Source organism: Heterodontus francisci, chromosome 38 (assembly GCF_036365525.1).
Source record: "Heterodontus francisci isolate sHetFra1 chromosome 38, sHetFra1.hap1, whole genome shotgun sequence".
NCBI lineage: Eukaryota > Metazoa > Chordata > Chondrichthyes > Heterodontiformes > Heterodontidae > Heterodontus > Heterodontus francisci.
Genome location: NC_090408.1, coordinates 27470281 through 28046996, shown reverse-complemented (window position 1 = coordinate 28046996; position 576716 = coordinate 27470281). Strand labels below are relative to the sequence as shown.

The 576716-nt window shown below is 42.6% G+C and overlaps 3 protein-coding genes across 20 annotated transcripts in view; 2 read left to right on the top strand and 1 right to left on the bottom strand.

Annotated features, from left to right (window-relative positions):
• LOC137352469 (WD repeat-containing protein 72-like) overlaps window positions 1-194901 on the bottom strand; it is a 279396-nt gene extending 84495 nt beyond the window's left edge. The window contains exons 1-19 of one of the 6 annotated variants that reach the window (XM_068017963.1): window positions 183428-183644; window positions 163455-163543; window positions 150855-151021; window positions 149509-149609; window positions 139069-139147; window positions 134850-135024; window positions 133975-134051; window positions 133751-133870; window positions 132422-132603; window positions 131689-131791; window positions 124588-124729; window positions 123950-124195; window positions 117822-118042; window positions 116481-116676; window positions 79465-79691; window positions 31602-32446; window positions 18823-18908; window positions 15665-15759; window positions 15385-15574 (exon numbers count right to left, since the gene is read on the bottom strand). In XM_068017963.1, the coding sequence (XP_067874064.1) occupies window positions 15385-15574; window positions 15665-15759; window positions 18823-18908; window positions 31602-32446; window positions 79465-79691; window positions 116481-116676; window positions 117822-118042; window positions 123950-124195; window positions 124588-124729; window positions 131689-131791; window positions 132422-132603; window positions 133751-133870; window positions 133975-134051; window positions 134850-135024; window positions 139069-139147; window positions 149509-149609; window positions 150855-151007 (3238 nt within the window). In that variant the 5' untranslated portion in view covers window positions 151008-151021; window positions 163455-163543; window positions 183428-183644. Of the gene's footprint in view, window positions 1-15384; window positions 15575-15664; window positions 15760-18822; window positions 18909-31601; window positions 32447-79464; window positions 79692-116480; window positions 116677-117821; window positions 118043-123949; window positions 124196-124587; window positions 124730-131688; window positions 131792-132421; window positions 132604-133750; window positions 133871-133974; window positions 134052-134849; window positions 135025-139068; window positions 139148-149508; window positions 149610-150854; window positions 151022-163454; window positions 163544-171209; window positions 171636-183427; window positions 183645-194882 lie in introns of those variants that run through there. The other 5 variants (XM_068017964.1, XM_068017967.1, XM_068017966.1 and 2 more) reach the window with 5 other exon arrangements.
• Window positions 194902-229506: 34605 nt separating this feature from the next.
• On the top strand, window positions 229507-480983 carry atp8b4 (ATPase phospholipid transporting 8B4). Of its 12 annotated transcripts, XM_068017954.1 has the most exons (30): window positions 229988-230442; window positions 234677-234770; window positions 310755-310830; window positions 317911-317976; window positions 355932-355990; window positions 371878-371991; window positions 373547-373645; window positions 375385-375446; window positions 380722-380794; window positions 382694-382764; window positions 392221-392303; window positions 417936-418094; window positions 418650-418738; window positions 419601-419797; window positions 421646-421854; window positions 425918-425961; window positions 429522-429687; window positions 431202-431390; window positions 431554-431669; window positions 443179-443343; window positions 443850-443961; window positions 453288-453393; window positions 456601-456742; window positions 459115-459298; window positions 459983-460206; window positions 461060-461143; window positions 462650-462895; window positions 472069-472207; window positions 472748-472878; window positions 474427-480983. In XM_068017954.1, exons 4-30 carry the CDS (start codon window positions 317949-317951, stop codon window positions 474703-474705), a joined length of 3570 nt encoding a protein of 1189 aa, XP_067874055.1. In that variant the 5' UTR covers window positions 229988-230442; window positions 234677-234770; window positions 310755-310830; window positions 317911-317948; the 3' UTR covers window positions 474706-480983. The 12 variants fall into 12 exon arrangements, with proteins under 12 accessions (XP_067874054.1, XP_067874056.1, XP_067874055.1 ...); XM_068017953.1 differs by lacking the exons at window positions 229988-230442; window positions 310755-310830 and adding an exon at window positions 229507-229693; XM_068017955.1 differs by lacking the exons at window positions 229988-230442; window positions 310755-310830 and adding an exon at window positions 229732-229752.
• An 8893-nt stretch (window positions 480984-489876) lies between these two features.
• LOC137352466 (NAD(P) transhydrogenase, mitochondrial-like) lies at window positions 489877-565242 on the top strand. 2 transcript variants are annotated; one of them, XM_068017948.1, is made up of 22 exons: window positions 489877-490251; window positions 495356-495548; window positions 507468-507697; window positions 511887-512104; window positions 514299-514386; window positions 516706-516794; window positions 517454-517641; window positions 522546-522679; window positions 522807-522998; window positions 525346-525499; window positions 526240-526401; window positions 528079-528189; window positions 529179-529324; window positions 530979-531174; window positions 540438-540671; window positions 542631-542791; window positions 543799-543978; window positions 548571-548730; window positions 551429-551510; window positions 554153-554271; window positions 558890-559005; window positions 564956-565242. In XM_068017948.1, exons 2-22 carry the CDS (start codon window positions 495410-495412, stop codon window positions 565100-565102), a joined length of 3246 nt encoding a protein of 1081 aa, XP_067874049.1. In that variant the 5' UTR covers window positions 489877-490251; window positions 495356-495409; the 3' UTR covers window positions 565103-565242. The 2 variants fall into 2 exon arrangements, with proteins under 2 accessions (XP_067874049.1, XP_067874050.1); XM_068017949.1 differs by lacking the exon at window positions 489877-490251 and adding an exon at window positions 490282-490426.
• Window positions 565243-576716: the final 11474 nt, after the last annotated feature.

Below are 576716 nucleotides of genomic sequence, written 5' to 3'. Positions count from 1 at the left end.
ATTGAAAGCAACTTAATAATACAACTGGAATGTTGCCATGCCTATTATGAATACAACATGCCACTTTCAACAACATTTGTACAAAATACTATTCGAGTTATCAATTCTATGATTTCAGAAGTTGCACACTTTATAAATACCAATGAAATTAGTCAGAAAATGCTGTTTTTTGCAAAGCAAAATTTAAGCACCAAAGGTGAAAACAGCATTGAATGATAAATCAACTGTTAATTTTAAATCTGAGATTGCTAGATTTTTGTTAACCAAAAGGTATTAAGGGATATGGAACAAAGGCAGGTATATAGAGGTAGGTCGCAGATCAGCCATGATCTCATTGAATAGTGGAACAGGTTCGAGGGGCTAAATGGCCTTTTCCTGTTCCTATGTAGCACAGAGGATAGACTTCTTAAAAGATCCTATGCCGAAAAATATACTGAAGCACAGCCCTAACTTAGAAGTACCGTAACTGTAAGTTGATAACGCTGATTGGCATGTCGGCAGTTTGTTTTTTGTTACCTCCTCCCGCATGCTAGGAACATAAGAAATAGGAGTGGACCATTTAGCCCATTAGGGCTTCTCTGCCATTCAGTTAGATTATGGCCCATCTGTATCTCAACACCATTTTCCCACCTCAGCTCCATATCCCTTGATACTATTGCCTCACAAAAATCTGTCTATCTCAGTCTTGAAACCTCCAATTGTCCTAGCATCCGCAACTTTTTTGGGGAGACAGTTCCAAATTGCTTCCACCTTTTTGTGGAGAAAGTGCTTCCTGATTTCATTGATAAATGGTCGAGCTCTAATTTTAAGATTACATCCCCTCATTTTGATTTCCCCCACCGGAGGAAATAGTTTCTCTGTAACTGCCCATTGATTCCTTATAACATTTTAAAGACATCAGCTGAATCACCCTTCAACCTTCTAAACTCAAGAGAATGCAAGCCAAGTTCATCCAGCCTGTCCTCATAATTTTACGCCTTAAACCCCAGTGCCTAAAACGGAACACAGTTCTCCAGATGGGTCTGACCAATGTTCTTAAACAACTGTAGCATAACTTCCTCCCCTTAGTTTAATGGACTGTTGGCTTTTATCTCAAGGGGTCTCAAATACAATTTGATTGTTCTTGCCACTGTCTCTAGCTTTTTCCAAACCTCTTTGCTCCTCTACAGTTCCTAGTTTCTCACCATTTAGAAAATATTCCCATTTATCTTTCTTGGATCCAAGTGGATGACTACACACTTGCTCACATCAAACTCCATTTACCATATTTTTGCCCACACACTTAATCTGTCTATGTTCCATTGCAAATTCCTGTACCCTTGTGCACTAATTACTGTCCCTCCTAATTTTGTGTCATCTGCTGCTATTTATTCATCCATGTTACAATTGCTTCCAGCTTTTTCATATCATTCATCAACTTCAGTTACCCCAGTGACGGAAATCCTGCCTTCAGAGAGCTGCCGGCCAAATAGAGGCCAGGTGCTCTTTCACTGAGCCACTGCAGAGGTGGTGGCAGCTGCCAGTGGAGCACCTATCCAAGGCCCAGGAGCTGCGCTTGACCCAGGCCACAGATAAGTCGGGCGGGGGGAGTATCGCAGGGTGGGGCTCTCGGAGGAGGAGGGTGTTGGGTGGATCAGTAGCAAGGCTAGGGAGGCGGCCAATGCTGGGTCCCTCATTCAGGCACAAAGTGCCTTTTAACGGGGGCGTTACCATTTGCAGTTGTTCTGATTGCTGAGTTTGTTCAGCTACTGATTAAGACGTGTCACTTGAATTTCCCTTGCATAATATGGCACAAATAAAGGGTATTATGAAGGAGACACTAGCATTTATAATACCAGCAGTACAGCACACAGTCTTTTTTATTTATTCTTTCATTGGATGTGGGCGTCACTGACAAGGCCAGCACTTGTTGCCCATTCCTAACTCCCTTGACAACTGAGTGGCTTGCTAGACTATTTCAAAGTTAAGAGTCAACCACATTGCTTTGGGTCTGGAGTCACATATAGGCCAGACCAGGTAAGGACAGCAGATTTCCTTCCCTAAATGACATGAGTGAACCGGATGGGTTTTTATGACAATCAAATGATAGTTTTGTGGCACCATTTCTGAGACTAGCTTTCAATTCCACATTTGTTCTAATTAATTATTTGAGTTTTTATTAATTAATTGAATTTAACTTCCACCAACTGCCATGGTGGGATTTGAACGCATGTCCTCCGGATATTACGCCACCAACTCCCCCGACATTTATTGTGTAACCTTTATTTTGGCAGATTTTGTGTCAGCTGTGGCTCAGTTGGTAGCACTCTCGTCTCGGAGTCACAAGGATCTTGGCTCAAGTCCCACTCCAGGGCTTGAGAACAAAAATCAAAGCTGACACTCCAATGCAGTACTGAGAGAGCGCTGCACTGTCAGAGGTGCCTTTTTTTGGACGAGACTTTAAACCAAGACCCCTTCTGCTTGCTTGGGTTGATGTAAAAGATCTCATGGCACTATTTCGAAGGGGAGTTATCCCCATGTCCTGTCCAATATTTATCCCTCAATCAACATCACAAAAAACAGATTATCTGGTCATTATCACCTTGCTTGTGGGAGTTTGCTGCCACATTCCCTGGAGCATCCTGCTCAAAATTGGCTGCCCTCAGAGGTTTGTCACCATCCTCCGACTACTCCAATATGACAGGCAAGATGTGACCCTCACCAACGGAACCACCACAGAACCCATCTCAGTCAAGACCAGGGCGTAGCAAGGCTGTGTCATTGCACCAACTCTCTCCTCCATTTTCCTCACTGCAATGCTACACCTCACCTCCAGCAAACTACCCACAAGCGTGGAGATAATCTACAGAACAGACGGGAAACTGTTCAACCTACGCAGCCTTCAATCCAAAACAAAAATCACTCCAACCTCAGTCATCGAGCTCCAGTATGCCGATGACGCTTTCGTGCGCTCTCGCTCCGAAACTGAGCTCCAGATCACTGACTCCTTCTCTGAAGCATATGAGAAAATGGGTCTTTCACTAAACACTCAGAAAATGAAGCTCCTCTTCCAATCAGCTCCCACTGCACCATGCCCCCACCAGTCAAGATCAATGGTGAGATCCTGGAAAATGTGGACCAGGTTCATCATCGCTTCCAAAGTGCCAGCTCAGCCTTTGGCCAATTGAGGAAGAGAATATTTGAGGATCAGGATCTCAAACCCAAGACTAAGATCATGCTTTACCGGGCAGTAGTGATCCCTGCACTCCTATATGCTTCAGAGACTTGGACAACCTATAGCAGGCACCTCAAAGCACTGGTGCCTCTGCAAGATTCTCCAAATCTGGTGACAAGGCGGCCCAACAGCAGCATCCTCTCCCAAGCCAACCTGCCCAAAATCGGGGGACTAATCACCCAAAACCAGCTCCGGTGGGCGGGACATGTCGTTTACATACCTGACACCAGACTCCCAAAGCAGCTGTTCTACTCAGAATTTGGTCGCGGCAGGAGACTCCCAGGAGGACAGCGGAAATGCTTTGGAGATGTCCTCAAAACATCCCTGAAGAGATCAAACATTCCCGTCAATTTGTGAGAGTCCCTGGCTCATGACTGCCCTAGATGGAGAAAGCTCATTCAGGAAGGCATCGTACACCTTGAGGATCTTCGTCGGGAACATGCGGAGGCGAAGTCGAGGCAGTGGAGGAAGGCACAAACCTGCTAACTACTCATCTACCTGACCCTTTAAGCACCACCTGCCCCTCATGTGGCAGAGTCTGGACTTATCAGCCATCTCAGAACCCATCGTACCAGAATGGAAGCAAGTCACCCTCGATCCTAAGGGACAGCCTAAGAAGTCTTCAAAAAGCATTTCATTGGCTGTAAAGCCCTTTGAGATGTCTAGTGCTTGTGAAGGTGCTACATAAATGAAAGTCTTTCTTTTCTAGATGTTGTATTTCTAAAATAAAGTAGAAAGATGATCGATTTTCTTTTCACATGCTTTCATTGACACAATTTTAATGACCAACCTGAATAGGAGGTTGCATTGTTCTAAATTGCTGCCCATGAAATGTCAAATCAGCCACAATGTCAAATGACAAATCAGAATATTTTCTCAATGTCAAAAGACTAGGAACTGTGGAGGAACAAAGCAATTTGGGTGTCCATATATGGAAATCACTAAAAGCTAGTGCCAATGTCCAAAAAGTAATCAAAAAAGCTAATAGAATGTTGGCTTTTATCTCAAGGCAGTTGGAATACAAAAGGAAGAAAGTTATGCTTCAGTTACAGAGAGTCTTGGTCAGACCCAATCTGCAGTACCATTCAGGGTTGGACATCACCCCACAGGAAGGATATATTCGTCTTGGAAACAGTACAGCGCTGATTCACCAGAATGATTCCAGGGTTTGAAGTGTTAAATAAAGCTTGCATAAAATGGCTTGTATTCTCATCAGTTTAGACAGCCGACGGTTGATCTAATTGAGGCTTCAGAATCAGATGATCACGTTTGACGAATAAAAGGGCGGCACAGTGGCGCAGTGGTTAGCACCGCAGCCTCACAGCTCCAGGGACCCGGGTTCGATTCCGGGTACTGCCTGTGTGGAGTTTGCAAGTTCTCCCTGTGTCTGCGTGGGTTTTCTCCGGGTGCTCCGGTTTCCTCCCACAAGCCAAAAGACTTGCAGGTTGATAGGTAAATTGGCCATTATAAATTGTCACTAGTATAGGTAGGTGGTAGGGAAATATAGGGACAGGTGGGGATGTTTGGTAGGAATATGGGATTAGTGTAGGATTAGTATAAATGGGTGGTTGATGTTCGGCACAGACTCGGTGGGCCGAAGGGCCTGTTTCAGTGCTGTATCTCTAATCTAATCTAATCTAAACATTTACACTGACATAAAAGAAATCACTACAATGCTGAATTAGCAGATTTGATCAATCAAAACAGCTACAGGATTAATGCCCTGATTAACCCTTGCAATACTGGTCTATTACGTATCTCTCCATCGCTCCCAACATTAATAAATAACTTGCTGAGTGCAGAACGTTGTGGATGCCCACACATACACAGAGTTTTTTCGTCACTATGTTTAGTCAGATACAATCAGCAATATAACTCGGATCTACATGTAACTACAGTGCAATTCCAGCTTGAAACTATCCCATTATGGTTTTAGACATGTCCCACACACCTTAAGGGTTGATGCAAGAACAATGGTTGGCTAGAAACTTGTAGTCAAAAAGCTATCAGCAATATATATAGCCCAGGCATGATCTAAATTTCCAGAAGAAATACTGAGCTTGATAAATATAACTGAATTCACAGGCTGTCTGAACACAAGAGCCTGCCTGCATTTTCTGATGTTTTCTTGGGAGCAGCCTGTTGGAATTTTATCCTTTGCAAAGCTATGAAGAAGGCTGAAGTGGCGCCTGCAAAATTTGATTTTGTTTTTAAACTACAGACAAAATCTGATTTCTGTTGCATTAGGCCTTCCCGACCAAACATGTACACCAAAAGATTCAAAATAACCAGGACTTTCAAAAAGTATATTAGAAATGCTCTTCTCTTACTTCAGAATAGTTGCCATTAAAGCAGTGTACTGTAAAAAAAAACACTTTAATTGAAATATTAAATCTAAAAGCTGCATGCATCACCATACCTTTTCTCAGTAGGTCTTCTCCATTTCAAGCATGTCAGTACAACTCCTGCTTACAGCAATATAGTCTTTTTTGAGTAAGTTATACATAAAAACACAGGTATGTATAGTATTGAAACAACGGATAGCACTGCAAATACTTAAAGCTTTACTTCGCAACTTCTGGAACACTTTAACGTATCCTGTGTTTTGACTGTACAAGTATATTACTTGAAAAACAATATTTTCTCATTTGATTTCTGTGGGTTGAGAAGTCAAGTGTACAGATACATGAAGATCATAGAGTCGTTACAGCATAGAAGGCAGGCATTTGGCCCATTCAGTCCATGCTAGCTCCCTGTAGAGCAATCCAGTCAGTCCCGTTCCCCTGCTCTAAGCCCATAGCTCGCAAGTTTATCTCCCTCAAGTGCCCATCCAATTTCCTTTTAAAATCATTTATTGCCTCCGCCTCCCCCACCCTCGCAGGCAGTGGGTTCCAGGTCGTTACCACTCGCTGCATAAAAAAGTTCCTCCTCACATCTCCCCTGTATCTTTTGTATTTTGTGAAACAAAAATAATGTTAAAATAATTATAAACCTGCAAGTACCACTCATTAGAAATAGTTATCATTTGATCTAAGTCAAAAATGGCAAATCCAACCCAATCGCCTCCCTAGCCAAGTTAGAATAGGTCCTTGGCACCAGTTGCACAGCCTTGTGACCAGGTGAGCAATGTGTCTAGGGATGTCTCTTGCTGTCTTCACCAGGTCTTATTGTAACAGGGCTTAATTTTAAACACACTGTGTTTTGAGCTTCCCCTTTGTGAATCCTTGTTAATAACTTTCCAATTATAAGGCAAATAAGTGAGTGCAAACAGGCTTTCTTTGGTTTAAAGCAGAAAGATGAAACTTATTAAACCTTAAACTTAAACTCTAATATGGTTCACACCTACGGATATATGACGTGCTCATGCTAGCATATACACGCGATATAAACATGCAAAATAGGGACAGAAAAGAGCAGAAGAAAAGATAAGTAGAACAGTTTGAGGCAATATCTTGTTATTGTTTCTCGAGCTCGCTGTAGTGCTTGATTGAAGTTATATTGTTGCGTTTCGTTGGGGCCCAGCAATCTTAAAACTTTGTTCACATGGCAAATCTTTCTCTCTTTGAGTTTCACGTGTCTTCAATGGTTTCAGTTCCCTGAGAGATGTGCAGGTAGACAGGCAGGAGAAGAGATGTTCTTGCTTCAGTTCCAGGTGCACACGGCACTCTCTGCCTTTGTTGGGAGTTTCAAATTCAAAAAGCTCCCAGGGTGCTCAGCAGGTTAGTCATGTGACTAGCTCCTTATATGGAACAGTCTCTTCAACATCCTTTGTTGGAAGTTCAAATCCTAAAGCTCCAGCCAGCTAGACATGTGACTAGAATTGATTTGACCACTTCTATGCATTGGAGAGACTGCTGAGTCCCCATTGTTTCAACATTGTCTGGTACTATGTAAATGTCCTTCCAGCCCAGGTTTGCAATTTTTAAGTTTTAATGTTCATGTGGCAAAATAATGTGTGCCTCAGTCTTGGCAGGTCGGGGTTTGCCTGACAATAGTAACCACTAACATATCTGATACATTAAAACACAGATTGAAGGTTTTGGGCAAGAGATGCAGAGGGAAGTGTGAGGAAGAACATTTTTACACAGCGAGTGGTAATGACCTGGAACTCGCTACCCACGAGGGCGGTGGAAGTGGAGACAATCAATGATTGCAAAAGGAAGTTGGATGGGCACTTAAAGGAAATAAACTTGCAGAGCTATGGTGATCGAATGGGGAGTGGGACTGACTGGATTGCTCTGTGGCGAGCCAGCATGGGCTCAATGGTCCAAATGGCCTCCTTCTGTGCTGTAAATGACTATTAAGTAGCAATACCCTGTCAGTACGCACAACTACTCCAACAGAATCACTGAAACAAAGCCTCGTCTTGCAAATTCCATGCTAGCAAAATTGACAGCTACAATACAATTAAAGCATGTGACATTACTTATTGCTTAACAATTTGAACCTACTTTGATGCATCACTCCAAAAAAATAACCAAAACACCATGTGTATAATTGGATTTGGAATTTGTACCACTCTTACTGAGCAGTAACAAAAAAAAAACTCTTCACATTTCCTGACGTTAGCTGCACACAGGAAGCTTTTGAGAGGTGAGCATCAAGTACTTACTTCAGTAACTGCACAGTGTTCCACAACGTGTTTCAGCAGCAAGTAAATTGACTTTTATACTTAAATTTACCTGGTGGTGAGAAAATATTATGGTCTGAAATGAAACAAAAATCCAGAGAGATTTAGAAAGAAACATTTCTTAATAAACAATTATCCTGGGGAAAGACCCTACTGCGACCAAAATATATAATAATGCTCAATTCAACAGCGCAACTAGGGAGAGACCACAGGGTGAAACAATTCAGTGCAATAAATCATTAAACCTGCTCGCTGAATAACATAATATATTAAACTGGTTCAGTTGGCAGGACTCTCACCTCCGGGCCAGGAGCTTGAGCTGATTATCTAGGCTAACATTGCAATGCAGAACTGAAGGAGCACTGCATTGTTGGGGGTGCCGTATGTTGAGAGATGAAAGCCAAATCTTGTTGTTCAGTTGTTCAGATGGATGTTAAGCATCTCGTGGCTCTGTCTGAAGGGGAGTAGAGATGTTCTAGCCATCTTTCCTCACTAAACCAATACCACAAAGAAGAACAAATTGACTGGTTTTACACTGGGCTGAATTTTACCAGGCCTCTGGAGACAGGCAGGGAGGTGGGAGGCCACACAAAATGGCATCAGAGGGTGTTGGGAGGCGTGGTCAACATCTTCCCGCTAACATGGGATATTCTCAACAGTGGGAATGGCAGTGGCATGGCCGCCCATTGACTAGAGGCGGGTGGCTAATTAACTGCCACTTCTCGCCCCCACTTTACCAGCGTTGGGATGGGCCCCCACCACATGGAGAGCCTGCCAGTAAACAGTGGTGGCCTCGTAGCGGGTTCCTGGAAGTCAGGGATGGGGGGCCTTCCTTTATGGCCATTCTATGGTCCACAGATGGGCCCGTCGGTGGCAATGACCGTCCCCGCGGCTCTGCCGCCACCGCTGGAGGGCTCATCCCTCTGATCGCCAGTAAAATCCTCCCCGGGGATCTGCTGCCGGCCGAGCAGAGCTCGGGACCCGCTTCGGTCCTGGCGGCGGGACTACCTACCTTTTGGAAATTCCAGCCCTATTTGTTTCGTTCCTTTGGATACCCATTAGGCTGCACAGTACACTTCCCAGCAAAACATTCTTCACCTAAGAACTTGAACGGTTGAGCCCCCTACCAACCCCTTTATTGTATGTTACTTGGGATGCTTCTGTCTTCCCAATGGGCAGAATTCTGATACTTGGGTTTTAGCAATTCAACTACTCAATGTATGCCTGAGCTCTTGTAGGGGAAGACAGTACAGAAGAGAGGAGGGAGAAGATGGGCTTGAAGGAGGACCAGCCATGGTGCTCTTGTCTCAACTTTGGAAGAGCAGGCTTTCCAAATATAGGGAAAGGACATTAAAGAGGAAATAAATGGAGTATTAAGAGGCTCAGGATTAGTACGACACTTGTGCTTTCTTTAGTCTGCATTCTATTCAGTCACACACTCACTGACATGCAGCATGTCTTTAACAGCCAGCCCCCATGCGATGTAATAGCTTGTTGGTGCAAACAAGTCAACAGTTAGCTGAAGTGTAGTTAATGTTGCTGATGCTGTTGGCTCCTTTTCCCTCACTAACACTAACACCAACACCCCCCACCCCCCACCCTTCCCAACCCCTACAGTACAAAGAAGTAGAAGTGAAAAAGTTGCAGTGAGCTTCACAGTCATTGGCAATCCCACACTTGGCCTGGACTGAGGCTGGAAATCATCCAGCAGCTCTCTCACCATGTATCTCAGTTTTCAAGTGCCTTGTACCTTGGTCAAGACCAGATAATTACACTGTATCTGATAGATACAGTTGTCAGGATAAAGAGAGGAACAGCTATCCTGCAGCAATGTGTCCCTGCATCTCTGTCATTATTGCATTATCTTCTTCCAAGTAACACATTAATATTCGGTGAAGCAGTAAGATGAAAGCAATGAGCAACCACAAAGTGGCCCTGCAAAGTTCAGTAGAACTTGAAGAAATGCAGACAATCTCTTATCAACACTTGCTGAAATATGGTATAATTATCACCTACAGGTTTCTGGCTGGCCCTTGTACCAACTGTTTAGGTAAAGATGCAACGATAAACTCTGAAAAGCCAATTTCTACTTGTAAGTAAAAACTCACATGGCTCCGACATAAGGCTGCAAAGTGATAGGGAAGGCATAATTATACCACTTCCATATCATTATAACATTATAACGAAGCTCCCGTCTATGACTGCTATCTGACCCACTGGAAATGAATGTCAGAAGCACAGGAAGAGGGGACAACATTCTGAACCTCTGTCCCTTTTCTGCTGTTAGACCCTACAAACTACCACATACAGGGTGTAATGGACTAAAAAAGTGTCCCCACTGACTCTTACTGATGCATATTTCCATGAGCTCTTGTGATTCCACTTCATGTGTGCTTAAACAATAATTGTTAGCTGACTGCTCAAACTTGTGGCGCATCACAGCCGAGACCCATACTGTCTTCCTGATGTCGACAAGGGCAAGTTTCCTGGAGAAGCCCTCAGTGTCTTCCTTGAGCCCTAGAAATCATTTTAATCATTCTGCCTCTTTATTTTGAATTTCAGTCCAATTTTAGTCACAGTTCTTCTTACAACATTAAGTTCTAATATTAATTCTTTGTTGAAAAATACAGCAAGTTTTTTAACGATTATTTTTCTTCTCATTTTCACCAGTAAATGCAATGCTGTCTGGTAATGGTCAATAGTGGAAGTTAGCTATATTCCACCACCACCAACCCCCCGCCCCCGTTACTAGCTCAGGGTTACTGGGAATAAGTTTCATCACAAAATTGTTACAGCGCAGAAGCAGGCCATTCAGCCCATCGTCTCTGCACTGGCTCTCCGACTGAGCAATTCACTCATAGCCATTCCCCTGCTTTCTTCCTTTTCAGATAACTATCTAATTCCATTTTGAATACCTCGATTGAACCTGCCTCCATCACACTCTCAGGCAGTGCATTCCAGATCCTAACCACGCGCTGTGTGAAAAAGTTTTTCCTCCTGTCGCCATTGCTTCTTTTGCCAATTACCTTAAATCTGTGCCCTCTCGTTCCTGATCCTTTCACAAGTGGGAACAGTTTTTCTCTATCTACTCTGTCCAGACCTCTCATGATTTTGAATACCTCTATCAAATCTCCTCTCAACCTTCTCTTCTCCAAGGAAAGAAGTCCCAACCTCTCCAATCTATCCTCATATATGAAGTTCCTCACCCCTGGAACCATTCTCGTGAATCTTTTCTGCTTGAGTGCTAAAATGGAAGAGTGGATTACCTGCTCATTATAGAAACTACCCGATTTCCATTTCCAAATATCCAAATGCCACCCTGGATGAGGCCAGCTACCTCAGCATAGACTGAGATCAAGCCCTACTACTCTGTAGGGCTTAGTTCCACAACAGGAAGTGCATTTATGAGCTGAGCAAATGAATTGGTTAACATGTAATTTTTCCTTAAATACATTTAACTTGGTCTCATAGCTAAATTTACTTCAATATTTGAAGAGAGTTTAACAAAACTGAATTTCATTTTTCAATAAATTTAAACCTGGCAACTGTCATAGTCAGAAGTATGGTTACTCAGAATCAGCGAATCTGCTCAATTAAGGTTTGCAATTTGGTCCACTCACGAAACCCCATGATGCTCAATTCAAAGCCAGGCCAGAATTTATCGTGCCAGTCAATGGAACAGAAAGGGGGATTAGATGGCACAGCGGTTTAGCACACTGTTGCTTTACCTCTGGGAATCGGGCTCAAGTCCAACCCAGACTAATGGGATGAAAGTCTCATTTCTTCACAGCCTGCGAGGGTCTCAGGAGAAGGGAGTTTGGGCAGTTTCAGCCCAGTTGCTTGCGGATGTAAGCCCACAGCACAAAACTGCCCACAATCCATCTCTAATTGGCAATCTCACTCAGAGAGGTCATAAGGATGGCTGGCGTATGAAGTGAAAATGTCACAAGTAGTGCAGTCGGGGGTGTTTTAATGAGGTTGAGGTTAAGGTACATTGTTGGGGCAGAGCACAGGGAGCTATACTCTACAGCTGGTTGTGCTGTACCTGATCTGTGACTGCTGAATGCTGACATTGGATGCCAAAAGAAGAAAAGTATTCCATTCCCCAGCACTGACAGCCTTCACTTTGAAGAGCAAAAAAATCACCAAAAAATCTAAATTAAAAAAAATGAAAACATGCTTGGTTTCATTATTTCTCCCACTTCAGGTCTAGTATTGTCCAAGGATAGATTTATTTGTCATTTTACAAGTATTCAGAACTATGGTTAACGCATGCTGACAGTCCAGTCCAATCTAACTCGCCAAATTCTTTTGAGGTTGGTGCTGTACTCAAGCTAATTGCTTCTGATAAAATTTTAGTTGACATTAGGCTTTGAGCATATTATATACACATGCACATATGCATATAAATCTATATATCATATAGATATGTAAATAAATTCACAAGAAACAGGGTGTATACATCCTTTGGCTGTATATTTTGCTAATTGGGGAAGAAAAAAAATTGCAACGCTACACAGTAAATGAATGCGAATTCCGAATATGAATGCACCATCCCAGCTGAAACTGTCACTCTCGTCAGTTTCACACATTCAAACTCAGCCGACCAGAGAGCTCTGTTCTTAGACTGATCTTTTTTAACAGGTCCATCAGAAAATACCTTGCTTGGTTGATTTTAAATGTTGTGGATTTGATGAGCAGCTCTGTTTGGAGAGGGATACAGCAGCATTAACACAGTCCCCAAACGCCCAAGCTGTGCTCAAGTGCCATGAACCTGAAATAGAAGCCTCTAAATATTTTACTTCTTTTAGTAGGATTAATCTTTAGATTCTCAGACATGCAAAGGATTATGAACAAAAGAGTTTAAATTACTCCCATTGCTATTCTTTTGCTATAGATGCTATTGATTCATATGTAACACTGTGTAATTACAGTCCCCTTTTACATGCATTCTGTTAACCCAATTCCTACATTTATTAGCTACAACAATGGCTTCTCTTGTAAACTTCACAATATAAATTCTCTCACTCTGGAATGTAAAACTTTTATGTTTATTGTCAACACAACTTGTCCCAGCTGCTTATCCAACTGAGTTTCTTTAATATCCTAATAAAAGCTTAATCGAACCCAGAACACCAATCCAGACTAGCCATAAATCATTGCATTCATTTTAAGATGACATCTTTATGGTGTGGAACTCTAATTGCAGTCAGCTGGATAACACCAACCAGCGAGCAACTGAACAGATCAGTGAAAAGACACCTTCTACCTCTATCTATGGAAGGTGCAGAATGATTACCAGAGCACTGTCAGCATCAATCAGCTGCTGCAAACTATGGGAAAAATATCAAAGTGATTCTTAATTTTAGGTTTTAAACACACTAGGACTTCATCGTACTTTCTGAAATTCTGAAACACATATTGCTGGTATTACAAATGAAGGTCTTCCAATTTCTGATATGTAGTTTATCCCCCAAATACTTAAGAACAGATCCTTCACGCCAAGTACAGGATAATCACAAGGATAGTCTTCCTTTAAGACTTTTGCTTGTGGAAGTCTCCTAAATACTGCATGATCCACCCCTGGACCCACCCCTGCACACATGAATCAATCACAGGCCAGGCTCAATTCTTTTTGATGGAGATTGTCTATAGACTGAACCATGTTCACCTATTGAGGAATTATTTTCTACAACATGTTACAAAAGCCAACTGAAAGAGACAAAGTGACAGACAGGACCTACAAAATCAACGCAAGTTAAGGAAGTCTATGCCAAAATACCCCATGCTAACTTTTACCTATCTTCAATAGTGCCAAAAAATGGAGGATGATAATTTGTAATTTGATTTTAAGGATGTGCCAGAAGAAATTATTCAATGCAACTACCATCCCGATATATTCTAAAGCAGCTAGTATGCATTGTGACTTGTGTAACAAAACATTAACTTGAAATGGACTTTGGTAATCTTTTACCATCAAACAAAAATAAATAATTATCTGAGGCTATGCAAATCCTTAGTCTTAGGAGCCTAATATTCACAGATGCAGACTTAGAAGACTCAAGTTGCCATCAAGACGGAGTTTTTCTAAGAATTCACTCTTTTCCTTTAGATTTTCCAGCCAGCTATCCCACTTGCTTTTTTTTTTCTTTTTTATTCTTTCATGAGATGTTGGCAAAGCCAGCATTTGTTGCCCATTCCTAATTGCCCTTGACAACTGAGCAGCTTGCTAGGCCATTTCAAAGGGCAGCTAAAAGTCAACCACATTGCTGTGGGTCTGGAGTCACATGTAGGTCAGACCAGGTAAGGACAGCAGATTTCCTTCCCTAAAGGACATTAGTGAACCAGATGGGTTGTTTTTCTTTTACGAGAATCGATGATAGTAATTGTGCCATGAAACTGAGACTAGCTTTCAATTCCAGATTTTTATTAATCAATCAAATTTATTTATTAATGGAATTGCAATTCCATCAGCTGCTGTGGTGTGATTTGAACCAGTGTCCCTAGGGCATTAGCCTGGGCCTCTGGATTACTAGTTCAGTGATATTACCACTACACCACCGGCTCAATGCGCTACAGTAACTGTAAAGTTCATTATTCCCCTCAATTTATTTGGGGGCAAGGCAGATAAACGGAGTTGAGATATAGATCAGTCAAGATATAACTGAATGGTGAAACAGGCTCGAGGGGCTAAATGGTTGACTCTTGTTACTATGCAGAATAACTGGACCCCTGCATCCAGTTCAGAAGCATCCTGCACATTTCTTGGGGGGGTGGGAGTTGGAGGTGGTAGGGAGAGGGAGCCCAGGCACAGAAAATGAAACTGCATTTCGTCATATTTAAACAGTTCGCCGTACTTTGACAAATGCATGGTTCTAATTGAGCAAAATAGCTTGGGCCACTGAAATCATTAACACTTTAAATTCTATTAAATTTATAAAAACCAATGGTTTTACTAAACTGATGATGAATATGAATGAATTGGGACGTCTTATCCTCCAAATGTAGTAAAGAGATAGTAAAGCCATGCTGCTGAGTTAGAATTTGAATTAGAATATATTTTGAGACTGTGATCAGGAGCTAAATACACACAATTATTTTCCTCATTTTTTGTTTTCGAACTTGAGGTGATGTTCTGTGTTGTACATTCATAAAGGTCTTCAAAGTAGAACTAAAGGTTATTGAAAATCACCCAGCATTGGTCTGCTACATGCAAATTAGATTTCTGTCATTCCAACCTTTTCCCCTTCACGAACCACAGTAATCATAGTGTGATGTATTTAAAATAGATGATCCACACATTCACAGCTAATGAATCATTCCAGCCTCCTCTCATACAAAACCACCCAAACACCAGAAGTTGGTCACAGAATGGACTGTGCAAGCATTACGTGGGATTGAGTGAAATGAATATCTAAATGTTGAAATAAAGGTATCTATAAATGTTATCTAAAAATTAAAATGTGAAAAATCAGATATACAATACAGAATTACAAATATTACCACAAAAAAAAATCAAACCTTGTATGTTTCCACTTACTAGGCATGACTGTGCTTGTATTTTGTTGTGTCTCTTGTAACTCTATTTGTTCAATCTGTGGAACTGTCTGTGTCTCGCTGTTGCCATTCTGCGCTCTGATCACTGGTTGACTACTGATCGGTTTCTTTCTCAAAGCTCTCAAAACCCTCTGAACTTCTGCTAGTAACATGGCTTGTATTGCTTCTAACAGCTGTCAAAAACGTTTGACCAGAAATGTGCGTTAATACATACCTAAAAATAATCAGCAAATTTATACGCATTGTCGACTGCAATTGCTTACCTCCACCGATTGAACTTGCCAACTAGCAATCAAGTTTGTAATGGTATCAAAGTTCTTTTCTTTGTTTAAGCCCCAGGACAAAGAAAACATTCGGTCTATGAGAGGAGAAAATGAAGTTTCAATATTTGGAAATCATTTGAATGTTTATACAGCAATTATCTGTGATACAGATATATTAGCCCCTGTTCTGTTACAAATAGCAGCACTTTCAACAATTGTGCTAATATTCATTTAAAAATACAGAAAATAGTTTTCCAATGGCTCAGTTGGTATAAGGGCACACAACTGAGTACAGCAGACCAGAAGGTCCAAGGTTCAATTCCTGACTGATATTGAATTTTGGCACTTTCAGCTATGGTGCTAGTACAGGTGTGACAATTGGCCTTCATGGTCCTGAATTAGGAGAGGTAAAATCAGCCACTTCTGATCATTATCCAGATACACCCAGCATCTCCCTCTCTCTCGATATCAGGTGCACAAAGGATCAAGCTCAGTGAAATATTTTACCAACACTCACAATCCAGGTTCACACACAAAGAATGACCATTTGATTAAAGTACCAGAGGCAGTCCATTGCCTGTGAAGCCTTTCCTGACCAGGAATCAACACCCTCAGAAGAGCAGGAAGGAGATAAAGGAGAGGAAACTCATCAATAGAAAATAACAACAATCGTTGCCAGCAGCAGCACAAGTGGCCACTTTTCAAATGTGAGCTTGAAGAGGAAGCATCAAAGCTAGACAGTTCCCTCATCAGATATCGACGTCTTGCAGGAGGGTCAGTGGGCAGTGATCATGGCTAAACAAGATAATGCCTTGATTAGAATAGAAAGAGGAGCTTATCTTTAACTGCCTTTGAGAAGGTAATGCTGAGCCAGCTACTTAAACCGCTGCAGTCCAAGTGGTGTAGGTACACCCACAGTAATGTTAGGGAGGGAGTTCCAGGATTTTGACCCAGCAGAAGGGAATAAACAGTGATAAAGTTCCAAGTCAGGATGGTCTCTTTGTTCTGCTAGGTGGTGGAGATTGTGGGTTTGCAAGGTGCTTTGGCAAGTTGCTGCACTGCATCTTGTAGATGGTATGAGCGAGTGAATATTTAAGGTGGTGGATGGGATGCCAATTAACGGCTGCTTTGTCCTGGATGGTGTCGAGCTTCTTGAGTGTTCTTGCAGCTGCACTCATCCAGGAAAATGGAGAATATTCCATCACACTCCGGACTTGTGCCTTGTAGATGTGGACAGGGTTTGGAGAGTCAGGAGATGAGTTACTCACCACAGAATTCCCAGCCTCTGACCTGCTCTTATAGGCACAGTATTTAGATGGCTGGTCCAGTTAAGTTTCAGGTCAATGATAACCCCAGGATGTTGATGGTGGTAATGCCATTGAATGTCAAGGAGAGATGGTTAGATTCCCTCTTGTTGGAGATGGTCATTGCCTGGCACTTGCGTGACACAACTGTTACTTGCCACCTATTAGCCCAAGCCTGAATGTTGTCCAGGTCTTGCTGCATGCGGGCACAGGTTGCTTCAGTATCTGAGGAGTTGTGAATGGTATTAAACACTGTGCAATCATCAGCAAACATCCCCATTTCTGACCTTATGATGGAGGGAAGGTCATTGATGAAGCAGCTGAAGATGGTTGGGCCTAGGACACTACCCTGAGGAACTCCTGTAGCACTGTCCTAGGACTGAGAGAATTGGCCTCCAACAACAACCACCAACTTCATTTATGCTAGGTATGACTTCAACCAGTGGAGAGTTTTCCCCCAATTCCCATTGACTTCAATTTTGCTAGGGCTCCTTGATGCCGCACTCGGTCAAATGCTGTTGTCAACAGCAGTCATTCTTGCCTCACCTCTGGAATTCAGCCAGTTTGCTCATGTTTTGACCAAGGCTGAAATGAGGTCTGGAGCCACATGGCCCTGGCAGAACCCAAACTGAGCATTGTTGAGCAGGTTATTGCTGAGTAAGTGCCACTTGATAGCACTGTTGATGACACCTTCCATTACTTTGCTGATGATCGAGAGTAGACTGATGGAATGGTAATTGGCAGGATTGGATTTGCCCTGCTTTTTGTGGAAAGGACATACCTGGGCTATTTTCCACATTGTCAGGTAGATGCCAATATTGTAGCTGTACTGGAGCAGCTTGGCTAGAGGTGCGGCTAGTTCTGTAGCACAAGTCTTCAGTACAATTGCTGGGATGTTGTCAGGGCCCATAGCCTTTGCTGTATCCAGTGCATTCAGCCATTTCTTGATCTCATTTAGAATGAATCAAATTGGCTGAAGGCTGGCATCTGAGACGCTGGGCATCTCAAGAAGAGGCCGAGATGTGGATCATCCACTCAGCACTTCTGACTGAAGATGGCTGCAAATGCTTCAGCCTAGAGGCTTGCTACCCAACCCGAACCCGACAGGACTCGACGACATGTCTCATGTTCAGGTCGGGTCGGGCAGAGTCCAGGTCGAGTCAGTTCGGGTCGGGCGGGACACACACAGTAAGTGCTCTGCTGGTAAGTATTGAAATTTTTTTTAAAAACTTACCTGAGCTGGGAGTCCGTGACGAAACTGAGTCTGCGCAGTGAGCGAGTGACGTCACTATGACGTCATCACACATGCGCTGCAGCTTCCTGGAGGTTCGGTGTCAGCAAGGTAAGTAAAGGGATGGTCAGGTCGGGCCCGGGGCTAAATTGAACAGACTCGGGTCGGGCTCGGGTCCGCTGTGGTTCAGTCGGGTTCGGGTCGGGTTCCTTTTTCCCGACCTGAGCAGATCTCTACTTCAGCCTTGTCTTTTGCACTGATATGCTGGGCTCTGCCTTCATTGAGGATGGGGATATTTGTGGAGCCTCCTCCTCCGGTTAGTTGTTTAATTGTCCACCACCATTCACGACTGAATGTGGCAGGACTGCAGAGCTTAGATCTGACTCATTTGTTGTTGCAGCGCTTAGCTCTGTCGGCATTCATTACTAATGTACAATTTTAAATTTTGAAAGATGCACGTTATTAAACAAAAAGAAAACATTAAGCAAATAAGGGATGAACATGTTTGGAAAGCGTCAAAGATCTTATTCCAACAAATGTAACATTTTACTCTAAAGTGTCAGTTTCAGGATTTTTCTCGTGGAAAGTTGTTTCCTATTTCTTTTCCAAGGATCAACACTTACTTTGCATCACTTCTTCAGAAAATGCAGGGACTGATGGCTGGGATGCATCCCCTCCTTTACCTCTCGGGCAATCGGCTTTCTGCTGTCTGCGGAATAGTAACACATTGCTAGTTACCAATGGAAGGGTGAGATCTACTTAAACCCTTTCACATTTTGAGGACTGCTAACATCACAAAGGCAGTTTCTTATTTTATTCTAAAGAATACACTCACTTTAGAGTTACGTAAATATTTTATTCATCAACACAAATGCAAAGAAAATTCAGCATTTAACTGCTGCAAACTGTGCCAGACAATTATTTTTTTTATGCAGGGCTGAAAACCGCACAGCATATGCCATTAAGTTACCAACTTCACAGCACTCAGTTCACTCAAACAGAAATTCTGCGATTACACTGGCCGAATAGAATATTTTCAATCTTTCTCAAGTGTTTTGTATTCCGAGGTCTCCCCCACCACTAGATAAAAATTATAAATATTCCATATTTCAGCTTGAAATTGAACAGTAGGTTTTTCTTTGAAGTGTCAGGATCTGACCTGAGCAGTGCAGTTTATTTTGCTACTTTTATTCACAGGCCCACCACATTGGAAGTGGGCGGGGGAACGTAGCTGTGAAAATGTATTGGTTTTAGGAGGCAATACAGTCTATTTTCTGAATACATCATGTTAGAATTGAAACCCTTGACCTTAAAATAGAACCTCCCTCCCCAACACACACAGTGCTAGCGACAGACAGGATGCAAAGCCACATCTCTGCACAATCATTTTGAATGCTGCTCACATGCTCACTGTTTGCCACCAGCAGGAATGTTAGCTGCAAGTACCACGAAGCAAAATGTTACAAGGAGATACTCGTTTTTTCATGGAGGTAATGTACAATAGTTTGCACAGCACAGATTATGGAAACAGTTTTTAAAGCACTTGTTCATACTAGATCAGCTTGAGCATGAGAATATCTTCACACTAGTAAGCACTGAATCATTGTTGCAATTAGACCATCAGTCAATTAGACTGATTAATTGGGCAACTTGTTCAGAACGGTCAAGTTAAACAGGCAACAAAATGGAGCTTTTGTAAGCCAGCTCTGAGCTTCTGACGGTGAAGCTCCAATCAAAACAAACTCAGACAGCAAGTATTTTCTGTGCAGTAGGTGTGGCGAAACAGTAATGAATTATAGAGGAGTTATGATTTCACTACAACTAATGTATTACACGGAGATTACTTCCCATACTTGGCTTTTCATCATTTGATGCTGGATCATTAGTAAGCCTCAAATCAAAAATATCAAAAACAAAATGATCGTACAGCTTAAGACCTACCATACATCAGAAAGAGCTATGTTAGAACATACAAATAAGATAGTCATCAACAACTAATTTTATGCACTGAGGTGTTTTGCAACACAATAACATTTTATGCAGGTAAGTAACCTGAGTGACAAATAAATGCATTTTGATAGAGGGTGGCGCAGTGGTTAGCACCACAGCCTCACAGCTCCAGGGACCCGGGTTCAGTTCTGGGTACTGCCTGTGCGGAGTTTGCAAGTTCTCCCTTTCTGCCGGGTGCTCCGGTTTCCTCCCACAGCCAAAGACTTGCAGGTGATATTGCCCCTAGTGTAGGTAGGTGGTAGGGAATATGGGATTACTGTAGGGTTAGTATAAATGGGTGGTTCTTGGTCAGCACAGACTCGGTGGGCTGAAGGGCCTGTTTCAGTGCTGTATCTCTAAATAAATAAATAAAACAGACAACTTGAATGTCCTGCTGTACTTTTCCAGAATTTTATATTTTCATTACAAATAATAAATACTTGTGAAACAACCAATTGTATTTATTCGCAATTTAGCAAAGTGGCAGCGCAGTTGTTGGAAATAGACAGCAGATTCATCGACATCTGGGTGTACTGCATATCATTTATTCTCTAGGAAGTCGGTGATATTTCCTGCACCCCTGCAAAGCATTGTTAATTTCTGACATCAATGACAGATGGCTTGAAATTTTAACTTTCATAATTAAAGAAGGAATATGTGGTATGAGTGAAAATTAATTTAAAAAACACTTAGCCATTACAAAAAGTAAATGGATCATTTCCAATAAACATACAGATTCTTTATAACTTCAGATGCCAAGTACAAAAATGGTTGGCAAAGCAGCAAAAACATAGACATGGGAACTGATGTTGCTTAATGGAATATTTGCCGACAAGAATCACTGAATTTTTCAATGCCACTCAAAAATCGATTTGCCCCACCAACAGCTTTACACATTGCTATCAAATACAGAGGCACTGTTTATTTTCAGATTATCCTACACAGCCTTAGAGCTTTGAGTCCATCAGATAGTAAACACTGCAGAAACCTTAAGGTGGCCTTTGATAAGACAGCAGCCTGGCTTGTTAGTTTAGGCTCAGCCCTTTAAAAGCAGCACTTTACTAAATATTAAATTCCTCTCTCATATTATGATTTAAGATAATTTTGCTGCAAAGAAACCATTTATCTAAAAGTTAGAAATGTTTATTAAATTATTAGTCATTCTTAAAAGCTTCTGGCTTGCAGTTACTGATATAGATTTACTGCCATGGTTTGGATAAAGGTGATTATTTACAGTCCTGGGATCTGATTTTATGCAGAAGTTGCTGTTTTGCCTAACTTGAGTGTAACCCATATCTGTAGCATACACCCAGTCTACTTAGCGCTTTAAATAATTAGCCTTGAAATCGCACTTTTGTTTTCAGATTAACCAATTACATGATTAAATGCATGGATATGTTGAGTTAGCTGTTCTCAACAGCGGCTTGCAGTAGGAAAGCTCCAATTAGCCTCAGCAGCCTAGGTCAGGGAGCTGAAAAGCAGTCCAGAATCTCGCTCCAGATCACTGCCCACTGATCCTGGTTGAAATGCACACATGTGGACATCAAATAAGATTGGTACTTGCGGTGATGCCCACCCTGATCACCTGCTGACATTCACCATCAAGGACACGGGTTGAATTTTTGGCTCCCGCCACGGGCAAGAACAGAGGTGGGCGTGGGTTGAAAATATCAGCATTGGCTGGCGTTCCAGTTTCCTGACGCCGTTCCTGGGTAAGGGAAGGCGGCCACAAGATTCCGCGATCCATTACGAAGGCCAGTTAAGATCGTGGGCAGTGCAGGGGGTCGTCACCCTCCTGGCATCGAGGGGGCATCGGCTGCTAAACACAATTGGGGGGGGGGGGGTGATCCTGAGTATAAGCCACAGTAATGGCTACCACAGTCTGTAAATTGGGCCCGCACTTGAGCAGTCCCACCTCCTTCCCACCCCCGCGGCATCTAATTGGGTGCAGAGCTCGTTTCAATGCCAGTTAAGGAGACATCCCCAGCAACCTCGTGGGTCAATGATTGTTTCCGCCTGGGATCGGGTTTGGGACCCAGAAACGATGCCAAATTCTGTTTCCTGCCTCACATCTGAATAAATGGTCTCTTGGATGAGACTCTAGAGGTGACTTGGCACTCAGGAAGGAGTCATCGCATTCAGAAGGGAAGAGGAGGGATCCGGAAGAGGAAGTTGGTGAAAAATAAATGATATATGACCACTGGATGCAATGTTTGACTTGAATTTGATTTGTTGAACAAGACACTAACTTAATAAAGTAGTCCTGAACCTTGAGCATTACAGCACGATAGTTACACAGCCGGTATGTGAATTTACTGCTCAGGAGTATATTTCATTAACTGAATCAGGAAAGTGTACACAATAAATGATCGGAGATGTGTACCATCTCAAATAAAGGCTTCGAACACATCATGAGCACAAAATAGCAGCACCCTCGACCACCCCAATTCCCATCCCCATCAAAAACACAGGTTTGAACCCAAAACCCCAAACAAGCAACACCAACCCAGGAGAGATTTTTACAGGTGACTTTATGCATGCGTTGATTAAACGGAAGGTAATAAACTCCTTCCTTCCTGCAAACAAGTTAACACTTCTGTTAAAATATCGGCAAAGGAATATTCTATAAATTTGTTAAACCACAGCACAATTTCATTCCAATAATAACGTTGGAAGAATGCTAGTGGTTTGCTTCCTGCTGCATTGCATCACTGTGGAGAGGCATATGTCTATTTCTAAATGAGAACCAACAAGGTGAGGAGGATGACAAGTAATTAGCAGAAGCAGAACAGCCACTGCAGAGAGCAACACAGATTCTGCAAGCTCAGTCAGAGTAGTCCTTCTTGAGGCCTGCCTTTACATGTTTTTTTTTTTGGAACCAACCTGACCATTATGGATCTGAAAAACAAACTATATCAAAGTTTAAAATGATGTGTTCCAACTTTATTGAAAGTAATAACGAAGGTGTGTTGCTTCTTTAATGTGATGTGACGCTGTGCCTCCTCCTTGTCATATGCGCACTCATGCTTTGTGGTGTTCCTACAATACTATTCCTACCGGATAGACTCCTGGAAGAAGTGGTACGAAAGATTCCAAGAGGTCGCAGAACATGCTCGTGACACAGCTGGGCGCCTGCCTCCATGGGTTGAACACCCTAAATATTCCGCATCTACATCAGGAATAGCCTGTCCTATTGCATCAGTAGGGACCTCCTTGCCGCTTACCAGCTCCTACTGTCACTACGTTGGAGCCTGCTGCAGACAAGGGACGGTCAGCAAGTTGAGAGCTATCCGCTTATTCCTGTGTATTAACCCACGTGCTGCAGCTGGAGGCAGAGTCCTAATGTCACTCAATGATTTGCTCAATCATGGACTGAAGGACTGCCATGATGTCTCTGAATCACTTACCCATGGTTCTCTGAAGTCTGAACTCAAGCACGTTGATTCTACAGAATGTGGACAATAATCTTCAATGATATCAGTTGGATACTTGGACTGTGCTTGCTGCCTGTAATGTTTCCTCTGAAGTTGCCAATGGTGGTATTCAATGGCAGTCTGCAGTCAATAAACCCTTGCCGCAAGACATCGCCCAACTGTGTGCCAAGTATTTGCATCATGCTCTGCAAGAAGGTAAGTTACTGGTGAACTAATTAGTGAGGCTGAAGTAGCCTCCATTACATTGATAGCCCAGGGAAATCTGATGATGGAGGAATTTAGCAGGGACTGCGGTGATCCTAAGCTTCCAATGGGAAGCTGCTGGCAATTCTTCAGCATCTACCACCGCAACCCTGGGCATTGACTCATCCTGTCATTCTTCTTCGAAATATATGATGCCTTCTGAAATAATTTTCTGGGCTGCTGCCTGTTTTAGGTGGGTGCATTGTTGTGATGCAGCTCCTTCCCAAGGAGTTTCTCCTATAGTTCTGGTCTTTCTGTATCGAGAAAAGGGCAAGCCATAAGTACAGGTAATTACATTACCATGTTGTGGTTGCACAGAAAATAGACTTTCATTGATTCACAGAAGCTGAAAAATAATCGATTGCACAGGTAAAGCATGTGATTTTGGCTGCATGAAGCAAGGTATGTTCTTCTCATTCAGCTTGTGTCTCTCTCCCATCTGCATGTCATGTATGCATATACTGTTTTGCATCCACTGACTGCCATTATATGATTTTAAACAGGTACGGAGTTTGGTCTGTCAAAACCTTCTACACAGCTACACTCAAGCACATTTGGTAACAAACATTCAAGAGCAACCTGGACAAGTTCCTGACAATAACCAACAGCACTACATATAGAAGGTAAGTGGGATATAGGGGAAGTGACTCCCACTCACTGTGGTCTCTAGGAACTTGTTTGATTGCTTTTGGTGGTTGGAGGGAAATTTCCTAGAGTTGCCCCCCACTCTCGGTTAAATTGAGCCTGGGTTTTTCCTCTGTTTCTTTGTCTTTCCCAGAGGGATGAAGGTTGCATGGCTAGTTGATGGGAGGGGGTTGGAAGTAGTGCAGAACAAGATCAGGCTGTGCCTAACTTGCACCATAGACAGTATGGGACAGGCTTGATTAACCACAGGTCTTTTCCTGTTTGTTATTTTTGTGCATTCATACGTTTTTCATTTGAGAAGTAAAAGTGATATTTTGTGTTATGCATTTTAGGATCCAGCACAGTGTCAGAGATCTGCATAATATCTAGTCATACCATAGCATGGGGTTGTTACAATGAAATCCCCTTGTCATATGAACAGGATACTGTAATCTCGTATGTGCTCTTCCAGAAAGTGGGCTGATAAATCCTCACTAGGATGAAGCCAAGAATAAATTAACAGGCTGATTTATTTTACATATACTGCATGAATTAAAAGAGTAATACTTACATGAATTCTAAACTAACTTCTAACATTCCCTGCAACATGGAAACTAACAAAAGCACACGATCTCCGTTAGCGTGTTAAATACACTTTCCTGACCAGTAATTTCTCTGAATCTGGTGGGCACCAAGCTTAAGTAGAAAGCCCTTGCTGCCCTGTACCTGACTTGCTCACCAGATTTTAAAAAAAAATTTGTTCCATAGGATGTGAGTGTCACTGGCAAGGCCAGCATTTAAGAACATAAGAAACAGGAGCAGGAATAGGCCATTCAACCCCTCAAGCCTGCCCTGCCACTCAATAAGATCATGGTTGATCTGCCCCAGACCTCAACTCCTCTTTCATGCCAGCTCCTCATAGCCCTCTACTCCCCGATATTTCAAAAATCTCTCTGCACCCTCTTTAAATGCTTTCAGTGGTTTAGCCTACACAACTCTCTGGGGTAGAGAATTCTAGACATTCACTACCCTGAGAGAAGAAATTCCTTCACATCTCAGTTTTAAATGAGTGTCCCCTTAACCATGTCCTTTAATTTGAGATTTCTCCACTAGTGGGGACATCTTCTCAACATCTACCCTGTCAAGCCCCCTCAGAATCTTGTACCTTTCAATAAGATCACCCCTCATTCTTCTAAACTCTAATGAATAAAGGCCTAACCTGTTTAGCCATTCTTGATAAGTTAACCCCCTTGTTGTCCATCCCTAATTGACCTTAAGAAGGTGGTGGTGAGCTGCTTTCTTGAACCACTGCAGTTCCAGACTCTCTGTGTGCTTTACTAGCTTGATAGGAAACTAAAGTCTTGACCTCTGACCTGTACCCAGTTTTCTGTGTCCAGGGATTGTCCAGTTGAACTGGCAATCAAACCAGCCACCCCAGATCAGAAACTTGGCACCTACACAAACTGTTCAACCCAGGCCCTGCTAAGTGAAAAGGGAGTCATTCTATCAATGATTCTCCCCCACCATTGTTTCAACTGATGCAGATAACAGTTTGACAGCTGATCCACAAGCTTTCTGGCCTCTTGTGAAACCCTGATTTTAATCACTCCTCCATTGGTGGCCACAGGGGCCTAGGCCCCAAGCACGGGAACACCCTCCCTACAGCACTCTCCACTCTCTACCTCACTTTCTTCCTTTAAGACACTCCTTACCTCTTTGACCAAGTTTTTGGTCATCTGACCCAATATTTCCTTTTGTGGCTTGGTGTCATACTTTGTTTTATAATGCTCCTGTGAAGCGCCTTGGGCCATTTTATTACATTAAAAGTACTAAGCTGCTGTTTGTTGTTGTTGTTATTGTTGTTGTAGGAGAGCTAATCAAAATACTTAGTCACCTTTTTCCAGCAGCTCCAGCATTTATCTTTATCAAACTAAAAAACAACGTTGGAAGTTTGGAAATTAATCTTTATAATATAGAATCTGACTTAATAGGCTGACTTTTAGGATCAGCGTTGAAACAATACCATTCAACACTGACCTTGAAGAAAACTGCTCATTAAGATCTAGTGATCTCTGTGACATGGTTTTCCCTTTTCCAGATGGCAGTTTAAATTTGGTGTGAAGTCAAGGGGATCTCCAGGTGTCCAGCGCAGTGATGTCAGCAAGCAGGGTAAGCAGCCAATTACACTGAAGGATTCTCATAGACAGCAAATCAGTGAGTTAAAAGCACTAATTATCCTTCACTTTTACTTCAGCAAAATAAATGATTATGTTTGGACTAAGACAGAAGCTAAAACTTGAAGATTTGTTTGTTTTTTAATGTGGATATTATCATAATGGAGAAATTTGACATTCCACAAATATAAAATTGGCTTTCAGGGGCAGTAAGGGTATTTAACAATGATTACAAACGCAGTTACTCCTCATTCACCAAGGTGCAACATTTTCAAGCGTTCTTACAGTGAGACCAACAGCATAAAAGTGGAAGTTTTCATGAATTCGCTGATTGCTTAGGGATTGCACTCCGGGCGACCCCAACAGGGCACCCTCTGCAGGAGAATCACCAATTCTGGATTTCTGGAATCTGGATTTCCGTGCTATTTTGCGCATGTGCGGACTCCCAAAGTTGCTGTCAGTTTCAGTGGAGTAATGACAGCGAATGTTGACAGTTTTGCCATTACTACCACTACAAAATCCAGGCCTATATCAAAAGGAAATTACAGGTTAAAACAAAAAATTATTATGGCCAACGAGTCAAAGGTCCCGAAATATGATGGTATCTTGCCCACAGAATGTATGTGAGGTGACAGTGCATTTCAAATGTCAACAGTAAATGTGAATAATGCCAGTCTTTGAACTGTTTTAGCTGCATCTTTCTAGGTTATTCTTCCTTGGTCTATGGTATGAATTCACAACCATCTTCATTGCTCCTGCTTTGTGTTACAACTACAGCAGAGTTCCTGGACCAACTCAATTTCAATATACTAAGGTATTCCAGCAAACCTGTCTGATATCTTATTTTAGGAATACTTAGTTCGCTGTAATACGACAGCCTCCATATGTGAAGTAATACATTTTTTCACCATTTATTTAGCATTCTTGGCATTTTTCAAGTTAACCACCACCTTCCGGCTTCAGCAGGTACATTAACTAATGTTTGAAGACAGAGGATTGACTCCCCCCCCCCCACCCCTCACCAACACCTGCTTGACCCTCTGGTTATGGGTTTTATAAAATTTTCATATCAGTTCACCTTGCTGTCACATCATGAATATGACCTGGAGATCTTTTTTGGCAAATCATGGTTTTCATCCTCTGCACTTTCCTTCCATTTCTCCCTGATGTTCTGCACTCCTCCAATATAGCACTATTTATACCAGTTAAGTAGCTGTTTAACCAGCTAAATAGCATTGCTGCAGGTACTTTCAGATTTCACAATAAGTTGTGCATCTTAAAGCTTCTGACGTTGCAACGGTTCACCATGTAAGCTTGTGTGTTCTAGTGTGAGAAAAAAATGGGCAAAAAATATTTTCTCCCAAAATTTCTACCCATGATAATTCATGAACCTTTGCTATTTACTGACAGGTAGCCAACTTATTATCTTGGTGATAAACATTTGTTAAGATTATAAATACTTCTCAACATTTTGAGCAGTCCCAGAATAAAGAAGTGGGGGAGAAGGGTTGATTTTGAATTGCCACCTGATCCGTTTACATTGGAAAACAGTGCAAAATTGGGGGGAGAAAACACCTACTGATTGAGTTGCATGGACTTTTGGCAGTCAATGTGGCAGCATTCAAAATGTCCAGCTAGTGCTCCCGCCTGAAACAGGCAGGAAGCTTATTAAAAGTATTAAAACTGAGGTACTCTTGTCGGAGCCATTGAGCAGGCATAGTACGATCCCAATATATTGTCCACTTGGCGTGCGTTCCAGTTAAATATCACCCTTGTTGCCTCCTAATGTGTAGTAAATGTACCACCATTCTACCACCTTCCCCAATTGCTTTGCGAAATACCTGTCTATATGAAATAATAGGTCTATCATGACATATATCAGTATGTGTCAAAATAGAAGGCAGATTTCATAACTATTAAACCATCAACAAGGTTGCTATTTACTGACAGGTAGCCAACTTATTATCTTGGTGATAAACATTTGTTAAGATTATAAATACTTCTCAACATTTTGAGCTTTTATATCAGATATGAATATAAATAGGCAGGGTGTAATCGAGCTACAAGCTCTTTCAAACGTTGCAATCTGCTCACTACAGATTTTGCGTGAATTGAGGAGAAAGCTCATTGGCAGATTGCCAATCACAACATTTCCTCAGCTGTTACTAACACTTTTAGAAATTCTATATGCAAATAACTAGCTTGCTACTAAAACTACAGACAACATGGGCTGAATTTTACCTTAGGTGGATGGGAATTCGCCCGCGACGTGAAAGTCGGTGGCAAACCCGTTTCCGCCTAGCCCGGGGATCCGTCCCGCATTTTACGGGTCCCCGGGCTTCAATTGTCCCGAGGCAGGACTTCCACCCACTTGAGGGAGGAGATCCCGCCTTAGTGAGCTGCGCAGTGGCCACTGCTGGGACTGCAGCTCAGCCGAAGCCATGGATCCAGCAGGGAAGATAAGTAGGGGCATGCCTCACCAGGGGGATCAGTCCTTTCTTGGTGAGGCTGGAGTGGTTGTTTGGGGGGTGGGGGGGCGTCTTGGGTCCAGTGGGTGGGTTGGAAGGTGGGGGCGGCCCTCAATCGGGTACCCTGTGCCTGATTGCCGTGCCCCCCCTCCCAGGGCGCGGAAAAGCCAGCAGCTATCGCTGGGCAGCCTTTTGCGTCCCCAGCACGCCCACCTGCCACGGGTAAAATACCCGTGGAGGCGGGCGAGGGCCCTTAAGTGGCCGTTAAGTGGCCATTTAAGGGCCTTGATTGGCCTTGGGCAGGCGGGCCGTTACCCACCCCCCGCCCGACGCTGTAAACTTTGCCGGAGGCGAAAGCGGGGCGGGTAGGCCTCCCGGAGCCTTCTGCTCAATTTTACACCGCCTACACGCCACCATCCAACCCGCTGAGGCGGTGTAAAATTCAGCCCCATACTTGTATTTAATGAAAGAATGTGGTGCATACAGATTAATTATCATGGCAATAAACTGTAGATCAGTGCAAGTTAAACTTGCAGAAATTAGATATTAGTCATTCATTCTTCAACAGAAATGTTATTCACACCAACTTTACAGAATAGCCTGTGATGTCAACTGTGACATCACAGAAAAAAATAAAGGATTGTTCGTAACAACAAATGTCTGACTGATGTAAGTTGATCTGAGTGGTTAGCTAGATCTTGTGACTGACTTGATATCCAAATTTTTAAAAATACCACACTTTCAGAAGGATGTTGAAGCTTTAGAGAGGGTGCAGAAAAGATTCACGAGACTGGTTCCAGGGATGAGGAACTTCAGTTACGTGGATAGGTTGGAGAAGCTGTTCTCCATGGAGAAGAGAAGATTAAGAGGAGATTTGACAGATGTGTTCAAAATCATGAGGGGTCTGGACACAGTAGATAGGGAGAAACTGTTCCCATTAGCTGAAGGATCCAAAAGCAAAGGACACCGATTTAAGGTGATTAGCAAAAGAAGCAACAGCGACATGAGGAAAAGCTTTTTTATGCAGCGAGTGGTTGGAATCTGGAATGCACTGCCTGAGAGTGTGGTGGAGGCAGATTCAATCGAGGCCTTCAAAGAGAACTGGACAATTATCTGAAAAGAAATAATTGCAGGGCTATGGGGAAAAGGCAGGGGAATGTGTCTAGGTGAGTTGCTGTTGCAGAGAGCTAACACAGTCTGTGCTGTAACCATTCTATGATTCTATGACCTGCGTGCAATTTTCCATCATAATAGAAACTGTCCAAATAAACTTAACAAACAGCCTCCCACAAAGGTGGTGCTTCATTATAGCGTGACACCTTTATGTGGGCCATTCTCATGATAGGTATGGACACACAGTAATTTATAATGGAAAAATAAACATTGTACATCAACAGGCCCTGATGCCCTTGCCCTTAACCTGAAGATTACAGTAGTTCTTGACTCCCCATATCTAACACCATGGGAGATTGATTGATACTCGAAAAATATTATATGCACGCAAGAGTAATTTCCAGCCATTATCATCTCAGGGTTTAAATGATGTCCTCTGAACCCTACAAAGTCCCAACATCATACCCAGGCTGTAGAGCTAGTTCCATGATCCTATGCCCCCCAGTGGGGACATACTCTTGAAAGGAGTGTAGGATGGTGTTAGGGCTACAATACTGTAGTGCACCTTCACTGATCTGTGCTCTCATTGAGTATGGTTCCCAGCAGGAAATAAGATGACAGGGGAATCACCTGGTGAATTTTATGGCTGTAGCTATATATTTTTTTAAACTTATAAAGTACTTGAAAAATTATGGTTTGGGGGGGGGGAGGCCAATTGAATTTTCAAAATTGTTTAAATTTTAGTGAGCCCGGAAGAACATTACATTTTTTACTACGCTGTTATTGAATGGTTATTACATTTACTAAGAGCAGATAAGAGCATTAAGCCATGCAGTCCTTTGTCAGAAATGTTGTTTATGTCTTACTAACATTTGAAAGAACTATGAAAATCTAAGAGGCTGTATAAAGGCCCTATAATCTTTTGTGCGTTTTGAATATTAGAAAGATTTATTCATTGCAGTAATTTTACTGATGGACAACTGCAGATTAACCCTAAAGACAAAAGAACTGAATAGAAGGATACATTTATTGATACTATTCTACATTTTTTTTTATTTAAAAAAAGTACAAAACAATTAATACACACTGCATTCTTTTCACTGGTGAAGACACCTTTTAGGGAAATATCCCCAATCACCTTTAATTAAAGTGGTATCGATATCTACAACAATAATGATTAAGTACCAAAATGAATTAGCAAGGAGTAATTTGCGGCATTTTCTAATCGAGTTCTCATCTATTAGCAGGACTACACTTGCAAATATGCTACATCAAAAAATGCTTTACGATAGGCAAGGGCTAAGAATTAATCACATTTTTGTTGTATTGTTAGATTAGTGAACTCTACTGTTCTTACCTCATTGTATTATGCGTTTCATTCCCCTTGGACAGAAAAGGCATTCTCATCTGTATGTTGACTAACAAGATGACAGAAAGCAAATAGGATGTCATTTCTGACTGAAAGTTTCCATCTGCTTCATCATTCAAAGTCTCCTCCGCAGAGACAGTGCAAGCTTGGGTAATATTTGAGACTTGTTTTGCAAGTTCCACAACTTTATTTGATATCTTGCTGCAGAATACATAGTCCTTTGTCACCTCTCGATTGACTTGATACCATCCCGGTAAAAGGAGAGACAAGTAATCATCCTGTGACAAAAGGCCAAACGATACTGGACAGCGAGGCTCAAACATACCCAGATGCTTCATGCAGAGTTCATCCAGATCTCTATCCACACCCCAGGGAAAGAGACAGGAAATCAGTAACTTAGCTGCGTCTGAGGCCATATTAACATCCATTTTTTTCACTGCTGATGTTGTAACCTTTTTAGTACCCTTGGGTTTAGCTTTTTGTTTGCTAATTCCAGCACCTTCCCTTGCAAGTCCACTTGCATTATTCTCACTGTAAAATAAATGTTCACGGACTAAATCTTTTACTGAACCATTTGCCTGACACGGAGCTGCTGTTGTCTTGTTTCTTTTTAAGGACATTGGTGGTTTTTTGCCATCAACATTAGTTAGTCTCTTTAACGTCTCATGGCTTTGAACAGGATTTTGTAATTTGGGCTCTTTCTCTTGATATGAGAGCAGCTGTTCACATATGGTGCTGACGTCAAACAGTAAAACATGGATGGTGCTATCATTCCATTTTGTCTTCACAGGTAGCACAGTGAATGGATGCAGAATTGGGTCTGAAAATGCGAACTGCAATTTAAAAGCAAAAATAGTGGTTATTGAGATGAATTCACAATAAATAGTCACTAAGCATGCAGTGTCACTGTAGGTTTGTGAAGGAAGTGTGAAAAACACATGAAAAGAGCACCCTCGATGAGCAGAGGTGCCCCACATTCGAACTCTAATCAGCACTGAATTAGTTGGTTTCAGCCAGAGGTGTTACAAGTAGCTGCAATGCCCCTGGATTAGTGAGAGTTAAAAATATTAAATAAATAATCAGCCAGCACTCCTGATCCTAATCACTACACAGCAACCTTTGCTGAAAATGTATGCTTGTGGATGTGGTGTGAGGGCAGGATCAGTTTAAGTTCTGATGTTCCTCGCAGTTCAGTGATGTGCAAATATTCAATGTCAAGGGTTAATAATAGCCACTTGGGTAAGATACCCTGTAGTATTGTACTCTGGCAAGAAGTCAGGGCTTTCAGGGGGTGTTACAAAAGAGGGAAGAGAAAAAAGCACGAAAAGGAAGATGGGTAGAACTAACTGTTGGCGAGTATAACAAAGGAACACTTAAATTCATCATATTATCTGCCCACTATTTTAACAGAGATGTAATTGGTTAAAATAATGGGTTGATACATTAATGCACTGGACACAGGAATGTCATACGAACACATAAAGCATTTCCAGCATCCGCAGTATTTTGCTTTTATTTACATAAAGCATTCATGTGCTTTTGCTGCCCAAGTAATTTGCACCCTATAGCACGTGTTCTAATGTTTGTATATAAATTGACATGAACTTTTTAAGCCACGCTTGTTCTCTTTGTGATCGTACGCTGGAAGCTAACAATTGGCACAGATGCTGTTCTGCAGTCAGCTCTGCTGTCAGCTTTTCAACATATGCACACACCTTCCCTCCAGCTACGCTGAAACAATGGCTAGCAGCTTCCTTCGCTACTGAGCTTGTATGAGCCATCGCTTGTAGAAACATTACCATTGTGCTCAGATCATAATTAACCACAACCCTTTTAACCAAAGAAGCCACTAATGAACCTGAGTAGTGAAAAAGGCACTGGAAAGCCCAAAGCAACAAGGCAAGCATAATAACGGCATAAACAGTTTAAAGCTTAATTCAAGTAATGCTCTTAAGAAAGAAAAGTTTGTCTTGATTACACAAGGCACAAGTCAGGAGCGTGATGGAATACTCTCCACTTGCTTGGATGGGTGCAGCTCCAACAACACTCAAGAAGCTCGACACCATCCAGGACAAAGCAGCCCGCTTAATTGGCATCCCATCCACAAACATTCACTCCCTCCACCACCGACGCACAGTGTCAGCAGGGTGTACCATCTACAAGATGCACTGCAACAACACACCAAGGCTCCTGAGACAGCACTGTCCAAACCCACGACCTCTACCACCTAGAAGGACAAGGGCAGCAAATGCATGGGAACACCACCACCTGCTAGTTCCCCTCCAAGTCACACACCATCCTGACTTGGAACTGTATCGCCGTTCCTTCACTGTCGCTGGGTCAAAATCCTGGAACTCCCTTCCTAACAGCACTGTGGGTGTACCTATTCCACATGGACTGCAGCGGTTCAAAAAGGCAGCTCACCACCACCTTCTCAAGGGCAATTAGGGATGGGCAATAAATGCTGGCCTAGCCAGCGACGCCCACATCTCATGAATGAATAAAAAAAATTTTACACAATTTGGCAGTTCATTATCGCTGATAAATATTGGTGCTCTGGGCTTGCCTGTGGCAAAATGCCAAATTCCTTGAGCTCAGTTACATCAATTTCAGACATTTACATGAAACACCATTGTTCAAAACATTTGACAGCAAATCTGGTTCCTTAAATGACCAAATTATTACCTTAAAAATTACAACAGATTTTAAGACTTTTTCTTCAAAGATCTAATATTTAAATAAATGTGTCACTCACTGATGCAATAGTCAAGTCCATGAAAAACAGAACGATACTGTTTAATTATTAAATCAAAAATAAGCAATTTTACACCCTTGTAAAGTGCAGTAATAAATGCTGCAGGTATATGTTTGGAGTTTGAAATGTTCCGGAGAATATTTGAGGAAAGACTATAATTATAATACAGACCAGGAAAAAAAAATAGGTATTGACCTCTGCTGGTTCATAAGCTCAATTTCCAATTTAAAGGTCATGAGGTCAAACCCCAAGGCTATTTGTCACTGAAAGTTGCTCACCTCATCTGGATGGGGTCTGTCCCTATAGTAGCAAAACATTCCATTTGAGAAGAGTGGGGGGGGGGGGGGGGGAAGGGAAAAAGAATTGGTTGCACCATTTATGCATCCTATCCACTAACGCAGAGGGATATTGGTAGTAACTGTGGAGGAGCAGCTGGACTATTCACTTCAATCCCCCCTCTCTAATATTTTCAAACTGTGTGAATGGCTGGATGAACAAGATCAAAATTACACAGGACTACATAAGACAAAATGGGGGAGAAACAGCCCATTCGGCCCAGCAATCCATGCTGGCTAGGCTCCACTCGAGCCTCCTCCCATCTTTCCTCATCTAAATCTATCATTGTAACTCTCTATTCCCTTCTGCCTCATATGCTTGTCTAGCCTCCCCTTAAATGCATCTATACTATTCACTTCAACCAGGACATCATTCTCACCACTCTGTGGCTTAAAAATGTTTCTTCTGAATTCCCTTTTGGATTTCTTGGTGATTATCTTATATTGATGGCCTCTAGTTATGCTCTTCCCCACAAGTGGAAACATTATCTCTGTATCCACTCTATCAAAACTTTCATAATTTTAACACATATGTTAAGGACAGTAGGGAAAAATTGGATTTTTTCTCCTCAAAAGTAGAAAGGAATTTTGTGGTGTACAGCTGGAATTATTTTGCTCAAATGATTGAACACGTAATACAATTTAAAAAGAAGGTTCCAGAGCCTCAATACCAATCATTTCTTCATTTTTTGTGTTGATAGTGACGAACGTATTGCTGGCACTTTAGGAACATTACATAATTAATATTTCTTCCCTGCCCCACAATAATTTCTGTTGCCTAGAGACTGCTTTTGGACAGAACAGAATAAAACCATATTTCTCCTTCACCTGAACTACTCAGTATCCTGAAATTTATTTGAAATGCATTTGATATAAAAAGTGGAAAAGAGTTAAATTACTAATGCATTGTGAATCTCATGAGTTTAACTGTTTTCTATCTTCACTTCCACCTGAATGCCTCTTCCATCACCACAACGGTAAGTAGTGTAAAAATACATTGATGCATTAAGCAGCTTTGAATCAAGAGTGGACTATGAGCCTACACATTACAGTTTGTGTTCTTTTATACCTATATCAACAATGTAAAGTTCACTGGTGCTATGTGAGCACTATTTGTTGAAAACCTATTGTGCTCCACTTCCTGAGTTCTGGAAAAAATAACTAGAGTGCCCCATAAAGGACACCCGAACTAGTGAGAAACACAAACACCAAGGAGCAAAAGACAGCAGCATTACTCATACTTAACTCAATTTATTCAGTAAACTGTGTACACTTGACTTGTCCATTTTGGTGAGGAAAGATGGGCATCGAGAGAGTGATGGAGAAAAGTATTGCTGAAGGGTACATGGTACAGGGTGCCAATGAGATTCTTTAAAGGGACAGCTCAGGTGCTTAGCTAAATGTATCTTGCACGAGGATCTCCTGCACCATTCTTCCAGCCTGAACTAGTAGTTTTGACATTGTCAATTTCTGCATCCTTGATTTCTGGTCTTGATTCTTAATTGTCCTTTTGTTCCTCCTAAACAATGGTTAGGCCCCTTTGTATAATAACTCTGTGGAAGATGTGGCCCACAATAATGATCTTGGTGGTCGTGGGTGCACAGTGTGAGGTGCCTCCAATTTGTTCAGCGATCTGAAGCACTGCTTCAAGTTGTCAAAAGTATGCTCAATAATGAGCCAGCTAGTTGCCTGGGCCTTATTTTAACTGTGCTCTTACTCTCCTTACACAAATCAACGATTCTCGGAAGACCGCCATCATTAACAACGAGCTCAGTAGACTCAATGTGGACATTGCAGCACTTCAGGAGACTCGCCTCCCCGCGAGTGGCTCTCTAGCAGAGCAAGACTACACCTTCTTCTGGCAGGGCAGGGATCCTGAAGAACCAAGACAGCATGGAGTGGGCTTCGCCATCAGAAACTCCTTGCTCAGCATGATAGAGCCTCCCTCAAATGGCTCGGAACGCATACTGTCCATCCGACTGCTCACCACCTCTGGTCCAGTACACCTACTCAGCATCTATGCTCCAACACTCTGTTCCGCACCTGAAGCTAAAGACCAGTTCTATGAACAACTCCATAACATCATTAGCAGCATCCCCAACACCGAACACCTATTCCTGCTGGGGGACTTTAATGCCAGGGTTGGGGCCGACCATGACTCATGGCCCTCCTGCCTTGGGCGCTATGGCGTTGGAAGGATGAATGAGAACGGGCAGAGACTGCTTGAGTTGTGTACCTATCATAACCTCTGCATCACCAACTCGTTCTTTCACACTAAACCCTGTCACCAGGTTTCATGGAGGCACCCAAGATCACGTCGATGGCACCAGCTAGACCTCATTGTCACAAGGCGAGCCGCCTTAAACAGTGTTCAAATCACACGCAGCTTCCACAGTGCGGACTGTGACACCGACCACTCCCTGGTGTGCAGCAAGGTTAGACTCAGACCAAAGAAGTTGCATCATTCCAAGCAGAAGGGCCACCCGCGCATCAACACGAGCAGAATTTCTCACCCACAGCTGTTACAAAAATTTCTAAATTCACTTGTAACAGCCCTTCAAAACACTCCCACAGGGGATGCTGAGACCAAGTGGGCCCACATCAGAGACGCCATCTATGAGTCAGCTTTGACCACCTACGGCAAAAGTGCAAAGAGAAATGCAGACTGGTTTCAATCTCATAATGAAGAGCTGGAACCTGTCATAGCCGCTAAGCGCATTGCACTTTTGAACTACAAGAAAGCCCCCAGCGATTTAACATCCGCAGCACTTAAAGCAGCCAGAAGTACTGCACAAAGAACAGCTAGGCGTTGCGCAAACGACTACTGGCAACACCTATGCAGTCATATTCAGCTGGCCTCAGACACCGGAAACATCAGAGGAATGTATGATGGCATGAAGAGAGCTCTTGGGCCAACCATCAAGAAGATCACCCCCCTCAAATCTAAATCGGGGGACATAATCACTGACCAACGCAAACAGATGGACCGCTGGGTTGAGCACTACCTAGAACTGTACTCCAGGGAGAATGCTGTCACTGAGACTGCCCTCAATGCAGCCCAGCCTCTACCAGTCATGGATGAGCTGGACATACAGCCAACCAAATCGGAACTCAGTGATGCCATTGATTCCCTAGCCAGCGGAAAAGCCCCTGGGAAGGACAGCATTACCCCTGAAATAATCAAGAGTGCCAAGCCTGCTATACTCTCAGCACTACATGAACTGCTGTGCCTGTGCTGGGACGAGGGAGCAGTACCCCAGGACATGCGCGATGCCAACATCATCACCCTCTATAAAAACAAAGGTGACCGCGGTGACTGCAACAACTACCGTGGAATCTCCCTGCTCAGCATAGTGGGGAAAGTCTTTGCTCGAGTCGCTCTGAACAGGCTCCAGAAGCTGGCCGAGCGCGTCTACCCTGAGGCACAGTGTGGCTTTCGTGCAGAGAGATCGACTATTGACATGCTGTTCTCCCTTCGTCAGATACAGGAGAAATGCCGTGAACAACAGATGCCCCTCTACATTGCTTTCATTGATCTCACCAAAGCCTTTGACCTCGTCAGCAGACGTGGTCTCTTCAGACTACTAGAAAAGATCGGATGTCCACCAAAGCTACTAAGTATCATCACCTCATTCCATGACAATATGAAAGGCACAATTCAACATGGTGGCTCCTCATCAGAGCCCTTTCCTATCCTGAGTGGTGTGAAACAGGGCTGTGTTCTCGCACCCACACTTTTTGGGATTTTCTTCTCCCTGCTGCTTTCACATGCGTTCAAATCCTCTGAAGAAGGAATTTTCCTCCACACAAGATCAGGGGGCAGGTTGTTCAACCTTGCCCGTCTAAGAGCGAAGTCCAAAGTACGGAAAGTCTTCATCAGAGAACTCCTCTTTGCTGACGATGCTGCTTTAACATCTCACACTGAAGAATGCCTGCAGAGTCTCATCGACAGGTTTGCGTCTGCCTGCAATGAATTTGGCCTAACCATCAGCCTCAAGAAAACGAACATCATGGGGCAGGATGTCAGAAATGCTCCATCCATCAATATTGGCGACCACGCTCTGGAAGTGGTTCAAGAGTTCACCTACCTAGGCTCAACTATCACCAGTAACCTGTCTCTAGATGCAGAAATCAACAAGCGCATGGGTAAGGCTTCCACTGCTATGTTCAGACTGGCCAAGAGAGTGTGGGAAAATGGCGCACTGACACGGAACACAAAAGTCCGAGTGTATCAGGCCTGTGTCCTCAGTACCTTGCTCTACGGCAGCGAGGCCTGGACAACGTATGCCAGCCAAGAGCGACGTCTCAATTCATTCCATCTTCGCTGCCTTCGGAGAATACTTGGCATCAGGTGGCAGGACTATATCTCCAACACAGAAGTCCTTGAAGCGGCCAACACCCCCAGCTTACACACACTACTGAGTCAGCGGCGCTTGAGATGGCTTGGCCATGTGAGCCGCATGGAAGATGGCAGGATCCCCAAAGACACATTGTACAGCGAGCTCGCCACTGGTATCAGACCCACCGGCCGTCCATGTCTCCGTTATAAAGACGTCTGCAAACGCGACATGAAATCGTGTGACATTGATCACAAGTCGTGGGAGTCAGTTGCCAGCATTCGCCAGAGCTGGCGGGCAGCCATAAAGACAGGGCTAAATTGTGGCGAGTCGAAGAGACTTAGTAGTTGGCAGGAAAAAAGACAGAGGCGCAAGGGGAGAGCCAACTGTGCAACAGCCCCAACAAACAAATTTCTCTGCAGCACCTGTGGAAGAGCCTGTCACTCCAGAATTGGCCTTTATAGCCACTCCAGGCGCTGCTTCACAAACCACTGACCACCTCCAGGCGCGTATCCATTGTCTCTCGAGATAAGGAGGCCCAAAAGAGAAAGACCTCAGTCTGTGACTGTTGAATAAGTGTTATTGGCAAGGGATAAAAATAGAATCCCTTTTCATCGAAGATACATCATTATGGATGGAAGCACAAATACTACATGGGTACAATCATCCATTACACTTGTGGAAAGCCAGCAATGGAACAGAATTGTATTGTTCTCACACATTCTTGCTTTGGCCAGTGACAAAGTGATGGAATCATTACCTTTCCTGAATGAAGTATCAATCTCCTCCTTAATGCACCTGTAAGCAGTGAATAACACTGCAGCCATCTCTATCTGTAGCCTGGAAGGAACCAAAATAAAAAGGAAGTATGTGCTGTCGTGACCTTAACTGTAACTGAGTGTACCAACCAGATTGCAGGCATCAGTCACAAGTCCTCCTGCAGCAGATGACACAGCCTACACTCTTCCACCCTGCTAAGATACTACTGCTCAATCAATCACAGGTAGCTGGGCACAATGCATAACGTTGTGGTAGATCCAGACAATATGCTGCTGATGCCATCAGACTTGACTGGCAATATATTCCTGCTCTTACTCCAGGTTGCCCACCAAGTCATGTGTTAGAGCCATTAAGTACAATGCCAACAGTCTACAATCTTCTGTCACCAAGAAATGAGTGTGTGGGTCTCCCACTGACATCAGTAACAGAAGATTTCTAGACTCTTGGCTACTGTCAATGATTCTTCAAACCAATTTCATACGAGTGGAAAGAAAGCATCATATGTTAAATCCACAAAGCTGGGAATAGGGTTTGCTCTACCACAATGATGCAATTATTAATTAAATTGTTTGTGCTTCAGCATCATTGAGCTTTCAGTACACAGAATTGGGCTCCCACTGATTTTGAAGTCGTTCTCCCCAAATTCCCACTGGTGGAGCCCTTTATGCCAACAACAGTTCTGGTATCAATTTGGGGCATTGAAATAACATATACTGGAGTAATTCAAGATCAATGTGCCTTGTGTCAGGCAAGGCTCAGTTGGTAGCACTCCCGCATCTGAGTATGAAAGTTGTGGGTTCAAGTCTCACTCCCAGGACTTGAACACAAAAATCAAGGCTGACACTCCAGTGCAATTCTGAGGGAGCGCTGCACTTTCGGAGGTGCCGTCTTTCAAATGAGATGTTAAACCAAGACACACTCTGTCCTCTCAGGTGGATGCAAAAGATCCCTTGACACTATTTTGAAGAAGCGTAGGGGAATTATCCCTGGTGTCGTCAGCAATATTTATCTCTCAATCAACATTAGAAAAGCAGATTATCTGGTTATTATCACATTGCTGTTTGTGAGAGCTTGCACTGCTCAAATTGGCTGCCGCGTTTCCGACATTACAACAGTGGTTACACTTCAAAAGTACATCATTAGCTGTAAAGTGCTTTGGGACATTGTGTGGTCATGAAAGGCACTTTATAAATGCAAGCCTTTCTTCCTAGTTGGAAGAATACTTGCCAGTAGGAACAGGAAGGAGGTCACTGATGCAACGTATTTAGCACCCATTTGTTTCAGGCCCTAAAGATACTGTCCCTGAATTTCTTCTCCTCCCACTTTATCAGTGTAACCATAGCAGGGCACTTGGAACTTCAGTCTACCCTTGAATTACAATCGGGACCTCATTCCATTCCCAGTGTCAGGGGCCTTTTGGGCAGTTGCCATGCCATTTATGGTGTAACTGTGGAAAGCACTATAACGCAGTATAAATTGACTTCCAAAAAGAAAAGTTCTGCGCAAACCAGATACAACTTAAGCTACAAGTGGTGTGCATTCCCTATAACATCTGGGGGTGGTTAAGTAGGCCACTGAAGGATAGGAAGCAAAGAGTAATTGTTAAAGTTATGTCAGTGTGTGGAAAGCATTGAATGGGGCGCTACAGAGATGACTGGGACTCCTACTGTTTCCAATTTACAAAACAACTCAGTAGCTGGAAGCAAACTGGTCCATTGAGATACCAGGGAAATATTCAAGCTGGGGGTTGTTTCTGAGAAGAACTACAAGAATAATTTCTGGAATCAGGGGATTTGATGGAAGCACTGGAGAAATTTCAGCCTTGAAAGAAGGTGACTGAAAAGTGGTATAAGGAAGGCAATGTTCTGGAAAAGATAGCTGCAGAACATTCCGAGCAAAAGCACGATAGTAGGGCAAGCACATAGCTTCAAACTAGTCAAAGGCCAATTTAGCACCAATGTCAGGAGGCTCTACATGCAAATAGGTGATCAATATATGGAATGACGTGAGGAGAGAAGAGAAGGCAAAAATCCTGATTAGTGGATGCAATGATGGGGAAATTGTAGGGTCTTTCTGGATGGATAACCTAAGATGTGTTGAATGTCCTTGCTCATTGTATCAATTTTAAGATCAGTAGGGATAAGCTGAAGAAGTAGAAGTTGAAATATTATAAAGCATTAGGAATAAAGTTTTAAAGTTAGAGGCATCAGCAGTTGATCTGTCACCTAGGGTTCATACAGAATAAATAAGGAAATAGAAAAGGCCTTGGTTTATATTTTAGGAGCTCTGTAAATGCAGAGCTGTACCTGAGGTCTGAAGGATAATGAACACTGACTCACTATTCCTTCAGGAATGAAGCATGTACCAAAAAATGAGGACCAGTTACTCTAATAACCGACTATGCAATAGCTCAAGCGTTTCAACAATTATTTGAAGAACTTACAAATTTATTCCTCACAAATCAGGAGCTCTTTGAGGAGATAATTCAGTGAAAAGATTAGTGCTATCCAGTGGACATAATTCACTTAAATATGTAAGTAGCATTTAATAAAGTCCACGAGTGAGGCTCATGGAATTAATGGCAATAAGCTTAGCTTGGCAATAAAAAGCATTAGGCAACAATAAATGGGGAAAGGCTAGTTTGGGGGCCAGTGACCAGGTGAATTGTGGAAGGGTCTGATTGTTATCATGTTAGTTATGAGCCAGAGCACTTTTGGTCATAATATAACATTTCTGATGACACACAGATGACTGGTGGTTTGTTAGGATCTGTACAATTTTAGGGAGTGAACTGATGATACGAATGTGGGCAAAAATAAAGTAACACATAATCAGAATAGTAAAGATAAGCACGAGCATGTTTACTGACTATCCAGTTATACAGTTATCAGCCACATTTAGATTGACTAGAAGCACACCAATACAAGCACAGCAGTAGAATTCCAGACCTGGGTCCCAACATAACTCCACAGCCAGAGATGTGACACACCATGGAATATAACTACAGTCTAGTTTTAAGCCAGATATAAAGACTTCTCGGGTGATTAGTTGGACATTCTAGGCACTTAATAAACTGACTGCAAAGCCTTTTTTAATGATTTAAGATTACCGACATTCTTGACTGCACGCTCAGATTTATAATTTACTAGCCTGAAGCAGAGCTCTCTCCTCCTGAGCAGAGTGTGTTTCTAAGCCAGGAAATGTAACAGGGCTCTTGTGCGATATGCTTTAGATTCTGCACCCCGGGTCTCTTATGGTAATGCAGTTTAGATACAGCCTTAAAGTATCCAGTCAATGTGAAGCTATTGTCAGCAAGGCTAATTATGTACTTAAAATACTTCTCAAGGGCTTTTGATTAGGAGGCAAAAGAGGCTATTTTAACCCTAAATATGCAATTGGTATGAAATATAATGTGTGTTTTCTGCCAATGTTGCACTATACAGAATTCAAAACAAACTGGGACAGTTAACTTTGGACTTGGAGGCTCAAGAGTTATGAATAGAAACTCTTAAAATAGCAGTTATTTCCATTGAAGAAGATTCAGAGAGAATCCCAATTTCTTCCCAATTGAGGTGGCAGTTATTTATCTTTGCAAACTCAAAAGGCATCTGCAGAATTACTTTGCTGAAAGTTGTTTTCATGAACTACAACATTACAGCAAACTTTAGCTGCAAATATGCAGATGGGCGGCACAGTGGTTAGCATCGCAGCCTCACAGCTCCAGCGACCCGGGTTCAGTTCTGGGTACTGCCTGTGCGGAGTTTGCATGTTCTCCCTGTGACCGTGTGGGTTTCTGCCGGGTGCTCCGGTTTCCTCCCACAGCCAAAGACTTGCAGGTAAATTGGCCATTGTAAATTGTCCCTAGTATAGGTAGGTGGTAGGAGAATTGAGGTAAGGTGGGGATGTGGTAAGGAATATGGGATTAATGTAGGATTAGTATTAATGGGTGGTTGATGGTCGGCACAGACTTGGTGGGCTGAAGGGCCTGTTTCAGTGCTGTATGACTCTATAATTACAAACATATACACGGACGAGCAGGCTTTGCTAAGCAGCACCATGTCTGGTTCAAATGGACATGCAACGTGAGTAAACCACTGAATTTCAACATCCAAAGGTTAAGTATGATGCCAAATGTTACCAACAATTGTACTAATCACTAAATTTTGCAGATGCTGCAGCTGCACTTAGCACAGGAAACGTTTACAGGAGCTTTTGCTGCTGGTTCGTGACTTCTAAATACACACTGCAGATAAAACCAGGGAAATTTACTCACAGCTGGCACTGTACATGTCTTTTGTTTGTCTCAGTGAATGTACACTGTGTTTAAGTGTGCAAGTTTTAGATGCACACCTTAGAAAAGTAGCCAACATTTCTTTAGAGTCTAAGCTGTGATGGTGATAGAGGAGCCAGTGTTCATTAATCTAGTATCACAGATAGATAGAGCGGTGCTATGAATTGATTGCACTTTCTGGATAAATGATGCAAGTCTCCAATACAAATGGCATACTACTCCTATACACCACAAGTCCCACAATTTATATCACACAGAACAGTGAACTGGTCTGCATTTAGCAGATCAGTCTAATTTTTTAATTAATTATAACAGTATAGATCAGTAAATGTTAAATTCAGTAAGTTGTATTCACTAAGCACTTTGAATTGCGTACAAATTGTTTGTAGTTTATACAGCTTTATTTATTCAAGTTAACTTTACCACCACCAGAACACGATCCTACCCTCCTTCCAACTTACTTGAAGCTTCCTCTCCCTACGAAAGCTGTCAATTATTCTCCACCTACTGATAAATGTTGTGGTGGGGGAGGGGTTGATATGTGAGCATCAACCCTCAGGTAGGTTTTCAAACCTTGAAGTTTCAGAGGGTATGTGCTATGAGCACCACAATGTGTTGTTTTTGACTAGATTCCTCACAAACACAAATTGTGTTTGGCTTTTTTCTCTCCCCCCCCACCCCCCCCACCGCCATCCCTTGATGTCCACAATGAGAATGTAGGCATTAAAGAGGTCATCCTCAATCTTAGGAAAGGGCAATCTTCCCTTGGGTGTTTTTCCCTAAGCCATATGGACACCAAGGTATTGGTTTAATCAATACATAAGGATGGACCTCAATTGAGCTCAAGGGGATCTGGAGTCCAGCATGGCCAGATGTCACGCTTGGCCTGCCCTTCCACTCCTTTCTTAGCAGATGGTTCTCTAGTGGCCTGTGCCTCAGGCTGCCAAGTATAAAGAAACTGAAATATGAATGCAGAAAAAAAACCTCATCCACAGTGTAAAGGTTCAGAGTTCTTTGCCCAACTCGCTAAGAAACAATAATACTAAAAAGTTCAGAAAAGCAAGTGCATTATGTAGAAATCCCAGCAGACCAACCATCTACATTATTGCACTCCCTGTAATATCATGTTTCAGTTTGCTCGTCAAGCTGCATATTTTCCATTGCAAACTTTAGTCAATTATAAGCTTTGCAGTATTTAGAAAAGTTCCCATAAAGCAATTTGTGTTTGTGAGGACTTTGCAGCAAACAGCTAAACAGGATTGACCAGCAACCCTAAAACAGTTACAGCAAGCCAGATTATATCCTAGTATGCTTATAACATATTCAGAACATTTCAAACGTGTATTAAATGTACTTTTTTAAAGATTCAGGCAGCATTATGCATATGCTGTTCCTGTGAGTGACATTTATGAGGAAGTTTCTATGGTGTTATCGGCAATTTCCTAAATTGTTAAAACTAACACTCTCTTCCTCAAACATAAAAAAGAAAAGTTTGTAACTTTCAGTTACAAATGAAATTGAGCAACCAAGTTGGAGCTGTCATTTATTACAGGTTATTGCACTAGTGATGAGTAGCTTGTAAACCCTTTCACATTATAACATTTATGTTTTTTGATTAAATTAACAAAATCTGTTTGCTACAGTCTGCTTGACCCTGTTAGTGTTATCTTCTGACCCTGAACTGGTACACACTCTTGCTGGGATCAAGGTGAAACCAACTGTGAAAATAAGGGAAATTGAATAGCTCTTTCTGGTTTATGCCATCAACTGGACTCGCAAAGGAGCCTCAAGACCTTTTGTTGCCAAACACTTCTAACTGATCCACTGTAGTTCCTTCTTTAGTTAGATGCAACTTGGGTTACAAAGGCTCCGTCCATACATAGTGGTAAAAAACAAAACCTCCTCCTTAATGACAAGTGCGGTACTAGCAATGAAAACACTGGTTGTCTCCTTTGAAAAGTCCTTTCTTCTTAGGTGTGGGCTGAGAATGTTTTGAACTGCAAGGACTGAATCCACAAATGCACCTGATGGACAGCAGCTCGATGATTGGCAGCATAAGTAGAAGAAAAACGAGAAAGCCCTCAATTTGCAGCTGATGCACAGGAAGAGCATGGCAAGTTCAGTTTACAATAGAGAAAACATTACCAAGTTAATGGCACAGGCAATCATCTGGCCACCATGCATCTCTGACAGCAGCAGGGCTTCCATTTTCAGTTAAGTGTTAGAGTGCCTTTTTGCTTTCTTTGACGACAGCAGGGGTAAACAACCTATTGCGCAAAACCCACTAAATTACTATATTGGATACCTTTGTTGGCTCTCACCAATGATTTCACTTCGTATTCCTGCTATCGTTACTAATTAAAGCAGTGACAGCTTTAGCAATTTTTATCCTGCAGTAGATCACGCCTTCATGATCCAACTGCTTCAGTAGGACCCAAAGGGTCGAGAGGCCCTTTTGACCTCTGTCAGTTAATATCCATTGACCACTTGCTATTTAGTGCAATTTAGTGCAATCTCAAATGAACAGATGGACACCTTACTGCCAGCTACTATAAAGCCCAGAAAATAAAGATAAATGATATTGCGCTTGGGTTTCAAACTGGTTTACGAGGGTAAAATTGGGTGGGAGCTACTTAATAAAATCCCATTCCCTTCAAAATGTGTGATCAGTCAAACTTATATCAATACTCATATAGTCAGGGGTCCGTATTGAAGGATTTTACTATTATGTGCATATGTAACTTTGCCCATTTTATATTTTAATAGGAGGTCAAAACATAAGTATTTTAGTTGAATTACTGTACAAACCTGAACACTGCCAGCAACATTGTTCCGACTGGTATTTGTTCTATTCTGTGCAATCTTGATGCCCACTTGGCCAAATCTACATTATTTTATATTGATGTGTGCTGCAGGAGACAGAGAGGCATAATTTGCACAGTAAAATTAAATTTCAATTCAGCTCCTTGGTCACTCAGGCATCAAAGCTGTTCTTCTCTGTCAAGCGTTGGAAAGGAACAGCCTCTAATGACATCAGCGAGTTAATTTGGCGCTCTCCACCCATTTACAGAAAATAAATAAAGTCAAGCATTCTTCAAAAGGTCTTCGCAGTGTAAGATTTTGGTCTCTTTGGGGACAAAAGCCAAATCGGATTGTCCATTTATGTATTGAAAACAAAACAAATTGCCAGTGCTATACTGGGTTTATGTAACAGAAAGCAGGTCTTAAGAAAGTTAGCCCAACAGCACTTAGAACTGGCTTCATTATTTTAAATGGTATTCTTTTACTTTACTCAAATGTCAATGGGCCCAGCCAGAAGGTAACTGTGCTGCAATGGCTGAAACAAAAAAATTCAGCTGTAAGTTGTGTTACTGTCATGACAAAAAGCATTAGTTTATGTTTTAAAAACTATGCATGTGTTACTATGGACAACAGTTGGTTTGGTGCATTATGAAGATGGTTAGATATATTTCACTTCTAAGCTACATACATACGAAGGTATGAATTAGGGCCAGGAGTAGGCCATTCGGCCCCTCGAGCCTGCTCCGCCATTTATTAAGATCATGGCTGATCTGACTGTGGCCTCAACACTACTTTCCTGTCTATACCCTCTCACTCCCTTGTCAATCAAGAATCTATCTAACTCAGCCTTAAAAATAATCAATGACCTGCTTCCATTGCTCACTGGGGAAGAGAATTCCACAGCCTAACAACCCTCTGAAAGAAAAAAATTCTCCTCATCTCCACCTTAAATGGGAGACGCCTTATTTTTAAAACTGTGTCCCCTGGTTCTTGACTCTCTCATAAAGGGAAACATCCTCTCAACATCCATCATGTCAAGTCCCCTCAAGATCTTATACATTTCAATAAGATCACCTCTCATTCTTCTAAACTCCAGTGGTTATAGGACTAAGCTGTCTAAGCTTTCCTCATAAGATAACACCTTCATCCCAGGAATCAGTCGAGTGAACCTTCTCTGAACTGCTTCTAATGCAATTATATCCTTTCTTAAGTGAGGAGACCAAAACTGTACACAGTTGTCCAGATGTGGTCTCACCAACGCCCTGTACAACTGTAGCAAAACCTCCTTACTTTTATATTGCATTCCCCTTGCAAAACTGGTTTGGGTCTATTGTTTGTCCAATGGACACACGTGATCAAAGCTAATGAGAGATCACATCCAACAGAATTATGACCCCTATTCCTTATTTGTGTGTGTATATGTTACTTACTACTCTTTGAGAAATAAATCTGAGGGAACATGTTTGAAGCACAAAAAAAAACACAGCCCTGCTTTAAACACAAAGTACGGTGGCTGAAAACCTAAATCTAGAAGCATTTTGGGGGGAGGAAGAGAGGCTGTACACAAACTATTGAAGTGTTCTGAATTAAATCACTGAGGTTTCTATGCAGATAGAAAAAAAATGGGCGCTAGCACTGAAATGATGGCATGGGATGGTACAGCGTGAGTGAAATTTTTAACTGCTCGCCTAAAAGAGCAGAGGGAAAATTCTGAGTCATTAGATTCTCCCACACGGTAATTTCGGAGCCTAGGTGCACAACACTAACGAGTCACATCTATACAGTGTTTTCAACAGAGTAATTGTCCCAAAGTATTTTAAAAAGGTAGGAATAGATAGTGAGCATTAGTGCAAGAGCTGGGAGAGATGACTTTAAAAGAGTGGTACAAGACATAGGTCAGTACAAAATCAAAGGTATTAAACTCATTGGGTGAAAATAATTTTTAAAAGATAGGGCAGCTATGACTTAATGTCAGATAACTTACCATAGATATGGTCACTATATAAATATAGAATCATGCAGCACAGAAGGAGACCATTTAGCGTATTTTGGCTGTGCCAGCTTTTGTGAAGAGCTATTCAGTTTGCCACTCCCCTGCTCTTTCCCCATAGCCCTGTAATATTTTCCCTTTCAATAAATGTATGCAATTTATTTTTGAAAGTTACTACTGAATCTGCTTCCACTACCCAATTAGGGAGTGCATTCCAGATCATAACAATCACTGCATCACCCTTATCCTTTTGAAAGAAGTTCAACTTCCATTTCCTGGTTGGTAGGCGGGGGCCCTGGGTGACCAAAACAGAGCCACTGAGAGGAGGTGGCCTCCCAGTGGCAGACTGGGGGAGGCAGCACTCCAGTGGGCTTTTGAAACCCCAGCCTCCCTGTAGCCGCCACACCGCGATGACCACAGCTGCAGCCTCAGGTTGCCCTGAGGAGGGGTTTTCCCTCCACGAGGACGGCCTGGAAACTGTGGCCTCTTTCTATGTTTATATTTTTAGAAAGTGTTCACAGGAGACCTCCATCTTGAGGCGCCCCATCTCTCTCTCTCTCCAACATACATTGGCAGCTGCCACCTCAGACGGTGGGGGCTGCTGATGTGTCATTGCTGGAGGGCCTTCTATTGGCCCTCCAGTCTCGGGAGCCTGCTGAACTTAAATGTATGGCGAGAGTACCCTCTGGCTATTAAATGGCCTGGCACTGAAAAATCACATTGGGGTGTCTACTTCTGATGCAGTGTGGGGTTGGGACCTGGAAATTTTCCTGATGTTGGGTTCCTGACCCCAGAAGGAAAACTCAGCCCAAGGTGCAGGTCGAGAGGATATTCCTTATAGGAAGGTAGAACTTCATTCAAGGAACGAAACATGCCTACAGTCAGCAATTGAATTTACACTACCACTGCAGTATTGGCGTTCCGCAGTTGTGCTTTGTGCCAGTGTTGGAGTAATAAGGGTAAATTTTCCAAAACCCCACCCTGCCAACGATGCCCTATGAAGTCAGTAGGTATTGGCAAATGGTGGCCGCTGCCCCCAGTTTTCATTCAATTGAATTCAATGGATTTGGTGCAAGCGTGACCTCCCCAGTAGCACAGGGTGTTGGTTAATTTATCTCGTATTGTAAATGCAGCCAGAATCCTGAGCAATGTGGAGTCAGGCACCCTGCAGGAGTGCGAGAAGAAACAAATTGTACTACTCCCATAGCTGGGTGATGAGCAACAACATGGAATTGGAAATCAGCTTGCAGAGATCACTGATCAAACAGCATTTGATAAGCAACGTAAGCCCTCAAGCTGAAAGTTTTCCCACAAATCAGCTAAGTTGACATGGCTCACTGCTAAAACTCTAGTTCCTCTGACAGCCTCTCAAGAGTATTGGTTAGAAGGTCCGGGCGAGCATTGTGCCTGTTCTGACCATTCCAAATCATTTAATGTAATGTTGTTTCCTTACCTAAGGAAGGATATACTTCCTTTCACGGGGGTGCGACAAACGCTCAATAGATTGATTCCTGGGAGGAGATGGCTGACCAATGAGCAGAGATCAAGTAGAATGGGCCTATACTCCCTGGAGTTCAGAAGAGGAGGTGATCTCATTGAAATGTGTAAAATTCTTCGACAGCTTGACAGGGTAGATGCTGAGAGGCTGTTTTTCCCTGGCTAGAGAGTCTGGAACCTATTTCTTATGTTATGTAAATCAACCCCTCTATTCAGCATCCCAATAGGTTGGCAAATGAAAAGAGGCAGAGAACAAGATCCTGCTCAGCCAATGAAGGTCACACAAATATCCATAATTCTCTATTGAAATGTTTGTAGTGATTACGGAAAGATATTGGGAAAAGGGTTCAGAAATATCCTCCACAAGGGTTAGAACAGACTATCACTGGCTAATGGATACAGCAGCACAAAAATGGCCAATACCACTAGGCCCAGCAGATGTGGGTAATCTTAGATTCTACCTGAATTTCACAACAAGAAAGGGATAATCCTCTTGTCTGAAATGGGCTCCTAGCTCAATGTTCACTGCTGTTAGGGTTTCTCTTGACTGATAACAAATCCTAGTGGCTTCTGTAGTACTAAGAACTGATGAATAGGCTTTTGTGCCTCTCACCAATTGGTAACCCAGATATGCATTTGAACGTGGCCCTTGCTGCCTCAGAGTGGCTGATGATACATTGTAAAGACCTTGGGAGCTGACTTCTGACAAAACAGTAGCAGTTTGGACTGGTCATGAAATTAGTGAACACACAACCTAAAGGATTTTCTTTGATCTTCCCTGATCCAAATGGCAAGGTACATACCTTACAATTTGACTGCTGCTGGCTAGTGTCTCAACCCTACCTGTTGTATGATCTCAAATTTTTGTTCCAGGACAAAGTCATCCATAGCACTGATCAGTTGAAATCCTCCCATGCTTTTGGTGCCAACCCACCATAGAAACAGTCTTTTATTTAATGGGCTGACTCAGCATCTTCTATGGTTCATTTGACCAAGTTTCTGTGCTTTGCAGTTCAAAAGGTCCCTTGTCTGCCATCCACAGACTGTCTCAAGAGCTTTCTCCCTTGAATCTAAGGAGAGCATCTCGAAAGTGGGGTTCATAGACATTCAGACTCCTATATTTACGGAGAAGCAGGGAGAATGTGGAGAGGCTGGAAATGGCCCAAGAATCTGGCAAGGCCAGAGAGGGGGATGTCCTGCCAAGCTTAACGGCAGAATCTCATTACCATTTTTTTCTTCAGCTTCCTGGCTGGCAGGTGGGAAAACCAGCGGCAGGAGGAACCCTTGGGGAGTGGTTGTCATCAATGGGGGGGAGGGGGTACAAGGGGGAGTTGAAGGTCGGTGCTTAAGGCTTGGGAGGGGAGGGGAGGTTGGCATTGGATGGTCAATGATTGGTGTTTGGGATCATCAGTGATCGACAAACAAGAAGCCGAAGGCTTTCTTGAAGTGCTGGGGCAGGGTTTCCTTGAACTGAAAAAAAAACCATAAAAAAGGTCTTAATACACAAAAGGTTGCTCTATACGTTTAGATTTGCCATTGGATGACGGAATGAGGAAAAATGTATGGGCGAGAATTTAACCCATCCATTTGTACAGAGTTAAAGTCGGGCTCAATTTTTTCTGCCAATACTCAGTGCTACACAGAATCTTGAATTGTTCCATCAAGTTTATGTTATAAGGATTAGGGAAACACACCTGAAGCAAGCTGAACAATAACAATACATAATTGCAGCAAGATCATTTTCCCAGATCATTACAAAAAGAATCTTATGCTATTCTTCCTTTCAGTCATGCTGCATGATAAGCCTTAAGTTTTTTATGTTAAAATGTGCTGCACCATGCTTTCAACCACCATCATTATAATGATGAGCTTCAATGTTACAGGCAGAGTTTGGATTCAGACTATTGATGCTCCATTGCATTCAAGTGTATCACAGGGTGGCCAGTCTGAGAATTGCCCCACACAATCCCACCCACCTCCCGGTCACTGGGGATCAGCTCTGCATGTGAACAATTTTAGGAATCTCAAATAATCCCAGCGATCAACTCAACCAGGAAACCCAGCATTTGTCCACCTTCTTGGCTGTCTCATGAATGAAGCAGATTCCGAGGAGATCTAAATTGAGGAATAGAGGGGATAAAAACAAATGCGGTAGTGGAGGCGAAACTTTATGTCGAGTTTCAATAATAATCTGTTCATTTTAAATGCTGTAAAATATTCTCTTTAACGGTTTCCTTCTGTAGACAATGACTGACTCGCACTTCCATCATAGTATCCAGTAGAAAAATGATAAAGCTGATTCGTATTATATTAAATGACACATAAATGACTGTGATTCATGGACTACAACATAAACTGAGGGTTCGGCGGACTACAATAACTGTCTAGGCTTCATCCCCCTGGTTTATGGTGACGGTATAACCTCTCAGTTGTTATAATCTTGCAACGCATTCCAACCCAACTGTTCATCTGTGTGTGGTTTGGTGCCCACAGGGAACAAATGTGCAACTTCAGGAAATACCGTTGGAGAGAAGTTTGTCAGTCAGAGAGGGGAAGGTTAGAGGGTATCATGAATACACGGCAAGGGGTGTGATTGGAAGAGATGGGATCAGAGGGAAGGGAAGGGGAAGAAGGATTCAGAGGGTTGTTGGTACCCATGAGTTGTTGAAGCTTGTGATCCTTCACACCTAAAAGGAAGATTAAAAAGTTTTTTGTTAAAGTGCCGGATGAGGCGGAGGACGAAATGAAATTGCGGACCAGGACAGCTTTGAGATCGAGTGAGTCGGTGCTGCTTAAGAGAGATTCCATTTCCATCCATCCCTCCCTTTTCAACATTCTGAAGGGAGCGTTCCCTCTGCAACACCTTAGACCACCCCTGCATTACCCCCAACGGCACCTTTTCATGTAAGCGCAGGAGATGCAATACCTGCCCTTTTACCTCTTCCCTTCTCACCGTCCAGGGTCCCAAACACTCCTTCCAGGAGAAACAGTGATTTACTTGTACTTCTTTCAATTTAGTATACTTTATTTGCTGTTCATGATCAGAGAGACTAAACACAGACTGGATGACTGGTTTGCAGAACACCTCTGTTCAGTCCGCGAGCTCGACCCCGAGCTTGTCATATCAAATCGCCACCTTGCTCCCATTCTGACCTTTCTGTCCTTAGCCTGTTACAATGGTGCAACGAAGCTCAACGTAAGCTCAGGGAGCAGCACCTCATCTTTCGACTGGGCACTTTACAGCCTTCCGGACTCAACATTGAGTTCAACATTTTTAGATCATAACCATTGCCCCCATTTTCTCCTTTTTTCATTTTTTTTGCCGGTTGGTTTCCCCCACCCCCCCCCCCCCCCCAACCCGGTTTCTTTCTTAACCCCTTTACTTTGTATTTAGACAGCTGCTATTCTGCCATTTACACCTCATCCTGACACATCTTTTGTTTCTTTACTTGGCTATGCTGTATCATTAAAAACCCACTGTCACTTAATCTCTCCTGCCCTCCACCCTATCACAAACCTGCCCTTTTGTTCTTCTTCCCTCCCTCCCTTTCACTTGCTCAAAACCTATTACATTTCCAACTTTTGCCATTTCGGATGAAACATTAACTCTGGGCTGGATTCTGTGGAGGAGGCGGAGCTCCCAGTGCTGGGCAGAAAAGGCCCACCCGTGAGCGATCCTCCGGTGTTTTGAAGCCTAAGTGTCCGGCACCGAGATCGCCATCCCTTTAAGGACGGGAATCCCACCTCCAAGAGCTGCCAGCCAATCACAGCACTACCGGGAGCAATTAGCACCAGTAGCACATTTTTGGAAGAAATGGTTCAGTTTACTCAAGTGTGGATATAGCATTTTCTTCTGACAGTATTCACTCAACAATATTAACCATCTCTCAATGAACACAAAATGCAGCTCAGGCTTAAAATTCACATTCTTATTTCACCTTCAGTTATTCCTGAAGCAACTACAAATGGTAATATATAGAGAGTTTGAGAAATTACTACGAGACTGAGGGATGTTATTTTTGTTCAATCTTAACTGCAGGAATTCCTTACAGGAATATGCATCATAAAACGGTGGCCGGAATTTTACCCCCCCCCCCACCACCAACACAGGAGTGGGCTGGTGGCGGAGGCGGGATCGTAAAATTGAGTGGGAGGCAGGGATGTCGATCCTGAAGCCTCCCACCCCCACAGCAATATTACCAAGCGCATTGGCAGCGAGAAACAGCCCGCCCACCCCAGGCCAATCAAGGCCCTTAAGCGGCCAATTAATTGCCTCCTCCCACCACCACTGGTATTTTACTAGCGGCAGGTGGGCACCTTAGGCCCACAGATTTTACCTGGAGGCCTCCTTGCGGGCTGGGGTGGGGCCCTCCTGATTGGGCACCCTGCGCCAAACGAGGGCCCCCCTCAAAGCCCCAACGCCCCCACTGAAATAAAGTCCCCCTCCCGCCACCCCAACCTAACCTCCTTATCTTGCTAGGGGCTCACCGATTGTCCCCGGTGAGGCCCCAAAACTTACCTCACTTCCGGGACCGACAATCCAGGATCCTGCTGTGGCTGGGTGCAGTTCCAGCAGTGTCCACCACTCCCAGTGGCGCTGTCGGGACTGAGAGCTGCCGCCCGCTGATTGGCCAGCAGCTCTTGGAGGCGGGATTTCCTGCCTCAGAGAGGCGGAAGTCCTGCCCAAGTCCAATTAAGGGCCTGGGGAGCATAAAATCCTGGCATGGCTACCCAGGCCTGGCTGAGGAGGGCTTGCCCCCGCAACATTTTGGCCCCGACGTAAAATTCCGGCCCGTGTTTCCCACCCATTACAGTTAGATGGAAAACAATATACTGCAAGTGTATAATTTTATGAAGTGTGCTCAACAGGCACCAAAGAGCGACTCAGCAGTCTTCACCCTTTTAAAAAAAAAAGATTCTGAATGGTAAAAATTGACATCCAAATATGTTCTATCAAATTATGAGCTGTTAAAGAGTAATCGAGTTTACATCAAACCCTAGAACTGACTGTGATATGAATGTACAAACAGTTGACATGTTCAAATAACATTGCTATGTTTGTAGTTTTAATGGAGGCAGTAATCTCATTCATTAAGCATTCATACACTATTGTTGTAAATTGTATACTAAGAGAGATATAGTGAGTCTCGCTGAAGATGCCTGAATCCAAATCAAAGCCTGAATTTACATGCTGATTGTTACAAGTCAGCTACTTTCACTGTGCGAGTTTTAATACTCGAAGCTAGGGCACTGGATAAAATGATGGAAGTTGGGGGAGGGGAGCAGGATATATTGTCCTGGGACCAGCAGCCTTGCATTCTACAAAGTGCACCTTCTATAGCCTAATTATGAAGCATCACTGGCTCAGGCCATCATGACTGGAGAACATGACATGGTTGGAGCAGGAACGGGGACTATTAATAAATAGAAAGCAAGAAAGAAAATTTAACATTGAACCCTTTTTGATAGTTTTTATTGTGTTAACGTCCTAAATTTAAATGTTTCATGGAAGAATAATTTGAAACGAAGGACTTTGAAGCTTACATCCTACATTTCTTATGCTCTCAGTGTCTCAGAAAACCAGTTTTGTCATTCCCATTGCAGCCAATGATATTAAACAATTGTGACAACTATTTACACTGTAAATTGAACAGAAGCCTGGCTTAATACATGTCCAGTGCGACAAAGTTTCGTGTTGCTAATCCAAATACTAACATTTTGATGGCACTTCAATCATGTCCACTATATTAAAGACTATCATTTACTAGTGTACAAAATGAAAAGCTAAAAAAAGTGTCAGATCTGGAAAATAATCAGTCATCCTTAAGCTTTAGTTCAGCTCTTTCCTATGGATGAGATCTACACCTTTTACTCGTAATAATTTACAATAAAAACTGAAAGACTGGAGTGATGGCTAACTAAATGGAAATGTTTACTGAGTTTTGACCAAATTTGTCTGAACACTGTCCAAATTACAGATGGAAAACAGGACAAAAACAGGAGGCAGAGGCATAGCTTCTGTCTCAGTGCTTTGAATTTTTCAATTCTACATGCATGAATAAGTCAGTTTTGATATACCATTACACTGAATTAATAATGTTACTTTTTAAAAGCTTATTTGCAATGATCATCTAATTATCTGTTAAAAGTCTTGCACATGCACGCACATCTGTGTAACATTGAATTCCTGTTCTGTCACATTTTGTGTCATGTGGAGGGAGAGTGGGGAGGTGAATAGCCAAGTGGTAGAAGAGGGAGGGAGACAGCAGTAGATAAAAGCAAAAAAAAGAGTGAACAAGGAGACATGCAGAGGGGAAGTAGGAGAGGACAGCAGCAAAGGAGGTTGATTCGGGCAGGATGATGGCATTTTCACCACATCCTCTAAAAAAAAAATCACATTCACTTTTACCACTCTTTTTCTTAATATATTGATAAAGACTTTTAATGATTCATGACTTGACTCCTACATTCCTTACCTCAAATACTTCCATCTACCAGCTGCTTGCTCTTCTTCCCAAACTATTAACTCACCCCCCATACACCTCACATATCCAGTCACCTAAACTACTCCAAAAACACAACTACTTCCCAAACACCATATTCTATCAGTTACCAATAGCACAACATGTCTGCTTCTTTATAAACCACAATATCCTTTGATTCTCACTCAATAATATATTAAACATAGTTGCAGAATTTACACCACAAATTATGAATGGAATACTAAGATTTATATTGCACTTTATCATGTTTCAGAAAAGTCTCAAAACACTTCACCTCTAATTGATTCCTTTGGCATCAATGACTGTCATTGTGCAGACAAACATAGCTGCCATTTTGCACACAGCAAAATCACACACAAAGCAAAGAGAAAGACTGGGTTAATCTGTTTTTGTTGCGTTGATTGAAGGAGGAATATTGGCTAGGATTGCTTCCTCTTATTCAAATAGTGACATGGAGTCTTCAACACCTGCCTGAAGCACTGGAATCAACATAAAGGACCTCAGTATAAGATCTTACCTGAAAGACAACACTTTTGATAATACAGGACTCCCTCAGTACTAAACTGGAGTATCAGCCTACATTAGGCACTCAATTTACACAGAGGGCTGTGTGCATCTTCTGCACTAGTAAAATGCTCCTTTGCCCGATAAGTACTCTAATTGTATCACTTCATAATTACTTCTAAGAAATAAAAAGTGGGTCACAACAGAGCTTTAAACAAATACAATGTAGGTCATCACTCCATGATTCAATATAAACTGCTTCGAAAATTAGGAATTCATCTACCATGCAGTTAGTGCTTTGTTTCCATTCACTTGTTAGACTGTTTTTTTTTAAAAAGTATTTTGCATTTTCTTCTGCAGTAAAGTCACAGAACTGCTAATGATAATTGCAACAGGATCTGCTTTGGGCTGAGGCAGTCCTGTAAATTAAAACCTAACTATCCCCTCCCCTTGACATTCAATGGCATTAAGATCATTGAATCCCCCACTATCAACATCCTGGGGGGGTTACCATTGACCAGAAACTGAACTGGAGTAGCCATATAAATACCGTGGCTACAAGAGCAGGTCAGTGGCTATGAATCCTGCTGCGAGTAACTCACCTTCTGACTCCCCAAAGCCTGTCCACCATCTATAAGGCACAAGTCAGGAGTGTGATGGAATACTCTCCACTTGCCTAGATGGGTGCAGCTCCAACAACACTCAAGAAGCTCGACACCATCCAAGACAAAACAGCCCGCTTGATTGGCACCCCATCCAGAAAAATTCACTCCCTCCATCACCGACGCAGCAGTGGGTACCATCTACAAGATGCACTGCAGCAACGCACCAAGGCTCCTTAGACAGCACCTTCCAAACCTGCGACCTCTACCAACTAGAAGGACTAGGGCAGCAGATGCATGAGAACACGAAGTTCTCCTCCAAGCCACATACCATCCTGACTTGGATCTATATCGCTGTTCCTTCACTGTCGCTGGATCAAAATCCTGGAACTCCCTTTCTAACAGCACTGTGGGTGTACCTACCCCACACAGACTGCAGCGGTTCAAGAAGGCAGCTCACCACCACCTTCTTAAGGACAATTAGGGATGGGCAATAAATGCTGGCCTAGCCAGCGATGCCCACATCCCATGAATCAATAAAAAAAACCCTCTGCCTTACTAATTGAGATTTTGAAGGTCATGGTCAAGGCTGGAAGTAATCCCAATCACCAGCCTAACATTTCGGAGGACCTGCTGCTGTGCTGATGGGCAAGGTTCCCCAGAAAATTCAGGCCGAAGGTTGCTTCATGAAAATCAGAAAAAAAGTCAATGCATAAACAGTACAAAATAAAAAGCACTGTGCCTACTTTCCCTAAACTTTTTAATTTATTAAATACTGCAAAAAAAACTTACGCCCTTTGCGCAAGAATAATGCACGGAATCCCCAAAAGTCCAAACCTTCTGTAATGAAAGTGTACCCCTGTGCTGTTAGTATCTGCACGAGGAACATTCCAAATCTCTGAGTATCCTTGGTTGAAACAGCCTCATCTATATTTATGAAGGAGCTGCCACCTGCCTTCCAGTTGCCTTTACAGCAGATTTTATTTACAGTCCCATCTTTAATTTGTAGCTTCAACATTTTGTCAGGCGATGCCAAAACAGTGGTTACTGCACACTGGAGATTTTCAGGCAACAAATGAAACTCTTTAGTGCTTGAAACTAAAATGTAATCCTCCATCTTCATTTACATTACATGACTGTCTTATAAGGGCTGTGGGCTATATTCATGGGCAGATCAATACAATACAGCTACACACAAAACCAGAGTCTAGAATGTGAAAATGGAACAGCATCCACAGTGTCAATGGTTAGTAGCAGCTTCATTCAACGGTTAATTGCACATTTGGGGAAATTAAACCAGCCCCTGCAGTTTGTGCTATGCTGCTTGTAAAACTGTTTAAATGGTCTCTGTTTTAATTATGATACCAGGTACCTGATCACAACTAATACAGCAGGGTTCAGTACATGTTCGATAAAGAAGCATCAATCAGCTGTGGCAACACAGTGCCCTATACTGTACAGACCTTTAAATGCTTCTCATCAGTGAACATGTAATTAGAACACAGCAATTAGCCAATCCGATCACTGTTTCTGAGTAAGAATCACCCATTAACGAAGCAAGAATGTAATACAAAATGCCATCTAGTGGTAACACAACTGCATAACATACACGAGTTAAACAAAACTGTGGCCTCATCACATGGGGGAGGGTAAAGTTTACAGCAGAAAAGTTTTGATTATCAGATCAATGCTGGTCCTTTACCTCCAGGTATATCTCTATGTCTGTATCTCCTTTGAATTACCTCTTTAAGACCAGCACATCTAATTGCTGCAAATAGGCGCTTTTGAAGGCCAATTAACAGGCAGCAAGGGCAGGGTGGCAGATACCATCAATATGAAATGTTAATCCCTACCTTCCTCTCTCCAGAGATGTGGCCAGACCTGCTGAGTGTTTCAGGCATTTTCTGTTTTTATTTTAGATTTCCAGCATCGGCGGTATTTTCCTATTTTTAATGAAGTAATTGGGTTTCTTGTTTTGTATTTTTGGCACATGGAATTGAACTGTGATGTATTTTGCGAGGCAAGACAGTGCAATATGCAGTTCATTTCAGCAAGTTCTAAAACTTGCAGTAACGTGTTGGGTAATGGGGACTGTGATGAGTTTAAATTTTGAGACAGACATTAGGAGATAAATAAACCAGTGTGGAGGGTGCAGCTTGTTAGCAATCCAATTTGTCATGCTACAGAGTGTGGGACACTGTTTCATACCCAGGGGTCTTAAAAAAAAAACCAGATTGCTGGTCTTAGCTATATTGTCAAGAAACTAAGTGGAAGCCTGGTGCTTCCTCAAAGGAGGGGAGATCACGGGATGGGAGGGGAAATCAGCAGGGAAACCATTCCCCAGCCTCTGTGTGCTGGCAATGGACCAGCAGCAGGAATGGTAAATGGTCTGCCGAAAGGGACAGGCATGGATCAGTAGTGGTGGGGGTGGGGGGAGAAATGGAGAACAATGACAAACAAAGAAGCGTGTGAAAAAGAAAAGTTGATAACATCTTAGTGCTGGGAGCTGAATAACACCAGTGTAACAAGTGCAGCTCTGAAGCAATTTAGCAGCAAGCTGAAGAGTCAATGTAATGAACAATGTTGTGGAATTTCAATGCTGCATCACCATGGAACATGGGAAAATGAAAAGTTCCATTAACACATAGCCTGAAGTACTATTGACTAAATGTGCCAATGTTTTCAGGCAACACATAATCCTCAAACCTAAAATCATCATCATTCCCTTCATATGCACTCTGCTGCCAATTTCATATTAGGTAGAATTTGTTTCTCCCGCTGTGAAGGCACAAATACTCCTTAAATGTTGCCAGAGTCTCAGGTTGTTTCCCTTCGAACCGGTTAGAGTTCCAGTGTTGCCCTTGAAAGCACTTCAAACATGAGGCACACAAGAAAAAACATTTATCCATATGGCTGGGGAAGCAGTTACAGTTCCATCTCGAGGTTTCAACAGTTTCAGCTGATGTAGTGTGAATGGTTGTGATGCCACAAAGAATGGAAGAAAATAAAGAAAAAAAATGTACATCTACTTTGTAGCTACTGGGGAAATTACACTTCAATTTAGCGCAATTTAATATGTCTGTTGCAATGGCAATAAGACGGCATAAAGCTGAACCAGAATTCTTTCCATATGAGGGAAGATTTCCTTTGTTTACAATTTCAGTACAAATAGCAAAAAGAGATCTTCCCCTACAGTTCTCTGTGGATCTCCCAGCTGATTAGAGTATTGATATGAGCAGTTAAATGAACAGAATGCAGCTCCCCAACTCACCACTCTAGACAGTAGGGAGTTTGAAAAAGGACACATGTAAAAAAAAAAGACAAAGCACTGAACAGTATTTCACGACTCCAGGCCTGTTAAATAGCTCTCCGTGATGTACCTTTTCCAACACCAAGATTAATTTCTCATATCATCATAAAGTATAACTGCCTTGCGATTCCACATAATTAAATATAGATTATGAATGAGAATGAAGCGATAACAAAGCACCCTTTAACATGCAAGAGAGTAGTCAATCTTTGTCTGCTTTCTTGCAGAGTTCCAACTGCATGCTTTGAATACTGAAAGAGTAATTTAAATACTTTGTCAATTTGCTTACTCCTCCCCTTCAGATGATTACAGTTGCAGTGCTCAGAGTTTTATTACAGGAAAAGAACTGCTCAGCCTGATGCAGAGTATCACTCTTGCTTAACCACAATAATCACGTGGAAGAGGGACGGAAAGATGGACCTTCTGAACTTACAACAGATACCGGAGTGAGTTTGAGGGCTGTAAATTCTGTAAATCAACAGAGATTCGGCTGGCATAATAAACGACACAAGACCAACCCTGAGCAATTGAATATCTAAAACCAATGTTATTTCTGTTTTTGAGCAACATTTTGGTGCTATACTAAAAGAGCCTTCTGGCAGGAGTACGACACTCTCTTTTGACATTCATACCATAGTCTAAATAATTTTCAGAAAATAACAAAAGGTCTGCCTAACATTTTTCATCAAACTCTATTAATGTTCCTATATTATTAAATGTGGTCTGCACTGAATATCAAATTAGTAAAATTAGAGACTGATGAGCCTCATATCCAACTCTTGATGACTTGCCTAGAGGTTAGACCTGCCTTAGTTAAAGCACCAATTACTGCACAAAACTGCTGCCGAGCACATATCTTTTATAGCTACGGGTGAAACCCATTTCTATGTTTCAACTCAAGTAACCTAATAAAGATCTAAGAGAAATCAAATTCCGGAACTGACATCCTTCAACTTGCGAATCTCCACAAACCATTGCATTTCATTGCTGGTGAGGGCTGCCTAAAGGTATCTGTTCCGATAAATCTCTGTGTTTTTCATTACATTCAGCTCAGGACAAACGTCATACTACGTGTTGCTGGTATCCACAGCTTAAAAGGGAAATTCTATGTTATTGAACCAATTTAAAAAGATATTGCATTTTGTAACTGAAACTCAAATGAACTGCTTCAAGAGTATCCTGTGAGTTTCACAAGGTGTTGTTCTGGAGATCCTATGGGCTGTATTTCATAGCATACTTGGCATCAGGTGGCAGGACCGTATCTCCAACGCAGAAGTCCTCGAGGCGGCCAACATCCCCAGCTTGTACACCCTACTGAGTCAGCGGCGCTTGAGATGGCTTGGCCATGTGAGCTGCATGGAAGATGGCAGGATCCCCAAAGACACATTGTACAGCGAGCTCGCCACTGGCATCAGACCCACCGGCCGTCCATGTCTCCGCTTTAAAGACGTCTGCAAACGCGACATGAAATCCTGTGAATTTGATCACAAGTCGTGGGAGTCAGTTGCCAGCGTTCGCCAGAGCTGGCGGGCAGCCATAAAGACAGGGCTAAAATGTGGCGAGTCGAAGAGACTTAGTAGTTGGCAGGAAAAAAGAAAGAGGCGCAAGAGGAGAGCCAACTGTGCAACAGCCCCGACAAACAAACTTCTCTGCAGCACCTGTGGAAGAGCCTGTCACTCTAGAATTGGCCTTTATAGCCACTCCAGGCGCTGCTTCACAAACCACTGACCGCCTCCAGGCGCGTATCCATTGTCTCTCGAGATAAGGAGGCCCAAAAGAAGAACAAAGAACTGGAGAACAGTCAGGATTCAGACTGATAAGTCCATGATGCTCGGTTTAGTGTTTTTCTTTAAATTCCTATAAAAAGATGGTTGTCTGAATAACAGATGTAATTAAGTTTCGAAGCCCTTTGAGAAATGATAAGGTGTCATATAAATGCAATTGTCTTTTTTTGTGTCTGCCCTAGAGCAGGTCCTACCTCAAGTCTCACTCATGAGATTCTTGAGCCATTTATTCGGGAAGAGTAGCTGAACTGCTTTCCCAATGCCTTCCTCTTGGTTCTTACCTTCTCAGTGCCTTCTACTGGATGGGCTACAACTGGGGCTGAAGAACCCCATATATGCTTTTTACGAACATACGAATTAGGAGCAGAGTAGGCCATTCAGCCCCTCGAGCCTGCTCCGCCATTCAATAAGATCATGGCTGATCTGTTTGTGTCTCGAATTCCACACTCCCATCTATCCCTGATAACCTTTGCTTCCCTTGCCCAACAAGAATCTATCTACCTCCGCCTTAAAAATATTCAATGACCTTTATCCGAGGTTGGATAAACTCGGATTGTTTTCACTGGAACGACGGAGGTGGAGGGGCGACATGATAGAGGTTTACAAAGTTATGAGTGGCATGGACAGAGTGGATAGTCAGAAGCTTTTTCCCAGGGTGGAAGAGTCAGTTACTAGGAGACATAGGTTTAAGGTGAGAGGGGCAAGGTTTAGAGGGGATGTGCGAGGCAAATTCTTTACAGAGAGAGTGGTGAGTGCCTGGAACTTGTTGCCGGGGGAGGTGGGGGAAGCAGGTACCACAGAGACGTTTAAGAGGCATCTTGACAAATACATGAATAGGATGGGAATAGAGGGATACGGACCCCGGAAGTGTAGAAGGTTTTAGTTTAGGCAGGCATCAAGATCGGCGCAGGCTTGGAGGGCTGAATGGCCTGTTTCTGTGCTGTACTGTTCTTTGTTCTTTGTTTTGCCTCCACCACCTTCTGAGGCAGAGAGTTCCAAATTCGCACAACCCTCTGAGAGAAAATGTTTCTCTTCATCTCTGTCCTAAAAGGGAAACCCCTAATTGTAAAACAGTGCCCCCTAGTTCTGGACTCATCCACAAGAGGAAACATCCTTTCCACACCCACCTTGTCAAGACCGTTCAGGATCTTATAAACTTCAATCAAGTCTCCCCTCACTCTTCTAAACTCCAGTGAAAACAAGCCCAGTCTGTCCAACCTTTCCTCATAAATCAAGCCGCTCATTCCAGATATCAATCTAGTAAACCTCCTCTGGACTGCCTCCAATGCATTTACGCCCTTCCTCAAATAAGGAGACCAAAGCTGCACACTGTATTCGAGATGTGGTCTCACCAATGTCCTGTATAACTGAAGCATAGCATCCTTACTTTGATTTTCAATTCCCCTCGTAATAAAGGATAACATTCCATTAGCCGCCTTTATGACTTGCTATACCTGCATACTAACTTATTGTGACTCATGCACTAGAACAGCTAAATCCCTCTACACCTCGGAATTCTGCAGTCATTCTCCATTTAAGTAATACTCTGCTTTTTTATTCTTCCTGCCAAACTGAACAGCTTCACATTTTCCCACATTATACTCCCATCTGCCAGATTTTTGCTCACTCAACCTATCTATATCGGTCTGCAACCTCCTTATGTCCCTTTGACAACATACTTTCCTATCTATCTTTGTGTCATCTGCAAATTTAGCTACCAAGCCATCGCTCCCCTCATTTAATTCATTGATATAAATTGTAAAATGTTGAGGCCACAGCACAGACCCTTGCGGAACTCCACTTTTTAATACTACCACTGAGCTAGTGGTCATGAGGACTGCACTGGATGCTCACTCACTGGGGCTGTTTGAAATGGAGCTTGAACCCTTCACCTCTGACTGGGAGGCAGAATTCAACCACTAATGGCAAAGGCGCATACCATAAATGCAAGTATTATTACCAAATATCAAATTATACTGAATATTAAATTATGTATTGTGGGCACCATACTTTAGGAAGGACGTGAACGCATTTGAGAGGATGCAGAAAAGATTTACAAGAATGGTTCTGGGATGAGGGACTTCAGTTGCGAGGGTAGTTTAGAGATGCTGGGGCTGTTCTCCTTAGAGAAGAGAAGGTTGAGAGGAGATTTGTTAGAGGTGTCAAAAATCCTGAGGGGTCTGGACAGAGTAGATGGAGAGAAACTGTTCCCATTGGTGGAACAGCCATGAACTAGAGGACATTGATATAAGGTGAATGGCAAAAGAACCAAAGGCAACATGAGGAAAAACTTATTTTACGCAGCGAGTGGTTAGGATCAGGAATGCACTGACTGAGAGAGTGGTGGAAGCAGATTCAATCATGGCTTTCAAAAGAGTAATGCATAATTATCTGAAGAGAAAAAAATTGCAGGGCCACAGGGAAATGGCAGTGGAGTGGGATTAGTTGAGTTGCTCTTGCAGAGAGCCAGCACAGGCATGACGGGCCGAACCATTGTGCTGTAACCATTCTATGATTCTATGTATTTTTAATAAATTAAAATGTGCACGTTCTCTTTTTCAGTACCAAAAAGCATAGAAGATTGAATACCTATTAGATTCAATTTCGCCTTTTTAAACTAATCTCGTCAATTGGAAATCGTACAATGCAAATATCATTTACTTCCTGCCGTGAATCTATCTGAAAAGGATACAGGTGATTAAACCGTGACACAAAAGGTTAATATTTAATATAGAAATGTTAAAAATCCTATTTACGTGCAGATCTGTACAGAAATGACAATTTGCAGGATGTTCTTTTCAAACACCTCCGAGAGGCAAACAAAGTAAGCAATTAGCTCCCCTACTGAAATCACCGCAGTATTACACAAGGTTTGGTTTCTGTTAAGTGTATCGGCAGCTTTGGAGGATTACTGCTGCAGTTTAATCAAGAAATATCCCTTCAACTTCATCTCCACAACGTACTGTAAACTTTACACCTAAACACAGTAATAAGGCACTGCAGCATTTGCAGATCCACAGCAAGAATGGCTGGGGCAGCAACCATATGTTACACTGGTGCTCAGACTCTGAACATCTGCGAAAACCATTGAGCAGCAGCAGTGAGGGCTCAGCAAGGGGTTTAATTCGATGATAAAATTAGAGTACGAGTACAAAACCATACAATTACAGCTCATTCCAAGGGAAACCTAAAGATTTTCTTATATAAATCATCACAACAAAAAGCAGGTTGCCAAGTACAAGAACCAAATATTGATTTTTTTTTTGCGGCGCAGTAAAGCATCTTCTTGCTATTTGGTTGCTGCCAAAGACACTGTTTAACAGCTGGAGTCAAATTGCACTATTTACAACAAGAGCTCCTATCAAGTGGACTGTAAGTATTCTCTCAACATGCTATTCAAATGGTGCTTCACCACAAAAATCAACTTCACCCAAATTGAAGCACAGTCCATGCAAGACTCTTTTCATAGCCCACCAAAGGACTAAAGCGATCATTTATTTCATGAATGAACTAGATAACAGTCTCAAATGTTTTTTTTTACACATCCGACAAAAAATTCATTTCATGCAAGTCACAAAAGCGCTACAGAAGTGCTGCGTGCCTTAATTTAACTGAATTTGTTACACTGCATAAAAAAACTCCCCCTCACCCCACACCCCCCGCTGTCATTCAAGAGCTCTGCGGCACGTGCGCTAACAAAGGCAGAGTTGAAAAAGTCAAGGCAGCGTGAAATCAAAGTTTTCTTCCATTGTACTTCTGGCTGATTGTCAGGAAAATGGTTTCAGACAAAAGCGGAAGCAAGTGCTGAATGAGGATTTATAGTGCTGGCCAGTCAGCCTTTGTCGGGTGAAAGCAGCTCTTTGATATTCCGTTAGTATAGTGTGTATAAATAATCAGACATTTGTCTGTGTACAGCAACGTTCTTGGCAGTTCGGAATATTGCTGCCTTTCAAGATTAATCCTTTCACTGATTACCAGGTTTTGTGACACTTTTAGTTTGGTGGCACCTGGTTTGTGGCTCATACAATGTTTAAAATTGATCGAAATTTTTAAATTTGCATATCTTAAAATATGAAAAATTCCTTTGGAATGCACATAACCAGGACAGCTGCAGTTTAATAATACACCAAGGTGTATTGTGTAAAGGCAGCAATAGGTAATTGTTGGTATTAGCTGTAAAACTGCTATGAAACTATCACAACAACTTTTCTGCTTTATTACAGACTTAAGACACAGAAACTAAGCTTTTACTAAAGAATTCAGCAATTCCAACCTTTTGTGCCTAGAACTTCAGCAGACGGAAAAATCTAATCTTCCTCATTTTTCTTCAATCACTGATAATAAAGACATTTCTAATAAACATAGAAGGTAATGTCATTTTAGGCACAAGCAGTCTTAGTGATCCCAAAATCTAATATAGAATCTTTAAATCATAGAATGGTTACAGCACAAAAGGAGGAATAATATAGTATATTTAATATAACAATGTCTCTTCAAAGCATCTTTTAAATACTAGTTTTAAATTGAGTGATCAGCGACTTCTCTCAGCTGCAGAGATATTCTTCATGTTATAACCAATTTACACTTTTATGTTTAGTATTATGCAAAATTTAAAATTTTGCACTGATGTGAAGAATTTTAGCATACTGAATTGGTAAATTTTTCATGCTGTCCTACGGAAAGTATGTATAATGCATACCTACATTTTTCACAGAATTATTTGATTAACACTTCTGTGGCACTGCATGAAAGACGGCATGCCAGGGTGATCAGCGGGCAGCATGGCTGATTGCCCACACCCACCAAGATACCCCCATCGATATCTGCAGGCATGGTCAGACCTACCTTGCAATGTCCTTGAGGAACTGACAAAAAGACCGGGGCGGGGGGGGCAGCAAAGAAGCAGAATTTGGGCTGTTACAAGAACACCTGCAGCAAACATACACCATAAAAATACCCAGTGTCAGTAATGACCAGCTGCGGCCTCTAACCTGCCTCCAACTCCTTTCAAGTATGTTGCAATGCTGAGATATGGGGATGGTATCCTGGAGAGGCAAACAGGTTCATCCTCCTTGTGGCTACCGCATCAAATACCACCTCCACTTCAGCAGCCACTAAATAGGTGTTTAAGTACTAGGTTGAACTACCACTTGGCTGTAGACTCATGGCTGCACACTGTTGCCCACTTCTTAGCCCCTTCCTTCGTTAACCTTAGCACAGTGTGCCAATTAGTTGAAATATCTTTTAAAGTTTGAGGAATTTTTGTCCCCTATTCTGCTCTTCCCCTTTTATTTTGGAATCCCTCTAAATTCAGCTTCATTTTCCACTCCCACCAATGGTGTAATACAAACATACAAATTCGGAGCTGAAGTAGGCCATTCGACCCCTCTAGCCTGCTCCGCCATTCAATAAGATCATGGCTGATCTGTTTCTGTCTCGAATTCCACACTCCCATCTTCCCCCGATAATCTTTGATTCCCTTGCCTAACAAACATCTATCTAGTTCTATCCAGTTCCAAAGAAGGGTCACTGACCCGAAACGTTAACTCTGCTTCTCTTTCCACAGATGCTGCCAGACCTGCTGAATGGTTCCAGCATTTCTTGTTTTTATTTCAGATTTCCAGCATCCGCAGTATTTTGCTTGTATTTATATAAAGATCTATCTACCTCAGCCGTAAAAATATTCAATGACCCCGCCTCCACCACCTTCTAAGGCAGAGAATTCCAAAGTCGCACAACCCTCAGAGAAAAAATTTCTCCCCATTTCTGTCCTAAAAGGGCAACCCCTAATTTTAAAACAGTGCCCCCTAGTTCTGGACTTACCCACAAGAGGGAACATCCTTTCCACATCCATCTTGTCAAGACCGTTCAGGATCTTATACTTCAATCAAGTCTCCCCTCACTCTTCTAAACTCCAGTGAAAACAAGCCCAGTCTATCCAACCTTTCCTCATAAGACAACCTGCTCATTCCAGGTATCAATCTAGTAAACCTCCTCTGAACCACATCCAATGTATTCACGTCCTTCCTTAAATAAGGAGACCAAAACTGCACACTGTATTTGTGATGTGGTCTCGCCAATGCCCTGTTAACTGAAGCATAACATCCTTACTTTTATTTTCAATTCCTCTCGTAATAAAGGATAGCATTCCATTAGCCTTCTTTATTACTTGTTTCACCTGCATACTAGCTTTTTGTGACTCATGCACTGGAACACCTAGATCCCTCTGCACCTTGGAATTCTGCAGTTGTTTGCAGTTTAAGTAATTCTTCCTGCCAAGTCTGCCAGATCTTTGCCCACTCACTCAACCTATCTATATCGGTCTGTAACCTCCTTATGTCCTCTTCACAACATAATTTCCTACCTTTCTTTGTGTCATCTGCCAATTTAGCTACCATGCCATCGCTCCCCTTATCTAAGTCATTGATATCAACAGTAAAAAGTTGAAGCCCCAGCACAGACCCCGGCAGCACTCCACTCGTAACATCCTGCCAATCAGAAAAGAACCCTTTTATGCATACTCTCTGTTTTCTGTCAACCAGCCAATCTTCTACCCAAGCTAATACGTTACCTTGTACATGCCCAAAGCTGCACCTGGCACTGTGAGTAATTACGCCAACAGTCTGAACCATAAAAATTGAATATTATTCATACATTCCCATTCTGGACAGATTTCACCATCTCATAACTTAGAACTGACATATAGCAATACATAAACCGGTTCCAATACAACTTTGATTCTCCTTTGCCACACGACCTTCTCAAAAAACAACGGATAGTTCGTTTGGGACCTTCTGTCACATAAGTGATAAACTTTGCAGATTATGTCAGATCTGATTAGTAGCACAAAAGGGCGGCACAGTGGCGCAGTGGTTAGCACCGCAGCCTCACAGCTCCAGCGACCCGGGTTCAGTTCTGGGCACTGCCTGTGCGGAGTTTGCAAGTTCTCCCTGTGACCGCATGGATTTTCGCCGGGTGCTCCGGTTTCCTCCCACAGCCAAAGACCTGCAGGTTGATAGGTAAATTGGTCATTATAAATAGCCCCTAGTATAGGTGGTAGGGGAATGGTGGGGATGTGGTAAGGAATATGGGATTAATATAGGATTAGTATAAATGGGTGGTTGATGGTCGGCACAGACTCGGTGGGCCGAAGGGCCTGTTTCACTGCTGTATCTCAAAATAAAAATAAATAAATAAACTCAGAAATCGTATAATGACATTACGCCTCAATTTAACATGTGGCCTTCGATATGCTGAGTGTTCATAGATGGGTGCTTTTGAAAACCATTCCCTTTTAATAGCTGTACACAATATTGGTCTGTCAATCTTGCTTTGACCCAGTTTGAGCTTCAAAGGGGACAAAGGGATTATCTGACCCCAGCCTGCACTGGTGCTTCACTGGATCTATGTGCACCAGGCAATTGAAAGAGCTGCGTGGAATCACCACATCAATGTTGAACTTCACAAAAAGACTTTAAATTATGTACACTAAAATAAAATCAAAATACTGCAGATTCTGGAAATCTGAAATAAAAACAGAAAGTGCTGGAAATACTCAGCAGGTCAGGCAGCATCTGTGGAAAGAGAAACACAGGCTGGTATTTTTCCCTCGACGGACGGGAGCTATCCACCGACTGAAAAGTTGGTGGCAAACCCACCTCCCCTGACCTAGGGATCCGATCCACATTTTGTGGTTCCCCGGCCTTTAATTGGTCTGAGGCGGAACTTCCACCCGCTTGAGGCAAGAGGTTCTGCCTAATGGAGCTGCAGGCCAGCAGCTCTTGGTCCCAGCAGGAGCAGTGGCCACTGCTGGGACTGCAACCCAGCCATCAGGAAGATGATGTTGGGGGGCCTGGAGAAGGAAGGTAAGTTCTTGGTGCCTCGCCATGGGTGATCGGTTGGGCCCCGGCGAGGCAAGGATGGTCGACTGGGGGGTGGGGGTGGGAGAAACGGGGTTCGTGTTCGATGTTGGGGGTGGTTGGGGCAGCGGGGCGGCCCTCTGAAGGGCACAAGGTGCCTGATCATGAGGGCCCCCCGCCCCAGGCCAGAGAGCTGCCTGCTTTTGTTAGGCGACTTCTCTCGGGCCTGGGCCGCCCGACTAGCCATAGGTAAAATCCCCATAGTGGCGGGCGGAGGCCCTTAAGTGACTGTTTTGCGACACCGCCGCCCCCCGAGACACCCGCTCCATTTTACGCCACCCCCTCGCCACATTCCCGCCCTTTGGCAGGGCGTAAAATTCCAGGCACAGTTAACGTTTCAGGTCTGTGACCTTTCATCAGAACTGGCAAAGGTTAGAAATGTAATCGGTTTTAAGCAAGTGAAAAGAGGGAGGGGGGGACGAACATCAAAAGGTAAGTTGTGCGCTAGGGCAGAGGGCAGGAGGAATTAAATGACAGAGATGTCACAGAATAAAGACAAAGGGAGTGCTAATAGTTGTATTAAAGACAGAGCATTAGTCCAGAGACTAATCCTTACCATTAACACTCTGTCTGGAGCACTCCCTTTGTTTTTTCTTGTGGTTGTGTGTGCTAGAATACTAACATGTCTGTGACTGAAGACAGTAACTCCCCAAGCCAGGGCGAAGTAACTTGGGATAAGTTAAAGCACTATTTATGGAAGAGTTGAGAAAAATGGCTGAGCAGTGTGGGATCATTGTCCGTGCCAAGGCTAGAAAGTCTGAACTCGTAGGACCAGTGGCCAACCATTTTTCCCTCGAATCTGAAGAATCAGAAACCGGGTTAGAAATAGACTCCGACAGAGTATTGCTAGCAAAAATACAATTGGAACAGAGGAAACTTGAATTAGATGACAGGGAAAGAGAAAGAGAAAGGGAGAAACTGGAGAAAGAAAAAGAGAAAGAGGAGAGAGAGAAATAAAGAACCTTCCAGAAGGAAGGTCAGGAAAGAGAGTTGAGGCGGCTTGAGTTAACTAGGAAGTGACAGCGTAACCCCAGTGAAAGCATGGCCAATATGGAGAATAGTCATTCAGGCCCGTGTACTGAATTGTTTAAAATTTTCCCAACTGATCCCAAAATTCAACAAGGAAGATGGGGAAGAATTTCTTGTATCTTTTGAAAAGCTTGCAAGGCAGTTAAAATGGTCGGCTGAGACTTGGACTCTTCTAGTAAAAAGTAAGATAACAGGAAAATCCCATGAGGTTTATTTTATTCCCTGTTGCCAGATGAGAGTTCATCAAATTATGAACTGACAAAAAATGCTATCCTCGGGTCATATGAGCTAGTACCGGAAGCCTATCGCCAAATGCATAGAACCCTCAGGAAGCAAGCTGATCAAACGTACCTGGAGTTTGAGAGAAGTCAGCGAGGGCTCTTAAAGTGCAGCCCAGCTATGAGAATCTCAGGGGAGCTAATTTTACGAGAGGAATTTAAAAACTGGCTCCCACTCTCCATAAAGACACATGCAGAGGAACAAAAGGTACATACAGCCAGGCAAGCCGCCGTTCTGGCTGATGAGTTTGCTTTCATATATAAGTTGGTTCCCCGGGGAAAACCTTTCCTAGTCATCTCCACAAATCCGAAAAGGACAAAGAGAGAAAGGTGATAGAAGCCCAAGCAGTCCTGGGAGAGAGAGTAAAGCAGGAGACACAGGGAGCCCTCCTCCAGCCAAAAAGGAAGATGCTGTAGATAGGAATGAGACCCAGAGACCTGTGCATTTCCATTGTAATAAGGCAGGTCATCTGAGAGCTGACTGCTGGAAACTACGGGAAAAACCTGTAGGGTTAATCAGGGCACATGCACTCAGTGAAGGAGAAAGGACCCTGATGGAAAGCACAGCTGAACAAGCTGTGACTTTAGCTGCAGCAGTCATAAGACCCAGGAAACATACTGCTGTAGGTGCGGGAAAATTTAATAAAATTCCTGAAGGTTATCAAGATTTTGTGTCTGAAGGGAGAGTAACCCCATACCCCTCAGGTGGGGCAAGCAAGCCCATAGTATTCCTCAGAGATACAGGGGCCACTAGATCTCTTTTACTGGGAAAAGGCCTGACCTTTCCCTCAGAGAGTGCAGTGAACACCAGAATGGTGGTAAATGGTACTGGAGGGCAGTGGATGCCTGTACCTTTACACGGGGTACACTTGGAGTACGACCTAGGTTTGGGACCAGTGACCGGAGGGATTGTCCCTCGTTTGCCTGTGGACGGGGTTAACCTGCTCCTATGTAATGATCTGGCGGGGGCAAAGGTGGTAGCTTCCCCAGTAGTGAAGGAGAGACCACAGGAGGTCAGAGAGACAGGGCAGTGGCAAGAGACTGTCCCCTGCAGTTCCCCTGAATGTGTAGTGAATCAGAGCTATGATTAAACCAGCTCCCTCAGAGGAGACTGAATTTGCACTGCAGGCAGATGACCATGAGGTCTGTCTGTCTGAGACTTTCTTTGGAAAGCTAGAAGACCCGGGGAATGAATAACATGAATCTTTCCCAGCTGAGGCTCAGTGAGCCGAGTCAGTACTAAGAGAGTTAGCACAGGCTGCCCAGACTGAAATTGAAGCAGAGGGAGTCCCTGATTGCTATTATTTAAAGAATGAGGTACTGATGAGGAAATGGAGTTCTCCTCACAGACCTGAGGACAAAAAGTGGACAGTGGTTCACCAGTTAGTGGTGCTGCAGAGGTACCAGAGGGAAATATTAAGAATGGCCCATGAGATTACAGTGGCTGTACATGTCGGTATACGAAAAACCAAAGCCCGCATAAGACAGCAGTTTGACTGGCCAAAAGTCCACAAAGATGTGGTGGAGTGCTGTAGGAGTGGCCACATGTGCCAGTTTGAGGGGAAACCCCAACTTGCAGTGAAATCTGCACCCCTAAATCCTGTATTGGCTGGTAAATTGTAAGGGACACCTGCCGAGAACAAAAGGGGACAGACAGGCACAGGGCTGTCAAAAGTTAGAGAGGAAAGGGAAAAAGAGGACAAGGAGGACAGGTTACAAGGGACCTGAGAGGATTCCCAAATGAAAACCCCTACTGTCCAGTCAGCCGACCCCAAAATGTTTCAAAAATAAGACCCCACATCCTATGTAAATGCAGACATTAGAGGCACCCCACCAGGGTTGCTAACCACATTTACAGAAACCTGCAGGGACAAAGAGTGTCCTCAAGAGGGCAGAGAAACTGAGAGGGCGATGCCTCACCTAGCCGAAGTGCCGCAGCGGCATGCAGTAGAATCTGGACAAATACCTGCAAGCAGGAGTGTCCCAGAGGACAAAGGGAAGATTAGCAAAGAATCCTCCCCCCACAGTCAGGAGAAAAGGGAACCAACCATCCCCTAAAGTGAAAAGCCTTTGCACTGAGAGTTCAGAGTGGATCCTCCCACAGCCGACTCTTCACACTAGGTCTAATTAAATCTAACCCTCTTCCTGCAGAGCTCAACAGGAATAAAGACACTTAAGACAGTCCTGGAAATGTGCAAACAGCAAACCTCCCCAAAAATCACATGTTTATTGGAATGCCAAAAAGGGCAATTTAAAGCAACACTACTACCAAGAAAAGACAGGTTGTAACAATCTCTAGGATTTCAGAATGAATGAGAGAAATACATACATGTGTTTTGCTGTATTTTCTATCCTTTTTTTAAAAAATGAAATGCTCTTCTAAAATTGCATTTCATTCTGCTGGATGTGGAGTGTCATGAAAACCACACCTGCCAAAATGCGACATATTAATTTCGTCATATGCAACATTCATTTTTAAACTGTTACTGGACTAAAAAAAAAACTTGTTTAGAGAGACCACAGCAGTGGCTGGGAAACATGACTGCACCTTTTGCATTCTAAAAGACAGTTGAAAAAAAAAGAGACAATGGCAATTGCTCACTGATCCAACTAACAGAGATTGGTCTAAGCAACAGTGATCCACATCTTGTCTGTGGAAGAGCCAGCATTACATCCCCCCACCCCCAAGAGCTTTGAAATCCACAAACCTCAGGAGCGGTGTGTCCAAGTAGGGGGTAAGTCACATGACTAACCTGCTGGCCAACTTGGAGCTTTGAATTGTGCTCACAGAACAGTTGGAAAAGAGACTGCAATTTGAAGACAACAGAGAAGGAAGGTCTCACCCTCTCTCTCTCGAAGTTTGAGGGGATCCACTGAAGCCACTCAAACATCGAGAGAGAAGACTCCTGCAGCTAAACAAGTTTGAAAGTGTGCACTGGGCCCAAACAAGAACTGCACAACTGCAATCCAAGACTTTAAATCAAATCCAAAAGCCAGTAACTGAACTCCAGCTATTACTTCAAACCTTTCTCCTCCTCTGTCTCTATTTGCGTGTGTGTTTATCGCGTATGCATGGTTGCATCGCGTATTTCTAGTAGTTTTAACCAAATTAGAGCTTCAAGGTTAATAAACTTACACCTTTCTTGTTTAAATCTATGAAAACCTGTCTGGTTGATTTTTTTGCCATGACAATTAGAGAGCAGTGAACAAGGATTCACTGAAGGGAAGCTAAAGACACAGTGTTTTAAAAATTAAACCCTGTTACGGCCAAACCAGGCAAAGGCTGAGAGGAGAGACGTAGACCCTGCCTCACCTGGTTGTAACATTCTCTCCACAGATGCTGCCTGGCCTGCTGAGTACTTCCAGCAATTTTGTTTTTTATTTTAAATTGTGGACACCTAAATTAAAAGTAAACATACTACTTCCAAAATCTAAGGAGTTGAAAAACGTTATTCGTATTGTAGCAATTCAGTGAGTCAAGAATGTGCTTTAATGTTGTTTAAGTTTTACATAAGAACATAAGAAGCAGGAGTAGACCACACAGACCCTTGAACCTGCTCCATCATTCAATAAGACCTTTCACGCCCGATCCCCATCTCGCCTGATTCTACATGAGTGCAAAAATCTATCTCAGCCTTGAATCTACTCAAAAACTGAGCATCCACTGCTCTCTGGGGTAGAGAATTTCTGAAGATGCACAACCCTCTGAATGAAGAAATTCCTCCTCATCTCAGTCTTAATCAACACCTTATGTGAAGACTATGCCCCGTAGTTCTAGACTGTCCAGCAAAGAGAAACAACCTTTCTGCATCTACCCTGTCAAGCCCCTGCAGAATCTTGTATGTTCCAATGAGATCACCTCTCATTCTTCTACACTCCAGACAGGGGAGGCCCAACCTACTCAACCACTCATCATAGAACAACCCTCTCATCCCAGGAATCTAACTAATGAACCTTTACTGCACTGTCTCTAAGCATATCATCGAGAAACAGATGAATGAGCAAGAAGGAAATAAGGTGAATTAGAGTAAAACATGGTAGAGAGAGAGAAAAAAAACACAAAAAGGAAAAGTAAAAATAAAGTTAAGTATCTCTAGCAACAATTTACTACCTGTAGGAATGAGACTCAACAGTTTAAATTATTCCCTTTCTGGGCCAGAGAGGTTCAGTGGCATTGCATGAACATAATTCTCCCTATTAAAAAGGTACTTACACTACTTTCCCATTGCTAATTTTCTATGGCAAATTCAACAGGCAATTAATGTGCAAATGCAGCAATTTCATAAAACTCACAGGAATGTTGAAAATGAGCTGACATTTTCACAGTGGAACAGCATGCATCATTCAGCAACCTGTGACAATTCATAAATCTTGGGATATCCATCTCGCCACAAGTTGCTGACTGATTTACCCTATTAATTAAGGCGATCAATAAACTGTTGTTTTAGCAACAAAATCTAGGCCCATGTGCGTAAAGTCATACAATAGTGCGCAGGGGGAAAAGGCTTGATTACAAGAATGGTCCTTATTATTGAGCACAAGAGTTATCTAGTACCTGAGCACCATAAATAATATTTGTCCCATCTTTAGAATCCTATTTTGAATCAAAACCTCACCTATACTTTAACATTGTACAATGGTTCCCATTACCTAAAGCACAAGTTATCAGAAATTCTATTAAGCTACATTTTTGTAAAATTGTGATGTCTTAGAAGATTTGTAAAATGGAGTACAATATTCTAATGCAGAGCTAAACAAACACACAAAAGTTAGTGAATTGCAATTTGCCCAAAAATCTAATTTGAATCTGGAAATACCACTAATAATCCCATAATACTTAACAATTTAATTTATTCAATCACCATAAATCGGTGACCTTGATAATATATTACACATTAAGAAGCATAAAATATATCAACTCAATGGCAATATGACCATGGAAAATTCTTTCAAAATATTAAAACTTTCTGTAAGTGCACACTTCAGCCTGAATTTTATGAGCGCATGGCAAATCGTGGCGACGCGCTTTCAAGTTGGCGGTCTGCCCCTGCGGATCGCCTGTCGCTGAGTCCCTGCAATATTACGCGCGGGGTCTCATTTAAATGGAGGGGGCAGAACAGCCGCCCTGATGAAGTAGAGGGGGCAGCTGCTCCGTTCCCGCCAAAGGCGTCCCGCCCCATCACGCAGGCACCAGCGCCGTTTATAAAGGGCTTCAAGCCCGGACAAATGATTTAAATTTTTAAAGGCACCATCACATTTTATTTAAATAAAAACAGTTACTTCAACATCAATGCCCCTCTTCCACCTCTCCAATGATTGATCAACATATTTAATTCCCTCTCCCCCCGCCCCCCAAAAAACCATTTTTGCCGGTCCCGACTTTTTACCCCCAAACTTTATAATCTTTGCCCTTCAACCCCTTCCCACCATCCCCTCAGCCAACTGAAACAGATTTCACCGCTCCTCCCCTCCAGCCCTGAGAATCTCACACCTCCACCCTCCCCACCAGTGTCAAGCTTCGGATGTCCATATGGAGATCTGAAGGCGCGGGACTTCCGGCAACCGGTTGGAACATTGGCGTGGGACAGCTGTCAGGACAAGGTGAGTTTATTTGCATGGATTTTAATTATTAAAATGTAGGCCCTGCTGCTCAGCAGCGGGGGGCTGCATCGCGGCCTCGCTGCCGCTGGTAAAATGCAGCGGGGCCTTCTCGGCGTCGGGGGTCGTAGTGGGCCTCTCCCAGAAGAATTTTCCGGACCCCCCGCCACGATCCCTGATGGTAAAATTCAACCCTTCTTGTCCATCACAATGTCTGTTGCAAATTTCTGTGCCAGGCTCCATTCAATAAGGTCTAACTTTTTCAAGGATTTTTATGAAGAGACTAATAGTGTAGAAGTGGAAGTTCACGACAATTCAAATGATTTCAAAAGATTGCCATCTGGGCAGACTTCAACAGCACATCCTGTGTAGCAGCATGGAATCACTGACGGCAACTTCAGGATTTCTGCGTTTAACTGTTGCTGACAGTTTCACAGTTGTAATGACAATGAATATTAATATTTTGTGCTTGTGAAGTTAGTGAAACTTTGAGCCAACAAAAATGGCACATCCAGCACTCGTTTTGGAAGCCAAACTTCAGTGCCTGTAGTACTATTGATGCAGTTATGGTGCCTATTTAGTTATCTAACTACAGTAGGTAACAAAATGTTAATTGTATTCTAGGGACCAAACAGAAAATACTTGCTTCACTGTTGACCTGTCACGCCCCTAATAAATCCTATGAATGGACAAGCCCTAACTTTTTTGGGCAGGCTCAGTGGGTATGTAGCGGGTAAGTACCACAACTTCATGCCCTTCATCTATTTGAATGCTGAGTCTCTTAGTGACATAGGGTTAGAATGAAGCTTGTGGAGCAACATGGTCAACACAGACAGCAACGTCCTGACTCCTGCATTTACAGAATTCAGAATGTTTGTAGTCTCAGATTGAGCTTCCCCATCAACCTTAGAGAAACAGCATGACCTCTGACCATCTACCAAGCCCAATTAGAATCAATGGATTTTAACGACACAGGTTGCACCTTACAACCTTTTAAAATAGCATATCCTCTAATTTACTGTGAGCAGTGCCCCGGGACATATAAACTTGTTAGTGATGCATCTCTGGCACACACCAAGTGATGCACGTTATCTTTATTAGATTTGCATCTTAACAAGGAAGTCCAGTTGTTGCATGCAGCCTGAAATTTACAAGCAGTTACAACTCTCCTCTGATTAACCTTCACACTTCATATGTAGTTACAATTGCCTTTTGGAACAGTAGCAAAAAGGAAAAGCTAAACCAGAGATTCAATTAACTTTGTAAGTTTTCTAGAAGAAATATTTAAGGGAACTTTCTGTAAGCCAGTTAAAAAAGTACATATTATTGGTGGGGGGTGGAAGGAAGCAAAATATTAATATTTTGCTTTGACTGAAGGTAATAGTAGCCTGATGTAAAGTCTTTACTGACAAAGGCACATTCAACATTCTGGCATTAACACCCACAAGTCATTAGCCTTCTGATGCAAACTCAATAAAAACCTTCATTATGGAAACATAAGAAAATGAGCTACCTCTATTAAAATCGCTTTAGTTACCTTCTCTGAAGATTTGGAACTTTCCGTAGTTTGGAAAACCGGAGACGATGTGCTGAATTTGAAAGAGCCAGATTGTTTGTAGCTAGTGTTCTTCTTCTTGATTGGATCAAGAGGTCTAACTCCCATAGATACAGAATCCAGTGTATTCATGAATGTAGAAGATGAGTCATCACATGAACCGATGATTGCCTTTGCTACATCACCAGTCTCATGTCGATCAAGGGCACCTAACAATAGAGTTAAGAATATTGTTAATGTAAAAACGAAGCATTTTGACACTGACAGCTCTTGCTTGCTTTCTTCCCACTGTACACTGAAGTAGGAACATTGTTTGGACTAACTAACTGACTAGGCCTATGAACTAGGAACACTCAATAAACAAAAATGCCTATAGTATTTCTTAAAAAGTCACTAATAAGCTAACAAGCCGCTTCTCATGTTCTGCCAGAAGATGATACCATGGTGTACGTTAAGTGGGAAATTTTGTGGGGTTCCATTTCCTGTGCAGCCAGTACAGGTTAGGAAATATGGGTTTAATGCTGCAGCCCTATCTCTGCTACTGTGTGCACTGCTTATGAGGATTTGCACTAGGAAATTTCCCCCTATATCCAAATGCAATAGTTGTTACATTGCAGTCCAGCTAAATAAAATCCTAATTCCTTTTTTTTCATCCATCCCCCGAATATGCACCATACCCCATTTCTAACAAAATACATTTGTAAGCTGCTCCTATTGCTCTGGCTATGTCTGTGGTGTTATGTTAATGGGCTAGATTTTGCAGCCAGCGACAAAGCCACAGCACACACCATAGAACTCGAAGAAAGCTGCCCACAAAGTTCTAGGGATCTATGTGGCGTGGACGTCCCCTTTCCCAATAGCAGTTTAAATCTGGCAGCACGTCGAGGGGATCTCCAGGAGTGCAGCAGCAGTAATGCCAGCAAGCAGCCAATCAAGAAAGACATATTTATATAGCACCTTTCATGACCACAGGACATACCAAAGTGCTTTACAACCAATGCAGTATAGTCACTGTTGTAATGTAGGAAACAAGGCAGCCAATTTGTGCACAACAAGCTCCCACAAACAGCAATCTGATAATAACCAGATAATATGGTTTTTGATGATGTTGAGTGAAGGATAAATATTGGCCAAGATGCTGGGGTAAACTCCCCTGTTCTTCTTTGAAAGAATGCCATGGTATCTTGTACACCCACCTGCGAGGGCAATCAAGGTCTTGGTTTAATATCTCATCCAAAAGAAGGGCCTCTGACAGTGCAGCACTCCCTCAGTATCGCACTGGAGTGTCAACCAAGCTTTTTGTGCTCATGTCCTGCAGTGGGACTTGAACCCACAACCTCCTGACTCAGAAGGTTCCACCATTCCACCAGCCTCCACATCCAAAGGTTCATCCTCCACCATGTCCACCACCTCCAGCGTGATGCCACCACGAAACACATCTTCCCCTCCCCTCCCCTGTCAGCATTCCAAAGGGATCATTCCCTCCACAACACTCTGGTCCACTTCTCCAACATGCCCGAACCTTATCCTCTTCTCCTGGCAACCTCCCGTGCGATCGCAGGAGGTGTAGTACCTGCCCTTTTACCTCCTCTCTCCTCACCATCCAAGGCCCCAAACACTCCTTCCAGGTGAAACAGCGATTCACTTGTACTTCTTTCAATTTAGTTTACTGTATTTGCTGCTCACAATGCGGTCACCTCTATACTGGGGAGACCAAATACAGATTGGGTGACCACTTTGCTGAACACCTCCGCTCAGTCTGAAAGCATGACCCTGAGCTTCCGGTCGCTTGTCATTTCAACACCCCCCTGCTCTCATACACACATTTCTCACCTTGGCCTGCTCCAGTGAACATCAACACAAGCTCGAGGTGCAGCACCTGATCTTTCTATTAGGTACTCTACAGCCTTGCAGACTGAACATTGAGTTCAATAATTTCAAAGCATGACTGGCCTTTTTAAAAAAAATCTTTTTATTTTTTTAAACCATGTGCCTATTTTTCATGTGGACAGAGCTGCTCCATTATTCTGCTATTAACACTCTCTCTGGACTAATGCTTTGTCTTTCACCACAAGAATTAACATACTCTTTGCCTTTTCCCCAGGACAGCTTTGTTATTTAATCTCTCCTGCCCTCTGCCCTATCACACATCTTTCATTTTGTTCTCTTCCCCACCAAACCACCAACTACCCGCACACCCCACCCTCCGCCACCCCCCTTTAAACTTGCTTAAAACCTAATTCTTTTCTAATCTCTGCCAGTTCTGTTGAACGGTCACAGCCCTGAAATGTTAACTCTGCTTCTCTCTCCACAGATACTGCCTGACCTGCTGACCAGCACTTTCTGTTTTTATTTCAGATTTCCAGCATCTGCAGTATTTTGCTTTTATCTTAAAAGAAAAGTTATGATTTTTTAAACATTTGGAATTTTCTTAGCCGTAAATGGAGAAATTTGAGATTCCACAAATATAAAATTACCTTTTCAGGGTCAATGAGGATGCTCATCAATAATTATGAAATTAGTACACCGTTAAAAGGCCATTAAACCTCATTCAATCAGGCGTATTTTTTCAAGGGTTTTTACAGCGAGATTATGTTCTCATGTAAGAGTGGAAGTTCTCATCCGTTCAAAGACTTCCCATTGATTGTACTCCAGCTGTGAGGGATGGTTGGGCAGGATGGGGGGGGGGTGGGGGGTGGTCCTTAATAGCACACCATCTGGAGAAACATAGAATCACTGACAGCAACTTCTGGATATCCATGTTATTCTGCACATGTCTGGACTCCCGAAGATGCTGTCAGTTTCAGTGGAGTAATGACACTGAACGCCGACAGCTTTTCTGTCATTATCACTGCAAAATCCAGGTCATAATCTTCTCTTTAGTCGAGTTCAGTCACCATTGCTTTGTCCTGGAGCAAAATAGCATGCATCAATTGGGTTGTAATGATGCACGGTTTCCTCATTAAACTCCTTAATGAGGGCTGTGAAAACCTAAACAAAAAAAGGAACCATCACTTCTTTGCTAAAATTGATAACGGCAGGAATTTTAAGTCCATTGTTGAGGCAAAGCATGAGGAGATTTGCCTCTGCATACATGTTGTAGTTGACTTGCTAAAATATCTCCATTTCCCAGTATCCGCATCCCTCACCTCGATGAGCACCAACATAAAAAAGGAATTATCAGCACACCAAAGGGATGTTATCACAGGCTTCTTAATGGCCAGCTTAAGAACGCTACTACTGGAGCCTTGGGAACAAGTCAAACGCATTAGACGCTAATGTGCATCATTGCTGGATACAATGTGGATCTTTGTTGGATATGTATCATTGGTGGGCTTAAGGAGATAACTTACACAAGAGGTAGAGTTGGATAGAAAATGCTGGCAGGATTATTGCTCAATAAACATTTTCCAAGACACACTCCTAAATCTAATAAAATTTTAATGTTCCAATTTATAGTGATGTTCCATTTCAGTGTTATATACTTCTGCCACCCCACCAAAAAAACTTCTGTTAGTTATAGTTCAGTGGACCCATAAACACTGCACTATCCAGACTCAAACAATTGGATTGTAATGTCACATACGCAGTCTCCGATCTCTATTGTAAATTGCCAAGAGATAAAATTTTAACATTATTGTTTAATAATTTATCTCCTTAATGCATTTTACAGCTACTCCCACTTTGCAATTTACATATTTCTTCTATTGGCTAATCTTACCTTCGCATTCCTTACAACTTGGAAATATATGTGCAGTTAATTTTACATTGACACCATTTGTCAGAAGGCAATCTGATTGCAGAACATCATAAACAAGAAATAAGAGCCATTTTGCTCACTGGTGGAGTACAAATGGTGGATGTCATGCTAATACCGTACAGTATTCTGGTCAGACCACAGCTCAAGCACTGCGTCTAGCTTTGGTCACTGAGCCACAGTGGAGACATTCAAGCCTTAAGGGTGGCATGGAGAAGAACCCCTAGATTAAGAGGACTGAGTTGTGAGCAAATATTGCAACCTTAACACCTCACCAGTATGTTTATCATGAAGTTCACTAGACTGAATCCTGGAATGGGAGGTGGGGGGGGGAGATTGTCCGGTAAGCAGAGATTGGATAGACTAGGCCTATATTCCCTAGAATTTGGAAGAATGAGAGGTGATCTTAATGAAACATATAAAAATCTTAAGGGACTTGATAGGATAGATGCTGGGTGGATATTTCCCCTGGCTGCGTAGTCTAGAACTAGAGGTCACAGACTCAGAATAAGGGGTTGGACATTTAGGATTGATATGAGAAATTTCTTCACGCAAAGAGTTGTGAATCTTTGGAATTCTCTACTCCAGAGGGTCATGGATGCTCAGTTGTCAAGTATTTTCAAGACAAAGACTGCCAGATTTTTGGATATTAACATAATTAAGAGACATGGGGATAGTGCAGGAAAGTGGAGTTGAGGTAGAAGATCAGCCATGATCTCATTGAATGGCAGAGCAGGTCTGAAGGGCCAAATGGTCCACTCCTGCTCTTATTTCATATGTTATGTTCTTAAGGTAAAATAACTACAATGCAAGTCTGAAGCAATAGGCACCAGAATTAAATTTACTGTATGGCATAGAAAACAACACCAATCAATGTCTAATCACAAGCCCTTAGTTGTCATTAGTAGTCAGGGTTAAGAGAACAACAGGAAGTTAGTCCAAAAAACTACTTTATTCACAAGCTGAGAAACGGAAAATAGTATTAAAAGAACCCGCAGAGACTACGACTTTCTTTTTTCCCTCATTCTAATACCTCTTTTACTTCTACCTCCTTGGGTCCTAGCGGTAGAGATATATTTCCTCTTGATTTTCTTCTTAGGCCAACTTCCAAAATGAATTATGAATGAAAATCCAGTGTTGAATGTGGCATAGAGACCTAAAAACTTAACTACCTTTTTAAACAAGGCAAAATGGGATTTTAAAAAGTGGCATTTCATTTTTATTTTTTACAAACACCTTAAAATATTATTCATGGAAAACAATGAGACAATCAAATTCTGGCAAAGATTCCAAGTCATTAGCCTGATTGTTCATTTTTCAGATGCTGATGGACTTGCTGTACATCTCCAGCGTTTCCTGTTTTGATTTTGTATAACCAAGCATTTTTTGGCTGCAGACAAAATAAAAATGCTATGGAGTCGATGATATAAAGGAATCACTGGGAAAATCATAGCAAGTGTAAACCACTGAAAGTGGCACATTTCTTGTGATTCAGTTGTGATGCTTTGTAAAATATGCATTCTTTCAAAATGTTATTTAAGCTTATAAATATACATTTTAACTCTAGCAATGAATACAAATCAATACAATGATCACAGTCATACCACAAAAACAATGTTGCCCATGATGTTGTATTCATAATTTTATGTTCATTTAACTTTGCTAATGTCTAAATCATCTACCAGCAATTTCATTTAGATGTCAGTGCTCTTACATAGAAGAGCTGAATAATGAGCTGACTTAAGCAGGGTCAATACCACAAAGGTGAAACTGTAAGATCAGTACTTGACAAACAATGACTTGGATTTTACAGTCAGCAGCAAATGAATAGCGCTCGCCCTTCACTGCAAGTTTCCCAACTTGTGCAATTTCTGCGGGCTTTTCCACTGCTATTTGTGGTCATCAGAGAGTCACAGCAGCATGGCGCCCTCTCCCGGGGATCAGGACCTGTGTGAACAATGCAAACAATGGTGTATCTCCTCAGCTGATCAGATTGAAGAATCCTTACAGAGACACGCAGGCCTTGATCATTCCTGGGGTAGGATTACCCAACTTGGTGGGTGGAGTTCTGGTCCGGGTTTTCCTAAACACTGTGATCACTGGGAGGGGCGTCGGTGATAGCTTGGGTAGGGTGCAATCAGGGGGAAGGAAGCAGGTTAGCTGGCAAAGTACTTAACTCTTACCTGCTGCAGTCCTCACTCGCCTTTAGGTGCCGGGTTTCCCATGATCCAGGAAACCTGGCAGGACAAGCTTAAACCTTGATGTTGGCGGGTTTGAAGCAAATTGAATTCAGGTTTGATATTTTAAAATTTTTTACATCCCACTTGACCCTTTAATGCCTGCAGAGTCAAAGCTAGGAAATACAAGTTAAAATGTGGGTTTCTTGAGGTCTGGAAAACCTGATCGGCCAGAGTTAAGCTAGAATCATGTACAGATAGAGAAATAGAATGAGGGAAAGAAAGGTGGGATTAAGTGAGAGAGATAAAAGAAACAAGATTGAAAAAGTTTTTTTAAAAAAACTTTAGAAGTCTGCAATAATTAAATTCTGAAGGAATGAGATGCCACACTTGTGGATGTAAATTTTCAGTGCCAGAAGGTTGTTTGGCAGGAATTCAGACTTATCGTGCCGTTAAATATTCACTTACACTCAAATGGAGAAGGCTTAACATTCCCTAGCATGTTTAGTGGGTAAGCACCCCAACCTCATGCCGTTACATGCATGTAATTGCTGAATCTCTCAATGAGTTAGAGTGAAGCTTGAGGAAGGGCAGGGTGACATGGACAGCAACTTCCTGCAATCCACGTTTAACTGCACATGTGCGATTGTCAAAAGTTGATGTCCAATTTACTCCTTAATAACAGTGAGCGCTGATAGCTTCACCATTAAACCTAATGCAAAATCTGGGCAATTTCTTTCAATCATCTCTGACAACAATATATTATTTTAGGTATCAGCATTGTAAAAACATCTATATATATGGGGAGGCGGGTGGTGGTGGTACGTATTGTGTGGGGGCAGAGTGGGATGGTACATGTGTGTGTGTATCAGTATTATGGTGGGTGTGTGAGGGGGAGAGAGATGATAGCAAGCTTTCTACAGGAAATAGTGCTTTCAACCTGAATGAAAAATGACACTGACTTTCGCTCCTTTGCCATTCAGAGATTTGCACAAACTCTAATGCTGTTCACGACTCTACATCACTAAGTAGATATTGAATAATGTCACAATCAAATTTACACAGCCAGAAAACTGTATAAATTATTCACTGGAAGCAAGGGAATGGGCCTAAACTTTATGTGTAAAATATATACCTTAGAAAACCGTACAAATTGGCAAGCTTTGGCTGAAGTGGTGAAAGCTGGTTTTGATGCTTGCTGTTCATATCCAGCCTTAGGCATCAAATCAGCAAGCAGCTTTTGGACCCTTTTGAAGAATTTACTACTTACAAGCCACCGTTTGAAAGGACCCATTTGAAAGGTATTCATTTTGACATTTTCTATGTTAACCCATCAAAACAAACAGAATGATATCACAACAACAGTTGAATGCAATCAACTGTTTGACAATGGGCCACACTAGCTCATTCAGGGAGTGCTGGATAGACATTAAACTGAGGCTCCGTCTGTTCTCTCAGATGGATGTAGAAGATCCCCTGGCACTTATGTGAAGAGTAGGGAGTTCTCACTCATGTCCTGTCCAATATCTATCGCTCAACCATCATTAAAATAGATTATCTGGTCATTATTGCTATTTGTGGGATCTTGCTGTGTGAAAATTGGCTGCTGCATTTCCTACATTGGCTACACTTCAAAAGTACTTAATTGACTTTAAAGCTCTGCGGGACACCCTGACAGCATGAAAGGCACTGTATAAATCAAAGTCTTCAAGTCTTTACTTTTTCTTAATGTAATTTTAAATATACGTATTTAATTTCCCCATTTTCTTTCCATTCAATATTTACAGTATGAATTGCCTGCCAACCCCACCCAGCTCAAAGCTACAACCCTTAAACAGGACTTGTGACAGAGCAGCAACATTTCAACTGTAATTAATCTTCACCTGTAACTAATGTTAATGTATTAATGTGCTATGTCAGGGGCTGACAGGTCCATAACTCTCCAGAAGATAACCTCCACAATGCAGCCTTGCCACTGGGGAAGCAGCAGGTGGACGTGAGGTGATTTTCACCCACTTTTTCTTTTATCTTCTGCTATAATTCTCTGCCTCAGAAGGTGGAGGAGGCGGGGTCATTGAATATTTTTAAGGCAGAGGTAGATAGATTCTTGTTGATTATCAGGGGTAGATGGGAGTCTGGAATTTGAGACACAAATCAGGTCAGCCATGATCTTATTGAATGGCGGAGCAGGCTGAAGGGGCTGAATGGCCTACTTCTGCTCCTAATTCGTATGTTCGTATGCTCCTATAAGCAGTGATTCACATGGGGCTTATGGGTAGCATGCTTGGCTATAATTTGATGCTGGGTGTATCTTAGCTGAGCCAATTCTGTCCTCGCCCAAGCAAACAATTAGCTAATTTTCCCCTTTTCTAGCCCAACAGCACTGAAGTCAATCAATACTTCACTAATGCCCAAAGGATTGAACATGCGACTTTCTTGGTCTGTTTGGCTCACTGTCACATTGGGCAGTTGCTTTACTCATTTTCTTGTCAACAGAGTTTGGTTGCAAGTTTTAACAGTTATACTTTCACACTTCCTGATCTTTGGTTGCACCTGAGAGCTCAATTGCTAGAGAAAGCGCATTTGGTAGTGGTCTAAGCTTAACACAGTTTGGACCAATCATCTACTCATGGTGCAAATAAAGTGCTTTTTATACTTGTTAAGTGCCATTTTAGCTGCTGGAGAATTGTATGAAAGGATAAGTGTCAAAAAGAGCACTGTTACACGTTCATTATATTTGGCCAGTTTTGTTCTATTTAACGGATTCAAATTGCAAACTTATTCACAGCAAAATTGTGCACACATCACAATTGGATTTGGGCTCTTGAAATCAATCCTTCATTGAGCAAAGGAAAATCTAGCTACATTGTGTCTAGCTCTCCATTATGTGGAAATATACCAAAATAAATGAACACAATAATTATTACACCTTTAACCCTTTACAATAAGCTTTGCATTTTTGTAATACAGATGGCCTTAGACATTTGGAAAATGATTCCTTAGAAATTTTTAAAACTGGGGTGATACAAAACAGAATGAGAGAAATTCATGCACGTTTAACCATTTTTTTTAAAAAAAACAGTACTGCTGCACTCAACAGATTAATCACTGCAATAATTCTGACAATTTCTCTCTTGCAATCACACAATATTCAGCACCAAAGAGTATCTCATGTTTTATATGCCCATATATTTTATGCTATTGCAGCGAACTCAGAAAAGTGTTGGATAAGAAGAAATAAGAGACAATAATGAAGTTTATATAGTAATAGTACTTCGAGTCCAGTTTGATAAATCCATGTTTTTCTATTGAAATCAATAGTATCATGCCCTCGTATCATAATAGTCAAACCTTCTAGGAGAAAATGCATGTTTCTAGCATTTATTTAAAATGCTGTACACAATTTTTCACATGCTGCTTTCAACAAAGGCAATGAGATACAAAATGATCCAAGGTCTCACAATCAATCCTATTGCCTAAGAATCTTCCAGAAAAATTAAAAAATGCAAGAAAAAAAAGACAGTTTGCAATAGCCAGTAGTCAATCATGATGCCTGGTCACTCAGTCCAATTGAACAGACGTCATTTATCATCAGTTACAGATGAAGTTCATTGTCTGGGCAGCAGAACTCAACACTCATCGACCTATTGTGCTCCTTCCTAACAAAACCATTTCACAGTTACTGCACCCTGCTCCTGCAAATATATAAGGCGGCTGAAAATCTGACCAGGCCACCAGGCCCCTAAGGTAATAAGAGTTAGTTAACTCAAAATTCTGAACACAAAACATGGAAACAATCAAGCTCAGAAAAGCAAACGGAAGCATTACAAGAAAATTATGTTTTTTTTTTACAATTATACTGCCTTTCACACAATCTCAAAATTTTGAGAAGACTAGCATTTCAGTTTACATGCTGTTGATACTGGATTAAACATAGTTTCAGGAGGTGGGTTATTAAATATGTACGCAATCTTTACATTCAGAAAACCCGAGGCTACAGAGAATGCATTTAGAGAGATCAGTGACCACTACGACCTTGACCTGAGCTACACCATAGCCTCCAGCAGATGAAAGGCAACTGCAGGATTTATCAGCAGGGCCACATTTGCCCACTCAAATCTAATTCTGACCAATGACCTGGAGAAAAATAGAGGGAGAGACAATGATAGCAACTGTAAATCACTAATATTTGCAAGGACAAAAGGGTCAAAATGAAGGAATTATGATGGTGTATAACAAATAAGTCATGGATGACACTGGCTTTTTTTTTAAATAAAGAAAATCTTTAATTCCTTAGCATGTTTGATCTCTGAAACATTAGGCACTTGAACTTCAGAACCACTTTCTAAGATAGCAAGCTTTTAGATTTTAACCTGCTTAATTTTCTATGGACTCTGCTTCTTTCCATAATTCCCAACTCAAATTTAGGATATAGTTATATTGCCACTTATTGTTCATGGAAAATGGTTTCAGGTGCACACCAACCTAGAAAGGGCAGTACAATTCTGATCAGTCCCCTCATTACATTAAAATCAAGTTGTGCAAGACCCCACCCCCACCCCTTCCAGGGCACTGTCTCACACTGTATTGCACTTGTGCCAGTTGCCAGTACGACTCAAACCTGTTGCAAATTCATATTTTAGAGTGACCAGGCAGCTCTTTAGGCCTCCTGGGAACTTTCTATCCAGACCCTTCAATGTTTTTAGTATTAGTTGAAAGCAGACACCCCTAACATCTCTATGCGTACATGCAAGTGCGGATGCATAGAACTCCATGAAACCTTCAGTTGGCAGGTATGACTCCAGTCTGTCGACTGCATGCTGTGCTCCACAGTTACCAGTTCACATATTGCAGCTGCAGTATATTCTGGTTCATACATGAGAATTACAGGAAATAATGGAGGGCACTCAAAGCTTCTGGATTAAATATCCAACTTTATTACATTAGCTGAAAATATAATCGAAACATACAAAACAAACCTAAACACTACTATGGAATATTTAGCACTAACAATGAATTGTTCAAAATATTTAGCAAGTGAAACACAATCACCTGTGAACCATCAACTTCACGTTGATTGTAGTTTTGATTGTAGTGACTGACCAGGTTACTCCTTCACTATGCATGCAACCGAGGGTCAAGAATCACTCTCCCCACTAAATACAGAGAAATCTGACATGCATTTCCTTCATCTTCCACTTCTACCAAAATTTGTATGTGGGTCCCTGAACTAAATTGGAAAATCTGATAAATGAAGCCACCCATACATAAATGCAGGCAGTTATCTTTTTTCAAAGTTTGGTCCTCATGTAAGCACTGGGGAATGGAACATTTCAGGCAGAGAGCCAGCATCAAGCATTCCCATGTCAGGTTCAGCAGAGCTGGATGTAGATGAGCCTGCCACTGCTCTGTCCCAACAAAGTAGCACAGAAAAACATCTACTGCACCAGTGCGACATTTTGTATGTCCCATATCAGCCATCCGTTGTCCTCTCTGACAGCTATTGCGTTAGATTACTAATTCGTGCCAAATTAGGGAAAGTTTTATTGTGTAGGCCCATATTCACTAGGGGCTGCTCAAAGTCATTTCAAGTGGGGCTGTTACAACCAACACCCATTGCAGCACCCAGTTCACTCCTAGGCTACATGTTTAAGCAGTTGCTCTCCTCTTAGTAGCAGAAAATTATCAATACTATCAGAAGAGATAACTCAAATTCTCTACCCCAGAGGGCTGTGGATGCTCAGTCATTGAGTATATTCAAGACTGAGATCGGTAGACTTTTGGACATTAAGAGAATCAGGGATATGGGGATTGGGCAGGAAAGTGGAGTTGAGGGCGAACATCAGCCATGATTTTATTGAATGGTGAAGCAGGCTCAAAAGGGCCACATGGCCCACTCCTGCTCCTATTTCTTTTGTTCTTCCATTCTTAAAACTGCTTTGCTGCATCTCTGACCAGTGACAGGTTTGGAGAAGGAATTGCAAAATATTTTTCTCACCTGATCTACTAAATTGCAAGCTAGAAATCAGATGAGGCAAGTGATTTAGCTCATTTTAGATTCTCCAAATGGAAGAAGACTATGGTTCCATGCCCATCCCCCCTACACCACCCACAACCCATTTTGCATCCAACTGTCCCTTGTATGATTCCAGGATTTTGACTTTCAATAATTCTCTGGAAATTCATTCTAAATGCTGATCATTCAGTGACTTTCTGGTGTCTGCCCCTGCATTTCACCAGTTGGAGCCTATGCTCCTTACCTTATTGTCACAGTTTAATTTGAAGTGATATTCAGAATTAACTTTTTCTCTATTGCGCAGTATCAGAAATACTTCTGTGAGGTGCCCATTATGTTGTCACCTTACAAGGTTGAACAGCGCAGGTTTCTCTAACCTTACCTCATAAAATAATACTCGGACACTAAGAGATCGATTTTATATCTACCCGCCCAATAGAAACTGGTACTTGGGCAGTTAAAAATGAGCAGGCTACTTACTCCTTCGGATCGTGACCCTTTCCTGCCATCTCCAATATTAACTTGTAGGTGGATGAGGTGTATGCCTAAAGCAGGCAGGAACGTGAATTGGAGTTGTGCTCGGTCAAGAGGATCCTGATTGTAGCCTGAGCTAAGGAAGGCACCGTGACTCTCCAGTCAGGCTGAAGCAGGTCGGCAGCTGGTGGGATTGATGAAGAGGTCCTCAGTTAACTGAAAGAATGACCTTTGTGGGGCCAGGAGGAGTAGGTGTGCTCCTCTGGGCTTCATGAGGAAGGTCATGTCCTCCCATGACCCAGACGCATCCTTTCGTTCAGTAAGATCCCCTCCCTAAGCTCTTTCCTCACCACTTACACAGAATCTTCCCCAGGGTAGGTAGTGGACAGGCAACATTTATATGAGGCCGGGTAGTTAAAATCTCCATGGCCACCTCCTCCTCTGGCAGGCAAGAAATCAACTCGTTGGGGTAGTTTTTTGCCAGGACCCACTCGGAGTTAAAATCCATTCATCAGAATCAACTTCGTTGGTCACTGTCTCTCTTCAAGATCTCTTTTGCGTCTTAGAATCAAACATTGGACACAGTACTCCTAGTGCAGTCTGCCCGGAGCACTGTATGATTTTGAGGCACTTATTAATGGTGGGGAACTCCATCACTGAAAGGGCAGGCAGGGGTAAAGGAATAAATGTACATTTTACTATCCTGTCAGCTAACCTCCAATCAGCAAATCTGACAAAAATTTTACAAGGGCAAAGTCTCAGCCAAGTGTCAAGCTGTAATCAAATTTGTTGGGAATTTAGGGGCTTCTTCAGACTCACAGTAGCTTTGGATTGTCGCAAACCCTTAACTTTTTCTATTTAATAGAAAACATATTGGTAATCTAAGTAATAGGTTAGGAAACGTGAGTGAGTTCAAAAATCTGGGGCAAGAATTATGACAATTATGCAAAAGGCAACACTGCTCTTCCAATTCAACGAAGTGCTCAGTGATTAAAATTTTTTTTAAAATGAATAAAATCTCTTACAAAGTTACTACACAATTAATTTTATTTACACGATGTCAGGCTTGGCTCAGTGGTAGTTCTTGCACCTCAGAGTTACAAGGTTATGGGTAAAAGTCCCACTCCAGAGACTTGAGCATACATGGCCCAATGCACTACAAAAGGCATGCTGCACTGTCGGGGGGGTGCCATTTTCAGATGAGACATTAATGTAAAGAATGCCAACGCACTATTCAAAGCACAGGGGAGTTCTCCCTGATGTCCTGGCCAATATTTATCCTCAACCAACATCACTATAAATAGATTATCTGGTTGTTATCACAATCCTGTTTGTAAGGCATTGCTGAGTACAAGTCAAAAATTGGATTCAAGTCTGCGCCCTTTCAACTGCTAAGGCTACTGTTTGTTCCAGAAGGAACTCTATTTAATAAAGAACATTCTTATACATTATTTTTGTTCCACCATATGGTACAGAAGAAATCATGAAAAATGTAAGCCACTCATATTGGAGCATGATTAGCCATTAACATTTATGGGCGTTAATTATTGTCAGACATACCTTATCCATTGCGATATTCAACAGGAAGCTCTCAACATTTCCACCACTTAAATATGGCTTTACAGCAGTCACAAAATGCTGCAGGTTGAATGTGCCAATCTTAATCAAAGCTGAAAAGTTAATCATCTCTAAAATAAATGGTTCTCCCCATATTCTTGCAATTTTGTAGGTTAAACATGCATTGGTATTGAAAGAAGTATCAAGGGTCTTCGGAGTGTACATGGTAAAACTGCCTCACATGAACACAGCATCAGTGTGTCGCTCAGCAAATCAAGTCAGCAAACTGACTGGGGACTACAATGAAGGGGTGAGGTGTGAAACACTTACATCAGGTACTCCCACGCCACAGGAATTTACATCCACTGCAGGTTCATTGATTTATGGAGCAAGGCCAAATTTTAATTGCTTTACAACATAATTTTAAATGTTTTTATTCTTAACAGGGCCAACAATTCCTTCGACATTCTCCTAAAGTCAAAAATGTGACGGTCATTCGGAAACATTTGTGAAAATCACCATTATTGGGCAAGAGCAATGCAGATTCTACAATCCACACCCTTAACTCTGCATCTGTTTAATAGTGTTTATACAGAAGACAAGCAAAGCTTAGCTAATGAAAATGGAATTTATCACCCAACATCGGGGACAAGTGTATATTAATTATATGGAAACATACTATTTTTATACAATTTTACTTTTCATTTTACTTTCCCACCTTGTTTCTGAGCAATGAGAATTACTACTTAGTATGCTAAAATTGCACAGTGTTATTTCAAGGCTTGTTCCTTCATGTTAACTTCATACACAGATGAAAGAAAGAAATATATCAAAAAAACTTACATAAAATCACAGCACAGAAACAGGGCATTTGACCCATGCTGGTGTTTATACGTCACAATAGCCCCCGCCCCACTCTGTTTATTTTATCTCACCCAATTGACATACCTTTCTGTTCCCTTCTGCCTCATGTACTTATCCAGCTTCCCCTAAAATACATCTATGCTATTCACATCAACCACTCCATGTGACAGCGAGTTCCACATTCCTCACCAATGGTGGAAGAAAGTTGGGAAAACAAATTCCACGGGATTGACATTGCAACTTCAGCTAATTTTCTTGAACTAAAAAAAAAAATTAATTTAAACAACAATTTTCACCTGAATGCTGAGTGTTTTAAACACACGATGTCACAGTAGCCGTTACATCTGATAAATATCTCTACTCTTGAGGAGACTATTACTCACTTGTGACTTTGTCACTCATGAGTTATCTGGTTGGCATCACTTGTGGAACATCTATCATTCGTATTATGACTGACCCTGACATATCCTTAGATTTTTAATTAAAAAAAGTCTTGGAAGGCACATAAAACACAATGCTGCTATAAAAGTAATTAAGCGTTAAACAACTAATATGACATGCACCAGTTTTAGGAACATAAATGCACAACAGATAACGTCCATGCTAAAAATCATTGGAAGTAGTTTTCGCTGCTCAGTGCATATGGGAGTAGGCAATAAATCAAACACCGGTATTGACTAATGTAACTAGTTACATTACAAGATGTCACACTTCCTAATTGGATGGGGATAGAAAATCATCAAGGAGAATTTGCACAAATGACTTTCTGTACTCAATCTTGATAAACACTTCAAGATGCTTTCAGGACAGAAACTGAATGCACGACTTGGAAATGTAAATCTTTCTGTACCAAGGACCTTGCGTTGAATCATCATCCATTTTGAGAATATGTATGATGTCTGGACGAAGCCAGGCTATTTTCCTGCATTGTTTTGGCCTCACCTGCACAGAAAGTCTGTGCTTTATACAGAATTAATGTGAAGATAACAGTGCTCAAATTAACATCACCGCATGCATGTTTACATTACTGGGGTCTTTACAAGTTAGAAAACATAGAAAGAAAAGCTTGCATTTATGTAGTATCTTATCACATCACAAAGAAACGTCACAAGGCACTTCACAGATAATGAATTACACTGAAGTGCAATTATTGTTAACATGGGCAAACACAACACCATTTTGCAGACAGCAAAGTCCAACAAACAGCAATGAGAGGAATGGCCCAATCATCTGTTTTTGGTGATGTTAAAGGAGGAAGAGAATATCCGACTCATTTTTCAACATCCACTGAACCAGGCAACAAAGGCCTCAGCTTAACTTTTCATTTGAAGCATGGCAGGTCTGATAGTGCGGTGACGAGACACTGCACCGTCAGCCTGGCTTATGTGATCAAGGTCTAGAATACGCCCGAATCCACCAACCTCCTGACTCAGAGGCAAGAGTACTCCCAATAAGCCAAGCTGACATCTTATACGATTACCTGTAATTTGCGGTCAGTGGCGAAGCTACGCCGATCACTGCTGACCTCAAAGAAAGCTGCTCTCGGAAATAGAGCGATTTCTCTGGTGAGAACTTTACGTCTCTCGACATGTAAATGATTGTAGCGTTGTTTAATGGGGATTCCCAGCGTAGCGCTGCAGTGATGTCATCAAGCTGGCTAAGCAGCCAATCACATTTAAAAAGTCGCACTGACAGCCATCCAGGAAATAAAAAGAGCTGGTAATTAATCCACAGTCTAAATATTTTACATTGAGCGAAATAAAGATTGGGGCATACACATGGGGTGCAGGTAAAAGCTGAAATATCATGAAATTTTTTTTAAATCAGTTATTTAAAAAGCTACTAATTAATTATAATGGAGGCATTTAACAACATTCCACTTTTTTCAGGACTAGATTAGTTGTTCAGCAGTAGTTATTACCCAGATTGCTGCTAACGAACCAGTTAGAGCTCACCAAACAAGGCTCAATTTTTATGGGGTTTCTAAGAGGAATGGGAGTGCAGAAAAGGGGACATTCTTGCCAGATCAATTTGCTGGCTCGGGGGTTGTGGTGATGGTGGGGGTCCGCAGTGCAGCCTGTGGTGGAGCAGCAAGTCACAGACCGCAACTACAGGACGTCTGTGTTAATCTGCACCTGCACTAAATCCTGAAGTCGCAGTCAGATTCAGAGAGGTAATGACTGGGAACACTGACAAATTTCGGGCTATGATGTATGAGCTTCAAGTACTGAGCAATTGGCAAAAATAGCCATTTTTCTAAAGATCACCTTCAGTATACAATTGCTCAAAACAAATTCTTGTGTTTTTGCACACTGTGGTATTGAACATCACTGCACATTTCACTTTCAATCTAAACAATCAATTATTCATGCTGTAACAGAGAGCCATGTCACTTGAGAACTTCAGTATTCCTAGTCAAAAGGACGAAATTCCCTAATTTTCATTGTTAGTGTCAGGATACTAGCTATACCAACACTCTTCCAATTAAATAAACAAATCAATTGCACAGGAGCATTCCCACTTCTTTGCTGGGCCCACACTTTCGCAAGTGGGTTGACTAAAAACTGCATTTGCACGTTTCCACCCACCAACAGCCCAGTCTCATTTCCCATGTAGCTCATGCAACAGTTTGACCATCAGGTTTGTCACTTTGTACAGTTGTTCGAGAGCAAGAAAAACAAAATGTTGATGTAAATAAATTAAATGGAAGGCGTGATTTTGTAATCCTATATTCCCAGCAGGAAGCGAGGGATTAGGGAAGTACCTCTCAACAGCTCACTGTGGGGGGGGAATGGGCGAAACGTGACAACCAGTGATCATGCAGACCGGTGGGAGGATTTTTAGCTCTGGCTGGGGCCAAGGCAGAGGCAGGCTAGCGATAAAAATAGCGCTGCCAGTTCCCCAGCTCCATCACACCCTGGGAGTGCTTGCAGAGGAGAGATAGTGTTGTGGGGGGGGGGGGGGGGGGTGTGCCTGTGCAGCAGGGCTACCCACCCGCATGCAGCAAGTAGCCAATCAGGCTCCCTAAGGGCAATTAAGGCCAATTAAAGGAGGCCAACTGGCAGTTTCCCATTGGCCTCCAGGTTCTCGCAGGCAGAAACCAGATGAGCTGCCTGGAGACAGCCTCCCAGCAGCAGACTGCGGTTGGAGACCAATGCACCAGGCAGGCTTAGAGGCCCTCCCTACTTGCCTGTGCAGCAGCAGCCACAGGCCACCTTGTACAGGGGCTCCCCCAACCCCTCCACAGTGGTGGTCTGGCTGCAAAAGCCATTTTTTAGTTTCAATTTAAAGAAGTTGGAGAGGAGGGGCCTCCCATTATGTGGAGGCCTGACCTTCACTTACCTTCCGTTGCATCCTGCTGCTGCTTTCAAGCTGGAAGGCCTCTCTTTTGCCCTTGAGTTTTGAGCAGTCCTCGCCATGCTAATTGGATGGGAGTCCGCCCCCTGGCCATTAATCGGACACTCCAGGGAAAATCATACTGAGCGACTGTTGCTCTCAGTGCGGGCTTCTGCCCTTTCCCTGTAGCCCTGCAAATGTTTCCTTCTTAGCATAAAAAAAAATTATCCTTATCTCCCCTCTAGCTTTTCTGCACAGGGTATTGGCCAGCTCCCAGAAAACCAGACAAAGCATGAAACCATGAATTCAGCATCAGAGGGAAGAAAAGTAGGAAAAAGCATGGTACATTCTGAGGAATGTTTGGATTAGGTGGACACGGTGGGTGTAACTGTATGTGGAATATTGCAGGGAACCTTTCCATCGTTTATTACACACTTAAATTAGGTAGCTTTTACTTAAAGACAAAAATACCTTGAAAGAGTAAAAAGAAAGTAAACTCATCAATTAAATAAGTTAGAATTATCAGATAAGCCACTGCCAGTCAGGCAGTTTAGGCATCTGATTTTAATCATGCAGCAAATTTGCAATCGCACATTAGAAGCAAAATAAAGCACAGTAAAAAAAGGTCACGAGAAATCAGTAAGTAGCTCTGATTGCAGATTTTGATAAAATTGTGCAATTGTTTGTACTTTTTTTTTTCCAGAAATTAAAGTCTCCCCATTTCAATTTGGGTTTTAATCTCAGAAATCTGCCGAGTGGATCATTCAACCAGGTCTAATTGGATAGCTCTTCAAAGAGCAGACACATGCACAATGGGCCAAATGGCCTCCTTCTGTGCTGCATGGTTCTATGACACAGGAAGGCTGGTGTGGGAAGTCCATGGGAACAGCAGTGCTGCTCTCCTGAGGTAGGGACTGTGGCACATTGATGGGATACAGTCGAAGATATGTATGCTCTGCCGGTAACTGCACTATACCTGACCTGGGAATGTTTAATGCTGACACTTACCGCCTGAGATGGAAACTGTACCATTCCTTGGCACTAATATACCCCACTTTGGTGAGTGCAAAAAAAAAACTCACATGCACACAAAAAGTAATAAAAGAGCCATTAAATTGAGGTAGAGGTGTGATATGGAATGCAAAGATATATATCATCTTTATATATAAAACACTTTGTGCTGTACTGGCAGGTTGTCTTTGTCCTAAAACACCACTTTGTAATTGAAATGAGGTATTGGTATGAATGCTCAAACCCCGTTTCAAATCCCAAAGTAATGAAAGTTAGAGAAGTCCAAAATGCATTGACATATGCACTAAATTATAACAGAGTATTGCAGTGCACTGACCTTGAATGCTTGTCATACGGCTAAACTAATGATCAGAAGAGAGGGCAAATTCATTCTTTCATAGACCTCACTTAGGCTTAGTGTGACCTTGTGTAACATTTAGGCTTGACACTTTTATTGATTAGATCTAGCAGCTAATGCACTGTGTGCTGTGGCTGTACCTGGTCCCTTCCCAAGGCATTTTTTTCTCAACACCTTAATTTAAACTGGTCTTTCTAAACCAGTAGCTGAGAACAAAAGAAATGGACCTATCCAATATGGCTAATGTGACTAAGAAAGAGTTAATCATTCACTATGATAATTTCCACTCCTGATCCCTTCCATATATCGTAAGGACCGTTAAACATGATCACACACACACACAAAATGAACAAACAATATAATCACTAACACAGTAACAACTTGCAGGCAATATCAAAAAATATTTGTACTTGCCCAATTGATGAAGTCATTGACTGGTGGGGTAGGGCTCACAGATCAGGAAGGGCCATCCCGGTCCAGTGAAATCATAAAATCATAGAATGCTTACAACACAGAAGGAGGCAGCCATTCTGCCCATCATTTCCATGCCGACTCTCTGCTAGTCCCACTCCCCAGCTTTTTCCCCACAGCCCTGCAAAGTTTTTCTTCAGATAATTACCCAATACCCTATTGAAAGCCATGACTGAATCTGCTTCCTCCATTCAGGCAGTGCATTCCAGATCCTAACCACAAGCTGCGTAAGAAAGATTTTCCTCGTCACCTTTAGTTCTTTTGCCATTCACCTTAAATCTGTGACATCCGGTTCTTGACCCTTCTGCCAATGGGAACAGTTTCTCCCTATCTACTCTGTCCAGATCCTCCCATGATTTTGAACACCTCTATCAAATCTTGTCTCAACCTTAATAACAAGCAAAATACTGCAGATGCCGGAAATCTGAAACAAAAACAGAAAATGCTGGAAATGTCCCTAGTATAGGTAGGTGGTAGGGAAATATAGGGACAGGTGGGGATGTGGGAGGAATATGGGATTAGTGTAGGATTAGTATAAATGGGTGGTTGATGGTCGGCACAGACTCGGTGGGCCGAAGGGCCTGTTTCAGTGCTGTATCTCTAAACTAAACTAAACTAATGTCAAGCAGCATCTGTGGAGAGATAAACAGAGTTAACGTTTCAGGTCTGTGTCACGCCGACTCTGTTTTTCTCTCCACAGATGCTACCTGACCTGCTGAGTATTTCCAGCATTTTCTACTCCTCTCAACCTTCTCTTCTCTGAGGTGAAGTCCCTCATCCATGGAACCATTCTTGAAAATCTTTTCTGCACCCTCTCTAATGCCCTCATATCCTTCCTAAAATTGGCCAGAATTGGACACAATACTCTAGTTGAGGCCGAACCAGTGTTTTCTTAAGGTTCACCATAATTTCCTTTCTTTTGTACTCTATGCCAGCCCAGGATCCAGTATGCCTTATTCACCACTTTCTCAACCTGCCCTGCCACCTTAAACAATTTGTGCACACATATCCCCCAGGTCCCTCTGTTTCTGCACCCCCTTTAGAATTGTACCCTTTATTTTTTATTGCTTCTCTTTGTTCTTTCTCCAAAAATGTATCACTTCACTTCCCTGCATTAAATTTGCTCGGCCACCTGTCCACCCACTCCACTAACCTATCTCTGTCCTCTTGACAGTTCACAATACTTGCACTTTTTGTGTCATCACAAATCTGAAATTTTACAATAGGTGCCAGTGCCCTGGATTAGGGAGGAAAAAAAATTCCCTCAGGATCCTTACCTGATGAGGATGCCGAAATTCCTACTGGACACCGTACAGATACCAGGGGTGGACTTAGGTACAACTCTAATTGCTACCCCGTGAGATCAGCTCGCTTGGCACGACCCAGGAATCAAATCTGAAAGCTAGTTTCTGGATCAGCATCTCACCACACAGTATATTTCCCTGTCGAAACCATCGTGTCAATTATAGAATGAACCTAGGGCTCTTTTTTAGAATAATATTAAGCTGCTCCGAACAACTTCAGCAGCACTTCATGACCAGTTCTGACGAAGGGTCATCGACCTGGAACGCTAACTCTTGTTTCTCTCTCCACAGATGATGCCAGACCTGCTGAGAATTTCCAGCATTTTCTGTTTTTATTTGAGCAGCACTTCCTTTTTGTAGAAGTCGCCAATGTTGCAGCAGTTCAGTGTAATAATTACTGAAGTGAATGAAATGCTCCACATAATTAACTTGTCTTTATGGACAGTAAACACACGACAGCAGCAGAACTTTTAATACTTGGCATGACGAAGGGAACCCTGAAAGCTGAGAAATGAAAGCCACCACAAACAGGTAAATTACAGAAGCCATTTGAAAATGAGGGATTAACCAAATACTAAATTAAGATTTTAATCAAAAGATTTACCTGCACATTTCAAATTTCCACTTACAGCCCAGTGATCAGTTTGTAAATAGCTTCATTCTGTGGAAAATGTGTTTGAATATTTCATACCAACTTCAGTATTCAGTTCCTATCATACAGACAGGGAGCAAAGCCTTTGTTCCTGTGACAGGTTATCACCATCACTAAGAGCAGCTACAGGGCCACCCTTAGTGACTGCATATTTCCCGTGCAATTATTTCTAGCAGTAAATCAAAAAAAACTACTATAAGAAGGGGAAGAGGAGGGAGAAAGAAGGCGGGGGAGGTGATGGGGGAAAGGAAGTGATGGGAAGGGGCAGGGAGGAGGAGGGGAGGGAGAGGAGGAAGGGAGGGGAGGGGGAGGAGGAGGAGGAGGAGGAGGAGGGGGGGAAGGAGCAGGAGGGGAAGGAGGGGATAGAAAGGGAAGCGGAGATGTAGAGATACAAAAAGGAGGGAGGGAAAGAAGGGGTGCTGCAGGGGACTGCCTGGGAAATCCTCAGTTTGAGATCTGGGTGAAGGTGCCAGTGCTGATAAATTTTAGATAGTCAGGTTGCGGGGGTTGGTTCAGAGAAAGGGCAGTTCAGATCAGGGTAGGAAATTTGAGGTATGGACAGGTCAGGGGAAGAGAATACTAGCAAGTGGGTGGAGGATGTCTGGAAAATGCAGTTGGGGAGCGTTACTGTAAATGGAGAAATGAAGTTAGGGTAGGGGCAGCCAATAGGAGGCTAGGGGGAAAGTATTGGCAGCCAGTGGGTTGGTTTTGAACAAGAGGTGCACCAGGGAGGAAGAGCGGGGGTTGGGAGAGGGGAGGTGGATAGGGAAGAAGCAGCCAGTGTTCAACAAATCAGAATTTGAGTTAGTGGGGTGCAATTACAGCTTATTGCTCAGGGGCGGCAGGATCCCTGCTTAGCTGAGAGGTAATGGGTATCTTTGCTGTTCATTCCCATCAAATCGCTGGCAAGAATTTGTTCAACAGGAAGGTGGGGGGAGTGATGTGGGGCAAATTTGAAGGCTAAGAACTTGGTCCTTGGAAACTTCCTTTTCCTATATAAACAGGCTTATAACATTTTTCAGAACCACTAATGTCTCTGCTTAGCTTAACCCTTTGGGCTTTTGGATAGGGTTAGCAGGTGCCTCATTGGCACCAATTTGTCTCACAACTTTACATTAACAGTGCCCACCTACAGGCCCAGTCTTTCTGGAGCCATCCACCATTTACAGTATAGGGAGGCATTATCAATCATCCCAGTTTCAGCTTGCAAGGACCAAAATGATCATTTCCAAAAAGGCAGGTTCAGAATTGCAGAGGATTAGAAGGCTACTTTACTGTGTGGGTATCACAGGTAAACTAGATCCTGTTCTTATCTGAAATCCGTGTTACATTTTTGGGCGTAACTCTAGATTCTTTTCCTTGGGTTCAGCATTGCAGAAGACTTCTGTACACAAACCCTCACTCTCTATGAACTGGCACATGTCTTTACTTAAGAAAACATAGAATTAAATAGAGTCATAGAGTTTTATAGCACAGAAACAGGCCCTTTGGCCCAACGCGCCTGCGCCGACCATCAAGCACCCGTCCAATCAAATCCCACTTTCAGCACTTGGCCTGTAGCCTTGTATGCTATGGTGTTTCAAGTGCTCATCTAAATACTTCTTAAATGTTGTGAGGGTTCCTGCCTCTACCACCCCTTCAGGCAGTGTGTTCCAGATTCTAACCACCTTCTGGGTGAAAATTTTTTTCCTCAACTCCCCTCTAAACCTCCTGCCCCTTACCTTAAATCTATGCCCCCTGGTTACTGACCCCTCCACTAAGGGAAAAAGTTCCTTCCTATCTAACCTATCATTTCCCCTCATAATTTCCTATAGCTCAATCAGGTCCCCCCTCAGCCTTCTCCGCTCCAAGGAAAGCAACGCCAGCCTATCCAGTCTCTCTTCATAGCTGAAATGCTCCAGCCCAGGCAACATCCTGGTGAATCTCCTCTGCACCCTCTCCAGTGCAATCACATCCTTCCTATAGTGTGGTGACCAGAACTGTACACAGTACTCCAGCTGTGGCCTAACCAGCATTTAATACAGCTCTAACATAATCTCCCTGCTCTTATATTCTATGCCTCGGCTAATAAAGGCAAGTATCCTGTATGCTGTCCTAACCACCTTATCCACCCATGCTGCTGCCTTCAGTGATCTATGGACAAGCACCCCAAGGTCCCTCTGTACTCCCTAGGGTCCTACTATCCATTGTGTATTCCCTTGCCTTGCTAGTCCTCCCAAAGTGCATCACCTCACACTTCTCAGGATTAAACTCCATCTGCCACTGCTCTGCCCATCTTACCAGCCCATCTATATCGTCCTGAAAACTAAGGCTTTGGTGAGAGAAGCAAAGTTAATGTTTCAGGTCTGTGACCTTTCATCAGAACTGCCAAAGGTTAGAAACAAATTAGGTTTTAAGCAAGTGAAGGAGAGGGGGTGGGGGAAGAGAACAAAGGGGAAGGTGTAAGATGGGGCAGGAGAGATTAAATAACAAGGCTGTCCTGGGACAAATGCAAAGCGTGTGTTAATGCTTGTGGTGAAAGACAAAGCATTAGTCCAGAGAGACTGTTAATAGCGGAATAATGAGCAGCTCTGACTGCATGAAAAGCAGGCACATAGTTAAAAACTAAAATATTAAAAAAAGGCCAGTCATGCTCTGAAGTTATTGAACTCAATGTTCAGTCCGCAAGGCAGTAGAGTGCCTAATTGAAAGATCAGGTGCTGCTCCTCGAGTGTGCATTGATGTTCACTGGAACACTAGAGCAGGCCAAAGACAGAAATGTTGGCATGAGGGCAGGGTGTGCGTTGAAACGGCAAGCAAGCGGAAGCTCTGGGTCACGTTTTCGGACTGAGCAGAGGTGTTCTGCAAAGCGGTCACCCAATCTGCATTTCGTCTCCCCATTGTGAGCAGCGAATACAGTATACTAAATTGAAAGAAGTACAAGTAAATCACTGCATCACCTGAAAGGAGTGTTTGAGGTCTTGGATAGTGAGGAGCGAGGAGGTAAAAGTGCAGGTATTACACTTCCTGCAATTGCATGGGAAGATGGCGTGGGAAGGGGACGAGGTGTTGGAGATAATGGAGGAGTGGACTAGGGTGTCGCGGAGGGATGATCCCTTTGGAATGCTGACGGGAGGTGAGGGGAAGATGTGTTTGGTAGTGGAGGTAGCGGAAATGGCGGAGGATGATCCTCTGGATGTGGAGGCTGGTGGGGTGGAAAGTAAGGACAAGGAGAACCCTGCCACAGTTCTGGGAGGGAGGGGAAGGGGTGAGGGCAGAAGTGCAGGAAATGGGCTGGACACGGTTGAAGGCTCTGTCAACCACAGTGGGGGAAATCCTCGGTTGAAGAAAAAGGAAGACATATTAGAGGCACTGTCGTGGAAGGTTGCATCATCAGAGCAGATGCGTCGGAGATGGAGAAACTGAGAGAATGGAATGGAGTCCTTACAGGAGGCAGGATGTGAAGAAGTGTAGTCGAGGTAGCTGTGGGAGTCGCTGGGCTTATAATGAATATTAGTGGACAGCCTATCCCCAGAGATGGAGACAGAGAAGTCGAGGAAGGGAAAGGGTGCGTCAGAGATGTACCATGTACCCTGGTCCACTCCTCCATTACCCCCAATACCCGTCCCCTTCCCACACCACCTTCCCATGCAATCGCAAGAGGTGTAATACCTGCCCTTTTACCTCCTCAGTCCTCACTATCCTTTCAGGTGATGCAGCGATTTACTTGTACTTCTTTCAATTTAGTATACTATGTTCGCTGCTCACAATGCGGTCTCCTCTACACAGGGGAGACAAAACGCAGAATGGGTGACCGCTTTGCGGAAAACCTCTGCTCAGTCCAAAAACATGATCCCAAGCTTCCGGTGACTTGCCATTTCAACACTCCCCCCGGCCCTCATGCCAACATTTCTGTCTTTGGCCTGCTACAGCGTTCCAGTGAACATCAATGCACACTCCAGGAGCAGCACCTGATCTTTGGATTAGGCACTCTGCAGACTGAACACTGAGTTCAATAACCTCAGAGCATGACTGGCCTTTTTAAAATATTTTATTTTTTAACCATGTGCCTGCTTTTCATGCAGTCAGAGCTGCTCATTATTCTACTATTAACACTCTCTCTGGACTAATGCTTTGTCTTTCACCCCAAGCATTAACACTCTTTGTCTTTGACCCAGAACAGCTTTGTTATTTAATCTCTCCTGCCCTATCAAATACCTTCCCCTTTGTTCTCTCCCTCACCCCACCTCCCCTTCACTTGCGTAAAACCTAATTCTTTTCTAACATTTGCCAGGTCTGATGAAAGATCACTGACCTGAAATGTTAACTTTGCTTCTCTCTCCACAGATGCTGCCAGACTACTATTTCCAGCACTTTTTGTTTTTGTTTCAGATTTCCAGCATCTGCAGTATTTTGCTTTTATTGAATTAAATACTTTGCTAGCTTATAGTTTTGGCTAGAAACTGCCAAACAGATTCTTGTATTTACAGATTAACTATTTCTCCTTGGCAAATAATGGATAGTGGTCAGTCAGCTATAATAAAATACAATGTAACCTGACTAGCAAAGGGCCCCTATACATTAATATTTTTATGTAGCAGATTGTTAGAATGTCAGTCGAGAACCTTTAGCCTATCGATTTTTCTCGAATGGTTTCAAACTGACTATTCATTTGGAAGACATCAAACTGAGCAATAATTTTCAAAATCTGACTGGGAGCAAGGAAATTTAAGTCAGTGTTTCAAAATCAAAAATAGCTGACAAATATATAAGCTAATTCTACAAGACACTCATATTTGAAGTGAATAAGTGAGCCCCACTGGGGGTGCCGTTCCCATCGCCTTCCAGCCCCTGCTGCAGTTTTACAAGCGGTGGCAGCGATGAGAAACAGCCCACCCGCCCCAAGCCCATTAAGGCCCTTAAAGGGCCAAATAACTACTAAAGCACCTCCTCCCGCTGCTGCTGGTATTTTACCAGCAGGGGGCTGGTGGCTCAGGACTCCCAGAAGGCTGCTCAGTAAAACCTGGTGGCCTCCTTGCAGGCTGTGCTCCATGGAGACCACCATCCCCACCCCCCCCCCGACGGCACAAGACACCCCCACTGCACTACATCCCCCCCCACCCCACATTCCCCTTGCCTCGCCAGGGCCTAGCCGATTGTCCCTGCCAAGGCCCCACACACTCACCATTTTGGGGCCAGTGTCCCTCTTGCTCTTCTGGCCGGGTGCAGTCCCAGCAGTGGCCACTGCTCCCGGTGGCGCTGCTGGGACAGAGAGCTGCCAACCCGCTGATTAGCCTGCAGCTCTTGGAGGCGGGACCTCCTGCCTCAGAAAGCCGGAAATCCTGCCCAAGGCCGATTAAGAACCTGGGCCACGTAAAATCATAGCGGTGCTGTCAGGCCCGGCAGAGGCAGGCTCACCTCCGACTTTTTGGCCAGTGGGTGGGGCCTCCCGCCCAACATAAAATTCTGGCCATAATATCTTAATTTTGCAGCTTTCTGTATTAAAACATTTTGGAACATGTGAACCTGGTATTTAAACCCATACAGACTGTGACAGCAAAAAAAAGAATATAATGCCACAATTTAAAATAAACAAAAATGTTACATATTCATCACCTTTGGAAATACATGAGTGGTCACCAATGGAAACCATGGCTACTAGTTCTCATTCCTAGCCCAACAACACTGAAATCAATTGCAGCTCCCACTTGTTGTCCAGCCAGGATTTTCAAACACACAAATGTGCTGAAATTCCACAGACAAAATTGTGACTTTCAGGAGGAACCCATGCCTGCTGAGAGTTTGACCTATCAGGAGTGATCTTAGCAGGATTGGTGGGGTAAGCTGAATACACTCCCAGACAGACCGAAGAAGTGACCATCCCTCCTGAATTGCAATTAGTGGATGTCTTGCACACAAAAGATTGCACTGTTACAGCCTAGTAGCTGGAAATAAATAAATGAACCACCATTTCCTAATTGCAAAAATATGTGGAGAGGATATCAGTATCAAAGTCTAGATTAATTGATGAAAGATGCTTGCTCTATGCCAGAACTTTATTAATTATTTGCATTGCAGAAGCCCATTTATTTCAGTCTCTCTAGTAACACTAAAAACTGTGATAGAATGTTCAGAAATCAAATGTATAAAGATCAAGGGATAGAGAGACAGAGAGTGTCACAGAGAAAATGAATTCTGGTCGAGAAGGAAGAACCATTTAGCTCACAATGATATCAGACCAAGATTTTCTGTTACTCAGAGCTGGATATGCTGAAAGGGTTAATCTTTGCACATGCAGAAATCTAGATAAATAAAACAGTTCAAATATCCTAGAACTGCCAAATGCTTCCAATTAAGATCAGTATCAGTACTTCAAAATGAGTAACATCTCCTTTTGCTGGATATATTGGAAGGGAGAGAAAGACAAGTGGAGAAGGTATGAAACTATAGGAGGACCACCACCACGATTCTTTGCTACCAAAAGCAAGATGTTTATGTTCGGCAAGAGAGGTACCTTGACCTCAATGAGGAATAATTTCTCAAGAGACAATGACTTATGTTATTTTCCAGAAGAAGATCCGAAACGAAAGACAAGCTTCAAAAAAGTGACGACTGCATTCAATCTTTATTTGCTGTGGGAACCTCCCAGGCAGCATCAGGAAAGTTAGCAAAAAAAAATCAAAAAAGTTCTTGACTTTTATAGCCCTTTATTATGTTATCATAAGGTGAATTACCTTTTGGAGTGCAGTGACTGTTGTTATGTACACAGCTACAGCAACCATCCTTCACCAGCAATATCCCATGACCAGTTCATCTGTTTTCAGTCCCAATGATGGAAGGAGATGTTGGCCTGGATACTAGGAGAATCCCCTACTCCTCTTAAAGTAGTACCATGGAACATTTAACCATCAAAAGAGACACACAGTGGGCATAAATAACACACAGTAAATCAAAATGTGCAAACTTTAGCACTCAGGGCAAAAAGGGAGATTGTGGAAAACCAGCCTCCCTGATGTGGCCCTGTAGACTATTGTAGAAGTCACAGAATTTTGCAATTTCCCCTTCAGGCATAAAGGGGCAGGTCAGAAAACAGCAGAATCAATAAAGATGGCCGACAATCACATGGCAGGCGAGGGGAATGTTTCGCCTTCTGCTGCACTTAGGAGGATGTGCACAAGGAATTTGACTGGAAATGTGCAAAGTTAGACAATGAGGACTGTCAAACACCTTAGTTAAAGGAGGCAGTCAAAAGCACAGTCAGCCACGCACACAGTCACCTGAATAGTTTTACCTGCTGAGTGAAGGTGGGGAACGGCTTCATGATACCCAGCTCATGGGACCAGCATGAACAAGTGAAGCAGTCACTTCTCTCCTTTCAGGCCACAATATGAGCTGATGTGCAACTCTAACAACTGGTTCTGCATCATCATGAAGCAATTCAGGGCAGTTAATGTAAAAATGCACTATTTCCATTAAGTGCTCATTAACAAGGACTTAACAGCCAAAACATCCTTAAAGCTGCCTGTGCATTACCATGGACAACGATTAACAAAAGCAATGTCAAGCGAAGGGACAAAAACGAACAGTAATTTTGTGAGTTTGTGCCACTGACTAACTCATTGTGCTCATTTAACACTTGCCTCACTTTTAACACGCAGTGAAGTATACGGCCAGCATCTGTAACCTTGAGGGTGTTCTCAACTCCTTATTGTCCATAAGACAAAAAAATGAACGTGCAAGACAGAGATAGAGTGTTAATATTTATGAACCCGACTGAAAGGTGGATCAACTATCTTTGATGGACAAAAAGAGAGTGAGCATTAAAGTAAGCGGAGGGGGAGAGAGACTGAAGAGAGAGATGTGGGGTAAGATACTGAAGGCCAGATAGATTAGGGTCTGCTGTTCTTTTCTAGATAAGCAGCACAGAAAGGCCAACAATGGCCCCAGTGAAGTAGCGACGGTGACAAACACTTAGCAAATAATTAACCCGTACTACAAAAAAGTGGAAGTAGAAACAGCTTTTCATTTTTAACCCATACAAAAACTCGCTTTCTGGAAGAGTAAACAAAAGCGAAGCATTGGCCGTGACAGATTCTGGACATGCGCCAGCACAACAGAGAGTGGCAGCTGCACACTTCCATTGACCTGCAGCCTGAGCCAGTTTCCATGACATTTTGTGTCACACGAGCAGATGCAATTTTCTAACCCTGTATTTGAACCTGTCATAGACCTGCAAGAACTGGCTAAATTCAGACTGCGGTATTCTTTCAAAGTGAAATAAGATTGATTTTTGAAGAAAGAGAGAAATCCTCGGGAGGAATGAGAACGAGAGCAATTTAAATTAAAGGAAAAAAAAAGGAAATTCACTTTGTTATCCCCGGCAACAAATTTCACCGACTGATATTTTACTCATTCATTCCCTGACTGTTGAAATAGCTACTTAAAAAAAAAAGCTAACCACATACAAATGAGGCTTATATTTTATTTAAACCAGCAGACCGCCCATGGTGCTGCTTCAGATTGTATATTCAGATGAGATGTTAAACTGTGGTCCCGTCTGCCCTCTCAGGTGAATGTAAAAGATCCCATGGCACTATTTCGAAGAAGAGTGGGGGAAGTTATCCCTGGTGTCCTGGCCAATATTTCCGCCTCAATCAACAGCACAAAAACAGATGATTTGGTCGTCGTCACATTGCTGTTTGTGGGAGCTTGCTGTTGTAATGCGTTTCCTCCATTACAACAGTGACTACACTTCCAAAAGCGCTTCATTGGCTGCAAAGTGCTTTGAGATATCCTGTGGTCATGAAAGGTGCTATATAAATGCAAGTCTTTCTTTATATTTTATATAGTATTACATGGAAGACAGAAACAGGTAATTCGATACAAATAGTCTGTTGGAAAACAGAATTATATAGAAATAACAACATGGAAACAGGCTGATACATCATCTTAGTTTAATTTTAATCAGTGGATTTTTTTTTTTAAAAGGAGCACTAGTCTGCCTGGTCCAACTTATAGAGTGAAGGAAGTTTCCAGCTGGTTACTGTAACAACCGTCATACCTTTTGGCACATGCTTCCCTTATCAACAAATCCACCCAATGGGCTGGATTTTGTTGTCCCCCAGGTGTCGGGTACCGTGGTGGGGGAGGGGGCCTGAAGATGGCTCCGGATGAGGTCTGCCTCGGACCTCGATGCCATGAGGGCCCAGCCCGATCCTCCCAGTGGCAGCGAGCTCCGTGGCAACCCCCTCCCCCCCGCCCCCCAATCCCCACACTACTGGGCAACGGGAATTCAATTTAAATATTCAAATCAATAAAATGAATATTTAAATAGACTTACCTGCGATCTTGAGGGCCTGACGCGATCGTCAGCGCGGCGGTCGGCACTCCCTCACCTTCAGATCCCCATACGGGGAAACGCAGCGCCACACTGGTGGGGAGGGGGGAGGAGGTAAGATTTTCAGTGCGAGGTGGGGGCGGGGGACAGGGTCAGATATACGTAATGGGTGTAGAGGATGGTGGGAAGGGTTGAACTTTAAACTTAGTGCAGTTTGGGGGGGGGGGAGGTGGGAAGGTCAGATGTAAACATTGAGTGTTTTGGGGGGGATGGGGACATTGTAAATTTATTTAATTTTTGGGGGGGGGGGGTTACTTCTTCAAAAATTTAAATGTGTCGACAGGGCTGGCTGCCCTTTAAAAATGGCGCCTTGCCTGCGCACAGGCAGCTCATCCCTCCATGAGATTGGGCGGGGCGAGACGCCCTAGCTATTTAATTGAGCCACCGCACTTGAGATCATGGCGGCTCTTTGGTGTGCAGCCATTTTCTGAGCTTGCTGCCGAAATCAGTGGCGGGCTCTTAAAATCCAACCCAGTGAGTTTTATAGATCATAACCCTATGGCCAGCTGTTACAGAAAATCAGCCAGAAAGGTACTTCAATGTTCATCAGGCTGAAGGAGATAGAACCTAGGAATTTAAAACACACAATTAAATGAAAGAAAATTTCTCTGAATTGCCTTCTTTCATTTCCTTAGTGTAACTCTCTCCCTGATCCTGTCACCTCCTCTCTCTCGCTCTCTGTCCACCTTTCTCTGCTTGTCTTCATTTCTTACATTACGTCTGGTAATCTCTATCCCTCTCATGCACATTTTCTCTTTTTCCCTTTGTATGCCTTTCCCACACGTACCCTCTGCTTCCTCTGTCTCTTTCACACACGCAGGGTGGAATTTTATGCTCTTCCCCGTGTGGGTTTGGAGGTGGGGAAGAGCATAAAATCGGGTGGGATGGTGGTGAGGGGGACCCACCACCATCCCGCCTCCACCAAAATTTAGTCCGAGTGGTAAGGCCTGTGAACAGCCTTCCTGGTCTGCCGCCAATTGAGGCCCTTAACTGGGTAATTAACCCCCTATTAAGGGCCTCTTCCCACCACTGCTGCAATTACCCGTGCAGTGCGCAGCCCTGAAAGTGCGGCTTGAAAAACTGTGCAGGGTATACTTCCCAGCTCTGGCGGACGGGGGAGGGACCTCATTCATAGACACTTAATGACTGAACGAGAATCCCGTCATCGGGAATGGGGTGGGCCCGCTGAGGGCCACACACCACCACCCCCCCCCCACCCCCACCCTTGCTGCTGACCTCCCTCCCCCACCCTGGGAGACCGGTCCCGCCCTGACCTATCTGGTTCCAGCGCCGCTCCTCGGTGTCTGGTCGCTGAGCCACCACCTCCGTGGTGGCGTTGCAGCTGCCGGCCACTGATTGGCCAGCAGCTCTGCAAGGCGACAGGATCCTAGATCCTATTGAAGGCCCACCGCTGTCCAGTTAAGTGCCTGATTGGCACTAAATTCAGCAAGCCTTCCAGAAAAGAGGCGATACAGGGATCTTGGCATTGGTTTCCTCTGATGTCGAGACCCACAACACCAGCATAAAACTCCCCCCATACTTCCCTTCATGCATGCACCCCATCTTTCTTTCAAATACGCACAGCACCTTTACCTCACACTTCCAGAGGCATGCCATCTACCACACCTACACACAACCCTGTTCTCACAAGTGTATGTCCTCCACCTCTCCCACACACAAACAAACACACTTTCTAACATATTTACATAAATACACTATCCCTTTCACACATACATGTGCCCTCCCAACTCACTCACATTGGAGCAAGAAATATGCACATGGCTGCTTTAACGAACATGAATTATATATCTAAAATAGTCCTTAGGAAGTACATTGTGGAATGATTGTTGAGAGGAAATCAAAGTTTAAAAGTTCATGCTTAAGGCTGTTTTCATGTTTTTGTATCGAAATAGCATTTTATCTTTAAATGGCAAAAATGTTTTCCTGTCATTAATGTCAGCAATTTTCCATTACTTGGAAAAGAGATGGGGAAGATGAGAAGTGGGGCTTTTAAACAAAAGGTCCTGGCACACTCTACAAGTGTTCATTAGACTCAAAAGGAAAATTCCTTAACTGTATTATGGAGTCTCAATAAAGAAGGGAGGGGCTGCTATGATTGATGAGGACAGCAACCAGTCAGGAGGCACCATGGCTGATTTCAAGCTCCAATCAAATATTCCCATATTGAGCTTCAGGCTCACAGTGTAGGAATGGGCCTCTCTGAGAAAATGTTTTTTAGAGATTTAAAACATTACAAATTCTAAGCAGGAATAGGAGGAAGAATAGCATTTGATGCAAAATCTGTTAATTTTTAAATGCAGTAAATTTTCAGCCAAAGCAAAATTCAACAAAGTAGCGCAAAACATGTTAATACATTTTTGAAGCAATGTGATTGCCTCAGCTTCTGCTGGGTTTTGCTGATTGCCCATACTCTTAGTGTTGTTTTCACCTGTCTTTAGTAATTCCTCAAACATTACCTACCTGCTTTCCTCGAGTTTGCTGTCTGCTGTTAATTTGTGCAATGATTAACAAAAGACAAACAAATGGAAAGAACTTGACTGGGTGTGGCACGAATTCAGATTTTTAAAAATTCGTTCATGGGATGTGGGTGTCGCTGGCTAGGCCAGCATTTGTTGCCCATCCCTATTTGCCCTTGAGAAACTGAGTGGCTTGCTAGGCCATTTCAGAGGACAGTTAAGAGTCAACCACATTGCTGTGGGTCTGGAGTCACATGTAGGCCAGACCAGGTAAGGATAGTAGATTTCCTTCCCTAAAGGACATTAGTGAACCAGATGGGTTTTTACAACAATCGACAATGGTTTCGTGGTCACCATTGGACTAGCTTTTAAATTCCAGATTTTTATTAAGTGAATTCAAATTTCATCACCTGCCATGGTAGGATTCGAAACCATGTCCCCAAAGTATTAGCCTGGGCCTCTGGATTACAAGTCTAGTGACATTACCACTACGCCATTGCCTCCCAGACTTAATAACCAAAGAACAAGGATACTCCATGCATGGCTGAATAACAGAGTTTGCTGTAAGTCAAATAAATCCAGTCACACATCACAATCAGCACAATTTTCTATTCATTAATAATCAGTGAAACAATTTTTGAAGTAGGATGTTTAATGAACTGTTTTAATTGATGAATGTTTGCATTTCCTCTGCAGTTAAGAGTTGATATTTGCAATGGAATTTATTTACGTTGTGTTCTGGGAACAGACCCATTCATGGCAAGCCTTACTTTGTACTTTTCAAAGTCACTCGGAACCTTTGTGTCAAAAGAAGTTTAGAAAATGAGGAACATCTTTGACACGATGACAAAAGAAAAGAATATCTGGAATCGTTTGCTTGTCACCCACTATCGTTAAACACTGTTAACGATTAAACACAATACGGGGAGCCAGTAGGTGAAACTTTCATACAAATGGTATTGTTTTTCTTAATATACTTGTATTGATGTGGCACCTTACTTTCTAAATGGTGAAAAGCTTGAAACATTGGAGGTCCAAAGACACTTGTGATCCAGGTAGAAAGATCATTAAAATGTCATGAACTTGTACAGAAAATAAAAAGGCCAAATGGAATGCTGGCCTTTATATCTCGAGGACTAGAATGCAAGGGGGTAGAACTCATGCTTCGGTTATATAAAGCCCTGGTTAAATCACATCTGGAGTACTGTGAGTAGTTCTGGGCACCACACTTTAGGAAGGATGTAGTAGCCTTGGAGAGAGTGCAGGGTAAATTTACCAGAATGATTCCTGGACTACAAGCATTAAATTATGAGGAGAGATTACACAAACCCGGGTTGTATTCCCTGGAATTTAGAAGGTTGAAGGTTAATTTGATTGAAGTTTTCAAGATATTAAGGGGAACAGATAGGGTAGATAGAGAGAAACTATTTCCACCGATTGGGGAGTTTAGAGCTAGGGGGAATAGTCAAATCATTAAAGCCAGATCTTTCAGGAGTGAAATTAAGAAACACTTCTACAGACAATGGGTGCTCGATGTTTGGAACTTTCTTCCAAAAATGGCAATTGATACTAGATCAATGTTAAATTTCAAACGGATATTGACAGATGTTTGTTAAACCAAAGGTATTAAGGGATATGGGACAAAGGTGGGCATATGGAGTTAGGTCACAGATCGGCCACGATCTCACTGAATGGCTGAACAGGCTTGCGGGGGCTAACTGGCCTCTTCTGTTCCTATGTTCTTTATTCCTATATTCCTACATCGCCACAATGAAATACCTCATTACGAAATGAATTAGTTTTGAAGTACAGTGCTGAATGTTATGTAGGCAAACTCTGCATCAGATATTCTACAAGCTGCCTTGAGATGAATGAGCAGTCAAGTTGTTTCTTTGATGGAACTGGTTGGGGAAGCAGTATTGGACAGGACACTGGGAGAGCTTCCTGTTCTTCTTCAAATACAGTCAGGGAATCTGAACCACAAAAGCAGGCAGATGAGAATCTAGTTGAACCTCTCATCCAAAAGATGCTACTACACTGGTGGGAAAAGTACTTCTTCCTTTTCAGAATGCTGCAAAGGACTGATGCACGGTTCTCCCACCATCTGTGATTCTCACAAATATAGAAAGACCTGATCTCCAGAGATCAGGTGGCAATTCAGAGCCAGATTTTTATGCACCTTGTGTGCTGATGTTGAATTAGGTGCCTCCTGTATTGGTCTGCTAAATGGACAGAGCCTGTTCACTGTATACATGTGTCTGCACAATGACACTGTTTCACTTCATAAGGCCAGCATTCAGACCACAGGGGTCATTCTCCACATCCATTCCCATGCTTGCACGGTGTGTGCCATGAGTTGCACCTGTATCATGTGCAATGATCATAAAAAAAAGCCTCCAAATGTGAGCCAGACTCCAACAGATCTACAGAAAAAACATTGGTAATCATACTATAGATCGGAAATAACAGTGAATTCAGAACACTTCCATTTTAAAATTCTCCTCCTTGCCTTATCAAATCCCTCTATGGTCTTGACACTCCCTATCTCTGTAATGCCCTCCAAGCCTACAACCCTCCAAGATTTCCGTGCTCCTCCAACTCTACCCTCTTGTATATCCCTGATTTTCATCACTCCACCATTGGCAGCCGTGCATTCAGCCACTTAGGCCCTAAGCTCTGAAACTCCCTCGATAAACCTCTCTGCCTCTGAACCTCTTTCTACTTCTTTAAAACATTTTTTAATACCCACCTCTTTGGCCAAACTTTTGATCACCTTTCCTCTTATCTCTTTATGTGGCCCGGTGTCAAGTTTTGTTTGATAATGCTCCTGCGAAATGCCTTGGGGTGTTTTAATATGTTAAAGGCACTACATAAATTCAAGTTGTGTTGTTGAATAAAGGCCATAGGTCTCTGCCTCAGGATTGGGACACTAGTCTGCAAGTGCCTAAAGGTAGCAGGTATGGTGTTCTACTTATTTTCTGTTGTACAATCATCAACATTGCCAGCTCCAAAAAGTGAATTTCAAATATTGCAATGCATATTAGTCTACAGAATGTTGCATAGAAAATTGATAACCTGTGCTAAATGACATTGATAACCTGTGCTAAATGACATTCAATAAGACAGCTTGCAAAATACCTCAATAGGATTTGCAAGATTTTTGCATACCAGTCTCAACGTCCCAGACGTAAACTGTTCCATCATCGCATCCTACTACAAGGAGGTCTTCTGCTGGGCGCCATTTTATTACCTTCACAGGGGAGAGATGTTTTCTTGCATGCATCAAGCATGTTCGGCTTTGAAGACTCAACAATGCTACAGAGTTATCATTTGTTAAACAGCAAATACTCTGGTGTATCTCGGGCTAATGGAAGAAAATGAGTGACATGTTTAGTTCTTCACTAAGTGCAAATCGAAAAGAATCAAACATTCCTAGCTTACATCTGGGGAGTGCAAAGGAGTATCATATTGTACATCACTTGGAAACAGAATATTAGAGTTGTCACCTTTTGAGAAGTGCAAATCTTTTTTTAAAAAATTCTTTCGTGGGATGTGGGCATCGCTGGCAAGGCCAGCATTTGTTGCCCATCCCTATTTGTCCTTGAGAAGGTGGTGGTGAGCTGCCTTCTTGAACTGCTGCAGCCCATCTGGTGTAGTTACACCCACAGTCTGAACAAGGAGCACGGAGGAGAATTCCTGGCTTCAGTTCAAACATTTTCTTCGTCAACAATGAAAATCCATAGAAACCCTTAATAAGTTCCTCCTCCCTCCCTTTCCTAAGATGTTGTCCCCTTGGTTAGGCATGGTTCCAAGGACAGCAGTCATCCTCTAATACCTCAATCCCAAATGACTGAATCTTCATGTGAGTCCGGACAGTGCTTACTGTTGGCTTCTTGCCATGGCCATCGACTCCAATCCTGTCCGTGCCCAATGACAGACACATCCAGCAAGAGCAGCTGGATAACAATTTGAAGCAGGGATCCTGCTGCTTTCGCTTCCCCAACCCAGATGTGCTGCTGCCAATTATAGCTCCCCTACTATGCCGTGACTGAATTCATGTATAGAAAATGAAATAGCTGCTTCCTTATGGCATAATAGAATGAATTTGTAATTGGCACAGCTTGGTACTGTAGAGAGGGGAAAGATAGGGAAATGGATGTGGCTATCACAAGCATGAAGGTGGGCCCTTTGCAGAATCCTCCTCTGGGACACAGAGCTCTAGTTGTATTAGGCACTATGCCAGCAAATATATTGATGTGCTTTTCAACAAGTATATCTAGCTAAGAAATGATTGTAAACACACCATTACTACACACATTACATCCATTTAGAACCTATTAAAATGTTAAATACAGTCATAAAAATGTTTAGCACATAACGTTTTTATATCAACATCAATATCATGATTTTATCATCACTAAATCAATGCTTTATTATTGTCCCAATATGTCATAATGCAGCCAAGTCCTTAGTGTGGGAACATTTACTTCTGTTTTTATCAGTACTTACACTGCAGTCTTCTGGGCATACTGACAGGTTCAGAACTGGGCCTACATGCAGCATGAATTTGTGCAGAATCTCTCCTTTGAACATATTCCACCAGATCACATTTGAATCCTCGTCGCCAGAGACCAACCAGCTGGTGTCAAAGGTTGCAGATTTATTGAATGGGTGGAGGAGGCATGTGACCCTACCACAGTGACCCACCAGAATCCTATTGGGTAACCAAGCTGAAAGAACAAATTTTTTAAATCTTATAATTGGAATTTCAACATTTGAAACAAAGCTGTCTGTATCATAGCAGAGAGACACTTTGCCGACATCTCACCTGACAGGAACATGTAAACAGCTTAAAAATGTAGGGGAGGAAAAGAGAAAACACCTTGTTTTTTTTTTTACGAGGTGAAATTCTAAGTGGCATTAATATGTTCACAATTTCTGAGGGAGTTTTTTCAGTAATGTCACTATAGGCTGCAAGCTACAAATAACATCAAAGTTTCCACTTATAGCTCCCTCTAGCAACAAACATTTGCAGCCTGCAAACATAAATCCTTTCATTCTTGACAACATGAAGAAAATTAATTTAACAGATCCCATGGTACAGGCAAGCGTAAAATAAAAAAGCACTGTTAAATTAGGTTAACACCTTGTGCCCCCAACTGTTGCTCTTTATCCACTCTCAGGGTATAGGCATCACTGGCCATTTTTTGCCCATCTCCAGTTGCCCTTGAGAAGGTGGTAGTGGACTTTCTTGAATCGTTGTAGTCAATATGGTGAAGGTACTCTCACAATGTTGTTAGAAAAGGCAGTTGCAAATTCTGACCCATCGATGGTGAAGAAACAGTGATATATGTCCAAGACAGGTTGGTGTGTGACTTGGAGGGGAACTTGGAGGTGATCATGTTCCTATGTACCTTCTGTCTTTGTCCTTTTAGGTGGTGGAAGTTGTGTGTTTGGGAGGTGCTGCTGAAGACTTGATGACTTTGCTCAATGCATGCTGTAGATTGTATACAATGCAACCACAGTACGCCAGTGGTGGAGGAGTGGATGTTTAAGCTGGTGCTTGGGGGGCTTATCAAGTGGACTGCTTCGTCCTGGATGGTGTTGAGTTTCTTGAGCGTTGTTGCAGCAGTTCCCATCCAGGAAAACAGAGGGTATTCCATCACACTCCTGGTTTGTGCCTTGTAGGTTTGGAGAGTCAGGAGGTGAGAATACCAAGAGTATCAAGAATAATAATAATAATAATAATACCAAGCCTCTGATCAGATCTTTACCCGTCACATTTATGCGGCTGGTCCAGTTGACTTTCAGGTCAATAGTGACCCCTGACCCCCTGGATATTGATGGTGAGGGACTTGGCAATGGTAATGCCAATGAATCTCAAGGGTTGGGAATTAGGCTTCTTTTTGCCAGCCCAACCCTAGATGTTATCCAGGTCTTGTTGCATACAGGCACAGAATGCTTCATTATCTGAGGAATTATGAATAGGTCTGAATCTCGTACAATCATCAGTGGATGACTCCAATTCAGGCTTTATAAAAGGAGGGAAGGTCATTGATGTAGCGACTGAAGATAGTTAGGTTGAAGATACTGCCTATTAGGAATGCCTGCAGAGATGTGCTGGAGCTGAGGTGGCCTCCAACAACCACAACAATCTTCCATTTTACTAAGTATGACAGCAACCACTGGAAAATCTTTCCATCAATCCCCTTTTTATTCAATTTTACGAGGGCTCCTTGATCCCAGACTCAATCAAATACTGCCTTGATGTCAAAGGCAGTTACAGTCCCCTCACCTCTGGAAAAATAAAATTGGGCATTTATCCTGAATCCTGAAATTTGCATCAAAATTATTGACCTCTAATTGACCCTATCTCTATAATCTCCTCCAGCCCCAAAACCTTCTGAAATATCTGCAATCCTCTAATTCTTGCCTCTTGAGCATCCCTGATTTTAAAACGCTCCACCATTGGTGGATGTGCCTTCAGCTGCTAAGACTGATAAGAACTCACTAGAACCCACTCCCTAAACTCCTCTCTACCTCACTTTCCTCTTTTAAGACGCTCCTTAAAATCTACCCCTTTGGCCAAGCTTTTGGTCATCTGCCCCAATACCTCCTTGTGTAGCTCAGTGTCAAATTTTGCTTTATAACATTCCTGTGAAGTGCCTTGAAACATTTTATTACATCAAAGGTGCTATATAAATACAAATTGTTGTTCCTGTTGTTTCTGAGGAGTTTCTGAACTACAATATCCTGGATTCCCATGGGGAGCAATTCAGCAGCAATCTTAAAAGAACAGCCAGGTTAGCATGAGACATTACAAATATGCTCCAGATCTCATTCAACCCATGTACAATACCACAGAATATGTGCTAGTTATATAAAGCACATGAATTTACACCTGCATTGAATAGCACACATAGGAATTTGACACAAATGTGTTCACCAGTGCGCTAAAAATACCCCAAAAAAGGAATTACAACCTGTAAAGGTTTTACTCCTAACAAGTGGTATAGATTTGCAATGATGAGCTGGTTTACAGGTTGTAAACTACAGTAAACTGATGCAAATCAATGGAGCTGATTGGTAAACTGAAAGATTTACATCATTAAGTAAGTCAGGCCATTAAAATGTCCACATCTTCACACAGAACATTTGTTCTTCAAATGCTTGCTTATTTTTAACAATTTATTTTACCAAATGAAATGTGCCCTGCTACATATCTCAATATTAAGTAATCTACTTAAAGAACACTTTACAGCAGCAAAGTATATTTTAGATTTAGTTACATTTTGCAAGGTAATTGATGCAATTGCCAGTGTCTCAAAGTCAGAAATTTGTTACGCTCTCTCCAGAACTCCATAGAAGTCTCTGTTCGATCTGTAAAACTTTTAGCTTTGTTAAAGTGTGTAATAATTCTTGAGAGCGAGTTACAAATTTAACATACATCAAATTTAGAAAGCATATTTCAAAATTCTTCACTGTTGACCTCAGAATGAACACTGGGATCGGAATCACCAATTGCACATCATGTTTTCCCTTCACTTACTAAAAACAAAAAATATTTCATCAGCACAGTATATATCTAAAAGTAAATCAGGTCAGCTATCTTAACAGTAATAAAACAATTAGGTACAGACATTAATTATAATTGAAATTCCTCTCTTGCCCATATTTTAAAAACTGGCTAATGCATTCAGGTCCATTTCACGCTTGTGGTATTTTAATCAGCAGAACCCCTTAAATGACAATAAATACAGGAAATGTAACTTGAATGCATTTACCAGCATAATAAACATAGCACAAGGAGAAATTTCTCCTGTTAAGTATATAAAATTATCCATCTGTAAAATTTTCCTCTCAATGTACAAGTAGCCGTAATGATGATTATTTAAACTTTCAGTATTTGTACATCTGATGGAAAACAAAACTGGATATGATCTGTTTATCTGCGAGTCTGAACACCTGATTTTCCACAGCAAGTCAATGCCTCAACGTTAAAATTCTCATCCTTGTTTTCAAATCTCTCCATGGTCTTGCCCCTCCCTACCTCTATAATCTCCCCACAACCCTCCGAGATATCCGTGCTCCTCTAATTCTGGCCTCTTGAGCATCCCTGTGTTACAACTGAGGCGGGAGGAGTGCACTGTTCATTCCCGTTCCACCCCTCCACGGGTCACAACATACGTTCAAATCTTCTCCCACCCACTGACACAGTCAATCATAGATACTACCTTTATCCCAGAAGAGAACACACCAACCAGGTTTCTTTAATAACCAACAAAATGATCAGTTTATTATAAAGCAAGTCTTAACCAGTAATGAAGTAAAGCATAAACACAGATTGAAATATTAAAGTTCCTCTTTTACCTTAGCCCCTTACACTCACACATACACACACAGACACAGACACAGACACAGACACTGGTTAACAGGGAAAATAAAGGGATTTTGATTTTAGAGCTCTATTAAAGACCAAAAAAAACACTTGGGCCGAATCCTTGCTCATTCATGAAGAAACAGCAGATGAGATATGTTGTGTTCCAATACTGGCATGCAGTCTGGCCTCCAAGTACACGTAGATGGGTCACTGGGATCCTTTAGAACAGTTTTTTTTTAAGGCGGTGCTGTGAATTAATTTAGCAGGCTTTTCTGCAAAGACAGGAGACGAGATGAGTTGACACAGTGGACTCCTCAGGGTCTTTTAGAGAGGTGCTGAAAAGCTGAGCTCGGCTGTGGTCTTCTCTCCTTCCTTGGGAATTCTCTTCTCGCCTTGGAAGTTCACTCCCCTTTTATACAGTTCAACCCCAACGCAAAACAATTCAAAAGTGAAACCAACAACAGGAGGTTAACCTTTTGACCTCCATCAATCTTGATCTGTCACTTCTTTGTAAACAACTTCTCCAGGTGCCCAAAGTTCTCTGTTGTTTATTGAGCTTGAAGTCAGGTGGTTTCCCAGAAAGGCTTGTTGTTGTTGCTGGAAGTCAGGTAGTTTTCCGGAAAGGCTTGTTTTCCTCTCAAGACCTCTCAGTGCCCCTTTTAAAAAACATTTCCAGGGACTGTTTTTCAAAGTCAAGTGGCCTTTACATGACCCCTTTTGAAAACCCCAAAGTTTAACATTTCTTCAATCTTTTGAAAATTAATCCTCAAAAAATATATTTATGAAAGCAGAGGCACTTTTGTAATACCTGATTTTAATTGCTCCACCATTGGCGGCTTTGCCTACAGCTGCCAAGATCCTAACTTCTGGGATCCCCTCCCAAAACCTCTATGCCTCTTTACCTCTCTTTCCGACTTTCAGATGCTCCTTAAAACCTACCTCTTCAACCAAGCTTTTGGCCATCTGCCCTAATTTCCTTATGTGGCTCAGCATCAAACTTTGCTATATAACCCACCTGTGGAGTGCCTTGGGAATTTATATTTCATTAAAGGCACTATATAAATGCAAGTTGTTGGTGTTGTAATGTTTAGGGCTAGTGACTCAGAGATCCCACAACAAATCCTCTACATTCTATTTCTACTAGTACAGTTTGCATAGAAAGTCTTCAAGGTAGACAAAATGCTATTTTTTGAGTAGATCTGCGCAATAACTAATAACACTCCATAGTGCTGATTATAAAATGAGATTGACTTTTTCTAATATTTTTAGATCTGTCACGTTATAACTACTGCTGATTAAATTTTATTCGAAAGAACACTCCTGGATATTCTCTGTTTTCTTGCTTCAGTTATTGGTCTTACTAGTAATGTCTATTTTGTATCACTTTCCTCACAAAACAAGCAATCTAAGATGTTGAAATCAAATATAGAGGGGAAATGTCATAACCTACACTCCTATCATTGGCCTTTCTCCGTAACTGCCAGGAATTTCACAGGACAAAACCTTATGAGTGACATCGCCTCATTACACAAATCCTTTTTGCATCTCATCTGCTTGTCTATGTAAATAAGGTTACTAAAAGTTTATTTTGTTATTTATGGCTTATTTGTTTTTATACCTATACACTTTCTGCCCTATTGCAATTAAATACTAATTTCTATCATTTACCACAGATGGGGAGGCAGGGGGCAGGGAGGGGTGTGAGACAAATGTGGAGGGGGAAATAATCAAGGTTCCAATGTGTTAAATGTGAAGCTGCAAAAGATCTTAAAACCAAGGTGCTAATCGAATGCAGTAGACATTCAGCAAAAACAATAGGTAAGATACATGAATACATTACCTGGGAAATTTGGATTATCGGACATCCTAAAAATACTGCCCTGCACAGTGGTGCAGTGGTTAGCACCGCAGCCTCACAGCTCCAGCGACCCAGGTTCAATTCCGGGTACTGCCTGTGCGGAGTTTGCAAGTTCTCCCTGTGTCTGCGTGGGTTTCCTCCGGGTGCTCCGGTTTCCTCCCACATGCCAAAGACTTGCAGGTTGATAGGTAAATTGGCCATTATAAATTGCCCCTAGTATAGGTAGGTGGTAGGGATAATATAGGGACAGGTGGGGATGTGGTAGGAATATGGAATTAGTATAGGATTAGTATAAACGGGTGGTTGATAGTCGGCACAGACTCGGTGGGCCGAAGGGCCTGTTTCAGTGCTGTATCTCTAAAAAACTAAAATCTGTAACATACATAACAAAACAGGTACCTTTTAACAAAGAATGTTCCACTAGGAGTTGAGCTCGAACAGCATGCAAACCGAGAGTAATTATAATCCGTCCATTTTCACATCCACAAACCAGGTTATCGAGATTCGGAATATAGACACTAGAAGTGATCAACCCAGTCTGGATTCCATTTGGGAGTACACCAAGATGGTCAGTTATTTCTTCTGTCATGGTCTTATGCTGTTCAAATGCTCCTTGAAGACTCAACGTGGCAGCCAATTGAATCTCTGAAAGTAGTATACAAGATAGGTGCAGATAAAGAAGGGCCTTTAACCCACTTGAACTCCAGAATACTAACTCCCTGTCTTCTCATTATAGGTTTTAGCTGCTTGTTAAATAAATCTAACAAATACAAGTTGCAACTTTAAATAAATGAGTACAGTTGGCTGCCTTCAGCCATGACAAGTCTCCACATTATACCAAGTCATCCATCAGCATGCATAACGACAGAGATAAAACACCTAATTACCAAAAAAAAGTGAATACATTTTTACAGTTCTTGTTCAGAGGGTGATATTACAATTATTATTGGATCTAATGTGTCTGTAGTTAGATTTTTTCCCAAATAGGTGAAAGGAAATCAATTAGCAAATCAGGTTCTGGTAAAATTTACTTTTACCTTGAGGGGAACCATCGCGTTTGGCCATCGGAACATCAGGAATGTGCCACATGGAAATTGTTCCTGATGCTTCACCACAGAACAGAATCTTATGAAAAGGTTCCTTGCGCTCATTGATGAAAATCAGAATCGCCTGAAGAAACTGAAGAAGATAAAATGTTGGAAAAATGTTCTTTTTAATACCATTAGGCAACACTGAATTTGCCTTCTTCAAATCTTAAAATAAAAGGTGATCCTTTCTGTCTAATTTTGAAAGGCATCAACCATTGCAACCTTGCCTGCAATTTCATATCGAGATGGAGCTTTGCAATAAACTGAACCTAGTAAATCTCATTGTTCTGCCCGTTTGGTACCTCAGGTACTTACTGAATCAATACCTGGAGCAAACCTCATTTCATAGGTTTGAGAAATAAAACAATGAACAGAAATTCCACTTGAAAACATTTCAATTCACCCCACTCCCTCTCCCTTCCCTACTTTTTATTATTTTAATTTAACTTTTTCCACCCAGCCTGCTAATTTTAGATTGTTTTCGTTCAAGGATGAGTTTTAAACACTTTTTCTTTCTTTTTCTTTTGGGCCTCCTTATCTCGAGAGACAATGGATACGCGCCTGGAGGTGGTCAGTGGTTTGTGAAGCAGCGCCTGGAGTGGCTATAAAGGCCAATTCTGGAGTGACAGGCTCTTCCACAGGTGCTGCAGAGAAATTTGTTTGTTGGGGCTGTTGCACAGTTGGCTCTCCCCTTGCGCCTCTGTCTTTTTTCCTGCCAACTACTAAGTCTCTTCGACTCGCCACAATTTAGCCCTGTCTTTATGGCTGCCCGCCAGCTCTGGCGAATGCTGGCAACTGACTCCCACGACTTGTGATCAATGTCACACGATTTCATGTCGCGTTTGCAGACGTCTTTATAACGGAGACATGGACGGCCGGTGGGTCTGATACCAGTGGCGAGCTCGCTGTACAATGTGTCTTTGGGGATCCTGCCATCTTCCATGCGGCTCACATGGCCAAGCCATCTCAAGCGCCGCTGACTCAGTAGTGTGTATAAGCTGGGGATGTTGGCCGCTTCAAGGACTTCTGTGTTGGAGATATAGTCCTGCCACCTGATGCCAAGTATTCTCCGAAGGCAGCGAAGATGGAATGAATTGAGACGTCGCTCTTGGCTGGCATACGTTGTCCAGGCCTCGCTGCCGTAGAGCAAGGTACTGAGGACACAGGCCTGATACACTCGGACTTTTGTGTTCCGTGTCAGTGCGCCATTTTCCCACACTCTCTTGGCCAGTCTGAACATAGCAGTGGAAGCCTTACCCATGCGCTTGTTGATTTCTGCATCTAGAGACAGGTTACTGGTGATAGTTGAGCCTAGGTAGGTGAACTCTTGAACCACTTCCAGAGCGTGGTCGCCAATATTGATGGATGGAGCATTTCTGACATCCTGCCCCATGATGTTCGTTTTCTTGAGGCTGATGGTTAGGCCAAATTCATTGCAGGCAGACGCAAACCTGTCGATGAGACTCTGCAGGCATTCTTCAGTGTGAGATGTTAAAGCAGCATCGTCAGCAAAGAGGAGTTCTCTGATGAGGACTTTCTGTACTTTGGACTTCGCTCTTAGACGGGCAAGGTTGAACAACCTGCCCCCTGATCTTGTGTGGAGGAAAATTCCTTCTTCAGAGGATTTGAACGCATGTGAAAGCAGCAGGGAGAAGAAAATCCCAAAAAGTGTGGGTGCGAGAACACAGCCCTGTTTCACACCACTCAGGATAGGAAAGGGCTCTGATGAGGAGCCACCATGTTGAATTGTGCCTTTCATATTGTCATGGAATGAGGTGATGATACTTAGTAGCTTTGGTGGACATCCGATCTTTTCTAGTAGTCTGAAGAGACCACGTCTGCTGACGAGGTCAAAGGCTTTGGTGAGATCAATGAAAGCAATGTAGAGGGGCATCTGTTGTTCACGGCATTTCTCCTGTATCTGACGAAGGGAGAACAGCATGTCAATAGTCGATCTCTCTGCACGAAAGCCACACTGTGCCTCAGGGTAGACGCGCTCGGCCAGCTTCTGGAGCCTGTTCAGAGCGACTCGAGCAAAGACTTTCCCCACTATGCTGAGCAGGGAGATTCCACGGTAGTTGTTGCAGTCACCACGGTCACCTTTGCTTTTATAGAGGGTGATGATGTTGGCATCGCGCATGTCCTGGGGTACTGCTCCCTCGTCCCAGCACAGGCATAGCAGTTCATGTAGTGCTGAGAGTATAGCAGGCTTGGCACTCTTGATTATTTCAGGGGTAATGCTGTCCTTCCCAGGGGCTTTTCCGCTGGCTAGGGAATCAATGGCATCACTGAGTTCCGATTTGGTTGGCTGTATGTCCAGCTCATCCATGACTGGTAGAGGCTGGGCTGCATTGAGGGCAGTCTCAGTGACAGCATTCTCCCTGGAGTACAGTTCTAGGTAGTGCTCAACCCAGCGGTCCATCTGTTTGCGTTGGTCAGTGATTATGTCCCCCGATTTAGATTTGAGGGGGGTGATCTTCTTGATGGTTGGCCCAAGAGCTCTCTTCATGCCATCATACATTCCTCTGATGTTTCCGGTGTCTGAGGCCAGCTGAATATGACTGCATAGGTGTTGCCAGTAGTCGTTTGCGCAACGCCTAGCTGTTCTTTGTGCAGTACTTCTGGCTGCTTTAAGTGCTGCGGATGTTAAATCGCTGGGGGCTTTCTTGTAGTTCAAAAGTGCAATGCGCTTAGCGGCTATGACAGGTTCCAGCTCTTCATTATGAGATTGAAACCAGTCTGCATTTCTCTTCGCACTTTTGCCGTAGGTGGTCAAAGCTGACTCATAGATGGCGTCTCTGATGTGGGCCCACTTGGTCTCAGCATCCCCTGTGGGAGTGTTTTGAAGGGCTGTTACAAGTGAATTTAGAAATTTTTGTAACAGCTGTGGGTGAGAAATTCTGCTCGTGTTGATGCGCGGGTGGCCCTTCTGCTTGGAATGATGCAACTTCTTTGGTCTGAGTCTAACCTTGCTGCACACCAGGGAGTGGTCGGTGTCGCAGTCCGCACTGTGGAAGCTGCGTGTGATTTGAACACTGTTTAAGGCGGCTCGCCTTGTGACAATGAGGTCTAGCTGGTGCCAACGACGTGATCTTGGGTGCCTCCATGAAACCTGGTGACAGGGTTTAGTGTGAAAGAACGAGTTGGTGATGCAGAGGTTATGATAGGTACACAACTCAAGCAGTCTCTGCCCGTTCTCATTCATCCTTCCAACGCCATAGCGCCCAAGGCAGGAGGGCCATGAGTCATGGTCGGCCCCAACCCTGGCATTAAAGTCCCCCAGCAGGAATAGGTGTTCGGTGTTGGGGATGCTGCTAATGATGTTATGGAGTTGTTCATAGAACTGGTCTTTAGCTTCAGGTGCGGAACAGAGTGTTGGAGCATAGATGCTGAGTAGGTGTACTGGACCAGAGGTGGTGAGCAGTCGGATGGACAGTATGCGTTCCGAGCCATTTGAGGGAGGCTCTATCATGCTGAGCAAGGAGTTTCTGATGGCGAAGCCCACTCCATGCTGTCTTGGTTCTTCAGGATCCCTGCCCTGCCAGAAGAAGGTGTAGTCTTGCTCTGCTAGAGAGCCACTCGCGGGGAGGCGAGTCTCCTGAAGTGCTGCAATGTCCACATTGAGTCTACTGAGCTCGTTGTTAATGATGGCGGTCTTCCGAGAATCGTTGATTTGTGTAAGGTCTTCCGACAGGCCAGGACACATAGTTCTGACGTTCCAGCTTGCAAAGCGAAGGGCTGGTACCTTCTTTCCTTTTTTCATGTTGTTTGGTGCGGTGTATCAGTCCACCTTTCGGGCAATGACCCTGAGCTCCAAGCACCCATTGAAGCAGGCAGACTGTGGCGGGACAGAACCTTATTGACCGGGGGCTGCCCGGTTTGAGGCGGGCGGTAGCTGTCCAGTGAGGTGCAATGACCTCTCCCACCGACAAAGGCAACCCGTGGCGCCCAGTTTCTACGCCAATTTATCTGGACTTATAACCCGTAACTGACTGCTTGGCCTGTTTTCCTTCATCTAGTCCATTCTGGAGTTGGGAGCCATGTCAGAAAAAAACACAGTTGTTTTGTCAGCCATTTAAATTCAGTGGTCTAAAGACTGATTGTATCTTTCATCATGCCCTGACTATGTAACGTGTCAGAAATGCAGCATGAGTTTTTTTTTTATAAAAGTGTCAAGCATTTTATTACATTTGTACAGATTGATGTTGGACTACTGCCATCATAATGTGAGGAGAAACCACTTCAGTAAAATTGTTACACTGTTATAGCACCGTAACTGAGAAAAGCATGTAACGAACACGTGGTTCTATAGATCGAATACACAGAAGTAAAATGTTACTGCTTCCTTCAAGCTTCTATTACTTAAATTTATGAGGTAGTTGAGTCATTAATACTGAATGTCGTACACTGATAAGCATTCATACTGTATTACTGCCCAACATAGCAGTCACTAAAAGGTAGATTATGCTAGAAGATTTACAGCTGGAAGGCAGCCCAGTTGAAAAAGGGTGTGAATGCAATATGAGGTGGTAAGGCCACAGGTTTTGTCTTTGAGATTCTCCCATCTGGTTAGGTTTTAATCTTTGCCAGGTGCCTCAAGGCAACAGTGCCCAGAGGGAGGGAGGTAAAGTCAAAAATCAAGTCCAGCCAAGCTACTCTCATGTACCTCCTAATGATTGGTTACAGAGCAGCATTCCCAGTGGCTGGAAACTCAAGGCTCAGTGGGTTCCAGTGTTTTTAATTGCATTGCAGTGCCAAAATCAGTATTCTAGATGGGAAAGGTGCCAAACTCAGCTTAATCTCATGAAAGGAGGGCAAAGATCTGTCAAATGTGCCAGCTGGGTGCATCTTTTCTCGCCAAGAGGTGACATCGTACATTTTCTTATCTGAAAAGTTGGAATTGCTGCCTTTTTTCAAATAATGCATCGGGTGAAATCATGGTGTAAAATATTATGCGAGCATAGGAACACTTCTCTAAGAAAATATCCTCTGGCTGCTATTTTAACAAAAGGTATTAAACACAAAACAAAGACAGAACTTGATACAACTACATTCAAATATTGCAACAGCATTCGCTGAGGTGAAGTACACAACATTGAAAGAAAAATCTCCTGTCCTTTTTGTGAAAACATCACAGCATTTGATGGGTCTGATTAATGCCATATTAAACATGAAGCATATGTGTAGAAATGTGTTTAAACTCTTGTAATGTAACATGAGAAAGCACTAATATCAATGTTCAGATGATATTTTAATTGACGGAGCTGTGGTCTCAAGGTTTACGTCATCTGAACTTTCCAATTAGTGTGATGCCTTTGTTAGGTTTGGTCTCCATTACTGTATACGTTACAATTGTTACTACATTTGGCTACAGTCCATTCTCATATCATAAAAATGTCTTTATAAAATACTTGCTCACCCAATTAAATCCATACAGAATTTTGTAGAAAGACTTATAAATAAAAAAGTACATTCACTATCATTCAAAATGTTTCTGACTTAACAGTCAGTATTCTACAGAAATATATACTTTAGAGATTCTTATTTCTAATCTGTAAAACATTGAGAACACATGACAATTGAATGTAACCTGTTCACTCTTTAATGGAACTGTTATACTGTAGTTACCAGTTGAAAATCCATATCTGCTTACAGTGAGGTGGAGCTGGCATATCAGAGTTATACTCCTGGCTCTGCATTGGTCCAGCAAAGTGGAGCTCCTCACATGCCAACTTCCATAAATGGGCAGAGCACCACACATGAATATGAAATGTTAACTAAGAGCCAATCGAGCAGTTAATTGTTATCTAACATTAAGCAGTTTAATAATTAATGGTGTGATGTATCCACTTACAGAGTCCAAAACTAAGCATCATAAATATAAGATAATCACTGATAAATGCAATAAGGAATTCAGGAGAAACTTCTGTACCCAGACAGTGGTTAGAATGTGGAACTTGCTACCTCATGGATTAGTTGAGGCAAATAGCATAGATGTATTTAAGGGAGGACTAGATAAGTACATGAGAAAGAAATAGAAGGATATGCTGATAGGGTTAGGTGAAGTAAGATGGGAGGAGGCTTATGCAAAGCACAAACACCAGTCCTGGCCAACTGAGCGGAATGATCTGCTTCTGTGCTGTAAATATTATGTCGTTCTATGTAAATTGAGCTCAGTAATATTAGTAGTCAATATGTTAGCATTTATCTTCAACTGAGTTAACACCTTTGTTCAAATAGTACACAGAAATTTTGTACAAATGCATACTAACATAGTACATAGCAATCTCAAGGTATAATTTAAAATAATTCCACGCATCATCTTTATCAAAAGTACCTGGAGGAATTCTTAGCCAAGACGGTTCAAGACTACAGAGCCATCTAACTATGTACACATAAAATTTTTTTGTGTAACCTGACAGCTGCTCGAGGAACAGCATCTCATTTACCGATTAGGCACACTACAGCCCGCTGGACTGAACATTGAGTTCAATAATTTCAGAGCCTGACGGGCCCCCCATTTTACTCATATTTTCAGTTATTTTTTTCTTTTTCCTTTTTTATATATATACATTTTTTGTGTTTATTTTATTTTATTTCCTCTTAGTTTGTTTAGTTTGCTTACCCACTTATTTTTAAAGTTTGTACTTGCGGCTGTTCAATTTTCAGTCCATTAACACCCTATCTGTACTAATGCTTTGCCTTTCAACACACCATTAACATATTGTTTGCCTTTACTCCACGACCTTCTGGTCAGCTATTCTGTAACCTTGTCCTATTTACACCTTTCTCCTTTGTTATCTCTTGCCCCACCCCCGCTTTACTTGTTTATAACCTTTAATTTTTCTAATATTTGCTAGTTCTGAAGAAGGGTCACTGACCTGAAACGTTAACTTTGCTTCTCTCTTCACAGATGTTGCCAGACTTGCTGAGAATTTCCAGCATTTCTTGTTTTTATTACAACAGTTTTAATTGCCTTCAGTTTTTAAAGTTATTTTTAGAATCGCAGTGCATTTAACAATACATTTTATCTTCAGAAATGTGCATTACCTTACTGTTAGCGTCGTTTGATGTATAGCAGAGCAGACGAGGTGAAACAGTTTCACTTAATGAATGTCCATGGGAAGTAAAAATGCCAGTTTTGAACAGACTACTGTAAAGACATTAAGGAATTTGCTGGTCAATTACTAAGCAATGGATTTGCTGCTGAATATAAGTAAAGCTAAAAGATTTGTAATTTTTATCTGGGAAAGGCACACAAGTTGAAATAACATGCACTACCGGTAATATTAATGAATCTGTTTCAAATCCCTTTCTCCGCAATTTTAAAATGAACTGGTTATCACTGAAATAGCAAACAATAGAGGTTGAGAAAAACATGTCAACATGTTTGTCACCAACAATGCACAGCACGATTCCAGCTCCACATAGCTATACCACAAAACTAATTCCTAGTGACTCAAAATGATACTTTTTAAAATTTCCATTTTGCCCTCCTGAATGTTCTATTATTTTGTATGCAGCATCAGGAGGATTCTTTCTCATGTTAATAAAACAAGTAGCCTGTAGTTATTAAGTTCATCTTCACCACTGCGCCAGGAAGTTCTGCCCGATTACTCTTGCTCTTTAGACTCCCACTGTGTGAGACAAGGCCCACAGCTGCCAAGTTTCTGACAAATGTCCCACTCTGGAAAGGCTTTGTTTGCATTGGTCTTTTTATCATCGGTAACGTGCAGAGATTTTCTTTGTGAAGTGAATGAAACAGCCAGTGCTCGTGCCGTACCTGAACTTTTCACGTGGTTTTCCCATTTGACCCCACCTGTCAGGCAGCTGGTAAATGTAGCTGTGTCCACTCTCGGTCCAGATGATTATTTTGTTTGCAGCCAAAACTTCCCCACCAGCCCAGTGGTGACCGTTATTGCTGTTCACAAAGCACAGCAATGAAAAGTCACAATAATCAAATACCTACAGGAGAACAATGAGAAAATAAGACGTCTACAAAGGAAATAAAATAAAAACAGCATCTATATAGCACCTTTAATGCAGTAAAGGCACTTCACACATTGTCAGTGGGCTAAAGAAGCAGATATCAGGATAGATGACTAAAATTTTGGTCAAAGAGATAGATTTTAAGGAGCATCTTAAAAGGAGGAGATAGAGGTGGACAGGCAGAGGGTTTTAGGGAGAGAATTTCAGAGCTTAGGGCCTAGGCAGCTGAAGTGATAGCTGCCAAAGGCAGGATGAAGGAAGCGGGGATGTACAACAGGTCAGAGTTGTAGGAATGCAGAGTTCTCGGAGGGTTGCAGGATTGGAGTAGGTAACAAAAATATGGGAGAAGTGAGATCATGGAGGGATTTGAACATGATGACGAGACATTTTAAATTAAGGCCTCAATATACTACAATTTAATTTGGATTAATGCAATTGCTTTCCATATCCTCCAAATTTGTCAATTTGTTGAATAGCAGGTTGACAAATAAAGTTTACAATTATTTTAACAAACCAAAGATAGAAACTAATCAAATTGCCAGGTAGAATTGATTATTGAAACCAATATCAATTTTTCTGTAATGCTTTAGAATTGAAAGAGGAAAAACTTACACCTTTATCGTGCCTTATCAAGTCTTAGAATCATCCCAAAGTATCTCATATAGCAAACTACTCTAAAGTACAAGTTGTTATGTAGGCAAATGTGGCAGCCAGCGATTTTGTGTACAGTAAAGTACCACAAACAGCAAGAAGATGAAGGGCAGTTAATCTGTTTTTGGTGCTATTGATTGAGAAGGATCTTAGCTGACACACCAGAATTCTCTGCCATTCATTGAATAGTGCGGTGAGATCTTAAATATCAACCTGTACAGGCAGATGAGGCTTCAGTTGAACAACTCATTCAAAGGACAGCTACATAGATAATACCGCACTCTCTTAGTACTGCAACCAAGTGTCAACCTAGATAATGTGCTCAAATTCTGGAGTGGAACTTGAGCCCATGACCTATTGACTCAAGGGCCCAAGTGTTACCAACTGAAACAAGCTAATATATTGTTCATGACATTTTTTGGCTCTTTTAGTTCAATGTCCCCAAATTATTTTAGCATGACACAAAACATACCTTCCAGCAATCCGAGCAAACTACCAATAGTAAGCGTTCAGTGTAAGTACAAAAGCAGACAGCTTGACAATTAAAACACTGGAGTGACTTGGATTCTGCTTCAAAGACATTCTCTCTTGTCTGAAAAATGCAAAAGAATTTTTAGAACAGGCAATGAATTGTCTGTATTGCAACAGAAAGCTGAATTTCTACAGATTTGGGGGCACTTCTTGCAATAAGCTGACCTGCACACCATTAACTGATGAAGATAGATCCCACACCTTGAGGTCTCCTGTCACTGATATGCCCACCAGTGAATCCTCTGCAAAATAATTTCACAATAGAGAAATATTTTATGTATTATATAGACCATTAGCACTTTAAAAAGTGTAGGTCAAAAAGTGGCATTCAATATAAAGCATCATAAAGATTGTTTCAGGTCTTCAAATGAAAACACATTGAACCAGTGCTACCTTTAATCTATTCTTTTAAAATGTACGTACAGAAAAATTAAAATGATTATTTTCTGTTCAAAGCATTACAATTTCATTTTTGTTCTTGAATACTCAGTTGCCATTTTTTAAATAAAGAAATTAACAAAGTTTAGACAGTTACAAATAACTGCATCAATCCACTGTACCCAACCAGAATACAGTAGGTAGAATCATACATATCAGGGGTCTATTCAGCCCATGGTGTCCGTGCCAGCTCTTTGAAAGAGCTAACCAGTTAGTTGCACCCCAGCGCTCTTTCTCCACAACCTTGCAAATCTTTTCTTTTCGAGTAAATCTCCAATTGTCTTTTGAAAGGAACTACTGAATCAGCTTCCACCACCCTTTCATCACTGCAATCCAGATCACACCAACTCGCTGTGTAAAAAAGTTCTCCTCATCTCCTCTCTGGTTCTTTATCTAGCTTAAATCTGCATCCCCTGGCTACTGACCTTCCTGCAGCAGGAAGAAAGCAAGGGATGCACAACAGCCCAGAGTAGCAGGAACGCAAAATTCTCAGAGGGTCGTAGTGCTAGAGGGGGTTACAGAGATAGCAAAAAGTGAGGTCACGGAGGCAGTCTCCTTATTTACTCTGTCAAAACCCCTCCTAGTTTTGAATTCCTTGTTACCTTGAATCCTTTGTGAACGGACGATGCACATCGAGCTGATCCAGTCTGGTGTTGCAGATGAAACAAGAGCATGAAGAAGCTCCAGGCTACGTGCATCAATGACCAGGATGTCCTGATACTGCCCACAGCAAAGCAACCAGCCATCACCTGACATCCGAAAGGAACGGTAATAGTACTGTACAAGGATAGTATCAAATTGGTTTTATTAATAAACCATACCAAAGCCACAAATATTGGTTATATACAGTCATGGATTTTTATAATTTGCAGTGATCTATTTTAGTTTACTTAAGATTCTAAATGGATTATTGATATATTCCTTTTACATCATATTCTACAATGGAGCATCCGGGCACCATTAAAATGCCCAAAAGAACTAAAACCGGTGAGGAAGCCTCATACCCGTGGCCTCACACCACATGACTTTAGTGTGCTCAGACGTTAGATCAAGATTCAGTTATAGAATCAAGAACAGCACAGAATGAGGCTATTTGGCCCATCAAGTCTAAGCCAGCTCTTTTGAAGCGCAATCCACTTAGTCCCACTCCCTGGCTCTTTTCCTATACCCCTGCAATGTTTTCTCCTTCAAGTATTTATCCAGTTCCCCTTTGAAGGCTACAATTGAATCTGTTTCCACCACCCTATCAGGCAGTGCATTCCAAATCCTAACCACTTGTGTAAAAAAATGTTTTACAACATGTCACTTCTGGCACCTTTGCCATTCACCTTAAATCTATGCGCTCTGGTTATCGACCCTTTCAGCTATTAGAATAAATAAAGAGAAACTGTTTCCATCTGAACCCTTCATGATTTTAAACATTTCTAGCAAATCTCCTCTTAGCCTTCTCTGCTCTGAGAACAACCCGAGCTTCTTCAATCCATCCATGTAACTGCAATCCCTCATTCCTGCAACCTTTCTAGTAAATCTCTTCTATACCCTCTTCAAACCCTTCACATCCTTCCTATGTGTGGTGCCCGGAATTAGACACAATACTCCAAGTGGGGCCAAACTAGGGTTTTTTTCAAATAGGGTTTAGCATAACTTCCAGGTTTTCCAATCTTTGGCTGTGTTTATAAAACTCAGAATGCCATTGCTTTGTTAACCTGTCCTGTCATATTCAAAGACTTGTGTACAAGCACCCCAGGGTCTCTCTGTTCTTCTACCACCCCACCCACCCACTGCCCCTTAAAATTGCACCATTTAGTTTGTATTGCCTCTCCTCATTCTTCATACCAAAATATAGCACCTCACACTTTTTTTGCACTGAGTTTCATCTGACATGTGAATGCCCATTCCAGAAGCCTGTCTGTGTCCTCCTGAAGTCTATTACTATCTTCCTCACTGTTTACTACACTTTCAAATTTTATCTTCTGCAAATTTCAGAATTGTGCCCTGTACCCCCAAGTCCAAGTCATTAATGTATATCAAAAGCAGCAGTGGTCCTCGTACTGATCCCAGGGAACACCACTGTATATCTCCCTCCAGACTGAAAAACAGCTATTCACCATAACTCTGTTTCCTGTAGCTTAGTCAATTTTGTACCAATGCTGCTACTGGCCTTTTTGTCCCATGGGCTTCAATTTTGCTAACAAGCCTATTATGCCTGTAACTTTTGCACTGTTGGCTGTTTTCTTCCTGTAGTTACTATCACAGCGTAAAGTTGTTAGTTTTTCAACAATAACTTCCGCATGATTCGGGACTGAGTGGTTTTAAACAAGCTTTTATATTGACTAGGAACAGTATGGTTCTTACACAACAGTTCTACAGTATTACATCAAATGACAAACAATTAATACAAACTGGTTTCCCTGCAGATTTCAAGGTGAGCAGGCTTGACCTGCGTTGGCTACCTTCAAGGCTATGGACTTCCTACTGCCTTGAGAACTCTAAGTTTTGGAAGAAGGATGCTCTATCTTTATACTACTCAGCTGCATGTATGCATCTCTGTCCTTATCGTAGAGAGATACAGCACTGAAACAGGCCCTTCGGCCCACCGAGTCTGTGCCGACCATCAACCACCCATTTATACTAATCCAGCATTAATCCCATATTCCCTACCACATCCCCACCTTCCCTCAATTCTCCTACCACCTACCTACACTAGGGGCAATTTACAATGGCCAATTTACCTATCAACCTGCAAGTCTTTGGCTGTGGGAGGAAACCGGAGCACCCGGGGAGAACTTACAAACTCCGCACAGGCAGTACCCATAATCGAACCCGGGTCGCTGGAGCTGTGAGGCTGCGGTGCTAACCACTGCGCCACCCTATCGTCTAGTTATTAATTACCCTACCAAGCTGATGCCATGCTGCCAAACCAAGATGAGCTATTTGTACAGCACCTAATCTCCTTGACCTCCATCTCTGCCTTACAGGCTTGTTGTAGGAACGTATAGGCTCTCCTCTTATCTGTAAGTGTCTCGTTCTTGCAGTTTGTTCCCAAACAAAGCCTGTTATAGTTAAGATCAGCTAGAATGTCAAAAAGACATTTTAACTTGCCAAACATAGGCAGGGTCTGAAGGTCAACTAGTAATGGTCAATATTCTAACATGCATCGTTACACATCCCAAGTCATTTGGTCCCAATGTGAAAGGGGTAGTTTACTTCAGCCAAAGACTTCACAGCCAATAGGTTTCACAACAGATAATCTTTATCTCAGTCTGCTACTCCGTAGTACATCAACCTATCCAAGGTTCTCCACAGGGCAATGACTCATCCATTTTCAGGTATTAGCAGTCCTCCAGTCATAAATGTTTTACAGTGTGGTGCTCCAGCTACATCCCAGAGGCATTTTCTTCACCAGGATGGTGCTGTACAATTGCACCTGTTACACATCTTCAGGAACCAATGTTTCTGTGTTCAACAAAGACATTTTCAAAACATCTAATGGTGAACGTTGACTGTGTGTAAACATTATAATCTGCTGGCATCAGCAAGTACTTCAAACCCTGGTCTTCAGCCATATTTAGTAAATTAGCAGTAGTTTTGTTTTTAAATGCAAACTCATGTAGCTTGTGCACAAAAATTCTCGCGCTAAACTGGATATTGTCAATTTCAGACCTTTAAAGGAAACTAGAGCTCTTTATTGTCATGCCAACTTGCTTTGTTGAATGATAATTTTCTTTAATCCACTGACTGAGATCCGAATTTATATATTTTTTGTTTAAAGATATTTTTAAAAAAGAACAGCTAAAAGGGTAACTTTGCTGTCAGCTTAGGATGGCCACCTAATTTGCAACACTGTATCCTACATTGCAAGGACAGTGAGGAGGGAGACAAAATGTCTGCTCATTACCCAGCAAGAACCAAGACCCAGGAAGTTTAAGGGAACTACCTGTTCTTTTTAGCAAGAGAAAGATACTGCTAACTGCTATGTTTGAATCACTGAGTGACTGTCATGTGACAAGCCCCTCCCCATCTGTGGTTTTTAGGCTTGTGTTTCTCTGCAGCTTAAAGGAGAAGCTTCTAGACTCTGACATGTGCAGACCTACATGGGCGTCCCTCTCTCTCTCTCCCCATTTCAGCTTACAAGCTTCGAACTCTGCCTGTTGACTAACCATCTTTGCATACTCTGGCTACAATCAGAAACCCCATTGGAGGAAATCATCTGCATCGCTGTCTCCAAGAGACCCACCGAACCAGTCATCTACCTCTTCAAAATAAAAGCCTCAGGACCACTGAATTCAACCAGAAGCCAGCCGAATCACCAAACACCACAGACTATATATCCCTTTTTGCTATGGACTCCAACTCAACCGAATTACCTTTCCCCACTCTCTAAACTATTTGTGTGTGTAAACCTCTGGTGTGTGCGTGAGTGAAAGTTGGTGCATAGTTTATTATTTTTATTAGTTTGGTTTAGGTACAATAAAGTTAACCTCTTTCTTTTTTTAACTGAAGTAATCAAACACCTCCTGAACTGGCCAGTACATCCACTTTAAGAAAGAATTAAACATGTTGTGGCCAAACAAGGAGAGAGAAAAGAGGGAAGCCCATCGACCCCTCCTCACATTTTGAATTCCAAATCATGGTTTTCTTTTATAGAATGTTGAAGTAAATGATTTTGAAATTAACATTACAACAATCAGTAACAGCAATTTTTCAAAAACTCTAAGATTACAGTCTTCCATTCTATGCTTTCAAACTTCAATGCATGACAGCGCAGACAACCAAGTGCATCAAATGTAGAAGCATCACATCAAAAGCCAGAGTACTTACGTAGATTGCAGTGTGAGTGAAGGGCAGGTTTGTATGTTCTATGCACTGGCCACTGGTGACATTCCAAAGGCACATCTCCCTGCAAAGCATACCTCAAATGTTATTCTTCAGTTTTTCTAGTCGATTGACTGGAATAATTTTACAGCATCATGATTTTCTTTAGCGCCACAGTTAAATATGGCCAAGCCATTTAAGTTATTTCTTTTTGTTATAGATTACTGAGCAAGACACTGTTGTGCCCCTTATTTAAAAGGGATGGCATATCTGTCCGTCTCTGTCAGTCAGAGTAATTACACCCGCAGCTCAGTTTGAAGCCCAGTTACTAACCTCCATACAGCCTGCAACAAATTGCAGGTAAACTGACATTATGGCTTCAGTGTGATAGATTGATCATCATTTGCACGAATCACTTCCAATTAACAAATGGTGCCTTTCATCCAACTTAAACTTGGACTTCTTGCAAACACCATGCGCTCTGAAGAGTTGCACAGTTATTTTTACCTTTCAACAGTCCGATTACCAGGACTGGGTTTCTCTTCACTTCTTTGAAAACACAGTGCCATCCTCTGGTAATGTTTTGCAAAGCAGTTATTTCCACAATTAATAAAAAGCTGCACTGCGTTTTAAATATTGCAAAAGTAACACCATATAGTCACAAAATTAGATGTGATCTGCATTCTATAGTGTGCCACAATGCTTCAATTCACTCCTCTATATGCAAATTAGATAGCAGAGGTGGTAATATTTGAATAGGACAAGCTGTACTGATGTTTGGCATCTATCTTTATTTGACCACACAAATGAAGTTCTCTTGCAGAATTCAACATTAAAATTATTTGCATGCCACAGGCAAATGGGCGCTGTTGGTGAGCATCTGGAGTAGCACTTGCCCAACAGGTAGACCTCTCTCTCACCCTTCCAGCTAATGTACCCCTCTCTGCTGGTACCCATCCTATGAAATATCACAACTGCGAGAAAGTGTGTCTAAAGGATTGCTACTGATAAACTGATTACTCCAGCCACCCTCAAGCTCTGAAACTGGGTATATTAAATATTGAAGTCATTGAGGCCCATTACACGAGAGGGACCATGTCCACGAAGAACCAAACGGGAAGGATATCAGAGCGGGAATAACGCAGGTGGAAAGCGACAACAGAAATAAGTTGATACAATTGCCTTTTGAATAGATTAACTTACAAGGTTCAAACATCTATCATCCTACCTTGGTATACATGGATTTCACAAGGCTAGTGGAGTTGTCCTGCACTCCTTTGGACCCCACCAGAAAGGCCGAGAGGGGGGTTTTGACGACTGGGCAACTCTCAACCTCCATAAATTTGCCCAGGCATGCGCCATGGAGAGGTCACTCCATAGTTGCCTCACAGCGACTAAAACAACACGGAAGGCAGCAGTTACGGGTTATAAGTCCAGATAAATTGGCATAGAAACTGGGCGCCACGGGTTGCCTTTGTCGGTGGGAGAGGTCATTGCACCTCACTGGACAGCTACCGCCCGCCTCAAACCGGGCAGCCCCCGGTCAATAAGGTTCTGTCCCGCCACAGTCTGCCTGCTTCAATGGGTGCTTGGAGCTCAGGGTCATTGCCCGAAAGGTGGACTGATACACCGCACCAAACAACATGAAAAAAGGAAAGAAGGTACCAGCCCTTCGCTTTGCAAGCTGGAACGTCAGAACTATGTGTCCTGGCCTGTCGGAAGACCTTACACAAATCAACGATTCTCGGAAGACCGCCATCATTAACAACGAGCTCAGTAGATTCAATGTGGACATTGCAGCACTTCAGGAGACTCGCCTCCCCGCGAGTGGCTCTCGAGCAGAGCAAGACTACACCTTCTTCTGGCAGGGCAGGGATCCTGAAGAACCAAGACAGCATGGAGTGGGCTTCGCCATCAGAAACTCCTTGCTCAGCATGATAGAGCCTCCCTCAAATGGCTCGGAACGCATACTGTCCATCCGACTGCTCACCACCTCTGGTCCAGTACACCTACTCAGCATCTATGCTCCAACACTCTGCTCCGCACCTGAAGCTAAAGACCAGTTCTATGAACAACTCCATAACATCATTAGCAGCATCCCCAACACCGAACACCTATTCCTGCTGGGGGACTTTAATGCCAGGGTTGGGGCCGACCATGACTCATGGCCCTCCTGCCTTGGGCGCTATGGCGTTGGAAGGATGAATGAGAACGGGCAGAGACTGCTTGAGTTGTGTACCTATCATAACCTCTGCATCACCAACTCGTTCTTTCACACTAAACCCTGTCACCAGGTTTCATGGAGGCACCCAAGATCACGTCGTTGGCACCAGCTAGACCTCATTGTCACAAGGCGAGCCGCCTTAAACAGTGTTCAAATCACACGCAGCTTCCACAGTGCGGACTGCGACACCGACCACTCCCTGGTGTGCAGCAAGGTTAGACTCAGACCAAAGAAGTTGCATCATTCCAAGCAGAAGGGCCACCCGCGCATCAACACGAGCAGAATTTCTCACCCACAGCTGTTACAAAAATTTCTAAATTCACTTGTAACAGCCCTTCAAAACACTCCCACAGGGGATGCTGAGACCAAGTGGGCCCACATCAGAGACGCCATCTATGAGTCAGCTTTGACCACCTACGGCAAAAGTGCGAAGAGAAATGCAGACTGGTTTCAATCTCATAATGAAGAGCTGGAACCTGTCATAGCCGCTAAGCGCATTGCACTTTTGAACTACAAGAAAGCCCCCAGCGATTTAACATCCGCAGCACTTAAAGCAGCCAGAAGTACTGCACAAAGAACAGCTAGGCGTTGCGCAAACGACTACTGGCAACACCTATGCAGTCATATTCAGCTGGCCTCAGACACCGGAAACGTCAGAGGAATGTATGATGGCATGAAGAGAGCTCTTGGGCCAACCATCAAGAAGATCACCCCCCTCAAATCTAAATCTGGGGACATAATCACTGACCAACGCAAACAGATGGACCGCTGGGTTGAGCACTACCTAGAACTGTACTCCAGGGAGAATGCTGTCACTGAGACTGCCCTCAATGCAGCCCAGCCTCTACCAGTCATGGATGAGCTGGACATACAGCCAACCAAATCGGAACTCAGTGATGCCATTGATTCCCTAGCCAGCGGAAAAGCCCCTGGGAAGGACAGCATTACCCCTGAAATAATCAAGAGTGCCAAGCCTGCTATACTCTCAGCACTACATGAACTGCTATGCCTGTGCTGGGACGAGGGAGCAGTACCCCAGGACATGCGCGATGCCAACATCATCACCCTCTATAAAAACAAAGGTGACCGCGGTGACTGCAACAACTACCGTGGAATCTCCCTGCTCAGCATAGTGGGGAAAGTCTTTGCTCGAGTCGCTCTGAACAGGCTCCAGAAGCTGGCCGAGCGCGTCTACCCTGAGGCACAGTGTGGCTTTCGTGCAGAGAGATCGACTATTGACATGCTGTTCTCCCTTCGTCAGATACAGGAGAAATGCCGTGAACAACAGATGCCCCTCTACATTGCTTTCATTGATCTCACCAAAGCCTTTGACCTCGTCAGCAGACGTGGTCTCTTCAGACTACTAGAAAAGATCGGATGTCCACCAAAGCTACTAAGTATCATCACCTCATTCCATGACAATATGAAAGGCACAATTCAACATGGTGGCTCCTCATCAGAGCCCTTTCCTATCCTGAGTGGTGTGAAACAGGGCTGTGTTCTCGCACCCACACTTTTTGGGATTTTCTTCTCCCTGCTGCTTTCACATGCGTTCAAATCCTCTGAAGAAGGAATTTTCCTCCACACAAGATCAGGGGGCAGGTTGTTCAACCTTGCCCGTCTAAGAGCGAAGTCCAAAGTACGGAAAGTCCTCATCAGAGAACTCCTCTTTGCTGACGATGCTGCTTTAACATCTCACACTGAAGAATGCCTGCAGAGTCTCATCGACAGGTTTGCGTCTGCCTGCAATGAATTTGGCCTAACCATCAGCCTCAAGAAAACGAACATCATGGGGCAGGATGTCAGAAATGCTCCATCCATCAATATTGGCGACCACGCTCTGGAAGTGGTTCAAGAGTTCACCTACCTAGGCTCAACTATCACCAGTAACCTGTCTCTAGATGCAGAAATCAACAAGCGCATGGGTAAGGCTTCCACTGCTATGTCCAGACTGGCCAAGAGAGTGTGGGAAAATGGCGCACTGACACGGAACACAAAAGTCCGAGTGTATCAGGCCTGTGTCCTCAGTACCTTGCTCTACGGCAGCGAGGCCTGGACAACGTATGCCAGCCAAGAGCGACGTCTCAATTCATTCCATCTTCGCTGCCTTCGGAGAATACTTGGCATCAGGTGGCAGGACTATATCTCCAACACAGAAGTCCTTGAAGCGGCCAACACCCCCAGCTTATACACACTACTGAGTCAGCGGCGCTTGAGATGGCTTGGCCATGTGAGCCGCATGGAAGATGGCAGGATCCCCAAAGACACATTGTACAGCGAGCTCGCCACTGGTATCAGACCCACCGGCCGTCCATGTCTCCGTTATAAAGACGTCTGCAAACGCGACATGAAATCGTGTGACATTGATCACAAGTCGTGGGAGTCAGTTGCCAGCATTCGCCAGAGCTGGCGGGCAGCCATAAAGACAGGGCTAAATTGTGGCGAGTCGAAGAGACTTAGTAGTTGGCAGGAAAAAAGACAGAGGCGCAAGGGGAGAGCCAACTGTGCAACAGCCCCAACAAACAAATTTCTCTGCAGCACCTGTGGAAGAGTCTGTCACTCCAGAATTGGCCTTTATAGCCACTCCAGGCGCTGCTTCACAAACCACTGACCACCTCCAGGCGCGTATCCATTGTCTCTCGAGATAAGGAGGCCCAAAAGAAAAAGAAAGAAGTGGAGTTGTAAGAGATTGCACTTCAATTCTGGGTTTCAAATAATTGAGGCCAATATTCAGCATGTATAAGGCAGATAAATTAAACTTACTGGCTAGCTCCTTTTTGTCATTTGCACTCACAATTTGCACAGGATGTAAACTAATGATGGAAACCAAGGGTCCAAAGTGTAAGAAAATTAATCATTTCAAATCTGATGTAGGTGCCCAAAGAAAAGGGCAGGAATTTTACAACCCCCTTCCCACCATCTGCAGGAGCAGACAGGTGGGGGTGGGGAGGGTCATAAAATTGACTGGGAGATGGGTGGGTGCCGTTCCCATCGCTTTCCCACCCTCGCTGCAATTTTACACGGGGAGGCAGCGGCAAGAAACAGCCCACCCGCCCCAGGCCAATCAAGGCCCTTAAGTGGCCAATTAACTGCAACTTTAGGGCATCCCCCTGCCACTGCTGGTATTTTGCCAGGTAAAACCTGGCGGCCTCCTTGCGGGCTATGGGGTGGCCCTCCTGATCAAGCACGCTGTGCCCTACGGAGGGCACCCCCCCCCCCCTCCCTCCACAACTGACCCCTCCTTGCCTCATGCAAAATCGTAGCATGGCCCCCAGGCTCGTCCCCGACTTTCGGGCCAGTGGGCACAGCCTCCCGCTGAACGTAAAATTCCAGCCATGCAATTTTCCGCACACATGCCATTTTAAAGGAAAAAAGGCTAAATTGCAGGCAGTGACTGCTGGTCATAAAGACATCCAGCAAATCTTAGATATCGCATGTTTGTGCTCCAGGGACACTGGGCACAGATCATAACTTGAAAGATGGACAAGCAGTCGAAAGTATACAAAAAGGCCCTCTTTTATTTCTCCCACCAGCAGATACTCAATTAGAAATGGATTTGGGACTGATCAATGATCATACACTGAATGCAACTGCTCAGTGTACAACTGTAATCAATAAGGCAAATCGGCTACTGCAATGTACCTGAAGAGCATTGGATTATAAATAAGAGCAAGTAATTCTGATATTGTACAGGTCAATGGTGAGGTCAGTTCTGGGATATGGGTGGTTGTTGGTTGGCACAGACTCAGTGGGCCGAAGGGCCTGTTTCAATGCTGTAAATGTCTCTTTATGGCTTGCAATTTTAGAATCATAGAATGACATAGCACAGACGGAGACCATTTGGCCCTTTGTGCCTATGCTGGCTCTCTGAAAGAGCTATCCAATTAGTCCCATTCCCCCGCTCTGTCCCCATAGCCCTGCAAATGTCTCCTTATTAAGTATATAACCAATTTCCTTTTGAAAGCCACCACTGAAACTAAGTACACCTCCCTTTCAGGCAATGATCTTAAGTCTGTGTCCTTCGCTTATCAACCTTAGTGCCAGTGAAAATTTAATAATGTAAGAAATAGGAGCAGAAAAAACCCTAACCCTAACGTGTTGCTCAAGCCCGCTCCACCATTCAGTAAGATCATGGCTGAACTTCTGCATCAACTCCACTTTCACACCTGATCCCCATTTCCCTTGACTCCCATAGTACGCAAAAACCTATCGATCTCAGTCTTGAAGATACTCAACGACTGAACACCCACAGCTCATGTGGCAGAGAATTCCAAATACTGCAAACTCTCTGAGTAAAGAAATTCCACCTCATTTCAGTCCTAAATGGTTGACCCCTTACCCTGAAATAATGACCCCCTAGTTCTAGACTCTCCACCAGGGTAAACAGTCTCTCAGCATCTACTCTGTCAAGACCGCTCAGAATTTTATATGTTTCAATGAGATCAGCTCTAATTCTTCCAAACTCCAGAGAATATAGGCCCATTTTACTCAATCTCTCCTCATAGGACAGCCCTCTCATCATTGGAATTAATCTAGAATCTTCATTGCAAGCCTTCCAAGGAAAATATATCTTTCCTTAGGTAAGGAGACCAAAACAGTACACAGTATTTCAGCTGCAGTCTAACTAGCGCCTTTTATATAACTGCCCCAAGACTTCCTTATTTTTATACTCCATTCCCCCTTGCAATAAAGACCAACATACCATTTGTCTTCCTAATTCCTTGCTGTATTTGCATTTTAACTTTCTGTGATTTGTATACAAGGATTCCCAAATCCTCCTGCACACCAACTTTTACTGGTCTCTCACTTTAAAAAAAATCCCTTCAATTCTTCTACCAAAATGGATAATTTCACACTACCTCATTATACTCCATCTGCCATCTTCTTGCCCAACCACTAACCAATTTTAGTCAACCTACCTCAAAAGGAATATAGATGCAGAGGGTTCAGATGATTGAACCAGGTTCATAGCAAGTCTTGGGAGACTAGAGTATGAAGAACTTTTAGTCGACAACTAACTTGCACCGGGAAAAAGCCTGATGCGAGACATGATCGAGATCTTTAAAGTAATGAAAGGTTACAGATATTGTTGAAATAAGCTATTTAAGTTACACAGAAATCAAGGACACAAGCACAAAATTCACAAGCCTTGATCAAGGTTAGTGACTGGTTAAAACAAAAAATTCTGCTACTCCAGCCCATAGGAACTGACTCGCACAGAAGGTAGTTGATACAGTCAGCTAACACTATTAAGAGAGAGTTGGACCAATGCCTGTTAAGAAGGGAGCTTGGAAGATTATAGAGGTATTAACAATATATTTTTATCTTCATAAAAAGTTCTGGTCTTTAAAATAATGAAAAACGTAGATGATGTAGATAACTTGAACTATACAAAAGCAAGACCAGAAATTAGAAAATAGATTGGTGGATATATAAAACAGATTCCCATCAAAAGCAAATCATACTATGTTAATTCAAATAGAATAACTGAATAAATATCTGGCTGGGAAAGAGATTGAACAGTTTAGAGATAAGTACAGGCAGAGATGAACAAATATTCCATGGAACACAATGGTTTCCGTCTTGCTGTGATAATCTGTGGAAAGTAACAAGCTAGGCTTGAATAATGGAGATAAAAACAGAAAATACTGGAAATGCTCAGCATTCCAGGCATTATCTGTGGATAACAAAACAGAGATCACAGGTTAAAAAATTGGATAAGGCTCGTTTTTGGTTTTCAACTACCCCGTTGAGGCAGACAGCACACAAACGTCATCCTGCCTCCTCATCGAAATGATTTCAGTGTGCAGCCCAGGAAGGCGCTACTGACTGGCTGCACGCTCAGCAGGGGGCTCAGCAGCATGCATGGCTAGCATGATGCACAGCTCGCCTGAACCTCTTAATGGCAGCCTGCCCTTCTTAAAGGGGAGGTGCACTTATGCAACAGGAGCTTCTGTAACTGTCTCTGGAATTCTTGGCTGGAAGGAAAAGCACAGCAAATGGACTACCAGCAAGGGTTCCCAGCTTTTCTGATGTAGCACTGGAGGCAGTAGTGATGGAGGTGGAAAGGAGGATGTGCCCAAAGGAGTCCAGGAAGCCCTCAAGTTAAACCCCAAGAAGGGAATGGGAGATGTCCCCGGAGGTCAATTCTCAGAGCGACCTCACACGGATAGTCACAGTCAGTGAATTCATCTTCACATGACATCTCCTACCCACGGCTCCACCAACATCTCATGCTGTTCAATGCAGCACATCACCATCAGCAACCAGGACTCATGCTGGGTAAGATCACAGATGAATTCTGCTGCAGAGGTCTTTGATGGGACGGCGTACAGGTGAATGCTGATGGGAGTGCACACCGAGATGCTCGATGCGTTGGCAGGCACTGTCACGGAGCATGGAGCAGTCCAGCTCCAACTTGGCACAGGGCTTCACGCTGAGATAGTACCCATCCTTTCCAGCGTGGAGACTGGCTGATGACGCCAAATTCAGGGGTATGGAAAATTGTGACAAAGCTGTGAACGACTGCAGCAGAACACAGAGAAGCTGACACATTGGGCAGATAGGTGCCAGATACAGTTTATTGTAAAGTAGCATGAGGTAATAGATTTTGGAACTACATAAATAGAGAAGATGTGCACCTCAAAAGACAGGGACATGGAATTTGTTGCAGTGCTGATCTTGGTGATGAATATTATAAATGAGACCATTGTGCTCTTCGATTCTCTGGTGGCAAATTTAGACCACAATTTGCCGGAGAACTGAATAGGATACACCACACCCCCATGCACACACCAAATCTAAAAGGAAATTGCAGTTTCAACGAAGGAATTGCCGTCATTCTCGCCTGTAAATGTTTTACGTGGTATCAAGAGGTCTTTCATGTTATAAATTATTTTACTTGTTAAGACTGTATCCTTTGGGCACCCTTTTGCTACTACAACGTGACATTCTGTTGCCATAAAATCCACTTGCTTAATCAGGCTTAAACTTTAACTAGAAACTTCTTGAGTGATCGGTAATGAGAGCAGTATCTGTGAAACGTGGCCAGTTGCTTGTGGTTATTGACATTCCTACGCATGATCAAAGCTTATTTTCAATTCTCATTATATTAAATCACAATTAAGAAAGCCAAATACTTTCCCAGAAGATTATGGTATGGTGTACATAATGGCATAAGATAATCCCATCATAATTTCCTGGTGTTTGCTCACTCAGAAAATTCATTTTCATATATTCTGCTCCCAGAACTGATATTATAACAGTACAGGTCATATACAAAATTCTTACAGGGTTTGACAGGGAGCATGCAGGAAGGATGTTTCCCATGGCTGGGGGAGGCGGGGCAGGGGGGAGGAGAGGTCTAGAACCAGGGGACACAGTCTCAGAATAAGAGGTAGACCATTGAGGACTGAGATGAGGAGGAATTTCTTCACAAAGAGGGTGGTGAATCTTGGGAATTCTCTACCCCAGAGGGCGGTGGAGCCTCAGTCATTGAATATATTCAAGACAGAGATCCATAGATTTCTAGATATTAAAGATATCCAAGGGATATGGGGATAGTGCGGGAAAACAGTGCTGAGTAGAAGGTGAGCCATGATATAGTTGCATGGCAGAGCAGGCTCGAGGGGCTGAATGGCCTACTCCTGCTCCCATTTCCCTACATGATTTATACCTTCTTGTTCATCAATCTTATCGTTATTACCCTTCACCTCTTTGCAGAAGCTTAAAACCAGTCAGTAACAGACCCAAACCACTAAGAAGCTATCAATATGGAATTGTACATAATTTATATTTAAAAAATGCTAATTAATACCAAGTTGTGACTGAAGTTTGGAGCCCAAAGTCATAAAAACTCCCCATTGAATTGCTGCCTTCTTCCCCTCTGCTTGGTATTTACAATCCTACATGCAACTGGCTTTTGTAACATGGCATGGCACCCAGAGCTATGAAACTCAGAGCATAATCTGTCACAACTTGGAGAGATGAGAAATGGGTTCATGTTCCCAATACCCCACTGCGCTGAGATCTCGAGCAGAGACAAGATGCTTACTTGCAGGACAGGAGGAAGGTCAGAGAGAATGAAGGCCATATCTGCGCCAGTTAGGAGAAGTTTTGGTTGAAGCTTGGGAAAAGCTCACCTATTCTCTTGGTCACATTTGGTGCAAGGCTTGAATTCTACACCGACACTTTGATGAATCCATTTAGTCTGGAAGACTCACCCATTTTCAGCTGCACTGACCACATATGGTTGCTTCTCACTTGCTTTACCAAGGGAAGTAATGGAAGATGTATGACCAAACAAGAAGATTCTTGGTAGAGTCTAGGGGAATACAAAACAGCACTCAAACACATGTATGAAACAAAACAATAAACCATGATTTCTACAGCTATACTTTTCAACTCGTCAAGTATGGAAACAGAGATTTAGATTTCAAAGTATAAAGTACAACTGGGTGAGATTTTTAAGGTGTCATAGACACCAGCAACATTGTAGTAATGTTTTCAATCTAGTGAACTTGCCTCCCTTTCATTAGTACCAATTGCAGGGCTCAGCGTTAGAGAAAAGCCTTGGAAAAGCGATGGGACTTAACTGGAGAATTAATAAGATAACTTCTGTGGTACCGTTCATGAACACAAGGACCTTGTGATATTCGCTGATTCTCTTGCCCAGAGGTGGATGATAACATTGAAATGGGCATGCGCGATCTCAAAGTGATTTAGGTGACCAATTCTGATCATCCCTGCAAGAGCAGATAATTGTCATGTCACTCATTATTATGGATGTATTGTGGCTATTCATGTCTTGTGCCAGTATGTTATCATCACAAAATTGCTGCCACCTACCATTTTTAATCAACTGAAAATAATTGTTTCAAATTGCTTGAAACAAAAAAAAAAAATCACAAATGTCCACAGGATATTCCAAAGCAAACTCTTAAAGGGCCAGGCATCTTGCATTTGAAGTGACGATTCAGGAGACGATATTGCTCTTTGTAATGAGGTGTTCATATAAATTCTTCTATTTTCGGACTCTTATTAAACTATACACTTAACATTCACTGCAAATCTCACTGCAGTTTCACCTTCTTTATGTTTATGTCTGATGATAAGTAGAAGTGAGCTCAAAATCAAAGTTTCTTTTTGCAACAGGAAGCATGTTACCACACAGCATGTATCAATGTCCCACACTGATTCCTGGCCAGCACAACATTTTAATGACAGTTCAGTCAGACCAAGATAATGGGCCTCTTCAGGTCATTAAAAATGATTCCAGTGTGTAGCGTATCTACAGAGAAAGATATATAGCTTTATAAAACCCTGCAGTAAAAAGGTAGCCTTCCTTTGCCATAAACTAAAGGTTGAACAAAGATTTTTTTAATGCTTAATAGATTTTTTTTTAAATTGGAAGTATAAAACACAAAGCCATACATTTCCCTCTCTCTCACACACTAGTTTTTATCGGATCATCACACAAAATCAAGAATTTTTCAAGAAGCTTGTACTTTAGCGAACAGTAAAAATGAGCAAAGATTTTTTATCGCAATTTATTATGCAAAATACTAACCTTGAAATCAGGTGACAGATTCCAGAGGCAAATCTGCCCCTCCCGACTTCCTGTCACTATAGTGCGCTGATCATCAGTTAACATTAGGGCACAGATTGAATGAGACGGTGCTTTCCTCTCCCACACTGCTATTGGCTGGACAATGCTCTTCATGACGATCAAAACCCCTGAAAATGATATTAATGCATCAATGTGAGCCCAGAACTTTAAATTCTGTTGATCTAACTTCACATCAGGCGTATGTCTTCATTAATTATTGTAAGAAGTATCTAAAATTTTCTGTCCATGGCTTGGCTTATACTTTCCTTATGTGACAAACTTTGAGATAGTTACTGTGGACAAACTGGTGAGGACATCTTAGTTTTTATGATTTGCATTATCACCAAAAAATGATTTGTTCCCTTTGTGAACTGCTGATCTGTAAGCAGGGAGATGTAAAAATCTCATTAAAGCCTTATAAACCTGAGGATTGCTGAAAAGAGACATTTTGTCGAAGCTTTTCATCTTGCACTCATCAGGACAAATCGTAATAGACAATGTAAGGAAAAGCAACAAATTTATACTGTATGAGAAGAGAGTGCTGATTGGTAGAGGCGTTGCCATGGGGAATGCACCAGTTTATGGTGTCTTACAGTTAAATGCCAAGCTTTGTTTGATAGTTTAACCAGGCATCTTGACTCTGATTGGTCAAGGCATTGCCCTGAGGAATCAACCAATGAATGGCTGTCACTTTTTTTTTTAGCTGAAACAGGCGCAATGTGTGTACATGCTCTTTCTGTCTGCAATGAACAGGACCCTGTGTATTAATATACGTAGCTCAAATTTTCAGCCCTGAAAAGTGCCCAGTCTACCTCAGATTACCCTGGAAGGGTAATGTATCCCAAGAATTTGAGCAACAGGTGAAGCTAGCTGTTTCACGCTGCTACTACACAGTAGCAACACTTGTGGTGTTTGCGACTAACAGGATGCTGCCGTCAAGCCAAAAAGACATTCTGCCTACAAATTAGTAATGTGATATATGAATTTCAATGTCAGTGTGATGGTAGGTATATAGGTGATACATCCCAAAGACTGGCAGATCGTATCAAACAACATATCCCTTCCGTTGTTTGCAACAGGCAAGGTACAGACCGTACCCAACCAGCCCATGCTTGCAAAACTCAAAACAGTGTGATTCCCTCAGTGTGCTAGGAATTACGCTGACAACCAATTTAAGATTGTCAGTAGGGCTTGCAGTGTGGCACATTTGCACGTACTGGAAGCTACATATATTAATACACAGGGCCCTGTTCTTTGCAGACAGAAAGAGCATGTACAAACATTGCGCCTGTTACAGCTAAACAAAATAAGCGACAGCCATTCGCTGATTCATTCCTCAGGGCAATGTCTTGACCAATCGGAGTCAAACTGCCTGGTTTAAATTTCAAACAAAGCTTGGCAGATAACGGTCAGTCACCATAAACTGGTGCATTCTCCATGGCAACGCCTCTACCAGAGTCCACTTGCCAACCAATCAGCACTCTCTTCTCATACAGTATAAATTTGTTGCTTTTCCTTACATTGGTATTCTTACAAATTGTCCTGATGAGTGCAAGACAAAAAGCTTCGAAAAAATGTCTCTATTTTCAGCAATATTCAAGTTCTGTACTACCAAATGACTATCCCTATAAGCCTCATGAATACCAGACATGTGCTTTCCATTCTGGCCTGACAGTTTTCAAACAGAATTGCAGTTGTCCAGCTTTACCCTGCATGTAATGTTTTTCTTCCATCTTAAACTGTCACTATAAATAGTGAGATTCGTTCAACAGTTTCTCTTAAATTCTACACGCTCAGAAAAACACAACTTGAATACTTAAAGGGTCACACTGCCTGGCTGCTGCAGTAACAATACAAATGCTTCCAACACGCAAGCCCCACATGACTATAGGGAGTTGCAGCTTTATATGAAATATTGGTGTATTTTATTGCAGGACAAACCTACATTCACAGCATTAAAAGCATATCTGTGATAAACGCACTAGAGAGAACACACATTGTAAATCATGCTCTTGGTCACGTGAATAGTCCTTGCTTTGTACAAAGACACTGACTTGCACAGTTGGCACTGTAAAAACTAACATCATGCAACTTAACTGCTCATGATTCAACAGTGTGCTCATCCTACACGTCTTCTTAAATATTCATTTGGTTCAACCAGATGTGCACCCAGCTGCTTATCTGACAAATACAACTTTGCTGACAAATGAAAGTAAGGGCATCTGAACTAAGAAAGGACAAACCTGTGTATCGGAGACCCAATCATTCAAATCTAAAACCTAAAAGGTACAAAAATCTAGGCTAACACTCCAGTGCAATACTGAGGAAGTTCTGCACTGTCAGAGATGCCATTTTTCGGATGAGATGTTAAACGGAGGCTCTGTCTGCTCTCTCAAGTGGATGTAAAAACAACCCATGGCAGTATTGCGAAGAAACAGGGGAGTCCTGGCCAATATTTATCTGTCAATCAACATTACAAAAACAGATTACCTGGTCATTTTATCATTGCTGTTTGTGGGAGCTTGCTGTGTGCAAATTGGCAGCTGTGTTTCCTACATCACAACAGTGACTACACTTCAAAAAGTACTTCATTGGCTGTGAAGCTCTTTGGGACATTCTGTGATCATGAAAGGCGCTATATTAATGCAAGTCTTTCTTTATTTCAAAATGAATGATACTTCAGCTGGTGAATATTTATTTCACTTGAGAATTCACTCTTTCAGCAGCTTAACTGTATTGGGCAAATAGAGCAGTCTAGTGCACCTCTTCTGGATCAATTGAGGACATTATGACATAATGGAAGAGCAGCTAGCACAGGCTGCAGAAAGGGAGTGCAGAGAACACAGTAGCTTTCATGTAGTGTCTACTAGCTATTCCAGCTAAGTAGTTTCTGCTCAAGGCAAAGAAACATGGAGCTCCTGACGAAGCAGGAACTAATGAGATTTCGGCTGAGTGAAGGAGATAATGGAAGTTGTACGCTTGGTATGGGAAGAACTACAGGGGACTATTAGTTTTTAATTTAGATTTTATACTGTGTCAAATAGTGTCCATGCAAACTGCACATGCCCAAGTCAAATACTCATTAGTGGTTTCAGCTTATTAGATATATTAAATGGGTTCTACTTTTAGAAAGTGGTAGAATAGACACTATAAACAGACCATCTTTCAGGCTATAAGCCACAGGCTGGATTTAATAACTGTATATAGTAAACACTCGGAAAGCCAAAAATCAAACTACAGCACAGTGGCACAGTGGTTAGCACCGCAGCCTCACAGCTCCAGCGACCTGGGTTCAGTTCTGGGTACTGCCTGTGTGGAGTTTTCAAGTTCTCCCTGTGACCGTGTGGGTTTCCGCCGGGTGCTCCGATTTCCTCCCACAGCCAAAGACTTGCAGGTTGATAGGTAAATTGGCCATTGTAAATTGCCCCTACTATAGGTAGGTGGTAGGGGAATTGAGGGAAGGTGGGGATGTGGTAGGAGTATGGGATTAATGTAAGATTAGTATAAATGGGTGGTTGATGGTCAGCACAGACTCGATGGGCTGAAGGGCCTATTTCAGTGCTGTATCTCTAAAAAAAAAAATACATGGCCCAACTATTTATCAGAATATATATCGAATGTACAGCAGAGAAATAGGCCATTCCACCCAACAGGTCTATGCCAGTGTTTATGCTTCACATAAGCCTCCTCCATCCCTTTTCATCTAAACCTATAGGAATAACCTGCTATTCCTTTCTCCTGCCCCTCAAAATGAAGAAAATAACAATCATATCACATCATCTGCACTAACGTTCATGGAAAATTGGAGCTGAAACAAAATACTCTGACTATGTCTTTGTCTCGGGCGGGGTTTGTGGGGGGGGGGGGGGGGGGGGGAAAGAGGTGGGGCTCATTGTTGACCTTCTTCAGGGCCCCGCTTTCTTGAATAGCATCAGAGGGATTGCTGAGCTGAGGTAAGTTCATCTAATAAAAGCTCCTTTGAAGTTCAACCAAGTACTAAGGAAATCAAATGTGGACTTCTCACAATTCCATCAGGCTGACAAAGGACGTCAACACTAAATAACACAGAGTTGCCCAGAAACTGTCTCTGAGGTAACACCTCAGGAAGTTGGCCAAATTTAATAGCTGCATGTGAACAGCATGGGAAATGTATGCAGGTGCACCTGCTCCAAATGCCAAGACGGGGCACCACCTACATAATGGCTGCTGGAAAAATCCATTAATCATATACTTCTGAAAGCTCTTTGAAATCAACGAACAAAACAAGCAGGGTAAACAAGGAGGCAAAGAAATCAATGGCTTAGTTATGAATGAGATGAAAGTCCTAGCCAAGCTAATCAGCTTCAAAACAAATAAATCCCCAAGGAGAGATGGTATTTATCCCAGAGTGTTGAAAGAGACTATGGAAGTAGTAAGTGGGTGTCTTTGGACACTGGGGGAGGGGATGCCAGAGGACTGCAAATGAGCCAATAGGACGCCTCTATTCAAAAAAGACAACAAAACAGATATAAGCAACCCCAGACCCACTTTCCATTCTATATAAAAAGTAATGAAATTGAATATCACTGGTAAACTTGAGGATCAATTGTGTAACAATAACTGAGTTAACAGGAGCATGGATCAGGGGAAGATGCTGTCTGACCAACTTCTCAACACCTTTGAAGATGCAACAACACAAGTAGACTATGGTAAAGCCAATGACATGATATATTTTGACTTCCAAAACTCAAATTCCACAGGAAAGGCTATTAATTAAGTTCAAAGCTAGATTCAGGGAATAAATAAGAAATTGGTTGAAGAGAATGAAACAATGAGCACTCGTTAGAGAAATTATGAAGCATGGTGGGGAGTACTGGGTGGAATCCCTCAGACCTCGCTACAAGGAACACAAAAGGTTACTAATTTCCATAAATGACCTGGATTCAGGAACTCAAATGCAAAATGGCCAAATTTGCAGATGACAGCAAATGAGTAGAATCATAACAGATAGCTTGGAAACTACAGAATGAGCTGGACAATGTAATACAAGGATCTGAAAGGGCTAATGTTGAGAGAGTGTAAATAATACCTTCTATCATGATGATCTAAGAGATCACATGTGAGAGAGACTTGAAGATAGATGCAGCATGGATTTGGAGGAGTCACACAGACTGGTGTGAAGCTGTACATAGTTATAATGTAATAAAAGTTAATGTTCTAAATACTCCAGACTAAGAATCTCTCTAAGCAAGACTAACTAAGGTGGCAGTGTATGAAACAAACATACAAAAGACAACATATATAAATGGGCAAACAATGGCAGGAGATATTTAATGCAGACAAATATAAACTCCTACAAGTAGGAAGAAAAAAACTGGTACGTGTACTTTATGAATGGTATTGAAATAGCTAAGAAGGAAGCTGACAGACCTAGGAATCTTAGTAAACCTGATTTCAAACATGTCCAACCAATGCAGAGAGGCAACCAAATAAGCCAGCAGAATTTTGAACTGCATAGCCAAACAATGGAACGTACGTCACAGGAGATAATGAACAAATGTTACAGAGTTCCAGTCAGGCCTCGTCTTGAATACTGCATCCAGTACTGGTCGCCAAGAAGCAAGGCAGACAAGCTTTCTAGCATACTGTGATCTCTCCAGCAAAATGCAGTGAGTGGAGGATAGTTACACAAAAATTATGTGCATAAAATCAATCCCAGTCACCTACAGCAGTGCAGTCTCCATGCGTGATCGAGAGGTGAATTACCCAATCACCTCCATTCTGGCTGGGAATACTGGTGTCACGAGATGCAGCCAATGAAGTTAGGATCTCTCTGGAAGGATGAATCAAGAGTAGGCCAAATGGCCTTTTTCATTCATAAATATCTTGTACCGTTTTGAATTTAATGTTATTATCTCCCTGATACACACGAGGGCCTTCTGGTCCAATTCCTGGGCTGTTGTGTTTTAAATTCTGAAACCACGTCTGCTCTTTGATTGGTGGATTGTTTAGTAAAATGGAGCAGGTTCTTTTGCTGCTAGCCCTTATCACTGAATCAAAGTGAAAAACTGGGCCCTATCCATTTGAAATATTATCCAATAGATTCATATTTGTACCTTGCAAAGATTCAACATTTTGGACCTTCATGTAAGCACTAAACAAAATTGGCACTGGTTGCCTTTATTCTAGGTGGGGCAATACCACATGTGTCCATACATTGCTGGAAAGATTATTTCCAGTGATAGTATTAGAGTACAATGTCACGTGTTGCCAGAGGCACAGTTTATTGTGAACACAGTGAAGCCGCAGAGGGAAGTCTGAACCAGCTTGATCTTTGCTAGTTGATCAGTGATTGTCCACACTCCCCAACCTAAGCAAAGGACTGAAATAGCATCAAAGAGTGTACTGTGAAAAGCAAGATATACAAGATCACATTTTATGATAGTCAACTGGTTGGTATTATTACTGCGTATCTTAGTGAAACACAAATTACATACACAATATGCTCACTGATTTTTGGTTCATTATTCGACAGAACCCACCAACTATTAATGTTGATCAAGGAAATAATCACAAGTGTGATCAGTTTGTATCCAAAAGAACAACATTCTAAGCAAATGAGTCACTGGAAACATTACACATAATTAAGGACACCAGACATTGTGTTTCCCTTTCATGCTACAGTGCAGCTTTGAAAATGATAGGATTTATCAAGCCTTTAAAAGTAAAAAATGTGCAAAGACACTTTACAGAGGGAAGATGAAAAACTTACAGATAAAAGAATGGATGCTGAACTGTGGTAGGACAACTGGGATAGGTCACCAAGAGCTTGATTGGAAAGATAGGGTTTGAGAAAGCCCCAAAAAGATAGAGACTGAAGTAGAAAGGAGATGTTTACATAGGGATTTTTAGAGGAAACTTTCATTCCATGAATTTGGGCAGATTTGAACCCAAGCCCAGAGATGCAATCCATTGCAGTACCTTCAAATTTTTAAATATGATGGATTCAACATCATTTGTAATATATTCTAATAACCTTTTGAATGGGTAATTAAATCTAATGTCCCCCATTTACCCATCTAGCACTGATATTAAATGTATGTCCCATGTTACTGATTCATCCATCAGTGAAAATGAACTTTCACTCTTTACCCTCATAATTTTGAAGGCATATCACATCTCCCTTGAACCATTTCTGCTACAGCCCTAGTTTTCACGTCGCTCAGCTTTACTACATTCTCTCAACTCTGGTACCATCCTGGGAAATCTATCTCCCAGCTTTAACCCCTTTCCATAATAGACCAAAATTGTACTGAGTAACAACCTAAGACAACTAGAATTGGGTTGCGCCTCATCACATATTCAGAATGCCCTGAAGTGCATCAAATCCAATGAATTACTTTTGAAGTGAAGTTTGTGCAAATGCAGCAGCACAGAAGCAAAGGAGATTAATGACCAAGTTATAAGCTGGGGTTGAGAGCTTAGTGGAGTAAATACACGTTCAGGTGGGAAAGGGCTTGTGATGGCAACAAAGAACTGGGAACATTTTCATCAGTTCAGTGATTTCTAAAAATTGCCATCTGTGCAGGAGCAGGGAATCACTGACAGCAACTTCTGCATTTCCACATTTAACTGCATATGTGCGGACTTCAGAGTTGCTATCAGTTTCATATGGTAATGACGGTGAACAAGAACAGTTTTGTTGTCATTACTACTGTAAAATCTGGACTGATGTATTCGGAGATTTGTGCCAATTTGCTGCAAGAAATCTACTGAGAGATACATTGCCTATTATTGTGACTGCATCATGGATTATTTAATAGATTTGATAGGTTAAGCCATTTCTCATTCCATGGTTTCATGTCCTTACATAAAAAGATGTAACCTGGCAGCTACTAAAATGTAATGTCAGAACTGACTTTATAAATCATTTGGGCTTTTATGTCCCCTGAGCACTTGCATTGTTAAAACACGGTATCTAACTCCAAACTCCTAAACAACTATTGTTGTATATGCGAAGGAGTTCCAAATACTTGATGTTTTATTTAGTACTCAATATATCTTTAATATGGGTTCTTTCAAAGAATGAAAGCTCTTATTCTTAGGTTTGTGATGGATAGGCAATGTGCTGCCCTCATGTTGCTTGGTACCTTTATATAATACAGTCTACTTCTGGTAATTCAAATTTGCTGTTGACTCGGAAAATTCAGTAATCCTAATAAAGCAATTTAAATAAATAAAACACAAGGCCATATCTTTGGGGAAAAAATAAATCAAATTAACAATGAATATCAGAGCCAGGATTTTGTGAGGCCCCCTGAGGTAGGGTCAGAGGTGGGAGCGCATGGAGTATCATGATGGATGGCCGGGTTCGGGGGGGGGTTGGGGGGCAGCAGGGCAGAGGGCCTGTTGCCTCCCCATTGCCCAGTGATCTTCCCAGGGTGGGATAGGCTGACAACAACCTTCCCACCCAGAGGCCAACTGAAGCATGCCTATTAACAGCCAATTGAGGGCCTCTTCCCTCCACCGCTGGAATCTTACCAGTGGCGGCGGCGGGGGGGGGGGGGGGGGGGGGGTTGGTGGGCCTACCCGCGCGGGGAGGGTACCTTGTAAAATTAGGCGTCCTCCCTGCGGGCTTGGGCAGGCAGGGTCCCTCCGTGGGCAATTTGGCAATTTGTGACCCTAGGAGGACCCCCACTGAGAACAACCTTACCCCCCAGGACGCCCCTCCCCCTTGGACTGCACGACCACTCCCCCTCACTTGGGCCTTCCAGACTGGCCCTGGCAACCCCGCCTCACCTACCTCTTCTCTGGGGTTCCAGTGCTGGGCCAGGGTCCAAGGTCTCTGCAGTACCGGCAGTGGCCACCACTCCCGGCCCTCTGATTGGCTGGCAGCTCTTGGAGGCAGGATCCCCGTCCCTTTAAAGTCTTTAAAAGGACAGGGATCCCGCCTCCCTAAACATTGATTCAAAAAGCCGGAGGATCGCTCCAGGGGGGCATGAAAAGGCAGAGGCAGGGTTCTCCCTGCCTTTTTGGCCCAGCGCCAGGAGACTCACCTCCAGCACAAAATCCATCCCAAGGAGTGGATTGTACCATGATGGAAGGCTGCAAAGGCCTCGAAGCAACACAGTTAAGGACATCAGAAACTAGGATACCCAGAACCAGATGACTACTGAAAGATGTTTTCAGCTTTCAAAGAATGCTATGGAACTTATAACATACAAGCATAACATACACGCTAACAGTCATGTTTCACATAAGCAAAGAAAAACGTGGACTTATATAGCACCTTTCCTAACCTCAGGATGATCCAAAGTGCTTTACAGAAAATGAAATACTTTTGAAGTGTAGTCACTGTTGTAATGTAGGGAACGTGACAGTCAATTTGTGCACAGCAAGCTCTCACAAACAGCAATGTGATAATGACTAGATTAGGTATTATTGTGATGTTGATTGAGGGTCAAATATTGGCCAGGACACCAGGAAATAATTCCCTTATGTTTCTTCAGACTCGTGCCATGGGTTCTCTTATGTCAACCTGAAAGGGCAGACAGTGCTTCAGTTTAACATCTCATTTGAAAGACAGCACCTCCGACAGTAAAGCACTCCCTCAGAATTGCACTGGAGTGTTAACCTAGATTTTTATGCTAAAGTCCTGGAGTGGAATTTGAAACAAAAACCTCCTAACTCAGAGGCAAGAGTGCTACCCACTGAGACACAGCTGAAACAGTCAGTCAGGTGGCAGGGTCCTGATCTGCACTAGTACAGACTGAGATCCTCTTCTCTCAACACTAATCATACCAGAGACCTGCTGTTACTGGCAGTGTTTCCAGTCACTGGGTACTATGGGTGGGAATTCTAATAAGAAGAGAATGGCAGCAGCCTGAATGACTTCAAATAGCAGCAGTTCAGAGTGGCAATGGGTGGGGAGTGGGGAAATGATGGACCGAGGCTGAGGGTTTGGACAGAGGAAAAGGGAAGGAGGGAGAGAGTTGCCATGCATGAGAATAATCAGTAATGCAATGTACCCAAATAAAGTCAGATCTGCTTAATTAATGCCTGTACGGTACTTTTACAGATTAAAAGGGACTGCTGAAAGTAGTCAAGTTAAGAAAGCTATCCTTTGGGTAGCACACAATAGATTAGTTGCTGGGGTCTGAATGCAAACGCAGCCTGGACTGAGCTAAAAAGTCACATCTTTGACAGGTATAGCATTTTACATTGATCTGGACAGGTCTGAGCTGAGTTCATAATGGGCCTTCAAGATAACTTTTCCCATCCATGTGTTTGACAGAATGTGAAAGCTCAGAGTACAAAATGGACAGGGGGATCGCAAAAGGAATGTCATCCCAGACGCAGGTCATAACCAAAATACAAACAAGCAACATTCATTTAATGCAACTTAGGGACTTGACACAGTCACAGGGAACACAAAAACAGCTTGTCACATCATAACAGACAATGCAATTGAAGGTTTGACAACTAACATTCAATGTTACACTGTTAGGCTTGGTGTGTGACATGGGACTTTTCTCAGAGAAATGTGACTTTTTTGTGACTTTCACTTGAAGAAAGGATGAGAATGCACACATAAAAATCAATAATTACTATGTTCTTTTACAGAAACATACTGGACATAATTTAATTCGTTCCTTCAGTGAAACAAATGTCACTGTGACTTGTTTTAACAAGACTCCACACTGCACTTGACAAAAGTCAGAAGAGTTTGCTCAACAAAAATATACTTTATTCATAAAATTTGTAAAAATACATTACATAACAATTCATATTTGACATTACATAAAGTGCAATACAGATCGTTTTTTTTCCAACTCTCCCACCATAAGGAAATTGTCTAACTTCACAATGGTGAAGGCACTCTTCAGTAAGGGAGGAGAAAATCACGAGGCAAAGCAGACAGAAAAAAGTAATGTAAGGAAAAGAGAGAAAGATACAAACGGACAAGAAGGACAAGGGTAAGTGAAGGAGAGATATAGAACAATAAAAAGCCAATTGTATAAATAAAGCTGAAAAGGGCCTCTTACTGTTGCTTTACAATGTAGTGCACCACTTCCATTCATCTTGCTGTAAATTTATTATAGTGAGTCTCTATTTCACTGGAATTTCTGTTGTAGTCTGAGATTCCTGTTAGACCCTTAAAAACTGCAAACACGTACATTGCGCTAGCTCCAGTATAACAGTTGCACACATGAACCATCTCTAATAGTCCAGTTATCAACACGAGTCTGACCAATCCCCCCCATCCCCCTCCATCTCCATCTGAGGCACGATTGCTTAATATCACCTCATTCCTGTGATACCAGTGCTGCCATACTGCTACCAGCAGAGTAAGAGCAACCCCAGCATCATAGTGAAACAACTGGCTTTATTACAGAGCAGTGGCAAGTAGTTTCACACCTCAGATTCCAAAGCACCAGAATCCAATCTTGGTAGCGCAATTAATGGGGGAAAAAAAATGACCAGCAAGTAAAGTCAATGCAAACTACTGTCAAAATGTGCATTTTATTTGTCCTTAAAACGATCAGATAGGAAATACCACTATGAGCTTCAGATACTAATTTACCTACTGCAGTAATAGGCTATAAATCACCATTAGCAACACTGTGGTATGATTATTTAACACAATCATATTAGCCGGATTAATGCCACCATTAAAAGAGCAGAGAGAAGCACTTGATTGAGCAGAATAAGCCCTCATCTGATAACATCAGCAATCAGTTCTGGCCTGATATTATTGTTGCATACACATTAGTTGTAATAGTAAACATGCAGGGGCAAACAACCAGGAAAAACTGAGCTCATATAATGTGTGCGTATATCCAGTATTTCACAAGGAAACACTCCAAACATTATGCGCCACTGAAAGAGGGAAGATTCATCACCATGACAACCATCAATGCTGCTGTAGACCCCAGTGGCAGGAAGAGAATTTTTTTTTTTGCACATAGCTTATCAAATATTATCAGCTTTTCCCAGATCCTCATTTCTAGGATTTCTTTTGTTATTTTGTCTCCTTTTTCCTCCCAATTTTCTTCGCTTGCAGGAGCGGTTCCTTGCTGAGGTACAGTTCCACCAGTGCCAGTGCCTCATCCAAATGACCATTCTTCTTGTGACACCCGAGTCCATAAGTGGCCGATGGATTATTCAACTAATAGGGTCCTAAGCTTCAAATTCAATTCTGCTCTCGCACAACCTCCACATGCACATGACCAGCAGAGATTACTTGATAGCAATCAGAAATGAGAACCCTGGTTCATTCCCCCTGGACTAAAACAGGGGCATTGAGCTCAACTGTAGCACCCCCACCTCACCACCCCACCCAGTACTGGTTCTATTGAAATGAGCTAACACACCACAGACTGGGACCTTTGTGATGTGTATGACTAAACCACTCTCTTGCTTAGTTAAGCCATCAGGGAAAATTAAAATTGCTTACTTCCTATATTACACTTCAAAAATATTTCATTGGGTGTAAAGTACTTTGAGGTCTTGAGGTCATGAAAGGCACGATATAAGTGCAAGCCTTTCTTTCTTTAATGGAAGTACAACTGCAAAACTCACCCAGTGGCTAGGTGAAAGGTTTGTTTCCTGGTCCATTCTGAATTAGAGGATCTCAGTCACACTGTTATTACAGTCCTCAGTGCATTAGGCTATAATATGAAAAAAAATATATAATCAGACAGGACTTCCACTCCAGCTACGACCTAATGGCACCTACAGAAAAGCGCATGTAAGGAAGGGAAGAGGTTGGCAGTGATGCTTGCGATCAAACCATCTGCGGAACTCCACTATCAGGGGTCACATAATTGACCAAGTCGCGTAGGACGAGTGGCATCAGCAGAACCTCACGGCATTCAAAAGTCACCTCCTTCTAGACAGCAGGGAAGAAACGTGAGAAGGATAAGAGATTTAGGGATATAGTTCCTTGTGTGTGCAAAATTAAAGGAAACATTCATTTACTAATCTGCCCATGGTATAAGACCATTTAGTGAAACTAATTTTCCTTTAAATTTTAACATAGGCGACATTTTTGCAGATTCTGTTCCTGACACAAAATCTTGCTCGACAATAGTGTAGATCGCAGAATTGGCACAGAATTCAACCTTAATTTTAGAGACCAAAAAAAAATCAGAATTGGGCACATCCAACTCTCTGAAACCTATACCTATTGAGTGAGCACCTCAAATAGCATTCATCTAGAAACACTCAACGGTTGGTGCCCAGCACAAAGTGCAATAAAATAACAAACTCTTGCAGCTGAAGTGACAAGTCTAATCTTTATTTGGAATTGTATTATTAAATAGGCAAGGGAGAGAAGAACCCTGAATCTACAGGGCAATACACAGCCACTATTTCCCAGCACAACTGTCAGAATTGCGGCTTTTATCATTTGGCAGTAGCTGAACTTACATGCACCAAATCAAAGTTGTATGCAAAAGTGAAGTCCCTGCAATTATCAGCAAGATTTGTTTTTTGAGCCACACAAAACATAAAAGCTGCTGCAGTTGTTAGTTTGCAACTGAACACACCCAGCAATCCAGCTGAATAGCTTTATATTTGTCTACTTCATTATGAAATGCCACATTCATCATCTACGCTGAATATGGAACAATAACAGCAAATCATTCCAAAGTAACCTGACCTTGACTGAAAAACTACTGGTGTACATGTTTATATTTTTGGTCACATTGTTCTTTGTAAGAGTAACCTTGCAGAAGGAACGTTCATTCCAAATATATAATCCAAGCTATCGTTCAGTCCGCAGTACTATATACAGAAGAGCAAGAGCTTAAGAGTTGAAATTGCACTGTGCATTATTAGGTACTAATGCAGGCCTCACATTCTGTGAAATTGCCCTGAGCACTACTTCAATCAGTGTGTTAACCTGGGCTGGTGCCCTTGTGGACATAACGCACAAAAGGGATTTCATCCTCATTACCAATATCTCACAAGAACATATCTAAAAACTGCTACAATAAGCTAAGGAATTATGTAGAATATACAGCACACACACAGGCCATTCAGCCCACTAGTTTGTGCTGGTGTCTATACTGCACGCAATTACAAGTTATCAGCTCAACTTCCCACGTCAGATTCAAAATGCACCCATCAGCCACTCTCTTGGCATTTCTTCACGGACGAAGATTTTGGGAAGGTTGTATTCATCTGTTGCAGGCCGGCTGGTGGCTAGTCAGGCCTATCCGTGACCGGCAGATTCTCCCACACTGGGTATAAGTGAAGGTGTAGTCGCTGCTGGGGGCAATTAGATCGATTCTTCTCCTCCTTTTCTCTTTCATGCTGGTTCTTTGCCCAGTCTCAAAGATGTCTGTAGCCCTCCTGATGTAGCATCTCCAGACATCACAACCTATGGCCTGCGCTTCCCACTGGCGATGGTCGATGTGGCACACAGAGAGGGACTTCTTCAGGGAGTCCTTGAAACATTTGCATTGGGCCCCTCTGTTTTTATCATGGTCAGCTCTCTATAGAACAAGATCTTGGGCAGGCAACTGTCTTCCATCCGGGCAATATGACCTGCCCAACGCAGGAGGATGGCCTTGATGTTGGTTGTTTTCAGGACTTCAATGTTTGTGATGTGGTCCTGCCAACGCATCTTGAGGATGCTGCGGAGGCAGCGCTGATGGAAGCGCTCTAGAAGATGAAAAATGACAGCAGTTTAGGACCCATGACTTGGCGCCATACAGAAGGGTGGTGAGGACTACGGCTTTGTACACTTTGAGTTTGGTCTGTGCTCTGAGGCTGTGGTTGCTCCACACTCGTTTGTAGAGTCTGCTGAATGTACTGTTTGCTTTTGAGAGCCTTTTGTCCACTTCCTTGTCTATGGTGGTATCAAACGAGGTGACGCTGCCCAAATAAGTAAATTGCTTGACGGCATTCAGCTCAGTTCCCTCGATGACAATGCTTGCTGGTCTATATTCTTCTTGGGGTGCAGGCTGATGCAGGACTTCATTTTGCTTTAAGCTGGTTTTTAGTCCGAAGAGTTGTGCTGCCTCGGAAAAATGTGTTGTTATGCGTTGCAGGACTGACTGACTGACTGTGGGCCAGGAGAGCATAATCATTGACAAAAAGAAGTTCACAGATGAGTTTTTCCTTGTGTCTTTGTGGGAGTCTGAAGATGCCGGAGGTTGAAAAGGCCTCCATCAGTCCGGAAACATATGTAAACTCCCTCAAGGTCTTCCGTTGCCTGCTGCAGCGTCATGCTGAAAAAGATGGTGAATAAGGTTGGGGCCAGCGCTCATCCCTGCTTTGCACCACTGGAGATTCGGAAGGGACTCAAGAGGTCGCTGTTTTGCTTGACTTTTCCGTACTGATTTTCATCAGCCACTAGAACGCTCTTGAATATACAGTATATAATCTCATATTATGCACATCATTTAAGGTCTTCTTTAATTCAGAAACCATAATTACTGCTTGCTCCCATGTCCCAGCCACTGCCTTCTGAAACAAGCTGTAATGAAGTGTCCAAGAGCCATCCTGGGCAGCTCACTGTCCAACTTCCCATTCCTTCTCTCTCCTCGTGAACAACCTTCCACTTGATGCCTCCATCAGTGACCTTGCCAAGATCAAGAACTCCCTGTGCTAAGAATCACTGTTATAAATTCTACATTCCATTATTGTATATATCATATTACATTCATACATTCACATGTATCACATGTAATGCTACTGTACAGGTCTTCTTAAAACCAAGCCTCTCACTGTAATGCACATTTCATGTGGCTCATAAAGACAGATGAACAGGAGGGATGTGGTATATAACATGAATTCACAACATTTAACAGCTCTTTCATGACACTATGTGAACTGATCAGAAAAGCATCAGGGGTGAAAAATAGTGATTAGTCCAAGATTTTTGCCCAAAGTGCACGGATGCAGCAACCACTGCTGAACACGTTCTACAATCCAGCTGGAAAGGGCAGCCCAGGTGTTTAGATAGCTAGAGAGACACCTAACGCACAGATGCTACTCTGGGCTGGAGGTGGGGGGCAGCGGGGGTACAAGAGTCATCGACCTAGGCATGGAAGGAGAGTTCTAGTAGAGTCATAGCTTCACAAAGGCTGCTGTGTCTGAGGTGTATTACTGACCCATTTGTACAACATCTTTTTTTGAATATATCTTTTAACAACTACTACTTCTCCATGTTGTTACATACTATGTGCTGATATTTATGTCTTACATTTGTGCTTTGAAGTCATGCAAATCCTTCAGGATCTTTCTCTAAATTATTGACAACATATCCGCTCTTTCCATGACACATTAAAATAGCAGAAAGATGAAATTCAAACACAAACATTAAGCACTGGGAGGCTAGTATCCCACGACATCATTTCATAGCCATAGCAACCAGAACAATTCTCTTTCTTGCTTGCCCCTCCACTCAATTCATGTTTTACTAGGGTCTATTTAGTATAATATGGATACAGTGGTAACCTTGATCGAAGTACAAGGCTTTACCAACTCTTCATGGAGTGATAATACTAACTCTTCCTTGTGATATATTGTGATTCAGATCCTGTTTTTGTATATGCATTCCTTACATGCTGCAATTTGTTTTGTAAGTAGCCTGGCATTGTTGACAAATTATACAACATGCATCAAAACTAGAAATATCCAGCTGCTTCCAGTGAAGGGCTGACTTTCAATTTAACACTACTGACAATTAAATATCATTGTGGAAACCTGTCTATTGCAAACATCTCCGCACTCTGAAAGGAGCTCTATAGAAACTAGTAAACTCAATAAAGTACGTGCAGCAGCAAATCTCAAGCACAATTCAAACAAATTTCTTGCACTGATGACTGCAATTTCTCCCCTCCAAAAATGTATTTTTCTGCCGAAAATTAGTGAAACCAGATATTGTGCCTGCCTGAAATTCACCTATGCAGAAGTCACTAAGCAGGAATCACAAGTAAATAGTCATAGAGTCAGCACTAAAGCAAATGAAGTGCAAGCAGCTAACTCAGAGCAGACCAGTGACTGAGAACCTAAGATCTTCCTAGCCTATATGACTCAATACCACACTAAATGTGGTGCTTTACTCATTGAACCATTGGCAGCCCCAGCTGAAGCACTTTTATATTATGGAGCAGTTTCCAATGGAGATAATTCCACTCCTATCCATTGCTCCCAATTAGCTCTGTTTTTGCAGCTAAAACTATTCAGCAATGATAGTGCATGTGTAGTTACCACAACATCAAGTTTGTAACTTCAGCATTCTGGCCATGACTTTTTTGGGGAAAGAGCTGTACAGAACAATGAAAGCTCAGCCAGAAGTAAAGTGGCATACCTGGTAGAATTCTCATAGGAAGCAGCCATTCAGCTTTACTGTCACTAACACTTTGCCAAGGGAGATGCACAACAGATTCCCCACCCAAAGGACCCAATTGTTGTAAAGATTGAGGGGCAGTAGCCCCTCTGTGTTGGCATTGCAAAATCAAACTGTCTACTCGGTATTTAGTAATCTGGAGTTGCCAGCAGTTTTTGATGTGAACTTGGATGAAAAGGGGCTGCCCTGCCAGGATAGAGCTGACAATTGTAGAATAGTTAAAAGGTGAAGGGGGTAAATAAAGCTGTTTTGCGTAACTATCACAACTGATCATAAAATTAAAAAAGGCCTCATATACTCTGGTGTCACTGTGAGCTCATTGGAAATTCTGTACAAGGTGTAACTTACATGACTGATATTCACATTATGCCTGAATGAGCTAGTCCCATGGCTCATTAACCCAACAATGCTGCTCCAGGCTGCCATTGAGGTAGAAGTACAGATGTCTTCAGAGATGCAAAGGCAATCCAAATGGGTAGTTTACACCGGCAATCTAAAACCAGTAGTGTCTCGGCTTCGATGTAAATCATTGCCTCTGGAGGCACTGGTTGCCATGGCGCTGATCACAGGCACTGAGCCTGTAGTAAAAGGCTGGTACAAGATTTTCCAAATCACCAGGACAGCCCAGTGCCAGAAAGTGATGTTGCCAACTGAAACTGGCAAATATACCCAATTGCTTTCTTCTGCTTTGGTTCCTCCTAAACACACTACAAATGTGCTTGTATACAATTTCACCAGAAATAGCAAAGAAGCAATCCCATTGCACACAGAGATCTGAGGAATTCTTAATCCACTATTGAGACGGTGGGGACAGTTTGATTTTGTTTTTGGCCTGTTGCTTTTAAGTAGAGGTATGTATCAGGATAGATATCAATGACAAGGCCAATTCATGCAGTTTAAAGAACAATGCCATCCTCACCAAATGATTACATTTCAGGTGTAGTCACTGTAAAGTTATTTACCATGTCATGCAGACCCCCACCTACCAAGAATGAAGCATATTAATTTTGTCATATGAACACTGATTTTAAACTGTTGCTGGAGTGAAGAAATGACTTGTTTGAAGATCACCAGACACTGAGATGGAAAGATATTTGCATACTAAGAGACGCTGCTTGTGGAGACAAAGGACTATTCCCTGCTCCAATTAACCCAAATGGATTTTGATCACCAGACATCGAAGGTGTAAGGAAGCACATTCCAGGGCCTGCTAAAATGATACAATCCACAAAGCCAGGACTGGCTAAACCAGCTGGTCACATGATTGACTGGCTGCTCCAGGCTTTTTGAATTAGCCACAGGACAGTTTGAATTCAGAAGGCCTTGTGAAACTGAAGCTGGAACAAGGAAGCATCTCTCTCGCTTTCTCCCAAGCCACCGGACCCATGGAAGACACATAAACCACAAGAGAGAAAAGACTGCTACATCAGAACAAGGTGAACTGTGAACTGGGCCCCAACGAATTGCAAGACTTAACGGCAACCAAAGAATCCACATTGAACTTAAAGGACTGTAACTACCAGATATTGCCCCAAACAATTCCCCTTTATTCCTTCTACTTTTTCTGTCTCTATCTGCGTGTGTTTATCTCATATGCATGCTAGCGTGGTCGGGTCGCGTACCCGTAGTCATTAACCAGATTAGAGTTTAAAATTAATAAATTTCTACCTTTCTTGTTTAAATCTAAGGAAACCTTTTTGATTTCTTTGCCTTACTATTGGAGCAGTGAACAAGAATTCACTGAAGGGGGAGCTAAAACATGGTGCTTTTAAAAATAAACCCTGTTACGGTTAAACCAGGCAAAGGCTGAGAGGGAACCCCTAGACCCCTTCTCACCTGGTCATAACAACCAGAAAATAATATGTATAAGGAGCACTGGAAATGGCAAAAACCAAACAAAGAAATCAGGCAACAATCTCAAGGGAGAGATAAAGTCAGGTGGTTTGTTAATCATCAGCATTTCAAAACTGACTCACCTGCCATCTATCCCGTATTTGTTTGTCCTATTTCCTCCCCTTCCTTCCTGTGGCTGGGGTAAAAGCCCAGGGGTCTCTGAGTGACCTTACCCAAGTGATGAGATTTCATAAGTGAACCTCAATGGTGAGAAGCCACAGGCTGCTTATAGGAGCATCACATCTCTGGATATGTCTGTCGTTACACACATAACCAACAAGGGTTGTTGTATAGTCATCAGCAGAAAAGACATTAGGAATAAAGACTTGCATTTATATCGCACCTTTCATGACCTCAGGAAGTCCTTTTGAAGTGTCATCACTATAGTAACATAGGAAACGCAGCAGCCAATATTCACACAGTCAGCTCCCACAAACAGCAATGCAATAATGACCAGATTATCTGTTTTAGTGATGTTGATTGTGGGATAATTATTGGCCAGGACACTGGGAATAACTCCACTCCTTTTCTTCAAAATAGATGGCACCTAAGAGGGCTGTCAGGACCTCACTTTAATGTCTCATCCAAAAGACTGATTCACCATTTGCCCCCTCCCTAATCAGGGGCAATGTCACTAATGCCACTCTGAGTTTAGCAAACAACACAGACTGATCCAACTTGGAACTTCACAGGCTGAATTACTCACTGGATGTTCCTCAAACCATCAGGGGAGCATATTATTATTAATATATTAACTTCTTTCTCTTATTCCTGTGCTGTCTCTCTTCTACCATTGGGTTAGAATGTGAAATCACAAAGCAACGCACGGAATAGCAGACTAGTAATATCCCTCAAGGCTTAATCCAAAAAAAACTTTTGGATAGTTTTTTTGTGTGTGCAGAACTTCCCATCTGTAAATAACAGGCACCCAAGACTGTCCAAAATGATCAATTTTAAATCGTTAATTATTTCACTACAGGTTCGTACATTAAACTCAAATAACTCCCAAAGAAAACACTTTCAGCTATCATTTTCCAATTTTTTTCTGGATGACTATTACAAAAATCAAAGGAACTCACACTTCTTTTCGCCACTGGAGTCTGCTGCTAAAACGACATAACCCGGTTGGAGCTGGCAGTGGGAGGTGCAGAATGAGTGCTTTTAAAATGTTTCCAGGCTGTTCTCAAATCAAAGGCGGAACCAGGGGTGTTGGTCCGAGGTCGCGGCTTTCGGTCACAATTAAACTCCAGAGAGTGAGTAGGAGCCGCCCCAGCCTGTTTGAACCGTGTTGGGGGAGCTCTCTGCCTGCTTACACCTTGTATGTTTAGCCCGAAGCAGTCTGAACGGGCAGCTCTGAGCACCGGCTGACCCAGGGGTCACACATACTGAAGCAGGGAAACCAATCAACAGAATCGTCTGCCCACTTCACTGTTCCACATTTTGTTTATTTTTCTGCCTCTTACAATCTCAATATAGTGGGTGGCTTCATCATTAGGCAGGAGATTGACTATGGAAAGATAAAGCAAAGGGCCATTACCTTTTCCCAGGCTGATCATTGCCTGAAAATGGATATTTTAGACAAATATTGACAGCAGTTGTGAATATAACTGAGTATATGAGTATAGTGATAAACTATTGATGCAAGAGCTTTACAGGAAGCCAAGAATGTGTTAGTATGTTTGAAGGCCAATATTATACACTTGACTTCACATCTGTTACACCAGGGGCAATGTTCCACTTTGCAGTCTCATAACTTACTGCAAAAAAATTGCATTAATGCATCTAACAACCAGCATCAAAATACTAAGGACTATCAGAGATGTAGAATTAGATGAATGCACACAGGGCATGTCCTGAGTCAGCAGTGGTCATGACTGTTGTGGATGTACCCGAGACAATTTTTTCAATCTGATTGAAGAAAACATATCTAAAGAAACAGTTGAAACCAGCTTTAATGTGAGTGTGTGATACATGATGGGTGGGAATGCAAGACCAAGTTTTAACAAAAGATTTGAACTGAATCAGAATTTTGCAAAACATTTTCACCAAACTGATAGTTTCTGGCCTTGACACATTCTCACACGAGGCCCATGAGTGTCTTTTCATGTGCATTCATGAGAAGTAATCTTACGCTTACCCATAATAATATGATGGAGTATGTATGGACATGATGTAGAAGCTATTGCATTAGTTGTAGCACTGGACGCATAACTGGGTCATGAGTTTCATTTATTATATGTCCAAAACAGAATGGAAAATCTACTAGAACATGTTATCTTCAGTTTTAAAATTAAACATTTATCAAAACGATTCTAATGGTCAACATATCACGTTATCTGGCACTGAGCCACACAGAAGTTCTTGGGTTTAACCTCTGGCCTATACTGAGTGAATGAATCTTAGTAGAAGATCACAACCAGCTGGTCAAATAGGGCAATAATAAGCCACCAAGGCAACTCGATCCATTTCTGAGGAAAGAGGATATATAGATAGGGGAGGGAAAGGGGGCGGGAGTGGATGGTGGGGGACTGGTGTTGAGATCAATTCAAAAGGGCCAATAGCCTTTACTTCCTAAGATTTTTCTGATTCCTTCTGGAAGTCCACATTATATGTTGAGAGCAAGGGCAGGATCAGGCTGAGCATCGACAGGCCCCACGGTTGATCAGTCTGATACTCACTGACAGAGTTAAACAACCAGAACTTACATTTATTAGTTGAAACATCCCAAAACATGAAGATGGGCATTCCAGCAAAGTACCTGAAGGCTCATAGCACCTAAGCAACTGGCACTTCCAGGAAAGGAAAGGAAAAGTGGAGAAAACTAGATAGGAAAAGATATTTAGAGAACTTTGTCAAGAAAGCTTGGCATTAGTTCAGTTAAAGTTACAATGTGATCAGCTTAAGTTTCTGTTGCCTAGTTATCTGATAAGATTGACATCTCAATGAGACTCAGATGGGAACACTCTCTTTGCTAGGCTGAGGGTTCAAGGCCCATCTGAGTGTTTGAGCGCAATGTCAATTTTGGCACTCCAGTGCAGTCTTCAGGGAGTGTGCTGCATTGTCATTAGGGGTGTTCTTCAGATGAGGCTATACACTGAAGTCTCATCTTACTTTTCTGGAGATTAAAGCCAGGGCTAAAGATCCCTGGACAATATTTGAAGAAAAACAGATTAACTCATTATTCATCTCATTACTGTTTATCAAATGCTGCTGACATAGAATGGGCTGTCACAAGAGCACTGCATAAGTAACTCACTGTGTGAATTGCTTGAGACATTTTCACAATGTGACAGCTATGTAAATGCTAGTACATATTTTCTTCTGTTCTTTCAGTACACCGTTACATGTGTTCTTTGATGTATATGTCAACTGCTAAGCACAAAAAAATTCTTACAACGAAAACGCAAAAGACTCTGGAAGTAATGATAAAAGGAAAATTAGGTGAATTAACTACACAAGAAACTGATCTAAAGGTCCATGATCAGCAATGATAAAGCTCTGAATCTCCACTTCTGAGTAGAATCAGAAGGGGTTAAAGCCGTTGGACAAAGAAGGAAAGAGCATATCAGATAAACCACATTCTAGGAGCAGTTGAGTTTCTTTTTGATCAATATTGCAGTTTTTTCATTTGCAGACTTCCAACTATGGATTCACAATCTTGTTCTTATGACTCTCTGAGCAGCAGGATTCCTGATGATAATTCTGAATCAATAAAGGTACATGTACTAGAGGGAGAACAACGGAAAAAAATCTACTAATAGGTGAAACTTCAATTTTTACTGAGGCAGATTTCAGTCTCATAGGTTTCCTGTTTGCCTCTGTCAATATTTTTAGGTTTTGAACTCAATATTCTCTCAGGTTTTGTGTTACCAGTTTCTCCCACAAGTGGACCTCACATCCCTTCTGTTCTAGAAGAAACCTTTCATTGCCCAGTATTTAGATTAACAGTATTGTGGCCCAGGAATCATAACATAGGACCTGTGTTCCATGTATCAGCTATTAAAATATCATATGTGCTACTATATATATTCTCTCTTTATGGAAAAGGACACTATCAAGATGAAGTTTGACATCAAACCAACAAACTGGTTATTTTGCATAAAATCCATGAATAAACAGAGTATAGTTTTTGCACTGAGGTGAATTTCCTATATTCCTTATTTTATGAAAAATAACAATAAAGCTGTAATCTTATGCCTTCTTTCAAGCTTGCTTTTCCAAAGCTAACTGGCTCTCATTTCTGTTACGGGTTGTTCACATTCATTCATCTATTCTAACTTGCTGAGAGAGGGAAAGAGTGGGAGTTCTCTGTTCCTGAAATCTATGATTGTTTGGCTCACCAAGCTGTCAGTGTTTGCCGTCATTACTCCACTGAAACTGCCAGCAACTGCGGGAGTCCACACATGCGCAGAATAACACGGAAATCCAGATGTTGATGACTGTGATTCTGTGCTTCTTCAGAGGGTGCGCTGTTGAAGTCTCTCCCAAGACAGTAATCAATGGGAAATCAATTGAACTGATGAGAACATCCACTTTTACACTGTTTGTCTCGCTGTAAAAACCCTTGAAAAACTTGCACCTTGTTGAATAAGGTGTAACTGGGGTTTTAATGCTGTACTAAGTCATAATTACTGCTAAACACCCTCACTGGCCCTGAAAGTGTGGTTTTATATTTGTTGAATGTCAAATTTCTCTATTGTGATCAGAATTTCCACATATTTTTAAAATAATTCTTTTTTGAAAGGTTGCTTATCTTTATTTTAGCTTCTCTTAACCCAATCATAATCATTTGCTTCTCTGTCTGAAAATTTAAATAATAAGGAAAGTGATTCAGTGCTTTTAATACCTCGTTTTTCATCTGTGAGAATACTTCAATGTGATTGGATGCTTTCCTGCTTGCTGACATCACCTTGACTTGGCATCAGATTTAAACTGCCGTGGGGAAAAGGGGAAAACCATGCCACAGAAATCGCTAGATCTTTTTGGGGAGCTTTCTTCGCCCTTGTTTTGCTGCTGACCACAAAATCTGGATCAATATATTTATAGACAACTATCTTTGTTAAAGATGGGCTATTTCACAAGACTGACCTTCTGGAGTTTTCCATTGTTACGAATTTACAGAAACCTGTACAAATAAGTAGTGTCGGTGCTGGTATATCTCTTTGTCTAGTTAACTAATATTTCAAGTAATCATGGCAACGGTGTAGTTTGAAAACTGCTGCCTAACTGTTAAGGCCCATTGTGTCTGTGCCAGCTCTCTGCAAGAGCAACTCAGCCAATCCCTCCCATCTCCCTTGCCCTCTCTGCACAGCCCTGCAAACCTTTTCTGTTCAGGTGCTGATTCAGTTCCTTTCTGAAACTCATGATTGAATCTGGCTCTATCACACTCTCAATGCAATCCTAATCACTCACTGCATAGAAAAATTTGTTCCTCCTGTCCCTTTTGGTTCTTTTTCCAATCACCTTAAATTGGTGTCCTCTGGTTCTTGACCCTTCCACCAATGGGAACAGTTTCTCTCTATCTCCTCTGTCTATACTTCTCATGACATTGAACACTTCTACCAAATCTTTTCTCAGCCTGCTCTTCTATAAGGAGAAACCCACCAGCTTCTTCAATCTAGCCACATAACTAAAGAACCTCATTCCTGGAACCATTCTTATAAATCTTTTCTACACCCTCTCAAAAGCCTTGACATCCTTCCGAAAGTGTTAAAAAAAAAGGTAAACATCAAAATGTTATAACCCACATGATGTTCTGATTCTTATTGGGATCACTGAGAAAGCTGCAAAAATAATGGACAAATTGTACTTGCTAGCTCTTGAAATAAAGGTTTAACAATCTTTATTAAATTAGGTTGATTGATAGCTTTATATGACTTTGTATTGGAGAAAAATGGAAATATTTGAAATGCGGATGTATCACCGAATCCTTGGGGTAAGCTGCTCGTGACAGATAGCAAGTGCTTAACTTAGCAGGATGAAAGAAGACCTAGCCCAGAGACTATTATGTGGACATATCATTCGAGTGTCATAGGGAGAGATAGTGTGTGACAAATGGAAGGAAATGGAGCAAATGGAAGTCCAAGATAAATATGGGTCTGACAGCATCAAGCAATGGTTCAAAGTCAAAATGGTCAACTGAGTTGTGCAACTGGCTCAGATCGAGGGATGCCCATCATTAAGGCCACTAACATCCAGATAAGGGAAGGTACCAAGGGAAGTTTAAAACATTCATGAAGAAGCTGCTAATGACCATTCTCTTGACTCAATCCATATGCAACCAGCAAAATAAAAACTGATTGCTGCAGGGACTGGAGATTAAATGGTGCTTCAAATGACATCACCTCTGGGCATTAATGCTTACTTAAATAACATTTTTACAAAATAAATGGAAAACAGATTTTTTATTAATTCTTAACATCTGATTTATGTTGTACGAACCAAATGCTTAATAAATTAATGGTGTGGTGGTGTCTTATCCTTACTTGGCTTTGTACTACACATGTTCATGTGACATGTCCCAGCTTGGAGAATTGTCATGTTCAGGTTCACTCCTACATAACTTACATGGGCCACAATCTTCAAGTACAATATGAAGATGTACCTTCTAGATTATAATCTTTCAACTCCAGCTGTGAAAGTCCAAACTTGAACTATTCTTTTCAACACTCACTTGCCACCTGATATTACACTTTGTGACATCAAACAAGTTCCACGGGTGAAATTTCTGCAGGGTTTCCCCCAATTCCTCATTGTAACTTTCCCAGAAGATTAGCAGAAACCCAGGACAAAAGATGCAAATAGTCATTTATGGGGGTTTCTGCCAATCTCCTGCCAAAGTTACGAAGGAGAAACCCCTTGAAATTTCTACCCTCAAGTTTTTAAACCACAGAACTAGGCAATGTGCAGCATTGGTCTAAAAAATAAAAAGGATATTTAGAGCCCTGTGTTTCATTTAGTGGTCAATTACCTGTGTCCTTGTAAATACAGTCTCTCACAGAAGAGTTCATTAAGAAGACAACATAGTGGCTGTTGTTTTGCCAGTTTCAAACCATGCCTTTTTCCTCCTCTGTCAACAATCTGAGTATTTCAGCTCCATTATAGCACCAGCTCTCACTGCCACACAAGCTAATTCCACCTCTCAATCCCTGCCTTTCTGGGGCCTTATACTCATTTTCACTGCTGTTTGCGTCTGGTAATTGGCTTTTTTAAAATTTTGAACAATCTGTATTTGGTCTGTAGGTTACATTTATCCCACTTTAGCTTCTACTAATTGTTACAATTCAAGCTTGTTCCCAACACTCTTACCCAATGCTCATTTGCATCCGTGAGCATGCCTGCATCTATCATTGACTGAAGCTTAGATTTATGCACGCAGTGAATGATATGCAATGTGCCTTGGGCTAACAATCTATGCTTTTACTGTTGGGTCACACCGGATACAGTGGATGTCCACAGTACACTTCTGATCTCTCAAATAGGGAAAAATAACGCATTGACAGCCTATATATTCCAAGTTGCACCACGAATTGTTTATTACAGGAAAAAATACAAGGGCTAATTCCCCAGTCAAGTGCTCCAAGTGAGGAGCAGTGTTTATCTGGTCGGGAAATCACAGACCCAAATTAAACTAAATCTGGAATAAAGAGCAGGCATCCATAAAAGTGACCTTGAAGCTGGCATATTGTTGTAGAACCCCAACTGCATCACTAATGTGGTTTAGGGAAGGAAACCTGCAGTCCTTACCTGATCTGGCTATGTGTGACTCCAGTCCCACACCAACGTGGTTGGCTCTTAACTACCCACTGAAGTGGCCTCGCACTCAATCAATTGCACCAAACCATTAACTTAAATGGATGGAACATTAAGGCCTAAAGGCATCCCAGGCAGTGGTTCCTGCAAGTGCTCAGTCAGGGAATCAGACCAATACACAAAAGCACCTTAAATCAGCAGAGAAAAATATCAACACAGTATTTAATATTTCCGGGTACATTTAACTGTTTTCTAAGTCCAATAAAACAAATGTTTCAGAATACTAAGAGATGAGGCAAAACATGGACCCGAGACACAGAGTCCTTCTTGTCACAGTGACTTGGATACATGGGTTTCAAGTGAACTAAAGGATCAGCAGCAAACCTGAGGCTTTTATGTGGATTTTGATAGAATTCTGGTTTCCCCATCAGAATACCATGTAATACGACAGCTTGCGTTTACATAACCCTTTAATATGAAAAAATATCCAAAAGGAGCTTTACAGGATTGTTATGAAACAAAAATTGACACCGCACCAAAAAATACCACCTGAGGAGGTAATAGGCCAGATGACCAAAAGCTTGATCAAAGAGATAGTTTTAAGGAGTGTCTTAAAGGGGGAAAGAGAAGTAGAGAGGCGGAGACACTTAGGGAGGGAATTCCAGAGCTTAGGGCCTACGCAGCTGAAGGTATGGCCACCAATGATGGGGCGATTGAAATCAGGAATGTACAAGAGGCCAGAATTAGAGGAGCTCGGATATCTTGGAGGGTTGTGGGTCTGGAGCAGATTACAGAGATAGGGAGGGGTGAGGCCATGGAGGGATTTGAAAACAAGGATAAGAATTTGAAAATTGAGGTGTTGATTAACCGGGAGCCAAAGTAGGTCAGCGAGCATAAGTGAGATGAATGATTGGGGCTTGATGTGAGTTAGGTCACAGGCAGCAGACTTTTTAATGACCTCAAGTTTGTGGGAGTAGAACGTGGGAGCCCGGCCAGGAGTGTGTTGGAATAGTCAAGTCCAGTGGTACCAAAGGCATGGATGAGGGTTTCAGCAGCAGATAAGTTGAGGCAAGGGCAGAGTCAGGTGACGTTAGAAATAGGCGGTCTTAGTCATGACACTGATGTTTGGTAGGAAGCTCATCTCGGGGTCAAATATAACACCAAGGCTGTGAACAGTTTGGTTCAGCCTCACACAGTTGCCAGGGAGACGGATGGAGCCAGTGACGAGGGAACAGAGTTTGTGAGGAAATTTCTGCTCATTCAGTACTGGATGTTGGACAAGCAGTCTGACAATTAGAGACAATGGAGGGGTCGAGAGAGGTGGAGGTGAGGTAGAGCTGGGCATCGTCAACATACATGAGAATACAATAATCGTACAGGCAATGGCTGAGCCTGTGGCACATGCAAACATTGAGAATTAATCAAGGCAATTTTTTTTCTGCTAAGCATCCGTCATCATATATTTAATATAAACAGAGACTGGCTTTTGAAACTAGCACTCATATAAGGTCTATCTAGAATCATACAAATCATTGAATGGTTACAGCACAGAAGGAGGCCATTCAGCCCGTCGTGTCCATGCCGGCTCTCTGCAAGAGCAACTCAGCCAGTCCCACTCTCCCGCCCTTTCCCTGTAGCCCTGTAATTTTTTTTCTCTTCAGATAATTATCCAATTCCCTTTTGAAAACCACGATTGAATCTGCCTCCACCACACTCTCAGACAGTGCATTCCAGATCCTAACCATTTGCTGCGTAAAAAAAGTTTTTCCTCATGTCGCCATTGGTTCTTTTGCCATTCATCTTAAATCGGTGCCCTCTGGTTCTTTGCCCTTCCACCAATGGGAACAGTTTCTTTCCATCTACGCTGTCCAGACCCCTCATAATTTTGAACACCTCTATCAAATCTCCTCTCAACCTTCGCTCAGTAGAACAGCTCCAGCTTCTCCAACCTAGCCACTCTGAAATCACACACTTCTTTCCAGAAAGCCGCTAACAGAACCCAGTTAAAATTTCCCAGTAATACATAACATTTCCAGGCAGGATTGCAGGGATTTGTTCAAAACACATCCCCATCCACACAAAGGTAAACTAAGCTAGAGAACAATGAACAGAAACTGGTTTTAATTTGTCAACATTGACACGTTTGAATGAAAAGGAATACCATAGAAATGTTATAATTTGAAACCCATCACGTCAGTCCCATCACATCATGCAGACAACCATGACATACACTATCAATCAACCCAATCTCTCAACAAAAGCTTGTCTTAAATATTACCTCCCAGGCTATAAGGGAGGAATTTCCTCACTGTTTTTGTTGTTTCTGGTGCATAATCAGGGCAAGTAATTTTTCTTGCAAGACAATTAAGCAGAAACAATTTCTACACATTTTCCAACATTAGTAATTGCTTCTTCTGGGTTCTGTTGTGCATTTTGTCCTTTCCCACAATCCACCTGCTGAGTGAACCATACAACACAGAAGGAGGCCATTCGTTCCATCGTGCCTGTGTCGGCTCTGTGGTGGAGTTCTCCAATTCCTCCCATTCCCCCGCACTTGCCTCACAGCCCTGTAAATGTTTCCTTTTCAAGTATTTATCCAATTCCCTTTTGAAAGTTAGTGTTGAATCTGCTTCCACCAGCAGCACCTTCCAAATCACACCGATTGGCTGTGCAAAACAAATTCTCCTCATCCGCCCTCTGATTCTAATGCCACAATATGTTAAACCTGTGTCCTCTGGTTACCGAACCTCCTGCCAGTGGAAATAGTCTCTCCTTATTTACACCATCAAAACTCTTCATAATTTTAAAACACCTCTATTAAATCTCCGCTTTACCTTTTCTGCTCTAAGGAGAACATATCCCAGCTTCTCTAGCCTCTCCACGCAAATGAAGTCTCTCATCCCTGTTACCATTCTAGTAAATCTCCTCTGTAGCCAATCCAAAACCTACATTTATATACATATTATAATGAAGGCCAGTGTCACTCTTTGCTTCTCACTGTTACACTTACAATACATTCAGGGTACTTTAGGCTGAGAATTATAAGGTATCAGCAGTTGCCAGGAACAGCTGAGGTAGATGGAAGTGAGGAATTTATGAGCCTGAAAAGTCTGGGGAGATCCATTCACAATTGCTGCAGAAATGAGATATTTTTTGTAGTAATTTTCTCTTTTGCCATTGTCCAACCCGTTTCAGACACAGTCAGATTTCCACCCTCACTCAAACCCCCACTTCTTACCCACAGTCAGGGCTTCTCACGAGCAGATATTCCATTCCCAATAGGCGATATAGCCTTGTCAGCCAAAATCATGGAGAAGGAGCAGCACAGGATGAAGCTAAGGAGAGTCGGGAAGCATTTAAGGAGCAGGCAACCCAATAGATATTCCCTCCCTACCTTATACAGCACAAACCATCTAATGGCCTTACTGAGGAGGTGTGGATAAGGGCAGTGCTCTTCAGCAAAGAGGCAATGGGGCAGATCAGTCACCTATTTTATGACGATCTGTTGCCATGCTCACCTACCCAGACTGCTTGCTCTGTAGCTCTGAAGGTGACCTCTTTACTCAACTTTTATGGCACATGTTTATTTAAGACAGCCAGTCACAGGCAATCCTTGCAGTATCTTTGCACTGTCCTTCACACTTGCACGATTCATGAAAGGCCGGAATTTGAACTTGCTGGCGAATAGGTTCCAGGTTCCACTTTTGGGGCCAGACAGCACTATGAGCAATGCATTCATCAGATAACTGACACACTTAGGGGAGAACTGGGTAATTCATCATCTTTAGCATTACAGCAGGGTAGCAACAAATAGGGCCGTCCAGTTGTATGGAGTTGCTGATTTTCCCAACGTCCAGGGTGCTATCAATGACACTTGTGTTGTTTTAAGAGTCTCCACACATACACAACCTCAACCACAAGGGCTTCCCCCTCTCTCAAAGTCCAAATTATGTGTGGCCACATATAGAGGATCCTACATTCGAACACCAGATATGCTGTCATGATGCATTCAACCTTTGGCCCTCCCTGACCTTCTCAGTAAAGAAAATCACGCCCACAGAAAGCTTCCAGGTGACAGAATCTATCCCCTGTTCCCAAGGATAATAACGTTGTTATGACCAGGTGAGATAGGAATCTAGGGGTTCCCTCTCAGCCTTTGCCTGGTCTAACCGTAACAGGGTTTAATTTTTAAAACACCATGTTTTTGGCTCCCCCCTCAGTGAATCCTTGTTCACCACTTTCCAATTGCAAGGCAAAAAAATCAATTAGACAGGTTTTCTTAGATTTAAACAAGAAAGGTGGAAGTTTATTAATCTTAAACTCTAATTCGGGTAACGGCTACGAATGCACGATGCAACCATGCTAGCATGCATAGGCGATAAACACACACGCAGATAGAGACAGAAAAAGTAGAAAGAATAAAGGGGAAAAGTTTGAGGCAATATCTGGTAATTATTTACGGTCCTTTGAGTTCAATGTGGTTGCCAGTAAGTCTTGCTGTTCGTTGGGGCCCAGTGCACGCTTTATCTTGTTTCGATGTAGGAGTCTTCTCTCCCTTGAGGTTTAAGTGACTTCAGTGGGTCCGGAAGTTTGTGAGAAAGCAACAGACAGCCAGCCAGGAGAGAGGCTCCCTTGTTCCAGGTTCAGTTGCACTCTGCAGTCTGTCTTCAAACTGTCCTGTGAGCACAATTAAACCTCCAAGTTGGCCAGCAGATTAGTCACGCGACTAAGTTTTTTCAACAAACTCTCCTACGTCTTTTGTGGATTCTCCATCTTAGCAGTCACCCTCAGTGGTGGGTGGATGGAATGCTGGCTTATTACACATTCAATGTCTGGTGATCAAAATCCATTTGGGTTAATTGGACCAGGGAGTATTTGCTTTGTCTCCACAAGCACCGTCTCTTAGTATGCAAATGTCCTCCAGCCAAATGTCCGGTGATCTCTTTAAACAAGTCATTTCTTCACTCCAGCAACAGTTTAAAATTAATGTTCATATGACAAAATTAACATGCCTCATTCTTGGCAGGTGGGGGTCTTCATGACAACGTCAATAAGATTGACTCCAACAGCAGCAGGTGGGCACTTTAATTTAAGTACATTCCTACATAAGAAGGATCATTGAGAGGACCAGCAAAACCTTAAAAGCCCACTCTTGCTGCCTTGACGGGTCAGAAAGTAGGGAGGGTGGGGTCTACAGGATTCGCCAGATTGTATATCACAACTAGTGGTGCCCATCATAACTTCGCCATTCATGAAGAGCTGGCACCTGATTTTGTTGGCAAGGAGGCTTCACATTCCTGGGACACTGAGACCACATTTAGAGCCAGGCTGTACAGACAAGACGGCCTTCACCTAAACCGGAATGGCACCTACGTCCTTGTAGCAATTAGGAAGATGTTTTACCTCAAAAAGGGTGGGCAAATTGGAAGGAAAGTCAACCTGGCTACTCTTATGCAACTTCGGAAGCCTCTCTGGCAGATTGTTGAGGCCTAGGGTGATGCCTATGGCTTCGGACTGGTGGAACCCAGAAGTCAAGGGTACTCACCTGAAAGGATGGATGTTCGAGGACCTGTCACAAATTGTGGAAGAAGGCACACAGCCAGCAGGGAAACCAGGAACCAGGTCTGGAGAGTTGCACAATGAGGAGGGTGGGCAGACAAATGGCCAGTTCCCAAACTCAGGATTGCTCCAGCTCCCACTCACACGCTCCCTGTTAGTGAAAGCACTTGCACTGACAGGAAACTCCGGACTCCTACTTAAATTGTGCAGATTTTCCAACAGCTTGAGTCTTGTCTAATCATCTACTAACTGCTCAATGATGTGAATTTGCACAAGGCTGTTGGAAAATATCACAGACTTTCAGGTCTCCTCTTCGTAGAAGTATAGACATTTCTGTAAAATATTTGTTGCAACCTAAACACTGTAAGGCAGAGCTATGAAAACAGTGGGTAAGTTTTAACTAGATTAACTGCAGCACCTTATGTAATGTAAATCTGTGAGGAGATTTTGGCCTTCAGTGATGGGTGAAACTAGAGATCACATGCATTTTCTAATGACAAGCAAGGGTGAAGCACGTCAGCTGATTACTTTGATCATTGAAAATGCAATCCCACCGAGAGCCAGTTTCACATGTACAGATATTAACTTTTAAATGAGGCTAATTGTGGAGGGGAGTAGTTTGGATTTCAACATTCTTCCTTGTGGAGATATTGGGCCAGATTTTTGTTTTTGGGTTGGGACTCTGACAACTGGAATATTTCTGGGTCATGACCCTGTAGTGCGTCAGTGTGCAACGTAAGTAATTGGCGTGGGAGTGAGTCCAACGTCCAATTATAGACGCTGGACAGGTTAGAGGCGGTAACAGGGAATTGAATGTGATTTTTAAAGGCAAGCAGCAGCCATCACTGGCCTTGCCATTGCCAATACCAATGAGTCACCAGAGATCTCAGAGGGCCTTGTGGGCACCATGCATTTCTGACACCTCTCTGGAGGCTCTGCTCTCTCTGAGAGGAGAGAGGTCTTCTACCCAGCCTCAGGGAGCAGGAATCCCCACAACGAGACCAGGAGGGTGTGGATGGAGGTCTCTACGGAGGTCAGCAGCCGGGGACCCACGAGAAGGACGGGGGTGCAGTGCAACAAAAGGTTTAATGATCTATTGCAGTCTGGTAAGATGAGTGGCCAGTAGAAGCTAGTTGAATGCGCACAAACTCTCTAAGCACTAGAATGCACACGAGATGACCTCACAGCATGTCCATACATCTCCCTCACAGTTTGCTGCACAGAGAGGCTCAGACGGGGACATCACTGAGCGGGACATAAGCCCAACGAATGTCATGCTGGGAGAGATGAGGGAAGAGCAGCATATTTATGGATCTTTTTCATCTGACCCTGCAGGAGAAAAGAGCCCATAATGCAAGGGAAATGACCAGAACGGGAGGTGGAGTGGCCCAGCTCCACACTTGAACTTCAGTAGAGGAGGCGGCACTGGAGATTGCCAGGGTGCCATCCCGGCATTCAGTGGGGAATGGAGAGATGGGAGGCCACAAGCAGCAGAGTCATTGGACAGCTCTTTCTTGAGATGAAGGGCGTGGAGGACACTCCTGCCCAATGTGAACTATGGAACTGCTGTCATACAAGGGGCTGGATGCACTGGGGCACTTGTTGATTAGAAGCATTGCTCATTACCATTGTCTTCTGTCTCCCACACGGCCACTCTGAGTGGGTGCAGGAGTGGCGCGCTGATGGTGCAAGAGGTGATCGGAGTGGATACCAGCCGCGTCCCAGCCAATGGCTACTTCCAGTATCCGGGAGCAGTGGGAAAGGGCTGAGATGGATCTCACGGGAGACAGTGGGGCAACTCCTCAAGGGGCTCCGGCGTCACGCTTCAGCCCCTCGTTCCCTCCAACTCAGCAGCCATTTGTGTGCCAGGGTCCTGTAAAAGAGGCAGCCCTGTCATGACACAGGCATGGCAGCCTGTGGAGGGCCCCCGCCCCCACCACGGGCATTTTCAAGACAAGGACAGAAGCGAAAGGCCATCTCAGCTGGTTGCAGAGAGTTGAGAACAGGCTGCCTCCACCTCATCCTCTGCCACAGGGGAAGAACATTGTGGAAGAGTAAGGGAGAGGGAGGCGTCACGTTGCTGATTTCACCTCTAGGGTCACGTGGGTGCTTATGATCTTTTCTGTCTTTATTTTCTGTTTGGAGGCTTAAGTTAATTCCATGGGTCACTGGAACTTTGCGTGAGAGACTGAGAGAGAGAGAGGTGCTTTCTTCTTGAAGTTCAACTGCAGTCTGTCTCAAAACTTTTCTGTGAGCACAATTCAATTAACTCCCAGATTGACCAGCAGGTTAGTTATGTGACTAGCTTTTTGTTTGAAACTGGCTCACCGCGAGGTTTGTAGATTCCTCAGGGCTTACCAGACACTCTCAGTTGGGGTGGGGGGGGGGGGGGGAGGGGTGCGGTGGTGGGGGGGGTGGAATGTTGGCTCTTACACATTCAATAACTCTCAATGTCTCTTGATCATCACCATAGACAAAACCTATCTGGCTAATTGGATCAGGGAGTACTCCCATTGTCTCTCGAGGCAACTATCTTCCAGAATGCAAATGTGCAGCCATGTTTTCAGCCACTGTTCTGTGGTCTTTTTAAAACAAGTTATGTTCAATGTCCAGTAAGCATTCAAATAATGTTCCATATGAAGAAATTAATATATTTCCATTTGGCAGGTATGGTTTCCATCCAATCAGCCTTTAAAATTTGCTTCCTACTTCTGATAAGCCTGTTAATGAACTCTTTAATGATCTCAACAGGCACTTAATTGGAGGCGAGTACCTGACCCGAACCCTCCCTGCCAGCCGCACTTTGAAAATAGTATCATGTGCCGGAGGTGGCATGACCCACTGCTGACCTCCTTGAACACGATATTCAAATGGCTCGTGCTGCTGTTTCCGGCTCATTGTTCCTCTGTGATGGTGACCTGCAGTCACGCAGCAAGAAGCCTTCAGTGCGAGCTGATAGTTCAATATCCTTTTCCGGCTCTGAATGATAGCTGTGTTGGAGACAGGAATGTTCAGCCACTGCTGATCAGTATGGAGATATCTCAGCCCAGACTCCTCCAATACTCAGGACCAGCAGAGATATTAATCCTCATGCATCCGCTCACTGTTGTTGGGGTCTCGAACTGACAGATCTCCACGATGAAGAGAAACATAATCGTACTGACCTATGGGGGAGAGACAAACTACAGTTTGCATCACAAAACTGACAGCATCCTAGTGGGGAGAATTTCCTCGGTGTTATTTAACAACAGCAACTGGCATTTATTAGCACCTCTGACTTTAAAATCCCAAGTCACTTCACAGGAGCGCACTGAAACAAAAAGACACTGAGCCACATAAAGAGATATTAAGACAGGTGAGGTAGGTTTTAAGCAGCTTCTTAAAGGAGGAGAGAGAGGTAGAGAGGTGGAGAAATTTAGGGAGGTAATTCCAGAACTTAGGGCCTAGGGAGCTGAAAGCACGGCCAGCAATATGCAATAAAATTGTAAACCCGTCCCGATGGTGTAGGTAAATGGTAGCCTCTTAGTTACTGGCCTGGATTGGCAAACCAGAGGTTACAAATTCAAATTCGACTATGGCAAGCCATGAAATTGAATTCAATAATTCTAATTATTGTGTGGGATCAAAAAAGAAGGCTTCATTAAAGCAGGACAATTATCAGCTGTCGGCCTCCTAACTGGTCTGGCAAGAGTCAGGCAATTACAACATCAGCTGAATCCCGCAATGTCCTCATTAGGGACGCTGCCCAGGTTGGCAGTTCTTTCTCACAGACTAGTCAAGCAGCAGCCTGACATTATTGTACTCACGGAGTTGTATTTTTCAGCCATCCTTACCTGGCAGGGGAAGAAACAATGATCACTAAGGTCATGCTCCCAGGTTTTGAGTAAAATGGCTGTAACCAATTCTAGAGCTTCAGGCCAGGGAGCGCGTAAGACCGTTTGGGTGGTGGTGAAGGATAAGGAAGGAGGTGCACCGGTTAAGAAAATCCTTATTGATTGCTGTGGATTCCAAGCTGCAGATATCTTCTGCCTGAAGGACTTCCCCAGCAGTGGATATTTTGACGTGATGTACAAGAATGTGGCGGGATGCATCAAGTTCCTGAAGGTGTTCAAGGAGAAGGGAAACCAAGCTCCGCTGTCCATCCTCAAAGCGGAGCCACTCTTCACACTGCTGTCACAACGCGACCGGGTGGTGACAATTCACCTCTACAACCCCCATGTTCCTGTCGTGGATGTACTCACCTTCCTCGCCAGGTACGTCAAGGTGGCTGGCAGCAGCACTGATGTCAAGGACTCATTTGGGATTTGGACCAGCAAGCGGCAGGTCAGGGTGACCTTGAAGGTCGATGTCAACGAATCCATCTTCCATCCTCCCTCCAGTTTCGCTATTGAGGGAGGCCGAGGCTTCTTGGTCTATGCGGGGCAGCCCAGGGTTTGTCGCATCTGTGGCAAATCAGGTCATCTGGCAGCCAACTGCAGCACAGTTGTCTGCAAGAACTGCAAGAAGGAAGGCCATCGGACCAAGGACCGTAAACAGAGTAAGTGTTGCAACCTGTGCGGTGAGGCAGGCCACCTCCACAAAACCTGCCCCAAACGCTGCCTCAGTTATGCTCAGGTGGCAAGGTCCAAGGAAAGGCCGGGAGGAGGAACGGTGAATGTGTCTGGTGCTGGGAAGGAGACAAGCAACCCTCTCCGCAGCGAGGAAAGTCTACCTGAGAAGGAGAAGAAAGGGGAGGCAGCTGAAACCAGCGACCCAACACCTACTCTGTACCCAGAAACCCCTCCTCCACAGACAGAATCAATGGAGGTGGAGGCAGCGGATGGACAAACAGGTCAGTGGCAAGTGGTACAAAGGAAAACCACAAAGAAAAAACCTCCAAAAGCGGAACAGGCCACCACCCAAACCAGTGGCAAGAGGAAGCTACCATCTGAGACAGATTACAGCAGCTCCTCCTCACTGGACGAGGAAGGGTCGGAACAACGGCACCTGCAAAAGAAGTGGCAGAACTCAAAGGAACTGGAAGATAAAGTCCCCCAGTTCCGGGGCAGTGGAAGCTGTGATGGGCCCAGCACGCCCCAAACCCAAAGCGCCGAACCTAGCGACATGCCCAGCGCATCCCAGCTCCGAGACACCGAGAACAAAGAAGCGTCAGGCGCACTCCAGCTCCAGGAAGCCGGGAAGAGTGATGTTTTCGAGGAGGAACAGAGGGGAAAGATACCAACAGCAGAGGACAGCCCAGTCCTTGCTGCCTGCAAGAATCACCCGCACTCCACCCCCATGCCACGCCAACGGAACAAACCCTGCATGAGAAACCAGGAGGGGATTCTGAGCCCAACGAACGTGAAACAGCTTGTGTACACAATAGGTATGCAGAAACATACCGAAAGACTGGGACTAGCAAGGACAAATGGTGTGGGAAGCAACAACTGACTTAAAAATGGGTATAAAATTTGCTTCAATTAACATGCGTGGCATTAAATCCACTTTTCGATGTGTTTCAACTTTGGACTACCTTGCCAAGGTCAAAGCCGACCTACTGTTTCTGCAGGAATGTGCAATAGCACATCTCAGCACCTACAGGCAATGGTTGAGATGGTGGTCCCACGGGCCATCGATCTGGTCGGGGGGTAATGATTCTCGTTCCTCCGGCCTGGGTACTCTGCTGCGGGGAGGTAACTTCACCATCTCCGAAGTTAAGGACGTGGTGGGCGGTCGCCTCCTCGTAGTAGATGTAATGTACAACAATGCTCCGCTCCGGCTAGATCAACGTGTACGCCCCAGTTCAATGCAATGAGCGGCTGACCATCTTCCAGCAGCTCCCACTGCTGCTGGCGACGTCCAGGCTGGTCATTCTAGGCGGTGACTTCAACTGCATCATCGATGCAGCTGGACGATCCGGCAGTGATGACAGCAAACTGGATGCTACGTCCAGATTCCTAATAGAAACAGTAAAAGATGCAAACCTGCAGACAGAGCGCAGTGCAGATACACCCGGTCAAGACCAGATGGATCTGCCCGTTCCAGGATTGACTTCCTGTTTGTGTCCCATGCTGTCATGATCAGATCCACCGACGTCAAGCTGGTGTTCTTCTCCAACCATTGCTTCTTACTGGCCGACTGTCACTTACAGGATGACCAGCGGGTTGGCAGGGGGACATGGAAGCTCAATGTTATACAGCTAACCCCAGAGAACGTTGAGGAATTCAAAAGGGATTACAAAGATTGGAGAAACGTGAAACCCCTCTTTGAGTCTCCAGTTCACTGGTGGGAGGCGATCAAGGAGAACATCAAGAGGTTCTTTATCTTCAAAGGGGTTCAGAGAGCAAGTGAGAGACAGAGGGAAATGTCCCGACTCCAGAAAAGAATGCAAAACCTGCTCCGGCTGCAATCGATGGGGGTCGAGGTCAAGGAGGATCTCCAACAGGTGAAGAACCAGCAGGCCTCACTCTTTGCCACGGAGGCGTCCAAGATCATCTTCCGGTCCAGAGTCCGCTCCGTTGAACAGGATGAGACGTGCTCACGTTACTTTTTCCAAAAGGTACAGAGAGAGAGCTCTGTGATCAGCAGCCTGAAGGAAGAGGATGGCTCGGTAAAGTCTTCGCAGTCCAATGTACTAAAGATTAGCAAATCCTTTTATGCTGGGCTGTACGACGTGAAGCCCATGGACAGCACGGCCTCCCAGTCCTTCCTGTCATCTATCACGGAGGTCTTAGATAACAGCATGAGGGAGAGACTGGACAAACCGCTAACTCTGGATGAGCTGACAAATGCTGTCAGGTCCTTTGAGACGAGTAAAACTCCCGTAAGCGACAGCTTACCAGTTGAATTGTAATCGACTCTGTGGGACTGGGTCGGCCCAGACCTGCAAGAAGTATACGAGAGTATGCTTCTGGCCAGCAACATGTCAGAATCCATGAGGAAAGGCATCATCACCCTCATCTACAAGCAGAAGGGGGAGAGGGAGGAAATCAGAAATTGGCTGCCCATCTCACTGCTTAATGTTGACTACAAGATTCTATCCAAAGTCATCGCCAGTTGGGTCAAGTCTGCTCTGCATTTGGTGATTCACCCTGACCAGACCTGTACTGTACCCGGCAGGATGATCTCTGATAGTCTCGCACTACTCAGGGATACGATCACCTATGTATGGGACAGGAGGGTGGACATCTGCCTCATCAGTCTGGACCAGGAGAAGGTGTTTGACAGGATATCGCACACATACATGATGGACGTGCTCTCCAAAATGGAGTTTGGGGAGGGAATCAGCAATTGGATCAAACTGCTCTACACAAATATCAGTAACGCAGTCTCAATCAATGGGTGGGAATCAGAAAGTTTCCCGATCCAATCTGGAGTCAGACAGGGCTGTCCATGCTCCCCCTTCTTGTTTGTTTGCTGTATCGAACCTTTTGCTGAGTCTATTAGGAAGGATGCGGGCATAGGAAGGGGTGACAATCCCAGCCAGAGGAGGCACTCAGGTTAAAACCTCTCTATACATGGGCAATGTTGCCGTCTTCTGCTCGGATCCACTGTCCGTTTGCAGACTGACCAGCATCTGCGACCAGTTCGTACTGGCCTCGGGAGCCAAATCAACCACGGCAAGAGCGAGGCCATGTTCTTTGGGAACTGGGTTGACTGATCCTTTGTCCCCTTCACCGTCAGGTCAGACTACTTGAAGGTGCTGGGGATATGGTTCGGAAGAGCTGGGGTGTGCGCCAAAACCTGGAAGGAGCGAGTAGCCAGGTACACCATAAACTGAGCGTGTGCGAGCAGTGATCTCTCTCCATTGTGGGTAAGAACCTGGTCATCAGGTGCCAAGTGCTCACGTTGTTGCTGTACATGGCACAGGTCTGGCCCATACCCCACTCCTGCGCCGTGGCGGTCAGCCGAGCCATTTTCCGCTTTATCTGGAGATATAAAATGGACCGCGTCCGGAGGGACACGAGGTTCAAACCTCTGGATAAGGGTGGGAAAAATGTAGCCAACGTCGCCCTCATCCTGATGACCACTTTCTTGTGCGGCTGCATCAAGCTGTGCGTAGACCTCCAGTACGCAAACACCATGTGCTGAGGTTCCATCTGTCCCCGGTGTTACGAAGGATGTGTCAGGTCGCATTGTCGTGGAACGCTCCATCCTGTTGGGCCATGCCATACCACCTATCCTTCGTGAGAAAGTTTCTGCGGGAAAACACCTTTGACCACCAATCCATCAGGCAGTGGTCTGCACGGAATGTCCTCAAGGCCCTACAGGAAAAAGAGATGTTGGATCCAGTCGGATGGTTCCCCGAGCAGACCGCCAAAGTCATTTGGCAGAATGCCTCATCACCAAAACTTTCAAACAAGCACCAAGACGTAGCTAGGCTGGCGGTGAGAAGGGTCCTTCCCGTCAGATCCTTCCTGCATGCCTGGAGTCTCGCCCCCTCCACACGCTGCCCTCGAGGTGGCTGAGGTGGGGAAGAGACAGTTGCCCATTTCCTTCTGGAATGTGTCTTTGCAAAGCAGGTGTGGAAAGAGGTGCAGTGGTTTTTATCAAGGTTCATCCCAAGCAGCTCTGTAACACAGGAATCTGTGCTCAACAGGCTGTTCCCAGGGACGCACAACGAGATAAACATCAACTGCTGCTGGAGGACTATCAATTCGGTGAAAGGCGCTTTTTGGTCTGCCCGAAACTTGCTGGTCTTCCAGCGCAAAGAGTTGTCCACGACCGGGTGTTGCAGACTGGCACATTCCAAGGTCCAGGACTATGTGCTGAGGGACGCACTAAAGCTTGGGGCAGCCTCTGCGAAGGCTCAATGGGGAAAGACCACTGTGTAAGGTCCTCCCACCAAAGTGAACTGAGGGGTGGACCCCTGGGAAACCCTTGGACTGTATACACAGAATATGGGTTTGCTGTAAAATGTACATGGCTTGTAAAATGGAATGGAAGGGTTGTGAGGCAACTCACTCCTGTATCGAAGAAAACTGATTTCCTTTACACTTTTTGGAATGTCAACCTGGTGCTGTTTTGAACTGTTTTGTAATGTATTTTTAACAGATTTTTATTAATAAAGCATATTTTTTGAAAAAAAAGTATTTTTCAGCCTCCTCCATATCATGCCCTGAGTAGGCCCTGTCCCCATGGGCATGTTAGACCCAGCAGAGGTAGAGGTAAAGTGGTGCCATTGTGAGTCCTCAACATTGACTCATCAAAGAAGGCTAAACATCTTCCTACTGATACCCACATACTTATGCCTAATCTCGTCCCAACTAACATTGACCTCCACTTGAGGGAAGCAAGGACACTCTGGTTTTGGGGGGTCGCCAAAAGCAAGACAAATCAAACGAGCCAATTACTGCCTCATCCGCCTCCTTCTAATCATCAGCAATGTGATGGAAGACATGATCAATGAATATTCATTCCTTTCACCACTGGCACACCATTGGCAGCATTGTATACCATCTCCAAAATGCACTGCAGCAATTCGCCAAGGCTTCATTGACTGCACCTTCCAAACCAGCGACTTCTACTGCCTAGAAAAACATTGGCAGCAAACGCATGGCAACACCACCACCTACAAGTTCCCCTCCAAGTCACACACCATCCTGACGTGGAACTATATCGCCATTCCTTCACTGCCGCCTGGTCAAAATTCTGGAACTCCCTCCATAAAAGCACTTCACCACATTGACTGCAGCAGTTTAAGAAGGCACCTCACCACCACCTTCTCAAGGGCAACTAGGGATGGCCATTAAATGTTGCCTTGTTAGTGATGCCCACATCGGGTGAATGAATGAAAAAGAATAATAGTGGTATGAAGTGACATACTCATTAATAAGCTTCTCACTGACACTCAATTTGGGCTTCACCAGAACCAGTTAGTTCCGATCCAATATGAGTGCAAGAACTGAATGCCACAAGAGAGTGAGTGCCCTTGACATCAAGGCAGTATTCCACCAGATTTGGCACCAAGCAGCCCTCACAAAACTGACATCGATGGGCGTCAAAGGGAAAACCTTCCAGTGGCTGGAGTCATATCCGCCATGCAGGAAGATGGCCGTGGTTGTTGGAGGTCAAACATTGCAGCCCTCAAATATCGTTGCTTTGCCAAGCTATCGTCAGTTGCTTCATCAATGACCTTCCTTCTGTCATACGGTCATAATTGGGACTGTTTGCTGATAACTCTACAATGTTCATCTCCATTTGCTATTTCTTTGATAATGCAGCAACCCATGCCAACCTGGACAACATCCGAGCTTAGGTTGTCAAGCAGCCATTAACATTCATACCACGTAGGTACCAGGCAATGAATATATCCAAAAAGAAAAGGCCAAACCACCCCCGCGCCCACCCCCACCCCCCCACCCCCCCCCCCCCCAACCCCCATAGCACCACCAGTGCCAAATCCTATGCAATCAACATCTTGGAGATTACCATTGATCAGAAACTTAACCGGCCACATCAGCACAATGGTTACAAGAGCAGTGCAGTGCAATAAGTATTTCACTGCCTGATTCCTCAATGCTTCTCAACCATCTACTGTGCTTAAATCAGGGGTATGACAAGATGCTCATCAATGACCTAGACTGCAAAAACACTCAAGAAGTTTGACACCATCCAGGAAAAAGCAGTCTGGTTAATCAGTGTTGTAGCAGCCACCCCTCGCCACTGTGGCTGCAGTATATATTCTCTTTCTAAAGGGTGCACTGCAGTAACTTGTCACGTTTACTTCAACAGCGCCTCGCCTCTCTCTCGAACAGTACCAGTGAGGGCAAGAGCAGCGGGTTGACCTCCAACTCTCATATATTGCTGCCATTCCTTCATCATCAACTGGGGCAAAATCCTGGAACTCCCTACCTAATACCATCGTGGGAAGATCATTGCCACCAGGGCTGTACTGATTCAAGGAGAATCATCAACTGAGGGTAACTAGGGATGGCCAATAGATGTAGTTTTGCCAGCATTGTCCACGCAATTTTTTTAAAAATACGTTACTTTCTTGCTCTGCTGCCTTGCCCAAATTTCCTGGATAAAGCTTGGGCTTTTTATCAACACCTTTTGCATGTTTGATAAAAGCATCAGTAAACAGATCAAGACTCTTATAAACCATACATAACTTGTGCCTCTATTTTCTGCCGTGTCAGCAAAGCCAATTAGCTCAAAACACATAGGTAGTTAGCATAGGAACTCATTAAAGGTGCCAGGTTTATTTGTAACAACAATTCTTAACACTTTTAAGAAAATCACACACATCTGTACATTACATTATACATCTGACCATTAATTAAATCCCTGGCTTTCATTTTACTTTAAAAAACTAGAAAAATGTAAGACCTAAAAAATACTATTGTGCACCTTTGTGTTTTTAACAAAGATCAGTAACTGGGCAAAAGAGAATCATTGAAACTAACCTTACACTGTTCAAAGTTACACATCTGTAATGTGAGCTTTATTAACGCGATTACCTTGATAATGAGAGAAGCTGTGGAATAAATGTGGAAAATTCTTATCAACTTCAGTAAGTCAATGATCTATTAGTGCAAGTCAGGTTAATGTGGCAGTCTCTGATGAAATGGTTTAGTGTACTGACGTATGGCTATATCTCTTTCACAACACCTTTAATCACTTCTCCTAGCTGAATCATGACTAAAAGTGTTTTTTAAAGCTTTTAGAATGCTAATTTTTCTACAGTGAAACCTACAATATTTGTAATCATTAACTTTCTTTCATTGAACTGTATTCGTACTGTGTTAAAATCAAAGCCCATCCCACAGTCACCGAGTCTCATTCATGCTTTCCTCAGACCTCAAAAGTGTGGAATACCTTTGCTCCCTCAGCTGTTGTCTAATGATCTCGGGCTTTTAGGACCTGAGCTTTATGTCAAGTAACCACCACTTGGTGGCTTGATTTTCTCGCCTCTTTTCAAAGTTGGGTTTCTCAATTGAACAAAACTCCTAATTTGCGGATGACACATACATCGCATACTTCTGTCAGCAACCTTTCCTCACCCAGCTCAACTGCACATTAGTCAAGGGTCTTAACTCTGACTAACTCAACTTTGTTGAGTGGAGACATTACATGTTCTTTTATTAACACTCAAACCACAGAGACATTTAATCGGGTGGTCCTTGCAAATATCCTTAAAAAATCTTACCTCCAGTGTATGGTAAACTTGTATAGAACACCAGTTTGGCCTCAACTGGAGTACTGTGTCCAGTTCTGGGCGTCACACTTTAGGAAAGATGTGAAGGCATTGGAGAGAGTGCAGGAAAGGTTCACGCGAATGGTTCCAGGGATGAGAAACTTCGGTTACGTGGATAGATTGGAGAAGTTGGGACTGCTTTCTTTGTAGAAGAGAAGGTTGAGAGGAGATTTGATAGAGGTATTCAAAATCATGAGGAGTCGGGACAGAGTAGATAGAGAAAAAAACGTTCCCATTGGTGGAGGGATCGAGAACAAGAGGGCACAGATTTAAGGTGATTGGCAAAAGAAGCAATGGTGACATGAGGAAAAACGTTTTCACACAGCGAGTGGTTAGGATCTGGAATGCACTGCCTGATGGTGTGGTGGAGGCAGGGTCAATCGAGGCATTCAAGAGGGAATTGGTTTATTATCTGTAAAGAAAGAATGTGCAGGACTACGGGGAGAAGGTGGGGAAGTGGCACGAGGTAAACTGCTCTTTTGGAGACCTAGTACAGCCACAACAGGCCAAATGTCCTTCTGTGCTGTACAATTCTCTGATTCTGTGTTTCTGTAAACCAATTCCTTCTGACTTCCCCAACTGTCCCTAGTCTACTCCCTCACCACTGATCTTATACAGTCAGATGTAAGAGATTATCTCTTTCTCTCATTGTTTTAGCTGTTTCTCTTTATTTCAGTCACTTTTTCTTTCTCACACAATTTTTCTGATCCTATCACCTGTCCTTATGTTCCACCCGAACATTCTGCCTCGCCAACTTGGCAGTGACTGCTGACTGTGACTTTTCCCACTATCTCTTTCGCAGTCCTAGCTCTTTACTCATGGCTTGGCCTCTCCTGTGTACATTTGCATGAGTTAATCCACAAGATAACCTACAACATTTTTAGCAGCTTCAGTCTGGCACAAGAGACATGTCTACACCATGGGGTATATTTGATTCCATTCATCGTCAGTAAAGTCATTGGCATGAGTATAATGCCAATTTTTTCACTTACATTCAGATACAGGAGAGCATATACCTCATGCGTTATTTTACTTTTCACCATTTTCATGAGAAAAAGCTTGCAAGCCTTCTTTTTGGCATTGTTTTCGGCACAATGATGCCAAGTTCCGATGAGACAATTGTGAGCAGATTCATTTTAGCAAACCATGTTTGTAAATAGAAAGGGGAGATGATGAGGGTCGTTCTCACCTTCACTGGCTGAACGGTGATCTGGTGAAGAAGATTAGCTCTCATTGTAGACCCTGGCCAAATTTGAACACCATTGGTTGAGGTTAAAATCACATCACTGCCCCTTTAAAAAACATGCCCCTTTAAAAAAAATGCACCAGAATAAATGGTATGGATGCATAACTGATATTTTCCACTCTTCCTTATGTAATTTGTTTCTATGGAATACAACAGTCTCAACTCCATTCATATCTAGTTCACCTACTGACATCTTTGATGTCCAGTTTGCATTTAGATGTCAAAGCAGAGACAGTATTCCAGTTTCATGCAGCAGATCTTTGGCCAGCTAACTTCAAGTCAACAATGTCATCAAATCTCAAAATAATTAGTTTAGAATTCTTCAACATTTAGGATAAGGTTCCTTTGTATTGTAGCAAATTCTTAAACATTTATGAAGAATTTCTGATTTCATAACAAGTAACAAATAGATAAAATCTCTCCCCAACGGTGCACACAAAGCTTGATAAACAAAATTTGCCACAAATGTTGGATTTGGTGCTTGGCAATGAACCAGGCCAGGTGGCAGATCTCTCGGTGGGAGAGCATTTCGGTGATAGTGATCACAACTCCCTGACCTTTACTATAGTCATGGAGAGGGATAGGAGCAGACGGGATGGGAAAATATTTAATTGGGGGAGGGGGAATTACAATGCTGTTAGGCAGGAACTGGGGAGCTTAAATTGGGAACAGATGTTCTCAGGGAAATGCATGACAGAAATGTGGAGGTTGTTTAGGGAGCACTTGCTGCGACTGCTGGATAGATTTGTCCCGATGAGGCAAGAAAGGGATGGTCGGGTGAAGGAACCTTGGATGACAAGGGATGTGGAACAGCTAGTCAAGAGGAAGAAGGAAGCTTACTTAAGGTTGAGGAAGCAAGGATCAGACAGGGCTCTAGAGGGTTACAAGGTAGCCAGGAAGGAACTGAAGAATGGACTTAGGAGAGCTAGAAGGGGACATGAAAAAGTCTTGGCGGGTAGGATTAAGGAAAATCCCAAGGCATTCTACACTTATGTGAGGAACAAGAGGATAGCCAGAGTGAGGGTAGGGCCAATCAGGGATAGTGGAGGGAACTTGTGCCTGGAGTCGGAGGAGGTAGGGAAGGTCCTAAATGAATACTTTGCTTCAGTATTCACTAGTGAGAGGGAGCTGGTCGTTTGTGAGGACAGCGTGAAACAGGCTGATATGCTCGAACAGGTTGATGTTAAGAGGGAGGATGTGCTGGAAATTTTGAAAGACATGAGGACAGATAAGTCCCCGGGGCCAGACGGGATATACCCAAGGATATTATGGGAAGCGAGGGAAGAGATTGCCGCGCCTTTGGCGATGATATTTGCGTCCTCACTGTCCACTGGAGTAGTGTCAGATGATTGGAGGGTGGCAAATGTTATTCCCTTGTTCAAGAAGTGGAATAGGGATAACCCTGGGAATTACAGACCAGTCAGTCTTACGTCGGTGGTGGGCAAATTATTGGAGAGGATTCTGAGAGACAGGATTTATGATTATTTGGAAAAGCATAATTTGATTAGAGATAGTCAGCATGGCTTTGTGAGGGGCAGGTCATGCCTCACAAGCCTTATTGAATTCTTTGAGGATGTGACAAAACACATTGATGAAGGAAGAGCAGTGGATGTGGTGTATATGGATTTTAGCAAGGCGTTTGATAAGGTTCCCCATGGTAGGCTCATTCAGAAAGTAAGGAGGCATGGGATACAGGGAAATTTGGCTGTCTGGATACAGAATTGGCTGGCCCAGAGAAGACAGAGGGTGGTAGTAGATGGAAAGTATTCAGCCTGGAGCTCGGTGACCAGTGGTGTTCCGCAGGGATCTGTTCTGGGACCTCTGCTCTTTGTGATTTTTATAAATGACTTGGATGAGGAAGTGGAAGGCTGGGTTAGTAAGTTTTCCGATGACACAAAGGTTGCTGGAGTTGTGGATAGTGTGGAGGGCTGTTGTAGGTTGCAACAGGACATTGACAGGACGCAGAGCTGGGCTGAGAAGTGGCAGATGGAGTTCAACCTGGAAAAGTGTGAAGTGATTCATTTTGGAAGGTCGAATTTGAATGCAGAATACAGGCTTAAAGACAGGATCTTGGCAGTGTGGAGGAACAGAGGGATCTTGGGGTCTATGTCCATAGATCGCTCAAAGTTGCCACCCAAGTTGATAGGGTTGTTAAGAAGGCGTATGGTGTGTTGGCTTTCATTAACAGGGGGATTGAGTTTAAGAGCCGCGAGGTTATGCTGCAGCTCTATAAAGCCCTGGTTAGACCACACTTGGAATATTGTGTTCAGTTCTGGTCGCTTCATTATAGGAAGGATGTGGAAGCTTTAGAGAGGGTGCAGAGGAGATTTACCAGGATGCTTCCTGGACTGGAGGGCATGTCCTGCGAAGAAAGATTGAGGGAGCTAGGGCTTTTCTCATTGGAGCGAAAAAGGATGAGAGGTGACTTGATAGAGGTGTACAAGATGATGAGAGGCATAGATAGAGTGGATAGCTAGAGACTTTTTCCCAGGGTGGAAAGGGCCATCACCAGGGGGCATAATTTTAAGGTGATTGGAGGAAGGTTTAGGGGAGATGTCAGAGGTAGGTTCTTTACACAGAGAGTGGTGGGTGCGTGGAATGCACTGCCAGCGGTGGTAGTAGAAGCAGATACATTAGGGACATTTAAGTGACTCTTGGATAGGTACATGGATGATTGTAGAATGAAGGGTATGTAGGTAGTTTGATCTTAGAGTAGGTTAAAGGGTCGGCACAACATCGTGGGCCGAAGGGCCTGTACTGTGCTGTACTGTTCTATGTTCTATGTTCTAAATGAAATTTGACCATTAGTTTAGCAACTTTCCATGATTTGTGAACACAATAGTTTTCCTTTTTTTCCCTGAATTTGTCAGTACATTCCCTGATCAAGACATCCAAGTGGTTTAATCACCTCTAAGATAGATAACTTTAGAGGCAAACGAACGAATGGCATGTTTTGTTAGTTCAGTTTGACATGAATTATGTCAATTGGCCTCATATGCAAATACTGTAATATTTTAACTGCCCAGCAGAGAGCACTGTAACACCACATTTCAATTGAAAATAATTTGTTTCTCTTCATATTTCCTTTTTTAACCTTTGTTTTCCCTAGTGTCAGAAACATAGCCCACTTAATAATAATTTACACCAAGTCAAACTCTGAAGAAGTAAGTTTATTTAACGTTCTTGCAAGATCGGGTGTCCTACAAGCAGGCACACCGATCAACATATTCAGTTCATGTTTATACAATACAAATCCATTTTTCCACGCCTTTAGTTTACATTATTGGTTATAACATATTATGACACTAACCTATCCGATAGTTGCTACAGTCTCCTCCTCTGTTTACTTCTCCCCCTACTCTAACTTTCTAGCCCCTAACTCTTGTTTTTGTTTTACCTTATTTGGCTCTCCATTGTGTGTTTTAACTTGCAGTTGTCAGCCTTTATCTTAGTGGGGCAGTTTCTTATTCACTACATCCTTTGTTCTAACTCTTGCTGTTTCTCTTTTCTCTGCCTAAGCACAATTTTTAACTGCTGTGCTGTCTCAAGGTCTTTACTTACATACCCTTATCAGTTCTCTTTTTCAGTGATTTCATTATGTTGTGTAGAAATGACTTCTCGGTAATTTTCCACAAGTTGTAGAAACAACATTTCAGTATTTCTTATTCTCACACTTAGTATTAGTCACTATTCCTTTTTCTGGGGAAAAAATTAATAATGAACACGGACCACACGCTGTGTTCTAATGCAACAGCTTAAATCATTTCCCAGTCAAATAAATTGTATATAACTTTTCCATAATTACACCAGGGTCAAGGTTTTTTTGTGCTGTTTGCATTAGTATAATTACAATCCTAAGTGGCATGATGCCAACATTGTATTCTATAAATTTTCCAATGATTTAAAGCACATTTGTATCACAAAGCTTGAGTCTAAAACGACCAAATAATTAAATAATTAAGATTACATACAGAGAAACAGGCCATTCGGCCCAATCAGTCACGGCTAGCATTTATGCTCCACTCGAACCTCCTCCCATCTTTCCTCATCTAAATCTATCATCATAGCCCTCTATTCCCTTCTCCCTCATATGCTTGTCTAGCTTCACCTTAAATGCACCTATAATATTCACTGCAACCACTCCCTGTGGTAGCGGGTTCCACATTCTCACCACTCTTTGGGTAACGAAGTTCTCTCTAAATTCCCTACTGGATTTCTTGGTGACTATCTTATATTGATGGCCTCTAGTTATGCTCTTCCCCATAATGGAAACACTGGGGGGACTTTTATCCCGGCACCAGGGGTGTCGATGTCCAGAGAAATCGATGTCGAGATCCCCACATCTCTTTTCCGGAAGGCCCGCTGAATTTAATGCCAATCAGGCACTTAGGTGGACAGCGGCCGGCCTTCCATAGGATCTAGGACCCCATAACTGGAAGTCCCGCCCTTGGAGAGCTGCCGGCCAATCAGAGACTTGCAGCTGCAGCGCCACCGCCAAAGCGGTGGCTGCTGCTGGAGGTGACCATACCGGAGGTGGAGGAGCGTCACTGGAGCCAGGCCTCAGGTAGGTCAGGGTGGGAGGGGTCTCATAGGGTGGGGGTTGCAGGGAGGGCGAGGGATGTCGGCAGCAAGGGCAGGGGAGTGGCCCTTAGCAGCCCCACCCTCACTTCCCGTTGCCGAGTCCCTCGATCAGGCACTGCGCTTTTTAACGAGGGACTCCCCCCCCCCCCCCCACACCCCACCCCCATGCCCCCCCTACCCCAGAGCCAGGAAGCAGCACACACAGTTTTTCGTGCCATGCTTCCCGTGCAATGACAGGGCCGCCTGCTGCACGAGTAATTGCGGCTGCGGTGGTAACAGGCCCTTAATTGGGGGTTAATTGCCCAGCTACAACACTGGCACCTACCCGAGAATGTGGAAAATTGCCCAGGTATGTCCTGTACACAAAAAGCAGGACAAATCTAACATGGCCGATTACCACCCCATCAATCTACTCTCAATCATCAGCAAAGTGATGGAAGGTGTCATTGACAGTGCTATCAAGCAGCACTTACTTAGCAATAACCTGCTTAGTGATGCTCTGTTTGTGTTCCACCAGGGCCACTCATCTCCTGACCTCATTACAGCCTTGGTCCAAACATGGACAAAAGAGCTGAACTCGAGGTGAGGTGAGAGTGACTGCCCTTGACATCAAAGCAGCATTTGACCGGGTATGGCATCAAGGAGCCCTAGCAAAACTGGAGTCAATAGGAATCAGGGGGAAAACTCTCCACTGGTTAGAATCATACCTAGCACAAAGGAAGATGGTTGTGGCTATTGGAGGTCAATCATCTCAGTCCCAGGACATCACTGCAGGAGTTCCTCAAGGTCGTGTCCCAGGCCCAACCATCTCCTGCTGCTTCACCAATGACCTTCCCTCCAACATAACGCCAGAAGTGGGGATGTTCACTGATAATTGCACAATGTTCAGCACCATTTACGACTCCTCAGATACTGAAGCAGTCTTTTTCCATATGCAGCAAGACCTGGATAACATTCAGGCTTGGGCTGATAAGTGGCAAGTTACATTCTTGCCACACAAGTGCGAAAAAGAGAGAATCTAACCATCTCGCCTTGACATTCAATGGCATTACCATCGCTGAATCCCCCACTATCAACATCCTGGGAGTTACCATTGACCAGAAACTGAACTGGACCAACCATATAAATACCATGTCTACAAGAGCAGGTCAGAGGCTGGGAATTTTGTGGCGAGTAACTCATCTCCTGACTCCCCAAAGCCTGTCCACCATCTACAAGGCACAAGTCAGGAGTGTGATGGAATACATTCCACTTGCCTGGATGGGTGCAGCTCCAACAACACTCAAGAAGCTCGACACCATCCAGGACAAAGCAGCCCGCTTGATTGGCACCCCATCCACATTCTTCAGCATTCAGTCTCTCCATTACCAACGCACAATTGCAGCAGTGTGTACCATCTATAAGATGCACTGCAGCAACTCACGAAGGCTCCTTCAACAGCACCTTCTAACCTGCAACCTCTGCCACCTAGAAGGACGAGGGCAGCAGATGCATGGGAACACCACCACCTGCACGTTCCCCTCCAAGTCACACACCATCCTGACTTGGAAATATATCGCCGTTCCTTCACTGTCGCTGGGTCAAAATCCTGGAACTCCCTCCCTAACCGCAATGTGAGGACTGCAACGGTTCAAGGAGGCAGCTCACCACCACCTTCTCAAGGGCAATTAGGGATGGGCAATAAATGCTGGCCTGGCCAGCGACACCCACATCCCATGAAAGAATAAAAAGAAAGTTAAGGGCCTCAATTGGCGGCAAGTGGGAAGACCTCTTTCCTAACCCTCAATTTTTCCCTTATGTCTATAACTATTTATGGAGTCTCACTACTGTTTAGTTTGTTCTTTCCTTTTAGAGAAATATATTTTTCCTGCACTCTGTTGAACACCATTTTAAATGTTTCCCATTGTTCTATGTTGTTATTTGCCAACATTGTTGCCCATTTTATTTTCCCAAGTTCAATTTTACCCCTTCAAGTCAGCTTTTCTCCAATCTGTTGTTGTCTGGGTTTGGTCATGTCAGATATATTTCTAGTTCTACTACAAGAATAAAATGCTTTTTCATGTTTATTTTTCCTCAAATTATTTTCAGTCATTTATGAGAAAGAATAATTCTTCACTTGAATAGCAATTGGTTAATACACAGGCAATATGGGAAGGGGCAAATTCTACCTTTTATAGAAATTAGAGAACACTTGTTTTTCTTTGACTAATAAACCCCTCACAAAATTGTGGGAATGTACATAATTCAAACATTTGAAACATGTTTTGATTCACAGATTGTTAATTAGGATAAAAACAGACTATTTCCCATTCCTTTCCTTGACGATCACCAATAGGTAATTCTTTATCATGAGGACGACTCAGTTCTCACAGACCTCGGGAGTGACTGGTAATATGGCGTAAACTCCAGATGCTGTATCTGAGGGGACTGACTGCTTTGCACCAAGAAAAGGCCAACTCTGATCCGTGGCTTTGATTGATAGAACTGGGTCTGAGGATGGACTAAGGATCAGGATAGATAGAATTTTTCACCATTTCCCAGTCATAGCACGAAATTCTACTGTAAATGAGCCTCAAATTGTGACTTTCTAATAAAAGCTTCTCAGAACTGGTCACAAAAAGCTGGTTTCGTTTGTTGAAGAAGCTAGTTTCTTTGTAAGAACAATGTGTGCCTATCCTTCAGTTGCTTTATTTGGAAGATATTTTGCATCACATGATTTTTTTTAAAAAAACAACTCAGGAAGTTAAAGTTCATCAGGGAAAGGCTAGTCTGGATATTATTAATTCACAGATTCAATTAAGTAGAAGTAAAAAGAGTGCTTAACCAAAACATTTAAATTGCAAACCTACTCCCTAGAACTCGCTCCATTTTACTTCATGTCAATATTGGCCCGGATTTTATGGTGTTAATGATGGAGACTGGCCAAGAGGGTGTGGGGAAAATGACGCACTGACATGGAACACAAAAGTCCGAGTGTATCAAGCCTGTGTCCTCAATACCTTGCTCTATGGCAGCGAGGCCTGGACAACATATATCAGCCAAGAGCGACGTCCCAATTCATTCCATCTTCGCTGCCTCCGGAGAATACTTGGCATCAGGTGGCAGGACCGTATCACCAACGCAGAAGTCCTCGAGGTGGCCAACATCCCCAGCTTATACATCCTACTGAGTCAGCGGCACTTGAGATGGCTTGGCCATGTGAGCCGCATGGAAGATGGCAGGATCCCCAAAGACACATTGTACAGCGAGCTCGCCACTGGTATCAGACCCACCGGCCGTCCATGTCTCCGCTTTAAAGACGGCTGCAAACGTGACATGAAGTCCTGTGACATTGATCACAAGTCGTGGGAGTCAGTTGCCAGCGTTCGCCAGAGCTGGCGGGCAGCCAAAAAGGAGGGACTTAAGAGTAACGAGTCGAAGAGACTTAGCTGTTGGCAGGAAAAAAGACTGTGTAACAGCCGTGACATCCAATTTTATCTGCAGTGCCTGTGGAAGAGTCTTGTCACTCTAGAATTGGCCTTTATAGCCACTCCAGGCGCTGCTTCACAAACCACTGACCACCTCCAGGCGCTTACCCATTGTCTCTCGAGACAAGGAGGCCAAAGAAGAAGAAGAAGAATGATGGAGTGAGAAACTGTTAGCATTGACCATCATTACTCCACTGAAACTGACAGCAACTTCTGATATCCACACACGCCAGTTAAACACAGAAATCCAGAAGTTGCTGTCAGTGATTCTATTCCTCCAGAGAGTTTGCTGTTGAGGTTCCCCACCCCCCACTCAACCCCTCCCCCCACTCAACCCCTCCCCCCACCTCTCCCAGACTGGAATCCTTCAGCCAGTGGTCAGCAACATATTTTACCTGAAGAGCCTTTTTTAAGAATATTGTCGGAAATAAAAACTATTGGGAGCCGCAAGACAAAATGTTGGCATTTCTCAAGCAAATACTGGACAAATTGCCAAGTGTCTCTGGTAGAATGCATAATTTGCACATATAATACATAAAATACATTTATTGAATTTATGTATCAATAGAAAAAGAAATCAAAATTAAAATAGACCTAACTCTGAATTATCATGTTTTTTGATTTTTTTTTAAAGATTATTTTGTCAGTAAAGTCATCTTCGAAACAAACTTTTAACTTAAGAGGTGCAGAATTGAGACAATTTTTCAGCTATTGATTCTCGTGATACAATGTAGCTTCTCATAACACATTCAGAATAATTCATCGTCTCAGTTACGTAAGAAACAATAATGGTCACAATCATAAAACTGGTGCAGCGATACCACTCAAACGGGTTTATTTAGAGCACGATGATTTTTTTTGCTAAATTAATCATTTGAAACTGAAATGTTTAATGATTAGCTTTCTTTCCCCACAATAAAATCACAGCTCTTACTTTTCTTGACTTAATTTTTTTTTTTTGGCTTTTTCATGTTAATGCAATCCAACTGAAAAAGGTTGGGAGCCACAAATGAGATGATAAAGAGCTGCTTGTGGTTCCAGAGCCGTAGGTTGCTGACTCCTGTCCCAAGCAATCAGTGAAATGATGGATACTTCCACTATTACACTGTGAGTCTCACTGTAAAAACTTACATCCCTGGCAACTTCCATCCAATTTTTTTTTTTATTTCCAAAATATACTTTATTCATAAAAATCTGCAAAAATTACATTGCCAAACAGTTTCAAACAGCACCAAAAAATACAAACATTGCAAGGGAGATCAGTTTCCTTCTATACTATCATGAGTTTCTTCACAACCCTTCCATTTCACTATTGTCATGCCAATTACAGTTTTACATTTACAGCAAAAGAAAATATCAACGATACAGTTCGAGGGGTTTCCCATGGATCCAGCCCCTCAGTTCAGCTTGGTGGGGGGACCTTACACTGTGGTCTTTCCCCATTGAGCCTTTGCTGCGGCTGCCCCAAGCTTTACTGCGTCCCTCAGCACGTAGTCCTGGACCCTGGAATGTGCCAGTCTGCAACATTCGGTGGTGGACAACTCTTTGCGCTGGAAGACCAACAAGTTTCGGGCAGACCAAAGGGCGTCTTTCACCGAATTGATAGTCCTCCAGCAGCAGTTGATGTTTGTCTCGGTGTGTGTCCCTGGGAACAGCCCGTTGAGCACAGACTCCTGTGTTACAGAGCTGCTTGGGATGAACCTCGACAAAAACCACTGCATCTCTTTCCACACCTGCTTTGCAAAGACACATTCCAGGAGGAGGTGGGCGACCGTCTCTTCCCCACCACAGCCAACGCGGGGGCACTGTGCGGAGGGGGCGAGACTTCGGGTGTGCATGAAGGATCTGACGGGAAGGGCCCTTCTCACCACCAGCCAAGCTACGTCTTGGTGCTTGTTTGAAAGTTCTGGTGATGAGGCATTCCGCCAAATGACTTTGACTCCTTCCATCCAATTACAAGCCGCAACTTGTTAGGAAAAGCTCCAAGAGCTTTACGAGGCATCAGTGGATGATTATATCGAGACAACAGTATCTGACATGGCCTTTATTGTCATGGCAGCAGTGCACGGCCAATTGCATTTGGGCTGAGACGTCATTGCTGCATGCATACTGTGGATTTGTGAGGATAGAAAGAAAGACTTGCATTTATATAGCATCTTTCATGACCACAGGACATCCCAAAGCACTTTACAGCCAATGAAGTGCTTTTGCAGTGTAGCCACTGTTGTATTGTGGGAAATGCAGTAGCCAATTTTCACACAGCAAGCTCGCACAAACAGCTTAGGATGAACCGGTTGTAGATTGAACTCAAGACTTTGCCATCCATTGGCAGAAATGTTTGCTCATCGTCGAGGAATGAAAGCCTGTGTGGTTGATATGTGTCACCAGATTTTAACAATGCCTTAGGAACAGTTTATCACACTCAGGAAACCTGGGGAAAATCTTATGCTGGCTGGCAAGCTGTTTCTCTGGATTCCTGACTAAATAGATGAAGCTGCCAACATTCTGGAATGGTGCATCAATCATCTGCTGAGCGTGAGCCTGGAAGTGTCTGATGGATGGCAGCGAAATCAACCAGGAAACTGATTGCTGCGGTCAATGTCACAGTCAGAAGGCAGCAGGAGTCATGAAGGACACATGAGGTGACCTACCTCCCTCATGTAGCTGCTCATTGTTCCTTGCTGTCTTTTTTCAAGTATTTCTTTCCACACACTAAAGAAATCAAGGGATATCGGGTGGGAAAGTGGAGTTGAAGTCGAAGGTCAGTCATGATCTGATTGACTGGGGAAGCAGGCTCGAGGGGCCAAATGGCCTACTCATAGAGTCCTTTACAAGAAAGAAGGAGGCCGTTAGGACCATCGAGTCCATGCCAGCTCTCCGTGGAGCAATCCAGTCAGTCCCGCTCCCCGGCTCGATCCCTGTAACCCTGCAAGTTTATTTCCTTCAAACGCCCATCCAATTTCCTTTTGAAATCATTGATTGTCTCAACTTCCACCACCCTCATGGACAGCGAGTTCCAGGTCATTACCACTCGCTGCGTAACAAAGTTAATTCAATTTATTAATTAATTTAATTTAAATTCCACCACCTGCCATCGTGGGATTTGAACCCATATCCCCGGGGCATTAGCCTGGACCTCTGATTTGCTAGTTCAGTGACATTGCCGCTATGTCACCATCTCCCCTAACCTGTGTTGTGATGGATGCAGCTGCTGTCCAATTGATACCTGCAGCATTTCACCTTCTCTCCATGGGTACACTAATGGGTGACTTGTGTTACCCACAGACAAATAAGTGAAGGGGAAGAGCCATAGAGTTATTTAAGGCTCAGAAGGAGGCCATTCGGTCCATCAGCTGCATGCTGGCTCTCCATGGCACTCTGCAGTCAGTCCCGCTCCCTGGCTCAATCCACGTAGCCCTGCAAGTCTATTTCTCAGGTGGCCAGCTAACTTCCTTTTGAAGTCATTGATCGTCTCTGCTTCCACCACCCTTGTGGGCAACGAGTTCCAGGTCATTACCACCTACTGTGTAAAAAAGTGCTTCTTCACATTCCCCCTGCATCTCTTGCCCAAAACCTTCAATCTGTGTCCCCTAGTCCTTGTACCGTCAGTTAATGGGAACATATCTAACTTATCTAAGCCTGTTATAATCTTGTACACCTCTATCAAATCTCCTCTCAATCTCCTTTGCTCCGGTGAGAACAACCCCAGCTTCTCCAATCTAACCTTGTAGCTAAAATCCCCCCATCCCTGGAACCATTCTGGTAAATCTCCTCTGCACCCTCACCAGAACCCTCACATCCTTCCTAAAGTGTGGTGACCAGAACTGGACACAATACTCTGCTTCTATTTCTTATATTGTTACCAGATCCGGTCAAGTCAGTTGATGTAAATCTCTGTGGTGAGACTGAAGCATCTGACACATTGAGGCTCCAGCACTTGTAAGCAATTGAGAGGAGTCTGTAGGTACTGTCCCAAGAATACACCAAGCTCCAGCCTTTTCTTCACATCTCCTGAGAGCAGTTCATTCCTGCATCCATTTTCTCACTTCCCTCCTGCAGTAAGCCCTGGTCAGAATACGCCATCAACCTTTTATAACAGACTTAAATGATGTGTTATTCAGTTGTTTGGACTTCTCTGCTAAAAACTGTCTCAGTTACTGCTTTTAGTCTAAAAGCTATCTAATGGTGGATTAAAACCGAATCAGAGAAAAGGCATTAACAGCTCTTTTACACCAAGGTGCTAAGTTGCTGGAAAATTTACCAATACTCAGCAACAAGCCCTGATAATTACTGAATGTGGGCTGTTAACATAGTAAGTAATTTCTATAATCCTTTATTGATTTTCCCATTTAACACATGAACGATTTAGATTTACTAGAGTAGCTCTTATCTATTAATTTACTTACCTCCTCAAAGCATTCCTTTAGATACATGAGACATGACTGATTGCTTCTAAAACCACACTGGTTACTTTTGCTGTTTCGCTCAACATTGTGACCCACTTTAAAATGCTCCGGTGCATTTTGCTCCACTGCCATTGGACCAGGCAGGTTAGAATTTATTGATTCACGTCTTACTCATATTTTGAACTACATGAGCCAGTCCCAGAGTCAACAAACTTGTGTTTTACTCGAGTGTTCAACAATTTGCAGAAATCTTTTAACTGCTTATACTTCACATGGGAAATTCAGAGAGAGTTTACTCCCAAGTTTTAATTTGTTGCGAGGTTTAAGTATTCGAAAGATGTCCACAAATAATAAGACTCCCCAATGTTTGCAGGCCAGCGATCTGCTGGGCCGTGGTGGAGTTTATAAATTGATTAAAGCTTCTCCTTGTTCCTCACTTGAAGAGTTGGGGTATGTCCTAAATGATTCAGGTACCACGGAACAAGGAATTTACAGCACTTTGATCCATACTAATACCTAAGTAGTCTGATAGTACATTAAAGCTGATTAAATCTGATAATCACCCCTGAGAAACACATGACAAAATTAGGGGTTAAACTGGAAAAAATCCTGAAAGTGTCAACTTGGGCCTATTGCGTTTTTTTAAATTACTTTCATGGGGTGTGTGTGTCATGGCAAGTCTAGCATTTGTTCCCCTCCCTAACTGCCCTTGACAACTGAGTGGCTTGCCAGGCCATTTCAGAAGGCAGTTAAGAGTAAACCACATTGCTGTGGGTCTGGAGACACATGTAGGCCAGACCAGGAAAGGATGGCAGATTTCCTTCCTTAAAGGACATTAATGAACCAGATGGGTTTTTATGACAATCGATGATAGCTTCAGGGCACCATTACTGAGACTAGCTTTCAATTCCAGATTTTTATTAATTAATTCAATTCATTAATTAATTTAATTTAAATTCCACCAGCTGCCATCGTGGGATTTGAACGCATATCCCCGGGGCATTAGCCTGGACCTCTGATTTGCTAGTTCAGTGACATTGCCACTATGTCACCATCTCCCCTAACCTGTGTTGTGATGGATGCAGCTGCTGTCCAATTGATACCTGCAGCATTTCACCTTCTCTCCATGGGTACCCCAATGGGTGACTTGTGTTACCCACAGACAAATAAGTGAAGGGGAAGAGCCATAGAGTTATTTAAGGCTCAGAAGGAGGCCATTCGGTCCATGAGCTCCATGCTGGCTCTCCACGGCACTCTGCAGTCAGTCCCGCTCCCTGGCTCAATCCACGTAGCCCTGCAAGTCTATTTCTCAGGTGGCCAGCTAACTTCCTTTTGAAGTCATTGATCGTCTCTGCTTCCACCACCCTTGTGGGCAACGAGTTCCAGGTCATTACCACCTACTGTGTAAAAAAGTGCTTCTTCACATTCCCCCTGCATCTTTTGCCCAAAACTTTCAATCTGTGTCCCCTAGTCCTTGTATCATTTGTTAATGGAAACAGTTTTTCTTTTTTTAACTTATCTAAGCCTGACATAATCTTGTGTACTTCTATAAATCTCCCCTCAATCTCCTTTGTTCTCAGGAGAACAAACTTTTCCAATCTAACCTTGTAACTAAAATCCTCCATCCCTATAGCCATTGTGGTAAATCTCCTCTGCACCCTCTCAAGGACCCTCACATCCTTCCCGAGGTGTGGTGACCAGAACTAGACGCAATACTCCAGTCGGGGCCTAACCAGAGCTTTATAAAGGTTCAGCATAACTTTCCTGCTTTTGTACTCAATGCCTCTATTTAAGAATCCCAAGATCCCATATGCTTTATTAACCACCCTCTCAATATGTCCTACTACCTTCAAAGATAGATGCACATGCACTCCTCGGTCCCTCTGTTCCTGAATGCTGTTTAGAACTGTGCCATTAAGTCTATATTGCCTCTTTCTATTCCTTCTACCAAAATGCATCACCTCACACTTGTCAGTATTAAATTCCATCTGCCACCTCTCTGCCCACTCCGCTAGCCTATCTATGTCCTGTTGCAGGTAGTTCATATCATCCTCACTGTTTGCTGCACCTCGAAGTTTGGTGTTGTCAGCAAATTTTAAGAATCTACTCTGTATTCCAAGATCTAAGTCATTTAACTATAGCATAAAAGCAGTGGTCCCAGCACTGACCCTTGGGGAACACGACTGTCTACCATCCTCAAGTCTGAAAAGCAAACATTTACTACAACTCGCTGTTTTCAGTCCTTAAGCCAATTTTTTACCCAACTGGACACTACACTGACAAACCTATTCCATGAGCCTCAGTTTTGTTGACCAGCCTTTTAAGTGGTACCTTATCAAATGCTTTCTTAAAATCCATATAAACAACATCCACCATATTCCCTTCATCAACCTTCGCTGTTACTTCATCAAAAAATTCAATGAGATTAGTGAAGCATGATCTGCCTTTTACTGAGGTACTGAGCTTATAACTAATGATACAATCAACTCCCTTTATCTACACACTTTGTCAAGACAGCTATTGACATTTTACGACTTACCAAAAAATGTTTTCTCAGAGCTGACTTCAACTGATTGACCCCAATTGAGAAGGAAATAACAATTAAAAACCTGAATCGCATAACTTATTATTTGTGTATTGATTATTGTGACACCCACAATTTTAGGCATATGGCAGGAGATTTCTGGAAAGCAGATGAACTGGTACATGGCTGCTGGGGACCTCAGTTCTATGGATATCCACATCTGTCTGTTTATCTATATAAATACCTTGTATGATAAAAGTTTAAATAGATAGTTTGTGATTTCAGAGAATGGCTCCATATAAAATGATCATTGTGAGTCACAAAATATTTGCTGTCACTGAAGTCTCACTGTTACAAGCTTGATTTTACCATGAATATCCATCAGTGACATTTATTTTGTTCAGAACTGCTGGCAACACAAACTGCCTGAAATATTCTTTGCATTAATATTTCTCATTTTACAGGGACTCACATTGCACAAGGATAATAATAGACTGCACCCTCGTGATTTAAAGAATGAGATTCTAATATTTTGACTTCACAAGGGGACAATAAGGCCTTGTGATTGTCTGCGGATATTTTATTGGATGCTGCACTCCACACAGCATGCCAACAATTTTCAATGCTCCTGTGGTCTTAGCTGGATGACAGAGATACTGTGGAGGATGAAGATAATGTGATTATCAAGCAACTCTGTCATCCCATGCTCTTGAACAATATTTTTTGTAATAGGTAAAACTGAAAGAGGTTTGCGCTGTTGTTTTTGTAGCTTTTAAGGATGGACAAGTTCAGGCTGCGCACATATATTGCCAGAAGGAAATGAGATGTGCCTCCAATGAAAATGTGTAAAGGAACTCTGCTTGAAGTCTCAGTGGGTTTATCTGGTGAGTAGCTGAGTCACACAGACTAGGAAGGTCCTGCATTTGATCCCCTCTCTGTTGTCTGACCTCAGACACCCCATGGTCGGAACACAAGGATTAGCTTCTGTGGCCCCAAATTGGTGAGGGCAAAACTGGCTGAGGTTCCTATTCAACCTGGAACTATGCACATGGGGATGTTTCCTGGAGTCAAATGGTCTGTCAAGGCTCAAACATGAAGAAGGACCATTGAGCTGAGGTACTGAAGGGCATTTCTGGAACCATATTCCCAGCAGGAAGTCAGGAATGGTGGCAGAGAGGAATTAAATTTAAATATCTAAAAAACCATGATAAAGACAAAACAGGAACCATCAGATAACGGAACAAAACAACCCATACAATGTACACAATCCCATGCTCACCTATGCATTAGTAACATCTCCTAGTTCTATAAACGAGCTTATAGCAAACCTGTGAGCTTCTGTAAGTGCACTAAAAATGAAAGGGAGGGAAAAAAACTTACTTAATGCTAGAAGCAAATCAAATCCATTAAACTGAGCTTTCCCTTGTCTCTACACCTCTAATACCAGTTAGCAACTGATTATTCATCTTAACCCATTTGTTTATTCTTCTGACAAAATATTTTTTCAACAGCAATTGCTGATAACATGTTCAGGCATATTGGTTTGAAAGTAGCCGAGCCCCATAATGTGAAGAAGCCAAATTAACACGTACAACTCAAATTACACAATAGCTGAAACACCCAGGGTTAATCGGTGTCTAACTAATGTTAATTCAACTTTTACACACCACCATGAATCCCTCCCCATCTGTTTCCCTGATTATGCCTTGCTCATTTGCTATTAAAATAAATTTTAACAGCCAAAAACAAGTTAAAGGAATAAAAGCAAAATACTGCAGATGCTGGAAATCTGAAATAAGAACGAGAAATGCTGGAAATACTCAGCAGGTCAGGCAGCATCTGTGAAGAGAGAAGCAGAGTTAACATTTCAGCTCAGTGGCCTTTCATCAGAACTAGCAAATATTAGAAATGTAAAAGGTTTTAAGCAAATAAAGCGGGGGTGGGGCAAGAGATAACAAAAGAGGTGTTGATAGGACAAGGTCACAGAGAATAACTGACCAGAAGGTCATGGAATAAGTTAAAGGATGTTGACTTTAACAATAATTCTTTCCGACTGGTGATAAATGTTGTCCATATCCCAAGTTTCATCGGTTCCCTTTGTACACAATCCAAAATGGATGAATCATGGAACCATCAGGAAAATATTTATTACTGAGTCTTCAAGCAGAACTAGTAGTAAAGATGGCTCTTGAGGGACAGTGGGTGTCAAATCTTGTAAGAATCAAGCAGTGCATATGTTTCCTCCTACTTTCCATTGACAAACTGATGGCGGGCAATGAGTTAGGAAACCCGATTGTTCATGCAGGCAGTTAAGCTTTAAAACAGATCAGTTTTTCTCTTCAAAAGCAGCCAGCCATGGCTTGCCTGGTATAAAGCAAATGTGTTGCCGAATAAAATAGATGAATGAGTTTTTTATGCTGTAGATGCTTGATGATCTCTAATACTGTCCCAGGCTCCCAATGCAACTGAAGTGCTCTGTTTGCTTCGCAAATTGTGCATTCTGCAGCTGTGAGACAATTAATCAACAACTATACTTTGCACGTTTGAACGTGTGTGGCTGTTTTAAAGCCGTTGATTCAGTCACCAGCAGAGGGGGTGGTGGTGGGGACATTCAAGAGACATCCTTCGGCAAAGGAGGAGAAAGTCATCCAAGACTCGCCCTCTTGATCACTAGGCAGTGACACTTGTTGGAAAGTCTGACCACTAGGTAAGGGCTGGACTGGGCTCAGCTCTGATTTCCCTCCCACTGCCCCACCAGTCAAGTAATGTCCAATACTCTGCCTGGGTGTGCAAGCGAAATATGACCATAGCGATATCCCACACAGAACTACATACCCCTGTAAATCAGCACCTTCAAGAGCCTAGCAGAAAATTAGGAGGGAAAAAAAACTTTTAGTTTCTGCTGGAGACTCTATAAGAAGCATTGCCATGCTCCACAATGCTCTCTTTTGTTAAAACAAATACAATGGTCCAGAAATTTGCAGCAAACAGGGAACAGTTCTACGATATATATCCTGCCTCTCTTCCTTTTTCCCTGAATAAAGAGTCCAAATTATGTATAAGCATGCATAAGTCATTGAAAATTTTGCTTTTTAAAGTTTGTTATTACTCCATTCTGCATTGGTGCAAAGGTCAAAGAATATTATAAAATGGTAGCAGAGTTTTTAAACTCTTAGTTGCATGTGTGCTACCAGTGAAATATGTATGTGCGGAATCAGAAAATGCATGTGCTCAATCCATATGTTATTCTGGGTAACTCAGGAATATCTTGTGATCCAAAGAGAAAAAATGTTCTACTGTTTATTTCCTCAATATCTGACTTTAATAGATTGCAGATGCACACCCAACCATGCACTTGCAGATAGAATTAACGCTTAATGATGATAGGATGGAGTGTCATTCCACATGATGTCAAGGTGATCAACACAGGTGTATGTGCGAGTATTCATAACTCATTTATCCTGGCTAAATCTGGACAAGGTAGGTAACATTTGCAGTGATATTTGACTCGTGAGTGAGAAAGAATTTTAACTTGTAGCCAATTCATGTTTATGTCTTACTTAATATGAAATATTCTATCATGAGCACTAGCGACACCAGATGAACTGGCTAGAAAAAGTTATTGAAATTGACATTAAGAGGGCACAGAATTAATAGAAATATCAAAACAGAAATTTCCTGGGTTAATCATAGCTCACCAGTTTGTGCACTTGATCAAGGTGGCTTGACTGTGAATCAGTGTGATTACACTGACTTTATTTCCTGTATGGTATTAGAGTACAGCATTGACAATACATTAACAATTTAATCACATAAAAATTGCAACAAAACCAATCAATGAATTTACTGGATTGGAGCTGAGCCACTTCACCTTCATGAATGAGTCAAGTGGTATCAACACTGCAAATTTGAAGGCTCCACAAAGTCTACTGAACAGTGCTTCAGGGAATGTGAAGTGCCCCTAATTGTTGATGGAATCAAACTGTATTACATATGGGAAGAAGGCCAATCCACCAAACCTACAATCCATTTGGGAACAAGTCGAGAATTCAGTATATGCAGACTTCCCTGTTTAAAGGAGCTACAATAATTAAGGGATGTTTCAACAGCATTAATGAAGTAAAAGACAGCAGCTAGAGGCAATCCCCAGATCTAATGGGTCTTAACTCTTGCAGAGAAAAGCAGCGAGAAGGCTGAAGAAGTGTAATAAGAGTGACCAGATGGTTCCCCGAGCAGACCGCCAAAGTCATTTGGCGGAATGCCTCATCACCAGAACTTTCAAACAAGCACCAAGATGTAGCTTGGCTGGTGGTGAGAAGGGCCCTCCCCGTCAGATCCTTCATGCACGCCCGAAGTCTCACCCCCTCTGCACAATGCCCCCGCGGTGGCTGTGGTGAGGAAGAGACGGTTGCCCACCTCCTCCTGGAATGTGTCTTTGCAAAGCAGGTGTGGAAAGAGATGTAGTGGTTTTTGTCGAGGTTCATCCCAAGCAGCTCTGTAACACAGGAGTCTCTGTTCTACGGGCTGTTCCCAGGGACGCACACCGAGACAAACATCAACTGCTGCTGGAGGACTATCAATTCAGTGAAAGACGCCCTTTGGTCTGCCCGATACTTGCTGGTCTTCCAGCGCAAAGAGTTGTCCACCACCGAATGTTGCAGACTGGCACATTCCAAGGTCCAGGACTACGTGCTGAGGGACACACTAAAGCTTGGGGCAGCCGCAGCAAAGGCTCAATGGGGAAAGACCACTGTGCAGGGCCCTCCCACCAAGCTGAACTGAGGGGCTGGATCCATAGGAAACCCCTCAAACTGTATTGGAGAAATTTTGTGTGCTGTAAATGTAAAAATGTATATGGCATGATAATGAAATGGAAGGGTTGTGAGGCAACTCATGATTGTATAGAAGGTAACTGATCACCTTTGCACTGTCTGTATTCTTTGACTTGATGCTGTTTTAAACTGTTTGGGAATGTAATTTTTACAGATTTTTATGAATAAAGTATATTTTGGAAATAAAAAAAAAATAAGAGTGACCTCCGATTCTGATATGTCTTGCTAGTTTGACATGTACACAACACATTAAACTCCTGTTTATAGCTTGCAACCTTGCAACTCTGTTCAGATAGTGCACATTTCCACAATCCTATTATACTTTCAATTTGAGGTTCAATTTATAAGCAATGCTGCTTTTTATTTTGTCCACTGGGTTTTCATCACAAATCCTGTTAAAAATCCATATAGACGGACTATGATCACTGAGGCTCCCCGAACCCTCACAGACTGTTCAATCATACACAATGCCACTTCAAAGGGCATTGATGAGCACCAGCCACAGAATGCACGAGCATACTTGAGGTCAGCTATTCCCAGGAAACTAATGTAAACACAGCAGCTTGTTGATCTGGCATCCACAATAAAAAGCTTAAATCTAGAATGAGTAGTGATCATGGAGGTTTCAGTCTATTCAGTGTGTTGGTTTGCATGAACTCTGGGCTCAGTGTTAAATATGTCAAGGAAACAAATGCTACTCTACCTCCACCTTAATTCCTCAGTAAGGAACTGTTTAGAGTTTCCTGCCCAGATTATGTCCAGGAGTGCTGGATTGAACTTGAGTTTCCAAACCAACCCTTCACTTAGGATACCCAGAAGCTACTGAGTGAACGAAATAACACTTTCTTGCCAAATCATCCAAGAGGATGGCAGAGAACGAATCATTCACTAACAACGATTTATTTACTTCAAAATCATGATTATCACGACAAGGACTTAAACATTGAGAGGTGGAGTTGCTGCTTTGGGTGCAATCAGCAATCTGGGCACAAATTACACTTGAAATGGTGCTTGTTTTCAGAAGTGGGTCAAATTTCCCCCAAAACTCATTCGTATAATCACAAGGTCAAAATCTTCCATGAGCCAGCATAATTGGAGAGCATAATAGACATAATTTTCTTTTCTTTCTATTCAGACCTGTTCCTTGATGTATTTAAGAGTGGTAACCTGGTGCACTTTATTAATACAGTTCAAGTGGGTTTATCACAAAGAAAACATCTTTAGTAAGTGGCTAGTCCACCAACTGGGAGTAACTTGATTTTAAATCACTGAAAATGAATTTACAAAACTATGCTGAACTAGTCATTAGTTTCATTGATGTACACTAGTCAGTTTTGTAGTAAATTAAATATTCTTTTAATATTTAAACATTTCTAAAATGTGCTTACTTGTGCCTTTGCACCTAAAAAAGCTGAACTTGAACATCTTCCTCAAACGTCAGCAATTGGTGGAAATTCGCCATATTTATTCTTTCAATCTGACGGTGTGGCCATTTTTGTGGGCGGGGCCGGTTTCCAGCACTATGTTTTTTAAACCAGCATTAAAGTTCACGGATACTCAATTTTCGCTTGATGCAAGTTGCCCTTAAAATTCCGTGATCTTTTACAAGAGTTTTGCCAATTTCAAGTGAATTGCACAAGTAAAATTAGCACAAGCACCAGGAATGCCTAAAAATGAGGTGTCAACCTGGTGAAGCTACAACACAGGACTATCTGTGTGCCAAACTGCGTAAGCAGCATGCAATAGACAGAGCTAAGTGATCCCATAACTAACAGATCAGATCTAAGCTCTGCAGTCCTGCCACATCCAGCCATGAATGGTGGTGGACAATTAAACAACTAACTGGAGGAGGTGGCTCCACAAATATCCCCATCCTCAATGATGGGGGAGCCCAGCACATTAGTGCGAAGATAAGGCTGAAACATTTGCAACAATCTACAGCCAGAAGTGCCGGGTTGATGATCCATCTCGGCCCCCTCCTGAAGTCCCCAGCATCACAGATGCCAGACTTCAGCCAATTCGATTCACCCCGCGTGATATCAAGAAACGACTGAAGGCACTGGATACTGCAAAGGCTATGGGCCCTGACAATATTCCGACAATAGTACTGAAGACCTGTGCTCCAGAACTTGCTGCGCCCCTAGCCAAGCTGTTCCAGTACATTTACAACACTGGCATCTACCCGGCAATGTGGAAAATTGCCCAGGTATGTCCTGTACACAAAAAGCAGGACAAGTCCAACCTGGCCAATTACCGTCCCATCAGACTACTCTCAATCATCAGCAAAGTGATGGAAGGTGTCATCAACAGTGCCATCAAGCAGCACTTGCTTAGCAATGACCAACTCAGTGACACTCAGTTTGGGTTCCGCCAGGGCCACTCAACTCCTGACCTCATTATATCCTTGGTTCAAACATGGACAAAAGAGCTGAACTCAAGAGGTGAGGTGAGAGTGACTGCCCTTGACACAAAGGCAGCGTTTGACCGAGTATGGCATCAAGGAGCCCTAGCAAAACTGAAGTCAATGGGAATCAGGGGGAAAATTCTCCGCTGTTTGGAGTCATACCCAATGCAAAGGAAGATGGTTGTGGTTGTTGGAGGTCAATCATCTGAGCTCCAGGACATCACTGCAGGAGTTTCTCAGGGTAGTGTCCCAGGCCCAACCACCTTCAACTCCTTCATCAATGACCTTCCTTCAATCATAAGGTCAGAAGTGGGGATGTTTGCTGATGATTGCACAATGTGCAGCATCATTCATGACTCCTCAGATACTGAAGCAGTCCATGTAGAAATACAGCAAGACCTGGACAATATCCAGGCTTGGGCTGATATGTAGCAAGTAACATTCGCACCATACAAGTGCCAGGTAATGACCATCTCCAACAAGAGAGAATCTAACCATCTTGACATTCAATGGCATTATTGTTGCTGAATCCCCCACTAGCAACATCCTAGGGGCTACCATTGACCAGAAACTGAACTGGAGTAGCCATATAAATACCATGGCTACAAGAGCAGGTCAGAGGCTAGGAATGCTGTGGCGAGTAACTCATCTCCTGACTCCCCAAAGCCTGTCCACCATCTACAAGGCACAAGTCAGGAGTGTGATGGAATACTCTGCCTGGATGGGTGCAGCTCCAACAACACTCAAGAAGCTCGACACCATCCAGGACAAAGCAGCCCACTTGATTGGCACCCCTCTCTTCAAACATTCACTCCCTCAATCACGGACGCACAGTGGCAGCAGTGTGTACCATTTACAAGATGCACTGCAGCAATGCACCATGTCTCCTTAGACAGCACCTTCCAAACCTGTGACCTCTACCAATTAGAAGGACAAGGGCAGCAAATGCATGGGAACACCACCACCTGCAAGTTCCCCTCTAAGTCACACACCATCCTGACTTGGAACTATCTCGCCGTTCCTTCACTGTCACTGGGTCAAAATTCTGGAATTCCCTTCCTAACAGCACTGTCGGGTGTACCTACCCCACATGGACTGCAGCGGTTCAAGAAGGCAGCTCACCACCACCTTCTCAAGGGCAATTAGGGATGGGCAATAAATGCTGGCCTAGCCAGTGACGCCCACACCCCATGAATGAATTTTTAAAAAACAACCAGCGGAAAATCTATCCAAGTGTGTACAAATAATTTGTAGGCATAAACAGTCGCAGGTAGAGTCATCTGGTAATTTGAATAATATCGAATTAAAAAAGTAGAGTTACTTAATAAAATGAACTGCAGAGGTTATAAAGACAGTTCAGTGTATCACTGCAATTCAGCAGGATTGTAATTGAGATCAGTGTCTGAGATTACTGTAAATTAGTGAGATTAGTCTAGGGATGAATCTTTAGATAGCTGACAAGTTAATACCATTAGATAGCCAGCCTATTGGATAGGCTAGAGTCCCTTGTGCTGGTGCGGAACCATCTTTCCGGAGCTTCTGCGATCCTGTCCTAATGAATTTTACAGTTGAGCTGCTTATTCACCTTTTCTGGGGAAAACATTGTTGGCTTCCGGAATTGTGGGGTGATGAATTTCTTCCTTTCACGTTATTACCCATTTCTCCTGGCTCCTAGGACCCCAGGGTAAATCCACTTTACACACTGGTAATGAAATCCAGACTAGCTGTTTAATCTCATCATACCTGATCTCAGAGAAACTTGCACATTTAAGTGACAGATGTATCTCTGCCTGTAACTGGAAGGTACAATTATATAATCTGTCTTCTATAACCCCACATTCTCTGTTCCGGATATATTTGGGATGCATAAAGTTGTCTTTCTACATCTACCAGGTAAAGATAATTACAGAAAAAGATTAGAGAAGCCAAAGAGAGTCTTCTTCTAACTAAACAAAAATAATTTAATGCAAGCAAAGTCTGAGAGAATCTATCGAGAGGTATCTCATATACCCGCAAATATGTCATAAATTCAAAGGAAAAAATCCTTTCCATTCAGTTGAGCAATCTGTGTCAGAAAATTGCACCTCTTTTGGACAATAATCACAAATAACCATATTCCTGGCAACCTCAGGACCTACATGTGAGCTTGTAATTCGCCCCTTTAGCTTCCTCAGCTCCAACAGAAAAAAAAAACTGGTTTTGATGTGTTAGTTCATGAGTTGTAACTTTAACCACGCTATCTCTGATCTGTACCCTTGATGTTATGTTTTTCCACTGTTCACACATACATTATTAGCCTTTTTTAAAAATCATTTCATGGGATGTGAGCATCACTGGCAAGGTCAGCATTTGTTGCCCATCCCTAATTGTCCTTGACAACTGAGTGGCTTGCTATGCCATTTAAGAGTTAACCACATTACTGTGGGTCTGCAGTCACATATAGTCCACAGCACATTTCATTCCCTAAAGGCTATTAGTGAACCAGATGGGTGTTTTACCCCAATTGATGATAGTTTCATGGCACTATTACTGAGACTAGCTTTCAATTCCAGATTTTTAAAAAATTTATTGAATGGAAATTCTACCAGCTGCTAAAGTGGGATTTGAACCATGTCCTCAGGGCATTAGCCTGGGCCTCTGGATTACTACCTCACTGACATTACCACTACATCACCATCTCCACTCATTTAATACCCCATAATTGCATCTGTCTTTAGACCTTAAGATGAAACTCCAATAGGAAAATATATTTTAGGTGATTGAAAGGGTTTTTTCCCTACAAATTTGTCAGGTAATGCCAGGTAGACTGGCATGACCAACCAAAATGGATCTTTGTATATCCTGGTACAGAAGGCTTAAAGGGCATTATGTGAATTGGTATGTCTGAACTGTAGGATGGCACCCAGGCTGACCACACTTTGGTAGCTAGGAAGCAGTAACCGTTACACACTTATGCAAGTGAGTGTGTGACCTTTACACACTTACGCTTTGGGTTTTGAAGAAGAGTCATATCCAACTCTAAACGTCAACTCTTTCACTCTCCACAGATGCTGCCAGACCTGTTGAGTATTTCCAGCACTTGCTATTTTTATTACGCACTTGTATAAGCTGGTTTGAAACAATTACTTTGGAGGCAGGCTTCAGAAATGGTTTCAAACCATACAATCCCATTTGTCCCATGCAGGAATGATACCAGCCGGACCTCCCCTGAGATGGAGGTTGGCTATACTGCAGGGAATATCAAGTATACTTCTAATCCTGTTGTAGCAGTAAATCTGCAAGACACATGAACAATCTAGTGAGTGGGTTCCTTGTTCTAATCCCTACCCATAGCCTAGCATAACACAGCAGTGATTTTTATTTTGGTGACAGTAAGAAATAATGGTGATAGAAGGAATTCATGTTCTACAGTCTACTCTTGATGCAATGTCACTTAATTCAAATTATCTGATAATTCAATTTTTAACCACTAAATTCCTATCCTCCTATCTTATTTACATTTCTGAACTGAAATTATTGTATTGTGCAAAATTTATAGAAATTTGGGTTATTATTCTGCGTTATATGTGATTTTTATTTCCAAGTTGCTGTTCGTGTTAATAGGCTAATTAAAACTTTTATGACCAGTGATTCTTCTGAACTTGGCTGGTATTACTTTAAGGACAATGTACTTTCACCCTGACCAGCTCTTCCAAACTGACTCTAACCCATGTGTTCCCAAGTTCTTCAATCCCTAGCTGGGCAGGAAATAGCCCCTCGGGGCTCTACACAAACATCAGTAGCGCAGTCTCAATCAATGGGTGGGAATCGGGAAGTTTCTCGATCCAATCTGGAGTCAGACAGGGCTGTCCTCTCTCCCCGGTCTTGTTTGTTTCCTGTATTGAACCCTTTGCTGAGTCTATTAGGAAGGATGCGAGCATAAGAGGGGTGACAATCCCAGGCAGTGGAGGCACTCAGGTTAAAACCTCCCTGCACATGGATGACGTCGCCATCTTCTGCTCGGATCCGCTGTCTGTGCGCAGACTGATGAGCATCTGTGACCAGTTCGAACTGGCCTCGGGAGCCAAAGTTAACCACGGCAAGAGCGAGGCCATGTTCTTTGGAAACTGGGCTGACTGATCCTTTGTCCCCTTCGCCGTCAGGTCAGACTACCTGAAGGTGCTGGGGATATGGTTCAGAACGGCCGGGGCATGCACCAAAACCTGGGAGGAGCGAGTAGCCAAGGTACAACACAAGTTGAGCATGTGGGGGCAGCGATCTCTCTCCATTGTGGGTAAGAACCTGGTCATCGATTGCGAGGCGCTCACGTCGTTGCTGTACGTGGCACAGTTCTGGCCCATACCCCACTCCTGCGCTGTGGCGGTCACCCGAGCCATTTTCCGCTTCATCTGGGGATCTAAAATGGATCGGGTCCGGAGGGACACGATGTTCAAACCTTTGGATAAGGGCGCAAAAAATGTACCCAATGTCGCCCTCATCCTGATGACCACCTTCGTGTGCGGCTGCATCAAGCTGTGTGTAGACCTCCAGTATGCAAACTCCAAGTGTCACTCCGTGCTGAGGTTCTATCTGTCCCCGGTGTTGCGAAGGATGGGCCTGGTCACATTGCCATGGAACGCTCCATCCAGTTGGACTGTGCCGTACCACCTATCCTTCGTGGAGCAGTTTCTGCGGAAAGCCACCTTTGACTACCGATCCATCAGGCAGTGGTCTGCACGGAATGTCCTCAAGGCCCTACGAGAAGAGACGGTGGATCCTGTTGGGTGGTTCCCCGAGCAGACCGCCAAAGTCATTTGGCAGAATGCCTCATCACCAGAACTTTCAAACAAGCACCAAGAAGTAGCTTGGCTGGTGGTGAGAAGGGCCCTCCCCGTCAGATCCTTCATGCACGCCCGAAGTCTCACCCCTTCCGTACAATGCCCCCGCGGTTGCTGTGGTGGGGAAGAGACAGTTGCCCACCTCCTTCTGGAATGTGTCTTTGCAAAGCAGGTGTGGAAAGAGATGCAGTGGCCTTTGTCGAGGTTCATCCCAAGCAGCTCTGTAACACAGGAGTCTGTGCTCTACGGGCTGTTCCCAGGGACACACACCGAGATAAACATCAACTGCTGCTGGAGGACTATCAATTCAGTGAAAGACGCCCTTTGGTCTGCCCGAAACTTGCTGGTCTTCCAGCGCAAAGCGTTGTCCATGACCGAATGTGGCAGACTGGCACATTCCAAGGTCCAGGACTACGTGCTGAGGGACGCACTAAAGCTTGGGGCAGCCGCAGCAAAGGCTCAATGGGGAAAGAACACTGTGTAAGGTCCCCCCCCACCAAGCTGAACTGAGGGGCTGGATCCATGGGAAACCCCTCGAGATGTATCGGGAAAATTTTGTGTGCTGTAAAATGTAAAAATGTAATTGGCATGACAAATGAAATGGAAGGGTTGTGAGGCAACTCATGATTGTATTGAAGGAAACTGATCTCCTTTGCACTGTTTGTTTTTTTTGACTTGGTACTGTTTGAAACTGTTTGCTAATGTATTTCTTACAGATTTTTATGAATAAAGTATATTTTGGGGGAAAAAAGAAAACAAAGGACTTGACATCTGATCTTCTCCCAGCTCTCTGTGTCCAGCGATTGGTCAATAGGTCCATAACCAACAGGTCTATTACCTCCTGTGAACTCAAATGAGTAAATCATTCTGACATAATGCATTTGGATGGTCTACAAGAAAGTTTAGGTGACTTCTATTGTCTCGTTTTGATGTAGTATACCAGAGGAGCCATTTCACAAACTGTTTGCCTTGCTCTAATACACACCTCTCAACACATGGCAGTGAAATTCACTCCTTAAGGGCTATGCTTAACATAATAGTAAGATTTTAATACAAAATATACCAAAATCATTCAATGGTGAAATAGTTAGCAATCTTAAATAGTAACATGGAATGTACTTTTAGATATTTAGAGAGCAGAATGGTTCCGGTTCAGTGAGAAGGCTACTTGATATTGCAGACATGAATATGACAGCTGTCATAAAGTGAAATGAAGGGTAAAGAGGGAGAAAAACTTGAGACTGCGGTAAGGGTGAGATTTATTACCAGCAAAAGTGGCACAGCTGGTAAATTCATTCAAATTGTGCTTCAAAGTGGCATTCACCAGAATGGTTTAGTGACACTTGAACCAGTCTGCCAATGAAACACAATGAACAGATAAACCCAGAGCATGTAAGAAGGGAGTGTAAGAAGAAGAACAAATCTGATATGACCTCAGTGAGACCAATAACGCTAAAGTACAAGATATGAACCCCCAGACCAATTTAAGGAATTACACAAGATTTCACGTTTTAAGACTTTATTATAACAATTAAACTAAAAGAAATTCCCATTAACTAAATAGTACTTTGCAAATAGCTGGTATTGCAAATTACAAAGAAAGGATTTTTTTACTTCTTAAAACACTTGAAAACCTCACACCATACTTATACATTACACAGTCCTCTTTGATGGCAAAATCATTGTGGTTAAAAGTCCCAAATTCCTCCCAGTTGCAATGGGTTGGATCTCCCAGACCTTTCTCAAAGTCAGTGTCCTCTTTGCTCACTTCCGACCTGGTCCTCCGTGAATAAGGTGATTCCTGGTGACCCTGTTGGTCTTTTCTTCTTCACAAACTTCAACTTTCAAAACAGTTTCAAATCTTTGCAGCCTTTCGCTGTATCAGTCTTCTCTGAGAGTAGGTGCTCCCTCTCCCTTGAGGCTGCAACTGCTGGTTTCCTTTTTACTGCCTGCATGCCTTCAGAAAATCTGTTAAATTTATCTGGAATCAAAAGTCAATAGCTCATTGTCCTTTATCAACATGCAAAGTCTAGACATCTGGTTTCAGCAGAGCCACCTGGGCTTTTCATTGTTTCCAGGAGTTGGCAGTTGCCATGCGCATTTGCATCCTCAGAATCACTGACTCCTTGTTCACGATCCAAAAGTCTGGGAGGCTGAAACCTATTGTTCTTCAGGTGTTATACCCCTGCAGTCTGTTTTTTAAAAAAAAAGTATTTGATTTGTGTCCTTTGTTGGCCCGGTAACAAAGATTTCTGTCTTGCCTTTAAGCAGAGTTGATGTGAAGTCACCTGACTTCATGGACTCCTTCTTAAAGTTATAAAAATCACAGTTTCTAAAACATAATCATGTTACCAAATCCAACATTCATAACAAAATCTCTGAGATGGAATTAGATAACAGCATCAACAGGAGCAAGAGGCAGAAAGATTACAAGGTCATCAATAGGCGCACAGCACCTTGTTAAAAAAAAGACTAAAAATCCTAGATCCAAAAGAAAATGACAAATGAACCACCTGCAGAATGAAGCTGACACATTCATCACATTGAAAAAGTTGATGCTTTTTTGAGTATTTGTTTTAATCATTAATCTCACCAATAATTCTGAAAGATCCAGGATTATTTTAAATACAGAAAACTAGTGAAATGAACATTTAAGTACAATGTATCATAGTTGAGCGTCCTGTTCAATTATAATATTGAATAAGCCTATAAGAAAATAGGTAGGCGTAATTGTGCAGTCATCTGTCTTTGATTCATGTTAAAAATTCTGATCTTGGCCTTTCTGCTACAGGGAGATACTGAGCTCACAGTGATGGAAAATAAATAAATGAATGGATGGTGAGTCATTCTGGACTCATGTTTTGTACCTCAGAAGCTAGATGTAGAGTAACAAAGATAGTGGCTTCAGGGCTGGTGTATCTGTCTGATATCCTAGTCATGAATGGTGCACAATAAATTAGGTGGAATCTAAAATGCTATTGCAATATGTTAAAGAAATACTGCTATGTCCATGACCCCAAACAGTATACATACTTTCATACTAAAATCATTATTCTTTTCCTTGCAATGGATATAAACAATCATTTTTATTTTTATAATTGTTGTTATTCATGCCATGCCTTGTGCAATTTCAGCTCTTCCTATTGATTTCAATGCAAGTGTGACATGTGATGACGTTTTTGTTTTCAAGAATTCTTTTTTCCAGGTGCTGTCAAATGTTTAAGAGATAAATAAATAGCCAAGAAAGTGATTTTCAGATATGAGAACCAAACCAACGGAAAGTCATGGGGCTGGATTTTACCGTAGGCGGATGGGACTTCACCACCAATGTAAAAGTTGGTGGCGAACCCGCTTCCGCCTAGCCCGGGATCCGACCCGCATTTTAAGGGTCCCCGGGCTTTAACTGTCCCAAGGCGGGACTACCACCCGCTTGAGGGAGGAGGTCCCCCCAGCAGCACCACTGGGAGCGGTGGCCATTGCTGGGACTGCAGCCCAGCCGACGCCATGGAGCCAGGACTTCAGGTAAGTTGGGCTTGCCTCGCTGGGAGATCGGTCGTGACAGTGAGGCAAGGGTAGTGATTTGGGGGGAGGGGGAGTGTCTTGGATCCCAGGGGTGGGTTGGGAGGCAGGGGCGGCCCTCAATCGGGCACCCTGTGCCCGACTGCCATGGCACACCCCGCTCTCCCCCCCACAGTGCGCAGAAAGGACAGCAGCTATCGCTGGGAGACTTTTCACATCCCCAGCATGTCTGCTTGCCACGGTAAAAATACCCATGGAGGCAGGCGAGGGCCCTTAGTTGGCCTCTAAGTGGCCGTTTTACCCCCTCCCACCCGACCGCCGTAAAGTTGGTCGGAGGCGGGAGTGGGGCAGGAAGGCCTCCCGGAGCCTCCCGCTCAATTTTACGTTGCCCCCACACCACCATCCAACCCACTGGGGCAGCGTAAAATTCAGCCCATGGTCTTTTCTAGAATTCTAAAATCCTATAAAAGCAAAATACCGTGGACACTGGAAATCTTAAATAGAAACAGAATGTGCTGGAAATGCTCAGCAGGCCAGGCAGCAGCTATGGAGAAACGGAGTTAACGTTTCAGGTCAATGACCTTTTGTCAAAACTGGAAGAGTTTAGAGCTGTAACAGCTTTTAAGAAAGTACAGAGGCAGGGAAAGGATGGAGGGAAGGAAAGTACAAAAGCAAAGGTCTGTGATAGATTTGAAGGCAGAAAAGATCAAGTGACAAAAGTGATGATGCCTTCTGAACTAGCAAACAACTCAGTTATGAAACAATTACTGCAACTATGAATGGACAATAACTCAGCCAAATGCCCAAGAGCAAATAAAAAGATCTTACAGCTAGCAGCGAGGCGAGACTTCCATCTAATTAGTTCAGACCCACTCCCCCACAGTGAAAGAGCAATGAACTAACCCCCAACATCAGAGAAATAATTTTAAAAATTTGCATTCATGTTGCACTTTCACAACCTCATAGTGTTTCTCAGCCAATGGAAGTACTTTTGAAGTGTAATCACTTTTGTTATGTTGGGAAACGCAGCATTTAGTTTGTACACAGCAAGGTTCCACAAACATAAATGATCAATCTGTTTTAGTAATATTGGTTGATACATAAATGTTAGCCAGGACATCAAGAAATGCTGAAAGCTGATTGCCCTGTTACCCCCAATAATTTTTTTTTTTAAAAAGGGGGGAAAATCACTATTGAGGGCAACCAGATGTCCAGATAAAAAAAAATTCTTTAGGAAACTTTACTAAACCTGCACACCCAGTTTTACCAGTCACCAAGTACAAATGAGGAAAACCATTAAGCCCATTTGCTCACACTGCCACACAGACTGACTGTTCGAATTGTCTGGAGTGGGAAGCAGTGTCCCTTCCAGTACTATTCAGGCAGGATTCCAATGAAGATGATCAAGGAGCCAGACTGATGGTGTCCATTGAGATTTCTGGAATTGAGTGATCCTGTCTCATCCAGAAAAGAGAATATTATTATTTGAAGGGGCTGCTCCTGTCCCATTTGGTCACCTCATAGGGAGGGGTCAGACAGCCTCCCTGAGGCTTTATTCCCGTGCTCGGTCAAAGTAGCCATCAACTGGCCCAGGTTAGCCATGACCTGTGGGAAATGTCACTCTAGCTGCCCACCTCTCTTCCGTGGCCATGTTACCAACTAGGTGGCCCTAAAGAAGGAGAATATGAAGGCTACGGGTACACGTGAGGACTTCCACAGGTGGTGGGAGTGAAAATAACATTATGATTTAAATTGGTTAAGTTTCCTTTTCCTTTTTGTATCATTTGGGTGTTATTAGTTGTGCTCCTCTAAAAAGGGATCATCTTTATTAGATTGCTTTCATTTGGGTTGATGTCACTGGGGCCAGCCAGTGTCTCCTTATTGGTGCAATTACAAAAGAGAATGACTGATCATTTTGAAAAAGAAATTGGGTGGGCGAGAAAACTGGAATATAAAATACCAAAAAATGGAGACATGGGAGTGGGGCTGAACGTTTAAAATGTGGGTGTACATCTATTCTTCGTCGCAAATAGAAACCGCACCCACAATAAATGTGCAGAGCAAATCGCCACATCACCAATAATTCAACCCGCCAGGCATGAAGAGAACTGTACAATGGGATTGTGAACAAGACACGTCCTGATACATGATAGTGTCTCCAATCTTTGGCGATCACACCGACTTCCCCATGCGTGTAAACGCTGTAGTGGAACACGTCAGTGCTCTGTTGAGCAGTGCAGCAGGCCGAGTGTAAATGGCTTTTCAAATGTACTGAAAGGTACGAACGGTTCAAGCGCTAGAGTGCAACTTGTGGCAATGGTCGTTGTGCGCTGGGAGGTACAGGCAGCCTTTCTTACAGCCCTTTCGCAGCGAATATGTATCTCTGCTTTCAGCTTTTTCAGTGTCTATCCCCCCTCTTGTACAAACCAATGTCTCCATCTATTTCTCATCCTCTCCCAAACAAGGTCTCCAGCGTTCATCCTCTACCGGCCACAGTTACTCCCTCTCTCTCTCTCTCTTTCTGCGGTGACTAACACTCAGGGCTGAGCTCAGCCCGCAGCCGCTAGTCTTGTAGCAGATTCCGCCTTCACTCCTGCACCGAGTTGGTGTTTGTGTTGTGTTGTGCTGTGTGTATGTGAGAGACAGGACCCCGGTGAGGAATGAACCCAAGTGATGTGAGAGGAAGGCGTGGGTCTAGCCCCACATTCCCTTCCTGAAGGTTTAGGGCGGGGGAAGGCAGGAAATCCGTTTAAACAGAAGTGGAAATTGGAAGCCCAGCCTTGAACTTCTCGTATTCTCATCTTCTGCAACAAATGAGCGGCGGCGACTGGTTGAGGTTTTTTCTTTTAACTGAGAGATTTAACCCGTCAGCAGCGCTTGATCGTTGTTCACTTCGTTTTAAAGAGGCAGCAGTTGAACATGGGAGCATGTAATGGTTTACATGACTGATTATTTTAGGGTGGAAGACCTTGAACTTCAGTAGGACCGCATACGCAAAGGCTTCAGTTTCTGAACGGCAGCTTGTTGGTAAATATGTAAACAATTACGAGAACCGCTCACCTCTACTTATCCACTTACTGTTGTGAGGCATGGGAGCTTTTCACCTATATTCCGCCAGTGAAACACTCCAGATCACTTGGAGTACGTAAGCAATTTTTGGGGGAACTCCAAACAATGCAACATTTTCAAAGCCCAATGTACATGTGACAACAGCCTTAAGCAAGGGTAAGACATTCTCAGGAAGGAGTGGTAGTGGAGAGTTATGGGCACCTCTTTATATTGGAGCAGCAGAAAAATTGCAAGCTGGATTCACCACTGTAATGTCAAGGGTGTTAGAGTTCTGAGATACTAGGTAAAGCTAAAGTTATATTCATTTGGAGGTGTGAGGAATTGGAGAACAAATTGTATGCTGAGTCTAAGATTATTTCCACTGGCATGTTGTGTAGTAAGAAAGGAGCATATCTTTAGGATCAACATAAAGGAGAATATTAGAAAAAATCTTTACCTTGAGTTATTGGAATACAAAATGCATTACCGCAAATGACTATTGAAGTTAAGTCAACCATGGCATTTAAAAGGGAGCGAAATACAGATTTGATGAAATATATAAAGGTTAAGCAGAAAGAACAGATAAGTTGGGATTAGAGTAGCTAACACGTTTACTTTTTAACATGAATGCAATGGAGTAATTGCTGTCTTTCTGTGCTGAGATTTCTATGTATCAAAATGTTTATGAACATAATCTGTTGCAAGATAGAATTTATAGAGGGGTTCAGATGGCAATATAAACAGCATGAGCAGAATGTGACTACGTTGATAAAGTGCTAATAACTCCCAGATGGCTTGAACTCCGCACCAGAGTAAACTCTTCTGTGTAACATGCAAATTTTTTGTTTTTCATTTTTTTTCCTTGTGGTTTAGCAGACAAGAATATTGTAGGCATTTAGTTCTGACATCAAATTGTGCAGCTTGTAAAAAAGTGATACTATTGAGATTTATTTTTACTGCTTGTTACCAGAAATGTTTTAGATTATATAATTATAGATATATGCATAAATAATCATACAAATATACATGGATAATGTAATAGTGTTCCAAGGCAACAGTAGATCTCAGGGTTGAGATGACTTGAATAAACTGCTCTCAGTTATAGTCACTTATAGAATCATAGAATGATACAGCAGTAAAGGAGATCATTTGGCCCATCATTCCTGTGCCAGCCTTTTTGAAAGTGCTATCCAATTAGTCCCACTTCCTGGCTCTATCCCCACAGCCTTGATTTTTTTCCCCCTTTAAGTATTTACTTAATTTCCTTTAGAAAGCTACTGTTGACACTTCTGTGGTTTTATAATGTTATCTCAAATCTTCAGCGTGGTAACACATCTTCTACTGTATGTTACCGACCCTCCCCCCCCACCATCATACAGATAGGCAATGCTAACCAGACGCCAAGATGCTTATGAGTCTGTGGTTATGAGTAATAAGGGTGGGATTTCTCACAAATGCACCACGTCTTTGGCTATTACTGGTTTGTTTTGCTGGTTCTTTGCCTGTGGGCCGAGCATCGTTTTCAAGAAATCACTAACAAGCTAAAGAAAAATTCCAACTATTAATGTTTTAAACACACTACTATCTGAATTCTTCAACTGGTGGAGGAGATTCAGCCTAGGATCAAGATTAAAGCTCATCATAGCAGATTTCAGAACAAAGTATTGTAACAAGGTTGAGTTGCAAAGCACTATACAAAAAGCACTAAACAACGTACCACAACATTTCTTGTATTTTTGCTTCAGTGTCTAGTTTATGAAACCAATACTTTGCCACATTCCCATTTGCTATTCTTAAATTAAACCAAAACTGCCAATTTTCCTTGAACAGTGTGGATTGTAAAAATTAAGCTGAAAGCTCTGTGTAATTTTTGTGAATTATTGAACACTGCAGCTGATTTTCTTCACTATTCTGATCAGCAGATGACTGAAAATCAGGTTAACCTTGTAATAGACATAGTCAATATTTTATCACAAGTTTTCTTTATTGTATCTCTCGGACATTTATTTAATCTAATTTGACCTTTGCAATAGATATTAACAAATATTTGAAGGTTGCAGCACATGTCAAAATCTTTATTTGTATTGCACAGTAACTGATCAAAGCTATCTTTCACTACACATTTTTGTAAATATAATGCATGGACGTAAAGTATATTAGCAAGGAATTGCAAGTTCTCTGTCAATACAAAATAGCATACGAAATCCACAGGGTGCAATAAGGCTTCATGAACATTGCGGGTTCACGATGTAGCCATAAATTGCAGGAATGCAGTTTAATTGGTCTAACAATGTCATTTGAACCCTGGGATGTATTATTCTCTGGAGTGTGAGGTTACATATACAGCAATTTCTTGCCATCTTTTCATAGACAATTCACTGTCTTTTTGCTGGAGGGATATTGTAACAGATGCTGTAAATGGTTAGCCTTTAAACCTTGTGCTTGGGGTGGTATTGGACTTTATTTGTCTGTGTGAAGTAAAATATGATGGAATCTTGTGTCCCGGTTTGTAGAGTGAGTTTCTAAATATTTTTTCTTTGGCACTGACTGTCAGTTCAAGTGTAGCTGTCTCTTGCAATGTAAAGTTCCTCCAGTCCGAACTGACAATGGGGAAGCTTTCCCCATTGCATTGTCACAAAATTGTAATTCTACTTAAAAAGAAAACTGTAGGGTGGGAAATCTCCTCCCTCAGTGCCCAACTCTACAACCTCACAACAACACGTTTTGCTCCATTCTGAACACTTTAATTTCTCACTTCGGTTCCTTTTGGTCCCAAAGTGGTATTGCTTGATTGTTTCATCACTTAATTTGTGTCCATTAGTACTGAATTAAAAAGTGTCCTTTTTTTTCTTCTTCCTGACTTTTTATTCATAGAAGCGTAATAACAGGAGTTGGCCATTCGGCCCTTCGAGCTTGTTCTGCCATTCAGTTGGATCATGGCTGATGTGTACCTCAACTCCATTTACCTTTGTCCTATATCCCTTCATACTCTTGCCGAATAATGCAACCAATCCTAGTCTTGAAAATTTCAATTGACCCAGCCTTTTGATGGAGAGAGTTCCAAATGTCCACGATTCTTTGTGTTGAAAAATGTGCTTCCTGATTTCACTCCTAAGTGTCCTATCTGCTAATTTTCAGGTTAGTTCCACTGCCGCACCCCCCCCCCCCCCCCCACCACCACCGCCCCAACCCCTTTGTTCTGGATTATGCCCCCTGAGGAAATGGCTTCTCTGTTTCTACTGTATCTCATCCTTTTAGCATTTTAAACATCTCAATTAGATCATCTATCAACCTTCTAAACACGAGGGAATACACGACAAGTTAATGTAACCTGTCCTCCTATTTTAAGTTCTGGTATCATTCTAGTAAATCTGCACTGACCCCTTTCTGAGAGCAGACCTCTCTCGTGAGGTCCGTGCTCAAAACTGAACACAGTACTCCAAATAGGTTATGACTAGGGCTCTGTACAACTAAAACATCACTTCCTTACTTTTGAGTTCGTCTTTGTTTTACAATGTAAACCTTGGTCTTTCACCCAAGTTTCTTAATGAAAAAGAATCCTTAGAACTAACAGATCTCATTGGATGCATTCTCACCCAGGTCCTCGAGGAGAAAGTAGAATGCATTTAACTCGCTGTGCCACCTCATCCCCCAGATGAAGGTTTTAAATTGCTAGTTGTACAGGTTGCATGAGTATGGGCACTAAGTGGGATGAATCATTTACAGTGTGTGCTGATTCTGACATAAATATACTTGGTTTGATTCAGGGTCAGTCAGTTCCTTAACACTGAATTGCAACAACAGTGTCAGGTTTAAAAGACTGACTTATTCTGTTATGCTAGATGTAACGGGTCAGGAATGAACTCTTGGGTTGTTCACAGCTCTATTAACTCCTCTTGTATATTTTTCTTCCTTTCTCCTTAATAACTTTGAACAAAGCAAAGGAAAACGTTATAAAGTTATGTGACAATATTATTCCTGCTGTCTACAAAACGCTCCAGTTTCTGTGGTGACCCCCGGTTGCAAAAGCCCTCAAGTGTACTGACAGACACTACGTGCTCCATCTCCAGGGCCACTCAGGTGCAGACAAGTCTGCGGAAGTGATATTATTTAAGTCCAAACAGAGTAGGCATATGATTTCCAAAATATGATTTTAAATTCTAAGAAAAAATAGACACTGCTGTTTTACAGTCTTACTTTTTCTCTCGCACAGTATCGAAGCTAGGATCCACCTCTCAGTGAACTGACCCAGTGCCTTTCTGTGGCTATTGGCATGTCATCATTGCAAAGTTATATCTTCTATTCCGGTAAGTTCCAGAGCTTGGCATGATTTCAACCCATTTTACAAAGTGTTGGAATTCCCCGACATTTAAATACAGTGGTTCAAGCAGACTTTGTGATTGGGTTGTGCTGCATTAAGTTGATGAATGTGGTTTTCAAAACTAGTGAGCATGTCTATAAATTCAGATGATGGTTCTCATTAGTCGGACCACTTTATATGGCGAAGATTATGCAGTGGTGTTCAGTGATGAAGGTTGGGCAATTTGCCATAATCAGATGTTTTCGTGCCATTAGGAACACTAACCTGTGGTCAGCCCACACATTAAATGTGTATTTTTGGTCAGCAAATGTAATTTGCGGGTTAGCTCAGTTGGTTAGACTGTGGTGCTAAAAACACCAAGATTGAGAGTTTGACCTCTGATCAGGGCACATAGGCTTCTTAATTTTTATGCTGATAGGGTTAGATGAAGAGAGAACTTTCAAACAAGCAACAAGACGTAGCTTGGCTGGTGGTGAGAAGGGCCCTCCCCGTCAGATCCTTCATGCACACCTGAAGTCTCGCCCCCTCCGCACAGTGCCCCCGCATTGGCTGTGGTGGGGAAGAGACGGTCGCACACCTCCTCCTGGAATGTGCCTTTGCAAAGCAGGTGTGGAAAGAGATGCAGTGGTTTTTGTCAAGGTTCATCCCAAGCAGCTCTGTAACACAGGAGTCTGTGCTCTACGGGCTGTTCCCAGGGACGCACACCGAGACAAACATCAACTGCTGCTGGAGGACTATCAATTCGGTGAAAGACGCCCTTTGGTCTGCCCGAAACTTGCTGGTCTTCCAGCGCAAAGAGTTGTCTACCACCGAATGTGGCAGACTGGCACATTCCAAGGTCCAGGACTACGTGCTGAGGGACGCGCTAAAGCTTGGGGCAGCCGCAGCAAAGGCTCAATGGGGAAAGAGCACAGTGTAAGGTTCCCCCACCAAGCTGGACTGAGGGGCTGGATCCATGGGAAACCCCTTGAACTGTATCGTTAATATTCTCAATTGCTGTAAATGTAAAACTGTAATTGACATGACAATTGTGAAACGGAAGGGTTGGGAAGAAACTCATGACAGTATTGAAGGAAACTGATCTCCCTTGCAATGTTTGTATTTTTTGGTGCTGTTTGGAAACTGTTTGGCAATGTAATTTTTACAGATTTTTATGAATAAAGTATATTTTGGAAATAAAAAAAAAAGATGAAGAGAGATGGGAGGAGGCTCATGTGGAACATGAATGCTGACATAGACCAGTTGGACTGAATGGCCTGTTTCTGCGCTGTTGACTCGAGAAGACTGGGCCTTGGTGTCATGAAGGTTGAGTCTCGAGTAAAGACTGGCGAAACTGGGAGTCTTGAAAGGAGATAACTGAAGGAGGGACTTTATAGAAGTGTACAAGGGTACAGATGAATACGATAAATCCGGATCAGGACTACAAGGTAGGCTGAGACTGAAGAGGGGGAAATTAACAGGGACAAAGAAAGCAATTTAGCACAAATGTTAGGAAGAATTACTTTGCAAAACCATTTGGAATTGTTTTTCAATAATGGCAGTAGAGTAAAAACCTTAGATTCATTTAAGATACAATTAAACTACGAGGAGAGATTAAACAAATTAGGGTTGTACTCTTTGGAATTTAGAAGGTTAAGGGGTGATTTGATCAAAGTTTTCAAGATATTAAGGGGAACAAATAGGGTAGATTTGGAGAAACTATTTCCGCTGGTTGGGGCATCTTTGATTAGGGGGCATAGTTTAAAAATTAGAACCAAACCTTTCAGGAGTAAAATTAGTAAACTCTTCTTAATGCAAAAAGGTGGTATTTGGAAATATCTTGCACAAACAGCAATTGATACTAGATCAATTGTTACTTTTAAAATTGAGATTGATGGATGTTTGTTAGTCAAAAGTATTAAGGGATATGAGGCAAAGGCAGGTTTATGAAGTTAAGTTGCAATCAGCCATGATATCATTGAATGGCGGAACAGGCTCCAGGGGCTAAATGGCCTCCTCCTGTTCCTAGATAACATGATGGCCTTTTTTATGGATGCTAAGATGGGTCAAATGAGTTTCTCTGTCTATTATCCTGCAACCAGTAGCTGAAAAGTGCAGTTGGCAAAACCGCAGTTAGACTGCAATTTGCCTCCCTGCACATTTGACTCGGTGAAACTCATGTTGTCTCTTACCATTTGGCTTTTGTGTGCGCGAGGGTCAGATTGTGACCAGACTCCTGAGTTGTGTTGTCATATTTACATTGATAGGAAAACTTTTTGTATCAACAGGAAAGTGACAGTGTCATTGGAATCTAATTGACAATTCTCACCTAGACATAAAAGCAAAATACTGCTGATGCTGGAAATCTGAAACAAAAACAAGAAATGCTGGAATCACTCAGCAGGTCTGGCAGCATCTGTGGAAAGAGAAGCAGAGTTAACGTTTCGGGTCAGTGACCCTTCTTCGGAAGTGACAAATATTAGAAAAGTCACAGATTATAAGCAAGTGAGTTGGGTGTGGGGCAAGAGATAACAAAGGAGAAGGTGCAGATTGGACCAGGCCACATAGCTGACCAAAAGGTCACGGAGCAAAGACAAACAATATGTTAATGGTGTGTTGAAAGACAAAGCATTAGTACAGATTAGGTGTAAATACACTGAATATTGAACAGCAGCAAGTGCAAACCTGAAAAAAAACCTGAAAAAAACAGTGGGTAAGCAAACTGAACAAACTAAGATGAAATGAAATAAATGCAAAAAAAGATTGTAAAAAATGTAAAAAAAATGAAAAAAAAAGGAAGAAAAAAATAACTAAAAATGAAAGTAAAATGGGGGGCTGTCATGCTCTGAAATTATTGAACTCAATGTTCAGTCCGGCAGGCTGTAGTGTGCCTAATCGGTAGATGAGATGCTGTTCCTCGAGCTTGCGTTGATGTTCACTGGAACACTGCAGCAATCCCAGGACAGAGATGTGAGCATGAGAGCAGGGGGGAGTGTTGAAATGGCAAGCAACCGGAAGCTCAGGGTCCTGCTTGCGGACTGAGCGGAGATGTTCCGCAAAGCGGTCACCCAGTCTGCGCTTGGTCTCCCCAATATAGAGGAGACCACACTGTGAGCAGCGAATACAGTATACTACATTGAAAGAAGTACAAGTAAATCGCTGCTTCACCTGAAAGGAGTGTTTGGGGCCTGGGATAGTGAGGAGACCTTCCATGACGGTGCTTCTGATATGACCTCCTTTTTCCTCAACCGAGGATTTCCCCCCACTGTGGTTGACAGGGCCCTCAACCATGTCCGACCCATTCCCCGCACCTCTACCCTCACCCCTTCCCCTCCCTCCCAGAACCGTGACAGGTTTCCCCTTGTCCTCACTTTTCATCCCACCAGCCTCCATATCCAAAGGATCATCCTCCGCCATTTTCGCCACCTCCAGCGTGATGCCACTACCAGTTGCATCTTCCCCTCCCTTCCCCTGTCAGCATTCTGAAGGGATCGTTCCCTCCGCGACACCCTGGTCCACTCCTCCATTACCCCCACCATCTCGTCCCCGTCCCAGGGCACCTTCCCCTGCAATCGCAGGAGGTGTAATACCTGCCCATTTACCTCCTCTCTCCTCACTATCCCTGGCCCCAAACACTCCCCCCCCATTTTACTTTCATTTTTAGTTATTTTTTTCTTCCTTTTTTTTTACATTTTTTTTACATTTTTTACAATCTTTTTTTGCATTTATTTCATTTCATCTTAGTTTGTTCAGTTTGCTTACCCACTGTTTTTTTCAGGTTTTTTTTCAGGTTTGCACTTGCTGCTGTTCAATATTCAGTGTATTTACACCTAATCTGTACTAATGCTTTGTCTTTCAACACAACATTAACATATTGTTTGCCTTTGCTCCGTGACCTTTTGCTCAGCTATGTGGCCTGGTCCAATCTGCACCTTCTCCTTTATTATCTCTTGCCCCACCCCCACCTCACTTGCTTATAATCTGTGACTTTTCTAATATTTGTCAGTTCCGAAGAAGGGTCACTGACCCGAAACGTTAACTCTGCTTCTCTTTCCACAGATGCTGCCAGACCTGCTGAGTGATTCCAGCATTTCTTGTTTTTGTCTCACCTAGACATAGTTTTGCTGTATTATACATTCAAAGATTATGCTTTGATTGGAATTTCACGCTTTTGAGACATCCAGCTTTTACATGTGACAGTGAAAATCTGAGTTTATAATTATCCGTATGTTAAAGCTACCTATTAAACCCCTATAAAAACTGTTGTATGTCGGTTGCGTTCAATGATAGGTTAATACATGGGAGACTGAACTTCTACGTAATGACAGTCAAAATTTTAACTTCCTCATCAGTATTTTAGTATGAGTCTTGTTATCTTCTGTAACCATTTCTTACCTTATTGACTTAAATGTCTTTGCATTTCTTGTTTAAGTAATAGCTATCTGGGAGTTCTAAAAGACTGTAAAACAAGTTTTCTTTTGTCTAGACTTGGAGCATTTTTAATTTTACTCAGCAAATACCGTCACTGGTATTGGATTATATGTTTGGAGCTATTTAATGTAATTACATTAAGGTTTTGCCCTCTCATTGCAAATGTTATCGTAAATGGAATAAACAAGCCGTATGTCTGTTTGAAAGAGTTAACGCAATCTTTGTTCACTGGATATCATGAACTGAGACACCGACAGATACCAGCTGCAAACCAACTTCTAATGCAGTCTACTAGTAGAACTCCCATGTTATCCATTATTTAAACAAAAATTGCAAATACTTTTATGTTAATGAGGCAAAGGGTCACAGACTGTAACACAGCTCATATTAAAACCATGACATACTAATGTGGAAATTAAGATTTTGACTGTTACATAAGTTAATACATGGTACACTGTACTCTTTTGAATTACATTGTATTATGAATATTTATCATTTGCTGCTGTTTTCTGGATGGAGGCCAACTATTCAATGCATTTTATAAGATGGAGGCCAACTAGTTGCTTAGCATAGAAATATACATAATTTATCAACCGTACAAAATTGTAAAGAGCACATTTAAGGCTATTTGAAACCTGTCATATCTTGCCTACGTGAGTTTAGTTCTTTTCTTTTGAACATGTACTAATTTAGACAGCTGAACCAGCTGGTTGACTGGGGAACCTGAGCCTCTGCTTATAGCACCTGAGAGCAGGAGTGTCCAAATTGAGGCCCCAAGCTTTGACAGTTCAGCCCTCTGAGCTCAGACAGCTCAATCCCATTTGTGCTTCTATTTCTTTCTTGCTGGTTTGTTCAGTGTGCTTTGCGGCACTGGAGTATTACAATCGGTTGGTTTCAGTACTGTTGTCTTATTTGTCGATAAATCAAAAACTAAAATTTACTACCACAAGTGACTTGAGATATATAGAAATGAAGGGGAACATTGATTTAAGCTTGTATGTGCTCCCAAACCTGCATGGTATACACTATGTTTCCAACTACTGTCAAGTGTAGCTTTTTAAAGATATTTCGAGCAGTTTCTCTTTTTACTAGGATGCACTACTTTATGGAGAAATTGCAGATCTTCCCACCCTGAAATTTGGACCTACCAACTGAAAGAAGCTTCGTGTAAATCCTTGTTTGCTTTTCCAGTTGTTCAGTTCTGGAACTCCTCTGAACAGATATAAAGTAATAGATTTGTTTAGGAAAACTAATCTTGAGAGAGATGCATTTATGGTCTGTTATAGTTTTCTTTTATGAAAAATTGCCCTACATCTTAATATTTTATTTGTCCTTCAGGATCATTCTATTACTTTGCTGACAAAGCTGCATTATAAATTCTTCCAAATGTGTTCAAGTTATAGGCATGTAATATGAGGTGAGTGTCCTAAAAGATGCAAAGGACGGGCAGTGCCCTATAGTTATTAATGTACACCTTTTATATAATAGCTGGCAGATTTCTATTAGGCTTTTCACGTAGACTTGTGACTAGACCAATAAATTGAGGGACTAAGTGGGTTTTTTGCGTTGTTTTCTGGTATTGTTATTCATACGAGCATGCTTTTTCTCCAACTACCCTTATATTTGCTGCTATCTCTGCTGACAATTGTTCAATTAGATATTTTTCACTGAAGTAGAAAATTAAACAAATGATGAAGTTATTAAACTGGGAAATTCATGAGAATGTTTCCAGTAGAAAATCATTATAACCACATGACACAGCACAGTAATGTAGTGTGCATTTCCTTTTAATTGGGCATAATCTAATTGTGGTTTTCACAGTCTGTCTAAATTAACCTCGTTTATTGAGACCTTTTGTTTTATATCCATTATAGAAATAACCTCCATTCACTGAAGTCTTTGTATTCCTCGTGCAAGGCTGTTGATAGCTTTGAAATATTTGGCAATTATTCTTTTATGGAGCAGATTTAAGTCTGGGGACTTTTTTTAATAAGGAAAATAATGTCCGTATTTTCCTGGGGACTTACATCACTATAATGGTGCATCTATGTCATAGGGACCCATGAATGGTGCAAAAGAGAAAATTATGGACTAAGTGACTTAATCCATGAATTATTCCACTCCATATTTTACTGTCCCAGGTAGGTTTTGAGTAAAATGACTGTAGCCAATTCTGGAGCTTCAGGCCAGGGAGTATGTAATACCATTCGGGTGGTAGTGAAGGATAAGGAAGGAGGTGCACCAGTTGACCGTACCTTCTTCATCAAGAAAATCCTCATTGATTGCTGTAGATTCCACGTTACGGACATCTTCTGCCTGCAGGACTTCCCCAGCAGTGGATATTTTGATGTGACGTTCAAGAACGTGGCGGGATGCATCAAGTTCCTGAAGGTGTTCAAGGAGAAGGGAAACCAGGCGCCGCTGTCCATCCTCACAGTGGAGCCACTCTTCACGCTGCCGTCACAACCCGACCGGGTGGTGACAATTCACCTCTACAATCCCCATGTTCCTCTCATGGATGTACTGGCCTTCCTTGCCATGTACGTCGAGGTGGCTGGCAGCAGCACTGATATCAAAGACCCATTTGGGATTTTGAACAGCAAGCGGCAGGTCAAGGTGACCTTGAAGGTCGATGCCATCGGAGCCATCATTCACCCTCCCTCCAGCTTCGCTATCGGGGGAAGTCGAGGCTTCTTGGTCACGCTGGGCACCCCAGAGTTTGTCGCACCTGTGGCAAATCTGGTCACGTGGCAGCTAACTGCAGCACAGTCGTCTGCAATAACTGCAAGGAGGAAGGCCATCAGACCAAGGACTGTAAGCAGAGTAAGTGTTGCAACCTGTGCAGTGAGGCAGGCCACCTCTACAAAACCTGCCCCAAATGCTGCCTCAGTTATGCTCAGGCGGCAAGGTCCAAGGAAATGCCGGGAAAAGGAACGGCAAATGTGTCTGGTGCTGGGAAGGAGACAAACAACCCTCTCCGCAGTGAGGAAAGTCTACCTGAGAAGGAGAAGAAAGGGGAGGCAGCTGAAACCAGCGACCCAGCACCTACCCTGTACCCAGAAACCCCTCCTCCACAGACAGAATCAATGGAGGAGGAGGCAGCAGATGGACAAACAGGCCAGTGGCAAGTGGTACAAAGGAAAACCACAAAGAAAAAACCTCCAAAAACGGAACAGGCCACCACCCAAACCAGTGGCAAGAGGAGGCTACCATCTGAGACAGACTACGGCAGCTCCTCCTCACTGGACGAGGAAGTGCCAGAATGACGGCACCTGCAAAAGAAGTGGCAGAACTCAAAGTATCTGGAAGATAAAGCCCCCCATCTCCGGGGCAGTGGAAGCTGTGATGGGCCCAGCACGCCCCAAACACAAAGCACCGAACCTAGCGACATGCCCAGCGCATCCCAGCTCTGGGACACTGAGAACAAAGAAGTGTCAGTCGCACTCCAGCTCCGGGAAGCCGGGAGCAGTGATGTTTTCGAGGAGGAACCGAGGGGAAAGATACCAACAGCAAAGGACAGCCCAGTCCTCGCTGCCTACAAGACCCCCCCCCCCGCCCCCTCCGATGTCACCCCAGCGGTACAAACCCTGCATGAGAAACCAAGAGGGGTTTCTGAGCCCAACGAACGTGAAACAGCTTGCGTACGCTATGGGTATCCAGGAACATACCGAAGGACTGGGACTAGCAAGGACAAATGGTGTGGGACGCAACAACTGACTTAAAAATGGGTATAAAATTTGCTTTAATTAATGTGCATTAAATCCACTACGCGATGTGTTTCAACCTTGGACTACCTCGCCAACGTCAAAGCTGACCTACTGTTTCTGCAGGAATGTGCAATAGCACATCTCAGCACCTGCAGGCAATGGTTGAGATGGTGGTCCCACGGGCCATCGATCTGGTCAGGGGGTAATGATTCCTGTTCCTCTGGCCTGGGTATTCTGCTGCGGGGAGGTAACTTCACCATCTCCGAAGTTAAGGAGGTGGTGGGTGGTCGCCTCCTCATAGGAGATGTAATGTACAACAATGCTCCGCTCCGGTTGATCAACGTGTACGCCCTGGTTCAATGCAGCGAGTGGCTGACCGTCTTCCAGCAGCTCCCACTGCTGCTGGCGACATCCAGGCCGGTCATTCTAGGTGGTGACTTTAACTGTATCATCGATGCAGCTGGACGATCCGGCAGTGACGACAGCAAACTGAACGCTACATCCAGATTCCTAATGGAAACAGTAAAAGATGCCAAGCTGCACAACGTCTTCAGCAAATCTGCAGACGGAGCGCAATGTAGATACACCTGGTCAAGATCGGATGGGTCTGCCCGTTCCAGGATTGACTTCCTGTTCGAGTCCTGTGCTGTCACGGTCAGATCCACCGACGTCAAGCCGGTGTTCTTCCCCGACCATTGCCTCTTACTGGCTGACTGTCACTTACAGGATGACCAGCGGATTGGCCGGGGGACATGGAAGCTCAATGCTGCACTGCTAATCCCAGAGAACGTTGAGGTATTCAGAAGTGTTTACAAACGTTGGAGAACCGTGAAACCCCTCTTTGCATCTCCAGTTCACTGGTGGGAGGCGATCAAGGAGAACATCAAGAGGTTCTTTATCTTCAAAGGGGTTCAGAGGGCAAAAGAGAGACAGAGGGAAATGTCCCGACTCCAGAAAAGAATGCAGAATCTGCTCCGGCTGCAGTCGATGGAGGTCGAGATCAAGGAGGACCTGAATGACGTGAAGAGCCAGCAAGCCTCGCTCTTTGTCATGGAGTCCTCCAAGATCATCTTCCGGTCCAGAGTCCGCTCCATTGAGCAGGATGAGATGTGCTCGCATTACTTCTTCCAAAAGGTACACAGAGAGAGCTCTGCGATCAGCAGCCTGAAGGAAGAGGATGGCTCGGTAAGGTCTTCACAGTCCGACCTACTAAGGATCAGCAAATCCTTTTATGCTGGGCTGTACGACGTGGAGCCCACAGACAGCACAGCCTCCCAGTCCTTCCTGTCATCTATCACAGAGGTCTTCGATGACAGCATGAGGGAGAGACTGGACAAGCCGCTAACTCTGGATGAGCTGACAAAGGCCATCAGAGACGAGTAAAACCCCCGGAAGCGATGGCTTACCGGTTGAGTTGTATTCGGCCCTGTGGGACTGGGTCGGCCCAGACCTGCTGGAAGTGTACGAGAGTATGCTTCTGGCTGGCAGCATGTCAGAATCCATGAGGAATGGCATAGAAACATAGAAAATAGGAGCAGGAGTAGGCCATTCGGCCCTTTGAGCCTGTTCCGCCATTCATTATGATCATGGCTAATCATCCAACTCAGTAGCCTGTTCGCGCCTTCGCCCCATACCATTTGATCCCTTTAGACCCAAGAGCTATATCTAGCTCCTTTTTGAAAACATACAATGTTTTGGCCTCAACTGCTTTCTGTGGTAGCGAATTCCACAGGTTCACCACTCTCTGGGTGAAGAAATTTCTCCTCATCTCAGTCCTAAAAGGTTTACCCCATATCCTTAGACTATGTCCCCTGGTTGTGGACTCCCCCACCATCGGGAACATCCTTCCAGCAGCTACCCTGTCAAGTCCTGTTAAAATTTTATAGGTTTCTATGATATTCCCCCTCACTCTTCTGCAAGCGGAAGGGGGAGAGGGCAGAAATCAGAAATTGGCGGCCCATCTCACTGCTTAATGTTGACTACAAGATTCTGTCCAGTCATCGCCAGTTGGGTCAAGTCTGCTCTGGAGTTGGTGATTCACCCTGACCAGACCTGCACAGTACCTGGCAGGAAGATCTCTGATAGTCTCACGCTACTCAGGGATACGATCGCCTATGTACGGGACAGGAGGGTGGACACCTGCCTCATCTGCCTGGACCAGGAGAAGGCTTTTGACAGGATATTGCACACGTACATGATGGACGTGCTTTCCAAAATGGTGTTTGGGGAGGGAATCTGCAACTAGATCAAACTGCTGTACACAAACATCAGTAGCGCAGTCTCAATCAATGGGTGGGAATCAGAAAGTTTCCCGATCCAATCTGGAGTCAGACAGGGCTGTCCTCTCTCTCCTGTCTTGTTTGTTTGCTGTATTGAACCTTTGCTGAGTCTATTAGGAAGGATGCGAGCATAAGAGGGGTGACAATCCTAGGCAGCGGAGGCACTCAGGTTAAAACCTCCCTGTATGTGGACGACGTCGCCGTCTTCTGCTCGGATCCGCTGTCCGTTCACAGACTGATGAGCATCTGCGACCAGTTCGAACTGGCCTCGGGAGCCAATGTTAACCAAGGCAAGAGCGAGGCCATGTTCTTTGGGAACTGGGCTGACCAATCCTTTGTCCCCTTCACCGTCAAGTCAGACTACCTGAAGGTACTGGGGATATGGTTCAGAAGGGCTGCAGCGTGCACCAAAACCTGGAGGGAGCGAGTAGCCAGGGTACAACATAAGCTGAGCATGTGGGAGCAGCGATCTCTCTCCATTATGGATAAGAACCTGGTCCTTAGGTACGAGGCGCTCACGTTGTTGCTGTACGTGGCGCAGGTCTGGCCCATACCCCACTCCTGCGCTGTGGTGGTCACCCGAGCCATTTTCCGCTTCATCTGGGGATCCAAAATGGACCGGGTCCGGAGGGACACGATGTTCAAACCACTGGATAAGGGCGGGAAAAATGTACCCAACGTTGCCCTCATCCTGATGACCACCTTCGTGTGCGGCTGCATCAAGCTGTGCGTAGTGCCCCAGTACGCAAACACCAAGTGTCACTACGTGCTGAGGTTCTATCTGTCCCCGGTGTTGCAAAGGATGGGCCTGGTCACATTGCTGCGGAACGCTCCATCCATTTGGACCATGCCGCACCACGCCGTACCACCTATCCTTCGTGGAAAAGTTTCTGCGGAAAAACACCTTTGACCACCGATCCATCAGGCAGTGGTCTGCACGGAATGTCCTCAAGGCTCCACGGGAAAAGGAGATGGTGGATTCTGTCGGATGGTTCCCCGAGCAGATTGCCAAAGGCATTTGGCAGAATGCCTCATCACCAGAACTTTCAAACAAGCATCAAGAAGTAGCTTGGCTGGTGGTGAGAAGGGCCCTCCCTGTCAGATCCTTCTTGCATGCCCAGAGTCTCACCCCCTCCGCACAATGCCCTCGAGGTGGCTGTGGTGGGGAAGAGACAGTTGCCCACCTCCTTCTGGAATGTGTCTTTGCAAAGCAGGTGTGGAAAGAGATGCAGTGGCCTTTGTCGAGGTTCATCCCAAGCAGCTCTGTAACACAGGAGTCCGTTCTCTACGGGCTGTTCCCAGGGACGCACACCGAGATAAACAGCAACTGCTGCTGGAGGACTATCAATTCAGTGAAAGACGCCCTTTGGTCTGCCCGAAACTTGCTGGCCTTCCAGCGCAAAGAGTTGTCCACGACCGAATGTTGCAGACTGGCTCATTCCAGGATCCAGGACTTCGTGCTGAGGGACGCACTAAAGCTTGGGGCAGCCGCAGTAAAGGCTCAATGGGGAAAGACCACTGTGTAAGGTCCCCCCACCAAGGTGAACTGAGGGGCTGGACCCATGGAAAACCCCTTGGGCTGTATCCAGAAAATATGGGTTTGCTGTAAAATGTACATGGCATGTAAAATGAAATGGAAGTGTTGTGAGGCAACTCACTCCTGTATTGAAGGAAACTGATCTCCTTTGCATTCTTTGTATTGTCAGCTTGATGCTGTTTTGAACTGTTTTGTAATGTATTTTTTACAGATTTTTATGAATAAAGTATATTTTGGGAAAAAAACCTCCATATTTTACTGGGACCTTTGTGTATCTCTGCCATTAGATGGTCGTTGAAAATATTTGGTGGTTGCCATAGCTCCGTTCCACTTCTGGTACGAGATTGGTGTGCTAGACAGTGAGATTTATGTTGTAGGTCGCCAGTCTCGCTGTTGTGGGACAATCTGGGCCAATGCTGTTAGGAGTACATAAAAAAGGAACTAAAGACTTGCATTTATATAGCGCCTTTCATGACCGCCTGATGTCCCAAAGCGCTTCACAGCAAATGAAGTACTTTTGAAGTGTCAACAATATTTTAATGTAGGAAACATGGCAGCCAATTTACACACAGCAAGCTCCAACAAATAGCAATGAGATAATGACCAAATAATCAGTTTTTTTGTGATGTCATTTGAGGGATAAATATTGACCAGGTCACTGGGGATAGCTCAGATGCTCCTCTTCGAGATAGTTCTATGGGATCTTTTATGTCCACCTTAGAAAGCAGACAGGGCCTCAATTGAATATCTCTGAAAGACAGCACCTCCAATAGTTCAGCACTCCCTCAGTGCTGCACATCGAAAATCTGTTTTCGTGCCCATTTGTAGTTCAAAAAAACTTGTTGCTATTGTAAGAATCGCCCCAAGTGCCAATCCCCCTTTAAAAACATTGTTATGATGTAGCACACTGTGAATTTTGGGAATTACTTTCTCATCCCAAGGTAATCCTAGTATTCTTGCTGTAGATAGGGATCCTTATAAGGAAATAATCCTTGCCGAGCCCAGGAGCACTTTTGCATGTGATTGTCTGATCGAACATCTCTTGTTTACAAAAGGTAGCACAGAACCTCATCATTACAAATTTCTCTTCAACATTTTACCTGGTTATAGTGGAAACTCCATTGGCAGTCATTAAAGGAACTATATTTTTGAAGAAATAAACTGCTGATTGTAAGGGATAACTCTACTGGTGTCTGTAAGTCTAGTAATGGGGCTTGGCAGAATTTGCTTTTTTAACCCTTTAGGTTGATATTTGAAATTGGAAATACATCATTGGTTTCCATTACGCAGCAAGATCTGAAGCAATACAATGAAAATGCTCAATGCTTATCAGTCAGTTTTGGTAAATGGCAAAATCTGATTTTCACTGCAACATGTTTTATCCAACTTCCCTTCTACAGTGAAAGCTCGGGATATTTTACTATGACGGTGCTGAATGAACGTGCTGTATTTTTTAAATGTACATTAAACTCCCAAGGGGAGGTAGTGGAGGCTGATCTTTTCAGCAAATTCCAGTGAGTTGGATGAGTACCTGTCAAAAAATTTGAAGGGGGCACCCCCAGTATTATGGAACTTCCCAGACATTATGACTAACTTGATGCCAATGGCCTTTCCCAGTCTTATTTGTTGTTGATGTATCCTTGATATTTATTAAATATCAATTTTATTGATCTGTCTCTTGACATGGAGGCTTTGAATTATTATTAAAAATGTACTACCTATTGAGCTAAGTGAATGAACTGTAGCTTTAGAATCTTTTGGATAAGCAGGAGCAAGGGGATATGAGGATAGTGTGGGGAAAAAGGCATTGAAGTGGATGATCGTATTGAATTGCGGAGCAGGCTCATTGGGCTGAATGGCCTACTCCTGCTCCTATGTTCCTAAGTATAGCATTTCACAACAACATAGAGACTCCAAACAACTGTATATCCTGCCAGGAGGATCCCAACACTGCCAAGTTACACATACAGGGGAAGTTATATAGTCAAGTCAAAATCCTTTATTCCCACATCTAAAGGTCAAAAATATTCCAAGAACTTCTCACAATTCTGTCATTCTCACTCTCCTAAGTTAATTTCTGCACCGCCACTTCTCAATCTACTCACTTTTTTCAAAACAAACCAAAAGAAAATTATGGCACTTCAGAATTAATTTGCACTGCTTAGTTCCTACTAGTATTGTTACCAAATAAATCTTATCACAAAACACTTCCCTGCGCATGTGACTTCAATCAAAGAAGCTGTGCGATTCAGCCAGAACTGTTTCAATTCCACTGCCACCTGTATCACTTTTACCACGATTAACACTGTCCTTAGATCCCAGCCAGCGCCTCAAAAGTTGCTACTACTGTAATGGAATTGAATCAATGTAGAATGAAGCGAGAAATAAAATTCTAATTTTGCCATAGATGAAGAAGCTGAATGTTCCCATCACGAAAGAGTATTAGTGGAAGCTTTAGAAAGCATTGAAAAACCAGGATATCAATGCAGGGCCTATAGAAATTCCTGCAGCATCGTAGTGCCACAATGGTGAAAATGAATACGAAATGGTATAAGAAAGAGCAAGTGCTGGTCATATTGGCAGAAACACCCAGAAGTTGTGTATGGCTCAAAATTTTTACATTAACTTAGGGATTAATGGGGGGTGGGGGGGGGGTGGTGCAATAGTTAAAGGGTTCCAGAGATTGATTACTTGTTTTGAACTTGAGAATTTCATTCACGAGGCAGCAGAAATAGTTTCATTCACTTCCCCACTGAACTGGCCTTGGACCTCATACACTGGAACAAAAGCAAAATACTGCAGGTGCTGGAAAACCTGAAATAATACAAAGAAGAAAATGCTGGAAACACTCAGTATTTCAGGCTGCATCTGTGGAGCGAGAAACATGGTTAACATTTCAGGTTGATTTACTTTTTCATCTCATTAGGCAATATAGCCTTCTGTGAAAAGCAGCAGGAACTCATTTTTTCTAACCCCAAATGAGAAATGTGATCACATCTTATCAAAGCATGAAAGCCTTTGCAAATGCCCTAAATTCAGATCAACATCACATTTGTATTGAGTGTATAACCATCAAAACCCACTACAGAAAGCAGACCAAACCAAAAGGATGAAGATAAACTGAAGGTTATTGTAGATACAAATTCAAATCACAATCATGCAGGGCAGTAGCTCAGAGATGGATAGTGCCTTGATGGCATGTGCAGTGGTAATTATGAATTTCTTTTAAGAAGTGGCCTGTATGTTGATTAGAGTTAATATGTCTGGAGTATAAAGACTTGGTTGTAAAGATGAACCTAAGGCTGTTGATCTGTGATGTTTCCAGTAAAAGATTTGTTCATTTAACTCTATGGCTGGTAACAGTGCAAGCCAATTCACTTTATGTAAACATATGTAATCTAGAAAAACTGCAAATCATTTTTTTGGATCTAATCTTACAGCCACTTGACAATTACAGTAACTTTAGTTTTGGTATTGCCTTACATGGGCAAATCCATTTGACATCTTGAAGAAACTTGAATAATTTTCTTGGGGTTTGATGTGATTTTCCTCACCCTCTTGGTTGCTGTCTCTCCATCTGTCTAATAAGTGCTGTGTTGTTCCTCTGCGGAGTTGGCTGTGCCCTTCCCACCCTGATGCTTTTCAAATGGCAAAGCAGCGACCGCATGTAGTGCCACTAATTAATGAAACCACCTGAGAGATCTAGTCATGCGGGATTGCATCTTTTATTATTCTAATGAAGTTAGGATTTGAAAGTGGCGAGGTAAAGTGAAAGGTTTCTGTTGTACTACAGGTACCAGTCTTGGAACAGAGTAAGGGTGATGAGCAGTGCCTGACCTGGGTTATGCTACTCGTTGTATGTCAGACTGAGTTTGATGACCAAAGAGCCCTGTGCATTTGTATTTATAGACAATTGCAAATCTTTGCTTGAAAGGCTGACTTATTTTGTTAAATCTTAAGACACTAAAGGTGGGATCACTTACTTTCCGCCTAACATTATAAACAGCGATTTTTGAAATCCCCAGCTGGACCAGCAACTCACCTATGCACTTTTAACACCTGAACAAACTCCAGGTTTCATTATCTCTTGCAGGTAACCTATTTGATAGTCAGAATGCTGACCTGACTCCAGAGTTATGTGGAAATAAACACAAAATGTAGGAACTGTTGACATCTGTAAGAGAAAAGACAAGTTAACATTTTGTGTATGTACCAGCCTTCAGAATTGCTAAATTATACTGTTGCTTTTGCATCAGTAACTGCCTCACATCAATGTAATATCAGAAATAACTACAGTTTATAAATCACATTGATAGAACAAGCTGTTTCAGTTCCCCTTGTAAACTTTCATGCATGCTCAAATAATACAAAATGGGCTGAATTAACTAGGGCAAAATATGTTGGATAGTAATTTGCAATATTTGCTTCTGTAAAGCTGATGAGTATTACAGTTTAACGTGCATTCCTTGGACTCATCAGACATATTATCTAAATGTAAGACACTATCAACTTTATTTGGACAAAAGTAGTCTAACAGTCCTAGTAAACCTGTTATGCTTGGAGCAGAATATCTTTTCATGCTGACCTAGAGCTGGAGAATTGGCATACATTTTCTTATCTGAGAGTCTAAACAATGGCCCTTTTCTTGCCTGTATTTCTGTGATTACGTAAATGAATTTTTGCCAGCAATGGAAATCAGAAATTACCCATTCTATGCTTGTCTTAAAAGATGTATAACCAAACAATTTATTAGTTAGTTCAAAGGATCCACATTGTATTTAATGATTTATGTTGTTAAATTTCAAATTGGCTAGTTCAGGTAACTGTTACAAATCCTCTCTCCATATTGTATGGAAATCTACATCACATCTGCTTATTTCACACAACCTTTTCAGGCCAGTCTGAAGTGCACTCACACAATGTGCAGCAGCTTAATTTTTATATTCTAATGCACAATTCCGCAATCTCCATGTCGTGCACTAGGCTCGCCCGTATGAAATGGGCAATGAGGGTCAGGCCAATTCTCGGCAGATGGGAAGTAACTGCTCAGAGGAAGATCAGCTGTATTTTTATCCATGATTGCTTGCAAAGTACGTTTGAATGATAGATTTCTGAGAGCTGTGAGTGTTAACTTTGGACAATTTATGTTTGTATATTTTTGGTAGCAGCATTTATTTTTCAATTCAGCACTTCAAAAATAGAAAGATTTTGTTTTGGGATTTTTTTGTGTTTTTTGGAGAAGGCAAAAAGGGATGAAGAGTGTCGTCAGTCTGTGCTCGTGGTAGCTGTGGATGGAGAGCTTGGCATAGAGTGTTGTGAAATAGGATTAGCAGCCCTGTGAGGGGTTTTTTTTGCTGGTGGTGGGGGGGTTTCCTATCAAAGCAGAGGTGGGACATAAGTTTGAATGCTGGGCTGCGATACCCAATCAAATGTCCCAAGGTAATTCACTGAAGCGCCATCAGACAAAAATTGACACCGAGCCAAAGAAGTGACACATGTTCAAAAGCTTGATCAAAGAGAGTTCTTAAGGAGCATCTTAAAGGAGGAAAGAGAAGCAGGGAGACTGAGGGAGGGAATTCCAGAGCATTGGGCTGAGATGGTTGAAGGCATGGCTGCCAATGGTGAGGAGAAGGGAGTAAGGGTTCCACAAGAGGTCAGAGTTGGAGGAAAGCAGAGTTCTCAGTTGTATGGGCTGGAGGAGGTTAGAGATGAGGAGGGGCAAGGCCTTGGAAGCGTTTGAACATGATGAGAATTTTAAAATGGACATTAAGCACAGGGATGGTGGGCGGACAGGACTTGGTGTGAGGTAGGATACAGGCAACGATGTTTGAGATGAGCTTAAGTTTATGGAGAGTGGAAGATAGGTCAGACAGTGGAGCAATTTATTAAAAACTAAAGGTGCTGGAAAATACTCAGCAGGCCTGGCAGCATCTGTGGAGAGAGAAGCAGAGTTAACGTTTCAGGTCAGTGACTTTTCATCAGAGCAATTTAACAATTGAGTCGAGAAGTAACAAAAGCATGGATGAAGCTTTCAGCGGCCGATGTGCTGAGGGGGAGATGGATGATGTTACAGAGGTAGAAGGAGGTGGTCTTGGTGGTGGAGAGGATGAGGGGTTGAATACTCAGCTGAGGATAACATAGGATGCTGAGGCTGCGAACAGTCTGGTTCAGCCTTACACAGCAGCTGAGGAGGGGAATGGAATCAGTGGCTCAGGAACAAAGTTTGTAGTGAACATAGAACATAGAACAGTACAGCACAGTACAGGCCCTTCGGCCCACGATGTTGTGCCGAACCTTTAACCTACTCCTAGGATCGAACTACCTACATACCCTTCATACTACTATCATCCATGTACCTATCCAAGAGTCGCTTAAATGTCCCTAATGTATCTGCTTCTACTACCACCGCTGGCAGCGCATTCCACGCACCCACCACTCTCTGTGTAAAGAACCTACCTCTGACATCTCCCCGAAACCTTCCTCCAATCACCTTAAAATTATGCCCCCTGGTGATAGCCCTTCCTGCCCTGGGAAAAAGTCTCTGGCGAACCACTCTTATCTATGCCTCTCATCATCTTGTACCCCTCTATCAAGTCACCTCTCATCCTTCTTCGCTCCAATGAGAAGAGCCCTAGCTCCCTCAACCTTTCTTCGTAAGACATGCCCTCCAGTCCAGGCAGCATCCTGGTAAATCTCCTCTGCACCCTCTCTTAAGCTTCCACATCCTTCCTATAATGAGGCGACCAGAACTGAACACAATATTCCAAGTGTGGTCTAACCAGGGCTTTATAGAGCTGCAGCATAACCTCGTGGCTCTTAAACTCAATACCCCTGTTAATGAAAGCTAACACACCATACTCTTTCTTAACAACCCTATCAACTTGGGTGGCAACTTTGAGCGATCTATGGACATGGACCCCAAGATCCCTCTGTTCCTCCACACTATCAAGAATCCTGTCTTTAAGCCTGTATTCTGCATTCAAATTCGACCTTCCAAAATGAATCACTTCACACTTTTCCAGGTTGAACTCCATCTGCCACTTCTCAGCCCAGCTCTGCATCCTGTCAATGTCCCGTTGCAACCTACAACAGCCCTCCACACTATCCACAACTCCAGCAACCTTTGTGTCATCGGAAAACTTACTAACCCAGCCTTCCACTTCCTCATCCAAGTCATTTATAAAAATCACAAAGAGCAGAGGTCCCAGAACAGATCCCTGCGGAACACCACTGGTCACCGAGCTCCAGGCTGAATACTTTCCATCTACTACCACCCTCTGTCTTCTCTGGGCCAGCCAATTCTGTATCCAGACAGCCAAATTTCCCTGTATCCCATGCCTCCTTACTTTCTGAATGAGCCTACCATGGGGAACCTTATCAAACGCCTTGCTAAAATCCATATACACCACATCCACTGCTCTTCCTTCATCAACGTGTTTTGTCACATCTTCAAAGAATTCAATAAGGCTTGTGAGGCATGACCTGCCCCTCACAAAGCCATGCTGACTGTCTCTAATCAAACTATGCTTTTCCAAATAATCATAAATCCTGTCTCTCAGAATCCTCTCCAGTAATTTGCCCACTACCGACGTAAGACTGACTGGTCTGTAATTCCCAGGGTTATCCCTATTCCCTTTCTTGAACAAGGGAATAACATTTGCCACCCTCCAATCATCTGGTACTACTCCAGTGGACAGTGAGGACGCAAAGATCATCGCCAAAGGCGCGGCAATCTCTTCCCTCGCTTCCCATAATGTCCTTGGGTATATCCCGTCTGGCCCCGGGGACTTATCTGTCCTCATGTCTTTCAAAATTTCCAGCACATCCTCCCTCTTAACATCAACCTGTTCGAGCATATCAGCCTGTTTCACGCTGTCCTCACAAACGACCAGCTCCCTCTCACTAGTGAGTACTGAAGCAAAGTATTCATTTAGGACCTTCCCTACCTCCTCCGACTCCAGGCACAAGTTCCCTCCACTATCCCTGATTGGCCCTACCCTCACTCTGGCCATCCTCTTGTTCCTCACATAAGTGTAGAATGCCTTGGGAGTTTCCTTAATCCTACCTGCCAAGACTTTTTCATGTCCCGTTCTAGCTCTCCTAAGTCCATTCTTCAGTTCCTTCCTGGCTACCTTGTAACCCTCTAGAGCCCTGTCTGATCCTTGCTTCCTCAACCTTAAGTAAGCTTCCTTCTTCCTCTTGACTAGCTGTTCCACATCTCTTGTCATCCAAGGTTCCTTCGCCCTACCATCCCTTCCTTGCCTCATCGGGACAAACCTATCCAGCAGTCGCAGCAAGTGCTCCCTAAACAACCTCCACATTTCTGTCGTGCATTTCCCTGAGAACATCTGTTCCCAATTTATGCTCCCCAGTTCCTGCCTAATAGCATTGTAATTTCCCCTGCCCCAGTTAAATATTTTCCCATCCCGTCTGCTCCTGTCCCTCTCCATGACTATAGTAAAGGTCAGGGAGTTGTGATCACTATCACCGAAATGCTCTCCCACCGAGAGATCTGCCACCTGGCCTGGTTCGTTGCCAAGCACCAAATCCAACATAGCCTCCCCTCTAGTCGGCCTATCTACATATTGAATCAGGAAACCTTCCTGGACACACCTGACAAAAACTGCTCCATCCAAACTATTTGCACTAAGGAGGTTCCAGTCAATATTAGGGAAGTTGAAGTCACCCATGACAACAACCCTGTTACTTCTGCACCTTTCCAAAATCTGCCTCCCAATCTGTTCCTCCGTGCCTCTGTTGCTGTTGGGGGGTCTATAGAAAACTCCCAATAAAGTGACTGCTCCTTTCCTGTTTCTGACTTCCACCCATAATGACTCAGTAGACAAACCCTGCTCGACGACCTCCCTTTCTGCAGCTGTGATACTATCCCTGATTAGCAATGCCACTCCCCCACCTCTTTTACCTCCCTCCCTATTCCTTTTGAAACATCTAAATCCCGGAACAGCCAACATCCACTCCTGCCCCTGTGATATCCAAGTCTCCGTAATGGCCACAACATCGTAGCTCCAAGTACTGATCCATGCTCTAAGTTCATCACTCTTATTCCTGACACTTCTTGCATTAAAATAGACACACTTCAACCCATCATACTGGCTGCAACTTTGCCCTGTCAACTGTCTAACCTTCCTCACAGACTCTCTGCACTCTGTATCTGCCTGTTCAACAGCTACCCCATCCACTGATCCGTAGCTCCGGTTCCCATCGCCCTGCCAAACTAGTTTAAACCCTCCCGAAGAGCGCTAGCAAACCTCCCGCCCAGGATATTGGTGCCCCTCCAGTTCAGATGCAACCCGTCCTTCTTGTACAGGTCCCACCTTCCCCAGAAGGTATCCCAATGATCCACATATCTGAAGCCCTCCCTCCTACACCAGCTCTGTAGCCACGTGTTAAGCTGCACTCGCTCTCTGTTTCTAGCCTCACTAGCACATGGCACCGGTATCAATCCTGAGATTACTATCCTGCTCGTCCTGCCTTTTAGCTTCCAACCTAACTCCCTATATTTGCTTTTCAGGTCCTCATCCCTTTTCCTAGCTATGTCATTGGTACCGATGTGTACCACGACTTCTGGCTGCTCCCCCTCCCCCTTAAGAATCCCATAGACTCGATCCGAGACATCCCTGACCCTGGCACCTGGGAGGCAACATACCATCCGGGAGTCTCATTCGCGACCATAGAATCTCCTGTCTGTTCCTCTAACCATTGAATCTCCTATCACTATCGCTCTCCTATTCGCCCCCCTTCCCTTCTGAGCCACAGAGCCAGGCTCAGTGCCAGAGACCTGGCCGCTGTGGCTTTCCCCTGGTAGGTCGTTCCCCCCCCAACTGTATCCAAAACGGTATACTTATTATTGAGGGGAACGGCCACAGGGGATCCCTGCACTGTGCGCCTATTCCCTTTCCCTCCCCCGATGGTCACCCAGCTACCTTTATCCTGTAACCTAGGTGTCACTACTTCCCTATAACTGCTCTCTATCACCCCTTCAGCCGCCGGAACGATCCGAAGTTGCTCCAGCTCCAGTTCCCTAACGCGGTCTGAGAGGAGCTAGAGTTGGGTGCACTTCTCACAGGTGAAGTCAGCAGGGACACAAGTGGTGACCCTTTCCCACATCCTGCAAGAGGAGCATACAACTGCCCTAGCTTCCATCCCCTCTGCTCTAAATTGACACAGAGATTAAGTAAAAATAAAGGAAAACCTTACCTTACCAAACCCTCCACACAAGAGTCCTTTTTTTTTGGTACAGGAGGAGGATGGGTGGGAGACACTACAGGTGTAGTGTTTCGGGGTTAGCCACTGCCCGAATATATAAGTTCACTTACCCAGCAGTCCCCATGTCCGCCGAATCACGAGGTAACTACTTTATAGTCAAACTTCCCTTCCCAGCTGCCCCCTGGCTCGCACTCTCATTGCTACCGCTGTTCAAAAAGTGGGGACTGAAAACGATGGCTTTGGTCTTGCCATGTTTAATTTGAAGAAATTTCTTCTCATCCAGAAATGGATGTCAGACAAGCAGTCTGTCAACACAGGGTGGAGGAAATGACAGATTTGGTGAGATAGAGCTGGGTGTTGACCGTGTGCATGTGGAAGCTAATGTATTTTCAGATGATGTTGCTAAGGAGCAACATGTAAATGAGAAATACTCCAAGTTTGAAGTCAGTGATTTCGTGGTGGGGTGAAGTTGGCTTGTAGGTAGGGTGGAGTCAGTTTGGAACAGCGTTGAACTGTTATCTAGTTTGGAGATAGATGTGGAGGGTGAGTCCTGGAACTGTCTGATGGGCAGAATATCAGAGGGCACACTGCTAGAGGTATTTCTGTCCGGGAGATTTGGAAAATCAATGATTGATCCAGGGGTCCAGCAGAGGTGTGTTGTGGCCTCGGTGACCAGTAGTGCATAAATCATGAGAAATAGGAGTAGACGTGGACCCCTTGAGTCTTCTACATTATTCAAAACGATCATGACTGATCTTCTACCTCAACTCCACTTCCTCCCCACCCCACACTGCCCCTCCCACCACCCCCCCCCCCCAACCCCGATCCCCATATCCCTTAGTATCTGTCTATAAATCTGTCGATCTCGGCCTTGAATATATTCAACGACTGAGCATCCACAGCCCTGTAGGATACAGAATTCCAAAGATTCACAACCCTCTGAGTAACAAAATTTCTCCTCATCTCAAGCCTACATGGCCCACCCCTTATGCTAAGACTATTGCCCCTAGTTCTAGACTGTCCAGCCAGAGGAAAGAGCCTCTTAGCATCTGCCCTGTCAAGCCCTCTAAGAATTTACTATGGTTCAGAGATTACAGTTTAGAGGATTGAGAGGTAGAGAATATAGGGCCAGTGTACTCAATATCTCCTCAAAGGACAGCCCTCTCATCCCAGGAATCATTGTAGTGAAACTTTGTTGCCCCCCCCTCCCCCTTTTAAGGCAAGTATATTCTTCCTCGGGTGAGGACACCAAAACTATACACAGTACTCCCAGATGTGGTCTCACCAAAACCCTAAAAAAATTGCAGCAAGACCTCCAAACCCCTTGCAATAAAGCATTTGCCTTCTTAATTGATTGCTGTACCTGCATGTTCACTTTCTGTGATTCATGTACAAGGATGCCCAAATCCCTCTGCATACCTACATTTACTATTCACTTGCCTTCTAAAAGATATTTTACCAGCAGGGGAACAAATGGAGCCAGTGACAATGGGAAGAAAGCACAAAGCAAATAATGAATAACTGAGGTACGAGTTTGGACCTGTGGGGTATTTTGCAAATGCATGACTCAACCATTGTTGCTGCCTATAAAGCCTGAACCACTCATAACTCTGACTTTATTGAATTCTGCATTAATAAGTAGTGTTGCTTGTGGCTGGTGTGTTGAGTCTTGCTGCTGCTTCCCCAGGGCCTGTGATTTATTATAGTATGGATAAATTGAATGGAATTCGACGGATTTCTTTTTTTTTTCTTCTCTCCAGTAATTTGTCACATTAAATTGGTTTGAACTTCCTATATTTTCATTGTTCTCGAATAGCAACATTTCACTTGCGCAGAAATCCTTCCTTCACATGTGAAGGTAGTGTAATCGAATAGCTAGCAGTAAGGTTTAGCACAGGACCGGTCTGTTTCCCCCAAAGGTGGGATGCTCCACCCTTTAAAAGCCTAAAAAAGGGGGGGGGGGTGCGATCCAATTTCGGAACAGCCTGCTGCACAAAGCCGCCCGTTAACCATCCTGGGGAACAGTTGAGCTCTGCTGCCTGATAGTTTTTAAAACGAGTTGAATGGGCAGAATTTAATGTGGCTGTTTAAGGTGGGTATGGTGGCTTGAGAGGACAGAGAATCGCTTCAGAGCTGACCGCCCGGAAATCTGACGTCATGCCGTCAGTTCTGGATTTTGTCAGTGGCGGGAAAGCACCATGGCGTGATTGATGCCCCGATGCAGAGCGATATTAAGTTCTGCTCTTTTAAATGCATTGAAATATAATTAATTACAATTTAGTAAGCTCTCGATTTTGTGAACTGCGGGTGGCACTCGCGTGCCTTCGGGTTCATGACCTTTAAAACCTGGAGGCACCGAGGCAAGAGGCCATATTGCTGCGATGGGGAGGCAGTCCTGAGCATTGCTACATAGGGGAAGAGGGGGGTTCGGAGACCATTGTCAGACTGTATTGCCGTGGGCTTTGCAAGGGGGTTCAGGGTCCCGGGGGATCTGTAAGGGTTTAGTGTGGCTGTAGGGTGAGGGTGGGAGTGGGGGGTGAGGGTGGTGTTGTATTACCAAGCAGCTGTGTGATGTGATTGTTTGGTCACGCTGCTGGATCAGAGGGTGGACTATCAGCAAGCTTGGGCATTGGGGTCCATCAGGGACTCTGCCGAGAGATTTGTCAAATGCTCAGTTGCCAAAGAAGGGTCGTCTCTGCATCGACAGCAATCTGCAGGCCCGCAGGTGACCTTGTATGGGTCTCATACACCCTATATTTTTGGACCTGCGTGGTGTGATGTGGAGCCTCCAACGGAGGGAGGGCCAAGAGGCAGCTGCGCCTGTGCGTGAAACTCCACGACGAGAGCAGCAGCAACCTGTCAGGCCAAGAGGGCCCATGTTTGCCAGAGTGCTTCAGACTCGGATCAGCTATCTCCAAATGTTGGAACGTCATTGTCAACGAAAAGTATGGCTCTCCAGGGAGGCCGTCACTAACTTATGCACCATGCTACAGGTCAAGTTGCGAGCTATAGGATTTGAGGGTCACCCGAGCCAATGGCTTTGCAGATCACTGTGGCACTCAACTTCTATACATCTGGATCTTTCCAGGCATCCACTATGGACATGTGTAGGGTTTCACAGGCAGCAGCCCACCACTGCACCAAGGAGGTGACCAATGCCCTATTCAAGAGGGCCAGTGACGATGTGTGCTACCGGGCCAGCCCTGACCATTAGGCTTAGAGGGCCATCGGATTCGGGGCCATCACTGGATTTCCCCAGGTGCAAAGTGTCATAAATTGCACGCATGTGGCCATCGAGGCTTCCAGAGACCAGCCAGACGCCTCCTTCAACAGGAAGGGCTTCCGTTCCATCAACATTCAGCTGGTCTGCGACCACCGAAAGCGTTTCCTGCAGGTGTGTGCCCACTTCCTGGGAAGCAGCCACAATGATTGTCCCAGGTGCCACAGCTTTTCAAGCTCCCCGCTTGCCTTCAGGGATCGATTCTCGGGGACAAGGGATACCCTTTGAAGACTTGGCTTCTTTAGTCTGTGAGAAACCATCGCAATGCAGCAGAGGAGAGGTATAACACTTGCCACGGCTCCACCCGAGCAACCATCGAGCAGGTCGTTGGGCTATTGAAGATGAGGTTCCGCTGCCTCAGTTGATCTGGCGGAATCTTGCGGTATGCCCCAGCGAGAGTCTTGCGTGTCGTGGTGGTCTGCTGTGCTCTGCACAATCTAGCACTGTGCAGTGGGGGGAAGTCTTACAATGATGATGAGATGTCTGAGTGATACTCGTCCACTGATGAGGATGCAGAGGAGGGAGAGGTGCAAACAGCAATGGATGTTGAAGACACGGCGCTCGAGACCGGATGGGTTGAGAGACACACAAAGGAGGCAAGAGACAACCTCATAATTACCCGTTTCCAGCTACCCTGATGTTCACTCACTGAGAATGCAATAAAGACTCACCTCCAGGCATGAATTCTGTCACCTCCTTTCCATTTGTGCTCCCTGACTTGCGACCAGTTGCAATGCGCACTAGAGCCCATTGGAGAAAATATGTTAATGAGGCCTGTGGTCACATTGGCATTACTGTAAGGGGGAAGAAGAAGTCAGCAGCCTACAATTAAGGCATAACAGAACATAGGGTTCAGACAATGATGGTGAATAATTTTCACAAAAGAACTTTTAATTGATGACGACATTACATATTATCTACACCCGTGAGTCCCAAAGTGTGACAAAATGGATTTCTTAAAATGTCTGTGAGTGCTCCCACACCATGTGATCCCTGCAGCAACAGCTGGGCTGTAGGCAGGCTGGTGATCAGGCTGCCCCTTGGCCTATGATTACTTTGGCAAGCTTATTCTGGCTGCCTGAGGCCTGGAAGGCCCCCGCTGCCTGAGAGTGTCCTGCACTGGTACAGGTCTCTCCTCCGGCGTTACAGCTGCTGGAGCTGGACTCGCTGGCGGAGGGGCTGAGGAGCCGTGACCACGCACTGAGCACAGTGAGGGGATCCCCAGATGATAAAGGCAGCCTCTCCTCCTCCCTTTTGAAGGCTCACTTGAACCTCCCTTCTCACCAGAGAAGGATCAGGAGCTGCAGAATCCTCTGGGCTCCTGTTCCTTCCCTTTTCTTGCCACTGCTGCGTTAAGCGTGTGCTGTGCATGTCTGCATATGTGTGTGGAATCTGGCTCTTCATAAGGGTCACCAACCTCTTGACAGAGGAAGTCATGTGTTCACACGCCTGAGGCACTGCAGTCATGGCATGGATGGACTCCTCCATCATCCGATCATGGCTGCGCATGGCCTTTGGCATCTCCACCAGTTGTTGCCTTATCTCTCATACCCTGTACTGTCGACACCAGAGACTTGTCAACAGCCTGGGGCTCAGCCTGGGCCTGGCCACCCACAGTCCTCCAACTGCCAGTGGCCTCGGCTGTCTCAGCCTCAACCAACTGCCCGGGCAGGTGTGTGGTGCTCTCACCAGCTTGTGATTTTAAAGCCAAGTGGTTAGCCACTGAGGTGAAAGTATCTGCGCTGGCAGTGGGTGCAGGAGTCATGGGATGGTGCATCCTCTGAGTGGTCCTCCTCCTTGGAGGTGGATGAGTGTCCCCCTGTGGCTGCGGTCTCCTGTGCAGGCCGGCCTGTTTGAGAGAATGTGTGGGTTAGGCTGTGCAGATCTCGTCATGTCAACCATACATGATGTGATTCGCCATAATTAATGAGCGTGTAGATTGAGGCCAATCCTCACTCTCTTGTGCAGAGACTCCAGGTCTCCCTGTCTGAAATTGTACAGTCGCCCTGGGTCCCCACCAGTTCCAAGGCCTCTTCCTTGGCGGTGGTGAGAGGACAAAGGTCTGGGACTCCTCCGCCAGTCCGACCACCTAAGACAGTAAGGGGAATAAGAAAAGTGATAGGCAGAGAAATCAAGGGCCAAAATCAAACTGGGCCAGAGTGAAAAATAGTGGAAAGGGGACAAGTAATGTTAGAAAGACAAGCCTTAAGGCTTTGTGCCTTAATGCACAGAGCATTCACAATAAAGTGGATCAGTTAATCGCGCAAATAGATGTAAACGGGTATGATATAGTCGGGATTATGGAGACATGGCTGCGAGGTGACCAGGGATGGGAAATGAACATCCAGGGATATTCAGTATTTAGGAAGGACAGGCAAAAGGTGCTGGAGTTGCATCGCTGGTTAAAGAGGAAATTAACGCAATAGTGAGGAAAGATATCAGCTCTGCAGATGACACAAAACTGGGTGAGAGGGTGAGTTGTGAGGAGGATGCAGAGAGGCTTCAGGGTGATTTGGGCAAGTTGTGTGAGTGGGCTAATGCATGGCAGATGCAGTATATTGTGGATAAATGTGAGGTTATCCACTTTGGTAGCAAAAACAGGAAGGCAGATTATTATCTGAACGGCTATAAACTGAGAAAGGGGAATATGCAGCGAGACCTGGGTGTTCTCGTACACTAGTCGCTGAAGGTAAGCATGCAGGCGCAACAGGCGGTAGAAAAGGCAAATGGTATATTGGCCTTCATAGCGAGAGGATTCGAGTACAGGAGCTGGGATGTCTTGCTGCAATTATACAGGGCCTTGGTGAGGCCACACCTGGAATATTGTGTGCAGTTTTGGTCTCCTTATCCGAGGAAGGATGTTCTTGCTATAGAGGACGTGCAGCGAAGGTTTACCAAACTGATTCCTGGGATGGCGAGACTGATGTATGAGGAGAGATTGAGTCGGTTAGGATTATATTCACTGGAGTTCAGAAGAGTGAGGGGGGATCTCCTAGAAACCTATAAAATTCTAACAGGACTTGACAGGGTAGATGCAGGAAGGATGTTCCCGATGGTGGGGGAGTCCAGAACCAGGGGACATAGTCTACGGATACGGGTAAACCTTTCAGGACTGAGAAGAGGAGAAATTTTTTCACCCAGGGAGTGGTGAGCCTGTGGAATTTGCTACCACAGAAACCAGCTGAGGCCAAAACATTGTATGTTTTCAAGAAGGAGTTAGATACAGCTCTTGGGTCTAAAGGGATCAAATGGTATGGAGCGAAAGCAGGAACAGGCTACTGAGTTGGATGATCAGCCATGATCATAATGAATGGTGGAGCAGGCTCGAAGGGCCGAATGGCCTACTCCTGCTCCTATTTTCTATGTTTCTATGTTTACCTCCCACCTATTGGGGGCCCTCTTATCCTGCACAAGGAAGGATGGGGATAATAGAGATTGGCAGAGATCAACATGATATTTTTGCTAGTGTCAGACCCTTGTCCCTTGCTGGGGGATCTGATATCTCATGCTGACACATGCTATCGGGGGATGTTAATGGGCGTGAGATAGGAAGTATGGTGTCCTGTGGCCGAGATGCAGTCATGCACCTGTCAAGACAAGGTCCTTCGCCAGCGGCACAGTGGCGCAGTGGTTAGCACCGCAGCCTCACAGCTCCAGGGACCCGGGTTCGATTCCAGGTACTGCCTGTGTGGAGTTTGCAAGTTCTCCCTGTGTCTGCGTGGGTTTTCTCCGGGTGCTCCGGTTTCCTCCCACAAGCCAAAAGACTTGCAGGTTGATAGGTAAATTGGCCATTATAAATTGTCACTAGTATAGGTAGGTGGTAGGGAAATATAGGTGCAGGTGGGGATGTTTGGTGGGAATATGGGATTAGTGTAGGATTAGTATAAATGGGTGGTTGATGTTCGGCACAGACTCGGTGGGCTGAAGGGCCTGTTTCAGTGCTGTATCTCTAATCTAATCTAATCTAATAGTGCCAACCTCCTCATGTTGCGTATCCTTCCATGTAGACACATGCAATCCCTAAAAAAAGTGAGCAGTGTGGAGCACTCACCTTGGCTGATTGCAGGAGGTCATTGACCCTCTTCCTGCACTGGACCCAGTTCCGTTGGGTGAACCCATGGCTGCTGATCTCCTCTGCGATATCCGCCCAGGCATGCTTGGTCAGACAGGAGGACCTCTTCTTGCCATCACTGGGGAAAAGAACCTCCCACCTTTCCCTGACAGCCTGGAGGAGCATCTGCAGGGAGGCATCACTGAACTGTGGGGCCACCCTTTACCTTGCCTCAGCCATCATTTTCTGCCCTCCTCGAGGTGGTGGAGGGGGTCCAGGAACCAGTCATGCTAAGTTTAAAGCTGCACCAAGCTGCTAATGAATCTAAAGCAGGAGTAATTGCAGGGCTGGAAGGCTTTAAAATATGGTGCCAGCACCTGCACTGGAGTCATCTGATGCCCTAATCACGACTCTCATTCCGCCCCCACCACGTGAGTGGTCAGGGCTCACATCTTTTTGCAAAATTTAGTCCAAATTTCCAACTGTATCAGATCTTAAATGGTACATGCAGGCAGGTGTTTCCTAATTATGATTATAAACTACTGCCCATGTGGTTAAGTAGCATGATCGCTTTTCCAACAGTTGTATAATTCTTGTCCCATATTTTAATTTTCAGATGTCTTTTTAAAAAATGACTTCAGAATTTGAGGAAAGATTAAATTCTTAATGGTAACCGGCTCAGTTTAGTACTGAGTTTACTTTAGCTCCATTGCATTCAACATGGTCTCATTTGCTGTGTTCAGAGAGTCACTGATTAGCAACAGGCCAATTCAAATAATATGTTGAAGCAAATGCAGTATTTGAGAAGTAGAAAGGAATAAGAGCACAGTTCCACCATTTGTAATTTGAGCTGAGTTTAGCCATTGACCGTTTTATAATGCTCCTATTTGCTGTTTCATCTTCACTGATTTAGTGAGCTGGTGCTGCATTCCTGTAAAATTCCCAAGTACTCCAGCATTACAAATAATGAGTTTCCTTCTGTTCCCTCCTCCTCCTTTTCCAGGAATATGCTGGAACATTTTAGAAATTGCTTCAGGGGAATAATTAATTGTCTGCATTTTAAACATGTAGTAGAATTTAACCAGTATTGTAGAAAAATAAAACTCTATTAGTGGCTAGCATTCGGAAGTTGAAGACAAATCGGTTAACCTTTGCATACTAAGATGCAATAATTCTATGGTAAATCCAATATCCTGCCAACCCTAGTCCACTGAAAATTTATATACCCTTTTTAAGTCTAAAATAAAAAATGTGTTTAATGCACCAGTGCATCATATATTTATTACTGTGAGCGCCCTATTACTGTTTCACAAATAAAGAGTTATGTTCTTCCAGTTGTCATAAAGAAGCCATCGGAAAGACACCATGCAGAGTAAACATGAGTTTCCGAAATCATCTAGCTGTTTTTGCAGTCCAATTTTTATATAAGTTTGCTCAACTAATGTTGCACGATTTTGTTTCTGCTTAATTCTGAACACAAAATGTGTCATCGTCAAACATCTCTTACAAAACCAAATAAAAGGGGCTGGATCCTGCTGCAGCCCATTCCACCCTCACGAAAGTTAAGCAACCTCCTTCTTTATCGGGGACAGCCAGATTTTCATGTTGCACCTAAAATCTATTAGGCAATGAAATAAAGTAAGAACTTGGATTTATATAGTGGCTTTCACAAGCTCAAGATGTTCCAAAGTGCTTTACAGCCAATGAGATACTTTTAAAGTGTAGTTACTGTTATGATGTAGAAAATGTGGAGATCAGCTTGCACACAGCAAGTTCCCACAAACGGCAACATGATAATGGCCAGATAATCTGCTTTAGTGATGCTTGATCGATTAATATTGACCAGGACACCAGGGTGAACTCCCTTGCACTTCAAATAGCGCCATGTGACTTTGCATCCATCTGAAAGGGCAGTCAGGGACTCAGTTTAACATCTTATCCGAAAGACACCCCCTCTGACAGTGTAGCACTCCCTCAATACTGCATTGAAGTGTCAGCCTAGAATTTGCGCTCCGGTCTCTGTAGTGCGACTTGACCCGCAACTTTTTGACTGAGGCGAATGTGCTACCAACTGAGCCAGGGCTGATTTGTATGACTCTTGGCAAGTTTCTTGGTTCCCCTTTCTATGATCAGAGGCCATAACAAACAATAAAGGTATCCTGTGATTTTTATAAGAGAACAAATGATTTAATGTTGGAATTAAAAATGATCATGATTAAATCATGTGGTATTATCGAAATTAACTGAAGCAAGCAGGATGTGAGTCAGTTTCCAGAAAAACTGCATTATGTTGAAACACAACGAAGAACAAGTATGTTGAAGCAATAATTATCCTGGGCTGTTAACGAGTTAAAAGGCTTTCAAAGATTTTGCTTATTAAAGGAATAGTAATTGTTGGAGTATTTTTTACAGAAACTGCTTCCAGTTCACTTTCACCGAAAAGTCAAAGTATCTTTGCATATAAGTGGTGTTTGTCTATTCATATTTTGTATATTTTACCATTTTTGTTTCCCTGCTGTGCTGACCTGCCATTTGAGGTCTTACCTTACAGTTGTGATTTGGACTGCTGAATGGGCGATATAATCTATTAGTTCAGAGCTCTATTGAAATTCGTGCACTTTGGCATGCAAACTGTTTGTTGGTTTGGGTATTCTACCACTGATAACTCCCAATGCCATCAATGTGTACTCTGGAGAGCAACAGAGGGTAATTGGAGAAATTAATTGTGGAAAATCCAACAACCACCCACTTATACTAACCCTACAGTAATCCCATATTCCCTACCACCTACCTACACTAGAGGCAATTTACAATGGCCAATTTACCTATCACCTGCAAGTCTTTAGCTGTGGGAGGAAACCGGAGCACCCGGCGAAAACCCACGCGGTCACAGGGAGAACTTGCAAACTCCGCACAGGCAGTACCCAGAATCGAACCCGAGTTCCTGGAGCTGTGAGGCTGCGGTGCTAACCACTGCGCCACTGTGCCGCCCCAGTAGTACTTTTCTGTAGTACTTTTTAAATTTACATTTTAGTAATAATTTGGATGGAAGTTACATAGATATATTTGCTTTTTATATTTGGCAATATCCTGTAATGTTGAAATATAATGCAATTTCCTGTCATTGGTCCAACTCCTTAAGCAACCAACAGAGCCTTTTCGAGGTATGAAACTGCGACATCTGGATTATTATAGATAATCACTTGTGATTGTTATGACGTCTTTACCCGAAGTTTCTGGACAAGAAGAAGTACATTTAGTTTAAGATTTGACCTTCATTTAAGTTAAGGTGGTGGTGTGCCGCCTTCTTGAACCGCTGCTGTCCGTGTAGTATAGGTACATTCACAATGTTGTTCGGTGAGGAGATCCTGGATTTTGAACCAGCAATGAAGGAATTACTGTCTATTTCCAAGTCAGAATGGTGTGTGACTTGGAGGGGTGTTTGCAGGTGGTGATGTTCCCTTGCGCCTGCTGCTCTTGTCCTTCCAGGTGATAAAGGTAGCAGGTTTGGGAGGTGCTGTCAAAGAAGCTTTGGTGAGTTGCTGCAGTGCATCTTGTAGATGGTACATACTGCTGCTACAATGTACTGGTGGATAAGGGAATGAAGGTTTAAGGTGGTGGATGGAGTGCCGATCAAGCGGGCTGCTTTGTCAGGGATGGTGTCGAGCTTCTTGAGTGTTGTTGGAGCTGCACTCGTCCATGCAAGTGGAAAATATTCCATCATACTCCTGACTTGTGCTTTTTATAGATGGTGGAGAGGCTTTGGAGAGTCAGGCAGAGACTCCCCCGCTGCAGATTACCCACCCTCTGACCTGCTCTTGTAGCCACAATACATATCTGGCTGGTCTATTTAAGTTTCTGGTCAATGGTAACCCCCAGGATATTGAAGATGGGGCATGTTAATGCCATTGAATGTCAAAAGGAGATGGTTAGATTCTCTCTTGTTGGAGATGGTCGTTGCCTGGCACCTAGGTGGTGTGAATGTTACTTGCCACTTACCAGCTCAAGCCTAAATGTCATCCAGGTCTTGCTGCATGCGGGCACAGATTACCTCATCATTTGAGGAGTTGCGAATGGAACTGTACACTGCAATCATCAGCAAACATCCCCACTTCTGACCTTATGATGGAAGGGAGGTCATTGCTGAAGCAGCTGAAGATGGTTGGGCCTAGGACACTGCCCTAAGAACATAAGAAATAGTAGACCATTCGGCTAATCGAGCCTACTTCACCATCCAGTATGATAGTGGCTGACCTTTTACCTGAACTCCACTTTCCTGCCGCTCCCCATATCCCTTGATTCCCCAAGAGATCAAAAATCTTTCGATCTCCGTCTTGAATATACTCAACGATGGAGCATTTGAGGTAGACCGTTCCAAAGATTCACAACCCTCTAAGTGAAGAAATTTCTCCCCACCTCAGTCCTAAATGAGCGATCCCATATCCTGAGACTGTGTCCCTATATTCTAGATTCCCCAGCTGGGGGAAATAACCTCTTTGTGTCTACCCTGTCAAGCCCCTTCAGAATTTTGTTTGTTTCGATGAGATCTCCTCTCACTCTTCTGAACTCCAGAGAGTACAGACCCAATTTACTCAGCCTCTCATCATGGGCCAACCCCCTCATCCCAGGAACAAATCTAGTGAATCTTCATTGTACTGCCTCCAAGGCCAGTATATCCTTCCTTCGATACAGAGACCAAAACTCTGCACAGTACTCCAGTTGTGGTCTCACCAATGCCCTATACAATTGAAGCAAGACTTCCTGATTCTTGTATTCCAATCCCCTTGCAATAAAGGCCAACATGCCATTTTCCTTCCTAATTGCTTGCTGAACCTGCATACTAACTTTCAGTGTTCCTTGTACAAGTACACCCTTGTGTCTCTGAACATGAAAATATAAAAGTTTCACAGCTTTTGAAAAAATTCTGCTTTTCTATTCTGACTACCAACTTATAGAAATCATAAGATCATAGCAATTTACAGCACAGAAGGAGGCCATTCAGCCCATTGTGTCTATACCAGCCAAGTGGCCATCCAGCCATATCCCACATTCCAGCTCTTGGTGCGTAGCCTTGTAGATTACAGCACTTCAGGTGCACATCCAAGTATTTTTTAAATGTTATGAGAGTTTCTGCCTCTACCACCCTTTCAGGCAGATCCCACCACCCTCTGGGTGAAAAGATTTTTCCTCTAATTTCCTGTAAACCTCCTACCTCTTACCCTAAATCTATGCCCCCTCGTTTTGGACTCCTCAACCCCGGGGAATTGGGCCTTCCTATCACTCACAAATGCACTGCCTCGACTCCAGAAGTTACTGTTCAAGATTCAGGGCTACAACTGTGATGTCCGATAGAAATCCCATAGTCAGATGATCCTATCGGACACCCTTAGTAGACTGCCCAACCTGGGAAGGTCTGAGAAATGCCATTTGATTTCCAAATGGACCAAGTCTATGCAAACTTTGGAGGATGTCTGCAATGTAGATCTCATGTGCTTCGGTCAAAACAAGGGAGAGGAACTCCAGAGGGAGACTTGTCAAGACCCCAAACTCTGAGCTCAATGGCAAATAGGGGTTTGGCCCGAGATCGTTCAGGTGATCCCTACGGAATCAGTATATCCAATGGAGTATTATTCAAAGGACGCCAGGCACTCATAACAGTGACACTTCAGTCTGACATACATGGACAGCTCCACTAAGGACACATGGGAATAGGAAGAACGCGATGACTCTCTCACGAGTCCGTATACTGGCCTGGCATCAGCAAGGAAACTGACCAGATGGTGAGATCTTGTGGTGCGTGGCAAGGACACCAGGCCAGTCAACAAAAAGAGCCTCTCCAACCACATGACGTACCATCATCACCATGGATAAAGATAGCAACAAATCTGTGCTCTGTGAGCAGAGAAGACTATCTGCTAGTGACTGACTTATCACACCAAATTTCCCATTGTGCAGAAGCATCAGGACACATTGACTACAGCAGTGGCCAACACCGTTGGTGCCATCTTTAGTCTTTTTGGTGTCCTGGCAGAAGTGGTGTTCTACAACAGCCTACAATATACAGGAAAACTGTTCCAGGATATGTGTGAACAATGGTCCACCAACCATGTCACAATGTCACATCATTACCCAGATGTCCTCGTTCAAATGGGATACTGAACGTATGGTCAGGACAGTCAAACTGGGCAAGATATCCAGCTTGCATTATTGCATCTTCATGCAACACCATTAGACTCTGGATTGTCATCACCTGCCGAGATTCTGTTTGGTCAACCTGTGAGAATCATGCTACCAAATTATCATGTCACCAAGTCGTCCTTGATCATAGGCCAGTTACACCAGAAACGACTAGATGAAAGACACACATGACATGCATTTCGGTGCAGAATTATAGTGACTATATGTTGTCCAGAAGTTGAGTGTCCTACACCTGCAAGAACAGATATGGACCCCAGCAGAGGTGTCCAAGGTATGCAAAGAACCACATTCGTATGAGGTGTCAACACCAAATGGTTCAGTTCTGCGAAGGAATCAATCTCATCTCGGGGGACTTTTTGCTAGCCATGCACAAGGTGACCAACCAGCATTGTCTACACACACCTGTGCAAATTTTGAAGACGAAGGAACGACAAGCAACATACCAACAACTGAGGACAATCCTCCTAAACACAATTTTCAGGAGCAGAGGACGGACAGTTCGAGAACGCACCCACATGTTATTGTTGCAAGGTCTGAATGACTCAGCAGATGACCAGCATGGTTCCAAAGAAGAGTGTTCCAAATGTTCTTTAGATTTAGAGATACAGCACTGAAACAGGCCCTTTGGCCCACCGAGTCTGTGCCAACCATTAACCACCCGTTTATACTAATCCTACACTAATCCCATATTCCTACCACATCCTCACCTGTCCCTATATTCCCCAACCACCCTGTTCTTGTTACAGTTGAATGCTTTATGTATATAGTGTTACAATTGTCAAACTTCTTATCTCAAAAAGGTTACTTGTTCATGTACATATTAATGTTATACTATATGGTGTTGTCATTTAAGGGAAGGAGGATGTTGTGATAGTGTATTTGTAGTATGTTAAATATATGTTTATGCTGATATGTATGTCATCGCAGGAAGTGATGCAATGTCACGTAATTCAGTTCTCTTGACCGGAGACAGACAGAGCGAGAGAGACAGAGAGGAGCATGGCGGGAGCGGAGGTTTAAAAAGCGGGCCTAAGTTGTGGAGTAATCAGTTAAGCCATGAACTTATTGAATGGCGGAGCAGACTCGAAGGTCCAAGTGGCCTACTCCTGCTCCTAATTCGTATGTTTGTATGTTAGTTAGCATTTGTAAGCTGAAGCAACAGCAAGTCTCCATTAAAGCTCTGTGTTCTAAACCTTTATGCCTACCCTTCAGCTTCGTTTGTATTATTCGAGAAAGAGATAATACAACATTGGTCAGTTTGGATTTGTCCTGCTTTTTGTAGACATACCTGGGCAATTTCCCACTCTGACTCCACATGAGTCTCCATCGCCTTACTTCATCTAACCCGATCTGCATATCCTTCTATACCTTTCTATGTCATACACTAACTTCCCCTTATCTATGTAGTTTCACAGCTGCTCGAAAATAATATAAGCCATAACAGTGTCTTTGTGTTTAAAAGATTGGCCAATCTTCTGTAGTTTTGCTCACAAGATCTGATTCACAACTGAAGTCAACCAGAGGCTAACCGCTGAGGGAGGTTTTTATAAATTGGTAGCTGCTCGTAAATCGCTGCTACTACCCTTGGGCGAGGGAGGAAAAGAAAGACCAGGCTAACAACATCGGTAAAAGCCGCAGAAAATGACTGACCTCATATACATTTTTGATAGTTTTGAAACAGGACAGTTGGGTGACATGTTTGAGCTAATTTGAGTGCTTGTTTGGTCTGCGCTGTTAAAGCCACAAAATCTATCTGCAAAATGTCCAAATAGCTTGGAGTCAATTAGAGTTTGCCGGTTGGTGAGCAATGTTTTGTAAATCGGAAGGTGTTTGTATATTTCTGGCGTCAGATCCAAAAGAGCAGAATGAAATGTCTGGCTCATTCATTTTTGAAGTGCGATGTCTTGAATACCGTGGTCTCATTGATGTTATTCTATATATAGGCTGTTAGAGCTGAACTTCACTTACTCAGTCGTGTCGGCTTCTAACTCTACTGTGAACTTTAAATCCTAACTCTAAAGGAAGTAAACTAGACCTTTCTGGTTCTGTTTGCTATTTAAACAGTTTGTACAAAATGCTTCTGAGAATCCAGATTTAGTGATGGAAACTTTAATTTCAGCCTTGCAACTCAAAACAATCAAGTTATAGGAGGGTTACAGAAGTAATTTTGAGCCAAACAGGAAAATGTACCCCGGAGCCATTGAATTGTGGCATAATCTCTGGATGGAACTGGGCCTGTTATCACATGTTATTAAAAAAAATGATCGCCTCAGGATCCTGAGTGAAATGCTTATTTAGCCAAGCCCAGTTTACAAATTTTGTGACCCTTCAGCATTTTACAAACTGCCGCAAAGTGAACTTGCACAAGGTGACTTGAGATAATCATGGAGTACGGCCACTACGACTGTCTTGGTAGATATGTCCAAATGAAGTGTTGTAATTGTCTTATGGTTTACTAATGTCCCCAATTTACCAAAATAAATGTGATTACAAAATTTAACAGAAATTGAAGATTTATCAACCCCAATAACCTACAATTATATAGGTGCTTAGTGTAACTAATGTTCCAAGACACTTCACAGGCATAGGAAATTAGTGGGGGAAATAGAAACTTGTTAAAGAGATGGAGATTTCTATACAGGGAAAAAATGTGCAGAGGCAAAGGGTTTAGGTAGGCAATTCCAGAGAATGAAACTTCATGTGCTATTGAACTGCTGTCCATCCCAATAAATAAAGCAACTGAACGCAATATAATAAACTGCATTTTTGACAATATTTCTGGTACGTGCAGGGCAGCTGGCTGTTTGCCAAAATGTTTCGCTTTTTTCTGACTATTACTGGAAATTATTAACAATGGGAACATCATGCTACCAGTTGGGAAGTGAAGAGCGAAGAACTACCAAACAAGCAATCATAACACCATGGGAACTAATTCATAAATACTTCACCTATTAATAGTAAAGCATTTCCTCCTTTTTGCTGTTTCTTTGGAAAAGAAATACATAAAATATTTGAGCACCTTGATGTCAAAATCAGTGTTTCATTAAAACATAACCATTAATTAGCATCTGTCTACAGAATATGTGTATTCATTGTTCCAGTCCTATTCAGGTCCCCTCCCTTGCCTATTTTTTTCATTACATAGATGACTCTATTGGTTCCTCCCACCCCATTTCCTGTAATAACTCTATTCCATTCCCCCAGTTTCTCTGTCTCTGTCACATCTGTTCTGATATTGCCACTGTCCCTACTAGTGCTTCTGGCATGTCTTCCTTTTTTCTGGACCGAGGATTCCCCTCCACTGTGGTTGATGGGGCCCTTCTGCCCTCGCACCTTGCTATTCCTCCCAGAATCACGATAAGGTTCCTCTTGTCCTCATCTTCCATCCCACTAGCCTCCATGTTCAATGGAGCATTTTCTGCCACCTCCACCATGATACCAGCACCAAACACATCGTCTCCTCTTCTCCCCTTTCAGCATTCCAGAGGGACTGTTACCTCTGTGACACCCTAGTCCACTTATCCATCACCTCCAATATGCATTCCCCTTCACATGGCATCTTCCCATGCAAGATCCAACACCTGCCGTTTCACCTCCCCACTTCTCACCATCCAGGGTCTTAAACATTTCTTCCAGATGAAACAGCAATTTATTTGTATTTCTTTGTTCCAAATGCAGATTGAGTGATGGCTTTGCTGAACACCTCCGTTCAGTCCACAAGCATGACCCTGAGCTTCTGATTCCTTTTCATTTTAATTCTCCGTGCAACTCATACTTTGACCTCTCTGTCCTAAGCCTCCTACACTGTTCCGATGAAGTTCAGTGTAAGCTTAAGGAACAGCACCTCATCTTTCAATTAGGCACTTTACAACCTTCCAAACTCAACATTGATTTCAATCACTTCAGATCATAACCTAGTTTATTTGGACAGCAAGTGGTAATTGTAATGCTGTTGCCATTTACGCTTCTCTATACCCAACTTTTGTTTCTTTACTTGTCGCATTACAGCTCCCTTTTCCCTTGAATTATCATCCCTATTGCCATTTAATTACTCCTTTCCATTCTATCACAAACCTTCCCTTTTGTTTTTTCCTCCCCTTCCCCTCACCACCTCCTGCCCAATCGCTTTTCCCTGCATATGTACTTGCTCGTGTCTGACTAACTTGATTGAATTTTTGGAGGAGGTAATGTGGAGATTCGATGAGGATAGCGTGTTTAATGTCGTCTATGTGAATTTTAGTAAGGCTTTTGAAAAGGTTCCACACGGTAGACCAGTCAGAAAAGTAAGAGTCCGGGGATCCAGAATTGGCTCAAACGCAGGAAGCAAACAGTAATGGTTGACCAGAATTTTTATGACAGGAAGGCTGTTTCCGCAGGGCCCAGTATTGGGTCCCTTGCTTTTCGTACTATATTTCAATGATTTAGATTTAAACATAGGGAGCAAGATTAAGAAGTTTGCAGATGATACAAAAATTGGTCGTGTGAGTGCTGGTGAGGAAGAAAGCTGTAAACTGCAGTAAGATAGCAATGGACTAGTCAGGTGGGCAGAAAAGTGGTAAATGGAGTTCAATCTGGAGAAGTGTGAGGTAATGTGTTTGGGGAGGTCAGACAAGGCAAGGGAATGTACAATAAATGGTAGGATACAGAGAAGTGTAGAGGGAGAGAGGGATCTTGGAGTGTATGTCCACAGATCCTTGAAGATAGCAGGTAGTCAAGAAGTCATATAAGGTATTTTCCTTTTTTGGCCAAGGCATAGAGTATAGGAGCAGGGAGGTTTAGCTAGAACTGTATAAAATACTAGTTAGGCCACAGCTAGAGCATTGCAGATAGTTCTGGTCACCACATTACAGGAAGGAGGTGATTGTGTAAGAGAGGGTACTGCAATACAAGGATGCTGCCAAGAATGGAGATTGGATAGGTTGGGGGGGGGAGGGGTGGGTGCGGGGATGGGTTTGGGACAGAGGAGACTGAGGGGAGATCTAATTGACTGTAGAAAATTGAGGGGCCTAGATATAGTGAATAGAAGGACCTATTTCTATTAACAGAGAGGTCAATAACAAAGGGCATCATTTTAAAGGAATTGGCAGAAGGATTAGAAGGGAGTTGAGTTTTTTTTCTCCCAGAGGATGGTGGTCATCTGAAGCACTCTGCCTGAAAGAATGGTAGAGGCAAAAACCCTCATTGCATTTTTAAAAATTCTTGGATGTGCTCTTGTAGTGCCATAACCTACAGGGCTACAGACCAAAAGGTGGAAAGTGGGTTTAGATTGGGTGTCTCCTTGTTAGCTGGCGGAGAAGGTATGGGCCAAATGGTGGTCTCCAGTGCTGTAAGTTTTCTGTGTTTCATTGTTTAAAAACTGTTACATCTCTAACTTTTTCCAGTTCTGATGAAAGATCATTGACCTGAAATGTTAACTCTATTTATCTCTCCACAGGTGCTGCCAGACTTGCTGAGTATTTCCGGCATTTTCTGTTTCTATTTCATCCAACCAGTAGTGTTTTTTTCCTTTCTGTGCATGTGTCTATGCTGGTTGAAGAATCAGTTATCTGATGCACATGTAGAATATCTGTGGACATTGAATGTTTTCTAGCTAAATCAAGCTTTGAATCGATGTACATATTCGTAGGTTCAGATAGGTGATTAAATTCTCCTAAATACCAAAAGAGGATTCCAAAGGAAAACTAATCTTAATGGGCGGCACAGTGGTGCAGTGGTTAGCACCGCAGCCTCACAGCTCCAGCGACCCAGGTTCAATTCCAGGTACTGCCTGTGTGGAGTTTGCAAGTTCTCCCTGTGTCTGCGTGGGTTTTCGCCGGGTGCTCCGGTTTCCTCCCACCACCAAAAGACTTGCAGGTTGATAGGTAAATTGTCCATTATAAATTGCCCCTAGTATAGGTAGGTGGTAGGGGAATAGAGGGACAGGTGGGGATGTGGTAGGAATATGGGATTAGTGTAGGATTAGTATAAATGGGTGGTTGATGGTTAGCACAGACTCGGTGGGCCGAAGGGCCTGTTTCAGTGCTGTATCTCTAAATAAATAAATAGTTAATTAGATTTGTCTTTTCATTTTTACACTGCTCTGATATAGTTTCACTTTTGCAGTGATTCAAAACTGGAAGTAGAACTGAATCGGGTCAGCAATCAGACTTATTACACAAATGGAATGGGAATGAGCCTGGGAGTTGGGTATTTGTTGTTCTGATGTGTTAACAGCGGTGCAGCACTTTTCTTCCAGGGTTTGAATGTATGACGGGGTTTGAAATGAGTACTCTGCATCAATATGTGATTGTATTAGGATGCATGTAATGTTGTTATTTGAACCAATAGTCCTACACGTTCAACAAAAGATTGTCCCTTTAGTTTTCAATGCTTGCTTATAGTATGGTGTGGGGGTGTGTGTATGCATCATACTAAAAGCATGTGGGAGTATTATCATGCTGACATTCTTAGTATGTGCATGCACTAGGACCTGGATTCGGCTTTGGAATTACTTAAAAATTCCCGAAATCAGAGTGGCAGTTGAACTTGCTACTCTAAGCCCTATGCACTGAAGCTGAACTGGGCTTTGATCAGTGTGTCATTTAACTGGAGTATTGCATTTTCATGGCTTTGTTTAAATATTTGGATCTCAAACTATGCTTTGTAACTATGTTATCTCACTGTCTGCGTTTATATATTTTTGGAAAATGTTGTTTGTAGTGTAAAAATTAATGAGGGCTATCTCAGCAGGCGAGCTGTTCATTAGGGAATTTGAACTTCTACATATATTGTGTAGGAGTTTAGCCTGGGAAAGCTGGCTACAAATTAATTCTTGACTAGCACCCATCATGGTAACATTTTTGTTCCTTGGCTGTTTTATTTATTTCAGAACTGTCAAATTAAGTTTAAATCTTGCACAGCCCTACCCAAAGTTCAGTATTCAAGTGAACTCACTGGAATACTTCAAAATCTCCCCTTTTTTTGAACTGCCTGATAGAATATTGCTAAGGAACCATCCCTCAGAACATTAAGCACAACCAATTTTCCAATGTTTCAATGATTTGCAAAATGTTGTATCTTTACTGTCCATTCCATATCGAGTCTACATGTGGAAGTGAGCTAGTTTAAAGTGGATATTCTGTACCCAGCTCAGAATGGCGATGATAATTAGATATCTGGAAAAAAACAAGGTAAATATTCTGCCTGCTGTTTTGCACTTATATAGCTGTTTATAAATGTAGCCAAGACACCACATATCAGGAGTTATTTTGACATGCAATGACTTTTGTTGTGGCAGTTGCCATTTGGCAGATAAATCACAAATGCCAGGCAATGTGCGCATGTGTAACAGCTGAAAATAATTGGACAACTGTAATACTCCACAATTTGATTCATTTTAATAGCCCTTTTCAAAATAACCCTAAGCTGGAAATGATTAGTGTCCAGTTTCGGTATTACTCTAGTAATGTTGCAATTGTTGAAATGGCAACATTGTTATCATACATCATCCATCTCATTCACCATACAAACCTTACAATTGTTACAAACAGAATTGGGAGAGAACTGAAACCCCAGTTCCCTTCCCTTGACTGTAATCAGTATGTTTTTTGACAAGGAAGATGTGTGTGTTTCGTGACCCGAGTGTGTGCAATTTGAATAACCAGAAGTACACTTTTCACGCGTTCTCCCCGAAAGTATAACTCTATGTCACTCACTAACCACTTTCACATTCACACACACGCACACCCACACACCCAAGAAAGAAAGCCATCAAAGACGATAGTGCACTTTTATCAATTACAAACAAAGGACTAGTTTGTAAGTCACATAATCTTGGCTCGTCCTGGGGAAAAGACATGCGTTGTGGGCCCAGTGAAGAAGGCATTTCCACTCCTGAAGTGTAGTTAAGTGGATTCGATCGCTGGAGTCGTATCTTGAGGTCATTGCAGAATTCTCTCGAAGAGGTGGATTTTCAGCAGGTCATGAAGTTAGTTGCTGTAGTCTCATTACCAGGAGGTCAGTTTGCTTTACTGGTGGACTTGAAAAGAAACAGGCTTGGAGACTTTAAGATGTTACAGCCTTCAGTTCTTTTATGGTGTGATGCTTTGTCTGCTTTCTTGGCAGCTGTTTGCTGACTGACCAGTTTCTCCTTGCTGCTTGGTGTAATAAGATCCGTTGTCTGTGTTTAGTTTTGGTCATGTGACCACCTGAGCCATACTTCAATTGTCCACCCAGAATGATGTAAAGTTCGAAGCCATTTCTACACAATGCAGAATGGATGGTGGCCATTCACCTGTACTTATGATTTAACTGGTTTCTTACAGCTGTCCTTATTAAGTTTCGAGCTCAGTGACAGTGCGTCTAGGAGGCCATTGATACTGAGTTTTGGTTAAGACCACACAATAGGAGGCGTGAATTCCACAAATGGTTTTGGCTTGATATGCCCATTCAAGGCAGGCACTCCAGCCCATGGTCATTCAATTGCAAAAGTCACCTGGCCCGCGGCAGCCATCTTATGCAGCTCTTTAAATGTCCATTGTGTTTTATTTTGATTCCCTTTGACGGACAGACAAATTGTTTACTTCCCACTTAAATGGGAGGGTGAAATAGCAGAGTGAGGGGAGCAACCAGTTGATCCATATTAGCTATGGAGATTCCACTGTAAAACTGTAGTACTTTGTGTTGGATTTAAATGCCAATCCAATCCATTTATTAAAAATTTTGCATCAGATGTGCACTTCCTCTCTCTGAACCATACTTTCTGTTGTCACAGCTTTGTCAACATTGACCATTGTAAGTGCCACGTCAAATGCCACACTGTAGTTGCAGGCTCTGGCCAATAGGTGGATCTGTGGAATGGGTTTCTGAAGTCTCTCCCAACTGGGTTGCCACCTTTGTGTGTATATTCTGTTGCCGTCTTGTGCCTGTATATGAGAGACGGCCAACAAGCCCTTGAGGCAAAGGTTGAAACATTTTCATTCTGAAATGTACCAGTTCACTGCTCGTGCCCTTGTCCACAGTCAGTTCATGAATATAAAATATATATACTTTTAAAAGAATAAAACCACGCAACTTGTTTTTTTTTGTGGGAACTATGATTTTTTTTATTAATCAACTAGCTGTGGGTAAAGCCAAAAGCCATTTGCCAGTGTAATTTAAAATTAAAATGTTTGAACAATGTGTACGTGAGAGTGGCAAAAGGGCCAGTGATCAGTGTAACCTTCCAAAAATAGTGTAAAAAGGTTCCTTAATTTAAAAAAACGATTGAAGCTTATTTTTGTTTGCTAAAGTAAATTTGCCATGTTAATAATTCCAGCAGGAAACCATTTTGACTGGTTTTAAGTACTTAGTAGGCACACTTTATGAACCGTATAGGTTTATTCTCACTCATGTTAATGCATATGGGCTAAAATTTGTAGCACTAATGTGAAGGTTGTCAAGTCATCAGTGATTTAAAACTTTTTAAAATTTATTCATGGGTGTTGCTGGCAAGGCTAGCATTTATTACCGATTCCAAATTGCCCTTGAGAAGGTACTGGTGGGCTACCTTCTTGAACTGCTGCAGTCGGTTTAGGTGCACCCACAGTGCTGTTAGGGAGGGAGTTCCAGGATTTTGACCCAGTGACGATGAAGGAACAGTGATATATTTCCAAGCCAGGATGGTGTGTGACATGGAGGGGAGCTTGCAGGAGGTGGTGGTCCCATGCGCCAGTACCCTTGTCCATCTAGACAGTAGAGGTTTCAGGTTTGGGAGATGCTGTTGAAGAATCTTTGGCAAGTTATTGCAGTGCGTCGTGTAGATGGTACACACTGCAGCCATGGTGCACTGGAGGTGGATGGACTGAATGGTTAACATGGATTTATTACTCATCTGAATTGTCCTGATGGCACAAATTCTACTTGCCACTTATCAGCCCAAGCTTGAACGTTGTCCACGTCTTGCTGCATGAGGCGTTGACAGCCTCAGTATCTGAGTACGACGAATGGAATTGAGCATAGTGCAATCATTAGCGACCATCACCACTTCTGACCTTTAGGATAAGAAGGGAAGGTCATTGATAAAGCAGCTGAAGATGATTGGGCCTAGGACACTACCCTGAGGAACTCCTGCAGCGATGTTCTGGGGCTGAGGTGATTGGCCTCCAACAACCACAACTATCTTCCTTTGTGCTAGCTGTGACTTCAATCAGTGGAGAGTTTTTCCCCTGATTCCCATTAACTCCAAACTATGCATCGCTGAACAGGTTATTGCTGTGTAAGTGCTACTTAATAGCACTGTAAATGACACCTTCCATTACTTGCTGATGACTGAGAGTAGGCTGTGGGGGCGGTAATTGGTTCGATGGATTTGTCCTGCTTTTTGTGGGCAGGACATGCCTGGACAATTTTCTACATGTTGGGTAGATGCCAGTGTTGTAGCAGTACTGGAATAGCTTGGCTATACAAGCAGCTAGTTCTGGAGTAGAAGTCTTCAGCACTACAGTTGGAATGTTGTTGGGGTCCATAGCATTTGCTGTATCTAGTGTGTTCACCTGTTTCTTGGTATCATGCAGAGTGGACTGAATTGTCTGAAGTCTGGCTTCTGTGATGCTGGGGACCCCAGAAGGAGGCAGAGATGAATCATCCACTCAGCACCTCATGCTGTAAAAGACTTGAAGCGTTTTCAACCTTGTCTTTTGCACTCACAGCTGGGCTCTGCCGTCATTGAGGATGGGGAGCCTCCTCCTCCCCTTAGTTGTTTAACTGTCCACCGCTATTCATGACTGAATATGGCAGGACTGCAGGGCTTTGATCTGATCAGTTGTGATCACTTAGCTCTGTATAATGTATGCTGCTTCCACTGTTTAGCATGCATGTAGGTGCTGTGTTGTGCCTTCACCAGGTTGGTGCCTCATTTTTAGATACACCTGTTGCTGCTCCTGGCATGCTCTCCTGCACTCCTCATTGTCCCCTGGCTTGGTCCCCTGGCTTGATGGTAATGGTATAGTGAGGGATAAGCTGGGCCATGAAGGTTTAGATTGTGATTGAATATAATTTTGCTGCTGCTGATGGTCTACAGTGCCTCATGCATGCCCAGCTTTGAGCTACTAGATCTGTTTTCATTCTATCCCATTTAGCATGCTGGTAGTGCTACATGAGCACTAGTGGGGAAAGTCTTCGCTTGAGTCGTTTTAAACAGACTGCAGAAGCTGATTGAGCATGTCTACCCTGAGGCACAGTGCGCTTTCGAGCAGAGAGATCCACCATTGACATGCTGTTCTCCCTTCATCAGCTACAGGAGAAATGCCGTGAACAACAGATGCCCCTCTACGTTGCTTATTAGATCTCACCAAAGCCTTTGAACTCGTCAGCAGACGTGGTCTCTTCAGACTACTAGCAAAGATCGGATGTCCACCAAAGCTACTAAGTATCATCACCTCATTACATGACAATATGAAAGGCACAATTCAGCATAGCGGTGCCTCATCAGACCCCTTTCCTATCCTGAGTGGCATGAAACAGGGCTGTGTTCTCGCACCTACACTGTTTGGGATCTTCTTCTCCCTGCTGCTCTCACATGCGTTCAGGTCTTCAGAAGAAGGAATTTTCCTCCACACAAGATCAGATGGCAGGTTATTCAACCTTGCCCATCTTAGAGTGAAGACCAAAGTACAGAAAGTCCTCATCAGGGAACTCCTCTTTGCTGACGATGCTGCATTAATATCCCACACAGAAGAGTGTCTGCAGAGATTCATCAACAGGATTGCAGCTGCCTGCAACGAATTTGGCCTAACCATCAGCCTCAAGAAAACGAACATCATGGGAAAGGACGTCAGAAATGCTCCATCCATCAATATCGGCGACCACGCTCTGGAAGTGGTTCAAGAGTTCACCTACCTAGGCTCAACTATCACCAGTAACCTGCCTCTCGATGCAGAAATCAACAAGCGCATGGGAAAGGTGTCCACTGCTATGTCCAGACTGGCCAAGAGGGTGTGGGGAAATGGCACACTGACACGGAACACAAAAGTCCGAGTGTATCAAGCCTGTGTCCTCAGTACCTTGCTCTACGGCAGCGAGGCCTGGACAACGTATGTCAGCCAAGAGTGATTTCTCAACTCATTCCATCTTCGCTGCCTCCGGAGAATACTTGGCATCAGGTGGCAGGACTGTATCTCCAATGCAGAAGTCCTCGAGGTGGCCAACATCCCCAGCATATACACCCTACTGAGCCAGCAGCACTCGAGATGGCTTGGCCATGTGAGCCGCATGGAAGATGGCAGGATCCCGAAGGACACATTGTACAGCGAGCTCGTCACTGGTATCGGACCCACCGGCCGCCCATGTCTCCGCTTTAAAGACGTCGGCAAACGCGACATGAAGTCCTGTGACATTGATCACAAGTCATGGGAGTCAGTTGCCAGTGATCGCCAGAGCTGGCGGACAGGAAAAAAGACAGAAGCGCAAGGAGAGAGCCAACTGTGTAACAGCCCTGACAACCAATTTTATCTGCAGCGCCCGTGGAAGAGTCTGTCACTCTAGAATTGGCCTTTATAGCCACTCCAGGCGCTGCTCCACAAACCACTGACCACCTCTAGGTGCTTACCCACTGTCTCTCGAGACAAGGAGGCCAAAGAAAGAAGTGCTGCATAACACCATGGAGGGTGTCTTTCGTGTGAAGATGGGACTTCATCTCCACAAAGACTGTGTGGTGGTCATTCCTACCAATACTGTCATGGACAGATGCATGTGTGACAGGTAGATTGGTGAGGATGAGGTCAAATAGGTTTTTCCCTCGGGTTGGCTCTCACTACTTGTCACAGGCCCAGTCTGGCAGCTATGTCCTACAGGAATTGGCCAGCTCGGTCAGTAGTGGTGCTACTGAGCCAGTCTTGTTGATGGACATTGAAGTCTCCCACCTAGAGTACATTCTGTGTCCTTGCCCCACTCAGTGTTTTTTCCAAATGATGTTCAACATGGAGGAGTACTGATTCATCAGCTGAGGGAGGGCGGTAGGTGGTAATCAGCAGGAGGTTTCCTTGCCCTTGTTTGACCTGATGCCATGAGACTTCATGGGGTCTGAAGTCAATGTTGAGGACTCCCAGGGCCACTCGATCCTGACTGTTCTGTCACTGTTCTGCCACCTCTGGTGGATCTGTCTTGCCAGTGGGACAGGACAAACCCAGGGATGGTGATGGAGGAGTCTGGGACATTGGCTGTAAGGTATGATTCTGTGAGTATGACCATGTCAAGCTGTTGCTAAACTGGTCTATGAGACAAAGTCCCCAAATGTTGGTGAGGAGGACTTTGCAGGGTTGACTGGGCTGGGTGTGCCTTTGTCATATCAAGTGCCTAGTTTGATGCAAGGTAGTCCGTCTGGTTTTATTCTTATTGTTTTCAAAGCGGTTTGATACAACAGAGTGGCTTGCCAAGCCATTTCAGAGGGTAAAGAGTCAGCCACGTTGGGTCTGGAGTCACATGTGGGCCAAAACTGCTATTGCTAAGTAAAATCTGCTTATGTGAGAAATGTTCCCACTATTTTATAAATGGAGAGCGGGAAAGATCGCCACAAAAAATGCAAAGGTTCTTGTAGTGATATGGAAGTTTGTGATAAAGATACTGCCTCTTCAGATATTGCTACCCAAGTGTCATCTTTAATTGGTGTCACTCACCTGTGGGGTGGGGCTTGAACCCATCACCTTCGGATTCAGGGAGTTGAGCACATAATTAAGGCATACACTTCAATGCAATTCTGAGGTCGTCTTGCACTGTTGGAGGTGCCATTTTCTAGATGAGAGGTTAAACTGAGGTGCCATGTGCCTTCTCAGGTGCAGGTAAAAGATCCCAAGACTTATTCAAAGAAATACTGGGGCATCATCCTGGTGTTGTGTCCGTTATTTATGCCCCACTAAAAAGACTATCTGGTCATTTATTTTGTTGCTGTTTGTGGGATCTTGCTGTGTGCAGATTGACTGCTGTGTTTCCTAGCTTTACAACAGTAACCACACTTCAAAAGTATTTCATTATCTATGAAGTGCTTTGGAATGTCACCGGGCTCTGAAAGGTGCCATATTAATGCAAATTATTTCTTTAAGCCTGCAAGACAGCTGATGGGAGAACCGTATGTTTCACTTTTTTTTTAAAAATGAGTTAATGTTTCCATTACTTTAGACACAGCTGTCTGACTATTGACCTTCCCACACAAAGCTTGCAGGAATAGTTGGGTGGAACGATGATGACGATACTGTCTTATTGGAAGTTGTGGCTGCTCGTGAAATATTGAGATTCCTTTCGCAAGCAAAGAACTTCAACAATATAATACTATATAAGAACTTCAACTGCTCAGTTTGAGGCGTTGAACAGTTTGCATTTAAACAGTACAACCTCATTCCTGATACAACCTGATTGCAGATCTTAAAACAGCATTATGAAATCTACAATATGCAATTGATTTCATCTCTTTGAAGATAGCAACAACGACAAACGCTTGATCAAAGAGGTGGGTTTTAAGGAGAATCCTGAAGGAGTGGAGAGGTTTACTGAGGGAATTCCAGAACTAAGGGCCCAGGCTAAAGCCTGGCTACCTGACCCGAACCCGACCCAAACCCGAGTACATGTGCCGGGGTCGGGTCTGTATTCTGTGTCCTGCATTCATGCTCGGGTCGGGTCGGGCTGGACGGTACTTGTTTTGTTTTTAGTTTAGAGATACAGCACTGAAACAGGCCCTTCGGCCCACCGAGTCTGTTCCGACCATCAACCACCCATTTATACTAATCCTACACTAACCCCATATTCCTACCACATCCCACCTGTCCCCCCTATATTTCCTACCACCTACCTATACTAGGGGCAATTTATAATGGCCAATTAACCTATCAACTAGCAAGTCTTTGGCATGTGGGAGGAAACCGGAGCACCCGGAGGAAACCCACGCAGACACAGGGAGAACTTGCAAACTCCACACAGGCAGTATCCAGAATTGAACCCGGGTCGCTGGAGCTGTGAGGCTGCGGTGCTAACCACTGCGCCACTGTGCTTTCTTTTTAATCTACGTTTTGATGTGATTTCTTTCTGTACTAATAACATGTTTGATATTGTCAGGTCGGGCATGAAAAAAAATTAAAGGACTCGGGGTTCGGGTTGGCTGTGTTCGGGTTTTAATTTTATACCCAAGCCAGGCTTTAGCCCAGGCAGCTGAAAGTTGAACTAGAAGAGATTGATTTCCAAGAAGAAAACACCTTTTCTTTCTCCCAGTCTTGCTATTGAAATCAATGGGTAACTACGTCTAATTTGCAATCCTGTAATGGAATTTGTAAACTGTCAAAGCTTTTTAAGCCTGCCGTCTAAGCTGGTCTATGCATTGATGTTTATAAATTAATGAACTATCAACTTCTCCCTTCGTACAAGCACTGTTTTCTCTTCAAAACTCCCTTCAAGATGCTCCCCTCTAAAAAGCCCATCCACAGCCCTTCCTTTTAGCTTTGGTACATCTTTAACTGCTTCTTTGCTGAGGTCCTCACACATACCATCACTGAACTCCATGCTTGTTTTCACGACTCTGCTGAAATCCCTTCCATCTGGCTTTTGTCCTGGCCACAGCACTGAAACTACTCTGCTTAACGGCACTAACAATATTTTGTCTGACTGCAACCATATTATGTCATCCCTTCTTGTCATCCTCGTCTTTGATTGCTCCTTGGACCTGGTTATGGTTGACCATTTACCTTCCTGCACCACTGGATCTGTATGATCCACCTCCATAGTTATACTCCATGATGGGATAGATAGGAGTGGAAATCAAGTTAACCACATTCTCATCATGTCCCCTTACAGTCACCTCTGGCTTGTTGACCCCCTCCTACTCTCGAACGACATGTTTCCTCTCAACAGCATTGTTCCTGAACAGAGGGCCAACATATGTATGCTAATGATACTTCATGTGGCAACAAATAGGTAAAGCTTAGCTCTATGAATATTGATGTTTGACTCTTTGACATGATGTCATGGAAAATCTAGAACATTTAACATTTCATCGTTGGTCAAACTAAAGCAGCTTAACTCCAATCAGGCACTTATATCACAACCTCTAATTCCATTTTCCTTCTCAGCTGCTAGTTCAGGGTAAACCCAATGAGGTGCATGTAGTATAAGGGTATCAAAAGGTTAATCTTGAGAGACTGTAAAGATTACCGCCCACCATGATGATGTAAGAGATCATGTCGGAGAGGCTCAAACAGTTACGACATGCTTTTGAAGGAGACACACAAGCTTGTGTGGAGTGTATATAGTTTTAAATAAATATTAATGTTTAAATACTACAGTCTAAGAACCTCTCTGGTAGACTCAATAAGGTGGAAAGAATACAGAACCCAAACAAATAACAGTGCACATCCTTGGGGTCTTGTTTAATCTGAAGCTGAGTTTCAAACTCCACATCCAATCCCTCACTAAAATGATCTACTTCCACCTCTGCAATACTAGTCATCTCCATTCTAATCTTCCCTCCACTGAAATGCTCATTAGTGCCTTCATCATTCCATTGCTCAACTGTCTATGTTGGCCTCCTGAGATTCAAGCACCATTCATTCAGAGGTGTGTCTTGTGCATTCTATCCAATACCAAGTTCTGTTTGCCGATCACACCTGTCCTTCCTGACTTCCATTGGCTCCCTGTTTCCAATGACACTGGTTCCAAACTTTATGCCCTTGTTTGCCTATCCACCGCACGTCCATGTTTTGCCTTATCTCTGCAACTTGATCCAACTCTATATCCTAGGTTACATCCAATGTCTTCGATCCCCTCCACTCTAAATTCTTTCCTAAATATGTTCCTGATGTACCTCCTACTCATCTTCAAACTCACCCCTTCAAAATTCATTTAGTTGCCCCTCCCACACCCTGCTCAGTGTTTATTGCTTCTGTTTCTTCCCCTTCCTTCTGCCCAAGCATGAAGCCCCTTGGCATTTTTCTCCACATGAAAGACACCATGCAATGATGCAGCTGCTCTACCAAGGGCTGTTAATTCAGTATGGCCATATTGTGATTAAGCATAAAACACTAAATGTTTTACCATTGCTTATATTACTGGTATATCTGATTGCTTGTCAGTAGAAATTTTAAATGCCTGAGGAGCCGCTTGTATGCAGTAGCAGCCATTTTCTTAGATCTAGGTTGGAGATGAACAGATCTTGTTGCAATCTGGTCTTTAGGGTTGGTCATGTTTTAATATTCTGCATTCTGTCTTTCCCTGCCACATGTGGGTAAGTACTGTGCTCATCCAATTACACTCACTCAGCAGGTGGATGGGGGAGAAAGGGGACTGTTTGAACGTCCCTCTCTTCCCTTCCTTTAAAGTAAAAGAACTGGGAGCCTCCATACCGTTTGCTGTCCGGTGTTATGCAACGATTTTCATGATGGGGGAGGAAACCATTTGGTGCCCCAGCAGCCTGTATGTCAGGTCAGCAATAAGTTAATAGGATGTAATAATAGTTCAGTGGTAATAAATTATTGACTTGCTCACTCCTTGTTTATAGTGACATTTTTTTTACCCCAAAAAATTAGTCAAGTTAATCATCAGTGACATCAGTTGTACATTCAGTTCTTTATCAGAAGAGACTACATTTAATATATTTTCTCCAAAGCCACATTCTATTCGTGTGGGCTTTTAGAAATGTTAAACGTTTCCTTGAGGGTTATTTGGAAACATGAATTTCAATTAGGTACTGATTTTCTCGCTTACAGAGAAATGGCTAATCAAGTGTCATTTCTGTACATGTGCGATAAATAGGAATTTGCCACATGTGGGCACAGTGATCTGATACTGTATGGGCAGAGCTGAACTAGAAAGTAAGCATGAAAAATCAAAGATGACTTTTACAATTACGAAGGATCCTTGCTATTGGAACTAAGCTGCTTCTAAACCCTGAATTTTTTTTATTGACTATTTCTATGCAAGGATTTTAAGTTTGAAATTTTCTCAGTTACTGCAATCTACTTTCCAGAACTCAGATGGGTGGTTTCAGTACTGCACTGTAACTGTAGCTATAACACCATATTACTGGAATGTGTAGGACACTCATCCTTTACCCCTGTGACAATGTTTATAGTTAACAGATTTATTGATTAAAATAGTTAGCTGAAGAACATATCAGTACAGCCTCGATGGTCACCAGATAGATTTATATGCAACATGGAATTCAGCCAATCCTTGTCTTGAATCCACAAAGAGTCTTCAATCTTTCTCCTCCTGTCCCACCACTCTGTCCTTGAATTACTTCCGAGGTTTTTGCCTTGATTTGAGCTGCTGGCCTTCTCCAGTTTGAACCATTTTGTTCTTGTCTGTATTTCAAAGATTATGGTCACAAGTGATTTTATTTCTTTCCTGTATTCCTCCCTTTCGACTGGCACAATGTATAGTTGCACTGATGAGACAGTTTTCTAGTACCTTGCTTGGGTGTCTGTTCCTCATGGATGAGTCCACACATCACATGTTGGGGAAACTAGTTGGTACTTGGAGTAGGGGCTACCTTAAAACTGCATAATTCATTGTCTGAATAAATAGATTTGAGCAGGTGAATTGGAGGGGGGTGTGCAGTTGGATCTCTAGACATGGATCACCTTTCACCTAATATTTTTCTTCAACTGGTCAGAGGCTAGGAATCCTGAGGCGAGTAACTCACCTCCTGACTCCCCAAAGCCTGTCCACCATCTACAAGGCACAAGTCAGGAGTGTGATGGAATACTCTCCACTTGCCTGGATGGGTGCAGCTCCAACAACACTCAAGACGTTTGACACCATCCAGGACAAAGCAGCCCGCTTGATTGGCACACCATCTACAAACATTCACTCCCTCCACCACCGACGCACAGTGGCAGCAGTGTGTATCATCTACAAGATGCACTGCAGCAATGCACCAAGGCTCCTCAGACAGCACCTTCCAAACCCGCGACCTCTACCAACTAGAAGGACAAGGGCAGAAAATACATGGGAACACCACCACCTGCAAGTCACACACCATCCTGACTTGGAACTATATCACCGTTCCTTCACTGTCGCTGGGTCAAAATCCTGGAACTCCCTTCCTAACAGCATTGTGGGTATACCTACCCCAAATGGACTGCAGCGGTTCAAGAAGGCAGCTCACCACCACCTTCTCAAGGGCAATTAGGGATGGGCAATAAATGCTGGCCTGGCCTGGCCAGCATCACCAACATCCCATGAATGAATTTTTAAAAACTTCTCCAAAGCCACCTAGAAGGTCAAGGGCAGCAGGTGCATGGGAACGCCACCACCTCCAAGTTTGCCTCCAAGGCGCACACCATCCTGATGGACTTATACCATAGTTGGGTCAAAGTCATGGAACATCCACTTAATAACATTGTAGGAGTAATTTCACCACTAAGGGCTACAGTGGTGGAAGAAGAATGCCCACCATCATGTTCTCAAGGACACCTGCAATCGGCAATAAAGGCCAGTGATGCGCATATCCAGAGAATAAAGATTTTTAAAATGTAAATCCTTACTGCTGATCTTGCTGAATTCAGCCAGCATAACAGAGACCAGGGATCAAAAACTGAAGGTTTAATGGTCTGAGTCCGATGTACGGGACAGTGGGAGTTTTTTCTGGTGAAACTATACTTTTTAATTTTAAAAAGGAGAGGAATGTAATTTTCCAGAACAGTGTAGTCGTCTACAGATAGAAAATTGTGACTGTTGGCACAAAATACTTTGTATACACTTTTGGGTCCAAGAATAACGGAAACATTTTGTGTGACATGCAACATGTTTTGGTCATGATGACTTTGAAGTAGTTGGCACTGGTTGTGTGAGGCCTCATGGGAGTTTTGCTTGGGGGTGGGAAGTATCAACGGTTTTGTAACTATTTGTGTTGAAGGCTGGCTATTGTTACTAAATGTTATAAGAATCATGGTGTCAACCATTGATCTTCACATCCTGGTGCGTGAGGTCATATTTTTATAAAGGATTAAATGTACTTCCCTTTGGGACTCAACAGAGTCCAAACAATAAACTAAAAATAGCCTACTGCAAAGATCATAAGGGACTTCTATTCTGCCACCATCTTGTATACTGATGTACTGATGAGTGGGTGGATGCCAGTGTGTTGCCAATAGCAACAACTTGGGCTGCTGTATATTACTACAATCCTGTATCCTCCTAATTCCCCAGGTCAACAACACAGCTTTGATGTAGGATTTACCATTGTAAAACTATAACAGATACTTGCTTTGAATTGGAAATTATTGTAAAGTATTGAAACATTTATTGTGTGTTAATATATAAGAGCCCTCAATACTTGATCTCTCTATAGTAAGGAAATCATAAAAGATCTGGAGTGGGTTGGCAGTTGGCATTTTGTTCATAGGTTGCTGGCAAATTGTACAGCCTCCACAGTCAGTTCCTGTTTTAACATTGGATTGTCTGCCTCTAAGTTTTTGCTTCATGTGCTAAATGTATATTATAAAGGCAGGAGTGGATACCTGAGAATGACTGCAAACCAATAGCATATTTGAGGGACTGAGATATGGACGTGAGAACAAGTTTGATTTAAAAATTAATGAATTTGAACCCTAAGATTGCTCCCTGATATGAATTATATAGTAATCATTGCGTATGTGTGTGTGTGTATAAGAGAGAAAAAGGAAATTGACTTTACTTTTTAACACATTATTGCTAGTCATTACAGATGCTGGTTGTCAGTGCACTCCATGTTTGCGACGATATGCTCATTGGACGATTAGTGATACTTCACTACAGCAAGTCTGTTAAGGCATCATTTGCACATGATTATTCAGAAACATTATGACCAGTAAAAAAAAAATATGACTAGCAGATGGCAGTCAGGAAGTGCCTGAGCTTTATTTTGTGGTTAGTTACTTACAATTCTTTGACAAATTTATAAAAGCCTATGAATGTGCTACAGGATAGAGCTCAGTCATTGTCTCTGCTTTCTTGAAGTTAATTACTGGAAAACACATCATTGTTATGGATTAGGTGGAGTCCTCTGCCCAATGGTGACTTCATGCTTTAAAATACATTTGATTGTTTTATCATGTCTTGATAAAATGATTGAAACATTGATAAATGCTCAGCTGACTTGCCATTTTATAATCTAATTAAAACCCATTAATGTGTTCTGCAATCTCCTGTATTATTAGTTCCTTTATCGTCACAATTTTTTTTTGTTGCCTCTTTCTTCCTTGTGGATTATTTACCTATCACCACATGCAGCTCTTGAGGTGGAGTAAATAGTTCATGTTGCAGCCTTTTCCATGTTTTTTAATGATCCATAGCTGACCAAGAGGCTACACATTTTTAATATGCTATTTCTGGTGAGTAAATGTTGGGTAAGGGCAAATAACGTACAGTCAGTCATTTGCAAAGTGTTACTGTGGTTCATATAGTTTAGGTGGTGTTGAAGTATTCATAGTTTTTTTTAATGTATATCATTTTCTATGTGAATTAACAATTGGATGCAATTGTTTACCATTTCAAAGCTGATTTTTCACAATTTTTAAGCAGATTTCATTAGTTGGCCTCAGATACTAAAGTTGCTGCATCTTCTTACTGTCTGTGTTTTGAGCCTTAAGCCATTTCCTTAACTCACACCCTGTGGGTATCACATTGTATCAAGTATGTAATGTTAATATGCCTCTACTGTTCAAGTTGGAGAGATTGATCAGTGCAGGTTGTACAGAATGATTAAGGACAAAAGAAAACTCCATATTTCACCACTGTTGCAAGTGGTGTCTTCAGACATAATGCAAACTACTGCAGTGAACAGCTGAATAACAGCATATAGCAGGGCTGCCAACAGCAATAGTTGCAATAGATTGCAAATTAAACTGTTGCCACAGGATTCTAGTTACCAGTCAGCACTATTAAGAATTAACTGTTGTGCAGGTTTTTACAGTGTCAGACATGAAATGAATGTTGGTTTTGGCTTAAGGCTAACAGTAACATAATCTAAGAGCTAAAACATAACAAATAGAATTATTATGATGACTTCTATTGCATAGTTGTGAACTGCAATTTTATTGTACTGTCTATGATGTTCTGTGCACTAGCAATATTTCAGTTACTTCAAGCTCTTTCCGTGCCTTGATACTGTGATCCTTGACTTAAAATAAGGGTGGAATTCTGTTGAAGAAGCATCTGTCGACATGTATGGTACGGCAGTATATTTTACAATGCCTCAAGGCACATTTAAATGTTCTGTTCATTGTATAAAACACTGATTTGCACCACTCCATAAATATAAATATCCCTTAAGGTGCATTTTCAGTATGTTTCTACATGGGCTTACCAGAGGTCCATCCATACTGGAAGAGGAAATAACCTTGAATGGTAGAGCATGGATCTCGAATAGAGCTGAATCACTTCTAAAGTTATCTACGTTATCATACTGCTGGCGGAGAAAGGGGAACCTCAGTGCCTTGTTTCCAGCAGTGCTACCAGCAAACTTAAACCACCATTGCACACTGCCATTTCTTTATAGGTTGCCATCTGCCAGCCTATCTATATGTGCCAACAATGAGGCTTTTATGTTGCTGGTCAATATGACATTTCCCTGACACCAGGAAGGTCTGCCGCAGGAAGCTAACACTTGGAAGCCATGGTACATGTGCAGTTATGCCTCCATACAGTTGTTTCTCCATTGCTGTCTCTGCTCTGAATTCTGGCCAACAGTGCAAATGGTGTGAGTTCAGCATGCCCACAGATTATGGCAAAGTGGTCTTGCAATACGAATGGGGGAAAGAGAAAATAAGATTTTGTGTGTGTTGTGTGTAATCTTATGAAGAATGGATTTATCATTTTGTTACTAATTGAGTGCAGAAGAAACTCAATTCTGACGATGGATTTTGCAGTGTCTTTGACAGATTTGTTGCTCACTCCTGCAATTCACTGGGAATTGCTTCATGAACTAAAGCCTTCATTGTAGTAATGCCTGCACTGAAAAAATAATTAGTTCACCTTTACCCAGAAAGGAATCAAAGGAAAGGTTAGAAAGCTCAAGATGTACAGTGAAAAAACCAAAGTGACATGAAGGGTTCCATCAGAGTACCTATCAGATCTCCTGACGGTTTGCAATGGAACAGTATTGATGATGACAGCTAAAGAGCAAGTCTTCAGCCACATCCACCTTGGCAAAGGTGCTTAGTAAGTTCATCAACCTTTTGTTTAAAAATGTTGAAAGTCGGATTATTGCATTAGCAAAGGACGGTGTGGAATAATCATGATAAGTTGTTACATAAGGGATTTGCTAAGAGGTGAAAAATAACCAAGAGAAAACTATATTAAGTGAATTAATGAAACTAAAAGTAGCAAAAAACACTAGGCCCAGATGGTTTGCATCCCAGAATATTGAAGGTGGTTAGAAAGTACATGGAGAAGTCACCGACCATAATTTTTCAAAAATCTTTTGAGACTGCAGTTGTACAGTTACAAACTTTACACCCCTGCTAAAGAACCGGGAAGTTATAGACTTGCCCTCATAGTTATACTTCTATGACCTGAGATGAAATTGGTAAATAATTAGAAAGGCATAGGCTAATCAGCAACAGTCGTGTGAATTTCCAGCGAGTAAGTCATGATCGTGTTCTCGCACCTACACTGTTTGGGATCTTCTTCTCCCTGCTGCTCTCACATGCGTTCAAGTCTTCAGAAGAAGGAATTTTCCTCCACACAAGATCAGATGGCAAGTTCTTCAACCTTGCCCGTCTTAGAGCGATGACCAAAGTACGGAAGGTCCTCGTCAGGGAACTCCTCTTTGCTGACGATGCTGCATTAATATCACTCACAGAAGAGTGTTTGCAAAGACTCATCAACAGGATTGCGGCTGTCTGCAACGAATTTGGCCTAACCATCAGCCTCAAGAAAACGAACATCATGGGACAGGACATCAGAAATGCTCCATCCATCAATATCAGCGACCATGTTCTGGAAGTGGTTAAAGAGTTCACCTACTTAGGCTCAACTATCACCAGTAACCTGTCTCTCGATGCAGAAATCAACAAGCGCATGGGAAAGGTGTCCGCTGCTATGTCCAGACTGGCCAAGAGGGTGTGGGAAAATGGCGCACTGACACGGAACACAAAAGTTCGAGTGTATCAAGCCTGTGTCCTCAGTACCTTGCTCTATGGCAGCGAGGCCTGGACAACGTATGTCAGCCAAGAGTGAATTCTCAATTCATTCCATCTTTGCTGCCTCCGGAGAATCCTTGGCATCAGGTGGCAGGACCATATCTCCAATGCACAAGTCCTCGAGACAGCCAACATCCCCAGCATATTCACCCTACTGAGCTAGTGGCACTTGAGATGGCTTGGCCATGTGAGCCGCATGGAAGATGGCAGGATCCCGAAGGACACATTGTACAGCGAGCTCGTCACTGGTATCAGACCCACCAGTCGTCCATGTCTCTGCTTTAAAGACGTCTGCAAACGCGACATGAAGTCCTGTGACACTGATCACAAGTCGTGGAAGTCAGTTGCCAGTGATCGCCAGAGATGGCAGTCAGCCATAAAGGCGGGGCTAAAGAGTGGCGAGTCGAAGAGACTTCGCAGTTGGCAGGAAAAAAGACAGAGGTGCAAGGGGAGAGCCAACTGTGTAACAGCCCCAACAACCAATTTTATCTGCAGTGCCTGTGGAAGAGTCTGTCACTCTAGAATTGGCCTTTTTAGCCACTCCAGGCGCTGCTTCACAAACCACTGACCACCTCCAGGCGCTTACCCATTGTCTCTTGAGACAAGGAGGCCAAAGAAGACTAAGTCATGATTGACTAATCAAAGTAAATTTTGCTGAGGAAATTAGAATTCACTAATTGAGGATGTGGTAGATATTGCACTGATCTCTTTTTAGAAGGAGTTTAACAAGGTGCACAAGAGACTTGTTACAAAAGTTAAGGCATATGATATGAAGAAATTGTCACCACATGGATATGGGAGACGGGCAGCAAAGAGCAAATGGTAAATGGCTGTGTTTCTAATTGGCAAGACATGAACAGTGGTATCCCCCAGGGAGCCGTGCTTAGGTCTCTTATTTTCCATGTCAGAATTTGGGCACATGCAAGGGTTCCGATTAGGTTTTCTGATAGTAATATAAGGGAGCATGACAAACCGAGAAAGAATGCAGGAGAACACAGCTAGGTTAGAGTGTGGAAATAAGTGCAGTTAAATGTTGAGAAATCTAAAAGTTTTTAAATAAATAAAAGCAAAGTGAATTTTGCTGCAAATGGAGAAGTGTGGGAGAATAGTGTTACAGTAGAACTTTAGTTTAGAGATACAGCACTGAAACAGGCCCTTCGGCCCACCGAGTCTGTGCCGACCATCAACCACCCATTTATACTAATCCTACACTAATCCCATATTCCTACCACATCCCCACCTGTCCCTATATTTCCCTACCACCTACATTTACTAGGGGAAATTTATAATGGCCAATTAACCTATCAACCTGCAAGTCTTTGGCATGTGGGAGGAAACCGGAGCACCCAGAGGAAACCCACACAGACACAGGGAGAACTTGCAAACTCCACACAGGCAGTACCCAGAATTGAACCCGAGTCACTGGAGCTGTGAGGCTGCGGTGCTAACCACTGCGCCACTGTGCCGCCCTTGAAGTTGAAAACCTATTTTCAGTACTGGCATGATGAGTTGAAAGAAACCTTTTCTGCTGCAATTTCAATGATTCTTGTGACCATGAGTCCAAATCTTTACAGTATTCTACAACCCATTAAAGCAGAAGTGGAAGAGAGTGCATTGTGGTAAGCAGAAATGTAGGTTAGTGTATTGGTAGCACAGCATGACAAAACTGCTACTGTGTGGGTGCGAATTTTGATCTGCATAAAATTTTGCAACAAATTTCAGAATATTTTCAGAATGGCCCATACAACATGAGGTGACAATGTGTATTGAAGAGTTTCTTCCCATTCTTCAGGAAGTGGTATGGCCAGTTTGCATGAGGGGAAGGAGGAATCTAATTTAGACTTACCCTGGCAAAATAAATTTAGGTTACGTGAAATTTTAGTTAATGTCATTCAACTTATTTTCATGCTCAGACTTTTTGAGAAATCGCTATTGCTTTCTTTGCATAAAGTAAAATAGTTGTTGTTTTAATTTTGTTCTCTGGATGTGGCAACGTTTATTGCTTTCGAGAATTGAACCGAAAAGGTGGTGTGACTATATTGTCGAACCATTGCAGCCTTTGTTGTGATGTGGTATTCCTGTAATTCGCAGTTATTTGTACAACTGGCTTGCTAAACCACTTGGAGGGCATTAAGGATCACTCACATTATATGGACTAAATTTACTGTAAACCAGAATGATAGACATGTGAACCAGTTGCGTTTTTATGACAAGCTGGCAGCCTTAATGTTCATTTATTTCCCCAGGTACTAGCCCAAAATTAGCAGATTTATTGAATTCACAACATACCATGGAGGAACCTGAACTGTGTTACCATAATTATTGCATTACCTACAGTGCCACTGACCAGTGGAATTGGATATCGCTGCAGTAATCCCATTGTCTAGCCTTTGGACCACTTGATAATGCTCTGCATTGCTACAAGCAGGAGCTGTAATGAAGAGGATTGCTGTTATTTTGTCTGGCATGGTGAGATTATGTAGAAAGTCATCCTGCCCAGCAAACTGGTATTATCTGATGCAATATTGTCATTTTGTCTAGTGTCACCCTGATGCACAGCAAAGCTTTGAAGATATTTAATCCCTCTGAAGGACTGGTTTAATATTTCTTTTCACATACTGTGGAGATGGGAGGAGGAGTGATAAACACCCAGCACCCTGTCTATCGTAGCTATTTCTATCACATGCAATGTTAGCTTGTGTGGCACAGTCCATCGGCACCGCTATGTCTGATCTTTCTAAAGGTGTGAAATGGCAGTAATGGTTGACAACTCAACCATTGTAACTCCAGGATCCATATGATGCATTCTCTCTTGCCAGCTGCACCATCAGTATGGTGGTCACCTTCCCTTCCTCTGAAACATCATCAAGAAGTTTTCAGCAATAGAATTGGAAGATATGGCCTAGGAGAAACATTGCTGGAAATATGACGGAAGGTTTATTAATAATTAAATTTCTCGCTGGATTAACTTTGAAAAGTTTTCTATAGTTAGATTACCTAGAGGACAGCTGTTTACTTCATCTCCTGTAACTGGTTACAGATGATGAACATGATATTTATAGTTTTGTGGGTTTTTTTTCTTAAATATGCTTTTCAAAGTGCGGCTCGTCCATAAAGAAAACCTGAACATTTTTCAACATTAGGTGCCCAAAGCTTGATGCAGTGTAAAGCTCCTTGTACTCTGCCCCAACAATGTGTTTTAACCCAACCTTGGTATATCGTCATGCACCAGTGTGACATTTTCATTCACTGCTGGCCCCAATGTACAGAACGGGCTCCTTTGTTTTCAACAGGTCATGCATGGTTTTGTGCAGCAGTCCTGCACACAATAAGAACTGGATTAGGTCTGCCCTAACTCACTTCGCACGGGGTGAATCTGAAAGAGAGATCCGAATCTCAATCCTTACTACAATCCCACAGAACCTAGGTCATAGTGTGCTAATCTACTGCATCAATCATCACCTTCAGGAACAACTTCTCGGGCACTAGTATCAAAGGGCTGAATTTTACCAGCTCCTCCACGCCATGGGTCACAGCGGGGGGAGAGGCCTGACTCGACCCGCGACGTCGAGAAGGGCCCGCCACATTTTACTTGGCAGTGGGCCTTAAATCGGCATATTTAAATCAACCTAAATGATATGGAAATAAACTTACTTGCAGGCGGCGGCCGTCCCACGCCGATTTTACGGCCACTGTTCATACCTCACATGCCTTCGGAGGTGGGGGGGTGGGGAGGAATAAAATTTTCAGGGCGGGAGGGGTGGGGGAGTGGGGAAAACACTGTTTATTGGCTGTGGGGATGGTGGGGAGGGGTTGAAGGGCAAAAGTTAGAAGGTTGGGGGGAAAGGACGGGTAGGGAAAAAGACAAGTGTTGTTAATATCGGGCAATGAAATGACCATGGGGGGTGTGGGGGGTGTTGGGGAAGGACCTCCATACCATTGTTAAAAAATAATGAATACTGTACCTTTAAAAAATTAAAATTACTTCTAAGGGCATAAAGCTCTTTAAAAATGGCGTCGGTGCCCCCTCTATGTCATTGGGGGTGGCCTCTCTAGCCCCTCTTCTTAAATCAGCCCCCGCACGTAATATCGCGGAGGCTGTGCAGCGGCACTTCCATATCAGAAGGCAGCCAAGTTCAAAGTGCATCGCAGCGGAGCACAGCGTGCAAATAAAATCCAGCTCATAAAGCTATCTTTGTTGATGGTGACAAGTTTCTGGTTGAGCTGCAGGTATGAGAGAGAGAAACAGGGAGGGACAGGCAGGCACTTATTCTCTTGCAATCAGATGAAAGCAAGAGGACAATCTCTCTTTACTGCCAACAGTGTCCACGTAGTGGGCGCACTCCTTGCAATCTTCAACTCTTCTCCCTCCACCTCCCCCCCCATATCCTAAGATCCCAGGACAGTGCCCAAATGACTGAGCTGCACTTCATAAAAATAATGAAAATTATTTATTGCTGCCCTTAAAACAGGGTTTTATGTCACTAACCAGCATGTTCAGTTAAGCGTGGTAGGAAAACAAACATCATGCTTTTTGGGGGTGATATATCATTGCCTTCATTGCTTATTTTTTAAATTAGCAATGGACGCATTCATACATGCAGCATGTTTCTGATCATTTTATGTGCTTGCTGCAGTGTTCTGCATTCTAAACACACTTGATTGATTTTATGGGCAGTAACAGTTCTGACCTTGTGACAGGCTGCTATAATGAGCATTTTTGATTTTCGTCCAGCAAATAAGTGTTTTTGCTTAAAGGTGCATGGCCTTCATCCTCTTTATGTAAAGAAAGTAGTTTGGCTAACCTTTTACATTCACAAACGAAAGCAACACTCGCCGATCTAAATCGGGGCAATTTTTTTTGGAGTTGTTTGCAATTAACATATGGTGGAGGAAAGTGGGTTTAGTCTTCCACAGCTTTAATCTAAGAAGGCTTTCCCCTTAACATATCCTTTCACTAGATTTCAGTTTCATTGGTCTGACTGGAGTCCTTTGTGGTCAGGATTTTGTAAAGTGGTCTAAACAGATTTTCAATGTTAAGTGGTTGAAATTAAATAATTTCAACCACTTAACATTAAATGTTATTAATTATGAATTAAATAATTTCAACTAACTGGTCAGTTTGTGGTTCACTCTCAGGTCAGCAATAAATTGGAATAGGTTGCATTGCAAATTTGCCTCTTTTTTTCCCTCCTTTGACAATTGCCACTTCTCAAAGGTGCTCAATCTGAAAATAATGCCCAGTATCTTTTAAAATGCCCAAAAGGTAACAATGTACAAATATTGGTCCAAATTTCTTGTAACATTTTGTATTTTGTCGATGTTATATTGAAGATTATCATTTAGGAATCTGATTTCTAGTAGTGGAAGACACTTCTAATTAGTTTATCTAGCTTTGTGGCTTTGAGTTACTATGCTGTGCAGTACTGAAGTGTTTTATTAGAGATGGGAATGATGTGACAAACTCTGTTTCTGTAAACCTGATATCTCATCTGAATTTATTATTCAACAATCACCTGCCTTTAACATCGTAAAACGTCGCAAGGTGCTTCACAGAAGTGTTATCAAACAAACGTTTGACACCAAGCCACCTAAGGATAGGTTTAGGGAAATAATTCCAGAGCTTAGGGCCTTGGCAGCTAAAGGCACAGCCAGAAATGGTAGAGTGATTAAACTCTGGACTTACAAGAGGCCTGAATTTTAGGGCTGGAAAAGGCTATAGTGATGGGGAGCGGCAAGGCCATGGGGGGATATGAAAACTAGGATATTTTAAAATTGAAGCATTGCTGGACCAGCAGCCAATGTAGGTCAGCAAGCACAGGATGAAGAGTGAGTGGGACTTGGTGTGAGTTAGTATATGGACTGCAGAGTTTTGGATAAGCTCAAATTTATGTAGTGTGTAAGTTGGGAGGTTGGCTAGGAGAGCATTGGAAAAGTCAAGTCAGGAGGTAACAGAGGCATTAAATCATTGACTCTGAACAGAGGAGGGCCTGCTTCTAGCACTCCTCGAGCTTTGCAGGTTTTCTCAAAATATTTTGGCAGATAATGAATAATGTACCTTTTTTCTAATACAAGTGATGGTTTAATTGGTGCTTCTACTCACATTGCTTTCCTTCCCTGTTGTGGTTAGTTGTGAAAATAGCTAGCAACTGAACTCAAGGGTAAAGAGAAGTACAATTGTAGGAAGTTTGAAAATGCCTAGGAAGTCTGTCAGCATCTAGAGAGAGTGTTTAATCTTTTCCTTTGTCAATGCTGCTGTGCATTTACATCATTTTCCACATTCTGAATCAGCCGAACAACTTGATGATGTGCTTCCCTCCAATATTTGTCGCAATCTGTGCTTTTGTAAAGTTAGCTTCTATGACCGAAAGAGGCAATTGCAACATTCAATTAACATGGCAAGAAATAGGGCTTTCAGTTCAGTTGGTGCACTGAGAGTTATGAACTCACTGCAATTGTGAACTACTATGAAAGTTAACAGTAAAGCACAACTTGTGGTAGTTAGCTTAGAGAAAGCAGCTACCACCAAGGCCGACTTGTGAAATGCACATAGAATAACATCAAGCAAGGGGAGGTGGTGGCGTAGTGGTAATGTCACTGGACAAGTAATCCAGAGCCCAGGCTAATGCTGTTCAATGCTAATTCAATTATTAAATCTGCAATTAAAAAGCTAGTTTAATGGTGACCATGAAACTGTTGTCAATTGTTGTAAAAACCCATCTGGTTCACTCATGTCCTTTAGGGAAGGAAATCTGCCATCCTTACCTGGTCTGGCCTACATGTGACTCCAGAGCCACAGAAATGTGGTTGACTTTTAACTGCTGTCTGAAATGGTTTAACAAGCCACTCAGTTGTCAAGGGCAATTAGGGATTGGCAACAAATGCTGGCCTAGTCCTAGTCAGCGACGCCCACATCCCCACAAACGAATTTTTAAAAAACCCTTGGACCATGCTGATGGTTTATAAGGCCTGTGTTCTCAGCACCTTGCTGTGTGGCTGTGAAACATGGGCAACTTACAACCACCAGGAAAAGGAGCTCAATAATTTGCATCTTCGCTGTCTGTGGTGCATTATGAGTATATGCTGGCGGGACAAAAGCACAAAAATGTGGCAGTCCACCCAAAGGCAGAGCTCCGAAGTGTGTTGGCACTAATCAAACAGAGGCAGCTTTGGTGGATCAGACACGTCCACAGGATGGAAAATGGCTGCATGCCCAAGGACCTTCCGTATGGTGAGGTAGCAGGGGCCAGACAACCAGTGGGGCACCCAAGTTCCACTTCAAGGATACTTGCGTGGTGACATGAAGGCCCTAAATGTTGACTATCGCACCTGGGAGTCAGTAGCTGGCGAAAGAGGGAAATGGCGACACATCCTGTGGACTGGTGTGCACTACCACGGCGACCTGTGACTATAGCAGCTTGGCAACAGGCGCCAACATCAAAAACAACAACTCACAGTGTCACTTGGCAGCTTCACGTCCGGCACTTGTGGCCGAACCTGCCTCTCGAGGATTGGCCTTCACAGCCATCAGCAAAGGTGCACCAAGAGAAGACACCCCGCCTAAATGGATTGTTTGCTGCATGTCCATCATCTTTCATAGATGGACGGATGCCAACCACACACAACCACATCCAGTATGAAAGGCTCATAACTCTCAAATGCTGCAGGCATGACTGAGTTATCATGACCTTTCACACATATTAAAGAATAGCAGAAACCTGCAGTCATTGCTGAGGACAATATATTCATCTAGGAGTCTTGATACAATTAATACAAGTGTGGAAGTCTGAACTAAGTAGTTGATCTTTGTGAGGTGTGAAATTATCTAGAACAGATTTACTGCATGGTAACCTATCTCACTGATGTATATGGTTTGCATGTATTTTCATTAGCATGTATGAAATGTGGTTTCAGTGTTGTCTTGTATATTGTATCTAACACAGCTGATCAGAAAAAACAAATGTTTCCACTTTGGGCACAACCAGCGATCGGAGCACACATTGTGTGCAAAATTACGCCAGGTTTCAGAAGTGGTTTACTTGCTCAAGTTTCCATCCATGCTCATTTGCATAGCGCCGAATGTATAATCTTCCATGAACAGGCGCAATCAGGCAACATTTTAGAATGTAATCTTCGGGAAAAAATTGTATTAAACCTATTTCCTCATGTATTTAAGACCGGTGCATTTCTATTAACACAGCTGGAAGTGAGTTTATCACAAAAAAAAAATCAGCAATTTTAATCGGGGTTGTATTGTACTTAGATTTCCAGAAGGCATTTGATAAGATACCACATCAAAGGTTATTGCAGAAAATAAAAGCTCATGGTGTAGGGGGTAACGTATCGGCATGGATAGAAGATTGGCTAGCTAACAGGAAACAGAGAGTAGACATAAGTGGATCATTTTCTGCTTGGAAAGATGTAACGAGTGGTGTGCCACAGGGATCTGTGCTGGGGCCTCAACATTTTACAATTTATATAAATGACTTAGATGAAGGGACGAAGGTTTGGTTGCTAAATTTGCTGACAACACATAGATAGGTAGGAAAGTAACTTGTGAAGAGGACATAAGGGGGCTACAAAGGGATAGAGATAGGTTAAGTGAGTGGGAAAAGACCTGGCAAATGGAGTATAATGTAGGAAAGTGTGAAATTGTCCACTTTGGCAGGAAGAATAAAAAAGAAGCATATTCTCTAAATGGTGAGAGATTGCAGAGCTCTGAGATGCAGAAGGATCTGGGTGTCCTCATGCATGAATCGCAAAAGGTTAGTATGCAGGTACAGCACGTAATTAGGAAAGCTAATAAAATGTTATCATTTATCGCGAGGGGAATTGAATACAAAAGTAGGGAGGTTATGCTTCAGCTATACAGGGCATTGGTGAGACCACATCTGGAGTACTGTGTACAGTACTGGTCTCCTTATTTAAGGAAGGATGTAAATGCGTTGGAGGCAGTACAGTGAAAGTTTACTAGACTAATACATGGAATGGGTGGGCTGTCTTACGAGGAAAGATTGGACAGGCTAGGCTTATATCCGCTGGAATTTAGAAGAGTAAGAGGCGACTTGATTGAAACATATAAGATCCTGAGGGGTCTTGACAGGGTGGATGTGAAAAGGATGTTTCCCCTTGTGGGAGAATTTCAAACTAGGGGGGTCACTGTTTATAAATAAGGGGTCGCCCATTTAAGACAGAGATGAGGAGAAATCTTTTCTCAGAGGGTCGTGAGTCTTTGGAATTCTCTTCCTCAAAAGGCAGTGGAAGCAGAGTCTTTGAATATTTTTAAGGCAGAGGTAGATAGATTCTTGATAAGCAAGGGGGGGTTAGAAGGTTATCGGGGATAGGTGGAAATGTGGAACAATCAGCCATGAACTTATTGAATGGTGGAGCAGGCTCGAGAGGTTGAGTGGCCTACTCCTGCTCCTAATTTGTATGTTTTAGCTCACCACCAGTAATAGTCATTTGGTAGTACAGAACTTGAGTATTGTTGAAAATAGAGTCACGTTGGTATTGGTATTCTTGCGAATTGTCCTGATCGGTGCAAGACGAAAAGCTTCGATAGCATATCTCTATTTTCAGCAATACCTGTGAAGAACTCGATTTTAAACAATTGAAAATGACTTTAAAAAAATCTATACAGAACCATTTATTAGCCATATTGGCATATTAGTAATTTAAAACAATTAATGCTTTTAAAACGTATCTATTATTGCCCTTGTGCCTAAAAAAAAATGCTTAATCTTAAGAACCTTCCCGACGGCCCACAAACGACACAATCGGCAGAAACTCGCAATGGTGATTAATTCAGTTTGGGGGCATGGCCAATTTTGTGGGTAGGGCAGTTTTCTAACATAATAGAATGTTTTTAAAGCTTGTTCAAAAGATCGTGGAAACTCAATTTGCACTTGTCACAATTTGTGCTCGAAGTTCCTTGACCGTTTGCACTGGGTTAGCTGATTTTGAGCGATTTGTGCTGAAAAAAACAAATGCAACCCTGTGGAAACACCAGCCCAATGTAGTTCCAATAGGCAGTAATTAATGCTATAATTCAAGACTGCAAGAGCAGTTTGTGACTTGGAGCTCATTATCTCAACTCCCTTTAGAGCTGATGGAAAACAAGTGGTTGGGATCATTTTCACTGTGTATTGGGTGTTACAGCAAGGTAAGGCTCGAACATATGTCACTGTTTTTATTTTTATATCCCTGTATAATGAGAAGGTAAACAAGTTTTTTTTCAGAATTTTGCCTTGGGTTACGTATTACCTGTCTTGCTCACTGTCTGTCTCTTTGTCTGTCTCTCTCAACATTGTTCTCTGAAGCCTACACAATGGGCAGGCTGCTTGTATGGGAACATAACCAAACTTAATCTAATCCTGTTTTGTTTTGTCCAGCACTCCCACGTACACATTTTCCTGACAGATTTTTCTTGTCCTCCCTGCTTGGCACGCCCACCATCGATACTAACAAACTTAGTACTGACCAGGGCTTGAACTTGGAGCGTTCCCAGTTTTTGCACTTGTGCACTGAACATTATTGGCTTTGCTGCAGTCATTGTAAAATGTAAATGCTTTCCTCCCTACTCATGAGAACCAGATAAAGAAGTTAAGATCTCAGACGTGAATCGGGCTCTCAGTTGCAGTACTTTGTGGGCATTTATGCAAAAATGTTCTGTGAGGATGTCTTCAATGCATTGTCATTTAATTAGCATCTGCATACTAATGGATTGGCCATTCAGGTGGGATGGTGAACCGCTGGATGCTAAGTAAAGGGCACTGCAATGTCATAAATGTATAATTGAATTAATGAGTGAAGAATCCACAATTTACTGGTTGCAATGAAAGAAGATAACTAAGATTTTATTTGATCAACACTGGGCAGAATTTTTGGCTGGTCAGGGCATTGTGATCAAGATTTGTTTTTGCACATACCTGAGTTATTTCCTTTACTGGCAGCATCTGTGGAGAGGGAAGCAGAGTTAATGTTTCAGGTCAGTGACCCTTCTTCAGAACTGGCAAATATTAGAAATGTAAAAGTTTTTGAGCAAGTAAAGCGGGGGTGTTTTTAGTTATTTTTTCTTTTTTCTTCTGTATTTGTTTTATTTTAGTTTGTTTAGTTTGTTTCTATTGTGCCTACCCACTTTTTTTTCATGTTTGTGCTTGGGGCCAGGGCTGTTCATTTTTCTGTCAATTAACACCCTCTCTGTACTAACGCTTTGTCTTTCACCACACCATTAACATACCATTTGCCTTTGCTCCATGACCTTCTGGTCAGTTATTCTCTGTGACCTTGTCCTATCAACACCTCTTTTGTTATCTCTTGCCACACCCCTGCTTTACTTGCTAAAAACCTTTTACATTTCTAATATTTTCCAGTTCTGATGAAAGGTCACTGACCTGAAACGTTAACTCTGCTTCTCTCTCCATAGATGCTGCCAGACCTGCTGAGTATTTCCAGCATTTCTTGTTTTTATTTCAGATTTCCAGCATCTGCAGTATTTTATTTTTATTTCCTTTACTTCCTGTTCCATATTAATGACTATGCTTGGGATCAAAACATATATGTCAGAGTTCACTTTTTAGCATTGGGTTATTCAAATGACTCCAATGAATGAGAGCTCAATATTAAAATGAGAGCTGGCTTCAGAACAACACAGAAGTTATATAGTTCACTTCATTGCTTTCTGAATAAAGGAATGTTTAAGAGCCTGTGTAGGTTGCTTTAGGTTCCACATGGCAGGCCTATCCCTGTGTGTCCAGCGCCCAACGTTGACAGTTGGAGATAAGCAAACAATTCTGCCCGAGTATAATTTGAAAACGGCAGATATTGATTTCCTTGAAAGCTCATTTGGAAAATATACTGCTCAGGGTGGAAACTGAATCACAGAGTGCACAAAGGACGCAGATCATCATTTGTTTTATGCTGAGTCAGCTGTGCTTGGCTGAGCTGGTAACTGGGACTACCATTAGTCTCCATATCACTGGGAAAGGCAATGGACAACCAACCTGCTCAGGGAAGATATTAAGTGACTTCTACTGGAAAGTGTTTGTATGTGGCCAAGCACGGGATTGAGATGTCTGCAATACCATTCGCAATTGAACATTGCAGATCAATCTGCTGCCTCGGGATTGTTCTAGAACAAGCCCCAGATGGTACCACAAGTATTATTTGTAGTGCACTTGTTAATATGTTTGTATCTAATTCCTGTGTTTACTATTTTAATAGTGGTTCCTCTATCTAAAATAACTAGGTTAAAATAGCACCCAGAGGAATGGGCCTAAACATTTCACGCTATTTTTAAATATTCTGGTTAAAGTGGTGTTTTAACCCCAGGAATGAGTGTTTTCAGAAGGTAGAGGGGAAAAAGTGGCAGCCCATACTCTGCAATAGAGGAGGAAATAGTTTTTGCACCCCAGCACAAATGCTGGGCAGTTGTGTTTCACCGTACTGAACCTATCACTAATGTATCTGAAGTGAAAAATGTTGCCAAGCATATAAGATTGGATTGTGTCACCAGGACACGCAACTGACTGATCCTCTGTTCCGACAACTGTAAAAGAAGCTGGGAATTTTGGTTCGTTTTGGTGCAGCAGCACTGACTGCAGTCTCGACTGGGTTAATGGTTTAGTCCACATGTGTAGTAAAATTCAAACAGCCTGCACAGAATAGCAACAGCAAGTGGCACTTTCAGACTCCCACCTGCTTCTACCTGTGCAAATGTGTCCACTCTGCTGTTGTCTGGAGCATTCTCTCTCTCTCTCTCTCTCTCTGTGGTTCACAGTTTTGTATCACTTTCTATGCCAGAGCTGTGGGAATGTGTGTAAGGAGATGGGAATTCTGTGGTTTGCATGTTGACTGCCCAGCACAGCATGGGTCAAATATGTGTTTGTTAACCAGCTGTGGCTGCAATCTATTTTTTTGAAGAAAAATAGCTGGAATTATTTAATAGATGTGTTGTATACCTCAGTTAACTACTTCAGTTCATCTAATGGATTAATAATTCCTAGTTTTAATGCTTGAGGAATACATATTTGTACCCGAGATGTCGTAATTTCAACACTGTACCTCACAAAAAATATTTATTCAGTAAAATCTGTAGGAGCCAGCATTGGAATCCGTGGCAGTAGAGAGAGAGTGACGCTGGAGCTTTAAGCTCCGCTGAAGTGGGAGTCCTCAGGTCAGTTGATGGAGTGGGAAATTCTGGGGTCTGACAGAATTAAGGAGGTGAATCACAGGGTCTGGCAGGACTAGTAGGTGGGATGGGTGAAACTAGGATTGTGGGGTCTGTAAGAACTGGGGAGGGTCCTGGGTTCTGGCAGTGCAGATTTCTGGTTTCGTAGCTTATAGGATGGGGTTTTAGGACTCTGTCAGCATTGGGCAGGTAGTAGTGGTGTTTGGCATGGAGGTGGTTGGGAGGGGTGGAAGAGAGAGATTGCAGGAAAACACTGTTTCCCACCGCCCACCGCCCCCGCAACCCGTGCCCTTACATATATGCAGCATGTGTCCCCTCTCAATCCATTTCCTTCAAATCCCAGATTTCTGCCCCTCAGTTTGATGCCCCCACCTGTTCTGTGCAACCTCCCGCTCCTGCCATTACTGTGTGCTGCTCACTAGTACCAGCTGCACAGCAGATGGGAGGGCGTTGGGTTTAGTGGGAGCCAGGTGTCTGATGGGAAATGTGAGCAGGTGACCTGTGAGGCAGGTTTGCTGGCAGTGGTGGTTTGTAATGTTAAAATGCCATTGATTGTAAGCAGCATGATAACTGCGTAGGAAGTCATTCTGCATCTGAAGCAAATGTGTCTAAATAGCACTGATAGATTAGAGCTTGACTGGTAAATTCATATCTAGGATCAGTCATTAGTATTCGACCTCTGATTGCGTACTGATGAGATGCATATCCCTAGTTGGATTGGATGGCCTGTTTCTGTACTGTACATTCAATGTAACTCTTGTCATGCAGTCCCCCACCTGCCAAGAATGAGGCACATTAATTTCGCCACATGAACATTGATTTTTAAACTGTCTTGGAGTAAAGAAAGAACTTGCTTTTTAAAAGAAAGCAACACCAGATCCTTGACTGGAAAGACATTTGCATATTTACAGACGGTGCTTAAAAGGGACAAAAGACCATTTCCTGACATATTCAATCCACAATGGACTTTTGATCACCAGACTTTGAGGGTGGAGGAGCTCGCGTTCCAGGTTGACTGCTAAGATGGCCGAATACACAAATGGACTTGGCCACACACCCCCAATCACATGACTAACCTGCTGGGCAACCTGATTTTTTTGAATTTAAACTTGCCACAGAGTTTTTAGAAGACAGAAAGCTGTTTGCTCCTGGACTGACAAGGCCTCTCGTGGCTGGGTCGCCGCAGCCTCTCCTGTCTGCTCTCATCCCACCAGCTTCGGAAACCATTGAAGACATATGAACCCCAAGAGAGAGAAGTTTCCTACAGTGAACAGGTTTAAGAAGAATACTGGGCCCCAAAAAAAAGCAAGATCTACCTGCAAGCTTGAAGCACAGTAACAACTATCCCTCTTCAGAGATTGCCTCAAACCTCTCTACTTTATTTATCTTCTGGTCTTTTCTATTTATATTTGCATCTGTGCATGCATGCTAGTGTAGGGCACGGCCTGTATCAGTAGGCGTTAACCGAATTAGAGTTTAAGTTTTAATAAATTTCACTTTTCTTCTTTAAACCTAAGAAAGCCTGTTTGTGCTCATTTCTTTGCCTTATAATTGGAAAGCGGTGAACAAGGATTCATCAAGGGGGAGCTAAAACGCAGTGTGTTTAAAATTAAACCCTGTTACAGTATGACCAGGTGAAGGCTAAAAGTGACCCCTAGACACCTTCCTCACCTGGTCGTAACACTCTGTAAGGCTGCTTCTGCACAGGCAAAACCTCTTATGCAGACTATTTGAAAAGTGACTTCTCTCGCTGTCATTTTGGGTTTTCAATTTCTCCCTGCTCGGTAAGTGTTTGACACGAATAGGGGAACTAGTGTACGTGTCCAAGCACCTGTTTGAACCTCAGATTAAAATACTTCCTTTTAAGGCTGAACCTGTGAAGCCACTTCAGTAATAGTGACTTAAGTAAAACATATCTCTGTGATCCATACTGATAATAGATTAAGAGCTCACTGCAAAGGCTTTTGGCCTACTTAATTCCTCTGAGTTTGGCTCACTTCATCATCAGATTTTCTTGTAATCTATATTTAGAAGTTTCTAAAGCAATTCACTTACCTCCCAGTAGGTGAAAATTTCCACCAGTTTTAATTTTCTGCCCTTTGTAATATGATAGTGAGGCGGGCCACTAAAAGTTGCGTTTAAGGCAGCAGAACCTTTTTTTAATAACAAATACCCCATCTTCTGTGAGAGTTGACTGAAGCCATGCCTTCAGAGGGCCAGGACTAGAATGTATTTCAGTGGTATTTGAAGAGGTTTATGCCTGTGCACTATGAATCCAACCTGCTCATAACTGCTTAAGAGTAGTTTGTGCCCACGTGTTTCCAGCGTTCAAAATATTCAGTGACTAATTGTATTATTCTGCTTAGAACCAGCAACCGAAAAGTGAATGAAACACCTCAAACCTGGATTTATAGCCACTGCTGAACCCTGTGTCAGCCTTCAATTTGTGGTGTAAAGAACCCAGCCCACTCTTAGGAATAATTATCTTGACAATGGCACTGAAAGAGTTAAAAACAATCCAAGTTCAGAAGTAGAGTGTCAATTGTAGGCTTGTGAACATTTACTGTGCAGTGTATTCCCCCAATATCTCTCTCTTTTATAAAAAGAGACACTATCTATTCTCTGATCAGGAGATGTTCCTGTTCTAACAGTAGGTTGTTTGTCTGCATCACGGTGAATCCTCTGGGGTACATCCGGTAACAAGATTTGCATGTCTTTGTAGTATTCTGATGATACGTGCAGTGACAACTGAAAATGGGTCAGGTAAAGCCACCTTCAATTACCACATAAATAGTGAAATGGAGTGACAAATATATTTAGACTCACCCAGAGGAAATTTATCTCAATCATTCTGTAGTCAGAGTGGAACATTGTTCACTTTGAAGTCGGCAGAAGTGTAATTGACTGCAAATTGTCCCAAACTTAAATGTTGTTATATTTCTAGAGTGATTTTAAAATCTTTTATTTTTACAGTACAATGCTTTATTGAGGGAAAAGAAACACTTGTGTCTTTGTGAAGATGTTTGTTGTACTGATTACAGTTTAACAGGTGAGTCATGAAATACTCTGGAAATTCACTTGCTCTGTGGGATTTCATTTCAATGTAATTGATACATTGCAATATTGTTTGCAAAATTTGCAATGCTGCAACATACTGCATTTTGTGTGTTGCTTGCGCTTTGGAGTTTATATAAATCAAGAGAAACCAAAATACTTTATTTCATACCGAATTCTTGTGTATTACAGTCTAAAATAATCAAACTAATTATCATTTTGGAATCCCTAGTTCCAAGGTATGCTCTAAAATGGTGATACTGACACGAGAGTGGAAATGGAGTTGATGTCTGAAATCGTGTGTGGCGTAATAATGCATTGTATGTGACCAAAACGGGAATTACTAGCTTTGTGTTTGGATCATTTACAATGGAGACTTCCTTCCCAAATTTCAAAATAGGCAGGAGGCACCCTGTGTGTAAATTGAGCAGGGTCTAGTTAAGATAAAAGTGCTTTGATCAAGGCGTTAATTGAAATATAGATTCGGGTTCATGGAGTCCAGGCAATGGGGATGAAATTGGTCTCTGTTAGTCACGCGCAACAGGTTCAGAGCAAATTAGCAGCCTATTTTACATTGTGCCTGTTTTTCTATTTTATTGAAGTCAGTCACCATTGTGCGAAACCAATTCACTATGAAGCTGTTTTGTGCTAAAGGTGAAGACCAATTTCACCCTCAGCATGTTTTACTTTTTATGACTAATCCTAGGGATCATCTTCATCACTAGAGATTGACAATATTATTTGTAAAGGAATTAAATTGTATAAGATGGGAAATTAGGTCTTCTGGTGTGTCAATGTCTTGACATAACATCATATCTCCAAAGACTATGGACTTTCTTCTTTTATTCATTTGTAGAATGTGAGCATCGTTGGCAAGGCCAGAATTTATTGCCCATCCCTAATTGCCCTTGAGAAGGTGGTCGGTGAGCTGCCGCTTTGAACTGCTGTAGTCCTTGTGGTGTAGGTATACCTAAAGTGCTGTTAGGGAGGGAGTTCCAGGATTTTGAACCAGCGACGATGAAGTAACGGTGATTGCTGCCCTTGTTCTTCTAGGTGGTAGAGGTCATGGAAGGTACTGTCGAAGAAGCCTTGGCACATTGCTTAGTGTACCTTGTAGATGGTACACACTGCTGCCACTGTGTAAAGCCTGGCTACCCGACTAGACCCGACTATATGTGTCGGGTTTGGGTCGGGTCGAAATTCCGAGTCCAGCATTTGGACTCGGGTCAGGTCGGGCTAGACAGTGCTGTTTCCATGAAATCACGGGATCAAGCTTACCCATGATTCCCCACAACTCCAGCTGCAGGAATAGCCTGCTGCCGGAACAAATGAAGGAGATTTGTGTCGTGTCAGGTCGGGTCGGGCGCGAAAAAATATGAAAGGGTTTGGGCTGGCTGTGGTTGGGTTGGGCCCAGGTCGGGTTTTAATTTTATACCCGAGCCAGACTTTACCACTGTGCACCAGTGGTGAAGGGAGTGAATATTTAAGGTGCGTGGATAGAGTGCCAATCAAACGGGCTGTTTTGTCCTGGATGGTGTCGAGCTTCTTGAGTGTTGTTGGAGTCGCACCCATCCAGGCAAGTGGAGAGTATTCCATCACACTCCTGACTTGTGTCTTGTGGATGGTGGACAGGTTTTGGGGAGTCAGGAGGTGAGTTACTCGCTGCAGAATTCCCAGCCTCTTCTAAGAAAACGGAAAAGGTAGCCGTTTCATCCCAAAGGAATTGTAGAGGTAGCTTTCTGCAAGAGAGCTCTTGTGGTCTAACTCCACCAAAGTATTGTGCTGTTTAATAATTTTTCTTTTATTTTGCTCTTTTACCCAGTCTCCCAATGCCTCAAATTGTTAAAGTTCTCCTTCTATTTAAGTCCCTTCCTAGCTCAACCCTCACACTGCTACCTCCTCCAGCCCTAAAAAGCCCCTCTCCCCGAACTCTCCATTCCTTTGAAAGGTCTTTTTGTTGACTCACAATTGGCAACCTTGTCTTCAGCCACCTGGACCCCATACTTTGGAATTTCCTCCCTAAACCCCAATGCCGTTCCACCTTTTTAAAAATTCTTTTTTAAAAATTCCTGTGTTCCTTCATGAGATGTAGACGTGACTGGCAAGGCCAGCATTTGTTGTCCATCCCTAATTGCCCATGACAACTGTGTGGCTTGCCAGGCCATTTCAGAGGGCAGTTAAATGTCAACCACATTGCTGTGGGTCTGAAGTCACATGTAAGCCAGACCGGGTAAGGATGGCAGATTTCCTTCTCTAAAGGGCATTAGTGAACCAGGTGGGGTTTTTATGACAATCGATGATAGCTTCATGGCACCATTACTGAGACTAGCTTTTAATTACAGATATTTTTATCAACTAATTGAATTTATTAATTAAATTTAAATTTCACCAACTGCCATGGTGGGATTTGAACCCATGTGCCCCAGGCAGCAGCCTGGGCCTCTGGATTACTAGTTCAGTGGCATTGCCACAATGCCACCTCCCTCTTCTCCTTTCAGACCCTGCTTTTGGTTGCCCCCCACTAATATTTCCAACCTTGGCTCAATGTCCATTTTTTTGATCACGCCTTTGTGAATTGCCATAAGATGTTTTTCTACACTCAAGAGGCCATATAAATGCAAGGAATTGATTATGGTGGTGGTAATAATAATGAAACAGTATACTACATTATGAGACTAAACCATTGTTCCAAATAATATTTTGGGATATAGTATATAAAAGCTATTTGAGGCATGACATATGGAAAATGTGGCATGCTTGGCAAGAATGGGTGACTTTGAACCTATGTTTGCCAAAGCTCTCAAACACTGGAGGTTCCCTTGTGTCATCTTTGGGTCTGTTGGAGACTAAATGATAGAGATTGATTGCTATTATTAGTCAACAACTCCATTATCATTGTATCATACAAGCACTAGAATGGTAGAAGGCAAACTAGATGAACCATAGTCTTTTTTCATTGAGCAATTCCTAGGTTATTCAATCACCTTAGATGATCAAAAGCATGAGGACCATCCTTAAGTAGTTCATTGCAATTTATCATAAGTATGCTATTTTTGCTAGGCTATACTAATCTAAACAAGGTTTCCATTAATCAGAGAAATGATCTTGTTATAGAAATTGTTGTCTAGCCATTTACATCAGCAAACTGTGTATTTGGAGTGACAGTGTCTTCAAATGCCTTTTTTTAAAAAAAGTGTAGATTACGGAGGGAGTTTCTTAAGGTAAAAACATGATAACAACATTTTTTTCCTCGACAGTCAATTGTTGGAGCAGTTTTGTGTATTCTTGTGGCATTATTACTACTTAAAAGGAAGTCACTCTCCCTCCCTATCAGTGTTCTGAGAATAATGAATAATTGTGCCTGCCATTTAATTCCAGCAGCATTATACCCAATCCTTTGGGTGTTTCAGCCATTCTACACATTGGCAATGTGTGACTAGTTCACCTAACAGGTAGCCATCTTTATTAGTTTGCATGTTGTGGATTCTTGCGTACAGGAGAGTAGTTTTTCCAATTCCACCCCTCCCCTCACCCCAACTACATGGAGAGTTTATGTTAGTTTGAAGTTTAAATCTGTCTCACCTTAACTGAACTTTTCAAATCAGCTGAAAAAGAAAGTGGTTTGGGATAACTTTGAAATAAAAACAAGAAATGCTGGAAATACTCAGCAGGTCTGGCAGCATCTGTGGAGAGAGAAGCAGAGTTAACGTTTCGGGTCAGTGACCCTTCTTCGGAACTGACAAATATTAGAAATGTCACAGGTTATAAGCAAGTGAGGCAGGGGTGGGGCAAGAGATAACAAAGGAGAAGGTGTAGATTGGACCAGGCCACATAGCTGACCAAAAGGTCATGGAGCAAAGGCAAACAATATGTTAATGGTGTGTTGAAAGACAAAGCATTAGTACAGCTAGGGTGTTAACAGACTGAAGATTGAACAGCAGCTAGTACAAACATGAAAAAAAACAGTGGGTAAGCAAACTGAACAAACTAAGATGAAATGAAATAAACATACAAAAAAAATTGGAAAAAATGTAAAAAAGAAAAAATAACTGAAAATAAAAGTAAAATGGGGGGCTGTCATGCTCTGAAATTATTGAACTCAATGTTCAGTCCGGCAGGCTGTGGTGTGCCTAATCAGTAAATGAGATGCTTTTCCTCGAGCTTGCATTGATGTTCACTGGAACACTGCAGCAAGCCCAGGATAGAAATGTGAGCATGAGAGCAGGGGGGAGTGTTGAAATGGCAAGCGACCGGAAGCTCAGGGTCCTGCTTGCGGATTGAGCGGAGGTGTTCCGCAAAGCGGTCACCCAGTGGGTGTTTGGTCTCCCCAATGTAGAGGAGACCACATTGTGAGCAGCGAATACAGTATACCACATTGAAAGAAGTACAAGTAAATCGCTGCTTCACTTGAAAGGAGTGTTTGGGGCCTGGGATAGTGAGGAGAGAGGAGGTAAATGGGTAGGTATTACACCTCCTGCGATTGCAGGGGAAGGTGCCATGGGAAGGGGACGAGGTGGTGGGGGTAATGGAGGAGTGGACCAGGGTGTTGCGGAGGGAACAATCCCTTCGGAATGCTGACAGGGGAAGGGAGGGGAAGATGCATTTGGTAGTGGCATCACGCTGGAGGTGGCGGAAATGGTGGAGGATGATCCTTTGAATATGGAGGATGATGGGGTGGAAAGTGAGGACAAGGGGAACCCTGTCACGGTTCTGGGAGGGACGGGAAGGGGTGAGGGTAGAGGTGCGGGAAATGGGCCGGACACGGTTGAGGGCCCTGTCAACAATAGTGGGGGGAATCCTCGGTTGAGGAAAAAGGTCATATCAGAAGCACCGTCACGGAAGGTAGCATCATCAGAGCAGATGCGTCGGAGACGGAGAAACTGGGAGAATGGAATGGAGTCCTTACAGGAGGTAGGGTGTGAAGAAGTGTAGTCAAGGTAGCTGTGGGAGTCGGTGGGCTTATAATGGATATTAGCAGACAACCTATCCCCAGAGATGGAGACAGAGAAGTCAAGGAAGGGAAGGGAAGTGTCAGAGATGGACCATGTAAAGGTGAGAGAAGGGTGGAAATTGGAAGCAAAGTTGATAAAGTTTTCCAGTTCAGGGCGGGAGCAGGAAACAGCACCAATACAGTCATCAATGTACCGGAAAAAGAGTTGGGGGAGGGGGCCTGAGTAGGACTGGAACAAAGAATGCTCGACATATCCCACAAAAAGACAGGCATAACTAGAACCCATGCGGGTACCCATAGCAACACCTTTTACTTGAAGGAAGTGAGTGGAGTTGAAGGAGAAGTTGTTCAATGTGAGAACAAGTTCAGCCAGGCAGAGGAGGGTGGTGGTGGATGGGGACTGGTTGGGCCTCTGTTCAAGGAAGAAACGGAGAGCCCTCAAACCGTCCTGGTGGGGGATGGAGGTGTAGAGCGATTGGACGTCCATAATGAAGAGGAGGCGATTGGGACCAGGAAACTGGAAATTGTCAAAATGACGTAGGGTGTCAGAAGAGTCACGGATTTAGGTGGGAAGAGACTGGACCAGCGGAGAAAAGATAGAGTCAAGATAGGAATGAATAAGTTCAGTGGGGCAGGAGCAGGCTGACACAATGGGTCTGCCGGCGCAGTCCCGTTTGTGGATTTTGGGAAGGAGGTAGAAGCGGGCAGTCCGTGGTTGCGGAACCATGAGGTTGGAAGCTGTAGAGGGAAGATCTCCAGAGGAGATGAGGTCAGTGGCAGTCCTTTGGACAGTGGCTTGATGTTCGGTGGTGGGGTCATGGTCCAGAGGGAGGGAGGAAGAAGTGTCTGTGAGTTGGCGTTGAGCTTCTGCAAGGTAGAGGTCGGTACGCCATACAACAACAGCACCACCCTTGTCTGCAGGTTTGATGACCATGTTGGGGTTAGACCTGGGAGAACGGAGTGCCTCAAGTTCAGAGGGGGACTGGTTAGAGTGAGTGAGGGGGGCAGAGAAATTGAGATGACCAATTTCTCGCTGACAGTTTTCAATGAAGAGATCAAGAGTGGGTAAGAGGCCAGGGGGAGGGGTCCAGGTAGAGGGAGAATGCTGGAAGCGGGTAAATGGGTCTGCTAGACGGGGGGAGGACTCCTTGGGATAACTTTGGCCTGGCTCATTGATTGGCATTTTTCTGCTCCCCAGTACGAACCCTATTACTAACTGGAAGAATGAAAATTGTGTGATTGGCACAGATTTCAAATAATAACCCTCAGGGTATTTCCTGAAAGACGTCCCTTGGTTTTACCATGGGGAGGAACCTAACTGCACATCCAGCATTGATGTGAAGTATCTTCTCCATCCCCTATGCAAGTGAAGCAATTTTCCCAAATATTGCACAAGCTGTATAGACTGGATATGTCTCCTGCTGGGAAACCACTGGCCCTACTATAACTGTAACTTGTGTGCAGCTAGATTTTTCAGTGATTCTTCTGACTGTCCTTCAAATTTCACTAGTCAATAGTCAATAGGCAGAAAAAGGTTTATTAAGGGTTGATATTAAACAATTTCAGCAGTAGTTGGAAGCTGATGGGTTATGAAACTCACCAGTTTAAGTATGCTTGCACAGAGTTATGCATATAGGCTGTGTAATGCCACACCGGCTGTTCACAGTACGGTAGTAATGGTACAATGCAACATAACTGTGCTATCACTGTCGATAGGAAGTCATAAGTATGGAACTAAAGACCAATGGAAGTTTGAGTGATATAAAATACTCAGACTGTAACTTCCAAAAATAAACTTTTTGATGGAATTTCAAAATGCCATTGACAGAGGGGTTTCTGGTTTTTTTAAAAAAAACTTTGTAAATGCAGAACTTAGGGTTCATGCTTAAAAGCTGGCAAAAAAGCCAAGGAACTCAAATACAGTTGTTTGTACTAAATAATTTGGCTGGTTTTATTTTATTGTGAGGTGCTCTTTAAATGCTTCTTCTGGAAAGTTGAAATAAAGCTGATACAATTGGTTATAATTAGACTCCACTTATGAGCTGTATATTATCAGAGTTATTGTGTTACTTAATGTCATTGTGACTTGCTGACACTATCCATTTTGCTGTTTTTTCTCCCTAGGCCATCATTTGGGGCCAAATCAAAGGTAACCTGATGCTATGAAGCTCTGTAGGGAGAAATTAATAGGTGAGTAAATCTCCTCCTATTGAAATAGAAATAATGCACTGGGCACGATGATCTGTTTCTGTCAATTGTTGCGATAAACATTTGTCTCTAGTAAACATCATTATATGAACAAGAACGCTGTGCAAGTGATATAAGCTCTAACAACTCACCAAGGCTTTTATCTCAGAGACTGAGCACAGTGTGACTGAGGATCCATTATGGAGTGGACAGGCTGCTTTTAACTGCACAGCATGCTGGCAGGGAGAGATAAAGTGGATCGTGCGTTTTGCTTTAAAGGTTATTGTTCACTGGAGTAATTGGAGATGTGTGTAACTGTGTTCCAGCTCATCGTCTGGTTCCCACACAACATTATGTAGCGCAGGCTACCTTTAATGTTTCACTTCAGCGAACCGTAAAGAGAACCATCTCCATGAGGTTTCATAGCAACCTTTTCATTTGTTGTCTGTAGTTGTAGAATTCTTCAGTAGAGACGCTGGCTTTTGATAATAGGCGTTTTTGTTGTTTTACCTATGTGTATCTTAAGGGTTCGAGTGGAGCCTGCAGGTAAAATGCTTTTTCATTCAAATATGTTCTCCTTTGCTACTTGGTACAGTATTAATTTGCAATTTCAGTAGATCATAGAGTTGTGCTTTTATAATGTTAATTCATTGTTTTACACCTGGCGTAAAAGATGAATCCTCATTTCTACAGAGCTGGTGATCTTATTGTGCTGTAGAGCAGCCAATTCTTTGCTGATGCCTCTAATTTTGTGGTACTCATATAGTAAATAATTGGTGTGCTGTGAATTGTACATTTTCGATGTCCATTTGCTTCAATAGTTTTAACAATTAACAACAGATCCTTTCTTTTAGTTGCTATTTTATATAAGATTTCTTAACAGTCACTTTTGTGTATTGAAGCTTGTTTAAAATATCAATGTAGAAGAAAGTCATTTGTGTTAACTCCCCAGCTGTAACTACTCTAATCCCATTGCTCAAAGTAACAAGGTCAGGTATTAAAATTGATCAAGACTTCAACAATTTTGCTGTAAAATAGTTATAGCAGTGCAATCTTTAAGGCCTAATGTTGTCCAATAATATTTAGAAAATGGGTGTATTAAGCTTGTTCTGTTCTGGCTGCCAGATAAAATATTGCCTCTTGGCCTTTGCTACATTATTGATCCCCAGGAAGTGTGGGCTCATCGGCTTAGCAATGAGAGGTACTAAAATCGAAAAAGGGAGGAGTTGAATAAACTCCAACCTTCAGCTCAAAAGCAGGCTTTGTAAACCTTTTTATGTGTCACTTCCTGTCCTGTGCATCAGCTTTAAAAATACATGCCAACAAACAATTGATGCACCAGATGTCCGTGTTTGATTTTCCCTACCACTGCCAACAGGACCATAAATAATTTTTTTAAAATCCCAAATGCTTATATATTGCATGGCTTGTTACACCCAGTCTGAAGGAGATAAGTAGTCACATTAGGGAGAAAAATGTGCGCAGAAGAAAACCTTTTCCCCTGAATTGGCATGCTACTTGTTATGGGGGAAAAGATTCAGAATGTGACAGAAGGGTTAAAGCTTATGTATGTTGTGACATCAAGGGGATAAGGGACATTGCATCCAATTACATTGTACTTTTGAACGCTAAACACTCTAGTTAAATAAAGAAATACTCTAGGACCAAGTTCTACAATGGGCTTATGCCAATGTTATCATCCAAAAAAAACGTATTCTCCACAAAAGGCTGATTGTGGCCCTCCATTAACTTCAGGGTTTTATTAGAGATGCACCACAAATTCTGTCTATAGATTTTTAAAAAAACTTATTAGCAGCATGCACTTAGCTTAGTTGCCTCAGTCTAGATCACTTGGTACAATGGGCATGTAATAATATGCTTCAGATATCATCAGTGCTATCTTGGCCAAAATGGCTATTGGTTCACTTAGCTGGTTATATTCATCCTTTTCATTTTGGGTAGACTCATGAGGGTATGAATTCTGATTTGGTAAAAGAAAAATTAGAAATTTTAATGCACTAATACTACATTTGTGCATATGCTATTTGTCGGTCATTGAATGGGTTAACTGCGAGTCTAAATAGTGCATGCAGGAATGTAATAGGAGTCATTAAGTTGCTGAATGGAATTTCTCTGCTAGTTTTGCTGAACCACAAATCAAGGACACTGGAAAAGGAGAACAAGTGACCTGTTTCTCAGTCACCATCAATATCGACCATTAGGTGTAAATGTCTAGCTTGCACCTTGTGCCTCTCCACAGCAAGGCAGCTGAGATTTAGAACTCACAACTTGGGCAGATTAAAGCTGTATACATTAATTTATTGTTAATGATTGTTAAGGACATTGTTAAGGAGGTTGGTTAGCAAAATTAAAGCACATGGGATAGGAGGTAATATACTGGCATGGATTAAGGATTGGTTAATAGGCAGAAAATAGAGAGTAGGAATAAACGGGTCATTCTTGCGTTGGCAGGCTGTGACTAGTGGGGTACCACAGGGATCAGTACTTTGACCCCAGCTATTCACAATATATAACAATGATTTGGATGTGAGGACCAAATATAGTATTTCCAAGTTCGCGGATGAGACAAAACTAGGTGAGAATGTGTGTTGTGAGGAAGATGCAAAGCGTCTTCAAGGGGATTTGAACAGACTTAGGGAGTGGGCAAGAACGTGGCGGATGGAATATAATGTGGAAAATTGTGAGGTTATCTACTTTGGTAGGAGGAATAAATGTGCAGAGTATTTCTTAAATGGTAAGAGATTAGAAAGTGTAGATGTACAAAGGGACCTGGGTGTCCTTGGCAATAGGTCACTGAAAGCTAACATGCAGGTGCAGTAAGCAATTAGGAAGGATAATGGTATGTCAACCATTATCGTTAGAGGATTTGAGTACAGGAGTAGGGAAGTCTTGCTTCAATTATATAGAACCTTGGCTAGACTGCAACTGGAATACTGTGTGCAGTTTTGATCCCCTTACCTTAGGAAGGATATTATTGCCATAGAGGGAGTGCAACGAAGGTTCACCAGACTTGTTCCCGGGATGGTGGGACTGTCCTATGAAGAGAGATTAGGGAAACTGGGCCTGTATTTTCTAGAGTTTCAAAGAATGAGAGGTGATCTCATTGAAACCTACAAAATACTTAAAGGGATAGACAGGGTAGATGCAGCTAAGATGTTTCCCCTGGTTGGGGAGTCTAGAACTAGGGGACACAATTTCAAAATAAGGGAGTAGCCACTTAGGACAGAGATGAGGAGAAATTTCTTTACTCAGAGGGTTGTGAATCTTTGAAATTCTCTATCCCAGAGGGCTGTGGAAGCTCAGTCATTGATTATGTTTAAAGCAGAGATTGACAGATTTCTAAATACAAATGACATAAGGGGATATGAGGATAGTGTGGGAAAAAGGCATTGAAGTGGAAGATCAGCCATGATCATATTGAACGGCAGGGCAGGCTCGATGGGCTGAATGGCCTACTCCTGCTCCTATGTTCCTATGACATTTGATACTCAGATACATCTTAGACATACATTCTGAAACAATTTCCCATTTCCCCTCCTAGTTCTTTTATCAAATAACCTATTTAATGCACTTCTTTGGAGGTATATGGGTTTTGCCCATTCTGTACTCTTGCTAACAACCACTATACCCACTGGTTTCTCACTTTCTCTTCCCTCTTTTGAGTGTGCTGACACTTGCTGAGAAATGGCTCGAAGGACAGTCTCCAGTTTCCTGTCGAGGTCTCAAACACATTGAATTTGATGAATAGTAGGAATCCAAGCTGAATCTTCATCTCCTTGAGCCAGAGCACTGGGGCAAATTGTGTCCCAACAGAGGTCAACTAAGGCAGCACAGACTTGCAATCAAATCACCTGCTCTGTATGCTTTAGTACTATTCTAGATAGTGCTGTACCCATAGATGGAACTTTTTCACCTATCCTGACTCTTTTATAGAAATGTTGCTGCTGTAAAAAGTTGAAGGTGCTTGATAACTCAATATAAAAACCTTTCAAAGTATTGACATGTGAAATGGTGTGGAAAAATGTGTGTCCAATAGCAAAAGTGAAAGATTCATTTGCAAGTCTCTGGACCCGATTCAGCATAAACAACATATAAAAGCATAACAAAGAATTCAGAGACTCAGTTGATTGGCAGGAGCGACAGGTGAGCTACTTGGTAGAAATATCCTGTTCAATTTTCTACCCATGCACCATTCACTCAGCATCTTTCTCCAGAAAGCTGTGACCTGAAACTCGACGGGAAATGCAGCCTCCGTCTTTTCACAAAAAGGCCTTGTGTGGCATCATTGAGCTGTTCGTGGGAGCAGTGATATTTTAACTTGGAAAAAGGAATACAAGGTACACATAGTGGGTACTGCTATTTAATAATAGAAATTCCATAACATTTCTATGAACGTTGTGACCCAGAAAGCCAAAATCCAAATCATTAATTTCACTACTGGTAGCAGTTACTCCCTTGGATTAAAATTAGATTGGTTGATTGCTCTTGTAATGTATTTTGACCCATTCATCTTTTAAAAGGTGTTTTGTGGTAATCTCTTTATGGTTTTCAAATTGATGCAGATCAAAATTTAGTGCGATAAATTAAATGTGCTGTAAATTCAAGTCGATTGTGATAAAAAGGGACCAAAGTTTTTAGATTTTAAATGCTTGCCACTCAACTCCAACCCACCCTCCCTGGAGTTAATCTGTAATAACAATTCTTTCCTGGGGATTTTAATATATTTGTAATAATGATTAATCCTATACCAAGAAGCTGTGTGCATAATGAAATAAGTTAGCTCAAAAAAAGTTCTCCCTACTGGTTTGATGAATTGAAGGAGCTATTTAATTAGAAGTGGATTTTGAATAGTATTGATATGTATTATGATAAAATATATTTTTAAGGCAGGCATACAGTATGCAGATTGGTAATAAAAAATCTGTAACACTGATGTACCCAAGGACATGTTTAGCATTTCCGGTTAACCAGCCTTACCGTTCAGCTGTCTTATTTAAAAAATGCCCATCATGTTGTGCTGAGCATATAGTTCTGTTTGCAGCCAATAATTCATTGGAAAGAATGTCTTACTTTGACATCTCCAAATAAAACTTTAACTTAAGACGCATAGGATTAAGAATTTTTTCAGCTGTTGATTCTTGTGATTAATAAAAGCTTAAATAGCACATTCAGAATAATTTATTGTCTGAGCTATGTTAGAAACTATAATGGTCACAACCCATAAACCCTGTTCCTCGAATCAAAGGCATTATCTATAATCATGTGTAGCATCCCACTCGCACGTAAAGTACAGCATAATTAGCTTTGTATCCCCACAGTAAAAACACAGCTCTTACTTTTTTAGGCTTTTTCATATTAATGCAATTCAACTGGAAAAGGTTGGGGGCCACAGCTGAGATGATAAAGAGCCGCATGCAGCTCCTGCTTAGACATTGAGTCCTTCCCTAGCTCTTTTAATAACATCTCAACAATCCGTTTAACATCTGTGTATGATTCACATTGTATTACTGTATGTGTCCCTTCCAATTATTACAGTGTTACGGACAGGTGTTAAGGGATGTGGGTGGTTCCCACTGTTCACTTCCCAACTGACGGAAATCGTGCTTTATTAAAATAATGCTTTAGACCCTGAATGTCTTTAGGGTCAAATAAATAGACAAATGACAGGTTTTCTAGTAGGCAAAAACAATTATTTAAATCCAAAAATGATCGCGACACCACTCACGCATGCATTCACTCTCCCATGCACTCTCAAAAGATAGAAAAGTACAGAGTAAGAGGTGTTCAGAGTTCAGGTTGTAAAAGTCTGTTGTTTCAGGAATAACTTGTGGGATCCCCTCGGGAGGTGAATTTTAAAATTGCAGGCCTGTTTGTTGGTTGTCTGGTAATTGTTGAGCTGTTGCAGTCTCCTGGTGGGTCACTTTGGGTTGAAGACAGTGCTGATGTCTTATGTCACTTCTCACCGGCGGAAAAGTCATTTTTACAAAGGCACTTTCTTGTCTCTGCTATAGCTACCTACCAACTTGTCTCAGCAGGGTTCAACTGTCTTGGCTGGAACCGATTTTATTTTCTCTCTCAGCCTTGCTGGCTTTTTTGTTGTACTGTGTGGCTGAGGACAGACCAGACAGTTGATGTTGTGTTGAGTGCTGTCCTGAAAAGACTCCCTCTTTGTTCCTCAAAATGATTACCTTTTAAGGTGAATTTTACAAGAGTTCTGAAGAAGGGTCACTGACCTGAACCATTAACTCTGCTTCTCTCTCCACAGATGCTGCCAGACCTGCTGAGTATTTCCAGCATTTCTTGTTTTTATTTCAGATTTCCAGCATCTGCAGTATTTTGCTTTTATTTACAAGAGTTGGTTTTGCCCATGTGACTTCAGTTTCAGCCCCAGCCGGGCTGTATAATGGCCTTGATAATGGCCCCATTCTGAGGAGATATGGGTGGTTTACATTCCATTGTAAACCATGGCTTGGCCATGTGAGCCGCATGGAAGATGGCAGGATCCCCAAAGACACATTGTACAGCGAGCTCGCCACTGGTATCAGACCCACCGGCCGTCCATGTCTCCGCTAGAAAGACGTCTGCAAACGCGACATGAAATCGTGTGACATTGATCACAAGTCGTGGGAGTCAGTTGCCAGCATTCGCCAGAGCTGGCGGGCAGCCATAAAGACAGGGCTAAATTGTGGCGAGTCGAAGAGACTTAGTAGTTGGCAGGAAAAAAGACAGAGGCGCAAGGGGAGAGCCAACTGTGCAACAGCCCCGACAAACAAATTTCTCTGCAGCACCTGTGGAAGAGCCTGTCACTCCAGAATTGGCCTTTATAGCCACTCCAGGCGCTGCTTCACAAACCACTGACCACCTCCAGGCGCGCATCCATTGTCTCTCGAGATAAGGAGGCCCAAAAGAAAGAAAGAAACATTCCATTGTAATGGAAGTTATTCTGAGACGAGAAGTCTGAGAAAGGTCTTGTCTCATTGTTTTTGAGTATAGCGGACATTCAGGTGTGATTATCTGTCGCATTTCCATGTAGACGGGGCATAATTGGTTTAGGTCTAAGTAGATGCAGATGTGGATTTGAGTGCAAAAGATGCTAAGGGTCATGTGTCTTGTCCTCCATTTTGTTGACTGTATATATACCAGTCTCTTTAAAATTGTTGCAATTTTTTTTATAACTCTTCAGTTTGGTTCTGTATTTTCATTGTTGCACTTCTCGTGAGCATGACATCAGATTAACTTGTAGTTAATGAGGAATCTGGTAGCCAAATGCATCCAGAAGATGAAATTGAATGGCCTCCGTGTATGCTGTATCACTATAAGATGAATCTGGTGGATGTATAATTAATTGTCCACACAAGAAAGTTGGCTCACATCCTTTTTACTCCAGGAGTGGTACTGAGTTGATTTTGAAATTTTTGGTCCCGAAGGGCAATGGAATGAGATTGCAATGATTGCTGTCTTTGATCATTGCCCACGTTAGCTTCAATAGAACTCAACTCTGATGTTAATAAGTCACTTGAGATATGGCAGAATGAGCTGTTCCTCAATAATCCTCAATTTGTGAAGATAAGCTTAGCAGGGTTTGAAGACCATTTACAGGTCATGAATGAGACTTAAAACCTCCAACATGCCTCTGTGAAGCAGATAAAGCTTTTTTAAAGATACGAAAATGCTTTGCTCACTTCCCATCAGAAGAAAGGCAATCTGACATAAATTGTGCAGCAGAAAGGGTAAGCAAATTTGCAGAAAGAATAGTTGTGTTAGTCTGATCTAATATATTAACCTACTTACAGAAGCAGTGTTCAAATATATGTCATGATTAATGTTTCCCAATTTTAGCTGACGTAGCTTTTTCTCCTTCAGTGGTACCCAGGTACTGCATGTGGTGAATGTCAACAATATTTATGATGAAGATGTTGGCACATGAGATGGGTGAAGTGATTCAGCCTCTGCTGCTCAAATCTCCCAATGCTGAAGCTAACAACTGAAGTTTCTTTATCTACTATGACCAACACACTGTCCTACCATCACTGCTGGACCTACTGTTCTGTTTTGAGTGCTTTTCTGCTTTATTTTCATTGAACTATTGTAGATGAAAATGACAAAACTCAGACTCGCAATGAAAAACTGTAGAAATTCCAGTAACTGGCACTTTATGATTCTACCATTGGCCCTTGTGTTTCTGCTTATGTACTGATGCCTGTAGCTTGTGTTTCTGTAAAACTTTTCTGTAAAGATTTTCAGCTGGCTAACATGTGTAAGAAAATCCACTGCCTTCCGCATAAGGTAGGCCAGCAAACTATTTGAATCTCTGGAACAATCGTAGATACATAAGCATTCAACATTTAATTACAAGACATTGGTTTCTTGTAATGCAAAGCACTTTCCTTCTCAATGTCCCAATGGATTCTTTATTTCACTCAAGCTTTACAAACTTGACGCTGCCTTTGAAAAGTTAAGTTTGTCACAGAATGAATTTTTGACTGTCGATTGTAAACTTTTCCTGCCTGCTGTTGAACTGGTCAAACATAACAGTTGGTATCTGTAGTACAGATGAAATGCTGCATTGTTCATGTGAAATATGCAATACTGAGGAAGAAATTAGCACTCAATCATTTTTTATGCAAGGGATGCCATTTGTTGCTATCAGTAAGTGGCTGCTGGGTGTGTGGTTCTTGGCACACAGCGGCACAGCAGGGGGAAGGGTAACCTTGCTATTGTTTCTTTCACAGATGTGACAGCTTCTTTACTGATTTTATTTCCTGCTTAGCATAATTCAATTCTCTAATTTTAATCATCTAACATAACTGTATTTGGAAACCAGTTATAGTTTTCCTGTCTTTGTACCTGTTTACTCAGAACTTTCGCTAATTTTGTGCTTGGTCTCAAACCTTCACTTCATCTGTGTAAACTGAGTTTACAAATCTAATCATTACATTGTAATTGATTTATATTGGCCTTTGAAACTTGACTCCTTGCCTAAACTTTATACTTGTAGGCGGAAGCAGGACAATGCCCATCCCGGAATAGTTAATCTTTTCTGGACAGACAGGTGGGTAGTTATGTAAGATTTGCTTAATAGTTTAGATATTCTTTTAAAATGAACAAATTACTCCAGGCAAGATCAGGGTTATGTAACTTGCAGAAGATTTGGCCTCAATATTGTTACAAAAAGCCCTAATTACCGACAACGCAAGTTGGATTCTCCACATTTATTTAAATGTCTATACGTAGGCATTCAGTTTCTTCTGGCCTCTGCCAAAATTAAAATTACTAATATGTTTCTAACAGTTCTAAGGAACTGTTAGTAACTGTACATGAAGTTTACTATTGGGAAGTTTTCTTGGAAGCGCTCTGCTTGAACATATTATGTAGAATAATGCTGGTTAAGTGTGTTTCAAGGATTTGATGTAATTTGGGATTAGATAATGTTGATTACCTGCTCAAGCTTTGATTAGGTGTCATTCCAAACCTTTGTGGCACTGACTTGGAATAAATTCTAGTCTGTATGCTACCTTTTATTTCTCTGTGGAATTGTTAGTTCATTGAACAAATCTAGTGGTTGTGCATCAGATTTAAATTTATGGAATTAAAAGCACTGTGTTGATCTACTAATACCCCTGTAGGTTCTCGCAGACAGTGTTAATCAAAGTAATTTATTTGCAACGACCATTTGTATTGTCCTGCTATTAATCAATTTCTAACAGAAACTATTAGTTTTAATATATATGTATTTAATAATCAATGAGTTATTTATTGCATTAATGGTCATTTATGTTATTAATAATAGACTGGAATCTCTCTTAGTCATATTTTTAGGCTATCTGTGTTTGCTTTTATATGAGTCAGGAGACCACACTGTAGGGAGCAGCTAGAGAAGAGAGATGATTATAGAGAAAGTGAAGGAGCTACTTGTACTTTAACTCTCCTTCCATAATATTTCTTTCAAAAAAAATTATTGAGTTATTGTTGACCCAACAGAAAAGTTGAGAAGAGAATGCAAGGACCGTGTGTTGAGGGATTGGGGAGAAGGACCCAAATGTCAGTGAGTGGAGTGCATTGATAGGGAAGCAGAGAACTTCTTCTACATCACTCTCAGTTAATTTTATGTCAAATTATTTTTCACTCAAGGATGAGTCCACAAACAATTTGAAAAGAAATGGAATTTAAGGATAGCTAAAAACAAGGAGACTTTTGCGATTCCCTGACCAACTAATGAATGCACTTCTCATTGCAATGGAACCTTAATTATCAACTGAGAATGGTGGATTGCCTGTCTTACAGGAGATAATTAAGGTTCCACCAGAACTGTGATGACTCTTTATTTTACTCTCTCTCCTGCCTTATTTCTCGATGTATCCTATATGCAATTAACAAGACAGAAGAACTTAGGAATTTAACACAAGAATACAAGTATGAAATGGGAAAATGCCAGTCATTGTTTGAAGCCTACTATTTCCACAAACCATATACAGTTCATTTTAACATAGTTACTTGTAAAGGGATCAGTTGATAAAGACAGACACTTTGGGTACGAATGTGGAAAACTGGGCATCTGAAATATTCTGATATTTTAGAAAAATAAACCTCTTCCAAACAAGGTCGCTGTTCGACTTAAACAGACTTAAATATTTCACAAATTAAACCTCAATTTAACAAAGCTTGAGGGGTTTTGAGACTGTGAGCTAATCCTCCATGTGTTGCACTGCTGAGTTGCATGATAACACGTATGGGAAAACATCACAGTTGAAAAATAAGCAGGCCTAAATCTAACAAAATTTTCAAGACTCATTTTGTGAAACCACTGTGCATTTTGAAAGCACAACAATGGTAGAATATATTGATGCACTTTGTTGGCATGGATGACATGGGAGCAATGAGTGTTAACAGATGAGCCAGTTCATTTGGTTCTGGCTCCTATGTTTGTTAGGGGTCCTTAAGGGTGGAAAATTTCATGAACGTTCTAACATTTGCAAAAATCACAGGATATTGGGTTCCCAAACTGAATAGAGCCATAAAAGAAGCTAAATATTATTGTTGACCACCTAACCATTGTTAACTGCTGACCACTCAACTTCCCCTCCTGGCCCCCATGTTAGCCGATATTGTTAAGGGTTCTCTCTCTTCAGTTGTTGTCCCCCTCTCCTTTAAATCTGCCGTCATCACTTCTCCTCAAAAAACTAAGCCTTGGCCCCACCATCCTTGCCATCCAACCGTCCAGTCTCCAACCTCCCTTTCCTCTCCAAAGTCATTGAATGTGTTGTCAGCTCCCAAATCCGTTCCCATCTTTCCCGGACCCTCATGTTTGAATTCCTCCAATCAGGTTTCCGCTCCTGCCACAGTACCGAAACAGCTGTTATCAAAGCCACAAATGACATCCTATGTGACTGTGACAAAGGTAAACTTTCCCTCCTCATCCCTTTCAACCTGTCTGCAGCCTTTGACACAGTTGACCACACCATCCTCCTCCAATGCCTCTCCAGTGTCGTCCAGCTGGATGGGACTGCATTGACCTGGTTCCATCCTTATCTGTCTAATTGTAGCCAGAGAATTACTTGGAATGGCTTCTCTTCCTGCTCCCACACCGTTACCTCTGATGTCGGCCAAGGATCTATCCTTGGCCCCCTCTTATTTCTCAGCTACATGCTGCCCCTCGGCGACATCATCCCAAAAGCACAGCATTAGTTTTCACTTGTAGGGTGAGAGCATCCAGCTCTACCTCACCACCCCTTCTCTCGACTCCTCCACTATTGCTAAATTATCAAACTGCCTATCTGACATCCAGTACTGGATGAGCAGAAATTTCCTCCAGTTAAATACTGGGAAAACTGAAGCCATTGTTTTCAGTACTCACTCCAAACCCCTTTCTCTGGCTACCAATTCCATCCCTCTCCCTCGGCAACAGCCTGAGATTAAGCCAGTCTGTTCGCAACCTTGGGGATGGATCTTTAAATCCATTCAGAGTCTTGATCAGAAGCGGGCAGGCACACAATTTGGCGCCGCCGGCCTCGGTGCTGGTTTGCTGGCACGATCCTGGCCCCAAGCCACCCTTATTCAAAATGGCTCGGGGTTGGATCGGCTCCATGCCACTTCCTGACGAACAGCCAATTGAGGCCAATTATTGGTTATTACGGAGCCTATTAAGGCCCTGTTCCTGCGCCGAATGGAATGCCCAATTGGCAATGCGGGCTGCCCACTTCAGCCTGGACCATGTCCACGCCAACATGCTGAGCTCAGGGCGGGAGGTGCCGTGGAGGGGGTAGTGCCAATGGATCATTCAAGAGACCTCCCCCTCCTGGACCTATTAATGGTCACTGGGCCACAACTGCAGCCGCTGGCCATCTGCAGGAGGGGTTGCCCCTTCAGGATCATGGCCAGGCAGTTGTGGTTTTCTAAAAATAAAAAAAACTTACCTCTCTCTCTCTCTCTCTCTCTCTCTCTCTCTCTCTTTCTTTCTTTCTCTTTTTTTCTCTTTTTTTCTCTTTCTTTCTCTTTTTTTCTCTTTTTTCTCTTTTTTCTCTTTCTTTCTCTTTCTTTTTCTTTCTCTTTTTTTCTCTTTTTTTCTCTTTTTTTCTCTTTCTTTCTCTTTCTTTCTCTTTCTTTCTCTCTCCATCTTCAGATTGGCAGCTTCCACCTCAGCTGGTGGGGCTGCTGATCATAGAGTGCTGGGGGGCCTCCCATTGGCCTGCGAGTGTCAGGAGGTATCTGCCGCCCCTAATTGGATGCCAAACCTGCTCTCTAGTCCTTAACTGAGGATTTGAAAACCCCAGTGGGTGTATTTAAGGCATGCCATGCGAGGTCGGGACCCAGAACTAACCCTCATTTTAGGTTCCCAACCCCTGATTGAAAATCCAACCCTTGGTCATATTTGACCCTAAGATGAGCTTCTGACCTTATATTCGGGCCATCACTAACACCGCCTATTTCCACCTCCATAACATAGCCTGACTTTGCCCCTATCTCAGCTGATCTGCTGCTGAAACCCTCATTCATGCCTTCATAACCTCCAGACTTGACTATTCCAACACACGCCTGGCTAGTGTGTTATCCAGCAGGTCATCCAAATCCCTGCTGCCTGTGTCTTAACTTGTAACGACTCCCGTTCCCCTTTAACCCCTGTGCTTGCTGACCTACATTGGCTCCCGGTCAAGAAACACCTTGATTTTAAAATTCTCATCCTCATTTCCAAAATCCTCCAAGACCTCTCCCCTCCCTATCTCTGTAATCTTCTCCAGCCCCACAACACTCCGAGATATTTGCGCTCCTCTAATTCAGGCATCTTGAACATCCCCGATTTTAATTGCTTCACCATTGGTGGCTGTGCCATCAGTTGTCTAGGTTCTAAACTCTGGAACACCCTTCCTACACGTCTCCGCCTCTCTACCTCGCTTCCTCCCTTAAAACACTCCTTCAAACCTACATCGTTGACCAAGCTTTTGGTCATCTGACCTAATATCTCCTGATGTGGCTCAGTGTTATATTTTTATAATGCTCCTGTGACATGGGGGCCTTGGGCCTTGGGATGTTTTATTATGTTAAAAGGCAGTATATAAATTTAAGTTTTTCCAAATGATGTGGCATATTCTCAGTTAAAATGTTCCAGTATTGATTCCTAGTTGTACACATGCAAATTACCTTTGGGACAACTTTCCAGCCAATTCTCTCAGCAGGAAATGGACTTTTCAGTAGAAATATGAGTTGTGGGAATTTTTCAACTGACTCACCCGGGGTGGAGGATATCAAAGGCTCTGGAGAAAGTGCAGCAGAAAGGCTACCAGACTGGAACCTAGCCTTTGGGCTTTTAATCACTGGGGTGGGCCATTCGGAGAAAAATGCAGGCTTAAAGGGGCCATGATTGAGGTTTATAAAATCATGATGGGATTGGATTCAGTCTGGTTGAATAGGTTGCTTAACATGAATAGGGATGGTAGAACTAATGGCCATGAATGTAAAATTCTTGGATGAAGAGCTAGGTTAGTTTCTAGGAAGTAATTCTTTTTGCAGAGTAATCACCCTCTGGAACAAGTTACCAAAACACACAGTAGGTGAAAATGCACTGCAGTACTTTAAAAATGAACCTGACAAGTTCCGGAAGAGGCCACTTGCCGTTTAAAAAAAATGTCAGTTAGCTTTCTGGGATGTTGGAGTATTGAGTTATGGTTTTCTCCTGGAGATTTGTTTGGTTGCTTTTAAAGGATTGGAGAGGAATTTGAGTATTGTCTAAATTGATTTTCCTTTTTTTTCCTCTCCAAGAGGGTTATATTCTTAAGTGGGTAGGAACTTAATGTATGTGGCTGCACTAAATCTGAATGGGGTGGAATTTGATTGATACTGATAGTTTTTCATCTTGTTTTTGAATGTTCTTGTCATTTTTCAAACAAAAAGGCACTGGGCGATGCTAGACGCCATTGCAAACTTGTAAGCTTAATTTTTAAAAGTTCTTTGTTCTAAACTAATGATAAATAAGTCCTTTATAGACGGCCAGTAATCTTGCTTGTCCAAGGCACTGATCCCTGCTTTGATAATTTTAAGCATCAACGATTGATCTCAGTGACCATCTCAATTCAAAGATATTGGCCTTGCTTGGCAGAAGCATTGGAGCCATTTCAGTTTAGCTGCAGCCAGTTTTGTAAAAGTCGCTCACAATAGGCAGAGAGAGCTGGGAGGAGGAAGAAAAATAATTGATATTAATGAAAATAGAGTGGGAACATCAGATGGGCAAAAATGAAATATTAAATAAAATCAATTGTGTTTACTGTATCAACCCTAAGGTACAAAATCTGTTTGCATTTGAATAATTTTGTGCTGCGAAATTTATGTGCTGCAGTGTGGTATTAAACCTTTGATACATATATTTTTAAAAAAATGTTCACCCAGGGAGGCTGATTTTTCCTGGATGTCAGCAATATTGTGGCTTAAATTAAGTTCTTCTTTGGCCTCCTTATCTCGAGAGACAATGGGTAAGCGCCTGGAGGTGCTCAGTGATGTGTGGAGCAGCGCCTGGAGTGGCTATCAAGGCCAATTCTAGAGTGACAGGCTCTTCCACAGGTGCTGCAGATAAAACTTGTTTGTCGGGGCCAAAACACAGTTGGTTCTCCCCTTGCGCTTCTGTCTTTTTTCCTGCCAACTGCTAAGTCTCTTGGACTCGCCACACTTTTGCCCCGCCTTTATGGCTGCCCGCCTGCTCTGGCGAACGCTGGCAACTGACTCCCACAACTTGTGATCAATGTTACATGACTTCATGTCGCGTTTGCAGACGTCTTTAAAGCGGAGACATGGACGGCCTGTGGGTCTGATACCAGTGGCGAGCTCGCTGTACAATGTGGCTTTGGGGATCCTGCCATCTTCCATGAGGCTCACATGGCCAAGCCATCTCAAGCGCCGCTGACTCAGTAGGGTGTATAAGCTGGGGATGTTGGCCGCCTCGAGGACTTCTGTGTTGGAGATACGGTCCTGCCACCTGATGCCAAGTATTCTCCAGAGGCAGCGAAGATGGAATGAATTGAGACGTCGCTCTTGGCTGACATACGTTGTCCAGGCCTCGCTGCCATAGAGCAAGGTACTGAGGACACAGGCTTGATACACTCGGACTTTTGTGTTCCGTGTCAGTGCGCCATTTTCCCACACTCTCTTGGCCAGTCTGGAATTTTCAAATTTTCAAATTAATTTTCAAATTGAGTTACTTTCACTTTAAAACAAACCTATGAAGATCAGTAAATCCATTTGTTAACTTTCAAAAATACGAATACATAAATCAATTTGTAAATAATGTTTGAAATTAAATTGTTAAGTATGACTTTTTGAGGTGTTTTTGAAAAAACAAAATTTGGAAAGCTATTCCAATTGCAATGATATACCACCCATTACTGAAATAGTTCAAATGTACAACGTTAATGAGCAGATAGCCATATGCAAAATATTGGGGAAGGCATACAACATCTTTGTGTTCTCACAGAAACCTTCAGAGCTCTGTAATGCCCTTTGACATATTAAAAATACACTTTGAAGACTGGAAAACAGTAACTGTTTTGATATTAGTGAACCCTTTTTAATTCGATAAATCCAGCCAGTTGTACCGAAATTTCTGCAAGGTCACAAGGTCTTTTGTATTGGCAAACAGTTGCTGCTTAATAATGTCACATGGTTCTGCTTATTTAGTAAGACCATGAAACCCTAGAAATGTTTATATTTACATTCTGGCAGAGAATTTCCATGCGCCTGGCCAAAAGTTTCTCTCGAATTGTTCACATCGAAAGTTAAAGTGGCTGTGCTCTACAATTAAGATGCAAATGGCTTAAAAATAGTACGTGTACCTTTAATTTAATTTTCAAAACAGCTGCTGTGGTGGGTGAATTTTGGGTTCTAAAATTGGGGGAATCGTAATGCTGGGAAAATGGAGTAGTATCTAATTTTGGAGAGCCAGTGTCAGTTTTAAGACTGCCCAGGTCAAGTTGATGTTCGAAGCAGAGTAAAGTTCCCTCTATTCTGGTCCCTATAACCAGGACCTCAGATGAACGTGTGATATTTCTTATTTCTCATACCTGCCAATCCTTGTGACAGTTCTAACTGGTCACTCAATTTAGTGACACTTTTGTGCTATGCCCAGTAGAAAGTGGCTTGAGAAGATCCAATCAAAGATGCTTATAAAAAGAAATTCAACCAATTTCCTTGGCCTTCTTCAATAGTAAAATGTCATTTAGCTCATATTCTGTTCAGTATTCAGATGTCTGGGTGAAAAAAGAAATGTGTCTGCTCCTAACTGTTGTTTTGTATGTTCACCTGATTGGAATAAAGCAACTTAACAATTCATTTTCAGTCTTGTCTCATCATGTGTTTGCTCAGTCCATCCTGAGGGTCTGAAGAAGATCAGGTGTGAAAGACAAGGGTATCCAGTCTAGATCACAAGTGGGTGTTGGTGTTCTGTTTTGGGGTAATTCTATTGTACAGGTAGGTATAGCACAATATGAGTCAAATCCCATAAAAGGCAAATATCTCGACTGCTTATGAGAATGACTGGTAACACCACCTAGAAGGACAAGGGCAGCAGATGCATTGGAACACCACCACCTGCAAGTTACCCTCCAAGCCACACACCATCCTGATTTGGAACTATATCGCCGTTCCTTCACTGTCGCTGGGTCAAAATCCTGGAACTCCCTTCCTAACAGCACTGTGGGTGTACCCACTCCACATGGACTGCAGCAGTTCAAGAAGGTAGCTCACCACCAACTTCTGAAGGGTAATTAGGGATGGGCAATAATGGTGTCCTAGCCACCGACACCCACATCCCATGAATAAATTTTAAAAACTGAAGCGGAGGAGGTGTCTGTAGCAGACCTGATCTAAAATACAAGCTAAACGGTATTAGGGTATTTTTGGTCATCAAATATCTGAATAGCCATGGCAGAAAATAATGTTTAGCAGTACAGTAAAATTGACAGGCTGAGAAGGCTCATTTTCCCACAATGAGGTTATATCGGACAGTGGATCACACCAGGGAAGAGTGTGTGTGTGTGTGGTGTGTGTGTGTGTGTGTGTGTGTGTGTGTGTGTGTGTGTGTGTGTGTGTGTGTGTGTGTGTGTGTGTGTGTGTGTGTGTGTGTGTGTGTGTGTGTGTGTGTGTGTGTCTTTACCACGATATTGTTTTCTATGACAGAACTACAGTGTACAATTAAGATGGCTGCACAATAAAGAGTGCATTTATTTCAGCTCCAAATTCTCTATCATTCATTGCCAACTGATGTAGAATGTATTCTAATGCTGTAATTCAATGCTGTTGCTTTTCTCCTCATGCTCCATATCTTTTACTTTATCCTGCACCACAAATGTCTATTGAGATTGGATAAGGACCAGCATATATTGCGAGCATTGGCTCACAGAAGCACACTTGTCAGAGTCAGATGATATGGGTTGAAGCCCACTCCCATATGAGCACATAATATAGGCTAACACTTTAGTTCAACAGTAGGGGGATGCCGCAGTGTCACAGGTTCTGTTTTTTCCTCTCCACTGAACATAAAATATTCCATGGTGTTAATTCAATGCAGAACAGGGCAGTTCTCCTGGTGTTCTGACCAACATTTATTCTTCAACAAACATCACTTCATTCATTTTTTAAAAACGTTATCTCACTGCTACTCTTATGACCTTGTTGCATGCAAATTGTGTGTGTGTTTTTTACCTGCATTATAATAAAGACTAAATTTCAAAAGTACTTCATTGGCCATGAAGCTCTTTACAGCGTCCTGTGGTTGTGAAAAGGACTATAGAAATGTAAGTACTTTTTTCTTTTTCTTTGCTCTTTTCTTTTCCCCTGTTTCTCTTTCTGATCTTTCTATCTTTTTTTTCTCTGCTCTTAGCAAAACTTGTATCATGAAGAGTGGTCTCCAATGCGCCCAATGAGACAGTAGTCATGATGTCGTAAAATGATTGTTTGGGATTGAATTGGTGTATTATGCCATTGTGCTGAAGTGCTTTACTTATTGGGTTTAATGTGGTTAGCACCGCAGCCTCACAGCTCCAGGGACCCGGGTTCGATTCCGGGTACTGCCTGTGTGGAGTTTGCAAGTTCTCCCTGTGTCTGCGTGGGTTTTCTCCGGGTGCTCCGGTTTCCTCCCACAAGCCAAAAGACTTGCAGGTTGATAGGTAAATTGGCCATTATAAATTGTCACTAGTATAGGTAGGTGGTAGGGAAATATAGGGACAGGTGGGGATGTTTGGTAGGAATATGGGATTAGTGTAGGATTAGTATAAATGGGTGGTTGATGTTCGGCACAGACTCGGTGGGCCGAAGGGCCTGTTTCAGTGCTGTATCTCTAATCTAATCTAATCTAATCTAATGTCTTTGGTAGTGAACTAGTTAAAATGCTTGTATTAAATCCCCTTGTAGACTATTCTAACACAGGTTCCTTTGTGCACAATTGGAAACAAATATGAGCATGAACCAATGTGCTACCAGGGGAAATTAAGCCCCCTAATTATTACATTCCTGTAAAAGCCTGCTACTGCAGCCCCATACCATCCATTTGGATCTTCAAAGCTGCCATCCTCCACCTTCCCTTCCATTGTTTGTAGCAGTGATGAGTGACTGGGGAATTACACCAAACCTATCTTGTCATTGCTTTGAATTTGTTGTTTACCACCTCAGCTCCCAATGATGCAATTCTGTTTTCAAGCATTGTATGCTTTTCCTTCTCTTCTGTTTTTAGGATCGGGTATATTTGAGGACTTCTATACAACTTGAATTGATTATATGCCTTTCCACAAGATTTCTTCACTTGACTCGCTGTATTAGTGACCCTTGTTTGCTCAATTAACTTGCACTTGCATTTCATCCAATTTATACGATGGATGCACGTGTTAAGTTGCAGTAACATTAAGTGTTGTACTTTCTTTTATTAAGAATTAACCATATATTAAAGTATTATATTTTATATGTACTATATTGACAAAATTTGGGCCGGTGGAAAGAGGAGGGAGAACAAGTGACCCAGCAATTAAGGAAAGGTTAGATCGGAAATTACTATTTTTACCCTCCTCCTCACTAGTCTTGACCTGTTACTAACTGTAAGACCAAATGTGGCAAAGCCCAATCTTGTACTTTTTCATTGGATATGAACATGAGTTACTTTTATGCTGCTGCTGTTTTAGTGTTGGTATTCTGGCAAACTGGCATTAGCAAGCTGGCTTCTGGCACTGATGCTTCTAAATCTGACTCTTCTTCCAAAAGCAGGATCTGTGCATGAGTCTGCTGCTGTGGATAAGGGGACTGGAATTATCAGTGTAAACCCTAGCTCATGGATGCCAGTCTCCCAGAGTCCAAGTTAAAAGGGCGGCACAGTGGCGCAGTGGTTAGCACCGCAGCCTCACAGCTCCAGGGACCCGGGTTCGATTCTGGGTACTGCCTGTGTGGAGTTTGCAAGTTCTCCCTGTGTCTGCGTGGGTTTTCCCCGGGTGCTCCGGTTTCCTCCCACAGCCAAAAGACTTGCAGGTGATAGGTAAATTGGCCGCTGTAAATTGCCCCTAGTGTAGCTGGTGATCAGGAATATGGGATTACTGTAGGGTTAGTATAAATGGGTGGTTGTTGGTCGGCACAGACTCGGTGGGCCGAAGGGCCTGTTTCAGTGCTGTATCTCTAAATAAATAAAAAAGGGAAGAAGTATGAAAATGGCTCCATGTGCACCTGCGTGTGTGTGTATAAACATCCATAAATATTGCTAAGTAGTGATCTGGAGCAGGGACCCTCTATCCTCTTAGGATGCTAAGCCAAATTGGAGCAACCTACCGCCACCTTGATTGAGATTAGTTAACTCAGTACACGCCAGAGACTGAGCCTTCCTCATCCATGTGACTGAACTATTCACTGCCTTCATTGGCCACACAATTGGGCTAACCAATTAAGTTGCTCACCCTCGTATCTGTTAGAAATGGCATGTTTTAAAGAACCATAGATAATTGATTGACTGAAATATTCTAACTATTGCAATCGGAATCTGTTTCTAATTCCTTATGATCTTAAAAAATGATCAACTTTGCAACTTCTACAGTACTGGCCGTATGGTGGAAGACTTTCTTGTAACAACAGGACATCATACCGATTAAATCCAGGCGTAAAATACAGGAAAAATATGAAGCAATGCAGGGATAGATCTGGCCACTCCAGCTCAAGGACTGACAGTATTGAATGCCAATGAGACAAAGATCAAGAGAATCAAAATATAGATAAGTGGTGGGAAAATAGCAGCAGAGAAGTCAGGTAGCTTAAGTCCAATTTTATCACATGGAGTCTGACTGCAGTATTGAAATGGAGTAGCAGATAACTGCTGCTGATTTTATTTCGTTCCACATTTCCCTGGCACAGCATCAGAATTGAAGTGAGCTGTCAGTGCAGACTTCAAGCTTTTTTTGATCAGAATAATAAGCTGCAGAGCTCATGGCTGAAGAAGCATAATGGTGTCGAGTGCAGCTTTTCCCCCCTCTCCCTCTGCCATTGCTGATGGGTTGTGAAATTGATTCATGTTTGAGTTCCTGTGGGGTAGAGGTTAGTCCCAAGGGGTGGGGGAAAGGAGAGAGGAAATGATGACATAAAGATACAAGAGAATATTTTCCTTTATGAAGAATCTTTCTGAACAAGTAAATGGCAATGAATGATGACGTCCTTTTGAAAAAGGAGGAAACCTGATAAATAGAGAAATCCTAGATCAGCTGAATACTACAACAGCTTGAACTGAGAAAGCACCTTAACAGAACGAATATCCAAGGTACATCAAAAATCAGGTGGGAGATGCAGAAAGAGGTAGAGGAGATAGCTGCAGATGTGGTTAAAGAATTAGGTTTTGAAGAGGATTTTAAAGATTGAGAGTGATGTATCCCAATAAAATGGTTGACCAAGGCAATGTCAGAGGGATTGAGGGTTGAAGATTCTGCCACCTATAATGATGATGAGGGAGGAGGAGAATGTGGGTATGCTGTAGGCCTGATTCAAGAGAGGAAAGAAATGTGAAATGTGGCATAGGGCAAGAGATAGGGTGATGCAAAGCCTTTGGAAGGTTTTGTAGGTGAGGACCAGAGTTTTAAAATCAATATGCTGGGGAAACAAGGAAATCAATGAGGACAGGGACCAGAGGTAAATGGGACATAGGATGGGCAAAGGTGCAAACAGATGAGTTGTAGTTAGTCTATGGTAGAGCTGGGAGGTCAAGGGGAAGGCCTTGGAGATGGACGAGGCAACAGTAGGATAAGGTAGGGATAGATGAGATATGGGGTTTGAAGCTCATTTTAGGGTCGCTGTGCAACATTGAGGTTGTGTGTTGCCCAATTTAGCCTGAGCACACAGCTGTGAAGGCAACTGGAATGTGCAGGAGGGAAGTAATGAGAAGTGAGGGATTTGTTGGCTAGAATCTAGCAAAAGCTGAACAAGATAGTTTCTGTCTTGTCAATGTTGTTCTGGAGAAAGTTCTATTCAGTCAAGATGTTTTAAACAACCCTACATGGCCCCTCAGGGTGGAAAACAAAGTGCTCTTTCTTTCTAGTGCAGGCAATTATTTTTTCCCTTCCATAGAGCTGCAAGATGCAGAGTGAAATACCACGATTTACATGAGGAAGTAAATACATTTGTGTCCTTTCATTTTTCCTTGAGGGAGATAACAGTCCTCTGATATAAAACCTTATCTTAAAAAAAAGGTTAACAGTCTCTAAATCACTTCTTGTATAAAGATTGCCTCTCCTTTTCTTGGGTGGTCACTGGCCTTTGGCCAACACAGCAGTTCTGGGATGTTCTGCAGTTCTTCCTGTTGCAGTTTGCTTGTACAGAATTGAAGTGTTGGCAAAAGAATCAGAGAGGAGATGAGAAGAATTTTTTTAATGCAGTGCTTTTAGGATCTGGCTGTCTGAAAGTGTGCTGGATGCAGATTTAATATTAATATTCAAAAGGAAATTGGATAAATACTTGAAGCAGAGAAAATTGCAGGGCTAGGGGCAACGAGCAAGGGAGTGGGACTCAGCCACAGACACAGTAGGCCGAATGACATCCTTCTGGGCTGTATGATTTTATACTGCTAAAATACAGCTCTGAATTCAAATTAGGAATTATAGCCCACCATGCCTTTGGCCTATCAAGCATTATAAAATGAAATTATAATAAGAACAATAGTATTAATGGTCAATTCCTTATAGATTAACTGCACCAATTTCTTTGAGTTTGATTTACTTTAACTGATGGGAATTAAGTGAACTGATGTGCGAAGAGTTCTGAAACTTTTCCCAGGAGACTTAATTCCTCACAGAGCCAAGAACATTATGTGCTGTAAAGTCAGAATCGTTTTCTCTTGGGACACTATGTACAACAGCAAGTAGAATCTCCCCCTGCTAGCTGCAGGTTTGGAAAATTGAATTAATTCAATTAAAATTTACCTGATGTTCTTAGAGTGATGTGTTAAGACTACTCCAGTGATAACAACATGAAAAAAGGAAAGAAGGTACCAGCCCTTCGCTTTGCAAGCTGGAACGTCAGAACTATGTGTCCTGGCCTGTCGGAAGACCTTACACAAATCAACGATTCTCGGAAGACCGCCATCATTAACAACTAGCTCAGTGGACTCAATGTGGACATTGCAGCACTTCAGGAGACTCGCCTCCCCACGAGTGGCTCTCTAGCAGAGCAAGACTACACCTTCTTCTGGCAGGGCAGGGATCCTGAAGAACCAAGACAGCATGGAGTGGGATTCGCCATCAGAAACTCCTTGCTCAGCATGATAGAGCCTCCCTCAAATGGCTCGGAACGCATACTGTCCATCCGACTGCTCACCACCTCTGGTCCAGTACACCTACTCAGCATCTATGCTCCAACACTCTGTTCCGCACCTGAAGCTAAAGACCAGTTCTATGAACAACTCCATAACATCATTAGCAGCATCCCCAACACCGAACACCTATTCCTGCTGGGGGACTTTAATGCCAGGGTTGGGGCCGACCATGACTCATGGCCCTCCTGCCTTGGGCGCTATGGCGTTGGAAGGATGAATGAGAACGGGCAGAGACTGCTTGAGTTGTGTACCTATCATAACCTCTGCATCACCAACTCGTTCTTTCACACTAAACCCTGTCACCAGGTTTCATGGAGGCACCCAAGATCACGTCGTTGGCACCAGCTAGACCTCATTGTCACAAGGCGAGCCGCCTTAAACAGTGTTCAAATCACACGCAGCTTCCACAGTGCGGACTGCGACACCGACCACTCCCTGGTGTGCAGCAAGGTTAGACTCAGACCAAAGAAGTTGCATCATTCCAAGCAGAAGGGCCACCCGCGCATCAACACGAGCAGAATTTCTCACCCACAGCTGTTACAAAAATTTCTAAATTCACTTGTAACAGCCCTTCAAAACACTCCCACAGGGGATGCTGAGACCAAGTGGGCCCACATCAGAGACGCCATCTATGAGTCAGCTTTGACCACCTACGGCAAAAGTGCGAAGAGAAATGCAGACTGGTTTCAATCTCATAATGAAGAGCTGGAACCTGTCATAGCCGCTAAGCGCATTGCACTTTTGAACTACAAGAAATCCCCCAGCGATTTAACATCCGCAGCACTTAAAGCAGCCAGAAGTACTGCACAAAGAACAGCTAGGCGTTGCGCAAACGACTACTGGCAACACCTATGCAGTCATATTCAGCTGGCCTCAGACACCGGAAACATCAGAGGAATGTATGATGGCATGAAGAGAACTCTTGGGCCAACCATCAAGAAGATCACCCCCCTCAAATCTAAATCGGGGGACATAATCACTGACCAACGCAAACAGATGGACCGCTGGGTTGAGCACTACCTAGAACTGTACTCCAGGGAGAATGCTGTCACTGAGACTGCCCTCAATGCAGCCCAGCCTCTACCAGTCATGGATGAGCTGGACATACAGCCAACCAAATCGGAACTCTGTGATGCCATTGATTCCCTAGCCAGCGGAAAAGCCCCTGGGAAGGACAGCATTACCCCTGAAATAATCAAGAGTGCCAAGCCTGCTATACTCTCAGCACTACATGAACTGCTATGCCTGTGCTGGGACGAGGGAGCAGTACCCCAGGACATGCGCGATGCCAACATCATCACCCTCTATAAAAACAAAGGTGACCGCGGTGACTGCAACAACTACCGTGGAATCTCCCTGCTCAGCATAGTGGGGAAAGTCTTTGCTCGAGTCGCTCTGAACAGGCTCCAGAAGCTGGCCGAGCGCGTCTACCCTGAGGCACAGTGTGGCTTTCGTGCAGAGAGATCGACTATTGACATGCTGTTCTCCCTTCGTCAGATACAGGAGAAATGCCGTGAACAACAGATGCCCCTCTACATTGCTTTCATTGATCTCACCAAAGCCTTTGACCTCGTCAGCAGACGTGGTCTCTTCAGACTACTAGAAAAGATCGGATGTCCACCAAAGCTACTAAGTATCATCACCTCATTCCATGACAATATGAAAGGCACAATTCAACATGGTGGCTCCTCATCAGAGCCCTTTCCTATCCTGAGTGGTGTGAAACAGGGCTGTGTTCTCGCACCCACACTTGTTGGGATTTTCTTCTCCCTGCTGCTTTCACATGCGTTCAAATCCTCTGAAGAAGGAATTTTCCTCCACACAAGATCAGGGGGCAGGTTGTTCAACCTTGCCCGTCTAAGAGCGAAGTCCAAAGTACGGAAAGTCCTCATCAGAGAACTCCTCTTTGCTGACGATGCTGCTTTAACATCTCACACTGAAGAATGCCTGCAGAGTCTCATCGACAGGTTTGCGTCTGCCTGCAATGAATTTGGCCTAACCATCAGCCTCAAGAAAACGAACATCATGGGGCAGGATGTCAGAAATGCTCCATCCATCAATATTGGCGACCACGCTCTGGAAGTGGTTCAAGAGTTCACCTACCTAGGCTCAACTATCACCAGTAACCTGTCTCTAGATGCAGAAATCAACAAGCGCATGGGTAAGGCTTCCACTGCTATGTCCAGACTGGCCAAGAGAGTGTGGGAAAATGGCGCACTGACACGGAACACAAAAGTCCGAGTGTATCAGGCCTGTGTCCTCAGTACCTTGCTCTACGGCAGCGAGGCCTGGACAACGTATGCCAGCCAAGAGCGACGTCTCAATTCATTCCATCTTCGCTGCCTTCGGAGAATACTTGGCATCAGGTGGCAGGACTATATCTCCAACACAGAAGTCCTTGAAGCGGCCAACAGCCCCAGCTTATACACACTACTGAGTCAGCGGCGCTTGAGATGGCTTGGCCATGTGAGCCGCATGGAAGATGGCAGGATCCCCAAAGACACATTGTACAGCGAGCTCGCCACTGGTATCAGACCCACCGGCCGTCCATGTCTCCGTTATAAAGACGTCTGCAAACGCGACATGAAATCGTGTGACATTGATCACAAGTCGTGGGAGTCAGTTGCCAGCATTCGCCAGAGCTGGCGGGCAGCCATAAAGACAGGGCTAAATTGTGGCGAGTCGAAGAGACTTAGTAGTTGGCAGGAAAAAAGACAGAGGCGCAAGGGGAGAGCCAACTGTGCAACAGCCCCAACAAACAAATTTCTCTGCAGCACCTGTGGAAGAGCCTGTCACTCCAGAATTGGCCTTTATAGCCACTCCAGGCGCTGCTTCACAAACCACTGACCACCTCCAGGCGCGTATCCATTGTCTCTCGAGATAAGGAGGCCCAAAAGAAAGAAAGAAGAAAGTGATAATTGATATGTGTGGCTACATCTGTTTGATCTTTCTTTAACCTGTTTATGTATCGGCTTTGTCTTACAAAACAATGCAGCTGCTGTATCGCAAACATATTGATACAATTTTAAAACCTGCACTATCAAAGGGATTTTAAACAGGAGAGGTATAATTTTTGATATTTTAAAATGTATTTGAGCTCCCTGGATGGTTGAGTGGATTCATGTACTGCAAGGGACTGCACCAGGCAATTCCCAGACTGGATGATGAATATGTCCTGAATTTACTGATCTCTGAATGGATACTGATGGAGACACTACGCCTCCAGTATTTCAACACTAGGAAGGGTAACGTCAACTGGGATTCCTGCTGCTAATTGATAGCTTAAGGGGGACAAGTGTAGATACTGGATGAAAACATGAATGCTAGGCCTCAGCTGTGGTCAATTATTTAGCAGCACCATAGGTGCCACCATGAGGATCTGATTTAGAGATCATTTATATTTTCCTCAGATACTAGATGAGAACAGGACCAGGTTGGGTGTGATGGCTTAGTGGTCAAATAATTTACGGGTGCTCAATGTTCACAGTCAATGCATGAAGCATTAGCACATGAGGTAACCCAGGGCCACTGCCAATGTAATCATACCTCCAGGTGAGCTCCTCAAGTCATTGAGATGGGAAAAGGAGAGAAAGATATAAATTATCTCTAAATCCGATCTTCACGATGGCATCTCAGCCAAGCCTGTCAAACAGGCTGGGGGCGGGATACCAAGCCGTTAAAACTCCACAGTGTGCGAGGGAATTCCAACTTCCGGGTTCCCCACACCTTTCTGACCCACCTGCTGCTGGCAGGTCAGGTAAGTAAAAATCCCATCCGCAAAATAGCTGGTCCATCAAATCTGCCCCACACCTCATGATGGCTGGAGCATCATGACGAGCCGCATCTCACTGTCTCTCCCAATCCCAGCCATATATATCCTGAGAGCGCCCAAAAAAAAAACTACAGGGATGAAGGGAAAAATACTCCTGCACAATTTCTCTCAGACCCCCAGGGTGATCAAAGCCAGTTCAGGAGATCACATGGACCAAGTATTATCTATAAAAACTATCTATATGATGTATGGACTCAATGGGCAGAGTGGCCTCCATCTGTGCCATAATGACTCTAAAATGATGTGATCACTGCCCCAGTCAAGAACCAGTCCAGCTCCCTCTTGAAGTCATACAGAGTCAGTGCCTACCACACTCACCTGCAACGTATTCCAGAGGCTCACTGCTCTTGAAGAAAGGAATGGCACTGATAAAATGGAATAATCTTTCAACAGGCACTCTATCCAGTCCTTAAATTATTCTATCGAGCTAAAATATAAAGATTTGGTGTAATATTTACATATTGTTTCTTTCCCTAGTATTTTTGTTAAAACTACCTTTTTCTCATTTGGGTGCTTTGGGCAATATTCTTCCTTTATCCAACACTAATAAATAAATTAGTTTGGTTCTTTATTTACATCTGTGGACCTTAGTAGGTACAAAAGAAATCCATTGACTGCCAGGTGCTTTGAGGCTCATAAAGATATGATTTGGCACTAGCTATAAACTATTTTCATTTTTTTATTTTGCAATAAGGAATAATTGAAGTTGACAGTGAGAGACAAGCAAATTAATTTTGGTGATGTGTAATTAATCAGGGGTACTTCAGCATCTGTTTGAATAGTGGCTGTAAACTTTGTTCTCAGATTGTTATCTGCATTCTCCCAAGTAACATTGAAATTCAATTGTAATATTACACTAATATAGCGCCTTATCAAGAGCTTGCATTTATATAGCGTGTTACAACCTCAGTAGAGACTATTCACTTTAAAATCAAGAGAAAATAAACAAGGGCAATTAGGGATGGGCAATAAATGCTGGCCTAGCCAGCGATGCCCACATCCCATGAATGAATTAAAAAAGATATGAACTCTGCAGCCTGATTAAAGGATTACATGACAAGATTTCACATTTTAAGACTTTTACTATATTAGCTAAACTAAAAATCAACATAACTAAACAGTACCTAGTAGGTAGCTAATGCACTAAGGGGCGGCATAGTGGTTAGCACCGCAGCCTCACAGCTCCAGCGACCCGGGTTCAATTCTGGGTATTGCCTGTGTGGAGTTTGCAAGTTCTCCCTGTGTCTGCGTAGGTTTCCTCCAGGTGCTCCGGTTTCCTCCCACAGCCAAAAGACTTGCAAGTTGAAAGGTGAATTGGCCATTATAAATTGTCACTAGTATAGGTAGGTGGTCGGGGAATATAGGGACAGGTGAGGATGTGGTAGGAATATGGGATTAGTGTAAGATTAGTATAAATGGGTGGTTAATGGTCGGCACAGACTCGGTGGGCCGAAGGGCCTGTTTCAGTGCTGTATCTCTAAAGTCTAAAGTAAAAAAGTCTAAGTTACGGAGAAAGGTATTTCCCATTAACTTATTACAGCACTTGAAAACTCCACACCACATTTACACATTATACTGTGTTCTCCTCAAAACTGTCTCTTTGGAGCTAAAAGTCCTAAACTCTTCCCAGTTGCAATGGGTTGGATCTCCCAGTCGTTCTCAACTCCAATGTCCTTTTGCTGTCTTCTTTGAAGCACCTTTGACCTGAACTTTTGTTAATAAGGCAATTTCTGGTGGTCCTGTTGGTCTTTTCTCCTCCGCAAACCACGACTTTTGAATTGGGTTCGAGTCTTAGTAGCCTTTCACTGTATCAGTGTTCTGAGGAGCAGCTGTTTTCTCTCTGTCTCTTCTGAGGCTTTGCAACTCCTTCTGGTTTCTTCTTGTCTTCCTCTCTTCCTTTTTAGCCTGTCAGACTTCGGAAAACCTGTTGAATTTATCCAGAGTCAAAAGTAAATAGTCTTTTCCCTTTTACAATATTCAGAGTCCATAGGTCTGGCCATATCAAAACCACCTTGGCCTTCCTTTGTTTCCAAGTGTTAGCAATTGCAATTCAGAGTTGCATTTTGAGCTCCGGTCTCTCTGTTTTGATCTGAGGGTCTGGGAGAGCGAAACCTATTGTTCGTCAGGTGTTACAATCTTACACTCTGCTTTCAAAAGGGTCTTTGATCTGGTTTCCTTGTTTGCATGGTAGCCAAGATCCCTGGCTTGTTTCAGGGCAGATTTGGTGCGAGGTCACATGTCTCCTCCAACTCCATTTACACTGCATTAAAAAATCTCAATTTCTTTTAAAACATACTCTTACTACAAAGTTCAGCATTCATAACAAGTGCCTTTAACATGGTAAAACATCTCAAGACATCGCGCCACATTAGGAGATATTAGGACAGGTGATGTAGGTTTTGAGAGACATCTTAAGGGAGGAATGAGAGGTAGAGAAGCGGGTACGTTTAAGGAAGGAATTCTAGGCAGCTGAAAACATGGCCACTAATAGTGGACTGATAAAATTGGGAATGTGCAAAGGGCCAGAATTGTAGGAGAGCAGATATCTATGAGGGTTGTAGACCTGGAGGAGGATACCAAGATGAGGAGGAGCAAGGCCATGGAGGGATTTAAAAAAAAAAGAATTTGAAAATCAAGGCGTTGCTGCACCAAGAGCTAATATAGGTCAGTGAGCATGGATTGAAACATCCCCAAAGTGCTTCAGATTGTGAAATATCTTGAATTGTAGTGACTGTTGTCATGTAGGCAATCATAATTTTTTGTTGCAGGTTGATTTTTTTTTTAAAGGGAAAGTAATGGCAAGACTTCAATGTTGAATTTTCACCACCATCTATCATCTCTGTTCTGTATTGAACTGTTCCTGTTACCAATGTGAGCACGCAATCAGATAAATCTATAGAGCATGACAGACATTGTTGGGTGATAGGAGATCATGAGCAACACGAATATGCTCAGCCAGATAATTACATTGAACCTCGCTTTTTTTGAAGAACAATATTGTACTGTTGATGTAAAGTGTCAATCAGCAGTAGCATGAAACTTTAAATTCAATAATTCAACCTTGATCATATCAGCCTCACAGAATATCATAAAAATTTTCAAAAGCTGAAAATTCCATTTGTGATCGCACTTGAATATTATGATTTTAGTAAAGGTTTGATTAACTGTCATAACTTACCTTTTGGGCGGCACAGTGGCGCAGTGGTTAGCACCACAGCCTCACAGCTCCAGGGACCCGGGTTCAATTCTGGGGACTGCCTGTGCGGAGTTTGCAAGTTCTCCCTGTGACCGCGGGCGTTTTCGCCGGGTGCTCCGCTTTCCTCCCACCGCCAAAGACTTGCAGGTGATAGGTAAATTGGCCATTGTAAATTGCCCCAAGTGTAGGTAGGTGGTAGGGAATATGGAATTACTGTAGGGTTAGTATAAATTGGTGGTTGTTGGTCGGCACCAACTTGGTGGGCTGAAGGGCCTGTTTCAGTGCTGTATCTCTAAATAAATAAAATAAATAAATTTTGCTTCTTAGCATGGTAGTTGCTGAGGGGTTATAGTTGGGCCTTACCATGAAGATATTGTCATGCCAAACACAATAGACTTAATCCAAAATATACACAGAAATGCAATGAGCTGCTTTTTTTGGGCATTATTTCACACAGCCTGAATACATGCAATTCTGCACCTCCTTATTGTATTTTTTAAGTGCCCCATGCACAGGAAAATATTCTTTTGTCCATAATTAAGCACATTCATTCAGTTTGCTTCCTCTGTGCTCTTGGATGGAGTTTGTAGGTCTTAGTGTCTGGTCTCACTCTGTGCATCATTCTAAGATTCAGTCTGTATGTTCAGTGATAACTGCCAACCGATCCCACGGAGCTAGATATACCTGAGACACTAGCAGAATACCTTCTTTGATTTTTAAGGGTTGTGCCTTCAATGCTTGACATTTGTGTTTATAATTTTCTGTGGTTGCTGCAAGGAACTTGCATTGATACAGAGCATGATCTCGGCGCATCCTAAAAGTGATTCATCGTCAGCAAAGTACTTTTGAAGCCTAGTTACTGTTATAACATCAATTTGCATACAGCAAGATCCCACAAACAATGAGGTAAATGACCAGGTAATCTGTGTTTGGTGTTGGCTGAGGGATTAATGTTGACCAGGACACTGGAAGGAACCTCTTTGAAAAGTGCTATGGGATCTAACCATCCTAAATTCTCCAATATTTTATGCACACCTTGTAGCATCTGATTATAAATGGGAGGAGAGAATCTCCCTCTTTTTCCAATAACTTTTTATATCGGTAGTGATCTATATAAAATATGACTCATGGTCTGTTGGGCCGATTTCAAACCTTCCCATCTCATATTTCCCATTTGATCATCAGAGGTCATCATCCTTTCTACCTGAGCTCTTAAAAATATTTCAAAGTCTGTCATGTTGCCATAAATTGCTTGTATGACATGGAGGTCTGTTAGGCCTGCTGATTCATGCAATCAAAAAATGCTTTCTCCCACTTAAATCTTGGAAGTTTTCCAATTGAAAGGATAATCTAACACAGGTTTTAACTACTGAGGTCTGCTGAAGATACCACTTACCCCCATATTTAAAACCAATTCTTGGATATTGACCAGTGTCAATATCTAGAGGTTGAAGGAACGTAGAGGGGCATCCTCCACTTATGGCGTTGTTGTAGGGTAAGAGCTCTTTGAAACAAAATCAGTATGTCATTTCCCAGAGGCAGGAGAGTAATTACCAATATGCAGAGATGGATGTACAAGGTTGCGACAGAAATGCTGATTGAGTTCTATGATTTTGTCCAGATGTTGGTCCAGTGATAAGAATCTAGTGCGTGCTCTCGTATGTTGAATTAGATGATTAGTACCAAATTTATTCACATTAGGTCTCAAGTTTTGTTATCATTCATAATTGGAAAATTTACATTCTGTGAACTCTTCCAATGGTATTTCGAGATCTACTGTGTGTGTGCGTGTGTGTGCGCACGCGTGTGTGAAACCACAAGAACAGATTTGCTCTGGTCTCCAATATCTATAGCTATAGAGAATTAGTGCTGTGATTGTATTCAGGAAACGTTCCCACACTACATGGCCTGCATAATAATCCCCATCAGAACCTCAACACCTCTGTGGGGTCATGTCAAGATTCTAAAGAGTGATCTGGCATCCAAAAAAACTTCATTTTTCACAAATCTACTCTTTTCAACAACATGCATACTTCAAAGTCTGCTCAAGACTACATGCATCTTAAAATTTCTGCACTCAGAACCCTAATAAGGAAATTCAAAGTGGAGAAAAGGCCATTTGGCTCAGTCCTCTGGTACCCTCGTACTCCTAGTGCAGATTCCAGCTAGATTCAGAATATCCTTGATGGTTTCTTCTATTGCTGATTACTCCAAGCTTGTATCACAGTTTGAATAAAGACACTCTTCCTAATATCACAAATTTAAACTGCAGTCACTCAGCTACGAACTCATCACCTAAATAACTTCAAAATATTACGTTAGATTTTCATCGAATATTGCAACATATTCCCCATCCCCCCCCACCACCAATCCCCTAGCTCCCTACCCAATTTATCGAGTCTGGTTTTGTCTCAGCCGGACAAAATCACAATTGTGAGCAATTGTGGCAATTCATAAAAATCACCTCCCACCTGATAGATATTTTTGCTGACCAATCTCAAACTTTAACTTATTTACCAATAAATACAATGCAGCTATTACCCTTGTGCTTTTAGGTAGCGGAGCTCCTGGTTTTGGGAGGTGCTCCCAAAGCAACTTGGCAAATTGCTGCAGTGTGTCCTGCCGTCCTGCTGCAGCCACAGTACACCTGTGGTGGAAGGGCTGGATGAAGTTCTGATCAAGTTGACTGCTTTATCCTGGATGGTGCAGAGCTTCTTGAGTGTTAATCAAGGTACCGATCCAGGTAAGTGAAGTGTATTTCATCACACTCCTAACTTGTGCCTTGCAGCTGGTGGAGAGCGACTGACGAGTCGGGGGGTGAGCCACTTGCTGCAGAATACTCATCCTCTGACCTGCTGCAGCAGCCACGGCACTTATGTGGGTGGTCCAGTTGAGCTTCTGGTCATTGGTGGCGCCCTGGATGTTAATGGAGGGGATTTGGCAAAGGTAATGCCATTAAGTATCAAGGGGTGTTAGTTTGGTTCTCTCATTGGAGTTGGTCATTGCCTAGCACATGCATGGTGTATGTGTCAATTGCATTTATTAACCCAAGCCTGGATGTTGTGCAGATCCTGCTGTACTTGGGTATGGACTCCTTTATTATCTGAAGAATTACAAATGGAGCTAAACACTGTGCAATCAGAAGTGACCAACCCCACTCCTGATCTTATGATGAGAGGAAGGTTGTTGATGAAGCAGCTGAAGTTGGTTGAGTCTAGGACACCACCCTGAGGAACTCCTGCAGCGTTGTCCTGGAGCTGTTTTCAACAATGATGACCATCCTTCTGCTAGGTATGATCCAGTCAATGGAGAATTTCCCCTTGATCCCCACTGACCCAGTTTAACCAGGGCTCCTTGCTGACACACTTGCTCAAATGCAGTCTTTGAGGTCAAGGGCAGTCACTCTCACCTCTTAAAACCACGAGGATGAGATGGCTCCATGAGGAAACCAAAACCTGTCTTCACACTAAGGATATCCTTAGTGGCACAATGATTTCAAGAGGTGAGGTGAGAGTGACTGCCTTTGACAACAAGACAGCATTTGACCAAATGTGGCAGCAAGGAGCCCTGGTGTGTACCATGGATGAAATGACCTTTCAGAACATCTCTACCATCATAATCCCAGTGTCCCAATGTGAGCATCTTCAGAATATGTTTTAATTGTCTAATAAATACCGCTGGCTCTTGCCTGCTCTTTGGTCCAGCTCTATTGGAATAGGTTTCACTTGGAACATTGACAACAAGGGCAGGATTTTCCCTCTGGAGGCAGGAAGCAGAGGTCGGGACCCTGAAAGGGTCCCAAACCTGCCCCTTGGGGGGGTGGGGTGGGGTGGAGCAGTCACTGGCCCCCATTTTCATGGGAGCCTGGAGACAGGCTCACCATGCAACTAAGAGTGGTGGGCAGCCTCTCAAATTTGGAGGGCCAGCTTGAAAGGAGCAGCAATACAAGGTATGTAAGGTAGAGGATGCTTCAAAATGGAGGCACCCTCCAACCGTTCTAAACAATTTAAAAAATGGATCTTGCAGCCAGGCCACTGCTGTGGGCGATGAGGAGGTGGGGGGCAGGGGGTGGTGGTTTGATGAGGATGGGGAGAAAGTGGGGGGGGGGAGCCCTCTACAGGACGGGCTGCAGCTGCTCTTGCACCCAGGCAAGCAGGGTGGCTCTCTAGGCCTGCCTGGAATGCTGGCCACCTGGTGTGCCAATGTGAGGCTGCCTCCAGGCAGTTAAACTGCCGGGAGCTAGGATTTTCCAGTTGGCTTCCTTTAATTGCCCTCAATAGGCTCTTGCCGAGCTGGGTCAGCTATCCACCGCGTGCAGGCAGGTAGCCTTTCCACCACCTCATCCCACCTCTGCAAAATGGGCCAGGATGGAACCGGCACATCAGATGGGTGGGGCTATTTTTAGCCCCCGCCTGCCTCCTATCCCGGCCCTCAAAGGGGCTGAAAATCCGGCCCCAAGTTTCTGCATTAGCGCTAGGTGCAAACAGTTCACATTTGATGTAGCACTCTTAGTTATGATTTTAAAAATGTCCTTAACTGTGGCTTTTTCTGAGCAGTGCTCATTCTGTCCAAGTGTGCATTTTAAGCCAAAGCCACTATATAATCATCTCGTAATTGGTCTGAATTTTTATTTTAAAATAACTTTAGAAATGTGTCAGTGGCCTGGATTTTGTAGTTGTAATGATGGGGATGTCAGTGTTCACTGTTATTGCCTTGTGAAACTGACAGCAACTTCAATCATCTGGACAAGTACAGTTAAACATGGAAATCCCTAATTGCTGTCAGTGATTTCTTGCTTCTCCACAGAGTGCGCTGTTGAAGTCAATGCAGACGGCAATCTTTAGAAATCACTGAACTGACAAGAACTTTCCCTTTTATCTGTAATATCACTGTTTAAAAAAAGCCCCAAAACGTTGTGCCTTATTAATGAGGTGTAACTGGGTTTTGAAAGTCACGTTAAGTTCTAACTACTGCTGAACAACCTCTCTGGCCCTGGAAAACTAATTTTATATTTGAGTGATACCATTTTTATCCATTTTGATAATGTTATAGTTTTCTTAATACAATTTTTTTTCAATGATTGTTTGATATTTCCTGGTTTGTTTCTGTGAGAATTCTTCAATGTGATTGGCTGCTTACCGTGCTTGATGACATCACTGTTGCTGGATGCATGGAGATCCCCTTGACCTGGCGCCACATTCAAATTAACATCAGGAAAGGTGAAATCCATGCCACAGAGATTGCTCGGTCTTTGTGGACAGCTTTCTTCCATGTCAGTGGTGAGTGCCATCACTTCACCAACGCCCACAAAATCTGAGCCATTGTCACTGATCCCATAAACAGCACAGCCAGACCTTTGTTATTGGTGCTATTTGTTGTATACAGTGGCTTTTATGGAGTGGAGGATTTGCAATGTCTACAGTTGTGCGTTCATTCTCAGTCCAAGCTGCAGTGTATACTGAATTGGCATCCTCATTATCACAGCAGCCACAGCCATTGGAATCCTAGCAATATTCCAGCACTTATTTTCCTTATCCTTCAATCCTATGATTGTGAGATTACCTTCGTGGAGAAATGCTAATTTAAATACTTAAGCAAGTTGTAACCTGGGGCACCTTTCCGCTACAGAAAAGTCTTTTAACGGTATAATTTGTGGCTGAGTATCTTATGATCTAGATTTTTAAAGGAAATGTCCCATAACTGTTTTCAGCTCTTATTGTCTTGGAAAGGAAGTGTGGCTCTTTTCAGTTTACAGCTGGAAAGAGCTGAAAGATAACCAGTGAGGCAACAGGACAAAACAAGAGGAGCATGTTTTTCGAAGGTGCAGCTGTTTCATTGCAAACAGGATGACTTGTGGTGAAAGATAGTTGTCCTCATTTATTTGGAAATCTTATCTTTTTGTGGCTGGATTCCTACCTTCCTTAAAAGGCAGCTGTTTTTCTGTTGTAAGTCCAGCCAAATTGTTAATTTACATAGTTAAATTGGACAAAATAAGTCCAAGTTAACTGTTTGAAGTCAGAATTTTTGAATGTGCATAATTTTCTTGCGATTCAATTCCCTTCTATAGCGTACCAATTAACGTGTACTTGCAAAGTTTCTGCACATGCTCTCTTAATAGTCATTAATCACTCATTTTAATGAATTTAACAATTGCTAAATTGTATTAAAATGGGCAAGAAAGTCTTACTTGTCTACTATTGTGCTACTTGAGAGTGATTCCTAAGTGCCCTATTATTAATGCACGTGTCAGCTTTAATTGACCATGCATTCAATATAAAATTTTCTTTCTGCTTGTAGGGAGGTAAACTCTCACCATTATGAGCCTACATTTAGCTTTGAACCAAGTGCCTCCTGCTGACACTATTTTCCAGAGCTAAATTCATAAAATTGTTTTTTTTTGGACAACTTTCTCATGTCTTCACTTTTTTAATTTTACATCACTTCCATAAAGTTAGTACTGGTGAATGTCTGGTTAATGCTGTGCATTAGGATCAACCCTGGTACCAGATGCCTGTTAACTGCATGCAAGATGTGGCCTTGCATCCTGGTCATCTGTCGATTGTGGTCATTAGATGAAGCATTATGTGAAAGTAAGAGTTTTTTCATTGGGGTGGGAATGTGCTGGCAATATCTGGCACTGGAATCTTGCCAGCAATTCAGAGGCTGTCGCAGATACATGGGATATGTCCATTGCCATGTCTCTCAGCTGGCACGGATAACAATGCAAGGCTATGGGTGAAAATGGGAACAGATTATTATAAGAAACATATCTCCCGAAATACCTTTTCCTACTTTTGTAGAATAAGATTGATGGAATGTGATTCTGTTAGAGACTTGAAAAATTCTGGGATGCAACTTCCCCAGTGTAGATCCAGCCACTAACTTTGTACTACTACTAACTGGAAATAGTCTGTTCCTTCAGGTCAAATAGTATTTGTGCTGTGATGCCCATAAGAAAAATCCTCTCTTGTTATAATGACAGACTAGAGGTGAGCCTTGAACTTGAAATCTGCGCAGTGATCTAAAATCAGCTTTGCCTCATTAATTAGGAAAATCAAATTGAGGCTATTTTAGTTGGACTTCAGAGGCTGGATAAAACTGGGGCAGAATGTACAAAGAGGACAAATATCCACCTGTGACTGCTATTCCTACTCTTTAGTTATGAAGGCATTTTCCCATCTGTGTGCATCCAAACCGACTATGTACCAATGCAAAAATGGAAATACAACTGCAATATTAAAAATTCTGTTTGGAATAAATAAGTGGGCCCAAGAGTAAAGCTGTCCTTCTGAAGTCTTAAGTTGAGTTACGGGTACTTAAACGTTTGAAAGCTGAGTACCAATCAAGTTGTTTGCTTGATCTTAGATGCATGACAGACAAGAATATATGGTTGTGCAGGCACTGTGATAAATACTTCCATCTGTAAATATAAAAAAACAGCTGTTTCAAATTGTTGAAAATATGCTTTTAGAAATAAAGAACCTTATTATGAGGATTCTGACGGAACTGTTCCAAATTCTCTTTGATCTGATTGCACCAGTTCGCCACATTCTAACTCCATGAGTGATCATATTTGTTTATTTTTGTACTATTTGTTTGTTTTTCAGAGGAGGAGCGGCGGGTGATAGCCAACAACCGTGAATACAACGAGAAGTTTCAGTATGCCGTAAGTAAAGATTTAGTCTTTGTAAATACTTCAAGATCCATAATCTGCATATAATCATTTAGTGACCGATATCGGTAATGTAGATATCTGATGAACTACAAAAGTACTTCCTTATGTATTGCACCACTTTTTTGCTGAGCAATTTTGTTAGGGAGTGGGTTTTCTTATTTATATGTTTATATCTTATTCCACAAGATAATAGGGTTCAAAAGTATTTGTTGTCTTTCATAGGAAATAAGCATATTTGTTCATGGGAAATAAGTATTACTACCAATAAACAAATATATAACTATTACTAACAATAATTACATGTATAATTGAGACACGCAGTAAAACAATTTACCAGAGAATTCATCACACATGTTTTGAGCTCAAGGGGAATAACTGGCCAGGTCTTGTTGAATTCTGAGGTATTTATTTTAACACCCCTCTTTTTATCCCTTTCTTTCGCTCTGGCTGTGTGAGAATGTAAATGTTTCTACATTACTTCATGGCACCAGCTGCAATAACTTCAGTTTTGACAAGAATCACTCCTCAAGCCTTCGCTTTAACTGACCTGTAAATCAAGCCATTCAACTGGAGGCTGCCGAAGCAAACAATATGGATATCGCACAGTTGTCATTGGAGGAGTCTCGATCTAAAGCCATAAGCCAGAATTTTACACCCACCCCCAAAGAGTGGGTTGGTGACGGGGGATTGAACAAAATGGATTGGGAGGCTCGCAGGGCCTTTCCCAACCCACTCCTGCCTCCACTGCCATTTTACACAGGGCAGTGGTGGTGCCCCAGGCCAATCAAGGCCCTTAAGTGGCCAGTTAACAGCCACTTAAGGGCCTCTACCCGCCGTCACGGCGACTTTACCCTTGACAGCTTTCTGACGGCCTGGAGGGCCGGCCCCGATGCCCCAACCACCCCCAACACCCAACACGCCCCCATACCCCCAATAGATCACCCTTGCCTCGCTGGGACCCAACAGATCATCCACGGCTAGGTACCAAAAACTTACCTTTTCCCAGGGTGTCCTTCCTCTTTTTGTTGATGCTGGGTTGCAGTCGCAGCAGTGGCCACCGCTCCCGGTGGCGTGGCTGGGACTAACAGCTGCCAGCCCACCGATTGGCCGGCAGCTCCATTAGGCAGGACTTCCTGCCTCAAGGAGGTGGAAGTCCTGCCTTAGACCAGTTAAGGGCCTGGGGGACCGTAAAATGCGGTCCCCATCTACAGGCCAGGCAGAGATGGGATCGCCACCGACTTTTTATTTGGTGGACGGCTTCCATCTGATGAAAGTAAAAATCCGGCCATAGCTTCTTGATTTACATAGAACATAGAACATAGAAAAATACAGCACAGAACAGGCCCTTCGGCCCACGATGTTGTGCCGATCCTTTGTCCTCTGTCAAGGACAATTTAATCTATACCCCATCATTCTCCTTTATCCATATACCTATCCAAAAGCCTTTTGAAAGTCCCTAAAGTTTCTGACTCAACAACTTCCCCGGGCAAGGCATTCCATGCCTCGACCACTCTCTGGGTAAAGAACCTTCCCCTGACATCCCCCTTATATCTCCCACCCTTCACCTTAAATTTATGACCCCTTGTAACGCTTTGCTCCACCCGGGGAAAAAGTTTCTGACTGTCTACCCTATCTATTCCCCTGATCATCTTATAAACCTCTATCATGTCACCCCTCATCCTTCTCCTTTCTAATGAGAAGAGGCCTAGAATGTTCAGCCTTTCCTCGTAAGACTTATTCTCCATTCCAGGCAACATCCTGGTAAATCTCCTCTGCACCCTCTCCAAGGCTTCCACATCCTTCCTAAAATGAGGCGACCAGAACTGCACACAGTACTCCAAATGAGGCCTTACCAAGGTCCTGTACAGCTGCATCATCACCTCACGGCTCTTAAATTCAATCCCTCTGCTAATGAACGCTAACACCCCATATGCCTTCTTCACAGCCCTATCCACTTGAGTTGCAACTTTCAATGATCTATGCACATAGACCCCAAGGTCTCTCTGCTCCTCCACATGCCCAAGAACCCTACCGTTAACCCAGTATTTTGCATTCATGTTTGTCCTTCCAAAATGGACGACCTCACACTTTTCAGGGTTAAACTCCATCTGCCACTTTTCAGCCCAGCACTGCAACCTATCCAAGTCCCTTTGCAGACGACAATAGCCCTCCTCGGTATCCACAACTCCACCAACCTTTGTATCATCTGCAAATTTACTGACCCACCCTTCGACTTCCTCATCCAAGTCGTTAATAAAAATCACAAACAGGAGAGGACCCAGAACTGATCCCTGCGGCACGCCACTGGTAACTGGGCTCCAGGCTGAGTATTTACCATCTAAGACCACTCTCTGCCTTCTATCAGTTAGCCAATTCTTAATCCAATTGGCCACATTCCCCACTATCCCATGCCTCCTGACTTTCTCCATAAGTCTACCATGGGGGACCTTATCAAATGCCTTACTAAAATCCATGTACACCACATCCACTGGTTTACCCTCATCCACTTGCTTGGTCACCTGCTCAAAGAATTCAATCAGGCTTGTGAGGCAAGACCTACCCCTCACAAAACCGTGCTGACTGTCCCGAATCAAGCAGTGTCTTTCCAGATGCTCAGAAATCCTATCCCTCAGCACCTTTTCCATCAACTTGCCTACCACTGAAGTAAGACTAACTGGCCTGTAATTCCCAGGGTTGTTCCTATTCCCTTTCTTGAACAGGGGCACAACATTTGCCACCCTCCAATCACCTGGTACCACCCCCGTCAGCAGAGAAGATGAAAAGATCATTGCCAGCGGCTCTGCAATTTCATCCCTTGCTTCCCATAACATCCTTGGATATACCCCGTCAGGCCCGGGAGACTTGTCTATCTTCAAGTTATTCAAAAACCCCAACACATCTTCCCTCCTAACGAGCACTTCCTCGAGCTTACCAGTCTGCTTCCCACCGTCCTCTTCAGTAATACACCCCTTCTCATTCGTAAATACCGAAGAGAAGTACTCATTCAAAACCTCACTTATCTCTTCCGGCTCAACACACAGTCTCCCGCTATTGTCCTTGACCGGACCTACGGTCCCCCTAGTCATCCTCATATTTCTGACATACGCGTAAAAGGCCTTGGGGTTTTCTTTTATCCTACCCGCCAAGCATTTTTCATGCCCTCTCTTAGCTCTCCTAATCCCTTTCTTCAGATCCTTCCTGGCCATCTTGTATCCCTCCAGAGCTATGCCTGTGCCCTTTTTCCTCAACTTTATATACGCATCCTTCTTCTTCCTAACAAGACTCTCAACCTCTCTTGTCAACCACGGTTCCCTCACATGACCATCCCTTCCCTGTCTGACAGGGACATGCTTATCAATGGCCCCTACTATCTGCTCCTTGAAAAAGTTCCACATTTCGACCGTGCCCTTCCCTGCCAGCATATGCTCCCAACTTATGCTCCTCAGTTCCTGCCTGACAGCATCATATCTACCCTTCCCCCAATTGTAAACCTTGCCCTGTTGCACATACCTATCCCTCTCCATTACCACAGTGAATGCTACAGAATTGTGATCACTATCTCCAAAGTGCTCGCCCACCAACAGCTCTATCACTTGCCCTGGTTCATTACCTAGTACCAAATCCAATATTGCCTCCCCTCTGGTCGGGCAGTCTACATACTGAGTCAGAAAAGCTTCCTGGACATACTGCACAAACACTACCCCATCCAAACTATTCGATCTAAAGAGTTGCCAATCAATATTTGGGAAGTTGAAATCCCCCATAATTACTACCCTGTGACTTCTGCTCCTTTCCAAAATCTGTTTCCCAATCTGCTCTTCCACCTCCCTGCTGCTATTGGGGGGCCTATAGAAAACTCCCATCAAGGTGACTGCTCCTTTCCTGTTCCTGACCTCAACCCACAGTGCCTCAGTCGGCAGATCCTCCTCGAAAATTCTTTCAGCAGTTGTTACACTATTTCTAACTAACAATGCCACCCCCCCACCTCTTTTACCACCATTCCTAATCTTATGAAAACATCTATAACCAGGTACCTCCAAAAACCATTCCTCCCCCTCACCTATCCACGTTTCAGTGATGGCCACAACATCGTAGTCCCAAGTGCCCATCCACGCCTTCAATTCACTCACCTTATTCCTGATGCTTCTTGCGTTGAAGTATACGCACTTTAACCCTTCTCCGTGCCCATCTGTCCTCTGTGACAGTGCTACCTTCCCCAATACCTCACTACACTCTTTGTCTTTCTGAGTGGACCCACTGGTCCCTGGATTACAAGTCCGGTTCCCATCCCCCTCCCAAACTAGTTTAAACCCTCCCGAACAGTACTAGCAAACCTCCCTCCCAGGATATTGGTGCCCCTCTGGTTCAGATGCAGCCCGTCCTGTTTGAACAGGTCCCATCTTCCCCAGAATGCAGTCCAATTATCCAAGAACTGGAAGCCCTCCCTCCTACACCATTCCTGCAGCCACGTGTTCAGCTGTGCTCTCTCCCTATTCCTAGCCTCACTATCACGTGGCGCCGGCAACAAACCAGAGATAACAACTCTGTCCGTCCGAGCTTTCAGCTTCCAGCCTAACTCCCTAAACTCACTTCTAACATCTGTGCCACCCTTCCTTCCTACGTCGTTGGTGCCAATGTGCACCACGACCTCTGGCTGCTCCCCCTCCCCTTTAAGGATCCTGAAGACGCGATCACAAACATCACGGACCCTGGCACCAGGGAGGCAACAAACCATCCGTGCGTGTCGCCTGCGCCCACAGAACCGCCTGTCCGTACTCCTCACCATCGAGTCCCCGATGACTAGTGCTCTCCCATTCTCCCTCCTTCCCTTCTGAGCCACAGTGCAGGACCCCGTGCCAGAGGCCCGGTCACTGCAGCCTGCCCCCGATAGGCCGTCCCCCCCAACAGTATCTAAAACTGTATACTTGTTGTTGAGGGGAACGACCACAGGAGATCCCTGCACTGACCTCTTCCCACCTCTAACTGTTACCCAGCTGCCTTTGATTTGTGGAGTAACGACCTCCGTGTAGCTTCTATCTATCAACCCCTCAGCTTCCCGAATGATCCTCAGTTCATCCAGCTCCAGCTCCAATTCCCTAACACGGTCTGATAGGAGCTGGAGACGGATGCACTTCCAGCAGGTGAAGTCGGCAGGGCCACCGGAGGTTTCCCTCACCTCGAACATTCTGCAGGAGGAGCAAGACACTACACTGGCTGCCATTTCTTTTATTCAATTACCCCTTAGTTAAGTACAACTATAGATATTAACAAAAACAGTAAATAGCTTACCTGTTCAGTCCTTTTTGGCTAGAGGAGGAGGGTAAAAAGGGTCTTATTATTAGGTTAGAGGAGGAGGATGGGTGGGAGACACTACATGTGTAGTGCCTCGGGTTTACTCAGCTCCGCACCTTTAAGGAAAATACCCACCCAGGAGTCCTCGCTGCCGACCAGCTTCCGGTTCCTCCGGCGCCAAAAGAAACTCAAAGACAAGGAAAACAGTAAGTAAAACAGTAAGTACTTACTTATAAAACACAGCTCCTGATGCCTTCACTCACCCACCGAAGAGTCGCTACCTTCTCCTGCTGCTCCGCCGGGAAATGAGGCCGAGTCCACGGAGCTCCGCACCTTTAAGGAAAATACCCACCCAGGAGTCCTCGCTGCCGACCAGCTTCCGGTTCCTCCGGCGCCAAAAGAAACTCAAAGACAAGGAAAACAGTAAGTAAAACAGTAAGTACTTACTTTTAAAACACAGCTCCTGATGCCTTCACTCACCCACCGAAGAGTCGCTACCTTCTCCTGCTGCTCCGCCGGGAAATGAGGCCGAGTCCACGGAGCTCCGCACCTTTAAGGAAAATACCCACCCAGGAGTCCTCGCTGCCGACCAGCTTCCGGTTCCTCCGGCGCCAAAAGAAACTCAAAGACAAGGAAAACAGTAAGTAAAACAGTAAGTACTTACTTTTAAAACACAGCTCCTGATGCCTTCACTCACCCACCGAAGAGTCGCTACCTTCTCCTGCTGCTCCGCCGGGAAATGAGGCCGAGTCCACGGAGCTCCGCACCTTTAAGGAAAATACCCACCCAGGAGTCCTCGCTGCCGACCAGCTTCCGGTTCCTCCGGCGCCAAAAGAAACTCAAAGACAAGGAAAACAGTAAGTAAAACAGTAAGTACTTACTTTTAAAACACAGCTCCTGATGCCTTCACTCACCCACCGAAGAGTCGCTACCTTCTCCTGCTGCTCCGCCGGGAATTTGATGGTCAAAACGTGTCCATCTGATGACATGACACTGATAAGAGATCTGTCGTAGTTCTGCTGCCCTGTCTTTGCCTTTTGTTTCACTGGAAATGAAACTGAAACCGACATTTCCAGTCTACCAACAGAAACCTACATGACAGGCAAAAGCTAAAAGCTAATATAAAGAATGAACCAGTTCCTTACATTTTACAGAAATACAATGAGTGGCACAATGGTTTATTTTGTTATCTTTTCATCTTTGTTGAAATCCAACCAAGACTAATGGAGCGAAAGTTTCCAGCCAGCTGAAAGGATTGGAGGGGAAATTAGTTTGTGTTCCCAGCTTAGTTTCTAAGAATAAAAATACCTGCAATTAGGCACGTATTCATAGTAAAGGGGTAATATTGTACCATGAGATATATTGTGGAAAATTGCAAAAGCTCGCATTGGGATCAATAGCCTTTTCTGCAGCCATGACTGTTTTATTGTGCTTTATTGTCTCCCAGGTAATGGGATAAGGTTCATAACAGAGTTGGTGGAGAAGATTCTGGGACAAAAGGATGAGCAGCCTGAACTCATGGCTCACAATTAGAACCCGTGACATAGAGCAGAACAGGTGGAGTTCTACACGAGGGAGTTGAATTGCTCAGGTGCTTAGAAAGCAGGACCTCTAAGGTAGTAATATCAGGATTACCCCATGCTACATCAGCCAGGGACAAAGAGATTAGACACATCCCCAAAAGATTTGCACATAACACAGAGGGGAGAATTTCAGATTTATCAGGTGTTAAGCGTCCTAGACCAAGTGAAGCTCAACAAGGGAATTGGCTTCAATTCATTCTAACAGGTAACAAAGCCCTCAGAGAGGCTAAATGGAGCAGTGAGTGACAATCTTAAAGCAAGGAAGGTGGAGGAAGGGTTAAGAATAAGCAGAGAAAAGGCAGTTTAAAATAGGGGAAGGAAACTGAAGAAAAGAATAAGGGAGAAAATAGAAGGGAAAATGCTTGAGGATTGTAGTGTTAACACATCAATGTGCAAAATGTTTGAAATAAAGTCAGGAAACTAGACACAATGGGCTGAATTTCATTATCCTGGTGGTGGGGGTGCAAAAGAGCAGCGGTTCCTCCTGTGACGTCAGCAGCTGAGCTGCCACAATTATGCAGCGGCTGGCCATTTAACATAATGACGTTGGCCGTCCCCGCCAATCATGTGGCATGGGCGGCAATGACGATGCCGTTCACGGCACCACCTGATGCTAGAGCAGGTGCTGGCCCCGACTTTAAAAGGCTGCCAGCCCTGCATTTGCACTAGTGTGCTTTCATCACTGTCTCCCTGCGGCTTCACTTCAATGTCGTTTAAAAATTTTCTTGCTGTCTGCAAGCAGTCCCCCTGCTTCACAGGCACCCCCGCCCCTGCTTCACAGACAAGCCACTTACAGAGTTCCACTATATGCCCAGTAAATGCCCAGCTATAACATCTTTAATAATAGCTTCTAACATTTTCCCTAAGACAGATGTTAAGCTAACTGGCCTATAGTTTCCTGCTTTCAGTCTCCCTCCCTTTTTGAATGAAGGAGTTATATTCACTATTTTCCAATCAAACGGAACCTTCCCCGAATCTAGGGAATTTTGGAAAATTAAAACTAACCCATCAACTATCTCACTAGCCACTTCTTTTAAGACCCTAGGATGAGGTCCATCAGGACCCGAGGACTTGTCAGCCCGCAGCTCCAACAATTTGTTCAGTACCACTTCCCCGGTGATTGTAATATCATCGACATTTCTTAACAATTAGAGAAATTTGAAGTGAATACAGCTGTTATTATGGTAGATTCTTAATTATCTAATGATAGACTGGGATAACAGATAACATTAAAATGCATCCAGGGCTATTTTTTTAATCAGTATGTTGCACATCTTTTGATGAAGGATGCAGAGCTTGATCTGATTTTAGATACAAAAGCAGGTTACGCAACTGAGCTTAAGGTAATGGAGCCTTTGGGAAATGCTGACCATAACCTAATAAGTTCAAGTTGAAAATAGATAAAGAGATAGAGAAATCCAACATCAAGGTGTTTAACTAGAAATTATCTAGTTTCAGTTGGGTGTTGGAACCAAAACCAGATTAATGGATTTAATGGTTTAATAGGTTCAAATATATGGTATTTCATACTGCAACAGTAGCCTTAATCTACTCTGCTGCAGAATACTGCTCAATTTCATGTTCCTGCAGCCACCACACAGATTGTGGACATGCAGCTAAATGTCGCCATGAAGACAGCATCAGGGATGCTTAAGTCTACTCCAACTGATTGGCTCCCAGTGCTGTCCCACACTGCCCCGCCTACCATTCACCACAACACCTTCGTGCTCTGTGAGATGGAAAATGTTGTGAGCAGCACTAACCTCTCCATTCACAAATACTTGAAAAACCCACAAAAAAAGCTTCTAAAATCACGCTGGCCATTTTGGGAAATAGCAGCTAATATTCATGCACTACCCGGATGGACGAAATCGTGGGACGCATGCAGCATAAAGCGCTAACAACTCATCACTCACCCAATAGCAAAGGTCCCGGGCTTCAACCTCTCTCGAAGAAGGTGGGCAGCAGTGAACCAAATCTGCACAGAGCATGGATGAGGCGGCCACCTGCACCATAAGTGGAAGATGAGGGCCGACCCGAAGTGGGATTGTGGTCACGAGTCCCAGACCATGGAACACATCACATCAACCTTCCCACTAAGATCTGTTACGGGAGGCAGCTCATTTCTTCACATGGCATCTCACGTGGCTATTGAATTGCTCGCCAAACTAGACATCCCATTATAACATTATAAGCTCTTCCCACCATCCGAAAGTAATAGTAGTAGATGTATGGCAGATCGAGCAGTGGACCAGTGGTGGAAGTGATTGGCATGTGTAATCGATAAACTATACATTAAATACATCCTGACCAGGAGTAAAGGAGTTAATCATAATCAGGGCTTCCATTTGGGTGTGTCAAAGGCAAAGGTTCCATGGATAATTGGAAAGGTTGGAGCAGCAATGAGATTCTTTTTAAATTCAGCATATAACAAATATGGGGGCTAATATAGAAGAAGACTGAGGATGATATATATATAGAAATAGACCAAAATGGGAAATTAAGTAAGTTAAAAGGGACATAACAGACTAACAGCCTAGATAAGTGGAAATAACAAGGGCTTTTTATAAGCACATAGGGATAGTGAAAGAAAGGATGAGAGCACTAACAGGCAGAGCCCTGGTTAATTTGGAATGAATCCAAGAGTGAAGAAATGACAGAAATGCATTAAGTATTTTGAATCAGCTTTTACAGAGAAAGGTTAAAGTTGGACAGTAGTTGTACCTGAAGAGGATGCAAAAGAGCCACCACGGGAAGATACCTGGCATTTAGCACCTTTGAAGAAAGAATAGAGAGTTAGGTTTGACAAGTAAAGGTGGAGGGGGGCTTTGGTTCTTGTTTGAGATGTAGTAGGGGTTCTGAAATATAGCAACATTGAGTGGGGATTCCAAGGTATTTTAGCATTGAGAGGGTGATCAAGAGGTAGAGGTCCCGGGGTTTGATTACGTTGAGGGACAGATCTTTGGGTTTGAGGTAAGGAGGTTGGATGCTCCTACCATTTTCCAGCATTGTAAGGTGAGGGTGTAATATGGAATTTGATTTACTGGGGAATTCTAAGATCTGGCATCAATGGCAGGGCTTGGAGATGGCGTGGGATCTGGCAGCACTGAATGAAGGATTTAAGATCGGTCAGTACTGAGAGGAGAGCGAAAAGGTTAAGTGAGAAGGTTTTCATCTTTGTCTCTTCCTCTGTGTCTCTGTCTCTAGAATGGCAAATGAACCCATGACTAATTTACTGAATACTTTTTAAAAATTACTCACATGATTTCCAGCATTCGAAAGGTCACACTTTACGATGTTTGCATGTTTCCATACAAAAAAAGAGTTACTTTTAAGCCTGAAAAATACTTTGCACTCAGCAATTTCTGTGTCACAGGGCAAGTGAGTGGGGTGAGGGTTGCAAAAATCAAGTCCTCAGTGAATGAGCAGTCTTGCTGTCAGTTATGAAAAAAACTCTAAAAATTTACCTCAGAAGAGATTACTTGTCTGATAAAAGGCCTGACATTCATGATTTTGTTTTTTTTTAAGTTGTTAATTTAAAAAAAAACTATTGTACACTTCCATGCTTTTTCACTTGATTGCAATGGAGGGAGGCCTTATCAACAGCAAATCCTCTGTTGTTGTTCGTGAATTATCTTTCTTGAAGTAAAGATTAGAATTTATGTCAGGTAAAAGCATATTGAGAATAAACCAGGGCCGACATTACTAACCTGACTTCCACAGAAATCAGCTAGACTCATGCCATGGGTGTTGTATTTCCCGTAAATTGCCTACTTCCCATTTTATGTCCTTTTTTGTATATTAGGCATAAATCCATTTTTATGTCATAATTTAAAAATATGTTTTAAAAAATGCATTGACTCCATCTGGTGGGCATTTGTGCATTAGTGGATACATTTACTGGCATCATTTATGACCTCTTGAAACAATCTTTTTTTTTTACATCGTAGCACATGTCTGTATATGTCTTTAAGAAGTACACAGTGCCATATTGTCATTTATGCATCTGTTGGATGAAAGTTTTTTCCTATGTAGGATTGTGCTTTAATGTTTCAATATTTTTCTTAATCTTTTAGTTGGTTAAGAATTAAAATTATATTGTTGGGATGATTGTTGTGACTAAAAATGTTTGGAGTTCTGTAGCTGACCACATATATTTGGGGTGGGGGAGGGACTCTTTAGAACATTATCCTTACATTCTGTTTTCCATTTCAGTAAATTTAATTCTCTTGTACTCCTCTTTTCCTGACCAACACTCAGTAATATTAATTTGTTATATGAATTGAATATGTAATAATTATATTTTGCTACTCTTCTGATTCCATTTCCCCAGCACTTTTCTGATGTATCCTTTTTTCAAAACAAATGATCAAATTCTGTTTTTAGTTGGGGTGAAACCAAAATTGGTTTCAATTCAGATATTCAGATCGGTCACATTTACCAAAGCAAACAAAGTCTTCTTGGGTTCAGTGACTTAGCCCTTTCTGTCTGGCCTGGAGTGTAACTTACTTTCCCAATTTATAGCTTGACCAGGGATTGAACAGAGAATAAAAGCAAAATACTGCAGATGCTGGAAATCTGAAATAAAAACAGAAAGTGCTGGAAATACTCAGCAGGTCTGGCAGCATCTGTGGAGAGAGAAGCAGAGTTAACGTTTCAAGTCAGTTCTGATGAATGGTCGCAGACCTGAAATGTTAACTCTGCTTCTCTCTCCACAGATGCTGATTGAACAAAGAACCCTTGTTACTGTACTTCGGCTTATTTGTTATAATATCTTAATTTTGGAGGGCACTTGGTCAAGGCTTAGGCAGATTTAGGATTAGCAATGACACACCGTGGATTATGTAAAACAAGATACTCGGGTGCACATGACACAATCCCCATAACTACTTGTCATGCAGGCCCCCACCTGCCAAGAATGAGGCACATTAATTTCACCACATGGACATTAAATTTCAAATTGTTGCTAGGAAGAAGAGAAGGCCTGTTCCAAGGGGTTGCCAGACCCATGGCTGGAAAGACATTTTTGCATATTAACAGACAGTGTTTGTAGACAAAGGAGCTATTCCCTGCTTCAATTCAATTCTCAAAGCCAGAGGTGGTTATACCAGTTGGTCACATGATTACCCTGCTGGCCAACTTGGGGAGTTTTAAATGGTCGAGACAGTGTTTGAACTGGCAGAAAGCAGAATGCTCCTGGACTGAAGCTGACCTCCTCTCCTGTCCTGTCGGCTGCCATTTCTTTCTCACGAACTCCAAAAACTGACTGAAGACACATGAACCCCAAGAGAGAAAAGTCTCCTACAGTGAACAAGGTTTAAGAAGAATACTGGACCCCAACGAAAAGCAAGATCAACCTACAAAAGGACTGTACAGTGAGCTCGAAGAACCTTAAACAAATAACTCTGCACTGGGGCTTGGTGAGGTGCGATGATGTGATGGCGCACCTTCTGAGGCAATCTCCTTATCCTCAGAGGTGGACTGTTGAGCCCCCGAGACCCCTCCTGGCCGCTGATGTGTTTCACCTGCAGGGAAAATCAGATTGATCAGTTTGATCAGCACCACAGATTGCAGCACATGTCCCTGACTGCATTTTGCCCACTTTTGTGTGAATCAACTTTTCTTCGCACACTTCAGTGCATGAGACAATCACCACTTAAACTGCCACCCAACTACCACCGCCCCCCCTCACCCCTTACACCCTCCCACCACATTATGGGTCACTCACTCTGACGGCTAGGGCCGCCAACCTCGCCATCTGCTATGGCGCGTCCTCCGTCCTCCCCTGCTAGCATCAAGGCATCCTCCTCCATACTTGTCAATATGCCTGATTGCCATGGCCACCAGCGGTCCGGGACCTCTCTCAGGCATTGTGAGCCCTTTTCTCCTATTTAAACAAGCACACCTAGTTTAGACATATGACTTGGTATTTCACACCCTCACCCATTGGGTTTGTTGTTCCATTTCAGCGCTACTGCAATGCAGTGTCCAATGTAAACACTGTTGGATCACCATGCATCCCACACCTGCCCATCCTGCATCCCAATACAATGCAGCAGGAAAGGACTGCTCATTGCTGATTTCCACATTGCATCATTAGGACAGACTGACCCTTCCCTGACACATTCACAATAACATTGATGAGGAGTACTCCTTACCCGGGCAGAGCGAAGCAGGACATTGAGCCGCTTGCGGCACTGGAGCCATGTCCTCCATGCCCCACAGCTGCTGCTGACCTCCTCGGCGACCTCCAGCCAGGCCCTCTTGGTCACTTCTGCGGGCCTTCTTCGGCCATCAGCGTTGAATAGTATGTCACACCTCGCCTCCACTGCCTGGAGGAGGACCTGCAGAGATTCCTCTGAGAATCTGGGGACTGTGGTGAACCTTCCCCCCTCCATCACTCTGGATTTCTTCTGCAAATGTTTTCCCCTTTCCTGGCCCTGGGCACTGTCAGTCTTCCTTCACTTCTTGACTTTCCAGTCAGATGGTCACCTCGGCAGTTACACTCACAACTCCCCCACTATATTCCCCTGAGCGTCTGCTCCATTGCACTGCTGTCTGCCGTTCTAAAGGGCTGACATTGGCCCCGCCCCCAAATTCACTGATTCAGCTGGCCGCGCGCGCGCTGTCAGGTGCCGAATATGCCGAGGAGCCGCTAACTGGCTGCCCCGTGCGTGATGGGTTGGCGGGCGGCGTGGAGTGGATTTGGTTTACTTGGCCGCTTCCGACCCGGCCGCCCCAGAGTCGCCGGGAGCCGAAAAATTGCGGCCCCTGTTACAGTAAGACCAGGTGAATCCTGGACCTCTTTCTCACCTGGCCGTAACATGATGCTTTCCGCATTGCGTAGCTCACCAGGTGTTAGCTCGCAACATTGCCAGTTCATCCCACTGCATGACCACTCAGCTGGGAGGGTGAGGGCATCAGAAACTTAGCTGGAGTGTCACCTACCAGACCCTGCCTGTTGACTTTTCCCCCAAACCTTAATTCACCTCACAATCCTACTTGCTGCACTCTGTTCTCTCCCATCTTCACAGAAGTGTCATATCAGGGAGTTTGTTTTGAGTGTAGTTTAATCCCAGGCTCAGCTAAAATTTAAACTAGTAATTGGTGAAGCATCCTACACAAAATAATCAGACTTATTTCTGAACCATATTCCCTGTAACTTTTGGAAAGTTTCTAGTTTGAACTTGTTTACATGAAAAGAGAAATAACATTCTTAGTTGAAAAACACATGTATGCAACAGCCCAGTCTCTGTTGACAGAATCCATTTTCACTGTTGTGGTTGGGCAACCTGTCTCAAACTTGATTTGCCTAATACATATATTGTTGCATATTGATTAAAGAAATGTCTCTGGGTGTGAAATACTGACACATGCTGAAATAAGTCATATTTATAATTGCTCATAGTAACTCATTACACTGGTGGTGCAGTAAATGCACAGTACAGTTAATTGTAAGTACAGTTAAAGTTTGACCTTGGCAATGTCCAGTTATGATGAGAATTTAACCCTAGTGGTTAAAATGTGTTATACTGGCTATATTTCAAAGCAAATTCCAATAGTGGTAGTCCTAATCTGAGTGGGTGATATTTCCTTTCAAAGTTGGATAAACAAGATAAAAATTTGAATCTTTCCTATTTCTATTCCCACCCCCAATCTCCCCACCACTCCTTCCCTTGTTGCTTGGTATCTGTTCTGTGCTCGTGAGTCCTACTACCAGAGCAGCTAAGAAGTAACACATGTACAAAATGATGGGATTTGATTTTGCTGTGATGCATTGCTTTGGAAGTATATAAAGCAGTAACAATTATCAGCAACAGCTATCAGTAAAATAAAGTGTACACTGTATCACCATAGACGTTACAATAGATTGTAAGTAACAGTAATGAGAACTAAAGCTGCCATTTGTAGGTTTTCTAGTTCATGTGTTAAGTATTTCCACTCTGCTTGTTGTTACAGTAGTTGTTCTTTGTATGTCACCAAACGGTTGCTATTGAAGCTCTGTGAATGGAATATATATTTTGCTCATTTTCTTCAGGGTGAAATTGGACATTATTGTTTTCTGGGTTGCAAACGGGTGCAATAAGGTCCAATTTAGGGGGACAACCTCCAATGTCACAACACCATTGGAAGCATGCCTGTTATACTATTGGTTTGGGTATTATAGAGGCAACCCAGGCAGGTGTTAGGCCCGTTGAAGATACTAACAAGGGACCTAAAGCCTGTTTTAGAACACAAGCCAGAAATTGGTTTTCCCCAAGTGTAGCAGCCGCCTGCATTCAGTTACCTGTTCTACATGCCTTTCTGGTGGTGGCCTCCAGGTGGAAAGGCTTTAAAAAAAATTCCTACCTCAGGTGGAGCCAGGGGGAGCAGGTGTTCTGCTCTTGGCTCCACATTTAAACCAAGGGCCACTGCCATCCACCACTTAATGCCCCACTCCCCCATGACCTGCACTGCATGAATGAAGCTGGGAGCACTATCTCACTATGGCTTAGAAATTGGTCAGTGCCTGAATCGGGCCATGATCCGCTTAATAAAACCATAAGCATATGTGGAAGCTTACACCATCTCTTGGCATCATATTGTCCAGGGGCAGCAGAGATAAGGAATCTGATCGGCCAAGTGACTGGTCCTTGGGGGTCTCGAGATAACTGGTGCTATGGCAGATGGAGAAACCATTGCCTATCAGTATTGTAGTTGATCATTGTGATATTAAGATGTCCCCTGAGGTATTGAAAACTGTGGATGCAATAAAGTCTGAAACAAAATGTATATTAGAAGCATCATGAGAAAAATTATTAAAATTGCCACTAAAAGCTGAACCAGTGAATGCCAACCATTTACATTTTTTATATTGATGTAGATAGCCTGTAGTCAAACAGTGTATGAATAAAAGATACTTATCAATGCTAACTTACAATTTAATATTAATCAGAAAATTCAGCAGTAATTGTTATTTATGTTTGAATATCGTGGAATAATTGTACTTTTATATTCTTTCAGGAAAACCGCATCAAAACCTCTAAATACAACGTTGTCACATTTCTGCCTATTAACTTGTTTGAGCAGTTCCAGCGGGTTGCCAATGCATACTTTTTGTTCCTGTTGCTCTTACAGGTTTGTGTTTTAAAATACAGTACAAAAGAACAGGAGTGGAACACATTCGTGATTGGCATCACGTGACTATAGTTACATACAACTTGGAGCTTAGCTGACATTTCTTTGACAGTGAAGTATTCAATAAGACTTTTATTAAATATTAGAAGTGAAATAATTTCAGTTAATGAAACAAGCTCTTGGATGCAATTAGCATCAGTTTTAGTGATTTCTAGATTTTATAGCATGTTCAAGTGATTCCTACAATTTATCATATGTTAAATTGAACTTGACAAATAGTACAATTTACCATTGGAATTTTCACATTAGCAAGCCCACCACCCCTTGTGAAATGAGTGGCTCAATATATGAGGTGATTTGTTATCACTAAAACGGATCTTATCAATGCTAACTTGGTATTCATATGTGCACAGTCTTCAATGGACACTTGATGTGTAAGCAGTACTCTCTCCACTGTTGGCCAGTTTGCACTGAAGTTCAGTAATTGAAGATCTATGGGAATGTAAAATTATCAACATTTAAAAAAAAAACAGGGAATGCACCATTTTCATTCTCTACAATACCAATTTTCCCCATTTTTTTCCCACCTGTCCCTGTGTAGCAACCAAGGGAGTTAGGGTGCAGCAAACAGGTACTCGAGGGCAGAAATTGCATTGGGGTTGGGGGTTGGATTATAACTACAATCTCACATGGCTGCTTTTCTGGAGTTTAGCTTCCTCACACACTTTAATATCCAGACCTCTGCAGTGGTTTGACTGTGTCTTGCTTTATTCAATGTTCAAGATCATTAGCATGTAAATTTGGTATGTTTTTTCCAAAACTAAGCATGGCATCAATTTTAGGGCAATGCTGAAGCCAAAATAGGAATATATAAAATCACATATTAAGTTAAAAGAACACACTTAGAAAGATTCCTTTTTTGCAACTTTGGATTCATATTTGGAAACTGAAAGGATTGGACATAAATATAATTTCTATCCCTTCATAGTTTACAAGGTTATAAACTACTTTTTTTCTAAGTTCTATTTTTATTTAATCAGTTTCAAATTTACCTTATGTTTGATTTGTAGTTGCCTTTTGTGTGCTAAAATTACAGCCTGGCCCTGTTGGTTTGAAATCACTTCAGATTGTTAGCTATTTGTTTTATTGAGCACAAAAAGCATTTACATAGAATGTACATCACAAAGACAGCTGATCCATTCTAGTGTTTATGCCTCATCAGTCTATTCAGCATCAGCTACTGAAAGAACATTTTAGATTTAGGACAATAAGGATCTTGAAGGCCAACATTCACTCGTAACTAAAATGTACTGCTAATCAAAATATATATTGTAAAAATGTTTGCACTCTACTCCTGTTAGTTCAGTCATTTAGTTCAGGTTACTGGATAATACAATGTTTTTCAATACTATAAAAATCTGTGGTATTTGCATTGGTTATTTTAAATCTCTGGATCACTTATTTTTTATGTAAGAAATGACTGAATCATGAGTAAATTGAGCTAAATTTCACAAGTATACAATTCTTATTGATTAAATCTTGATTTTTCTTCCAGCTAATTCCTCATATCTCCTCCCTGTCTTGGTTTACCACTATAGTGCCTTTAGTGTTGGTGTTAACTATCACCGCGGTCAAAGATGCTACAGATGATTTTGTAAGTACTTAATGAATTTTGGGTTGAGTGAGGTACAGTTAAACTAGTCATATTTGTTGTCATTGACACCCAGAGAAACCCTCTCTGAGGTGAGATTTTAGCCAGTGGCAGTAGCGATGGTTTTTCTCCTTCACTTTAGCTCTAACTTAATCAGCGGGGTATGAGGTGCTTTGTTGATGCAAGGTATAGTCTTAACTATTTTTGGGGCTCCTTTGGTTAGTACCACTTAACTCAAGTCAGCTGGATCACTTTGTTTCTCAAGCAAGATGTTAAATTGAGTGCTCCATCAACTTGTAACTTTACGATAAATGCTATGCATCAGTTGCTCTTGGTATACAAATGGAAATGGACTTGTAGTCTTGCACAATGTAGTTGAGGAAGAACCAATTAATTTATATAGTTGATAAGCATTGACTGTATTTTTTTTGGCAAGATCAAAGTTTTTTTTCCTTCTTTCATGGGATGTGGGCTTCACTGGCAAGGCCAGCATTTGTTGCCCATCCCTAATTGCATTTGAACTTAGTGGCTTGCTAGGCAATTTCAGAGGGCAATTAAGAGTCATTGCTGTGGATCTGGAGTCACATGTAGGCCAGCCCAGATAAGGACAGCAAATTTCCTTCCCTAAAGGAAATGAGTGAACTAGATGGGTTTTTACGACAATTGATGATAGTTTCATGGCACCATTACTGAGACTAGCTTTCAATTCCATATTTTTAATGAATTAATTGAAGTTAAATCCCACCAGCTGCTGTAGTGGGATTTGAACTCATGTCCCGAGGGCATGAGCTTGATCCTCTGGATTACTAGGTCAGTGACATTACCACTGCGCCACCATTTCCCCAATGGGTACGTTATGGTTTTCCATTCCATTTTTGTATAGTTCTTCTAGCAATGTAAATGATATGCAATGGAGGTGACCAACCTTTCAGAATTCAAGAGGCAGGAAGAAAGGTTTAATGCGCCAAAGAGCTCGAGTATTTGGGCCCATTTATGTTACAGCTCAGGTTCTGGGAGAGCAGACTGTGGGGCTGGTTGCGAAGAAGCTGCTGTGATTTTGAGGCCCCAACTTCATTTAAACCAGACAAGCATCCTGATGCAGCTCATCAGATTGTAACCTGAAACATTTACATTTGATGGGCTCCTCGGTTCCATCACTTGTGTAGGCTTTGACCAGCACAGTGTCCTATTTACGGCTTCAGATTCCAATTTCTATATTAATTGGGCCTAGTGCTTAAAACAAGCAGGTGCAGCTGGTGGTAGGCCCCCTTTCAATCTGGAGCAGGTCACATCACCAGTGTTAACGGGGCAGTAAGGGTACTGATCCCATGTTGTGGTCCTTATTGTCCAATTAACCCCAGAGGAAGCCTGTGAAAATTGACCCCAGTGTGTCATCAATACCCCTGGCAGTGCAGACTTTAACCATTAGGTTGTACAGTACCAGATTAGCAACCGAGAGGTTGAGCGTTCAAATCTATCTCCGTCTAGTTGGGGAATGGAGTTGGATAAATCTGCTAATTTGTGTGCTTATGAGTTGACTGCACTCACCTGCGGAAAGTGGTGAGGTAATTGGGCTGCTGCAAGGAAATAACTGGCTTCAATTAATTCAACAAAGGCCTTATATCAAAAATTAAATAATGGGTCATTTTTGAAAAAAGACATCCCAGTTCTTATCAAAAAAAAACCTTTGTCACATAAAAGCTGTCAGTGGACATATACAATTATTCTTCTTCATTTTTCAGTTTCGTTACAAGAGTGATAATCAGGTCAACAACCGACAGTCTCAGGTGCTCATTGATGGCAAGTAAGTGCAATATAAATTTTCAACCTGCAAAGGTGATTGAGTTAACTTGCTTGCTTAAGACTCCGTCTTTCCATTCAACTATTGTGACATTTAACAATTTTGTTTGAAGAAAGTGAATGCAACAATAAGAAACCTCAAGCAAGCCTGGAAGATTTTGTTCCTTCCAATCAAGCAACAGTTAACACCACACTGATTAACTTTTGAATGAACTTATGGTTAAGAATATCATTTTATGTTATAAGGATCTATTTGATAAGGCTGTATATGATTAAATAGTCTCCGTATCCTGTCTTTAAAGGACATAAAAAAAACTTTGGCGTATAACGATTGGTAAGTACAGTTATTGCAGAGAACGGGTAACAAATGCCTACCACATTACCCAGAGGCTTGTGCTGTTTTCCAGCACTGGCTAATTTTGGATCGGATCTGAAGCTGTGTTCAAGCTCCAGCCCCTATTGAATCAAATGGAGCTTTTCCCTGATGCAGGTGGTGCTTCCCTATAACTAATATTAATAGATCAACTTGAATGGAAATGAGCCTGAAAATGGCAGTTTTCCATTGAGAAGAAAACAGGACAGTATATAACCAACAGATACATTACCATGTTGTTTCCTCATGGATATTGGGAAAGTGCAACCCTTTCATTCACAAGCAGAAGAAAATGTAAGCTAATTTACTCACTGACCAAGCAATATCACTTATGTGTCCCTACCTCTTGCATTATGTACTTTTTCCATCAAAGTGCAGTTTTTAGATTATTATTTACAAGGCGACTCAATGAAGACCAAAGAACCACCGATACCTAACAGTAGCTATGAGCAAAACATAGAAGGGTGATTCAATAAAGGGCAGCCTGAGTTTGACATCTGTTCCACACAGGGGGAATGGAGTGGAATTTATTTAATCGTCATGTAGACGCACTTTCAGGCCACGGGTTTGTTATTTTCTCATGTCTGGTGAAGTTCGATCAACATCAGTTCTATTAGATTCACCAAGTTATTTCCTGTTTACACACTTGCTGCACAGGTGACTGTTTTAGAACCATAGAATTGTAGAAAAGTTACAGCACAGAAGGAGGCCATTCAGCCCATCATGTCTGCATCAGCTGAAAGAAACTAGCCACCCAATCTAATCCCACCTTCCAGTACCTGGTCAGTAGTCTTGCAGGTTGCAGCACTTCAGGCGCATGTCCAGGTACCTTTAAAATGAGTTGAGGGTTTCTGCCTCCGCCCACGATCTGGGCAGTGAATTTCAGACACCCACCACCCTCTGGGTGAAAAAGGTTTTCCTCATGTCCCCTCTAATCCTTCTACCAATCACCTTAAATCTGTGCCCTCTGGTAATTGACCTCTCCGCTAGGGGAAACAGGTCCTTCCTGTCTACTCTATCTAGGCCCCTCATAATTTTGTACACCTCAATTAAGTCACCCCTTAGCCTCCTCTGTTCTAAGGAAAACAACTCTAGCCTATCCAGTTGCGCTCATGGTGGAACACCGGTCGTCAACCTTTGGTTAACTGTGGCACCTTTGAAATCTGTCTTCTTGATGATGATGTGTACTTTTGGGGTCTTAACAGTTCTTACTTTATAGACCTTTCCTAGCTTGGTTATGTGCCATATAAGGTCAGTCATTACCAGACTGCCCTTCCATGATGGTACTTCAAGCCTTTTTTAGGTCATTATCATTGTTATTCATGGGGTCTCCAGATTCATGTTTCCTTGCTGTGTATTCATCCACAGTGACCACTTAACGAGATGGATATGCGCTTGTCCTGTTTCACAGCTATTTGGCTAGACGTGTTTACAGTCTTTACTGATTAAAAAGCTAACAGTCTCCCTGGTGTAATCCACAGTCTAACGACTTTTAAATAAAGGGTCTTTACATAGTCTGAATTAACTCTTTCCATCATTTCTTGGCATGTCATAACTTGTACAGAACTTTAGCCAACATAATGCTTTGTGATTATGTTACACACGGAGTACAATTTTAACTGTTATACTTAAAGAAATGACAACTAAGTTCTAACAGTTCTATCATAAAATAAACGCAATCCCACATTGCCACTGGGAGGAATTAGAAGGACGTGTACCTAACATCAACATTTTGTGTCACATCGCCTAATACTAGATTTATCTCAGACCCTGACGCCCACTGCCGCCACTCACGCAACCGCGCGCCCTCCCCGGCATGCCCACCCCCCCCCACCCCTGCCCCGACGCTGTATGCACAGTTAGGCCACGGGCTGTCGTTTGACTCAACTGTTTTAAGCTATTTTTCATAAATGATCGCCAACCAATAGAGACTCGTTTATGAATCTGCTAATTAGTTGGCCAATGTTTGATCACACAGTGGAGTTCAAACTATTTGCTTTTATCATCATCTCTTCATTGATGGAACGTTTGAAAATGTTTTTCTGCCAGATGGTTGCAGCTACTTTGCAGTGTGTTAATTGACTGTTAGAGGAAACAAAAATGCAAGTGGGGTTGTGTGCATGTGTAGAACTGTCGAACCAGCAAGGCTGGTTCCCCAGCTCAGTTTCATGGTTTGTCTGAAGCTAGAGTTGGTAAATGGTTGGTTTTATATTTGTAATGTGGTGCAATTATCAGACTGGCAGCATGGCATGATTGATGGCTGTAGAAAAACTCTATGCTGAAAAAGGACATTTTATTGTATTGTCTTTTTGTCCAATGTGAGAAACTTCTTGCAGAGAAAGCTGTAAATTATGGTTTTCGTAGCAGGACCATAATAGGTTATACTGGTAGTTGGTGATAGTTTATTTTGTGTGCTTGGGATGTGGGAAATACTGACATCGTTAATCACCCTAAGAGCATGAAGAATTAACCATGTCGTGTGGGACTAGAGCCTTATGTAGGTGAGAGTGAATATGGGAGTTGGGTCTCTCCTGAAGGATATTAGAGCAGAGGAGGTTTGATAGATGTTTCTTAAATCATAAAGGATTTAGATAGAATAAATAAAGAGAAACTGGCAGAAGGGTTGATAACCAGAGGGCAGAGATTTAAGTTGATTGGCAAAAGAACCAGAGGCAACATGAGAAAAAACTTATTTACACAATGAGTGGTTAGAATTCGGAATGCACTGCTGATAGGGTGGTGGAAATAGATTCAATAGGAGCTTTCAAAAAGAAATGGATCAATACTTGAAGGAGAAAAAAAATTGCAAGGATGGGGGACAGAGTGGGGGAATGAGATGAGCTGGATTGTTCTTCGGAAGAGGCCGTGCAGATTCAGTGGGTGAAATGGCAGCTGTCCTATTCTATAATTCTATATTAGTGATCTAGATGTTTTTCTTGCAAAAGTCTGGCAACTTTCATGGTTACTTTTCTGGTGCTAGCCTATGAATTAACTGATTTATTGAATTCTAAATTACAATGGTGGAATTTGAATTTGTGACCCCTTGGGATTCTAGTCTGCTATCATCGTCACTAGTTCAAGGCACTCCATGTCGAACAATATTATGGGGGAATTTGCTTCCTCCAATTTCACTGGGGAAAAATTATAAAGGAATATAATTCCCATAGAAAACCCTATTTGAACTTAATTATCACATTTTATAACCAATTTTTAATCAGTGGTATAACTAGGTTAGTATTTACATCCCACTCCTGATACTGATTTTATATCACACATGACAATTATCAGTTCAGAATAACTTGTTCTTCAGGTGTTTATAATTTATTCTTTTTATGTTGTCTTTGTGCTTCTTTCAAAATTAAGCTCAGCAGATGTTCTCCAAAGGTTTAAGCTTTTGAAATTTGCTCGGTTAATTAGAACTCGTAGCAAAATGCAATCAGCATATATTTACAGGGCTGGCTCTGAGTTATCAAGATAGATTTGTGTAACACCACGGATGGAAGCTGCTGAATAAATACTTAAAGCTAATTGTAGAATGCGTTGCTGCTAAGTGGCTGGGGTTTGTGAAACCTTGGGATCCCAATAAGTACAGCAGACTTTCAGGTACATTATAGTATTCAAAGTTATCACCTTAATCTCCATGGTTATAGTTTAATTGGGACTAGTTATACTAATGCCGTGAATCTGCTATTCTGGTCCCACATCTCTGGATAGAAGTGTAATTGCCTGGCAACTTTCAGAACTAAACTGGAGAAATTGCAGGCCACCATGAAACTTGAGTAGGCAATCTATGATACAATGACCAAGCAAACCTAATACCGCAGAGAGGGAGACCAATTACAAATTTCGCGGGAGTATTAGTTGCATTTCTATGTGTTCACCTACATTTTTGACAACTGTATAAAACTGTTACATTTTATTTGTCAAATTATGTTGAACACTTGAGAGAGAGAGAGCCCTTTTTTTAAGAATTTCAAGTTACTCTGACATTTTAAACAGAGATTTGATGGCATCAGTTTGTAACCTTCTCATGAATTACACTAAAGAAGAATCAATGAAATTACTAGGTTACAGTGGTCAACTTTACCCTGTATGTGGTGCAAGTTGAAGAGAACAAAACTGTCCATATTTTAGCCTAATTGGCACTAAAGTTGTCAGTCTCAGTCTGGCCACAGTGATGGCTTGTGTAGGAAGTCCAGTCTGAGGGCACTCGGTGGCACAGTGGTTCGTGTTCTATTCCAGAAAGCCAGTTAGTGAAGGATATTACTGGGCTCTCAAATTCTGTGCACTGCATTTTTTGACTCAATAGCATGGTATTTCTGTGGTTCCATACAAATAAACAATCTTTTCCATTGCATTGTCCTTTGGGTAACTAACGTTGTGTTTTGGAAGTTTGGACAAAAGATTCTGGCAGTGTGTTAATATTTGCAGTCATTCCCACATACCAGGTTCAAAATCACTGCTGCTAAGGAATTACTTTTAACATTTGTCCATCAATAAATAATCCTTGCTATCAACTGCAACCAATATAATTGTTCTTTAACTCTTTGCATCTCGTTATTCTGTACCCCCTTAAACTATAGTACACTGACTACTTTGAAGTGCAACATGAAAGGAAAGTAATTAAACACATTTTAATCTTTTTGCAGTGGATTTTGCTTTTCAGAAGCGCTCTTGTTGTGCCTGCTTGGTCCTTGAGTCAGTAATGCACGACGCGGCAACGTGAAGCAGATGGGAAATATTTATGAACATGGCTGAATTGTTTGCATCTGTGTAGGATTAGAAAGTCTAGTTTGTTTTTGCTTTATAAGAACTACATCATCTGCATGAGGATTTAAAGCAAGAAAAGCATTCTTCTTGAATGAGTGGGGATGAAGTATAACATTTTCCACATATGTTTACCCAGGCTACAGAATGAGAAATGGATGAACGTTCGAGTAGGCGATGTAATCAAATTGGAAAACAATCAGTTTGTGGCTGTAAGTACTTGTTGAGAACCTAATTATTTATAATTTGTTTTTGGGATGTGGGCGACCCTGCCAAAGCTGTATTTATTGCCCATCCCTACTTAGCACTGAGTAGGTGGCAGTGGGCCTTCTCCTTGAACAGCTTCTGTCTAATTGTATTGAAAGTTGTGCCCCCGATTATAATTTATTTTTAACTATGTTAGTTCTTCATTCTTCCAGTCTGCAAAATTCCCTGACCATACAGGAATTCAACTATGATTCAGCTCTGCCTCGTGTTTATTTCAAAATGAGATTGTGATTTTAAGCAGCGTTTAATTAAAGACAGTCTAAAGCTAACCAGGCTATTTCAGATTAATTAATCTTATAACTTTAAAGCAAAATGCACTTACACTTCATTGGCAGAATTAAACTTTCTGTTCTGTATTGTATAATGACCCTGTCCTTAAAATGGCGAGTGCTAATTGTATATTAAGAATGATATATTCATGTACGCAGATGCCTGGCTTTATCACTAATGGAAACCATCTTTAAAATAATAAGGTTTCTCAGCTGTAACCGTAAACTGATGAGCACATTCAAACGTTCCAAGTTCCTGATCAAACAATAATTCCTGAATGGCCCATTCAGCAAATAGACTTTCTGATCCTAAAGGGACAGGCCATTTCAAACAGAGCTTCACTTTCATAGAAGAGTTCAGTAATATATTGGAAAATATTCCCATCATTAAAAAACAGTGGATCATCAAATTCACCATAACACAACAGGATGTATACACGCAACTTATAACTATAACACTTGCTTTCTCTCACACTAATCTATAGTGTGAACAGTTTCTATTTTTAGCTGTGCTTGTCTTTACCTCTGGCTTATCGATTCCATGTCACTCCCATGCTAGCCCTTCGAGCTCCATATCCTTTTACTTTACTTACTCATACTGACTTGTCTGTCTCCCCAGTCTAGCAAAGTGAAATAAACTGTATAACATTATTTTAATGTAGCATCCTGCTTAACCTCTTCCAGGCCCATACTGCTTTCTTATTTGCATTTCTTGCCTTCAGCCTTTGTGTCAGTCTGATTTTATGACTTTCACGCCCTTTCTTTCAAATCTCAAGACCGCCCCTCCCTGCTCCCCTTCTGTAATCCAGAACTCCATAGACCCATGCTACAAATGTCTTTATATCCTCACTACATTCCTACGAAGCTCCACCACTCCACCCACTTCTACCAAAGCCTAGACAAACATCAGTCATTCCCTAAGCTCACAATTTTCCCAGGTTCCCCTTTTACAATAAAAGAACAGTACTTCTAATTAAATCGAGGAAGGAGAAATATTTGGATGAAAAATACAATTAGATCTTGAAATAAATGGAATGACCATCTTAAACATTTCTGTACAGTCAGTTGAATGGGAAAAAAGGCATTTTCTGTCAATTACGTTTGCAGTTTCTTGTTTCAACATTCTCTGTTATTCTTGGATTATTGACAGTTTTTTTTAAAGTTTGTTTTGCCTTGCCTCAAGTTCACACTCACTGGATCATCCTATTCAGGCCTTGACCCCCACCCTCCAGCCTCGCTGGGTATGCATGTTGATAGAGCTCTCAGCTTGAGTTCAAACTTTAAAATCCTTCTGTGTTCTAAAACTACTTGGCCAGTGCCTCATGTTTCCATGCATCATAAGGGAGTTTTATGATTGTACTTCTAAGCGGTGGGGAAGTCCTCCATCAAATGTCACAACTTTCTATTCACTTGTGCCACTCAGTCCCAGCAATTCACTGCTCATTTTTTATAGATGAACCATAATTATAGGAAAGCAGTGTTGCTGTTTTAGAATGCTAATTGACTTGTGTTTTTCTGAAATTTGATTTCAATTGTTTTTTTTTCTTATCCTTGACTTGTCCCATTTGCTTTCAGGCTGATCTGTTGTTGCTGTCGAGCAGTGAACCTCATGGACTCGGTTATGTCGAAACAGCTGAGCTTGATGGGTAAGAGTCTAGTGTGCTCTGTGCAGTCCTACAAAAGCAGGTTAACTTGTTAATAAATGGGGTGCTGAGTTGAAATGAACCTTTGAAGTAGAGGTGGCAAGGAACTAAATGGCCAATGGAATCAGTAAAACGTTATCCAGTCTTGTAACAGGTAGATATTCCAGACCTTGTGGTGTTACATTTTTATGCTTCTTCAAGAAACAAAATGGGTCTAGTTGCAGGGATGTGGGACAAGATAATTCTCTCCCTGCCCAGAGTCCATCTCTTCTTCATCACTAATTGACACTTATCATGGGGATGACAGCTTTCCTTCAATGCAGCAGCTATTGTAAACCCCTTTTTAAAGAAAGCATTTGCAATTCTGCTCCCCCTCCTGCATGGAAGAAATTTTGCCCAATCCCCAATATGTTCTCCTCTATCAGAGGTTGGTGATGTTTAGGCTGCAGGTCTGTTTGTGGTCAGCAGCGAGTCATGATTGGCTGTCAAAAGGTGTATTCAGGAGATACCAAGCCTGTCTATTTTGTTCTGATTTCTTTCCACAAAATGCTTGCTTTAGCTGGTATTCCATTCCTTGGCCCAACCACCATCTGACAAAATCTACCCAATAGAAATAAGTGAGCAGGAATGATGGGCAGGCCTGTGTTTCAAATTAGTGATTTCCTGATTTGTACCCAAAAGTTCCTGCTGCCTTTGTCTGAAATCACTTCTATTTATGAATTTTCTCAGTATTTCTTTCTCCTCAACAGTCACATCTTCCAGTTGCCCCCAGTGTTCTCCTCTGCACCCTCCCAGTGTGTATGCACATACACACACACCCACATACACATAAATATATAATACATACACATGGACATATATATACACATGGACATTGTTACGACCAGGCGTGGAAGGGGTCTCAGGCTCCCCTCTTGCCCCTTCTCTGGTTTGACTGTATCAGGGTTTATCTTTAAAACATAATGATTTTAGCTTACCACCTCAGTGAGCCCTTGCTCACTGCACATTGCAATTACAGCAATTGCAAATGAACCAGTCAGACAGGTTTTCTTGAGTTTAAACAAGAAAGATACAAGTTTATTAATCTTATCACTCAAACCCGGTTAAAAATCAATAAAATACGCGATGTATCCACACTCATATGCACACGAGAGGCACACACACATACATATAGATACAGAGGGGAGGAAAGAATTGGGAGGTTAAAGTGGGGTTGGCAATAAAGGGAATACAGGTACTGTCTTTAGTGTCCTTGCAGTAGTGTCCTTGATTGAAGTGAAGGTCTTGGAGTCCTCATTGGGGCCAGGTGCACAATTTCAGGTACCAGAAGGAATAAGAGAGGCTTTGTCTGTAGTCTTGAAGTGTAGAAGCTGCCACTGTGGGTTCCCTAGGACTTTGCTGGAGTGAGAGACATAGAGAGAGACTTTTTCTCATCCAGTCCAGTTGTAATCTTTTGTTCAGTCTGAGGCACAACTCAAAGAACCTCAGCCTTACCCTAGCTGGTAGGTCATGTGACCATCTCTTTGTTTGAAGACCGCATTTGTTGACAACGTGAATGGTAGGTGGCGCTGTTTTGGCACATGCGCAAATACAGCATGTGTCACGAAAACGTCACAGATTGCGACTGTAGCAGCTGCCAGGACTAAAGATGGCGCTGCTCAAAGAATCACACAGAGGCAACCTAACAAACACGTGGCAGTATACAATGGCCGGAGTGAGAGAGTGGAGCGGGGGCCGGGGAGAGCAGCGCTGAGGGCGTCGGGGGGAGAGGTGGGGGAAAAGAGAGGGGTGTTTAAAGAGAGGGGGAAAGGAGGGAGGGGAGAGGGGGGAGGGGAGAAAGGGGGGAGGGGGGGAGAGGTGGGGGAAGGGGGGAGTGGGGAGAGGTGGGGGAAGGGGGAGGGGGAGGGGGGAAGGGGGAAAGAGAGGGGGGGAAAGAGAGGGAGGAGGGGGGGAAAGAGAGGGAGGAGGGGGGGAAAGAGAGGGGGGAGGGGGAGGGGGGAAAGAGAGGGGGAGGGGGAAAGAGAGGGGGGAGGGGGAGGGGGGAAAGAGAGGGGGAGGGGGGAAGGGGAGGAGAGTGGGGGAGGGAGAGGGGGGAAGGGGGAAAGAGAGGGGGGAAAGAGAGGGGGGAGGGGGGGAAAGAGAGAGGGGAGGGGGGGAAAGAAAGGAGGGAGGGAGGGAGGGGTGGGGGTGAAGGGCGGGAGTGGGGGAGAGTGGGGGGGGGAGCAGCGGAGCGGAAGAGGAGTGCCTTTTTCTGTGCATGCGGCAGAAACACAACAGCAAAAGACTTACCGGCCAGTCCCTGGACCCGGCGACACCGAGGTCTTCGCACACTCGCTCCCCACAGCTCTCTACGGCCTCTCGCATCTGGCCGTCTCCATTCAGCCGTTCCCTCCAGCTGCGGATGCCCAATCCAGTTGCTTCTCCCCGACTTCTCCACAGTACCTCAGGCATTGCAACTGTCTGGTCCCTGCATTTTGCATGCTCCCTCTCCCCACCCCTCCCCCCTCTCCATCTACCCCTCCCCCCTCTCCATGTACCCCTCCCCCCTCTCCATCTACCCCCCTACCTCCACCCCTCCCTCTACCCCCCCCCCTACCTCCACCCCTCCCTCTACCCCCCCCCCACCTCCACCCCTCCCTCTACCACACTACCTCCACCCCTCCCTCTACCCCCCTACCTCCACCCCCCCTACCTCCACCCCTCCACCACAGTTGAATATCTGAAGTGCAGTTGCAAAGTCGGGGAAATAGCATGCAAAACAAAGCCTCAACAATTCTGGGGTTAATTATTGAGAAGTTTTATTAAGTTCATTAAGCATCCGAGGAACTGCTGTGCTTGGATACATGAGTGTTGTGTTTCCAGCATTCCCGTTAGACAGACAGGCCGAGTCTCTGCTATGCACAGCTAAAGAGATTGTTCCTGGAGAGCCTTGTGGTGAATGAACGCTTGGCTCTCTATTCCACTACTGTATTGTCCATGTGAAGAAGGCAAAGTCACAAGAGTCTGAGCTCAGTCTATTCTTGTTGAATGTTCCCCAAACGCATCCCAATGTGCACTCCCAAATCAATGCAATGTTCCTTTCCACATCGTGACCAGCTCCGCAGCATGATCCAGTTGCCTTCGTTGCTTGAATGCTGACCTTAAGTCTCAAGGATTGTTTTCTCGACGGCATGTTTTACATGAAAAGAAATAAAGCAAATCAGAGTCAGAGCTTGCCTCCCTCCATCCACTGAAATTACTGTTGTGCACACCTTTTTAAGTTCTGCAGTGAAGGCACCAATTGATAACGTCGCCAATGAAGCACTTATTACCCACCTCAGATGCAGGAATCAGCACATCCTTGCATCCTCTCCTGCACTGCCTCCTTTGCTTGAATGCCGTCCTTAAGTGTCAAGGATTGTTTTCTCAAGGGCACGTTTTACATGAAAGGAAATAAGGAAAGAACATCAGTGTCAGAGCTTCCCTCCCTCCAATGAAATTACTGTTGAGCATGCTGTGTGTTCTGCGGTAAAGGCATGTACTGATAACACCGCCAATGAATCACTTAGTACCCACCTCAGCTGTAGGAAGCAGGATGATGTTACTGTCCCTATCTCGTGATGGTTCAAAGCTGCTCTCAGGGAAAACATGAATGATGTGAGGGTGCTGGAAAAGAAGCACATTTCTTTTGGGCTATGAACACAGTTCCTGGAGGGGTGTTGGAATGTCGTGACTTTCAGATCTACTTAGTGGGGAGTGGCGTTTGGCTCTTACAAAGTCAAAGGGGGTTTCAATGTATTTTGATTACCCCTATTGGCAAAACCAATCTTGTTAATTGAATCAGGGAGCACTCCCATTGTCTCTCTATTCAACTGTCTGTCAGCTAGTCCTTGTCTTCTCAGAATGCAAATATGCGGCCATGTTTTTAGCTGTTCAGTTCTGCTTCATTTCTTTTTAAAAAATAATTTGCAATGTCCAGTAAGAAGTTTCAAGCAGCGTCCCATATGATGAAATTAATATGCTTCCATTTGGCAGTGTGATTTCCGTCACAACATATATATAAGATACATAAATACACACAAACACGCACTGACACATATATACACGCATCTGCAATATCGACCTGTTACGTGACTGCAATAATATTATTGATTCACTGGCCATGGAATTATTTACTCCTCTACTTAGAAGGTTCACTTCAATTCAGGTGCCAGCAGTGGCTCAGTAGTAACGGACTTAGCTCCAATTCAGAAGGTTGTGGGTTTAAGTCCCACTCCAGAGACGCAGTGCAAAATCTAGGCAGACACTCCAGTGCAGGACTGAGGGAGTGCAACCACGATAGAAGTATTGCCTTTTGAGTGAGATGTTAAACCAAAGCCTTGTCTGCTCTCTCAGGTGGACACAAAATGTTCGATGGCACTAAAAGCAGAACAGGGGTGTTTTACCCTGGTGTCCTGACTAATTTCTTTCCTTCAACCACTATCACTGAAACAGATTATCTATTATTATCCATTGCTGTTTGTGGGATCTTTATGTGCACTGACTGGCTACCACATTTCCTACAGTACAATAGTGATAACACTTTAAAGATATTTAATTCACTTTAAAGCATTTTAGGGCATCCAGAGATCAAAATCTTTTCTTTGTTTCATTCTTCACTGAGGAATTGAGAAAATTCTCAGGGAAGACTAATGTAATTTGGAAAGTCGCACATCCCCTATTAGCTTCCGAATGTACAATGAGAAGTAAGCCCTGTGTAAATGTTGCCATTATGAATCATAATATTGAGTTATAATTGGCAGTTGATGAGCATGACAAAATATGTAACTGGGACAGGAACTATTAATTTTGCAACGTTAATTATATTCAGTGTGTAAAATGAGGCTAGAGAGGAAGATATTTGAATATTTCATTTCTATTCTCAGTTAAAAGGGACAGTCTGATTTTTACTGAAGAGGAAAAACGGCACCAAAGAATTGAATGCATGGAAAATTCCTACTCCATGTGGGCAATAGCACAGGTTAATTTCTTATCCTTCCATCGATGTGATCTTCACTTTAAACTAGCGTAGACTAAAATGCAGCTTTTTCCCTCCACAAAATGATGTGGTTGCTCCTGCTGACTGGAATTGTCATCCCTTTTTTTATTCTTTCGTGGGATGTGAGCATCGCTGGCAAGGCCAGCATTTATTGCCCATCCCTAGTTGCCTATGACAACTGAGTGGCTTTCTAGGCCATTTCAGAGGGCAGTTAAGAGTCAACTAAGAGTCATATTGCCGTTGATCTGGAGTCACATGCAGGCCAGACCAGATAAGGATGGCAGATTCCTTTCCCTGAAGGACATTAGTGAACCAGATGGATTTTTACAACAATCGATGATTGTTTCATGGCACCATTACTGAGACTAGCTTTCAATTAATTAAATTAATTCATTAATTGAATTTAAATTCCATCAGCTGCCGTGGTGGGATTTGCACTCCCCAGGGCATTAGCCTGGGCCTCTGGATTACTATGTGTTACAATGCCCTCTTTCCAAAAAACAACATTCTTCCTTCAAAATACCTGAGCACACCATCATTTTAAGTGCTTCAAAGCAAGCAGAATTAACTTGATATTCCCCACCCTGTTTTCTAAAATCATTATCCTGAACCACACCTTAGTAAGTTTTCTTTCTGCCATTACCAACTGTTTGCACTGCTGCCTTTGTAAAATAATCATGATAGAGGATTGTTAATGATCTGCCTTGGCAAAGATCCCCAAATAATGCCAGTCAGTCACAGGGATAATGGGTTGGAATTGTTGGTAGTTGAGCACATTTTTCTTGCAGCTTTCTCCCTTGCTGCCACTTCAGTTTTAATCATCTGCATATTTTAAAGTGTTACTGTTCTTTTTTTTTAACCTTGCTTAACAATAAAGCCAAGTTTACAGCTGGTTACTTAACAGCTGATTAGTTATTTTATAGAACCTCGAGCACTATGGTCCAGTCTCAAATTTTAACAAGTGCCCATGAGCTCAACACTTATAAAGTGGAGCCACCTGGTGACTGTAACTAGTTGTTGCAGTTATCTGGTGGAAATATCCTTCACTGTGAGAGAGTCAGATCACTCACACTTCAAAACAAGCGACTGATTAAAGTACTTATGGAGAAAGAATGAAAGAATTTGTGTTTATATAGAATCTGTCATGTCCTTGAGATATTCCAAAACTCTTTCCAACCAATAAAATACTTTTGAAGTATAGTCACTTTTGTAACGTAGGAAGCAAGGCAGCCAGTTTACACACAGCAAGCTCCCACACACAAAGAGCCTAATAACCAGCTGATCTGTTTTTTAGTGATGTTGGTTGAGGGATGAATATTGGTTAGGACACCAGAGAGAATAATCCTGCCTTTTTTTGAAATAGTGTCATTGTATCTTTTACTCCACTCGAGAGGGCAACAGGGTTTTGGTTTAACATCCCATCTGGAAGATGGCCCTCCCCGGTACTGCACTGAAGTGTCATAGAGTCCTTTACGACTCAGAAGGAGGGCATTCGGCCCATCGAGTCCATGCTGCTCTCCTTGGAGCAATCCAGTCAGTCCCACTCCCCAGCTCAATCCCTGTAGCCCTGCAAGTTTATTTCTTCCAAGTGGCCATCCAATTTCCTTTTGAAATCATTGATCGTCTCTGCTTCTACCACCCTTGCGGGCAGCGAGTTCCAGATTATTGTCACTCACTGTGTAAAAAAGTTCTTCCTCACATTCCCCCTGCATCTCTTGTCCAAAACCTTCAATCTGTGTCCCCTAGTCCTTGTACCATCAGTTAATGGGATCAGTGTTTCCTTGTCTAACTTATCTAAGCCTGTCACAATCTTGTACACCTCTAGTAAATGTCCCTTCAATCGTCTTTGCTCCAAGGAAAACAACCCCAGCTTTTCCAACCAAACCTTATAACTAAACTCCCCCATCCTCGGAACCATTCTGATAAATCTCCACTGCACCCTCTTAAGGATCCTCACATCTTTGCTAAAGTGTGGTGACTGGAACTGGATGCAGTACTCCAGTTGGGGCCTAACCAGAGCTTTATAAAGGTTCAGCATAACTTCCCTGCTTTTGTACTCTCTGCCTCCTATTTATGAAGCCCAAGATCCCATATGCTTTGCTAACCACTCTCTCAATGTGTCCTGCCACCTTCAAAGATTGATGCACATGCACTCCCAGGTCCCTCTGTTCCTGAACACTCTTTAGAACTGTGCCAATAGGTCTATATTGTCTCACCCTATTCTTTCTGCCAAAATGCATCACCTCACACATGACTGTATTAAATTCCACGTGCAACTTGTCTGCTCATTCTGCTAGCCTATCTATGTCCTGTTGCAGGTGCTTCGTAACATCCTCACTGTTTGCAACTCTTCCAAGTTTTGAAATTCTACTCTGTATTCCATAATCCAAATCATTTATATATTGCAAAAAAAGCAGTAGTCCTAGCACTGACCCTTGGGGAACACCACTGTCTACCACCGTCAGTCTAGAAAACAACGGGCTGAATTTTGCCAACACCTCAATGTCGGAAGTCGTGGCGGGGCGGGGGGGCCAGAAAATCCCTCCGGGAGAGGCCTGCTACGGGCCTCGATGCTGGGAAGGCCCGGCCCCATATTGCCAGCGGCGGCAAGGCCGCGTGGCAGCCTCCCTGCCGCTTGGTGACAGGAGCAGAATTTAAATATGTTAATTCATGCAAAGTAATGAATTAATGACTTACCTGCTCCCGTTGGCTGTCCCGCTCCGATATTGCGGTCGGTTGCCGGGACTCCCGTGCCTTCGGATCTTTGTCCGGAGATTCGATGCAGGGCACTAGTGGGGAGGGGGGAGGAGGTAAGTTTTCAGGGTCGGGGAGTGAGGTGAAACGTTTTTGATTGGTCTAGAGGGTGGTGGGAAGGGGTAAAGCTTCTAGTTTATTAACTTTGTGGGGGGAAGGTCAGGATCACAAGGCAAGTGTTTTTTTTGGTGGGGGAGAGAGCAAGTAATAAATGTTAAGATTATTGGGGGGTTGGTGGGAGAATGTCGCGATAACTTTATTCACTTTTTTACACTTGTGTTTCTTTAAAAATTTAAATTCGATCGAAGGGCTGGAAGCCCTTTAGAAATGATGTCATCGGAGGGTTGGGGGAGGGGGGCGCAGTCCACCCCATCATGTAAATGAACCGCGTGTTGCATTTCACAGTGCCTCCGCGGAGTAGAGCCCGTGTGTGTGGGCCGCCATTTTTTACCGCCACCCCCAACTGTAAACATAAACTCCAGGCCAACCATTTACCACGACTCGCTGTTTACTGTCCTTGAGCCAATTTTTTATCCAATTGGACACTAATCCTCCTATTCCATGAGCCTTAATTTTGTTAACCTGCCTTTTATGTCGTACTTTGTCAAACGCCTTCTTAACATCCATATAGACAATATCTGCTGCATTCCCTTCATCGAGCCTTCATCTACTTCAACCCAGAACCTTCTGACTGAGGCAAGTGCATTACCAACTGAGCCAGGCTGACATTGGAATCAATTAAACACCTAATTGATCTCTCCCAAGCTCTAAGCTAAATGGAACCGATCCAGTTTGAAGTATGCTCTTTACTCTGATAAACATTGATTTAGGAAGTCAGATTGTGGAGGAGCTTTCTGTAGAATTGTGTAGTTTAGTGTTTTCTTTCAGTTATTTTAATTTTCCAAGGACAATAGTATGCTGCACAAATAAAAATATCACTAGCAGATGTGTTTGGAGACTCTTGAGTAAACATGGCACATGAGGTATAATATAGTTCTTTATCTGTGTATTCAAACTTTTTATACATGTTAATATTTAATTTGAAAGCAACAACATTTATTCAATGTTTGGAAGAATCTAATATAAGATATATTGCCATATATAGTGCATTGCACATCCTCAAACTGTCCCAAATCTTGTAATTCAGAATAAATATGTAACTTTTTAGAAGTATGAATTTTGTTTTTTTAATTCTTTCATGGGATATGGGTGTCGCTGGCAAGGCCAGCATTTATTGCCCATCCCTAATTACCCTTGATGACTGAGTGACTTACTAGGCCATTTCAGAGGGCAGTTAAGAGTCAAACATATTGCTGTGGGTTTGGAGTCACATGTAGGCCAGACCAGGTAAGTATGGCTGATTTACTTCCCTACGGGACATTAATGAAACAGACTTTTTTTTTACGACAATTGATGATAGTTTCATGGCATCGTTACTGAGACTAAGTTTCAATTATTAATTGATTGAATTTAAATTCCACCAGCTGCTGTGGTGCGATTTGAACCCTTGTCCCCAGGGCATTAGCCTGGGCCTCTGGATTACTAGCCCAGTGACATGACTACTACACCACCACCAAATGTTTGCAACATTTTGATTGATTTATTAAAACATTGAAGTTCTTATAAGTGTCCCTGCATCAGTTTTGTGCAAGATGAAAACACAATTTTCCTTTGACTTGTTCCAACAGAGAAACCAACTTGAAAGTTCGACAAGCGTTGGCAGTAACTTCAGAACTTGGTGCAGATATGTGTAAATTGGCAGAATTTGATGGTGAGTCTAACTTATTCTATCAAATTAACTATGTAAGGCCAACAGGGAACTGTGCTCAAAGAGGATTGGGTTCCATCCCTGGGAGAGCAGAAGTCACCTTATGAAGTAAGTCCCAAGAATAGTCATGGATTAGGGACCAGAAATTGCAGTAACTCAAGTTCAATCAATTTCATTGCATAAAGAATGAACAACAATGTTGTTGTAAATAGTCATTTGGTAGTACAGAACTTGAGTATTGCGGAAAATAGAGACATGTTGTCGAAGCTTTTTGTCTTGCACTCATCAAGACAATCTGCAAGAATACCAATGTAAAGGAAAACAACAACTTTATACTGTATGAGAAGAGAGTGCTGATTGGTTGGCAAGTGGACTGTGATTGGTAGAGACATTGCCACGGAGAATGCACCAGTTTACGGTGACTGACAGTTAACTGCCAAGCTTTGTTTGAAATTTAAACCAGGCAGCTTGACTCTGATTGGTCAAGACATTGCCCTGAGGAATGAACCAGTGAATGGCTGTCACTTATTTTGTTTAGCCGAAACAAGTGCAGTGTTTATACATGTTCTTTCTGTCTGCAAAGAACAGGGCCCTGTGTATTAATATATTATGTAGGCCATACATCCCAAAGACTGGTGGGTCGTATCAAGCAACATGTTCCTTCCACTGTTTGCAATGGGCAAGGTATAGGCCGTACCCAACCAGCCTGTGCTTGCAAAACTCAAAACACAGTGTCCAGCATTAAATGTGATTCCGCGATTGGACAACATTTGCTAAATAATCCTCAGTGTGCTCAGAATTACTCTGACAACCAATTTAAGATTGTCAGTAGGGCTCACAGTGTGGCACATTTACACGAACTGGAAGCTACATATATTCATACACAGGGTCCTGTTCTTTGCAGACAGAAAGAACATGTACAAACATTGTGCTTGTTTCAGCTAAACAAAATAAGTGACAGCCATTTGCTGGTTCATTCCTCATGGCAATGCCTTGACCAACCAGAGTCAAGCTTGCCTGGTTTAAATTTCAAACAAAACGTAGCAGTTAACTGTCAGTCACCATAAACTGGTGCATTCTCCATAGCAATGCCTTTACCAGAGTTCACTTGCCAACCAATCAGCAGTCTCTTCTCATACAGTCTAAAGTTGTTGTTTTCCCTTACATTGGTATTCTTGCGCATGGTCCTGATGAGTGCAAGATGAAAAGTTTCGTCAACATGTCTCTATTTTCAGCAATGTTGTTACATGGATCCAAGCCAAATGATGAAGAATGAAGCTAGCCACAGATCCTTTTCTCGATCGTCGGTTTATTCACAGAATGCAGCTTTACATATCTCTGCCTCCTGCCTCCCACCTTGTGTCCACTCAGGCTCTCTTTATATCCACTTTAAGTCCGTATTAAACAATATCTTTCACCCATGTCTCTTTAGCAACATAATTAACATACCATTAACTTACGCTTTGAAGGGTCTGCTTCAACATGCCAAGTTCATATCACAGTATTTCCTCTTTTGGTACTTGCCACTTTGCACAGCTATGCACTTATATTGTTAAATCATCATCAATGTCATTCTGCTCCCACACAAAATCTACCAAATCTGTATGTGGGCTTCGAAATATTGTGAGGCGCCAAGCAGTGAAATTGTACTATAAATCGATGGGGAAGGTGATGTTAAAAATAGTGAGAGCCATGTTAATCCCTTTCATTGCAAGGCCTTATTTATAAATAGTCATTTGGTAGTACAGAACTTGAGTATTGCTGAAAATAGAGACATTATGTCGAAGCTTTTCATCTTGCACTCATTAGGACAATCCGCAAGACTACGAATGTAAGGGTTTCAAAACAACTTTATACTGTATGAGAAGAGACTGCTGATTGGTTGGCAAGTGGACTCTGATTGGTAGAGGTGTTGACATGGAGAACACACCAGTTAACAGTGACCGTTAACCGCCAAGTTTTGTTTGAAATTTAAACCAGGCAGCTTGACTCTGATTGGTCAAGGCATTGCCCTCAGGAATGAACCAGCGAATGGCAGTCACTTATTTTGTTTAGCTGAAACAGGCACAATGTTTGTATATGTTCTTTCTGTCTGCAAAGAACAGGGCTCTGTGTATTAATATATATAGCTTCCAGTACGCGCAAATGTGCCACACTGCGAGCCCTACTGACAATCTTAAATTGGTTGTCAGCGTAATTCTTAGCACACTGAGGATTATTTAGCAAATGTTGTCCAATCGCAGAATCACATCTAATGTTGGACACTGTGTTTTGGGTTTTGCAAGCATAGGCTGGTTGGGTACGGTCTGTACCTTACCCGTTGCGAACAGCAGAAGGGACATGTTGTTTGATACGATCCGCCAGTCTTTGCAACGTACGGCCTATATACCTAGCACCACACTGGCATTGAAATTCATATATCACATTGCTCATTTGTGTGATAGGCAGGACTTGTTTTTGGCTTGACAGCAGCATCCTGTTAGTGGCGAACACCACACGTGTTGCTACTGCATAGGAGCAGTGTGAAACAGCTAGCTTCACCTGTTGCTCAAATCTTTGGGATACATTACCCTTCCAGGGTAATTTGAGGTAGACTGGGCACTTTTCAGGGCCGAAAATGACATCCTTAGGCCCGTTCATAAGTTTGCGTGATATACAGCGAGAAATGATCTGATCAGGGTAGCCATTGTCACGCAGGATGTCTTTGATTCGCCCTATTTCAGCATCAAGCTTGTATGGTGAGCAAATAGCTCGGGCCCTATTTACGAGGTTGCCGATAAGGCCAATCTTATAGTGCGTGGAACTGTAAGAATCCTAATACGTGTATTGATCAGTGAAGGTAGGCTTGCTGTAGACTGTGGTAGAGAACCCCTTTGCAGATTTCTCAATTAGTATGGAAATGAAAAGGAGCTCATTTGACTGCTCAATTTCAAAGGTGAATTTGAGTGCAGGATGGAGCCCATTAAGACGTGCAAGGAAATTATTGCATGCAGCTGCGGATTCAAATATAGCAAACGTATCAACTATATATCGGAAATATGCAAGAGGTAGGAGGTTAGGTGTCATTTCCTCAAAGATACATTTCTCATGGAACCCAACAAAGATGTTTACGAGACCTGAGTCCAGAGGGGATCCCATGGCAGCACCATCTATTTGGGAATACATGGTGTCGTTAAAATTGAATTCAACTGCACGAGTTGCCAAGTTCATAAGTTCAATGAATACTGATTCACGCAATGGTGGTGGGTCTAGATCGCCATGATATAGTGCTGCAGTGCAAATATCTATGGCTTCCTGAAGTGGCACATTGGTGAATAGGCTAGCAATGTCAAATGAGCATATGGACACGGCATTGCTATCGATATGCAAGTCCTGTATGGTCTTCGCAAATGTGAAGGAACCTTTCACCGTGCATGTGGAGAACTTGCTCAAAACTGGTTGTAACAATTCGCCCAACCATTAAATATGCAACAAATCTCTTTGACCATGTCCTCTCAGAAAGTGAGGAGTTTGTTCTTGCGCATGGTTTCAATTTTGGTGTGCCTTCATCCCAAATCAAATGGGAAGAGCTATTTCCTGAGTGTGAACTCCTCTACTGCCAAATTTTCCACCACATTTGCTCACCATACAAGCTTGATGCTGAAATAGGGCGAATCAAAGACATCCTGCGTGACAATGGCTACCCTGATCAGATCATTTCTCGCTGTATATCACGCAAACTTATGAACAGGTCTAAGGATGTCATTTTCGGCCCTGAAAAGTGCCCAGTCTACCTCAGTTTATCCTGGAAGGGTAATGTATCCCAAAGATTTGAGCAACAGGTGAAGCTAGCTGTTTCACACTGCTCCTATGCAGTAGCAACACGTGTGGTGTTCGCCACTAACAGGATGCTGCTGTCAAGCCAAAAACAAGTCCAGCCAATCACACAAATGAGCAATGTGATATATGAATTTCAATGCCAGTGTGATGCTAGGTATATAGGCCGTATGTCCCAAAGACTGGCAGATCGTATCAAACAACATGTCCCTTCTGCTGTTTGCAATGGGCAAGGTACAGGCCGTACCCAACCAGCCTGTGCTTGCAAAACTCAAAACACAGTGTCCAAGATTAGATGTGATTCCATGATTGGACAACATTTGCTAAATAATCCTCAGCGTGCTATGAATTACACTGACAACTGATTTAAGATTGTCAGTAGGGCTTGCCGTGTGATGCATTTGCACGTACTGGAAGCTACATATATTAATACACAGAGCCCTGTTCTTTGCAGACTAGAAAGAATATATACAAACATTGTGCCTGTTTCAGCTAAACAAAATAAGTGACATCCATTCGCTGGTTCATTCCTGAGGGCAATGCCTTGACCAATCAGAGTCAAGCTGCCTGGTTTAAATTTCAAACAAAGCTTGGCAGTTAACGGTGCATTCTCCATCGCAATGCCTCTACCAATCAGAGTTCACTTGCCAACCAATCAGCAATCCCTTCTCATACAGTATAAATTGGTATCTTGCGGATTGTCCTGATGAATGCAAGATGAAAAGCTTCAACATAATGTCTCTATTTTCAGCCTTATTTATACATAAAACTTGTCATTTTACTTTGCACCTGGCTGTTACAATATACTGTATATTGTAATGGATTGCAAATTTCAAGGAAATTTATTTATGCATATGCAAAACAATGAATCACATTGATGCAGTGTATTGTTAGTGCCATGCTGCATTTGCTGATTTACACTCTGAATAGGGCCCTAAATGAAATGGTCTTATCCGACTGAAAATGGGCTTTAGTCATTGGCAGTAAGCTACTATAATTTAGCATTAATTGCCACAAAATTGTTGCTCTACTCAAGGATAGCTGGCATCGAAAATGGGAAATTGATACTGGGCTGGAGTTTCATTACTAAGGCAGGAAACGGGAGCTGTGTCTGGTTTTGGGTCAGAAACCCGCCTCTGGAGGGAAACTGATTCAGGTTCAGATTTTTAAATGTGTAAGCCCTTAATTAATATGGAGACGGGTTTCCAGTCCACTTAGAGCCAGCGGGAGCCAGGAATGGAGGTGGGTCGGATGAAGTGTGGGGCTCATGTAGACACCCCATGGCAGCCACTACTCAGGCTGCTGGTTGTCCTGAGGGAGAGATCTGTGGTTTGTGCCAAAGTCTTCCACTGCACCAGAGGAAAATGAGATATCACGGGGGAGCCAGAGGTCTGGTACCTGGGGCAGGCCAGCCCCTCGCTTCATTGATTCCGACATGAATCTAATGCTGGAGGTCATGAGGGAAAGGAGGGAGGTCCTCTTCCCAGAGGGTAGCATGAGGAGGCCACCTCATCATGCAGCAGGGGCACCTCTCTGCTCAGTGTTATCACCCTCTGCCTCCTCTTCCTCCTCTGCCTCTTACCTCCTGTTCCCCCCCGATGAGCTGTCTCCTTCCAGGTCCTCACTGTCCTCAAGGTCCACACCTCTCTTGAGGGCCATGTTATGGAGAGCTCAGCAGACCACCACAATAACTGAGACCTTTGCAGGCGGGTTTTGGAGGGCACCACCCGACCGGTCCAGGCACTGGAATCGCTTCTTCAGAAGCCCGATGGCCTGCTCAGCGGTTGTCCTGCTAAGCAGGTGGCACTTGGTTGTATCGTCTCTGTCTGTGCTCCTGTAGAGGGGTCAGTAGCCATCTCTTCAAGGGATTTCCTTTGTCCCCTTGAATGCATCCACGCACTTTGGGGAATGGAGTGAAGAACTGGTGCAGCCTGGACTGGCGGAGTTTGAGGGAGTCATGGCAGCTGCCAGGAAAGCGAGCGTATACATGGAGGAAGCTCTTGTTGTGGTCACAGACCAGTTGGACGTTGAGGGAGTGGAAGCCCCTCCTGTTGATCGATCTCACTGGCCGGTTGCTGGGTGCCTTGGTGGCCACATGGGTGCAATCATTGATGCCCTGCACCTTGGGAATCCAGCGATGGAGATGAAACCCATCTGTGTTGAAGTGGATGTAGTCCTCTGCCTGGCTGAATTTGGTGTCCGTGACCTGCCCGATGGCGTGATGAGCTGTTGACTGTGAGATGCCACCTAGATCTGCAACTGATCCTTGGAATGGCCTGGTTGCATAGAAATTCAGGACCATGGAGACTCTGACAGCTGCAGGTAAGGGACTGCCATGGGGGCCATGAGGCCTTCGGTCATTGTGGATCAAAGCACAAAGGTCTGAGATTACCTGCCTTGATAGGTGCAGCCTCCTAAGGCACGGGTGCTGTCATTTTCAGATAGCCAACTCTTGGGTGGTCGACCCAATGTCTAGGGTAACGCCTTCTTCCCCTTGCAGTCCCCGTTGTGTTCCTTTGGCCTCTTGCTATCCAGGAGGTTGGATCTGCTCAAGCTCATCCTAGCTGTTCTGTCCAATGTCAGAGTTGTCTGTTCCTATCTGAGCTCCCTCAGCTGGGGTTTGTGCGTTCACCAGCCCTTCCTCTGCCAACCCCAGCTGCCCATGTGATGTTAGTGGGCTCACGTTTCCCCCTCCAGATTCCGACCACTCACCACAGAGAAAAGCAAGTCTTACAACCCCATCACTGGTTGCTTTGTGGCACATTTGGAGCAGCTGAGCTTTATTTTGGACCTCTGCTTCGTGTTAATCAGCCCTTCCCATAGCCCTCATGGCCCTCCGCACTATTAACACTGCAGAAAACGTTTGTGTACAGCAAAAGAAATAGTCAGCGAATACAGAAAAGTGTAGGAACATTATTGAATAGTGTATTCTTGAGACGCTGTGCTCAGTTGAATTAAATCAGATGGCGTCATGGCCTCCTGGGAATTCCCTCATGGTCGCTCTGTGATTCATGGTTCCCAATTTGAAAAGTGATGGTTTAATTTAATCTCTGGCTATTTAACTCCAAGATCACTCCCAAAATCGAAATTTGCACACGGAAGAGTCTACCCCCATCACATTAGCATGTGGTACAATAATAATGTGAATATTTCCATATCAGTAATGCATAGGTAGTGGTTGAATAACGGCAGTCCAGTTATTCCCTATTGTCTTGACAGACCTGCACTGGCAGCACAGCCACAAGTGGAGCTCCAGTAACTGATCACTGTTGTTTTGACCCAAAATGTAGTTTCCCAGCAGTATTTCTAAGTCTTACATTTGATTATCCCAGTTCTGGTACTGCATTGTTAAGGTATGCACCACACCTTAGGAAGGATGTATTGGCCTTAGAGGGAGTGTAGTGTAGGTTTACCAGAATGATACCTGGACTCCAGGGGTTAATTTACGAGGAGAGATTACACAAATTAGGATTGTGGTCCCTGGAACGTAGAAGGTTAAGGAGCGATTTGATTAAAGTTTTCAGGATATTAAGGGGAGCAGATAGGGTAGATGGGCAGAAGCTATTTCTGTTAGTTGGGAGCTTCGAACTCGGGGGCATAGTCTAAAAATTAGAGCCAGATCTTTCGGGAGTGAAATTAGGAAACACTTCTACACACAAAGGGTGGTAGAAGTTTGGAACTCTCTTCTGCAAATGGCAATTGATTCTAGATCAGTTGTAAATTTTAAATCTGAGATTGATCGATTTTTGTCATCCAAAGATATCAAATAAAAGCGAGAATATGGAGTTAGGTCACAGATCAGACATGATCTCATTGAATGGCGGGCGGAACAAGTTTGAGAGGCTAAATAGCTTCCTCCTCCTCCTGTGTTCTTATTGTTTCAATACTGGATTATCCTTTATAACCTAAATCTGATATTTGTGCCAGTGTAGTAATTTCTGTGATTTGGATTTGTAAATCAATATACAGCAGAGTAGACTGTTACCAATTAGAAATGCACATTGTGAGCCAATGTGAATTTGACCTTAACAGTAGAATTATTTCTATGTCCATTTGGTTTGTGTTATCTTGAAAACCCAGTAACATGTAATTGAGGAAGTATGGAATTCAGAGTGACTTTGCCACTTTGCAAAGTAGTCCCTTAAATCAAGAAAAATCCCCTTTGTGATACGCAAGAACTGGGCGGGACGACTCTCTCTCATTCCTTCTCCACAGGAGGACACAGCAACAGCAGTACTGGCTGGAAAGGCTAACTATTTCAGGCAAATCGAACTGTTCTGAATCCAATAGGGGAACTTAATTATAAATGGACATTAATGGTGCATTTATATTGCAGGATTTTCTCCTGTTCAATTTAAATTTCTGATTTTTGGGAGACAGCTCTGTGCACATGTTTATCCAGGCATGTGCAGAATCTGCTCCAAAACAGAATAGTAGAAAGTTTCAGTCAGATGGGAGGCAAGCCAGGTTGTGCCTGACTGGGATAGGAACTGCAACTGTTGGCTGGTAGCGGCAGTGTAGATGCACCCAACATGACCAGCATCAGAACTCCAGGATTATATTAGTGCTTGAAATGACTCCCAGGTATCTGTTGTAACATTTTATTTTGCTTTGCCGATGAGTCGTTTAGTTGAGTATTCTGTTTTTCTACAAGGAACATCTGTCATGGTGGTTAAGCAACTGTGGATTGTCCATGTTCTTGATGAAGCATGATGGTCACACAACTCTATTGATGTTCTGTAACACCACTATTTCAATGGGCCTAGGCTGTGCAAATAAAATTCAACTTGTGCAGTGCTTCTTTACAACACTGTACTTTGGATCTCATTTTTCCTTCTGCTCACCCCTGTTTCCCAGCCACAATCTGAAGATTGGAATATAAAGAATAGGTGCAGGAGTAGGCCATACATCCCCAGAGCCTGCTCCGCCATTCAATTATATCATGGCTGATCATGTACCTCAACTCCACTTTCCTACCCTATTCTCATATCCCCATAGAATGCACTTTAATCACAAGTAGTGCTGCAACTGAGGAATATGTGGTCAATATACTACCTCAATGGCTTTGGGAAACAGACTGTCATTTTGAACAAGGCTGAGGGAATTAATGTATTGTACCTTATATTTTGTTCCCTGAATTTGCTCTATAGCATCTCTGCATCTCCAGATCACACTTTGTCTCCTCCCTGCAGTTCACCTCAGCCAAACCATTTATTAATGATGGAGTTGTAGAATATTGAAGTTGAACTTTTGGAAGCTGGAACTATATTGACTGTGTGAAGAACAGTATTAAGCAGTTCTGTATTCATAGAATCATAGAAAGTTTACGGCACAGAAAGAGGCCACTTAGCCCATTGTGTCTTTGCCGGCTGAAAAACGATCCACCTATTCTAATCCCACCTTCCAGCATTTGGTCCTTAGCCCTGCAGATTACGGCGCTTGAGGTGCACATTCAGACTTCTTTTGAATGAGTTGAGGGTTTCTGCCCCATCACCCTTTGGGTGACAAAACCTTTCCTCATCTCCCCTCTAATCTTTCTACCAATCACTTTAAATCTATGCTCCCTAGTCACTGATCTCTCTGCTAAGGTAAATAGGCCCTTCACCTCCACTCTATCCAGGCCTCAAAATTTTGTACATTTCAATCAAATCTCCCCTTAGCCTTCGCTGTTCCAAGGAGAACAAGCCCAGCCTATCCAATCTTTCCTCATAGCTGCATTTTTCCAGTCCTGGCAACATCCTCATTAATCTCCTCTGTACCCTCTCTAGTGCAATTCCAACCTTTCTGTAATGAGGTGACCAGAACTGCACACAGTATTCAAGTTGTGGCCTAGCCAATGAGTTATACAGTTCCAGCAAAACCTCCCTGCTCTTGTATTCTGTACCATGGCTAATAAAGGAAAGGATTCCAAATGCCTTCTTAACCACCTTATCGACCTGTCCTGCTACCTTATTGGGGCTGATTCTTGAGAATTGCCATCTGTAAATGTAATGGCATAGAAACTTATTATCCAATAACAGCTAGCTTAAACATATTCTTGAACTCAAAGGCTCATTTTCCAGAATATTGATTTATAAGTTCAATTGGACAAAATCCAAGGAACTGCCTCTCACCAGATAAATGTTCTGAAATCATGTACTGTTGGCCCATTAATATAGTTCACATTGTTTGCTAATCACTACGATTAAAATGCTGGCCAATTGTGGCCGTACCTGTTGTTAGCACTATATGTTGTGGTGGTGAAGATGAATATAATTCCCAAGTGTGAATTCCAGGTTCAGCATGATCTTTCTTACCCCACCACAATGCAACTTAAAATCTTAATAGCTGATTTTACTTGGAAATAGTCAACTGCCTAGAGTTAGAGTACTAGCCTCAGCAAGAGAAGATGTCGGAAAATTGTCATTTACTATTGGCATTGCGGAAAATTATTTACAACCAGAATAAAATAAGCTGTCAAATGCTGGTGTTCTTGGTTCAGTTTCGGTCCAGTCTTGCCCTCGAGATGGAACCTATAAGTGGTGAGGAGCCTATCGCGATTCCATAAATTCTTCAACACACTGGATCAGCTCGTGATGGATTTACCAGCATCAATGTCCTGATTTGGTTTTTCTTTTTACTTTTATAACTTATGTCATGCAGGCCCCCACCTGCCAAGAATGAGGCACATTAATTTCACCACATGGCCATTAGATTGCAAATTGTTGCTGAGAAGAAGAGAAGGCCTGTTACAAAGGGTTGCCAGGCCCTCGGCTGGAAAGACATTTTTGCATATTAACAAACCGTGTTTGTAGACAAAGGAGCTGTTCGCTAATCCAATTCAATCCACAAACAGACATGGTCGGACCAGCTAGTCACATGACTGGCTGGCTGCTGTAGAGTTTTGAACTGAGAGCCTGCAGAAAAGCTGAATGCTGCTGGACTGGTGCAGACCTCCTCTCCTGTCTGCTCCCATCTCTTTCTCACGGAACCCCAAAAACCCACTGGAGACACATGAACTACAAGAGAAAAAAGACTCCTCCAGTGAACAAGGTTTAAGAAGAATACTGGGCCCCAACGAAAAGCAAGGTCTACCTACAAACAAGGACTCTACAGTGAGCTCGAAGAACAATAACAACTCTTCAGATATTGCCTCAAACCTTTCCACTTTAATTTTTCTTCTGCTCTTTTCTGTCTCTATTTGCATGTGTGTATTGCGTATGCATGCTCGCATGGGTGCGTCGTGTGTCTGTAGACGTCAATGAATTAGAGTTTAATTTTAATAAAATTTCACCTTTCTTCTTTAAACATAAGAAAGCCTGTTTGTGCTCATTTCTTTGCCTTATAATTGGAAAGCGGTGAACAAGGATTCACCAAGGGGGAGATAAAAACAGTGTGTTTAAAAATAAAACCTGTAACAGTAAGACAAGGTGAAGGCTGAAAAGGAACCCTAGACCTCTTTCTCACCTGGTCGTAACACTTATTATGTGCTCATTGTTCACATTCACGTGTATATAGAGCTGGTCAATGGGAATTTCCTACTCCCATGCTTACATGATGGTTAGCAAAAATGTCAACTCAAAGCACTTGCATTTAGCTAGCTTCTTATCACATACTCCATACCTCCAAAAACAATTTACAACTAATGGATTACTTTTGAAGAACAGTTACCATTGCCATGCAGGAATATGTACACAGACAAAAAAATGAATGAGTGAAGATGGTCCAAAGGTGAACCAGAGGTAGCACGTGCACCGCCTGCATGACCCATTAAAATGAGGTTTCCTTTCAGTGACCCCAGATGCTCTAGAGGCAAAAACCAGCAGGATCATAGACCAAGCAATTTCAAGACCTCTGTTCTGGAGTATGAAATGCAAATGAATGATTTCAACCAATTAAAAGATGTTGTATTCGGAATCTTCAGAATGCACCATGTGCTGTTCATTAGTGATCTGTCATTCTTTTAATGTAAATCTTTGGGATTGTTTGCTGCTTTGCACAGTTTTTATTCTAGTCAGTGGTCTGCCAATTATATTTTTGATATTCTGCAAATGAGCTTGAAGGTCCATAGTGTATAAAATATTTTCAGTCCTTCTCTTGACTACTGACCCTTAACCTGGTTACTATTGCAATTACCTGGGTCACTGGCTTTGGATGGCTCAGATTTGTATTGGAACTGATCCCAAAAGATAAATTAGGTTTTGACAAGCTAGGTCAGCAATTGAAATATGCTTCGTTGCTGCATCCCTTAAAATAGCTTCAGCAGCATAGTTAATTTCTGTCTCAGCACTTGTGAGTTCCCACTGAGTAACCAGGATATTGTCTTGCATATTTAATTAACCCCTAACCTTGGCCTCCAGGCACAATAATTTGTGCAGGTTCGTACTGCTCACCATTCCTGTTGACAATGTGGCCATGTCAGAATTGTTATCCTTACTAGTGAAGAGATCATTTGTAGAATTATTTCCAGAGTTCAAGTTTCAATATAGTCAGAGTGGATAGAATTAGCAAGAACAATAGATTAACAGGCAGACATAATTAGCTCCCATCTGTATACGAACATACGAATTAGGAGCAGGAGTAGGCCACTCGGGCCCTCGAGCCTGCTTCGCCATTCAATAAGCTCATGGAGTTCTCCACATTACCACCTACCCCCGATAACCTTTCACCCCTTTGCTTATCGAGAATCTATCTACCTCTGCCTTAAACATATTCAAAGACTCTGCTTCCACCGCCTTTTGAGGAAGAGAATTCCAAAGACTCACAACCCTCTGAGAGAAGAAATTTCTCAGCTCTGTCTTAAATGGACGACCCCTTATTTTTAAATAGTGACCTCTGGTTTCAGATTCTCCCACAAGGGGAAACATCCTTTCCACATCCACCCTGTCAAGACCCCTCAGAATCTTGTATGTTTTAATCAAGGCGTCTCTTACCCTTCTAAATTCCAGCGGATACAAGCCTAGCCTGTCCAATCTTTCCTCATAAGATAGCCCGCCTATTCCAGGTATCAGTCTAGTAAACCTTCTTTGAACTGCTTCCAATGCATTTACATCCTTCCTTAAATAAGGAGACCAATACTGTACACGGTACTCCAGATGTGGTCTCATGTATGCCCTGTATAGCTGAAGCATAACCTCCCTACTTTTGTAATAAAAGCAGAAAAGTGCAGGAAAAACTCAGCAGGTCTGGCAGCATCTGTGGAGAGAGAAGCAGAGCTAATGTTTCAGGTCAGTGACCCTTCTTCAGAACTGGCAGATAGAAGAAATGTAAAAGATTTTCAGCAAGTAAAGTGGGGGTGAGGCAAGAGATAACAAAAGAGAAGGTATTGATAGGACAAGGTCACAGAATAGCTGACCAGAAGGTCATGGAGAAAAGGCAAACAATATGTTAATGCTGTGCTGAAAGACAAGCATTAGTACAGATAGGGTGTTAATGGACAGAAAACTGAACAGCCACAAGCACAAACATGAAAAAAAAACAGTGAGTAGGCACAGTAGAAACAAACTGAACAAACTAAAATAAAATAAACACAAAAAATAAAAGAAAAAGTAACTAAAGATAAAAGTAAAATGGGGGGCCCATCACGCTCTGAAATTATTGAACTCAATGTTCAGTCCGGCAGACTGTAGCTTGCCTAATCGGTAAATGAGATGCTGTTCTTTGAACTTGCATTGATGTTCACTGGAACACTGCAGCAATCCCAGGACAGAGAAGAGAGCATGAGAGCGGGGTGGTGGGGGCGGTGTTGAAATGGCCAGCAACCAGAAGCTTAGGGTCATGCTTACAGACTTAGCTGAGGTGTTCCGCAAAGTGGTCACCCAGTCTCCATTTGGTCTCCCCAATGTAGAGGAGACCACATTGTGAGCAGCGAATACAGTATACTACATTGAAATAAGTACAAGTAAATCGCTGCTTCACCTGAAAGGAGTGTTTGGGGCCTTGGATAGTGAGGAGAGAGGAGCTAAATGGGCAGGTATTACACCTCCTGCGCTTGTAGGGGAAGGTGCTGTGGGAAGGGGACGAGGTGTTGGAGGTAATGGAGGAGTGGACCAGGGTGTCGCGGAGGGAACGATCCCTTTGGAATGCTGATAGGGGAGGGGAGGGGAGATGCCTTTGGTAGTGGCATCATGCTGGAGGTGGCGGAAATGGCGGAGGATGATCCTTTGGATATGGAGGCTGATGGGGTGGAAAGTGAGGACAAGGGGAACCCTGTCGCGGTTCTGGGAGGGAGGGGAAGGGGTGAGGGTAGAGGTGCGGGAAATGGGCTGGACACGGTTGAGGGCCCTGGCAACCACAGTGGGGGGGGGGGGTGGGAGGGCGGGGAATCCTTGGTTGAGGAAAAAGGAAGACATATCAGAAGCGCTGTCATGGAAGGTAGCATAATCAGAGCAGATGCGTCTGAGATGGAGAAACTGGGAGAATGGAATGGAATCCTTACAGGAGGCTGGGTGTACTTTTGTATTCAATTCACCTTGTGATAAACGATAACATTCTATTAGCTTTCCTAATTATGTACTGTACCTGCAGCCTAACCTTTTGCGATTCATGCACTAGAACACCCAGATCCCTCTGTATCTCAGAGCTCTGCAATGTCTCACCATTTAGATAATATGCTTCTTTTTTATTCTTCCTGCCAAAATGGACAACTTCCCACATAATACTCCATTTGCCAGATTTTTGCCCACTCACTTAACCTATCTACATCCCTTTGTAGCCTCCTTATGTCCTCTTCACAACCTACTTTCCTACCTATCATTGTGTCATCAGCAAATTTATCAACCATACCTTCAGTCCCTTCATCTAAGTCATTTATATAAATTGTAAAAAGTTAAGGCCCCAGCACAGATCCCTGTGGCATTCCACTTGTTACATCTTTCCAACCAGAAAATGACCCATTTATGCCTACTCTCTATTTCCTGTTAGCTAGCCAATCATCTATCCATGCCAACATGTTATCCCCTACACCATGAGCTTTTATTTTCTGCAATAAACTTTGATGTGGCACCTTATCAAATGCCTTCTGGAAATCTAAGTACAGTACATCCACTGGTTCCCCTTTATCCACAGCAGATGTAACTCCCTCAAACAACTCCGAAAAAATTGGTTAAACATAATTTCCTTTTAACGAAACCATGTTGCCTCATTATCTTTACTTTTTCTAAGTGTCCTGCTATAAAGTCTTTAATAATAGCTTCTAACATTTTCCTTAAGACAGCTGTTAACTGGCCTGTAGTTTCCTGCTTTCTGTCTCCCTCCCTTTTTGAATAAAGGAGTTACATTCGCTATTTTCCAGTATAGCGGAACCTAGGGAATTTTGGAAAATTAAAACTACATAAATTTATATACATAAATGATTTGGAGGAAAGTATAGGTGGTCTGATTAGCAAGTTTGCAGACGACACTAAGATTAGTGGAGTAGCAGATAGTGAAGGGGACTGTCAGAGAATACAGCAGAATATAGATAGACTGGAGAGTTGGGCAGAGAAATGGCAGATGGAGTTCAATCAGGGCAAATGCGAGGTGATGCATTTTGGAAGATCCAATTCAAGAGTGAACTATACAGTAAATGGAAAAGTCCTGGGGAAAATTGATGTCCAGAGAGATTTGGGTGTTCAGGTCCATTGTTCCCTGAAGGTGGCAACGCAGGTCAATAGAGTGGTCAAGAAGGCATACGGCATGCTTTCCTTCATCGGACGGGGTATTGAGTACAAGAGTTGGCAGGTCATGTTACAGTTGTATAGGACTTTGGTTCGGCCACATTTGGAATACTGCGTGCAGTTCTGGTCGCCACATTACCAAAAGGATGTGGATGCTTTGGAGAGGGTGCAGAGGAGGTTCACCAGGATGTTGCCTGGTATGGAGGGCGCTAGCTATGAAGAGAGGTTGAGTAGATTAGGATTATTTTCATTAGAAAGACGGAGGTTGAGGGGGGACCTGATTGAGGTGTACAAAATCATGAGAGGTATAGACAGGTTGGATAGCAAGAAGCTTTTTCCCAGAGTGGGGGATTCAATTACTAGGGGTCACGAGTTCAAAGTGAAAGGGGAAAAGTTTAGGGGGGATATGCGTGGAAAGTTCTTTACGCAGAGGGTGGTGGGTGCCTGGAACGCGTTGCCAGCGGAGGTGGTAGACGCGGGCACGATAGCGTCTTTTAAGATGTATCTAGACAGATACATGAATGGGCAGGAAGTAAAGACATACAGACCCTTAGAAAATAGGCGTCATATTTAGATAGAGGATCTGGATCGGCGCAGGCTTGGAGGGCCGAAGGGCCTGTTCCTGTGCTGTAATTTTCTTTGTTCTCTGTTCTTTGTAATGCATCAACTATCTCACTAGCCACTTCTTTTAAGACCCTAGGATGAAGTCCATTAGGACCCATTCTAGCCATTAGATTGTAATTATGATATATTACTTCATTTGACAGCATTCCCTACACAAGGATAGTTTAATTCAACACATCAGCATTGTTGATGGCTCAAAATTCTTATTTTGATTTGTACATTAACAGAACGCATTTAATGTCCTTTGATGAGAAGCTCACGCTGTTCAATTTAAAAGCAGAAATCAAGTGAATTTTCCTTTCAAAGATATTCAAAGTAATTTTCAAGATGACTGACAATGTTGCTGAATGCACAACTCATTGCATTTTTCACAAGTTTCATTTTGAATTTAAAATCAAAAAAATCTATGGATCAAAATTTCATTTCTAATTGAAAATGGAAGATTGTCCATTTTTCACTATAATTAATGATCCATTAATAAAATTGCAGGAAAATGTAACTTTGAAAAGCACAATGCATGAGAATGTGATTTTGGTAGCTGTCCATTCAAAACACCAAACACCCAGGTTTTAGTAAGAGGAATGCCACCCCATATATTCCTTTAGGCAAAATCTAATACTTATTTGCTGAACTTTTTCTAAGTCATTTATGGGTTGATTTCTATGGGTACTTAACTGCAATAAATTGAATTGTTTTTTTCTGTTACTGAGTAAGTTAATGTTCTCAAACCATTTCTATGTAAGGTCATTTGGACATCCACACGCATATATTAGAAACTTGTTTATTAGACTTTATAAACAAAGTGAACTCAATCTATTTTTTACATCACTGTTGGCTTTTGGTTTTCAGGAAGGGCAGATGTATATATTGGTTAATCCTGCTTTTAAATACTCCAGTATGTCTTTTGAAAAATACATGGGTTTTAGTTTAGTGCTATTCCCAAACAAATGGCCAAATATTGTCATGGATCGTCGAAGCTGCTGAACAGGGAAAAGAAAATTTTCTAATTCAGATGGGTTTTTTTCTGGTTACACCCAAAGAATTTTGGCTTAGGATGAAAGTCAAACAGGCCATGGTGATCTTTCCCTTCCATAGCGGTGGTGCAAATGTTGCCAAAAAGATTGCCACAAAGGTGTGAAGTTTGATTTGCCTCTTTGGTTTGGCTCTTCTGCCACTTAGGATTTGTATTGGTTCTTACAACAATAGCCCTGCCCAACTGTCATGAGTTAGTCTCGTTAATCGCATGAGTCTGACTTTAGCAGCTGCTAGGAGTATAGATAGACTGAGAGAAATGATACTGGGTATCATTGGGCAAGTTCCAAATTTCCCATGGTTTAATGTTTTTTTTAAAAATAACTTGCAAGTTATGGTTAACTGTGCATTTTCATTTTTATCTCCAGGGAACCGAGTCCTAACATAGCTCATTATTTTGTTCAGAATTGCACAGGCCGGGAATGAAAGGAACATTTTGTGGGGTGTTGGCTGGTTAGGTATGACTGGTTTGTTGATGATGTTTGGTTGGTTGCCTTATGGATACCTGGAGGAATATCCCATAGTCTTTACTGAAGAGCTCTCCCTTTTTTTGCCACCCCAAGAGTGGGGAGGGGTGGGGGGCGGGCGGGCGGGGGCGGTGGCTGAGGGAGGCTAGTGCACAAGGTTGCATCTTCTAGATGACAGAGAATGCATCAATGTGTCTGACTGCCTCTGCTGTTCATATAATGAAATTGTTCCAGCCAGCATTTTACAGGTCTGATGCAGGGTGTTGAAGTGTAGCTGTAACAGATCTTTTGTTCCTAGCATAAACAACAGGGAGAATTATGTACAGGCCTGACAACAGACCACAAGTCTGATCTCGACTCTGACATGGACTAGGTGATCCTTATCCAGCCACTGGATGAGGATTGTAAGGAGTCCAGAAGCACAACATGGGTTTTGTCCATAGTATGCTAAAATGAGCTCCAATAGAACATAAGCTCTGGAAGACAGTTTTGAGCTGGGCTGAGTTTATCTCAACATTTTTGCATGAAGATTGAGGACTTTCAATATAAGCAACTTTCAGTGAAGTCACGTAATTGAGATGTAAATCATCTACTGACCTCTTTGCATTGCACTGGATCATTACAACGTTGGGAACAGAAACAAATGGCAGGCAATATAAATGCTGTGCTCCACCTGCTGGTGGAACAGAATGTGCACAATGAGAAAGAGCCCTTGAGGACAATGTCGAAGCCAGAAAAAGGAGAAAGAAAAAGTTGAAAGAAAATATAGCACTTATCATGACCTCAGGATGTCCCAGAGCACTTTACAGCCAATGAAGAGCATTTGAAGTGTAGACACTGTTGCAATGTCAGAAGCATGGCAGCCAATTTGCACACAGCAAGTTCCCACAACAGCAGTGTGATCATAACCAGATAATCTGCTTTGTGATGTTGATTGAGGGATAAATATTGACCAGGACACCAGGGATAACTCCCCTGCTCTTCTTTGCAATACCGCCAAGGGATCTTTTACATCCACCCGAGAAGGTTTAACATCACATCAGAAAGGCAGCACCTTGAACAGTGCAGCAGTCCCTTAGTACTGCCCTGGAAAGATTTTTGTGCTCAAGTCCTGGAGTGACACTTCGCTGCAAAGACATTGTGTGCTTATCTAAATCTCTAGAGTCCAAAGGTTGTTGAAAATAGGAACATAGGAATAACAGTCCATGAGGCTCATCCTAAATTCTGGGAAATATCAAAAGCCACTCTGTGGGCTGAATTTTACACTGCCCATTGGGTCGGATGGTGGCGTGGGGGTGGTGTGAAATTGAGCGGAAGGCTCCAGGAGGCCTTCCTGCCCTGCTTCCATCTCCGGCCAACTTTATGGCGGTCGGGCAGGGGGGAAAACGGCCAGCCCGCCCGAGGCCAATCAAGGCCCTTAAGTGACCACTGAATGGCCACTTAAGCGCCCGCGCCCGCCTCCACGGGTGTTTTACCCGTGGCAGGCGGGCTTGCTGGCGATGTGAAAGGCCGCCCAGCGATAGTTGCCGGCCTTTCTGTGCTCCAGGGGGGTGTCATGGCAGTTGGGCACAGGATGCCCAATTGAGGACCGCCCCCGCCTCCCAACCCATCCCTGGGACCCAAGACGCTTCCCCCCCAAACTACCATCCTTGCCTCGCCGGGGTACGCCCAATTCCCTCGGCGAGGCATCGTAAACCTACTTTGGATCCCGGCTCCTTGGCATCCTCCTCAGTCGGCTGGGCTGCAGTATCAGCAGTGGCCACCGCTCCCGGTGGTGCTGCTGGGACTAAGAGCTGCCGGCCCGCTGATTGGATGGCAGCTCACTGAGGCGGGACCTCCTTCCTCAGGCTGGTGGGAAGTCCCACCTCAGGACAGTTAAAGCCCAGGGATCCGTAAAATGCGGGTCGGGTTCCCAGGCTAGGTGGAAGCGGGTTCGCCACCAACTTTTACGTTGGTGACAAAGTCCTGTCTGCGTACGGTAAAATCCAGCCCTGTGTCTCACACCCATCAATCAAGTATTTGCATGTTTGCAGGCAGACAGGATAAATAGTCTATGTTTAAGTGTTTCATGAACATGTCAAAGTGACTCATCTGTGTCAGACAAGAACAATCTATTTGCCACAAGAGGGTGTGGACAGAGTAGGGTTGGATTTGTGGGCCCTAGTTCTAAATGCACTTAACCACTTACTCATTTCTCAAAAAGCAGTGTTTGGAATGTCTTTGTTTGGCACAGTTCTGTTGTGGGGGAGATGGATAATCTTGTTCCCACCCAGTTTGTGGACATTCCAACCAAAGGCTGTAATTAATTTTGTCTGATATAGGAGAGCAGCAGACACCATCCAATGTCGAAAATTCTGTCACTTCACTATACAAAAATTGACTTGATCCTCAGCAATCCACTTAGTATGGACATAAGCAAAGGTTCCACCAGTTTACAGTAATAGAATTGAGCGCGTGTATAGTTTGAAATAAAAACAGAAAATGCTGGAAATACTCAGCAGGACAGGCAGCATCTGTGGAGAGAGTAAAAAAGTTAACGTTTCAGGTCAGATGAGCTTTCATCCGAACTGGAAAAAGTTAGAGTTGAACAGTTTCCAAGCAAGTGCAAAAGTGCGGAATAGGGGGAGGGGAGGAAAGAGCAAAAGGGAAGATCTGTGATAAGGTAGAAGGCAGGAGTGATTAAATGACTAAAGGGATGATGGTGCAAGGCAAAAGTGGTAATGGGACAAGTAAGGAAACAAAAAATGGATCTAAGGAGGTGTAAATCAGATAGAGTCATAGATTGGTTACAGCACAGAAGGAGGCTATTTGGCCCCTTTGTGTCCGTGCTGACTCTCAGCAAGAGCAACTTAGCTAGTCCCACGCTCCTGCCCTTTCCCCATAGCCCTGCAGATTTCTTCTCTTCAGGAGCTTAGCTAATTCCCTTTTGAAAGTTACTGTTAAATCTGCTTCAATACCCTATCAGGCAGCACATTCCAAATCATCATATCTTGCTGCATTGAAAAAAAAACCCTAATTTGTCTCTCCTTCCCCCCAGTTCTTCCAATTATCTTAAATTTGTGTCCTTTGGTTACTGAACTTCCTGCCAATTGTAAATTTCTCCTTATCTACTCTATCAAAACCCCATATAATCTATTAAATCCAGATCTGTTATTTAAAGGGATATGTTCAGACGGTGGGAACTGTTGTTTTCATCTAGACCCTTATTAAATTAAAAACACAAACTCTGCTCAGGTAGGACATGTCCAGATTTAAATGTCTGTCAGTCTAACCTAATGTTTATTTGCATTGCCTATCCAAGAAGAAATAGTATTGAGATCAATTTTCAGAGTAACAATTTTCAGGTACTTAGTTATCCAATGTGTATCTTGGGACCAGTATTTGAGTCATTAAAATAGAGTTTAAGCACAATGTGCAACATAAAAAAGCTCCCTCAGCGCTTGCAGAATTGAAAGGGGGGAATTTTATGCTCTCCCCCGTGGCGGGTTTGAAAGTGGGGAGAGCAGATAATTGGGTGGGATGGTGACGGTGAGGGACTCCCGCCACCCTCCTGCCTCCACTGAAATGAAGTCCGGGGCAGGAGGGCCTGTGAACAACCTTCCTGCCCCGTTGCCATCCCACCCAATTATCTGCTCTCCCTGCCTCCAAATCCCCCCACAGGGGGAGAGCATAAAATTCTCCCCTTTCAATTCTGTAAGTGCTGAGCGAGCTTTTTTATGTTGCAAATTGTGCTTAAACTCTATTTTAATGACAACGGGGCAATTAATGCCCAATTAAGGGCCTCATCCCGCCACTATTAGCCGAGAAGCGGGCGGCCCTGTCGCCCCATGGGAAGCACGGCAGGAAAAACTGTGTGGGCTGCTTTCCAGTTCCGGGGGCGGGGTGTGGGGGGAGGGTCCCTCATTAAAATGCACAGTGCCTGAATAGGGACCAGGCATCAAGAAGGGGTGGGGGGAGGCGCTGAGATCCACCCCATTGCCCTTGCTGCCCACCCCCTACACCCCCATCCCGCCCTGACCTATCTGTCACCTGGGTCCAACCCTGCTCCTGGGCCTCTGATTGGCCAGCAGCTCTCCATGGGTAGGCAGTGGCGTAGTGGTATTATCACTGGATTAGTAACCCAGAGACCCAGGGTATTTCTCTGGGGACATGGGTTCGAATCCCACTACAGGAGAAGGTGGAATTTGAATTTAATTAATAAATCTGGAATTAAAAGCTAGTCTAAAGATGGCCATGAAACCATTGTCGATTGTTGTAAACAACCCATCTGGTTCACTAATGTCCTTTAGGGAAGGAAATCTGCTGTCCTTACCTGGTCTGGCCTACATGTGACTCCAGACCCACAGCAATGTGGTTAACTCTTACATGCCCTCTGAAATGGCCTAGAAAGCCACTCAGTTGTACCTAACTGCTACAAAGTCAATGAAAAGGAATGAAACTGGACGGACTACCCGGCATCGACCTAGGCACCGGCAAACCCAGCCCTGTCGACCCTGCAAAGTCCTCCTTACTAACATCTGGGGGCTTGTGCCAAAGTTGGGAGAGCTGTCCCACAGACTAGTCAAGCAACAGCCTGACATAGTCATACTCACGCAATCATACCTGACAGACAATGTCCCAGACACTGCCATCACCATCCCCGGGTATGTCCTGTCCCACCGGCAGGGCAGACCCACCAGAGGTGGTGGCACAGTGGTATACAGTAGGGAGGGAGTTGCCCTGGGAGTCCTCAACATCGACTCCGGACCCCATGAAGTCTCATGGCCTCAGGTCAAACATGGGCAAGGTAATCTCCTACTGATTACCACCTACTGCCCGCCCTCAGCTGATGACTCAGTACTTCTCCATGTTGAACAGCACTTGGAGGAAGCACTGAGGGTGGCAAGGGCACAAAATGTACTCTGGGTGGGGGACTTCAATGTTCATCACCAAGAGTGGCTCGGTAGCACCACTACTGACCGAGCTGGCTGAGTCCTAAAGGACATAGCTGCTAGACTGGGTCTGCGGCGGGTGCTGAGGGAACCAACACGAGGGAAAAACATACTTGACCTCATCCTCACCAATTTGCCTGCCGCAGATGCTTCTGTCCATGACTGTATTGCACAGTCCTTGTGGAGACAAAGTCCCGCCTTCACATTGAGGATACCGTCCATTGTGTTGTGTGGCACTATCACCGTGCTAAATGGGATAGATTTCGAACAGATCTAGCAATGCAAAAATGGGCATCCATGAGGCGCTGTGGGCCATCAGCAGCAGCGGAATTGTACTCAACCACAATCTGTAACCTCATGGCCCGGCATATCCCCCACTCTACCATTACTATCAAGCCAGGCGACCAACCCTGGTTCAATGAAGAGTGCAGGAAGGCATGCCAGGAGCAGCACCAGGCATACCTCAAAATGAGGTGTCAACCTGGTGAAGCTACAACACAAGACTATCTGGGTGCCAAACTGCATAAGCAGCATGTGATAGAAAGAGCTAAGCGATCCCATAACCAACGGGTCAGATCTAAGCTCTGCAGTCTTGCCACATCCAGCCGTGAATGGTAGTGGACAATTAAACAACTAACTGGAGGAAGTGGCTCCACAAATATCCCCATCCTCAATGATGGGGGAGCCAAGCACATCAGTGCGAAAGGTAAGGCTGAAGCATTTTCAACAATCTTCAGCCAGAAATGCCAAGTTGATGATCCATCTTGGCCTCCTCCTGAAGTCCCCAGCATCACAGATGCCAGACTTCAGCCAATTCGATTCACTCTGCGTGATATCAAGAAACAACTGAAGGCACTGGATACTGCAAAAGCTATGGGCCCTGACAATATTCCAGCAATAGTACTGAAGTCCTGTGCTCCAGATCTTGCCGCGCCCCTAGCCAAGCTGTTCCAGTACAGCTACAACACTGACATCTACCCGGCAATGTGGAAAATTGCCCAGGTATGTCCTGTACACAAAAAGCAGGACAAATCTAACCCGGCCAATTACTGCCCCATCAGCTTACTCTCAATCATCAGTAAAGTGATGGAAGGTGTCATCAACAGTGCCATCAAGCGGCACTTGCTTAGCAATAACCTGCTCAGTGACGCTCAGTTTGGGTTCCGCCAGGGCCACTCAGCTCCTGACCTCATTACAGCCTTGGTTCAAACATGGACAAAAGAGCTGAACTCAAGAGGTGAGGTGAGAGTGACTGCCCTTGACATCAAGGCAGCATTTGACCAAGTATAGCATCAAGGAGCCCTAGCAAAACAGGAGTCAATGGGAATCGGGGAAAACCCTCCGCTGGCTGGATTCATACCTAGCGCAAAGGAAGATGGTTGTGGTTGTTGGAGGTCAATCATCTGAGCTCCAGGACATCACTGTAGGAGTTCCTTAGGGTAGTATCCTCGGCCCAACCATCTTCAGCTGCTTCATCAATGACCTTCAATCATAAGATCAGAAGTGGGGATGTTCGCGCATGATTGCACAATGTTTAGCACCATTCGCAACTCCTCAGATACTGAAGCAGTCAGTGTAGAAATGCAGCAAGACCTGCACAATATCCAGCCTTGGGCTGATAAGTGGCAAGTAACATTCGCACTACACAAGTGCCAGGCAATGACCATCTCCAACAAAAGAGAATCTAACCATCTCCCCTTGACATTCAATGGCATTACCATCGCTGAATTCCCCCACTATCAACATCCTAGGCACTACCGTTGACCAGAAACTGAACTGGAGTAGCCATATAAATACAGTGGCTACAAGAGCAGGTCAGAGGCTAGGAATCCTGAGGCGAGTAACTCATCTCCTGACTCCCCAAAGCCTGTCCACCATCTACAAGGCACAAGTCAGGAGTGTGATGGAATACTCTTCACTTGCCTGGATGGGTGCAGCTCCAACAACACTCAAGAAGCTCGACACCATCCAGGACAAAGCAGCCCACTTGATTGGCACCCCATCTACAAACATTCACTCCCTCCACCACCAACGCACAGTGGCAGCAGTGTGTAGCATCTACAAGATGCACTGCAGCAATGCACCAAGGCTCCTTCAACAGCACCTTCCAAACCCGCAATCTCTACCAACTAGAAGGACAAGGGCAGCAAATGCATGGGAACACCACCACCTGCAAGTTCCCCTCCAAGTCACACACCATCCTGAATTGGAACTATATCGCCGTTCCTTCACTGTCGCTGGGTCAAAATCCTGGAACTCCCTTCCTAACAGCACTGTGGGTGTACCTACCCCAAATGGACTGCAGCGGTTCAAGAAGGCAGCTCACCACCACCTTCTCCAGGGCAATTAGGGATGGGCAATAAATGCTGGCCTGGCCAGCGACGCCCCACATCCCTGAATGAATAAAAAAAAAAGCTGCTGTCCAGTTAAGTGCCTAATGGGCAGTTGATTCGGTGGGCCTCCCATAGAAGAGGCGGCGCGGGGCTCTCGGCTTTGCTTTTACGGACGCCGACTCCCCCATTGCCCAGGTTAAATCCCGGCCAAAGTGTCCAAAACTATTAGGCATCTCCAAGTAAAATTATCCATTTTAAAAGCCATAAAGATGACTCATGGAAGTAGTGAAACAATCTTTTGCTGCAGTAAGGGCCATTCTTCTGGCATTAGGGCACATAACTTGGCAGAGTAGAGGGACCTGTACTCTGCAGCTGGCTGCGTAATATTAATGTTAGTTAGAGGAAAGTGCAAGTGTTTCATTTCGCACTCACGATATTCATCTTGATTATAAAATTCTTCAAATATCCATTTTGCTGAGTTGCTTTGTGTATTTTATTCAGAAAATCCCTTGTCAAATTTTTCTACTTAAATTGGAAAATAAAGATTGCATTGAGAAGAGAATAGTTCCGTTAATCACAGTTGGAGTGCAATTTATTTAATGTTTAAACATTGAATTGGTTTGTGCTGGCGAAATGCTTGCCAGTATTTCTGGAATGTTGTTGAACTAGGAACGGATCAGTGAAGTGAATGAAGCAAATTCCTTTTCCTGGACTATATTCAGATTTTTAGAGTATTTACTGATGTGTTGAATGAATCTTCTTTTATTGATACATTTACCTTCTTTTGTTGTGCCAGGGGAAATCATTTGCGAGCCTCCAAATAATAAATTGGACAAATTCACAGGGACACTATTTTGGAAGGATAAGAAATATTCACTAGATAATGAAAAGATGCTGCTTCGAGGTTGCGTGCTCCGGAACACAGAGTGGTGCTTTGGTCTGGTGATCTTTGCAGGTAAATCATAGAACAGCACAGACTGAATCATTAAAAGGAAGAATTCTGACAGCCTGATTAAAAAGCAAAAAGAAAGATTTGCATTTCTATAGTGCCTTTCACGAACCGGGGACATCCCAAAGTCTTTTGCAGCCAATTAAGCACTTTTTGAAGTGAAATTAATGTCGGAAACATGGCCGCCAATTTGCAGCCAGCAAGCAGCAATATGATAACGATCAGATAATCTGTTATGGCTGAGGGATAAATATTGGCGAGGACACCAACAAGAGCTCCCCTGTTCTTTGAATAGAGCAATGGGAATTGTTTATGTCCACCTGAGAGGGTAGATGGGGCCTCAGTTTAAAATCACATCTGTAGAATGGCATCTCTGACAGTTCAGCACCTCCTCAGTGATCACTCGAGTGATAGTCTAGATTTAATGCTCAAGTGTCTGAGTGGGATTTGAACCCACAATCTCCTGACTCAGAGGCAAGAGTACTACCAACTGAGCCAAGGCTGACACCAAATAATTTTGTTTAGTAATATTGATAGCACATCCTCGTCTTTATATTCTAGGGCCTGATACCAAGCTAATGCAGAACAGTGGCCGAACCAAATTCAAACGAACGAGTATAGACCGACTGATGAATACTTTGGTGCTGTGGGTAAGTCAATGAAAACTTTTTGAATGTGTTTACCTGGTCACCTAAGGCTAAAGAGCGCCTTTTCTGGTGCACACTGGAAATCTGATGTTGTATGCATCATTCATAGTAATGTAGAGTGTCCACAATATCCATTAATGAGACTGGATCACTAATGCAGTGATACTTCCTTACTTCGCAGACATGACAATTGCCTTCCAATTCTGACAGTCCTAGTCATTCCTGGAAATGTTGAGAAGCTGTATCAATCATCACTGTGAAATATAATTGAAATTGAGTCATGAAGCATTTACAACATCCTGTAAATATTCAGTCATGTAGTTAAACCAAATAGCATGGATACATTTAAAGGGGAGGGGGGGGTGCAAGATAAGCACATGAGGGAGAAAGGAATAGGAGGACGTGCTGATAGGGTTAAACCAAGAGGGGTGGGAGGAGGCTCGTGTGGAGCAAAAACACTGGCAGAGACCAGTTGCGCTAAATGGCCTGTGTCTATGCTGTAGACACACTGTAATTTAGATTTCGTAATGGTTAATAAAAAAATGGCATTATTTAAATATAAAATAACTGGTCCAAAACATTTGATAATTTTTTCTCCTTTTTTTTAACCCACCTTTTCCTTCTATTGTCTTCTTGGCCAGAGGGAATGGGACAATCTTGGATATAGACTTGCACACAGCACTGCTAATGGTGTTGACTAACCAGTAGTTTAGTTTCTTGGATGTAGTCTTCTGGGAAGCAGGACTGATGCTGCTAAATTCAAATTCCAGCGCTTGGCTGCGAAAAGAGCTAGAAATACAGTAAAATAAAAGAAATGCAATACCCACCACTCTTCTCTCTATGATAACAACGATTCTCTCTTCAGATCTTCGGCTTTCTTGTGTGCATGGGAATCATTTTAGGAATTGGCAATTCCATTTGGGAAAATGAAGTTGGATTCCATTTCCACATTTACCTGCCCTGGGACCAGTGGATGAAAAATGCATTTTTTTCAGGATTTCTAAGTTTCTGGTCATACATAATTATCCTGAACACTGTTGTGCCGATCTCTCTGTATGTCAGGTGAGTCATTGTTATCAGTGAATTTTCAGCAGGGAGGTTTTACTGAGGTTTTATTCTCAAGCCGTTGCTTTTCATGTTAAAATTTGTTGTTTGATGTTAATTCCAGAGAATATTCATGCATAATTTGATTAGCTAGCAGATCCACATTCATCAGTTGGATAATGCACTGTTTCGTAAATATAGAGGAATCCCTGGGTCTAGCTAGGGTTGTGTGTAATTGATTGCCCCTTTGATTTTGCAAGGTTTAATTGTAGTGATGTCGGTTAAAAGATTATTTTGTGTTGTTGGGGAAAATTCCTCTGTAATTTGGTAAATCCACAGGGCTCAAGAAACCATCAGCAAATGATGAGGTTTCTGTTTTGTTTTTAAGTGTGGTTGAAGTTTATATTTGGAATTAAGTGTGATACACCCGAAACCTTTCAAGATTGACACATATGCAAATTTCCTCCAACAATCAACTGGAAGAAATTTGACAGATAAAATTTGCTTGCAATTAAATGTGAAAAGTGTGACACTGAGTGTGATATAATGGATAAGAAATGCATGTGCATATTAATTATATGGCAATATATAGATAGGCATCTAGAGATTCATAAAAAGAAAGACTTGCATTTATATAGTGCTGTTCATGACCACCGGACATCTCAAAGTACTCTACAGACAGTGAAGTACTTTTGACGTGCAGTTACTGTTGTAATGTCGGAAACGCAGCAGCTCATTTGTGCACAGAAACTCCCACAAACAACATGGCGATAATGACCAGATAATCTGTTTTTGTGATGTTGATTGAGGGATGAATATTAGCCAGGACACCAGTTCCTGTGGTCTTCTTTGAATAGATGAGCATGTTTATTTAATTTGGATACATCTTCGATGTTGCTTCCTTGAAGTAAACAGAAAAGGACATATCCGTCACTTCCAACTTCTCAACCTGCTGGTCAACAATGCCTTATTTGTTTCTGCTATGATCATGGTTTACCAGGCAGCAGTGATCCCTGTGCTCCTTTATGCTTCGGAGTTTCGGACAACCTACTGCAGGCACCTTAAACCCCTGGAGAAGTGCCACCAGAGGTGCTTCTGCAAAATCCTCCAAATCCAGTGGCAAGAAAGACAGTCCAACAGCAGTGTCCTCTCCCAAGCCAACCTGTCCAGCATCAAGACACTGATCACTCGACACCAGCTTCGCTGGGTGGGACATGTCGTCTGCATGCTTGACACCAGACTCCCGAAGCAGTTGTCCCACTTAGAACTTGGTCGCAGCAGGAGACTCCCAGGAGGACAGCAGAAACGCATTAGATATGTCCTCAAAACATCCCTGAAGAGATCAAACATTCCCTTCGACTCATGCAAGTCCCTGGCTTGTGGCTGTCCTAGTTGGAGAAAGCTCATTCGAGAAGGCATGGTATGCCATGAGGGACTTCATCAGGAACATGCAGAGACAAAGCCAAGGTGTCAGAGGGAGCCGAAAAACCTCCAAACTACACATCTACCTGACCCTTCAAGCACCACCCACCACTCATGTGGCAGTGTCAAGCATTGGACTTATCAGCCATCTCAGAGCCCATCAAAGCAGAGTGGAAGCAAGTCATCCTCGATCCCGAGGGACTGCCTAGGAAAAAGATGATTTGTTTCTGCTACTTTTGATGTTTTTTTTAGACTATTTCACTTTGAAGTTTACTTTTACTGCTGTTTTTATGATCTCAATTTAAAATACAAAAATATTCTTCCAGATATTTGCATTGTCCTGTTTTGATGTTCCAGTTTGGTTTTTAATTGTTTCTTGTTGCAATATGTTATTATTTTCTCTTTCATGATCTCAATTTCTTTTTGACTTTGTGTTCATTTAAGTGTTGAAGTCATTCGGCTTGGACATAGCTACTTCATAAACTGGGACCGGAAGATGTACTATGCCAAGAAAAACACATCTGCGGAGGCACGAACCACAACACTTAACGAAGAGCTAGGTCAAATAGAATATATATTTTCTGACAAAACAGGAACACTTACACAGAATATAATGATTTTCCACAAGTGCTCAATTAATGGAAAAGCCTACGGTAAGCTTCTGTTCAGTTCTTAAATAACGTGCACTTTATCCTTACAGTTGCATTTAAAAGGAATTGCAAGTCCAGGGAAGTCCTCCTTGTTAAGAGACTCTACCTTCCCTTCCCTCCAACCCAGCCATAATATTCCTCAATGATTTTCTTAATTTGTTTTGTAGAAATACTGATTTACGATCAAATGGAGACCCTTGAGTCGTGCCGTCTTCTCTGGTAGACCTTTCTGGTGATATCACTGATGTGATTCACAGAAGAAGCTCCCCAAAGTGATTGCATAAGGCAACCGTGGGGACCACAAGTTGAACCATGAGTTTGGTCTGGCCTTCAAACTTCCAGAGGCACGGGACTCCAGGAAATGATGTTTTAGGCAGTGCTGGGCATGACAAGATGCATCGTATTGAAATGCTGACACCTGAAACAAAAAGTACTCTCTTTAGTCCCCTTCGAGATTTACATCCATCATTAATGATAAATGATCATCAAACAATGTCATTTGCTTTGTTATTATTTTTCCCTGTTTACATTGTATACCGATATCAAATATGCAAACATAATCTGTTCTATTGTCCAATATTTGCATATGAGGAGAATTGCTTATCACACTACTTTTCGACCGAATTGTATGAGTGCGAGTCGGTTGTCCAGCAATGGAGGGTATAGCCTTGCAAAGCGAGATCCTGCCCTAGCCCAGCATTTACTTAGGCACACTCCCAGAAGGGATCACTGTAGAGTAAACCAGAGGAGAAACCCTGACTAAAGATTGCTGCTGCTAATTCAGATCAGTTAGCTCAGCATAGACTGAGGATTGAATCTTGATCCTTCCTGTTCTATACAGCTCAGGGGCAGATACTCTATGTCTAAACCTTCTGGGGAGTCATGTTAATTATGAGACCTGACTAATTATATACCCGATATATGATAGTAAAGTTTCAAATAACTGTTCTGTACTTCACTGGTGAGGATCATCTTGCAATATGAATATTCAAGGTGACAAGTAGATTGTTTAGGTCATTCAGTTATTTGGCTACTTGAACCTTTTATCCAATCCTTGGTGTGTAGTCAGCTGTGGGGAAAAAGACGATTTTCTTGACTTTCAGTCAGGCCTCACATTTAAAATTTTGCTCCTACAGGTTAGTAGCCATAAATAAATAGAACATTCTTCATCCCAAATGTATCTTTATTAAGAACAAGCCATGGAGTTAACATGAATGTTTAGGTAGTCTCTCAAAATCTGACTGAAATATTAAAATGCCAAAGACTTGCAGGTTGATAGGTTAATTGGCCATTATAAATTGCCCCTAGTGTAGGTAGGTGGTAGGGAAATATAGGGACAGGTGGGGATGTGGTAAGGATATGGGGTTAGTGTAGGGTTAGTATAAATGGGTGGTTGATGGTCGGCACAGACTCGGTGGGCCGAAGGGCCTGTTTCAGTGCTGTATCTCTAAACTAAACTAAAATGCCCACCAAATTTTTTTAATTTACAGTTAAATTAAATTCAGTGTAGAGTTATTTTTAAAAATTGAATCAAATAATCAACTGTGATGCAATCTGGATAATGAAGATTTGACTATTTTTTGCCTCTTGTGGGTTATAATTTTCTTATGGAACTATCCTATCATCTGGCAAATTATTTACTATCCTCAATACATTACCGCAAAAAAAAAATTTCCACCTGGCATAAATGCTGACCATTCCCCTCATAAGCACATCACCAAAGGCAACTATAATTGTAGGATGCTGCTTGCCACAGTAGCTTCTCAAAGTCCAAATCATAGTGGTAGCTAAAATATCACTGATGTTTTACGGTATTCAATATCTGGTTCCTTCTTTAATTAAACTTAATTTACACCAAACATAAATTTTATTAAGCTGATTTTATGAATGAGCACTACAGGCAGGGAGCCTCCCCCAGCAGGAATTCAGATTGGAAAATTGTGGTGCACTTTCCATGATCTTTTTCTTCATTTGGAGCAGTGATTTGTTCGTTTGCCCTCCTGATCGGTGAGGACCCCAGCACATGTAAAATCAGCCCTTGTATGTTTCAACTTCTAGATCCGCATGTGCGTTCTGCACAGTGTTCGGCATGTAATTTGGTAGCAAAATATTTTCTGTTGATAGTAAGGACCTTGGTAATGTCTCCTTCACTCTCATTAAAAAAAAATATGTTGGTTACCTAAACACTATGGCCCAGATGTTGCTGCAATAATAACATTGAAGCTGTCGGCGCACACCTTTACCTTTATAGGTAAATCTGACAGCAACTTTTGGCATCTGCACATGGGCAGTTAAACCCAGAAATCCCTGTCAGAGATACCCCATTGCTCCACAGGGTGCACTGTTGCAGTCCTCACCAACAGACACGGCACTGAAATCACTATAATGGAATTAACTTGGGTTACTTGGCCATTGGTTCTGCACTAAAGACGGCTGAAAAAGCTGGGGCTGGTGCTCTTAGGAATAAGTGAGCTTTTAATGGTGTAATAAGTGATAATCACTGCTGAATAACCTCTTTGGCTCTGAAAAATTAATTATACAAAGTGTGGAGTCTCATTGCCTCAGAAGAAAATTAATGTTGCAGATTTTTAAGGAAACTAAAATTTAAACTTTTGTTTAACTTTTTCTGTCTGCCTCTTATCTCTCTCCCTTATCCCATTTGTATTTCCCAATCTTTATTTTGCTTTCTCTACATCATTTAAAAGTAATTTATGTTTCCTCCTTTATCCTTTCTGGTTTGGACTCTACAGGCTGGAGTTTCCTGTGGGCTTCGAGACCCCGATGTTGGGACCAAATGTGGGTCCCGAGCCTGCACTTACCAGCAGTGATACCAGCAGTGCAATTGTCCGGGAGGCAGCCTCCACGCTCGCTGTCGTATTAAGGATGGCGGGCAGACTCATGATGGTGCAGGCCCAATGAGAGTGCCGGCAACTCTGGAGCCTCAGCAACCCCACCGGGAGAGGTGGAAGCTGCAGAGGTTGAGGCGCCCTCACTGGTCAACACGGAAGAGCTGCTGCACTGTAGACTCCTGAAGTCGGTAGGGCCATCGGGGTGGAAGGATCAGATGCAGCTTCAATTGTGGCCTTTCAACCACCCAGCCCGGTCACTGGGGCATGGAGCTTCTGGTGCCAATGGCCCCCACACCTGCCACTTGGAGTCTGCCTCCAGTGAGCTAGCGGTCTCTGCATATGATGGAGGAGGGGAGGGGCACTCCACTGGTGATAAAGTTCCTGTGGTTCTGCAAAGTCACCCCTCATAACCAATTTAATTGGCTGCTCGCCTTCGTGGAGCAGCTGATCCTGTTACCAGCCCAATCCTGGGAACGTTCCCCAGCAGCAGGAATGCTTCGGGAAGCCATCTCAAAGCTGCTCTCCCCCCGACACCCCACCTTCAATCCTGTCAGTGAGGTGAACAGCGAGCGCTGTTTCTTTGCTGCTAACAGGATCTGCTGAGTTGTTATAGTTTTGTCTATTAACTATCTATTACTAAACGTCATGGCAGAATCTGTGTGTGCTTGTGTAAAGAAGATAGTGTCAACATGGAGCGAAGGAGGCTGAGAGGGGACATGTATGAGAGGCATAGATAAGGTAGATAGCCAGAGTCTGTTTCCCATGGTAGGGGTGACTAAAGCTAGAGGGCATAGATTAAAGGTGAGAGGGAGGAGGTTTAAAGGGGATCAAAGGGGTAAATTTTTCTCACATGGAATGAGGTGCCAGAGGAGGTCGTGGAGGCAGGAACAGTAGCAACATTTAAGAGGCATCTGGACAGGTACTTGAATGAGCAAGGCATAGAGGGATATGGAATTAATGCAGGCAGGTGGGATTAGTATAGATAGGCATTATGGTTGGCATGGACACGGTGGGCCGAAGGGCCTGTTTCTATGCTGTATGACACTGAGGGCGAACTTTCTGTGCCTGCCTCTCCAACCCCACCTCTACAGGTTGGTAGTTTGTTAGACTTCCTATACGGTTAAACCCCTGGTTTTGCATATTATTGTCTGAAGAAATACAGTTTTTTTCCCTCTAAACAATGAGTGGAAACTCTAATTTTTTACATTCTTTTCTAGGAGACGTTTATGATGAGCTAGGACATAAAACTGAAATATCTGAGGTAGGAATACTATAAAGAAAATACTTGAACTTAAATGGATGCAATGATGAATAGAATTTTCCAGACGTTTGTAAACTGAGGTGCAATTATGTCATTATATTTAATTATTAATTATATGTGCTGAAAAATAATTTTTGCACGGCAGCTTCTGTTCAGACTGTGATCTGACCGGAAACCTACTCCCTGTTGCCCTTTCATACCCACATCCATCCCCAACAGGCTTCAACCTAAAACTCTATTTAGGCCTCAGCGTCAGCCTTCACCATCTGTCCCAAAATTCCATCCCTGCAGCAAGTCAAGGTATTCTCCTGTAGTTTAGGCTCATCCTGATTCAACACCCCACACCGACCGAAAGGATCTACGTTTATAGTTTATCTAGTTTCATTTATTGGAATAAATAGTACAATATTTATATTAGTGTCGATTTATATTCCATGTATTTATAATTATACAGAAGCTGTTGTGTGATTGCCTTAAGTGTGATGACCCTTTAAGATTTTAATGTACAAATGAGCCAAGTACGAGGACGCAGTCATGTGACTCAGAGCTAGAGTCACGCTAACTGTAACACCAAGAGGCAGGTCCTGTAAATAGTTAGCTCTGCACTTTGCATACTTGTTAGCTGTTAATAAACCTGTTTGAGATCTTCAACAACCTGGACTCCACGCATCTCATTTATGTTGCATCAGACGACATAAAAGGTTGCCCACTACAGACACTGGTTAATGGATACTTCAAGCTGATTCCACCCTGTCCACATGTCAACTTCATCCCACACAGGACCTCAGATTTTAATTTTAGACATTTTTGGATTAGCTCATCCCTGTCCCTCTTTATGACCAGGATATGCCTATATAACTACAATGTTCATTTGCTTGTGCATTGTGGCTGCCACTTCAGAATCAAACCCATTACTTCTATCTCACTTTTTTATCTTAGGGCTTCCTGTTCGGTCTCCTCCCCTTCCTATCATCTAATCGTACCACCTTTTCTTTCTTCCCTCTTGGGTATTTTGCCCACAGTCTTCCATACCCAATTCATCACTACTCCTCTCCCTTCCTACTCACCTGCCTCCAGCATAGGCTTGAGTGAGATTCTACAAGTGTGAAGTCTCATTTCTCCAGATTTTAATTATTGTTGGAGACTTTAAAAAATTAAAACCTAATTTTTAAATATTTTTCTTTCTGCCTCTTTTAATTTTCTCTTAACTCCATCTTTCTTTGTGCTCTCTGTTTCACTTTTGGTAGATGAATTGGTGTTGAATTAAATATTCTAATCTGCACTTCGTTCAGATTCTGCACTACTCAGTAAAAATCCTTCAATCAGATTGGTTAAGGAGAAACACAGTGGATTGCCCTGTTCACACAGACCCCTGATCCCCTGTAGAGGACACTGTACTGAAATGACTTTGTAATGTCAGCAAGTTTCAGTGAAAACACCCATAGAAAGTCTGTGGGCAAGTGAAATGGCATTTGCCACTGATGGTAAAATCCAGGCCTTTTTAAAATATGCTGGTCGGTATATCACTTAATTGTGCTTTTGGATCAAAAATTACTTTAGATTTAGATATACAGCACTGAAACAGGCCCTTCGGCCCACCGAGTCTGTGCCGACCATTAACCACCCATTTATACTAATCCTACACTAATGCCATATTCCTACCACATCCTCACCTGTCCCTATATTCCCCTACCACCTACCTAAACTGGGGGCAATTTATAATGGCCAATTTACCTATCAACCTGCAAGTCTTTTGGCTGTGGGAGGAAACCAGAGCACCCGGAGGAAACCCACGCAGACACAGGGAGAACTTGCAAACTCCACACAGGCAGTACCCAGAATTGAACCCGGGTCGCTGGAGCTGTGAGGCTGCGGTGCTAACCACTGCGCCACTGTGCCACCCCTCCTGACTGAAGTCTAAATGCTGGCAACCCTGCTTAATGCAAACAAAAATAGTTTCAGGAAGGATGCACATATCCATGTAATATTTACACAGAGCACACCAGAATGGCTTGATGTTTGTTGACTGAGATGTGGTCACCTCTTGTAGCGCCAATAGAAATTTGCATTGAAAGTCAACATTAATAAAACATATAAATCTTAATAAAGTGTAAACTGCTTTATTTACAAATTGGGAAAAGCGTGTGAAAAGGACAATTTAGTCATTGTTGTAATTCTTTTAAATGTGACTTTTAACAGCTTATGCAACAGCAATGCATGAGTAACATTTGTAATTATAGCATTTTAAATGTGCAATTCTCAAGGTCAAAAACTGGCAGTACAAATTCATCTGAATAAAGCCTCAAGGAGACATAATATATTCACTAATACCTTGTGCGGTCTGAATTAATAACTAGCAGCAAATCTAGTTCATATCTAATATAAAATAAAAACAAGAAATGCTGGAAATATTCAGCAGGTCTGGCAGCATCTGTGGAGAGAGAAGCAGAGTTAATGTTTCAGGTCAGTGACCTTTCATCTAGTTCATATCTAATTCAGTGATAGGCTGAGTGATCAGAGCATCAAAATGTAATCCAAAATTTACCTTGATTCAATCTGCTCATATTACTGGTTAAATTGGTTGGTTTAATGCAAATGTCCCTTTGTACAACTCATGGCAATTTTTCCCAATCATAGTGTTCAATTTTGTGTGCTAAAAGTTATTTTAATAAGATTTTAGTTTGAACTTTTCTTGACCAAAAAAACTAAGCATGATTAAAAATGTATTTCCAGTATTGAAGTTTTAATAATTTCTGTCCTGTAATAAGGTTGGGGTTTTTCATGTTGTAACTGGCATGGAAGAGTGTCTGTCATAATCGTTTGGTTGAAAAGTGAGCCATATCAACAAAAGAAATTGCATTTATATAGAACCTTTCACATCCTCAGAATGACCCAAAGTGTATCACAGTCACAAGTTCTTTCTGAAGTATAGTCTCTTGTTGAGGCAAACAAGGCAACCAATTTCTGTACAACAAGGTTCCTCAAAAAGCAATGAGATAAATGGCCAGTTCATCTGTTTTTGGTGTTGATCTTTGAAGAATGAATGTTGGTCAGGACACTGGGAGAAATCAAACAGGTTCCAAGTTCAATGGGTGTGTGATGAGTTAGCTGGCCTCATAAAGATCACATACAAGATGGTTTATTTGGAGAAAAAAATCAGCATAGATTTGATGGGCAAAGTGGCCTTTTTTGTGTTATAACAAGTAAAGCACACATCCTTCACATATCCAATGTAAAGTTCCCAACACTGTATTATGTGCCTCTTCACTCGGATGTCTTTACTATTGATGGCCACATTCTATCATTTAAGATAAATATTGTAATAACCATTTCTGGAACAATTGCTTAATTTGAGATTAGTTAACCTCAGACAAATAGAAAAACACCAAGTTGAGGTTTGGATCTAAAAAGGAAGATCTAAGACTAAACTTAAATACACACATCAACACATCACAGCTACAAATAGAATTTTAGCAAAAAAATATATAGCTGGTCTGCTGATGTGTTAAATTTTGCTCTGTTATATTTGTAGCCTCATTTGTTTTCTCCTTAACTTACAGAAAACTCTCTCTGTGGATTTTTCATTCAATACTTTAGCAGATCTAAAGTTTAAGTTTTATGATGCCAGTCTGGTGGAAGCGACTAAACTGGGGGATCCATCAGTGCATGAATTTTTCAGGTTGCTTTCTCTGTGCCATACGGTCATGCCAGAGGAAAAGAATGAAGGTAATGCTAAAAAATTGCAAGCAGGAAATCACAGCCACCTTTCTTTAAGAGTGTGCAACATCTATAAAGATAGTTCTTGCTTAGTGGCCATGCAACACTAACCATAGTTTGTGCAGTTTGAAAAGAAAAATGTAATCTCAAGTCATTTTGAAATTCAGGCCCAGGTTATCTAGGTGAGACTTAATAACATTCATTCTACTGATAAAATAGAGCAATCTATTTAAATCTCTGTATGCAAAATATATGCAGTTTCTGACAGGGTATGAAATACTGAATTGTGAGGTGACCTTATTTGAGTACTTTCCACTGCTGTGCCAGAAATAAATGCATGTATATCTGACACAAGTCAGCAGTCATGTTTTTCATTAGCTGACACTGTATGAGATTTAAGCTCAGGGGCCCAGCTTTAATGAGGATAGAGCTGTGCTGCATTACTACAACTGATTCCATTTTAATGGTTTAAGCCAATTTAAGACGGCTAAGCACTGAATGCAGCCACAGCGAGCTGTGCTGCTGAGCTACGAGCATGTTGAAGTTTTGCAAACTCCATGTTGCACAAGAACATGCATCTCGCAGCTGATGGTTAAAAGCTCAAGATCCCCGTCTGCTTCTCCCTCAGGAATGTTTAACTTGGTTGAGTGAGTTTTCAGCCGAGCCACCCAATAGAAAGTTAGTCTTGTTCTGTTTATCACGCTTGCTCTGCTTTCTGCTTACACATGGTACGTTCTAAATGGGCACAGAGAGGGACTCAGCCTGGACTCTCCTTTTATCATGCATGTAGTGAAACTAGACCCGCAAGGTGAGGGGAGGGGAATGAAAATAAAATAATTTTTAAAAAATTAAAATATTTGTTCCATTTATTTTCCACTGGGTTTATCTTTGAACCATTTCATTTTCACCAACATGTTTACTGTTTACAATATTAGACTAAAGATTGAGGATAATTGCTTACCGTGCTACACTAATCATCCTACTCTCCTTTACATAAACCTCGTACTTCTATACATAAGGCATTTGATGTCTGCTGTTTTAATGCAGACTTTAACTCTTCCATTTTAAATGGGTTAATACCCCGGCCAAAATAGTGGACAAAGGATTGTCATCAAAATGTGTGGAACATTCTCTGATATTGCCACCTAGAATTTTTGTGGGAATTAGACCTTTAAAAGGTGGTAGGTTTATATAAACAGGAGCAGTATGATAACTATAAGCAACTAAATAGTTATAAAGCATTATAAACAATTATCTACAAACTTTAGACCTCAATCATCTGTTCATTCTACAATAATCAAACTACAATTACATCAAAGTTGCCATTCGATGATTCATTATTTTCAACATTAAATTTCCATTTTGTATTATTGACTTATTTCAAATGATTGGATGATTCTCATTTTTCATGTTAACAATGACTTTGAATTATCAGGAGTAGGCTGCACAAACCATTGGACTGTCATTTAAAAAAAAAACTCAACGTGAAGGATTGATAACCAGCTCTTGGATTTTGTTTCCAGGTGAACTCGTTTATCAAGCCCAGTCACCTGATGAAGGAGCATTGGTCACAGCTGCAAGAAACTTTGGTTTTGTTTTTCGGTTCCGTACCCCAGAGACCATCACCGTGAATGAGATGGGCAACCCTGTTGTGTACCAACTGCTGGCCATTTTGGATTTTAACAACGTGCGAAAGAGGATGTCAGTGATAGGTGTGTTGGGCATATAAACATTCACGTTTTTCTAAAATGATTATTTGTGCCTTTTCACTTTGTTCTTTTAGAACAATGGAACTGAACTGAAGGAAATTTAAGTTTGCCTGTATTTTTTTTTGTAGCATTGTTACAGGTGACTTTAAGTTGTCTTGTGTTTTAGTTAGAAATCCTGAAGGACAAATAAGACTTTACTCAAAGGGAGCTGATACCATTTTGTTTGAAAGACTTCATCCATCCAATGAAGAATTGATGGGTGTGACCTCAGACCATCTCAGTGTAAGTGCCTCTTTTGTGTCTTTATTCGATATTGGGTTAGGTTAATGAGAAACATGACTAACCATGACCTGACAATGTCGCATTAAAACTAATGTAATATTAATGCTCTTGGATTCTGCATTCATTTATTTCCCACTCTTCTTTTAAACTAATAATGCTATGTCGAATTTCCTTTGTAATGCACAGGATTTAGGGATGAGGGGGTTGAAATTTGGTAGCACCCCAAATTGGCAGTGATTCTGGCTGTGACGGTACACCAGAATGGAGAGGCCCAAAGACCAAACTAAATTAGTCCTTGGGCCTCATCATTATAACTTAGACGCGTTGTGGGCACCAATCAAGGTGCCTCTACCCAGCTTGCTTGTCGGGGCCTAATGAATTTTGGATGGAGCTGAGGTCCAAAGGTAAGTCTGGCAGGGCATGTGGGGGAAATTGGAAAGGAGGTGAGGGCGGGTCGGCAATGATCTGCAGTTGTTTTGTGGAGCCAGGAGAATCACTCCTCTTTCTGATTCCATATATCAGAACAAGTTTGTAGCCTTTTTTGTGAGGGGCCTCCAGTGGTTCCTTTAAGGGTCACTGGTTAGGCAGCTCAAGGAAATCATAGCCGGAGTTTCCTTATTGCGAACTCTATCTTGAAATTTAAATGAGGCCTGTGCTCAGGTCAGGCAACTACCAGGACCTAAAGAAAGAAAAAGCTCCGACCAATTTAACAATGGCCACGGTGTCCGTGCAGATTGAGCACAATCCTCTATCCTGCTAAATTGCATATCATTGCTCCCTGTTTATGCCTGTATAATGGGTGTAACTATGTTGAATTTAGGCCTGTTTAAGAAATCCATATTCAAAAGATGAAAACATGTTGTCACAGTAGCTTGGTAGCTGATTTGGGTAAGTTTTTGACTTTCTGAGTTGAGTCGCAACTATTAGGAATTGCAAGTGTTTAGAGCAACAAAAGAGGAAGTTTTTATTCTGTCATGGGATGTGGGCGTCACTGCAAGGCCAGCATTTATTGCCCATCCTTAATTGCCTTTGAGAAGGTGATGATGAGCTGCCTTCTCTAACTGCTGCTGTCCATGTGGTGTATTTAGTGCTATTAGGGAGGGAGTTCCAGGATTTTGACCCAGTGATGATTTAGGAATGTCGATATATTTCCAAGTCAGGATGGTGACTTGGAGAGAATCGTGTAGATGGTGGTGTTCCCATGCACCTGCTACCCTTGTTCTTCTAAGCGGTAGAGGTCATGGGTTTGGAAGGAGCTGTTGAAGAAGCCTCAGTGAGTTGTTGCAGAATATCATGTAGATGGTGTACACTGCTACCACTGTGTACTGGTGGTAGAGGAAATAAATGTTTACGGTGGTGGATGGGGTGCTAATCAAGCATGCTGCTGAATCCTGGATGGTGTCAAGCATCCTGAGCATTGTTGGAGCTACGCTAATCCAGGCAAGTGGAGAGTATTCCATCACACTCCTGACTTGTGCCTTGTAGATGGTGGACAGGCTTTCGGGAGTCAGGAGGTAAGTTCCTTGCCACAGAATACCCAGTGTCTGATCTGCTTTTGTAGCCACAGTATTTATGTAACTGGTCCAGATACAATTCTGGTGAATGGTAACCCCCAGGATGTTGCTGGGAGATTTAGAGATGGAGAGGTAGTTAAATACTCTCTCTTGTTGGAGATGGTCATTGCCTGGCACTTGTGTGCTCCAAATGTTAGTTCCAGCTTGTCAGTCCAAGCTTAAATGCTGTCCAGGTCTTGCTGCATGTGGGAACAGACTGCTTGATTATCTGAGGAGTTGCAAATGGAACTGAACGCTGTGCAACCATCAAAAAATATCCTCACTTCTGACCTTATGATGGAGGGAAGGTCATGGATGACTAGGGCTCATTGATGCCACACTGGGTCAAATACTGCCTTGATGTCAAGGGCAGTAATTCTCATCTCATCTCTGGAATTCAGCTCTTTTGTCCATGTTTGGACCAAGGCTGTAATGAGGTCTGGAGCCGAATATTCCAAGTGGAACCCAAACTTAACAACAGTGAGCAGGTTGCCTTTGTTGTAGCTGTACTGGGGCAGCTTGGCTAGAGGCATGGGTAGTTCTGAAGCACAAGTCTTCAGCATTACAGCCGGGATGTTGTCGGTGCCCAGACCCTTTTCTGTATTCAGTGCATTCAGCCTTTTCTTGGAATCACATGGAGTGACACAAATTGGCTGAAGACTGGCATCTGTGATGCCGGGGAGCTCAGGAGGAGACTGAGATGGATCATCCGCTTGGCACTTCTAGCTGAAGATGGTTGCAAACGCTTCAGCCTTGTCTTTTGCACTCACATGCTGGGCTCCGCCATCATTGAAGATGGGGATATTCATAGAGCCTCGTCCTCTGGTTAGTTATTTAATGGACCACCACCATTCATGACCAGATGTGGTAAGAATGCAGATCTTTAATCAGATTCTTTTTAGCCAGTCCCTTGGGAACGAGGATGACTTTCTTCCATTCCAGGGTTGTGGGTCCTTAAGTGACTGAATCGTCCAATTCTGATCTGCACACTCTGTCACATGTTTTTTTTTTTAGTTTTTTTTAGAGATACAGCACTGAAACAGGCCCTTCGGCCCACCGAGTCTGTGCCGACCATCAACCACCCATTTATACTAATCCTACACTAATCCCATATTCCTACCACATCCCCACCTGTCCCTATATTTCCCTACCACCTACCTATACTAGGGGCAATTTATAATGGCCAATTTACCTACCAACCTGCAAGTCTTTTGGGGCAGGTGGTGTTTGGTGAAGCGAGTGGATGGGATGCTGGAATTTCTGAACGCTGCTTCCGCTGTTTGTTCTTGGTCGCTGCCTGGGCATGTCGACGTTGTTCGAACTGGCTGGCACCTTCGCGGATGCTTTTTCTCCATTTTGTGCGGTCTTGGGCAAGAGATTCCCACGAATCGGTGAAGATGTCACATTTTTTCAGGGAGAATTTAAGGACATCCTTGTAGCGTTTCTGCTGCCCTCCTGGTAGCCTTTTGCCATGACAGAGCTCGGAGTAGAAAGCTTGTTTTGGGAGTCTTGTGTCAGGCATGCGGGCGATGTGGCCCGCCCAACATAACTGGCTAGCCATGACCAGTGTCTCGATACTGGGAATGTTGGCCTGAGAGAGGACACTGATATTGGAGCGCCTGTCCTGCCACTGAATTTGCAGGATCTTGCGGAGGCGTCGCTGGTGATATCTCTCCAGGGGTTTGAGATGTCTGCTGTACAGTGTCCATGTTTCCGATGCATACAGGAGGGCAGGTAACACTGTGACCCTGTAGACCATGAGCTTGGTGCCAGGTTTGAGGTTAATCAGATACTGTTGTACGAAACCATGACAATTGGCCTCAGAGCAATGACAAATCATGTAAGCTATTCTTAGTGTGCTTTAGAATTGTTTTACTGGTTACAATGCGGCACAGGTTTCCTCAGGCATCATTGCCGTTTTGTCAGTTATTACTGCTGTAAGTTTGGGGAAAAAAATGACGCTCATTTAAAAGTTTATATCCCATTTGTTTCCTACAACCTGGTTTTAATTGTGTTCTTGAGATGAGTTTTTATTTTAAAATAAAAGTACTGATCTACATGGCATTGCTGAAATAAAATATTTTGCAGTAAGAATTGCATTGGGCATCAACTGTCAGAATCAGTGGAAATAATCCAAATAACATTGTGTGTGGAGTTCGGGGATTGATGTTTCGACAATTCTGCTTTTATTGTGTGTTAAAGGAGCAACTTGGTTTTTAATCGGAACAGTTTTAGTGACCGTTAAGTACATTTTCTAGAATTTCTGGCAGCATTCCTGATGAGTAACCTTGAGGAGAACACCACTCAATTATGCTATAAGGCCTGTCTGCACATCAGTTGATGATAAATAAGGTTTGACCTTAATCGTTTTATCAGGATGGGTACTTGGAAACCCTAGCCAAGGTGGGGGAACAAGCCTGCCTTCACACACTGCAAGAAGGATCCAAGTCGGACCCCAATAACTGCAAACCTGTTTCTCTAAATCTAAACATATCAGAGGTCATGGAAATCACATGCAATTCCAGATAACATTTTAGAAATCTGAGTTCTTTGAATTGTATGGGAATCTGTTGGAGCGTGCTGTCTGGCTTTACAGCAAATTGATCAGCCTTCGTCACTTACGGGAATGGAGCGATCTTCTCAAACCCAAAGTAAAATCAGAGTTGTTACCTTCAATATTTCTGAAACCTCTGATAGGATTATCTTGGGTTATTAAGTTGGTGAGTGACTTAGCTCACAACATTTAAGAAGTATTTAGATGAGTACTTGAAATGCCATAGCATACAAGGCCAAGTGCTGGAAAATGGGATTAGAATAGATAGGTGCTTGATGGCCGGTGTGGACACGATGGGCCGAAGGGCCTGTTTCTGTGCTGTATAACTCGATGACTATGATGTAATGGGCATATGACATACTCAAAGGTTGCCACTATTTGGTCGTCTGGAGTGGATATTTGTTCTGTCATTGGAGACTTACGTGCGTCATTAGAGAAAATGTGAATGCCCAAACACGCTATTTTCTCTGCATTATTTTCAGTACCAGGTTGTTGATGCCTTTGCTGATTGCATTGCTATTTACAGATGGTCAGGAAGTGAATCATTGTAGGCAGATATAGACAGGATGTAGGTATCTAAATGGTGTATTCACTTTGGTGATGAGAAGACAAGTCAATAACTGTCAGGGAAAAATTGATTGTGATGTTACCTACTCACATCTACACTACAAGCATAACACATGCTCCTCGGTTACAAACACTTTCTTGGTAATTGCATCTAAGCTATACTCAAGCAGGAGAATGAAAGAAAAAAAAAGACTTGCATTTATATAGCACCATTCATGACTATTGGACATCTCAAAGCACTTTACAGCCAATGAAGTACCTTTTGAAGTGTAGTCACTATTGTAATGCAGGAAGTGCAGCAGCCAGTATGCGCACAGCAAGCTCCCACAAACAACATTGTGATACTGACCAGATAATCTGATTTGTGATGTCGATTGAAGGGTAAGTATTGGCCCGGACATCAGGGATAACTCCCCTGCTCCTCTTCAAAATAATGATATGAGATCTTTTACATTGACAAGCAGATGGGGCCTCAGTTAACATCTCAACCTAAAGGTGGCATCTCCAACAGCGCAGCACTCCCTTAGTACTGCACTGGAGTGTCAGCTTTGATTTTTGTGCTCAGGCCCTACAGCATCAGTTGAACCCAGAACCTTGTGACTCAGAACCAAGGGTGCGACCAACTGAGCCACAGCTGATACAACAGAGAGGCCTACTAGAAAAACTGGTAGAGAAATGAGAATCATTGACAAAGTTTTCCACCTTTTGTCACTACTGGTAACTTTTAAATATTCTGCAAGATCTATACCCAGTAGGATAATGCCCCATTTTGGTAGGCTGCAGAGAAAAAAGCATTACTTCCTGTCAGTGCCTCAGTCCAGTCCAAAGCCTCAGAGGCAAGTGGATATGATGACATGACTAGTAGGTCATGTTGGAGGCAGCCTTACACAACATTGGCAAGATGTCCACCTTCTGCAGAATCACAAGTGGAACAGAAATACATGAATTGTTTATGTTTATTGCAGACCCTCAGTGTTCCTGGTAATAAGGTAAGAGAGGCTTTGGCTACACCTGAAGATTCTATTACAGCAACCTATGCAACTCCCTGCCACACAGTCACTCGATTGCAGAAATTCAAGGACAACGTTAGCTATTGCTTACTGAACCAGGGTTATTGGGGCAAGTCTCATGCAATGGAAAATCTGAAACTTGCCAATTTACACCTCGATATTCTTTCTCCTTCTCATACAGCAGTGTGGGAATTGTCATTGCCTTCTCTTTAGTACTTGTCTTAGCACTTGGCAGTATTACATTTTACCTTTCGTAATTTAAACATGGGTTTCATTAAAAGTAGGATTAGACAGAAGAGCTTTTGTGTGTTAGTGAGCTATCTTGGGGGGGGTGGGGGCAGAGAAAAGCGCACACAAGCTTGAGATTTTGGAAATCTGTGTCCTTTTTATTTGGAATTGTATATTTTTTTCAAAATTGAGTTCTGAACAGCATGAGCAGTAATATTGAACACTCCAGGTGATTCGTAAATAGGTGCTGCAGAATACGCTTTTTTTATATTTGTATATAATAAGTGCGTAGCAAGATTCTCCCATTAAAATAGTAGGTTCATAGCAGGCTTGAATTTTAGGTCCTACCAGGGGCGGAAACAGAGGTGGGTGGGTGATGAAAATAGCAGCGCCGGCCAGCGTGCCGGTTTTCTGTCGCCGTTTCTGCTGCTGGTGAGTTTCACTAGGGTGGCGGGGGTGGGGGGAAGATTGGCCCCAAGAACCATCCCAATTGGCTAATGAGTGCAATTAAGGTTGTTAAAGAGATCATTGAGAGCTCCTTGAGGAGCAGGTTGAGATTTTGATTGGGACATGGGGGCTGTACGCTGGGTCACGGGCAAACCAGGTGCATGGAGGCAGCAACACAGTGGGAAGCCAGTCATGGCTGCCCCAGAGAATTAAGTGGGTGCATAAAAGGGGGAATGGCTTGGGGGGACTCCGCCATTGGCACCCAGGTGCCATTGGGTGTGTACAGGTTGTGGGCAGAGTGTGGACTGTGTGCTTGGACATTGCAGGGGATTCATCACCCTCCTGACATCACGGGGGCATAAGAGGAGAGGGGAAAGCTTGCACGCACAATTGGGAGGCTTCCTGAGCAAAAGGAAGGCCTCAGCTGGAAACAGAAGCACGTCTCTCAGATTTCAGGTCCAGTGATGATGAGAAGCAATATCCTTCACAGGAAGGGCAGAACCCCAGGCATGAGGAGGGCAGGGGAGAGAGATGAAAGGCAGGAGGACATAAAGGCCATACCCTCAGCATAGGCTGTACTGCCAAAGATGGAGCTACCCAGACATGTCTGGCCACACAGATTTATGCCCTCATCGCCGAAGACCTCACATCTGCAGCATTGGTTGCCAGTAGCCTTCAAAGTGACTGTGGCCTTGAATTTTATTTTGCCTCTGGCTCCTTCCAAGGATCAGCTGCGGACCTTGGTGGCATTTGCAAATGACTGCACACCACTGCATCCCACAGGTTACTGATGCCCTATTTGTCAGAGCTGGAAAGTACATTCAATTCCAGGGGCCTCGTAGGCACAAAGGGCGGTGGGTTTTGCCTCCTTCACTGGATTTTCCCCCAAGTGCAGGACATCATCAATTTACACCCATGTGGATATCAAGGCACCTACTGTCTGCTCAGTAAGATTTATCAACAGGAAGGGCTTCCACTCCCTCAATGTACAATGCATGTGCGACTATGACGAGAGCTTCCTTCATTTGTGCGCTCACTATCCTGGCAGCTGCCATGACTTCTTCATCCTCCTGCAGTCCAGGCTGCCGCAGCTCTTCATTCAACCCCCGCAGACTATGTGGTTGGATTCTAGGGGACAAGGAGGACAGCATGTTCTGGAACCCACTTGGAGCTGCCTGTGAGAACACTACCATTGAAGACGCAGCCTGGAATAGATCCACAAAATATCCAAAAAAAGATCCACATAAATCAAAAATTGGAAAAAAGTACTCTGTTACAGATGCAACAAACCCCAGTGATCCACTCAGTGTTCTGCCCGATGCGGTGGCCTCCACTCTTGGCCACTTCTATGTTGCCTCGGAGGAGGTGAAGATAGCCTCCTGACTTCTGTTTGCTCGTGGATGAGATACTCATGGCAGTCATCCTTGCCGTGAAGATGCTGAGGGGCACCTCCAGAGGCTGCTGCGCCATCATCAATGCAGGGGCAGCCTCTGTTAGTGGGCTCTGCTGCACAGATGGTCCCTCAGTTAGAGGGCCCAAGGAAGCCATTAATGATGCTGGTGCCCTGTGACGGATGGCACTCTCATCCTGATCGGTGATGGCGCCAGCCCTTGGCTGGCGCTCTGGATGGCTGGAAGAGTGCACCAGCTGGGGCTCAACTGGCATCCCCTCCAAGAATCTCTGCGCCATCAGCGCCACTGACCGATCAAGACTACACACCGTGGCACACATCCTGTGAATGGCAGTGCACAGCTCCTGCTCAGAATGCTGCCACATATGGCTCTCCATGAGTTTGTCCACACTCTCGATGGAGGAGCTCAGCACTGAAAATCCTGAGCCATAGTGGCGCACATGAGCTGAGTAGACTGTATCTGAGGTACACTTTCAAGGTACTTGTTCTAATGTCTCTTCTGGCTGCGCTTGGCTGTGTAGACACAGGAATTTGGTTTTGCGCTTTGACGTCTGAACCTGCGAGAGACATAAGAGATTGAGAACTAACCTTGGAGAGCAGGAGTCTCTGCAGTGCTGAAGCTTCCCAATGCAGTTGAGACTTTGGCAAGCTGATGGACAGGCTGGAGTGAACTGCATCCCCTTCATCTACACATTGCAGTATCTATTCAGCCTCTCAACCAGGAATGCCCATCTTATCTTCCCCGACTTGCTCGTGGTCAGCTATCCTGACCATCTCCATGGCTCCCGCTTCTGTCGTAATGACAATGTGTAGGATGGGGATCCCGCCTTTTGTCTGGGCCCTTTCGCAGGATTGAGAACCCATTTCTCCTGGAAGGACGAGAGAGAGATAAGACACTGCTGGCCTCTATAGTCAATGCCAATGACTCATTGAGATAGGAAGTTGCTTGTATCAGTGCTGGAAAGTCCTCATTGGTGCTGTGGCTCTGAGCCTTGCTGAGGGGGTCAATGGGTACATGTTACTCCCATGTTCAGGAGCAGCAGCACCCTCAGGCTCCTTAGCTGTTGTGTCTGCTGGAGGTTGAATACCCAGAGACATGTCCGGATAGTCTGGCATTACACTCACCTTGCCGGAGCGAATAAGGCAATTGATTCTCTTCCGGCACTACACCCAGTTCCCCCTAACCACGATTTGTCTGCTCACGGTCTCTGCCACCTTGATCCAAGCCTGCTTGATTTGGGAGGGTGGCCTTCTCCTGCCACACTCTGGAAAGAGGACCTCCCTCTTCTCCCTCACTGCCTCCAGGAGGACCTGCTGGTCTGCATCAGCAAAGTGAGGGGCAGCCCTGCCTCAGATTCCAGCCCTCTGCCTCTCCTGCTGCATCATTAATGTAGCAATTCTTCCATTGGCTGCCGTGGTCAGTTTAAATCGGGCCTGCTGTCTTTCTGTCCCGCCTCCATTCCCGCCCCGATCTCCCCTAACTAGCTGCCCAACCTGCCCTCCAGCCAATTAGCAGCCAGTCTCCATGAAAATCAGGGCCTGTGACTGATTCCCCTTCCCCCCCCCCCCCCCCACCCCCCACCACCCCCCTACCCCAACCACTCCTGGGGGCAGAATCGTGACCTGGAAACAGTCCCAACATCCGTCTCCCAACCCCGGAAGGAATATCAAATGCCATATGTTTAATATTAACACAAATGTATTGTGCTCTTTGATTGAAATTACTGTGAGCTCTAAGCAACCTAACTGCTTTAATATATCGAGGTAACGTGGCATTGCTGCGCAACAACTTGATGTACAATGGTTAATAATGGCTTTTGCTTTCATGAATAATTTTGATTGCAGTATGTTCAAGCAGCGTGATGAAGTATGATTTTTGTATTAGACACCATGTAATCTTTATTTTCCTGTATTATTAGAGCAGCTGTATTTATCGCTAATGAGAGTAAATGTATTCCAAAGATGATTCACATGGACTGGCATAAAAATACCCAAACAGAATTAGCTTAAAATTGTCTTTACAGTGATTGATGAATGTAATGTCATTTCCATTATACTCAAGATAATTTGTGATCTCTACTGTAATTGGAATCCAATAACAGTAAATTTTATGAACTAATTAGAGGAAGCTTGAATTGCCTTGTAATCCTCAAATGATAAAAAGACCAATTTCTTTGTGATTTCTGTATCATTTCTCATGGCCAAATGTTATGCTATAGTAGCTGTATATGCTGTTCAGAGACACCCCAGGAGCAGCCACTCTATGCAGTTCAGTCTCTGATGTGACTCATGAAATAAATACTGCTGCCCACAGCTACAAATACATATACGAGCTCCTTTAAACTGTGCTCTTGTTGCCTGAATCTAGCATTCATCCATCAGTACAGAATATTTCTGGTGCCATTTTAGGAGAAGGGAGTTGAAACCTCGTGAGATTTCACACTTTTGCATTGTCTCATTGATGTTTAGAAGTATAAAGGGAGATATCAGTGTTTTATGTTTTTTCATAGTCTCTTGCTGACATGAGAGGATCCTAATTTTACAAAACATGGAGCATCCAATCGTGCTAACAGACGTAGCTTATTAGATCATGAAAAGAAAAATGAAAGACTTGCGTTGATATTGAGCCTTTCATGACGAGAGGATGTCCCAAAGCATTTTATAGCCAATGAAGTACTTTTTGATGTGTAGTTACTGTTGTAATGTAGGGAGCGCAGCAGTCAATTTGCACACAGCAAGCTCCCACGAACAGCAATGTGAAAATGACCAGGTAATTTGGTTGTGAAGTTGATTGAGGGATAAATATTTACCAGGCCACCGGGGATAACTCCTCTGCTCTTCTTCAAAATAGTGCCATTGGATCTTTTACATCCACCTGAGAGGGCAGACAGGGCCTCGGTTTAACATTCCATCCGAAAGACGGTAGCAGCAACAACACAGCACTCCCTCAGAACTGCACTGGTGTATTAGCCTTGAGTTTAGTGCCCAGGTGCAATTGCCAGGAATTTGGAGGGCATGATTTGAACCAATAACAAAGGATGACTTTTCACTCACTCATGTGGTGTGAAGGATTGCCTTCTTTCCTATTATTGATTGACTTTAGATTTGTGCTTTGAGTATTTTTTTAAAATCATCCTCAATCAAGAACAGGAAATAGTTCAGCTATTCCTTGGTCAACCTATGATAACACTTATACAGTTCTATTGGAATTTCCTTTCCTTTACATAGATGCCATTTTAGGTCTGAGATGTCAAATCAAGGCCCTACCTTCCTGTTCTAATGGGTACAGGTGGAGGTTAAGGTCCCATGGTATCTTCAAAGGAAGGTACGAGGTTCTCACTGTATCCTGACCAACATTCTCAGCCAGCAGCAGACTAACTGGTCACTCATCTCTTTGATGTTTGTGGGATCTTGCTGTGGACAGAATGGTTGCTCTGTTTTCCCTCCATAGGATAGTCACTGTAACTCATTCCATATGAAGCACTTGAAGACTTTCCTGAAAGTTGCAAACAGGCACTATATAAATGTTTTGCTTTCCTCTCTCCTCTCTTCCTTCTCTCTCACTGATTCTCAGCCCATTGCCCTTCCCTCCTCTCCCCTCCCTGGAATTCCGAGATGATTGTCCCAGTTGAAAATGGAGCAATCTAAAAGTAACTACCAGTTGCCCCCTAGAAGTATAATGTATTGTAATTTTTTGCAATTAATTCTGAATTAATTCTGAAAGTGATGTTTTGCACAGGAATTTGCAGGGGAAGGGCTGCGGACGTTAGTGCTTGCCTACAAAGATCTGGATGAAGCGTACTTTGATAAGTGGCAAAAAAGGCACCATCGTGCCAGCACTGCACTTGATAACCGAGATGAACAGCTTTCTGTATTGTATGAAGAGATTGAACAGGACATGATGGTATGACCATGCAAAAAGTTAATTTGTCACATCCGAGTGAATTACAGCACTTGAATTATGCATGATGATTGTGACTTATGAAATTGAAGCTAGACATTTTACATAAGTGACTACTCTCGTATCACAATACAGTGGCCATCACATTGGTTTGAATTGGCCAGATTGTCTTTTACAATTCTGTTTAGTGCAACTTAAGGGTGACATATCGGTACATTTTAAGAGCACCTGATCATCAGATTTTATGGTAGATTTCTTAAGAAGGTAGTACAACATTTTACAATGGAGGTAGTTTGAAGATACTTCATAATTAATTACCAAGTGTGAATCTTCCATTCATTTATTTTAGGAAAAAACACAATAAAACTGCAGAATATCTGGTCTATATCTCGATAATCATATCTAGAATACGAAGTCTGTAAAATACTAATATTTGATCTGCAAAAGTTCAATATAAAAACAATATTAATTTGTAACTCTTCATTAATTGTGTATGTATCTGTGTTTAGTTACTAGGTGCCACTGCAGTAGAAGACAAATTACAAGAAGGGGTTTCTGACACAATTGCCAACCTAACCCTGGCCAATATTAAAATTTGGGTACTTACCGGAGATAAGCAAGGTATTGTAAATAGTGACCGTGTCATTTTATGAAAGATTATTTTAATTTTTGCTTTCTGTGCAGCTAAGCCTATTGCATTTATTCCATCTTTATTCTCCAAGATAATTACGTTTTACAAGATCTTACAGTCACTGTGTAAATCAGAAATGGATGGAATAAAATGAAGTGATTGGTTAAGCAAAAGTTTTTCAACTTGCATTTGAGTTTTAGAAGCCAACAAAACATCTTTTGCTGGTTGACTGATTATCAATTAATATTTCGAACACAGATTCTTTTACAATCCTTTTATTATTGGCAAATGCACAATTTCAATTGAAAAAGTTCATTTAAAAGTATCAACAATTTTACTTTAAAATATTCAGTGATCTTGGAAATGACTCGCAATCCACTTGAGCTATATATACAATGCAAAGGATATTAGCTTAACAAAAACACTAGATATTTGAGCTTCTGATATAAAGGACGAGATTGAATAACTGATTTTGTGTTACTTTATTAGTATCATTCTCTAGTTTCTCTTCTATCTCCTCTCATGCCCTCTCTGAGTTCATCTTGTCCATGAGACCCACTTACTGCTCTCTTGACCTGATTCTCACTAGATGTCTCTTCCTGGACCCCAGGCTAGCTGACACTATAAATGGTTTCTTCTCCTTATGTACTGTCCCCCTATCTTTAAAAGCTGCCACCAACACCCCCTCTCAAAAAAAAACCCTTCAATCCTTCTGTCCTTGCAAATTAAGCCTCACTTTCAACCCAGCCCCGCTTCCTCTGCAAAGTCCCAGAATGTGTTATTGTCACTCAAATCCTTCCCACCTTTTCCACAATTCCATATTTGAATCTCTGCAGTTCAGTTTTCACCTCTGCCATAGCTCTGAAATGCCCCGAATCAAAGTCATACAAGAGCAAAATACGGCAGGTGCTGGAAATCTGAAATGCTCAGCAGGTCAGGCAGCATCTGTGGAGAGATAAACAGTGTTAATGTTTCAGGTCTGTCACCTTTCATCAGAACTGCAGAAAGTTAGAGCAGTAACAGGTTCTAAGCAAGTACAGAGGTAGGGAAAGGGAGAATGGGGAGGAAAGAACAAAAGGGGAAGTCTATAATAGGGTGGAAGGCAGGAGAGATTAAACGGCAAAAGGGATGATGATGTAAGGCAAAAGGGGATGGTAATGAAAGCCCAGTGGTGAAGGATGAAACAGGAGCCAATCTTTACACACTTTTATAAGTATTTATTCACAGAGATACAAAATAAAACATGCATCTTCTGAATACAACCCCCAGTTCCAGTCTGTTCCACTTTATAGGAACTCGTGAATCCCTAGTTAATGCCCAACACCTGCATCCAATTAAACACAATTAATATACAACTAATAATGGGACAAGTAAAGAAACAAAAGATGGGTCACGAGGAGGCATAAAAGGGAATAGCAAAATCATCACCAACAGCTGCCATCTAACATTTTCCAGTTCAGACGAAAGGATATTGAACTGAAATGCTAACACAGTTTCTCTCTCTACATATGCTGCCTGACCTGCAGAGTATTTCTAGTGCTTTCTGTAATCAAAATCACTCTCTGTGATTACGACTGTGGTGCACTTGTCCTTTTCCACCTCTCTGCAGCCATTGACATGGTTGACCACGCCATCCTTCTCCAATGCCTCTCCCCAGTTTTTCAGCTGAGTGGGGCTACCTTCGCCTGATTCCACTTTTACCAACTCAAGCACACCAAAGAATCTCCAGCAATGTCTTCTCTTCTCACCTCCATGCCATTATCTTTGAGTCCCCCTGCAGATCTATCCTTGGCCACCTTCTATTTGTCATCTGCATGCTGCCCCTCGGCAATATTATCCACAGACATGGCATCAAGTTCCATGTGTATGCTGACAACACCCAGCTCTACTTCACCACCACCTCTCTCAATCCCTCCACAACCTTTGTGTTGTCAGTCTGCTTGTCCAACATCCAGCCCTGTATGAGCCGCAATTTCCTTCAGCTAAATATTTAGAAGACAGAAGCCATAGGCTTTGCCCCTAATATTAAAGGGCCTGTGTAAATGCAGATTGTTGTGGTTGTACCTTATTGGACAAAGCCATTATTGTGTAAATCTTAAAACACAAAAATAACACATTAATACAAATGAGAATTAAAACAGAAATTGCTGGAAAGGCACAGAAAGTCTGTCAGGATCTGGAAAGCGAAACAACAGGTTAGTATTTTAGGTGTAAACTCTTTGTAAGAACCAGAAATTGGAAGATAAGTCCATTTAATAAGGCTAAACAAGAATTGTCTGGGGTTGAGGATGATGGAGGGGAGGCAGCAGAGAGACAAACAAGCAGAAGAGGAGCTGGTAATGCTGACTCCTGCACTAGAGAGACACTTATTGTGTTTTATGGCCAGCAACCAGGTATTTGAAAAGACTAGAAAGAAATGGAAATTGGAGAATGATATACAAACGTTGTCCCATTCTCAGGGTTACAAGCAATGGCCAATGGCAGAACAAGCAAATTTTTAGAGGTAATGGTGGAAGAGCTAAAACGTCAAGGGACAACGGTTACTTTCAGGTGGAGGATCCTTTGGGAAGAGGATTTGTGTTTCCTTTAAAGCACACATGAGAAAGGCCACGGGAAATCACCTAATGTACTTTTTGCCCAATCATATTGCTCATTTCTCCTGGAAGTTCAAAAAAAAAGAAGGCTGTTACGAGCAACTGACGAGGAAAGCGCAGGACTGTGAGGCATGGAGAAATGAGCAGAGGACCTGCCCATGGGCAGATCAGCATTACATACAAAAGCCCATCCCAGGGAGCAGGAAGAAAGGCTGGTGGGAATGAGAGAAATGAGCAAGAAAATGAGGGAGAGAACTAAGGTTTGAAATTCCTTGTCCATGTTCAAGCCAGAAGGCTTCCTAATGTCCAATTTTCTTGAGTTTGGTTTGAACAGTCTTGGAGACCGAAGAAGGTCAGCATTTTTTTAATGGATGAACCACGTGGCAATCAGGAGTTCTACATGGAATGGAGGATCAATTTGCTTTTGGTCACTTCAATGCAGAGAAGATTGTATCGGTGGATGTGGCATGGTAAATCGAAGAAGGTACATATACATTTGTGCTTCACGTGGAAGGACGTGGCATTGGTAGAAGTCAGGGTAATGAAAGAATGAAGGGAATAGTCCCTCTGGAGAAGAGGAAGGGAATGACACAGTGTTCTTAATGATGAGATCATGATGATCTGGTGAATGCAGAGGCTCATGAGAAGCGATGAGTAGTAGGGGACCTTGTCATCATGAGGTGGATCAGAGTAGAGGCTTGGGAAATGGGGTGCGCACTCCCTCGTTTGAGGAAAGAAGGAGGATGAGAAGTTTTGCTGTGGAAAGAGAAATCATCAGCGAGATACAATGGAGACAGAGAAACTGGTCGACATTATGGCATCTTTACATGAAGCATGTGGAAAGATGCATAACAAAAACATTTTTTAAAAAAGGGAGCCTCAGTCAAGGAGGGCTGGATTTTGCTACTGTAAGTGAAATGACTGCAGAGCTGGCAGCTGGTATGAGTGTCATGAGCTGGTAACCATCGAGACTGAATGACAGCACCAGGAACATGGGTAAACCAAAGCAAGACAAATACACAATGACATCAGAGTAGACTAATTAGCTGTTCAGTCTGTCCTGTGATATTGAAAACTTACTGCACTGATTAAAGGCAAAGGAAAGAATGGTAAAATGTGTGTAAAATCAGATCCCCAGATAAATCGATGTTTGGCTGGGGAATGTACGATTCATCTAAATGCATTCCAATATATTTTATATTTCACAGATATTGAGCAATTTTGTTCTTCCAACATGTTGACACACTGATTTTTGTTGTTAATTATGCTTTCTATTGAAACCCATGTTTCAAAAGTATTTATCTTTATCCTTCATCATGATTTAGGGACCTAACTAGCAGTCTTATTTATTCTCTTCAACTTCAGTAGTGTCCTGCACCATAGGCCTCAGACCTGGATCTAGGCTTATCAAAAAATAAGTCCCTCATATAAATTAGCGCAATAGGATTTCCGTGCCACTGCGGTCAGTGTGGGGTGTGAAAATCCCATGGTAGTGAGTCCAGTTCCATACTGCTGCCAACTTTGTTGCTTTTACCGAGACTGCAGCTAATGGTCTGAATCTGGAGTAGTTTAGTGGGCCTAACATACTGCCCCATAATCCATGGGGCTTTGTGACTTGGTTGCTCACATTGATGTTGCAGTTTTTCCACACGAGAATGAACCTGAAACTGGTTGAAGAATGATGTTTTGGCAAATCAGTGTAACCTTTTCTGATCTGCTTGCCGTGCCAGTGCATGGTGGGTGCTCTGGCAATGTCTGCATACCCAGTAGCATATGTTTTTACATTGTTGTCTTTGTATCTGTCCCTAGGCAATGGTGTTGGTGATATGTGAGGAAACTCAGCTTGGCCACTACAATTGAATCACATTGAGTGATATCACCCTGAGGACTCGGAGCTTGAAGCTTTAATAGGGCCATGAACTTGATGTAATCTTCCAATATGAACAATTGTTGAAGCACAAATGCAATCTCATTGTGAGAGTGTAGCACAGTATTAGCTTATGTAGATGGTTTATGTGTGAAATAGATTGGATTTATGACCATGGTACAGCATACTTAATATGTTAACCAAACTGGAAGATTGGATTGTCACAGTATGCACTTTTCAGGATAGTACATGGCTTTTGTGACCTGGAGGCTAGACACATTAGATTTATCACATGTTACGTACAGAAGCAATACCTTTCCCTTGACAATTGATGTATTGATTATCCCTCAGGAAAATGACACTATTGTTGATTACCCAATTCTAGAAAAAGCTAAGTACAGTTAGATTCAGAAAAAAACCTTGAAACGTTACAAAATACATTTAAGCTTTCCTTGGCCTCTCTGAAATCAATCTAATTAAACACATCTTTTCTTTAAGCTTCCTTTGTCCTTATGCCGGAAAGGTTTGTGTTTTTTTTTTCCATCTAAGAGACATCTAACAATATATAATTTAATAATGCTGCTCACTTGCTTTTTATGTGGTTGGTTGATCATTGAGAAAGGAAAAAAATCATTGATGAAATGACATTTTTGAGACAGGAGCTCAGTGGTTGTGGATTGGCTGAAATTTAAACTCAGTCTCCTTCAGTGGGAAGTTTCAGTTAGCTATTGGTGAGGCTTATTAGATCAAACACTGTTAAATTGGGAAAAGAAAAGGAACAAGATTCTCCAAAGTTAAGACAAAGTAAAACTTTCTTGTCTATTAGTTTATTTGGAAGCAGTTAAAGTAATTTGTATATTTTCTGTATTAAAAAAATACATATAAGCAAGTAAAACATGAGCTCTTCAACATTTTCTGAGATAACTTTGAAGGGAAATGGTGTTTTATTCCTATTTCACTGATCTATAAATATAGTCAGTATGCATAGTAAGAGCTAAGCGCTGATACACTTGAGAAAACCAGCAAGCCAGGAAGGATTGACGCATCATCAGCAATGCCACAGGGAGATGGACTAATGAGGGCAGCCAGTGGCAGCTGGAAGTTTTGACATCTGCCTGTCCTTGTGGAAGGTGGGGGTGGGAGGCAAAATTGTCTAGACCTCCCCTCCCCTTCCCCAAACCAATCATGTTTTCCTTGTATGGAACTAATTGTCCTTTCCTGTTAATATTAATTGTTAAGACATTTGGGGACTTTCTCTTGGGGTTCAGGCCAATACCATTGTAACAACATTGTAACCTCACTCACTTTGCTCAGATAAAAATGGTCATTTTTAAGTAATCAAGTCAGAAAATCAGCACGAGGTTTTGTCTCCCGTCATTGTAACTTTGATGATTTTGTGCCCATTGATAATGAGCAATTTGATCCACTTTACTTTTTTTACTTTTGGGCCTCCTTATCTCGAGAGACAATGGATACGCGCCTGGAGGTGGTCAGTGGTTTGTGAAGCAGCGCCTGGAGTGGCTATAAAGGCCAATTCTGGAGTGACAGGCTCTTCCACAGGTGCTGCAGAGAAATTTGTTTGTCGGGGCTGTTGCACAGTTGGCTCTCCCCTTGCGCCTCTGTCTTTTTTCCAGCCAACTCTTCCGACAGGCCAGGACACATAGTTCTGACGTTCCAGCTTGCAAAGCGAAGGGCTGGTACCTTCTTTCCTTTTTTCATGTTGTTTGGTGTGGTGTATCAGTCCACCTTTCGGGCAATGACCCTGAGCTCCAAGCACCCATTGAAGCAGGCAGACTGTGGCGGGACAGAACCTTATTGACCGGGGGCTGCCCGGTTTGAGGCGGGCGGTAGCTGTCCAGTGAGGTGCAATGACCTCTCCCACCGACAAAGGCAACCCGTGGCGCCCAGTTTCTACGCCAATTTATCTGGACTTATAACCCGTAACTGCTGCCTTCCGTGTTGTTTTAGTCGCTGTGAGGCAACTATGGAGTGACCTCTCCATGGCGCATGCCTGGGCAAATTTATGGAGGTTGAGAGTTGCCCAGTCGTCAAAACCCCCCTCTCGGCCTTTCTGGTGGGGTCCAAAGGAGTGCAGGACACGACGTTTGGCACCAGTATGGCTGCAGGAACTGCCGGAAACATGCCAAAGGTGACACATGACCGCCAACGGGGTTCCGCTCCGGATTATCTGTTAGGGTTTACTCCCTTAGCCTTGGTCTCTCCCGAGACGCCCACAAGGCAGTTTGATCCACTGCAACTTCAATTATTACTCATAGTCCACCAGGAGGCAGGATTCGGAGACCGGTTGGTAGCAGCACTAGTATGTGGGACCTGAGACTGGGCAAGAGTGGGGCAGAGCTGAAAAGCACACATGGAATACTGGCAGTAGCTCCGACTGCTCATTTACACTTGCAATCAAGTGTTGCAGAAAGCCCTAAGGGTCAAATTGACTGACGCCTAATAACAAGAGCTACTGAGTCAGGTGACATCCTTTGAGAGTTTGAATGTGAATAAGGTGTGCCACACAATACTGTCTCCTGCTGATCAGTGACTTTTCCATGTGATTTTACCCATTTGAGACAGTCTGACAAATGTTTGCTCTTGCCATTTATCTCGGGGCCCCTGTAATTCTTTAGCCCTTACTTGCCTCTTCTGTGAGCAGTGTGTACGTAAATGAGAAAATCTGTTGGTCAGGTATAAAGTTATTGGTATGTACATCCAAACACAATTAGATGTAAGTTCTTTTTAAAATAGAATTTTCATATTTGGATTCAATTTATAGAAATGTGTTGTTAATGAATATCTTGTACCGTAAAAACCGCCTGTCCATTCTGGTGTATATTCAGTGGTTACTTGTCCTAAATCGGGCAGAGGCTTCAACATGAGTTGTCTAATCTGGGGGAGAGTGGGACATTGTGTAGGGTATCAAAGGGCAGTGCAAAATAATATAGAAGCATTATTCGTGGAAAATGTACAGATGAAGAAGCGCTCTAATGGTTTAAGTCAAAGTCAATAATGTAGCTCAGTCCCAGTGAAATGGATAATTGATTCACTTTGGATAGTATTAAATGATTATTGTTGATTAGCTTGTCATTTATTAGTTAATTTGTTATTCATCAATTATTATGACAGATTAAGTGGTCATTTGTCTCACTGCTATTTGTGGGATATTGGCTACTGTATTTGCCTGCATAGCATTGACTGTACTTCAAAAATAATTCTTTTGAAGTGCCTTAGGTCATTTTGCAGACGTGATGAAATGCAATATAGATGCAAGTCCTTTGCTGGAAATATACTTAATTTAGATTTTTGTAGTTTTGAGCCCCACATTATCAGAAGGATATTGAGGCAGTAGAAAGGGCAATGTGCAGATTAATTGGGATGTTGACTGGTATAAGAAAACACAAAGAACAGGAGTAAAAACAGAAAGTGCTGGAAATACTCAGCAGGTCAGGCAGCATCAGTGCAGAGAAGGGCAGAGTTTACGTTTTAGGTCTATGACCTTTCAACAGAACTGGCAAAGTTAGAAAAGGATTAGGTTTTAAGCAAATGAAGGGGGGAGGGGGTTGGTGGGGAAGAGAACAAAAGGGAAGGTGTGTGATAGGGCAGAGGGCAGGAGAGACGAAGCTGTCCTGGGACAAAGGCAAAGAGTGTGTTAATGCTTGTGCTGAAAGACAAAGCATTAGTCCAGAGAGAGTGTTAATGGCAGATAATGAGCAGCTCTGTCCATATGAAAAAACAGGGACATGGTTAAAAAATAAAATAATAAAGTAGAAAAATATGAAAAAAAATGGCCAGTCATGCTCTGAAATTGTTGAATGCGAGGTTGAGTCCGCAAGGCTGTCGGGTGCCTATTTGAAAGATCAGGTGCTGCTGCTTGAGCTTGTGTCGATGTTCACTGGAACACTGCAGCAGGCCAAGTACACAAATGTGGGCAAGAGCAGGGGGGGTGTGTTGAAATGGCAAGCAACCGGAAGTTCGGGGTCATGCTTTCGGACTGCGTGGAGGTGTTCCACAAAGCGGTTACCCAATCTGTGTTTGGTCCCCCCAGTATAGAGGCAGCCACATTGTGAGCAGCGTCTACAGTATACTAAATTGAAGGAAGTATAAGTAAATCGCTGCTTCACCTGGAAGGAGTGTTTGGGGCCTTGGATGGTGGGGAGGGAGGAGGTAAAAGAGCAGGTATTACACCTCCTGCGATTGCAAAGAGCAGGAGAATTATTTTTATACTCAGAGGATTGAGAGTGGAATGAATGCATTGCCAGTGTTAGTGATTGAATCAGGCATCGTGCCAACATGGGTTAGATAGATGACTGATGGAAAAGGAGATGAAGGAATAACTACAGAGGGGGAACATTAAATGAGGACAAGTGTTCCTGTGTAGAATGAACATCGACACGGAGAGTTTGGGTCCAGTGGCCTGTTTCCATGTTGTACTTTATATGTGATTCTGCACTCCAGAGGCACTGCCCTGCATGCTCCCTTTGCCCTGTAATTTTACTGTGTTAAAATCAAAAATCATCACACAATCCACTCCAATTAATTCCTTCTCCGCACCCTAAAACTTTTGGAACAACTTGCTTCCTTCCATCTTTCCTCTTCTAAACCTGGTCTCTCTTCCCCAATTTACCTTCTCATTTTTACTGTTTAAAAAAAAGTTAATTCTTAGGATATGAGTATCACAAGGCTATTGTTTATTTTCATCCCTGGTCTTTTCAACCTGGTTAGTGTCTTGGACTATGGGTCTAGTTTTTTCAATGGCAAACCTTTAGAAGACAGGTTGTTGAAAATAAGCCCACAGGATTGATCTCGGACTGTCTGACTCTTCACATTTCACGTTTCTGTTTCCTGACAGAGACTGCGGTGAATATTGGTTACTCGTGCAACATTTTAACAGATGACATGAATGAGATTTTCATCGTGTCTGGCTACACGGTTCTCGAAGTGCGTGAACAACTCCGGTAAATAACCCATCAACATTTCTGCATGTCATAAGTCATTCCAGTTTATTTGTGTAGCCAATTTTGAAAACATATAAAGGCATATTTACACAGAATGATTGTCACATTTCCGATTTCTTTTTACCATTTTTGCACAAAATGGGTACTCTTCTATGCTAACTGTATCCTCAAAACTTAAAACAAAAGGCATCTCAACAAAAGATGGTTAAGATACTAAATGGAAATTGTTTTCCTCAAGATTCGGAACAAGCAGTTTGTCAGCTTGCCTGGTTAATTGCACATATCTCAGACTCATAGTGTTGGAAAACACTTTAGTCTCGAAGGCAGTGTGAGTCAAATCCCAGAAAATGTAAGATATTCAGACTGATGGCATTGAATCCGAGAAGGCATCCAAGCAGAATTTGTAACAATGTATTATGTACAGAAGTAGTTTTAAGCCTAAACAGATGCAGAGTAAGTAAATGGGTTTGCATGTCGACCAGAATTTTAAAGCCCCCCCCCCCCCCGCCCAACTCCCAACGAACGGGCTGGTGACGGGGCGGTGGAGAGTGGTGGGGGATGTGTGGGGGGATGGGGAGTGGTGGTGGATGGGTGGGGGGATGGGGAGTGGTGGGGGATGGGTGGGGGGATGGGGAGTGGTGGGGGATGGGTGGGGGGAGTGGGTGGTGGGTGTAAGATTGAGTGGGAAGTGCGGGGGCACGACCCCCTCCTGCCCCCGCTGCAATTTTACACAGGGTGCTGGCGAGAAACAACCTGCCCGCCCCAGACCAATCAAGGCCCTTAAGTGGTTAATTAACTGCCGGATGGCAAAGGCCCGAAGAATACCGCCAGGTAAAACCTCACGGCCTACTTGCGGGCTGGTTGGGGGGGTGTCCTCTTGATCGGGCCCCCTGTGCCCTGCAGAAGGCCACCCCCAAAGCCCCAACCGCCCCCACCACTACCCCCGCACCCCACCAACCGTGCCTCGACGGAGCCCAGCCAGTTGTCCCCGGTGAGGCCCCAAAAACTTACCTGAGTTCGGGGCTGGCCTTCACCTTGCTTGTGATGGCTGGGTGTAGTCCCAGAAGTGGCCACCACTGCTGGTGGCGCTGCTGGGACTATGAGCTACCGGCCCACTGATTGGCCGGCATCTTCATTTCTGACTCAAGGATGTGGAAGTCCCGCCAAGACCAATTAAGGGCCTAAGTAGCGAAAAATCCCAGGGTGGCTCCCAAGCCTGGCAGAGGGTGGCCCCCCCACCCCCTCCACCCCACCCCCCAGACTCTTCAGCCGGTGGGCAGGGCCTCCTGCCCAACGTTAAATTCCAGCCATCAATTTCTTCTGATCCTGATGATGGATACTTCCTTTGTTGGCTGACCCTATAGACCAGAGATGGGTGGTGGACTATAGTAGTTTACCACACAGAAGGAGGCCAAGTGGCCCATCATGTTTGTGTCAGCTTTTTGCAAAAGTGAGCAAAAGTAATCCCATTGCTCCACTCTCCCATAGCTCTCTAGCTTCCTCTGATTCAAATGTTTATCTACTTTTCCCGTAAAAGATGCAATGGACTCTGCCTCAACCACTTCCCCTGTGGTGAAGCCCCATAGCCCAAAAACACTCCGCATAAAGAAAATGTTGTTAATCTCTCTTCCCACTCACCCAATTATAACTTTAAATTGACCCCTCATCATAGATTCCCACTAAAAAATGTCATTTCCTTATTCGTCCAATAAAAATTCTTTTTAAAAATCCAGTATATAATATTTCCTCTAGCTCTCCCCCCTTCCCCCATCCCTGCCCCCTCATCACCCATCATGGAGAAAATGTATAGCACTCTGGCCTTTGTGTAATTTAGATATGCCTTCACTTAAAGTTTACTTGAAGATCTAGAAATGACAGCCCACTTTTGCCTCAAAGTAAATTCCATTGGGAAGAAAGGGAAACTATTATACATGGGATCAGAATCAAAATATTTGTGAAAGTTTCTAAAATAAGGAATAGAGACACACAGTATGCGATAAGGCAATGAAGCTCTTTTAAAAAGTTTTGGCTAACTGCACAGACCCTGGCCGAAATTTTACATGAGGCGGGAGGCCCTGTCCACCAGCTGAAACGTTGGGGGCGAGCCCCCCTCTGCCGGGCCTGGGGAACCATGCCAGGATTTTTCGCTCCCCAGGCCCTTACTTGATCTCGGGTGGGACTTCCACCTCCTTGAGGCAGAAAGTCCTGCCTAATGGAGCTGCCAGCCAATCAGCGGGCCAGCAGCTCTTAGTCCCAGCAGCGCCACCAGGAGTGGTGAGCTGTGGCCACTGCTGAGACTACACCCAGCTATCAGAAGATAGAGGGAGGACGGCCCCAGAACAATGGTAAGTTTTTGGGGCCTCGCCAGGGACAATTGACCAGGCCCTGGCAAGGAAAGGGGGGGGGGATCGGTTGGGGGGCCAGGGGAGAGTGTTGGGCAGTGGGGGTGGTTGGGGATTCGGAGGCGGCCCTCCGTGGGGCACGGGGTGCCTGATCAGGAGGGCCCCCTCTGCCACCCCCCCAGTCCACAAGAAGGCTGCCTGGTTTTACCTGGTTCTTGAGGCCTTTGTCATCTGCCTGCCACCTGCGGCTGGGGGAGGAGGCCCTTAAGTGGCAGTTAATTGGCCACTTAAGGGCCTTGATTGGCCTGGGGCGGGTGGGCCATTTCTTGCTGCTGCCACCCCACATAAAATTGCAGCGGGGTGTGGGAAGACCCCCCCCCCCCCCCCCCCCCCACCTCCCACTCAATTTTACATCCTCCACCCCGCCACCAGCTTGTTGGGGGCCTTAAAATTTGGGCCCCTGAGACCAACACGGAGATTATGCAGATTCACTGAATGTCATGGATATGTTACTGTCTTTAAACATGCGTAGAACAGGTATATGGGTTTGAGAGAAAATAAATTCTAGATGTGGAAGTGGTAATGGTTGATTGACCTGGAACAAAAATTTGAATTTGACAATTGGCTCTCATTGAAGTTATACAAAGTTTTTTTTTCTACAGTTTTTGAGGTTAGAAGAAGGGCAAACCTTCCTTCATGAGGGAAGGAATCACCTCCTAAAAGGGTTCCTGTCTTATTCTAAAAGTACTGGAGTTTAGAATTTCCTATTAACATTATTTCAATAACATCGATCAGAATATCTGGACTAGTGTGTATTTAGTTTTATATACAATTGTAAAGTTCTTAAATGTGTTTTGCATTCTAGGAAAGCAACAGAGCGAATGATGGGGACAACTGCTTGCAATGGACACGGTTTCTCTGAAAAGAACGTGACTTCAAAGTTAGAATCAGTGATTGAAGAGACTGTTATGGGAGACTATGCAATGATTATTAATGGACACAGTTTAGTAAGTGGTCATGAGGGTTTATTTGTGTCCCTTTACAGCCTAGCAAGTTATCCAGTGAGTAAACCATGGAGATCACATTGAACTCATCTGGGGTAACAGTAAGGATGTGAGAGTTGGCCTCAGCCCTTGGATTAAACAGGAGAAAATTGGTCAAGTTTCCCAGTCCTTGTTGCTGTTCAGTGATCCCTGCTATAAAGTACTGGTGCTTGCGTGGATTTGAGAAGGTCTATGCTAGCTGTAATTAATCCCTTCCTTTTCCTGTGATTTAATAGCTGATGTTCGCCAGTGAGGCACACACATGGAAAATTGGGTATTTAGCCAAGGTGCAGGAGGTCAACCAAAACCTGAGGAACCTGTACCCCTGTAAGACATTGACACCTTCAGGAGAGGAGGAAAGGAGGCATTTGGTGATTAGGGGAAAAAATAAACTTGTGTACACAGACAAAGAAGTGCATTGAAAATACACAATGGCCCACAATGTTATCAATAAGCACGAAATTAATTCTGTTTTAATTTGATTTGTACTAATAATCAAATTAGCTATATATAGCTGAGGATTAGTATAATTGGATGGTTGTTGGTCAGCACAGACTCGGTGGGCCCAAGGGCCTGTTTCAGTGCTGTATCTCTAAATAAAATAGTTTAATTGCTTTCTAGGACAGAAGATGTGGTTAATCTATTATTCTAAGGTAATTAGGAATACATATAAATGGGAATTGCACACAATTTATTAACATTTATTGGAAGTTCTTTTTCGAAAAAGAGAGCGGAATTTGATCTGGATGCAATTTGCTTTGTCGTGGCCCAGAAAAAAATTATTGTTGTGGTGCAGTGCCCAGTTTAATCTATCTAAATCTATCTAAATCACTCTCGGCTCATTTTCCTCCTCTGTTTCCTCCTCCTCTCTCTCGTTATGATGATAATTCATGTAAGGGGTGTCAGCAGCCATCCCTGTAATTTACCTAATTGATTTTTGTTCTCATATCAGCCTGGACTATTTACAGATTATTCATTAGACAAAGTGGAACCTGTCCTCCCTTAATGTCCATATGTATGCACTTGCAGCAGGGATCGCTGAATATTAGTTACTGCAAAGAACCCTTTCCTTTGCTTAGAAATGCTGAGAGCAGGATTTGAAGCTTCAATTTTTCCTGATCAATTTGACTCAGTACCACAGAGTGTAGTGTATTTACCCACCGAACTGAGTGACTAGTAACTCATTTCTGGCTGACATCTTGTTGAATTAATGAATTTAGTTCTTAAAATGGCAAAATTAAGAGTTTTTCCCTATAATTCACTTGGCTAAGTCAGTGAATAGTTGGTGTCAGACAGGACAGTGATTGGGGTTCTCTAAATAGCCTTGATAGCCGCAGGATAGGGAAGGAAAAATTAGCCAAGGTTCCTGTTACTGAACAATATCCAGGAGGCCTTACTTCAAGGCTTGATGCGTGGATGTCTTGCGAGGACAGGATGGGGCTCAACTGTGATAACCTTTCCGCCACCCCCCCCCCCCACCCCCCCCATTCCCCACTCCCGACCCTATATGCTTGAATAAACTGCTGATCTTACAATGGAAACCTGAGAAAAGTACTGCTTATATCTGTGTGATGCTTGCGCTTCCTGTACTGGTAATTTTAGTGGCTGAAATTGATGTTTCAGTAATATTATGGTTTATTTCATTTGTGAAGCCAAAGTGGGAGTTGGGTACATATCTAGTCCAGACTCATTGGACTAAAATCCCCTGTGTCTGCTGGCTCCGAATGTTTCATATGAAATGATTTGGGGCATTCTGTATTCCATGGGCATGGGCTTAGGCAACTAAACTGTCCCTAATTTGACATTATTGCCACATTCAGAGACTACAGGATGATTGGTGTGGGCAATGGAAGAAGTATTGGAATGGCACAGTAGGGCGTGGTCTTCTATGGTTGGGGATGAGACGCATTGGGCAGAGCAGAGGGAGTTCCACTCTGCATTTGTCATATGTCTGGCCTGCAAGTGTTTGATGCTGGCTTTGGAAGAGTTTCATTCTCGATCATTAATATCCCTCATGTAAATAAGCACAAAAGAATTAATAGGCAGTAAAAGATATGAATTGACTCTCGGTAAAGGTGCTGCATGTAAAACCTTTCTGGCCAAAAATGTCTCAGAACTTTCCCTCCAGGTTTACCTGTGCTTGAGCTTTAATGCGTACATTATAGAAACATACAGCATAGAAGGAGGCCATTTGGCCCATTGTACTGTGTGCTGGCTCTTTGAAACCAAATTCATCCAGCTATGGAGAACATCCTGCTTCTGTGTGTATGGAGGGTTATTACTTTCTGGTTAAACTCTCAATGGCTTGTCCTCATTTCTTGTTTTCTATTATATAGGCCCATGCGCTAGAAGCCGACATGCAGCGAGAGTTCCTGGACTTGGCTAGCATGTGCAGAACAGTTATTTGCTGTAGAGTCACGCCATTACAGAAGGCCCAAGTGGTTGAACTTGTCAAAACCTACAAGAAAGCCGTCACGCTGGCTATAGGCGATGGAGCAAATGATGTCAGCATGATTAAAAGTAAGATAAGTCTCCAGCCAAATCTGCATAGAAATCAAAAATCTAAATCTAAATCTAAATGATACATTAGAAATACTGAGAATTATTTTGTATACATTCCATGGCTCTGTTTCGTTTATTTGAAGTCTTAAAGTTACTTTCTCCAGTCAAAGAACTAAGGTTGCGAGATGAAGAGGTCACCTGATAGTTTGTTTTGCAGTACATGAAATTATTAAATGGACAGTGTCGCTAGGCAATAGTTTTTCCTGTTCCCCCATGAACACTTTCTTACATGCGGCAATTAAACCGAAGAATGAGGAGGACCATGTCTTTGTGGTAGGCAATCTAATAATTCCCCTACACTGTCTTCTTTCACCTGAGGAAAAAAAAATAAATCAGATCAAAGTCTTTTTAAAAGTCAAGGATAGAATTGTGCCGACACCAAAATGTAAATGCGTATTTATTCAATATGCTTGATGGGTAACAATGGCAAGTTTGAAATATATTAAAATGTAATGTGCTGATACCAAGGTAACAATGGTTGAGTAACATGTTAAATAAGTTATATTGTCAATGTTGCAGGAGAGATTTTTGTTTATCTTTCTCAATAAAGTTCAGTCTTTGAACAAAACCAAATTATATTTTTATAATTTAAATCTACCAGGCAATGCTTTAATGCGCTTACTGTGATTGCTTTATCCACAGGTGCACACATAGGAGTTGGGATCAGTGGTCAGGAAGGCATGCAGGCAGTTCTGGCTAGTGACTATTCATTTGGTCAATTCAGATACCTTCAGCGACTTTTGTTAGTCCATGGGAGATGGTCCTACCTGAGGATGTGCAAGTTCCTCTATTACTTTTTCTACAAGAACTTTGCATTCACTCTTGTGCACTTCTGGTTTGGTTTCTTCTGTGGATTCTCTGCACAGGTTCGTAGTTTTCTTGAAGAAGAGATCATTTCTAAACAGATCAGAGTCAATGTATTTACACCTAATGAAGTGCAGGGACAGAATCAATTGCTGGGCAGAGTTCAAGGTTTTTGGCATGTCCAGGTGACATGGTTAATTTTAGATGAGTTCTAAATTGTGTGATGTTTATTGTGCAATTTTTAACTTAACAATCCATTTAAATGTTCATGTGTGATTATAAACCATCAAGTGAGGCAATAATTTCCTGTCACATCACAATATAAATGAAATTAATATATTGAGTGTGCATCTTGCATTTTCCAATAGAGTAGCAAATGTTAAACGATGCGTTTACATCTACAGGAAAATCTGTTAATGTTATTAATATTCAAAACTTGATTCTAAAACCAAAGAATTTGCTTTAAAACCTTGGTACTTCCAATGGAAAATAAGTGGCGTAAAATCTTAGTAATTTATTGGGCAATGAGAAAATTATTGTAGAAATGATTCAATTTACTTGAAGATACATTGCAATTTTTGAGATTTGTATAAATGTGAACCTATAGAAATTAATCTCTTGTTTTCACTGCCAGGGCGATTTTACCCTGTTGAAATTTATTATCTCTGAATATTTTATTGACATTTGCTTATTTATTACATGCAAGTTGGAATGTTACTTATCAAGAAATGTAACTAACTTTTATAAATATCAATTTTTAAAATCTCCTCTTTCTGATTATATTGCACACTTCCAGTTTAGCAGGCTCTTTATAACTATAAAAGAGCAACATTTATTTTGAAGATAATGAACTTGATATGAATATGATCTGTTGATAGTTTCAGATGATTTTTCACTGCCCTTTGTTTTTTGCAGACTGTTTATGATCAGTGGTTTATTACCTTGTACAACATAGTTTACACTTCTCTTCCTGTTCTGGCCATGGGTATATTTGATCAGGTAATCTTTAAATTCATTTAAATCTATTAAGAATGAGTGGGTTTCATTTGCTTTTATTACTATGTGTTATCATGGAACTTTGCTGATAATAGAAACCAATGTGTATATAGATTCCAACAAACTAACCTAGAACAGCCTACCAGGAAATTCAGCACAGCTTTTTAAATATTCCATCTTTATTGCAATTATATGCATATTCATTGCTCATTAGAATGAAGGATTCTTATGTTAACCACTAACAGTTCTGCTGCAACATGGCCCAAATCTGTATTAAATCACCCCCTCTACTCTGCTCCAACTTTAGATGAGCATCAGTTATTTCACTATTGTGACATTTTCCAGAACAGTTGTGCTTTGAGTGAGGCTGATAACTTAGTCCTGGTTTCGACATAGTTTTGTGCATTGAGCCCAATTAAGAACCAGATTGAGACTGTCAAAATTCATTTAATTTAGCACACCTATAGCCAACAAAAGGGGAAGATTTCCTCTGTATGTTTAATGTAGGGAAATGGTGAACAAATTTACGATGTTGCTACAACACAGACGAAACCAGGCATAGAACAATTGACTTTGGTAGCAGTCAGGCTAGAACTTGCAATTTCTACTTGTACGTTCAATGTTTTTTACAAGGAACACTACAAACTTGGACCTATCCCACAAGACTGATAATTTTTAAAACTACAGTCAAAATAGAAGAAAACATGCTGTATTATGTTACACTTTCTAGGCCCAAATACCTCTCACTGTAAAGTGAGTCGATGTTGTGCTGACACAGCAGCTGTTGATGTTTATTTTTTGACCACTTTCGTCTGATCAATGTTGCCTCAAAAACGAAGTCAAAATCAAGAGCTCTTCATGTGGTTCCCTACAATCTGGAGGATCATGTTACACCAACATGCTGAACCATCTGTAATATATCTCTTTAAATTGAGGACCTCCCAACAATTTTCTCCCCACCCCCACCCTTCCACTCCTGAATGTACTGACTTGTACTTAGGTATGGAACTTCTTTCCCCAGCCACTGTCTAGTACCTTGCTCAAGTGACCACTCTTCATATGTAATCCTAGATACCAAGGCTATTTGACCGTAGGTGACTTCACAGCTAAGCTTAATCTTCTTGCCCAACATCCACGAATGTGCACTTTCTATTCGGAGCCATTGGCTAGCAACCAAGACAGGGACCCTGGTTGATCCTATTTTTACCTTCCTGAATCGATTGTAGCCTCTACACCTGCGGCTCCAGCTGAGATTGATTAACTCGATGCAGGTCAGGGTTCAAACCCAGGTCCTGGTTGGTCTCTGTATAAATAACTCAGTAGCACCCTGGGAAATACATTTACCTAATAATCCATCAGGGCAAAAATAAGTATTAAGACCTACCTGTTGAGCAGAAGCGTAACATGTTATCCAACTCAGAATACGTTTCATTATTGTGATGTAGTCTACCTTTGTGGACGACTCACTGTTGAGATTATTTTGTCTCTAATTTTATTTTTTCTCCACAGGATGTCAATGAGCAAAAAAGTTTGGAATACACAAGACTCTACGAACCCGGCCAACTTAACCTGTTGTTCAATAAGAGGGAGTTCTTTATCTGTATAATACAAGGAGTCTACACCTCTATTGTCCTTTTCTTTGTCCCATACGGTGCATTTTGTGACACTACAAGAGATGATGGGACACATCTCTCTGATTATCAGTCATTTGCCGTTACTGTGGCAACATCTCTGGTGATTGTGGTCAGTGTGCAAGTAAGTTCTGATTTTAAAAAGTCTATGCACGGTACGGTTTTCTTCAGCTTGACACCAGTACTTTTTTTGATGGAATTGCCACTAACGCTCAAATCAATTTTTTATAAAATTGTTGACAACAATAACTTGTATCTATCTAGTGTATTTAATAAATAATTTTTTAAAATCCTGTCACAGGGTTATGGTGATGAAACAGATAGCCAAAGAAATAGCATTTAGGAGAGGTGAACAAAGACTTGGCTGGAAAGGTGGGTTTTAAGGAGCATCTTGAGGGGCAGGGGAAGGAGGTGGAGAGGCAACGGGGTTTATGGAGGGAATTCCAGAGAAGAGCACCCAGGCGACTGAAAACATGACCACCAGTGGTGGGATGGATGGACGGACAGGAGATGCTCAAGAGGCCAGAGTCAGAGGAATAGACCACTCAGGGAATGAAATCTTCGAATCTTGGTCATTGTCACATGCTGTATTTGAAGGGCAGTGGGTGGTATTGTGAGCACATCAGTAATTCCAGCGCTGTCATCCGTCAGTGCCAAGAGTCCTAGCTTCTTCTAAGTGCTGCTTAGAGTTTGAGGAAATTACAAAGCCTAAACAATCAGGTGCTACATTCAGAGACAGAATTGGTGAAAGCTATTCCCAGTTACTCGCAACTAGAAAGTTGTGTCACAGGAAATAAATAGTCATGTCTTTGTTGCCATTTCCAAAAATAGTTTTACTTCGTCAAAAGTCTGATGGTGCCATAGGCATCTCCTTCATGAAGTATAAAATCACGATTCAATTAATTCTTAATAAAGGCATGCCTGAATCTAATTCTCAGAAGGTATCCAGTCTTTAGCTTTTCAAATTAGCATTGCCTTTAGGCAATTGATCTTCCAAAAAAGGAAGTTATTCAAGTAATTCTGCATAAATGCATGCACAGCCCAAGCATTTAATTCCCACCCAACATTCCTATTGTGAAGGGGCAGCATAAGATCCTGATCATATTAATATTGCCTGGCATATTTCCTGTGGATTTACTATGTGTGACAAACTACTAATGTCCAGCTTTTTCCACCCTTGGGCGATACTAAAAACTGGGAGGATGTGGATGTAGTCACTAGGATGTTCCGAGTGGAACAGCTCCAGTTACAAGCGGGTCACATCATCCATTTATTTAGTGTATATTTGAGTGCCAACAGACAAGGGGTAGATCAGCACTTAATTTATCCATTAGGCTTGAAGGGTAGATATGCCTTTTAGAGAAACATCATTTACTGACCAAATTAAGTAGGCCACATTACCATTAAAGTTGTGCTGCATTGTATATTGTTTCTTAATTTGCTTCTGACTGGAGGTTTATGGGAGTGGTAAGCAGAAAAACAGATTGCAAAAAGAATTTATAATCTCTACATAAATTATGCAATGTGCTGCTGTTTTTTCAATCAGAAAAGTGGATGTGCATAGTGAACTGAACAGAATTGCAAAGATTTGAATCCAGCAGAGGGAAAAGTACAGCAAACATGATGCAGCAGTTAATTGAATGACGCCTGTTGTAGTTAAACATGGGCCGGAGTTTCTCGCTTGTCGGATGGGAGCTGTCTGCCGACCGAAAAGTCGGTGGCAATCCCATCTCCACCGGACCTGGGGATCCAGACCGGATTTTGCAGTCCCCAGGCCCTTAATTGGTCTCAGGCAGGACTCCCACCTCATTGAGGCAGAAAGTCCCACCCAATGGAGCTGTTAGCCAATTGGCGGGCCGGCAGCTCTTTGTCCCAGCAGCACCACCGGGAGCGGTGTCCATGCTGGGACTACACCCAGCTTCAAGATGAAGAGGAAGGATGGCTCAGAAAAGAGGTAGGTTTTTGGGATCTCGCTGGCGATGATCAGTCAGGCCCCGGCAAGGCAAGAGGGGTCAATTTGGGGGTGCGGGGCGGGATGGGGGGAGGCTTGTGTTGAGTTGAGGGTGGTTGGGGCATTGGGGACGGTCCTCCGTCGGGCACAGGATGCACGATCAGGAGGGTTCCCCCCACCAAGGCCATCAGAAGGCCGCCTACTTTTGTCAGGTGGCTTTTCTCAGGCCTGGGCCGCCCGCCTGCCAACGGTAAAATCAACGTGGTGGCGGCGGAGGCCCTTAAGTGGCTGTCAATTAGCCACTTAAGGGCCTTGATTGGCCTGGGATGGGTGGACCGTTTTCAGCCGCCATCCCGCCTAAAATGATGGCGGGAGCCCTCCAAGCCTCCCACTCAATTTCCCCCCCCCCCCCCCCCATCCCCACACCACGCTTTTGGTGGGGTGGGGGGGGTGTAAAATTCCAGCCATCTTGCAGAGGCCATCAGTCCTCAAATGAATTTTAATATATTAACAGTCAAGTCGTTGGGATACTATATTATGAATGGCAGCCAATAATTAGTCATAATTGCACCTTAAAACATGAATTGGAAATCCAGGCTGCTGTCGGCTGAAGCGAGGTTGGGCAGTTTCCTCTGTTAAAAATGTATTCAGATTAATTTGTGTGTTAATCCATTGAGAAAGATGCTAAGACATGGAATGTTTTGTCCAACTTTGTCAGCTAGAATCAGCATTAGGCGGTATGAGGTCAGTTGTAGCATCAGCCAGTCAAAAGTAGAAACTTGCATTTTAATGGGATCACTTGACTGAGATGTGCTTAAAAATGGAAAATTACAGATCCAGGCAAATCAGTTCAGAAATCCATAACCTGTAGCAGTGATGAAATACGTACAGTAAAACTTCTGTGAATGGTGACCTGCAAAAAATGGGCGTTTATTGACAGTAACTTACATCACAATAGATGCAAGCTTCTGCTTGAATACAGGGACACTTGCAAATTATAAATTTCAATGCATTAAGTTCATTTGCAAGTGAAAACACAGGTAACTGTGATGGCAAAGGTGTGTTCGTATATTTTTAAGGCATAGGTAGACTGATTCTTGATAAGTGAGGGGGGGAAAGGTTATCGGGTGTAGGCGGGAATGTGGAGTCAAGGTTACAACTTGATCAGCCATGATCTTATTGAATGGAGGAGTAGGCTCGAGGGACTGAGTAGCCTACAGCTGCTCCTAATTCATATGAGCAAACAATGGTTTTTATGTATTGGAGATTTCTTTACCCAGCATCTATAGCAGCAAACAAACTGCTCTATCTCTTGGACAGAATGTCTGTGCAGCTCTATCCCAAGGATGGGGTGGGGGGGGGTGGGGGGGTGCTCTGCTGCAATGGATGCTGGGTAATGAACTCCCCATTATACAAAAGCCAGGAGTTGCAGCTGAACGACATGTATGCTCTCCAGGGTGCTGCCTGTGGATTATTTATGTGACATTCATCGCGCTAAATTTCACGCAGCAGTGGGGCCCCCTGCTTCGTGCCATCAGCCTTTCACCACTGCAGAGAGATGTGACCATGTGGAGTGCAGTCAGGAGGAGGCTGGAGAGATGGGAATCGTGGATGTTAAAATTCAGGAGGGGGTTATGAGATGGGGTTATCTTGGCAATCAATGGAGTGGGGGCTCCGAAATTAGGAGTGGGATGAGATGGGAAATGGGGGTTAGAGGGCGGGATAAGAAATGGGGTCTTGGGGAGTGAGGAGAAAAGAGAGAGAAGGGAACTAGGAGTTGGGAGATTGGGACTTGAGGAAACTGGGAGTAGGGGTGAGCAGGACACCATCATTCTCTGCAGAGTTAGGAGCAGTGGCAACAACATGGAGTGGGAGCAGCATTGAGAGAGGAGCAACCAGTAAAATGAAAGGACCAAAGGAGAAAGGTTCTTAAATCATGGGATCATTCAACTCATGCAGCTAGTGAGTTAGAGACTAATACATATTGTGAAAGGTAAGGGGATAAATATCTAAAAAGGAGGAATATAAAAGGATCTGGAGCTTACAGGAGGGAGTTCCAGAACTCGGTTCAAGACCTCCTCCTGTGCTGTATTTTCTCAGATTCCCCTCTCTGCTTGCTCACGGGTGGCCTCCTGGTTCCTGGAACTTCATACACAACAGTGCAGGCTGCCATTGTTGGAGATCCTCGAATCAGGACATCTCTCCCTCAATAGAAAAGGATCCCAGAATGGAAACCCAGCAAATAGAAAATAGTACTGAAATCACTTTCTGCTGGTGGATTCCAGAATTTGGCACGAGCCCAGGTGAGAATGAAAGAAAGAATGAGCATTGTAAAAGATAGAGCAAATCCTGTGATACTTGGCTCATCTGGTTTACTGTATATACAATAACCATTTTAACAATAAGGACATTTATGCAAATCCCTTCGGGTGTCCCTAATTTACAGGTTTCACTGTGTTGTGAAAGAAATTGGTAGACTTAATGTGTACAGATCACCTAAACCAACTGGAATATACCCTTCAATTTTAAAAGACATTGAACGACTAGTTATTTTTGTGAGACATTTGGCAGGACTGAATGGTGTGGGATGTAAGCTTGATTACCTTTGTTGGAGAGGGATTGCTCAGTTTGATGGAGCATTTATCTTCTTGGCAGTCTTACCTGTAATTAGTCAGTCACTTCTTTCAGGAAATTGAATGGGCTAGTCTATTTAATCTTCCACTGTAGGAGGATTAGCTTTGTGGGGAGGGTAAATCTATACCTGTGTTCGTAGGAAGAAACTAGCATTGTAAATGGGCAATTTTGACATCGGGGGGTAAGATGAAGTCTGAGATTAAATCATAAATGCAGTCCTGAGAATTGAGATATTTTGTGAAGGAAATTGCTGTCACCAGCCTCTAGATGGGTTTACAAAGTGTTTCTAATGATAAGCTGGGTATTTAATGAATTGACAAACCAATACCTCGATTTACATTAACCCTAAGCTGCAGCACTAGAAGATTAACTCCTAGCGAGATAGTTGGTGCATCTTTGGCTGCCAGTGTTAACTTGTATATATACAGTAGAATATTAGTCTCTAAAGAGAAGGCACTCAACTTGCATGCATTTTCTAAGTAAATCAGGTTTGGCCTAATATAATCCATTAAAAGGCTATCAAATGGTTAATGGAAATGGAACTGGAAAGATTTATAAATGCACAGCTATGCGTCTTGAAACGGATAACAAAAAATATTACCCTGGTTGAAAAGTGGGCTATTTTCACTTCATGGCTGTTGCAGTGTGGCAGGTTTTGAACAGTACAGCAACTGAGAGAAACCCAAGTCAGTTGATATTATAGCAGCACCTAGTGGTTCCTATAAAGTCTGGCAGATCATGTCCAATCTTCATTTACTTTTAGAGTGAGTAAACTGTCCTTTTTTGCCTTCTAAGTGTGAATAAAGATTACAGTAAACCCCTGGCACTGATGCATTATATTTGTACTAACTATTGGTTGTGACAGTTTCTTTAATTGGTTTATATAGGATTATCTCCTTCCCTCTCCCCACCCCAGGCCAAACTGCTTTAGGTATCACAGTACACATCGTTAGAAATGTATGCCAACTCCTGATCCCCTTATTTGTACAGCACTCTGATACAATGTTATGGATATGAAGAATTAACAGGGTGCTGTCTTTATGTATGAGTGTTTTTCTATTGCAGCAATTTTACATGCATCTTTGTGTTAGACCAGCACACACAACTGTGCATATGATCATCTTGCCCATCCGATTTACATCCTATCTAATGTCTGGAGCAGTGGCCATTTATCCATCCTCTGAGTGATATTTTTATATATATTTTAAGGAAATGTTTTTATATGCTATCACCCATTTCCTTGATAATTTCATGATATAAGCCCCAATTTCAAGCTACCCAACAGGAATTTCAGTGGAGAGTAAAACTGAGTGTGTAAAAAGGGTGTTCGACATAAACCTACCTGTTCCAGTTGAGCAGGTTAGATTAAAATTATGATTGTAGTGTTTGATTTTGTTCATGGCAAGTGATGAGATATGGAGGGCAAATTTTGATGGGTTCTTCTGCTTGTCTAGCAAGGGGCTTACAGAAACCCTGCCCCATCTCCTTAATCACCCTTAGATGGATATTATCCCAACCGCTAGCCCCATCAATTTTGAGCTTCCCTAATCAATCCAAAATGACATTAGTATCTATTTTAATATTATTCAACTCTGAGAACTCCTCACCTGGAACATAAGCATCATCGACAGGAGTGCAGACTGATGCAAAATAGTCATGCAGCAGCTCTGCCGTAACCTGATAGTCAAGTTTGAATCTACCTTACGGTATCCTTTAATCCCCTATACATTCATTAATAGTCTTTTGACTTCTGCCATAACTAAAATAAAAAGCTTTTGCTATTACTGCTGCAATCACACACCATCTTAAGATCTCTTGGTTAATCTTATAGCTATTTTTGTCTTTCTTAATTACATGCAATACTTTTTCCCTGTTCCCATGTGAGTTTGTATGTAGAATGCTTTCTGTTTCAATTGGATTTGTTTCTACATTTCTTGTTCACCATGATTACTTTTTGTTGTACCATGTGCCCTTCTTTTAACCATTGGGACATAGCTGGTTTCATTCAGTTTGAGAACAGTTTTAAATAGAACCCAGTTATCCTCAGTACTTGGCGTTCTATGTAGTCGGATTATCCAATCAACTTTGTCAGATCTTCAGCCATTTTTTGTAAAGTTAGCCCTCTTAAAATGAGGCACCAGCATTAGATTGGCTGCTAACTTGGATTGGTCAATACAATTAAACCTAATTATATTCTGATCAGTGCTGGCCAGATCAACAAAGTGTGGTGGAAAACTGTTACCGGAAGTGTTACTAAAACATATTGTCTGATTATTTATCTCATTGCTGTTTGTGGTTCCTTGTTGAGTGCAAATTGGTTGTCATGTGTCCTACACGTCAGCAGTGACTTCTCTTCAAAAGCACTTCATTGGGTGTGAATGGCTTTCAAACATGCAAGTTCTTTTCCTTTTCACTGACATAGAAAATGTGTGTTTATATGAAAGCTTTTCCATGTATTTTATTTATAATCACTATTGTATCGGAACTCTTTGATCTAAAGTGTAGTTTCTATAAACTGATACTACAGTACGGCAGTAAACTTCAAAATCACCGATTGGATAAATGGCAGCATTCTCAAATAGAATTGTAAATGTTACATTACATCAACAAATATGATTCCTTGTTTTACCATCAGGCATAGCTCAGCTGGAGTTTGGAAAAACAATATGGTGATGTAACTCAGTTATTTGTTCCCTTTCTCCCCTTGCCCTAATCCAAAGATGACCACTGTTGAAAAATCCAGTTCAGCAGTGTGTTATGCATGGCGACACATTGGGACGTTGTGCAATATGCTCTGTGCTGAACAGAGGCGGTAGAATATGAAAAGAAGAATGACTGCATGAAACAATACTCATTTGTGCTTTTGAATTTGTGAAATAATGCAATTTGGTAAGAAACCAGTACAAAATGAGGAGAAATCCAGTCAGGCTAGGTTTGCAACGCAAACTGATAGCACATGCAAGAGCACTATATCAGATTGATAGTCCTCTAAATTCCCTTGGTGATGAGGTATTACAGCTCTTATTACAACTGGATTTCAAATGCAGTGACCCATTCACAGACAAATGCACAACGCATTGTGCCTGTGAATCTGTTCAGGACTTAGTAACATTAATCATATGGAGGACTTCCTAAAAAAATCATTTAACAGCTCTACTGTAGAAATATTCAGCGTTAATACGTCAATTATAATACTTCAATTAATGCATTAGCATTATGTATTATTTGTGTCAGATTACGTTACCTTGTTTATAACAAGATTAACATAATCTAGTTATTTTTCTAATAGGCATGTATAATAGTTGCATTACTGATCATTAATTCTTAAAATTGATCTTTTATAGATATAATAAATTTTCTAGTTTCTAATCCTTTACTTTGCTGATGAGCTAAATAAAATGGATAATTAAAATTCTACCAGTGCATGAAATAAACTGTATAATGATATCAAATAAATTCATTATTTAAAAGGTAACATAATAGGGGGATCGAGTTTCGGAGCCACGAGGTCATGCTGCAGCTGTACAAAACTCTGGTGAGGCCGCACCTGGAGTATTGCGTGCAGTTCTGGTCACCGCATTATAGGAAGGATGTGGAAGCTTTGGAAAGGGTGCAGAGGAGATTTACTAGGATGTTGCCTGGTATGGAGGGAAGGTCTTACGAGGAAAGGCTGAGGGACTTGAGGTTGTTTTCGTTGGAGAGAAGGAGGAGGAGAGGTGACTTAATAGAGCCATATAAGATAATCAGAGGGTTAGACAGGGTGGATAGTGAGAGTCTTTTTCCTCGGATGGTGATGGCAAACACGAGGGGACATAGCTTTAAGTTGAGGGGTGATAGATATAGGACAGATGTTCGAGGTAGTTTCTTTACTCAGAGAGTAGTAGGGGCGTGGAACGCCCTGCCTGCAACAGTAGTAGACTCGCCAACTTTAAGGGCATTTAAGTGGTCATTGGATAGACATATGGATGAAAATGGAATAGTGTAGGTCAGATGGTTTCACAGGTCGGCGCAACATCGAGGGCCGAAGGGCCTGTACTGCACTGTAATGTTCTAATTCTAATAATTGTCCAGAGTTAATACTGTGGAATTGTTACTGAAGAAATTCTGCACTTAATTTCATTGTTTACTTTGAAGCCTTTTTGATTGAATTCTCTTGGGTTGTAAATCTTAAGAATTATAGCATAAAAGATTGATTACATACAAATAGCAGTGTCACTGTTATGTTACTGACCTAGTAATCCAGATGTCTGGACTAATACTCCAGAGAACTCAAGTTCAAATACCACAATAGTATTTTGAGAATTTAGAATTCAGTATTTAAAAAAAACTGGAAATTATAAAGAGTGTGATCAGTAAAAATGAACATGACGCTTTTAAATTGTTGTGAAAACCCTAACTGGTTCACTAACTTTCTTCAGGGAAGTAAATCTGCTGTCTTTACCCAGTTCATCTTATATGTGACTCCAGTGACACACCAATATGGTTGACTCTTCAACTGCTCTCTGAACTGACCTAACAATCCATTCAGTTGTATCAAACCGCTAAATAGCATTGTGTGGGAGCACCTTCACCACATGGACTGCAGCAGTTCAAAAACACCAGCTTCTCAAGGCAACTAGGGATTGGCAATAAATGCCAGCCTTGCCAGCAATGCTCATATCCTGAGAATGAATCATTTTTATAAAGCTTGATCTTTCTGATTCTATTTACAGATTGGGCTTGACACCAGCTATTGGACAGCAGTCAATCACTTCTTCATATGGGGCAGCATGACTGTCTATTTCTCCATCTTGTTTGCAATGCACAGTAATGGATTGTTTGCAATATTTCCAAGCCAATTTCCTTTTGTAGGTAAGTCTCTGGAACCTTTACTTAATGAGGTCTTGCTGGAGTATTGCAGGCAGTAGTTAATCTGAATAGGTGCTGGCTAATGTATTTTGTCATCATCTGAACATATTAAGCTCTGAAACTTAATGAATTAAACAATTGGCTGCCTAAATCACCATCTTGTGATATATATTTTGCAACATTTGGATTTTCTAGTAAACAAAATTCCATCTTTTGTTATTGGTCAGTTTAGTTTGGACCTTGGTTTAGATAGTTATTGTGAAATCAGCTCAAAGTTGATATTGATAACTTTAATTTAGCAATGGATCTCTTCAACAGATTGACTTTTGTGCTCATTTTCAAAGATGGAAAATAAGATAGTGGCTGAATCTTTGTGGAAATATTTTTACATTGCTGCGATGCCTTGAGATTGCTTCCACTACTTGTAACCAATTCATAAGGAACATGTTTAAAACTTTACTATAAATATCAAACAAAGTTCAGTTATAACACTTCGGATTTTTAAGCATGTTGAAGAATGTTTTAAAATACTTGTGTCTTCAGGAAATGCTCGGAATTCCCTGACCCACCTTACGGTGTGGCTTGTCATAATTGTGACCACGGTGTTATGCATCATGCCAGTGCTGGCATTCAGGTTCCTGATGGTAGATTTGAAACCAACCTTGAGTGACAAGGTATGTTTTCAGTTATTTATCTTGGATTGCTTTTCATCTGTGCTGTAAAACATAGACACTTGCATGTGCATTGTAACACCATCTAATTGAGCTTTTTCCAACCTTATTATTCAATGAATAGCTGTAATATTTTTGCCTTTGTTACTTCATTTGGCAGATTGTTCCAAAATGTAATACTTTGAATGAAGAAATTCCTACTATCTGTTGAAAGTATTTCTCACCAATTCAAATTTATGCCCTCTTCCTACTTATTTTTGACTTAATTTGGAATAATCTTCTGGGTTTATCCTATCTAGACTTCTAATATGTTGTACAGCTCAATGATGTCCCCATTAACTGCTTTCTTTCTAAACTTGAGAGCTTAAGTTTCTCTAACTTTCCTCATAGCTCATCTCCTTGATGACCTTCTATGTATCTTTTCCAGTGCATGTACACTTCATTTTTGTGTTGTATTGACCAAAAGTGAGTTCAGTAAGCTTTAGAATAACTTCTGTCGACTTGTACGTGATTGTTCCAGCTATGAATCTTATAATTCTGTTACTTTAAAAAAAAATTTGCTTCACCGCCACATTGTCTACGGACTGAAAATCACGTCTGCTATTCCACCCAGGCCCCCTTCTCTCTCCCATAATATAATTTGTTTCATTGTACACAGTTACCAGCCATATTTTTCAAGCCATATGTATGAGTTTGTATTTATCAGTGTTAAATTACATTTGTCATCAGTGTGTGCATTTGTACTCCCAATTTAAATCCGTTGGCAAATCTACCTGAAGCTTCTTAGGCGGCTGAGCCCAGCAAACTCCCAACAAATAAGTACAGTAGCACTAACTATACAAACTCCTGGTTTCATGCTGATCATTCTGCCGGTATATCAGGAGTTGTGGAAAGCTGAAGACAAGTAGACCAGCACCAGCTAGAAATGCAGATGGCCTCCAAACTGTTTATGCCAGGAGAATTGGGACAGTTTTCACACTGGAGATACCACTGTAGTAATAGCCTGGAAAGCCAGGCTACTGGGACTCGGCCAAGGACAGAAACCTTGATGTATCTAAGTCTCTATTTTGAGACACAAACTGCATCAAGTTGCTAATCTTTTGCCATCTCTTCATCTGTAGGACATATCCACATAATAACAGCACACATGTACAGTTGATTTTTAAAACATGGTTTATAAGATACCCAAAAAACCTATGTTGCCTTTAAAAAAGAATCAGCAGAACAGATTTAATGTTTCAGATTTCACAAGTGGTTATTGAATGACTAGTAAAACTACATGCAAGCATTTAAGTATTTGAGTGTGGAGCTCAACTTTCCCCTATTTGTAAGTGGTGCAAATGGTCAGTGGCCTCTTGATCAACAATGATCCAAATGCTCCATTGTTTCATTCAGTATTCTCCATGATATTTTTCTGGACAATGTTTTGTCCAAATTTTGAAAACACCCATCATTTACCATCAATAACCCAGAATGCCATTCAAATTCGAGAAAAACCCTAACTTATTTTATATTGTATTTTCCTAAAAAATTTATATGTTTTGTTCATAGGTACGATACATGCAACATGTCAGAAGAAAACAGAAGCCAATGCAGCACCGTATGCGACGTGTAAACCGCACCAGCTCAAGAAGATCAGGCTATGCATTTGCTCATCAAGAGGGCTTTGGTGAGCTCATTACCTCAGGAAGGAATATGCGCTTCAGTAATCCATCACCATTGGCAACTGGGAAGTCAATGCCGAGCAGCACCAGTTGGATTGAAACTTTACGTAAGAAAACAACAGACACCATGAATAGCTTTGGCAGTGAGAAGAATACTAAACTGTAGAACAACAGTTATTTGGAGGGAAAGATGCTTTTCCTTGCTTTAAACTTCGCCATAGTTTGCACTGTGCTGTACGTCTACAAAGCTTGAATCACTTGCCGAAGTGTCACAAAGTAATGAACTCCCGTGCTGAGCTGTTACATATCAATTTTGTAATGCTGGACGTCCACGTTGGACTCTTTGCTGCCAGGTAGCAAATGTTAACAAGAATGAATTCCAACTTACAATTTCTGTAAACTTGGCAAAAATGTCTGCTTAATCGAAGTTGAGCGTTTTGAGGCACTTGTCAGTATATCTGCTGATATCCCTGTTACAAGTTTGTATGTTGAAGTTGTAAATATATTTTTAACCTTTGAAAACATTTTATAATGCAAGAGAGCAACAGTTACATTGTTTAATGCTGTTCAACTTAAATGGACATATACAAACAAGATTACAGAATTACAGTGGCAGAGCACCTGTACATAATATAGTTCATTTCTTTCAATAGAGGGACCCAATTATATTGTATTCTGTCTAAGAATGTTACACTGTGGTCCTGTAGCTATGACCTCATTTGAGGAATTAGTGCCTTTGAGTTTTCCTTTCACAAGAAAACAACTGATTTTTATTTGAATGTATGTATGTATATTTTCAAAAACCATACACTGCATTTGCAAACACTTTCAGCTTTAATGGTTCTGTGTAACTTCACCTTCTGATTGGATTTCTCCAGTGAAGTACAACAGCTAACCTTGTATAAATTGTTACATTTGCAATATGTTTTCTATAAAATAATTGCTCTTCATACAGTTATTCTTTATATATCAGTGGATTCGTACCATTTTTCCAAGAGTCTGTTTTAAGACTTCTGGACATAGTAAATGCACCACTTGCTTTCATCCCTGTTCAAATGTGTCTTTAGTACCATTCAACTGGCCACCTCTAACTCCCAGCCATGTTTCACTGTTTATTTCTCATGAAAGTAAGTTTTCCTCATTTTATTGGGACTTTGCTATGTGTGTAGTGACTGCCACATTTCCTCCATTACAAAACTGACTACATTACAAAAGTATTTCATCAGCTGTGAAAAGCTTTGAGATGTCTTGCTGTTGTAAAAGGCACTATATAAATGCAAATTCTTTCTTTTTGTAATGGGGCCCATTCAATTTTCCACAGTAGGACTGAACATAAGCAAAAACCTTTTAAAATCTCTCTATAGCATTACTGCTTATTTATATCTGTTATATTAAAAATGGCCAGTATCTCTGGATTCAGCAGTACTGTGCCCATAACGTTACATGACTAATTGCACAGAGACACACAAAATATAATACTGCTGCAGCATTTTTAGACCAAGACAGGAAACAAGAAGATACTCCCTCACCCCTCCCATTTTCCACAAAACAGAAATTCTATCCTCTGTCACACTGCCCAGTGAGCAGAAATTCCAACCACCCTCAACTAAGTGGAAACTGCAACACCTTCCCCATTGAGTAGAAAAATGACACAATTATCAGCCACACCCCGAACCTGTGCAGAAATAAGTTACTCTAACCCCAGCACCACAAACTCCTCTGTGCCCTACTGAGGTCAAAATGGTCCTTTCAACCCTTCCACAAGCAGGTCAAAAATGCCCTTCCAATCCCATTCCCACTAAGGACACTCACTACTTTGTTTTCCCTGTTAAAGAAAACTTCAGCCTTTTTCTCCAACTGAGGATGAACTCCCATTTCCCATCACCCTGACTAAGTGCAGACTTAATCTCCTACTTTTCCCCACACAATGAATAAATCCTCATCCCCACTGCACTAAAGCTTGCCCCCCGACCCTGGACCTATTCCTTTCCCTCAACCAATAAGTTTCCCCTCACCAGCTGAGGAACAAATCTTCTCTCTTCCAGATCCTCACCTAGAAACACCTTGGCATCCCCCTTCTTTTCACCCCCACACCCACCATGTGAATAAATGAGCCATGGCTGAGAGCCATGCAACCCTTCTTTCTCCTCTCTCCTCCACCCTGTGCTCCTTCTCTTCCCATCCATCTCCTCTTCCACCCTCTTTCCCTGCCCTTTCCTAGATCCCTTCCCACCCCTTATCTGGGTCCAGTTATCCCACTGCCTTCTAATCTGCTTGACCTGAATACGGAACTTAGTCTTGACTCCCTGTGTGCAACATTACAGAACATTGACTAGTATATTTAAAGAATGACACTACATCTGGAACAGAGTATTGTCTTTGGTCAACATCCCGACTGAACTTGCTGTTCTATTTTTTTCCTATTGTGCATCCTGACCGGTTACTGCTGATCACAAGTTGTACTTGTGATTGGGTTACAGCAGCATAGTGGTTACGTTACTAGACGGGTAATCCAGAGGCTTGGACTAAGAATCTGGAGATACGAGTTCAAATCCCACCACAGTAGCTGGGGGAATTTGAATTCAGTTAATAAATAAATCTGGAATTAAAACGCTGGTAACAGTAATGGTGACCATGAAAACTATTGGGTTGTCATAAAAACCTGTCTGGTCCACTAATGCCCTTTAGGGAATGAAATCTGCCATCCTTACCTGCTCTGGCCGATATGAGAGTCCAGACCCACAGCAATGTGATTGACTCTTAACTGTTCTCTGAAGTGGCCTCACAAGCTACTCATTTGTATTCAAGAAGGCAACTCTCCACCACCTTCTCTAGGGCAATTAGGGATGAGCAATACATGCAAGCCTTGCTAGCGATGCCCACATTCTGTGACTGAATTTTTAAAAACTTAAATCTTAAATGTTAAATTGCTAGGACTGTTTCACTCTTCTGACAGGTATAATGTAGGTAACTGAAACACTAGGAAATCATTCTGAAAACAAGGATGCCTCTGATAACTCAATATGTAGAGAAGATTTGACGCTTCTGAGTCTGAGTTTAAGCACTGAGTTGTTCTCATCGAAGAGGGGAACTTTTGGGAAATTTACATTTAGTAAGCTTAAATGCATCAATTTTGCTTTTGTCATTTCTTTAAACCAATACTCAGTTGCACTTCTCAAATTATCTGGTTTCCAGGTTTTTCAATTTTTAGTACTTTGTGGGTCTTTGAGATTTTTTTTTAATGGCCCGAGTCAGAGTCCTTTTCAGTGACTAATGGGGCTCCATAGAATCCATGAACGTCTGCCACTGAATTCCCTTAAGCAGACCAAGTTTGGGAAGCAACCTATATAAGATAGGAATCCAATGTCAACTAAAAGGGAGTCCAGATGTTTGTACATCTGGAGAGAGGGTATATTCCCAGATAGAAATTATATGTATTTAGGTGCACTGGTAAACTGTGCGAAACATTACATGTAACACATGTAACCTGTCACCAGAACTCCCCAGGCTTCCTGAGGGACATAACAGTTATTTAAGTACCTCACATTAGAACATATCTTGATTTTCCTTGAACTGATAATAGAAGCCAATTTTCTGATACTGGGTTCCAGGCTTTCCATGAAGCCATTGCAATTAATATCATGTTTCTTAATTTCCTGAACACTTTTCCAACCCCAGAATAGTCAACTAGCAAGGACACATGGCTTGACCTAGTCCCATAATGTGTTTGCCGATTCCCAAAATTGCTTCTGTTGTTACATATCACTTTGACGAGCTGGTTGTCATTTTGCACTATGATCGATTCCTCTCCTTTCTCCCCAGAGCCACCCCAAATCTTTTTTTCCCCACAAACTTTGCAACAGGTATGTTACCAATTCAAACAATTAAGCAAGACCCAACTCTTGAACCTTGTCTGTTGTGTTTGGATCAGCTTCGTGCTCTTCCTCACACGAGAAATATCCCATAGAAATTGAAGGGGGAAGATTTGTATGCAACTCATTAATCGATTGAATTCAGCAGCCTTAAATGACTCAGATCCTACCATGTCACCTATTGATTAAGGAGATCTAATACATGGGACGGTGACTAATAAACCTGCCTTGTTTATAATGCAAGATTTGTAATGTACATTTACTGATATTGAATTATGCATTGTAATCCTTTGTCATTACTGCATATTAGTCAAAAATAATTTATGGTAGATTGCAGGATAAAGACAACTGTCAGAATCCACATGAACTGTATGAAAGACCCAAAACTTGCTATCGTGAATTATGATATCTAAAATCTAATTATATTAGTTCCTTCAAACTCTACCACACCTTTTCTTTATGTGACTATTGCCATAAGATGCTATTAACTGTTTATTTTTGCAAGAAAATGATAGTTCATCCCTGTTCAGTTATCCTTCACTTAGCAGAGTATAAATGCAGTTGTCCAGTGGGGAAGTTAGATTGATATCATCAATTTATCATGCAGTAAGTTCTACAAGTATTGCATAATCTTCCTATCCCATGCTGTACAAGTGCAGCAACTTGAGTGGCTCGCAGTTAATTTACTTGCTGTGATGTCATTTTGAGCTTCCTTAGTGAAATTAATTCAGTTCAAATCTTGCTTGTTATTTGGTCCCTACCTATTGTTTTTCTTTGTTCTGTTCTCCAAATTATATATTTTTAAATATATTTTTCTTGCAAGTTCTTGTTTGGAACAGAGTTGCTGTTGTACCTGCATGCATCAGCTTCTGTCTCACAGGAGCACTTGGTCATTCTCTTCAGTCAGTTTCACAACCATTTGGGTTGCTATCCACATTACATTTCACATTCCTTGATAGCTATGAAATGACTTTTCCAGTAGCTCATGGCCCACTACTGGTGCCTGCTGCAGGTCTAGTAAGCATGATCTCAAAGACGGTGAGAATGGTCTCAATTTTTTTTTAAATGCTGTGAAGAATCAGCTTGAGGTGCTGGAAGAATGTCCTCAAGTTCCAACAAACCCACCCCATTCAATTTGAAAATCATACTGAGTGCCTCAATCTGCCAATGCCCTGGAACATCAGGGATAACTTGAATTTCAAAGTGGGAAAGACCATACCAAAGGTAAGCAATCTAACAATTTCGTGATTCAATGTTAGAATATTCACTAAGAATCAAAAACTAGCTTTTTTCTTTATTATCTCTCCTAAGACAGATCCACGTGTAGCCAATGTTGCAATGGATGGAAATATGGCAACCAATAGTATACAGCAAGGTCACAGTAAGAGTTTGAGAGACCAACTAGATAATCTGTTTTTTGTGGTATTGGTTGAGGGATAAGTGCTGGTAGGACACTGGAAGAATTCCCTGCTATTCTTACAATAGTGCCAATGATTTATTTTAATGTCCATCTGCAAGAGCAGACGAGACCTTGGCTAAACGTCTCATCTGAAAGTTGGTATCTCCTAAATTGCAGCCTTCCCTCAGTTCTGCACTCAAATATCAGCCTAGATTATGTGCTTAAAACTCTGTACTGAGGCTTGAAGCCACAACTTTCTGACTCAAGTGTTGCCACTGAGTTAAGGCTGATACCTTTTCATATAAATAAGTTTGTTTCCTCCCCTCCCCCCATCATGTATCCTGGACATTAGTTACATGCAGTTATATCATGACTGTATAAAATCAGATTTGACTGCAATTTCAAACTGTCTTACAAAAGAGGCAGGAATGTTACAATCATGTCTAAAAGTAAATAATTACGGGGAATTGAATTACACTTTCAGCTTTCATCTGCCTGGGTTCAAATTTAGTACCATTAAAACGGAGAAGAGTCTTCTCTCTTTGACAGAAGTTAAGGGCTCAAAATTAAATCAAAATGTCTCGTGTTCTGTCTATCACTCGCACACTCTCATTCACTATCTCCAAAAAGCACAGTAATTAGTAGTGATTTTGCATAAATATTTACTGTCATCCATCACGACAAGCACAAAATATTATTGCATTTAAATATTCATGTATAGAAATAATTCATAAGGTCAACATTCACTGTTCATGTATCTGTCAAGATTGTTAATCAACAAAGCATGGGAATATATATATATACTAATTTATAAAAAGATTAAATTTTATTTTCAATATTTAGGTAGATAGTTTTTCCTCTTGTGGCATATACATCAGAAACATACTTTTGAAGTCAGAAATGTAGCTAATTAAGAAGCCAAAGTTTGACTTCTATTGTGAAAATTCATGCTTCTACGAAATATTAGATCTTAATTAAAGCAAATGGTTAAGAATTGTATCTGTGCAATAATGTGTAAATTGTATAAAGATGCATGTTTGAATACCAAAGAGTTTTAGCTCTTTATTTGTAAAATGGGGAAAAAATATTTACATCTGTAATGTAAAATTTCATCATTATACATTTGTTTATTGGAAAAATATGAAGCATCGGTGCAATTTATAAACTTTTTTCTTGCCACTTGTGTTCTGCTGTGAATATATTTGACTACTTAAAAATAATCAGATGTGAAAGGGATGTACATTTTTGTATAGCTAAAGCTGGTTTTCTGTGATTTTGATTACAAACTGAATTTTCAAATTTTACAGCAAATTTGAAATCTCATCATCATTGTCCCTCACCATTTCCCCCACCCCGCCTGTGCAGGGTTATAGGACAAAATAGATAGCTCTTTCAAAGAACCGGCACAGACACAATGGGCCGAATGGCCTTTTTCTATGCTGTAATATTCTATGATTTATATCTGATTAAGTTTCAAGGTATTTACCCCAGGCATTTCAGCTCACTGAAACTCTAATGTTCAGTATATTGTGTAGCAGAAGACAACAACTCAAAGCATGTAGTTTTGATGACCCGTTTGCAGCCAAATACTTTGTAAGGTTAACCTTTGTGAAATAAAGTCTCATTTTTAATTATTTGCTATTTTGGAATAGCAATATACCAAATCTACTATAGAAAAACTAGGGATGGTAAATGGCTATTTGGCATAACCAGACTTCAACCATCCTATCACAGTACCAAGTGTACTTTGAATATCTACAAAGTTCTCGTCTCCACTAAATATCTGCTTGGATGAGCAAATTTGATTTGTTTATAGATATTTTATGTAAATTAAACATGATGGAAGAACAAACACTGATCTCTGAAGAATTCCAATCAATGCTGTTCCCACAATCTGGCATTGCAACGGTCACACGTGCTCTCTGTTTCCTACCAGAAGTCTTTGATTCTAATGGCAACAAGGAATAAGCCTCATGGGCTTTTCCAATTAGTTTGTTTTGTAGTAAAAGAGACCAGGCTTAGCTGGCCATATTAGCTGCCTTGCCAGTTTCTCAAAAGACACAAAAAAGTCTTCCACATCTTCCTCATTGAAAACTCCACAAAGATATGGTTGAGTACTGCAGGAGTTGCCACATGTACCAGGTTGAGGGGAGACCCCCAACCTGCAGTGAAAACTGCACCGCTAAGTCCCGTATTAAGTATTAGGAAGACCCTCCAGCCGAGGGCCGGTGAACTGGAAAGGACCCCCGCTGAGAAAAAAAGGGTACAGGCAGGCACACGGCTGGCAAAGTTTAGAAAGAGAAGGGGAAAAAGTGACCAAGGGAGCAGGTTAAAGGAAGTCCGGGAGGAATCCCGGATGAAAACCCCTACTGTCCGGTCAGCCAACCCCAACAAATGCGAAATGTTAGACCCCACATCCTCCTATGTAAATACAAATACTAGAAGCACCCCACTAGAGTTGCTACCCGCATTTAAAGGAACCTGCAGAGACAAAGAAAGACCTCCAGGGGGCACAGAAATAGTGAGGGTGATGCCTCACCTAGTTGAAGTGCCACAGGAGAGTGCCATCAAGTCTGCACAAATACCAACAGGCAGGGGTGTCCCAGAGAACAAAGGGGAGATTAGCACAGGATCCTCCCTCACAGTCAGAGAAAAAGGGAACCACCCATCCCCGGAAGCCAAAAGCCTTTGCATGACTCAGCAAAGCACTGGGATGTCAAAAAGGGGAAATTAAAGCAGCACTGGCACCCAGAAAAGACAATGTTAATAAGCTTTAGCATCATGAATGAATGAAAATGAATGAGAGAAATGCATGATTTTAACAGACAGTACTTGAAAAGGACAGAGGGGCTACTCCCTGCTCCAATTTAATCTACAATCGACTTTTGATTACCAGACGTTGAGGGTGGAGGAGCATTACAGGTTAACTGCTAAGATGGCCGAATACACAAACGGATGCGGTCACACCAGCTAGTCACATGACTAACCTGGTTTTTTTCAATTTGAACTTGTCACAGCTCAAGAACATCTTTCTCCTGTCTGCTCTTATCTCTTTCTCACCACCTTTGGAATCCATTGAAGACACAGGAACCCCAAGAGAGAAAAGTTTCCAACAGTGAACAAGGTTTAAGAAGAATACTGGGCCCCAACAAAAAGAAAGAATTACCTACAAAAGGACTCGACAGTGAGCTCGAAGCACAGTAACAAGAAACTCTTCAGATATTGGAGAGGATTCTGAGAGACAGGATTTATGATTATTTGGAAAAGCATAATTTGATTAGAGATAGTCAGCATGGCTTTGTGAGGGGCAGGTCATGCCTCACAAGCCTTATTGAATTCTTTGCGGATGTGACAAAACACATTGATGAAGGAAGAGCAGTGGATGTGGTGTATATGGATTTTAGCAAGGCATTTGATAAGGTTTCCCATGGTAGGCTCATTCAGAAAGTAAGGAGGCATGGGATACAGGGAAATTTGGCTGTCTGGATACAGAATTGGCTGGCCCATAGAAGACAGAGGGTGGTAGCAGATGGAAAGTATTCAGCCTGGAGCTCGGTGACCAGTGGTGTTCCGCAGGGATCTGTTCTGGGACCTCTGCTCTTTGTGATTTTTATAAGTGACTTGGATGAGGAAGTGGAAGGCTGGGTTAGTAAGTTTTCCGATGACACAAAGGTTGCTGGAGTTGTGGATAGTGTGGAGGGCTGTTGTAGGTTGCAACGGGACATTGACAGGATGCAGAACTGGGCTGAGAAGTGGCAGATGGAGTTCAACCTGGAAAAGTGTGAAGTGATTCATTTTGGAAGGTCGAATCTGAATGCAGAACACAGGCTTAAAGACAGGATTCTTGGCAGTGTGGAGAAACAGAGGGATCTTGGGGTCCACATCCATAGATCCCTCAAAGTTGCCACCCAAGTTGATAGGGTTGTTAAGAAGGTGTATGGTGTGTTGGCTTTCATTAACAGGGGGATTGAGTTTAAGAGCTGCGAGGTAATACTGCAGCTCTATAAAGCCCTGGTTAGACCACACTTGGAATATTGTGTTCAGTTCTGGTCGCCTCATTATAGGAAGGATGTGGAAGCTTTAGAGAGGGTGCAGAGGAGATTTACCAGGATGCTGCCTGGACTGGAGGGCATGTCTTATGAAGAAAGATTGAGGGAGCTAGGGCTTTTCTCATTGGAGCGAAGAAGGATGAGAGGTGACTTGATAGAGGTGTACAAGATGATGAGAGGCATAGATAGAGTGGATAGCCAGAGACTTTTTCCCAGGGTGGAAAGGGCTATCACCAGGGGGCATAATTTTAAGGTGATTGGAGGAAGGTTTCGGGGAGATGTCAGAGGTAGGTTCTTTACACAGAGAGTGGTGGGTGCGTGGAATGCGCTGCCAGCAGTGGTGGTAGAAGCAGATACATTAGGGACATTTAAGCGACTCTAGGATAGGTACATGGATGATAGTAGAATGAAGGGTATGTAGGTAGTTTGATCTTCGAGTAGGTTAAAGGGTCGGCACAACATCGTGGGCCGAAGGGCCTGTACTGTGCTGTACTGTTCTATGTTCTATGTTCTATATTGCCTCAAACCTCTCCACTATTTTTTTCTTCTCTTTTCTGTCTCTATTTGCGTGTGTGCATCGCGTAGCATGGGTTGCGGCATGTATCCGTAGGCATTAACTGAATTAAAGTTTTTTAGTCTAAGTTTTAATAAATTTCACTTTTCTTCTTTAAACCTAAGAAAGCCTGTTTGTGCTCATTTCTTTACCTTATAATTGGAAAGCGGTGAACAAGGATTCACCAAGGGGAGCTCAAAACACAGTGTGTTTAAAAATAAAACCCTGTTACAGTAAGACCAGGTGAAGGCTGAAAGGGACCCCTAGACACCTTTCTCACCTGGTCCTAACAAGTGTAATATTTCACTCCTTTAGTTTTCAGCCCTGAAAATACTGGCATGTGCTTGGAGTACAATTCCCTTTACCAGCTCCTGCACTTATACATCAACAGTTCCTTTCTGGCAAGGGATATGAGATAACATCTTTCTCCACCTGGTCCCAAGGTACTTTTGCACCTAAGATAATGGGATGAACTGTGATTGATAGAAACATAGAAAATAGGAGCAGGAGTAGGCCATTTGGCCCTTTGAGCTTGCTCCGTCATTCATTATGATCATGGCTGATCATCCAACTCAGTGACCTGTTCCTGCTTTCACCCCACATCCTTTGATCCCTTTAAACCCAAGAGCTATATCTAACTCCTTCTTGAAAACATACAATGTTTTGGCCACAACTGCTTTCTGTGGTAGCGAATTCCACAGGTTCACCATTCTCTGGGTGAAGAAATTACTCCTCATCTCAGTCCTGAATGTTTTACCCCGTATCCTTGGACTATGACCCCTGGTTCTGGACTCCCCCACCATCGGGAACATCCTTCCTGCATCTACCCTGTCAAGTCCTGTTAGAATTTTATAGGTTTCTATGAGATTCCCCCTCACTCTTCTGAATTCCAGCGAATATAATCCTAACCGACTCAATCTCTCCTCATACGTCAGTCCCGCCATCCCAGGAATCAGTCTGGTAAACCTTCGCTGCACTCCCTCTATAGCAAGAACATCCTTCCTCAGATAAGGAGACCTTATTTATGTCATTTCTACAGGTCAATAAGATGAAAGCAAAAGGACACACATGTAAGTTAACCATAAAAAAATGAAAGGTTAATCAATTTATTTGCACAAGGACAGCTACAATGTGGAATTCTCTGCTATAAACTATCACTGAAGCAAAGCCCATAAATTATTTTTAAAGAAACTTGGTTGTTTGGAAAAGGTGAATAATAAGGAATATGGTAAGAGAGCGGGATTAGACTTGGTTGTTTGTGGAGAAATGCGTCAGACTGTTTCTGCACTGCAACAATCTATGATTCTATGACTCATAACTAGATCACAGCAGCTGTGCAAGAGTGGGCCAGTTAACCCAACTACTAACATCCCAAAACAACTGAGTAATTCCTAGTTAAATGTGCAATGAATTTAAGTGTTAGCTATCTGATCGTAACAACAAAAAATTCTTAGCCCAGGTCTTGATTGTAAAACTTTATCACAAGATTACCGATCTTACTCAGAGGGGCCACAAAGATTTTTTTTGTAAGATGGCAGTTAGAATTGCCCCTATCAATTTGAGGTTCAAATACATTGTGGAGAAGTGTGAAGGGAGCTGTACTTAGCAACTCTATCTGACCTGGAATTGTTGATAATGTAATGTGCTGGAAGCAGAAGTTCCATTCATTATCTTTCTGCTTGATGTGCTAAAATTTCATTTAAAACAAAAAATCGACAACATAGCATACAAGGGCTGCCATTTTAACATTTTACCTGTGATTCATGTTGAAATGCATGAAATAAATATTCATTAAAATTGCATAATAGAGCCATTTAGGGGGAACCTAGATAGACATATGAGGAAGAGAGGAATACGGGCTAGATAAAGTAAAGTGGGAGGAGGTTCACATGGAGCATCAACACTGGCATGGACCAATTGGGCCAAATGACCTATTTCTTTGCACTACACTCTATGTAATTGATCCATCAGCTGCATGGGAAGAAACCTGTTGCAATAGCTGAGCGACTGTAAATTAATCAGCATGCATTTTAACATGATCAAAACATGATACTCAATGAAATGATGAACACATAGCAAAGCAGACCCTGCCGTGCAATAAGATGCAATTTAAAGTATGCATTTTGGGATGATGTGGGCCAGAAGCTGGAAACATGGAACATTGCTGAAAATTTGGCCAGCTAAGTGATAATATACATTTATCAGGAAGTTGAAATGGGTACTTATTGCATCCTTTGCCTTTATTAAATGGCACAAATTTACAATCTAATTTGCAAACATGAGGGTAAGGGGAAAAACACAAAGCAAGAGAAAATAAAGGACTATCCTTCCACTAAATTACCAAATTCTGGACCAATATCTAGTATAAACCACTAACTCCCACACCTACCTTGACTGCATTTCCTCAAATCCTGCTTTGTGTAAGGATTCTATTCATTCTCCCTGTTTCTCTGGCTCCGTCACATCTATTCTGATTATGCCACCTTCCATACCAGTGCTTCTGATATGTCTTCCTTTTTCCTCAACAGTAGATTCCCCTTCACCATGGTTAACAGTGCCCTAGGGCATGTCCATTCCATTTCCTGCACCTCTGCCCTCACCACTTCCCTTGTCCTCACTTTCCACCTCACCAGCCTCCACATTCGAGAGAACATCCTCTGCCATTTCTGCATCTTCCCCTCTCAACACTCTGAAGGCACTATGCCCTCTGCGACACCCTGGTTCACTCCTCAATCACCCCCACAGCCTCTCAACTTCCCAGGAAAGGAGAAGCAACACCTGCCCCTTTAAGTCCTTCCTTCCCCCAAATGAAACAGCAATTTACTTGTATTTCTTTCAATTTAATATACTCTATTCACTGCTCGCGATTTAGTCTCTTCTATATGAGGGAAACCAAATATGGATTGGGTGACTTCTTTGCAGAACACCCCCATTCAGTGCACAAGCATAACCCCGACCCTGGTAATTTTCCGCCCCACTCCCACTTTGTCCTCAGTTTCCTTCTTTCTTTGGCCTCCTTATCTCGAGAGACAATGGGTAAGCGCCTGGAGATGGTCAGTGGTGTGTGGAGCAGCTCCTGGAGTGGCTATAAAGGCCAATTCTAGAGTGACAGGCTCTTCCACAGGTGCTGCAGAAAAATTTGTTTGTCGGGGCTGTTACACAGTTGGCTCCCCTCTTGCGCTTTTGTCTTTTTTCCTGCCAACTGCTAAGTCTCTTCGACTCGCCACACTTTAGCTCCGCCTTTATGGCTGCCCGCCAGCTCTGGCGAACGCTGGCAACTGACTCCCACGACTTGTGATCAATGTCACAGGACTTCATGTCGCATTTGCAGACGTCTTTAAAGCGGAGACACGGAAGGCCGGTGGGTCTGATACCAGTGGCGAGCTCGCTGTACAATGTGTCTTTGGGGAGCCTGCCATCTTCCATGCGGCTCACATGGCCAAGCCATCTCAAGTGCCGCTGACTCAGTAGTGTGTATAAGCTGGGGATGTTGGCCGCCTCGAGGACTTCTGTGTTGGAGATACGGTCCTGCCACCTGATGCCAAGTATTCTCCGCAGGCAGCGAAGATGGAATGAATTGAGACGTCGTTCTTGGCTGACATACGTTGTCCAGGCCCCACTGCCATAGAGCGAGGTACTGAGGGCACAGGCTTGATACACTCGGACTTTTGTGTTCCATGTCAGTGCACCATTTTCCCAAACTCTCTTGGCCAATCTGGACATAGCAGTGGAAGCCTTTCCCATGCGCTTGTTGATTTCTGCATCTAGAGACAGGTGATAGTTGAGCCTAGGTAGGTGAACTCTTGAACCACTTCCAGAGCGTGGTCGCCAATATTGATGGATGGAGCATTTCTGACGTCCTGCCCCATGCTGTTCGTTTTCTTGAGACTGATGGTTAGGCCAAATTCATTGCAGGCAGCCGCAAACCTGTCGATGAGATTCTGCAGGCACTCTTCAGTGTGAGATGTTAATGCAGCATCGTCAGCAAAGAGGAGTTCCCTGATGAGGACTTTCCGTACTTTGGACTTCACTCTTAGACGGGCAAGGTTAAACAACCTGCCCCCTGATCTTGTGTGGAGGAAAATTCCTTCTTCAGAAGACTTGAACGCATGTGAAAGCAGCAGGGAGAAGAAAATCCCAAAAAGTGTGGGTGCGAGAACACAGCCCTGTTTCACGCCACTCAGGATAGGAAAGGGGTCTGATGAGGAGCCACCATGTTGAATTGTGCCTTTCATATTGTCATGGAATGAGGTGATGATACTTCGTAGCTTTGGTGGACATCTAATCTTTTCTAGTAGTCTGAAGAGATCACGTCTGCTGACGAGGTCAAAGGCTTTGGTGAGATCAATGAAAGCAATGTAGAGGGGCATCTGTTGTTTGCGGCATTTCTCCTGTATCTGACGAAGGGAGAACAGCATGTCAACGGTCGATCTCTCTGCACAAAAGCCACACTGTGCCTCAGGGTAGACGCGCTCGGCCAGCTTCTGGAGCCTGTTTAGAGCGACTCGAGCAAAGACTTTCCCCACTATGCTGAGCAAGGAGATTCCACGGTAGTTGTTGCAGTCATCGCGGTCACCTTTGTTTTTATAGAGGGTGATGATATTGGCATCGCGCATGTCCTGAGGTACTGCTCCCTCGTCCCAGCACAGGCATAGCAGTTCATGTAGTGCTGAGAGTATAGCAGGCTTGGCACTCTTGATTATTTCAGGGGTAATGCTGTCCTTCCCAGGAGCTTTTCCACTGTCTGGAGAATCAATGGCATCACTGAGTTCCGATTTTGTTGGCTGTCTGTCCAGATCATCCATAACTGGTAGAGGCTGGGCTGCATTGAGGGCAGTCTCAGTGACAACATTCTCCCTGGAGTACAGTTCTAGGTAGTGCTCAACCCAGTCTGCTACACTGTTCAAATGAAGCTTTACATAAGCTTGAGGAACGGCACCTCATCTTTCAATTAGGCACTTTACACCTTGCAGACTCGACAGTGAGTTCAACAATTCCATGTCATAACCTCTGCCCCTACTTTTTGAATGGTAGCTGTTGGTGATGTTTCTGCAATTTGCATTTACACCTCCTTTAGACCCCTCATCCCTTTTGTCATTCAATCTCTCCTGCCTTCCACCTTTAGACCTTCCCTCTTGTTCTTTCCTCTCCTTCACACCCCCCCCCCCCCCCTTTTCCTGCCTCTACCGGTTAAAACCTGACCCATCTCGAACTTTTTCCAGTTCTGATCAATGGTCAATGACCTGAAACGTTGACTCTTGTTTCTCTCTGCAGATATTGCCTGACCTGCTGAGCATTTTCTGTTTTTAATGTCACTATAAGAGCATTTTTCACTCGTTTCCCCCCTCCCGTGCGCTTCTGATGCAGTTTGCTTTGACATTGAGAAGGAGGAACCGTGAGAGAAACCCATTAAATGGGGAAGCTGTTAAAACATTGACATTGGATCCAGTCAGCACAGCCAGGCTTATGAAAAGCAGCAGCAACTGAGAATGGGGAATGAAGGCAGGGAAGGGATTAACCAAATGACTGGAGCCTGCTGAGAGAGAGAGAGAGAAAACATTTTCTCCCACATTGCTCGCAGTGCCGGGTTCCGCCGCGAATTCGAGCCTTCTTCCTGCCGCAGAATCACATGAGGGTTTATTTTAAGAGAGAGAAAAGCGGTGACCGGCGTCTGACGTGGTGAAGGTCACAGGCGGTGCAGGAGGAGGGGGGAAAATCCCGCCCACTGCCTCCCTCGCCCTCTCTGTGTCTCTCTCTCTCTCTGTGGTCCCGGCTGGCGGAGTGTTGGGGGGATTCGCTGCCCCGGCTCGGCCCGCTCACACTGACCTGCGGGGTTCAGGTGGGTTTTACACAGGCTGCTGCCTGTCGCGGGGGCGGATGATGATGTGTTTTGTGTGCGAGGCCGGCCCGCCGCCTCTTTCTCTCTCTCTCTCTCGACCGCAGCCAATGGCCTGATCAGCAGGATCGATCCAATAGGGAAAAGTGCAGCTTATTGAGGAGTTTTAACCTACACGGTCAGTGTGTGCGATTAATCCAGCAGTCGATTTTTTTTTTTTGCAAAGCAAATGATCTGAATTCTCACAAGCTATGTTTTGTTTTTTCTCCTTTTGGCCTGTCTTGCCTCTTTGATTTGCTGTCCTATTCATTCTTCCTACTTCATAATATTGACCTAAGTCCAAAACAATACCCGATCAGTAAAGATTTGAGTCGACTTTATTTTTTGACACGTGGAGCAACGATGAAGCGTCGCTGCTGTTTTTTTTTCTCCCTTTGCCCTTCTCTCTGTCCTTTAGTGTCATTGTCCTCTGTTGCCATTAGTCGCCTTGGTCTCTTGTTTGGCGAGAACTGTGTATTGTGACCCAGTTACATACCCTGCTGAGTTCAGTATCTTTTAAACTCCCTAGCAATGCCTGAATTATGGAATGATTATTTTGCAAAGCAATACTACCGGAGAGGGAGGAGGGAGGAGAGGAGGAGGAGGAGGGGGGGGGGGGAACTGCTTCATTCATTCGAGCAAAGGTCATCTGACTAGATTTTTGTCCATATATTGCTCACAGGTGGAAAATCTCATCCAGATATTTAATTTCTCTGCCTAAGAAAGACATTTCATATCCCACAGAGATAGTAGTCATCTGGGACACACTCCCAGAAAAGGGTGTTTCTTTTGGAGTCCATTCACACCATTTAATAGGGAACTGAGTTGACATCTCTTGGGAAGAGGTATTGGGGTTAGAGAATTATTAATAGCATTGTTCCCCCAGATTTTCCTATTCTTGCTTAGCTGAGAGGTCAGAGAAGGGATTTTGCTTTAAAGAACAGGATCAGGTGGTGGTGGAGTATGGTGTAAAGTTGACAAAATAATTTCACTTTTTTTATTCTTTCATGAGATGCGAGAATTGCTGGCAAGGTCATAATTTGTTGCCCATTCCAGCTGCCATTGAGAAGGTGGTGGTGAGCTGGTTTCTTGAACCGCTGCAGTGCATCTGATGCGAGTACTTCCATAGTGCTGTTAGGAAGGGAGTTCCAGGATTTCGACCCAGCAGTGATATAGTTCCAATCAGGATGGTGTGTGGCTTGGAGGGAAACTTGCTGGTGGTGGTGTTCCCATGCGTCTATTGCCCTTGTCCTTCTAGGTGGTAGAGTTCGCGGGTCTGGAAGGTGCTGTCGAAGGAGTCTTGGTAGTTGTTACAGTGCATCTTGTATATGGTACACAATGCTGCCGTTGTGCATCGGTGGTGAATGGAGTGAACGTTTAAGTTGATGGATGGGGTGCCAGTCGAGCGGACTGCTTTGTCCTGGATGGTGTCAAGCTTCTTGACTGTTCTTGGAGCCACGCTCATCCAGGCAAATGACTTGTGCCTTGTGGACAGGCTTTAGCGAATCAGAAGATGAATTACTCGCTGCAGAATTCCCAGACTTTGACATGCTGTTGTAATCACAGTATTTCTGGACAATGGTAACCCCCAGGATGTTTGGTGGAGGGTTTCAGCAATGGAAATGCAATTGAATGTCAAGGGGAGATGGTTGGATTCGCCACTTATCAACCCGAGCCTGAATGTTGTCCAGGTCTTGCTACATATGGACACAGGCTGCTTCAGTATCTGAGGGTTGAGAATGGTACTGAACATAGTGCAATCGGCAGCAAACATCTCCACTTCTGACCTTTTGATGGAGAGAAGGTCATTGATGAAGCAGCTGAAGCTGGTTGGGCCTAGGACACTGCCCTGAGGAACTCTTGCAGTGATTGGGACTGAGATGGTTGGCCTCCAACAACCACAACCATCTTTCTTTGTGCTAGGTATGACTCCAACCAGTGGAGACTTTTCCCCCTGATTCCCAGTGACTTCAGTTTGGCTAGGGCTCCTTGATATACCACACTTAGTCAAATGCTGCTTTGATGTCAAGGGCAGTCACTCTCATCTCTTTTGATTTCAGCTCTTTTGTCCATGTTTGAACCAAGGCTGTAATGAGGTCAGGAGTTGAATGGCCCTGGCAGAATCCAATCTGAGCTTCAGTGAGAGGTTATTGCTATGTAAGTGCTGCTTGATAGCACTGTTGATGACACTTCCCTCGCTTTGCTGATGATCAAGAGGAGGCTGATGGGGCAGTAATTGACCAGATTGGATTTGTCTTGCTTTTTGTGGATAGGATATACTTGGGCAATTTTCCACATTGTCGGGTAGATGCCAGTGTTGTAACAGTACTAGAACAGCTTAACTAGGGGCCTAGCTAATTCTGGAGCAGAAGTCTTCAGTTCCAGTGCTGGGATGTTGTCAGGACCCATAACCTTTGCTGTAGCCAGTGCCTTTAGCTGTTTCTTGATATCACGTGGAGTGAATCGAATTGGCTGAAGATTGGCATCTGTGATGCTGGGGACCTCAAGGAGGCGGAGGTGGATCATCCGCACTTCTGGCTGAAGATGGTTACAAATACTTCAGCCTAGTCTTTTGCACATGGACTCTGGATAGAGCATACTCGGGCCAAATGACCTTCTCACTGCAGACATTTTGATGTATTTGAGTGTATTGTGATAAAGCTTTCAAACCAAAGAATCAGAAATTAATAAAATTATGGTTGTTTAAAAATGTGCATGTATAATAACCTCCATCAGCAACTCAAACACTTAATTTCAACTCTAAAGTTTCATATGTCCAACTTTCTCCTGTTCACGAATATTATTAGACAGTCTGAATTTTTTATAGTCGCTGTATGTTTTTTCTTGTTTGAAACCACTGCTTTATGATTGCCAGAATTTGTGATACATCCTTTCTGTGGTACTGTGTGTTTTTACAATCAGCATTACATTTGGAGTAATGATCAACTGATTTTTAATAATGTCCAAGTGGGAATGTTCCACTGCATTGCAGTTCTATGCCTGAATGATACTAACTCCCTGCTATTGCAGGAAAGTAGTCCCTCCAATTTCTGGAGGCTCTGGAGCTGCAGAATATATTCGCATCAACCTGAATAATGCAGCAGTTATTGCTAGTGAATTTTTTAAATTTCTGCACACTGTTAAACATCTTCCCTTTACCCTTCCAAAACTCTCCCAATTTTTTGCTGCAAAATACTTGAAATTAAGATTTCCAAAGTGGGAAGAGTGTTGTATTCTCCAGTACATTGTGATCTGTCACATTCATGAGCTTAGTAAGAACTAGATTGAGAAAGGATAAGCAAATGTCATGTTAAACCGTTTATAGTTGTCAGTAAGAGCTTATTTTTCAAACTTTTCTCAAATCAAACCCGGGTGCCAGAGGTGACAAAACAGTGTTCAAAACACAAATAACAAACATTGGTTCCATTTTTCTCTCTCATCCTCCTACAACCAGATTTCTTACATTATTGTACTTCCCCCAGATTTTTCACAAACATGAGCACAGGAGGATAGTATATGCCAATGAATTTTAATTATATTTATCAATACAGTTTAGCTTGGATCATTTTCTTCAGCCACTTACCTTATTTCATTTCCATATTAGTATTTATCCAGCAGCAGGAAAGTAGAAATATGTTTCTGTTGCGACACTGTCAATATTGTGATTGGGCCACATTGATGTTTCATTTTTCCTGTATGTTCTGTCCTGATAAATTATAAGTAAAACTGTCCATAGAACTATTGTAATAGTGAAAGACAAAAAAAAAGCTCTGTGGGTGTACCTACACCAGATGGACTGCAGTGGTTCAAAAAGGTGTCTCACAGCCACCTTCTCAAGGACAGTTAGGGATGGGGCAACAAATGCTGGCCTTGCCATGAAATAATAAGAAAAATTGAATGGTTGCAGCTTACATAATTAACTAGAAAAGATTTGCAGACCATAGTAGATCCAAGCAAAGGCACTTTAAATAAAAAAAAATGTATTTATTTTATAGATGTGGCTGGGGACGGAATTTATACCTGTGCAATATTTAGGGTGAAGTGGTCAAGCATAGAAGCAGCAATGCAAAGGTACTTAGAGAAAAGGTATCGAATTTTGGAAGATAATTGACAACAGGGAAAGTGGATGATTTGGCATTCAAAGTTAGGAGTGATAAAAGTGCATCATGGAAGAAGCCCCAACCCAGAAGAACTGAAGCATTAATAAGGATGCAAGGATGAATAGAGCAAGTTGGTGATAGCAGCTTTGTAGTAGCAGATATCAGTGAGTTTGAGTATAATAATGACTACAAAGGGCACTAAAGTGAAATCTGAGTTAATAGATATGCAGAAATTGGTTAGCCTCAGAAATATAATTGTTCATACATATCACAATGTTAAAATTCATCAATAATCAGATCAATAAGCCAGATATGTATTCATATGTTTAAGGACAGTTCACTTTCCCTTCTTTTGAATTCTTATCTTGGTATCAGAAGGTCTTTTATTGTTTGAGAATTTCACAATCAGCCTTGAAACTGATAATGATAAATTTTTTTCACGTTATACTTTAAGCTCTTTAGTTTATTTCACTTGGATCAAGATCAGTTTCATGAACTTTTCAATCAACTCCTTATAATAACTTATGGGTGTAATCAAGAGGTAAACTTATTGATCCTGCATTCCAGTAAGAAGTTCTGCTTGAAGAGTGCATGGTTCAGAGAGTAGGCGCTATGCTGTCATAGTACTTTTCTCGGCTCGTGCTCCCATTGGGCGTCGGATTGGCAAATACATCCTGCGGTCTTTTAACTGCAATAGCCGAATTACAACCTTTAATCTTCAGATGATCGATAATCCACCCCATGCCATTAGAATATGGTACCATACCTATTCAGTCAAGGAATCTTGAATTTACCATTAGCTAACAGAAATGTTTCTGCTCATGACCAGCCAGTGCTTTACAATGTATGATGTTACAGGAGTCTTAATAGTATTAGTGTTGTGATGCCAGGTCAAGATGCTGGTTTCATGGGAATGCTGGCTTTCCTGTTATCCTCATTTCAAGTGTTTTTTTTCCCTTTCCTTCTAGGGTGGCTTGATTTTAAAATACGGACAGAACAACAATCTTAACCGACTACTCATCATGGCCAGTTTATTCCGTGGTGCGATGTGCTGCTCTTTATCATTGTTTCACAGTGTACCAGCTGTGACAGTTAAGCGAACGCCTTGCAAACGTTATTTTAGAACTTACCAAGTTTTGCAAAACCAGCAAGCAGTTAAAGGTAAACGTTTTTTTTGTTGACTTGTAGTTTGTTACATATCTCACTTTAGTTAAACAAGGAGTGTGCATCTTTATTTCACATCCTTTAAGACCTTCTGACTGTTTTGATATCTTTAACTATCCAGTAGCGTTTTGTTTGTTACTCTCGTGTGCTCACGGTGTATAACACAAATTCCACTCCATTCTGTTTGTATAACCTCATGAAAAACATAGAGCTTTGCATGCATTAAATGATTAATATGGGTGGTCTGATGGATGTGGAGAATTGTGATTATTTGTAAAGGCTGTAATACTGACCAAACTGCAGAATCAGCTTGTGCTTCGTTTTAATGTCAGTATATGAACAAGAGTATATTTTATGTTTGAATTTATTAGCATGAAGTCTGCACATTGTTCTCCATGTGCTGGTCATGTATAATAAATATTTTAGAAAAGTCAAATAATGGTGAATGTAATTTTACCATCTTAAAGTTCTTATCTCGCTTTCTTTATGTAAAAGAGCACCAGTATTCTTTACATTTGACTGCCATGTTGTGCATGTTATAATTTATTGGGTTACACAGGAAAAGTAATTCACCTTACTGCAGGTCTGTTTTAACTGGTCTGCCTTTCCGAGGCCCATGTTGGGCAGCATTCCCAGCTACTGTTTATAATAACTGGAACTTGAGACAGCATCTCTGTCAATAAAGGAGTGGTGTGTGAAACCAGCACATGTGCAGTAAAAAGGGAGCAGTTGAGAGCTGTACATAGATTCATATGGAGCTTGTGTAAGGAAACCGTGTCTTCCAGTACCGACAGTAACTTTAATGTATTGATCAAATTGCATTAAAACGTGATATAACCTTATTTATTCTATGGTCAAGAGGCAAAATGGAACCGTAGAAGTTTACAGCACACAAGGATTTGCCTCATCGTGCCAGCTTTTTACCAGAGGCAAAATGAATTTAAAAAAGATCTACAGTATTCTCAGGATGTGGACATCGCTGGCAAGGCTGGCATCTATTCCCCATCCCTGCTTAACCTAAGGAGGGCCTGATGGGCCACCTTTCTCCCCATAGCCCTGTCCTCCTTTGCTTCTAATATTGAAACAATTTTCCTTTTTTAAAAAAAGATGCAATTTTTTTTTTATTCATTCACGGGATGTGGGCGTCACTGGCCAGGCCAGCATTTATTGCCCATCCCTAATTGCGCTTGAGAAGGTGGTGGTGAGCTGCCTTCTTGAACCTCTGCAGTCCATGTGGGGTAGGTACACGCACAGTGCTGTTAGGAAGGGAGTTCCAGGATTTTGACCCAGCGACAGTGAAGGAACGGCGATATAGTTCCAAGTCAGGATGGTGTGTGACTTGGAGGGGAACTTGCAGATGGTGGTGTTCCCATGTATTTGCTGCAGTGCATCTTGTAGATGGTACACACTGCTGCCACTGTGCGTCGGTGGTGGAGGGAGTGAATGTTTGTAGATGGGGTGCCAATCAAGCGGGCTACTTTGTCCCAGATGGTGTCAAGCTTCTTGAGTGCTGTTGGAGCTGCACCCATCCAGGCAAGTGGAGAGTATTCCATCACACTCCTGACTTGTGCCTTGTAGATTGTGGACAGGCTTTGGGGAGTCAGGAGGTGAGTTACTCGCCTCAGGATTCCTAGCCTTTGACCTGCTCTTGTAGCCACAGTATTTATATGGCTACTCCAGTTCAGTTTTCGGTCAATGGTAGCCCCTAGGATGTTGATAGTGGGGGATTCAGCGATGGCAATGCCATTGAATGTCAAGGGGAGATGGTTAGATTCTCTCTTGTTGGAGATGTTCATTGCCTGGCACTTGTGTGGCGTGAATGTTACTTGCCACTTATCAGCCCAAGCCTGGATATTGTCCAGGTCTTGCTGCATTTCTACACAGACTGCTTCAGTACCTGAGGAGTCGAGAATGGTGCTGAACATTGTGCAATCATCAGCGAACATCCCGACTTCTGACCTTCTGATTGAAGGAAGGTCATTGATGAAGCAGCTGAAGATGGTTGGGCCTAGGACCCTACCCTGAGGTACTCCTGCAGCGATGTCCTGGAGCTCAGATGATTGACCTCCAACAACCACAACCATCTTCCTTTACGCTAGGTATGACTCCAGCCAGCGGAGGGTTTTCCCCCTGATTCCCATTGACCTCAGTTTTGCTAGGGCTCCTTGATGCCATACTTGGTCAAATGCTGCCTTGATGTCAAGGGCAGTCACTCTCACCTCACCTCTTGAGTTCAGCTCTTTTGTCCATGTTTGAACCAAGGCTGTAATGAGGTCAGGAGCTGAGTGGCCCTGGCGGAACCCAAACTGAGCATCACTGAGCAGGTTGTTGCTAAGCAAGTGCCACTTGATGGCACTGTTGATGACACCTTCCGTCACTTTACTGATGATTGAGAGTAGGCTAATGGGGCGGTAGTTGGCCGGGTTAGATTTGTCCTGCTTTTTGTGTACAGGACATACCTGGGCAATTTTCCACATTGCAGGGTAGATGCCAGTGTTGTAGCTGTACTGGAACAGCTTGGCTAGGGGCGCGGCAAGTTCTGGAGCACAGGTCTTCAGTACTATTGTCGGAATGTTGTCAGGCCCCATAGCTTTTGCAGTATCCAGCGCCTTTAGTCGTTTCTTGATATCACGTGGAGTGAATCGAATTGGCTGAAGTTTGGCATCTGTGATGCTGGGGACTTCAGGAGGAGGCCAAGATGGAGCATCAACTTGGCACTTCTGGCTGAAGATTGTTGCAAATGCTTCAGCCTTATCTTTCGCACTGATGTGCTGGGCTCCTCCATCATTGAGGATGCGGATATTTGTGGAGCCACCTCCTCCAGTTAGTTGTTTAATTGTCCACTACCATTCACGGCTGGATGTGGCAGGTAGTTGTTTAATTGTCCACCACTGCAGAGCTTAGATCTGATCTGTTGGCTATGGGATCGCTTCGCTCTGTCTATCGCATGCTGCTTACGCAGTTTGGCATGCAAGTAGTCCTGGGTTGTAGCTTCTCCAGGTTGACACCTCATTTCGGCGTATACCTAGTGGTGCTCCTCGCATGCCCTCCTGCACTCTTCATTGAATCCATGTCTTCAACGTTCCATGCTCCAATATGAAGACTCTTAACTCTCCTAACCCTTCTCTCTCTTCTCAGTGACAATTTTAAATCGATATAATGTTTCAGTTCACAGCAATAATCTCCAGTTGCAGAATATATTTTAATGTTTCGAGGAAATCCCCAACACAGTTCTGAACTTGCAACTATGAGACAAAGTGGTTGTATGTAATAAACAGCAATTTTGTGTGTGTGTGTGTGTTTTAACGCTGTACTTATTGTATAGCAGTGCATTTCCTTTACATAAGTTGTTCAGGGAGGCTGCAGACATCAAGTAAATTTAAAGTTTTTGAAATTCTAATCTGGTCCCTAGTTCATTTACAAGTCCTGTGTATCCCAAATACTAATGTTTAAAGCAAAATTGTCAAACATTGACCAAAGCTGCTCTTTGACAGGAAAAATAAAAATTGGTTTATGAAAAGTAATTCAAGTCTTTACCTATTAATCCTGCATGGAAACAAAGGTGAGGTTTTCTGCTTTTTCCCCCGGCAGCCTGCAATTGTCAGATACTTAGTTTGATGGGTGGAAAATCATGGATTGGTGAGGACTTAAAAAATTGAATCATCCATGAATTTGAATGAAGATATTGTAAAGGGCACAGCAAAGCGGAAATTTACTGTTTATAAAAATATTGAACACTTTGATTTAAGTCCCTGCACCATAAAAAGAAAAACCTGAAATGTTAAATAACCTGGGATAAAAGTTGGTGGAATATAGAGTAGCTCAAACAATGCCTGCAATAAATAGGTATGGGACATTACTCGAACCAAAATCCACATAATATACTGTGTTTATGAATATTTCTGAATTATTTGTAATCTCTATCCCCTTCCCTATTGCTGTCATCCACTGTTTTTTGCTGTATCTGGCAATCAAGCATGCTACTGTTGATATCACTCCAAAATCAACTGAAGGGAAGCACCATTATGTGGAAATGGACTGGGCCGCCAATCTCTGCTACCTCCTGTCATGCTGCTCCATTTAGCCTGACCTGATGTCATTTAGCAAGCATTGCAAGTTTTTAATAGGTGTGTTCAAAATCAGTTAGAGTGGAATTTGAACTCATCACTGGTTAGAAGTCCAACAAAATAAAACTATCAATCCATTTCTGTAGCCATTTAGCTGCTTTTATAACTTTATCTACGAGTATGGTACTGTAGTGGTAATAGTACTCGACTAGCAGGTTGAGAGTTCAAATCCTATCATGGTAACTTGTGAAATATCAGGGTGACAGTAGTACAGTGATTATAGTAATCCAGAGACCTGGACTAATAACAGAATGCAAGTTCAAATTCCACTATGACAATTTCAGAATTTGAATTCAGATTTTCAAAATCTAGGAATAAAGAAACCTAGTCAGTAAAAGTGTCCATGAAGCTTTTGGCTTGTCATAAAAACACCATAGGTTCACTCATGTCCTGCAGGCAGGAAACCTGTCATTGCCCTTAGCCGATATGTGACTCCTTTCCTGCATCAATTTGCGTGACTCTTGAATGTGCTCTAAAATGGCCCAGCCTGTTACTTAATTCTATCAAAGCAATGGAGCAGTTCGAAAAAAAAACCCCACCACCACTTTCTCAAGGGAAACTAAAATGGGCCTTGCCTGTGACTCCCACACCCTGAGAACAAAGAAAATGAATACATCTGGTAATTTATGGTGTAGCACCAGGAGGGAAAGAACATAAAGGAATGTGTCATCATTACCCAATCTGACTTGTATGTGATTCTGAATAAAAATTGTTGATTCTTGACGACAACAACAACAACTCACATTTAGTTAGTGCTGTTAATGTAGAAAAGCATCCCTGGGTGCCTCACAGAGGTGTAATCAGACAAAAATGAACACCTAGTTAATAAAGGAGATATTATGAGGAGTGACCAGAAACTTGGTCAAAGAAATGGGGAGGCCGAGGGGCTTGGGGAGCAAATTCCAGATTTTGAGACTTGGATGATTGAAGGCATGATGCCACGGGTGGGGTGAAGTGAGAGGAGGATATGGAAATCAGTGAAATTGAGATTTGGGGACAGGGGTTGTAGAGCTGGTTATAGAAATTGAGAGGGGTGAGGCAATGAAGGGCTGTAACACAAGGACGAGAATTTTAAATTGAACGCATTGGGGGATTGTGAGCCAGTGTAAATGAGTCAGCACAGCAATGATGGATGTAAAGGACTTGGTGTGGGATAAGATACTCGCAGCAGTTTTGCTTGAGCTAATGTTTACACAGGGTAGAAGATGGAAGGCAAACCACAAGAGCATTTAAATGGTTGAATCTGGAGGTGTCAGGCATAGATGAGGATTTCAGCAACAGGTAGGCAGACGTGAGCAATGTTACAGATTTTGTAATGGAGAAGATAATGGCATTGGAAGCTTAATTCAAGGTTGCAAACATTCTGTTTCAGCCTGAGAGGTTTGGCTGGGAGGGATATAGTCCTGAGTTTATGGTGGAGGCTGGAGACGATGGTTTCCCATTGTTTAACAGGCTTTTCCAAGAGTGAATATCAGACAATCAGTCTGACAACACAGAGGTAGTGGAGGGGTCAAGAATGGTGGAGGAGAGGTAGGGCTGAGATTCACCAGTGTGGATGCGGGCATTGACCTAACGTCTACAGATGATGCTGCCATGGAGCAGCAAGTAGGAGTGGAGAGGGCCAGTGATAGAACCTTGGGGGAACCCAGAAATTAATGGTGTGCAAGTGGAAAGAGAAACCATTTCTGGAGATACTCCACATTTTGGATAGGTGAGAGTGGAGCCAAGCGAGGGTGGTCCTAATGAGCTGGACAGTGAGTGTCATTGCAGTAGGATAGTGTGATTGACTGTTGCCATCATACCATATGGAAGAATACAAGCATATTGCTGTTCTGAGAAAAGAATAACTTTATTATATTAAGACTGTGTAACTCATTTAATTTTCAGCTCCATTGGTAGTGTTATTTGATACCACTTGGTTATTTATATCTCAGCAAACCCCTGGGTTGGTGTTGCTTGACCTTTTACGCTGCAGCAAGCACTCCTGTTGAGTAAACATAAATCAGTATTGTAATCAGCCATTTTCTGTTACATTATTAAAAAGATTAGGGTGACCTGATGGCACAGCAGACCAAGATACTTGTCTGTTGTTCCATGAACAGAAAAACACAAGCAATAGGAGCAGGAGTAGACCATATGGCCCATCGAGCTTGCTCCACCATTCAATACGATCACGGCTGATCTTGGGCTTCAATTCCACTTTCCTGCCCTCTCCCCATTTCCTTTGATTCCCTGCGTGACCAAAAATCTATCTATCTTATCCCAGCCTTAAATGTATTCAACGATGGAGTATCCACAATCCTCTGGGGTAGAGAATTCCAAAGAATAATAACCCTTTGAGTGTTGTAATTTCTCCTCATCTCAGTCTTGAATGAATAACCCCTCATTCTGAGACTGTGTCCCCATGTTCTAGATTGACCAATGGTAACAATCTCTCAGTTTCTACCCTATCAAGCCCTTTCAGAATCAGTGATTACTGACAACGCAGCCGGCAGCTTATGTCATCCGACTGCGCCAATCTGCACACATGCGCAGATTGGTTCCTACCCTCTGCGAATGCGTTGCGTTCCGCAGTGCCAGGACTGGTTGGCGCATGCGCAGATGACATCATCGCGTAACGCGGGCAGATGGTGGGGGGGATCCGGGCTGGAGAGGGGGTGGGGTGAAGAGGGGGTCTGGGGAGCGGGTAGAGAGTGGGTGCGGGGAGAATGCGGTCGAAGACCTTGCTGGTGGCGGGTGCGCTCTCCTTCCCTCCGCCGCCCGCTCCCTCACCCCACCACCCGCCTGCTCCCTCACCCCCCTTCCCACTCGCTCACAGCATTCCCCCCCCCCCCCCCCCCCAACCGCTTGCTCACCGCCCACTTGCCAAACCCCAACCGCTGGCTCACCTACCCGCCCGCCCGCTTGCTCCCTCCCCTCCCCGGCCATTGTGTGCTGCCATGTGTTTAGGTTGCCATCATGTGATTATTTGAACAGCGCCATCTTTAATCCTGGCAGCTGCTTGACGTCGCAGACTGTGACGTTTTAGTGGCACAGGCTGCATTTGCGCATGTGCCATTGCAGTTGTCAGCAAATGCAGCCTTTCAGAATCTTGTAAGTCTCAATTAGATCGCCTCTCATTCATCTAAATTCCAGAGAACATAGGCCCAATTTACTCAGCCTCTCATCATAGGACAACACCCTCATCCCAGGGACTAATTTAGTAAATCTTTGCTGCACTTCCTCCAGTGCAAGTATATCCTTTCTTAAATGTGGAGACTAAAACTGCACGCAGTATTCCAGGTGCAGTCTAACTAAAGCCCTGTACAATTTTAGTAAGTCTTCTTTATTCCTGTATTCCAATCCCCTTGCAATAAAGGCCCAAATGCTATTCGCCTTCCTAACAGTCTGCTGCGCCTGCGTGTTAACTTTGTGTGTTCCTTGTACGAGTACGCCCAAATCTCTGAACATCAAAACGTACCAGTTTCACACTTTAAAAAAAAAAAAAATTCTGCTTTTCTATTTTTACGACCAAAGTGAACAACTTCACACTTCCCTACATTATACTCCATTTGCCATCTTGTTGCCGACTCACTTAACTTGTCTATATCTCTTTGCAGCCTCTCTACGTCCTCCCCGCAGCTTACCTTTCCACCGAGTTTTGTATCATCAGCAAACTTAGATACATTACTCCCTTGTCTCTTCATCCGAGTCATTAATATAGAATGTAAATAGCTGAAGCCCCAGCACTGATCCTTGCAGCACCCCACTATTCACTGCCTGCCAACTTGAAAATGCCCCATTTATGCCCACTCTCAGATTCCTGTCTGTTAACCAGCCCTCTATTCACGCTAATATATTACCCCCAACACCATGAGCCCTGAAGTGCTAGCAAGCAAGGCCACATCCATGTGATTTCCTGATCTCAGCTGGACCACCATCAGGAAAATGCCAAACGATGGATGATGATTTCACACAGAGTGTTCGAGAAAACCAGATACCAAGTCAATTTAGATTGGCCTTATGTTCAAAGCATTATTTAGAATAAGATCACTGGCTGCATTTGGATAAAGAAGCCCTTTTTTTATTTATCATGGGATGCAAGCATTGCAGACAAGGTCAGCATTTGTTGTCCATCTCTAATTGCCCTTGAGAAGGTGGCGGTGAAGCACCTTGAACTGCTATAGCCCATGTGGTGTAGATATATTCATAATGCTGTAAGGAGGGAGTTCCAGTTTTTTCACCCAGCAACAGTGAAGGAACAGTGATATAGTTCCAAATCAGGATGGCGTGTGACTTGGAGTGGAGCTTGCAGGTGGTGGTGTTCCGATGCATTTGCTGCCTTTGTCCATCTAAGTGGTAGAGGTCGCGGGTTTGGAAGGTACTGTTGAAGGAGGCTTGGCGAGTTGCTGCAGTATATTTTATAGATGATACACACTACTGCCATTGTGGACCTAGTGGAGGGAGTGAATGTTGAAGGTGATGGATGGGGTGCTCGTCAGGAGGGCTGCTTTGTCCTGAATGGTGTCGAGCTCTTGAGTGTTGGAGCTACACTCATCCAGGCAACTGGAGAGTATTCCATCACACCCCTGACTTGTACCTTGTAGATGGTGGACAGGCTCTGGGGAGTCAGAAGGTGAGTTCCTCGCCGCAAAATTCCTAGCCTCTGACTTTCTGTTGTAGCTAGAGTATTTCTATGGCTGGTCCAGTTAAGTTTCTGGTCAGTGGTAACCGCCCAGGATGTTGATCGTGGGGGTTTCAGCAATGGCAATGTCATTGAACGTCAAAGGGAAATGGTTAGATTCTCTCTTGTTGGAGATGGTCATTGCCTGGCACTTGTATGGCAGAAATGTTGCTTACCAACCCAAGCCTGAATGTTGCTTGGGTCTTGCTACACACGGGCATGGACTTCTTCAGTGTCTGAGGAATTGCAAATTGCATTGAACACTGTGCAGTCATCAGCGAACATTCTTCTGTCCTTATGATGGAGGGAAGGTCATTGAGGAAGCAGCTGAAGATGATTAGGCCTCGGACACCTGATCTTGTCTTTCCAGGATACTGTCCCTCTTGCTTTCCAATTAAGAAGATGTTTTCTAAAGAAGTCCAGTCTCCTAGTCTGAGCCAGTTATCCTGACAGCCTGTACCAGATGATCACAAATTGGCCTCTATGTAAAAAAATATTTCCTGACACCTCCCCCTAAATTGTCTTTTCACACTTCTGAACCAGTTACCCCTCTTGTCCCGCTGCACTGGTATATCTGAAATTATTGCTTTTGGTTACTTTCATCCTGCAGTGCATCTGGAAGGACCTTGTTGGGATATCTTTTCTTGCAGCTGAAGCTGAGCAGATTCTTCCACATAGTCTGTTCTCTGAGACCACAATGTTTCCAGAACATGAATGGTCTCTTTATGTCAGTGACCAATATGCCAGGACGCCGCACAATTTCATCATAATCTTTTGAGGATTTGAACCTAACTGGTTTGGCCATATAACCAACCATTGTTTTTACTGCCTCATATTGTTTTAAAATGATGAGCAACACCTTAGCGAACATCATCAAAGTGGATTGAAAATGTTAGGGGGCATCTAATGCAGGGAAACCTCAGCAAAAAGAAGTCATTACTAAAAGATTGAGAATAACTTGACTAAAAGGTGAAATATTAACTATGGCATAATAAAAGCAATGTATACTGATTACAGATAGGAGTATATTAAAAATTGGGAATGCTATTTTGTTAAGATTTTTCAATACTTTGGGATAGACACTAGTCATCATTGTGCTAGTTTTCTTGGAGGAAAAAGGGAGCAGTGGCGTAGTGGTAAAGTCACTGGATTGGTAATCCAGAGTGCCCTGGGAACACGGGTTCAAATCCCACCATGACAGCTGGTGAAATTTAAATTCAATTAATTAATAAAAATCTGGAATTGAAAGCTAGTCTCAGTCATCAATTGTCATAAAAACCCATCTGGTTCACTAATGTCTTTTACAAAAGAAAATCTGCTGTATTTACCTGGTCTGGCCTACATACGACTTCAGACCCACAGCAATGTGGTTGACTCCTAATTGTCCTCTGAAATGGCCTAGCAAGCCACTAAATTCAAGGGTAATTAGGGATGGGCAACAAATGCTGGCCTTGCCAGCGACGCCCACATCCCATGAAAAAAAAATTGCAGACTATGCCCCGTGCCTTAAGGACTTCTGGAAAAACGTCCAATGCCATATTGGTTCTGGATAGCCATCTAAAACTGGCATTAGATGTCTTGCATATGCTAATGGGTGGCCCAAAGCCTCTTTTTGGACCCTTATAAAAGAAATTGAGCTGCTTTTGAGCGGAGTGGATGCTGGACCTGCCATGATGTGGATATGGCCTAGGAACCAACAGCCTCCGAAGAGCTGAGTTATTTAAACATTCATGTGGATTCAGGAGGAGCAGGTGTACTCCTTCTAGTTGCACATCACTCCTTACTCCCAGTTGAGACACAGGCTGCCTGTCTAGTGCCAACTTTGGGGCCCAAAATAGGCAAAATATTTTAACCCTCTTGTGTCTTTTGGTGGATATTCTGATGAAGAAAATAATGCACCTTGTGCGAAGCTACAGACTAAAATACTGACCAAAAACTGAAAAAGAAAGCCACAAGCAAATGATTAAATCAAAAGCAAATTCAACCCCTGCTCTCCTTCCTCAAGCACCTTCATATGCAAACACAGGATATGTAATGCTTGCCCTTTCACCTTCTCCCTTCCCACCGTCCAGAGCCACAGGCACTCCTCCTGGGTGAGAAAGCAATTTACTTCACTTGCACCCAACTTAGTATCTTGTATTTGCTGCTCATGGTGCAGTCTTCTGCACACTGAGGAGACCAAACGCAAATTGGGCCATTTGTTTTGCTGAAAACCTCCATTCCCTCTGCAAATGTGACACTGAGCTTCCCCGCTCTGACCTCTCTGTCTCCGACCTCTTACACTGTTCCAATGAAGCTCAATGCAAGCTAAAGGAACAGCACCGTTTTTACTAAGCACTTTACAGCCTTCTTGCCTCAACATTCATTTTAACAACTTCAGACAGCGGGTGCTGATAATTTAGGACAGGTGTCTGTGATGCGGACTCTCATCGATACACGACCAATGGAGTGATCCACACCCCTGCGGTCATCCTGCCTTTCGCCTGCCGCGTGCCTTCTTAGCTTTACCACATTTTCCACGCTTCCCTCCTCGTCTGCTATTCTGCTGTCAATATTCATGCATCCTCTGGACACACCCTTTGATTCTGTAATTTCTCGCATCATCATCATCCATTTTGACTTGCACTATCATCACTTCTGTCATTTAATCAACTCGTGTCCTGAATCCAATTACAGACTTCTCCTTTTTCTCTTTTCCCTGGCTCTGTACCAGCTTATATGCTGTTCATCTGTCACATCGAGTTCTGACGAAAGGTCATTGCCCTGAAACATTAACCCTATTGTCTCACCACAGATCACGCTGGACCTGCTGATTGTTTCCAAAATTTCTGTTTTTAATGTACAATTTATGGTTTATGTATTTTTGATATGTACTGTCACTGTTTATTCAAAAATGCCTTAATGACCAATTATGATTGCAATATATGATGCATTACCATATGTTATTAAAAGTGAAGGTAAACTGCCCAATTAGTACTGGAAATATTCCTGAAAACTGGTCGTAAATTTTAACTCAATGACATGCAAATGAGTGGAAAGTATCTGGTTCATTATGCAAACACTTGCATCATACCTTTGATATCGCTACAATGTTTTTTTAATGAAATTGTTTCCATACTTTTATAGGTGTCCGTTACAAAGATTTGGTTGTTGGGATTCCTAAGGAAATTTATAAGAATGAGAGAAGGGTGGCTGTGTCTCCTGCTGGTGTCCAAGCCCTTGTCAAACAGGGATTTACTGTGAAAGTGGAGTCAACAGCTGGTGATGGTGCCAAATTCTCTGATGACCAATATCGAGAGGCTGGAGCCACTATTAATGAGACAGAAGATGTTTTTGGTTCAGATATTATTCTAAAGGTATGTACCCTACCTAGGAACTATAGAAGAGTAAACATGCTTGAAATATTCTCAAGGCAATAGTGCTGAGAGAGATTCTGCATGTACTTCATGTTGTTTTCTTTATTGATTTTATTTTCTAAAATATTTATTTGCTGTGCCTTCAGTAAGATTTTAAAACCTGTGTCCTATGTTTTTAAGAGGAAGCTTGCTTAAAGAGGAACTTAATTTTAATGAACAGACCGGTTTTAAAAGTTTACTTCTATATAGAATACCCCACATTATAACCTAAGCCACCTGTTACCATGTTGTGGAGAAACCATATAAAGGGAATTTATTGCAGCCTGCACAATGACTGACTGACTATCTTTTGGCGAATACAGTTGTTGCATTGAGGTTGTATTGCAGCTCAGATACCCTAACTTAGTAAGTGGTACGGTGTGTGAGATAGAAGCAGAACAGTGGGTAAGAGAAAAAAGCAAAAGTTAAGTCTCCCTTTGCAATTCCTTGGTTGCATATGCTACATCATGCATAAATTTGCCACGTGTTTTAGTGATCAGTTTCATTACATCTCACCTGAGCTGCAAGGAATGGTGATGGTGGTCATGGAGCATTCAACAGGAGATGGAAGGAAACCTCACACAAACTATCCAATGGAAATGTCCCCCTGCCAACTGAGGGCTGGATTTTGTTCCCAGCCTGACGATGAGTTCCGTGGCCAGGGTGGGGGGGATGGGGAAGCTGGAGAATTGGAGCGGGAGCGGTTGCCATGGGTCCCGATCTTCCCAGCAGCGCGATATGTCGGTGTTATCCTTCCCACCCAGAGGCCAATTGAGGCCCTTAAGTGGCCTATTGACAGCCAATTAAGGGCCTCTTCCTGCCGTCGTTGGGATTTTATCAACTGGCGGTTGGGGGGGTTGCCTGCACCACGCAGGGAGGATGCCTTGGAAAATGAGGCTTGCGGTGGGGGCGGGGGTGTTCTCCCTTCTTGGGCAATTCATGGCCCATGGAGGGCCCCCTGGGAACCACTGTACCCCCTGGTACCCCCTTCCCCCAGACCGAACATCTAACCCCTTCGCAGGGCCTTCCAGACCAGCCCCGGTGACCACACTTGCCTACCGCAGGTCTGGAGTTTGTTACAACCGAGGCGGGAGGTGTGCGCTGTTCATTCAGTCCCACTTCTCCACAGGTCACAACATATTCTTTAAAGTTTTCCCACTTGTTGAAACAGTCAGCCAGATACATTATCTTCCCCAGAATAGAACACTCTAACCAGGTTTCTTTACTGAGCAACAAAATTAACAGTTTACTAATTAAGACTTATTTTATAATAATGAAATTAAACAATATCACATAGATCAAATTTTTAAAAATCCAACATTACATTTTAAAAAGTCCCATTTAGCTTATTCCCTTCACACACACACATATGCATCGGTTAAATGAGAAAAAAGGATTTTTAGATTAGAGCTCTATTACAGACAAAAAAAAATCACACCCAGCAGATCACTTGCCCACCCCTGAAAAAATAACAGATGAGACATGCTGCACCAAACTGGCACCGTCCACCCTCCGAGCACACGTAGACAGAATCTTTGGTATCTTCCAGAATTAGTTCTCTGCAGGCGGCGCTGAAAAGTAATTTAGCAGGCCTTCTTGAATACATGAAACATGACGAATTGACAGTGAACTTCACAAAATCTTTTAGGGAATTGCTGGAAAGCAAGCTGGGTTGTAGGCTTCTGTTCTTCCTTGGAATTCTCTCCTCTCCTGTTTTTGACACACTGACTCACAACCAGAAAACCTGTTAGTTTTTCTGCCCATTCCAAGTGTTCTGTTGCGCCTGGGCTTGTCCAATCAAAGGAGTGCTTGTCACTTTGCTGCCCCTGTTGCTGTTCAAAGCCTAGTGTGAGCCATGTGACAAACAGTAACACCGTTGCCAGTCTGGCTCCCTCACTGTGCTCCTGATTTTAAAAAAAACTGATGCAACATTTATGTAGCTTAACTAAAAATTCCTTTAAAAATTATTTTTTTTTAAAAACAAAACAGAGTCACTTTCATAACTGGTTCCAATGCTGGGCCTGGGTCCAAGACCTCCGCAGTACCGGCAGTGGCCACTGCTCACAGTAATTGGCTGGCAGCTCTTGGAGGGGTGGGATCCCTGTCCCTATTAAGTGATAAAGGGACAGGGATCCTGCCTCCTTTATGTTTGATAGCCAAATGCCAGAGGATCACTCCGGGGGCCTGAAAAAGTGCAGAGGTGGAGTCCCCCGTCACACTCTTTCCCCCACCCCACCCCCTGACTTTTCGGCCCCTTGCCGCAACCCCTGCCTCCTGCACAAAATCCAGCCCTGAGAGTGGAGCGATAATGGTGCTGTGGTAAAATCCACTGCTGGAGAATGGTCTGTAACTGTTAGGATGCTCAACCTAGCAGCACCTGAGAACTGGCAAAACTGAACATTATGAAGCCCCCAAAGGGGTCAGAGGAACAGAGTTCAGGGTGAGCGTTTTGTAGGGCTGAAGGAAGGTTATAGAGATATAGAGGGTTAAGGTCATAAAACAAATTTAAAATGGATGAGGATTTTGCATTTGAGGCATTGGGGGACAGGGAGCCAGTGTAGTTCGGGGAGCATAGAGGTGATGAATGAACTGCAGTGACCGGAATGAAGACACGCAAGTATTGCTTACCAAATAAAAAGACTCCCTTGTCATCATTTTTAATAATTGTGTGATGCATCTTCAATTGAACCACAAAATTCAATGAATTACTGTGTCTAAAAGCCAAGACCAGTATCCAGAATAGTTTGTATTGAATCACTGTGCAGTATCTAATTATTGTAATCAACTTGGTAAAGCATTTCAAATGGAAACCAAAATATAAATTATATACCCATAGAAGTTAATTATGTTTGTAGCTCTAGAATTACATGTTTGACCAGGACAAAATTATTAAAAGGAAAGTCAAACAAGAAAACATGTTGTCCAAGTTCTCCCCACTTTTTAATAGAAGAATATAGTCCCACAGGGACTCCAGAGCAAACGTGAGGTTACTCAATCTCAAGCTGGCCTGATGGCTTCTTGTCTGAACCCCAGATGCTATGCTACACGTTGGGGGAAATCTGCATTCCCAACTTGTAATGCTTTTTCAGGATCAGATGACTTATGGATTGATGTAGAAGCCAGCTGGAATTGGCTATCCATCCCTGCTGCTGGCAATGTCATTGATCTGTGATACTTCCCATAATTGATATTACTGGAATGTCATGTAGCAGATGGGAGACACTACTTCAGGTTTAAAAAAAAATCTGTTTTTTTCAAAAGGTCAGAAGAAATTTCTGTTAAGATTTTGTTCTGTAAAAAGTCGTGGATGGATGGTATATTCCTTCCTCATTAAACTTCTTGTTTGCATGGCACTTCTTTATTGAATACTTCAGAAAATAGCATTTTAAAGCAAAATACTTGTTTGGCTAGACTGTTGAGTCTCGATCTCAGCTCAAACTCAAATTTCAATGCTGACCCTCCAGTGCAGTCTTGAAGGAGTGCTGTAATCTTGGACATGTCTGCTTTCTTGGGTTGACCTAAAAGATCCTACAGCACAACTTCAAAGAAGAGTAGGGGAGCTTTTCCCCGTGTCCTGGCCAATATTTGTCCCTCAACCAACGCCACCAAAAACAAACAACCGAGGCAGTACCCCATTGCTATTTGTGGCATTCACTGCTGCATTTCCTACATTGCAACAGTGACAACACTTCAAAAATACTTCATTGGTTGTAAAGCGCTTTGGGACATCCTGAGATCATCAAAGGTGCTATATAAATTAAAGCTTTTTCTTTCGCAAGCTAAATCTTAATATAACAACTTAGATTCAGGATAACCTCCTAGGGTGGAACCTGACTGTATGCAAATCCAAGTTGCACACAAACCTTCTCAATGTCATAGTTCTTTGGACACCTCCCTTGACATTTGCTCAATGCCTAAGGCACTCTTCCCTCATGAAGTGCCATAGTTTCTTTACATTAAAAAGTATCTATATCACTGCAAGTTGTAATTGTTGCCCCATAAGAGTTCTCAAACTTAACAGCCAAATTCAGATGTGACAACAGTTTTGTTTCTAATGCACAGTATTTCTGTCTGATGGAATATCTGTTATTTTAGTATGGTTTTAAGTGTTTATAAGAATTAATAACGTATTTTTAAAATCTTTTTGCAGGTCAGGGCTCCGACCTTCAATAACACCTTGGGGGCACATGAAGCAGACTTACTAAAGGAGAGAGCTACTCTAATCAGTTTCATCTATCCAGCCCAAAACGCTGATCTCATGAATAAACTGGCTCAGCGCAAGACCTCTGTCCTGGCTATGGACCAGGTCCCTCGAGTTACTATAGCTCAGGGATATGATGCTCTTAGTTCCATGGCTAACATAGCAGGGTATAACAAACACTTTTTTAAAAAAAAAAAAAATGAAATTGGGTTTCAGCATGCTTTTATAGCTGTTGGGTTGCATTAATATTTGTAATTGTAATTAATAATTGTAATTAACACAAGTGCTCCAGTGATCAGTGCTTGGGTTCCTACTGTTTCCAGTCTGTATGGAAGAGCTTGATTTAGAAACACAATGCAAATTGGAACTAAAGGGGAGGAAGCATTTAAGTCTGTTGAGACAGCCAAGAAAGAGCTTAAGAAAACTTGCAATGGGACAGAACTATGGCAGCCGAAATTCAATAAAGTTAGGTGCAAGGTATTGAACTTTGGAAAAAAAGACATTGGAAACATACGCACTCAGTGATTGGTGACGAACTAGTTTGGGGAAACACTAAAGAGATGTGGAGAGTGATAATTGACTCAGTACTTACTATGTCCTCTATGTCTCGTTATTGCAAACAGCAGACAGTAGAGGAAACAATACTGAACCTCATTACTAAATCAGTAGAATATAAATCTGAAGCCATCATGCTCAAGTTCTATTTAGCTCTGGTCAGGTGTGTCTTTAGTATTTGTTCAGTTCTGAATGTCAAGTCAGAGGAGTTCACAGCTCAGCTATAGAAGCAGTGCATCAGAGGACCACAAGGTTGATCAGTAGTGTCAGAGGACTTTGTTATGGGGAAAAACTTGTACCCTTCAGCTTTGAAAAGGAGTGAAGAAAGGGACCTTATTTAACTGCATAAAATACAATGTATTAGCTGTGGCTCAGTTGGTAGCACTCTTACCTCTGAGTCATTAGGTTCGAGTCTCCTCCAGGGCTTGAGCACAAAAATCAAGGCGGACACTTCAAGACAGTATTGAGAGAGCGCTGCACTGTTGGAGATGCCACCTTTTGGGTGAGACATTAAATCGAGGCCCCGTCTGCTTGCTCGGCTGGATGTAAAAGATCCCACAGCATTATTTCGAAGAAGAGCTGTAGAATTATACCCGGAGTCCTCGTCAATATTTATCCCTCCATCAACATCACAAAAACAGATTATCTGGTCATTATCACATTGCTGTTTGTGGGAGTTTAATTTGCACATATTGGCTGCTGCATTTCCTACAACAATGACTTCAAAAAGTACTTCATTGGCTGTAAAGTGCTATGAGATATCTGGTGGTCATGAAAAGTGCTATGTAAATGCAAGTCTTGTTTTTTCTTTGTACAAGGTAGATTCTGGATCTTGTTCTTAGGGTACGGTGGTGTAGTGGTTTTGGTGCTGGATTAGCAATTTACAGGTCATGAGTTCAAATCTTATTATGGCAAGTTGTGAAACTGAATACAATAATTCTGGTGAGTTGTGGGCTAGCACTCAATAAATAACCATGAAAGCTGCCAGATTGTTAAAAACCCAATTCATACATTAATATCTTTCAGGGAAGGGACCTCCCCTCTGCCCCTCTTATTCCGGTCTGGCTTAAATGTGGCTTCTATCCCACACAACGTCGATGACCCTTAATGTCCTCGGCAACAAAGGATGAGAAATAAATGCTGTCTTGCCAGTGTCACTCACATCCCAAGAAAAAATAATAAACTTCTTTACATATACATCTGAAGAATTACCAAACAAAAGATCTTGAATGTAAGAGGTACAAGTAATTAATATAGTAAATGTCCCAAGTGTAGACTGGAATATAGATTTTTGCCTTGTTTGTGCTTTGTCTATACCATGCTTCAAACAATGACTGAAACCAGAGAGAATTTTTACAGCTACCAATAGGTTGTTCTCGACAGGCAAAAATTATCCTCCTTTAGTACAATGTTGCATTTAATATCTAATTTTTTTGAAGTAATTTGTATATTAATAGGCTACATGTTATTTTAAGTATAGATGCCCATTGTATAAGGGGTAACAATGCCGACCATTAGTGACTGAACCTTCAATTGCCTGGGCCCTGATCTCTGGAACTCCTTCACTAAAACCTTCCACCTCTGCTTCTCTCTCTACTTTTAAAAGCATCCTTACCCAAACTTCTGGATCACTTTCCCTAACTCTCCTACAGATGATTAGGCATATTTCCCTCTGTAAAGCTTCTTACAATGGTTTTCTACATTAAAGATGTGATATAAAAGCAATCTGTTGTTGGTGTCTTACTTTACAATAACTCGTTTCCTTAGTAAAGATTTTCTCAAGTGTATATTGTTATCTTTTTTCAGGTACAAGTCTGTTGTCCTGGCAGCTAACCATTTCGGTAGGTTTTTCACGGGTCAGATAACAGCTGCTGGGAAAGTACCTCCTGCAAAGGTAAACATTGCTTACTAAACTGCTAAGGCATTTATAATTCTGTACAACCATGATATCGTAATGTTGAATTGTTGCACAACTCCATATCTATCCCTCAACCTTATAGAACCCATCATAGTGTAATCATACATTCTTGCCCCAGAAAATGAATCTCTCTCAATCACATTTTTAAGCTAAAATGATGGATCTCATTCATTGCCATAGGTATACGTTATGTTGAAGACAATTAGTGATGGTAAAATCATACTGCCTTTCCTGCATGGGTTAGACTTCAGTACTTCCAGCTGTTCAGATTTCTTTTCCCCAGCTCCAGTATCTTTGAGTTAATTGAATGAAAGTTTGTAGTAATCTTCCCTGCTGAATAAAGATGAACTGCATACAAACTGCAAAATGTTACCAGCCCTTTTCAGGTTAAGTATTCAAGAAGCTGGGCCCTCATGTTAGATAGCATAAATCATCAGAATGTTTACACAAATGTAAAGCCTTAATGAGATAGCAACAACGTTACATCACCTTCAGAGCTGGAACACTGTGACATGTGTTTTCTGTTCCAAAGCTTGGAAGAGTGTCAGAAATTTGCTGACCTTTGTTCAGATGAAGGAAGTCGCTAGAGATACTCAGCAGGTCGATCTCCATCCAATAGAAAAAGAAAGGTCAAGTGTCAGGCACCATTTCTGGTTGAAAACCTGTAGCCCCAGCAGGGAAGATTGCTACAAACTTTCATTCAATTAACTCACAAGGATACCGGAGCTGGGGAAAAGAAATCTGAAGTCTAACCCATGCAGGAAAGGCAGTATGATTTTACCATCATTAATGGTCTTCAACATAACGTATACCTATGGCAATGAATGAGATCCATCATTTTAGCTTAAAAATGTGAGTCAGAAAGATTCATTTTCTGGGGCAAGAATGTATGAATGTAGGTCTTTCAGAAGCTGACAGACCTACTGCTCATTTTCAACATGTTAAGTTTTGATTTCCAATTTCCAGCTTTTGTAATTTTCTTCTTTTATCCCTATTGGAGACTCTATATTTTCGAGGTGCTTTTTCTGCTTCTATTCTTTAGGAAACGTACTTGTTAACTTGGTGATAGTTTACTGCAGTTTGCACAAAAGCTCTGTTATTAAGGACTTCCCTAATAGAGCTTGTATTCCAATTGGAAGCTGATTTGGAATATCCAGTCATTGTGGGATGATAATTACTGAATTACCAGTAAACTGGTAACAATTGCTGTGGGAAAATTGTCATTACAAGAATAAGGGTGAAATGATTCAGAAGATCGTTTAATTTCTACGTGCAGCCTATAAACTTTTGCCTCTATAGTTCAATTATCGGGTAAAAACATGTTTGAGGATCTGGGCAATTTTAGATATCCCCTTCCCCTCAGTGTGGATGAACCCATCCCCATTGAAAGGTCTTCTAGACTGGCTGGACACTGACTAAGCTCGTCACAACTGGTTAGTAGTTTTCAATAATGGGCAGGTTTGTGATTGAAATCTGGGGTTTCAAGTTAGTTACGCATTTTTTAAAAATTGTTTTCTCCATATTAAATGTGTAGTTCATTTTACGCTGATATTTTTATAATTTCCATTCTTTCAGAAGTGTTAATTCACTTATTAGTGAAACTAAGCTTAAATGATTGTATGTTGGGCTTCACTTTATTACACTGCAATATAACAACTTAGGCATCATACTGGTGGTGATGCATCGACTTTTTTTGCACATTGCATACCTTTTGGCTGATTGAAAGAGCTGCTCAATTAGTCTCATTCTCCTTCCCTTTCTCCATACTCTTGTATTTTAATTTCTTCAAATATTTATCTGCTTCCCTTTTAAGAGCTATTCATACTGCTGCTTCTGGTAGGGCATTCCATGTCTTCACTACCTACTACATAAAAAATTATCCTTACCTGTTCCTTTATTCTTTTGGTGTTTACTTTATGCCAATGCACCATCCAGTGGAAATAGATATTCTCCAATTTACCTCATCAATCCCCGTCATTATATGAACATCTCTATCAGAACTCCTCTAACCTTACTCTGCTTAAATGAAAGTGCTCTAGTTCCTTTAGTCTTTCCTCATAGCTGACGCCTCTCATCTCTGAAATCAACTTAGTGAATCTGTTCTGCACCTTTTCAATGGTCTTGGCATCTTTCCTAAAGGAGGATGCCCAAAAATGGACACTGTAGTATAACTATGGCCTAACCAGTGATTTATATTAATGGAAGTTTATTTTAAGTGTTAGTTGTAACCACTATAATTACTGATGGTTTTCTGCAGTTTCTCCCTTTTAAACCTTATAATGTGTTTTATACCAGGTGTTGGTCATTGGTGGTGGAGTTGCTGGTTTAGCTGCTGCTGGTGCTGCAAAATCAATGGGAGCCATAGTTCGTGGTTTTGACACAAGGTAATGTTGCTTTTGTTGCATGCAATTATGTTAAGTATTTCATTCCTGAGTGTAAATATTATCCCATAAAATGGGAAAGGGAACGCAAGAAAATTATGAAACAAAGGTAAGAAATACCTTGGTCATTGAGACCAGATAGTTTGAATTTCAACCTCTGAGATGTTCAATTAAAAGTACATGGTTTACCTAAATGACATTACACACTCTGCCAAAAGTTATTGGGATAAATTTTTGGAGACTCTATCAACATGGAATCTCTCTCGACAGCAGCATTGATTGGAGAATTCAATGTGGAGGTCAATGTGCTGTATTCACAGTAATTTCTAAATTGGGAGTGCCGAGAGTACAGATTATTTATTCTGTCATACAGTTGTTTCAAAAAATTACATAACTTCAAAAAAAATTTAGATTTAAATGTTTAAACTGAACAGGTGGAACTGATTTGTGGTATATTGAGATGTAAATGTTGGGTTTGAGGGGATGATTGAAAAGTGCCTTTAGTGAGAGAAAAGTTGGGCAATTTGTAAAGTTACTGAAGTGAACTATGACTGACTAATATTCCAACCCTCATTAGATTATAGCTCTTTCGAGACATTGCCTAAACTGTTCTTTATAAGCAAATGATCTAAGACAATTTGTCTTGTATAATTCTTGTGTAGAATGGCAGCCTTAGAACAGTTTAAATCATTTGGAGCTGAACCTCTTCAAGTTGATGTGGAGGAATCGGGAGAAGGGACTGGTGGATATGCTAAAGTGATGTCAAAAGAATTTATTGAAGCCGAAATGGCACTGTTTGCCAAACAGTGCAAGGAGGTGGATATTCTTATTAGTACTGCCCTTATCCCAGGTGAGTGATGATAGCTTTATTTTATTTGTCTTTTTTTTGCAAATTAGTTTAAGAGCTCCAGTTTTCCCAAAAGATAGATGACTGTCTTTCAATGAAGAAAGACCAAAACTCAGTTTTATTATGCAAAGTATTTATCATTTAGCCCTTTGGGAAGCTAGAGCATATGTTTTAGTTCCACTGGCTTGATGAGAACTAAGGTTTAGTGATACAACCCAGGTATCTTGTAGAAATGCAACTCTGATCATCATTGCTTTCTTTTGGTGCATATTTCTCGATAAATTTCCATGACGCTAAATATCACCTGCACCATCCTACATCGTTTTCAAGATGACATGACCTAATGTTTATTTTTGTATGTCATGCTCCTCACTTCCTACCAATGCTTTTACTCTTACCAACTGGAGCTTATGAAAGATAAAATAACGTTAGGATTTGGTTCTCCTAGGTGGGCTGGACTGAAGGATCATTGAACACGTTTTGAAATACTCCAGCCCATAGGGATAAAAATTCTGCTTCACCAGAAGGTGCTAATGGTGGCTTGGGGTGTGCTTAGCACAAAGTGGTGCTTGGTTTACCCCTTGCTAATAGCCAATCCTTGTGTCGTTTGCTATCTCCCTATCACTAACCATATAGATGAGATTGGCAGCCTCTCCCTTCTGGAATCTCAAAATAAGATATTAATGGAAATTGCAGGGATTTCTCAGGAACACAGTAGTTTATTTACTTATTTATTAAGAGATACAGCACTGAAACGGGCTCTTCGGCCCACCGAGTCTGTGCCGACCAAGAACCACCCATTTATACTAATCCTACAGTAATCCCATATTCCCTACCTACACTCGGGGCAATTTACAATGGCCAAATTTACCTATCACCTGCAAGTCTTTGGCGGTGGGAGGAAACCGGAGCATCCGGCGAAAACCCACGCGGTCACAGGGAGAACTTGCAAACTCCACACAGGCAGTACCAAGAACTGAACCCGGGTCCCTGGAGCTGTGAGGCTGCGGTGCTAACCACTGCGCCACCCTGTTAGAAGGATATAGTATGATTTTGTTGTATGTCCGTTACATTTTATGTGGGTGACCAATACATTCAGCATTTAGATTATAACTGATTGATTAGGTTAGATTTTTGTCTACAACATCTGAGTATGAAGCATTACCTGGACACAGTGCAGGACAGAAAATCAAGTGGAATGATTTGCATTCGGAGCCTGGCTGATTTTTTTCTGATGCCTGAATAAATGGACTGAATCACTGTCTGAGCCATGTGGCCCCAGTTTCTCTCGGCTGTGAATAGGGAAAAGGTCAAACAAGATTCCCATTCCTGATTTCTATATCATGACTGGTCCTGGAAAGTGAGTGTACATGCGAGTGAGGACCGGATTTGGATCAAAAATTAATGTCCCCTGTTTTGCTGAACAGTGTATTTTGCAAGTAAGAATAAAGAATGGAAATATACCTGAAATGATAAATTTCTCCAATCACTGGAGAAGAAAAGAGATGCATAGGTATTTAAAAGTGAGGGTACAGGATATTTATCTGGATGGATTGCATCCTTGCATTCTAAAAGAATCTAGGGAAGAGAAAGCAGAGGCACAATTACATGTATTAATTTATTAAAAAAAGGTTTATTTCCAGGGGATTGGCAGATAGGTAACATTTTTATTTAAGAAGGGAGTTAGAACATGCCCAAGGAACTATGGATCAGTTCAGCTGAACGTTGGTGGTCAAAAAATGAATGGAATCACTACCCCCCCAACCCTTCAACCCTTACCCAAGAGAAAATAGAAAAAGTATCAAGAAACCAAAAATATAATAAATACTCGATATGGGTTTTAAAAGGGAAAGTCTTGCTAGACCAACCTCATTGAATTCTTTGAAGAGGTAACAGAGTAGACATGCATAATACAGTAGCTGTAATATATCTAGATTTCAAAAAGGCCTTCAATAAGGTACCACGTAATAGACTAATGATTAAAATCAAAGCATGCAGAGTCAGGAGACAAGTAGCAAAATAGGTAATTGGCTGGATGGCTGAAAGACAGAAAACAGAGTGAGTGGGTATAGGGTAGCTATTCAGAGTGGTAGAAGGATCACCAGGATCAGTGCTGGAACAAATGTTCAAAATTTATATCAATGATTTAGACTTTGTAATCAAAAACACAAGTTCTGTATTTATGGACAATACTCATTTGGGGGGGGGGGGGGGGGGGATAGTCAACAGTGAGGAAGACTGCAACACATTACAAGAAGACATTAATAAACTTGCAGAATGGGCATATAATTGGCAAATGGGTTTCAGCATAGTTAAGTGTGATGCATTACATTTTGGTAAGAACAATGAGGAGGTCACATATTACTTAGAAAATAAGAATCTGATATACAGATACATGGATATAAATATACCAATCACTAAAATTAGCGATGGGAGTCAATAAGGCTATAACAAAATCAAACCAAGCACTGGGGTTTATTTCTAGAGGAATGGAACAGAAAAGTAGAGAAGTTATGCTAAATTTGCATAAAACCTTGGTTAGACCACACTTGGAGTACTGTGTACAGTTCGTGGTCACCATGTTATAAAAAGGATATAGAGTCACTCGAGAGGGCACAAAAAAAATTACTAGAATGATACCAGAATTGAGAGGTTAAACCTATCAGGGAAGGATGAACAGGCTGGGAGTCTTATCTTGAAAAGAGAAGGCTGAGAGGTGACCTAATTTAAGTCTTTAAAATTATGCAAGGTTTTGATAGAGTAGACACAGAGGGCTTAATTTTTCTTCCTGGGGTAGAAACAGAGGTCGGGACTGTTCCCAGTCCCGAAAGTGCCCCGGGGGTGTGGGGTGGAGGGTGGAAGGGGGGGAGGGTGAAAATCAGTCACTCAGTGATTTTCATGCGACAGTCCCCATATTTGGCCTGGAGAGGGGCTCGCCATACAATGGGCAGGTTCTCGAAGCTGGAGGGCCAATTAGAGGTCTTCCAGCTTGAAAGGAGCAACAGGCTGCAATAAAGGGTAAGTAACTGAGAGTGCGCTTCAGGATGGAGGCACCCTGTCTCCAACCTTTTTACATCTTTAATTAAAAAATGGATCTTGCAGCCTGGCCACCACTGAATGGTAGTGGGGGAGCATCTTTACAAAGCGGTCTGTGAGACTGTCATTCAGGCTCCCTTAATTGACCTTAGTAGGCTCTTCATGAGTCATGTGGTGGGTAACCCTGCTCCCTCCCCCCACCCCATCCCCCACATACCCCACCCTCATCCCAAATCCACAAAAGGCCCAGGGCCGGGATGGAGCCGGGGAACTGGCACGCCAGCTGGCTATTTTTAGCTCCCGCCTGCCTCTGTTCCTGGGGCCCCAGAAAGCGAGTTTCCACATGGGAAAGAGCAAAATTGGAGGCCATCAACAGAAGGTAGTAACCAAGAAATCAAATAAGGAATTCAGAAAAAACCTCTTGACCCAAAGAGTGGTGAGCATGTGAAACTCACTACCACAGAGGGTGGATGAGGTGAGTAGTATCGATGCATTTAAGTGGAAGCTCGATAAACATTTGAAGGAGCAGGGAGTAGAGGGTTGTGCTGATAGATGAGGAAGAATGGGAGGAGGCTGATGTGATGCATGAACACCAGCATGGACTGGTTGGGCTGAATGGCATGTTTTTGTTCTACGTATTTTCTGTGTAATTTATTTCGCTGTGATTGATGCACTCCTTTATTTTTAAATGATCGCAGGGTATCTGTTAGCCTGTATATAATATAGTCCTGGATAAATCTTGAAATTTATTCATCTTAATTTAATTATGTTTAATTCAACTGATCTGAAAATTCACATTTTTAACACAAAATTCTCACTTTGTGTAATATACATAATTTATATTATGGCATTAAATGACAATGAATTATCAAAAGTGGTCTGTATATCACAGTCTGGAAGGAAATTAGATTTGGGGTTTTCATCAAGAATGAATGAATGAGTGCAAAAAAGGTCATGATGACAATGTACAAAACAATAATTTGGCCACACTGGCAGAGTGTGTGTAGTTTTTACTATAGCCTTGGATAAAATGCAGTATAAATTTCTTTGAGATGAGGGGCCTGAGCTATGAGGAAAGGCTAAAACAACATGAGCTATATTTCCTCAAACTGAGTAGATGGAAGGGTGATATAATTGAGCTGTTTGAAATGCTAAAGGCATTCGATGATAGATTTTGTGCAGTTTTAGGTAAATCAAGTGCACAAGGCCATGATTTCAAATAAGCACTGGATGCATATAGGTGGAAATAACAGTAATGTTTCCATGAACCTGGAATGCTTTCAAATTGATTACAACTTTCCAAAAGGTACTGGACAATTAAAGGGGGAGTTAGCAGGAAAATGGGGCTGTGTAAGATCAGCCCTTAAGAAGAGCCTAAATCCAGTGCAGACAAAATGGACTAAACTGTCTCCACTTGTACTAAAATTCAATGCTTAATTGATCAAGTATCTTTCCAACGCAATTGTCCCATATTCGAAACAATAGGCAAGTGAATGAGGTACTTGCAGGCTTCCCAAACATGGGAAAAATATCTGAGTATGGAGTTCCCCTTTAGAGGTGAAGTGTAATGGAAGGAGAAATAATATTAAATATTATACAGAAAATAAGGTAATGGTTCAGCATCCATTGCCTTAAATAGAGTGAAATATTGTTTTGAGCTGACTTACTGCAGTATGGTGTGTAAACGGATGAGGAGAGCTGTATACAAGCACCTGAGTTTTGGGTAAAATACTGATTATTATAAAGAAGTAAATAAAAGATTTGTGCTTTTACACAGTGCTATGTTTTTCAACTTGAGTAAAGGATATGAAGACGGAAGGATGATGCTTTGTGCTAATACTATATAATCCTGTGTTAATGTGCATTTACAGGAAAACAGGCACCAATTCTGATCACTAAGGAGATGGTGGAAACAATGAAGGATGGCTCAGTTATTGTTGATCTTGCAGCTGAAGCTGGTGGAAATATAGCAACAACAAAACCTGAAGAAATTCATGTACATAAGGTTAGTAATTGAAAAGTCACTTAGAAGTTTGTTTTTGTAGTCATTAATGTGGGTTGACAAAGGTTACAGACTAATTTTTTTTGTAATTTCAGCTTATCTTTGTTAACTCTCTCCTCTGATCTGTTAGGGTGTGACCCATATAGGTTATACAGATCTACCGAGCAGAATGGCCACACAGGCCAGTAGCCTGTACTCAAACAATATTTTAAAGCTGCTGAAGGCAATCAGCCCTGACCAGGAATACTTTTACTTTGAGCCCAAGGATGAATTTGGCTACGGAACAGTTGATCATGTTATCCGAGGCACTTTGGTAATGCAGGTGGGTATTTTGATACATGGATCCCTGATTCAGATTATTATAAATGGTTTCAAACAGAATTCTGGTAAGCAAGTGAAGATGATGTAACATGGAAGGATTGTATTTTAGTTTTGTAGTTTTCATAAAAATGAGATGGAATTGGCCTGTGTCGTAGCTTTTGGTTGGTATCCTTCCGTCTACGAAAGATGATGGACAGGCAGCAAACAATCCATTTCAGTGAGGTGTCTTCTCTTGGTGCATCTTTGTTGATGGCTGTGAAGGCCAATCCTTGAGAGGCAGGTTCTGCCACAAGTGCGGCACGTGAAGCTGCCAAGTGATGCTGTGAGTTGTTGTTTTTGATGTCACCTGTTGCCAAGCTGCTGTAGCAACTAGTCATCGTGCTAGTGCACACCAGTCCACAGGATGTCTCGCCATTTCCCAAGTGCGATAGTCGGCATTTAGGGCCTTCATGTCACGCTTGCAAGCATCCTTGAAGTGGAGCTTTGGGCGCCCCACTGGTCGCCTGGCCCCGGCTACCTCACCATACAGAAGGTCCTTGTGTATGCGACCATCTCCCATCCTGCAAATGTGTCTAGTCCATCGAAGCTGCCTCTGTTTGATTAGTGCAAACACACTGTTAGGATAATCCATTTAACGTTCATATGTTATCAGCAGGCCATTCTTTTCCCCCGGAGGTGTCTCTGCTGACTAAGCATTTCTTACAAGGAGCAGCAGCATGTCATTGCATTCCTGGCAACTGCTACTCCACATCTTTTATATTGAAATGGCGACTTTCCTTCCCAAATCCTGATTTCAATCCAGAGGGGAACTGTAAAATGAGGAGGGAGAGTTACTAGTTAATTATCACAATACTGGAGGAGAGGAGGAAATGTGATGGTTGAAATGAAAAAGAAAATGTATTTGTAGGTGCTAACCAACATGAAAGTAAGAATTTTGGTGAGTTGAACTTTATATTCAAGGCATATGCATCTTTTTAATGTTTTGGGTGAAACTATAAACAACCTCAGCATCCTATTTGACCCTGAGCTCAGCTTCTGAACCCATAGATTCTCCAACTCTGACTGCCTTTTCACGTATCTTCTCTCAGAGGGTGATGAATCTCTGGAATTCTCTGCCTCAGAGAATTGTGGAGGCTAGGTCACTAAATGTATTTAAGGAGGAGGTAGATAGATTTTTGAAATCTTGGGGAGTCGAGGGTTAGGCAGAGCAGGCCTGAAAGAGGAATTGAGGCCTGGGACAGATCAGCCATGATCTTATTGAATGGTGGGGAAGGCTTGAGGGGATGAATGGCCTACTCCTCCTATTTCTTATGTTCTTATGTAGTAACATTGCCTCTCTTGGTCCTGCATCTGCTGCTGAAACCCTTATCCATGCATTTCTCAGCTGCAGAATCGGCTATTCCAATATTCTCCTGGCCAACTTCCCATCCTCTATAAACTGTAACTCATCCAAAATCAGTATCCTAACCCACATCAAGTCATTCTCGCCCATCATTCCTGCGCTCGCTGGCATACATTGGCTCCCAGTCAATTCGCTGGATTTTACCTGGCTTCTGACGTCGGGTGCCATGGTTGGGGGGGCCAGGGGATCGTTCCGGCAGAGGTCCGCTACAGAGTCCATAGCGGGGAGGGTCGGGCCCAATCAGGCTCCATGGCGCCCCCCCCCCCCCCCTCCCACCACCCATCCCGCTGCTGGGTGACGGGACCTAGCTTTGCTTATTGAAATGATCACCATGAATACATTTAAATAAACTTGCTTCCCATCTTACGGGCCGCTACAATCTTCAGTGCAGCAGCCGGTGCTTCGTCTGGGGAAAGCAGGCATGATACTGGTGGGGAGGGAGTTAAGAATTTTAGTGTGGGTCGGGGGAATGGAGTCATGAGTGTAGAGGATGGTGGGAAGGAGTGAACTGTGAACTTTGTACAGTTTGGGGGCGGGGGGGGGGAGGGGAAGGTCATATTTGTAAGGTAAGTGTTTTGGGGGGGAATGGCTGTGGTGTCTTCAACTATCTAGGTCTTAAGACCCTTCTTAAAAAAAACTTTCTCTGACCAAACTTTAAATCTCGTCTCATAATATCTCCTTCTTTGGCTCATTGTTAATTGTGGTCTGATTGTGCTTCTGTGATGAGCTTGGAATGTTTTCCTATTTTAAAAGCACTATATAAATGCAAGTTTTCTGTGCAAATATATAGTTGGATCATTAATTGATTTTGTGTGCTTCTTGAACAGATAGACTTTAGCTGTATATTAGAAGTGAAAACAGAGAATTTAAATCAGTCCCCATTTGGTAAATATTTGGAAAAGTGACGAAATTGTGAAGACTTAGCACTTTCCACCTTTGCACACAGGAAGGCAAGAATTTGTTTCCAGCACCTCAACCCGCAAATGTTCCTGTAAGTGTGCCTGTTAAACCAAAAACAGTGTCGCAACTTGAAGCAGAAAAGCAGACCACGGTTTCTCCCTTCACAAAGACAATGACCTCTGCTAGTATCTATACTTCAGGTAAAGCAAAACAAAACTACTTGTGTCTTGTTTTTAATTGGACCCATAAAGTGGGTGCTGAATTTCCCTGGTGTCACTGGACAAAAATCAATAGTAAAGTTCCCCTTTTAACAGGGCAAAAATGAAATATAATATAGTCGGCATCCAGTCAAATGAAAAGAAACTTAAGTGTGAGCCAGGTCAGCATTTTGTTTTTGTGCAGTATGCAGTAGATGTCCTGCGGAGCCCATTCTGACTCCACCTGGCAGTGTATAGAACCATGGAAGTGTGGCAAACAATCAGAGAAACCCTCCCTGTGGGTTTCTGCTGTGCCTGACATTCTGATGTGGTATCGCATCCCAAGTACAAAGCAGGCTTGACTCTGCTTAGCCTCTGAGATCGGAAAAGATCATACATTTTCAGAGCAATATGGCCTTGGGCAAAATGTTGTGCTAACAACAACTGATGTGTTTGTTGCCCTTTAAACAATCATACTGTACTGTAAATCAAATGGGAATTTGGTTTTCACAATTTTGTTAATTGGATCAAAGTAATTCAATTTGTAAGATTATTGATAATGAACGTGTTAATCCTGTCACAGCAATTTTGTTTCAGATGATTGACTTATTGTTACTGCTGTGGTTCTGTTAGGAAAAATAGCAATGCATGCTTCATTCCAACAATAATTAAGTACCTGTAACGTGCAGTTTCACTTATCCAGATTTATTACTGATACAGCACTAACTAATGTTGATTCTCAGGTTTGGTTGGAGTTCTCGGGTTAGGAATAAGCTCCCCAAATGCTGCTTTCACCCAGATGGTTACAACCTTCGGCCTAGCGGGCCTTGTGGGATATCATACCGTGTGGGGCGTCACTCCAGCTCTGCATTCACCACTAATGTCAGTGACAAATGCCATCTCGGGTAAGTATTTAAGTCACAATCAGAATTTTAATACACTGGCATAGACACCATGAAGTGCAGGAAAATATTCTCCAGTTTTGCATGCCCTGTTTTTAAAAAATTACATATGAAATCTGCAAATGTGAGTGTGTAAATATGCAAATTCCTAGAGTTTTTTTTTAAATGAGTATTTTATTTTGAACTTGCATCTCTGATTCTACTTTCACCAGATCCTGCAGCATAAGAGTTCTGTCCTACTCCCATGCCTCCCTCAGTGTCCCTCTTAATCAGCTACCAGGCTGTTGAATATAAGGCTTTCTGCCTATGAGTTGCCCTCTGATTTAACATTAGTGATGTAGGAGTGAACTTCTGTCTTGCTATTCTGCAGGCACTTGCGCATTGAATTAAATCAAGGTTGATGGACTTTGTGTAACAACCTGACCTATTGAGACCTGATAGTTAATACCTTTATCAGTCTAGTGTTATGACTGAGGCGGGAGGAGTGCACTGTTTTTCTCTCGTTCCGCTCTTCACAGGTCACAACATATATTTAAATGTCTTCCCAGTTACTGATACGACCAATTATATGCTCTATTTTTATTTCAGAATAAAATCCACCAGGTTTCTTTACAAAACAATAACATTATCAATGAATTAGAAAACAGGATGTATTCAGTAAAGATGCAAAGCATGAAAACATCGATTGAAATATAAAAATTCCCTTCTAACTTAGCCCAACACGCACACACCGGTTAAAGAAAAATAAAGAAGTTTTCTCTGCAGAGATCTTTTTACAAAAAAGAATACTTTGGCCAAATACTTGTTAATCCTTGGAGGAAAAGGAGAAGATAGGGAATGATATCAGCTGTCCCTTTATTCTGGCCTCCCAAATACGTATAGACGGCTGTCACTGGGATCTTTCTGGAGCAGTTCTTTTCAGACGGCCTACAGGATTAATCTGGCAGGCTTTCCAGGAGAAATGCAACATCAGTGGTTTCACCATAAATCTTGACATGTTACTACTCTGTAAACAACTCCCATAGTCAGAAGGCACCTGCTGTTTACTTACCTGAAGACATGTGACTTCTAGTAAGTGTGTTTTTAAACAAAGTCCCAAAGACCTTCCAGTGACCTTTTTTTTTAAAAAAAAAAGTCCAGCATCTATGGAGTCACTTCAGTCCTCCAAAGGAGTCCATTTTCACAATTTAAAAACCCGAATCCTCACAAAAATATGAAAAAATGGAAGTACTTTCATAACACTAGTGAAATGCCATTGGGTCGCCACTTAAAAGTAAATGGATGGAGCCAAGTTTCTTTCCTTTCTGCTATGAAAATTCTTGGCCTTTGGCTTCCGACAGAGCTTGATCAGCAGTGGCAGCATCTCCTAGAGTGAATATGAGGGAAGAAGTCTTTAAGCACTACTCCACAGGGCCCTTTTTAAGTAGGAATAAAAATAGTCATTTGTCCCCAGGTACAAGAAAAACGTGTTGAAATGTGGAAGCAACTTAAGTAATTGTAAACCACCATTTTCAAAATTTTACAGAGATGTATTTAAAAGATCATGTGTCCTTGGCACCCATATTCAGTGAAGTTAAATCAATAAACGGAAAGAAAAAAGGAAAACTGATTTTTTTTTTTTTAAAGCCTATTTTCCCTCATAACGTATAATTTACTCTTGTGTTTCAATGTACTTTTCAGGTCTTACAGCTGTAGGTGGTCTAGTCCTGATGGGAGGAGGTTACTTACCATCATCTACCCCACAAACACTTGCCCTATTGGCTGCATTTATATCATCGATTAATATAGCAGGTAGGTTGTCTGGCAGTGATAGGATGCCACTGTTACTTGCACAAATGAATGTGAGCTGCTGGTTTGGGACTCAACACTTCCACCCATTTATTGATCTCTCTACCTGGCTATACATATATATATATATATATATATATATTAAAGGGATTGAGTTTCCTCTCCCTCACTGTGTTATATTTTACTGTGGTCAGATTGCACAGATGAAACTAATGCTGAAGCTTGTAAAAGCGTGAGCAAGCTGGGGAGGAAGGGAAGGAGTTGCTCCATAAAATGCTTTTAAATGCTGAATGACTGATGATTTCAGTTTGCTGTTTCATCAGCACTTTTTTGAAACCTGAAATCCATACAAGCCCACACCCCCACCCACATTAGACTCTTTCTTCAGTGAACTAACGTCCTATGTTTCTCAGTGGGGCTGAGCGAGCAGAATGTTGCAGTTCCAGCTCAATCCCCAATATTCTTTAGTTATTTTTGAAGTGGTTCTAGAGTTCCTTGATGTTAACTTTTAATTTTCAGGTGACGGGGACCTGGCTTTGCCCATGACCCACCAGTAGTTGGTCTGAACCTAAGCTTCCACTCTCTCCAAAATGCCGTAATGTCCTTTTTCACTGAGCAGCTTGTCGAGCCTCTCCTTAAAGGATTAGTGTCTCCACGCATGCCATTGGGTTGATTAGAAATACAGTGCCATTCACTGTACAAACAGTGATCAAATAATTTCATTCCCTCACATTTGTTAGTTGCTTTTTAAAAAAAAAATCAATGCTTTAACTTATAAACTGATGTTTTTCTTTGCTTCTCTCTCCACAAATGCTGCCAGACCCGCTGAGTATTTCCAGCACTTTTTGTTTTTGTTTCAGATTTCCAGCATCTGTAGTATTTTGCTTTTATTATATTATGTTTTTCATTCCTGTTAATCTCACATTCTTGCTAGATCAATTTAGGTGTTTGCAGTGAAATAAAGTATGTTTGGAAATGTGCCTTTATTTCAGGTGGTTTCCTTATTACCCAGAGGATGCTGGATATGTTTAAACGTCCCACAGATCCACCTGAATACAACTATCTGTACATGCTCCCAGGGGCGGTGTTTGTTGGTGGCTATGGTGCTTCTTTGGCCAGTGGATACAACATAGAGCAGGTTGAGGCTGCTTCCTTTCTGTTGTTTTATTATTTCAGCTCACTTTTCTTACAAAAGGTTTAAAACATGCTTGTGCTATTGAGTTCAATTCTTTTTGTGTTTGTTGCCTTTGGGATAACAGGCTGCCACCTCCTTATAATTTCACGTCACTTTTATCTGATCCACTGATTGACTTAAAATTTAAAAAATACCGGAAGTATCTTTTAAACAAAAATGTTCTGGCATTATAATCTAGAAATTCAAACATGGGTTTAATTTCCTCTGTGCACTGTTAATGTATTTGTACAAAATTACTTTATGTTCTATTTTAAAACCGTAATTAACACATTTGTTTTAACCAGTTTAGCAGCTACACTAGAGAACGTTTGAATGTATTTTACATGAATGCATTAAGCAGTGCACTACCAGAGGAAATGTAACGCCCTTCAACACCCTGAACCATCATTCGGTGTATCTTGATGAAATGGTTCATATTGGCTAACATTGTTGTGAATGATGACTTGATACATAATAGACTGTTTTATTCCTTCCATTAACTATTCTGATGCTGTGTGTGAAGGGGCAAGTTGCGCTGAAGCGGCAAGTTGATGCAATGTAATGTAGGGATTTTATGCTAGTTTCCAATTGCTAACAATAACTTGCATATAATAATACAGTTGAAAGTCAAAAGGAGGACTCAAAATTCAAATTATCAATTTAATGGTTAACTATCACAATTTTCACCTGGGAACTTGTAAGTGCTAAGCTTTTAAACTTTGTCAAAACCAATCTATCTGACCACATTTTTAGTCATCCCTCGTAATCCCCCTCTCAGGCTTGGCATTGGTTTAACTTATACCTCTTTGAAGCATTTGGGCTCTTTTTTTTTTAAACACACAATACATCCATGATTTATTGTTTGTATTGGGCACTACCAGGGCCATTTTTTTTTAAAGAAAAAGAGTACCAGATCTGAACTCTGACTCTGAAAGTGATCTCTTGCATCAATCCTAAAATTTCTGACATGTCTAAGCAAAGTCCAGACATCCTGAGCTGGACGGTTTTTTATTTAATGATTCTGGCTTTCACGCACTCTGAAGGGATAATAAACTCCAAGATGGGTAAAAGTAATTCTTTGTGTGACCAACACTGAGAACCCTGTCATGCCAGCTCATAATTCTCTCTTTTTCCACGGCAATAAGGGAAAACCAAGCCAAAGCATTTCTGTACAGCAATAAATAATGATAATGCTTAAGCTGTGGGAGCAGTATATCAAGGCCATGAGACAGGTGAACCACTTCTAAAGCACTAAAAAGTCTTTCATCGGGGCATATTATTTCATACTTCTTTTATAATTGCTTGATTTGATTTGCCCACAGTATGGGGGAGAAAAAATGAATAACTGTATTTAAATAATGGTTATAAAAATAGCTGTATGTGAAACAGAATGCTTATTTTATAGTACCAGCTATTTGTAAGTTTAATGGGGAAACGAGATCAGTTTTGGTGTACATAATAATAGGAAAAAAATGTTCAAAGATGTTATTAGGATCTAGAATTTACTACTCGAAATGTGTAGTTTTATAGATGGATGAACATCAAATTTTAGCTAAGCCAATGTTACTGACATGTTAAAATTTATTGTTACAAAGTAATAAATATGTTGCTCTTGCAGATGATGTACCTTGGTTCAGGCCTGTGCTGTGTTGGAGCTTTGGCTGGACTTTCTGCGCAGAAAACGGCCAGATTGGGAAATGCACTGGGTATGATTGGTGTAGCTGGTGGTCTGGTTGCCACCCTGGGTGCAATTAAGCCCTCACCAGAGCTCCTGGGTCAGATGTCTTCTGCCATGGCAATGGGTGGAACTATAGGTGAGCTCGCAAAGCTGATTAATATGGTTGTGAATAAATGTATCTTGTACAGGTTAACTTAGAATGTCTTCAGTATTGAATTCTTATCAAATGGCTTGAGTGTTCTTAAATTTCAGAACTGCTTATCCTGGAACTGCCTGTAACAGCTTGGCTCACAGTTTTCCAGATTGTTTGACCTGTTGGTGAAAAGATCATTAAAAGTGAAGTGTCAGTTTTACAGCAGAGAAAGCATACAGTCATAAAAGAGCAAAAATATACAACGACCTAATTTCAGGACATTTACAAATGAAAATGCCTACATGTCAAGTACATTTGGCAACATTTATAGAGTCATAGAGTCGTACAGCATAGAAACAGGCCCTTCAGCCCACCGCTTCCATGCCGACCATAATGCCTATCTGTACTAATCCCACCTGCCTGCATTAATTCCATATCCCTCTACGCCTTGCTCAAGTACCTGTCCAGATGCCTCTTAAGTGTTGCTGCTGTTCCTGCCTCCACCACCTCCTCAGGCAGCTCATTCCAGATACCCACTATTCTTTGTGTGAAAAATTTACCCCTTTGATCCCCTTTAAACCTCCTCCCTCTGCCCTTAAATCTATGCCCTCTAGTTTTAGTCACCCCTACCATGGGAAAACACTCTGGCTATCTACCCTATCTGTGCCTCTCATTATTTTATATACCTCTATATTGTCCCCTCTCAGCCTCCTTCGCTCCAGGGAAAACAGACCCAGCCTATCCAACCTCTCTTTATAACTCAAGTCCTCCAAACCAGGCAACCTCCTTGTGAATCTTTTCTGCACCCTCTCTAGCTTAATCACATCTTTCCTGTCACATTTATCCATGGCAAAAGTTCGGCTTCAATGGTGTTGCCTGCGAAAACAGCTAACTGATCTTCCTTTTTCAAGTCAAAAGATCCTTTGTTTAAGAGCAGGATTTGAGAGTTACAGGGACATGTTTACATCAATATTGTTAAATGCCATGTGAAATAGGATGGACCTTGAGCTGCTGGGGCTATGTATATGCCAATCTAAGGTGAATAATGTGGGTTGCAAGGCAGATATTCTGGAGCTTTGCTTGATTTCCTTTTGAGGAACAGAGTGAAACCTGGCAAACCCCTTCATCAGATGATGAAATGGATTGAGTAAAGCCTATGATAGGCAATAAACACACATCCGGTGATAGATAATACGATGCAAATTGCTTCAACAATTTACTGTTCGTAGTCTCAATGTAAGCGTGTGTTCCATTGTCGAGACAGTTTGTTCTGCATTCATACCTGACTACCTCATAGGTCTTTTTGAACATCTTCCACGACTGGTACAAGTTTATATTTAAGAAAAAAGTGTTCTTTTGTGGAATATATAGAAACAATTCTGGGACCATTTAAAAAAATAAAATTGCCAAAAGCCATTTCAATGACCGGTCAAATTAATGAAGATATTTCATACTGCATTATAAGGAGTATACATGTGAGGGCATAATAAGGAAGGGTGCATAAAGCAACATAAAGTTAGTTTGCTTGGGGGTGACTTGGTAAGCTATTATGACATTAGTATTGACATCGTTTGACTGTGCAACAGGGTAGGACAAGACTGTTTACATTTTAATAGTGCTCTTCACATACAGAATGAACCTCTTAATAGCCTTGCAGACCAAAGCAAACAATGGACACTGAGCAGGAGGGAAAAGCAAAATGAAAATATTCGGCTTTTGAAAAATGAGAGTGAAGTGGTAAAACAGAAGGATACAAGAGTCAGTGGTTCAGAGAGTAGGAACATGGTGGTTGAAAGACATGCCACCAAAGATGGTTTGGAAGGAATGAGGATAAACTAACGTTTGAGGAGAAGAGGATAGATGCAGGGATGGATGAGTTTAGGAGATCACCAAAGCCGGCTGTGGAGAGTTTTGAAAGCGAAAACTAGGATCTCAAAGTCAATTTGGGGCATGAGAAGCCAGTAGAGCTTGCCGAATATGGAAGTAATGAAAGTCCAGAATTTTGTGCGGGCGCCAAAGAGATGGCATTAATTTTTTTTCAGTGTTAAGCTGGAAGAAATTTTGTCTCATCCAGGTCTAAATGACAAAACAGGCAATGGGATAATTTTGCAACAGCCTTGGAATCAATGGAGGAGGCAGAGAGATAAAGCTACATATTATCAAAGTAGATATGAAAACTGGCCCTTACTTTTTGGATGATATAGTTGAGGAGTAGCATATAAATATGAAGAGCAAGGCAGAAAGAAAGCACCCAGGTGATTATGGAGATTTGAGGCAGTTGCTGGAGAAATACGGGCTGCATTTGTATTCTATTAATTAAAATGAATGGATGCAAGTTCCTGTAAAGTGACACCTATGATGGCCATGTTCTGGTCGGTATTAGTGGAACCAGGATAGAGCAGTGTCAGAGTGCTCACTGATTTTCAATCCTTTTTTTTTATCAGCAGTAGAGGGTGCTGTTGGTCAGAAAATTATACCAAAAATCTTTAGCAATATTTTATCTACAGATGGAACAAATATTTGACATTACACCTTTCGCATAATATAATGACATGAATCATTTGATATGATGCAGATGCCTGAGGATTAATTGAAACAGTGAATTGGTCAGGTATTTTGGTGATATACAAACTGTTACAAAGTTCCTTATTAAATTGACTAGAAATGAGTGGTTGTATACTTGAATTTTTTTTGCACATTTTATGTTCAATATTTTAAACTCTTAACATCAGCTGGGATAGTCTGTGCTTTTTAATGTTACAATATAATGAAAATAAAGCGCGACCTGTATTCTGGAACAAAAATTACAATCACATGATCAGTGCAAATAAGGAAGACCTGGTCGTAGCCCTGGTAGTATGAGTTTTCATTTAATATTTCAGCTGCCTTAGACCTAAATTCTGGAATTCCCTCCCTAAACCCTCTCTATCCCTTGCTTCTCCTTTAAGACACTCCTTAAAACCTACCTCTTTGACTAAGCTTTTGATTATTTGCCTAATATGTGGCTCGATTTGATAAGGCTCTTGCGAAGTGCCTTGGAACATTTTACTACTTTAAATTCTATCTAAATTCGAGTTGTTGTTACTGCAGGGGGTGGTGGCAGAGTTTTGGTACTGGTCACTCTAATAAGTAAAATAAGTCATAGCAGGACAATGAGAGGGGTGCAAATTTCAGAGACACACAAAAAGAACTAAAGAGAAGGTTAAAAAAAGAAAAGTCATGGCCTAATAGCAGAGCAGTATGATAGAGAATCAGGGTAATGCAGTGCTGTGCTGAAACCCATGTCAGCCTTCTCAGTTATCAAAAGAGGCTATCAAAGTTAAACTTATTTTCATTGGATATGAGATTGTTGGGGAATGTAATATCCTTAAATACGGAATGTGGATATAGTTGCTGGTTTGTTTGAATTATGCTGTTAATGCAGAGCAAAAGGAGAAGAAGCACCATTGCACTAAATCCAAATAAATGATTTTCCTCAGAGCTGTTTCCACTTATTTAATACTCTGTTAGGTTTTTGAGTTTTATGCAAGATATTTTGCTTCGACTTGGCAGCTTTGGCAGTTCCAATAGACAGCCCTTGTATCCCCTATGAGTTGGCGTACATTTTTACCTAACCAATATCTTGATATATATATATATAGCAAATCCAAAAGATTGAGCAGAAGACTCTTGTCAGCATACTTTTGGCTTATTGGGATATAAATGGGGTAGAAGTTTATCTCAGACAGTAGCACAAAACTGGTTGTTTTGGATTGTCTGCCTGTTATACTCAGCATCTGATGTTCAGTTCCATATTAGAAAGTACTTGGATATGCACTTGAAGTGACGTAGCCTAAAAGGCTAGGGACCAAGAGCTGGAAAGTGGCATTAGACTAGATAGCCGTTTTTCAGCCGGGACAAACACGATGGGCAGAATGGCCTCCTTCTGTGCTGTAAATTTTGATGATTCTAAAATAGCACTAAGGCTCTGCACTTATAGGAGGTAAATTTAACTTTTGGCGATGGCGTAAATGAGAGTGAGATCAGATTTGCTTCTCCTCTCCTGAATTTTGTTCCCATTGAAATCAGGTGTATAGCAGGTGACCGATATCGCCATGTTCATCCTATTTCCAAAAGTTGAAGTTACCGCCAAAGGTACTAGCATTTTAAGAATTTTGCTCATTTCCTAGGAATTATCTGGTCATTCTGTGTAGATATTGTCAGCGGTGGCGAAGCCTCATGGCACCCTGCTGCTCCCGGCCACTCGGCAATGGAGCCCAATTTAAATACTTCAATTAATTTAAATAAACAGTTTAAATACCTTCTCGCTCTCGCCGTCTGTCCCGGTGCGATATTGGTGCCAGGGACCGACATTCCCGTGCCTTCGGATCCCCGTCCGGGGATCCAAAGCAGAACACTGTGGGGAGGGGAAAGCAGGTAAGTTTCTGTGCGGGAGTGGGGTCAAACTAATATCATTGGTGTAGGGGATGGTGGGAAGGGTTATAGTGTAAAGTTTATGTACTTTGGATGGGGGTGGGGGTGGGGGGGGGGAAGGTCAGATGGGCAAGGGAAGTGCTTTGGGGGGGGAGAGGGCATGTAAATAATTTTATGGTTATTGGGTGGTGGGCGAGGGGCAGAATAAATGCATTTAATTTTTTAATTAAAGTTGGCTTTAAATATTTAAATTGAAAAGTTAGGGCTCGAAGCCTTTTTAAAGTGGCATTAGCGCCTCCTGCAAAGGTAGCTAACCCCATTGCCAGGGACGGACTGCCCGTCCGCTCCATGTCATCAGGATGGGTGATCCACCCCGGTTATTTAAATGAGCTGCTGCGTTTAATATTGTGGCAGCTCCACAATCTGCAGCCTGCACAGGCGGTTCCCGATTGTTTTTGTCCGCTGTCGTTTTTGGTGGTGGAAGTATAAATTCCAGTCTTATGTGTTGTGATCAGTGTAGACAAAAATGCTTCATAAGAAGTTTGTGCAAGAAGACTTTGAAATGATCTTGATATTAGTTTAGCTCCTTTCATTAAACAAGATTGAAGGTTATGAAGCTAAGGTTTGATATAAAAGATGCAGTGCTCTGTGGAATACTACTGTTCCCATCCTTTTTGGATAGTAGGTTTGTACAGTGAAACCATAGTGTTGAATAATGTAGCTTCTATGTTAAATTGAAATCCTCAAGTTCTTACTCCGTTTCCTTTTATCATCTCATGAGTTTTAATTGTGATTATTCACTTTCCCCATGATTAAATAAACTAGGAAGAATCCATAACAGTGCAAGAAGGTGCTTGAGTGTACCAAGCAGCTCATTTTAAAAGGCAAACACTTCTACAAGATGAATGTTGCATAAATGCTCACCTGCAATGTCAAGTGGATGTTCGTTTAATCGTTGCAGTGAACATTGACAATCCCATGGAATTACTCCAGGAAAAGGCTAAGAGTTCTACTGGTGTGCTGTCCAATATCCATTCCTCAACCAACACCACCAAAAATAGATTAACTGGCCATTAATCTCATTCTCCTTTATGACATCCTGATGTAATAGTCACTGCACTTCAAAAAAAATTCATTGTGCAATGTTTTGAGACATTTATGAGAGACATAATAAGGTGCTTTATAAATGCAATTTTTTTCTTTTATGTCTCAATGTTAGGTTTATGCATCAGCTTTATGTGTACTGGATCCAAAGCTCCATCTGTTCTGATGACGAAAGTAGAGCTTAGTTCAAAGTACTAGGTGTGAGCCTTTGTTTTGGGTTTCTTAATGAGTTATAAAAGGCCAGGTCATACCAGCTCAGATTTAGAATCACCTTCGCTGTGAATAACATTGTAGCGAGTTTTGTAACAGATGCATAAGCAGCCAAGGAGTGCACTCTAGTATTTTGAATGGTTGGGATAAAACCTAGTAGCAGTTTTCCAACTCTTGCTGCAACATAACCTCAGGCCATAATAAGGCACCTTTAATAATGTAGTGGAGGGAGCTTTACGCTGCACTCAATTGTGCTATATCTCACTTGGGGTACTTGATGATGAAGTTCCATATCCTTCGCCTTATCAGCACATAAATTTATTGTCTTGCCAATAAGTAGTTTGAGGACGGATCATGCGCCATGCTATCCATATATTAAAACCAAACCATGGTTACTTCAGAGTGGGCTGAAATCTATAAACCTGCCACCGACAGGCCGCCCGCCAAGGAGCCAGGGCAAGCCCTTCCCACTCTCTCTCCACACCCCCCACCCATCCGCCCCAATCACATGGAGGGGGTGGACTGTCCTGTCCCGAAGGCACTGATGCCATTTTTAATGGGCTGTCAGCCCTACCAGGATATTTAAGTATTTAAAGTGAAATTGAATTAAAATAAATAAATACATTTCTTTTCTTTTGTCCCTTTCCCACCCCCTCATATCAATTAAATTAATGATTTGCCCTCCCACCCCCCCAAACTGTGCAAACTTTAAACTATAACCCTTTCCACCATCCCCTACACCCATGGCGTTCATTTGATGCCGTCAGAACAACAGAATAAGTTTGTAATTCTCTATGCATTATTAATATGGACTTTAAAACATCATTATTTTAGAATGTAGAATAGGTTTTGGTTACTTGAGAACAAGATTAGTTACATGAAAATAAATTTGAGGAAAAAGGGTAATCTTTTCCCAAACACCTGCCTTTTTACAAGTACCTGCCTTTAATGCACATTCTGCTAATAGAAACATTTAGTTAAAGAAAATTATTTGTTCAGGCACTGATTCATTAATTCCTTCCAATGTGCTACATTGTTTTCGTCAAAGGAACAATTGGGTAAACTGGCTGCTTTTTGCAACCAGGATGCTTCATGAAGAAACTTAGTCCCTTTGACTGCTTGTCGAGATAGCATAATTGTTTTGAAACTCTCCATCTCATTGATATTGACTAGCTGTAATGATTTTCAAAAGAACCCAGAGCCCTGTAAAAGTTCAATATCCAGATAGTTTATGTAACTGGAATAACGGTGACAGAAATACAGCACTTGCCTGCATCCATTAGAAACCTAATGCCTTAGCCTCCAGCTTTTTGGAAAATACCATACTGAAAATGTCACTTTGTATATTAATGTTACGCAATGTATTTTTAGTGTTTTATGTAGGGTACCAATTTATTTCTCCACAGTTCCCAAACTTCCAGTTAGACAGACCAAAATTCAGTACAGCTGGCAGAAGCATTAGCACGATCCAGACAGATATATTATAATAGGTTAGCACAAGGTCACCAGTATTAGAATTCAAAACCATTCACATACGAGTTGCGTTACTGATTTACATTTCAACAGATTCTGAAAACAGGATTGAAGACATACTTTGGAAAGCTCAAGGTTCTATAACCTCCTTGAGAATCTTTACCAAGGATTCCAGCAGTAGTAGATCCACCAAACCAAATTTTAACCCTATTTATTCTTCCTACTTTCCATTCTGCTCTTTCCTTAATTGTAATTTGGTTCAAAATTTTTCTTCACCTCATTTCATTTAATTTTTTCCTCCCTCCCCCAACTTTTGTTTGTCCCTGCCCTGCCCCCACACCACACGCATATCCTAAATTCAAATGAGTGGGAGTGAATGTATGGATAATTTACGACAGCTGTCTCGGGGCATACTGGAAGACAATGTGATCCTGCAGCAAGTAGGAAAAGCAGCAGGATGTTGTAATGTAACTTCAGTACATCATGAGGTAAGAGAGACAAATCTGAAAGCCGTAGAAGAGGGATGAATGAACAGTCGCATAGTTCACGGTGCTTGAAACAGGAGATGGTGTGCTGCTGTATGTCACAGTGATGAGATGTGCATTGATGGCTGCCATTCCCCCATATGTTGAGTTGTTGAACATAGTCACACTATGGGAGGCACTCTGGAGGTGAAATGCTTCCCAGCTGGGAAGGTGGAAAATCGCACAACATCCTGTATTCTGTTGAATGCTATAGGTGAAGGCCAAGGATAAGATGTGTTGTTCATTTAAGATGGGAACGAAGCTGAAAAAAAGAGTCCTGCAGTGCCGTTGTTCAGAGAGGTGCTGGAAAGGTAGAACTCTGTGTCATCAGTATAGCTGTCTCATATCAGCAAATGATGTTGTTAAAGGGCTTCATGTTGATGAAGAAGAGGAGGCCAAGGATAGGTCTTTGGAGAGGATTCTGTAGGTGATGGTGCAGTGGTAAGAAGCAAATAATTCTGCTTGAGCTGCCAATAACAGATAACATGGGGCTAGAGTTTACCGACCCCCTGATGTCGGGTTTCGTGGCTGGTGGGGGGGTGGGGAAGGCCTCCACACACCCCGATGCTGGGAGGGCCCAGCCCGATATTACCGGTGGCGGCGAGGCCTCATGGCCGCCCGCCCCCACTGCTCAGCGACAGGACCACAATTTAAATATAATAAAACAAGTAAATTAATTAGTCTCACGCTGCGTCTCGCTATTCTGCCGTGATCTTCTGCCCGGCGGCCGGCACTCCCGCGCCTTTGGATCCCCGTCCAGGGAAACAAGGCAGAACACTTGTGGGGGGTGGTAAGTTTATCAGTGCAGGGGGTTGCTGGGGATTAGTGGGGTCAAGTTAGCATTATGGGTGTAGAGAATGGTGAGAAGGGTTGTAGGTGAATATTTGTTTTGGGGGGGATGGGCAAATAATTTAATTGTTATTTGGAGGATGGGAGAGGGGCAAAAGAGATGTATTTATTTCAATTCCATTCCCTTTTTAACTATTTAAATTACCCATTAGGGCTGATGCCCTGTAAGAAGGCGTCAGCACCTGTGCACAGGCAGCTGATGCCATTGCCTGCGACGGACAACCCGCCCCCTCCACGTGACCGGGGTGGGGGGGTTGCTGGGTGGGGGCAGCTCGCCCCAGCTATTTAAATGAGCCGCCACATGAAAGATTGCGGCGGCTCCGCAACATGCGGGCAGCCTTTTTTTTTTGGCCTGCTGCCAAATTTGGCGGCGGGCACATAAAATTCAGCCCATGATGTGTTATATCTTTATTGATCTTTAGGGCAATGAACTCCCTTGGCCAGTCTTGCCCACATCTTATTGTAATTGGCTCCTACTGTCATGAAGGCAACTAGAGATGGGTAATAAAAGCAGCCTTGCCATATTCCCAAAAGTATATAAGTGTAGTCATTTGCTTAGAGGCAAGTAATTGGATTTAGTTGTCTCTGTCGTCCTGATTTGAGGTGGATGCAGGAGGGCAATCAAAATCACAGTATCATGTTAGTTCTGAGTTTATTTTCTATCTGATTCTAAATGCCATTCTTTTCTGTTAGGTCTCACCATTGCCAAACGCATCGAAATATCTGATCTTCCTCAGCTGGTTGCAGCATTTCACAGTTTGGTTGGCTTGGCAGCAGTTCTCACCTGTGTTGCTGAGTATATGATTGAGTTCCCACACCTTGATACACATCCTGCTGCAAACCTGATTAAGACTGTGGCTTATCTGGGCACATATATTGGTGGCGTGACATTTAGTGGTTCTCTGGTGGCTTATGGAAAGTTACAAGGTAACCTTTTTTAACTTTTTAGAACTGCTTGCACTGAACTACATATTGTAAAAACTTTAGGCTGAATCTTGTTGACTCTTTATTGAATAAAGTCTAATTTCCAATACTAAAGTATTAAAATAACTCAATGTATTGGTTGTTGATATAATGTATATCCATAGTGTCATACTGTAAATTTTAATCATTTAACATTGTTCAACATTGAGACCTGGTACAGCTCCAAAGATAAAATAATTGTATTGCCAGTCAGAATTCGTGATAATTTGAGCTCTATAACTGTGTCTGCTACTTGAAAAAAGCCCTGCATTTTGAAGCAAGAGTTGCACATATTTGGTCTTGAAATAGTACGTGCACTTACAGGTATAAAATATAAAAGTGCCCTTTTGATTTAAAGCATTGATACTTTTTGTAAGCTAGTGAGTGATGGAGCTGCCAAATTTCACAGACTTCATGGGAGCTAGCTCATGCTGCTTAACCATAGGAATTTTCAAAATAATGATTATAAGTATGGAAGGATTTGGGAAAATAATTCCAGCCATAGGGATCAAAAAGTAATATATCTGCTGAAGATAAAAAAGCCACATGAATAGTGGTTTGGACACTAACCCTAGCAGCTGCTCCTCTCAAAAATTTAATTGGAAGGTCAGTCTTAATTCAAAATGATCTGTTTGTTCAGATATGTGTGATCCTGCTACAGTTCTTTTACTGTCTTTTCCACTGAAGTACACTAATGGCACAAAAAGCTGCTGAATCCCTGCTCCCTCAGTGGAAATAAGGGAGAGACCTGGCAATCGGTACATCCAGGACAATGTTGCTCTTTTCACGGGCTTATATCTCATTGTGTGAGAGTAGATGACCACTTCACTGACATTGAGATCACATTCAATAATTTTGCAGAAAGTGTTTGCATCATCTATTTTGGGTTTTTTTTCCATTTTACGAGAGTCCTGTTTTGACAGTACCTGTATGTACAGAATAAAAATACTCGCTTGTGTGGCAGTGTGACTTCAACTCTGAAGTGCATGTTCTAGAAAATTGGGGTGCATTTTTATTTTGTGCATTGTTGCTAAAATGTCAGTCGTTCCACATTGTTGTAGTCATGATTTTAAAACAATCATGCCTCCAACATTTGTCAAGGCAACTAGATCGATGGTTAGCTTATCGCTCTAGAAAAAAGGTTTTTAGTTTAAGTTTCATATCGGATTCCCCCAGGAATATTTTTCAATTACTGGAGTTAATAGTCAACTTACATATCCAGCTATTAATGTTTTTCAAAATAAATCTGGTCAGTGCAAACTTCCTGTGAACATTTTCCATTACAAATTTCTATATTCGCATAGTGGAAACTACTGGTGCAATAAAATACATCCTCTCCTCAGTAGAGGTTTTCCAGTACCACTTCTGGCAGGGAGGTGCAGTGACAGTGTGATAAGTTCACTTAAAACAGTTTCCAATATAAATGTGGAAATTTATCAAGGAATTACAAAAATAAGGACAGGGCATATGAGTTTAAAATGGAAACTGACTTGTGTCCACACACTCAGCCAATAATCCCCAGCCCTCTAATTTACCATCACCTAAAGACTACGTGTAGCCTTGTGCGATATGCGCGTGCAATGTCACAGGGCATTGATTAGTACTTCAAAACAACATGAATCTCACTAAATATTTTCTGTAATGAAAAGTTAAACACCTACACTAGTATTTCATGTAAGTGAGTGTGTGTGGCAGGTAGGGTGGTAGAAGGAGAGAGATATGTGGGCTGCTATCTACAACCTAAAGATTATTTACTGCTTAAGTTATTGTGATCCCTATCTTGCTTTTTATTTTCAAAATTCACATTTTTCTAAATAAGTATCTCAAATGGTTCCAAATTGCTTTAACTGAAAATCATTTTAGTAGCAAAATTTTTTTAACTAATTTCCCAGTGATTAGCTAACGTTCACTTCTTTCTTACAGGCATACTGAATTCAGCTCCGCTTATGTTACCTGGGCGGCACTACCTGAATGCTGGATTGTTAGCAGCCTCAGTGGGTGGAATAGTGCCATTTATGCTGGATCCCAGTTATACCACAGGCATGACCTGCCTATTAAGTGTCTCTGCTCTGTCAACAGTCATGGTATGAAGAGCTTAAATTTCTTGTAGGTATTTGTTGAATGAACTGATATGATTAAGTCTTGTTAACATTTTAAGAAGCTGTTACTAAAATGGAGTAGGAAGGGTTTTTGTGCCCTATTGTTCTTCCTGGGTTTCTTGGGTGAAAAATGTAAGATCTTTTTAAACTGGAAATATTGATGAAACGGTTGGGTAATGTTTTATGAAAGCAGCCTCGGTGTCAGTAAACAGGACAATTTAGAGTTCAGGTTATCTGGAGCAGCAATCAACAAAGCAAACAGAAGACAACTGCATGCGCAAATCAAGAGTGTAAGTCAGAGCAGGTTAGTCAAAAATGTATCGTGCTCCATAAGACCTCTTCTTTGTACTGTCAGGTCTTGATCACTAGGCAAAGAGGTCCACAGAAAAGTCAGAAAGCTGATTCCCTATGCTAACGGCCAAATGATGAAGAAAGATTGGAGAAACCAAGACTCTTCAGTCTTGAAAATAAAGCGATTCTCTAGATTTACTGTTTAAAATGAAATCGAATAAGAGGAATAAGTTCAAATGGGTGAAAAGCAAGTTTAGAACTGGTGTCAGAAGAATTTCTTCATACAAACAGTAATCAGAATTTGGAATGGACTTCTGGACAGAGTAATGCAGGCAAAAAACCTTAGAGACATTCAGGAGCCAACTGTCATTGGGGCCTGTAGGATTTTCTTTCTGGATGGAGAACAGAAGTAATCCAACTGGCCTTCCTTGTCTGTGTCTCTTGTGAACTGTGAAAATATGAAATATAGTTGTCAGCTGATAGGATGATAAATATTTAGTAGCAATGAATTCTAAATGCACTTCTTGAAATTCGAACAAGCAAATAGTCAACAGTTCATGGTTTTGTTTTTTGACTTTATTCAATGCTAGTCACTGTTCTGGTTACAGATCAAAACAATATCCATTACATGTATTTATCAAAGAAATTTAGTAGTGAAAAACATTACTGCATTATAACACTCTAACCTGTTTTTTGTTTAGGGAGTAACTCTCACAGCTGCCATTGGTGGAGCTGACATGCCTGTTGTGATCACTGTGTTAAACAGTTATTCTGGTTGGGCCCTGTGTGCAGAAGGTTTTCTGTTGGACAACAATTTAATGACAATTGTTGGTGCTCTGATAGGATCTTCTGGTGCAATCCTTTCTTACATCATGTGTGTGGTAAGACTTTTTTTTTACAGAAAGCCTTGGAATTATGCTGCCTCCCAAATTGGACTATTGTGGGTTTAAGCTGTGAGCGGGTATTTGGAGAGTTTTTATGTGGAAGTAGTTTTAGGTTTTAATATTTCCATTTTGAATCAAAAATATTCATAGGTTTATTAAGATTTAAAATAATTTTTTCATACAGCAACATTTAATAACTGCTGCTACCTTACCCACTCCATCTTGTAGACCGCTCACTTGTGCAATCTGGATCCAACCGATTTTCTTTTAGACGCCTGTCATAAATAGATCGTTAGGAAAACATCTCTGAATTATACGCTTTGACTGATGTGAAACATTTGTGGTTTCTAAAGTACGGGAGCATCTATAAATGCTCATACCATCTTTCAGTTTGGTTTGTCACACTGCACTGAATTTTAACGGTTCATTTGGGCTGCTAATTTGATAAAACTTGACAAACTGTTTTACTACATAATGAAATTAAAAATGGGTTTATGCTTTTCACATTGAGTTGAATTGGTTGGCATCCTTCCACCTACAAAAGATGATGGACATGCAGCAAACAATTCATTTAGATGGGGTGTCTTCTCTTGGTGCACCTTTGCTGATGACTGTGAAGGCCAATCCTTGAGAGGCAGGTTCTGTTTGAGCACCAATACATAAAAGGATACTGATAATGTGATGCCTTGTTTATTTCTTCAAGAAACAAGAGTTCTTGGTGTATGAAACCTGCTTTCCATAAAAATATGCAAAAATGTGAAAAATCAGTGCATGCTATGCTTACAAAATATTTGAAATTTGTTCACTTTTAGTCGTTTGGTAGTACAGAACTTGAGTATTGCTGAAATCAGAGACATTTTGTTGAAGCTATTCATCTTACACTCATCATAGAAACAGAAAATAGGAGCAGGAGTCGGCCATTCGGCCCTTCGAGCCTGCTCCGTCATTCATTATGATCATGGCTGATCATCCAACTGAGTAACCTGTTCCCGCTTTCGCCCCATACCCTTTGATCCCTTTTGCCCCAAGAGCTATATCTAACTCCTTCTTGAAAACATACAATGTTTTGGTCTCAACTGCTTTCTGTGGTAGAGAATTCCACAGGCTCACCACACTCTGGGTGAAGTAATTTTTCCTCATCTCAGTCCTGAAAGGTTTACTCGTATCCTTAGACTATGACCCATGGTTCAGGACTCCCCCACCATCGGGAACATCCTTCCTGCATCTACCCTGTCAAGTCCTGTTAGAATTTTATAGGCTTCTATGAGATCCCTCCTCGCTCTTCTGAACTCCAGCGAATATAATCCTAACCAACTCAATCTCTCCGCATACGTCAGTCCCGCCATCCCAGGAATCAGTCTGGTAAACCTTTGCTGCGCTCCCTCTATAGCAGGAACATCCTTACTCAGATAAGGAGACCAAAACTGCACACAATATTCCAGGTGTGGCCTCGCCAAGGCCCTGTATAATTGCAGCAAGACCTCCCTGCTCCTGTACTCGAATCCTCTCGCTGTGAAGGCCAACATACCATTTGCCTTTTTTATCGTCTGTTGCACTTGCATGCTTACCTTCAACAACTTGTGTATGGGAACACCCAGGTCTCATAGCATATTCCCCTCTCAGTTTATAGCCGTTCAAATAATAATCTGCCTTCCTATTTTTGCTACCAAAGTGGATAATCTCACATTCATCCATATTATATTGCATCTGCCATGCATTTGCCCACTCACTCAACTTGTCCAAATCACCCTGAAGCCTCTCTGCATCCTTCTCACAACTCACCCTCCCACCCAGTTTTGTGTCATCTGCAAATTTGGAGATATTTAGTTCCCTCATCTAAATCATTAATGTATATTGTGAATAGCTGGAGTCCGAGTACCGATCCCTCCGGTACCCCACTAGTCACTGCCTGCCATTCGGAAAAAGACCTGTTTATTCCTACTCATTGTTTCCTGTCCGCTAACCAATTTTCTATCCATCGCAATACACTTACTCTCATTCCCATGCACTTTAATTTTACACGCTAATCTCTTAAGTGGGACTTTGTCAAAAGCCTTCTGAAAGTTCAAATAAACCACATTCACTGGCTGTCCCTCGTCAACTCTACTAGTTACATCCTCGAAGAATTCTAGTAGATTTTTTAATCCTGATTTCCCTTTCGTAAATCCATCCTGACTCTGTCCGATTCTACTACTGTTCTCCAAGTACTCTGCTATAAAATCTTTGATAATGGACTCTACAATTTTCCCCACTGCCGACATCAGGCTGACTGGTCTATAATTCCCTGTTTTCTCTCTACCTCCCTTTTTAAATAGTGGGGTTACATTAGCTACCCTCCAATCTGTAGGAACTGTTCCAGAGTCTATAGAATTTTGGAAGATGACCACCAATGCATCCATTATTTCTAGGGCCACTTCCTTAAGTACTCTGGAATGTAGCTTATCAGGCCCTGGGGATTTAGCGGCCTTCAATCCCATCAATTTCCTCAACACCATGTCTCTACTAATACTGATTTCCTTCAGTTCCTCCCTGTTACTAAACCCAGCATTTCTGGTATGATATTTGTGTCCTCCTTTGTGAAGACAGATCCAAAGCATGCATTTAGTTGGTCAGCCATTTCTTTGTTCCCCATAATAAATTCCCCTGTTTCTGACTGTAAGGGACCTATATTTGTCTTCACCAATCTTTTTCTCTTCACATACCTATAGAAACTTTTACAGTCAGTTTTTATGTTCCCTGCAAGCTTACTCTCGTACTCTATTTTCCCCTTCTTAATCAATCCCTTGGTCCTCCTTTGCTGAATTCTAAACTGCTGCCAGTCCTCAGGTCTGTTGTTTTTTCTGGGAAATTTGTATGCCTCTTTCTTGGATCTAATGCTATCTCTAATTTCCCTTGTAACCCATGGTTTGGCTACCTTTCCCGTTTTACTTTTGCGCCAGACAGGAATAAACAATTGTTGCAGTTCATCCATGCGCTCTTTGAATGTTTGCTATTGCCTATCCACCATCATCCCTCTAAATAACGTTTCCCAATCCAACATAGCCAACTTGCGCCTCATACCTTCGCAGGACAATTTGCAAGAATACCAATGTAAGGGAAGCAACAAATTTATACTATATGAGAAGAGAATGCTGATTGATTGGCAAGTGGACTCTGGTAGAGGCGTTGCCATGGAGAATGCATCAGTTTATGGTGACTGGCAGTTAACTGTCAAGCTCTGTTTGAAATTTAAACCAGGCAGCTTGACTCTGGTCAAGGCATTGCCCTGAGGAATGAACCAGCGAATGCCTGTCACTTATTTTGTTTAGCTGAAACAGGCGCAATGTTCGTACGTGTTCTTTATGTCTGCAAAGAACAGGGTCCTGTGTATTAATATATGTAGCTTCCAATACGCGCAAATGTGCCACACTGCGAGCCCAACTGACAATCTTAAATTGGTTGTCAGTGTAATTCATAGCACACTGAGGATTATTTAACAAATGTTGTCCAATTGCAGAATCACATCTAATGTTGGCCACTTTGTTTTGAGTTTTGCACGCATGGGCTGGTTGGGTCTGTACCTTGTCTATTGCGAACAGCGGAAGGGACATGTTGTTTGATAGGGTCCGCCAGTATTTGGGACGTATGGCCTACATACCTAGCATCACACTGGCATTGAAATTCATACATCACATTGCTCATTTGTGTGATAGGCAGAACATCTTTTTGGCTTGACGGCAGCATCCTGTTAGTGGCGAGCACGACATGTGTTGCTACTGCATAGCTTCACCTGTTGCTCGAATTTCTGGGATACATTACCCTTCCAGGGTAATCTGAGGTAGGCTGGGCACTTTTCAGGGCTGAAAACGACTGCCTTAGGCCTTAGATGTGATTCTGTGATTGGACAACATTTGCTCAATAATCCTCAGTGCGTTAAGAATTACGCTAACAACCAATTTAAGATCATCAGTTGGGTTCGCAGTGTAGCACATTTGCTTGTACCGGAAGCTACATATATTAATACACAGGGCCCTGTTCTTTGCAGACAGAAAGGACATATATACACATTGTGCCTGTTTCAGTTAAACAGAATAAGTGACAGCCCTTTGCTGGCCATTTCTCAGGGCAGTGCCTTGACCAATCAGAATCAAGCTGGTTTAAATTTCAAACAACGCTTGGCAGTTAACTGTCAGTCACCATAAACTGGTGCATTCTCCATGGCAATGCCTCTACCAATTACAGTCCACTTGCCAACCAATCAGCACTCTCTTCTCATATAGTATAAATTTGTTGCTTCCCTTACATTGGTATTCCTGCGTGTTGTCCTGATGAGTGCAAGACTTAAAAGCTTCGACAAAATGTCTCTGTTTTCAGCATTGTTCACTTCTTCAAAACTGTTGCAATCTTCCACATGTCCTCAGTCACTTTGTAATACCAAGCAGGCAGTTACAAACTATAGCTAAATAGAAAGTGTTACACAAGAGTAAATCCAGTCGTATAATAGTCACAAAAAAACCACTAAGCCGGTGTGAACCTTCTTTGCTTTCTGTGTACCTATGTATCTTTCAGTACATTGAATATTTAAACTACCAGGGTGCTTTCCATTTAAGGCTATGAATCGTTCACTACCTAATGTTATCTTGGGAGGATATGGAACATCGTCCACTGGCAAAGGCAAACCCATGGAAATTGTTGGAACTCACACTGAAGTTAATGTGGATCAGGCTATTGAAATGATCAAAGAGGCCAACTCGATTATCATTACTCCAGGTAAGAGTTTCTGGAATCGGTGGTTTGTAACTAATAAGAGTTATCAACCACCAAAGCTAGAAACAGTGATAACTCCAGCTGTTCATTAAAATATAACCATGGCTGAAAATAATTATAATGTACAAAATTATCATTAATAAAAATATATTTGCTTCCTCAGTTTTTAAAAAAATAAGCTTAATTATATGGGCTATTTTTCTTTTAACTCTACTTCAAACCAAACATCCTACAAATGTAGGGTTAATGTTTCTCCAGAGATAAGACATTAACAATCATATGTAGTGATTATGGAGGAAAATAAAGGTAAATGTGATGAATAGTAATATATCAACATTTTATGAACTGATTAATTAGTATCAGCATGACTATATTATAATAATTCCCTTGACTTCGTGGAAAATCAATAAGCAAAACACTTTTTGATTAGATGTTAAAATTATGAAGGGTTTTAATGGAGTAAATGAGGAGAAACTGTTTTCATTGGCAGGAGAGTTGGTAAGCAGAAGAGACAAATGGAAGATAAATGTAATACAAGAATTTTGTCATTTATAAGTAATACATTTATTACTCCTACTCCACCTCCGTCTTGCTAACACGTTTTCTGTAAAAATATTTGGCCCTAATTTGTTGTCCATCCATAAGCTAAACTTTCCCTTGCCTGTTTAATCATGATGATATTTGTGTGGCTGGTTGCTCAAAATGCGAGCTGATAACGTAACACCTAGGGAAACAGATCTGGGATCTGAGTGAACTGTGTATCTCCTTAACCAATTAGATTGAAGAATTCTGAAATTGACAGTGAAAGAAGTGTAAGCCCGAGTAGGTGAATTCAATGCCAAATCAAGTACAAAATAAAAAGAGGGGGGGAAAAGATTGGATTAAGAGAGAGAGGAATATGTCAGACAGGTTGTTTGGCAGTAATTACACTTATCACGTCGGTAAAAGGGTACTGGGACTGAAATGGATAAGACTTAACTTCCTCTGGCAAGTTTAGTTCATATCTACCAAGGAAATGCAGCTACTTCATGCCATTTAATACATTTTAGTGATGATGCAAAAAGAATGATGCCACTTTGATGAAGCTAACGCTTGAGCTGTACAGCTCCAAAAGCAACTTCTGGATTTCCAAGTTTAACCTGACATTTGCTGTCACCTGAAGTTGCTGTATTTATGGCTGATTTACATAACATTTATTTCTCCCATCACTATTAGTTGACCATGGTTTTATTTTCCCACACCCCTCCCACTCCCTCCCCCCGCCCCCCACCACCTTTTGGTGCACGGCTGGGGAAGTAAACCTGAGATTATCACCTAAGAAATCCTCCTAAATGCTTCCAAATCTCCTAGCTTCATTTTGCAGGACTCCAGGCCTTTCTTTACTTTCAGCATTGGCTCCAACATGAACCATGATGACTGGTTACTCTCCCTCCCCTTATCACTAGGAGGAACAAAATGTCCAGGACTGTTAGTCTGGACTGCAAAGGGTCATGCAAACTATTGAATCCCTTATCACCACTGCATTTGTAGCTGTGTTACTAATCTTCCTCTCATCTCCAATACATGGGTTGGTATCATTGATACTTATTTGATGGCCCTGCCCAGAATATTCTATGGGCATTCAATCCTGAACTAAAAAAATTTTCCTGTCTCTCCTCACCTGTTGGATAGTCTCATCTTTTCTCCAAAACTGCCTGTTCCATACCTCTTATCAGTGCAACTGCCTTCTCGAGCTCTAAGCTTCTCTTCCAGAGTGACATAGGACAGGTGATATGGTAATAGAGAAGCAAAGGGGTAATTAAACTAGAAAGGAGCTGGAAAGTTTGCTGCATCTTCTCAAGTTCTCAAGCTTCAGCAATATGAGTTGGAGGTATTTCCCACAGACTAGTTCATGCAACTCAACACCTGGTGCTGGAAACTCTCACATTTTATAGGAATGACGTACCACAGTCCCTTCCTGTGCTTTTTTTTTGGTATAGTTAGTCTGTTCTGCTTTAAGGTTTACTTACATATAGAATTAGCCAGTCTACTTGGCATCTCCTTTGCCCTCTGCACCACTGAATTTCCACTCTCATAAAATTCATATTTTAGAAATCCTTATTCTCACTCTCTTCACAACTCAACCTGTTACCAGCCGACTTCGTGTAAAAATAAGTGGCATAGTAGAAGCATTGGTATCACTTCACACCTGTCACTTTACTCAGGAGTTACTTATTGGGTCTAAAAAGGCAGCAGTTGCAGCAAAATAGCTCCTGGCGCTGTGAGCTCCTACTGAATGGTAATTTCAATAAATATTTTGTAAATATTTTGCAGTGCCCTGGTGATATTATTACCAATTTCAAGTTAGACTAAATACCATCCTTGGTTAACATTTGAAACTTAACAAAATTTGAGTTTGGGATTTTCCTGCTGCTCACTGCCTGATATATAAGAGTAAGTATTTGAGTATTGTGAGACAGGCAGAAGCCATCACTGCTCATCATTCAATCCAGTAGAAAATTTCAAAGGGGGCTACTTAGTCTGCCAGCAAATCTGCTACCAAAAAAAAATTGTGTTTTAATACTGGGGTAAAATCCAGGCAAGCACTGATGTCAGTAATGAAATTTATGCAGTTATGCCCTGAAACGCCATCAGTTTTTAAAGCTAAAAATGGAAAAGTTTAATTTAGGAGCAAATTTACTCAACATATTCTACAATACAGGTTGGGGCTTATGTGCTGCAAAAGCTCAGTATCCAATAGCTGACATGGTGAAGATGCTCATTGAACAAGGGAAGCAGATCAGGTAAGCACTTGATTTTTCCCCAATATTCTTTTACACTTTTCATTATGGACGGAGATTGATTTGCGACTTCCAGGGCTATTTTTCTGGTGCCAGCCCACAAATGATCAGAATTATTGAATTCACTTTCACAACTTGCCATGGTGAGATTTGAACTTGTGACCTCTGGGTTGCTCATCCATACCACTACTACACTACTGAACCTGTTAGCAAGTCATTATTTGTTTAAAATACTGCTAAAGGTTGCCCCACTGCACGCTGGCCAGCTGCCTGATGCATCTGGCAAGAGGCCCAGTCTGTTTTGATGGCAGGTCCTCACTGACTCCTACAGCTTGTTGGTAGTGTGTCAAATAGATGCCCCACTGTAGCTTGACAGTTCCACATCAGCGCAGTATTGGGTAGCCAGGAAGCCGACCCTGCTAGCAGGAATGTAGGTCCTCTGGGGACACGATCGCAGAGGGGGCGACAGCAGTGTCCATTCTGTGTTGTACCATTAGATTTTACTGAGCAGAGTGTTCACAGCACATTCTCTGCCCAGTAGGCCGTTAAATTTCTAAATATTATTTACTGTTCTGTGCACATATTCTATATAATGGGGACCCCAATTTCCATAGAATAATAAGGCTCCCACCTGGTTCAAGTAGACACCTCGGATGCCCAGCAGTAGGCCCCAGTAAAATTGGTGACATGGGAGAACGGGATGGTAAATTCACCACCTCCATTTTCACTCTCCCATCACCTATTTCTGCCAGGCAGAGGGAGTTAAAATCTCGCCATCAATGGGACTACTTGAGGTACCATAATCCAGGGATATCTGTTGTGTTTACTCATGCTTCTGTTTTTGTTCTGTCTATCTTAGTGAAAACAGTTTATAGCCAGAGAAAGATATTTTTTGTCAGAGCATTATTTGTCGTTCAAAGAAATCCGGAGAGTATAAACAGCTGGAGACAAGGGAGTTTATCGCCAATATTGGGTTTATTGTTCACACCAGACAAGCTGCCTAACAAATTATTTCATGCATAAGGCCATATTTCCATATAAAGGAAGCATGAGCTTGCCTATGGAAGTCCTGGACATGAGTAAATGAGTGCTGAAATCATAAAAATTTATCATCTCTCTCAATGGTCTATGGTTCCCATATGTAGTTCATACTGCCTCTACAATTCAGAGAATCTTCTGTTTCTCTATTATGTCCTTGCAGTGGTGTGCATCCAAAGGGTACCATTTACCCATTTACATCAATCTACTTAATGAATTTAATGAAGAATTATTTTGTTCTACAAAGTTTTTTTTTCCTTTTATTGGTGAATATTCTAATATAAACCAAAAGTTTATAGATCAAAGCTAATATTTTTTATTTTCAATTGAACAACAATTGACCGATACTAAAACTATGACATATACAGACATGTATGCAATAACCCTTTGTTAGAAGAGATTCAGAGTAAATCATTGAGGGGAGGTGGTGTTTTGCGCTCTCCCCTGCGGCGGGTTTGGAGGTGTGGCGAGCGTATAATTGGGTGCGATCCCGCCTCCACCGAAATTAAGTTCAGGGCGGGAAGACCCAATTAAGGGCCTCATTCCCGCTGCAATTAGCCGAGCGATGGGCAGCCCTGTTGCTGCACAGCAAGAAAAAACGTGCGGGTTGCTTGCTGGCTCTGAGGGTTGTGGGGGTGGTGGTGCAGAGGTTCCCTCAGTTAAAAGGCGATTGGTGCCTGAACGACGGACCTGGCATTGGGAAGGGAGGGCCCGTTGAGAACCACCCCCAGCCCTTGCTGCCGATCTCCCTACAACCCCTTCCCCCGCAATCCCCACTGCACGAGACCCCTCCCACCCCGACCTAACTGGGGCCTGGGTCCAGTGCTCGTCCTCAGCCTCGGGTCAGTGCTCCACCGGCAGCAGCCACCACCTCTGTGGTGGCGCTGCTCAGTTAAAGAGCTGGCAGCCTTTGATTGGCTGGCAGCTCTCAGAGGATGGACTTCCGTCGCCAGGGTCCTTGATCCCGTGGAAGTCCCATTGCTGTCCAGTTAAGTGCCTAATTGGCACTTGTTCACGAGCCTCCCATAGTAGGGGCCACACGGGGTTCTCAGCGGAGCTTTTGCTGGACATCGAGACCCCCGTCACCTGGATAAAATCCCAGTCATTGATTCTGTGAATTTGACGAGCAAAGATCAGTTCAGTTTCTAAAAGCAAATTCAACTTGTTTTGACTTCTAGCAAATTTTCAAGCAGGGATTGATAACAGAGTACGTCATTCTGGTCAAACATTAACTCTCAGATATATCACACTATTCCGTAGTCTTGCTTTTAAACGACTGTTAATTCCTTGATGCAAGGTTTACAGGGGTCCAACACAATACTTCAATAGCATAGATGTTACAAATACACAACAAATATCCTGGAAGAAAAGAACATTTTTTGAAGGCTGCATCAAACAGTTTTCATGATGGAGCAAGCCAGTTCTTTCACTCTGAACAATGTGCCAGTTAAGCCAAGGAAACAACAAGCCAATTGAGTCTCTTGACTAAGACTCCGTTTGATCTTTGAAACAAGCAACTGAAACTTTGCTATAAATATAGAAGGTACTTATTGTATTTTTCTACTATCAAGGTTGTTTCCAGTAATTGTTGGAATTATATTTTGTAGGTTTGGAATACATCCTGTTGCAGGCCGAATGCCTGGTCAACTGAATGTACTCTTGGCTGAGGCTGGTGTACCTTATGACATTGTTTTAGAAATGGATGAGATAAACGAGGACTTCCCAGGTGAGAGCAAGAAAACATTAATTCACAGGCACTGCCAGAAACTTGCACATTGTCCTTTCAGTACTATCTCTGGTTTTATTGGTATTTCCATGCTCACTTGTGCTAAAATCACATGTTTATAGTTTAACAGAAAAGTACATATAAATACTCTTAAATAAGTTCAGCTTTGATTTCTGTTAGTTGAGCATCTAATACTTTGGAGGAGAGAACAAAAAAGCTGAGAATGCTAGAAAACAAAATAAAACCAGAGCATATTGGAAATAAATAGCAGATTCTCCCCTCCCCCACCATCCCTGGGAAAAAATCTAGTTTTGCGGCTTTTAATTTGCAAATAGTCATTGTCAAGCTTCTGCACCTTGACCACATTATCAGTTGTTTTTGCACATAGAAAAGGTTCATCACTCAAGCGCAAACTCAAAAATTACAACATATGGTGCAATGTGTGTACAAGGTGCATTTTGAATTGGTTCTAGTTTTTGGCTCCTACTTGTTAAAATTTTGTTAATTACCTCACCTATATTAATTGATAAATGAGGTTTCTTCAGGCATAATAAACTGCTCTTCCTCTCTCCCTCACTCCCATCAGTCCCTGTTGCCTAGCACCTCACAAACTGACTTTCTTTCCTGTCTAATTCCTCCTTTGCCTTCTCCCACTCCATCGGGAGAGAATGTAAGCCTCTTTAAACAAGTTTCTGTTAATTACTTTCTAGTAAGTGATTGCCTTTGCAGATACAGTGAATTATTGAAGAGTAAGTGTTTTATTGAAAGAGAAATGGAATGTGAGAGGGAGAAACATCATCTAGTGGGTGATAAAGTCATTGCGGCACAGAAGGAGGCCATTCATCCCATCGAGTCTAAGCTGGCTTGCCGTAGAGCAATCCAGTCAGTCTCATTTCCACCACTTTCTCCCTGTAGCTCTGCAAATTTATTTCCTTCAAGTGTCCATCCAATTTCCTTTTAAAATTATTGATTTTCTCCACTTCTACCACACTCTTAGGCAAGGTCATTACCACTCACCACATAAAAAAGAAAGTTCTTCCTCACACCCCCTCCTCCCCCAGCCACCATATCTCTTGCCCAAAACTTGAAATCTGTGTCCTCTAATCCTTGTACTATCAGCTAACGGGAAAAGTTTTTTTTTCTTCTCTACTGTATCTAAACCTTTCATAATCTGTACACCTCTATCAAATCTCCCCTCAATCTCCTTTGGTCTAAACAGAACAACTCCAGCTTCGCCAACCTAACCTTGTAACTAAAATCCCTCGTTCCTGGAACCATTCTGGTAAATCCCCTCTGCACCCTCTCAAGGACCCTCATTTCCTTCCTAAAATGTGGTGACCAGAACTAGATGCAATAATCTATTTGTGACCTAACCAGAGCTTTATAAAGGTTCAGCATAACTTCAATGCTTCTGTACTCAATACCTCTATGAAGCTCAAGTTCCCATGTACTTTGCTAACTATTCTCTGAATATGTCCTGCCACCTTGAAAGTTCGATACACATGCATCTCCAGGGTCCCTCTCCCCCTGCGCACTCTTTAGCACTGTGCCATTAAGTCTGTGTTGCCCTCTCCCTATCCCTTCTGCCAAAATGCATTACCTCTCTCTACTCTGTACTAAATTCCATTTGCCACTTCTCTGCAAAATGCAGTGTGATTTTTTTTTTTGAATCCCTGTCAAGCTATAATTATTAGTGTGTGTTGTGTGAGTGCTTTTCAACCTGTCAAAACTGTCACATGGTTACTTCAAAGCGGAGTCATATTAACAGTATCTGAATGCATGACTAATCTGTAGCGCTGTACAGTCTGCATTTTGAAGACAAGAAGGACCAGATACATTTTTTCCTGAAGTCCAGTACACGGTCTTTTACTTTGGCTCATTCAGTCACAATACGAGTTACCGTAGAATTTGACATAAATTAACAACACTATGTTTCTATCTTAAACCGTTCAGCAAGCATGGCATTATGAATGAAAATTGCCAGCAGTCTAAGAGTTAACACTAAAATAAAAGTTATGTTTAAAGTGCTACTAACCAATACGTGCACAGAGGTAACAAATAACATTTGCTTGGAAGTAAGTACAAGGATTTATTTGTTCATATGGCAGCAGGCACTGAAAAATAATGATCCCCTTGTGTACTTGCAGGCTTAAGGAGAAGCATATGTTCGACATTTATTGGGGTTTTTGTTTGCCTCTAATGCTTTGAATGCAGAAAATATGATCAGACAATATTGATAGCGACTGGCACATTGTGCCATGACCTCGTAGTACTTGAGCTTTCCTGTTGATTCACCACCACTCAGTGAGTTTCCAATGTCCTTAAGGATATCTGCTGAGTGGAGGTGAATTGCTCCACTGTAGGAAAGAGGAAGGAAGGGAAGATCAGAAAGCAAGTTAACGTATGTCATTCTCGAGCATATCCTAGAAACCAGTTCAGAGCGACACTGGCAAAAGCCTAGGAACTAGCTACCTGCCTGTCCTCTCAATTGAAGAATGGTACATCTGTGCGTGGTAGTAGATATGCCTCTTATAGATTTGTGGGAAAAATAAACTCAGTTGCCCATATCCACATCGTATTTACTAAGCTGAGATTTACCAAGGGTGGAAGATGAGAGGCTGGCCAGGGGAGAATTGGAATAGTCGAGTCTTGAGATAACAAAAGCAAGGCTTACAGCAGCAAATGGGCTGAGGCTAAGGTGGAGATAGCCAATATTATTATGGAGGTGAAAGTAGGCGGTCTTAGTTATGGAGAGGATACAGACTAGGAAACTCAGCTCAGGGTCACATTGGAAGCTTTGGCTGTGAACAGTCTGATTCAGCCTCAGACAGTGCCTAGGAGGGGGATGAAATTTGTGGCTAGGGGACAGTATTTGTAGCAGGAGCTACAAAATATTGGTCTTCCCAATATTTAGTTGGAAGAAATTTCTGCTCATCCAGTGCTGGATTTAGGCAAACAGCATGACAAATCAGAGGTAGTGCATGGGTCAAGAGGGGTGGTAGTGACACAGCTGGGTGTCATCATTGTACATGTGGAAGAGGCAAATAAGATATTACCATCATTCCACAAATGAAAATCAGTTGCAACACTCCCCATTTTCGAAAATTTGCTCTCTGGTAATAGGTAATCTTTACCCACTCTCTTTGATATAAGACTTCAGCCCTTTTGTTCTTGTCAGTAACATGTTATCTCTTCTGTTTGCCATGTCAGAAAGAGTACAAGGTTCCATTTATTATTATTTTTTTGTCTGCGACCAGTGGCCCAAATTCTCTTTATAGCCCTTGGAATTACAGGAATAATGGTGGACTCCTTGCGGGCCAGGAGGGTGAGCAGGCCTTCTGATAGAGCACCCTGTGCCCCATAGAGGGCATCTTGCCTCTGTTGGGAGACATAAATCTTCTTGTTGTGACCAACAACAGTGGCCCAGGATGTAGCTACTTCACACATCCTTTCTTTTAGAAAAACCCATTCAATTCAAAAATGTCTCTTGATGGGTTCAAGATGGATGTAATCGACACCTCTTAGCTTAAAATATATCCCTTTGTCCTTGCCAGACAGTAAGACAGTTTGAAGATGCAGTTTGACCTTTGGCAGCCATTTTTGAAGAACATTTTCCGCTTTTTAAAGGAAAAGTCAATTTTTTAAAATAACTTTTCAATTTGAGTTCTGTATTTTCAATCGTGAGTGTAACAACTCTGTCCTGGATGGTATTGAGCTGCTTGAGTGTTGCAGCTGCACCCATTGGACAATGATGAATATTGCAATACACTCCTGACATGAGCCTTGTAGATGGCGAAGAAGCTTGTGTGGCATGAATGTTACCTGCCATTTGTCAGCCCAAACCTGAATATTATTCAAATCCTGCTGTAGGCTGGAGTGGGCTGCTTCATTATCGGAGGATTTGTAAATGGAGATGAGCACTTTCAAATTGCCAGTGAATAGCCTCACTCCTGAAGTTATGACAGGGAAGGTCATTAATCAAACAACTGATGTTGTTTGTACCCAAAATGTTTTTCTGAAGAACCTGTGCAGCGATGTACTGGAGCTGTGATGAATGGTCTCCAACAACCAGAGTCGTCTTTCTTTGCATCAGTTGACTGCAGTCCCTGGAGGATTTTGTCATTAACTCCTATTGCCTTCAATTTTGCTAAAGCTCCTTGATGCCATACTTGGTCAAATGCTGCCTTGATGACATGGGAAGCTGCTTTTGCCTTTCCTAGAATAAGTTTTTTTTATACAGCATTGTGAATGGGGATGATCAACTTGACTTCTTTGGCACAAATTTCTTAAGGTACAATGTCCCACATAAATGTTACCCTGTGGATGATGTCAAGTTCCTATCTGTATGTGGATCAGGAGGTAAATCAACAGTTCTAGCTTTAAGAATGCTAAGTCCGAATGAGGTGGATTCTGTATGATTGATTCAGGGTCTGATTGTGATCTGCATAGTCTCTATTGTAATATTTATTGTGGCAGAAACAATTTTTTCTTGAGATTTGTTAGTGCTATGCATTTTGACAAAACAAGTGGGCTAATTGTTCAAAAGTAATACTGTTTAACGATTTGATTTACATATTTTATTTAAAAGTGTTGTCAACCTGTGTTTCTGTATCCTTAGAAACTGATTTGGTTCTGGTTATTGGTGCCAATGACACTGTGAATTCAGCATCACAGGAAGATCCTAATTCCATTATTGCTGGTATGCCTGTTCTGGAGGTCTGGAAAGCCAAGCAGGTGAGCACAGGTGTAAAAGTATCTTATCGAATAGAATGATGGTTGAAGCAGTACTGAGATGGAATCACAGTAGTTGTTTGTCATCTGATGTAAAGTAATTGCTTTGTGAACAATCGCATTTATTACAATAATTTACTCTGGATCCAAGTTGAAATTGGAAAAATTTATGCTTATATATTTTTTTTAAATGGTCTTTTGGTTTAATATGACATTTGGAATCCTGGATCAACTATAATCTTCATCCAAGCCCAATATTTCTTGGCAAGTGATAAATGTGTTCATTAGCAATCAACTATCAATCATTTGTATGAAGGCTAAGGTTGGTTCTTAGGAATTTTGTGCAAATTGTATTTTTAATATTTTGGTGGATGGGGGAGAACAAAGAATAAAGATCTCCAATTCAATCATCTGAAATGGATCAACCAATTTTCATTGGATACAGACCAAGTTAGTGTTCCTAATCGATGTCCTTTTGGTCTTCAAGCAGGAGGATCTGTATATCAGCCTGCCCCTCTATAGGGCTGTGTTCTGGAGTTTTGAAACAAATCTTATTGGCACGGACACGATGGGCTGAAGGGGCCTCCTTCTGTGCCATAATTTTTCTATGGTTCTTGCCATATCGGCTTTCAGGAGGCAACCCGAACTGCTTGGTCAAACATTATATTTCTGTTCTTAATTCCAGCTCTTAATATTTTCACTGTCTACATAACAACTTGTATTTACATAGCATCTTTAGCATTTCCAAGGCACTCTACAGGAGTGTTATCAAACAAAATTTGACACTGAGCCACATAGGAAGATATTAGGGTAGATGACAAAAAGCTTGGTCAAATGATGTCTTAAAGGAGGAAAGAGTGGCAGAGAGGTTTAGGAAGGGAATTCCTGTGGTTAGGCAAGGCTGACGATGGTGGAGCAATTAAAATCGTGGATATGCAAGAAGGCAGAGTTAGATGATCGCCGCTATCTCAGAGGGTTATAGTACTGAAGGAGATTAGACGTAAGGGGCAATGAAGCCATGGAGGGATTTGAAAGCAAGGATGAGAATTTTAAAATTGAGATGTTGCTTAACTGGGAGCCAGTGTAGGTCAGCGAGCACCGATGGATGAACAAGACTTGGTGCGAATTAGGGAATGGGTGCAGAGTTTTGGATTAGCTTATGTTTATGGAGCATGGAAAATGGGAATCCAGGGGTGCCTTGGAATAGTCAAGTCTAGAGGTAAAAAAGGCATAGATGAGGGTTTCAGCAGCAGATGAGTTGAGACAGGGTCGGTATTGGACGATGTTACGAAAGTGGAAGTTGGCGGTCTTCGTGATGGCATCGATATAAGGTCAGATGTTCACCTTGTGGTCAAATACGCCACCTAGGTTGCAAACAGTCGAGTTTAGCCTCAGGCACTTCCTGGGGAACAGAGTTTGTGGTGGTGGTGGTGGGGGGGGGACCGAAAGGGGGAAAGAGTAATTGGAGGTGGGGGAGGAATCTGTCTCCAATGGTTTTGACAGAAAAGTAGATGTGAATATAAAGTCATTACTAGGTCCTTGAGTTTGCTTTTTTCACTGAAGTTCACATACACAGGATTCTTAGTTATCAGAGATCTGGACTGAGGGAGTGCTGCACTGATGGAGTTGTCATCTTTTGGATGAGACGTTAAACCAAGGCCCTGCTCTCAGGTGCACATAAAAGATCCCATGACACTATTTCGAAGAAGCGAATGGGAGTTATCCCTGGTGTCCTGGACAATATTTATCCCTCAATCAACATCACAAAAACAAATTATCTGGTCATTATCACATTCCTGTTTGTGGGAGCTTGCTGTGTGCAAATTTGCTGCCACATTTCCTACATTGCAACAGTGAAAAGTACTTCATTGGCTGTAAAGAGCTTTGGGACGTCCTGAGGCCGTGTAAAGTGCTATATAGATGCAGTGTTTGTTTATGAATGATTATCAATATAGTTTGTTATTTTTAAAGGAAAAAAATGATGATTCTTACATCCAAACGTAAAATCTACCAATGTTTAGCTGGGGAGCAGGTGACACTTGCTCCCCAAAGCACACGCCCCTGTTTTTACCACCGCAGAATGTAGACAGCCTGACCAATCCTTATTTACTCAAAGCTTGTTTGTGTGACAGGTTTGAAACTATACTAGTCTTTTCATCTAGGAGGTCTTGTTGCATTCTCTGATGAGAGAACTCAGGGTAGTGCCGAAGGAGTCAAAAAGTTAGGGAGATAGTGTTTTCCCAACTTAATAACATGAAGGCAATGTGTAGTTTGGCAAAAAAAAAGGATCTAGCCTGTTCTGACAAAATTAATTTGAAAATAGAAAAGAAAGAGGTCCAGACTCTTTCACTACTGCTCAGTTTTCAAGAGTTTTGGGGATTAATGGGCCTTGTTGAACCTATCAAATATGTTTTCCACAGCCTCTGTTGCAGCTCACATCTCTGGCCTGTCCTGGATGGAAACATCATTACTCTTCCTAACTCTCAAACTGTGTCTTCGTCCTTATCTGCCATATTAGTATTGATCAACAAAAAATGCTTTTTAAATTTACAAAACTAAGATTTAGTTTTAGTTGCTGCATGTCATAAAATAGAGTATTAAGGGTAGTGGACTGATGTATTAAATAAGAACTTAGCTTTTGTTATCCAAGCAAAAATAGTTCTTGGCAAAATATAAAGCATTGTGACAGTTGAGGTGGATTCTTGGAAATTGTGTATACATTTTCTTTCCTTATTATTTTCAACAAAATATCCAGTGGGATAGAGTCAAATTCAGACATCTAAGAGACATCAGTACTTGGGAATGTATTTTTCTCTTTCTGGCATCCAGCATCAGCACTGAGTACACTAAGGCAGTTATAGATAGCATAGCCAATAGCAATGCTGCCTCCAGTGTTTTCCAGCAATATTCTTTAACCCTAACCTCAAAAGAATATCTGCCACTGTATCAATGTGGATTTTCAGTCACCAGCATAAACCATCTTTGTGACTTCACTTGAGACTGCTAATTTAAGACCAATTAATTTCATGTTCTAGATATTGAAGTTCTCACTTAAAGGTAGTCTTGCTCCAGTCTTAGCACTTTTGGCACGCTACACATCTTTTTTAGGGTGCAACAGTAGGAAAAACTTTAATGAAGGCTAAGTTGGTTAGTTGGCATTTTGTACTAATCATAAAATAACCTGATCCTTCCACAGAATTGCAATTTCCCCTCTTGTGTGGACTGTACCCAGGGAAATAGCTACAAAGTTTTTCTTGCTGCCGTAAAGATATTCACAAGAAATTGGAGAATATCCATTGGGATATGCACTGTTATTTTCAGGGGGAAAGTGTGTGTTGAGTTACATTGGTAAGAACAAAAGGGTGTGTTTCTCCTGATGCTCTTATGCAACATCCTCACTTTGAAATGCCTCTTGAAACATTCAGTTGGTGGTGTAACTGAATGGCCCATGAGGCGTTTCAAAGCTAGGTTTCTCCTTCAGACTGGAACAAGGTTAGATCCAAGTCATTTCGTTTCAAGCAAATTTTCTGTCTGGCCAATAACTGTGGCCAGCAACTCACCAAGGCTCCTTCCAAACTTGCCACCTCTACCACCTAGAAGGACAAGGGCACCACCACCTGCAAGTTCCCCTCTATGCCATACACCATTCTGACTTGGAACTAAATTGCTGTTCCTTCACTGTCTCTTCCTACCAGCACTGAGTGTACCTATACCACATGGACTGCAGAGGTTCAGGAAGCTAGCTCACCATCACCTTTTCAAGGGCAATTCGGCATGGGCAACAAATGCTGGCTTTTCTAATTACGGTCACATCCCATGAAAGAATTACAAAAAAGCAATGCCACCAATACTCCAGGGCGCGGGTTTTCCTCTTGCACCATCCAGGTCCCAACATTCAAGTTTTTCTCCCAGGGCTACAAACTCCTGTCCAACCTCCATCAAGTCTTGTAATCTCTCCAGATCCCATGATCTGAACCAGGTCTCTAAGTCCTGAATTCTTTTCCATAACCTGAGCTTTCCCTAGGCTTCCTGCAGCTCCTTAGATCTCTAGGTTAAGGTGCTGTGGAAGTCATGTCATGATGAAGATTGTATGATGCTATGGCAGTTACCTTAATAAGACTGTGTAGGTGTTATTTCTTGTCTGAACTGATTTTGTAGATAAATAAACTAGACAGTCTTTCTTCCAAGAAAAGAACAGTTGAGTTTATTTAGGTATTTAGTTTGATTCACAAACTTTTATTTATAGGCATGCCTGCCTAACGCACTTAGAGGACTATGTGCAGTACATTAGACAATTGCTTTTCATCTCTTGGACCTGTATTCAAAACCAGATTTTAATGAGGAGAGGATTGTTCTCTCTGTGCTCAAGCTAAGATGTTTCATCATGTGGACATTTTTTTTCTTTGTTTCCTATTCCAATATAAACATTTGTCTCCATTATAATCCATCTGGCATTTCTAATCCCAACTGTTTAATTGATCCAAATCTCTGTCTGTAATCAATCTCCTTTACACATGTCACCTGATTAAATAAATAAGGGCCTTCAGAAAATTACCCCATTGTGCATCATAGTTGAATATGAATAATGGAAACAGCATGTGCCGCAAAGAAGATCCTTGTGAAAGATGACTAGTCACTGCATCAGGTTGAACTTTTCCATTGATCGGTGCTTTCTGCTGCTTACCACCAAGCCAGTTTTCAGTCCAGCTGAAGTATTTTGCCATTTATTCCATGTGCTTTAATAATTGTTAAAATCTTGTGTGTGGAACTTTACTGAACATTTTCTGAAAATCCACATTAATTACAACCACTATTTCCATCTTGAAAATGTTTTGAGTTTGATTGTGGTAACTGATTTTTAATTCCTGGGGTTCATATTTAATTGTTTTATTGAATATTCTGTGCCCCCCAGTATTGCTGTTGTGTTTATAAAGCTCATCAAAATAACTCCGTAGCAGAGCATCACCCTCCTTGAGCCATATTTCCCATCATTTATCTTTACTTACTGATTTATCTTGTATTCCATTTTACTGTTTTCAAATTTGGTGATCATTAGTACTGCAAGCAAAGGTCCTTTATCTTGTTTTCCCATTTTCATGTTAATATTCAATTCTTTTGTTTCTTCATGGTGTGTACTTTACTGATCTGCACATATATTACGCTCTTCGACCAAAATTATTAGTTATTGAATTTACCCACAGTCTGCCATTTCCTGTTCCCTTAAATATTTCTGCCTTGTTGATCTATCACTTATGTAGCTAAGGGCATCTTTGGATCACTTCTACATTCACACATTCCTATTGTTCTTTTGTGCTTTTCAAAACATTTTTTTGTGAATTCTTTTAGTCAGCAAGATGAAGGTTACTATTTCGGGGGAATGGTAGAGGTTACATTTCGGGCAGCATCCAGTACTCTCAGGTCAAGGGGTTGAATGCAGAGTAAGGCCATCGCTACCTGTCCTAACAATGTACCTGAGCTACATAGAAAAGCACTGTCCCCTGATGTGACATTTCACTTTCTCATGACCGATCTGTGGCAGCCATGAGATTATAATTTAGTGCTTCATTAAAATAAGTTTAGCAGACTTAAAAGCCAATACATAAATAAAAAGAGATGAGAGAGGATTGAGATGCCAGAATAATAAGGTATTTGTTTGCCCCAAAGTTGGATTTGATTTTCATGAGATCAAGTTGGTTCAAATAGAATAAACTATATTTTTTTCAATATAATGTTTTAAATGAAGCCACAATCCAGGTAGCATATGTATGGTAGGGATAGGACTCTACTTAACACGAGTGGAAGCTGTGCTGATATAGTGACAGATGTTGGTAACTGAAACTCAGTGTGTATTGTAAGTACTTAAATTAAGACCAAAGGAATTCCAATTGAATGTAACTTTGCACATAAGAATTTAATGAAGAGCTATTTATTTGGAACTTTCTTCCTCCTTCAGGTCATTGTGATGAAGCGAACCCTCGGAGTTGGCTACGCTGCAGTTGACAATCCTATCTTCTACAAACCCAACTCTTCGATGCTGCTTGGTGATGCAAAGAAGACATGTGATGCTCTTCAGGGCAAGATTAGGGAGTTGGAAAAATAAACATTGATATAGAAATGTTATACTGAATAAACCAGCTGTTCTGTTCCAGAATTTCATGCTTTGAAGATTACAGAAACTTACCGAAACTAACAGAACACATAATCCAGGGGAAATTTGAAAATAAATATTTTCCTATATTATTTGCATTCATGTTATCTTTTATTACCCTTATTGCTGTCATGGAAGTTCCAGTCATGGTACTTACATCAAATTACAATAAATTAGTTCCAGGTTAGTTCAGGAGAGACTAATACTTGCATCACAAGTGGGGGGTGTACCACTAAACTGTTTGTTGTTCTTGGGTTTTCATTTTTAGTATTTTATGTTTGATTTTTTTTTGGCAAATGTTTGTTTAATTTCGGAAAAATCAAATCCAGCTGAAAATTAGGGAAACAAATTAATTAAAATGATGGTGAATTCTGGGGAAGAAGGAATTTGGCTTCACAAGCTTAGCAGTAAGGTTTCCAATTTTGCTTTAGTTACCTTTAAATGATGCAAAAATCGTGCAATAGTTTTGTGAAAATCACAGTAGGGAAATCTGTCAAAACAAGGTGCAATCGTTACTAATATATGTTAAATACAAAAAATATATTTGATGTCTGATCACAATGTGACTAGTGTTTCAGTGTTTACAAGATTTTGTTATGATACCTAGATATACAGGAGTAGATTATCACAGTTGCTTTTAAATCTTCCTTCAGAGTTTATATTACCAACTGTGTGTGAGTCTGACTGAAAAAGCTGGATGTCTGATTTAAAAATGGAAAATGTATGAAATACACAGCAGTTCAGTCAGCATTTGAAGGAGAAAGACTGGTGATCATTTTGTATGGAGCTCTTCAATAGAAGAGAGTTGTGATGATATAGTCTTCCGTATTCCAGCAGAATCAGATGAAGTCACTAGGTGGCTAGAGGGACGATATTGATCCAAGTCAGGTGAGAACAATGAGGACACAATTATAAACTGAAAAGGCTAAACTTAGAATGAAAGTTTTGTACTTGATGTTGGATGATGGAATGAGTAATTTGATCATTGCAGCATTTTAAAAATTGTAAATGGATATCTTGAGTAGACTTAAAAAATATGCTTCCATATTGTATTTTCTATGTGAGTGAGCAACAGCTAATTATAGAAAGCTCTGTAGAAACTTTTCTGTTGTCATTAACATTAATGACATAAACTGAAGGAAATTTATTGAGTACAAATCTTATTAATAAATAATATTTAAGTTCAAAGGAACTTCATTTTATTAAAAGCTAAATGGGACGAACAAAACACAACTAATTAGCAATATAATCCAAAAACCATATGAAGCCAAGCAGATGTTGCACATTGTTTATAACTACTTTGTCACTTCATGACCCTTCCCAGTGCAGTTGTTTTGCTTAAGAACACAGTTGAAGACTATAATGGATGAATTGTGCAGTAAAAATAATAAGGCTATCAGCACGTTATTAAAGAATAAATTGCACAACAAACTTTGGTGACCACATGTGCTGTTAAACATGGAAATCAGGAAGTTGTGGTCCTCCGGAGGCATCACTGTAATAGTATCTTGCAGAGAGAATCGGCATTGAAACTTGTGCAATAGTGTGAAGTTGCTGTACTTAACCCAAATACCCAGTAAACACACACAAATAGTTGGGTATTTTCCATTCCAGTGTAAATTAACTTTAACGGTGTCTTAATTACTGCCAAACACTGTCTTTGGCACTGAAAATTAACTTTTACAAGTGTGGAGTCTCATTCCTGCAGGAGATTTAAAAACTTGTTCATTTGCTTTTCAGTCTCTTTCACTCTTCTTTTGCTTTCTGTACATGATTTGCCATTGCATTAACTATTCTAACCAACACTTCCTAGTTCAGACAGTGCACTGCTCAGCAACAATTTTTCAATCTGATTGGTTAACAAGATCCACAATTGCTTGACCTATTCACACAGATGTCAGATCCCCTGTAGAGGACACTGTACCAAATTGCCTTTCCAATCACAGCAAGTTCCAGTGCAAAATCCGATGGAAAATTTGTGAGTAAGTGTAATCAATGTTGGTCCTGTTTTTTTTTTTAGAGATACAGCACTGAAACAGGCCCTTCGGCCCACCGAGTCTGTGCCGAACATCAACCACCCATTTATACCAATCCTACACTAATCCCATATTCCTACCAAACATCCCCACTTGTCCCTATATTTCCCTACCACCTACCTATACTAGTGACAATTTATAATGGCCAATTTACCTATCAACCTGCAAGTCTTTTTGGCTTGTGGGAGGAAACCGGAGCACCCGGAGAAAACCCACGCAGACACAGGGAGAACTTGCAAACTCCACACAGGCAGTACCCGGAATCGAACCCGGGTCCCTGGAGCTGTGAGGCTGCGGTGCTAACCACTGCGCCACTGTTCTTTCACCATTAACTGCAAAATCTGGTCCAATACCATAAATAGAGACTAATACTTAAATTCTGCAGCTATACAATGTTTATAATTTTGTGGTGGCACCAATCCACGCATTCCTTAAACACAATGCAATCCTCATCCAGTGAGCAGAATTTATAATAGAAAGAAACTGTTTACTTCTGCTTGAAGCGGGTAAACAGAGCATGACAATTAATCCATATGTATTAAACTGTGTTGAAGTAAAAACAGAAATTGCTGGAACACAGCAGATGTGTCCACATCTGAAAAGAGATGAGTTAATGCTTTAGGAAAAGAATTGAAACCTTTTGGAGGGTTTTAAAATAGTTGTTGGTTATTTATATTTGGACGCAGACCCATTGCATGTGCACCATTAAACTCCCACATTCAAGAATAAATACTTTGAGTAATTTTATGAAAAGTGGAGCTGTCAATAGAAGGACTATTAGAACTGAAATAAACAACTAAAAAGACAAGATTTTCATTTATGAACTCAAGTTGTTTATATCCTTCAAACACATTGAACCCTGAGGAAAGTTATAGGTCTAAATCAATCCATAGTGCTGAGCATTGAGGGCCTCCAGTACATAACCAATAGATTTTGGTAATAAACTTGGAAATCTTGTTTAAAAGTGGTATTCACTAGTGCTGAACGACAAAATAACCACTTTCCCTGTAAAAGCTTTTAGCAGTATGTCACTTTATCAATTAATTAAGATAAACAGGCATACAAAAGTACAAAGCATTGAAAATTAAGTGGTCAGCTAAAAATTTTTGCATTCTAATCTGCTAAAACTGATTTAAAAACTGTAACAACTTCCTAAGAAACACATTGCTACACCAGGCCAAGGAAAGTTGTCTATCCTATTTAACAACATAATATTTTTACCATGGACGTGCCTTCATCATTAATCTCAACTAACCATACTAGTGGGCACCAGTACTTGTATTGCATCCAATTAGTAAAAATTGCCTTTTATTACATGTCTAGTTCCATTGCCTTTGACTAGATAAAACCTTCACACTGAAGCCAGATGAAAACTGTTGTTGGTTTTTAATCATTACCACTTGTATAGTTTTTCAAAGCTGTGGGAAAAAAAACACTTCAGGCTGCCGTGGCTGTAATCCAAGTTGGCAATCCTGAGCCATTATGGCTCCAAATCCCTAAACTGAAGTACCGTAAGACTTGTGGCCCCAATCCAAACTGCATATTTTCAGACAACATGGTTCCAGATTTGATGAAGGGTATGTGTTGGCCCAGGTTGCCACAATCCTCTGAGATCCCGAATGGAAGCAAAAGGCATTCTGAGCATGACTACTTCCAGAAATTCCTCTTGCTTTGTTTCTGCTCCATTGCCGGTCCTAATTGACTGACTCCATTGCCGACTCCAGCTTGGTTGTTCTTAAGTTGAACTTCAATCTAAAACTGTAGTTTATTCAGTCTTCTGGCCTCTGCAGAAAATGTCATCACAATACAGTAATTTGGGGATAGCCTGTATAAATCATGCATATATCTAAGAGTTTATGAAGATTTTTTCCTCTACTGATGTGCCATTATTGTAAATATATAATCAAATATTAGATGAGATGGGTTGCCAATAATATTTTGTAACATTTAATCATCTGCAGTGTTTTTCATTGCATTACACTGAATTTGATTATAAAGGTAAGTAAAGTACGAGCTGAAGAACTAAGAGTAACCATTTTCAGGTTTTTTAATGTATTGTTAAGTCTTTCATTTCCAGCTGCAGAAAAATGGATCTAAGTGTACTTTATTAATGTTCAAAGGGAAAAAGGTTACTTTAGTAAAACTACCTGTATATTCCTTTGCCATTGGTCAATGTTGGACTTTTCGGGTCTCATCAGATATTTCGTTCATGCTTGATACTCAAAGACACTCCTGTAAACAGGCCCTCCATTTTATACAGACCAGAGTATGACTTTATATGCATATTATTTGCAAACTTAATACTACTCTGGGGTTGAACAGAAGCCCTGTTGCTGTGATTACTGAATGGACACAAGTGGCAGAAAATGACTGATAGCAAATTGGCTGCCTGTGTTATACATTCTGAACTCCATGGTAAGGAAAATTAGGCAGGGTGCATACTGGATGGTCAATCTACTACAGTCCACAACTTAAAATCAGTCTTCTAGACTTTATGATTTGGAATGTGACAGATCTGTCTATCCATCAGTTTAATTTTTCACATGCTGTGAGTTAAAATATGGAATTTGTTATGCTGAGTGGGGCAAAAAGTGTGGAAAGTGCAGAATATTGTTGTAAAATGATGGACTATACCAGCACCAATGATATTAAGAGTGAAGAATTATTCTGATTTTGGGCATATTGATGGCTACAACAGTAGCTTCCTAAGCTCAACATCCAAGTTTGTTTAACAGGTTTAATTGACATTTATGGTCACCATTCTTCTGCAAGGGTGCCTTTCAGTACTGTTAGGTCCTTTATGACTGACTGGGTGGCGGCAGGAAGAGGGGGGGAGGGGGCTTCCCTATTCTGTTGAGGTATAGCTCCTGCTAGTTTATTTAAAGAGTGGTATTGAATGTGGTTGTAGAAATGTGTATGGACTGTCCTGACCAAACTGGATAACATGGATGGAGAAAGAAATATAACAGAGAAAAAAAAACAAAAGGATATTTAGCCTGTGGGACATTGCTAAGCGTTACCTCATAGAGGTATAAATATGCTGTATTAGTAAGGCTGTCAGTGAGGTAACTTGGCATGGGATAGTGCTTCCTGTTTAACACCAGAAAATCACCTCAAAAATTGATCTGAACATTTCCAGACTTTGCAGATTTTATTTCCTATCTCAAAGGTACTTAATATATTATACCTTTGCTCCAAAGTAGGTAAATGTCTGGAGGTATACTATTTCCTGTATATGCTAATGCTGAAAATGACTGAGGTCACATATGTTCCTCACTATTTATTAAAGATCCCATGACATTATTCGAAGAAGTGAGGTGAACTGTTTTTATTGCTTTTTTTGTGGAATCTAAATGCATGTAAGATGGCTGCCAAGTTTGCCTGTTTAACAAGTCATTGCCCTTTAAAACAATTCACTGTAGGTAAAACATTGTCAGAAATTGCAGAGAGAACATCAGATCAATTATGGAACACTGTTCATGCTTTGTGGAACACGTTTAAGCATTGAACATAACTTATTTTGCAAAGCTGGGCCAGAGAGTAAAGGTGAACAACACAACAACCTTGTACCAGAGCAAAATCTTCCATTTGACATTACATTGTAACCAGCTGACTACCGGAAAAAAAAGGAAGCAATTTCTTAGTAAGAACAAAGTGTATTTATACAGCACCATGCACATGCTCAGTATGTCCCAAAATGCTTCACAACCAAAGAATTACTTTGGAAGTGTAGTCATTGTTGTAATGTAGGCAAATGTAGAGAATTTGCATACGTCCAGGTCCAACAAACCGCATTAAGATAAATAACTAGTTAATCTGTTTTGATGGAGAACTACCCCTGCCCATCCTTGAAGAGGGCATGAAATCTTTTGAGTCCACCTGAGCAGGATATTCAGTCCTTGGGGCGTTGCTCAGGAGTTACCTTGTTGCAGCTTAAGTGTGCTCTTAAAGATGTCAAAATAACTTGAAAAGGGATAGTGCTTCCAGTGTAATACTGTACTGTAACAGAGTACTGCATTGAAGTATCAGTCTAGATTGTGTGCTCAGATGTCTAGAATGGAGCTTGAACTGACAGCCTTATAACTCCGAGACAACAGTACCATCACTGACCCATGACTGTCTTAGTGGTAGATAAGTGTAGATTTTCTGATTGGGTGTAAGCCTCCGATTGGGAGCTTACCCACCAGTGAACTGGAAATTACCATAGGCTGTAAACATTTTCAGCAGCTTAGAGGTAAACATAGGAAAGTCTGGATCAGGTCATTTTAGGCATTCTATTAAAAAAAAAACCCGAGAGATGAAATAGATCCCCTTCTAACACTCTGCCCTCAATGTAAGTTACATATTGGAATTTCCAAAACAATATTTCTTACATATTGTTTGAGAGTTAGTGTTCATTTATTGTACAAGCTCAAAAGTATCCCTGTGTATAATGCAGGTAAATCTTTCACGTAGTTGTCACAACACTCTTCTTCTCCTTCTACCTTCCTTCTTCCTTCTCCCTTCTTCCTTCTTGTCTCGGGAGACAATAGATAAGTGCCTGGAGGTGGTCAGTGGTTTGTGGAGCAGCACCTGGAGTGGCTATAAAGGCCAATTCTAGAGTGACAGACTGTTTCACAGGTGCTGCAGAAAAAATTGGTTGTCGGGGCTGTTACAAAGTTGGCTCTCCCCTTGTGCTTCTGTCTTTTATTCCTGCCAACTGCTAAGTCTCTTCGACTCGCCACACTTTAGCCCCGCCTTTATGGCTGCCCGCCAGCTCTGGCGATCGCTGGCAAATGACTCCCACGACTTGTGATCAATGTTTGTAGTATATATAAATGATTTGGAGGAAAATGTAGCAGGTCTGATTAGTAAGTTTGCAGACGACACAAAGGTTGGTGGAGTTGCGGATAATGATGAGGATTGTCAGAGGATACAGCAGGATATAGATCGGTTGGAGACTTGGGCGGAGAAATGGCAGATGGAGTTTAATCCGGACAAATGTGAGGTAATGCATTTTGGAAGGTTTAATGCAGGTGGGAGGTATACAGTAAATGGCAGAACCCTTAGGAGTATTGACAGGCAGAGAGATCTGGGCGTACAGGTCCACAGGTCACTGAAAGTGGCAACGCAGGTGGATAAGGTAGTCAAGAAGGCATACGGCATGCTTGCCTTCATCGGTCGGGGCATAGAGTATAAAAATTGGCAAGTCATGTTGCAACTGTACAGAACCTTAGTTAGGCCACACTTAGAATATTGCGTGCAATTCTGGTCGCCACACTACCAGAAGGACGTGGAGGCTTTGGAGAGGGTACAGAGGAGGTTTACCAGGATGTTGCCTGGTCTGGAGGGCATTAGCTATGAGGAGAGGTTGGATAAACTCGCATTGTTTTCACTGGAACGACGGAGGTGGAGGGGCGACATGATAGAGGTTTACAAAGTTATGAGCGGCATGGACAGAGTGGATAGTCAGAAGCTTTTTCCCAGGGTGGAAGAGTCAGTTACTAGGGGACATAGGTTTAAGGTGCGAGGGGCAAAGTTTAGAGGGGATGTGTGAGGCAAGTTCTTTACACAGAGGGTGGTGAGTGCCTGGAACTTGCTGCCAGGGGAGGTGGTGGAAGCAAATACGATAGCGACGTTTAAGAGACATCTTGACAAATATATGAATAGGAAGGGAATAGAGGGATATGGGCCCCGGAAGTGCAGAAGGTGTTAGTTTAGGCAGGCATCAAGATTGGCGCAGGCTTGGAGGCCGAATGGCCTGTTCCTGTGCTGTACTGTTCTTTGTTCTTTTGTTTGTTCTTTGTTACATGACTTCATGTCGCGTTTGCAGACGTCTTTAAAGCGGAGACCTGGAGAGCCGGTAGTTCTGATACCAGTGGCGAGCTCGCTGTACAATGTGTCCTTGGGGATCCTGCCATCTTCCATGCAGCTCACATGGCCAAGCCATCTCAAGTGCCGCTGGCTCAGTAGGGTGTATATGCTGGGGATGTTGGCCGCCTCGGAACTTCTGTGTTGGAGATGTGGTCCTGCCACCTGATGCCAAGAATTCTCCGGAGGCAGCGAAGATGGAATGAATTGAGACGTCACTCTTGGCTGACATACATTGTCCAGGCCTCGCTGCCGTAGAGCAAGGTACTGAGGATACAGGCTTGATACACTCGGACTTTTGTGTTCCGTGTCCGTGCGCCATTTTCCCACACTCTCTTGGCCAGTCTGGACATAGCAGTGGAAGCCTTTCCCATGCGCTTGTTGATTTCTGCAACGAGACACAGGTTACTGAAGATAGTTGAGCCTAGATAGGTGTACTCTTGAACCACTTCCAGAGCGTGGTTGCCGATATTGATGGATGGAGCATTTCTGATGTCCTGTCCCATGATGTTTGTTTTCTTGAGGCTGATGGTTAGGCCAAATTCGTTGCAGGCAGCTGCAAACCTGCAAAGTCGATGAGACTCTGCAGACACTCTTCAGTGTGAGATGTTAACGCAGCATCGTCAGCAAAGAGGAGTTCCCTGATGAGGACTTTCCGTACCTTGGTCTTCGGTCTTAGGCGGGCAAGGTTGAACAACCTGCCACCTGATCTTGTGTGGAGGAAAATTCCTTCTTCTGAAGACTTGAACATGTCTGACAGCAGCAGGGAGAAGAAAATCCCAAACAGTGTAGGTGCGAGAACACAGCCCTGTTTCATGCCACTCAGGATAGGAAAGGGGTCTGATGAGGCGCCACTATGCTGAATTGTGCCTTTCATATTGTCATGGAATGAGGTGATACTTAGTAGCTTTGGTGGACATCCGATCTTTTCTAGTAGTCTGAAGAGACCACGTCTGCTGACGAGGTCAAAGGCTTTGGTGAGATCAATGAAAACAACGGAGAGGGGCATCTGTTGTTCGCAGCATTTCTCCTGTAGCTGACAAAGGGAGAACAGCATGTCAATGGTCGATCTCTCTGCTCGAAAGCCACACTGTGCCTCAGGGTAGACATGCTCGGCCAGCTTCTGGAGCCTGTTTAAAGTGATTCGAGCGAAGACTTTCTCCACTATGCTGAGCAGGGAGATTCCACGGTAGTTGTTGCAGTCACCACGGTCACTTTTTTGTTCTTGTAGAGGGTGATGATATTGGCATCGCGCATGTCCTGTGGTACTGCTCCCTCATCCCAGCACAGGCAAAGCAGTTCATGGAGTGCTGAGAGTATGGCAGGCTTAGCACTCTTGATTATTTCAGGGGTAATGCCGTCCTTTCCAGGGGCTTTTCCACTGGCTAGAGAATCAATGGCATCACTGAGTTCCGATTTTGATGGCTGTATGTCCAGCTCATCCATGACTGGCAGAGACTGGGCTGCATTGAGGGCGGTCTCAGTGACAACATTCTCCCTGGAGTACAGTTCTAGGTAGTGTTCCACCCAGCGGTCCATTTGCTTGCGTTGGTCAGTGATTGTGTCCCCTGATTTAGATTTGAGGGGGGCGATCTTCTTGATGGTTGGCCCAAAAGCTCTCTTAATGCCATCATACATTCCTCTGATGTTTCTGGTGTCAGAGGCCAGCTGAATATGACTGCATAGGTGTTGCCAATAGTCATTTGTGCAGCGCCTGGCTGTTCTTTGTGCAGCGCTTCTGGCTGCTTTAAGTGCTACGGATGTTAACTTGCTGGAGGCTTTTTTTGTAGTTCAGCAATGCAATGCGCTTATTGGCTATGACAGGTTCCAGCTCTTCAAAATGAGATTGAAACCAGTCTGCATTCTGCTTCACACGATTGCCATAGATGGTCATGGCTGACTCATAGATGGCGTCACTGATGTGGGCCAACTTGGTCTCTGCATCCCGTGGGAGTGTTTTGAAGGGCTTTTTCAAGTGAATTTAGAAATTTTTGTAACAGCTGTGGATAAGAAATTCTGCTCGTGTTGATGCGCGGGTGTCCCTTCTGCTTGGAGTGATGCAGCTTCTTTGGTTTGAGTCTAACCTTGCTGCACACCAGGGAGTGGTCGGTGTCACAGTCCGCACTGTGGAAGCTGCATGTGATTTGAACACAGTTTAAGGAGGCTCGCCTTATGACGATGAGGTCCAGCTGGTGCCAACGACGTGATCTTGGGTGCCTCCAAGAAACCTGGTGACAGGGTTTAGTGTGAAAGAAACAGTTGGTGATGCAGAGGTTATGATAGGTACACAACTCAAGCAGTCTCTGTCCATTCTCATTCATCCTTCCAATGCCATAGCGCCCAAGGCAGGAGGGCCATGAGTCATGGTCGGCCCCAACCCTGACATTCAAGTCCCCCAGCAGGTACAGATGTTCGGTATTGGGGATGCTACTAATGATATTATGGAGTTCCTCGTAGAACTGGTCTTTATCTTCAGGTGGGGAGCAGAGTGTTGGAGCATAGATGCTGAGTAGGTGTACTGGACCAGAGGCGGTGAGCAGTCGGATGGACAGTATGCGTTCTGAGCCATTTGAAGGTGGCTTTATCATGCTGAGCAAAGAGTTTCTGATGGTGAAGCCCACTCCATGCTGTCTTGGTTCTTCAGGATCCCTACCCTGCCAGAAGAAGGTGTAGTCTTGCTCTCTTAGAGATCCGCTCACAGGGAGGCATGTCTCCTGAAGTGCTGCAATGTCCACATTGAGTCTACTGAGCTCGTTGTTAATGATGGCGGTCTTCCGAGTAGCATTGATTTGTGTAAGGTCTTCCGACAGGCCAGGACACATAGTTCTGACGTTCCAGCTTGCAAAACGAAGGGCTGGTACCTTCTTTCTTTTTTTCGTGCTGTTTGGTGCAGTGTTGCAGTCTGCTTTTCAGGCAATGACCCTGAGCTCCAAGCACCCATTGAAGCAGGTGGACTGTGGCAGGACAGAACCTTATTGACCGGGGGCTGCCCGGTTTGAGGCAGGCGGTAGCTGTCCAGTGCGGTGCAATGACCTCACCCACCAACAAAGGCAACCCGTGGCGCCCAATCTCTATGCCAATTGAGCTGGACTTATAACCCATAACTGCTGCCTTCCGTGTTGTTTCGGTCGCTGTGAGGCGACTATGGAGTGACCTCTCCATGGCGCATGCCTGGGCGGATGTATGGAGGTTGTGAGTTGCCCAAGCGTCAAAACCCCCCTCTCGCCCTTTCTGGTGGGGTCCAAAGGAGTGCAGAGCACGACGTTTGGCACGGGTATGGCTGCAGAAACTGCCGGAAACATGCCAAAGGTGACACATGACCGCCTACGGCGTTCCGCTCCGGATTTTCTGTTAGGGTTTACTCCCTTAGCCTTGGATTCTCCCGAGATGCCCACAAGGCAATGGGGTTGTTAGGGCCCCTGCTCAGGGATAGGTGGATGCTGGTGGCAGGAGAGGGTGCGAGGGGGAGGGGTGGCGGGAAGGGGGTTCGAGGGGGAGTTGGGAAGGGGGCTGTTGAGAGGTGGGGGGGTGCAGGGGAAGGGGGGAAGGGGGGTGCAGGGGGAAGATAGTGCGAGGGGGGAGCTGGGAAAGGGTTGCGAGGGGGTGGGGGAAGAGGGTGCGTGGGGGTGAGCTGGGAGGGGGAAGCGGGGGGGGGGGGCGAAGGGGGTTCAGGTAATAAA

Excerpts from the sequence above, each read along its gene's own strand:
- atp8b4 (XM_068017950.1), top strand. The coding sequence starts at position 351,025 with ATGGTGCAGAGCTTCTTGAGTGTTAATCAAGGTACCGATCCAG. Across the intron at positions 443,962-453,287 it reads ACTTACCGGAGATAAGCAAG|AGACTGCGGTGAATATTGGT; the intron begins GTATTGTAAATA and ends GTTTCCTGACAG. Across the intron at positions 456,743-459,114 it reads TTATTAATGGACACAGTTTA|GCCCATGCGCTAGAAGCCGA; the intron begins GTAAGTGGTCAT and ends TCTATTATATAG.
- LOC137352466 (XM_068017948.1), top strand. The coding sequence starts at position 495,410 with ATGGCCAGTTTATTCCGTGGTGCGATGTGCTGCTCTTTATCATTGTTT. Across the intron at positions 522,680-522,806 it reads AAGAAATTCATGTACATAAG|GGTGTGACCCATATAGGTTA; the intron begins GTTAGTAATTGA and ends CTGATCTGTTAG. Across the intron at positions 551,511-554,152 it reads GAACAAGGGAAGCAGATCAG|GTTTGGAATACATCCTGTTG; the intron begins GTAAGCACTTGA and ends TATATTTTGTAG.